This window comes from Poeciliopsis prolifica, unplaced genomic scaffold (assembly GCF_027474105.1).
Source record: "Poeciliopsis prolifica strain line A6 unplaced genomic scaffold, Auburn_PproV2 SCAFFOLD003, whole genome shotgun sequence".
Classification (NCBI taxonomy): domain Eukaryota; kingdom Metazoa; phylum Chordata; class Actinopteri; order Cyprinodontiformes; family Poeciliidae; genus Poeciliopsis; species Poeciliopsis prolifica.
In genome coordinates, this window is record NW_026562378.1 from 12,681,054 (window position 1) to 13,085,459 (window position 404,406).

Consider the following 404,406-nt stretch of genomic DNA (forward strand, 5'->3'; position numbering starts at 1 on the left):
TACATATCTTAGCACTAAGGTTTTCTTAAGTAGTTGATATTTTTGTAGCTTAAATTAATAAAACTGAATATTGAAATCAGATCAGCAATTCTCTAATGTTCATAGGCTCTTGCATTTTAATAAGAAGACTGTGACCAAATAAATAGCTGTTAGAAACATTATATTACTTCGGCTGTTTCTCAGATAACCGACCACTTGTACCATTTTGTCTACTTAGTCTGTTTCTGCAGAGGTGTGATGAGTCTGCAGGGAGTGATGCCCTTACCACATGTCTGTTGCGCTTTCAGTTTTGATCCCGCCACCCCCCGACCTCTGTCCAGAGGCCAACCCGAGCAGCAGCGTTGATGAGGGACAGCGATGACACAGCGGGTCAGCCGCTGATTTAATTAATCGTGAATTTCACATGGGTGTCACGCAGCTTCACGGCCGTGCTGGTTTTTGCTCTCCTGTGGTGTTGGCTATTAATGTGCTGTACCTCGCAAAAGTATTCGCACCTCTTCAGTTTTTTCACATTTTGTCAAATCACAACCCAAAAAGATTCAATGTAATTAATCAGGCTTTATATATAAACATACAAATATATGTCTGTAATGTTACACCAACATGCACATTATTAAGAATAGGATTGAAATGGTGTATGGTTTTCAAATTTTTCTGCAAAGAGAAATCTGGAAAGTGTGGCATGTATTTGTTTCCATCAACCATCAATGGAAACAACCTTCATTCAAAATCCATTCATCTGTTGGATGCTTATTTGTGTGGGATTGCAGTAAAAGGCAAGACTAACTAGCCTAGCAGTCATGTTTTTGGAAAGTGGGAGGAAGGAAGAGACCAAAGTTTAAAATCAATTATGTGAGTTAAAAGCTCACATATTTCGTATTTAGAGTCCACTGTGTGATTTTAATCTCAGCATATTTTCAAATCTTCTGTCGGAGAGATTTATTTCAAAGACTTCATCCTTAAGGACGAGGAACACGTGTGTTTGCAGCAGGGTTACATTTTCAAATAAGTGTCTCAACTGCAAATCCACTAAGACACTGTCAGTCAATGAAGCTGAAGCACGCCACACTTTTCAGATTTTCATGTGTAAAGATTTAGAAACCTCGTCGTCTTTTTCACCCCGTGTCACAACAATTCACTAACTCGTGGTAGTCTAGTCCACACAGTCATATTGAGTTAAATAATGAAAATGTGGTTCTAACATCACAAAATGATGCTTTTAATCCATGGGAAAAAGAACAAAATGATCCTTCAGCACACAGGTTCACTGAATAGCCAGCACTGCATGTCCCAAGCTGCCAAAGACCGTGGAAAGGGGAATAGGTCACAGTTCCCAGCGCGCATCACGGCACCATCTGGAAGAGACCTCACACTCTTCCAGTGCTTTGCCACAACTTGTCTTCTGGTCAACAAACGCATTCACACCACTGTGGATAATGAGTCTCTGCAGAGTCATTGTTGTAATCTTGCGCCCTCCTCTCCGCCACTTCCTCCACAAATAGGGGACGACTCTGAAAGACATTCATTTCCAGGAGCAGCCCAGGAGTTTTAAAAACAGAAAGCGCCTCACAGAAGCTGCATTACGCTCTGAAACTCTAGTTGTAATCTGGCACGGACGTCCAGCGAGGCGACGCAGAGGGCCGCTCCTCGGTGAGGAAATCTTTGTTCAGATGTGAAAAGGCTGTTAGGTTTAAGGTTCCCCAACATTTGTTCAACAACTGATATGTGAAAACAGAAGGGTACAGAAGGTTTTTGCATGCATACAGGGTGTAATCCAACTTTGTGTAACAATTCTCCACTTGACCAGCGCTAAATTAGAAAGACGCGATTAGAAGAATCCCGGATGTGATTTGATCATTTCTGATCTCTGCTTTTTTTTTTTTTTTTTTGCGTTGCACGCAACAAAGTGACCGCCCAGTTTTGCAGGATGAAGCGGTGGGCGTCTGTTCCGATTGCTTTGCAGCGCGCTGAAGAAATGTGACTTTTGAAGCGCTCTTGGCAGGATCGGTACCTCCAGGAATCCAGCAGCGCTCTCTGTTTAAGTGAGGCTGTTTTTCAGCACCGCGGACAGCTCCTGGCGTGCGGCTCAGCTGTACGCGCGTCAAACTTGAGGCAGCGGGCGGCAACACTCGCCCCCCTCGTTTACTCATTCACCCGACTCCAGTGTAAATCCACTTGTTTTGAGTCTAACAGGACAAACAGCGCTGCGGAGGATATGCGCTCCGTGTGCACTGTGCACGCTCTGCACAACAGCGCTGGAAAGAGAGGACTCCCGCACAGGTAAGAAGATGGTTCATTTAATATTCGGGTTGTGATATTTTCTTCCTCACCTCTTTTTTTGAGCTTCAGGTGGTGATTTGATGAGGACTTAATCACTCTTAATTGATGGGATTCGTCTTTGTCATTGCTTGTGCTTATTTGCCAATTAAATCTCAATGACGATCCAGAATCAGACGATTAAAAATGGTTAACTGACGCATGCATTGCAGGAATGCACGTACATTTTCTAAAACTATTTTACACTTCCTTTTTCTCGATCTTCTTTGTGTTTTGTTTTATCGCTACATCTAAACCACCTGCCATGCATATATATATATATATATATATATATATATATATATATATATATATATATATATATATATATATATATATATATATATATATATCCTCCCAAATGTGCTGCAGAGACAAAAAGCAAAAAGGCGACGCAGAACCGCTCATTAATCCCGACATTAATCTTAATAGCGCAGATCAATGTGATCAAAAGACTCCAACACTTTAAGAAACTCAATTAGTTGATTGCATGTCATTTGGGTGGAAAGCGGCGTTATTCATAAATAAATCAAGAGGAGCCTTTTTAATAGCCGTATCGATGTTTTTCCTCGGGATTACATATTTTAATGAAGCCAATTAAACTGCCATCACATCGCGGATGAGCAAATTAGAATAAGAAGAGTCTGGCGGTGATTGCGCACACAAACAGGAAGCGGTCGCGTTTCAGGTGTTTTTGTTGTTAATTGGTGCTGCTGTTGATGGTGAAGCAACATTCTGTGGAGGATTCCTTCACTCCCATTCACTCCATTGCTGCATGTTCCGCAGCTCAACGCGCGCTCCGACCGCCGCAGTTATTTCATAGCAGGCGATTGGTGAGTTGTTTAATCAGAGATGTTCCCCGGGGTCTTACATAACCATATGACCATATGATGATATCCACTTTCTTGAAACTAAGAAAGTGGATAGATGTGTCGGTCCGGCGCTCACGTTTGAAGATGTTGGTCGTTGACTAAAAAGACAAAGAGACCCTCCTCTGTCATCCGCAGAATAAATCAGATTGGAAGAGTGGCAGGAGGAGACAGGGGGCCAAGCGGGGATCTCATCTGGAGTCCCTAAACAGATCGATCTCACCTGCAGTTAGTTTCTCCTTTTATCGCTGGTTTGACAGCAAGAGCGTAACAGAGGAACGGACGTATAGTGGCAGAACTTGAAAGCAATGCGAAGTTATCCAATCCACCATCTTGTAAACTGAATCATTTACAGATACAAGGTCTTCTTTTTTATTTTTTATTTTATTTTTGGCACCACTTGTAAAATTGGATAAAACGCATTAAGGAGTTTGTTTATTGCAACTGCATAATCTCATGGTGAAAATTTCAGAAAAGATCCAAACTTTAATTTGAGCCCATAGCAGTGTAGGGCAAAGAAAACTTCATGTTAGGAATCACTTGTTGGTGCCCCAGCTGTCAGGACATACAACCTCCTTCTACCAATCAGACAGAACTTAGTCTTTAACTTTTAACCAGGTTGGAGGACACTCACTGCGGGATCTTCCTCTCAGCTCATCCAGCAGGTTCACATAGGATTCTGGTGCAGTTTTGTCAAACTGGCTAATTCTGGCCAGTTTGACATTTTTCTATCAACCTGATGTTTTTAAAGACAACCCATATCTTGTTTCTGGGAGATGCCAGCAAATTTATTATTATTATTATTATTATTATTATTATTTTTTTTTTTTATTATTATTATTTAAATTGAGGTATTTGAAGAAGAAAAGCTATGAAGGCTTTATAGTAGTCTCATTTTACTAAAACACAATGTCCCAACATGTTGATGTTTGTGATGGTAGAACAACAACAACAACAACAAAATTCAGTCGTCATTCCCAAATATTGGGCACATCGATAGTCTCTAAGGGTCTCGAACAGTAAAATCTGTTCATATATCTTACCGTCTTCTCCGATGTGCATTTGGGAAAGATAAATAAATATCTGTCCACATCTAACTTAGGCCAGTGTCAGTTTAAAAACCAGTGTAACAGAAAGTCAAGGATTTGCTAATAAGAAGTTCTTTGAAATTGACCAAAAATGAAAGTAGAAAAAGAAAACATTTCAGTTGCATTTAGGAATCAACAAGTGCTACGATCGTATGATTACACCTTCTGTCTCTTTTCTCAGCTGAATAAATCTAATAATAAATCAAAAATGATTTCTTAATCAAGATTATTTATTGTGCGATTATGCTAAGAACACTTTTTAAATACATTTTTTAACATCTTTTGTCAGAGGTGGCAGCAAACTCTTGTGCATCTGCAATTTTTATCTACCAAAGAGGCTTATTCTGGAAAAAAAAAAGATTTAAATGCCATCCTTATTTACCTTTTCTCCAAAAAGTTGAAAAGTTCTTCACACTTGTAAAAAAAATGTGGCTGCAGACTTTGATCTACACTCAGGGTCACTCAAACAGAAACAAGTATTCAGCATTGGAGCAGAAATGAACCTTGACCTTTCTACCCTTTCGGTTTCAAGTTAAAACATCGGTCTTGTTAACATCATTCAAAGCTTTTACACAGAAGCTGCCACTCTGCATGAAGACCAGCTCTGCTCCCATCAAAACTGACAGCTTAATAGGTTAGTCTTACATATGGCTGAACAAACACACTGGTGTGAAGGTGACGCACGTTTCAGTCGGATCTTTTCAACCATGCGAAGCCCAGCGTGCGCTGCAAACCTGTGGCGTTTATTTTTATCTTTAAATTTGCAGTATTTCTCCCTCAATACAGCTAAAAGACAGCTGCTCCAATCAGCCTGATTGCAGCTGTGCTATGGCAACCAACAGCTGAAAATACATGTTGACTTTATTTTTAAAGCATCCACATTAGTGGAAATAGTTACACTGTTGTTATAATTCCTGTTATTTTTCCGCTTTAAAATTTAAAATATTCACATTGAGTTCCTTCGGACAAATGCTCTACACTTTTTTTTCTGATCATGTCACTGGAGATCACTTAACGAAGCCAGAAGCTTGATGCACTGGACTGAAGCAGCGTTGTACCTTGTGCTACTCAAGCAGGAACATTCGATCATTGACTTATTCAGGCAAAAGCACAGAAAAGCTCACCATTAATTAGTAATGTGAGTCCTAAGTAAGCTGCACTAATAATTTACATTGTGAGTAAAAACCAGCCGTGTTGCTGGCTCACCCTGCTTCAGCTGCTCCATGTTTCCGTCTTTAGTTGAAAAGGGATCACTGTCTCGATGGAGAACATCGAGACAGTGATCTGATCAGAAGATCTGAATTTCTTTAGATGCTCATATAAACCTGGATGTGTAATTTATTCCTCATGAGATACCTGCAGTAAGGGAAGACAGGAACAAAGAAAAAGTGACCTACCAATTATACTATCTTCAAACTTATTCAACGGAGTGATTGAAGCTGACCTGAACAATATAAGTGATCAAAAAAAGTTTACCTACTTTAAAAATACTAGTAACTGAGTGAAGGTTTGTGTTGCTAATTATCGATGCTGATCATGAATCATGAGAGAAATTGTTTTAAACAGCAGCAGGAGCATTGCATGTGTTCCAGAATTATAAGCAGAATCAGAATCAGAATCAACAAGTCAAATAAATCGAATCATTCAAGCTACAGAAATTATTGTCACTCTGGGTTGCCTTTAAAATGTTCAGAACAAAAAACAACTAGTTGATCTGAACTTACTATCTTTCATCCCGTTATCAAACATCTGCTCTCCGTTGACTTGCAGGTTTCACCCTCTGGGTGATTCTTGATGAACCCCAACTCTACGTAACTGCAGCTACTTTTTGTAAATGCCTAAATCTCCAGCAAACAAAACAACAACAACAACAACAAAAACATATTTAAAAGAAAATGTTCTTCAAATATTAGTTTTGGAACTGAGTGTGTCGTTTTTACGTTGTGGCTGCATTTGCTGTTCTGGAAACTGACAGGAGTTTATCATTGAAATGTAAAGAAAACCTTAACTGAGGCAACGCTGCAAGGAATGATGTCTATCTGTCTCTTCATTTTGTGATATTTGTGAACTTTCTATCTGTTTAATGAGTATCCTTCATTTCTCTCAGTGACAGGGGACAACTGTAAAACTTTTTGCTGCACTTTACAAGCATTTGTATTTGTGGTTTTTATCTAGGATTCATAAGACATTCTTATCAGTGTAAGCAGAATTTAATTTATTTTGTTATTTACAAGTTTGACCTGCCTTTGGCTCAGCAGAAATTCCACAGCTACAACGCCTCAGTTAGGATTCAACAAGATTAATAGCAAAAAAAAAAATGCGATGAGATTTAAAGTTGTATAGTTTGTTTTCAAACCAATTACTGATTCAGATGCTGACAATACACCAAATAATCCTAGCTAAAAATCTGTGATTTTGTTTTGTTTTTTTAAATATTTGTTTTGACTTTGATCAACATAATTTTAGTGTATTAACCAGTAAGACAACCTGTACATAAAGTGTGTTATAAATCTATTCAGGAACGATACTGAGGAACAGCTTTCCAGATGCATTATTTACTGCAGGGATGAGCTAAATTGAAATGAAAGCGGCTAAAAGGAACAAAATGACTGACTGAAATAGAGATGAGGGGATACCGTGTGACTGTGGGATTTTTTAAAAATATCTCTCATTTTGCACAGAATGAAACTCATTTTACACATGCAAGACCTAAATTAGAAAAAGATGAAGCAGCTTCGTCCGAGCTGCAATTCCCATCCTGGCACACAGATTTATGGTTATATAAATGGCAAAGTTTTGTCACGGAAAAGCCAAATGATCTCATGTTTTTTAATGTGTAAACTAATTTAACTTCAAATCATTAAGTATTCTGGTCACACTGGAGCACTTCTAATGACTTGCTTAAAAGCCTCCTACTTTTTCTGGCCGCTTATTTTTATTTTAGTTTTTTTTATTTGATGGTGGAAGCTGCAACAAAACCTTCTCAAACAAAGGAGTCTCACTTCAGCGCCACATTCAGGGCAATCCTGAGCTCACAGTAATGAGTGTTCAGACAAGAAAGAGAGTGAATGGCTGTTTAATGAGTGAAGTGGTAACGTGAAAACCCAAAGAAAGGATTCCCCTCAGCAGGTGTTGCAAGAAGAAAAAGGAGTGAGAGGTGGAGCTCAGCCAGTAACCTGCGAGGACAGGAGGATATAAACATGAAGATGGCGGCACAGCATCAAATTTGCTGTGCCTTTGATCAGACGTGTCAAACTGAAGGCCCGTGGGCCAAATATGGGCTGCTATAAGTTTCTTCTTTGGACTCTAGAAGGACACATGAATAGAACGAGGACAGCTGTGTGCCGAGATATTTTATCATTCAAATCAGAGAAATCTTTATCCGTACACTGCCAAATTAAATCAACGTGAAGAGTTATTCAATGTTATTTAAGAAGTTCTCAACAAATTCATTTATTTTTTAACATTTTAATATTTTAATAGTTTGATCAATATATGCTGCCACATCCATGAATGGGGAGAATCATTTCTCTGAAGGAGATGAAATAGATGCGTTTTTCACATGTAAATACAAACAATCATCCACCAGAATCCAGAGGCCCAAGACAATATTCAATAAAAAAATAAATAAATTGTTAAATAATTGAGATTATAAAAATATATATGACTGAATACATGCATTTTATGTGCAAAAGCATCAATTTTATACATGATTGCTGCAGCACATAATGTCACTGTGGAATTGTCCAGATGAATTTCATTGGTCTGAATTTGACTCTTTGTGACTCTTTAGCCAATCAGATGCTAGACTCCATATGTGAGAGTTCAAAGTTACTAATGGTGTCAGAGTGCAGCATCTTGATGATGAACTAATTGATTTAATGCTAAAAAATAAATGAAAATGTAATAAATTTCATGTTTATTATTGCCTTGTTTTTACAAGACATTAAAAATATGCTGATGTATGTGAATAATTAAGGATAAGAGTTAATTAATTTCTTTGAAATCATCAGTCTTATATATAATTTTTATTCAGCTAGTAATTTATTACATTTTGATCGTTTTGCGCTTTTTTCGAGAACGTCTCAAAATATCCATCAAGTTCAAGTTTAACCTTTAACTTCCACCTCATTCTCTAATTGGTAGAAACCTAAATGGCCTCACAGCAAAAGGTCAGTGTTTGTGTTTGCAGAAGACGTTTCGTCATGTTAATGATGTTACGCTGCTTATCTCTGAGTCTGCCTATTGTCCCTTATTAGACCTAGATATAAATATCTGGTTGCCTAAGTATGCTCCAGATTTCTCAGATGCTATCGGAGAAATTTTTGTTGATTTGTAAAAGTTAAATGTATTATAAAAAGGTTTTGAGAAATGGATGCGATTTTGTTTGTGTCACTGGAGCCCAAAAGTATGTAGTATCAAGTGGTTACAAAGGGCCTCCATCACTTACTCGTTGACAGCAGCCCCATGCCACCATGAACAAGATCAAGGAGTTTTAGAAATATCATGGATACGTTCTAGTCTTAAAATGAAGTGTTAACATGTCTGCTGCCAGTAGAGTGGCTCACTTCAAACATATTTTAAGAGTATTGATCCACAACCTTCCCAATTGTCAAAATGCTTTGAAATAAATATCATTTATGCAATGGGAGATTTTTTAAAAGTGAATCAAAGATTCAATTTTCCTGCATTTTTTGTTTACCCGTGTTTCGGTGCTATCCATTATTTTGACTGGACTTGATAATCATTCTTTAGACAAACATGTGGACTATCAATTAATAGTCTTACTAAGGAATTGCAGTGTAATAGTTGGTGGCACAGGTGCCTTGCAGCAAGAAGGTTCTGGGTTTTAATAATCATCTGGATCCTTCTACATGAAGCTTATATAATCTCCCTGTGCATGAGTGGAAGTTAAGGAGATAAAAGTGACTTTGAGTGAATTAAATGTGCTGTGCTCACAACATCAAGTAATCAAACTTAGCAAAAAGTAAGGAATGTATTTTTGATTGATTGATGTCATTTTTCATAACAATGTTTCTTACTGCTCCTGAAACACCTGTTTCCAGATTTGCCAAGAAGCATCGTAAGTTGACCAAAAAACACATTTTTATAGTTTTTGTGCAGTTCCTGTCTGTGGTTATATCAAACCTCAAGTTGCAATTTTGACAATTACAATGTCAGGTTTCCTTAGGGCTAAGCTCCAGCCTTTTACAGGCTGCCAATTATGAATGTGTTGAAAGCATAAAATGAGCAGAAATTGCATTCACTTGTCAGACCAGACAAATTAGAGCAACTATTATGCCAAGCGGTCATTCCATGTTTAACAATGTTAGCTTATACCACGAGAGCTTTTCTTTTCCAATAAAAATAGTAATTTGGTGGGATGTTGGACAGACTTACGCATGCACCTGCTTAGTATAACTCCTAATTCTCATTGGCACATTTTGTGATTTGCAGCTTAAAGAATCTATCTTTGGAAACATAATATCAAAAACTTAAATAAAAATGTGCAACATATATTTTTTTTCTTTTGGCTCTTGTGGCCTTTATTTGAAAGTGCTATGACAGGAAAGTAGGGTAATGAGAGAGAGGGAAGACATGCAGCAAAGGTCACCAGGCCGGGAATCGAACCTGCGACGGCTGTGTTAAGGACTAAGGCCTTCTTATGTGGGTTGTGCTTAACCCCTGCATCACCACAGCACCCCAAAAATGTGCAACATGTTTAAAAGAAAAATCCAAATACCAATAAAAAAAAGATATATGCTCATCTTTGCAATGTTTTCGGCATAACTCACCAGACACCACTGCAAATCCCAAGCCTGGTATAAACCAGGCTCTTGTCCTGCACTTTTGCTTCATACAGAGGGTCTGGGCTCTCTGTTGTTGAGAAACAATTGGTTACTGGGATGTGGAGTCTGTTGAGGTTTTAAATTTTACCCAGTTACTAACATTTGCCCGTGACGTATATCATGTGCCAATTTAGTGCTAAGAAACTTACCAGAAGCTGCCTGGACTGTAATCAACTGTTCTCCAATGCAAAGAGAGAAGTAGTGACCCAAACGAGGCGGTTGTTAATGTTGATTTAATATTTGGAAGTGAGGCCAACCTGTACTGAACTGCTTTGTTCACTTCCACCTTTGCTAAAAGGGGGACAGACTACAATTCTAGGATATCATTCACAACTTCTAAATCTACCTGAAACAATCCAAGTCAAGGGGAGAAAGCCAAGAATGTGCTGGAAGTGAGAATTTTGTTTCAAGTGGAATAGCACAGGAAGGCAGCGGCCAGGTTAGCAAATCCCACAGACCTAAACACAACTGTTTGCTTTTTAGGTTGTTTCTCATAAAAGCTGTAACTTTGGAAAATGCAACCAACACAGACGATTCAATATTTACTCCATTAGCAAATTTGCTTTAAAATACACTTTGTCAGAAAATCTTGCAACATTTTCTGCAAATGATGTTTTATAAACTGCATACCACCCCTGTAAATACACATATGTGTGTTGTGAGAAGCATTTGGTGGAATGATGTACAAATGGCTCACTTTCCACAAACAAATCTCAGATTTTTTTTTTTCATTTGATTCAACCAGAGAGATTTAAAGTGTAGAAAAACATCCTGATGAAAATGAAACCAATTTAAATATTCAAAGGTCATTACCAAGTTTAATTCTCCACAGGTGCTTCCAACTTGAGTTTAATTTATTGTTTGCGCGTGGCAACGTGTGCGTGTGTACTTTTTGTGCCTTCCTTCCTTTATACAAACGATCATCTTCAGAGCATTCCCACCCCCACCACCAAGGACCCTTCTCTTTGTCAGCTGGAAATGTGATTTTAGGGAAGCCTGACTTCCATTACCTTTGCTTCCTCTCAGCGACGCTCCAACTCATTTCACCTGGGATCTCCTACCTGCTCATCCAGGCTTATGGCTGCACACATACATCGGATGACCTCCACTCTTCAACACTTTCTGTCGCCTGGGGGGATATTACCATATTAATGCTGCACTTCCACTCCTAACGGAAAATGAGTGTCATAAAAAAATCAGCATCCTTCTCAAACCTTACCGTTATTTCTCTTTCGCTGCTCCCCACACTGTCATGCACCCTCCTCCTCCCTGTTCCTCTCACGTCTGCCACCTTTTCTTGTAATTTTACCCCCTCCGTCCCTCACAATTCCCTCACACTGTCTAGTTTGAAGTGTGCAAAATGATGGCAGGTTTTACTCTCTCTTGAATTAAAAAAAGGCCGAATGGTTAAAAGGAGGTGACTTGATAAGCGGAGAAAGAAAAAGAATAAGAGGCATTGTTTTTCTTTAAAGTTTGAGCGTGCACACCAAATCCTGGGTGAGATTTGTCGAGCGTAAACATTGCTCAGCTGTGATTTATACACACACACGCGCACACACACACACAGGCTTAGTGATCATAAATGGGCTAGAAACAATACCCAACAGGTACTGGATAAAAAGACAACATACAGAGGAGAGATTTAAATTCTCATTGTGTCGTCTAAGTCAGGCAACTTCTCCAGATGTTTATTTTTTCCACTGAAGGCTGACATATTTTGATGCATAGAGCATTTTGCTATTCACTCCATTCTTTTCACCACCTTTTGTTACAACCATAGATGTCATTGCATCTTAATTGGATTTTATGCGATAGAGTGAAGCATAATTGTTTAAAGTTTAGGGGTATGAACATGTTTGAAGGATTCTGTGTTTTCAGATTTGAGCTCATCTGTCCTCTCAAAGATTCTAACATAACAAACAAAACCAAAACAAAGTCACAGATGTATTTCCTAGTTTGAATCTGTCATTACTGACATTAAAGAAGAGCAGTGGACAAAGACAATATATATAAAATGAATCAACTTGCAACTTGTGTTATTGCCAATATGAGATTTGTTTTGTTTAAAACACCTGCGTTTGCAGCTCCCACTTTGGGATTTTATGACTTGTCTCGTGTGGCTTCATACGCTGTTGAGCCATTCTGCAAGAAAACACAGTCCTGCAGCACTAAACTGGTTTTATAGTCATGTTAAATTGTTGTCAGTGTTTATTTATAACACCAGGCCTTAGGTGTGACTAAACCTCACATGAACGTGCGCGCTATTGAAGAGGAGTTTCACTTGTTGAATGGCGGCTGAGAGAGCAAACAGGAAAGCCTAAGATTCACGCTGTTATTTTGAGCAGAGCAAAAAAAAACAATCTTCTAAAGTTAAACACCTCTTCCTATTTACATGTAACTTTTTTTTCTCAAACTCTCATTGTTTGAATGACAAGGATGTTGGAATTTAATTTCTAAACATTACAGAGGTTTGTATTTTTCAGCTCGAGGTGCGCCTGCTTTTTAGAAACCAAAAAGTCTTGGCAGGAGTCTTCTCGCTCTGGTCAGGATTCCCAGCTCTCCCACAAGACCGTGGACCATGCATGATCGGGCTGGCCCACTTGTCCTGGTCTGTCTTCCACTTTCTGTTCATACCCTCCATCTTCCTGGCATGTTTCCATGGAAACAACAGTGCAAAAAAAAAAAAAGAGAGAGAGAGAGGAAGAGAAAGAGAGAGAGAGAGCTGGGGAGGTGAGAGAAACACAGAGAAATCCCAAAGAATGCGTCTTGCACTCTGACTCCTGCTGAGTGTTTTATGTTGTTGTAATATGCAAGTCTATATTTTTTTTTAAACGGAAAGAGAGAAAAATACCGGCATTATTATCGCTCTGCTCTGTTTTCATAATCTCCCATCAATACAGTTAATTACTACTTGTCAACCTCTTTGCCTTGTTGGGGTAAAAAGGATACGAGACAGATCGTTCTGGCTTGATAATTTACTCAGATAAACTTCTTAACACTCTGTCTAATTAAGCCTCCGAGAATTGTGGCGACTGACACCGGGGACTAGCGGCATAAATCCCCAATTTACAACTAAAACTATGTGCACAGCGTGCGTGCGCTTTCTTTCTGGTGGGTTTGTGAGAGCACAAATATGCATTCTTAAGTGGGAGCGCATATAAAACCCTGTTACAACGCGCAGGAAGTCTCCTTCAGCAGCAGCGCACACATAGATAATTGGGGTTTTCTCTCCATCATCAGCAGAACAGCTTTCATTATGCACGACTGCAAAGTAAAAATCTGGCTATTTAAAGTTGCTGTTCACCTGTAGGCTTCATATCATAGCTGGGTGTCAATCATGGGTAGGATTTACAACTAAAACACACTTCGAAAGAGTCACAGAGGCAAGAATTCAATCGAAATTATGGAGATCGACAAAATGAGAGACGTTTATTTAAGAATTTAGGATGTGTACGTGCTGTTCATATAAATCATCACGATTTTCAGAAAAAAAGAAACCGAGTGCTTTTTTTGTAGGCAATGCCCTTTGGCAACCTTGGTAAAGTTGTGTAAAATCCTACATAAAGTTCAACTACAGCAATATAAATTGACATTGAACCATTTAGAAACATTAAATTTCATATTGAGCTTTTTGTTCAAAAAAAGTCTTTGTAATTTACAAAGATCACAAAGACTCCAGAAAACCTCCATTGTTCTAGTAGAGACCACCAGATTTACTTGTTAAAATTGCCTGATATTTTAAATAGTCCATAATGTCATGGACAAGGTTCTCGGGTCCTTTGGCAGAAAAATGGGCAACAAAATCATGGCTTTCTACCATTTCTGGCACTAAAAATATTTATTTATTCATTTTTATTTTGATGCTAATGGCTGACATTCCTACCTAACAACCTGCTGGCATGTTGATACTGTCCAGCAGTTATTAAGGCCTTTTAGCAACGCTCTAGATGTAATGCTAACTGGTATAATTTAAGCCACTCGATTAGAAATTAGTGGCTTCTATAAAACTTTATATTACTGCAGAGAATTTAGACATTTAATTTCCATTAAATACACGGTCAATTTGTTGCACAGTTCAGTGCAATAAAAGTTAATATTTTTTACATTAGTATAGTAAAATATGCGATCAATTCATGGCAATATTTAAACTTGAATAAGGACCCAGTAACTACGTTTTGTGTGTCATCTGACCAAATTATTTACTGGTTAAAATGTTGAAGGTCATTTGAAGGATTTCACAGAACGAATGATCGAATAAAGAAAATATTGCCTCAATGTCTGAGACGAGGCTCCGTTTATTAAAGTGTAACAAGCAGGTTGTCATGTTCCTGAGCAGCTTGGATGCACTGATATTTTGATACATTTTTAGTTTAATTTAGGCTGTGAATTTGCAGATTAACTGTGCATAATTGTTTATTTTTATGAACCCTACAACTTCGCTGCCTAACCTGAAGACAGATTTAAATCTATAATAAAAGATAAAAGGCACTAATGTGCTAAAAAGAAAATAAAAACCTGTTAACCAAATTTAAAATTCTTTGGATTACATCCAGTCAATTCAGTCAAATAGCTACCTTTCTTTATTTTTTTGCTGGGAGCTGATTTTAGTAATTTACCTTCCTCTTTCTCTGTTTAATTTTCCTCTTTGCTTTGCATGAAGTATTTGTGTTTGGAAGACGGTGAACAGTAGATGTGACATGACAAAATGTTCCCTGAGGGTACGTGTTGTTATCGCTGCAGCTTGTTGTAGTACAGGAGTAAAGGAGTGTTCAGTCATGTGATCATAAAAGAGTTGTGCAATCATCTTCCTTAGAAGAAAAGTGAAATGAGGTCACAGACACAGTGAAGCAGCGAGAGGAGAAGCCAACAATTAAAATACGACACATTTTACAAAGACTCAAAAAAACCTCCAGGTTTTAATTTTGAAATTCCTCTTCCGCTTATTCACAGTAAAATTTTCATATTAGCTGATTTTTAACTTGGACCTAAATGTTTAGCTATGAACTAAATATTTACAGTATGTTTTTAGCTGGAAAATTAAATGTTTAGTTCAGAAAATATATATATGTAGTTTGCAACTAAATATTTAGTTAGCAAAATAAATATTTAACTTGGAGCTAACTATTTAGTATGTAAACAAAATATTGAGTTTGAAAACTAAATGTTTAGTTCAGACTTAAACATTTAGTTTGGAACTATTTATCCGGATTATTTTTGTATTTAAATATTTAATTTAACAGTTAAATATTTCATTTTCAAACTATTCAGTTTGGAACTATTACATTTATAAATTTATAAATAACATGTTTAAATGTGACTGAAAAATGAACTCTTGCATTTTTTACTTGGGCTAAATATTGCTGTTAATTTCTTACTTCTTAACTTTTACAAATTGCACCACATATGTGAGATGTTTAATGCCAGGCATGTTAGAATAAACTAAAACTATTCATTAGTTTCTCCACCATGTTGTCTCTGGGTCTTCATGATGCTGTTTGTTCACCAAAATCCTCTAACAAACATTTGAACCTTCACAGAACATCTGGATTTATACAGAGAAAAAAAAAATCACACACATTTGCACTCTGCAGACTGGCAAGGTGATTTTTAAAGGATGGTTGCAGCATTTTAGAAAATGATATCAGAGTAAATTGGGCTGAATATAAATGTGGAAAACACTTTTATTTTCTTTGTGAAAAAACAAAACAAAAAACAAAACAAAAGAAAACGTTTAACTTGTTTGGGGTTTATAGTAGTCAAGACTGCAGAGAAAAGAAATGAAGAAGTGTCTATTTAAAGTAGATTAATGTGTGATATGTAAGTTTACAAATACACCCTCATTTATTCCTCCTGTCACACCAAACTGCTTAATTTACAGAAATATTGATTTACTCATGCAGAAGTTGTCAAATGTTTCCACTGAATGAGTCTGTCTCTGGCAGACACAGAGTCTGTGAGACAAAGGGATCATTGTACTTCAACTCCAAAGCTCTGACTGAAATTCTCTCTGTTTGATCTGCAGGCTGTAATCTACAAACGCTCAGAAGAAGAGACGGACGAAAGGGATGGCGGCGATGCTGTACATGGCCTCTGTCAGAATAAAAACAACAGCACTTTGAGATTCGCTGGTGCTGCTGCGCCTTTGAGAGTTTTTTTTCTTTCAGTGGCACCATCATCAGCTCTGACCAGCCACTGAGCAGACCCCACAGGCAGGACAGTGTCATTGTTTTCTCCAGGGACATGTCATTGGGGAAATCCCCCATGTGTGGGGCGCACCCTGTGCCCCGACCCCTCTGGCTGTCCCGTCTCAGCCTGCTCTGCTTATGCGTTTTCCTCTTTGCCCGGGCGACACACGGCCTGCCGGTGGTGGCTTATAACACAGACTCCAAGAAGGAGATCACCCTGGAAGGAGATCTAATGATTGGCGGCTTGTTTCCTGTGCATCAGAAAGGTGAGGGGTTGGAGGACTGCGGGAAAATCAATTCACAGAGAGGGATCCAGAGACTAGAGGCTATGCTGCTGGCCTTGGATGAAATCAACAGGGATGAGCGGATCCTTCCTGGGATCAGACTTGGAGCCCACATACTGGACACCTGTTCTAAGGACACTTACGCTCTGGAACAGTCTCTGGAGTTTGTTAGGGCCTCCCTCACCAAAGTGGACGACAGCGAGTACACATGCCCTGATGGTTCCTACGCCATTCACGATGACGTCCCTCTCGCTATCTCTGGGGTCATAGGAGGCTCCTACAGTGATGTCTCTATCCAGGTATGCATGTGTGATAAACTTTATTGCTTCTACTATAAGATGGCCATTTAAAGACTCCATCAGGCGAGTGTTGCAGCTACTGTGGGCTGGAGAGAGAAGACGGAAAATAGGATTCAGCTACGAGTGTGAAATATTATAACAGCCCATTTAGACTTAAATACCCCTTGCAATTACCCTTTGCAAGATCTTAACCCTGGGACTTAATGAGTATCAGTTCCACAGGAGGATCTGTTTACCTGAACACAAATGTGCCTGAGTGATCTAATTTAGAGGATCTCTTTCTCTTCCCCTGTAATTTACACTTTGGCAATGGTCCTGTCAGAGGCAGACGTGCTACAGATGTTGCACTTGGGACTGACGGGATGACTAGCGACAGCCTGATTACGCTCTGCTCCTTTTGGCTCATTCCGGCTGATACGAGGAAATCTCTGCTAATTGGCTCTCCGAATCCTTGGCTGTAATGTAGTTTCTACATCAGTGCAGTTCCAAGTCATTGTGAAGAGGAGACAGTGTGTCCTTTGGAAATGAGATCTGTAAATATCCACAAATATGCATGCTCGAAATCATTAAGGCAGAGACATCATCATCCTGACTCAGCCAGCCAGAGGACAAAGTCTTCCTCGCTCACTTCAAAAGCATGCTTCACCTCACTTCAGCTGCAGCAGCCTCCTGTTCCAGATATACGCTTCTTTAAAAGAAAGGAACATACTTTGGCCCTCCTAGAAATATAATTGGATTCAGATCACTTCTAGACCAAAGAATATGATGTAACCCTGCCTGTGGCTGTCTGCTTCCCATTGTGAGTAGCCAACAGGCTTCCAGAGGCATTCTTTTATGCATTTCTGTCAAGTTTCAAGGTAACTGGATGGTCAAAACGGAAACTCTTTCAATTTTAAGAGGCATGGAGTCGACAAGGTGTCAGATATTTTAACACGATAGCATCTGCCACGCCCCTGTGCCGATGGCAGCAGCTTTAACTGCACATCCAACACGAACTGAATCCATTCTGCCATGTTGTTTATCCCACATTCTGGTCCAACCATCTGACTATCGCAGCTGAAATTGAGGCTCATCAGACCAGGCAATGTTTTTTCAATCTATTTTTCTTCAATTTTGGTGAGGTTGTGCAAACACTTTTCAGCTTCTAGCAGACAGGAGAAACACCTGGTGTGGTGTTGTTGCCCATTTCCTTCATGTTGCGCGTTCAGAGATGGTATTCTGCATACCTTGGTTGTAATGTGTCACGTCAAAGCAGTCTGCAGATTCTCCTCTGACCTTTGAAATTGACCTTTGATATTGTTGACCACACAACTGCTTCCCATTGCTCCATTTCAAACCACTCTCCAGAAATAAGATGATGTGTGAAACTCCCATAGATCAGCAGTTTCTGAGCTAAAAACTAACAACCATGCAGCATTCAAAGTTATTTAAATCCTCTTTCTTCCTCATTCTGATGCTCAGTTTCAACTCCAGGGAACTGTTTTCACCATATCTAGACATGATTGGCTGATTTGTCATTCACTCAGGTACAAATAATTGACCTGACCTATCTAGTAAACTGGCTGGTGAGTAAGCACACACACACACACACACACACACACACACACACACACACACACACACCACACACACACACACACACACACACACACACACACACACACACACCCACACACACGCATCCAAGCACACACAAGTGCCTTGCAACCAAAAGGTTCTGGGTTCAAACCCTGGCCAGGGGTCTTTCTGCATGAAGTTTGTATGTTCTCTCTGTGCATGCAAGGGTTCTCTCCAAGTACTCTGGATTCCTCCCACAGTTTAGAAACACAACTGTTAGGTCAATTGGTCTCTCTAAATTGTGCTGAGGTGTAGGTGTGTATAGTTGTGTGTCTCCATCTGTCAAGGGCTTACAGAGAAGTGATGTAAGATGATTCAGTGCTTAAAACAAACACAATTAGCCAAAAGAGAAAGAAAGACAATTTAAAAAATGAAATGGAAAAAGTTATTTTACAAGTCAAAAAATGTTCAAATAAATAAATTAGATTTGTGATGGACTACATTTAAAGGATGCAAGACATCTGAAGAAGAATTCAGATAATAGAAAAGAAATAAATGTTTCTTTTCTTGAACAGAAAACAAAGATGTCTCATTTAAGTGATTGTCTTTAATTGTGTAGGCTGTTCTAAATATTGCAGAACTTTGTGAGCATTTACTGTAATGATGACAAAACAGCATGAAGTACAGTACTGACGAGCGCACAGATCGAGCGCTCCCAGGGAAGTGATGTAAGAGGAGGATTCAGAGCAACAGTGGAAGGATTCCTGGTGAAAGGCACACAGCGCGGAAATAAAGGAGTTGATAAACGAGGTGTAATTTTAGCGAAACCCTGCATCTGGGACTCCTTAGAGACTGCCCTTGTCTTGTGGTAATTTATGGATGTGCTATTAAGAGCCTGAGGTCTGCCTGAGCTTCTTTCTGTATCTTCCCCATCAGTGGGAGTAAACCACAGGACGCAGCTCTCTTTCTCACCATGAATAGCTTTCTGCTCTGTGACACGGTTCTTTATCTTGGCTGGCTGGTGAGTGTTTAATAATGGCAGTAAATACCAAACGGCCTGTGACCGCATAATTATTTTGCACATTCGTAAGGTTTTAAAGATTTGCTGCGTAAACCGTGCCCTTTACAAATAAGATGAGGTGTATCTTTTCAGACATTTTATTGCCCAGTTGATGATAGTATTACACAAAGATATGCATTTGGGGCACGGGAATGTGTGGCATTTCTGTGCTGCCGCTGGATACAATCTCCACATAATTTCTTTGTCCTTTCTAACTGGCTGGTTTGTGCATATAATCTATAGCCTGTCAGACCTTTTGGTGAACCAGCCCCACTGTGTGAAAGGTTACAAGGTCTGCCCCTTGGTGACAACAGCAGGTGGTTAATACAGATGAGTGTATTTCACCTCAGAGGGAAAGGCAGTTATAGGAAACATAACTGCATCAGCCTAAAAAGCCCCTCGCCGTCTGGGCAACGAAGAACATGAAGGCATGAAGACGGCAAACTGACAGGTGGTAAGAACGCAGAGTGCTGCCTAAATGTGTCACAATGTCGAATTGTGTTGCTGTGCTGCCGGTGTTGCGAGGTGACAATCGCAGACATGAGGGCGGATCTGGCTCCAGGCTCGGCCGCGCTGGCGTTATACGGGCACAGATTGAGTTGAAGTGAGGAGGCGAAGTTCTGTGACGCTCTCACAGGCGAGGCCCCATCTCCCCCATCTGTGGCCGCAGCCGGGTTGTCTGGTGGCTTGGCAGAGGTGTGCAGTCACACACAGAGGATGTCGAGCAATCGCACCAACGGATCATGTTTCACAGAAACACTGAGACAGTGACAGGCAGACGTAAGCGGGGAAGGAGAAGGAGTGAGTCACATGGCTTCATATGGCGTCAAAACGCTTGACAAGCAAAGCCTGGATCTTATAAACAGTTAGAGGGAAGTCTGTAGTGCCATCTGGACAGTTTGAGTGTACTTGTAGAAAAAATTTATGTGACTCGAGTATTTAGCCTTGAACATTTCCCTCCTGATTTTTCCATGGTGACTTGTTTACTACATACAGGCTCTTAATTTACGCATAAGGGCCTGAACTGTTGCCCAGAAACACAATGACCTGCTGGATTTAATCATGTTTTGCTCATTGAAAGCTTCAGTGGGGAAAGTATGAAAAAAGTCAAGCACGTTTACCATTCAGAGGTGACCCAAGGTTGCAAGAGGCACTAAGTAAAACTGTATTCCCTACTGTGCCACAGACCTCTTCTTCATTTTAACCAACTTCAGTGATCTAGAGAGATGCATGACTTCCCACTGCAGCAGCAGAGCCCAGGATGTGATTAAAAAAGCATGAAATCAGACCAAGACTGCATTAATGTTAGATTGTTTCATAGTAGTTTTGGTTTAACAGCCACTGTTGAAATGTGTGATGGATGCTAAATTAACCATGACCATTTTGACTACTAATTGTAGTGTCAGAGGAAATGCGTTCCAGTTGGAAAAATAAAGGGAATGATTTCCAGCAATAAAACTATAAACGGTTGTTTGTAGAAAGTTGATTTGATTATAGTATTTACTGTAAGATGTAGAACAAAAATGAATGGCTGTATGTAAATGTTGTGTTTGGCAACCAAGAAACCTGTTGCTATTAGAAATTGTGGAGTACGCGCTAACATTTAGCTACTTTTATAAACTGTGGAGTACATATTATTTTAGGCCAACACTTAAAACAGAAAACATTTATTAGTTTGAACCCGGAGAAACTTCTTCTAGTTTATAAATTGTGGTGTACTTATTCTTATCTAGCAGTCGAGGACAGAAATATTTAGTTTTATTCTTCACTCAACCCAGATCAGGAATTAGAGCAAACTTATAATCCAAATCTCATCAGTTTTTCTAGAGAAACTTAGATCAACATCTATCATTCAACTTTTAATATTGGAGCAAAACCCAGAGAATCTCCTGTTAGTTTACAAATCTAGAACAAATTTAGAAAGTGCCATCTAGTTTTATAATCAAACATGGAGAACAACATTTAATGTTTATCAAAACAAGAATCCAGAGCAACCACTATTAGTTTATAAATTACAAACTTCTTATTCTTATAAAACATGGGCCGCCAATATGTAGTTTTATACTTTTACCTTTTTGTCTTTCTTTTGGTTTGCTGTTTTGTGGTGTTTCCTTCATGTAAAGCACATTGAACTGATTTGTTGCTGAAAATGTATATAAATAAAATTACCTATTACAAAGTCAACAGAAGGTATGAATTGTCAGTAAGTTTCAATTGGGACATGCCTATTGACCAAAATGGGCGAGGAACTCTTTCTAACCAAACAACCAGATAGAGATTTAAAGAGGAGTAGCTAAAGCAAATGAGGTGGATTAGCTTGCTAACAGCTGACTGTGTCGTCCAGTACATGTTACTGTGACGTGTCGTCTCTGTTGCCCAGATATCGAGCATTTAGCATGTCATGACTGACATGAGACTGTCATACACTAACAGTCTTTACTCAGAAGCCTCTTGAGATTCATTGCCGGATCGACTGATGCCGAGGATCCGTTGTGCTCACAGCATCATCAGCCACACCAATTCTACACCATATAAGATGAAAAAGAAAACAGAACAGAGCAGATATAATGCAACAACAAAATAATCTCTCAGGTAATCTGATTTGATTAGTGGTCCTACTTTGGGAAAAATGGGGGTTGAAGAGGGTCATTGGAAAGTTACTCTAGCTCCTGGGAAAACATCCTGCAGTGGAAACTCTGCAGGATGCAACTCTGAAGACATATAAAATGTCATAAAATATATTCATATGATTCAACAGGCTAGCTGTTATAGCATATTTGCTTTGTTGCCATGCATTGTCTTAAATGTGTAGATTAATCCAAACTGTGCTGTATCCTCCTATTACAGCCCAGGAGCATCTCGCCTCGAGTGTTTGCTTTTGAATAAAACATGAGCAAGACTGCTTTTGTTACCCAAACAGCAGATAGTGCTACTATATCTGCCTCACTGGTGAGAGAGCATCGGCAGGCAAAGGATCATAATCACCAGGGCACATAAGAGGGACAACACCTTTTGAATATCAAGCTCTCTAATGTTCGCAGAACAAATCAATTACAGGACATTTCTGAAAGTCGTGGAACACATACAACAAATCAGGACAAAATCAACAAGCAGAATCTATGTAAAGTGAGATTTCATCATTCAGGCAATTAACTAAAAGTGTCACGTTCCATAAATCACAGAAGTGATAAAAACATATTGATGATTTAATATATTGTAATTAGAAACTTTCACCAATCCGAGTTAAATCCATCACACATAACTCTGCTTCATTTCAGAGAGGCTCCCTCTAATATGAGAGCACCTATGATCGATGCAGAGGATTTAAACATCGAAACTCACACATCTGCATCAGGAAGAACTATGGTGATAAATGGTTTCGTGGAAATGCATCATTCATAGATGAAACTGAATAATGTGCACTGAAATTGTGAATAATTGACAGTGATTGGATAATTCAGTGGCTCGGCAGAATCCAATATATGAGCTGCTGAAATACATACCGTGTCCATCACTCTGTGAATGCTCTCTGAATTTAATGGCTGAATCTCACAACGAAGTACAGTCAGCTGCACCTAAAAATGATCAACCAAATAATATTTTATTCTCAAACTGTACCTCCGATGCAGCTGTCACTAAATTAAGAAGCCTTAATATCACAGTTACTAATCTCACTATTCAACGATGTGCAACTTAAATGCAATCCTACCAGTTGCATGACAATAGTGGCACATACCAATTGAGTGTATCAGATCAATTTATTGTCATGTAATAGTTTATTAGCTTGTAAAAAGATAGAAAGCAGTTTCTGGGGATCTCCAACAGATGAGTGTGAAAATAATTATAGTGACATAAATTTCACAACATGGAAGCAAAAACATCCAAACAGCATCTGAGCATTTTGTCAGCTGGTAGCAGACAGCTGTTGAGCACTCCAGTGATTCTGATATTAATGCTTTTCATGAGGAAGCAGTCAAAAAAGTTAATGAAGAGGATGTTAAAAAGTCTCTGATAATCAGACAAGATTTATTTGGCATCAATCAAGTATAACCACACTTCAACCTGAACCTTTAATTAGCGTAAGAAGTGACTAATCACACTGAGATAAACATTTAGCAATAATTCAATTAAACTAAAATCAACACAAACAAGCAGGGGTTGTGATTCAGTTCCTTCCTGTAAAGTTGTGTATTTCGTTTTCAACAGACTTCTTATTGAAACCGGATTGCTAAATTAAAAATTACAAGACATCATCTAGCACAGATTTTACTGCATAATGTTTTGAACATGTGTAAATATAGTGTTCGTGCCTGTCCACCGCTGATGTATGCATATGTCAGGGTGTTTCACAGAGCTGTGCCGGGCCATATACGTGTGACACTGAGTGGAGCTAACGACCGCTGCTTTGGGAATAGTGTTACTGCTGTAGATATGCACACCGAGAGTCTTCTGGGAAGAGCAGATGGGCTTTTCATGTAGACATAATCAAGACCGTCCAACAAAGTCGGGCTGATATTTCCTGGATCAGGCCACTCTGATGTTGCTGTGTCTCTCTGTCTCTGTTTTTATTCCTTTGTTGGCCCCCAGACCTCCCATCACTTGTGGAAGCAAGAACTAGAAAATAATTTTAGATTTGTTTTGCAGATTTGTTGTGCATGTTTCATAGGTAGCGTCAACAAATATTCTCTCATTAATTTTCAAGCCATCCTGGCTCTGATATGAAAATGATAGTCACTGTTTTAAAAGAACAATAATTATAACATAGATCAATAAAGCAACAAGAAATGCACGGAATATCTGAAATTATTAAGCAAACCATAATCTACTCACTTTTGGCATCGATTATAAAAATATCTTTATTGTTTTAATTTATCTTTGAGGTCAGTTTTATGCTGTAAGTAAATGCTTAAATATAAAATGACTTACCCCATGTTGCTGTAGCCTGGCTCTACACAGACTCAGAAATCATCATCTGAACATGAACAATCATTTTTCATATTCTCACTGTAACATAAATTAGAATACAATTTATAAATAAGTATATATTTCCTGATCTTTAAGAGGTGTTTTGATTACATTGTTTTTAAAATGACGTGTTCAATCACTCTTCTACTTGCTTTCACTTTTGCACTTCCAAGCCTCTCGTTTCTCTCTCTTCTGTGTCTCCTTCACAGAGCATATTGAACTATTGCTGTTTCAGCACAAACACCCATCAAACTCAACAGATGTGAACAGCTTGCACTTTCCTTATTTTCTCTTCACATCCTAAAAATTGGGTCGTTGTTTTACGCCCCGTACAGAGGGGTATGTGCTCTGTGCTCTCACTCAGGACTCCCGCGCCTCCAGCGTAGCAGCTGACTGCATCATGCTGTCCTCATTATGCCCCAGGTACATGGTGCAGTGAGCACAGGTCTTTTTACAGCGTTCCTGTCCTCTTTTTCTAAAAGCAAGCAGTGCAACAGGTTTCTTTTTCATCTTCTCTTCTCCCCTTGCTTCTTTCAACGTAGAAAATATTTTATACGCTGGCTGCAAGTCGCAAAAGGCACTGTTCTCTGAGAATTCAATGTTTTTTATATTCTGGCTGAAGTTGTGACAAAATGTTCTGAGACAAACACAAAAACCTTCAATTACATTGTTATTAAACTCTCTGTCATGTGTTTCTATGGCATATTAAGTTTATTATAAGGTATTTTATAAGTTTGAAAAAGCTTTTTTGAATTCCTCAGCAATTAGGATTTTAATTTTTTTTGGATATAGACCAAAAATGTCAATATTTTTATGCCTGAGCATGATGAATATGATGGACACTGTGGTTCATCATGCTGGAAAAAACACAATTTATCACTAAGTTTCTCATGGGAAATATTTTGATCGCACTCTTTAGGTTCACAGATAATTATTGCAATAAACTGTTTTGTATTCACAAATATATGCTTATTTTTACTTTTTTATTTCAGGATGTTTTAATTCATTATGATTCATGTTCAGTTATATAAGATTTTGGAATCATCAATTTATTCATTTAGTTTTACACAATTAGAAATGAATCATTGTAAAATGTCTGCAGGACATTTTTTTCTGTAATGCCCCAAAATGACTGGAAGTACTCAAGCTGTTTACAATGTGATGCTGATTCTTTTCCAAAAAGTTGTTGCAGCGCACAATTTGCATGCTTCATCTTTTTTTGGTTTTTGCATCTGAGACTCCTTTCGTGGCCTGGGGTTCGGTCCCACTGTCTCCTACCAACATCATCCAGTTGAGCATTACAGTCGGCTCCAGCACGAATAGAAGAAGGTGTCCTGCTCTGCTGAATCCCATTTTCTTTCAAATCATTTGGATGGTTGAGTCCATGGGCATTGCTTGCATAAGGAAGACACTCCACCAGGATGCATTATGGAAAGAAAGCAAGCCTGTGGATGAAGTGTGATGCTTTGCAGCAAGAAACTGGTTTCTGACTTTTTTGTGGCTGTGATGGTGGAATGAAAGTCCACAAAATGAGAAACTGTGGTCCACAGAACAGAATAACTTGTCTTGTTCAAGATTTGATGCTGGGTTGCAACTAGAAATCTAGATGTTTACTGGGATTTATTCTGTTAAAAATTAGAGCAATGCTAAGGACAGAGTGGAAGACGTCTTCATTATTAGGTAGTCACCTCATGCCTAAAAGCCTCTGAATACAAAAGCTGCCCTACTCAAGATTTACTTATTTTCCAAAATGAATAGCATACATGTCTGAAATAATAAAATAGACATACCAAAAGCCAAAATGGATTGAAAAAGCACACAATAAAAGTCTTCTCGAGCAAAATCCCATTTTGAATAACAAAATAAACCATCTCCCAGATTTGACTATAACTTGCAGCTTTTTTCCAGAGGTTGCAAAAGCAATGGCAAATGATAAACACAAAGAAAGAAAGCAGAAACCTATTTACTGCCAACCATGACTGTATGCATGGTACATTTCCACCTTTCCCTGGCCCACACTCTCTGATGTCATGCAGTTTACTCCTTCTGGCTTCTGCTGTCTTCTTCAATCGTATCTCTTGCTCCTTTGAAGTCATCAAAGCAGAGATTAGTCAAAGAAAGTCTTTGCATTGTCAAGGCCGGTTAGCTGATCATTTCTACATTGTAACATTTAGCAATAATAATTCTATCAGGATGACATGAATAATTTGGGAGGATTCTGTATTTGTATGTCCAACAGTTCAGCTTGTTTATCCCCATCACTGTCACATGATAGACTCAGTCTTCAGCATATCGTTGATGAGTTTTGGCAGGTTGGAGAGCGTTGGCTCTTTATGTAATGCTTGTAAAGATCTAAAGGTTCCCTTATTAGTGCCAGTGACTTGTCTGTCACTTCTTTACAGCCTTTTGAACATGGCTTCTTTTATGAGAAGATTAGAGCTCTATTTAATGTAACCATATAGAAATTACTCACACTGTGCTGCAAGTACTGAAAAATTCCTGCTTCATGGATGAAGGATTTTTAAAAATCTTATCCTGGTATTGAATAATGTTATACACGGACCACTAATAGTTTTGTTCTCAACATCCTTACAATGGAGTGAATAATTTCTGAAATTACTCTGAAAGTTACAGTTAATAAATTACTTAGAGTCAGTTGACCTGCAGAGAGCGCTGCTCCTCAAACTGAACAGCAACTCATCAAATGTACAGCATAAGCATCCCTCACTTACTTTAAAAAGACCATTCCATTATTACATAAATGCTTCTTTATTTTTTGTTGCACTGCACTGTGTATTAAATAAATTTTTTTGTTAAAATATACCAATCTTTATTAGTTATCCAGCAATTTATTAGAATTTCTGTCAAATTTTCTTCTGATTGACGGCTGTCTGAGTAAAAACACTGATAACCTTTTTTGTCACTTTGATTTGAAATAATATGTAACAGTCATAATAATTACAGATTTAATGTCAGAAAGTGAGAAGGAAAATTTGATATCCTTTTACACAATGAATATAAATAGCCAGTTTCAAATCTTAAATAATAAGAAAGTTCAAAGTTGAGATAAATTGTTCCTTTAGAATGTAAAAAGAAATCTTTATAGAAAAAAAACCCAACAGCAGTGGGTACTTATTAAACTTTCTCTTCTTCCTGTCACACTATTTCCTCTAACTGCTCTGTAGGTCAAACCAATAAAATGAAGTGGTAGTAGTGGTGACTGTAGTATATGTGACTGTGAGTAGAGAAGTTGTCTTCCGATGTTTTGAAGGTTGTAGGTTCGATTCCAGCTTTGTCCTGTCACATGTCGATGTTACCCCGGGAACAGCACTTGCCCACCGATCTCAGTGTATAAATATGTGTTCATCGGTGTGCATGGCTGCAGTGTAAAGGGGCTTTGAGGAGTCAGTATGACTGTAAAAATGCTCTGTAAGTTCTTCTTTCAAGTTAAAGCTTCGTAAGGTATCTGTCCACTTATTTGACAAATGTCATCCAATTTGAACACCATAATCCATCTTTCATAAAGACGAACCAATAAATCCTGAAACTTTACTTCTGATCAAATCTCAGTAGGGATTCATGTTGATAATTATCAAAATCTTCATAGAAATCATTTTTTTCTGAGACTGCCATCCTCGTCCTTTCTTTGACAACAGTTTTGATCATTACTGGGTCTGTTTTTCAGCTTCAGTGCTGACAGTGGTGGCAGCATAAGTCATGTTGCTCTGAACAAAATGTTAAATGAGAGAAATATGACCTTTTTTCCCAGTGGTTTACGCTCTAAAGCACATAAGAACATCCACTGTTCTTATGTTGGCTGTTCTTCACACCTCCACACAATCCTTTCTCTGTTAATGGATACACTGACAGAAGACACCAGACACAAGGGACAGGCAAACTCCTAGAAAACCAGTCAATCTTATCCAGCTTTTGGAGTCATGCAGTTACTGAAATTCACCTCTGGTGGTGTACATAATATATGTTTATGACCTAAAAGTGAAGCAAAACTGTCACAAATTACAAAGCTCAGATCTGATCTGAACTTTTTTATTGTCTAATGATTCATAGTTTTAACATTTTCATAATTAAGCCTCTTTAACTATTAAAATTCAGGGACTGCCTGTTAATAGATATATGTGTCCTCAGTAATTATTAATAATTAATGCCACATTGTCTCGAACCCCAAGAGAAACTATTGTATACATTTTATATGGTCATTAATGTGGTAGATATGACAGGTCCAAATGAAGGTATGCAGATGTGAAACAGAAATAAAACAATTTGATACCATTATATCAATGGTAAGGACTGCAAATCCAAAACGGCATTCAATGAAGGTAGCTAAAGCTTAAAAAAAAGGGGCTAAGGAAGGAGCAGTATAAAGCAGAGTCCAGGAGAACAAATGAACCAGCAAAGAATGATAAAAACTAGTGAGATTATACTGAGAAAAAGTGGAGACAGCTTTTCAATGCAGATGTGATCAGAGGATTAGGAACAGCTGCGAAGGAGAGCAAACAGGCAGACTGAGGGAGGATTAATAATAATGGGAAAGGAAGCAGAACTCTACATAAGAAAACCGCAAACGCAGGCGGAAAGACCTGATGATAATCTGAGACATAAATCCAAGTGCAAGAATAAACTAAGAAACTGAGCACAAAGAATGCCTTATGCAGAGTCTCCATTCCTCAGTGCAGTTATCCATGGTTCAATTACTGACCATATACTGCATGTCCTCCCCTTCTCTCTTTACCCTTCTGCCTGTCTAGCTTCTAATAAATGAATGACACTAAAGGCTTAAAAACATGAAGTATTTTAAATAAATGTCTGATAGTCAAAGAAATGTAATTTTAAGTTATATCAATCAAAAAATGCAGACAAAGTTTCCTAAATTATTCAGATTGATGTGTGCTTAAAACGACTACACTTATTTACGCCACCTTTCAAACCACAAATATGTGCAAATGTTTTCATAGGAAGCAACATTTCATTATGGTGAGCAGCTCTGTTGGTTCTCAGTCTCATTTTACTGGATTTTTGTTTATTACTAAGCTGATGTTGTTCACAAGCTCAAAACTGCACCAAGGAAGAAGAAAAATCAGATAATAATTAAATATCAAATATTAAATTAAATAATTAAAGTGATAATTACAATCATATTACCTAAAACTTGGCAACCAATCTCAGGGTAAAAATAATTGCTTTAAAAAAGTCACCATTACCTTGTAACAACTATAAAATACATTTAACTGAAAATATTGTTTTTTATTATGCTGATCAACATGTTTACAAATGTTTAGTAAGTGATCAATAACTTCATGTTTCCAATAAAAATACCTAAGACAAAGACAGACATTTCATCTTGCAGTGCTTCAACATGGGAATAACAAGAGAACATCTTAGGAAAGTGGATGTGTTTTTTTTCTTCACAGGTTAGAAAAGTAAAATCTGTATCAAATTTCCACAGTTACAGAAAAGTGTCAACAAGTTTCCATTACGTAACATTTTTATGCACATCTGTATCAGCACTGCCAATAATTGAGCAGGGTGCTTTCTATCACATTATCCTGGGAGGTATTAATTTATTGTCATGAGATGATTATGGAAAAAACTCATTAGAAGCTGTAAGAACAGAAATTGGTTTTGTGAGTCTTCATAAAGGTTTGAGTAATCTGATAATGAACAAAGTAATCAGTGTTAATGTCACTTGCCACTTTTGATTACAGTCTGATTTCTGTGTGAAAGAGTGAGCATGCTGCCTCCAGACGCTGCTTCACGAGTTCAGAAAGGCTGTCAAAGTAGTTTAAGGAAAGACAATAACTGTCACACATGAAAGTAATTTTTATGCTGTCTGCGCAGCCAGCCTTTCTCCAGCTGACCTAAAACGCTCGGGGGGGAAATAAACTTTTGAACTCATTTGAAATAATCAGTCATGTGTTTCACTGATCTGTCTGATAAACTTGACCTTAAAATGCTTCATTGCAAAATAATTAAATGTTGTGTCGTCATTCTTTTCCCACATCACTGTCGACCCAAATTGCAGCTAAAGCTGATGTGCTTTTGTAGCTGGCGTTGCTCCTCTTTGGTAATAGATTCAGACTGACCTGAGACTGCTCAATATTTTGCTGGTGTAAAGTTCAAAATAAGCTGAAAGGCATTCCAGAATCAGCTGAGTGACAGCGGCATTGCAATCAAGTCAACTCAAGTTTATTTGTGTATCACGTTTCAGCAACAAGGCAGTTCAAAGTGCTTCACACAAGACCTACAGGTTTTCAAATCACTTGAAGATTACGCTTTCTGCTTTTTTATTTTTTTACAAAACTGTAGATTAAAGTTACAACTGTCAACATTTCTCCTGTCTTACTCATAATTATAGGCAAAAACTGAGTTGGTGAATCCACAGCATAAATCTGAAATGGAAATACTCTTCGAATGTGAATTTCCTTCTGAACCCCCTTTGAAAAAAGTCATTGGCATTCAAGATGTGTTCTTTAAAGCGCGCTTCTCGGAGAGTCGACTTTAGCTAAACCATAAGTTGGTGTTCTTTTGAATTTATGAGTCTGGCTCCCTTTACGCATCCAAAAAAGTGCCTGAAGCGAAAAATAATCTGCAGTTTCTTCTCCGTCCCATATACTGTGTCACAACACTGACAATAGCTCTCATAAAAAAGAAAAAGTTTCAGGATTCATTGATAGATCGAATCCTTTTCAATCAGATGAACTCTGTCCTCATCTGTAATCCTGATCTCTGTCTTTTCTTCTTTATAAAGGAAAGTAAAAACCTTGGAAATATAAATATTAATCTTTACAAGGTGCTGCAGCATTGTTGATTAACAAGACTCATCGAAACTGTGCAAAGGTTGGTATAAACGTTGTTTAATGTGCTCTGTCTTTATTACAGGTTGCAAATCTCCTGCGACTTTTTCAAATCCCCCAAATCAGCTACGCTTCTACAAGTGCCAAGCTGAGTGACAAGACGCGCTATGACTACTTTGCTCGCACGGTGCCCCCCGACTTCTACCAGGCCAAGGCCATGGCAGAAATCCTGCGTTACTTTAACTGGACCTACGTGTCGACTGTGGCCTCTGAAGGTGACTATGGCGAGACTGGTATCGACGCCTTCCAGCAGGAGGCGCGCGCTCGACAGATTTGCATTGCCACATCAGCCAAGGTGAGCCGATCGATGAGCCGCTGGAGTTATGAGAACGTCATCCGCTCTCTTCAGCAGAAGTCCAACGCCAAAGTGGTCATCTTGTTCACCCGCAGTGAAGACGCCCGGGAACTGCTGGTGGCAGCCAATCGGATGAACGTCACCTTCACCTGGGTGGCCAGTGATGGCTGGGGGGCGCAGGAGAGCGTGGTGAGAGGAAGTGAAGCTGTGGCAGATGGGGCGTTCACCATTGAACTGGCTTCTTATCAAATCCCCCACTTCAACCAATATTTCACCTCTCTGCATCCATATAACAACACCAGAAATCCCTGGTTCAGGGAATTTTGGGAAAACCAGTTTCAGTGCAGTCTCCATGATCTGGTGTGTGGAAAACACTCACTCCACGAGATTCCATTTCAGCCAGAATCAAAGATCATGTTTGTGATGAATGCTGTGTACGCCATGGCCACCGCCTTGCACAACATGAGGCAGGCCTTGTGCCCAAACCACACCAAGGTGTGTGATGCTCTCAAACCAGGAAATGGACGCAAGTTTTACAGGGACTACATCTTGAAAGTCAAGTTTGATGGTAAGTACAATTTTTCATTTAAACAATTTGTGTAAAAATAATGCCCAAGACACAAGTTAGTTAATATTTATGCTCAGTTAACATAAATTAGACATAGCATTATGACTTCTTCCTAACAGTGTCTTTGCCCCCTGTATGGGGATCCACCTCATAAAAGGTTGTTACTGCCCAAACAGCCCTGATATGATCTTCTAAATTGTAGAGTGAAGTTGCATATTTGTAACCTCCCTGAGTCTATTACTCATTGTGAAAACTCTTTGTGAACTGTGTTGTTCGGTGTATTATTCTGCTGAAAGAAGCTAGAGTCATCTGAAAATTTTGTTTCCATGACTGGGTGTTCATTGTCTACAATATAGCTTAGACAGGTAGAATATGTCAAAGTGACATCCATACAGATGACAGCACTCACAGTTCTGTCTCCACCGCTTTACTCCTTCCTCTAAGTGATGCATAAGCCTGAGGTTATCCAAATAATGTTACAGAAAACATGATTCATCAGAACAGACCACATCCTTACATTGCCCAAGGCTCCGATTCTGATGTTCACATGTCCAGTGGTGGTTCTTTTGGCAGTGGGCAGCAGTAAGAATGGACATTCTGACAGCTGTGCAGCGATGTAGGCTCTTATGTAACAAACTGCAATTCACTGCCTAATCTTACACCTTTCTATTAGAACCAACTTTTGCTTCCTTCTTCTATTAGATGGAGCTGACCAGCCTCTGCTCCCGTTTCTCTGTCACTGGTTCACCACTCTTCCTTTCTTGGACCACTTTTGATGGACACAGATCTACAGATTGTTCTTGCTTCTACAGCAATTTCAAGGACAAAATGTTTTCTTGCAACATACTATCTTCGAAGCAACAGATACAATTCCTAAGAAATAGTTTGGGCTATTCGCTTCAACTATCTGTGGTCATAATGTTATACTGAATCAATGTGCAAAGGTATTCTTCATCTTTTATATTTGTCCTCCGCCCTGCTGGACTTTCTTCGTCTTGTAAAGTGGTGCAATTGTCAGAAATGTTTTTTGTTAGGCCACTTCAGCGTGACCCATGAATCGTTCAGGCATAAATATTCTCCAAAACCCAAAGAGTAAATGTGCTTTATCTCCATGCAGCAGACAATTACTAAAAAGAACCAATGCAAAATTGGACATCGAGGTGTGTTTTTATAGCAACCTGCCACAAAAAGACAATTCTCTAGAAATTGTTTTTACTGGAAACATAAAAAATGCCATATAAGAGAGTATTTTGAAACCAACAATTGAATTCTAAAATTTTATTTTCAGATAACAGATAATAAATTACCTTGAGGATGGTGCATTTTTAGGCCCTATTGGGTTTTATTTCGTGGTTTTAAAGAAATCAAGTTCATTCAAATAAGTCCAAAGAAAAACTGAAAGTTATTCAAAACATGTTTTCAAAGCACTATAAATGTTTTGAGTTTGGGTTTAATATCTACTGTGTTCTGCAAAGTTTTGAGAAAGCTTAATTATATTTAGTTATTCTAACATTTGGCTTACTCCTTTGTGTATTAAGCCTCAATGTAGGACAATTTAATCTTCCCATATCCAATTTGCACATGCCAAATTAGATTAAAGCAGTTTATTAATTGCACCAATTTTATATGAAATATTGATTAAGTGGCAAGCGGATTATACATATCCCTCCACTGCTGCTGCAGATCAGTTTTGTAATACTTTAGTTAGAAAAGATAAAACTATTTCTCTCTAATCCCTAATGTTGTGGTGTTTGTTTATACATCTGAACAGAAGCCTTCAATTGAACGTCTCAGACACATAAAAAAAACTTGTAACCGCTTCTGCTTCGGCTCCTCCACACTATGAAAATGATAATCTTACCTATTCAAATGCTCTCACTTTTATGAAAGCTTTGGGTTATCCTTCGATTTATGGAAATACTGACATTTTCAGTGATGAAAAATAAAGGAGGGGGTAGTGTGATCTTATCCAGCTGTGCTTTTCTGCTCTTCACATTTTCTAAAAAAAGAAGGGGAACAAAAAGCATGCCCTGAGGATTTGACTATCTAGAGGGTTTGAAGTGGATTAAAGCCCTTAAATTAGTCAGCCCCAAAGGGAATCACTGCACTCTAAGGAAAAAACAGGTGGACCACAAAGCTCTGTATATGTATTAAATAATAACATAAGTGTGATGTAAACACAAGTTTACAAAAATGACTCAACGTAAACAAAATGACCCTTTAACATTGTGTGTCATCCTAGACATGCAGCTATAACTATGCCTTAAATATTGCAAATCTTAGTACTAAAATAGTACTAATACTGTTGTAACTTTACATTCATTCAAGATTTATCATTTGTAATAGTTACATGTCCATGTTTTCTACAGTTTGTCAAATTTGAAGGTTTTCTCATGTCTTTCACAAAAGTCTGTCAGACAAAAAAGTTTCAGGCATGCCCTAAAGTTGAACTAAGTGTAGTTTTGCTGGACTTTTTGGGACGCTATGAGTCATAAATAGCTTATCAGCTCATAAATCAGGTGCAATAGTTGAATCTGTAAATATACAATATGGTCTCAAATATTTGCAGATGGTTTCAGCAGATGAAGAGATGTACCTTATGTCAAGTCAAGCATCTGGGGAAGGATGCAAAAGCACAGTCTCCATATTTATATAAAATGTGCTTATAAAATGATTGATGGAGTAATTGGAAACAGGACTTGATTACACAAATAAAATCCAGATTTTATTTTCCTTTTTTTTAAAAAGGTTGAAACCCAACATATTGAAATAACAATGCAGTCTAGAATAACCCTTTTTTTTTTTTGCTAAAAGTTAGAAAACTGTTAGGAGGTTTGTCTGGATACATCTTCAGACAGAACTTTAATGAGAAAATAAATTATGTTTGTGACCAAAAAACTGAGCATAAACACATTTACTCTATCAATATTATCAAATATAATATAACTTGCTTCTAGCCAAGTCAGAGAAGATGAAAGCAAAATAAATTATAGTTATGAACCAGTTGTCAGTATAATTATTGTTTATATAAATAAGAATGTTGTGTATTTTAAAAGGCATTGAAAAACTGACAAAAAGACCTTGTGTCCTGTAGAATAACAGTTCTTTGACATATGTTAGAGCTCCTACAATATGTTCTGCCTCAATAAGAAGCTATGCTACATTTAAATGATGAATTAGAAATGGTATGTGCTCTACAATGTGTCCTAAACTTCTTTAAATTAAATATTCTTTGTGTTTGTTTTTGTGCTCTGCTTGTTATTCTTTGTGCAACAGTCTAACACTTTTTGTCCATCCTCTTTTCTGTTTCCTTTCAGCACCCTTTCGTCCCCCCGACACTGAGAATGCAGTTCGTTTTGATGCCTTTGGAGACAGCGTTGGGCGCTACAACATTTTCCACTACCATAAAGAGGGCGGACGCTACGTCTACCGCAGCGTTGGATACTGGGCTCAAAGCCTGACCTTAAACACCAGCCTGATTCCCTGGTCTGGCCATGTTGTGCCCACATCCCAGTGTAGCGACCCCTGCAGGAAGAATGAGATAAAAAGCATGCAGCCTGGGGACGTGTGCTGCTGGATATGTATCCCCTGCCAGCCGTACCAGTATCTTCAGGATGAATTTACCTGTGCTGACTGTAGCTTCGGAGAGTGGCCTCTGGCCAATCTCACAGGCTGTTACGACTTACCTGAGGAGTACATTCGGTGGGAAGATGCCTGGGCCATTGGACCTGTCACTATTTCCTGTCTCGGGATGATGAGTACACTATTTGTCATTGGGCTCTTTCTTAAAAACAATGAGACACCTGTAGTAAAGGCCAGTGGACGTGAGCTCACCTACATTCTGCTGCTGGGAGTGCTGATGTGCTATAGCATGACATTCATCTACATCGCCAAGCCTTCCACAGCAGTATGCACGCTGCGCAGGTTAGGTTTAGGCACCTCATTTGCTGTATGCTACTCAGCGCTCCTTACCAAGACCAATCGCATTGCTCGGATTTTCAGTGGCGTGAAGGACGGCGCCCAGAGGCCTCGCTTTATCAGCCCAGCCTCCCAGGTTGCCATTTGTGGGGCTCTGATCTCCTGCCAGCTGGTGGTGGTGGTGGTGTGGATGTTGGTGGAGGCCCCAGGTGTGAGAAAGGAAGTGAGCCCGGAGAAGAGAGACATAGTTACTCTTAAGTGTAACAGCAAAGACTCCAGCATGCTTGTGTCGCTCATTTACAACTGCATACTCATCATCCTCTGCACAGTCTACGCCTTCAAGACCCGAAAATGCCCGGAAAACTTCAACGAGGCCAAGTTCATTGGGTTTACCATGTACACCACCTGCATCATCTGGCTGGCCTTTCAACCCATTTTCTATGTCACTGCCAGCGACTACAGGGTAAGTTGAACTCGGTCATATGAGCAGTCATGTGGTCTCTTTCTTCTGAGATAACATATTCTTTGCATTTCATTCAGCATGTGCTGTGGTTACCATTTAAATTATTTGTTCAGATGGTCTAGGGCTCTTAAAATTTGAGTGGAATACATCTTTGTAGATAATGACTTCCTCTGTGCTGGAAATTATATTTTATATGCATCGGTGCAGTGCTTGCCTAAACTCTGTCTGTTCAGAATGTCTTGACTGGGGATTGTGGTGAAGTGTGTCGAACTCAGAAACCCAGAAAGGAGAAAAACTAACAAACAGGATACAAAATGCACCAATTAGCCCCACAATAATACTCTTAATTAACAGGCTTCAAATTCCTAAACTGTACAAAATCCTATTAAAACATGTATGCAATATTCTGTAAATGGAGAATATGTCAAACGCTCCAACACCCACAGCCTCTCATAAAATAAATTCAGTCAGATTAGATCTTCACTATGACAGAGCCATTATTCTATATGCTATTTAGAAAATAAAATATGCTGCTTAGTTGTGCCCCTTCAAATTTAAAGATTCAAGCACTAAAACTCAAATCTGTGAGATAAACTAGAAGTAGTAATGCTGGCTTTTATAAAATTAAAATTCAAAGTTATGCACCACTTTAATTGTTTTTCAAAGAAAGATCCACTAACTTAGAGCATCCCTTTGTCAACTCTAAAATTAATTTGTTCTTTTCAGTTGAATTGAAAACCCTCTGAACTGAACTGATCCTCCGTATTATACAACAGGTGATCAAACAGTAAAAGCCCTGAATGCCTGTGTTTTACATAGGGTGATTGTTGGTGGCCTTCTACAAATAGTAAATGCCCTGTAGTTGTTTGGCCCTTTATCTAGTCCAAGAGACTCCACACATTCACACACTACTGGTAATGTGATATTTAATAATCTTATCTGACAATAACAACAGAAAGGAAACCTGGCAACAGGTTAAAGGGTCTTTAAAAGTATACAAAAGTGTACAAAAGTCTCCTGCACTATCTAATTTGGAAACATGACAATTAAAGAAAAAGTCAAGAGAGTTATCTATTGCAGGTATGAGATAAGCTGCTACTTGTAAGATTAACTTTACTTAAAATATTCTGACCTTTCCTTTATAATATGTTATAATATGTTGGTCCATACTGGAATGTTTGTGTTAATGCGTCACTTAAAAAAATGCTTAGCTTTTCAGAATTCAAGGTTTAACTAGTGTTCAGATGTTATTTTTAGGCACACACACAAACAGATAAATTGATAAATACATTAATGTGTTGCTGAATGGGTGATGGCTATCTGCAGGCATAGAGAGATAAACTGAATTGGTAGAAGTTCTGTCCTGAGTTGTGAGAGATTGTCCCTCTGGGATCTCACCAGCACGCAATAAAAGAGAAACAGGAGAGAGAAAAAAGGGAAGGAGCCTCCTGACACAGCTGCCTCTGCAGAAACACGAAAAAGGCAGGCAAGACCATGAAGGCTAAATGGGAACTGTATGTCCCTGTGAGTAGCTGTGTGGAATGGAGTGTGAAAGACTGGGGTGCTGAGTCCCAGCTGTGCTCCCTCTATCCTGGGACTTCAGGGATGCTCAGAGGAACCTCTCCTCTGGCCCCTTTAGGCAACGTAATTCACAGCTCAAATGGACTCATTAGGTGGATGCAAAACGCCTCTTTGACTGATAAATAATTACTGAAGCAACTGAGTTTGCGGAGTGCCTCTAGTTTTTACAGGCAGTGACACGTTACCAGTGTTCTCCTGGTTTTACAACCCTACTCACATTGTTGCCACACCCCAGTGAAAATCTTCAGCTCAATAACAAATACAGATTACATTGCAGTCAACCAAGAAATAGTAAACAATGCTAAATACATGGCACATTCATTGCTGTAGATCTACCCCTTTAACACACTAATCATATTCAGAAACCTTCATGACATAAGATTTTTTTTTGCTTTTGTACTTTAACTCTAAGTTGTTTATCTAAATGCCTGTTGGTACATGTCAAAGTGTCATTATATATAAATAAAACTATGAGTTTTATTTGTTTTAAATGATCTATTATTAGTTTGTGGTTACTCATAGCTATAAAATATAAATGACTCATAACTATAAATATAAAATGCAATAACTGATATATTAAACTTTAAATGTAAGCTTAATTCTGACCTTGAAAGGCTTTTCTGTTGGAAACCTTGAGCATAGAAGTGTAGTTACCAGCTGGGCTGAGTTTTCATGAACAAGGTCAGTTGTTTATGAGTTGATGTCTCTTTGCTGGTTGAAGAACAAATCAAATATAAATAATTTTTCTTGTCCAATTTCTCAAATTCTGCCTGTAGCGGATTGACAGGGCTGTGGCATGCTCTCTCCAAGAAGCTGTCGGCTCCTGTGTGCATTTAAGCTGTGACTCAGACAGACATGCATTTGAACCATTCTTTTTCATTGCAGTGATGATACAACTTCAATTAACTGTGAAAGCAGCATGTTGATGCACAAGTTTCATGCTAATTACCTCTCATCCATTTAAATTATATAAAAAGGCCACTTACTGAATAGAAGGCTTGGCATTTAAGATGACTAAATGATGTAGGATTGAAAGTTTAGGAAAAACCGAGGAACCATCAAGGGTGAAGTTGAGCATAAGCTGAATGATACTGGAACACCCTGCACCCTATTTCACCATCAGCAAAGCAGGGTGCAAGAGAGAGTAGTGATTGAGAAAGAAGCACTGCTCAAACCTTTAAGCCAGAACTTAATGTGTGAAGCCAAGTATTTTCTAAGTAAAGTTGATGGTCAAATAAAAAAAAGTTGGAGCTGTAAATCTAGAGTGGTTGGGGAGAAACGTTCAAATCTAATAATGCTGTAACATTTTTGAAACATGGGGTTGGTGACGTCATGCTGAGGGTTTGTTTTCCTGCTGGTGGTATCAGGGCATTGCAAAAAACAGGGTTGAGTAAATAGGAGATCTTCAAATGATTCAACTTGATCTTAATTTAATAGCTAAATGGTTGAAAGTTAAACTCTGTGACCCAACAGGATGATGAGCCCAAACACGCATCAAAACCAGCTTTGTAATGGATAATGCAGACCAACACAGAACTCTGCGTGGAAAGTAAAGAGGCTCAATTAAAATCCAACAACAGTGCACTTCAATCTAATTCATATAGATTAAAAATAGAAAACTTTTAGCAGTTAATACATAGTTTTGTTCTATTAACAATATCTATGCTTCTATAAATTAAATAATTGCAATTATCCTACAAAATCATGTGATACATGTAGGGAAGCTATTCTGTTTTAGATCTGTTTTTGTTCACTTGCTGCTTCCCTGATATTATCCTCATGGCAGAACAGTTGGTGCACCGCGCTACACTTGGTGCTCACACCATTTTAATATCAGCATTAACATTCAGGGTGATAACAAACACCTGCTGTGGTTCTTGTGAAAGAGCAATGCGCATGCCACACACCGTCAAATGCTGGGCCGTATCCTCTTATTAAGGCGGGAGGAAAAAGGCTGTGAAGGGGTTTGAAATGATGGAGCAGACTGAGTGTAAACAGCAGGGAGAGAAAGGTGAAGCAAAAATTGCTGAGGGTTAAGTTGCTGATTGACAAACAAATAAAACGTATAACTTGCAATGTATAATTAGGCGGCGTCACGGATGTCATCAGGTTTTTTTCTCCTTTCTTTGACTCTGAAATTCAAAAGACATGTTTACTCATGGGTTTTCTAAAGTGGGGCTTTTTTTTTTTTTTACTGCATTGAAGAAATCCTTGTTGGAAGCAAAAAATGTCTAAAAGAATATTTAGTCTCTAAAGTTTTTGGTGTTTAACGGAATCTTTTCATCCCTTTTTCATCCTGCAGGTGCAGACGACCACCATGTGCATCTCTGTCAGTCTCAGTGGGTCTGTGGTGCTGGGATGCCTCTTTGCTCCAAAAATCCACATCATCTTGTTTCAACCTCAGAAGAATGTCTGCAACCTCCGAGTGGCCACCACCCGCTTTAGCGTCAACACCGCTCCGGCCTCCAGTTTTTCTCAAGGTATTGTCATAAAAGAATGAATAATAATGGCATTTCATTATTCAGACCACTGGGTGTGAACACATTTCAGAACTTCCTCTAAGTCTTGAAGAAGCCAAGTCTTAAGATCATGAAAAGATAAAAGAAAACAAAGAGATGTTAAACGAGATGAGACAACCATCAGAGACGGGTCGTAAAACTGATGATCTGGTTACTATGCCAGGTGTTTGTTGTTTTTAAACTTTTCTTGCAAAAGTTGGTGCTAAACGACTGAAAGTGTATTTTTTAAATCAATTTTATTCCTTAAGAAAATTGTCAGAACATAAATGAAGCCCAAATAAAGCCAGAGGGACACTGATGAGATAATTATCTGGTTTTACATAATTTCATAATAGTAACTTGATATTAATGTTAATTATTGCGATATATTACACTGAATGTAAATTAATTGAGTTGCTAAACTTCCAGCTCATTTGGGAGACGAGTGATTTTCTTGATTGTTGATGTTGAAAAAATGTTCAGAGCCCTAGAAACTTTTCCCGTAGTGTCACATCAAAGTTAGAAGTTTCAATGTAGTTCTGTGGGATTTCATAAAGAAGCATATAATCGTAAAAAGGATGAAAAGAAAAAATAAATTAATAAATATGTACAAATCTGGAAAGTGTGCCAGGTATTCAGCCTGAATGTTGGCCAGAAATTTCAGGTTTGATCTCATCTGGTTAGAGCAGCTTTGTTCCCATGTTTGCTGTCTCCTGTGTGATTTTGGCAAACTTTACCAGATTAAGCAGATTCTAACACACCCAGAGCAACTTTGGGCCTTTTGGAAACTAATCTGAGTTTCTCAGATTAGTGCTGGACTACCTGTTTGGCTGATTCAAATCAAGTCAGTTTAGGCTGGTATCTAAATAAAAAACTAAGCACTAGGGAAATTTATCAAATGTTGCATAGATTAGCTGGAAAATTAACAAAAATCTTAAATCCTTTTTCTATGTTTTGCAGCGTCAGCCTCTAACGTTGTTCCAACAGTTTGTAACGGACGAGAAGTGGTGGACTCCACAACGTCCTCCTTGTGAAGATCAAGGTTTATCTATATATATTTTTTTGTAAACAGAGTAATATAATCACTAGTCCTGAATCAAGTGTCTCAGATACAGACAGGGTCACGCAGGCGACCATCCTGACTTTGTTGTCCTCAGAGTGCTGTGAGTACAAATGTCCCAATTATGTCATTTTGTTCTTTGACTCGTAGCAGTTTTGAAGGAGATGCCAATAAAGGAAATTATAGCTCTTGTTTTATGGAGATTCTACTTGCAACAATGGAGTAAATTATAGTAAATCTGTTCAATGTAATATATTCAAGACGTTTTTAATGTAGAATATAGTGGACCAGTTTGTGCTTTTCTTGTAATTTATGTAAATAAAATGTGTTTTTTATAAATAGTAAAATTTGTTTGTTTCTGCCTGTTCCTTCTATGACAAAATAAGTTCGACTTGTCAACCCTGTTTTGGTCACTTTGAGTGATGGTGGATGAAAGTGTTCTTTAAAAAGAAGTTGGAAGGAGAGGAAATGCAAATCTTGCATTGCGTTTAAGTTACATTTTTTAACAATTTGAGTATTAATTTTTTTAAAATTTTTGCTATGCAGAAGCTTCATTTGCTAACATGACATCAAAATTCAACCAGGCCATCCAGAAACACCTCAATAGTTGGTGGCAAAGGGTTGAAGAGGCTGGTGCTGTAGAAAACCCAGATATGTTGCTTCACACTGCCATCTTGTGTTCTGATCTTTTTATTGAAAATCAGAAAATAACAGTATGGTTTTCCTACAAAATTATTTAAAACGTTTGCATAATGGAGAAATTACCATATCATTTAAAATAGTTGTTTTTATATCCAAAAGAAAATATTTTCTTAATTTGCATGTCGTATGCTCTACTGGTACATACACATCTGTATAAGGATTTAGTGATCTTGTAACTAGATGTGTACAATAGTTTAAACTACCAGTTGAATAGTTGAAACTTTTTCTGTTTTAGATTAGTTAGGATTATTCAAAATGATTAAATATCTGATTAAAGCCAGACTCATGGCAAACAGATTCATTTGTTTGAATGAATCTTTTCATTCAAACAAAATTCACTTCTGCCCTTAATTCATTGAATAATAAAAACATAATCAGTTAGCTGTAAAAGTTCTTCAAGAGAACGATTAACATAACTGTGGGAAAGAAAATGAACAACACATGGATTTTATTTTCCAGGGGATTAAGTTCAAAGTTTCCATCCGTCTTGATAAGATTCAGGAAAGTCACCTCTTAGAAGCGGTTCAGAGTTTGACCGCCAGGTGGCGACCGCGGTAAAGCTGCCTTGAAGATGAGAGAAGTAAAGTCCCATCGCTTCCTTTTCCCCGACAATCAGAGAAACAACAGGAAGACTGTTTTTTCCCCCCAGGGAGCATCCACCGACTTCACATTTACATTTATTAACACCGGTTAATATTGTTTTTTAAGAGGTAGGTTCCTTTTCTGAAATAGATTCAGGTCTTTTCATGATCATCCGCGTTAGACTGTGGTAGCTGCAGTGGTGAAAAACTCGTTATAACTAATGATTTATCTTGCTACTGACGAGGATAGCCCAGATGTTATGTAACGAGCTGGAAAAACAAGCCAGTCAGCGTTGGTGTCCGGCGAAGGGGCGAGTCGAGGCATGTTGTTGCTTGTCCTGGCAGCATGTCCAGACATAAGAGCTGTGAGTTTCTGTGCAGGGTTCGGAGCTCCAGCATGCCCCCAAAGAGAAAAGCCGCTAAGGCTGTCAAAGCAGGTGGGAAAAAGGTGAAAGATGAACCCCAGGATGCCTTCACTTCTGCAAAAGAGGCTCTTCTGGCTGCAGGATCACAGGACAAAGGCAAAAGGAAAGTGGATGAGCACTGTGAACTTTTTTCATCCGGAGAGGTAGAGAAATGGCACTAGTAGTCCATTTATTTTATGCATGGATAAAATGTAACTGTGGAAAATCTTCTGTTTCGTCTCCACAGGTTCACGAGGACTACGACTGCATGCTCAACCAAACAAACATAGGAAACAACAACAACAAGTTTTATGTCATCCAAGTTATTAAAGCAGGCAAATCATACTACTCATGGAACAGATGGGGACGAGTGGTATGTTACACCCACCGTAACTCCATCAATTTCATAATTTTGGCTTTGTAAAAGCCAATTTACAACTGGTGTCATCGGACCAAATTCCTATGCATTCTACATATGGTTGTCTTTGTGGACAACTCTCCTAATGAGCAATGTGGCGAAAGTGGAAGGGAATGTCTCCCTTATAATTTACTACATGACATAAAACCTAACACTCAGGTTCTTACACATTTATTTAGTAGGCTCAATGCACATTAATTAATATTATGTATTGTCCCTGAAGAATAGACGTTATTCTTTACTATGGCTATTCATTCCACTTTTTCCTCAGCTGTAAAATACAGCTTGCCTCTGCAGTGGCTGGTAATAGCATTTGAACTAGGTGACAAGCTAGCATTTGAGCTATGTTAGAGAAACACAAACGCCCTGAGCAGTGGGCAACATGACAATTGGAAAAGTCAATTTAATATTGACATTTTGACAAGTTGTCAGGCTCACAACACTCAATGTGTAGCAATTAGCAAAGTCATCTGTTTTTCTGTCTAATTGCTGTAACTTATTTGGGTTTGATGTAACATCCAGATTCACCAGCTGAAACACTACTTATGATTATTACGTTCAACATTTTTCTGAATCTGACTTCAGGGGGAAGTGGGACAATCTAAACTGACTCCATTTGCGAAACTAGAGTTAGCCTTGAAGGACTTTGAGAAGAAGTTTAAGGACAAGACAAAGAACAACTGGAGTGACCGGATGAACTTTGACTCTCATCCTGGGAAGTACACACTGATTGAGGTGGACGGAGAGCAGGATGCTGAGGTCAAGGTATTGCAACAGTTTATTTCTGAACAACAGGAAGCTTTGAGTAACTCACTGTTGATATTCTTAGATATATATTTTAGTCATACTTTTTGCTTCACAGGTGGACACTGTTGATGGAAAAGTCTCAAAAAATGTCCTTCCATGCACTCTTGATGGCCCAACACAGAATCTTATTAAGCTCATTTTCAGCAACGACATGTTCAAGGAGGCAATGGAATGCATGAATTTAGGTGGGTGTGTCTCACTTAACTAAACATTTTAAACTAACTGTTTTCTACAACTTTGGGTAGATTAAAACACTGCTAAAGTACTATTGTGCTAGATGCTTGATTCAGCTTGGGGTGAAAGTTTTGTTTCAAAGTGTAATTAAAATCTTTTTGCAACATGAAAATGATTAACCATTGTTAGAAACAAAGGTTGACCATGGCTTCCTCTTATGTTTGCATGTTAAAATGTAGGTCTGATCTTTGTTTTTTACTCTTTTCAGAATAGTTTAATTTTTTTATGGGCATGTGTAAAACAGTATAAAAGTGTGGCTCCTTCGAATCATTCCTCCTTAACATGGTTGGTGTTTCCAGGGCCTTGGTGACAGCTCATGGTGTAAGAATGAAGTACTTTTCCCATCATTCCAGATGGAAGTTGAGAATTCCCAAACTTTTTTTAATCAAGTATGGAAGATAAAATTATGGTTGTTTACAATTGTGATGGCAACATACTTGGTTCCTGGGTGCTTCCTGATGCAACTCAGCACTAATGAAAGCCTCTTCCTTATCGTCTTCAGAAAATTTTAAAGAAGAACTTGCCAAATGCCAGTCTGACCTTATGCACACATTCACTGATTTGTCCTCTCTTCTCTTGCTGCAATTAAAGATCACTTCAGAAAGTTGACCTGAATTCAAAGTGTAACTAAATACGAGCTGTAAAAACAATCTGTAAAACTAGATGGTGTTCCTTTGATGGACAGACATCACTTAACTACAGAAACCTAAGGAGTTCTTTGGTGGGAAAAATAAAATCCAGATTTTCCAAAAGTTAACAGAGCCAATTCAATTAATTAATGAAAGCACTTTATTCTTGTGCCCTAGTCAGTAATGTCTGATTGTTGTTTTTTTTATTATTTATTTATTTTATGAGCATTAGCTCTACACTCAACATCTTAGTGCACGGTGATTTTTGTTTTTTCTTTCACACTGAAATAAGTTTGTAACAAGCCAGCATTGTTCAAACAGTCTTTGAGATTTTACATCCTGTGAAATGGTCTCCAGAATACAGGGTGTTTTAGAAAGATAAATTACAATATTTACCACAACAAATTTGCTAATAAAGATATTAAAACCCCTGATTTGACCAGTGGGGTGTGTATGTGATTTTTATTTTTACAGACATCAAGAAGATGCCTTTGGGTAAACTCAGCAAGACTCAAATAGCAAAAGGCTTTGAAGTTTTGGAGGAGATTGAAGCTGCTATGAACCAAAAAGGTGGAAGAGGACGCCTTGAAGAACTCTCATCAAAATTCTTCACCACAATTCCTCACAACTTTGGCAGAAACCGACCGCCAGCCATTGACACCAAAGAGATTGTCGAACAGAAGAAAGAGATGCTTATGGCAATATTTTCATTTAGTGTGATTTATTGTCATTTTATGAAGTTCTGTCAGCTCTAATGTCTGTTTCAATGTTGTTGTTAAGGTTCTGGCAGACATTGAGCTGGCCCAGACTCTGAAGTCAGAAACAGAGAAGGCTCAGGATGAGATGGTGGAGACGGTTCCTCATCCTATCGACCAAGATTACGGGTCTCTGAAATGCAAGCTCTCCTTGCTGGCTAAAAATACAGAAATGTATAAGGTATTGTGTCCTAAATTATAATTGACTGCTAAAATAATTGTCATGTTCCAATTACTAAAGTATTTCATGCTTTTTGCTTGAAGATCATCGAGAAATACACAAAGTCAACTGCATGTAGCTATAGAAAGCCAAAGATACTCAATGTTTGGGAAGTGGACCGAGAGAAAGAGGTGTGACTCTTCTGCCAGTTTTGCACTTATAGTGAAGAAGTTCAGAAGTCTTTCATCCAACACATAGTAACTTTCAGGGAGAACGCTTCAGTGAGAATGACAGTCTAGAGAACCGCCGCCTGCTGTGGCACGGGACAAGCATCGCGGTGGTGGCAGCTATCCTGAAGAGTGGTCTCAGGATCATGCCCCATTCAGGGGGCCGTGTTGGCAGCGGGATCTATTTTGCCTCTGAAAACGCAAAATCTATCGGTTATGGTAAGAAATCTCGTAAGAAAACAATTTCTTTGGGTTCTTTTGAAATCATAGTGTTATATTTAATTGAAATGTGTTTCACTCATTCCTAGTGCGTCCAGCAAAGAAGACTGGAGTGATGTTTCTGAGTGAGGTAGCTCTTGGCAAGGAGTTCACCATTACCCAAGATAACTGTAGCTTGAAGAAGGCTCCTGCCGGTTATCACAGTGTGGTAGCACGAGGCACTGTGGAACCAGGTAAAATGCTTTGGTACAGCAGCATACTACAAATTTACAAATGACCTTGCTCTTAAGGCCTCTTGGTGTTTAAATTATGCTTTTAATCTTCAGCATACAAAAGATCTTCTTGTTCATATTCCAATATTCACAAAACAACATGGTAGCAGAATTGATGGCTTCTTTAAGTTTTTTAATTTTTTTGAAAATGGAAAAAAAGAGATATTTGTCTTCTTATTGGATTTGCTCTTATTGGATGATTTAAATAATGAATGAAGAGATTTTGTATAGTTATCTGAATTTTTATGTTATAAATGCTCACAGACCACTGAAGTGGTCACTAATGCATCATAAAATACACTATCAACTACTGACCATAAGTTGCAACTCGTTAGTGCCGGGTGATTTTTGTTTTTCTTTCACACTGAAATAAGTCATCAGAGCAAAGCTAATCCTACCATGTTGCATAAGCGCCTCCCACAAGAAATTATTTTTGTTAAATCCAATATGGCCGACAGAGAAAAACGCATGCCAACCGATGCAGTCCCTCCTTCTACTGTAGACGATTATTGCAGGTAAAAAAATATTGTGACATCAGATAACACCGAAAGAACAATACTACGGATGTATTTTTTAAATGACAACCTTATATTTGGAGAAAATTAGAATTGATCACCTAAAAAAATCTAATGAAATTTTTTTTCTACCTTTTTTCTATGCCTCAAGAAAGTAAAAATAAAAAAAATCCTGACAAAGGATCATAATTCATGCATGAAAGAGTTAAAAATAATAGGCAAATTGAAAAACCTTCCTGACTGCAAAAGTATCCATTGAAGAAATATTTTAGATTTAAGGGACTCCTCTGCATTTATCATCAGGCATTGAAACCTCTGCATTTATCATCAGGCATTGAAACAACCTATTTATCATCTAAAGGGTCAGAAACACATCAGCATCAAGGCAGTCAGGAATGCACTGTGTGATAATACATTTTTTGCTTTTTCTAAGTAATAAAAAAGCAGTGGAAGATCTGAGTTTTCTTTCTGGACTCCGGTGCTTCAGAGGGCTGATGTGGTTCTGTCGGTTTTGTTTGCAGACCCGTCTCAGGACACCGTCATCACTCTTGAGGGCAAGCAGGTTACTGTTCCTCAGGGAAAAGCCATCGAACAGCCCCAATACTCCAAGAGCCACTTTAGCAACAGTGAATACCTGATCTACAACGAGAGCCAGTGTCGCCTTCGCTACCTGCTTGAGATGGAAATACATTAACAGTTTCAGTTTAAAAAAGAAACAAGGCATCAGAGCGTAGCTCATCCTACCATGTTGCATAAGCGCCTCTTTCTGTTTGTGCCTTATAATTACATGAATGACCCACAGAATCTACTTTGGCTTTGCACATTATTAGTAAATGATGATAATCTTAATGATAGTAATGATATATTATTCTACACTGCAGGAAAGATGTTTGTTTTAATGGATTGGTAATTTTGAGTTGAATATGCTGACATATTGAAAGGGTTTATTTGCTCTCTAGTTTTAAAAGATATATTCCAACTTAGGCTAAGATACATGCTTAGCCTTTGGAAAATTATTATTTTGCTGTGAAAGCAGATTACATGTAGGTATATGTCTTGCTGTTAGTCATAGGGTTAACTGGCAGAGAGGATAAAAAAATATGAAGTTTTTGTTTGGAACACTCTCTTTGATATTGCAAAAGGGGTTGGCAAAATAGTCTCTAAAAATATACATTTTAGTTATTTTAAAGTCATTTCCAGTATGGATTCTCACCTCCATATTTTAAATAACAAAGGTATAGCAGGATCAGGATCAAAGGAAATGTATATTTGTGTTAACAGAAGTGGGAAGCTTATCCTGTGGTTTATAATGATGAACTGTTTCTTAAACCAGTGAAGACTATTGAGGTAATCAAAAGTGATATCATATGCAAATTGCTAATGTAGTTGTGGTTTTAGACTGTCAACAGGCTGCAAACTGCTGACCAACAAACTGTTAATTTTGCTCTAACAAACTCCATGAAGAGTTCAATAAACTAAAATGTAAAACATTTAAGCAAACCATGTCATAATTGCATTTTTTTTACATTACTGCTCATCATATCTTTGTTTTCTCAAGGAAACTTCCACTTTGAGTCTTTTGCAAACTCTTAACAGCTGATCTTTCCAAGTTGCTTATCTTAGAGTTTTGACCACATGTTTTCTGCATCCCCTGCATAGTGTGGGGTGAAATGAAAACAAGAGTTTATGCAGCTTTTGCTGAGATACTCCTATACAAAGATCTGATTTGGCTAATCATGAGTCTCTGTAGAGCTTCCATAATTGCCAGTGACCTCCTAGGTCAGTTTATTTGGACCTTCATGTCTTTGTGAGCTCAGTAGAACATTTTCACTTCATTGACTGAACAAGTAATATGAAATATAATGGCGTCTGCTGTGTTCTTTGGTCTTCATGATGATGTTTGATATCTAGTGTTCTTGAGCAAACCTCACAGAACATCAAGCTTTATATTGACATTAAATTACACACACGTCTAAAAATGGATTTCATTAAGGGATATTAAAGTACACCACATGACTTTGTATTTGTAAAAAGTTTTAAAATGATCCTTATTTTTTCTTTCACTTCACAGTAACGCACTACTGTGTGTTGTAACCTTGACAAAATACTTGACACAATGTGAAAAAGTAAAATAGGTGTTGACGCTTTTATGAGCTGGGGTAAATCTCTCATGTTTTGATAACAAAACTGACTTTTGAAATCATATAGAGTGGATCTGCAGTGTTTTTGAGAAAATGGAGGCGTTAGGACCCAGGCATGGCTGGCAGGCAGACAGTGGCGTGTGTGTCTGATGGCAAAAGAGGAAAAAACTTCAGCATGCACCATTACACAAAACAATGTGTGACAGTCACTGCCATACACAGCACAGGACAGGACAGGACAGAAGAGGGGTGAGGAAAGAGGAGAGTAATTTCCCACCTAAACCGTCATGGAATCGTATTTTTTATATTTTTCTTTGTGTTATAAATTGTAAAGCAGTTCTAGTGCCTGTCTATGGAAAAAACAAACTTTAGAAAGTTTCACATTTTTTAAACTGAGATGGATATATAATTTATATACTTTTGATTAAAAAAGATAAAGCATCAATTTTATTTACTTTTGCAAAAAAGAAAAAGAAACATACAGCCTTGAACTCAAAGCAACTGGTTTAAACAACAAACTGAGTGAACCAGGGGTAAGTCAGTTTTATCAAAATATTGATTGTCTTACTACTCTTCTAAAGCATAATATTAAAGCATCATAATACCCATCTGCTGAATATCGTTGATGATTTTATTTCACTGCAAGTTAACCTAAAGTGTTTGAAGCTGCATAGAGAAATAAGGGTGGCACTGAAACGATAACACAAAGCTCAGTTAAACGAGCAGGGCTTTGTAAAAGTATTTTTCACAATATTACAGAAATGACACTTTTTAATGCATTCCAGTAACAAAATAAAAAAATAAAAATATGTTCATACAACTAAATATTACTTGTGTATTTGTTGTGTGGACCTATGACTCCGTTTGGATGTGGGCTTGAAACAAAGCAGAAAACAAAGTTAATGTTTTGTTTGACAAATTGTTGTGTTGTGGTGAGGTTTGCTCTTTCTGTCACATGGGATTCAAATATTGAATTACATATCTTTACTGTATCATGCTGAAATCGGACATTTTGGATTGTAGTGTTTATGTTTCAATTGAGATTTAAATGAGCTAAATAAGTGATATAGTCCAAAGGAACAGATGAATAATATGTTTTTACTTCCACTCAAAAATGATAAGCTTTGTTAGGTTATTAATAAATAATCGCATCAAACTTGTTTATGTAATTTGACTTATGTTTGAAGCATATTGATAAACTAAACTGAATTGCACACGTTTGAATTATAAAGGCCATTGATTGCATACGATTTGATTTTTGGTGTTAGAGAAAAGGAGGTTGAATACAAATAGACTACATGATTAAATGTGAAAAATACTGAAAAGCATGTCTGCTAGTTTGATCACAAAGCAATTCATTTATCAAAATGTTGATAATCCGTCAACCTTTTCAGTAGTTTTTGTTTCAGTGATTACAGTCAAATTCAGTGGATTAGAATATTAGCAAAAATTTATTTTAGCAACTCAATTCACAAAGTAAAACACAAACAGATTAAATACACGGGTTGATGTGTTCAAACTTTATTTCTGTAAATTATTATGGTTTTCTGCAGATACCTAATGGAAACATGAATTTATGGATAAGTATGTCAGACCATTAAAAAGTCATTGTAATACAAAAATGTCAGCCTAATAAAAAGAATGCTTAATACCCCCTTAGTGCTTTTTTAAAAGAACTTTTAATTTGCAAACCCAGTCTCATCAACACATATTCAAACTTATTGAATGTGTCTGTTTATGAAATGGTTGAAAACAATTTGTTTTGTTTTAATAATAACATATTAAGTAAAACCTGTTTCCTTCTGTCAGTACAGATATTTCACCCATGAGAATATCAGAGCTGAAAATGGAGGAGGAAGTCAATAAATGATGGCGGACATGACGGGGTCCATGGTCACCTCTGTTACCGAGCCTTCTGTCGCAAACTCCACCGATCCCACTGTCCCCGCCGGTGTTGGCGTCGTCACAAGCTCCCAGTCACAGATCAAAGATCTTTTCGGGTTGTTCTGCATGGTGACGCTTAACCTCATCGCCCTGCTGGCCAACACTGGTGTGATGGTGGCCATAGCTCGCGCTCCTCACCTGAAAAAGTTTGCATTTGTGTGTCACCTGTGTGCAGTAGATCTTCTGTGCGCCATCCTCCTGATGCCTTTGGGAATCATTTCCAGCTCTCCGTTCTTTGGCACGGTGGTGTTCACTGTTCTGGAGTGCCAGGTTTACATCTTCCTCAATGTTTTCCTCATTTGTCTTTCCATCCTCACCGTCACTGCCATCAGCCTGGAGCGTTACTTCTACATTGTGCACCCGATGCGTTACGAAGTAAAGATGACCATTAATCTTGCTATTGGTGTGATGGTGCTAATCTGGGTTAAATCACTCGTCTTAGCTCTGGTCACACTGTTGGGATGGCCGGCTTACGGACCTCAGAGCTCCATTGCAGCAGCTCACTGCTCTCTTCATGCCAGCCACAGCCGCCTGAGAAGAGTATTTGGAGTGCTCTTCAGTGTGATTTGTTTCTTAGCTCCTGCAGTAGTCATCTTTAGTGTTTACTGTGCTGTGTATAAAGTTGCTCGCTCAGCAGCTCTGCAGCAGGTCCCAGCTGCGCCAACATGGGTGAATGCATGCCCTGCAAAGGACCGCTCTGACTCCATCAACAGCCAAACAACCATGATCGCCACCACCCGCAGTCTGCCTCAAAGACTGTCTCCAGAAAGAGCCTTCAGTGGAGGAAAAGCTGCAATAACTTTGGTGTTCATTGTGGGCCAGTTCTTGGTTTGCTGGTTGCCCTACTTCATTTTCCACGTTCAAATGTCTCTGACCGGTTCCATGCAGAGCCCGGGGGACTTGGAGGAAGCCGTAACTTGGCTTGCTTACTCTTCTTTCGCAGTTAACCCATTCTTCTATGGCCTTTTAAACAGACAAATCAGAGATGAGTTGGTGAAATTTCGACGTTGCTGCTTGAACCAGCCCTCAGAGGTTGGAGCGTCCAGCCAGGAGGCTTCATTTCAGGAAAACTTCCTTCAGTTCATTCAGAGAACCACCAGCACACCTGAAAGACGCTCCAGCTGCTCTAACTCCAGTCCCACATTGAACCAGGTGAACATTATTCCAGGACAGATTCCAGAGGAGCATGCATAGACTACATGTACACTGATTATAGAAATGTTTGTAGAATATTTATCCCATTATACAATAGTATAGAAATAGCCTTCGTTGTCCCAAAGTAACAACAGCATTTAGATATTTAGGTTCACACAAAGCAGCAAAAGGTGATGATAGGCTGTTTATGTCTTACATTACTTTGTTGTATTAAAAGTTTTTTATATTTATGCTTTTTACTAACTTGATTATTTTCCTTGTTGACTTCTTTATTTTAAAAAATAAAGATGGTTATATGGTAATGGCAAGATATTTGCAGTCCCAGTCAAAGTTCACATGTACTCATCATAGTCATAGATGTCTTTCTGTTTTTGGTTGTTTCCTACAGTTTTATTTTTCAGGGTAGAAATATAAAAACAGTTTCTGAGATTTATTTCAATAAGTTCTGTCTGCACAGAGGAAAATCACACGCTTATTTTTTCTATCAACAGGCTTGTGTAATTCTGATGGAAGAGATTTATTTTAAATTGGGGAGCACCTCTGTGCTGCCCAATTTGCTCATCTGCTACTTAAACCATCACCTTGACTTCTCCAAGCATTGTGGTCATTGTGGACAGATAGGGGACACCGAAGTCCCAGAATCCTCCATTTTATGACAACTACAGTTCTGGTTTGCTTTTAACTACAACAACCCCTTTCTTTGAACTTAGGGTAGTACATTGGATCAGCTTGTTGAAACTGGAGCACATTTGAGTCCTAACAAGACAAAGGCCCAAAACAAACATCAAAACATTGGACTGGATAAAGCAAACATTAATCAGCTGAAATGAACCCAAGCTCAATCTTGTTTAAATTGCGCTGGCTTTGTAAAATGTCTCTTTGCCAGGAAACCCATTAATCTAAATTAACCAAGAAGAGGGAACAAAAACTCAGCCAGAAATGTGCTGCAAGCTTGTTAATGGCAACAAAAAAAAGTGTATGACTTTGCAGTCACTAGCAAAGGAACTTTTAATTAAACACTCTATCTATTTATATATTTGTTCCTGTTCATCTTATTTTTACCCTGTACAAATTAGGAGAAATCCTCTGTTAAGTCCAACCTATATTTTCAATTCTGGTTTTGTAAAAATTTCAGAAATATTTTAAGCATTTCAGATTGTAAAAAAAAAATTAAAACAAAAAACTGTTCAAATGGTTAAAAGCACAAACTTGACAAGGCATTAATGACCAAGATGAATGTGTGTAAACTTTTGGCTAAAACTGTTCACTGCAATTTTCCCTTTTTGATATTTGATATACATTTCAAAACTGGTCTTATTTTGATTGAGATTATAGAAAAGCTTTAGTAAAGTTGTACATTTTTGGATTAACTGAAATAAAAAAAAACATTGTCTGATGAATAATTTAGTTTTAAAAATGCACGATTGTGTCCCATCTGATTTAACATTGCCACCATAACGTCGCTATTGAATTTCTTGTATCATCGGTAATATTTATACATAAGAAACAATATTCAAGTAGTAGATGGGGTTCCAAAAGTCTTGATTATTCTGCTTGTGGTATATTTTATAATTAATCTTTTTTGTGTTTAAGGAGATGAGCCCTCAGGATAGGTAGGGATAATACCTCAGACTTCCTACTTAAAACACATATTAGGTTTTGATGTCGCCTCTCTCTTTCCATATGAAATAAAGTGGACTCACATAGCAACAAATGTCCCCTTGGGTGCCTTTTCATCCAAGTCTGCTCAAATACAGACTGAGTCCGATAAAACTCATTTACATGTGAGCAAAGATAGCACGAGTCCCTGTGAAAATGGACCAACGTAACTTGGACATGGATATGGGAAGGAAGAGATAGGAAATCTGCAGTGAAAATCATTACTGGGCATTGATAATGCACCAAAGAGAGGTAACAAAGTGCTATTTTATGGCCTTTGCTATTTGTATTAGCCCTCGTTCAAGACAGTATAGGGTGGTTACAGCAAATATAAGCAAACATCATTCTGCAGTACGAGTGTTACTCAGGAATATGCAACCTTACATAACTGTAAGTGTGATTAAAACATTAGGTTCTCAACCAAACACATTTTGGTTGATTTTGGTTTGATTTTTTTTTTTAATTTAAAATAATGTCCACAGAGTAATAACTCTCTGTAGTGCAGAGCTCAAACATTAACAGCACTTAATGTGAACATTGAACAAACCTCAGCACAGCAAACATTCTCCGAAATGAAAGTATGTCTGAAGTGTCGTTTTTTTTCAAAGGAGTTTTGATGAACCGGTAAGATTTAACAAAGGCGTTCATGGGAAAAAAGCTTTTGAAGTTTGTGTGAATTCTTCTGTCTTCTCCACTCACAGGTTTACAGACTATTAGAATTTTTCAAATTAAATTAATGAGTGAAGATTTTATTCATAAAGTGCTTTTTATAGACATAGACAACAAACAACTCATCACTCTGCAACAATATAAAGACTTAATACTACTAAAGTTAATCCTAATGTAACAAAGCACCACACTTTCCTCCGTAGCCTCAGGAAAACAATTGGAAAGACTCAATTTTCTCTTTTTGTGTCATCAAGCGACAATGACAGTGACATTTTTCATGTCAACTGGTACGGTGTGATTTGAAACAAGACAACTAATACTGCATGGCAAATTTCTCAATAGGCAAGAAAAAAATCTAAAGAAAGAATGAATTAAATAACTATTTAGTGGGACAAAAGGAGACAATCTGAGCATCAACATTTTTGATGAGTAAAAATGTTGTCCGACATTTTGAACTCTGTACTCATATACAATAAACTACTTGACCATTTAACATGCTGTAAGATTAAAATAAAATATGAGTAACACATTATACAGTATTACTGCTGCTTTATTGTAATGAAGAATAACCAAATACAGTTCCTGAACTGCAGTGTTACCACACAGAAGTTCTTGCATACCATTCATTTTGATGCGCCTCTTTATGAAAATCTCGTTCCATATTTTTGTGCCTATTTAAATATTTCACACTTTGAACAGTTAGTTGGTTGTTGTCTGATATTTATGTGCCAGACTTGATAAATCTTTGAATAAAAATATTTTTTATTTTATTTTTTAAAAAAAGGAATTGCAAGCACTTTGTCACAAACTATTACTTCTTATCGCACTTAACATCTGCTACCTTCACTGCTGTTCTGAGGTTTAATTATGCCATACAATTAAACATTGTCCATGATGAAAATATAGACCGCTGATTAAATCACTACTCCCTTTCAACATGGTAAACAAGCTGCATATACTGACCAACAGGGGGCGCAATGTGGCAATGAATTGCTCTATCTTCTGTCTGAATCTGCCTAAACAATGAAGTATAAACACACAGATTTATGTTGTTCGCTAGTCTTGAACAACCTTCTTTTAAAGTTAAAATAGCATCCCAAAAAGACTGATGAGATGTCAGATGGCTTTTTCTTTAAAAAATTAATGTTGAGCTTTCTACTGAAGTTTGCCTTTAACAGGAAAAAAACAAAAACAACAAAAAAAAACATAATGTAGAAAGTAAAGATGACTCATGGATGACCATGTGTCATTCTGTTTCCAGAGCCTCTCTAATGGTATTTTGGTGAAGGTCATATTGTGAAAAAATACAAGGCCTTAAAACCTGGGAAGCAATTTGCTGATATACGTGTATGAAAAAAGTGAGTTAGGTTTTAAAAAAGGAAGTTGAAATTTGCTAACCTGTCACAAGACAACTCACCTTTTTCTCTGAAACAAATGCAGAAAAGATACAAATTGGTCTTCTGCGACGTATTGTTGAATAAGAAAAAAATTGGGGATTCAGCTCAGATGTGCAATTAGCAGAACAGCTTCTTCCAAACCCTGCTGCGTGTTGGCTGTGTGTATTTAGCGGGCAAAACTCTGACAAACATCATCACCGTTTGCTTGATTAAAGGTCTGTGAGGTCTGATTGTTTCCACTCATCATAATCTCTCCCACAATGTTCTTGTTTGATCCTGCTACCTCCGAGATGAACATTTCTTATGCAGGTATAAAGCAGACTGATTGTGTATCACACAAAGCCAATAAAAAGCATTGCTCAGAAATGGTCATAGCAATCATCAGTGTGCTATGTCCCACCTGGGTGTCAACCACGGGCCTGTCATCCGGCTGGCTGCACCCCTTCATGTTTCCAGTGACTCCAAGCAGGGCCACAGCTCAGCTGGACGATAATGGATGAGGACAGACTGAAATCGGGGGAACTGATGGAAGTAAAGGTGGATGAGGGTCTGGATTTCACCCACCATAATTCACAATCCCAGATTGAGGGCAGGGATCCCAACAGAGTCAACAGCAATCTAAAGGTATGTCCCCCCCCCCAGATTACTTCTGCTATATATATATTTATTTATTTAATTAAATATGTACGTTGGATCAATTGGCTTGCTCAGTGAGAACTCTTGATGACACATTGTATTGTTTTGCTTTAATGAACGCCTGAGGGCATTACAAAACAGCTGCATATTAAGTTGACATTAATTTACAAAGTGGTAAACATTATTTTCTAATTAGGCTATGCTGCAACAAACTGGCTTTACAGATTTCTTTAGATGTGTTCTAATAAAAGGGAGTGGATACAAATCTAAATTCAAGTTTGTTGTAAAAAATGGGACAATATATATTACAGAACCTTTACAGGAGATTAAAGCCAGGTGGCTAATTTTCATCTCTAGTTACGCTGGCAGCAGGTTTGCACAAAATAACACTACAAAATGAGAAAGACATAAAACAACCTCAAAAAAGAAATATCTTTGAAAATACTCAATTTTGACTTTCGTGGCTTGTTAAGAGTCAGCTTGTAAGATGTTTTGTTACACAATTTTAGATTTTAATATTGTAAAATTATGAAAGGGATCTATCTTTTTTGTCATCTTCACAATTATTGACTGCTTTGTGTTGATCTACCACATAATATCATCTGATTCAGACTAAAAACTGTTCGTATCCTTGAACTTGGTACATCAAGGAATTTTTTTGCTTCTGATTTTTTACAGCGATGGATTCATGTCATTCTGCTCATTTTCCTGCCTTAAATAACAACATTTAATGAAAATCCTTGGTTCTGCCCGTGCCTTAAGGTCATGTTTGAGGACGTGATTGCAGAGCCCCCTTCAGTGCGGAGCTTCGATAAAGTCTGGCTCTGGAGTCACGCCCTGTTCGAGGTGTCCAGACTGTGGGGATACCGCTTCATCTCTCTGGTGCTGGCGGTGCCGGTGTCACTGGCTGCAGGGCTGCTCTTTGCTGTTCTCAGCTGCCTCCACATCTGGTAGGACCTGAAGCTCAGACACGAGGACACAAATACAGAAAACAGAGCAGGATGAGCTGCTTGGCACACTTTTAATGAATAAAGGTCACTTTGTGAAGGTTGCAGCTGCATTCTTTTCAATATGTTGTTTCTCCCTCGAGGGAACTTTATTTGAGAATTAGCTTATGTTTCTCCTCCCCTTTATGTCCTTCTAGGCTGATCATGCCCGGCGTGCGGCTTCTTCTCATCAATATGCAGTGGATCCAGACTGTGTGGGCCAGCATACAGAACATTTTTATCAGTCCTTTCTGTACCAGTTTTGGAAAGTGTTGTGGTCAAATTGTTATCCGCCTGGCGAGTGCTGATAACAGATAGAGCTAGTTATTTAGTCAGTGTAAGCAACTGAGCAGAAGGTATAAAGGAAAGACAAGCAGTGAAGGATTGCTAACTGCTGACAGGGATCTTGTATCATTTGTTATTATTTTGTATTTTTATGCATCTCTCATGTTTTTTGGCATACTGACACATTCATCAACTTTTCCATTTTGTAATGACATTGACGTATGGACCCTCTAAGTCACTTCAGCAGCACCGCACAGGAGCAGCTGATTTGTGTATTTCACTGCCACACATACAAAATGAAAATCCACCGGAAGCACATTTTAATAAAAAATCATAATTTTCTAAATTGCTTGGACATAAACTGTGCTACGCGGAGACACTATAAAGAAAAATATTTTGGTTTAAACGTTTAACAGAATTGTGAATTAGATGAATAAAAGTATTTCTGACTTAAAACAAATGTATAAAGTTGTGTCTGATTGTGGATTATGTCAGGCAGATCTGAGGATTTGCAAACTGTAAGGTTGGAAAAGAGAGATCTGCACCACACCGATCTTACACCTGTCTCAGTCTGTGAAAACAGTTGTTCAATTTCATCACATGAAATAAAGCCATGTAAAAAAAAATAAATAATAGACGACTGGATTCCTCTGAAATTCACTGGCACACATTTAGACAAGCGAGTGTCTTCTCTGCTTTCCCTCACAAATACACAATCTGGAGTAATGATGATTAAATCACTTCATTAGAACATGGACAGCAGGTTAAAATACCTTTTTACAAGTTCATTTCTGGGTGATATTTCAAATTTTTGAAGGATGACATGTTGCTTACTTTAACATTTCAAACAAAGAAAGAAACAAACGCAAAACATAAAACTTAAGTGAAAACTAAAAGAGTGCGCCAAGTTATTTTTGTTTATTTTTTTATTGGTTGGTATATTAAATAACAATTATTTGTATTTATTTGTAACTAGAGAGTAATATTTTGTTGGCTTTTCCCTCTTCTGAAATTTTTACTATTATGTTTCAAAACATGACTTCACTAAATTAGATGAATCCTGACAGTTTCTCTGATTTGGGTTTTATTCTACCTTAGGCATTTAGAGAAATTGGACTCTTTGTCTTCAGGTTTTACTGGAAATCTAATAAATGCAAACAGAGCTGCTAAATGCAAACAAATAATAATAAATTCAAAAACATAATCGGAGGAAAATGTAATTTGAAGCTTTCGTGGAACATTTATAAAACTGACATTAATAACACATCCTCTCGATCTGCAGCAATCCCTTTGGAACATCTTCAGATTGTGACTCTGCTTTGCTTTGCTCTTGCTGGTAAAGACATCACTTTAAAGTCAGCAGATACTGCTCTAACATTTTAATGTATTCTTTTTTATCTGTGTATATAAATCAGCTCCAGCATGAGTGATGTTTCCTGATACATTGATGTCAGAACGATTGATGATCTGGGTTGTCCAGCCTAAACTTGGGCTTTTACTCACTGAAATTTCCCCAGATTCCTTAAGTTCAGTGATGATATTGTTTTCCATACACAGAGCAGAAATGCAGAACGCTGTGACTCTTCATCACGGACAAAAGCTCTAAAACAACCAAATGGTCCCAAATTGGTGACAAAAAAACTTTCCTCAGAGTAATGTACTCTTTTACTTTTTCTAAATTCTCCTCATTAGTTTTGTTGGGAGTACAACAAAATGGTCATAAAAATGTATCAAACTGACACAATGAAAAAAGGGAAATAGTCATGATTAAACTCAGTTAATTAAATGTTTTTAATTAAACTGCCACAGATTTTTTTTTGTTCTGGTACATTAAAATGTTTTGGAGTTAACATTTTGGAGTTCAATATTATGACTGATGTTCCTGTAGATATATATATTTATTTACAGAAAGAGAGAGTATATCCATATATAAATAACATTCCCTAACAGACTGTAGTTCCAAGAAGTGTTCAGGATATAGAAGATGACAGTAAATGTACATAAAAGTTTTCTTTTAAAGTTGCCCTTGTGCTTTTGATCCAACAGAACTGCACAGGCTGTCAGGCCTGTGTGACTCATTTCTAAAAAATGGTGTCCATTGAATGACTTGTTTCAAGTTAACACATAAGTTATTAGTATTGGGTGTGCTTGCATGGATGGCATGCAAGCACACCCAACATTTAAATGTAGCCCCAACTTCATGTTGTCCATAAGTTTAGTGGCATCCCTTCCACCAATCACAGGTCTGAGAGCCCTGCCTGTCGACATCTAATGAAAGATAAGAGCCAGTTCAGTCTCATTTAACCATATTGATACCCATGAACATAGAGACATGCCACTACATCTCTCTGCACAGCTATTTCTGTCTGCCTGCCTCCATTCCTAACCAGCTCCCTCTCTCTCCACGGCCACGCCAAGAATAGACGCCTAATTGGCCCGGCACCCAATCACATGAACTCTGATCTCATCCCCCCACTGCCTCCTCAGCTCCCAGGCAACTGGGAAGAGGAATGGCCCAGCACACTATGGAGTCACGCTTCCTGTACTTCTCTCACACCAACTGATTGAGACAGAGAGCCGTAGCGCAGCTGGGAGTTTTTTTCTGCACCTTTCATAGGGAGTATCTCTGCGTCACCTTCCCTTCTGCAATCTTTATTTGGCAGCTCCTCTGCTTGGGTTTGTTGATGTTGCTCGCTGATATGGAATCCAAAGACTGAAAGCAACAACTGCAAAGCCTAATTTAGGCTGTCTGGGTTTTATTTAGGAGGAAGATTAGATTTTATTGTCAATCCCTGGTTAAAATCTGAGCTTTTAGATGAAGTTGAGGCCCATCTCATGTTATATGGATCAAGGTAATGTTGTCAAATGTTTCAATTTTGTTCTCCCAGAGTTTCTTTAGTGAAGAATTTATTTGAATTTTGTTGTACTGTCCCTTGGAAGTATTAATAGGCCTCAAATGTTGTTACATAACTTTCTTGCAATAATCACACAGCTTAGTGTGATTATGGGCTTTTGGCTTATTTTTAAAAGTGTGATATGCATAATGTAGTTATTTGGTCCCATTAAATATGTAGAAGCCCTTAAACTAGTAAAGAGTAGTAATCAGAGAACCTTGTTTGCCTCATGTTATTTAAGACAAAAACATTTAGAAGAAGAAACAGCTAAAAAAAAAAGCTAAGACTGACCCTGAGCACACCATACTGACTTTGAAACAAGGTGGAGGCCGAATCATGCTGCGGAGATGCTTTTTTTCCTGCAGTGACAAATAAGTTAATCAAAACTGATGGAGAGATAAGTGGGAATAAATATAGCAACATCCTGGAAGAACACCAGCCGTTTCTTGTTTTAGATTGGTCCAAAACGAAGATCAATATCAAGACCAAACCCTAAGTGAGAATCTGTGGTCGGACTTGAAGATTCACGTCCAGAGACACTCTCCATCCAGTCTGGCTGGACTTTGGCTGTTTTGCAGAGAGTAGTAGGCGCAAATCAGTGTTTAGATGTACAAAGCTAAAACATACCACAAACCATCTGCATCTGTAACTGGACAGAGAAACTATTCTACAAATATTTAGTCATGGAAGCTGAATGTGAGGTTCATGCTTATAAAACAACAAATGTGGACATGAGGGCATGTCTGATATAAAGCTTATTAATTAGTGGTTCAAAGCTAACTGAAGCCATGTGGGTGTGTTTGTGCTTTTTGCCTGTAGTGGAAGTTAGTACCACTGTGCAAACCCATCCCAGTTAACCCGACAACTCCGTGTGAAATATGACACAACTCTGATTCTTCTTTAAGGCATTCCTTTTCCCACAGTGGTCATAACATGGTGTTTATGTGCGTGTATAGTTGTAGGAGTGTGTGTGTGTGTGTGTGTGTGTGTGTGTGTGTGTGTGTGTGTGTGTGTGTGTGTGTGTGTGTGTGTGTGTGTGTGTGTGTGTGTGTGTGGATGGAGGGTGGGGGCTAAGGCCACCATTTCTACCAGGGCACATGCAGCAGCTGTCCTGTGGCATGTCAGCGGGGAGCGTCAGAGACTTGCTACAGAAAAGGTTCAGAACTGAGCTGAGAACTGCTGTGTGCAGTTTCCAAAAAGGTTCTTATCCCTCCTGTCTTTGACTAAACCTGGGACCTGCGCAGCCTCAACCATGGCGGATCAGTACCAATACAACACCAATGAGGAGAAGATTGTGAAGGACAGCCACACCAAGGAGATCGATCTAATTAACAGAGACCCCAAGCAAATCAATGAGGACGTGGTGAAGGTTTGTGCAGAAATGAGAGAAAAAAAACTGCCTTGACAAAGGTTACAGGGATCAAACTCACAGTCTCTAATTGCATGTTTGCAAATTTAGATAAAATTGCAAATATTAGAGTAGAAAAAATGCATTGTGCTGGCAGAGAAATCCTGAAATAGACCAGGAGCTATTCCTGTTGCTTGAGCAGAGCGAAAATTTATTTTGGGGATGGGCTTGAAAGAGTTGGAAACCGGTACACACTGTTGCTCTCATTTTCTGTCACTGTTTAGTTTTTTATTTGTTGCTATGGAAATATCACAAAATATATTTTTGCTGTTATTATTAAATAAGTAAGCATAATTATATTTTGTTTAAAAGAGTTGGGTTGGTGTAAATGAGGTGGTTAGTGTTTAGTGACTAAATGACTCACTGTAGAAACCGGTTTGTGCCAGATTTTAGAAAGCTGCAACCTTGAAGATAGGACTCAACTTATGAGATACTGATCTTATGTTGTAGGTCAAATTGACAATTTGAAATGTACAAAAACTGCAAAAATATTCCTACACAATGGCATTAAAAATTACTGCATGGTGCAAATATGTCTAAATAGAGCATGTAGATGATTAGAAATATTTCTGCTGTGCAAAGTTAACATATATATATCTATAGACATTAAAGTTTCAAATGATCCAAACTTTAGAGAAACTAGATGATAAGAGTAGAGTCGCTTTTTTCATCCAGTGCTTTATTCATCCAGAGTTAGATCCCTATGTGGTGTTTCCTTTGGAAATCGCCTTATAACTTCCTGCACCTTTCCCATGGAATAATTTAAAGAGGGAGATAAAGCTTCAGATGTGCCATGTGTGTCTGCCTGCAAAAGTTTGATTACTGATGATAGCTGACAGCAGTTCGATGCCGAGCCTCAGCTGAGAATGTAATGGCCTACTTTTTTCAGGAGGACCAGGTGGCTCGTAATACAATCCAACAACAGATTGGAACATTGTGAAGCCACTCTCTTATGAATTTTGCATGAGGCTAGATTTGATTTAGCAAAAATGAGGGGAATAAAGCTGTTTGACTGATCTGGGTGCACCATTAAAAGCCAATCCACCACTTTGTCTGTACATGAAGTGTGCACACTATTCGCTTCTCTTAGTGTGAGTGCTGCCTCTGTGGTTTTCAAAGAGTAAACTTTACATAAATTTGCAGGAACCATTTTACAGTCTGTCTCCTGCTTGGAGATGGGCTGTAAAAGTCTCTAGATCTGTACTAATGACTTCTGTTTAAACTGTCTTATTAGGTGGAGTTTGAGGATGTAATCGCAGAGCCTGATGGCACGCACAGCCTGGACGGAGTGTGGAGGCTCAGCTACACTACTTTCACCGTGTCCAAATACTGGTGCTACCGCGTCCTGTCTGCTGTCTTTGGCATCCCAGTCGCTCTGCTCTGGGGCTTCCTGTTTGCCTGCATCTCCTTCTGCCACATCTGGGCCGTGGTTCCCTGCATCAAGAGCTGTCTGATTGAGTCGCAGTGCGTCAGCCGCATTTACTCACTCTGCATTCAGACCTTCTGTGATCCTTTCTTTGAAGCTCTGGGCAAAATTTTTAGCAGCGTCCGCGTGGCACTGCGCAAAGAAGTCTAAGAACTCACACTGCAGTTTGAAATATAACCAGAGAAAGTGTGGTATGTTTTTTCTTTACAGCGGAAAATTTATCCGTCTCTGGCATCTTGCTTTGCAACCGACTCGTCCTCGTCTCATTGTAGCATGCTGTTCTCCGCCCTCCAAAGCCTGAGCCAGAGATCTAAAGCCTGACATGCCCAGTGTGCATTTAGCCAGCAGAAGTGCTGTGACAGCTGCAGCAGGCAGCATGGTTCTCTAACAGCTCTGGCAGGTCTAGGCTGACCCAAGCAGAAGAAGGTCCACTGTCATAAGGGGAAGCTCGGTTTTCACACCGACAGTGGTTCTAGAAGTTTACACAGAAAAACCTGAGATTTTGTGATGCTAAAAATGAGATCATGAAGAATCATTTAAAGAATGCTTTTACTCCTATTGTGGTGCATATCTTGTTAGATCCAGATGAAAAACAAACTGTTAGAAGCAGAAATATGTCAGACATAAAGTCCAGCTGTTCTATTAGGACTTACATCACATTTGTTCATTTATATCCTTTAACAAAAGCCAGAGAGATTACAATTATATTTGCCAAAAGACGTCGATAAAAATATTTGCAGCTTCAAAGATCAATAAGAATTATAATAATCATTAATTATATTAAATAAACAGTTTCCCACCAGAGAAAATTGAGTCCTAAAATCAAATGAAGGAGTTTTCAAAACAGCATCTTTCACTTACATATCAGAACTGTTCACCTCATTAGCTTATAACGGATTTGTTATTTTTCAGTTGTATGACCCAAACTTTTCATCAGCATGAAAAGTTTAGAAATTATTTATTGTGGATTGATTGTTTTACATCACAAATCCTGGTGTCTGCACAGAGATGTGTCTGTTCTCAGGAGGCACTATTTATGTACCCACTATTTAGGAAAAGCAAGAATTCACAAACATGCAAAAAATATTTTACATTAATTAATATTGCTCTAAAGATAGATTGTTGCATTTGTGTTCTTTAATTTGGTTCCTTTCAAAAGTTTTTGCATCGTTTTGTTATTGATTTACGTTATGTTGTTCACTATATACCTCAAAAAAACGAAATGAATTGTAAACAACTACTTTGTTCTGTATTTTGGAATTGTTTGTAAGTGCTTTATACATGCTTCATTTTCTGTCTTATTTATAAGGACCCTTTATTATGCAATATAGAAAAATTCTATTAGGTTATTTTTCTATTAAAAATAGAAACAGATTTCCCTGTCTCACATGCATAGAAAGATATGACATCTCTTATACTACTTTGTACTAGTTTGTAGTAACAAACTCTTTAAAACCTGTAATGAGCACAGTTAGTAGAATTTAGAGCATGTAATAATTTAATGTATTTGCAAAAGCTTTAGAAATTATCTGCAACAAACGTTTTTGGAATCTTCTGTCATTCTGGAAGCAGTGACCAGTGAACTGAGACCCACTAGAGGATGCTGTTGTGTGTTTTTTATGCGTTCTTTCATTAGACCATTTCTTAATGGTTCACTGCCACCACACCCTGCTTTGTTCATAACATTGTTTTTCACTCTTCTCACTGCGTTCTGGTCTTTTATTTCCCTGCAAACCTTTCAAAATATCAGTGTTTGGGATCCAGCAGGGCTGGAAAATGTCTGTAGTGGTGAGATTCAATTTAAAAAGAAGGTTCAAATACTCTCAATCAGCTGAAAAGCCACATTAATAACATAATTTTCTTTAATAACTGCAACATGTGCAAGTAACCCTTCATGCAAAAATTGATAGCCTCACGCAAGTTATTTGTGTGATTAGGCATGAAAAAATAGCTTTTTTTGTCTTTCAGCAGTGTTTTCACATGTACATCTATGTATTTAGACCAGTGCTTCTCAAATAGTGGGGCGGGCCCCCTTTGGGGGGCGCGGTGCGATACCTGGGGGGGCGCGTGTGATCCTGGGGAAGAGGCTTTTTTTTGGCCGTACTAGTATAAAGTGTAATTGCGCACAGTAGGCGGCAGTGGCGCTCTCATTGTTACTTCTGTCACGTTTGCGACAGTGCAACATTTTATGACTTACAAGACAACAGGTTTGCCTTGGTTAGCAGTGTTAAGTCAACAAAAAGCTCCGACTGCGTTCTGTCTATGGCCTCCGTTATTCAACAACCCCCAACATGAAAAGGTTTTTCACAGGGATGAAAAGAAAAGCGGAGAGAGACAAAGATAATGAGACAACAGATAGTCAACCGAAAGCTAAGAAGAGGAAATACGACGAAGCGTATTTAGCGCTTGGCTTCACTGTGACTACAGTTGGAGAAGAGGAAAGACCAGTGTGTTTGCTGTGTCTAAAAATGCTCGCAGCGGACAGCATGAAGCCAATAAATTAGCGCGTCACTTAAATACCTTACATCCCAATCACGCCGATAAGCCGCTAGAGTTTTTTCAGCGAAAAAATGTTAATAAGTAAAAATGTTATGCAGAGATGGATAGTCACGATGGGGACTGGGGGTCGCGAATAGTTTTTTTCTTGCTAGGGGGGGCGTAACGGAAAATAATTGAGAAGCACTGATTTAGACTAATATATGTATTTGACAAGTCAGTTAATGTCAAAACATGTGAAAACTATTAAAAACTAATTGTCGTTAAACTTATTCAGTTACATGTTAAGCCATCTTCTAACATTGTTCGGTTTAGTGAAAAACTTCCTGTAATATCTACATATTGTTGTCTCATGTTTCTAATCTCTTCATTTTCAATTTTGAGACCTTAGTTTCTTCTTTTCAGCTAGTCTAGATTATGTAAAAAAATATATATTTCCTGTGCCCCAAGACAAAAAAGAAATGAAAATTCTAAATTGTTTTGTTTCATTACAGGTAAAGAATATAAAAACAAGGTTTCTACTTTGGTCCATTTTGAGTTTTTGGATAAGTGATGTCTTCCTGGCTTTTGTCCTAGAGCTACATCAGGTTGCAAATACAATCTTCTTCAGCATAATTCAGGATTTTTAGCATTCTTAGCTCCCTCCATTCCTCGTCTTAGCCACGGAGCCTTTCCAGTCCTCAAGGGCTGTTGTCCTGAATGTTTCAGATGGGTTTCTGATACAACTCACCCGATTTAAATAGCTGATATATCTCCTCAGTTTGTTACCAATTCTGGTGAATTCACTTCACTTCGATATTAGCTTCACATTCTTCTCTCGAGAGCTTTCGTTCATGTCCTGCACGTAAGTCTTATAAAAGACAAAAACACTAAATGTATGCATGACACAATTCAACTAATCTGCAAAGATAATGTTTTGTAGAAAAGAATTATTGATGTTGAAGTATTTTTAAGAATAATAGTCACAGTAACTGTAAAAATGATAAAGTTAAGTGATGCATAATATCCACTTGAATGAGCAGACGATAAATTGAGATTTCCTCCAATTTCAAAAACCAAAATTTCAAAACTTTCACAATTATGTTAATGCTTAGTTGGATACTGACACCATTATTTTGTTACTCATACTATAGAAACTCAGGTAAGATTTATTCAGATGCACAATACTGTTTACTGTCTGTGAACCATGTTGGTCTGAAGATGGGTTTATGCTTTTGCACTGGTTGACCAGTAAGTGGTGTGGAACGGCACAGTGTTAAACTTAACCAGTTACATATAAGTAACTGTCCAGTGGAGTGGAATAGAAACACCCCAGCTGGATAAGCGTGAAAGACGTCAATTATATATTAATTATATTTTTCATTTATTCCCATTTTTAAAAGGAAAACTTGAAGCTCACAAGTAAGTAACTTAAACAAACAAACAAAAAAAAAAACGAAGACAAATTGGCATTTATGGAATACGGATGTCATAAGTCCTCCTGGAATAAATTATATGAACATCCAGTCTGATGCCCTTTAGAAAGAAAGTCATCTGGATATATTAGGCCAACCCAACAGAATATCAGGAAAAAAATATTTGTTATCTTCCACACTCATGGTAACAAAGCTGAAAACAATCCATAAAATACTGTCTTGGAGATCTTAGAGAATTTAAGGTATTTGGAAAGGAGGATTGTAAAAACGTTTTGGAAAAGTTGACAGGCTGCATAACACTCGTAAAAGTTGTGATACATGAAAAATGTAACAAGAAACTGCTAAATGATTAGAGTGGTCAATCATTATATCTGCAAGGTGAGTTTTTTCAATACGTAAGACAGTTTATGGAGACACGTACTGTTGGATTTTATACTTTTACAACAGAGGGAACTCAAAATTACATTCAAGACAGAAAAATAAACATGAAATAAATAGCAAATTATATAAAATCATTAATTATCTGGTGAAACTGCTATGCTGAGACATTTGTCTTTCAGCATCCCCTCCTATTAGCATCATCAAGAACCGCCATCATTATACGGTTAGGTATTCAGACAACCACAATCTTCAATGTATTTCAATTGGGATTTTATGTGATAGATCAACTCAAAGTAAACTTTGAGTTTAGGAAGGAAAATTATACATAACTTCTCTAAATAAAATGCTGAAATTGTGGCATACATATGTCTTCAAGAGTCAAAACGGTGGACCTCAAGGATATTTGCAGGGGTTAAGTTACATGGGACCTCCTCTAAGAATGCTTATAACTCCTATTTTAACAGTTTAAACACCAAATAGATGTTAACATCACAACAACCACAGTGGAAACCATCTTAGCAGAAGGTAACATTGGCAGTCTTCCTCATCTACTCTTGGGGGTACAAAGAAATGTCTTTGCAAACATGATAGCTTAGCACCTTCCATACAGGCAGGATACTTTAAGGTTTGTGAGTGTAATGTAACAAATGGGAATAAATACTTGCTGCAATATTTGTATTTGGAACCAGTTTTTTTAATTCCCCCTGGATTTAAAAAAAAACACTGTATAAGATGACATTCATAAATATTCTTCCAGCTGAAGTTTATCAGCTGGACACAAACAATAACATAATCAAAATCTGTTATTACCTTAATTTTCTTTTATTGTTTTTTCATCATTTGTCCAATGTTTAGCAGAAACAGGCATGGCATAATAAACTTAACAAAACCTTGAAGTAACAGTTTATATCTGTGCAAATATGTAACAAACTGAACAAGTTATAGCTGTTATATCGTATTTATAACAGAGGAACAAATTTATAGTAACAACACAGACAAACTGGATCCATTAGCTTTGCTGGTGACAAAACCGTAACAATTTACATCAACATTTGTCAAATAGTCTTTTTATTCAGTTTGTGTGCACAATAAACACTAAGATACATCTTGTACATTTAGATCAAGTATATAACAAAAAAAAACACATAAAAAGAGTTTCATTCAGTCTTTTTAGTCCATGATTACTTCATTGAAATTCATGAAAAAAAGATTCTGTTGATTAATGTTTTCAGATTCACAGTTAAATAATAAATTTATGCAGAAATGAAAGGACTGTGTGGGTTCTGTTCCCCCTTCTGGGCTTTAACAACAAGTCTTGCAGACAGAGGCATTTTGAAAAAATCGAACCGCTGGAAAATTTATGGGGAGCAGCATGTAGTGAGAGGCTGAGTGGGCAGCTTGGGAGACAGGAAAAAAAGGATGCCAGGGGCTTACGTAGTGGATGTCTGTGTGATGCTCTTCTGACTACTGGTGCTCTTGATGGCAAAGGTTGACGAGTTGCTCCTGTGGCTGGAGTCAAAGTCGTGCTCACAGCGGCACTGGGATGACTTAAGGTACCGAGCGGAACAGCACAGAAAGTTCTGCCTCAGGTCATGGAAGAGATGCCCAGCGAAGCACATATAGATCCAGGGGTTACAGCAGCTGTTGAGGCTTGCAAGCAGCATGGAGATAATAAAGGGCATGGCTGCAAACAGGGAGAGAGAAAAAAAGTTACTGCTGGTTGATGGAATAAGAAAGACAAACTGAGTCTGGATTTTGCTCTAAGAAGTTGTAATAGCCGTAATTGTGTAGTGTCTCTTTGAGGTACTGTAGTATTGCTAATGATGTCACAAGTATGCAACACTGCTTCTCTGTAGAGAATGACTGAAGAACGTGCTACAGCCGCTGGACATGATAGCTTCCTAACTTTTAGTAACGTTACGGGTTGTTTGAACTCTGCTCATCTTCATGTTTGGTAATATAGCAGCCAGGCTTTGTAAGGTTGGGGAATAACGTTTATTAAAGGACAACACTGTGGAATTGTTCTGATGAGCCTGCAGCCTCCTCTCTTCCCTTAAACACAACCCAAGCGTTACAAAGTTTTGGAGATGCTGGTGGAAACCGTAAATCCACCTCCAACACTTGTTTGTGTTAGCAAAAAAACATTTTTTACAGAATGCATTTTTTTTTTTTTTGTCATTGTTGTTTTAATGCAAGAACAAACCATTTCAGGAACAAACAGCCGTAATTCAACTTCCCAGCTATTCTTCCTTGATGACACACCAGACATTTACCTGAACGGACCCGTTTTAAAATCTGATATTTAGACCTTTCATTCAAACAATTAGCTTAATTCCAATCAGCTGGTTTATGAGTGAAGAAAGCATTTCTTTACGCCTTTAGATAACATTAGGTCAATTGATTACAAACTACAGGAGAAAACGTAATAGAAGGTAGATTCTATTTCAGCTTAAAGACATAACATTTTGAAAATTACATTTTAAAAAGAGTGGCTACAGATATAAATAAACCAACACCAGCTGCTGTAGGATTTTTGCTGTATTGATTTTAGAGTGAGGGTTAAGGCAAAACTCTTGCATTGTTTATCGGCTCTTTAAATAAAAATGATCAGAGGGTCCTGTGGAGCTGACTGAATGGCAGCTTCGCTTCTGCTGGTCTCCCCCAGGCAGTTTGTTTCCATACTGTGATTTACCATCAGCATGTGAATGTATGCGTGAAAGGCTTAACGTCGTGCTTCAGAATCCTCTGGACCAGATAAAAACTGTACAAGTGCAGACCATTTACCTCTTAGCAATACCAGCAATTTGCACAAGAAGCATTCTTGTACAAATCTCAATTTTATTTTTGTCTTGTTTTTAAAAGCACAGCTTAGCAATGTTGCACAGTCACGAAGAAGAAATGTTACTGTTTAGTTGTTAACTGTTATTTGTTTTAAATAACATCTGGTTATTGCATTAGGTGTTTTTTGGTGGTTTCAACAGTTGCATTTCTGAATAAATGTTTAATAGCCAGCATCGTAAAAGAGTCATATGCATGGCTCATTGGTTGTACAAACGGTTCTCTGCAATATTAATGCAACACAAGATATGTACAAGGATTGCTAATGTCACTTTCTGACATTATATCAGATTAAACTTTTCTTGGTTTAGGTCTGCTGGGTTACCAAAGCTCTTTGTGTTTGAGAAATGTATATTTTCTTTAATTCTGGAGTCAAGTTTATAGGCTGCCAAGGTCTTATAGACTAGATATCCTACAGTGGTTGAGAGGCGCAAATACACAGCAAACAGCAAAACAAGCTTCAAACAGATGAACCATGGAAACTCGTTCATTTACAACATAAAACAAAGGCAACAGAAAAATGCTGCAATCACAGAAAATAGGAACAAAAACCTACAACAAAACCAACAGAACAAATGAAAACAGAAACTGCTGCGATCAACAACCAAAATGGTGCAACCACAGGAAATAAAAGCAAAGGGGAAATGCCATTGCTATTAAAAACAAACAACAATAAAAATGAAACTCACTCCACAAAATAGAAATTCCAACAATTTTATTTATTTTGAATATAAAAAACTTGAAATGTCTCATATCCTTTTTAAAGGTGACAAGACTCTCAGCATTTTTCTGTAGCATTTGTGTTTTTGTGTTTTGGAGTTTGCATCACTCGTTTTGCCATTTGCTGCACTTGCATCTGTCAGCCACAGTACTTTCCAGCCCTTCCCAGTTTTCTGAGTGAGAACAGGGCATTTTAAGAATCACTCCTAATTATTGAGTTTATTGCACTTAATCTGTTCTCTGTATAATTTACTCCTTAACACCCATGGTGTTCATACTCCAATATATCTATTTAGGCCATTAATTTTGGCACCTTCAGGTTCAGAAAATCGTATTTTAAGGATGATGCAGAAGGGAAAACATTCACATTTTTTCCCCTGATAACAGGCGTACATCCATTTAACTCAAATTTTCTTATTGGAACTATCTAAAACTTATATCATCTGGAATTTCCAAGGATTTTTAAAAGCAATCTCAGTGTGAGAAATCCCAGAAGGAGCAGTGAACTGAGATTATGCAAACAAATAAAAGAGGAACATTTTAGCCTGATGCAAATTCAGACAGCAGGGAAAAATATTATTTATCTTTTCATACAGTGTCTTTTGATATCGGCTTTCAACTATAAATCAAATTCTCCGTGCAAGTTTCACCACAATATTTGATGGAAAAAATGCACTCTTGGCTTCAGAATAGTGAAATTGAGCAGACAGGAGGTCAAATAGTCAGGGGCAAAATAAAATTGGCAGATTTTGCTGAAAAGTTGTTCTCAGTAGGACAGAATCTGTGTATGTAGAAGATTGCAGGAAATGATTGAACTTTTCTTATGTAACAGCCGCAATCGTGATTTTGTAGATCCCAAAAAGACTGAAAGCTTTTTCTTTTTGCACAGAATTAGTTATGAATTTTCTTTCATCCCCCACAGGAATACTGGCCTTAGTGTGCTACTGGTAAGGCAAAATAGCAAGAGAGTTATTAACAGCATGGACATGCACTGCTTAGGAAAGCGTGCTTAAATTTCTAAATCTTTGAAACTTAATGCTCTGGGAAATGATGCGGGAAACAGAAATGACTCTTTTCAATCTGAATATTTTAGTCTTTAATTTGGTGTCAGCATCTCAGACCTGCAACAAGACTCGTTGTTGAGTTCATCAGCAACAGGTTAACAGTAAATGCTCACAAACTAATGAGGGAACAAACATATTCTGTATGTGCTTTTAGAGCATGTGCGTCAAGGTTTAGTTTTTCTAAACTGAAAGTGTTTGCTGTTTTCTACAAGAATAAAATTGGTTCTCAGTGTCTGCTTCGATCCTATAGTCATACAGAGTTACTCATGCTGTGCTTAAAGGTTTTCTCTGTCACTCAAACCAGACAAAAATAACTAAAGAAAAAGACAGCACTTTAAAACTACAACACACATTAAAAAAAGCTGTGGCTTTGAAATGGTTTTACAAAATTTCGACCATCGCTGACCGCAGACATCAATCCAGACTCTGAAGAGATATTCGTCAGATCCAAAGAGGTGATACTGTTTCTTGCCCAGTGATGCAGTGATAGATTACAGAAATCAACCTGAAGTGGTACCCTGGATGACATTTACACTGCTAACTCCACCGTCCACCTGACATTTGGCAAATGAGTTTCAGATCATGTAATTAGTTTGTATCCTGTATTTAACCTCATCTCAGTGGTTGCTAATCTTCCTCTCGGTCTGCCTGTGCCCGAGCTAATCTTATTGCTTCTGTCCCTTAGATTCATTAAAAACTGCAGAGTAAATGCCATCATAGAGGGCATGAAACTTTTACACACCGCACATGATTAAGAAGATCTGTCCTCTCTGGCTCATGCTCATGGATTAAAACATGACTCTACTGCGTTAGTTAACCATATCACAGGATGTGCCATCTTGGAGTTTCCACCTCTGGAATGTCGAGGAAGGCAGATGGTGCAAAAGACCAACTGGATTTTATCAGGGATTTATCATCAAAGCAGAGGAGAGCAAGGCCCGGATCTAATTTGAATATTGTGTGGCTTCATGGAGAAAAAGCCCGTTGCTGAATTGGCTCATGGAGTCTCTCACAGGGGAATGATAGATCACATGGCAAATGAAACGACAGCCTAATCACCCTGCGGGTGGTACATCTGTGTGGCTGTCAGAGCTGATTCTGCCCAGTCCAAAAGACTCCAGAGAAATTCATTTAACTCTGATTGTTGTTCATCGATGGTAAACATGCATTAGCCGTAACCTCATTTAGATTTTAACACAGAATTAGATTCAATGTTAAAAAGAAAGAAGCTTTTGAGTTGTGCTTCCTTTCTTGTAAAAGACACAAGAACTGACCTTTACAAAAAAAAAAGAATAAATAAAGACTTTGGAGATTGAATGGTGGAAACTGTGCCTATTAAAACCCTTAATGCAAATCAATAGTGGGGTGTGAGTCAGCTTGCAAGGACAGCAATCACTGCAACAAGATGCTTCTGCTCACAATCTTCTATTTTTCTGTGGAGTTTGTCGGCTTCTGAGTCAAGGTTTAACCTTCAGCTGTTTTGTCCACCACATAATGAAATCTGTCTGGCTGCTAAATGTGAAATCACACATGCAAGCGGCTGATTTCACTCTACGGAATCAGGGATTTTGTTGTCTTCTGACATTTTCAGAAATGAGACAGATAAGCCTAATCAGGTGCTAAAAATGGTAAACCTGTCTGCAACTGGTCTGGACTCAGCCATGATATCCCAGTGTCACTAAGCTGACTTCTCATTTGTTGGAATAGATTATGCTCCTTTTATAATAAAGATATGCTTTTAATTAGACAGAAAAAGTAACTTAAATGTTTACATTTGATCATTATTGTGCATGTTTAACTTGTTTTGGTATGACCTACTGAGCCAACAGTGAGCTGCTTGCATCTTATGTCCGAAACATTTTTATAAATTTAATTATCTAATTTTATAGTAATTATAATAGTAATTGTTTAAAAATATTGAGTATAAAGGTGAATGCAATCAGTTGGAGCTGTCCATTATTTCTCTTTTTTCTTTTTTTAGAAATAAATAAAATAAATTAAACCACTACTTTAGCATGCTGATATTGTTTTTCAGCAGCTTTGAGGGATTTATTTGTACCTTTTAAAGTTAACTTGAAGATAGAAGCACAAGAAGATAGCTAACACTTGTTCCATTTCCTAATCTATATCCAGAATGTAAAAATTAAGAGCAACATTTTATTTTTCATAATGTATTGTGACATTAAAATATGTCAACAAAAGTCATAAAATTAAATTAAAAGACATTATTATTTATTGGCAACTAGTTACATAGTCCATAAAATGTTTTCTCATCTCAGATATAAAGAGAAATGAAGCTGCTTTTAATTATGACTAAGTCAACTTTCTGAAGGTTTTCTTTCTGACTGTACGACTGAAAAGAAGAAAAGTTTCACACCTGAAGCCTTCTGGGAGCTCTAAACAATTGCTGATATCTCTTATAAATGCCTTGAAAATGTATCCATACCCAATGAATGGTTTTACGATTTTTTTATGAATAAAAAGGTGAAATGACCAGCATCCATTTAGATTTAGCTTTCTTTAGTCTGTACTGTAGAACCGCCTTTCACTGCAGAAAAAGCTAAAGGCTTGTAGAGCCTGTCTCTGCCATCTTTGTATTTCTAGAATCAGAAATTGTCACCCACTCTTCTGTGAAAGAACAACTGAAGCTCAGTCAGATGGGAGAGAGCAACACTGTTTTTCACCACTCAAGAGTTTGCATCCTCACATATATATATATATATATATATATATATATATATATATATATATATATATATATATATATATATATATATATATATATATATATATATATATATATATATATATATATATATATATATATATATATAGACATATTACCAGCTTTAAATTTTCACTTACTGATTTAAGATTGTAAAGCAACATACGATTCATTATTATTCAATAAAAAGTAACAGATCTCATTGGGAGTTGGGTATTTCTCAGCCTGGTGGTTCAGGCTGAGAAATCCTCACATTCGTGCAGCGAGACATACAGGAGAAAACCAAGGTCAAACAACCAGGGGTCTGTTTGTCATTAGGCTCAGTTTAGCAAACAGGTGGCATTCACCTTGCATAAAAACAAGTCCTCTTATCCACAGCGACTCTAAGAAACAGATTTTATTTTCTTCAGTCCAAAGAAATACAGCTGTAGCCTTTGATTACCTATAAGGATGTGTACTTACTGTTGGTTTTAATGCAGGATTATGTGATAAAGTGGTGTATAATATATGACTTAAAAATGAATGAATGAGATGAAACATCACTAATATTTTTCAGTATTTGTAATGTGGACATTTTTCTGCTTGGCTGAGGTTTATTACCCAAGCTGTCTGTGCCAGGTTTGCTCTTTGCGTCTAATTAACTCTTTATCAGCACACACAGATGACACTCCTGCTCTCCTTTGTACACAAACACTGGCACTTGTCTCAGCCAAACTCTGCCATTACTAAGTGTCGCTGACATCCAGACGTCAGCCTCCTCCTCTGCACCGACTCGCCCTCCCTGACCGGAAATGGATTAATCGTTTTCGTCTTTTTCCACACACCGAAGCTTTTTGTCCTTTTTCTGGCCACTATTCCTCTAAATATAACAGCGAGGTGCGGCATCACAGCCGATTACGTTTTCATCCAGCACGTGTCTTTGCTTGTAACGCATCAAATGGACAGAATTGGAATAGCTGGTCCAGAATTGCAGCGGACCCACAAAATGCTTTAAATGAATTGTCCAAGGTCGACCATTGTATTTCTTTTATATAAGTCCATTATTTAGTAAATCAAAACAAGTTTGATTTTCCTCTTAGTTTACAAATTTTCAGTCCAACTTCAACAAAAGAACTGATTGTCTTCACAAGCACTGGTTTTTTCCATCTATTGATTAATTAATTTGCAGCATGAAACATGACTCCAGCATCAGAAATGATACAACATGCAACTTTAAATGATGAAGCTAAATAATAATAAACAATCTTAACTCATTTTGTTTTATATTCAAAAGATTTTTTATGGTCTCAAAATTGCTATGATCAACCTTCAAAGTACAGAATAAGATCCTTTTAAACAAACGCTAATGTAGTTCTACAATCTGCATGAAAGGAGCTCTTGAGCGCCCCCTACTGACCTGGTGGAGTTTCAGAGGTGAAAACAATTATAAAAAAACATGTTGTTCACTTGGTGAAATAAATATTACCCATGGTACCATGTCCACAACTTGGGGAAAAAAATTATCCAATATTTAGACCTCAAATAATGTTTCTGCTGCTGATTTTCATCTGCAGCAGATTCCCTCTGAGTCATGAACAGACGGTGTAAGTATGTAAGAAAATTTGCTAAAAGAATGGTAGGAAATGTGAAACGACCTTTTAAAATACTTAAAATGGTCAAAGCTACACTGGATTGTTAAGCACTGAACAGAGTTTCTACAAAACATTGTTTTTAATGTTTAAATTGTTTACTCTGTTTGTGGAAATCCTCAGAGTATTTCTAATGTTTCTGAGTTAAAGTAAAGAACATGCCTCAAACCTGGTCGGAATTATTTTATAGGAATTAAAAATCACACTTTTTTAGTTCTTAGGTATAATTTCTTTAAGCCCAAAGCTTCATCTGCAGAGTGTTTTGTGTGTGCAGAAAAATGGACACACGCAGAGTACAATTCATGCAAGAACCACTTTGGTTTACAACATGTCATCTCTGTGTTGCAATTTCTGTCTTATGCTATATTTTTTTCTGAGGTTGATAGTTGTCGTGTGCATTTGGTATGGTTATGGTTTCAACTATTAGTTCAGAAATACCCCTAAGTTAAGCTAGAGAAGCATTATTTGTATTTATTTTTACATCTTTCCTATAATATCTCATTCTCATGACAGTGTTTTGAATTGCATTTACTCAAAGAGAAAAAATAAGAACACAAATTTAAGTGTATAGCCCAGAGGTGTGGTCACTCACAGTAGATACATAGACCACATGCAGTAGGTGGCTGTTAGTCACTTATTGTGGTTAAATGTCAAAGTCCCCCTCAGGCACCAAAGCAGCCTGATGCACGCTTGTGCACACTAATTTGATTAATCATTAGCAGTCAATGAGTCTCTGCAGCTCAGGAAGAGTCTGTGGAAAGTTGTAAAATTCTGTACGCATCCTTTCCTTGAAAAAAAAAACACTATTGATCCTTTAATCTTAACTCACACAACATGTCTTAGCAATATTGCATTCATTAAAATAAGGTCACGATAACATTTTTTACACTACAACATCGGGTAATTGTAGGATAAATCGGCATCCTGTACGTCAACGCCTTCACATGTCTGCTTTCCAGGAACAGAAAAACATCCTGACAAACATTTTGGCTCTGCTTGGAAACTTTGACCTCATAAGTTGTCAGAACAAGCAAAATTGTTACCAGAGGCCAAAAGTGTCACAATTTATTAAATCAAAAATTTGCTAACATTTTGAATATTAAAAACGTAAACTAATAAGTGGATTGAATAATTTAAAAAATGTATCTAGTTTTTAACATTAAAACGTTTTGAAATCTAACGATCAAAATATTTTATTAGATTTTGATTCTTTATTTGCTAAGATGCATAATATGATAATTGTAGCATTGATCTATTTTACATCATAAAACATCTGGATATCCTGCCAAGCAACCTAGCTGCTGACCAATCAATTTGTCTATAGCATTGTTAGTCCCGCCCCCTGACTTTCATAAATAAAACATAAAATGAAAAAATATGGTTTTGTTAGAGGACTATAAAATAGTTTAATAAAATAAACTCAAAAAATAATTGTATAAACTTTTAGAAGTAATGAATACATTAGTTCATTATTTTTGATATTTAATCATTAGAATATTTTATATCTCATTTAAATAATTATGAATGAGGGCGTTTGTATGTATGTTTAGTTTTTTTATTGTTGTTTTTTTACTACAAATATGAATAATTATTTATCCAATTATTAATGAGTTGCATTGTGGAACTTTTGGCTCTTGAAAGGTCACATAATCAACACAAATCTTTGACAGCTTACCTTCCTTGTTTGTGATCAGATTGTGGAATTATATACCGACTTTATCTTTGAGCTGCGTCTGGCTATTTTCTGAAGTCGCCAAATGGTACAAACACAAAACCTCCAGTTTAATCTGGGTGTAAATTCTCAGGATTACCGAGTCACACTGTATAAATCCTCTGCATTCTGATGAATATTTGTTGAGACCCGAAAATGTCTAATTTTACTATAACCGATTAAACCAGAGATTTTTGCGCATGGAAAACAGCTATTATTGAAGTCAGATGAATGAACAATGATAAATTGCATATTTTCACATGGCAGTTGATTTTAAAACATATTCAAAGGGGAGATAATGTTTTCTGTGCTGGCGATTTGAAGTGTTTCAAGTGCGTAATGCACCATATAGCGCACAGCCACCGTTTTGCGCACAGCGCGCATTCATTATAACAGCCTTTTTATTCAACCTACCCTCACGGGGTGCAGCTGGATCCCACGCAGACCACATCTGGACCGAGAAAAAGGGGGTCCAGCACACGATGTACGCCACCACAATCACAAAAGTCATTTTCACGGTGGTTATCTTCGCCTTGGAGATGAGCCTCACGCTGCTCACCCGGGCCAGCGTGTTACTTTTGCAGGTTTTGGGGGTCAGGCTGATGCACTGTTCGCGTCTGGTTTTCAGCTTAAAGTTTTGCCATATCTTAAAGCTGATCAGACCGTAGCAAATGCTCAGTATGGCCACGGGGATAATGTAGATAGTGAGGCTGATCCATGTAATGTAAGCTTTCGCTCCCCAGGGTTTCACGAAGTCGCCCCAGCAGTCGTACACTCCTGAACCGACCTCCCTGAGGGAAAAGATGAACATCTGCGGGGTGCTGAAGAGCAGGCTGAGGAGCCAAGAAAATACCACATAAAAACGATCTTTTCTTCTGTGCAGAGAGCGGAGAGGCTGGCATATGGCCAAACAGCGGTCTACGGACATCAAAACTAACATGTAAGTGGATGCAAACATCCCGACAACCTGCAGGTATTTTACCAACCTGCACAAAATATCTGGTCCGTAGAACCGAAATGTGATGTCCCAGATAAGTTGAGGGAGGACCTGGAATACAGCCACGACCAGATCGGCGATGCTCAGGTGCTTCATGAAGTAATACATGCGGGACTGGCTGTGTTTGGTGGTGTGAATGGCCAGCAGGACGCACAGGTTCCCTGCGAGCGCCAGGAAGAGCACCAGAGCGAGCACGGTCACCTCCACCTTCGCCACCTCCTCATCCCTCTTCAGGGGGTTCGTTTGATTCAGCCCGCCGGTCCCGTTCAGGAGGCTGGAGTTCCTCCAAGATTCGTTCAGTTGCCAGATATCACTTTCATTGGAAGTAGTTTCCATTGCTGCAGTCTCGTCCTCTCTGCAGACAGACTCGTAGTCGTTTGGTCACCAAGAGAGGGGTCGTGAGCGCCCAAGTCTTCCTTGCGTCCTTACAGGAGCCAAGGCATCATCAAGGTCAGTTCATAATTCCCAGATGGCAAAAGGGTTTTACGTTGTCTCGGACGTCACCCATAGTCTGCAAAAAGAAAGAATGTCAGGAAATATTTGTTTTATTATTCTCCAAACAGAAAAAGATAATATTTTGTCTAAAGAAAAACATCCCGACAACAAAACTGAAGCTGCAAAACATTAAAACAAAATTATTAAATACATTAATACAGCTCACCTGCATGCAATCCACCAAGCAACACAAATATTTAGAAATATAGTTTTAGAAAAATAAAAAATGCGGCGTTTACACCCAAAGTCTAAGCATGAATGTTAACACTGGAGATGAAGAAAATAAACTAGCGTCATCTCTGCTGAGAGTCTTCGGAATGGGCAGCAACACAGCGCATGAGCCCGTGTTATAGGGTCCCCAGTTCGTCAGGAGCAATAAAAGGTCCTACTTATCACCACCACTTGGTGGCCGTGTGCACTTTCACTGATCGGTTCTGAAGCACGAACCTTCGGCAGGGAAAGACCCCCAGAGCTGCATTACATCTAAACAATGTGCCAATTCATACATACACGAATGCATACACGAATACATGCATCTCCAAAATGGAAAAGTAGATTTATTTTACTGAAATTTAAAAATTGGCACATAAACTGGCATTTTTTCCAGTTAATCTTGCACATTTACTTCAGATAGCTTTCTTATTCGGATGTTTGTTTTTTTAATGAGTGCTGAGTAAAAAAGGAGAAAGTTTAGTGGAAAGAAGAAAATGTGGAAAATGTTACACTCCAACTTTGACACAATTGTGAAATCAAGCCTTTTCAAGAGATTATATCCTTGGACTGTATAGTTCATGTACATGTTTTTCTGTACTCACAATTCTGCAGCTATAACCTTCTACGTAAAGCATGGCAATGAGAATTAAGTTCTTTGGACAATAGTTATTTGTTCTTCACAGTTTTCATTTAACATGCTTTCACACTTTGAATGTGTCTTTTCAGCAAATTGCTGTTTTGGCTTAACCTCAGTTTGGAAAGTGTCAGTGACTGTCTGCTGGATAACTCAACACTCCCTCCTTTCATTCAGTATCATAAGATGTTTTTCTTTCTTTTTTTAAATTATTTTTCCATTGATCAGATGTAATATTAAAAGTTTTTGAGAAACCATATTTTGGATTTTCAGGAGGTGTAATCTCTATGTTTGTGTGCATCTGTAACTTCCCCTCTGTAGTATTTATTTCTGGTCATTTCTGCATTTCTAAAATTATGTTAATAGAGAATATCCAAAAAACAAAAATCTCTAAATCAGGGTGAGTGTTAGTGGATAAAATCAAATATTATCAGTCATGCTTTGAATGTTAATGGATTCAGTGATGTGACATCATCACGGCTCTCCCCTCTTTTGAATCCGCTCTGGTAATAAATGGATGGATGCATTTGTCGGCACATAAAATATTTGAGTCATACGCTTGCTCAGGAGAGGCACTAAAAGCACCGGCTACATGTTCCTAGAAAATCACCCTCGGCGCTGTAAACATGTGCTTTTTATTGCCCATATTGAAAGGCATCTCAGAGTGGATGTGTTTGCCTGCTTTGAGCTTTTCTAAAGTCGTATTGATCTTCTGGGAATGTAAACTGTTTAGCATCATGGGAATAGGACAATGCACTTTGTTATTGATTTTACTTTTATGATGCACGAGGGGACATCTTTTTGTTCAATTAATCTTTTTATAATTAATGTGCTCATAACCAGTTTATCAGTACAGAACAAAAATGACTGAGGTCCTCTTCACTTGTCCACAGAGGACATTTGCCTACTTCAATTTATTGGCAGTCTTTTTTGATTCCTATCTTTATGTCCATATGTTTCATTCCAGAAATTTCTCAGAGGTCATTTCTCTTCTCGCTTCCCACCACCATTCAGCCAAGTGCAATTGTGCAATGCTAAAGAGTTCAGTGGTTGTTTTTCCAACAATCAAAATTACTTAAAGTAAAATCAGCTGTCTAAATTAAGTGTTTCTTTCAATGACACAAAGTCAGATCTTTGAAAGTTCTCATGACGGCAATAAACACTGTTTTCACAATCATCTGGAATCTACAGTGAAATGAGAACAAGACACTGAATATGCATCTTTTACTGCTTTGTTCACAAATTTATTAACGACATAGGATACACACTTTGGGTAAAGCTCTACACAACTTTAAGTAATCTGTAACATTTGAAGTTCACCTGAAAGAAACTGTTCACTTTGAGGAAAGAATGATAAATAAATGCATAAAATTGACAGACTGAGTTCAACATTTTTGTTCAAAATGACTCAAACTCAAAACTATTAGTTTTCTAAGGTATGACTTTACATTTCGTTTGACTGACATGACATAAACGATAATGTTTTAAGTCTGCAGAGAATTGTATGTAAGTAATTGATATAATAATGATATCTTTATTTGTAGGTTGAGATCTTTGCAAAAAGGGCTTCAAGTGAATCATCTGAAATTCAAATGTATTGCTAAATAGTGTGAGATTACGTTTCAAGCTCTTGCTGACAGGTTAAAGAGAGCAGAACGAGTCAAAGGCTGGATGATTTGAATGCCAAAGGAGAGACGGAGGGGAGAAAAAATATTTCTCTTACTGTCAATGTGAAGCCATTTCTTAGTTGTTGCTGCATTTTTTTTTTTTAACCAAAAACAATCCTGCATAAATTTAGCAAAATAAAACTGTTGTTTATATTGCTCTGTCATTCATAAGTGGAAAAACTCAAAACAGAATTTCCCTACATTATTTAATTTTGTTCTCATTTTTCAGTCAAACTTGAGTTTACTTAAAAACACTTCAATCCGACATGTGTGTACCACTTGCATATTCTTTCAAATGTCAAATAAAATACTGTTACTTCTCCAGGGATGTGATTTGTGAGCCAGAGAGCCCTACCCGCTTTTAGGTTTGACTTTGGAAAATGGGCACACGTCCCAGGATTTTAAAGCAGTGGCAACAGGGCTGGAGTTAATTTAGAAAAGGCCTTGGAAATTAAAAGAATAATGATGCGTTAAATCAAAATATCTGCCTTTAGAATTTGAAATGCATAATCACCTCTCTGGCTATATCTGCTGAGCCACAAAAGACCAGTCAGCATGTGAGTAATGAAATTCGATGGCCTGAAAAAAAAACATGATGATGAGTGAAATTGTCTCAGCATAACAAGCGATGCTGAAACCATTTTGCATCGTTAAACAAAATTGAGGTTCCACAGAAACTGATGAATGGATGGATGAGGGTTCAACAGTTTGAAGATGTCGCAGATGATGAATGAAGAGATGAAATGGTGCATTTATAATTTAAAAAAACAAGCAAGTCACCTTATTAATTTAAAGCTTAAACAGAAAAAAAGTTTCTTGTGATGTATTTGAATTTTTTGGAAAAGCAAAAAGTTTTTTTTTAGGTCAAAACTGTTCATACACCTTGGAAATGTCCAAATTCATGAGATTTTGAAGTGCAATGATGTGAAAAAAGTGTTTGGACTCTTTGCTCATTTAATTTTTTTGTCGCTCTTAACATTACATCAATTTAAATATTAGCAAACACCCATAAAGATGATATTTATGCAGTGATATTCCTGCTTCTTCCAAATGAGCTCTGGATCTCTGCAGCTCCTGCAAAGTTACCTGGAGCCACTGAGCTTCCTCTCTGCTCTCACATCCTGGTCTCTCAGTGCAGGAGAAAGACCATATGTAGACTTATCGTTGGGACTTTTGTGTTTTGACATAAAGAATTGAACAGCCCAACACTTTAAGCTTCTACACTTTTTTATCCTTGACCGTTGTCACATGTCTTTTTTTTATTTTGAAACATCATCCTGTTTTAGTTTAGTTTAGGTCCAAAGAAATTGGGGAATTTGTGGAATAGAAACCTCTGTTTCAACCTCTTAAAGTCTCTCAAAGATGATTAATTGGCTCTTTAAGTTTATGACATCATGTATCTTTTAAAAACCTTTATTATCACCAAACTGAGATTACAGAAAAAATTACTATCTACCGTTTGGACGCGCAGCAATTTTACAAAATCCACTCCAGACCAATTTGGACGTCGCAATTGCATAGACAGAGAAAGAAAGGAATTGTGACGTAATTGTAGTTATTATACAACATTTGTTTGACAGTGCTATACAAGAGATGTTTGATTGTCTAAATACAATCATTAATGTCTCTGATAGCCCCACAAATGTTTTTTCCTGTTTATCTTCATTTTCTCAAACTAAGTGTTTGCGAGTAACACAAACAAAAAAGTTTGAGGTTGTCACTTTCTCACACAGGACCAGGTTGTTTTGGAAGAATTTTTTTTTTCATAATGAAACAAAATTATCATTCTTTGACATGAAACTTTTAAGTTTTGCAGAAAAGCGAAAACAGAAGAAATCAAATGGCTTTTCACAACTGTGCATTATTAAACTGAAGGACAAATTGAATCAATCAGTTATCCATAATTTGGAACATATAAGGAGTCTTTAAAGGATCTTGTGTGAAATAGAAAAAATGAGAAGTGAAAACAGAAGGCTATTGTTTATAGCAGATAAAAATTAATGTACTAAATATTGCTCTAAACTACCCCTACACTAAAGACGTGGCATTTTGAAAAAGAGTAATTTACTGAGGCTTTTCTTTTTAAATAACATTAGTTCTACATTTAACAAGTTAAAAGAAACAAACAAGACTAATAAAACCAGAATAGAATATTGTCAGTGGTTTAACACATTTACTGGATGTTATTTTTAGGCTTCAGATGGATAATTGGCTCCTGGTGTCATGATTTGCGGCAGAAGCAAACAGCAAAAAGTCGCCACTAAAAACAATAGCAGCTGGAAGAGTGAGAACGGGTTGAAGAGTCTCAATAACTTTAAGCATGATCCAATTACCGTAACCAAAACAATGAACATTGATAATTGGCCCTTAAATCTCATCCTTTCTTTAACTGAGGTATGTTTCTCAGGACTAAATACGCGGCAGCACGTTTGAATGTTAAGGTAGAGGAAAATGTTTGAAGAATCCCTGCTGATGGAGTCAGATTCGAAAGCAAAACACAAAAAAACGAAGAAACCGTTTTAGTTAGTGTGCAGAAACCGCAGGAAAGCGAACAGAAGAGTATTGTTGTTTAAACTGACTATAACAGCAATTCTGAGTTATTGTGGCGTAAATAAATATTCTGCACTGATCAAACCACTTGCAAACAGATCAAATGCAAGCATCATTGTTTAATATGTTTAAATATTCTATTACTGTTTTAATTTTCATGTTTCTAAAATGAAATCACTGGATGTAGGTTTAGTATGTGTAATCAAAGACGTGACAATAAAATAAATGTTGCTTGTGAATATTTGGTATGTTTTCTGAGCACGTTGTAATTCAATGTGAAATTATAGTTTAGAAGAAATGTTGACAGGAAACGTTAGTTTTATGTGTAATTTAAATGTGAAGAAGTGTTCTTTTACTGTAGACAGCTTTAGGACCTAATTTATTTCTTCTAAAAACTTTCAAGTATTACAGCAAAATTAAAAGAAAGTTTAAAAGACTGTGGCTCTGGCAAACGCAGAGAGTCCAACAAAATGGAAACCTCTGGAGGATTATAAAATGAAAAAGCCAACAAGGGTTAAGCCGAAAGGCTGAGCTTCTGATATCCAAATGGAAAATGTTCAAATGCACATGTATTTTATACAGTTTCCTCAGTTGAGAAAATTGTTCTGAAATGTTTTTTTTGTCAACCAACAGAAAAAAAAGAAACAGAATATAAGAATAATTTCTTAGCTTCAGTGGGTGACGTGTTGCTTCAGTATTATTTCAGATGATGGGCAAAATGAATGTAAATCTGCATGTGTATTTCTTAGATTGTGGATGTTGGGATAATTTGCTGCAGGTCTCATAGGAAACTCGTCCTGTCAGGATAAAAGCTGCAAACTTCCAAGCACATAAGGTATGAGAGTTAAACTGGGAAAAAAAAAATATATATATATATAGGGAAGCTTCTGTTTGCCATGACAAGGATAAATCCTGATGACAACACTCTGGGAAGTGCAGGTCCTCCATCTCTGTGGTTAGCATAAGCTATCATGGAGTGAAACTAAGGCAGAGCGCAGATGGAAAAAATTATCCTCCTGGATTTTCTGGCATTAGGAATTCTGAAGGAGAAAATCAGATTTTAAGGGATTCATATGCTACTAAGCCCAGTTCAAGGTGGTGAGAGACGGGAGAAAACTGGACAAAGATCTGCAGACATTTCATATTATGCTTGAAAATGATTCCATGGAAAAGTAAAGTTTGTGGTTAACAAATAACTATTTGCTTTACAGTGCCTTCAAAGATATTCACAGTCCTTAAACGTTTTCATACTTTTTATGTGTGAACATCAACTTTCACTGCATTTCCTTTTGATTCCAAGTGACAACGAAAGGAGCGTACATCATGATGTGAAAGGAAGCTGATGCGTTGTCAGTCTGTCCACGTCTTGGTGTGGTTTCAGTTTTGTCTTTTTCTTTCCGTAATGGGATGATGGATTGAACATCTCGGTTCAAAGCTGGGGTTATTTTTATAACCCAGCCCTGCTTCAAAAGTCTTCTGAACTTCATTCCTGACATCTCTGACTCGTTCCTCTTCATGATGCTCTCTGTGCGTTCATGTTCTCTGATAAACCTCTGAGGCCTTCAGAGAAAAGCTGAGCACATGTTGACACTAAATCGCATGTCCATTTACTAATTAACTGTCTTCTAAAGGAGGGTGAAAAATAGAAAAAGCACATATGCATTTCCTTCTCTTCTCAATTATGTCTTACTTTGTGTTGCTGTGACACATACAATCTAAATGACATAATTGGAGGCTGGTGGTTGCAAATGATACCAAGTCTTACCAAGAATGTTTGTGGTCTAGTTTCTAATATAAATATTGCATTACACTTGAAGTAAGAAAATCTTGCAATTAATTTAAGTATTTGTTTGTTTTTGTTTTATATTAATTGGTTTACTCATTCTACAATCACTTTGATATTTTTTAAAATGTAGATTTCATCATTATTATTATTATTAGACTTTTTTTCTATTTCATAAGTGAAATTATCGATCAATGAAACAAAAAGTTTTTCATCATTATTAAGCATTTATTGACTTAACATGATCTCCATTATCATGCTAAAATATTACTCGTAAGTTATTTTTCTCCTATTTCAAGTGTTTTTAGGTATTTCCACTAGAAACTACACAAAAATACTTGATACGATTTTATGTTTTTGTAGTGTGGGATGTGAATACTTTTCGGAGAAAACTGTACCTGCAACGTTTGTTGCTGCAACGTTTGTTGCTGCAACGTTTGTTGCTGCAATGTTTGTTGCTGCAACATGCGTAATTTAATTAACTTGTGTCATTGTTCTGCAGTAGACATGTTGTTTTATTCATCCTTTATCTTTGCCGTTCTAAGATGAGAATTTTCCTTTGGGAAATCAATACATTTCATATTTCTATTGTTTGACGTCTTTTGTTAAATTATAAAACACAAGATAAGTTGTTGTCCTGGCAACTAGCATGCAGCTTGATGAGAGTGTTTAGGGAGAGATAGTGAGAGGATCGGTGTTTGTTTAGTCACACAGCTGATACGGCACCAAGACGTCAGCTGCAGGATCAATGCCAGGCTCCGGGTTTACAAATAGACAGAAATATTGCATGTAAACACCAGCACAGAGATAATCTGGTGACTGTTTGCTGGCTATCACACCCAGCATTATTATTAAAGCGAGGTTAGTCGGGCCTCCAATTCTCTTTTCACGCTGACAGTAATACTGCATGGATATCCCCACGATGGATTTCAGCTGCTCAGCAGCTCTTTGTGCCGTTCCCACACATACTGGGCTTTGAGCTGACAGATCCAATTAGAGACAAGGTTCAGGACCGAGTTCTTAAAGAAGTGACGTGTGAGGGATCTGCACACTAATACTACTGGCTCATACTGCTTATGTAACAAATTAGCACTTGAGGTTCCCAACATGCTTTTTCTTTTTTAACTGGGGATGATTTGCTGTCATGAGGGGCACTTGGAAATTAAATCAAAATCTACCAAAGGGAAGCTCAACTGGATACAACGTGGCAGTGATAGAATAAATGGAGTTGGTAAGTCTTCAAATTATAGCCACATGTTTCAAAGGTTTAAGCAATTAAAGTCAAGTCATTAATCACAGCAGGCCCATGTAAGTCTCATCAAAGCATGGAGCTGTCTTAGTTACAACTCTTTTATATGTTAGATTAGATTGCCTGAGGAGTTATATCAGCAGGTCTTGTTTCCAAAGATAAAACAGTCCTGGTTCTTCACAGGATGGTTTGGATTTCAATTGATTCCTTTTAAATCCCAAGATCTTTCAAGACTTCTTACAAAAAAACTAAATTGTTTTTGCTAGTATCATTCACCATGTGTAAGGATACACCTCACCCAACATTTTTTTTTACACATTTTCTACATCCCACCCATCGTCCATACCTGCTTGTTCTTGTACAGTTTTAGGAGGCTTGGTGTACATCTCCAGTGTTCAATTTTAATATATAGAAGAATTTTAGATTATTTTCCATTTGTCATTTGCACATTAATACAACAAAAAAATAGACTTTTTCCATGTAGATATCATCAGAAATTAAAAGATTTTGAGATCTGTATTTAATGTAGGAAGTCAAGCACTCTTTGATGCCCCCTGCTGGTCTGGAAAACCCCTGCAGCAATTTATTTTGCCTATGCCTTGGCCCCACTCTGACTTCATAAATACAGGTTGAAATGAAGTTTGCCTGATAAAGTAATGGTGACAGTAAAAAACTGTAAACTTCCTCTTCACTTAAATTGTGATGATTTAACTAGGACTCTGGATATATATAATCTAGATAATATTCTTTTATCATATTTTTAGATTTTCTTTCCTGTTTTCAGCTAATAAGTTGGTCTGAAAACAAAGTGATTTTTCTATTAATATCTGTTTATTGTGTGAACTCCTCCTTTTCCTTGAACAAATGTTTGCAGGACGCATCACCAGTCTCACGGTCAAGCGCTCACATTTGATGTTTTGCAGGAGTTAACATCTAGAGAGCTTTCAACTTGATGTAACGTATCACTTAATTGGTTGAGTTGATTTTGTATCTCATTGTGCAGCGCAGTGTGTTATTTAGGCAAGTTTTTACTGTCTACTTTGCCTTTACAAAACATGCAGACTCAGTTTTTGGAAGGCATTTTTAATTTTTCACCAATTATTTATTTCTTTGTGGCACATTTGGCCAATATGTCTGATGTGTTTTAGCCTTTTTAAAAGCTAGTTTATTACATTATTGGTCATATTTACTTTATAACTCTTTAGTATATAATGGGAAGCTTTTGTTAAGTATATTCTGTCTTTGTGTTGACTTTGTGTGCTGACAGTTGTTTGACTGGCAGCTGATAACTTTACATTCAGGTGTTGGTCCCCTGACTTGTCCTGTATCTATCCTTGAGCCCTGGAGTTTGGACTCATTAATCCTTCCAAGGCTCTAATGTCAGTCACTTTGTCAGTTTTTCTAATAGATTAGCTCTTGTATATCATAAGGACTCAGAGGAGGCAATTACCAACACTTCGTGTGTTAAACAGGACTGTAGTGTATTTGCATCTAGTTTTCGACTTCAGTGTAAACTTGTTGAAGTTTGCTGAATTTTCTCTATCAAATAGCAACTGCATACATGCTCTGAATATTGGACCACATTCACCATATTGCACCATAATATGATCTTTCTGCAGCACATGCTCTACTCCCTCTGTATCACACAACATTGATCCTATGGCGAGGTTGTGACTTAACCAAACAACAGATAATTACTGGTTCAAAGTCTATCAAGTAAGCCTAACAAAAATCATTTCACAAAGCCAAGAGCAACGAACCTGCTTCAGAGTTTGTTCAGTGACTTTGAATTCAATGTAAATCCAAGGGCAGCTAAGAGAGAGGAAAACGGGGGGCTTCATGATATCAGCTAATCAGCAGCTGCTTGTTTGGATAGTTGACATGGGGAGGGGGAAGTCAGACAGTCAAGGGCGGCACTGGTAATGATGTGAGCAGTATATCAGAGTCTCATGGTGACATTTTTCAGTCTCTTCAGGGAGTCAGCAGCTCGTTAAAAGTTAAATCCCAGACTTTTGACAAATTTTTCTCACGGTCTGGCCACAGATACATGCATCACAAATTATTTCTCCCTCCATGCTCTTCTTAAATTTAAAAAAAAAAAAAATGATGTTGCTTTGCTGAAGTCTGCACCCATACGGTACTGAAGCACTTGGAGAAGTGTTTAGATCCAGTTTTTATGTTTACATTATACTGAGTGAGATAACTTGAGTATCAAAGCTGTCATCAGATGAGTAGTCAGCTAAACTCAGAACAAATTGATATCACATTGCAGGACTCCTGCACAAATATACTTTATTTATGAGTGCATTCATAGGTAGTGCTTAATTTGAGTTCATTACTGTGTTTGGTGTAAACAATATTAACTGGGAACTGTTCTGTTTAAGGTCTTACATCCTTGCACTCTGTGCGATTCAAAATGTGAAATACAAGTTTCACATTTTGTCATTTTGATATTTAGACTTCTGTTTGAATTAAAGTTTCTTTAAGAGAAAATATATTGTAGAAAATCTTTGAAAGCTGAAAAACATGATGGAATATATTGAAACAGAGAGATTGCAAGACTAGAGTATCTTCTTAATGCTCTTAATTCAGTTTACATTTAAAATCCCTGGAGAAAAATTTTACTTTTTCACAATTTGTTGGCATCCTTCATGTTGATCATGAAGGACTGATGGAAAGTCAATGTGTTTCTTGCTCCATGGAGCATGAAGCATGAAACATTGCATTATTGCTACTCTCCTGAAACAAAGATACAAGTAAACCTGGATATCCTGGACTTTGTTTCCTCCTGTTTTGAAATGCTCTTCCTTTTACCTTATAAACTCCTGTGGTACAATGATGGTCTGAGGTTTTGCATAAAAAAAATGACATTTTCTTGTTTTTTTTTCCTAAGCTGTCTTACAAATGTTTATCTTTGTCTCCTTTATCCTTGATATATCTGAGATTTCTAGCTCTATGCTTTTATGATTGCATGTGTGATTGGTGATTTTTGTGACAATCACTAAAATGAACTGCTCATGGTCCTGCTCCACACCAAAGACTGCAAAATCAGGGGTTAATAATCCAATTTAGTTGAAACAAAACATAATCCTCTTAAACGACACTTATTACCCTATTAGTCAGTCTTCAAGCACCCCATTAAGAGAAAATCTGAGGATTATGTTCTTTCTGCATTAGCAGATAGATTTCTTTCATGCCTGAACAGCCGGAGGCCCATTGTACATCACAATTTCACATCACATCATTTAAAAATATCAGCAGTGCAGGCAGAATGAATTGACGAGGCTTGAAAAAGTTATTTTTCAAAGTTTCACAAAAGTCATAGCTGCATGTAAATGCTCAGGAACAGATATATATCTGCAGGATACAAAAACCATTAAATCCCTCAAATGTTTCATTTTTTGGTACAAGTCAGTCTTGGCAAGGTTTTCTGCTTACAGAGGAAGATGCTGTAATTCTCTGCAGATGCTGATGAAATGCAGAGTAAATGGTATAAGCCTAAGGTAAGCCTACCTGATTTATAATGCGTGGGCAGAACTGTAAAAGATGTTTATACTTGAGACAGAATTACCTGGCTCAGCTTTCCCCGCATTACATCCGCTTCTGTGCTTCCTTTGTCCTTATTGTACTTTCAAGTGGACATTCTTCGAAATCTCAATTATATTCGTTCCCAGCCTGTGTTCCACAGCAAGCAACCTTTTTCTAAAACCACCCATGGCGCATTACTCAAGTTTGTCAATACTCCAGTTTTAGACAGGATGCATTCAATGTGAAGAGCAAAAAAAATAAAGATTTTTTTTTTGTTACTTTCCACAGATATTAGAAAACTCGGGTCTTTAAAGGAAAGTCAGTGAGCATTTTTATTCAAAGTATCTCAGTTCCTGAAAGTTGTTCTTTCTTTTTTCCTATTGAAACCACAAACTTTAACAGTTTGATGTAGTTTTAACGAGGCAGTTCCACATGAAGCAGTGAATAATTGCACAATTATGTGCATCTAATAACTTGAAAACTTTTACAAGAAAAAAAAAATCGAATAGATTCTCGATTACTTTATTACCCGTCAATAATATCCTTTGCAACCGATTGTTTTCAGCAGTCAACTAATTAGTAAACAGAGTCTGTAATTTAATATCAGCATAAATCAGTTCTGTGAAGACGTCACAGATTTGCACATTAGAGAACAACCGACATGAAGACCAAAGAGCACAGCAAGGAGAAAGTTATAGAGAAGGGGAAAAATGTTTTAAAACAATATAAGCTTTGTTCATGTAAAACTGAACTGTATAATCTATCATCTAAAGATTGGAAGAGTACAGGAAACCTACAAAGACGTGAACATCAACCTAAAGTGGCAGCTTGTAGAAGCGAATCACCAATCAAAAGTAGGATCAGGACTTTAATGTCTTATTTTACATTAAATAATTTAATAGATTTTAATTAAAATTTTAATGCTATTAATCATTTTTTTTTCTTTTATGTAGAGAAGTTCAGAGCGGACTCATGTTTTCAGGTAAAAGCTCCCAAACAGTTGATGTGCAACCATGTGAATTCAGGATGTTTGAATTCACACACATCTTTCATACACAGTGCAAACCACCTGGGAGACACTCCTCTCACATCAATATGTGCCACGTCTCTAGTTCTAGTTTTGCTTTTACAAAACGCTCAAGAAGAGTCTCTTTGGACAACAGCACTATAATTTCCATTCAGGAGTGTCAGGCATTTATTAGTTTTTATAGTCATTAGGGAGAATGTAGATAAAAATTCTATAAGTATTTCTGTCTCCTGTGGATGCAAAAACCAGAAGTGGATGATTTAAAGAAAAATATCAACATTGCTGTCCAAGCGTATTTCTGCATTAAACAGGGCAACAAATTTTTGACCAATCACACAACACGTGACACAGAGCTTTGTCAAAATAGTTCAACCAAGGCTTGGTATCAAGAAAGTAAGGCGGATGTCTCTCTGCCAACAAAATAATGCAATTTATGTCACGTGTCAATTTGACGACGTGCCTGAGCTTTTAATTGGACACACAATTGGCATCTGGAAACAACGGCAATACCCCTCTGGGAATTAGTCTTTGCATAAAAAATGTAAAAAAGCAGCAGGAGCACGGTTCCTTTAACAACAGGTAAGAACGCAGATATTTGTCAGAGCAGAGTGCGAGCTTGTGGTGTGTGTACACAGCCACAGGATGAAAGAAAATTACCTGAGCAAAGCATTTATACTGATAAACTTTGGCTTCAGCCCAATCTTTTTATTGGTTGCCTTAAAACACACTAGGTGTGATTTAACATCATAAACGCTCAGTTGGAAGCTCCTTATAATGTATGTACAAGTCACTTTATTAGACTTGTTCAGTTGCATGGCAACAATCCAATGCACTAAGTCATTCAGTTGAACTTCCTGAAGCTCAACCTGAGCAAAGGATGTGGGAGAGAGGAGAACTGTTTGAATGAATCATACAAATTAAACATCCAAGTTAAGACTAAGTCAAATGGATTTTTGGATTATAAATATAGTAATAAAATAAACAATGAAAAAGAAACAAAATTCAAGAACATGTGACTTATTTCACCAGTAGGTCACATAAGTCCTACTGAGATTAAAAACCTCTTTTTCAAGGGAGACCTGACCAGGAGGCAGCAACTTGATTCTTTTAATGCAATAAAAATAATGCATCACTTTTACTCAAGATGCAGATTTTTGGTGCCTTTACATTAACAGCTATGTCAGGCTTGACTTCAGTGGACTGCTGTCCTTGCAGCGTTCAAGAGTGAAAGCGCAGGAAGAAGAATCAATTTATTGACTGACATATTTATAACTCTGCTAACAGAGGTGAGTGTGTCCCCTTGCTGGCTGCTTTGGCCCCTTGCCGACTGTTTCTCTGGGACTGTGTCCAATTGACATTAAGTCAAAATTCAAAACAACAAACAATTTAGAGTTGGGAGACCGTGAACGGTGACAGTTCAAGTCCTGTTGAGTTGTTGGGAATTTTTGTTATTACTAACTTCTTTTAGTAATTATACTTTCTAATTTAATTATTCTTGTTTCAAAAGCACAAATTAGTGGGTCACATTTTCAAATAATTACATTTGATCTATTTGAACTTTTCTGTAGTATTCAGCAACACCTACAATTTATTTATTTTTGCAATATTGCTTTGCTGCTGAAAAGAATGTCATTTTCAGAAATGGTTCAATTACATTAAATTTAACATGCATTCACCGATAAAAGTTAGGAACACATAAACAATATTTCGACTTGGTAGTAATTTGGCACACATGCAGAGCAGTGAGGAGTATGTAAATGATTCGATTTGCAAGGAGCTGCCTCGCTCTGAATAGGCACCAGAGGGCATGAAGTGAAGAGGGAAGACAGTGTTAGCACAGTGATTGTGCCGGTGTTGTACAAACTCAAACACCTTTTTTTAAGGCAGTGCTGGGAGCAAGGCATGGGCTGGTTAAGATATGACAATGTTTTTTTTTAAATTACGATTTTAAAACCCAGCAAATTTTCCATCATACTTTACGAACCACCAGAAAAAGTGTCAAGACTGACCAGTTTTCTCTGACTGCAAGAAGCAGAATAAAACAACACTTTCCCTCCCGCACATGTTGCAGACTATTGAGTCGTTGACTGATGCTACTCTTCTCTTGCTTACAAACAGAGACATTGAAGAGAAAAAGTCATCTAGTAAAGGGTTAGTTTAATGTTTCTGAAGAGAGGTTCTGTCGTAGTAATACATGAATGAGATATTTGGCATATGAGCTGATTGTGAGTCTGCCATACCAGCTACGCGTACCTGGAGCACAAAACAGAAACTCTGTGTCGGGGTTTTTCTGCGGTGACTAGAACCAGAGCAACATGTGTGTTCCCTCACGTTCCCACAGTTTCCAAAGTGCTGCCTTGATTGCGCAATATCATTCACCCACCTTCATCCAAACATACACTATGGAGCATGACTGCAAAATAAATTTACACTCGGTTTAGAGAAGCTGGCAATGTCAAGGGTGTTTGAAAGGGGGACAAATACCACAGTTAAATAATTTTAAACAACAACAAAAAAAAATACTTTCAAATGAAACTGAAAGGAAGAAAAACTGTTAGCAGAGACTGCTTCAAATGGTTGTGATTTTTGTTTCTACTCCAGACAGAATGAGCACGCTCTTAAGTCTGAACGCAAACGCTAAGCACACTGGAGACTCCAATTACAGGCAGCACTTAAGCATTTTCAGCAATTTCCTAATAATGGAAACATTTTCTTCACCTGGAAGAGAACCAGGAGCTTTCCTTCTGTACTAAGGGCATGAACATCATATAGTGTTCACAGATGTGCTGCAAGAAATCCAGTTGGCCACTATTGTTTTGAAGCATATTTTCATCTTAAAATCAAACAAACAAAAGCAAGAGTCTTATTTTTAATACCATTATATTTGCAGTATCTTTTTATTCAAATAAAGACAAATGAAAAATACAAGAAAATAAAACTGAGTATCTCTGTGTCACTGCATACAAAATTAACTGCATAAAAAACAATAAAACCATATATTGCATCCAGGGTTTTAAGAAAGATATATATATATATATATATATATTATATATATAATATATATATATATATATATATATATATATATATATATATATATATGGATGTCATAATTTCATGCCACAAAGTTGTAAAGTTCCTTAAAACACAGCAGAGAATGAGGTTGTAAAACATTTAGGTCGAACAATCAGTGAATAAAATAGATAAATGTTTAGCAATTAAACACTATAAGCAAAAGTATTAATCAGTATGATGTCATTCATGATTATGGCCATAATTTTACACCCCTGCTCAGTAACAAGTTACAAGTAATTTATTCGTATTTCACATATCAGAAACATGAAACGTGAAATGAAACTGAGTTTCTTTTGTTTGGAATATGCCAGCAACATAGAAAATTTATTTAAATGTACAGTTTATTGCATAATTATTCATATTCTTAAATATTTCCACAGTGTGAGGCACAACAACTGCAAACATTAATGTGATTTACTAGGATTATAAATGAAAGTACTGGATCATTACAAGGAAAAGAAAAAAATATGTGGTTTTAAAAAGATTTCACAATTGATAAAGTGAAGTGTGATGTGCATTAATTTTCAGTCCTTTAGATTGTTAAAGCTGTCTGGCTGTAACTCCATCTGCAACTCTTCAGTGGTACGTCTCTACCAGCTCTACAAATGGAGAAATTATTTATTTACTATTCTTTGCAAAGTAGCTGAATATCAAGGTGAAAACATTCTTCAGGATCATTTTTCCAGATTTCCAGACCTTCAATTCATCAGTTGGCACAATAATGCTTCAATGTACACCTCGAACTCAGTCCATTCAAATGTGGGGCCAACTTTTAATAAGAGGAGAGGGTTGGACACAGCGCCAGTCAATATTCTTCCATGTTTACTTTCTACTTCTGTCATTTCTTCTTTAACTTTAAATCTTTTTAGCAAATCACAAAATGGGTACAATACAGTTTATGTCAAAATTGCTATCTTTTCCCTCAGAGTTTGATTTCTTCACTTGGTGTTAGTTGGTTTAGCAAATTAAGCTAAACTTGTGTCTCTCTTATCAGGCACAGTTATTGAGCATTGCAGTAGCTATTTATCTTAAAAGATTGCAAAAGTTGTCTTCATAGGTCCCCATCCAAATAAGACCATGCAACAACATAAAAATTTGACCCCGGGAAACTTTTTGTTGTTGAGATTACTCAATCTCTCGCAAATAAGAGATTAGTTTTGTCTTCATTGAGAAGAAAATCTCGTGAAGGATCTGAAATCTCGACAGCTTTGCTTTTGTGGCTCCAGTAGTTTTATGCCGACGGATGTCCTCTGATTCTTCCACTCCCCAGTGGAACATGCAGCAGCAGCTGGATTTAATTTTATATTTTGCATAATTTCCTGTCTGGTCCATGCTAAGTATGATTACAAATGATGTGCAGCATCTGCCTCAGCTGCACTGAACATGAATCACTGAGCCAATTGAAACTGCGCCAGTAATTTACAATCAAGTAATTTACAAGCAACACACGCTAAAAGGAAGATGAAGCTGCAAGGAAATCACAGATGGCAATGAATGTAAAGGCCATGACAAAGAATTTAATCCCCTTAATTTATATGACTAAAACCTCTTTGATCTCTCTACAATTTAATAGCTACGAGAAAGACTTGGTAGCATTTCACTTGAACGACGTAATCCCGCCTTAAGCTAATTTTCTCTTGATAATGGTTTCTTATCTAAATTAATAAGATTTCACTGTGTCAATAGTTTTGAACTAATCAAGTCAAGTGAAAGAAAGCAAAACAAGTACAGTCATACAGTCTGTATTAAATAAAGAAATATAATCACAAAATTTAACAAAGAATAAATTTGGTATTTTCTAAAATTACTATATATTAATAAGTCGTGCAACTCAGTTTGTTTCTGAAGTACCACAGCTCTACTGAACATCTTTCTACAATATTTTTCTTCTAAAGGCCCTGTTTGGTGCAGATGCTATTCAAACTTGCTACCAGAATATGTCGGTCAGCAGTAACTTCATTACTAAAGGAACCCCCGTAATCTGAACACTCTATCTTGCCCTGGCCATTTATTTATAAGTAAAATAAAAATCTATAGTCCAAGGCATTTATGTGGCTGTAAACTTGTCAGAACCTATAGTAATGTGATCCCTGTTGCTTGTGGGACCACCCAAATAAGTCAGAGCAGCCAAGATTACCCACAGGACTTAACATCCTAGTTTCAGACACCAGGAAATTCTCAGTTAGTGCATTCACAAGCAAGTATTGTCAATTTCGTTGTTGTTAACGTGCGTTTGAAAAACTATAACGTGTTGTATCAACTGTCCCTTGCTGAAAAATAAAGCCAATTTGGAAGTGCCAAAAAAGGTTTTTCTTGAATTGTCCCCTCAGATTGGCTCCAAAAATAAGTCAGTCCACCTGGAATTCCTCAATGTTTTTATTTCAAACTTCAAACACATTTGATAGTGAGAAATGTTGGGCTTCAACACAAAAGCCATATATATTAGATGGTGTCTAAGTGGATTTGTCCATCTTTTTATATCATTAATTGATCAGATAAAGAGAAAAGTATTAAATTATTTCCCTCTCCATAAGAATAACAGGAGCATCTCTGGAGCTCAATTAGACACCTCTGTTCCTACACCCACCTTTAAAAGATAATAGATTAGATTAAATATTGAAGCCAGAGGGCACAGTGATGGTGCAGGGGTAAACCGACTGCTATCAAATAAAGGCCACAATAGCTGGACAAAAACAAATGAATTCAGGTGATTTACATTCGGTGTATTTGTTCATGTTCAAGTCGACTAATGACTGATAATACACTCTGTTTTGGGGAATGCGATCTTTGGCTGGTCGCACAAATCCCAATTTTGTAGTATGTAAGTTTTCTGCAAACAGGAAGAGCAGCAAGAGAGAGTCAGAAAGCATGTTGACTTGTACTAGATGTTACAGATTAACATCCAGCTGAACATCCTTTTAGAAAACATTATTTAAATTCATTTTATTTTAAATAAATAAAAGCAATCAATTAGCATAAGTATATTTTCACACCATTTCAATTTTGTTGTTTATATTGAACAATTGAAAACACTAAAACCTAATTAATTCACAGAATTATTTTTTTTTAAAAACTACACGTTGTGAATATGTATTAGAAATTCAACTTTTATCAGAAGTGTAACTATAAGAAGGGGCTTTTGGCAATTTGATGAGGTGTATCTTTCCCTCATGTATGACACAGACCTCTAAGCTTTTACAGGTTGTTCATTTACTGGAGGACAGTAAGGTCAAGACGTTCCACTTGAGCTCACTAAGCTGGAGAAGGAAAGGTCATTTCTAAGCAATTATTGTGTCTCAGTGCTGCTTGCAGCGTCAAACTATGTGACAGAAGGATGTTGCCATCCATACTAAAAGTGTTAAGCAGCAGGAGCAGCTCTGCACACACACCTGAATCTAATCAGAACCATTACTCCTTATCAGCTTATTAGCAAGATGGCATGAAGATAGAAGACATTCTCTCAAACACAACAATAAAAATAAAAATAAAAAACTTTCAAACCGCAGCTTGTCTTTATATAAAGTCTCCATAATAAATGTGCATGACGCATGATGGCTGGTTGGAAATTTTCTGACTTCCATTACCTTAAGCATATTTGTCTTGCGGACTTAATTTGGAATAGCTAACACCTGGGAGGGAAAATAATTTGCAGGAAGTGTAATGTTGAGTCCTAATTTGCTCCACAGAGGGAAAGCTGTGCACTGTGGAGAGTTGATGGTGTGGCCTGACAGCATTTTATGTAAAAGCATAAGTCTGAATTGACAGTAGATATTTTAATTTAAAGGATAGTTTCTTTCAACCACTGGCATCTATTAATTGTCATATTTGAATATTGGAAACTTTTTATTGCTTGCTATAATCAATAACTGTGTGCAAGATTTATAGAAGTCTATTCAGTCTTAATAAATATTTAGAAAAATGCTTGCCACTGAACCACTTGGTGTTGCATTGATCTTTTTAAATAGTGGCTACATTTTAAAGTTTTTCATCGTTTGAAAAACATCCACATTGTTGGGATCCTTTGTGTGAGGTGCCTATTCATCTCCTGTTCATTTTTTTCCACTTCTACATTTTCTAACCTTTTTATGGTGTATTCAGGCCCTCTAATGTGTTCACTGATGGAAATACACTCCAAAATTCTCTTCAGCTCTTCTCAGAACAAAGGAGGTAGAGAAAATAAATGAATAAAAAAAAGTTTATGTAATAAAATCAGGTTTTACTCAATTTAATTTACCTCTCAACTGAACATTTGCCAAACAACTCCTTAAAATTAAAACCTTTTTGACAAATGCATTGGCATAAATGGCTACACTGAATCAGAATACAATGTGGCTTTCTAAACAAGGAAGTGAACAAGTGGGAGACTGATGTGTATCTTTGTAAGTAAAGGTTTCAAACATCACTGCAAACCTCCCTGAATAGGTTTGGGGAACATTTTACTTTCAAGCGTTTCCTTCAGAATGAAGTTACTCAAATCTTTAATCTCATTAGCATTCATTGTCTCAAATGCAGCCTGACAAGCATCAAGCTTAAAGCTTGTAAATGTTTCCTGAATGGAATGGCAAATAGCAACCAGCTATACCTGCAGCCTTTTTATTTTCAATGAGCGTCTTGGTTCAGAGGCTCCCCTGAGCGGGGAAAAATTTCAGAGCAGAAGTCGGACAGTAAATTGCCCGTGTTGTTGATCCAGAAATCCCACAGCCTTGCAACACAATTGAAATGTTACAGTTAATCTGATGTATGCTGAAATGGGTCGGACTAAACTCTGTTCCTGTTAGTTTTTTTTCTTCTTTTTTTGAATGAAGTGGCCAAAAAGTATCCAAGCGACGGCTGCAATGACCGAAATGTCCTTGGGGAGTTTCTATTATCTCCTCTCAGGAAATACAGTGGGCTACTCTTTGCTGGGACAATCTGATCATGTTCTCTGCTGCAATGCTTAATAATCTCGTTTCCCACCAAAACAGATCACTGAAGAAAATGCACAAATAAGCTTCACTATAAAATTGAATAGACAATGATCTCCTTTTGTGATATACAGCAATGGCAAAAATAAAGTCCATCTTCTATTAATTATCGGGTTAGTGATCTGGTCTTTATTAGGTTATGCAAAGATTTCAATTAGATGCTCAATAGTTTTAGAATCAGTTCTTTCTTATTTTAGCATTTTTGACTTCGCCTCTGGCACTGAAGAGATTCTGTCCTTATAATAATTAATTGAGGATCCGCCTCTGTTCTGGTTTTACGTGCTTTCTTTGAGTAATATCAGAAAAAAAAAAGAAAAAAAAAATCTAATGTTGCCTTAAATTTGATATGAAACCCACCTGTGGTAGGTCATTCATTTGATGTATGAAACAGACTTAGGGAGACTTATTTACACCCAATTATCTTTGCAGGATGGCAGGGCCTGGGGCTGATCTCCAGCAGTCACTGGGTGAGAAGAAGGGCAACATAGAGACACAAGACGTCTGACTATGCATTAAAATTCACACCTGTGGGGAATTTAAACAGGTCAATTATCCAAATGCACATCGATGTATTGTGAGAGGAAGTCGGAGGGACTGGAGAGAATCTACAAATGCATGGAAAGGCCATGCGAGCTCCATACTGAAACACTCAAGGGCCCAGCCAAGATTTGAAACCGTGCAATAGTGATAAGAACTGCAACATATTCAGCCCATCTTCAGTTCAGGCCAAGTTGATTCAGTTCAATTCTCTTCATTTCAAATGATTAAAAATAAATCAAAGTTTCAAATGACTTTTTTGTGCCAATTTCCATCAAATGCCATCTTCACGTCTGTTACTAATTAATTAATACATATCAGTTCATTGTGATACATAGAAACCATTTTCTGAGCTTCCGCCTAGTACAATTAAAATTACTGTACAAGCCAATCAAATTGGGTACATTGAAACTCAGGAACAAAGTAACTCAACAAATCAAAATCGGGTCATCTAATCATCATTGAAAATGAAATTTTGCAGACGGTGTTAGCAGGAAGCTGTAGTTGTTTGAGAATCCTGCAGGCGGTCGGGAGCTGGTTTGTGTTGGTCCTGTTTATTGCACAATGAGCTTCAGTGGACAGAAATGAAAAAAAAAGTGAAAACTCTTGTAAATACATTTTCCACTAAAAACAGCATATTACAAAACAAAAATGCCTTTAAAAATAAAATCAACTGTGGTCATATTTTTAAAAGACTTCCCCCACAGCTGATTTAGTAGGAGAGTTGCAGTCTGGCAGCCGCTTCCATCATTACATCAGTTAATTATATCCTCTTCATCCAGCAGAGGGTTACGAGGGGCCCACAGCCAACCCCTGCTTACATTTATTTCCAGTCCATCACAAGCTGATGCATGCAGGGAGCATGGAGGTTTCACAAATAAAAGCTCAATGCAACAGTGATAACCACAGCACCACGATGTGTGATCACAGCGATGCCAGTGAAAGCAACATAAGGACTTTCTTTTTGAAGACCAGTTTATTCCTGCTGTGAAAGCAAACAGAAAAAAAAGAGGAACGAGAATAGATTCTTGGACGCAAATTAGTTTTTTGGCTTAAGATTTATCATTATGTTCAAAAAGACTAAATGATGAGCAGCGGAAGGCGATACAGCAGTGGTTTCTGCTTCCCACTGGCATACATTATATATGCACTGCTCTAATTTGGCTCTATATCAATGAGAGGAGTTGTGCTCAGTACTTGCAAACTGTTTTAATGTTTTTGTCATGTCACATCTAAAATCTATCGTATCTGAGTTTTATATGTTAGAATAACATGATAGATTTTGAAATAAATTAATATGTAGTTTATTTATACAGATTTCCAAAATTGCTGGGTGTCAAAATCGAAAAAGTGTGACATTCATTTCTATCCGCTGACTATGATAAACCTAAACAATATCCAATGCAATTAAATACCTTCAGATATTAGATAATTAGGACACAGAATCAAAATATCTGTCATTTAAATCTCAATTCAGCTTTTAAGTGAGGATTTGACAGGAAAAACTGAGAACATCATAAAAGGCCCATCATGAAACCTGCAGATCAACCAGAAGTATTATGAATGAAGTTGGTGAAGGCAGCATCATGATGTGGGAATGTTTTTCATCAGGAGTAACAGGAAAGCAAGTCAGACTTATTGGGAAGATTAACTGGGCTACATACAGATGAACCCTGGACGAAAACCTGATTGCACACGAAAAAAGTTGAGAATGTGTAATTTCCTTCCACTTCACAAATAAATACTTGTGTGGTGCAGCAATGTAAAAAGTTACTTGAAAAGATCAAATAATATGAATACTTTTGCAAAGCGCTGTATATCAAAGAGTAAATAAGGAAGAGAAAATATTAAAAAGCGCCATATTCAGAAGATTTGAACCTCAGACAGGTAACTTAAGGACAGCTGTAAACATTATGTTGTGGCTCCTATGTGACCAACCTGCTGCAGGTAACAAATTGACAACATGAACACCGTGTGCTGTCGCCAAGGAAGCATTCAATTTACAGTTGATTGGAGTAATTAGATGCACTGTTCTGAACATGTGAACACAGAGACCATGTTTTGCTTTGGGGTTTTTTGCACCAATTATATTATTCTTTTATCGTCCCCTTGACAACTGGAAGTGTTGTGATCTTGGCTCTATTAGAAACATTTCACACTCCATCCGTTTCACTCCCTGCAACAGATCATTCAGGGACACATAATAGGGAGAGACAGCTGAGGATTTATGGAAATGGCACTGCATGAGTTAATCAAATCAAACTAGTCAAAATGTCAAAAAGCTGAAAAACACAAGAATTCAGTTATGACTCTGCTCCCCATGAAATTCATTACCTTTCAGAGCTTTCATTCGCCACCTGTTGCAAAATGTCTGACAACCCTTCCTTTATTTTGTTTGTCAAAATCCACCTGAAATCAAGTTAATGCTCCCTGAAGTTTTATTGCAAGATAAATCTGTCAGCATCCTGCATGGCCTCTCAAGCACAGATCTATTTTCCACCCTGCTGAGCATTAAATAAATAGCAAAAAATGGCAGAAAAAAAAAACACACTATTGCATGAGGCATTGTGCCAGCTGAGGATAGTGAATAAAATTCAGCCCTCTGGAAAGACAGCTGCAGTAAAGTTGCTTCTGTGTTGGAAGTAAAGGGACACATCACAAGGTGCAGCATGCCTCTCCTCAGGTTTATGCCCATAATAATGCCAGGGACCAGGATTACACTGCAGTGGTCTCAGGGAAAAACAATTAGAGGGGCTGTCGGAATAACCTCTAAAAGCAGTGGTTTCCAGGTATTTAACAAGACAGGATATGAAAAATGGCAGTTTTAAAATGTGAATATTTTTAAAGTTTTTATTTTTGACAAGTAAACAACACAGACGAGACACGAGTGGTCCTGCAAGGAGCTTCAAACTGTGGCTTAGACACATCTTCTGAACAAATCCTCTGCAAACTGAACAACACCGAATCCTTCACATCAATAATTTTATTTTTTGAAATTAGCAACTGATGGCTTTGATATATGTATCTCAATTGGAAATCAATATGAAAGCCCATTGTTGTGTCTCAAATAGGTTCCAGAGATGAGAAAAAAAAAAAGAAAGAAAAAAAAAAAGCACAGCGGTGCCTGCAAATTACCTGAGCTGCAGCACCTGCAGTGTTGGACAGTGTGGAGCCTGGTGGTTAGAGAAAGCCATCAAAAAACAAAGACTCCACACTGTGCCTCTGTGAAGTGATCTTTGGGAAGAGATTCTGGGCTTTTTGCTGGAGTGGACTAACATTTTCTCCTCAGGTCTTTCTTAAATCCACATTGTGATGCTTCCTATGCTTTGACCGACTGCTCACTTGGACTTTGTTTTAAATGAACACTAACATGGAAATGTCATGGACATATTTTAAGTATTGCTATCCATTCATCCATTGTCTGTTCACCCTTTTCCCAAGTGGGGTTGGGAGGTGTTGGTGCCCAGCTGTGTCACATCTTGGGAGAATTTGGAAAGACCAATCAGCCTAACAGTCGTGTTTTTGGACTGTGGAAGGAAGTTTGCATGCAACATGCAAACTCCGTGACGAAAGAATCGAACCCAGGACCTTCTTGCTGCAAGGCAACAGTGCTACTAAATGTGCCAAAGTGCAGCCCAGAAGTATTGCTATAATAATAAAATGTGTGCATATGCTCACAGTAATTTCTGAGTAGATGTGTATTTTTAAGTAGCAGAGAAAGCATGGGCTTTTTCAGTCGTCAATAAGCTCCAACCATTTACTGGCTTGATGTCCAACCACTCTTCCTGGCTGAGTTCGAAGATCTCATGTAAGTCTATTGGTTTTCTGGCACAGACCTGTCTTTTAAGCACAGTCCATAATTTTTCAGTCGGGTTGAGGGCCAATCTAGAAACTTAATGTCAGCCTGCTCTCTCCATTTTAATACACTTTTGGAAGTGTGTCACTGTCACTGTCTCGCAGGAACACTTTGCACTAGCTAAGATTTCAATTATCTGACCTAAAAAAATCACCCTCAGAATAAAGTAAATTGATGAAGATGATCAAAAACTATCAAGATGTCAGCATATCAAAACTGATACATGCTTAAGGATGAGTGTCAATGTGGAGCGGGCAGCAGGTTTAGCATAAAGATGTCCAGAGAGGCTGCTGATCAAAACCATTTTAACACTGAGTTAATTTTCAGAAAAAACGTGTCCCTTCACTTTTCTATTTTTGTTTTAATAAGACAACTGTTTGCCGTTTGTCTACTTTCTCCTGTCGCAAGTCTGAGGGAGCTGATAAAAAAGTTTTACTGTTTTATAACTAAATGTGTGTAAATGTGTTTCTACTGTAAATTACATTTATTTTACTTTGAAGTGCATTTTAAGACTTTTTTAAAGACTTTTGCATATAAAATACTTCTGGGGAAAGCCACATCGTAAAAACTTGGACAGAGTAAGGAGTTGCAACATCACAATAATCCCAAACACAAATAAAATCTGGTTTCAAGCATGGATAAAGTAGAATAACATTAAGTTTCTAAAAGGGTCCTGACCTCCTCCCAATGAAAAAAATGTGCTTTAAAGACAGACTTACCTAGACATGTGAGCAACATTTATGCTAATTTGTTATCTGTTATCAGGTTTTGTGAATACAAAATAGCAAAGTCAAATTTGAACAGAAATTTGTCAAAGTTTTTGGTATATCAAATTCTCTTTAAAAAAAGGTAAAACACATTATCACATTATTTCAAAACACATTATCTCAAAGAGCGGCTTTATTACAATTTTTAGCGGTAAAAAAGCTAAAAACTGGCATAACAGTTGCAAATAAATGCGAGTTAGTTAGAATAGGTAAGCTATGCCATTATCAGGCATTGTTACATCAAAAAATGAGTAATTTGTTAAGCTTTCAGCATTAATATTCTACAAACCTAATTTTTGCCGTCTTCACTTCATTTCCTGTGGATTCTCTTTTCGGACATCTCTAGATGTCACTGTGACGTTGGAAGCTAATCCCATTACCATTGGCAATGGAGGTTCTTCCCCGGGAGAGCATACAAGGCCAGTAATTTTCAATTTCCTGCTGAACTCCTCAATATTTACTTTCATCTGACCTCTATTTCAACATAACCTTTGCATAATACCAGGCAAAACACTAAGAAGATGTTCTAGTCATAAGAAAAGAAGTAAACCATTTAGGATGAGTGGCATGAGGGCGACAAAAAGAATGACACAAGTGAAAAACGATCTGTTACGCTCAAAACATGGCTACAAATATGTCAGGAAATGTCTTTGAAATCAGGACTTTGAAGGAATAGAAAGAAAAAGAAAGTCCACGTTTCCAGGGTCATACTAAATTAATTTCTGTCTTGCATCCAGTGAGCTGAAGGTGAGAGTCGTCAGGAAGCAATTTCATTGAGAAGTGCAGCTGATGTGATTTGTAATAATGGGATACTTTCTCAGAAAAACACTCAGAATAAAATATAGGCTGCAATAGCCGTTCCTTTTTAACCACTTGTCAGTCTTTTGAATATAAATTGCAGTCCAGGCAAGATGTTTTAAGTCGCATTCAAGCAGATTACAAAACTCAGAATCCCAAAAGAACAGAACAGATGGCAGATGAAGCTAGTCCAGAGAATAAAAGCAATCATCTTGTTTTCTGGGCTTGGTTTTCACAAAACTGTCCAAATGGATTTGTGAGAACTGCTTGTAATTTGGTAAACTGTGTGTGCAGGTTTGCAAACACTTTATCTTATTAGAGAGCAATGAGCAAAGCAGGTTTAGCAGCCAAAGACAAACAGATTCTTTCTTCCTAGAAAGAAACAATTACTTTCAGTCAGAAAATAAAAGGAAGTAATAATTAAAATAAGTTGCTTCTTGAGATTTACAAATCACGTTCTTGATGAATTCCAACAGGTTTGATTTTGATTTTGATTGAAAATCAAATTTTTTGCTGAAAGGGAAACAGAAGGTGAAACAGCACCGGCTGTAAAATAACAAGCAACTTTACGCGTAGTCATCACAATGTCACCAAAGTTGTCTCAGATATTATCGATCATCTGTTCATGTAACACTAAGTTTTAACAGGGTATCTGGTATTTTTTTGTGCTTTTGAAGAACATTTCTTCTCAAGTGCTGCCCTTCTTTGACAATCCCTAAGCACTTCAAGGCACCTATGAAGTGCAGCTCAAAGCATAAAATGTCTAGAAATGTAGGTGTCATTATGTCATTATGTTTCTGTTTATGCAGTGGCATAAAATCTGTTGCATGGGTATGAATTGTTTTATAACTATTGACTCCAGAAAAGAGAATACAGAAACTCCAATCATCCCATCTCACTCAATCAGAAATGTTCAATTTCTTCAACAAATTAAAACTGAAACTGTGCATCTAAAATGTTGCATCAAAGGACTGTGTCAAAATAAAAACTCTTAGTTTTACTTTATGTAACTGCCTCAGCTCTGACTACAAGGTAAATATGTCAACATTGGTAAAAGTAGTGTGGGGTAAGGTTTTTGTTTTAATTCAAAAAAGATTGTGACTAATACATTTGTACTTGTATTGTAACATAAGCATGTTCTCATATTTAGTCTGCATTTATTAAATCAAAATACTCCTGAATAGAGACTGCCATCATAAATTAATCAAATTTCAAAATAGTTAATTTTAGATTTGCCCTAAACACATAGAAATTCTACTTTTGAACCAAAAATAACCTTAAAGCAGAATAATTCACTGGATTACACTTACAGTAGAAAAATGTAATTCTAAGCAATGTTTAGGTCAAAAATCTATATTTAAAGAAAGTAATTGGGAGCAAATACATATGCAAAATTCTACATTAACAAGATATCATCACCGATTAGCCATGCAAACTCTTTACACAAACAGAAAACAAATAATGCTTCAAGCACAAAAACCTAACTAAAGATTTTCTTGGCTGATAAATTCACATCTCACAAATAATAAAATCACCAGGTTGCTGTGAACTGGAGACCCAGCTCTTCCTCCAGTTAACCTTCTTTATGGGCTCTTATCTCCCGCTCTGTGAGATAAGACCACAGGAATTTAACACAGCAGAAACGGCGCGCGGCTGCTTCACTGCCTTCTATGGTTATCTTCACACCAACTCCAACAACAGGCTCAACAGGCCTTCAAGAGATTTGGCCTCAGGAAAATGAAATACTACAAGTTCATTTTCCCACCATATATGACAACTGAATGAATAATGAAATAACTTTTTCACAGCTGATGAGAGAGAGACAGAGGACTCCAGCAGTCATTCCTCATGACATCATGATGTTGCTGAGAAACACCTCTGAATATAGATAAAATAAGCTCATCATAGCTAAACCTGCAGATTTTAAATCACTTATCAAGTACTGTAGGAAAAATAGATATTATTTGTGTAGGACAGCAAAGAAACTAATTTTTATTGTGCTGAGTTTGTGCACTGTCGTAATGCTAAAATTAGTTTACCTTGGCATAATAGCTGAAATTAAAATAAAAGAGGATCCAGGGAAAACGGTGTACTAATCAACAGAGAATGAAATTATGAGGCTGCTGAAGATCACCAGCTGTGGTACAAATTGCAAATTTGTCCTGTGCCCCCGCAGGCGTTGCAGACGGGAAGAGTATGTTTTGTTTATTTCATTTTCAATGCTAATTCAAATTTGTGTTGTGCAAGTCTTACTTTTATCTCTTATTTCCCACCAGCTCACAGCCAAGGCAAAGTGCCCGATAATATATTCTGTAAAATTTTATGTCAACTAAAATTTGACAGACAATTTGACAGACAATAACCAACACTGTACAAATATACCATCCAAATGTTTTTTATGCTTCAGTCACAAACTTCACTCTGTCTTATATGGAGAGGACTAAGTCGTTTTGAGGTGGAATGAAAATGGTTTAAAGATATTTGATCTTTTATCTAGCAGCTGCATCTCACAAGTGCAAAGAGATAAGTTCACATAAAAATAAAAGCATTTGCAAATGTAAATAAACACTTAATTAAAATAGTGTGAAAATAAAAAGTTGACTTTAAATTTGTCTTTATGTTTTATGTGTCGTACACTGAAGACTCAAAAGCCGACCTGAAGAGAGGTATTTTCTCTTTAGAAAAGAAAAACTGTAGGACTTGCTCTTAGTGCAGGCTTGGTCTATAATTTATCCACATCACCATAAACACATTTGCTTTATGTTTTTCTTGTAGCACATTTGGCTTATTTCAAAACAAGACTGAGCATCTGTCTCAAATACAAACCTCCATTTCAAACCAATCAGCTGGCTAATCAGTGCAGACTTGTAATCTATGAAATACAGACTGGAGCATTTTGCAGACCATAACAAAAACTCTGTAGACATAACCAAAACACTTTGTATCTATAATCTCTGATTATGACCATCTGGATTTTGTTTGGTATTTTTTGGTGCTGCTGCCTCCAGTTTCTTGAAGTATTTAAATTTTTAACAAAACATTTCAATTTGCTTGTTTTATGATCATTCTAATGTTTTTGGTTTTATTTGATATTCCTTTTACCTTTTTCACAAGAGTACATGTGTTGCATTGATTGGTCACCACTTCCTCCTGCCTATATGTTTGTTATCTGGTAGACATGGACGGTACCAGCAGTCCTACCGGACAATGCAGATCCCATTTAGTTACAATAATGCTGCAGAATCCTTTGAACTTCACTCACAATGCAATCAAAGGCCACCATTTGATGGCTGCATCTTGGTCACAAAGGCATCCCATAATTATATGCTGTTTGTCCATCCATTAAGAGACACAAGCTGAAGCACAACCTTTCAATAAAGATAGAATAGAAAGGGGTTTTATTGTCCCACAGAGGGAAAATACAGGTGCAACAGCAGCACCATATATTTAAGTACACACTAAGGTTCCAAAATGTAAAGAAACAAAATATAAAAAACAAGATTAACTATAATTACAATGCTACATTACTATGATTTTAATAGAAAAATTAATGTGCAGTTATTTGATTTGAAACATTGTATTAATGATCCAAGGGATGTGCAGCTGAGTACAAATGAATACACGAAAATAGCTGCAGAAATCTACAACATGGTGGATCATCTGACACAGCCTGGCAACAACACTTACAACCCATGAGCTTTTGTAATATTTTATCACTTAACACCCTTAAATCTCAGTTCTTTTCTGATAGACTAACACAAAGCACTGCATAGCGTTGAAGTAACAGAAGTTAAAAATGTTTTTTTTGTAGACAGTTGCATGCACTGGATTGAAAGACTGAAAGAGATGGATTACAAATTGATTCTCATCAGATTTTTATTTGTAGAAATTAAAGTTGAAGAACCAAGTTTTGTATCTCTAGCAATTCACAATTAAGCAATTAATAAACTGATGCTTCTGTAGGTTAACTGTATTATGTGCAAAGGAAATTGCAATCAGACATTGCAGGTTGATTGCAAGTTTGATTGAAAGTTGTAATCAAAACTCGCTCCATCATCTGTATTCACTTGCCCTTGCAGGGTAGTGGTGGGGCTGCCTGCCTCCGTGGACAATAGGCTGGAACAGGACACCAGTCCAACATAGGACAATACAGAAAGCACAAAGACCCCAGGCTAGGATTCAAACCGAGGACCTTCTTGATGTAAGCTATCAGTGTTACTCGCTGCCAGTGCAGCCCAGTAATAAAATCAAAATCGAACATCATATACAGCTAAACATTTGAATGACAAGCAAGTTTTCAAATGATTAATTTTTCTTTTGCTCAGTATATTACAACAGTGTTCACATTTGCATGCAATGGTTAATTTAATAAATACTATTGGTAGTATATATATAAACACAAATGCTGAACTTCATATTTCATATGTGCTTAGCTATGAATGCAAATGAGACATTTTGAAACTCCTCTGATCTCGTGTCAGTGTTAAACAGTTCTCAAGCATCCACGTCTGAAATCCACAGGAATGATGCAAGATTTATTTTCTATTTCCCTTCAGTTTATTGGTTACGTCAGCTGCTCAAGCTTTTGAGACAGACCAAATCGGATCAACATGAAAAGCAACATTTTTCTTTGGATCAGTTTTTTCTTCTGAACTTCACTGAACTTTGATGATATAATCAACCTCCTTTTCAGCATGAATACGTTTAATTTTGTATTGCTCAGATGAAGATTTCAGTAACAGAGTTGCATTAATTTTCCTCCTTACAGTAAAAAGGGAGACCACTACGACCTCCTGTCAAATCAAGGCAATCAAATGTCCTGGTGAAATCCCAGCAGCCATGACAATGACATGAAGCAGAAGCATATGTAAGACAGAAAATAGAAGGTTGACCTGGATGAGTCACAATCACTAAATGGGTAAAGAATAGATTCTTACCTGAAGCAATAATATCAATATTCCTCATTCCTTAGTTTTAATTTTAATTCTCGCAATTTTGACTGTCTTTTGCACCATTAAATAGTTACAGGTCATAAAGAATTTAAATATTCAGTTAAACTGAACTTGGATAATGTTAAAAGGAAATAAAACAAGTGAAGGAACCTTCTTCCAAGGAGTTTGATGTTTTAGAAAGATTTATCTGTCTACTCACACCTGTTCCTTCCAAATTGGTGAAAGTTTTGCAGGTAATAAGAAAAGAGTGAAGTTAAAGGACTGGATTGCTATTTTCATTTTCTGAAAAATCAGGGACATGTAACTCAACATAAAAAGAAAATGCATAAATGAACCACAGAAGATTTTTCAAGTGCTATTGTCATTTTCTACAAAAGCCACAAAATATGAGCAATAACCAAGGTTTGGTTCTCTGGGTTGAGCTGGCAGGATGATTTATTGGATGCAATAATCCAGAATGAATCAGGACTTCCAGTAACTTGGCAAGAAGTGAAAACCCACCCCCTGTGGTTTTCCTGTGATTCTCTGATGCTCAGTAGATTACTTGAAACAAATGATGAATTAGATGGAAAAGGTTCAGTTCAAGTGAATGTCTTTGTTGGTATTCCTTAGGAATTGTAAGCATTGGTATAGTGCTGTGAGAAAGCATTTGTTTTTCTTTTTGATTTGTCACACTTAAATGTTCCAGATCAACCACTTGTTAGTAGCAGGCAAAAATAAACTAAAACATAACATTTGTTACAAAATGGGGTAAAGGATCCTGAATGTTTTTTAAGGAGCTGTTTTCAATAACATTTTTCTGTAGTAAATCAACTGTTAGATCATCAGGATTCAGACAAATATCAAATTTTCCAAATATATGATTTGTACAGAAATTATTGGTTGGTGTTTTTTTTTAATTATCTGACAAGAGAAATTCAACTGGTAAGGTAATCTTAAGGTAACACTGAGTAATAACTTAACTGTTTAGAGGTTTTCCAACTCTGAGTTTAGAAAAATAGCACATCACTGAATGACATGATAAAAAAAACAACACTCATTTTGTACCATAATTGTAACTAATTTACATTCACACCACTGCAAGAGCTCTTACTCTCAAAAGATAAAACTTTTGATCCTTTTAAAAAAATGCAATGATATAATCCTTTTAAACTTTGTATAAAAGTCTGAAGTTACAATCCCACAGGGAAAAAAAGAAGCTTGTGTAATTATATGTTAGCTGAGAGAAGAAGGACATCCATTTGTTAATGTGGATTCAGTGCCAACCGACAGATGCTGGATTCAAATATGCAATTTGCTCAGCAGACTGCGAGTCGCTGCTGCAGGTTTGAGAGGAGACAGGTTACTTATTTTGTTAAATATTCCTCATTAACCCAACAACCCAAAGTAATTCAAACCTGCTATTTAGGTGACATGAAACCAAGTGGAGACACTTAGCATGGAGACATTTAATAATCCAGCTTCTGTGTGCAGGTTTGAACAGGTGAACTCATTACCTTTCTGCTTTTACAGGCAAGTTAATGCTCCGAATCCATCCTGTTGAAACGTTAGAAACTTTTAGGTTTTACTGTGTATTTGTTGATGATACACAACAACAAATAAGCAAAGGTTGTGCTTTGTCGCTTTGAATGAAATTGTTAGACAGCTGTGTTGACTCAGAGGAGTCAACACTGACTGAAGCATATTTGTTTAACGTGGTACGTGATTATATTTTAAATGATTGTCTTCCTGCTAAAAGCGCTCAGCAGTTGGAGCCGAACTCCTGTATGCCAAATTCAAACTCCTAAGGATATTTCACAAACTATCGTTATTTTTGTGAAGACTGACATCACAGAATTACACTTCCTACGCAAGTAAAACATCTGGTCTTTTTCTGGGCGAAGGCGCTGCATCTCCATTGATTGTAGGATATTAAAGTCTTCTCACAAAGTGCCCTGCATCTAATTCAGATTTTAAAACTGAATTACGAAGCCAAATTCTTTTTAATAGCCTCTTTAACTTGAAGAATTGAGAATAGGTCCTTGAAGAGCTTGCTGTAATGACTTGAGAGACCTTTTGTCTGGAAAATTAAAAACAAATGTCTTTCAGCCCACATTACACCGATAGGTTAAATGCCTCTACACCACTCCTTCTATCCTTCAAAACTACAGCCTGAGAGCAAAACACGGTAAACTAAAGGAGATATTCTAGAAAGGCAGCTTCCTTTTTAGAATATGAATTTATGCTGGGCAGCAATCCTAAAAAAAAAAAAAAAGTGATGATATACAATATATAATATTGTGAATTTGCTTTTATGTAACCAGTAGAAGATTTGTAGATGTCACCTAACGATCCACGTTTATATCAAATTTGATCTTAAAATAAATGCAACTTTTCAGTGAAGATTTTAATACCACTTCAGGCAGACACTGCAAACTATAAACCTAGCAAATGAGACAGACATCTAGTCAGTCTTAAAAAGATTGGTTTGTTATGTACAGCTAACAAACCACACTTGCTTTTTGAATTCTTGTCTTTAGGTTTTGTTTAAAGTTGTGTAATTGTTCCAAATAAGAAAAAAAAAAGTTAAATGAAATTAATCTTAACAAGCCCCTAAATTATAACATTTATGCGCTTAATGAATGGATTTAAATTTCTCTGCAGTAAGAATTCACATAGAGGAGTTCATCAGGGTCATCATAGGAAATATTTTTCTATCCCAAACATTTTTGCAAAAGTTTGAAGGCAGAAATTCCTGTTTTGCTTCAAGCTGTCAAAACGTATGTATATACAGAGTTGGACAGTGTGCAATTTGTAGTTTCCAACTATGACATAGAATGATATCTTGGAGGTTTAATTTCAAATTTCAAGCCAAAGTAAACAGTGCAAAAGAGAACAGTCAGCACAACAAAGAAAAACATCGACCTCATTCCTGATTCCAAAGGGAAAACATATTCATGTCCAACTGAAGGGGGAAAAGCAACAGTGTCCTTCCTTTATCAAGGAAATTATAAACCTGGAAACCAGGTTTATTAGTGGGATGAAAGCAGCTGTTTCTAAGGTGGGCAGGTTGAAAAAACTGTAAAAAACTAATTGATCAGTTGTCACTGAGTTCCTATAAATCAAGATTAAAAACCCATCGGTTTAGTCACTTTTGAATCATAATAAATGGAACATTGACCAACATATTTGATGTGAATTGACAATTTTAGCAGTGGCACTTGACTGAATGTCTGTTACTGGTTTTCATAAACAATCAGGTGTTTATGATGTTTTCATGATATAAAACAGTGAACTTTTTTTTGCTGAAATGTGTGATACTAATTAACTTGATTGATTCTCTCAAAGGCTTGATGGCGGTTGTTACTTTAAGGTGTAGCTTAACCAGTTCCCAGGTTATGGGCACATGCTTTTTCCTGACAGTTCCATATAGATTTGGATTTTACCCCTTCATAATAAATAACTTAATTTAAACAATGGATTTTGTATGAACTTGTGTCATCTTTGTCTGGTGTTTAGATTTGTTTGAGGATCTTACATTCTTAAGTGTGACAAGAAAAAAGAAAAAAAAAGGGGGCATCCACTTATTTCTCACCTCTGTTTACAGCTTGAGCTTAAAGAAAGATCTTGCAGATGAGTGAAAGAACACTTCTCTGAGGATTAATGATCTCCCGAATCACACTGAATCCTCACCAAGACAAAGATTGGTCACCTTTCTTTGAAAGTTATGAAGGGGGTCAAGGTTCTCACGAAAAGCTGAAGCTTGAGTGAATATAATGTACAGTATGTTTAGATATTGTGGACCAGAGATTTATGAGACTTTCGTTGGACGAGCGATAAGATGTCCTCTTCACCAATACCACCCAGACGCAGACAGATAAGGTGACTTTGACACAGATGCACTATATGGATCTCTCCCAAACAGTGAGCCATGTTGGATTGATGAGATCTCCTCCTGCTTCACAGCTGGTCAAATCGAACCTTTATCAAAAGCAATTTAGTCTCGTCTTGTGCATTTGACTGAAGAGTTACAGTGCGGCTTAAAACCACAAAGACAAAATGTTCCATAGGGCAGGAAGAAACGACTCACTAGCAATAGGAATGAGGAGTGTGTTCCTTGTTCATATTAAGAGTCCACAGAAATTTTTGTGTTTGCTTTATCTGATTAGAATCACAGCAGTCTGATCGGCCATATGCCTGACTGCAGGCTAGCTCTGTTTTCAATCAGGGTCGGCTCCCAGAAGATTTCCTGCCAAATCTCCTGTGCACGCATTCATAAACACTCCCTCCGCTTAAGTGTTTACACTCTGCCTTGTCCCAACTTGGGGTTTCCACAAGCGTTGCGTTTATTAAATTAAACTAACCCTAGTTTCTTCCCGTTCAATAAAAACAATCAATTTCAAAAGGTGCAGATTTGCTGTAAACATTCAAATTGCAAATGGCATTGAAATAGAGTTCGGCACAGCTCCTCTGTGGAGTTTTAAAAACATGTGGGAGACCCAGAAGACGGAGGTCAAAGATTAGCAATCAGACTGACATTCAGCAATTCAATGCAAGAAAAAAAATGGAAACGTGCCTTTTGGAAAAATACTTAGTGTTCCTTCAGTTTTATTTGGGTTTAGGCTGCAATTTACAGTGGTATAAACTATGGATTAAATGGGAGAAGAAAAAGACAACTTCAGTGGAAAAAAACTTCACCAGAATTTTTTTTTCAGAGGAAAAACAGTTGGGAGCAGAAACATCTTAAAAGTCTAATCTTTAACCAGTGCGAAGTCGATTTGAAACAACAAACTAAACCCGCAGCACGTAAAACGTACTTCCACTTCAAGTTCTGTTTCCACAGTTCTCGTTTTGAATAAACAGTGAAATACAAGTATTACCTCAATACTGAATACATGATAACAAAATATGATAAAATGCGATAGAATTTATTTCAAAGTAATTACAAAGTAAATTATAACATTAAATCTTTGAAATGTGCTAATCCTTTCAAATGAATGAGAATTTCACTAACACTGCATCTTGGCCCGACCCTTCATGTTTTACGCTGTCGTTTTCCCGTATGGAGTGACATTTCTGTGTCTGTGCCTCTGGAGTTCGAAGGTCGCTTCTTTGCTGAAGACGTCTCTGTGTCTCTGTGAAAGAACACAATCCGAGAGGGTCAAGTTATTTTATTTGAAAAAGACAAAAGTGAAATGATATACAGTATCACAAAATTGTATGTGTTTTACTTGGGGCTCAAGGTAAATAACCAACAGAAAGTTGAAATGTGAAAGAAATGTGAAGAAAATAAAATGGCTGTGATTTAAGTTAACTAGATAAAAAAGGCAATAACAGACTTTCTAAATCTGTCACTTGCTTTTCTCGTGTTTTTATCACTTCAGAGAATCATTTTTTCTCTGCAGACGATTATTTTTATCATTACGATTTCAATAGTTTAGGTTAAACAAGCATATCAGCATAATTAGGATGCAAAGTGGATGGGGAAGTGGAAGACAAATAAAGGTTTTTCCTTAAGTTTCCCTTATGTTCATTTAGTTAATTAACGCTAAAAGCTCATTTACTTCGATCAAATATAGCAGAGATTTTGCAGACTATTTGACTGCCGGAGAAATAAAGGAATATGGAAAACCTGTTCAACAAATGACTCGGCTACAAAAGACATAAAAATTAAGTTTTCTTCAACAACAGACAACTCTGTTATGTTTCCTCATATTTTCACCTTTTTTGAACTGCTTCACATGCTTGACCTGGGCCTAACCCTGAACATATTTTTTTTGTTTTTTGGATTATGATGTTATATAACATATGTGGTAATTCTCTGTGGCTTTTAATGCACCACTGTTGCTTGTAATGCAATTATTTTTGTCTGAAGGTGTAAATGTTACTACATGTTACTTCATTAAGGGACAGTAACTAAATTTTTGCCATGAGCCACAGTTTTAATTATTAGTAGTTCAGAGATAAACTACTCTCAGTTCAGGCGACTGAAGTAAAAAATACTCTCTTGACTTAGGACAGTGCTTTTCAGCAAGACATGATGGCGGACATGATTGTGGTTCCTGAACCTATCAGTTCAAAATCATTGCTCTAGAGTGATTAAATAATTACCCAAAATAATCGTTAAGTGGATCCAATGATCCTTCCATTTGACCCATTTCAAGAATTCTGCATACAATGGTGAGTGAACCTTCATCCCTATAGAAGGAGCGTTTGCATGGTGTAGCAAGTAATCAAGAAATGCTATCATAGGCTCTTTGCAGCGGAATTACAGTAGATCTCAGTTAATTTTTGGATCATGCATAACATAACACCTCAGTCATTGCATTTCTTAATGAGCTTCAAATATTAAGTAGCAAGTGAACCTTATGTCCTTAATGTTTATCTGTAAGAAGTGAAAATGGGCAAACATAATGGGATGAGTGAATCTAACGAGGGACAATTTGTGATTGGTTACTAAAAGTCAGAGCATCTCCAAAGTGACAGCACTTTTGGGGTGTTCAAGGTCAGTGGTGGGTGAAATATTTGAAAAGTAGTCCAAGAAAGGGCTTGTGGTAAACTAGTGACAGACTGATCAATACACATGAAGCAGTGAAGACTGATCTACTGCAATTCACAAGATGAGCTGCTATTACTCAGATTTCTGAGCAACCGCAGAAATGGGTCCAATGAATTGGATACTTTGATTTGATTCAAAGTGCCTAATGTCAAGAAGTTAAAGTTGGTTTTCAAATAAAGGTGTCAGAATACAAAGAACACATCTTGTTCTTGTCAAACTGGACCCTTTGACTCCCCGAGCCCAAAAGGCAATGTTCATCCAACAATGAGTTATTACTTAACACATTATAGAGATGATAAAATAAAATTTCCATAATGGAATAACAATTTTGTCAGTAAATGTAAGGTTTTTCCATAGACAAACTAATCAAGCCATAAAACTGCTTATGATTACATAGAGAAGTGAAGTTTATGACATTAGGAATCTTAAAACAACCAAGCTTCATATTTTTTTTCTAAAATAAAATAAATTAGGGATTTCATTAGAATAAAACTATTTTTCAGTGGCATAATTTATACACTGTGAGGAAATCTTAAGAGTTATTTTCTTAACTTGCTTATACACTTTTAACTGTTCAATCAAATTCTATTCTCAGAAGACACATGAACTTGGCATACAATGCCTTTAAATAAAAGTTTTTCTGATTTCCTTACCAAGGCCATGCAATGAGTGCCCCCAGCGGGCGCCAAAGCCCAGTGGCTGTCAAGTTATAGATCCATTACTAGCTCAATCTTGACTTTCACCAATCTTTTCTTAAAAGAAATCTTCAGATAACATGGCTTAGAAAACCAAAAGGGACCCATAAAAGCAGTATTTCATTCGTTGAATCAGTTTCAGCTGCACATGAGGGGTGTGCAGCTGATATTATAAATGTATACAGAACCCTTCAACCTTATATAATGTATTTAAACCCTTTTCTTTCAGTTGTCTAGATGGGAAAAACAATTCCAGTTAAGGAATTTTCATCAGAACACCAGGTGTTAGTGGTAAAAGTTTGGTTAGGCATCCAAGTGGGGAGCATTACTGGTGGGTTAAAGGCAGAGAACAGAGCTAAAGCTGTATTTCATAAAAAGAAAATTCCTTCTCCGGATGGTTTCAAAAGCACTCTTTAAATCATGAGTCTATAAAACTGATGTAGCATTCTAAGACCCACAGTTCTGGTCAATTATGAATGCATACTGGTCATATATTTAATGGGAGCTCGTTGAAACAAACTTAAAATCTAAAAAACAGCTTTTCTATCTCAACATTGGTCGGAAAATGTAGAAAATAAAAGTCAGATTTCAAAACGTCTTTGTCCTCTTTGTGTTTTACCCACTTCATTTTAGATAAGTTTTAAATAGCAGCACAACCAACCCAGAGGAAGACGTGACAGAACCATGTGTGTGCACTGAAAACAACACCGCCTCGCTAATACGAGGATATGAATCAGTGTCCTTGATCGTGGTTCGCAAGCGAATGAGCTCCAGGTAGGTGCAGTTATTTATTTGTGTCCTTTGGGGGTGAGGAGATGTGTGACGGTCTTATTGCTTGTCAAAATCGTTTGATTGAAATGACAGCAGGCTAGCAGGAATATAAATGATAAAAAACACATATAAATGTATTGAAAAGAATAAACAGAGCTGTCAGTCAGAAGAAAGCTTGGTGATTATTTGACCTTGAAGATGTATGACTTTTTAACATGCATCATTAATATAACAAATTATTTAACGTGGATAAAGGAATGAAATAATGTTTTAAAAAATGGCAGTCACAAGAAGATGAATATGGAGACCGAAAACCTGTCCACTATTTTCCCACAATCTGTTTACAGGCATGACTCGTCAGGTTGCAGTGTTGGGGAGGTGAAGCACAAGGAATCTGAATGGGACGCTTGGGATCTAGAAAGCTTTCAACTCTGCAAGACTCTGCCACAAATCAGTTGGGCTGCAAAGGGACAACATGCATTCAATGACTGGAGCTACTGAAAAAACCACAAGGTAGCTTTAGATAGCGAAAGCAGACTTGACTCGTGGTTTCTTGCTGCTGGGCAGGGTTTTCAATCTCCCTTTGTCAGGTCACCTTGGACAGAACAGCCTGATACTAAAAAGCCAAAATAAAATAAAAGAAAAAAAGAAAACATGACCCAGGAAGATTACTTATGGCATCAGGGTGTGTTTCACACTTGCCTCGAGTCTAATAAGATTTTTTAGTGGAAAAAAACACTAAGAAATGATAAAGGTTATACATATTTCCCTGTTCACTTAAGTGGCATTAAATCAAGTATTTTGGGTTCACTGCATATAAGAAAAACATGTTATGTGGATTTTATTATGATCAGTAAAATGCAGATGATTTCTGCTCAATCATGCCACCATATTCATTATGGACCATATTCATAAAGGTAAACAGCATTAATTTCCTACTGTTGAACTCGGTGATTTAGCTCCCCAAATTATACTAGAATATATTTCAATTAAGCTAATTTATTGGCATCCTTTCAAAAAAAATTTTTTTAGTGCAGAAACTATTGCACACTGAAAATTGGTAAAAGGTGCATTTTTATGAATGGTGAAACAATGATGTGCCGCTTTTGTACACATTTTTGCATTATTATCCTGTTTGAAGACACACCAAAAAGTAAGTTTTAGTTTTCAGGCAGAGGACAAAATAGCTGCTTTTCAGTACTTCAGAGAGTTCAAGATCCCATTCTGTTCAAACTGGGGTCCTAAGCCATGGGACACCCACACCAAAGGGGTGTCAAGATACCAATATAAAAAGTAAAGTCTAAATCTTAAAGACATTGTGAATGGAGATAAGCAAGTTACAGAAAAACTTTATTGGGTTCATGCAATAATAATAATAATAATAATAATAATAATAATAATAACAAAGAAAAAAGGAAATCAAAGGTCCTCGACAGGAACAGAAACTGAAGAAACTCAGTTTCTTGTCCTCTATTCTGGTTGGAAAAGCATTTTTCTAAGTCTCTGAGTCAAAAATCTGAATTTTATGTATGTTGTTTTAAACCATTTTCTGCAACTACAGAACCAAGAAATGCATGCTAATTTAAATCAAAAGCACAAAGATTTAATTTATTGCAGAACATTTGATATAACTGACAAGATGGAGATGTGCATACTCAGAGAATTCACTTCACATTTGAATTAAAGTGTCTATCCTAACAAACACGTTAATAATACTCTGAAGAAAATCTGTAGCTTTCAACTATACAACTGAAAATTCCATGGTGTAAATAGAAACTCGACTACTGTCTCACATGTAAGGAGACCGACACATGCAACTTTTCAAAAATGTGACAATCTCCATGCTGAGTAGCAAACAAGACAGACATTTATCCTGTTTTGTATATGAATAGTAAAAACCTGTAGGCTTTCATTTTATGCAATAAGCAAAAAAAAAAAAACAAGTTTACATATAAAGCAAAATTTCAAGAACTCAATGTGAAAAATGTGAAAATGAACAGACTTACCTATTTTCTAAAACAGTAGCATTATTTAGATGTTGAACTTTTTTTTTTTTCCAGAAGAAAAAGTAAATCAGACTTAATGTATTATTACCACAAGGTTGACATGGATTTGGTTTAAAAAAAATTATTTGCAGATTAATTTTAATTTAATACATAATTTGTTTCTATGAGCAGAAAGATTCCGAAACATCCACAAGTTGCAGCAATCAATGTTGAGGCATTGCTTTTGCTTTCTGTGAAGCGAAGGAGCTTGTTTTAGGTGACATTCTGTTCCAACATTCATGTTCACCAAATGCTAGACTGAAAGCAAAGTCACAGGCAGCAACAAGCGTTTTTCAGCAACTATCCTATTGAAACATGTCTACATTTATTAAAGAAAGATGAATAGCTAAAGAAGCCACTTACTCATTGTTTATGGAAGATTCTGGACCGAAAATGTCTGAAATAGAACTGGAAAGGGAGAAAGAGGAAAGAGAGACAGAGAACAATATGATTTAATTTACCAGCTTTAAACTGAAAAAATAATGATCCGACTTCCACCTAAATAACTCTAAAGGCAAATCTTTTACAGCCAGTTGGGTTTTTGTCCCCCCACTGAGGGTCTGACATATCCAATTGACCTATTCATCACAGGCAACGCCATATTACCCACAGTCTGTGCAAAATGTCAGAAAGATCTTGAAGTGGTATGAAAAGGAAAACCTCGTCATACCCTTGTTCTAATCGACTCTTAAGGGTGATTTTGTTCCATCACACACAAATCTCCAAAGTCAGCCAAGTATTGTGTTAATGCTCCATCAGCTGTCCTTTGCCGACAGCACAGCTGATGTGGCTAAGGACTAGACTGTCTTAATTAGACATATCACAAATTTATCATTGTTACTATAACACTCTACAACATACTAATCTCAAAGAACTTCCAGGACTGTACTAAGTGTGGTCTTCACTTAGGCTCTCTATATTTTGCCATTAATATAATTAGTGGCACTTACTGCTAAATGTAGAATAAAATGTTTTACATGACAAAGAGATGTGAAAGTGGTCAAGTCATAAAGAAACTACAACAGAGTAGTTTCATCACCACAACAGCAGATGTCAGGGAGAAGCAACTTTTTCAATCAGATCTTTTTGAGATGAAAATATATTGTTTTGTTCATTTCCAATAACTGAACAAATTAATCATCATCACCAAAGTTTGCTATGAACTTAAAGCAGATAACATTATGAATACTTAATTATCTCAAACCATAGATTTATTGTCAAACCATATAGTTATTGTTACATTCACCAATACTTTTGCATATTTTCTCCATTATTAATCAGCTCTAGTGTTGTCTAGTTTTAAGCAGAAAAAGTGTTTGTCATTTCACTAACAATATTATGTTTCATGACAGAATATGTCTATGTGATGATTATATTTTGAACAAAATTCATTAATAATTTAACCCATTATGGAGAAAGACTTTAATTTTGAAGTCAGACTCTCATCTGCTCAACGGCAGATTCTGGCTTTTATTCTGAAAACTATTTAAAAGATTTGTCTGAAATGCCAACATAATCCCTTATTCATGACTGGTTTAGTTCCTTTGATAATTGGGAACCTACTATTAATATATCGACCTTTTTTTTTGTTGTTGTTGAAAAGTAGCAAAACATTTTTTTTGAAAGCCCAAATCAATCTTTTATTGGTCTGGGGTCAATATGATTGTAAAACCGACTAAAATGTATGGCTCAAACAATAATATGATGGACTATTATTTTGAAGAGTATTTTCCAGCTCTGCTCTTTGAGCTTACATTAATCCGTTCTTCATCATAATAGGTTTAAATCCTCAGGGAATTTTAATTCTTTTAACGGAACATGTCCTTTTAGATTTAACCACTGCAGTTTATTTATTTCTTTTTATAGCTATACATGGTCTCGCCCCTTCCTCCCTATCCAAGGTGCTCCCGCACCATTATATTAACGGCAAATGGCCTGTACTTGTAGGGATCCCAAAGAACTTCACACTCCATTCAGTCATTCACGGGCTGATTATCTATCCTATGTCATGGTGTCGCAACTTGCTCGCTCAGGTCAGCTGTTCCTGAGAGCATTCTGGCGGAGAGGTGTGTGCTTTTACTGTGACTGGTCCTAAAATGAGGAATGATTTACTGGTGCACATCAGGTAGAATAAATCACTGTTTTTAAATCACTTCTTAAAACTCATTGCTTTGCCTTGGCTTTTGACAACCAATGAGATCTAGACTTTAGTTTGTTTATATTGCATCACAATATTAGATATTAGTAATTACATATAGCATATCTTGCTATATGTAATTACATGTAATTTTTGTTATGTATTCTGCACAGAACATTTCTCCTTACGGTAGCAGAAAGTGTTTTATAAATAAATCTCAATGCAATTTAAGGACATCTAAGGTAAACTTTAAATAGCAGATTTGTTTAATTGCTGCAGCACTTAGTTGAAACAAGAAGCAATAAGTATTAGTTGAATAGCTTGGTACATGCTGATTTGGTCTGTAATTTGGGACTTTAATTATCTTTGATTATTGTGATTACCTTCTGAGCAATAATTGAGCTAAGATGAAATAATTGCATTGCTTCACTGTAGCACTTTGCATTGCTGATTAGAAAAGATAGACCTAACTGGTTCAGACGTCTACAACTTGTCTGTACATCTTGATTTGCCTTAAATTAACTGTAAAGTGGCTGATAAACATAAATAAACAAGATTTACTGTTAATCTTACAGTTCAACGCTTTAAGTGGAAATAGTTCCACACAAACTAGACTTGATTTTTTTTACTTTTAATAATGTGTCTGTAAAGTACTAGTGTGTACGTAAATAATTCTACTTAAATACTACAGTTCTTATAAGAGCAGTAATTATAATTAATTTGATTTATATATTTTAGTATTTCTGTTTTTAAATAAAAGTAATGTGATTATGGAATATGTCATGAAATGTGTTTATTTTGTTTCTATAACAAAATGCCCTGAAACAATGCTAATTTTGTTTAGACTCATCAAACCATGAGAACCATATACCATAATGGAAACAGTTAAGTCAAGTTAGGTTATCAAAATGCATAAAACTTAAATGATTTCTCACCTGCTGATGGACACGTCACTAAAGCTGGGGCTGGATGGCAACTCCATTCCACTTGCAAACGAATCTTCATCATTTTCTTCATCTTCAACCTTTATCACTACAGAACGGTTTATTTCTCCAACATGAACTGCACAGAATACAAGAAAATACACTTTCATTACACATTTTCAGGTATGTAAATATGTACCTAAAAATATGTTTTTTGGCAACAAAAAGGTCAGTTTTAATGTTGACTTATTTATCCAGGGTTTCACCAAGTAAAGTTGTTCACAGAACATATGGAGATTTCTGATCTGGCATGCGAGTCAACTGTATTTGTGCTTGAATATTATTTTTTCTTTATATCCATTAGCAATAAGTTTTAGCAAGTCTGCGTTTATTAAGACCAACTTTACTATTCAAGCATTCTCAAAAAGCAGCTGGTACAGGATAAGTGAGAACAGGTGGACGGTTCTCAATAGTGGATTTCTAAGAAAGACTGAATAAAAGGTTGTTCTGAGCTAGAACTTATGTACCAAATTTCTGCTGCCAGCACATTTCCAGACCATGAATTATAATAAGAATCTGGAGTTTGAGCTGTTTAAGACCCAGTAAAATCCTGTTGTTGTGTTGTGAACAGTGCTTTATTATTTAAGAGCCTGCACTTGTGTTTTCCATTGCTTGTCTGTTTTTGTAATTAATAAGCCAACTGTTGCTGACAGTTGATATGACCAATAATTATCACTGTTGTAATACCAGAAGAATGTGAAGCTTGGGTCTCTTTGTCCACCTTCACTTCCTGCTTCATATGGGCTTGCCTGGTGCTCTGCAGTCGGCCTCGGACCTGTGCAATTAGCCGGAAGAAGTCACCACTGTGCTGCTTTCCTGTGGACAAAGGATATATTAAAGAGCTATAGAGATACATGTGTGCGTCAGTGCTATAAACGTAATGTTTTTCAATAACTGAAGTGGTAGCCACGTGGGTTAAAGAAAATAATACATCATAGCAGACAACAGAAAAACTTAAACGAATGCAGAGTAATATATATGGGGACTCATATTGGTGGTTCGCTTTTGTTCTAATAAATAAAATTCTCATTTAAAAGCCACTTTCTGTTTTTTACCTATTATCTTTGTCGAATATAAAAATTGTTTCATGATTTGAAACATTTAAGTATGACAAAAGCAGAGTAAATATGTAATGTGGAAAATACTCTTTCAAAACGCTGTAAATAGTGTTGTAATGCGTACTTTTTCATGGTGTAGGGAAAACAACTTCTCCAAATGGAGAATTAAGGCAATTGATGCTATACAGGCATCTGTCAAAGATGCTTCTGTGATGCTTTCCAAATAAGTTATTCCAGTCATGTTTCACCAGGAAAAGACCCTGGGGCAAAACAACGACACTATAAGATTAGGGCCTCACTGGCTGGGAAGTGTCATGATTTCCTCTGCTGGAGAATCCTGAGTCTGTCTGCAGGAGCCAAACCAGGATCCATATAATGCTCATTCAAGTTAAATTATATCAAATTTGACCACTGCATTTTTTTACTCTCTTGGATCTTTTGTGATTTATTGCTGTTAAATGAGCTAATGTTTAAATAAATTAGAATAAACAGATTTGTATTTTCTCATTTCAGAAGTTATAAAGTGATACAGCAGCATTTCTATGAACAGACTACATCTCTCTGGTCTATCATAGTAGACTACGTGGCAGCTAGGGTAAAAGGGAAATACTGCAGCTGTCTAAACCACGTAAGCATTTATAAGTCTCATTCTTAATTTTTTTGACATGTACTTTCTGACCTTCCAATGCAGGCTTTGGAAACTCATCAACACTGACATCTGATGTGACAGGAAAGTCTAAAAACAGCAGCTGTTGGTCTCTTTTCTAGCTAGAATTAGTCGTGGAAAGTTGATCAAATGACGACTGCTGGCTGTGATATGCAGGGAAGCATGCCAATTAGCAACACATCATCCTTACAGAACAGTTACTGGATGAAATAATTTACTGGGACAATGGTGTCTTTGTGCCCAGGTGCTGCCAAAACAACTATGATCAGTCAAAAAAAATAGACCCACGAAGGTGTGCATTGGTATCCAACACCAAGATGTTAACAGATGATCATTTCAAGTCTTGAAAGTTAATACGCATAAATCCATGAATTTTGTCTATTTATCCAGCACATGCCAGATTTAAATTTGGAGAATTTGCCGGCCTCAAAACAATGCTGTATTACTTGGAAGCATCATCCAGTTAAAAGAACTCACAGCCATGATGAATTTTTTTACAGTTTCCATAAAACAATCTCAAACAGCATACTTCTTGCTGTTTATATTTGTTTTGTGTTGTAAAATCATTTCACTTGAAACCAATGTCAAAAAAATTCAAAAATAAGCAGGTCACACTGAAAAAGTCTACAAAGTCCTGAAGGATTTTGTGTTTGCATGAGTATATGCTCCTTCCACATTCATATTTGCTCACTCACTGTTCCCCATGCCAGTAGAGTGACTCATCCACAGCCTCCTCTGATAAATCAAGAGGTTATCAAACCAGAGCAGCTATAAATAGAACCCACCTCCTGTGAGTCACATCCATTTCTCAAACACTTTTAAAGTTAGCTGTATGAAGTTATTTTCAACAAGCTCTTTATCCAACTATGTCAACATGACTTGAATTGTGATTAGGATTATGTCCTCTGATACTAAAAAAATATGTCATTACATGTGGGTTAAGCCAGTTATCTTGACATCCATGGTCACTAAAAAGTAGGAAACACACTTTCTATTTCATCATATCTAGATGTCAAATAATACCTATTCATCTGCACAGAATTTGGTACTGCACTGATAAGGGTATCGCTCCAGACAGAGGCTTTCTACACTGATTAAAAGTTTGGATATGGTTGTGTTACAATGGGCCTGTCTCAGACGTGAAATGATTTTATATTATGAACAAGCACGTATTCAAAGGAACAGCATACATCTCTGTTGTATTAATATGCAGCACTTCATTCCACATAAAACAGCACCCTGCTGATTCTGTGAATCTTTTGTACTACAATGGATGAGGCAGGCGCTGACACTTATAAAAGCTTAGACTTCAGGGAACTGTCAAAGAGCGATTCGATATTGACTATACCACTTTACCCCAGTGCTGTGCCCTGGTAACAAACAGCTTGCAACCAAAATAGTATAAGAAATATACAAATAAGATGAACATGACATTTTATGATGAATTTTTGATAATTCTCAACGTAGAAAGTCTGAATATCACTCAAAAATAAAATAAAAACACAAAAAGGAGAGTGTAATTGAAGTGACTAAAATTGAATCTCAGATCATTTTGACACTTGAGCCATGAGACGGTTAATATCCAAGTTTTAAAAAGAATGTTTAGTCCTGTGATTCTCAGAGTAGGTTCATAATAAGAGGAGTAAACAAGCCTACTGGATATTTACTTAGCGTATTTCCTCTGATTTCTTCTTCAAATGTGTCAACCCGGATTTGTTTTTGAAATATACATTCACCAAATTAGTATTTCCACGGTGACAGGCACTACCTGGACAAGCTCAAGTACCTAGTAGAGCCTTTGTCCAGCCACAGCACAGGAGGAGTTTATTTTGTTGACAGTTTTGGAGCAAACATTGCCATCTCTCATGAAAGGGCTCAGGTACATGGTCTTTCTGTGTAACGATCACAGTGTATCACTGTGTGATGCGGTATAAATGTCATGAATACACAGAAAGAGGATAAAAAGGAAACAAAAGAGCTACAAGGATAATATCTGCTGTTAAACGTAGTCAGTCATAAAAAATAAACAAAGATCAGATAAATCTATAAAAAGAATCAAACTTCTTCATAAATGTAGAGGGTTTTTCTTTTAATGTAGTGAAATCATGGGTGTCATTGGTTTTTTTTGCACAAATAAATTACATTAATTGTAATGTTTTTAAAATACAATACATTTTTTGCCTCTAGTTTTTAATATGTTGAGGCTCGTTTGCTTCTTCATTTCAAAGAGAATAATTTTAAAACAGTATCTTATTTTCAAAAATAAAACTTATCTTTTCAAGATTACTGACAGTGTTTCAGACATGCCAATTTAGTTAAGTTCTTCATTAATCCCCCAAATTTTTCAGATAGTTTTATTTTATGCAGAAATAGAGGCACTTTCAAATGAAAACCGTAATGCTCAGTACTGATTTCCTCCCCCTTTTTTCTGTAAAACGTTTTTGTTGTTTATTGGCGGGCCTGGAAAAAAACTGTCCTTAGGCCCAACCAAAAAAGTTGGAGAACTAATGTTAAAGACTTGGTGCAAGTAGAATATTTATCATAAGGACAGTTGGGGCAATATATGGAATTATTTATTTGTATTTCTAATGAAAGTGTTTTTACTAGCCTTTATTCAAATTGATTCACAAAATATTTGTACTGTCTGAGGTGTAATCCAGATCTCTAGATAAGTCAAGAGTCTCGTCTATGCCAATATGTAATAGGGTTTTCCAACCCAAGTCAAATGAGTTGGTAACGCTACTTGTCCTTTGCAGACAGAAAGTTGATGTCATCAAGAAAAACTGTGTAAATATAATAAAAGTAAGGCCTAAATTAAGAAAAACACAAGTACAGGTGTCCCTGTACTTTTCTTAATGTTACTGATTGCAAACTTTGTTAAAAGAAACCCAGAATCCTCTTAAACTTACAGGTCAAATATTTCAATAACTTTGAAGACTGCACATCTGGCACAAAACCACTGATTGATGAAAGTCTGGTTCACACTGTCCCCACACTTTTTGAACAAGACTGACTGAGAGTGTAAAACCTACATCCCTCAAGGCTTTCTCACAGCTACCTGTTTATTCTCCACCATTTCTTGAGTCACTTTGTCTTTATAGAATCACCTAAAGGCTGCAGCGTTTCTCATGGCGTTTGAAGACAACAAAATGAAAACAAAAAGACAAAACTGGTTGATTTACGTCACTGCTGGCAGCTCACTCTCACACTAAATATCTCAGAAAGACCTGCTTATCAGGAACTGTCGCACACGACAGCCTGCAGGTCACTTATACCATTCACATTCATAGTTCATAGCCTCCTGCGAGATAGAAGTGGAGGGTAAACTCCACAGCTGGTAATAGAAAAGGATGCAATAGGCTTATGTAAGTGGGTGAAGCAGTATTTATAATCTTGAGTTTAAAATAAACTACTTGGATGTAAAACTAGAAAAAAACATCACAACAGACAGAAAGAAACAGCACTTACTATAATTTGAATGCATCTCCTCAATCTCTTCCTCAGACTGATTCTTTGTGAAAACCATGACCTGCAAATCAATAAGGTGAAAGGAACGTTTATGAAAACAAAGTGACAGGCAAAGTCTTTGTTAAATTGTCAGTAACAGTAAACTTTTTTTAACTATAACTTCTAAGTTTTTTTCTGAAATTGGAACAAATAAATGTTTCACACATTATGAATTTGCAACTAAAATGCCATGTTTTTTTCAGTCATAAAAATATTAAATTACCTTTACAGCTAAAATCAGCAACTCTTATGAAAAAAGTACAAAAACCATCAAAATTAATATATCTTCAGCTGTCTTTGGTAAATAAATACTTACAGGTTTAGTCTTCTCCTGCATCTGACTTCTCATCTTCTCATTGGCCTCCACCTCTCTAGCAATCTCTTCAACTGTTAACAGCATAGAAAGAAATCTTTGAATCAGCAGTATTATAAAATCCAAACAAAAGAAACATCCAGTGGGAGTAATGCCTTGCAAAATAACTTGTATTCAACTTTGTTACAACAACAGAAATAAACTTCACAATTTTATTAAATAGACTCAAAGAAAAAAAATCTGAAGTAGCAAGAGAAGGTTTTTCTGTTATAAAGCATCTGAAAGGTGTGGCATGCATACCACATTTAAACCAAGAATGCACTGTCTCTCAACCAATCAATGCTCTGAGAAAATAAAAATGTAAACAAGAAGCATGACCGGTGTCTCATCTTTTTCTCCTCCTCAACAGGCAACACCCTTATGTCCAACTGTGAGCAGAAAACGTTTTAGAGAAATCTCAGAATAAATGATACTGAGCTTAGAGATAAATTACTCCAGAATGCTCCTGTTAGACGAAGGCTATAAATTAATGTCAACTACATCTCTGAATTAAAAATGACTACCTATGAAATGATCTCATCCTCTGAGAAGAATGTCTGATCACAATACATACCATAGTACCCTCAAACTGCTACACCAAGTCTGGAATGCAGTATAACAACCTATTGAAGTGAATCCATTTTATCTTTGTAGGTTAATTAATGCAAAAAGAATTCGTAACAGCTGGAATTCTTGCAAATGGCAGGAACTTTCATGGTCTGCTAATTTAATTGATATTCATAACCACATTAATATATTCAATTACTGTTTCTCTTTTTTTTAATTACAGCCATCCTTTGTTCCTGCCTTACTGTGGTTAGTCCTCTGATTCTATTTGCACATTTTTTGCAAGAAAAAAAAAACATATACAAAGTGACTTCAGGTTGACCTACTGAGCTGATAACCACCTTCACAGAATGAATTCTTCCTCACCGAGTTCCCTTTCAGACCCTGTCAGTTCAGGTCTTATTTCAGTGTGGACAATTACACTCCAGGCTCAGCCACAAAAGCCATAGCTCTCAAGGAAATGCTTAATACATCAAACTTGTGTGTTTTTGTTCATTTTTATTCAGTACTTATTGGAGAGAAACAAAAACGAAATGGTGCTCATGACTGAAACATAAGACATACAGCTAAGTAAAACAATCAGTTTAACAATTAATGACTCCCTAGAGAAAAAGTTCTCGTTTTTAAACAATATTTTTCCAAGTGCATTCCCATGTCTTTAGAAATGTTGCCGTTTTATACAAGTATTCCAGAAATTCCTGGTAGTGCCAGGTTGATCTGTTCAAACAATAACATACAAATATAGACAAAATATGAAAGTGGAGTCATCAAACTGTTCATTAGGAGATAGAGAGATAAAAGTAAAAGACCCTGTGAAAACACAGGCTGAGCCCGGAGTGTAATTATCCACAGTGAAATAAGACCTGAACTGACAGGGGCTGAAAGAGAACTCAGTGAGGAAGAAGCTATTAATCCAAAAGCATAACAGAAGCAGAAAAAAGGCCAAATTGCAGTTTGTAGTTAAGGACAAAGATTTTATTATTTGGAGACATTTCCTGTGGTCTAATGAAACCAACACTGCATTGTTTGGCCATAATGACCATTGAATATTTGTAGAACAAAGGGGGAAAGTTGCCAGCATGAGTATACCTTCCCAGTTGCAAAGTATAGGGGTGACAGCATTATGCTATGTAGCTTTTTTGCAGGAGAGAGTGATAAACTTCTCAAAATATATGGCATCATAACAAAAGAAAATGTGGAAATACTGAAGCAGCATCTACAGACATCAGTCAGGAGGATTGGCTTGGATACAAAGTGGTCATCCAAAAGGTCACAGAGCCTAAGCTTGCCACCAGATTGTTTTCAAAGTTACTTATAGACAACAAAGTTGATGTTTTTGAATGTCCAATTAAAAGTTCCTGATTCCAAGCTCATACAAGATGTGTTGCAAACAAAGCTGCCAATCAACCTGACTCAACAAAATGTAAATGCAAATTTATTCATCATTTTTGTTCTTATATTTTAGATTTTGTGAATCTGCAGGCTTCCACTTTGCTGTTGGCACACCTACATTTCCCCACTGAGGGACATTAAAGCATATTTATATTATGTTCTTTCAAAAAAAAAAAAAAAAAACAGAATCTTGCTCATCATTCTGCCATTTTTTCAAATATAAATTATTTCTATAGTCCTAATTTTCCTAAAATGTGAAACATTTTATTATTTGATATCAAAAAATGTCAACGTGTCTTATCTGTTTTCAGATGTATTTATAAAGACAAGGCTGTCTCACCTGATTTAGGCTTCAGGGAGTCACACTGCGAGTTGTACAAGTAGACAAACTCTTTGTGTCTTTTGATCAGCTGGTCCCGAGTTCCCTGCATTGACAGATGGCAGTCCTTCAACCTCCTCTTCAGATCCTGCACTGAAAGGAGATTGTACACTAGCTTTGCCATCGGACGCACGGTTGTGCCTTGAGAGCTGAAGGAGACAAATGAACAGATTACCCACAAGAATAAAGTTATTATGTGGTTCTTTCTAGGATGATCAAGTTAATTACTGATATTAGCATAACAATAAAAATGCAAGGTTAATCAAATACACCACATACATTAAACTTATTTTGTGGAATGATTATAGATAAATAAGACACCTGCCCTTAATTATGATAAAGCAGTGGCTACACTGCTTCACTAACCGAAGCACATTGATGCTTTACAAATCAACAATCAAAATGGTTTCAAGGGCAGCTTTAAAAAAGATCAATCACTTTATAAAGTCACACACTGCATATTGATGCAGTCTGCAGCCAAGATGAGGTCTGTGACATTAAATGCTTTTTACAGCCACAGACGGTTTGCAAATATAAGACAATCATTTACCATAACATCACCCAGTACAAAGACGGACACTAAAGGGACAGAAGAAATTTAAAGCAGAACTGCAGCAAGAATGAAAATGAGAGCCCAGAAGTTTTGAGTAATTTGTTGCCAAAGTCAGGCAGGTGATATTAGTTTAAAATCAGTCAGTGTGCATTTGAGGCCAATGCAGCTGGGGCAAAACTGTTATTTCATTCCATATTGATCATAATTTCAACCTTTAATGTCACTAATAAGGCAGAAAATGCAACATGATTTAGCACATTAAAGCACACAGCACATTTCTGTCAGGTAACCTTAGCTTTAGGTTTGTCATTTTGTTATCCAACTTATATCAAGTTCAAGTAAATACAGAAATAAAGCAGTGTTATTCAAAAATAGGTCCTAAAATCAATTAATCTTAAAAAGTATTGTTAAAAAGTACATTGTTTCAACAGAATTTGGTTGTCATTTTTTATTAATGTTAAACAAAAAAATTCTGCCGTTTCCATCAATATTTTTGCTTAGGAATTTTAATCAAATTCAAAATAAGGAAGAATAAATGTTTTCGGTAACTTTTTTTATAATTAATAATTATTTTAGCAACATGAGGAATTGACAAACTTCTACAGATGCAGCCTGCCGACAGGCTGCATCACAGTGGGGTACTGGAATAGACCCGGAACAGAGTGTGGTGAGAATGGTAGAGGACATCAGCAGTCAAAAAGGAGTTGCTATCCATTTTGCTACCAGTGAGTTTATGAAATTATTAAAGAATAATAACTTGACTCCTTTACCTCCTCAGGCTTTCCTTCTTTTCCCCGCTGGAAAGACACGTGTCCAGATGTTTGTTGATAAAGTGCTGTGTCACACTAACAGAGCACACAGGACACTCAACTAAAAAACAAAATTTAAAAAAAGGTTAGGATGAAGGCTTTGTTAGCATCTTAATCGACACTCAACACTAATTAATCATTTAGATTCCTTACTGCCAAGCTTAATTTGACTGCAGAGCATAAATAATGAATCTTAACTTGGTCCCAGCCTATTATGTTGTCACAGCAAACTGCATTGCTGACCATACTCATTCAAAAAGGTTAATATGTGAAATTACTTATAACCACCTGAGAACCATGATTAATGATTCTAATTATTAACTACAAGTCATAAGAACAGTAATACTTACAGAGGAACAGTAAAAAATAAAATGTCTCCTGAAATATAAAACATTATATTTGTCACTTAGCAAAAGCATACAACCACTTAAAAATTTATAACTCATAAAAATTCATACATCACATCTAAAGTTAAAAGAATAAAACTACAATTAGCTTGACTGAAATTTCTGAAATATAGCAGAAATAAAAATTTATATTTGGAGCTGCACAACACACTGAACTGCACTCATGCAGATGAAATGACTGCAATATTTGGAAAGTTTCTATGTCTTTTGAATGGTCATTATCTTTTCATCCCATGCCTGCATTTCTAAAACTGTGCAGGACTATTTATGATCATGTTAAATTTGACTCATCACTGCAAAGCTTAAACAGCAAAGTTAACATCAGAACAATGTGGCAAGAAAACCAGTTCAGATAGGTTGATGAAATCATCTGAAGTAAAACAATCTTTCAGGTTCAAACCTGAAAGATTGTTTAAAAGAAATAATCAAATCAGTCAAAAATCAGGATTGGATCATCTTGTCTCCCCCTGATTGACTGATTAGTGGTGGACGGGTCTAACTGGGTCAAATCTGCATTAAACAAAATAAGACTGAGAGCTTCCTGCATTTTTAGAAAAAAAAACATCTACCAACATAGTAAACCTTGATGCACAGTTTTTAACTGTGCTTTGATGCATAAATGCAAATAATCTTAAAACTCAAGTCAAATATTCTATTGTATTTAAAACTATGTTCTTCACGAGAAAAAGAGAAGAGAAAATACAATCTACAGGAAACTGAAAAAGCCTGATCAGAACATATTTTTAAAAAATATATAAAGTGTAATCATCTTATTTCCTGGAAGTTTAAAGATCTGCAACCCCTCTCTCGTACTCAGAGCTATGCATGGAATCATTATGTGTTGCTGTTTTGCAGCTCTAAATGTGCCTTTCTAGTCCTTGTTTTTTTTCTCATTTCATGCAGTGGTTAGAGAGGCAGAAAATGACATGAAAGGGAGCAAAAAAAGCAGCTAAAAGGGCAACACACTCCTAGTAGCACAAAGCTAAAATGGCTGCACCTTTTATTACAGGCTTTACATCTTTTGATGGTGATGAGGAATGTGCCATCTCAAACCCAGTAGTCAGACAAGGCGTGACCTCCTGTTTCAGGGACATCAGAACCTTGACAGACGGTTCCTCCACATCCACCGGTTCTTCCTTTACCACCGCTGACATTTGAGCTTTTTCAGAATGTAGGTCAGAGCCCTTTGCTCTACAGCTCGGTGTTCTCTGCACTTCTCCCTGGTGAACATCCTGATGAGTTTCTTTACCGGGAGGTGTTCTGGTCTTCTTTTGGAAAAAGTGACTTAAAATGGAACTGCCGGACCTCTGGCTGTTCTCCCTGGGAGTTTTGCATTTGATTGCGGAAGCTGGGGTCTTTGGCGATATTGGAGGGGATTCAAAGTTAGCTTTTAGTAACTGCTCCCTGGAAAAAGAATTAACAAAAGCAAAGTAAATAAAAAATTCAATATTAAACAAAAAATATATTTTCATATGTACAGTTCATGCAGGGAAACAAACTGAGAATCCTCATTAAGCATACTGAGCACATCTGAAAGAACCTATATCCACCAGTGCCTGCTTGTGACATTTGAGAGAGCACTTTAAGGAAATCTGCTGGAGCTCACTTATTCTATGGCTCGTCTGCAGAGCTAAAAAAGGAGACACTTTGGCCACCGTCTTGGAAAAGTGGAAAGCAAACAAACTGCAGCGGGCCATTGCTTGGCAATAAAATGAACTCAATGAGGTGTGTAATGTTCTGCTTTCCATATCTAAAACTCCTTGGTGCTTACTGTTTCCATTAGAGCAGGTTCATGCTCATGCATGTCTGTGACCAGATACACACACATACACAACCAGTGTGATGGGGGAGCAGGGTCCTCCCATGACACTTTTCCTGGTAGCATTCATCCTTAACACTTCATACACTCAGACAGGTAGAGTCTACAACACAGTCACAAAAGAAACCCAAATCAAAATGAGTGATGAGTTGTTAATCTTATAAATTCCTATCATACCTCCCTGCAGTACATCTAATGACAAATTCACTGTTATCAATTTTGTTTTTAACCGCAGAAAATATAAAACACTTAAAAGCAATGCAGCATTGTATTTACTCAGTTTCTCAGTACTTTAGGAGTCTTCATGGTTCTTAGTGCTAAAACACCAAAGGGCGTTCTTTTATAGGTTCAGAAAACATCAGATCGTTAAACTAGTCTCAATGGCACTTAAAGGCCAACAACAATGTTACTGGTGATGCGTCATTATAGAGGAAGGAAATAAACTGCAATCCATTTTTAAACATGTAAAAATAAAACAACAATTTACTGTCTTCAAAATTGATATCACTTTTAGCTTCATATTTTTAGAGATAAGCATCTCATCTCCTATCAGTAAAAATTCCTGTTGGAATAAAACTCATTTCAAATCAAAATCTACCAGAGGTATCAAATTTTCACTAAAGTTTATTTACTGAACTTTTTTCTCTAAATTGGATTTCAAACTACAACAATACGGTAATCAAATTATGTTTTTACTAAACTCAATTTCAGTTATTTTATTTTGCTACTGTGAACTTTTTGGAATTTTTAATAAGGTAGTATGTTTTCGTTTTCATTTATTAACTGACTGGTAGAGACCAGGTGATCCATGTTTGTCAAGTTCATGTTGAAAAAATGATCTTAAATATGATGTGAACTTATTAAAAAGGCAATCTATGTTCAAATCAGCCTCGACTCGTTTCTTTCCTGATAAAATATGACTACATCCATAATTCATTAATGAGCAGCAGAAAGGAGAGCACTCATTGTTTCTAATATGAAGATGAGAAGTATCTGGAGTATATGCAACCTGTTTTTAAATTATCCAACTGTCCTCATAGGAGTCAAAATTAAAAGTAAAAAAGAAAGAAAGAAATTCAAATTGGTCGACGTGAAAAGTTTTTCCTTGACAGCAACGTCAATCATTTACACTTAAACTGATTCTGAGAGTGCAGTGTGGAAAAATTGTTGTGAATTTCAAGTGCATCATGAACATTTCATTAAAATATAATTTATAAAGTACATTTGAGAAATAGAAGAAAACCTGGTCTCTAAGTGAGCAGAAACTTGCACAATTCTGATAAAAAATGGCAACTTCTGAGCAATTTGGCAGACTGTCTGCTCTAGTCCTAGTATTTCTATAAATAATCTCTATATTGATGCAAAATAGGTGTAAAAAACTAAATAAATAAAACCTAAACTCAACTTAAACAGTCGACACTTTGGTAAGTGTGTAGACAGTAGGATTAAATACATTTTAAAAGTGCCTCAATTAGTAAAAATATGTTTGGTGGAAATTAAACACATTTATCACCAATGTTCAAACCCAATTTAAAAGTAAACTAATGCAAGGAGAGACTGTATGATGAGTGATATCTGTAGCTATATATTAATGAACCACTGTGATAACCACTGATGGTTCAGCTTCTGCTTTAATGGCAGTAAATTATGGATATCATCCAAAAACTACTTAATGCAGTATTTTCACACTGAGAGGCCGATCCCTGAACATATACAACAAACAGGTGTTTGAAATAATTATCCTAAAACATTTTCTACACTGATGTGTTTCTACTGCAGGCAAAAACTAGAACCCATAGAAAGAGCAGTGTGGCCCCAAACCATGTAAGCTTTCAGCACCTGGTGGGGGCGTCAGATAAGGCTTCTGCATGTTGGTGTTCCTGCTAAAGCCTTATTTATTTATTTTTTTTTACCCAATTTTCCCTTTATGACAATCTTAAAATGTCCTGCAGTGTGTGGTGTGTTGAATATGCCCGATCTAAAATCAGGCATATTCAACATTGTCTTGCCCCAATGATTGCACCCTGTGCAATAATTGGGCCGTCACATTCAACACAGCCTGTTGAATGTGACGGGTCCAAGGCGTAGATCATCTTGCATGCAATGTTCACATGGTGGATATTGAGCTCTGAATTGGTGACAACCCCACCAACTTTCCCACTTGGAGTTATTACTTTTCAGGTCCTTTCTATACACTTTTTCTTCTTATTTAAACTTTTGACTAAAATAATACACATAATAACTTTGTTTTAATCAATCATGGTGTACAAGTGGAGAGATTTGTTTTCTTTTGAATTTATTTATTGTTTTTATGATGTCCAGGGTGCAGCCAGTCTCTTGCCCGATGACCACAGCAGTATCCACAAACCCCACCAAAATCCAGGGAGGAAAAAACGGATGGATTTTCCTTTTTTGTTTTGAATATTTTAGTGCCATTATATTATTTAAAATTTTGTCCTTTGCCCCTTTTCCTCACACATAAGAATTAGGAGAATGGAGAAAAGAAAAGCTCTCTTGGCTACAGGGTGTGAAACCACATCATATTCTAATATGAATCTAGAACTATGTCTACATAAAAACAGCACTTTATTATGACTGGGCCACTTACAAGAAATTTCCTCTCACAGATGCCCAGAGCCGGACAACAGGAAATTAAACTCTGGAGCACAGAACGGCAACATAACCCACTTATTCATAACAGCGATGTTGATCAGAGGTTTTGCTATTGGCGGTGAAACCCTTCATCGCATGATTGATGGAGGAGACAAATATTGCAGCTTATTGACAGATAATAGCACTCAAGCGTTCTGTCAGCCTTTCAGCCAAAACAATGAAGACAATATTAAAGACACAGTTTCAAAGATGAGTATGACAATTTTTTCCCTAAGAGAGAAGAGCTCATTTGTGAGCTCATTTAGTCAAAATAAGACACATAATTTGTTTTATTTCTAGTAAAAATCTTTTGTGATCTTGAACCTAAAGAACAACTTCAGGCCTGAGGCCTAAATGAGCAACCTATTTTTCTTATGTTACTGGAAATAACTTCACTTTTCTGTTCAGTGTCACACTGCATGTAAGCAGGCCAGCATTTATCAGTTTCTCCATGACAGGCAGTGAATGAAAGCAGGTAGAAAGCTTCACCCATGAGGCAGGTGTCATCTATAACAAGACAATCTGGTCTCAGGCTATTTTTTTTTTCCTACGCTGTCTACACGTCACTTGGGAAAAACTCAACTTGTCTGCCTGCAAAGCTTCCTGTAACCCAGCTAAGACACTGCTAGCAGTATTTCTACCCTGATGTAATAAAAAATAAATAAATCTACAAAACTCTCAAGTGTGTGTAAAAGTATATTACACAGAACATAACATGACCTGAGCTGAGGGGAATAAATTCCCAATGGATTTACAAAACAAATTAGAAAGATTACAAGAAACCAATAGCAGCTTTTATTTTCTAAAGCACCAAGACATCCCATCAATAACTGTGTAATTCCATGAAATCACCATGGTAATCATTTTTCCTCCCAGGTATTAGAAGCATTAAAAACAAATGGAAGATATATTGAGGCAATGCATTCATGTTCACAGTAAAGTCAGCCTGATTTCCTGCTCTGTTGCTGGTATTTCTGCTCGTCTGCTTCTAAAGAAGTGACTCTTGACACACACAAACTCCACAAACCTTTTGAATGACAAGAACTGATGAGAGGGGAATTTTAAAGCAAAATTATTAACATACAATATTTGCAAACTCCTGCCTATGTTCTCAATGTAGATCAAGTTGAAAAAGCTTAGCTCTGCTCCATTGTTTTCTCCTTGCCTGCAGTGATTGAGTGTCCCCTAAGCTGAGCTAAACCACCGGTTACCCACCCCTCCGAAGGAAGAAGTAAAATAAATCTCTCCAGAAATAAAAACTAAGCCATGTCTGGCTGAAACAATGTGCATTGTTTTGATCCTGGCTCCAAGACTGTGCAGGCTCTGTCAGACAAAGGCATTAAAAAAAGAAAAGAATAATTTACTCAGTTGATGCTGTGTGCAACCCTGCAGTTTTTGTTGCAAAGAAAGCTTCATTTTTCTCTAAACATGACAGTTCACTTCATATTTGACACAAGCAGTTTCTTACCTTGCAGCTTGAAAGTTAACGACCAAGTCATCTAACAGGCGGTTGTTTTGTAAGTCCTGTTCTGTCATTTGCTAAAAGAGAGATGAAAAATACAGCATTAAAAACACTTATTGGAGATACAATTTTGACATTTCACTCATAGAAAATTAGAAAAAGTTAAAAGTTGCATTTATTTCTTTAATTTAAATCAGAAAAGTGAAAATCATTATATAGATTTATTCAATATGTCAGGTCCTTTTTTCTTTTCCATCATTTTGATGATTATTATGATCGCTGTGAAAGCTACATGCAAAACCTCAAACAATGAGGATTCAGGGTCTCTCCATCCCACCTTCCACATCTGAGACCTTGATTCCAAATGAAATGCAAATTTACTTTCATCTACTAGCTCCGGGAGCGCAGTCTCCACGTTGTGAATCTTATTCACATTTTTTTTTTTGAACAAGCTTTGCATCACAAGCTTCTCAAGGCTGCAGTTATTCCTCGTGCTTGTGCATTTTTTCCTACCACTTTTTTCCTCATTCAACTTTCCAATAATGTCTGCATGCAGCACTCTGAACAGTCCACTTCATTAGCATTCACATTTTGTGGCTTACCCTTCATTCAACAGGTCTCAAAGACTGTTGATTGAAAAAACCAGAAATCACCCACAAGATTAAGAGAAACAAATGGTTGAAATACATGACTGTTGAATAAATCTGTTATTGAGTTTCACTTCTTGAATGAAATAAATGAATTAAATGAAGTATTCAAATATATTTCAATTTATTGCAATGCACATAAATGACAAAATGTCTAATTCATCTCGATACTTACCGAGTTGCAAACTGGACAAAGCAGCTTGTAGGACAAAAATTTTCTGATGCACAAAGAGCAAACTGGAAAATGAGAAACAAACAGATTGTACTGATTCTAAAAGCAAATAGATACAGTTTTTGTTTCCATTTAGATTCATTCTTATTCTAAACTAACTTATACATGTACATAAAAAAAAGTCAAACTTTTTGCACTTTCCATTAATAAGTTAAATAATTAAAATAATTTACTGAGATTCAAGGTATTTTGATTTGAACACCTCCCTCCCCCAATTTCTTTTTTTTTTTTGTGCGTTTTCCTTCTTTTTTTGTATTAGAGCAACACAGAGACTCAAACATTTCAGCACAGAAGCTGAGGAAGGTTAAGGTGAAGTTGTTGCAGAAAGGACTTTCTGATTTGGACAATAAAGATCTGGTCACCTGACTGTTTTTCCCAGACAGCAACTGTCCTGTCCTGTCCTGTTGTGCTTTTCTAACTCTGGTTTTGTCTCTCCTTTGTCAGACAAGATGCTAGAAAATGGGAGCATCTCTATGACAGACAGTGGCGTGTCTCCCTTCAGCGTTTGGTGCTTTAAGCCTAATTATAGCGCCATGAGTCATTCAGATAAAAAGTGTGTCTCCCCCTCCCACCTTCAGCCTCTGTGGAGGTTTGTGCACTTGTTAAATTTGACGTGAAGCTAGAAAATTCTGAAGACACACTAAGCTTAACACTGACAAACTAAAAACAAGCCTGTATTTTCAGAAAAAATATTTGACTTTTGAAAGAAACAAATAGAAAATTAGGCTGAATTTACTCAAGGACTCTTAAAGTACTTTTGTTCAATGTAAAGCTTTTCATTAAGCACTTGAAAAAGTGTTTTTAAATATAACTTATACAGTACCCAAAACACTTAAGCATAACAGGGACAAATGTGTAAACAATCTAAAATTAAATGCATTGTGCACATGCGCAAAATGTCCGGATATACACAATAACATGCAGGTACTCCATAGCATCATGCCATCACTGTATTTTGTGGCAGGAGGAACTGCCAGAGCACTTCACAAAATAGATGACATCCTTGGAAAAGACAGTAATGAGTAAATATTCTATCAAAGTTCCATATTGTCAGGCAAGAAGTTAAAGCTTGAGAATAACTGACTGAACACTGACTATGAGCAAACAACCAAATTAGTGACAAACTGTTTCTATGATAACCATTTTGTAAATAATCTGTGCCCTCACGTTTTTCCATTGAACAAAGTCTGTGTGCCACCAAATCAAACTTGAGGACTCACAAACTTTTTTGTTCATACGCAACAGAGACAGCTGACTGTAAACATATTCGTGAGAACTGTCACAAACATCCCCTCAAGCATTCAAGTAACGGTATGAGCAGGAACTGCTGGGAGACAGAGCATAGAGGAATGACCAATGAGCCCTATCTTTGTTTGCACCAAAGAAAACTGAATGGTCTTCTGCTGTACAGCTCGCAAAAGGCAAGCTGTATAGCTTTACGTAACTTTTTTTCCCACTATGCAAATACAGTAAATAAAAGGTTGCTTCATATTCAAAATTATGACAATAAACTTAAAGATTGTTTATATTAGGGCTTTATCAACATTTTGGCTATGAATGCCAGTGTTTTGTGGGCAACACTAAAATGAAGACAAACCAGAAGTGACTGATTTGACTTATTGGAATTAAAAGTACAAAGTAAGTCTACTCCCTTCCAATGTACTTATCTATGCCAGTGCTCCAAAAAAGGCCCAAGAATCCAATTAAAATGCTATTAAGAATGTTTCAAGTTGCACGAATATTGACATTTTTCAGGTTCGGCGCAAGACTTACAATTGTGGGAGCACTTAGTCATCATTGTGATGTTGAGAAAATCATAGCAAATTGGACAACGTAGCAGGTTATCAACAGTCTGTGGACAAAAACATCAAAGTTGTGAATTAATTACTAAAACATTGTGCAATACAAAGGATTAATAGAGTTAATAAGGTTATGGATTTTCCAGGCACATAGAGTCGTTGCATAACACAATCAAGTACATTACTTCCAGTTGTTATATCCTACATAAACCAAACATAAGTTAGAAGAAATTAGATTTCACAATTTGATGTTTTAAAATTGGCTTCAGTTTGCTTATGAAGCTCAGACTCTTTCTGACATCATCACAACAACATTTCTCCATTATGCTGTTCATAACTGTTCTGAAGAGGGTTGGACTGAGAAATACTTAGTTTTAAACATAAGCAGATGTGAAGTTCCACCAGGTGTTTGCCAATTGCTGCTGCATATAAATGACCGTGCCTATAATAAATGCCTTTGAAGAGTCAAACCAGCTTCAAGCTCTGTCAGGGAAAAATTTATTTGCTGATGTGTTTAAAGACTGAAAAAAGTGGAAGATTTTAGTTTCAATAAACTTAATGAACAAAAATAAAATATCCAGACTGTGTGGGGCCCTTTCTGTCACTACCAGATGGATTGATAAATCTTTTTGTAAATGTTTATAAGGAATTACTTAACTTGATGGCTGATTTGATGTATAATAAATCACAAATATTTACTTAAAAATTTAAACTGTTTCAGTTCACACAAACATAGTTGTATGAAATCAAAACAGCCTCCTTTGGCATAACTTGAAGTCAGTAATAGATATTTTAATATAGAACAGAATTCAGTCAAATAATTAGATTAAAAATCATAACAGCCTTATTTATATTGTGTAAAATTATAAGAGAATTATAAGAGAAACTGAAAATGATATGAAATTGTGTTACTTTGAAAGCATACTTGCACAAAAAAAAAGAAAAAAGCATTTAAGAGTTACACATTGCCAGGTGGCTGAAATCCTTAAGACATCCTTTTTAACCCCATCAGGCCATTAAGTGCACCACATTAAAAAAAATCTAATTTTTGTCAATTAGCAATTTACTTACAGTTCCACAACTGAATAATGCATTTTTGTCCTTAGACTTACAATCAGCAAGCTGAGTTTTGGCTCATATAACAATATTTAAAATTGTTAAATTTAACATTGACTTGTTTGAGAGTAAAATATAAAATTTCTGCATTACTTGACATCAGAATTTCACAAAAAAAAAAAAAAAAAACATCAAAACTTCTTTAAAAATGTTATTGGGCTCCTTTATGGGTTTTTTTTTTTCTGTAATTCCAGTGTTTTAAAATGGTTGGGATTTGCCATAAAGAAAAATCACATTTTTAAATCATGGTCTGAATAGAACTGAACTATATGGGAATTGTTCTGAATCTTATTATGAGGCCGTATTGGAGTGAATCGAGTTGATCTGAATTCAATTAGATTGAGGAATTTGTTTGTTTCATCGACGTTGGTTGTGAAATAACCTTAATTGAAAAACATCGATTGTTAGCATTCTCTTGATAACTGTTCAGTCATGTCAGCGTTAGGTTTTATGCTGTTTCCAACATGAGCGTTTATAGCCGTTAGACTTAAAGTAAACACATGAACCGTGATTCATGTCAAAATTTATGCGTTGTCGTTATGAATCTAGGCTAACAAAATATTAATTATTACTGATTGGTCACTTACAGAACCAAACATCTGAGCGGAAATGTTTTTGTTATCGCTTTTAGTTTTGTTTTTTCTTCCTCGAATTGCTTGATAAACTTAACGTTCCCGAGAGTGTACACAGCTAATGGGGCTAGTTTTGAAATCAAAACACGAATATTTCAGCACAGACAACGCCATGACTCACTTTTAAACACGCAAGGCTGAGCGGTAAATCCTCCTCAATGTTCTGGGCCATGTCTCTGGGAGAAATTGTATAACTCTTGGGAAAGATTTACGTAAGTTAGCTCCTCTACTTGTGCCTCTCATTCGACTAGCTCCCGCCCTGAGAGCAACTGACGTCAATAAATAACTTCCGGTACTGGTGCTGCATTCACGCCCAGTGGGGAATCTGGCCGTGAATGAAGAACCATTTTACTTTTCTTTTTACCCATTTTAGCTTGATAATATCCTTTTCTTTTCTTTTTTGTGAGGGATTGTTATATGTGCCATTCATCATTAGGCTCTAACAGCAAAACTTTATTGGTTCAGTTGGGGGAAAAAACAGAAAGGATGTAATTTCTAAGCCCACTCTGAATGTCAGAGGATGGAAATTTTATATTCCATAGCCACTAACTTTGATTGTTAGCCATGTTGTGACAGCATTTGTACTTTCATTTGATTTGTCAAAGAGACAGCTGAACCAGGATGGCATTAAAGTGAAATGAAAGTATAAAGCATGTGATGAAACAAGTTCCAAGCTGACCATCAAAAACATATTCTACACTTGCATGCCGTTAGGAGTTGTCTCAAGTTCCCCTTTCTGGACCTGGAAAAGTCATTAAATCAGTTTCCCTCTTAACTTGGAAAATGCTCTAACAATTTTAAATAAATCAACTTTTTGCAAATATAAAAAACTAGAGTTGAGTTGGATCTTAGTTTTTTGATGGATTTCTATGTGTCTTATTGAAATGAGACATCCTGGTAGTTCTCAACAGAGTGTGAATCAGCCAGGGTAGAAAACCTCCCCACTTCAGCCATGGTTTATGACTGAGCTTCTGACTAAAGTGGGAGACTTCCAAGCATTTTGGGGTCTCATTCACAAATGGGGTTAAACAATATTAGAAATCTAAATGATCTATACAGACATTTTTGATTGTTTTTCACTATGCAAAGTTTGTGTACTGCTCCGAAACCCCTCCTCCAACCAGTGCCAGAACAAAGTCCTCTGCTACTATTAAGGAGCAGCTGGGAGACCAGTATTTGCCTGATGGTCACTCTTACAGGTGAGGCCAAGCCAAGAGACTTTCTTAAGTATTTTTTTATTCAGTGAAGTATATGTTTATTTTTGCTAAACTGATGGTTGCTCACTGAGTTAAAGTCCTTGCTTTAATCAGTCATCTCTGATTCCATTCGTCAAGATCTTCTGAGAAAGTCAACCTCACTGCTCTATTATCTAAAAACAGCTACCTGCCTGCTTGTTCTCCAATGCCTTCTCTTAAGTCATTTTCATCTCACACCTTGCTTAAACAGTAATTGTCAGGATCCTCCACCCTCCTCTTCTCCAGAGACCTTTCCTAGAAACTAAACTCTCTGACTTCATTAGTTAAAACCTTCATCCATTCATCTGCTTCCTGAATCTAGTCTGTCCTCTCCAGATGTCACAGAAGCATGGATCCAGAAGCTCCTCTTAATATCTAACAATCTCTAAATAAACTTCCCAACTTAATTATTCTGGGTCCTGAGTGTAGTTCTCCATTTGTATCAAAACATTCAGCATCATGACATCAGGGTTGGGCCACGCTTACAACTCATTAGCTACTGATGTTTCAGTCTGAAATATATATATTTTTTCTTCATTCACATGCAGCACTGAAAGACATTCAATTATTTCTATAAAAATAATGAGACTTTTAAGATAAGCTCAAGTGAACTTTGCAGAACGTCCAAATTAAGTTTATTGCTTTGTAAGTACTGAGCCATCAGATAAAACGCTGACCTTGACTGTAAAATCCCTGCATTGGTTCTTTGATTTTACCAATTAGCTGTGAGGGGAAATAAAGAGCCGATCTGGTCCAACTGCTCACTGACACTTTTTAGCTTGTGTTGCCCTCACTGACTCCACTTTCATTGATCATGTATCCTTAACAAGGCACTTGGACTTTCTCTGTTTGATTTATAGAGTCAGTTGTTTTCAATGCATGAGTTGGATTTAAAGTGGATTTTTAATTCTCAGTGTCCTTCACGAGTACCATTTAAATGACTGAGAAACTATGAATAACCAGTAAAATCTTGTCATCATTGTTGTTCAATCGGACTTTAGTTCAATGCTTCCATACTTCTGTTTGTGAGGTGACCACATTTTTGATGGTGAATACATTTACCAGAAGGTACATTTATAAAACATAGAAAATGACCAAAAGTAAAGTGTTTTGAATTAGCATTTGGTTTTGCAGTTACAATTATCTGTAAAAACATAATAAAAATATTCTGTTTCTCATTAATACTAATATGAAGCAGTTATTAAAATACTCGTAAAACGCCCAACGTTCTCTAAAAATACCTGAGAATTTTAGGCATCGTGTTAAATGAAATAATTCTAATAAGAAACTAAATACACAAAAACACCACAAGCATTAGGATGTATACCTCTTCATGTGTCAGTCACTTTTCATGAAGGAAAGCACTCTCACTTCTTCATAGTAAGACCTACACAATCTTTGCCACACTGTCAGCACTGAGGAATATGCCTGCAGCAACACTGAACCAATTATTTAGCCTTCAGGGAAAAAACACTGAATCATTCACTGGTACAGTTGCTTGGCATTTATCAGAGGAACTGGGACTGAAAGTGGTGAATGGATACAAAGAAGTGCTGTCTTTTACTAAATACACATCATTATTATTATTATTATTATTATTATTATTATTATTATTATTATTATTATTATTATTATTATTATTATAGTTAATGCTATACATTATTTTTCTTTATGTAGAATTACAGTCTGACAGAAATGTAAGAAACTGATATTCTTCCAGCATTAGTCTACTTTCAGAGCAGCTTCATCATTTCTAATGACCTTAGACTGTGTGGAAATTTTGCCATTTAAGTTTTTCTTTCCTTTATGTGATTATCTTCCATTTTCTTTTATGAGATGCTTTGTTTCTAATGCAGATAACATGTTTTACATCTATTTGATCCGTCTTTGTGTGTGAGGGGAGTCTAGAGAGGCTGTTTTGTCTGTCCAGTGTTTTTTTATATATTTTTTTTTCATTAAATAGCTTTCAGTTACCCTGCATGTGAATGGAGTAATCCAGCCGAACTTCCCTTTCCTGACTTTCAAGTAAATCTGAAATGTATAGCTATGACCATGGAAATGTCAGTTGTATTCTGGCAAAGCACTTTATGGAGGAGACAAAGACTCTTCTAATTTTAACCATAATTCTATTTTAAATGTATTCGTCCAAGTTTCTTCCAAGCTTTTGTGATGAGACAAAGGTTTGCAGAAGTCAAATTAAAGCTTTAAAAATGCCGTATTCAGTCACATCACATGAACTCAGCAATAAGCTGCTTTGCTTCAGCATTTCAGCTGGAGTCTGATCAACCTCTGTCTATTTTCATCAGCCTGTAGAGACACTGATGGGTTTGGACAATAGGAGTGTTTATCCATTGGTTACTCAGCCAAGCAGACATATATTAGCGAGATGACATAATGCATTGAATTCCTGTGTGATTAGACTCCAGGTTTCAGATTTACTGGTATTGTGTTACAGATTAAACCCATTTCCAAGTAATCTTTGATAAATTTGGTCAGTCCAGAGTTTCTAAACAGTTTTTGTAGCGTTGAACTTACAAGTTCAAAATACCTCATTCAATGTCTTTTGGTATTTTGATCATTTTATTATTATATATTTTTTTGTTTGTTTTCAAGTTTCGGTTTCTTCAATTGAAAAATAAGATTATAATCATCCAGATCAGTGACTGTGTGGTTGGATAATGCACTTTCCAAAGAAACTGTAGAGTGGAATCCTTTTGGTCTATGTGGAGGTCTATCCTTAAAAAGGGAAACTGGCATAGTGCTTAATCTGACTGGTATATAACTTTTATGCTTACTTTTTCTTTTAATTAACTAAAAATGTGACTGCTTGAAGCATTTTTGTTTAAATCGTGGCATTCATGTAAATTAGAAAAATTGTAAAAAATAATCCAGTGGCTGTTTAAATGTTTGTACAAAAAAATCCAAACATAAACAACATAGATTTTAAGTTTTTATTTGTATTTTATTGATTCACCATTTACTTTTTTATTCTTGACTCTCCTTTTTAATAATAATAATAATAATAATAATAATAATAATAATAATAATAATAATAATAATAATAATAATAATAATAATAATAATAATAACATATGACACAAAATTGTAAGAATTGTAATGAATAATCTATGATTCTAAATCGTTTTTCATTTTTAGAATAATTTAATTTTTCATTGTTGACAAAAAAGTATCCATAATTTCAGATGATTTACATTAGAGTTCTGTGAACTTAAGTTTAAAAAGGTTGTCTTTAACCCTTTCATGCATGAATTATGATCCTTTGTGTCAGGATTTTTTTCCAAATTTGTTTTTGATTTTCTTAAGGCATAAAATGCCTTGTAGCTGAAATGTGCTATACAAATAAAATTTTATTGATTGATTGAAAAAAAGGTAGGAAAATATATATATACATATATATATTTTAGGTGATCAATTGTAATTTTCTCCAAATACAAAGTTATTAGAAAAATACATCAGTAGTATAGTGCTTTAGGGGTATCTGGTGTCACAATGTTTACTTTTTTTTACCTGCAAGATTCGTCCAATTTAACAAAAATACAGCTGATAGCCAGTTGTTGATAATGTATTTTAATGATGCATGAGTGTCCACTTCAGTGGTCTGTGAGCATTTATAACATAAAAATCCAGAAGAAACACAAGAAAATGGCTTTTCGATAGCTACCCACTGTAGTGACCACTATGCATGAAAGGGCTAGTGCACAAAGCACGGTGTGTGTGTGTGTGTGTGTGTGTGTGTGTGTGTGTGTGTGTGTGTGTGTGTGTGTGTGTGTGTGTGTGTGTGGGTGTGGGTGTGTGTGGTGTGTGTGTGGTGTGTGTGTGTGTGTGTGTGTGTGTGTGTGTGTGTGTGTGTGTGTGTGTGTGTGTGTTCAATAGTTTTGCACCTGATTCACAAAAGTTTCTAAGTGTATACAATATGTGCTTACATTTTTGTTTTTGTCTGATGTGATATATGTTCACAGATCACATTTTGGTCCAACTCTATCGTTAGCACACAGAAAACAAAACTCTCAAACATTACAAATCAAGCTAGTAAAATAATTGATTCATCTCAAACTGTCCAATCAGTTTGAGCACTGTGTGGCTCACAGAGAAATCCTTTTATCCCCTCCATCACTCTGTCAGCCTCCTCCCATCAGACAGGAGATCCAAAGTCCCACAGGCAAGTAAAGTGATATACAAATAAAAAAAATAATAATTCATTCAATTACATCCCTCAGCAGGAAAGGGATTACTATTACTATAAGTGTACATGTTTTTTTTTTACCTATTTCATTTGAAAGTTTCATTGAACAATTAACCAATTTCTTCTACATTTCTTGTCAAACTTTTTTTTATATTCTATCTACAAACAAGGCATGACTGAGATATTGATAAGAAACCTTGTTAAGGTTTTCTACACCCACATGTATTATCTTGATGTGGAGCCAAGCATCCATAAGATTATAACATGGATTGTTTTCTGCACAGGAGAAGGTTTTTGCACAGCATTTTAAATTTTTTTTTCACCTGACCATGTAGTTGCTTTGCAACACCATTTGTGCTGATTTTTAGATATGGAAAAGTAACTCTGTTGAATCACAACACAGGCAACAAAACATTAAGAATTTATCAGATCTGCAAACATGGCTGCTAAAATGCTGAAATGTGGTATCGTCATGCTTCAAATTCAGTACATGATTTAATAGTTGAGGTTGCTTGACAAGGTGTCGTAGTCCTGTACTGTGCTTGGCCTCGTCAGTGGTATGCTATTGTTTCTTTGCGACTGGTGTGTCTGTATCTAATGAGATCCTTAGCACTGAGTCATCTAACCCTGTGTTACCCAGTGCACAAGGCCAAACCTGCTTGGCATCTTAACAATGGTGGCCACCATGGAGAATTAGAGAAAAAAGATGAAGTCAGAGGGATACCAGTAACACAGTATTTAAAGATGCTGTGGAATGAGAACTATACACGTTCCTTTTTCTTAGTTTGTCATGATATATGACTTTCTACTTACATTTATATTCAATGAAGGTACCTTTTGAAAATAGCCTTCGGGCAGATGGTAATACTTTTCATTAAGCTCACCTATCTTTATGATGGAAGTTATTTTCTATTGGTCTGATGGAATATTTGAATCTTAAATGTGGCATTTTCATTACCTTTAAGTGGAAAATTAGCAAGATTGACTGAAATAAAGGCTTGAAATGAGTCTGTTTAATTAATCTGGTTTATTTCACTTTGTGAAATAAGTTACTGAAATACATGAACTCTGGAATTAATTTATGAATACAACTGAAGTATCAAAGTTGAATAAAAAAAAATAGGTCTAAAAGAACTTGAGTAAGTTTGCAAGGTCCTGATCTTATATCCCACTTGGCCTTGAAGATTTAGCCTCACTGAACCAAAAGAAACTTGTCAGCTGCCACATCAGTGAATTCTGAGAAAATTATTATGCTGCTTGAGTTTTTTTCTTCTTTATGCAAAGGTTCTGCCCACAGCTTGAAGGTCAGGAAAGTTTGAACATTACAAGAATAAAGCAAGTGTTGAAATAATTCCTGAACAGCTACGAAACAGAATAAAATGTCTAATTTTATCATCATGGTCAAAAATGTGTGCCTCAGTACAACTGTATCATGATGTTACACAGTATTTATGCATTCTGCGCTACCCATACACCATTGATGTCTCCCATGCAGTTTAATCCCAATTAATGTTTGAGCTCATCTTGTAGTGTATGTGGCATATTGTATGTTTCTGTCTCTGGCTAAAGGTTTACACAACAGTGACGACACATGCCAACATGTCTGTGACTTTCCGTCCTCAAGCTTAATTGATTATGCATGCAATATGAACAGGACCCTGCTGCACTACTGCACTTCAAAGATGCAGACATGACTGGAAATTTCACAGAATTTGGAGCTTTTGCCATTCTTCTGTGACCTTAAAAACCTTTTGAACGAGTTCAGCTAAATGCATTGCCAAGGCACAATTTGATTCAAATATGCGCACAAACAGAAAAAATAAAAAAGTTTAACATTTTAAACACATCAAAGATACGCCCACTGTTCTCAGTGCAGCGTCTACTGGACTGGATTCCACTCAGATCTTTGTCTGATACCCAGAGATTGCTAAATATGAGAGAAAAATCTAATTTTGAGTTTTTTCTTGGAAATGTGTTTTGATCTAGCCTAGACTATCATCTAGAGAGTCTCTGCTTTGATCCCAGCATGTCAAGTGCCAAATGAAAACAAGTAATTTCAGTCCAAACACTGAGAAAAACTATAGTTTTCTAAAAAGGTACCAGTTTCCATGTTAGTAGAGAACTATTTGCATTATTGTAACTCTTACAAATAAAGATTTCTAAGAAATCGTCCAAGGTTTAACATTAGTCCTCAAGATATTTAAACCGCAGAGGAACTACAAGTCGCTGAAGGCTCAAAGAAGAAACTGTAATAATTTAGCTGATCTTTGACTCTTGGAAAGCGATAACATGTCATTGATGTGCTGACCTTCATTTGTGCATTAATTAAGCCGCCATCGAGAACTTATATAACTTATTTTTCACATTTTCTGGATGATGAGAAAAAAAGTTTTGTGAAAATAATTGCATCACAATAAGTTCTTCCAGTGTTTATCTAAGCCAATATGTTTCTGTTATAAAATGAGCCTTTTGAGTCAGGTCCACTTTAATAGAAAAGCACAATAATTTGTTGATGAACACCCAAAAATATCTCACCAAAAAAAAAAAAAGTAGATTGGATTGTTTTTCTAACAAAAAAACACTTTAACTGTGTATCTGTGTGTGTCACTGCAACCTCTTTAACACTGACATAATATTAAAACCTGACTCTACAACTTCACATGTATGTATTTGATGCCCATCAGCACAAGAGTTTTGAGAACATGATCGTGTGAGATCCATCATGTCTCTCAGTGAAATACCTTCGAGGCTGATGAAAAACGTCAACCCAGCTGCTTGTTTTACATGTTCCTGTTGAGCAGCTGTTTCTCAGGTGGAACAAATTGAATTTTGTTTATACCCTGCTCTGCTGGTGTGAGGCCCTTTTCCAATAGATTAGAAAGCCAATTCCCCACAGAGATGTAATCAGTTAATTTATGCAAATGCTTTTGCGAAACTGAAGGTATAGCCATATCCACCTCACCTTTAGTGAACCTTTAAAGAATAAAATGAAAAATGACGAGCAGTTTAATGCTGATAATCACGAACAATTTCTCTGTTGCAGTTTCTCCATCATGTGGTCAAAGGTTGAACTACAAAACAGTTTTGAACATAAATATAATGAGAATTTTAGACAAGAATGGTCACAGTTTTAAAATGAGGGCTGTGGAGATGCATCTCTGCTGAAGTTACATAAAGAATTGAGGTTGTGTGCTATCTTCAGCTGTAATGTGTATTCACTTAGGAGAAGCATTTCACAGAAGCCCAAAGCCTGAAAAGGGAGAACAAAAAGCATTTCTAATGTGAGTTTATTAAAGCTTAATAACACAAAAAAAAGAAAAAGAAAACACAGTATGTCAGAAGAGTTAGCTGGGAGATCCTGCAGATATTAGACCAAGACTAAAAAATGTTATCCCGAAAGAGGCTTTAAGAAAGACAATGATAGATGGGAAAAATGACTAAAAGCATTCCTCATGTATTCAAAACAGAGAATTAAATGAAAGACATATGACTCTTGAAAAAATGTAAAAGTCTGCCCGGATACTTTACCAAAGACCTGGCACAACTTTGCTTTTTTCAGAGGATAATGTCCCCACTATCAATGTCAAGATCCAGAGTAAAGAACGATGAGGGAAACCACATTTTATGGATCTGATTGGAAACTTGAAAGCTGAACTCTTTCATGACCACTGTTGAAAAAGAGGAAATGAAAGTTGCCAAAAGAGTAAATGGCCATTCATAATTTAGGCAAGATGACTAACGTGAGATCCACCACAGTTCAAAAAAATGTTATCTAATTTCCATTAAATGTAGCTTTAATAAACAATTCATTTTATCTTTGTTATAATCTATATATTAGTGGTGAAATTGATAAAAACTAGGCTTAGAAGTACAAAGAAATACTATTTCAATATTTCAACTCAAAAGGTGAAACTATATTGTGTACATTTCAAGTGTTTTTTCTTATTAATTTGAACTTTTTGCTGTTTTTGTTTGACAACTGGACATGATTTTTAAGCACTAGGATTTTTGCCACACAATTAATTTTCTAGATCAACAACAACAAAAAAAACTCAGTCAGAAAGCAGATCACAGAGGTTTATGGTTTTATTTTGACACAGGAGTTTTCAACATCCGGTCAGTGGGATCCAGTACACTACATTACAGGTTTCAACCAACCAGACACTCGTCAACAAACAGCATCACCAGACAAACAGGTAAAGGAGAAGGTAAAACAGTGTGACAGTGATTCTCACACTAGTCCCAGGCAGGGCCTCGCTCTGCTCTTTGACTCTGATGCCATCTTTTTGAACCACAGATACATCACATCACATGTACAGGGAAAATGAGAGCGCACCAGGTGCCTTGTAGCGAACGCACAACGAAAGTCTGAATCATTTCAGCCATTGCCAACAACACCACAACAACTTATCTTTAAAAGAACAGGAGCTAATGCCTCAACATCAGCACAGCCAGATCACAGAGTAAATAATAGTAGGGGAAAAAAAGAAACATTCAAGATGAATCTTTTAACTTTTACTGGTAGTTTATGTTTACAGCAGTTATTTTTTTTCAGCTTACCCTGAATTCACACAAGTCTAGATGAGCGTTTTCTTTTTTTTTCTTTTTTTATGAATCCTCCATGATTCATTGTGGCTTGATAGCTGAGTAGCAATAGAAAGTAGGACGAAAAGAAAACATCACTTTGAAATAACATGGCAACCAATAGGCAACATATTACAGTATAAAAGTAAAAAAGGAACAAAAAGCTGAATTCTAATAAAAAAATGTTTATTGTGCACAAAAGGCACTCAAATGTTGTGTTCTACTTACACATAAATAAAGACAAAGTGTTAAATATGCTTCATTCATGTAATCAAATACTTTATGGAACTTTTCTTTCTCATGGATTTAAAAAGATTTGAAATACATGAAAGGAAAACAATAAAAACCTATTGGATCAGTTTAAGCGTCATAGATTCAGATAATTCCCATCATGCCCTTGATGACTTGATAGCTGGTTTACTACACAGAATCATACCAGTAAGAACCAGAAGAGGGCGCTTTCTGTCTTTGAAACAGCATTGACTTTAGCTTCAGAAGATTACTCTTCTCAACAACAAAGCCACAGAAACACCAATACATCCTTTAATGAGAGTTGAAAAGTTAAATTTACATCCAGTAAATATTTCCAGTCTGCATGGTGTATCTGTGGTCGAACTGTGAAATCAGTACCCAGTGTAGGATCTGAGATAGGTGGAATCATCACCCAAATCTATGGGAAACCAAAAGTGCCAAAATCCAACAAGAAAATCATTTGTGAATCAAATATGCATATAGATATGAATGTGTAAAAAGCATTTTAAAACCACAATTAATTAATGAATTTATGAAATAAGTAAACTGTGCATCTGAACTCATAATCCAGATTTCCTGATCTACAGTTTCTAATGAAATAATTAAAATCATTAGGGTTAGGGTTAAGGTTATAGACAATAACATTTAATTGGTTAATCTGCAAAGTAATTTCATTGCAGGTCAATCACCTTGTCCATAACACTGAAATAATTAAATGAGCTTTAAATATCTTACTTAATGACTAGCACAACTACATCATTATTTCATAAAAAATCATGAACATTTAGTCATCTACTATGTATAATTTAATCTAAATGATCACAATGATACATATCTATTTTATGACTTACTTTTTGAATTGTGGCACTTTTAGGACAGTTTTCCATTCACTGAAGCAACTGCACCAACATTTTATTTAACTGAATATTTTCAACCCTGTAAAATAAGAGGAACTTTTTAGTCCAGATGTTCTCAATCTATGCATTTTACCACGAAGAGGCACCACAATACAGTCACTGAGTCTGATATCATGAACCCCACATTACAGTGCAAACATGCAGAACTGAGCAGGCTCTTTGGGTTGCAGGTTACAAGGTCTCTGCACTACATGTGTCAAAAGACAGAAGTTACAGCAGATCTAAACACTGACATATTGTGATGTGGATCGAATCCAGCAATAAAAACATTGGAATGGTATTAACTCTGAGCATTATTGTGTCAGCCACACGATAAACACAAGGCTTGGAGTAAATAGCATAGTCTGCTAACACTGGACTAAGCCATTTATAAAAAATAGAAACTTCTCACATTTATCAGGATTATGGAGGTCCAAAATGCCATAAAGTTGTAAATAAATAAATCATCAGATTTTTTTGGTAATATATAGGTTATAGCTGAAAATATAACATTGGAAATGAATACATATGAAACATAAATAAATGTGTCTACAAATACAATTTTAAAGAAAATCATCATATATATATATATTTGATTGGTGAGCCTGCAGAGTAAGCCAGTCTTAATTAGTTAACAGGACCAATGGGAGCTCTGACTACTGACTGACGGATAAAAAAACAAAACATTTCTGATCTATTACAGCAAATAGCCATAAAAAAAACTATAAATAGTGAGATAATTATTTTATTTTATAAAATACATATTTATGACACTCTTAATTACACATGTCTAAAATGATTAATGTAACTCTTTCCATTTTTAATTTACTATTTATAGAATTTTGTAACAATTTAATGATTTATTTATTCAATCAATTTTGGCAAATTCTGACCTCCATACTGGATTTTACTGTGGAAATTAAATTTGAAAAAAAAAAAAAACCTTACAAATGTTGAAGTAACTAAAAAAAAAAAATTAAACCTTTAATATGAAACAATCTAGATGAAAATGGTGCCAAGATAGAAAATATTTTAAGCAACATTTTTAAAAAAATCCTTTAATCAGCCTTTGCTCTTTAATGCTACAGTATTTCCAAACACACTCTAATTACAGAGTACATTGTAGAAGATCTAAACTGTATTTTTCTATCAAATAATTTCCTTGTAATTTACTGAAAATAATACAAATGTGTTTTAAGATCTAAGCGCAGGTCAACCCATCTTTGTTTTCTTTTGTTTCAACCTGTACACGATAAAACACTTACAAATTACTAGCTCTATGGTCTGTACAAGTTCCCTACAGGATTCCTTCATTATGTGGTTTGTTCATTTTCTGCATTTCATATACATGAGAACAAACCGCGGACAGGGCCGTGTTCAGTCTGCTCTGTCCAACCATGCATTATGGGGGGAAAATATTTTGCTCTAGTACCATGGCACTGATTTGTCAAGTTTCTTCATGCCAAAATGCTTCATCTGCTGCAGTGTTGCCACACTCATGCCAATTTTTAAATCCAACACATAAAGATAACAAGGCATTTTTTTTCCTAGAAATGTTGGATAATTTAAGCTTGTTGCATTTTTTCCTTCATAGTGATTAATATATAGAAGTTTCCACAATGGTTAACAAGCTCCATCCCAAGTTTGCCCTTTGCTCTCCTTTCCATGCATGCAGAAATAAATATCGCCCTGGTGTCACATTGTTCTTGTACTAAAACCAGAAAACATAATGATGTTAGGTAGGTTTGTTTGTACAAGTGCATCTCAATAACTAAGAACATCCTTGAAAAGTAAATATATTAATTTAATATAATTAGAGAATTGAAAGTACAACAGACATTCTTTATGCACAAAGTTATACATTTGAAGTGTTAACTTTTTATCATTTTCAAAATAATGGTTTACAGCTAGTAAAAACCTGAAATTTTGTTTCTCAAAAAATGTGATATGACATGAGACCAACAATATGTTAAATCTTTTAAAATCAAGCTTCAGATTAATGACTTGGACAGCTTGGCAGCAGACAATCCAGCCAATGTTCAGAAGGAGGGTATGCAATACAATTTAATTAATACAGAAGATAAAGGTATCCAGGCGTATTATTAGAAAGTTAAGTGGAAGAAAGTTAAGTGGAAGGACAAGGTACTGGAAGGAAACGCATTAAGTTATTTGAGGTCTATTGTGAGGTTTTGTCAGTCAGTGGTAGTAAGTGGATACGTGATGATAATGTTAGTTTTGGTCCACTCTGTCAAAAGTTTTCCACACCTGCCAAAAGTATGAATACTTGCTTTGATAGTCACGGCACCATTTGCTTGATTAGCCAACAAATTCTTCAGGCCCAAATACCACAAAGCATATCAAGTGCATAGACAAAAGAAGAATGAAAGATCCAAGACGGATATTCACTAACTTTATAGCAAGGTAATGTTTCTGGACTAAATTATTATTTTTTTTTTTTCCAAAGGTGATGTTGTAATTTGTGAGAAACTGAACATTGGGGTTTTTAAGAGCTGCATGCCACAACCATGTTAAGAAATGAACAGAAACAAACAACTGTGTGTGATGAATAAATACAATTTAGTTTTTGAAATGATTATTAAGATAAATTCCTTTTTTAAAGATACTCTAACTTATCAAGATGCACCTGTATGCAGAGCCATAAGGTCAGAGCCCTGGACGGTAAACAAAGGATGTGTTTTAGTGGTTTGACACTCGTCCATGTGATGTGTTATCATACAGGAGAGATGGAAAACATCAGCTGGACTGGATGTCACGAGTGGGAATCTTTTTTTTTTCCACTCAAGTATTGCTTCAATGGCCTTCAACAAATCTCTGAAACGAGAGCATGGCCATAGATTTCTGTTGAAGCTGAGGTATAACTGAAGTTTACATAGTCTTTTACACAGTAGGTCAAGTTTCAAAGAGCTGTATGACAATAAACCCCTACAGCATCGTCTGCTGCTTTGTCACCATGATAACCCAGAGACTCCTGTACAGTGAGGACAATATTTTTCTCTACTTTAAGGAATATTTTCTTGTTTTGATCATCTTTTCTCCCTTCTACAACAGATTCCACTTCTACTACATGTTGCCAGTCTTATCCCCAGTATCACCTGAAACATTGACATTGGACCCTGTGGCTGAGCTGTTACTTGGAAACAGTTTTTCAGTGGGAGTCACAGCAGGACTGCCAACCCCCGAAGAGCTGGAGCTGCTCGAGCGGTGCTGCGTCGGAGCGGAGCGAGTCGGTCTCATGGCCGGGGGGCGCAGCTGAGCTCCGGCCAGCCGGGCGGACAGGGCGGGTTTGAAGGTGGTCATCATCTCAGAGGTGGAGCTGCTGCTGCGTCGCATGGCTGCATCCGGGTCACGGATCATGATGGTGTGAAGCGGACTGCCCGTCTCTGAGCTCGCCGGGTTCTTCATTGGCTCCAGGGTGTCCAGGACCACATCGGGGGCCTGCTTCACAGTGTTCTGGCGCTCCAGCTCCCGTAGCTCATGGAGTGCAGTACTCATGGTCTTCTCAATGTCCTGAAAAAAGACAGATACAGAACTTGATACTCAAGACTGTTTTAAAGCACCTTAAAAATAGAAGGACCCTGTTAAGTTTAATTTATGAACTGTAGATCTTATTCACACATTACACTAAATCTTGTTTTAAAAAAACAAGATTTACGACAGTGTCCAGAAAAGTATTCATACCCCTTGATCTCTCTTTTTGTAAACTGTCAATTATAGCTGTAAAGTCTTTAAGAGTTAAGTTCTACTATTTTTACACATCTAGAGAGATTTCACTCAAAAAAAGCTTAACTTCAGTGCTGATGAAGAGCATTCGAGAAAATACATTAGAAAATATTTCTCTGGATTTAGGCTATTGAACATGTGGATTTGGATTTGATCAAAACTATGTCACTGCAGTTCAGGATGGGCTCTTAGTTTTATTGTCCTGCTGGATGTCAAATGGCACTTATAGTTTTTTGTCAACAATCATTTTCAGGGTCACTTGTTTGTTCTTTGCAGCTCCTCCAAAATGATTTTGGGCCTCTTCTATGATTCATGTCCTCATTGTCCAGCCTGTTGCTTTTTAGGCTGATGTCTGCTTTTGATTTGTTGAAGTCATGTACAAATACTAATAAGCTACTGAAGATAAAAGTTTGTTGCTGTAAGGTAAAAAATGTCTTACCTCAGCCAGAGCCTCGGTCTCCAGTGTTTTGTGGTCCCCCAGGCTGCTGTGGCGAGTGGCCCCTGGCACTGGTCTCAGAGGGTGGCCCTCTGGATATGCCTTCCTATCCGGATAGTTAATACTGCCTGCACTACCAAAAGTGCCAAGTCGCCTTTTCTCTGGACTTTCCATGCGAGCTTTGCTAATGGATATTTTATGAGGACTGCTGGGACAGGCAGCAGCACGCGGCGGAGTGTCAGGTACTCTGGTTGGGCTGTGGGTCTCTGCACCGCCGCTCCGATGGCACGGGACTGCAGCGCCATCTGATCGTAGCCGGACCCTAGAGAGGAGAAGCCAGACAAATCAATTAGAAACACTTCAGTATCAAACCATTAGGACTTAAAATGTGGCTTTTATATTTTTGTCACCTCCCCATGACTCCTCCAAAGTTGTAATCTGCTGACTGCTCACACGGAGATGGGACGTCATTTTTGGAGGAACCCTTCTCTTCCAGTAGTGGTCCACTGCTGGCTTCACTGTCTGCTTTCTGGCTGAGATTATCAGAGAAGGCATCATCCCTGAAACAGCACAGTCAGATCTATTCAGCGGACCTTCATAAAGGCCCTGCAAAGTCCCTTTTCAAACATAACCACTGCTAAAACTGATGACATTGTTACGCACAAGTCTTGCACAACAATATACTGATGGGGGATGAGGCCGTCCACGCCGTTGTGACGACCCTCCCACCAGTCCTCAGAGGCCCGGTGATACAGAAGAAGAGATGCTCCCTTCTTGAAGGACAGCTCCCGGGGACTGCGTCCTGTGTAGTCGAACTTGGCAATGGCTTCAATTTGTTCGACCTCTGAAACAACAGGCGAGCAAAATTACAGAAGATATATTTCAGAAAAAGAAGCAACACATGACTAGAGACATACTGGCTTACTTTTTTTAAGCCAACAGACAAAAATTGGCCTACATGCATGTGGGAAAATTGCCATGCAAATTGCATTTTTTTCACATTTAGGTTCCTTTAGCTAAGATATCTGTATGCATTGTTTTACAAATAAAAGATTGTATAATTTACTTCAAATTGAAGGAATATGTGCCTATTTTGATGTTATTTTTAATATCATATAATATAACACTGTTAATTTATCCACAGCGGGAATAATAATCTGTGCTTAAATAGAAACCTTTTGAAAATTGTCTTTACATTGGCTGAAGATGAAATGAAAATTTAATTCAAAATTATTTCACTATAGACATTTCACATACATGCTTGTTTTGTTTTTTCCAATAAAAAAATTAAACAAGTGAATAAATTATATTTTGAAAACATTTTTTTTTACGTCTCAGCTAAAAAAGTGCCCTGCAGTGTGTTCCACAGGCCAGCAGGGGTCAGTCAAAGTTAACTGTTCAACAGCGGTCATATGTTAGCAGGAAAGACACAATTTAAAAAGAAAACGCCCAGAAAGTTTGATGTTCTTAACCCACCAGAGATGGATGTTTGAGCTGCCGTTTGAGGCAAAATGGAACCGAGCTGTAGTTCAAATGCAACCTAAATTAAAAGACAGATGCTACCCTCACCACTGCAGGGGATTCGCTCCCAATTAACATGAGCCTGTTTTGCTTTCATGAAAAACGAGCTACTGCCAGAGGACACTAAAAACTGTTATGTATGAAGGGTGACCAGAAAGGCTTTGCTTCCTTTTTTCAAGTGAGAACAAGAAAATATAATAGATAGAGAGTTTCTAACACCCTCCAAAAAAAATGTCATTTACAAAGCTGAAATTTTAAGAAACAGCACTGGAGAGATCCCTCAGTTTATAAGCAACACTGTGGCTCCTGTGCCTGGCCCGGTTATGTATTCAAAGCTCAGAGGACGAGCGAGGAAACACTATACAAAGGAGAATGTCCCGAGAGAATCGCTGAATAACAGCGAACAAAGAGTCAGCGCGGAGAGGGGGGAGGCACGCGCTCACATACACACAGCAACACAGATCAAAAAGACTACACTGCATGCCAGCACTGTTTACTCAAGTTGCCTTTAGCTTCAAACATCACCTAAGCCTTTTTGCCTTCAGAAGCTGCTGCAGCTCATACTGCACATTCTCAAGAGTGGAAATATAGTCGATACGACAAGCCTTCAAGGTATTTTGAGCCAAAAAGTCTGAAAGGATGTTCTCTTGTCTAAAATAAATGTTGTACAGTGCCTCCTGCATTTATTGGCCACACTGGTAAATATGTGTAGAACGCATTAAAACAAACTCGTCTTTTATTGCAGTAGCACAGAGTCACACTGGAAGAATCTGTTAGTTTATTTTGTAATTTAATTTTTTATTTAACTTTTTTTTATTTTTTTTGCAAATGTACTAGTGTTAGTTATTTGAACAACCCTTATTTTCAAAAAACAAACAAAGCAAATAAAAGTACAGCACTCAGGATTCTACAGAATTTCACAAGTTTGGAACAGACAGTGAGAGGAAACTGTGACCATTTTTCTCCTGGAGCTTCGCTCAATGTTTCTTCACTCCACATGTTTTCTACTGGATTCAGGTTCAGGGACTGAGACCTAAATCTCAGTCAAAAGCCTTCTATTGTAGAGGCTTTTGTTTCAAATGCCATTAAAGCTGAAAGCATACACATATCATAATGCATCTTGCTATTTAACACCTCAACAGTGTATTTACCTTCATCACTAGTGTGTGGCTCAGTTCCATTATCAACTTCATCGATGGTTCCTGGTTCACTGTGGGGACTGTCACTACACAAAGAAATGTGAAGTGAAATTTTATCACTAATAACTTAAACAGCCAAAACTATTTTCATGCACAAACTCATGAAAATAGTAATTCTCCTATTTGTCTTAGCGACAAATAGGAGAATAGGAAAATTACTCTGATTTTTATAAGTTTATTCCCGGATAAGGGCACCACTCACCAGTACTCTTCCCCACCCGTCATGCACTTCTCGTAGACTGGCCCATCCAGCTCACGCTGATTTGGGAAGATGACTTCATGGTTGATGATGATGGTCTTGATCACTTCGTTGACATGTGCCTGACACGCCACAGGATCCTGGCCGTCCGGGATGGGCATCAGAGTGGGGCCGAAGCAGATGGCTAAATTGTAGGGATCCATCATGTTTTCATCGCTGTACTGGGAAAGACTGAGGAACAAGAAAGCAGAGGTTGATGATTCCACCTGTATATGGCTGGTTTGTGATATTGTTGAAGGGAGCAGTACTTTATCTTTAAAAGCAAGAAAAATTGCAGAGACTAAAAAGCAGCTGAAAAAATCTGCTGAAAGAAGAAAGACATGTCTGTAAATTGAGGATGTTTTATGTGGAGTTGTCGGGAAAGATCAGAGCTTTTCTATGAAAGGAACAGTGATAAAAGATAAATCTTGCAAAGGGACTTTGTTTCAAAGGAACACAGTTTCACATGCTTCAATTCACAGCCGTGACATTTGCTTTAAAAGCATTTGCAATCATCCAACATACTGAAATCCACTTATAGAGCTTCCACTACAGAGTAACCCTTTTTAACCAAATCTTTCAGTGGAGCAACAGGAAATCATAATCAGTCTTTGCACATTATTAACAGGCTAAGTGTGGGCAGAAACAGTGCAGCTGGAATCGCTCCAACAGAGCACAATATATAAAGTCAGTGTCTTTGATCTGCAGGCAGCAAGTGAAGGTGGCATTAATAACATCTGTTATGAGAGAAATATTACACCGCTGCAGAAAGATATGAGTTTTCAGATCTGTACATAACTTCTCAAACACATGTAAGATTGCATATTTGGTATATCGAGTCTCTTTCCTTTACTTGCAATCTATTTGGTGTTTGTTCAACACAGAGGAGAATTACATTTGCATGCAAAATAAGGCACAAGATTCAATGTCGTATCCTCTGTCGGGACTATGTAAAGCACAAACTCATTTTTGCACGCTGTTACAGAGGAGGACTTGTAACTTGAGGTTTAAGGACTAAAACTCACTGATTGAGAAATGCAAAAAGGTATCTCATGACGATTATGATGGTCCGAGGAAGAGTAACGACTATCTGCTGGATGTGATGGGCTCTCTCCGCTTCTGACTCCAGCTCTGAAACAGCAGAAAGTAAAAGATGGCAAACATCAATTAAAATAATTTCACTTTGACATGGCTACTTGCTAAGCAAAAGAACATTGAATGATTTGTAATTACTACAAATATTTATGTTAAAACGGTAAAGTTTTTTTTAGTTCCCAGTTTTTATTTATGTTTTTTTTTTTTTTACCAATCAGGCCTGAGAGTATAGTCTGGAAATAATCTGAGATCAGAAGTGAATGATGGGATTGGAAATAGAGTTTAGAAATGTGAATATTTCCCTCATATTTTTTCTATTCTTTTTTCATGTTTATCCAGACCTGGAAAATAGTTCTGGTAATTGTGTATTAAACTATTCTTATCGGCCTGGTTCTCTGAGGCAGATCGTAGCCACATGGTGGTATGATTAGGTCCATGTTGGGAATGGCACAGTCTTATTTTTAAGAAAACGTAAGGTGTCAATTTTTCTTTTTTCATCCCCATCTTGTTTAAGTCTTTTCTGCTGACTCACTGATGGTGGAGATGAAATCCAGGAAACGCTCCTTTGGGAAGAGCGGGTTCTCCAGCCCTCTGAAATACAGCTTCAGCACTCCTGCCACTGAGTTAATATCATGGTCATTCTGGTCATCAATCAGTGGATCCTCACCTAAAAGAGAACAACATCTGATGAACCAAACTTTGGTCTGAATTGGTTTGTCCTGCTTAAGTGCTTTGGAGATAAAAAACTCACCTCTTTCAAATGAGTTTTTGATGTCGTTGACTTCCACCTGTGATCCTGGCACGCGAAATATCCCCTGCTGCTGCAACCCTGGGAGAAATCCAAACCAGATTTCACTGATTTAGAACTACGTTGGCTGTCACTATCTTGAAACCACATCACCAGCTTCATGACAGAGCTTTGGAAACATATAACACAGGGCAGGAAATGTAATCTAGTCGTAAAGAGAGAGATACGTATTTTTCCAGGCAAGGGCCCCCTCAGTGAGCCGGCAGCATGTGGTTTTAGTTAGAGGGTTCTAATCAGTTTTCTGTAGTTTCATTAGGTCCAGATCCAGAGCAGAGGCCTGCAGGCCACAGCAACGAGCTGAAGACAGATGTGAAGGTAGACAGGGAGAAAGTCTAAAGAGGTTAGGGGGCGGACTGAACCCGATGAAACAAAGACTAGTTGGGAGACTCAAAACTCTGTATGTGATCTGTTGTCAAGTTACAGTCAGCCAGCTGAGAGCTTCAAAGAGTGTGGCGGTCAGTTCTTGTCAATTGTAAAGGTTAACAGAAGCACAATGAACTTATTTTATTGTTTCTTTTTACTGCCTTTTTGCTCTGAGGAAACAGCAATAAAAGCACGAAATGAAACTTACCGTAGAGATTGATGTATCTGACGCAGCTTTCAACAACAAGCGGAATCGGTTGGCCTGAATCCTGAAACGTTGTGAGACAAAAGAAAAATATAAGGATATAAAAGACACACATTCCATCTTATGAATATTGTAATTGTAAATAATGATTCTTGCTGCATGTACAGTGGCTTGCAAAAGAATTCATTGGTCATCACAAAGTACTCCTCAATTGGGATGTAGAAGTGAAAGGATGTGTGGTTTTAATTTGTTTTTACAAATAAAAAAATGTGGCATGCATAAGCATTCAGGACCTTCTGAGCCAATGCTTGCATCTTCTCTGATGCAAAACTTTTTTGGCAAACTGCAAACAGAACGTCTTGCATGTTTCCTTCAACAAGGACTTTTCTTCTTACCTCTATTTCAAATTTCCAAAATGTGTCAAGAGATAATCTAAAAGTGATTCTTTTTGGCTGCTTTTCTGGTTAATGCTCTGCTTACTTGACTTGCTGGATGTCAATGTCTTGGTAAGTTTGCTGGTATCCTCTTTTATCTTTCAAACAATATAATGCATGGTGTTTTGTAAGATATTAAAAATTAAGTTATTGTTTTGTAACCTAACCCTACATTAAGGCTTTTAACGACTTTCTCCCTGTGTTTCTTGGTCTTCAAGATGCTTTTTTTTCACTAATGTTCTTGAAAAAATCAGAGTTCTTTAATAATTAGGTGATTTCTGAGTATAACTGGTTGCCCTGGATTTAGGAGTACCAGAATAAAGGGGGTAAGTTCAAATGTATGAGAGACTAGATGTTTATTTGAAAAGAAACTTCTTATTTGTCTCCCATCTCTATTTGTTCAATCGCATATAATCTGTATAAAATGCATTCAAATTTTTGGTTGTGGCATAAAAATGTAAATGAGTTCAAAGAAATATAAAAACTTTGGCAAGCACTGTATCAGAGCCATCTGGCATGCATATCAATCTTTAACTGTGCAATATGTAAAACACAACAAGGAGGACATGTTTTATTAGATAACAGAAGCAAAGCGACAAAAAAAAACTGAAGTTATGCAAAATATTTCTCAAGTGCAGCACAGTAGAGGAACATGAATAAATAGTATTAGTATACGAATAGTCTGGTGTCCCTTCCAGCCAGAACCACATTCTTTACTAACAGTGATACCTGAATACGAGTACGGGCATTCCTTCTTCCTCTGGGAAAGAAAGCAGCAAAGCAGAGGAAGAAGAGACAGAGAAACCACAGGGTTAGAAGAAAAACTCAGATTGTTATTGACCCTGCTGTGGGTTAAGGGCGGTTAAACACAGGGATTGACAAAAGGACGCTACAGAGTGCAGTCAGGACTGGGTGCAGAAAGGAACAGAGCAAAGATGCAGATTTCTCCTGTATCTCAGCCATCACAGGCTGACTGGGTTTAGACAGGAAGCTGAAGACACTAAATTGTTCTGCAGGGAAATAAAGGGACGATTGATAGCTACTGTGTCCATATATACCAGCAGGACTATGGAAGGAAGGAGCTTTAGAGGTTAAATCAGGGTGTTATAACCAAAAGCCAGCTGGAAAAGGGAGGAGCGGAAAGCTCAATTTTGTGAGAGAGTAACAGTGAAGGTTCTGGCTGCGTTCCCTCAGATCCTCAGGGGATGCTCAGTCATACAACACCACCAACACCACCAGGGGTACCTGTATGAAGGTCTCCATATTGCCGTTAAACAGTTTATGGTTAAAAATGGAGCGTGGCCTAGGTTTCCGCATTTTCTGTGGTTTAGGGGGAAGGGTGGGCGGCCTAGGAATAATTGACAAGGGGGACAAAAATACCACAATGTGAAAAGGGAGAAAGCAAAATAAAAATAACAGACATAGTTGCTAATCAAAAGCTATAGATATATTAAACTTTCACAGAAATTTGACTGAGGAAAAATGAAACACAAGAATCTGGCTTAGAAAAATACTTCAAAACAAATACATTAAAATCATATGATATTTAGGATTTTTTACATTTGATTCTGTACATTGTAATTAAAAATTAAACTTCAAATTAGGAAGATAAATAATAAATAAGGTTGTCTGATCACTGTGTTAGAATTATGGTGTTCATACATATTTCCTACACACATGGATGGATAGATGGATGGATGGATGGATGGATGGATGGATGGATGGATGGATGGATGGATGGATGGATGGATGATGGATGGATGGATGGATGATGGATGGATGGATGGATGGATGGATGGATGGATGGATGGATGGATGGATGGATGGATGGATGGATGGATGGATGGATGAAAAAAAGAAAATCTTTTAGGGAAGGGATACAAGGTAAAATGCCTAAAAACAAAATTGTTTTTAAAGTAATTAAATCATTTTTTTTTTGTTTTTCCAAACTTGCGAATAGGTAGTCTTGAAGTTGCTGGAACCACGTTTTTTATTATTTGAGTCAAATGCAATAGCAGTAAAGCTGAGACTAGGACCGACATCTTACCTCGTTGTTCCACACTCTGCTCTTTCCCCTGAAGAAAAAACAAAAGAGGAACTTGTTATATTCTTGTCTCTTTATGTTGCACATTATGCAAAGTCCAATCAGTGTCCTGTCCCACTAAAGGATTTCAAAACAGACAGAATGAGCAAAGCAAAATAAATAGAGCTTTGCTAACACCATTCAAGGGACAAAACCAGCAAACAGTCATTGTGCCCCAGGGGACACAAGAGGCCCCCCTAAAACAATCTCAGGCGTTTCTCTTGGAGTTGATGAAGCTGGGGTAGCTGCCGTGTGTGCAGGCTGTGGCGGGAGGGTCCATCTGTGGTGACATTGAATGATGTCTGTACTGGTTCACCGAGCCTTTTGTTGTGGCTTTCCCATCAGCACAGGCACAGATTGATAACCTCGTTTCATTCATTAAACAAAAGATTTGAACAAAAATGTGTTTTAAAAGTGAGTAAAACATTATGACACCCCACCTCTAATAGCTGGTTACTCCCTTTAGGCAAAATAACTTCTGAGAGATGAGTCTTCTTGCGTTACACCGATACGTGACATCAGTCTAAGAAACGTTTGATCCTCATTTCAGCCATAAAATGTTTGAGTGGTTCCTTACTTTTACAACCCATTTCAAGTCAACCGACATTTTAAAAGGATAAAGGTCTGGACTTGCCCCAAGACTTTTCATTTACGATAAAAATGGAGCACAACTGGACCTTTCAACATAAAGATGACCTAAAACAGCATTGAATCTGTCAAAGAGTAGCAGAGAATTAAATTATGTTTCAGATTCAAATGGTTTACAGACGGTTATATTTCGTTCAAGCTCCCTCTGATGCACGGTAGACTTGAATGATTCTATGACTTGGACAGGTTCTGCTGCAGCAAAGTATCTCCAACGATTTCCACCTTCATACTTCAATGTTAGTGTGAGGTTCTTCTCCTGGATTGCTGCATTTGGTCTAAGCCAAACACGTTTCCTGTTATCTATCATGGTGTCTTGATGATTCAACTTCAGACTCATCTCTCAAAATAACATTAACTCAGAAGTCCTGGTCTTTGCCCTTGTTCCAAGTTAGAGAGCAAAGGTTTCCCTCCTATTTAACTGAAACTTAATACTTTAAAAAATCAAGAGTTGCAAGAGCCTGCTGACATTTTAGCGTATTTGCAGACTTATTTTAGCGTCTTGAGTTCTGCTTTCAACATGAACTTGTTTGAAATGTTTGCAAGTGTCAGAAGCCTTCAAACCTTCAAATTTCCACACACAAAACATCCATGAAGAGAAAGCCATCTCTACTTTTACACTGCTCACCTCAAACTTGAAAACCTTTTCAAACGTTCGAAATAGTAATCAACTTTTGACAAGACAAAAACAAATAGACTGAATGGCCACTTGTGAAACTTAGGTTGAGATAAATACATACATATATATTTAGCACATAACCACTTGGTGCCAGACCTTGATATTATGTTTTTATTAACACACACAGCAAGATGTAAACGCCATGTGGCACTAACCAGTTTCATCTCGTTCCCTGTCATCCTGACACCACCCACACACATGCACAAACACCCTGTTTTGAGTGTGAGGCAGCCAGCTAATGAGCACGACTCAACCGTAATTTATCGACTAAATAATTAAACATGGGTGGTACCTTTTTGGCACCATATGGTCTGCTCCTGCGTTCTCTCAGCTGCTCCACTGTGGACACTTGACCACAGAATAAAGTGTTTATGCGAATAAAAAGACTATAATATTTTGCCAACATGGAACCAAAAAGGGCAATTTGAGGTCATAAATGAATGGGTCCTGAGCGTGAAATAAATTGAAATATATGCTGAGTTTGTGTGAGAAATTCAGCTGTCCATTTTCATATTAGGTGCACCCCCGATGGAGGAGCAGCTGCAGAAATGGGCCCTGGTTTGATCCAGCTGATTGACTGGGTGTAAAGCTGTTCATCACAACTGAGGTGACAGTCGTGATGAACGACGGCCCCTGGGGAAATAGGTGGAGCCAAGGTGATCCGTTCCCCTACAGCTTGGAAATGGAAACTCTTGCAGTGACTAGTGAGTATATTCACTCAGAAGACAACACTGACCAGCAGAGATAGCAGAAAGAGAAATTAACACCTCAAAGTAACTATGGTCTGTTTACAGTGTGATATAACTCCTTTTGAAACTCACTTCTTTTTTCTGTTCCCTGCTGCCTTTAAAAAAAAAAGCCTTTTGTGGAAATGGAAACAAACAAATTGATTGGCCTCCATATTAAAGAAGAATAGAAAGACCTAAAATAAATCAGCATAATCTCACAGCAAAAATTACTTAACTTGAATATATTTATGCGTTGGAGAAAAACCCTTGCTAAGAAACTACTGTTTTTAAAATTAATGTGGCTATAATTATCTGTACCCCTAAATAAATGTAACCAAAATTTTTTTGATCGTTTTTAAAAAACCAAGTGTGATAAATAAAAAGTCTATTTACCTTCTCCCAGCGTCTGCTTCAGTAAATCATGCTTCGCCTGCAGTTTGATGATGAGGTTACTGCCGTTCAGGTACTCTTTAAATTTCTAGGAGGTGAGATGGAAGTAAAATGAGTTAAAGGAGTCAAACGTAGTTAATCTGTCATAAAAGTTAAATAGTCCAGGATCAAAGAAATGGCAGAAATGTAATTTATTGTAATTCCAAGTCTGCTCTTCCACATTTCAGAGCATGGGGAAGAGCAGAGTGTTGCTCACAGCGGGCCGATGGTCATTAGGAAGTAGACGGGTCGACACAGACTCACCGAAAAGTAGAAAGTTTCGGTCTCTTGCTGGTTTGACCTCCTCTTGGCTACATTGAGTTTGCTCATATATGACTCAGAGGCCACAGACTTGATGGATTCAGTGGAGCGGCTGTGCTGAAAGGCATCTGACACGTCAAAGTCCTCCACTGTCAGCATGTCCTGGAGTGTTTGCATGGTTGCATCCAAGGTCTTCCTCACCTGGTTACCAGCAGCGTGTGGGACGGAGGGAAGATAACAAAATGTTTTGGTTTTTTAAAATCAGGAGTTCAATTATAGGAACTGTTTTGAATTTTGATTTGATGATAATAATAAATCATCCTAGAGTGACCTGAATTAGGTAGATTAGAACGTAATAAAGGCATAAATTGAGAGCATCCTGCAGGCCCATATTAGACTGTGATGAACCACAATGTTTTTGACCCGACAAAGAGGCTTTTTGATTAATAAATGTCGTTCCCAGTAATGGCGTGGCTGTTCAATTTTCTCTGTGAATACAACATGAGAAGATAGGGCTCCAGAGTCATTACCACCTCTATTTACATCAGTCTGCTCCTTATAAAAGAAAACCTTGGCTTCTTGACAAAACAGCCAGTCTGAGGGACATACAGGGTTGGACTCCTGCGGAGCTGAGGGAATTGGGGAGTAAAGAGAACAGATGGTGATGTAGATATTCTACTTGGTGTTTTACCCTTCAGCGGTGTGGTAGTCTAAGGAAAATGAGAAGCATTCAGACAAATCTCATAAATCCTTACTTCTTCGTTCTCGATCTTTAGTGTTGCTAACCGAGACTGCAGTTGGTGGTAGCGCATCAGGAGCTCAGTTTGTACCGGCTGCTGGGCGCTGACCTGGCACACCTACGGAGGACAAACGGATTGGGTTACGCAAAACAACCCAAAGTGTTTAGAGTTACCTTACAAAAAGCCAGATCTGGGGAATGACAGCATTTAGATCCTCTCACCTCATCTCCCATGTGTGGCAGGTATTCAAAGCGCATCGGAGGACAGAACACCTGGTTATGCATATCCATGATCTTGTGCTTATCACTGCGAGAGTCCAGGTTGTCCACAGCATTCTCAATGATATCCAGTCCCTCGTGGCGCGAAGTCTCCAGGTTGTACTCCGCAGACAGGTACGTCCTGAAGGTGCGCGCCAAACTGGCATGGTAGCCAAGATCACAGCACTTTGAAAGAAGAAAATGCAAAGGACAAATGACGATTAAATTTATAATTAGGTATCTTTAAGGGGGACTGCAAAGGAGGAAAAATCTTTTTGGGATTAATAGCTTCTTAGCAGAGTTTCAACAACATGAGAAGTTAGAATACTGTGTCTTCAGCTTGTTTAGGTGTTTAGACAAGAACAGATTGGTCCACATAATGATATATGATGTTCCATTCTCAACAGCACAAAGATTTTCTATTACTGGGATTCCTAAGGTTTATTGTAATGAACTGTGTTATTCCATTAGGATCAGGATAAAACGAAGTGATAATGTTGTATAGAGTAGGTACTTAAGCACTTTGTACAAGGCACTTTGCCTTGTAGCTGAAAATGTGCTACATAAATAAAATTACCTTTACCTTCACCTTTAAAGTTGGAATAACTACTTCTATTCTGTTAAGACAAAAATTAATTACAATAATGTACTTTTTTCTGAAACTGTAACATTTTAATCACACAATGATAATCGTATAATGCAAAAATACATAAGTCTTCCTCACTATGATAATATAGAAAGCCTTTGTACAATACTGTACATTTTTCAGAGCACCTCAGAGTGTATGTTCAAGCCTCTTTAATTGACTAAATGCCTAATCATGCCCTGCTACATGGTAATGCTTAAAAATAGAAGAATTACAGGAGCTGGCACTGTGCTACACGAGGGATAATTACAGAGTCTTATCACACAGAGCTGGATGAAGTAACCTAATTAGGCAGAGGATGCTACTGATGATGTTTAAAGGGAGCTAGGGGCAGCTGACAGCACTGTAAATCACCAAGCAAACACTCTTTAAAACTCTTTAGCGTTGAGGAAGTTGTCTCACCCCCTTCTTCTGCACAAGCATCATTTCGACTCTCTGTCAAGTCGGCTCACTAGACCCAAATCTAAGGGGAGTAAATTGGCCCCTTTTTTAAAACAAGCAAACACACTGAGAATGTGTGCATACAAATCCAGAAGCAGCTGAGAGCAGATGATTCAAGAAGCTTTAACAATGTGAAACATTTGAGCCGTATTTAGTTGCGTCTCCTATGTTCTCTTGAAGTCAAATAAATTTAGCAGGTTTTAGATTTTGAACCTAAATGTGTGTGTTTGTGAAAGATAAATGTACGGCAGTAAGTTGTGTTAACTTGTTATTAATTTTGTTAAAGAGTTGAATAAACTAGAGTTTCAAGGTTAGCAATTAAAAAAGCAATTGTTGTACCTTGAGATAGAAGTGCATTACTTTGATCTGACTCTTGAGTTTTATTAAGGCAAATGTTTATTTTAATCCAATTTTCAGTTTGCAAATCATGACCATAATGTCCTGTGATGTTAAATAAAATTCATTATCAGATCAGAAATGTCATTTTTGTATTTTGAAACAAGAATTTTTAAACAATAATTTAAATTAAGTAAAATAATTAGTTATATTAACTTGATAAGATGAGTAAAAATAATACAGAAATGTGTAATCTTTAACTAGAGTGAGGGCAGTGTTTTTCCTTTCATATTGTGAAATAATTATTTGGTTTAAATTACAACATTAAGTTAAAATTCACAAGTCAAGATTAATGAACTATCATTAATCTACTAGCTAAAAAATACAATGTTTAGACACTTGTTTCTTGTTGTTAAATCAACTTCATGAACATTAATTTCTGAGTTAAAGCAAAATCAGTTTTCTTATTGACTGAATTGGCATTTTGAAGGCAGCAGGTTGACTTTCATTCTCAAGTTAAACCACCTTCAAATGTCTTACAATGCTCATTCAAGATATTCTGATACCCACACTCGATACTCCATGCCTTGACACCACTAAGTAAACACTTGCAAAGCGATCATAACTCATCAGCTGAATTTGAACAACCTATTTCCTGTAACACATTTTGCCTCCATGAGGTAAATAATCAAGTCCAAGTGCATAATGTCTCACTGTGACTTAGATATGACAAAAAATGCATTTTTTTCTCACTTACTGTGGTGGAAAGATAAATGAGGATTAGCTTAAATAGATGCAGTTCACCAGGATTTGCAATGACATGGACCATTTAGTGTCCAGAAAGCAGATCCACAGCAGCAGCCACACAATGAGGCAAAAGGGCAAATGCTCTCAAAATGTTCATCTATCATCTTTAGATTATTAAGTGGCTGCAAATAACTTCCTAAAGCTCTTTTAATGAGATCTCTTCACTGAAACATGACAGTGCTTCTAAACTGATTGGACTGTAAGCTGACTTGAAACATGAGGAGCTGCAGTACTGGGAAAAATATTTCACCTGTTGTTTTACTTTTTGTTACACATAAATGTTTCATATTATGAAACAAATGTCAATGTCAGACAAGGAGGACCAGAGTAATCATAAAAAGACAAGTTCAAAAAACCTGGTTAATCAGTATTAATTTATGATGATATAAAGAGGGGCAGTTCTTTTCAACCCAAGCCAACATTGTTTCAGATAGCTTTCTTGTTCTGAAGACTGATTTTATTTTTGTTCTGGTTATCTTTGTCTGATTAAAAAGAAATAGTTTGACAATCTGAAATAGTTTAGTGTGACAAAAAAGCAAAAACTGAAACTTTCACAGAACTTTATGCAAAAAGAATGCATAAATGTTGTTTTGTGTGGAAAAGAAAACAACATTACTACCATACATTTACTGACACATAACATCAAATCAAAACCCATACATCATAGTTTTAAATTTTTCTGATCAGCCGTAATCGCAGACTCTTCACATTGATCAGCTCTAAGTCTGGTTGGTTTTTCATGGCGTGACCTATCATTTCTGCGAAACCAATATTTTTTTTACTCAAGGAAAGAGTTTATCAAGAACCCTTTTCAGTTTTCATTTTCCATTTTCTTTTCCAGTCAGATCTCCAAAATGCATGACTGTGTCGAAACACACATTTTATTGAAGCAATCAAAAGCAAAAATAGATGGATAATTTGTCTAAGCAAATTATCCATTGTAATAAATACCACATTACAGAATAAAGTGGCAGAAAATAAATATTTTCATTCAATTCATTATGGAACAAATTAGACTGTGGCAAAAGGAGGGGAAACTTTGCTAAGTAATGGAATTAATGAATCAATTTTGCACCTCTGTGCAAAAAGGTGCACTGTGTGCAAAGACAAAGTAACAATGTGTTCATTAAAAAGGATTTTTTTTTCTTTTTCAATTCCTACTAATGTTCCTCTGGTCCCTGAGCGCCGAGCAACTACAGCCAATCAGACAAACAGATTTAAGCATACATTAGGAGCCGAGCAACCATCTTAAACGCTGATGAAGAGTTTATTACAGTGCTGTTATCTTACAGTTAAGACTCTACTGCATCAGATCTGCCTCTGAATCATTTGTTTTTCACTGAATTTCACTCTGCAGATCTCCTAAACGCAACTAATTAAGAACATGACAGAGACAGGCAGAACCAATAACATTTTGTCAACACCGATGAAGCCTCATTAATTTAACAGTGAGAAACATGCCTACACATCACTGTTGAATGCATTGCCTCAACTGTCGACAGTCACCAAAAATTAGTGTCAAGGATTGTTACGCGGCAATTAATAATAAAGAAATGGCAGCGTCTTCGTTTACCGAGGCCAGCAGAGCAGCTTGAAAACAAACAGCAAACAGGCTGAGAGGGAATGAGACATGAGAACAGATGGCGAGAAAAGTGACAGTGCTGCAGAGAAAAATCAACACAAGAGGTCCCGGCTGAGAGAGACAAACACATGCTCCAAGCGCATACTTACATCAATCATGTCGGAGACGTCGTGGATATAGTATTTTGCCACCACTGCATTGGTTGCTGCCAGGTTCAACAAATAGTCATTCCTGGCTTTTGTGCATTTCAGCTTATTCTCTGAATACTTGGCTTGCCTCTGAGGAGGAGAGAAGAGAACAAGAGAGGCAGATGAAGGGAAAGTGCAGTGCAATGGAGGAGTCTTCCTGTAAACACCAAAGAAACAGTCTGCATGAAGAGACAGGTAGAGATGGCCTAGAAATTTTGAAGGAAGGCTAAAAAGAATCTGCCTCTAGACAGTATTAAACTGAGCTGGATTTGCATTTTGTTAATATTATTCCCCTCTACAGGTTTCCCACTGAGGGGATTCCTGTGGTTGCATCGAACTGATAAAGGGACCAGATTTAAACCCTTTTTATGCTTAGAAACTCAACACAGTTGTCAATATTAAATATGACTGAACAGCTTTATAAATCCCTGCATGACAGAAGTATGTGGACATTTTGAGATTTGCTTTCTAGAATTTCACTGTATGCTAACCTGAGAAAGCTCACAACAGAGCTGCACAAAAGCGTGGCTCAAACAATGCACCATCGTGCATTGTCTATCTAATGCTGGTCTATCTAATCACCTAGATAGACCAGGCTGGTTTTATTAAGATTTAGTACTTAATATAAAGTATTTAATACTACACAAAGTAGTATTAATAAGACTAATACTACTTTGTGTTGGTCTATCACCTAAAATCTTAATAAAATGCCTTGATATTTGAGGCTGTAATGTGGCTAAACATGGGGTGTTTTTCATGGCACACTAGCTGAATATGTATCAAGCATATTTGTTTACCAACTGATTGGATTTTCAGTGCTTTAATTGTTTGGCAGATTAAAGTTATGCACTTCTCAAGCAAATCAGAAAAAAGCCTTGTCTTCTTCATTGGTTTTGTACATTTCCCGATTCACTTGAGTTTTCCATTTCCAATTTCAAAAAGCTATTGTGCGCATAGAAGGAAGGAAAAATGAGTAACTCTCTTCCTTCCTTTTCATGCAACCCACTTCCATGTAGAGTAATAAGAGACGAGCTTGCAGTCGAGAGACAAAAAAAAAGAAAAGATGAATCCTCATTGCGACTCTGTGTTATAAATAGTCTGGAGCTTCCAGAGCAGGTGGAGCCACTGAAGTTTGCAGGCTAAGGAGAAGTTTTGATTTCCTGCTCCTCAGAGATAATAGGAGTTTCTCTATTTGCAAAAAGAAATCCAGGAGTAAGCTCAGAATATAAAACGCATGGTCGCATCTGAAGGACAGAAGGCTCAAGAGAACAAGAGCCTGGCAAGTCTGGCAGAGAAAGCGGAAATCTACATAAGCTGGAGAGGGAAATGGGTTATTGCAAGGTTTGGATCTGGCTGAAGACCTCAAACTGCTCCTATGACTGTCTGATGTTAATTTCTTTTCTCTCTGCAAGACTTTTTCTCTCCCAATTTTCCATCTCAAACGCTAAACATTTAAAATTGATAAGATTTTCCTCAAGGGTTTTTCAAGCCCAAGTCCTGAGTGGAGGGTTAAAAATGTACATAGCATGCATGAATCCAGTGCGAGGAATAATTACACAACACTCTTCTCTCCTTACACATGCTTACCTTTTCTTTCATCTTCTCAATCTTTCTGGCAGAGCTGCGCCGCGGCTGGCGGTCTTCATGGCGCAGGAGGTTGACGTTAAGATCTCCGGACTTGCTGAACTGCTTTTCCTCCTGCTTTTCTGCATCTTTCAGCTTGCTCTCAGCGCTGATGCTCTCAGTGTGGTACATGTGGTATGTCTTCATCACCTGGAGGGAGACAAAAGAGACATTGTTCCAGTTATACAAGTAGATTGCATTTTTCCTGAAGTGGGGTTTTCAATAGTTGTTAATAGTCAGTTCAGTTGACAATCCTCTCTCAAGTAAGACTGTCATAAATGACTCCACAATTCACAATTTTATAAAAAATTAAATTAAATTAATAAAAAATGTATGTAAATACTTAGTGGTTACGGACCACCAAGTATCTTGAATTCACTTCGCACTAATCTAAGTATTTTAATGGCAACTAATCACCTAGTCAGTTTTGTTTTGTTGCCCAAATTTAGTTAAAACTCGCAAAAAAACTGAGATCTTCAGTAGAGAGTGCATTACTGCACACACAACAGAAGAACATCAACACTGACAAGATAAAAACACAAAAAATTAAAAATAAAATGTCTTACAAAGTTACGTTTTTAAACAAAACAAGAAATGTAAAATTGAAAGGTTTTGTTAACAGCCTGAGACAAAGAGTTTTGCACTGGTCCCAACATATTCCACCCGCAATGAAAAAATACAAAACAACCAACACAAGCTAAGGTGGATTAATATACGTCACCCGAGCCCTAAAATCAAAACTTACAACACACCAATCTGTGCTTGTCCTCATTTACACATGAGCCACACTTGTGCAATGAATTGCAACAGTGTTATTGTTGGTTTGAAGCCTCCTTATCTCAGCCTGCAGCATGAATAAGAAAAAACATTAATCTTTAAAGGAAATATCATCTGTATTTCAGAGTTCACGGTTTTGAAAGTCTACTTTGATTTTTGCCTTTTCGTTGATGCCTGGTGGATCCGTTTGAGATGTCAATATCCCAGAAAACACAGATGACTCAACCGGAGGATTATTTAATTGGATACAGGGTTGTTTACAGTTTTGTCCCACTTGTCAAATCTCCAATTTACCATCTCACCCTGAGCTCTTTTCTCACTTTTTGTAAGTGCTGATGTTGTTTGACATGTTTTCTTCAATTATTTAGTTACTTTGATCTATTCTAACACAAAATATACTTCTTCCTCAAAACTTAAAAAAAACTCCTCATTACACAACAGAAGTGCCCTTAATATGTCTTAATCTGTCCCAGATGCTTCTGGAGAGACTCTCCTCTTCAATCTTTAAGCCTCATAAAGGAAAGTCCAGATGTGAGAGGCATCTTCAAATACCTCAAGATGGTTGACAGTCAATATAAACAATCATCGAACAGCTGGATGCCTTTCATCTGGAAGCTGCAGGAACACAACTGTAATTTACCACTACTTCCTCTTTCATGTCAGTTGTGTATGAAAATGCAGCTTAAGGCCAATAACACTTCAGAACCGAGTTTTTACACAACTGATCAATGGATACATGACGTGATCTTCACCAAAGCCAGACTGCCGCAGATATTTTGGTAAGTCCAAAAAGTCTTCCAGTTAAGTATTGGCAAACAAATGCACTGCTAAAGAACTTTATGCAGTTAGGTAACAATGGCCCAAATGAGATGTTACTTAATCCAATGCTATGTTATGTCATAAAGTATTCAGGTATAATAACCGAACAAATGAAACTGAAGAAATTATGTAAAACTATTTTTTGCAGAATACAATTCATTAAAATAAGTTCTTCATTGATGAAGAATACATTAGGACACCCCATATTATCTTTCACAGAAAATGCCAAATATTACACACAGGTTTATTAGAGCAGCCACATATTTTTATAACACTATACACAGCATTTTGAGCAATATACATTTTTGTTGCAACTTTGATTAACTTTTTCTAAAATTTGTTAAACCTCCAGTTGTCAGATACTCTCTTATCTACAACACCCGCAGCTAGTAAGACAGAGTAATTTGCAGAAATGTTTTCCTTTAGCTGTCACTACAAAAAGTGTGTTGAGTCCTGTGACAACAGCCATGGGCTCCCCGGTTTCTAAGCTGTTATTTAAAAGACAGTAAAATAAAAAGCTGGAGATTTCCTTAACGAGCAATGTCTTATCTTACACTACAGCAAAAATCCAAAGCAGATTTTCCAAACCATGCATTGCCCAGATTTGATAAAATCACTAAAGGTAAGGATATCATACCAACAAAAAAAAAAAAAAAAAAAAATATATATATATATATATATATATATATATATATATATATATATATATATATATATATATATATATATGTTTTACTATAACATCTTATCTTCAAGTCATCTGCTGCAATTACATCACTATCCCTGCATAATGAGGTGTAAAAAGCTGCAGTAAAATAATGACCTATCCTGGGAATATGTTGCCTCTCACCTCATGGAGACCTAATGGTCATTACTTGGAAATAAATGACATACTGTTAATTAATACACTGCAGTAAAAATATGTCCGCCTCCCTATACAACTCATTTGTTTCTGCCTTTTGTCACTCTTAGACGTTTGAGATCGTCAAACTAATTTTAGTATCAGATAACTAGAGTTAATTCAATAAACTATTTTGAAACAATGGTTTTATCTATTAAGGGTTAGGGCTGGTATGTATGTCTGTATGTACAGCAGCTCAGAGTTTCCCTCAGTGTATTAAAGCCTGGCGGGTCACCAGGTTAAGCGATGTTAATTTATTTAAGTTTTTTTTAATTTTTTGCATTTTTTAAGACTTTGTGGTGTTCAGATATTAATTTTCTAAACTTATTACAACACATAATTATCAAGTGATATTTTTAAATTTCCTGTCAATTTTAAACATTTTTTTTACTCAAAAACACTGAATGGCTGCCGGAGCGCCCAAACCACCAGGCTGAGCAAGTTTTCTAGGGGAAACCTTGGCAGCTTCAACACTTCTTAAAATTGTCTTCAGTGTAATCCTTGTAAATGATGTGTCTGTTCAGTAATAATGAAAAATCTCTATAAAATTTGGACCCGTTCATGAAAGCAGACCGTGTAAAACAATCTGCATAACAGGCCTAGGAGTTTCACCAAATTCATAGAAAAAAATAAATGAAATTCAGTGTAGCTTTAACAGACTTAAACAGAATCAATGAATGAGGAATATCACAAACCAAAAGAATAAAGCTACATCAAAACCTGACACTGGAGTTGTTGACAAAAGAACACCTGTTTGTGAGACAGACGTGCAGATATGAGACTCAAGGTGGCGGATCCGAGAGATAAGAGGAGCCGAGTCTTTATTGATCCCGGGAGGAAATGTAGTCTGTATGGCAGGATATTAATTCACGTAGAAACCAAGAGAGCAATATTTCTCTGATCTCTGTTGATGACACCAGCAATAGGAAGTGCCGACTCATGACTTTCCCTCATTTTCTCAACTCAGATCCAGTGCTAATATCAAGTTAAATGTTTCTTCTACTTCAGAGAAAAGTAAACAGTCCCTGGGGTCAACATGTACATTACTGGGTTTTCAGCTGTTAAAAATATGTTGGTACATAACACAATTTTCAAGTTTTTTCCAGTTTTATGTGAAAGACCGATGTAAATTATCAAGAGGTACATGGGTACACAAATATTATAAAATATGATAACTGATTAAGAAGTTCTTTTAGATGTAATTTGTTCAGCTAATTGAACTTCTGAAAAGTAAAGTGTGCAGACAAAATGAAGACAAAATGACACAAAACTTGGAAATACTTAACAACTGACTGAGATTTTGACAAAAATGAAAAGACAGAATACTATATGCACAAACTCACTGCACTAAGTCAGTGGTGCCCAATGTCAGTGCTCAAGGGCCGGCATCCTGCATGTTTTATTCTCTCCTTGGTAGAAGTGACAACCTTTCCAGCATGTTCTTCTTAGGCCTCTAATGAGCCATCATTTGATCCAGGTGCGTTAAACCAGGGAGAGAACTGAAACACGCAGGACGCCGTCCCTCCAGGACCAACTTTGGACACCCCTGCACTAAGTGTATCAAATAGGAAAAAAAAAAAGTTCATAAAAAGTTGTATGTGCAAAAATATACTGGCTTGTACATATAAACGATTCATTTCAACGACAAACACTGTTTGTTGATGTAGCATTTCCCCCCCCCCCATCAGAGCTGCACAGTTTTACGTAAGTCCACAAAGTGTGTCACAATTAAAAGGAATGAGGCTTCATGTCCACATTCAGATGCTTAATTATCTGCCAGATCTTAACAGAGGCCAAGTAGATCATGATAAGAGGGGCCATCTGAGTTTTATTACATTTCTGAAGGAGGAAAATGGAGAAAGCAAATTTGTAATAAAAAAAAACAAACAAACTACTGACTGAGTAGTTCTCTACAAGTTGTCTGAGCGGCCAACATATAGCGAGCAGAGCAGCCTCGTACAATGAAAGCTATTAAAAGATACTTGTTGAGAGTACATGTATCTGATATTCCTGTTGTTGTGACACTCAAACCCACAGATAACTCGATCGGGGAAAGTTCCCAATGTTACCCTTTGATATTTTTGACTCTTCTCACACTGCTAAGATGAATAAGTCATATAAGTCAGCGCTGCCCTGTCTTCTATTTCACCTCAGGGGGCAGAAGATTGCTGAATTTGCTTGGAGCTCGTCCAGTTTTAGACACTAAGCCTCTCTCAGTAAAAACGCATCAGAGCAGAAAAAGTGCCCAGTGCTCTTATCCTTGTGCTACAGTTAACTTTGTGTGGATTCCCCTGCAGAAAACGCCATTGATTACAAGCTAATTTTCAACAATACTAGATTTGAGAAAATATGTGAAGCACTTCACATGATCTAACAGAACAATGTGATTTTGTTTATGCTGTAAAATGATGACATAATACCACAGCATGTTAGACACTAAAATAAATGGAGAGAAAAAATCTCTGATCGCTCCCATTAATGTTGTTGATGAACTATGCAGTGCTCATATGTGACTGACTATTTTTCTACCAAGTAGTTCCGGTATTAAAACAATAAATTACCTATTGTATAAAAAAATCCATACATTAAGACTGTCAAATGAATACAGATCTATCTACAAAGTTATTTAATTTATTGCAGTCATTTTCTTCTTTGTCAACATTTGGAAAATCTCAAGTAAATTATGGGTGAGCTCAGTGAATTCAGTAAATTCAAGTGTGATACCATGCGAGGATTCACCCAATGCAATTAAATTTCCAACCGCAGGTCACACTCAGCGTGAAAAGGTTGTGGAAAACCAGAGTCGGGTCAGCATTAGACATTAGTGTGAAGAGTTTAAGAAATGTTAGAAAGTTAAAAGACACAAACCTCTAAAAAATTATTTGTATGACATTTATATCAGTTTAAGAATAGTGTGTACAGAGATTTAAGGTATGGGTTTCCAAACTTACATCATCAAGTGCAATGCAAAGCCTTGAATGCAATGGTGTAAATCAGGTCATGGTTGAACTCTACAGCAGAGGAGACAGGTTCTCTGCACTGTTGAATTACGTCTCTCATCTGGCAATCCAAGATGAGACTGAAATTTGCAGTTGCCAGGAGAAGGGAAACTTGTCTGACTGCATTGCAGTCTAGTAACAAGTTTGGTGCAGAGTCAATTGTGGTGTGGATTCATCCCCTTAGATCCAGTGAGAGAAACTCTTTGTGCATCAGCATAGCAAGACATTTAGGACAATTTTAGGCTCCTAGCTCTTTGTGGAACAGTGTGGGGAGGGACTTTTCCTGTTTGAACATGACAGGACACCAGCGCACCATGTCGTGGTCCATAAATAAGTCTTAGCCCTAATTCCCCTGTCACACTTCTGCATATCTGCCTTTCGATGCGCTGCTTCAGTATTGCCTGTCTACACATCTGGCACTTTAGTTAGGTGAATTTAGGAAAACGAGGCATTGCAAATATTGCTTTACTACCATGTCAATTTTCTACAATAAAAATGTCCTCGTTGCTCATTGTGATTACAAAGATTTGTATGGACAGTGAGAGTCCATCAAAGAGACCAAACATTTATAGACGATCAGAGTTTTATTGTACGTGAAATATTATAGACTACATAACATTGCATCCAAGCTGCTCCTTGTGATTGGTATTGCAATGACAATTTATTACTTAATAAGTTGTGGAGATATGATGTCGATAACAGGAGATAGTATTTCATGAAATGCATTGATTTTCTTCACATTTAGACTTACATAAATGGGCTTTATAGATAACAAGATAGCAAATAGTGTGGCAGCACGCGATCTGTGAATTCAATGATCAACCTGAAGTTGGTATGAGCTCATGGTTCTTCCAGATGTGGAAGTGATTACAGCTTACAAACTGTCCCACGTTCCTTTAAATCACTCACAACTACCTGATCTCTCTGCTGATGTTCGTCATCATTGTTCATCATCAGCTCATTCTGTTGGTGTATGTTCTTAGTCATCCAGGAAATGGCAGTCTTAACCATTTAAATTGAAGGCAACTGGACTTTTTCTCATCAACTCAGTTGTACAAATCCAATATTGAACAGATTTTAGTGAAACAAAATGGAAGGAAAAACCTCCTTGCTGTATCAAAGTTTAAAAATCAATTTGTTTAAAAACCAATGACCTATAACAACTTCCACAACTAATCAAGAGAAAAAAATCAAAAGCACATGGCAGAAAGTTTTCAACAAAGTTAGCATTCTTACAGAAATGCATGCGTTTGCTTTTTATCTAAAGGATTTTTTAAAAGGCAACAAGAACAATCACATAATATGCAGAGCCCTCAATAATGCACAGAAATATAAAGTAAAGAAGTAACATGAAAAAATTAAATGGAAAATAGGAGAAGATGTCGGAAAGATTAAGTGAGGATGAAAACTTTGTCCTGGGATGGCGATGAGATGAGGTGTGAGAGATCAATCTGCAGGAGATGCAGTCTATTACTCACAGTGTAAAGTTCATTTGTCACCTTCACCAGCTCCTCGTGCATCTGGATCCCAATTTCTTTGCTCTGGAAATCAACAAGATGGGAAAAAGGTTTGTCAGTCGTGAGCTGATGGAACAAGCACAGTCGACTTTCCCAATGGTATGACTTTGGTAAGTCAAACGGCATTTACTACAGCAGGTCTACAGCAGGTAACTAGTTTAGAAAAGTCAACAATAATTCACTGGAGCAATGGCTCAGATTCTCCTTAAAAAACTGCAGCACTGATCCGTCTCCCCAGGCAAGTTAACAACCATTCACATCTTGAAACGTGACCAAAACAAGTATCATCCTGAATTTGTTAGGAAACACTTTAATGGTCCAAAGGGGCACATTGTTGGGTTATGTGATCATAGACACTATTAGTGTGATTGATGTTATTGCAATTTAAAAGCCTGACTCTCTTAAGCCAAGTACAGAACTGATAATAGAAAGAACAGCATATATGGTGCTCCACACAAGACAGGCAACTCAAATCTGCACAGCATGTCGCAAAATCCAACTTTTGCGCTGACATATAACATGGGATTGAACTGATAAAACTAGAAAAATATCCTCATCATGGAGCTCACATTAAAGTTTGTTTTCCTCTGTTTCTTAGAGGAAAACAGAAATGGGACAAGATGAAAGCAAGCTGGAAGAGCAGTGGCTGGGTTTGCAGGGCAGTCTCATTCAGACCCTACACTGAACTCAATCATAATGCAAAGAGGAGGAGGAGGAGAGCTTTACTAGCCAACCAAATGCCTAAATACCCTTTAAAAATACCCAAACACACACTCTTAAAAATAACAATCATCATAACTTTTGACACACATCCACACTGACGTGCGAGCAATCAAACCACACAGCCAGTTTAGCTTTCTCCCGCGAGCTTGCTTAGCGGGAGATTTTGCTGTCACATTGAAAATAGTAATGGTTTGTATGGGAGCGATGGAAAGCCTTTTTTCTGACGTGTGAAAATGCACAAACAGCAGGACACATCAGTGTGACTGTGTCAGACGTAACGAAAGCATCACTTCTGCAAACATACTGAGAATATCAGCTTGGTGTGATGTGATGTAAATTAGCTCTCTTATTTGGCATTGTTTAATAATCAACCCTCTTTACATGAAGTATACTTTTAAACACATACACTGGACACCACAGACAAAAACAACCAAAGGAAAGAACATGAATCATACTTGTCCATGTAACTTATATAGAAGCAGTAATTTGAGCAATCAGAAGGCATTTGTATACAAATTACAAATTGTTGCCCACTTTTCCCCCCAACCTCTTCCTCACCACCAATCTTCTATTGCTTTGCACACTAAATCTTTCTTTAAATGTATTATAATTGTACTAGATGAATCATTTCCACCTCTGCAGGCAAAATTGATACTGAACAATAAAATATAAAATGACCTTGTTTTGTTATGTTAAGAAATCTTTCAATTTCCCAAAATTACATAAATAATTTTAAAGCATAATCACAAAACCGTTTTCAACAGTGAAAGCCACGACTAAATGCCTTCTCTGAGCAATGCTTTTTATTTTTGCACAAGGGAGACAGGAATCTGTTGTAAAAACAGATGAGTAATACCTGCAGAAACCACAACCAGAGAGATAAATTCAAAAAAAGGTGAAAGTTGTTCAGACCTGACTTGGAAACAACTAAGGCAGCTAGGTCTTACATTAGCAGAATCCTATTTTAACATGTGCACATGAAATTTGTGTCAAAAAAAAAAAAGGAATTGCATTATTGGTTGCAAAATTGAGCAATGTACCTGGAGTGCAAGCATTACGCTGCTTAAGAAAGCTTTTCTGAACTCAATAAACAAGATGCATCCTCTGAGGGCACAAGCAGCTGGTGAGCAGCATCTGTATGCATCAGTAGCTCTGAGCTGAGACAGACTGCAGCATGCACTGCAGAGGTTTATGAGTGGGGAGGGTTCACCCAGCAAGCCAACAACCATGATGCAACACACACTTAGAGCTGTGGCAGGTGGGATGTAATAGCCTGCAAATGCATATTTTTTTAAAGGTGCAATCTGATATATGTAGCTGCACAGAAGCTTCACATGTTTTATATTTTTGCAAGTGAGACAAAAGAAGCAAACAGGTGGGACATAAAATCTTCACAACTGTGATCACAGGTACAGTTAGCCAATAAAATTGGAAAATTAAAAAACACCTCTGTGAATTCCCCGAAAGATTTAGTCTCATTCAAGCTAGGAAGCTGCTTCATTAAGTTTGGATAATTACAAACTGAACTGGTCACAATAAAACAAGAGAACTGATAAAAAATTTGATACACGGCTAAAACAATTCATTAACCACTAGAGTCAATAATCTACATAAAGTCTTAAAATCTTTTCTGTAATGTTTTTTTAATGACTACAAGCTAGTTTATAATTGTGTCACAAGATGACAATTATCAATGTCTATGTACAACAAAATGTTTTCGGAGTGTTTTATCTTCGTGAACAGAATCAGAAAATAACAAGCAAAAAAACAGTAAAACCAAAAACTTTCAGATATAAGAACAACACATTTCCTAAACCAAATTGTTTGAAAATGGCCTGCAAAAGAATAGACTTATCTGTGTTTTTTCACATAGAAAAAAATGTTTGACAGACATTGCTGATTTAACAATGCAGATTTTGTTTACCTGGAAAAAAACTATTTACTGTTCACCTTAAACACATCATAAAAATGTTTTTCATAATCAAACTATTCTTTTAGTTTGAATAAAACCAAAATATAATTCTTTGGCCTAAACTCAAAGCTTTATTAGACTAACAGGCGCTGCTAATCACCTGGCTAACACCATCCATACAGTGAAGAGCAGTGGTGGCAGAATCATACTGTGGGGTTGATTTTCTGCATCAGGAACATCATGACTAGTCTGCATAAAAAATTAAAATTAAAATTATTGCACATTTCTCTAAAGAGCTGTTTTGCTGGATATTTCCAGAATATTATAAGTAGATTTTCACAAAGAAAATCCCAAGTCTATTTTGTAATAAGCCTGTAATTAAACAAAAAATAGAAGAAAGAAAGAGAGAAAAAGGACTGTTTTATGAACAATTTCCAGGGTCATTAATACTGTAGCTTGGGAACAAAATGATTAATGGTGGTGAAAACTAAATGTTTAAGTAATTTATTTGTGTCTAATAGTTCTGCCAACTATAGCTGCAGCAGAGCCATCCATTCACCCTTTAATATGTGGAAACAGATGTCTAAACCTGGTTTGGTTTTTCTTCCTTTTCAGGTCTGGAAAGGTGTCGACACACATATCTGAGTTTTAACCTACAGGAAAGCCCGCAAGGTGAAAACATCATTCTGGTGTTTGGATAAGACCCAAGTTATTCCTGCTATGTGCTGACAGTCAGCCAGATGTTGCTCACACTCATAGGGGATGTAGAGTTTAGGATGATAAGGAAGGACACTTTTTTTTATCCCTAAATGGCTTTTAAGGCTTTATGGACCATAAAAACATCAGGCAGGTTACAAACATACATAAACAAATCCATACAAATACAGCTCTATAGGTTTTACATTAATAGTAAGGTTCACAATTTAAATATCTGCAAATGGGTTTAATTGTCATGAAAACTCACTCAACTACACATAAACCAGCATCTGTGTGTAGAATATTAAAATAATACACACATGAACAGCATGACAATGATAAAAACAAATACTCAAAGTCACCTAGCTGTGCGTTATATCTTCTTTCGTAGTCAAATTTTTTCTTGTAGCACACTGAGATCAATGTGGTGACAGTTTCACTGACCTTCTTGAACAGGCGGATGACGTCCTCACCGATCTGAGCCAAGCGCACGATGACGTTGTTGGTGTAGATGTCGCTGAGCGTGGCATGGTCTCGGCTCTCACGCCTTGTCTGGTTCAGCAACAGATACCAGCAGTTTACGGAGGACAGCAAGTGCTGGTCTTTCCTGGAATGATAACAGCAGCAATACACGGGTGTCAGGGGATCCATAAGAATGAAACCCAGAGCAACTAAGTGTTCCTGGGAATTGTAAGTTAAATACAAGACAAATAACCTGAACTTTGAGTAGGCTTTATTCCCCGAATGAGAATGTTTTCCTCTTTCACCAAACTGCATCCTGGTTAGTAAAGGATACGTTTTTAATGCTGGTGACCATAATAATCCAGAGAGTCAAGAGCACTATTGCTGCATAATCAGTTTATATTTTGCCTTGGGTGGTTTCAAATAGAGGCAGCAAGGTGCATTTATATCTATCCAGACAGATGCACACGCAAACACGTGACCAATTCAGACCTGTCTCGACCACATCGGGGTTTTAATCAATCAAACAACCCTGGGGGAGGGGCTTAGACAAAACAGAGCAAGGGGGAAATGGGAGTGAAGGAGGAAGAGAACCAGGACATGGTGGGGAATTGGGTTTCACTGTGAAGAGAAATGGATAAGCACCACCAACATCAAAGGCATCCTCTGCAGAGAGCTTTCATGATGTTGATCACATTGAATGAAGCTGATAAGTGGCAAATAAAGTGGGTTAATTTTTATATCTAAGTGAACAAAGATACAAAAAACATACAATCCTCAGAAAACACAGATCAGGGTTTTCTTTTCAACAATTTTACATTTTTATTAAATGGTCAGGGGATTTGAACTAAAAACAGATGATATTGTTGTGCCCTCATGTAATACCACAAATATGGATAATAACAAATCATGAGGGGTAGAATCATCTGTCTCTTTTTGCCATATCGTTAAAAGCCCCATGCATAATATTTACAATTAATTTTCACAATTAATTTAACCAACAATACTGACACAAAACTGACTTATTTTTGTGTTAAATATCTGTTTTATAATATATTTACAACCAATGACAAAAAAGAAAAAAACATTTACTTTTCTGCCTCCCCCAATCACTTCAGGGCTCTTCTCAGCAAGTGACCAATCAGCTAAAAGTACAGCTGCAGCCAGACAGATTTTGAGGAATATAATAATCAGTCCAAGTTGTCAGTGGATTATATGCAACCCTGACAGCCGTTATAAACAATGATATTACTTACAAATACGGTGGTAAGATATTAGCGCTTTTTCTGGTAACGAACTGTCACAAAGTATAAATCAGATTTGACTTTAGTGTTGAATTTTGTCATATTTACGACCAATGACAAAAAGAAACAAAAATAATTTTTTCTGTAAAATTCACCAATGTGAACTTTAGAAAATAACTGGTATTTCAAAAGAGCAGAAGAAATCTTATTCTTTTTGAATAATAATATTTGTTAATCTGTCGCAAAGAGATAAGCGCATTTCCTGGTAACCAAGTGTAACGAAGTAAACATCTGATCGTTTACTAAATTTACCAACCGGAAATTTCTTGTGTCTAAGCAGATAAGCAGTATTTCAAAACAACTTATGTTTTATAAGCAATAATATTACTAATTTAGTGTTAAGAGGTGAGCGTTTTTCGTTCTGGTAAAAAACTGCCATGAAGTATAAATCAGATTTTTACATTTGTGTTGGAATGTCTGTTTTATACATTTGCAACCAATCACTAAAAAAAACGAACATTTTAACTTTTCTGCAAAATTCACCAACTGCACAATTATTGTTATGTAATAAAAGACAAGTAGTATTTCAAAAGAGCAGAGGAAATCTTATGTTTTTTGAACAATAACAATACATGTTGTTAATCGGTTGCTAAGAGATGAGAACATTTTCTGATAGCCAGAAAACGTGCTCATCCGTAAACATCTGACTTTCTTTTTTAAAGTCAAAATCAGAAGGCAATTCTTCTACATTAACACAAACATTGGGAAAAGTTTGTCCAGAAAATGGATGGATGGATGGACAAACATTAGCAGTGAACTTCTCCCTAGTTTTTTTTATTCATTAGCTGTGTTTAGCACACTGAATGGAGGAAGTCAATGTAAGACAACATGCTTGTAATATTCCACATGCCACTGTGAGTATTTGGGCTAACATTACCATTTTGGCTAATTTGATCTAATGTGCTCATTTTAACATCCTGAATGGAGTAAGTCCATGTTACTCAACATGCTTGTGACTCTCCACATGCTATTGAGTACATTGTAGCTTACTTTTTAGCGTCAGAACGATGGGTTCAAACTGATGGGCACAATTTGTCAGGCCCCGTTTAAACGTCCTCAGAAATATTCTAGCTTGTTGTTGCTCCTCCTGCTTTGTTCTCTTCAAAACACAAGAAGGTGTGTGTATCAATTAAACTACCCTCATTAGCTTATTAACTGTTCAATACAAGTGTTTCATTACAGGTTGTCTCTAAAAGACATGCATTGATTCAGCCTTTAGAATATTGCTCTTTTATCAAACATCTACGGTAAAGTTATGTAAATAGTAAATAATGGTATTCATCTAGCATTTATAAATCAATGATCCAGTATTTCAAAGACACTTTGTGTCTTTAGTGATTTGCCTATTAATACTTACTAAAAACAAACAAAAAGACAAGTGAGTATAAAAACAGAAATATATTCAACATAGTGGCTGAATGAGAGAGCCTGAAATGTGGAGAGTGCAAATGCTTCATATGGCGGACAAAAGCTGTGAAGTCTTGAAAGAAACAGAGGACACAAAATCTGTTGTTCCCTCTCCGCTGCCCTCATTTCACAGAAATGAGGAGCAGAGGGCCGTTAATTAGGCCGGAGTGCTTCACCAGCAGCGTCTCTAGGAGCCGAGTCTGTTAACACCGTACTAATTGTAGCTCTTTGGCTTGTTTTATGGCACTGACAGAAACTAGTTTCTATGTCTTCAGGGGACTGTCAATCACAAAAGACAAACTGCACCACAAATTCTTTTCTTTGTACTTCCCTCCATCTTCCTACAAATGACCTGCAGATTGCATGCCCTCTGATAACCAAGATATATCACTAACAAGAAGAAAAGGCTAAACACTGAAAAAAGGAGTTATACACAGTCTTTTTGCTTCTACTGCATCGTTCTCAGCCAGTAGTAAATGACCACAGAGTCTTGCAAAACTATTTTTATCCTTTGAACTTTTTTCCCCATTTTGTCATGTAACTAGTAACTTGGGGTGTTTTCTCACCTCATAGTCTTGGAAACTCAGTTCAGTTGGGGACCAAATGCACAACATTTGTTACATTTTCAGCTGCTGCTGTTCACTTTCCCACTGCACTGTGTCAAATGAACAAAACCCTTTCAAAAACCTGCTGACCTCTTCCCCTGTGATGGCGCTGCATGAAGACCCACTGGAGAAAACATGACAACCACAAAAAAAAAAGACGAGTGCAACTTCCTTCTTCTCCATATATAAACCAAAATGAAGTATCATCAGACTCTAGTGGTGGTAGTATTTCTCTTCTGTCTTTGGTAAAAGACCACAATCTATTTCTTCCTTTGGTGCTAGACAGATGTTTTGGTTGTATTTATCCAGCATCCCTGCACTGTAGTCACTTCCTCCTTTTGGAGCGCTCTCCGGTCCGCAAGCATTCACACGTGCATTTGAACTGCACCAGAGTTCACTTCAACCAAAAAGAGACCAATGTTTTTAGGCGGACCAAAGTTCACTTTTTTGGCCGCATTGCATGCTCACACCTCCCCAAACGTACAGATCGATTAAAGCAGACTAAACAGGGCTGGGATTTTGTCTGATACAGCTGAGCTGTGAAGGGTTCACAGATTCAACAGAGAATATTAGAAATGTTTGCTGTGTTCCTCAGTCCTGGGAAAAAGATGTGTAAAAGTTTAAAGCAGAACGTCATGCCAAGCTTTAAACATCTGACACAAAACCTTTCAATTTGAAAATGACACAAATCACCAAGCCATCAAACTCTGTGTGAAAACCAATAATACTTTGAACAACATAGAATGATTCATACATGCTTCAATTTTCTGGATGAGGATTAAATTCTAAAGTTGAAATACATTGCAATAATTCCTTCACACAATGATAAACAAAAATAAAGTTTCCCCTCGTAATGCATGCAGTGAGAGTCAGTGAGAGTTATAAAACAGGGTCATTGCTTTACTTATAATTGTACTGAATTCCACCATCCAATCCCTCAGAGCCTGTGATGCGTCTGAGCCAGGATTTGCAGAAGGAAGTCTGTATTTATCAACTCAGGGCTCCGCTCTGTCGCCTTTAATCTCTTCCACACTGGTTCGCTTCCACTTCTCCATAAAACAGTCAAAGAAAAAGGAAAAGAGAGACAAATAGCTTCAAAAGACAAGGAGGAGGCACATGTTCAAGCTTTGGGAATAAAATTCACTTTGGCTCCATTTTGCGCGTTCTTTGTTATTCTACATTGACACACCAGTCACTATTTCAGTCTTTTCTATTAAGAGTTTCATAATTTGACATCGCACAGCTGTACAGACACACAGGCCAAAGCCGGGCACCATTGGTGAAGACGTGATGGAGATTTGGAAAGACAAAAAAAAAACATAAAAACAAAGCTGCAAACCAGCTGACCTATTCATCGTCTGCGAGATGACATCTGCCAGCTGGGCTCGTCAACCTGACAAGAGCCGAGTACCGGCTCCTCTGTTCAAACAAACAAAGCCTGGTGAGATATAGCTCAACCTTTTACCCTCTGCCCTGCAGGCCGCCAGAAAAGAGACTTACTTCAAGAACATAGTTGCACTCAATGGGTATAAAGCTGTACAAGCCACTCAGTGTCAGTGTCTGAAGCACCATCCAACAGGAGCAAACATCATTCTACAATGTTACATCGTAACTAAAGGGGATAACCAAGAATCTCTTCAAACCAAATAACTCCACTTCCTGATAAATACGACATACAGAGAAACATCAACTCAGTGGGAAAAGGACTGCATACCAAACAACAAACCGAAAAATTATTTTATACTGGTACCATTAAAAAAGCCAAAAATTCAATCTTATTTTTTATCTACTTATCATCATGGACATGAAAGCCACATTAATCTGGTGCTTTTAATTATGCTATTGAAGACTTAATTATATAATTTGGATGTTTAATAATTTTGTGAAACAAGCACTAAAGGGAACAATTTGGATTTATTTAGCAGTCTTGCATTTGCATGCATGCATATGCTAAAATATATAACTTCACCCCTAACGCTATTCAACTGAATGTCCCTTAGCAAATGTATTTGTAGCCATCAACAACCTTCTAGAATAGATGGATATGTGCCCACTATCACTAGAAGAACACGGGCAGAGTTAGGACAAAGCTTTAAATCACAGTCTGCAAAGTTTCAATAAGATTAGTTTACTTTTATCCTGCTGTTTTTGTTCCAAAATGTGTCTATGTTTAGGATCATTGTCAATTAGAATCACTAATTGTGCCTAAATTTCCCTTTCCTGGGATGGGGGCGTCAGAAAGGTGGCTCGCCAAAAACTTCCTTTGTGCTTGATTGAACTGTGTAACTTCCTACATAGCAAAACTAAAAGACTTCTGAAGAAAAGTTTAGGGTTACAAGCATTGAGCTACCTGACCACAACCTGGGATCAACAGCTAAACAAAACATATTTGACATTAATTGGGTTTACTCTGGATGATTTGATCCCAAAAACTTGATCTGTGCCAGGAAGCCACCAGTTTAAACAATTTCTACTGGTTCTACCAAAAAAGTGGTCAAAATCCTGGCAGAACTATGCACAGGCAAGGATGGTGTTTTGAAATATTAGTCTAACTGTATGTATATCAACCTTACATGTATATTTATGACTCTATGCAATGAAGGAAAACCCACAATATAATCAGACTTCTGCACTGAATTTTTATTTTTGAAGTTATATCACGTGCTGCATTTTGTTTTTGCGCTGAAAACTGGATTCAGCTACAGAAAACAAAAAGCGTCGCACAGGGCCGCACGTTCCCCTGAAGTATTGGGTTTCATTGTTGCAAGTGAGGTTAAGTGGGAAGAGCAAAATGATTCCTGGCTGGTTTTGCTGCGGTGTGGCTGTAGCTGCAGTAGCTGTAAATCAAAAGAAGCTACAGCTTGCTAATGAATCAGCAGGGAAAAGGGTTCAGCCGACACACTTTAGGCCTGGATCCAGGACATACACAAGTCCATCCTGGTTGGGATGACTCTGCTGTGCTGTTTTATTGTTTTGTCCCTTTAAAAATATTTAATTGCTGAGCATAAAAACACAGCTACATGCACAAAATAGGATGTAATGACAGCTACTGTACAAGGAACGCTGTGGCCAAACCAATTTTCCTGTTAATGTACATGGACACAGAGATAAAGCTTCCCCAAAAAGCTGTAAGTTCATCACAAAACTCTGAAAATTAAAATGTCAGAATTCAAGGCTTGGCATTTTTTCCCGATGATACAAACAGCTTGTTTTGGTTTTCTGCCATCTAACTGTTCTGATTGGACAAACACAAGTGGTTTTCAAGTCTGGGCTCATTTGGTGTTTTTGGCGGCTTGTGATTATCCTAACTACTCGTAAGTAGAAAGAAAACCACAGCAAAGGGTGTGCCACTGCTGATTACAAGCATCTAGCGTCCACACAAGGTGAAACGTTGCTTTGCATGTTTTTTCGTTGCAGTGTGAAAAGTTCACACTACTGAAGAGACAGGAGTTGGTTATTGAAACAGAGGTCATAATACTGTAGAAAATAAGGAAGAGTGCCTATAATATATGCAAATGTGGCAAAAATGGAAGGTAATGACCCTTTTCAGTCTTAATTTTATTTCATGGTAGCTTTGCTCATTTAGTGAATAAAATTTTTGCATGTTTTTTTTTTTCCTTTTACAAATCAGCTTAAGCTCAAGTCAGTATTTTTCACGTCTTTCCACAAATTCTTAATGGAATTGGTGAATTTAATGAAAGCTAAAATCCATTCATCTTCTTTTACGAATTTCATTTTTGAAAGGTCTACTAGTTGTAGGCCTGGAGTTTGATTGATTAATGCCATCACAAATGTATACTTTGATCAAAACCATTCTATTGTAGCACTGGTGCCATGTTTGTCTTTATTGTCTCTAACATGTTTTTTCTTCCATCGTTTTCTGGTATTGAGGTCCATCCACTTCACCTTTAATTCTGAGCAGCTTCCTTGTCTCTGCTGAAAAAAAACATTCACAAAGCATGATGCTGCCTGTATCATGTTTCTCAGTGAGCATCTGTAGATTTAGTTTTCCACCACATAAACTTTAATTTTGATCTCATGTGACCAGAGCGCTTTCTATCAAGTGCTTTTCAGGATAAGTTCCTGCACCCAACCTGCAGATATTTGCACCTCCTCCAGAGCCATAACATAGCTGTACTTTCTATTTTATTATTATTATTTGTGAAGCTACATAGTAAAACGTCTGGAGTGAGATTGATTGTCACCAGAGCTGCCAAATGTTAATCTGTACGTTAGAAAATGTGAATGTGTCTTGACGCTCATGAAAACTATGATCTTGGATTTGGAAAGTTTTATTTAAACATGCCCATTTTAGGTGTACTTTTCTGTCAAATCTCTTGCTGATTGAAGAAGATAATCTGTAGACTCTAGTGGTTCACTACAGTGATGAGTCAACTGCAGGACATTTATATCCACGATAAATCAAGCTTTTATTCCTTAAAACCATATGGGATCAATTATCCCAGTACATCACAGTGAATTTCACACAAACAGCAGCAGTCTGCTTGTAATTTCTCCACACATGAGCTCATAAAGGAAGAACCGAAAGTCAGCGGACAGATGCTCAGTGGTCAGATGAGTTTACATCTGCATCAGCATGCTTTTGGCAAGCACAGATGGCTCTGTGTGCCAAATAGAAAAGATCAACACAAGGTCATTAAAACACCATCAATGAATGCATAGGTTTCATGAAGCATGAGCGACATGCATTTGTGCAAAGCATAATTGATGCAAAGGGTTATGTTGGATTCTTTGAGAGTACGCAGACTTCTATAACGGCTATTCTTAGCAGAACAAATCCTGCATAACTTACAGAATAAGTTATAATAAGTTGTGCATTAACCAGTCCAGATCTGTCTCCTCATAGAAATGTGTGCTGCCTCATGAGGAACACAATCAGACACCACAGCCACACAATGCTGAGTAACTGAAAGCTTGCTTCAAGAAAATAGACACATTTTCTTGAAGCAAAACTGCAGCAGTTGGTATTCTCAGTTCCTAAATGATTAAAATATGATTCAAAGGAAGTCTGATGTAACACAGTGGTAAACATGTTTGACCTGACAGTGTTTTCTGAGTTTCTACCTTCAAAGTTAAGATAAGTTCAAATATTATTGACAAATTGAAGTCAGTTGGACTCGTGAAGAGTCTATTTTGATCTTTTGTCTGTTTGTAAAATATAAGATGCAGAAGAAATTATAAAATTCAAGCTAGTATGTTGTTACATTTCAGAAATCTTTTCATCTTTCTGAATGCATAATTTTAGAAATTATGTATCCAGCTGATATTAATTTAAATTGCCTGGGGTTAGTAAATTATTTTGGAAAGGTGTATTTATGTTTGCTTGTTTGCTTCTGTTAGGGCATATTTAGATGTCACAATAAATCACCATTTTCAAATCTTTCCAATTAATCTGTCAGTTGTTTTAAACACCCCATTGAATAATTGCTTGTTAATCTGTAACTTTATTAACAACTCCAGCAGGTCAAAACTTCAGCGCCTCTTCACTTTATCAAATTTAAAAGAGGATTTAAAAAAAAAAAAAAAAAAAAAAGATGAACACCTAAAGTCCTGCAGCATTAATTTTAAAAAAATACATTCAAGCAGACATTATGGCAATGTGATGCCAACACAGATTCAGACCTGAGAACTGCTGCCAGTACACAGCTGCTCCGGCTCCCATTAGCACACTGAGCTAAGCTCTTCTGCTTGCCGTAGGTATTTCATTTGGAAAGCAGCGGAGCTTAATTTCATGCCCTGCGTGAGCCATGTAGCCGAGAGTTGGTGGGAAATTTGGGGCAAATGATGCCAGATTTCTACACTTGCACATGTTTTTGAAATTTTCGAGCAGAGGAATAAAAATGGGTGAAGTCTGAGAAAATCAGATTTAAATTACATAACATTCAGAAGCTGTTTTTGGCCATTTAAATTTCTATTCAGTGAGTTATTTGTTCGGTACATAAAAAATAGGGAAATGTTATATAGAAAAATATAAAAATATAAAATGCAATTTTTTTTCCTCTAATTTTGAAATAATAGTAAAATACTGAGCACAAAAACCTCCCTCCCTTTGCTCCTGTGATTATTATTGTGGAAAAGTTAGAAAAAATATTGTTATTCTGGCTCTTAAAAATAATCAGAATAAATAAATCAAATCAAAGATTTTCACATTCTGGGAATCGAAAACTGGGCACAAAATTCTCATCGGTCTTTGTGTGTAATTTAGCCTCGATCCTTACATTTTGAAAAAGTCCAGCATCTATTACAAATAGTTTTTGAATATTTATCTTTGATAATTTCTTATGAATGTTCGTTGTTTTCTGACTTAATATCTTGCATATTTAGACAGCCGCATGCTGCAAATACATTGTTTTTTTGTTGTTTGTTTGTTTTTCTCCAAATAGAGAATAAAACACATGAAGCTTTCTATGATTTTAGTTCAAAGCCAATGGAGACAAAGCAATAAATTCTAGAAACAAGCTTAAAGTACTGCTTTAATAAATAATGTTGAAAAACATGTCAAACCTTAAATTTTTCATTAAACAAAAAAACATCTTGCTGTTATAAGATGTTTTTTATAATGGCAGATGTAATGCATGTTGTCTGGTGAGGGAAAACTCACTTAAACTGCTGATGCTCCCTGGAACTGCGGATCTTTGAGGAGAATCTCTCAGCCAGTTTCTCCAAGCTGCGAGAGTATTCCAGTTCGATCTCAGCTTTGCGCCGGAAGAACTCCTGCAGGTCCTGCAGCAGCTGGATACGAGACTCCGACTGCTGCTCCAAGCATTTAAACTGCTCCACGAGCTGGTTACGGATCTCTGTTCATGATAAAACAACACAGAAATGACATTAATAGACAAACTGATAATTGATAATTAAAGACTGTGTTGAAGAGGATTTGTTTCCAAAGCACATTTAGACGATATAAAGATGTAACACAGAATACAGTAATGCAATTAAATATGCAATATTGGTAAGAAGAAAAATAATGAAGAAAGTAAAATGTATTTTAAAGCAAATATGTGTCACTGTAAATCAATAAAAACATAAAAATAACCCCTTAGCTAATTAAAAGTTGGCCTTGAAAAGATTTCAGTGAATAAAAGGATTAGCAACACATTTCAAACAATTTGACTCTTTTTGTCAGATTTGACACGACTCTCCAAGAAGGCAGAGATGTAAACAGGAGCAGACCAACACAGGGCTTTAAAAGTGAGGACTAAAGTTTTTATAATGGACTCAAAAATATTTAAAAAGTGCCACGTGACTAATGTATTCAGTCAAGTCAAATTTATTTGTATAGCAAATTTCAGCGACATATGAAAGAAGCTATAAACAATATATTTTGTCAAATGCCGTCATTAAAATCATCAAGCAAGAACTTGATGATTTTCATTTGTTTTCTGTTTCCTGTGTTGGTTAAAAGCCTTTCTGCAGCATTCTGGACAGACTGCAGAGCCTCTTCTTATTTAAACATATAAAAATGCTTCTGCAATAATCCACGTTTTAATAGCTAAAGCTTGCAAAGTCAGACTGGCTGTGTAATAAGGCATTCAGTCTTGTCTGCATTAAACTACAGATAGGGTCACATAACTATTGTTTGTTGCTGGTCAGAGACCATTTCTGACATGCAGTGGACTTAAATTAGCAATACATCTGAATATTATCTGAATAATAAGGTCAAGAAACATCAGGGGGAAGAATGTATGAACGCTGCGGTACTCCACATGAAACACTTCTAACTGGTTTGCAAAAAATGCATATTCTGACAGTAAGGTATGGGAAAACTTCGCTAGATTTCCCTACAGTAATGCACAGACTGCCAATTAAAAACATCATGACCACTGGACTCAAATAAAACTGTCAGATCAAATAATACTTGAATATTAAACACATTCAAGGTTCATCAACATGCCACTGTTTTCTAGTCAGTGGTGTTTATGGAAACTAGACTGAAATTTGTTATGACTCACAATTAATCCAAAAAGGGAGACTTTTGTTATAAATAAACTTCTCTTTGTTTTTCACAGTTCCACAACAGGAAGTTTCCAAAAGCTGAGGAACACACCTGCTAAAACAGAAAAGTGTTACATATCTCTGCAATACAAGAGACATTCAAGTGAGAGTCATTTATAAAGGTTTTGTACAAGAAATATTTATGATCAATAAAACAGCAAACAGTGCAAGACTGTAATATTATCAAAGATTTACCCTTCTGAATCACTTTGATCTTCAAGTATCAAAGATGTGCACGTTATAAAGAGTCTGCTTAAAGTACAGATAAAAATTGGGCTCCATGCAAAAGCAAGTCGGATGACCTGCATCAATGATTTCTCATAATTGTCCCTATGAATTTATCAGGCTGATCTAATGAGAAGGTAACGCACTCCCACACTCGGAAAAAACGACAAGTCACATCTCTGTTCAAGAGGAACCTGACACTACGAGGCAGAGCAAGGATCCTTCGTGCCTGTGGGAGCCACGAGCATAACCTGATTCCGCTTAATAGTGCTGTCATCAGCAGCAACGATGCCTCAACTCATGAACAGAGACAGACCTATCCCACAGAGAGAGAGAGAGAGAAACAGAGACAGAGAGAGAGAAAGAGAAATGAGGCGGATCTACCACAAGCAGAATGGTGTCACTTCACAGAAGGAAAGAAGCCTCCAGGTCTGATAAGAGAAGTTTCCCAATCTGATCTGGGTTTCTAAATTAAACGTACAAGTAAAACTGAATAAAAATGAAAGATGCATTCACTAGCTGTTTTTCTCTTTTAAATCTTCCTTTTATAGCTCAGTTCACCAGAGACAGCGGATTCACACAGAAAAACAGTTTAATGGTTATTTGTTTGCAAATATCCTTTGTGCCCTAAACTCCACCTTCTTGTGCTATGTTTGTCTTTAACAAGTCTGCCTTAAATTGTACATTACCAAAAGCAACTTGAACTTCATAATGAAAGTCACATCATGTTGCGACACCCTTCTGTTGCAGAGTGAGTCACTGCAAGTAATAGCCTCAGAATAAAGAAAAACAAGAACAGAGTGATTTTTGGCAGGGAGAGGAGCTGCTAGCTGAATGATAAAACCACACAGACTGTGTTTTTGTGCTGTTGAGGGTGCAATTTGGTCAGAGCCAAGCCCTCATCATAGATATGTGACGAGGAAACAGTGCTGTTGTGCAGCAGCAGCCTCTATGATGTCGTGCCGCCTGGCTTCAGCCCTAAACGCTGAACTCCACTCTGTGGTTAACCATTGTTCCTGCCCTCCTCTTTATCCAGGGGCCTCCTTTTCTCCCACCAACTCAAAGAGCTGAAAGCTCGGTTTAAAGTGGAAGCTCGAAACCAGACACCACTTTACTGCTCCGGTACTTTCAGGACTTGTGGTGCCAGACGTGCCGTTGTGTTCCCCGTTTTGTGCTCTTTCTTCCAGGAGAAAGGCGAAGCAAGCGAGCAAAGAGGACCGCCTGAGGAAAATGTGACACCGATATGCATGAGTGACGGGATTTAGTTCTGAAAACATTTTCTAAAAAGGCAACTCTGAACCACAAGCTGCAGCCACACTTTTAAAATACACAATTGAAGAAAGAAATAGGTCATGCACACACACACACACACACACACACACATGCACTCACCAAAAGTGCACCCATTCCTCTCAGAGACCATGAGCAATTGGAGAATTATTCCCCAGCTATTCCCAGCCCTTCGAGAAGCCTCATTCGCTGCGGCTTATTCAAAGAGAGCGACCCCTCTGTGCCTCTGTTCGGTCTTTGAAGAGAAGAAATGTTGTGGAAGCATGTCTGCGGTCAAATTGATTATGCGTGTTTATCTTGTTGAACTCCATCAAAGCAGGTTGTGTCATTATTTTTCTCCATTCACAGGAGGAAGATTTACTGCTTTACTTAATGGTCTCGGCAAAGAAAATGAACGAGTAGGGGAGCTTCAACAAGGCTAAGGTAAATGCAGCTGTCAGAATAATTCAGATTCAATGTAAGTGACGTATTACATTATTGCATCTACAAGATATTTTGTAAATCTGCCTTCGGCTGTCTTCTTCAATTTTCAACAAGAATTATCTTAATGAAGTGTAAAATTAGATTGGACTTCTATAAAAAAAATTATCAAAGAATTAAAGAACAGATAAATCATGTGGATTAAATACAGCTGATCCAAATCAAAGTCAATTATAGATAAAGGCAGATGCAAGCATGTAAGTATTCATTTTGACAGAAGTCAACTAATCAAAATGGCACCATTTCTTCAGATCAGTGACCTCATCACAACAAAAAGGTGTTGCTGTGGGAACAAACACACCGCTGTCTTCAGCAGTCGTGAGGCATGTAGGACGAAGCCAGAGGAAGGAAAGGCATCCAAGCTGGTCATTCACGCTGGGTCACTGAGGGAGTCAATGGCTACTCATGGGACTGATGTGCTGAAGTCAGTTTTCACTGCAAACTCAGCAGTTGCACATTTGTTTATGTGGAAAGCAGCTCCTACTATCTGACTTGCAGAGGGATTTCAGGAGTTTGGCTCAGTGTGTCTTCTGGAGTTTGAATAGTGTGTGCAGAAACGAACATCCTGCAGTCATGAGACCAAGGATTAATTATTCTGTGTAGTTAAACCAAATTAATAAAGGAGTGTGGCATCACAGTTATTTTTTTTTTAATCAAAATGATCTGGATTCGAAAGTTTCTTTGTTTTGACATGATATTATTTTTAATCTGTGTAAATTCCTGAAGAGCTAACTATTTTGTGCATTTTCAGTTTTTCAGAGACAGATGTGTTTTTTTAAATAACTGTTTTTATTTTATAATTAATATAAAGTATTTTTAGTTTTCAAATAATTTACAAAAACTAGTTTGCTATTCATAGTTCCTAGTAGATGGAAAATTAAACAATGAGAGGTCCACCAACACATTATTGTTTTTTGGGGGAGGGTAAATAAAATATTCTTGAATTTTTATTTCCATAGAAATTAATACATTGAAAAAGACTTAATCTCACATCAGCAGGTCAAATGTTTCCAAAATCCATGAGAAATTCATGCATTTCTTCCTAAAATAACTTGGTCATTTGGAGCAGCTCATGTAAGATTAGCCTTTTCAACAGTGCTTCTGATTATTCTATTAAATAAGTGACAGATAAATCCTCACACCTCCAGTTTGGAAAGCGATTATCTGGGCCATCAACCAAAAACATGACTCGTCAAACTCAGCATGAGTTAAGTTAAGCCTTTAATGTCACTGCTTTGTTGGATCTTGTCATAGGCAAGCAGCAATGCAGCCATCTGCTCTGTTTTTTGTGTGGGATCTTTTCTTTAATAGAAACAGGGACGGATGTGACAAGAGGCCGTCTAGCGGTGGGGGGGCGAGAGCATCTGAAATATGATTAACAGTCTAGTGGGATCAAACAAATGAGGGATGCACTTCTGTTTGGATAAATTCTCCTCTTACAACCTTTATAACAACCTAATCAGAATTAGGGCACCACACAGACTTTGATGATTCCTTTTTGCTGAGGTGGCTGAGCATGAATTGCATCTTTTCTGAGAGAGAAGCATCTTTGTGTATTATGAAAGAACACGTTTTTTTTTTGCTCCAAAATAGCATTTATGAACAGTTTGATATATTCTACACAAACACAAAAATGATAAAATGATAAACTGCAAATATCAATTTAAATGATACAGTATGTTCAACATAATCCATACTGTAAATGTGTTATGTTGAGCATTTATGAAACCCAGCAACATTTTTTTTTTAAATGCATGAACACAACTTTGCTCACATTAGCAACATCTAATACTACTCAGTTTATTTACTCTACTATCATTGTCACTGGATCTAAAATCTCTCCAGCAAGTCATGGACAGGTAAGCAGGTGTTATTAGTGATTTCATTGGCAGCATGGCAGCAGACTGCATTCATTGATTAGCGACTGGAATCTGAGGTGAGAGGGAGAATAATAATAATCAATAATCCTGTGGTCAACCCTTGAGATCCAAACTTTCTTATAAATTGTGGCAGAAGAGCGCATGCAGGGTCAACTGGACGATTAAACAGGATGACCAGATATAACACTTTCACTGAAACTTGCAATCAAAAGATAATTTTATGGTAAAGAAAACTTTTGCACAGAAATTAAATAAGTGTCAACTGGGAAGATGCAAATTATAGTTTTAGAGTGACTAAATTATAAGATCCAGGTCTTTAAAACATCTGCATCATTTACATGTGACAGTATCACAATCCTTATCACATCCTCATCTACACCTGCTCCACAAAGAGATTTTTTATGTACATCGATCAACAGATGGATACTTATAGGACAGTAACAGGAAAACCGCTAAAAACAATAGCAGGATGTCAGACATGCATGAACTTTGACCCTTCCAGAGAAAATCCTGCAGGGACAACAGTGCTGAACCACATTCTGGGAGAATTTATAATAAATTTCCTAAAACAAGATTTAGATTTAACAACGCTGCTTTGTTAAATGTCTGAAGAAATAATATTGAGATCTAAGTTGGATTGACTGCAACATCTTAAGCTGATGCCTGACACATTTGAACATGATTGTGTCTTTCAAATGTGCAGTGAGATCCTTTTCTCTCTCTCTTTCTCTCTCTTGCAAGCTTTGTACAGCACAGTCATCTGGTTGACAGCATCTGCATTCGAGACTACCTCTAGCTGCTCCGCCTGACTTCCTGTTGGCTCCCCAGCAAGAGAATGGCACCAAAATTATTACCAGATGCGGAGCTACAGTGCTTTTCAAGTTTTTACTGGAGTTGCCTCAAGAGCGGTGTCGGCGGGGCAGTTAACACTCTGACTTATTGAAGGTCAGAGGTTCAATGCCCAGCACCTTTCGGCTGTGATTGTTGGTCACTGACCCTGGAGGGGAACGACGTTCTGGCTGAGCTCGACTTCCTAACAAGTTGTGATAATCCAGACTAGAACTGATTCAATGCTGTTAATCTAAATGAAAGTTAATTAACAGGGAATGAATACAAATCCATGTCACAATATTTTTTTTTTCAAAAAGACATTAGTCATTTTTTTTCCTCTTCACTATTATCTGCTGCTTTTTATTAAGACATTCAGACTAAGAGCTTTAAATGGAAGCTTTATGTTTTCTGTGTTAAAATCCATTCATGCTCACAATGTGTCAGCATCTGTTCATGTCTCAAATCTTTTGTTTGGCCATTTAATTTTTGTTTAGCCTTTTAACTCAATCATGCATTATGTTTACTGAATAAGAAGTCCACAATTATTTTTGAAAATGGGTGACCCTGATCTTGGAGATAACTGCAGATGGGGGCAGCATTGAAAGTGTCACAATGTCACTATGCAGCAAGACAAGAACACAAAAATAGACAAAAGCAACTTGCCAAATTTCTCCAACCTAATCCCCGACTCCAGCTCTGCAGCATTTTGGTTCCACACTTCAGAGCCACATTTGTGTGAAAAGAAGACCCACAGAAGAAAGCAGCCCTTATCCAGACCCCAATTCACTCTGTCTGCCCCTTATACTTATACTAGTCTCAGAATACAAGACCCAGTGCTGAACAAATCCCCCTGCTTCTCTGTTCAGCTTTAATCCTCTAATGATTAGCACAATTTTGGATTCATGGGGCCGTGCAGCTGATGTCGCTGTGAGTTCTTCGCCTGTCTCTATCAAACCCGGTCTCTCTTTAGCCCAGGCTGCTGCAGCATGTGTGTTCAAAGATAAGAGAACTTTAGATGAGCCCAATCAATAGCTGGGTAGAGATGAACCGGTCGAGCGTCTTAGAGCAAGATGTCAGCTGTCAGTTTCTGTGTTGGTCCTCCTAATTATCAGCTGGTTTATTGGATTTTCCACTGGATGTTCTGTCCACTAAACTAAAAATCAATCCAGACTAAAAGAAAAAACCCCACAGATCAGATTGACTTGTGCATCATTTTGACTTGCCCCAAGCTCTCCTCTCCTCAAAGATCCTCTTTGTATTGAAATTGAATACTACCAAGACAAATAGTATTGACTGCAATAGTAATAAAAAGGCAGAACGCATGTCTATCTCTGTTAAGCCATATTGAAGAGGACCATTTCATCACCATATATGGTTAGATCCAGGCATAAGCTGAAGAATGCTACTCAGCTTTCAATCATTTGCTGTATCCAGCATCCGGCTACGCAGGACCAGGCTGCAAAGTGTCTCCATGGCAACATGGGCGTAAACCAGTCTCAGGGGAGAAGCCTATTGGAGGAAAGGGTTGAATCCGGTGGACAAGGAGAGGTGGCACGCTGAGTGAGGTGGAGTGAGCTGGACACGATTTAAGTTTATCAGAATGCAGCAGCATCTGATCACAGCAGTAAAACAGTCTTTTCCCCTAAACACCATTGATTGAGCTAAATTAGAATAAAATACCAATTTGCATGCAGTGGAATAGAGACGCTGATGTCTTAGGGGTTCAAATAAACATTTTATTTGTGTGAGCCTTTGAAACAACTTGCACAAGTTCTAAAAGTAGATAGATTTCACCTCGCCTAAAATTAAAACAAGGAAAAGACTGAGACGACAGAACTGCCATTGCCATTTGTCAAGCCTCTGTAATGCCAGTTATTTTCTGGTTTCAATTTGGTCAAGGAATCATATTCTGTCTTCAGGAAACGATACATTTCAGAGTAGTTTAGCTTTCTGACATTATCCCGCTGTTTTCAAGGCTGTACATTGATGCTCTTGCAGCAAATTTAAAATGTGTTAGCCAAACAAATGCAATCTCCATCAAAGTTAAAATATGAATTAACATCCTAAAAGCCGTAGAGTGAAATGTCACAGTTTTGAGCTCTTTAGACTGTGCCACTTTTGATCCTATTTCTGTACTCCTTAGTGAACAAGAGGGATTTGTGAGCTGCAAATAGGTGGACTGTTTAATCATCTAACGTCTTCTGTGGGACATGCTAAGATAAAGTTAATCTAGCAGTTCTGGAGCTTAAAATATTACCACTTAGCTAATTGCTTCATCAGATAGTGAGGTTTGAGAGACTTTCTGCATTTTCTTTTCTTTTTCTTGTGGTTACGGTGCCAGTATGTTCTCTCAGACGATCTGAATTTGAGCAGATCAGTGGTGTTGTCACAGGCAGCTTCATTTTCTGAGAACAGACAGAGAAATAAAATCTCCTTTAGTCTCAAAGCAGGCTTGCCAAGCAGCACGCTCTGCAGGGGGGAGCGATAATTCCCCGATAGTCCGTATATGGACACGTTTGGAAACATTGTTTTACACATTTCTGATGCAATGTCTGTTACTTTATCTTTTTCCCAACCTTGGAATGCTGGCAGCACGAATGAAAGCTGTTACAAAACACTGAACACGGTGAGTACGTTAAATTGGCCATCAATTTTCAGCTACTACTTTTCTACCTTTGTGTAGGAGTGAGCTGTGCTGCAGCCAGTTTTCATGTAAACGGCCACAGTGGGGGGGAAATATGATTTGATTTGAACTTAACTGTTTATCTCTTGATGAAAAAAAAAATTGAACAATTCAAAAAAGTTAATATTCAGTTTTATCTTATTTTGATTGGAAATTTCAAGCATCCTTAACAAGGATGTCCCACTGCAGATGTCTCACGCACAGATGTATTTCTTTAGCTTTATACAATGTCAAAGTGCAACTTCCATTATGATGATTATTAATCACCAAGCAACTTCAGGAGAGATGGCTAATCAAAACTTAAACTATTGCTTTTCCTTATTTCCTGCAACAAACATCTGTGCAAACATGACCTTGTGCTCACAAACAGGAACAAATGTCGATTCATTTGAAACTGAAATTTTTGTCAACACCATTGCATATAAAACATGTTTTTGCAGTTGGTTGCTGTTGGTGCAAAACGAGCTTTTACTGTCCTTTAAGATATGACACAAAGATTAAAATATATATGTGTTAACAGGAAATGAGTGCGTGTTCATCACGATGACACTGACGTTCTCCTTCACTTACATGTTAGCATTTTGAGGGACACTTAAAGGGTTATAAGATTACCTTTCAACTTCTCTAGAAAAAGTGTTCACCTTTAAGATACACGCTTTGTTTTTATCACTTTGTCACTCGGATTGTGGACATATTAATCTCATTTTTACAGCTTTATTTTTTGGCTTTGTTGTGCGTTTCTGGTTGTAAAACAGAAATATAAGGACAGACAACCATCAGCGGTGATGGTGCAAATATCAAACCTAAATAGGTTCCTCGCTTTAGAAGTGCAGTGGTGGCAATAAAAGAGAAGTGGTGCGAGTGTAATTTTGGTTTTTACGAATCATTTATAGGATTAGTCTGAAAAATATGTAAAATTGCTTATAATGAATTTCAAGTTTCCCAGTACACTGCAGTCTCTTACTGGAGTGGGGCTAAAAGGGTCACTTTTACAGGAAGTGCTGATACGTTTTTTTTTTTTTCTAAACAAATTGAATGGCTCAAATGAGAAGTGAGCACTTGGACTGACTGGCACTGAGTACCCATGAAAACGAAGGCCTGCTTTCAAAAGGCCTTTGTTAGCTTCATTAATGCCAACACATGAATTGAGGAACTATTCAAACGCTGTTAAATGATAAATAACGCTTGACAGAGCTGTATTTTCTTGAAAGGCTAATTATATCTAGAGAACTTGTGAAACAGACAGAACAACGTCTCTGTTAATCAAGTCACAGCTGCATTCATCAGACTGAGCTTTAAGACATATAAAGACATATAAGACAAATAAAAGCTGATTCTGAACTCTGAAGCAAAACAGACAAGAGTTGGATGATACAGTACACGAGCATGACAACTCAAAAATGTTTTGTAAAAGGTAACATTTGGTTGTGTATTTTAAAGTTGCTCTGCTCAGAGTTTCCGTGGCCAATCTTTAGGTTTTCCAAAGGTTCAACCAGCTTTCTGATTGTCTGTGTCTGCTTTGCTAGCAGGGTTGAGGGGGCACTGGTGCTATCTCAGCTTTAATTGGGTAAGAGGTGGTGTACACTCTATGAGGGGAAACAGAGCGACACACGGCACAACAATGAACACACACACACACACACACTCACACACACGCATACACACACACCCCCACACACACACACACACACCCACACACACACTCACACACACACACACGGAGGGCAATTTAGAGACGCTAATTAACTTAAGAGTCAAAGTTTTAGACTGTGGGGAAGGGAAACTTAACAACATTAAATACATTTTTTGAAGCCTTCCTGCTGTAAATGGTCATTATTATTTATATTAGCAGCAGGATGACATACAGTGAGTAATAAAAGGATATTATTAACAGCTCACTAGTGATAAAACATGATACATTGTTTCATATGCATCTAAGAAAACATCTAGATCTCCCTTTGTAATTGTAATGTTGCTTGATTTTATGTCTGCACTGTTTAAAGTTCAAAAAATAAACTACATAAAAATGACAAGATGAAAGAAAAAAGCTAAATACCGGCATTTACGGTTGGTTGATTCCCATGCATATTTATCGGTTTTTATTAATACATTTATGCAAGCCGACATTTGAATTCACATACTTATCTCCTCTGGAAAACGTTTAAAGGTTATCAAGGCTCCAGTTATGAGCGAAGACATCTTGATGTAATCCTATTTTAAAAGTCCAATAAATACAAATAAATGACACTTCACTGATCGATACCAACTTCTGCGCTGTTGAAAACTTAGTTTCTAGATAATAAATAATTTGTTAAATATCAATATATTTGCTTTACAAAGATGAATAATGAACGAAACTTTAGAAACCCATTTATTATTTTACAATTTAGGTGCTACAGTCTTCTGTAAACCAATTAAAAAAAACACCAACTTCTCCTATCAAGTTTGGTAGCCAATTACATAGAGCCAACTATAAATGTTAAGGCTTTCAGTTAAAGTAAATGTACCATAATTAATTTATAACACAGGACAATGAATTAATTGAATAATTATAGAAATAATTATAAATCTTTTTTATTTAAAGTCATGATGGATGATTTAAGTATGCAGCACATTTACTAAGGCATTTAATACATTTCAGACATATTCCGGTAAACAAATACTAACACAGCGGACCCTGTTATTCAAAGGACTTAAGCGTCACAAATAATTGCTAATAGACAAAAATCTGTGAATTTAAAAACGCCTATCACTGCTTATTTTAACAGTTAATTTGCTAATTTAGTGTAACTCGTTAAAGTTTACATTTTGCCTGCTGCAGCCTTCTGTCTCTGCAATGAGAGGTGAAATCCACCCCAGACCAATCATTGCATTTAGAACATGTTCCTATATGTATGCTAAAAGTCAACTATCACTTGCTTATACACTTTTAGATAAAAAAGCATGAAGCTTAGAAAAGCAAAAGAAGAAAAATATATAACTTTGATGGACATATCAGGAAACAGATTTCCCAATGCCTCAGTTGTGCTCGTAATAAAGCCCTAAAAGTCTGTATTATGAACAAATCAAGATAATCAATCTTTTTATTTTATTTTCAACAACAAAGTAAGTTAATTTAATAAATGTTTCTTAGTGATTAACAATAGGGAATCCAACAGAAGCAATCTCCAGCTTTGTCATGTTTTAATAACTCACTGCAGTTTCACACAAACCAAAGCGATCCAGAGAGGAGGTGAATTTATTGGGCCATACAATAAACAAGCTGTCCCACTCAAGATTAATGCCCTAACAGCAAATTAATTAAATTTCCTTTGCCAATGTTCACTTAGTCTGCAGCAGGTTTGCCCAACAAGCAGGAAGCTGGTGGATCCACATTAAGTGACTCAGCGCGACCAACTCCTCTGCTCTCTGTCTGTTCCTGCAAAGCAGCTTCCTGCTGCCTGGCAAAACCTCAACGACCAGCTAACCAAAAAGCCAGAGTTCAGCCCACACTGGACCAAATTTACTCCCAAAACCATTGGTATCCCTGGAATATTTTCAAATTAATGCACTTTACTGGGGGTTTGTATGACAGAACAACACAATGTAGCATACAATACTGAAGTAGAGGGAAAACTAGATTTCTCAACTTATACAAATTTGGAGATCATACAAGCTGTTTATTTTTATTTTTTTGACAGGATCCTTTACTTTGACACTAAGTAAGTAAATAAATAAAATTCTTTGCAACCAAACATCTTCTGATGTTGCCTATTGGTAAGCAGAATCCACCTCCATGTCACTTAATCTCAATTTGAAAGCAGTTATTCTGCGAAGGCACCAAATTACTTAATTAATAAATTAGCATCATGAAGACCAACAAAAACAGCAGAAGGTCAGGGATGAAGTTTAAAATGTGGCATTCCTGGTCAGATTACACTGAAGTGCTACATGATACATACATGATAAACTTTTTCTGTGGCAGAAGCGATTAATGCTCAGTAAACATCATCACAGTAAAACAAGATGATGGCAACATTATGAGTGTAATAACATTGCTTTTCTGTGTCTTATTTTTTACTTCTCTTTGTAAATTTAAGCAGTAAAAGTTGAAACTGAAGCCTTAACTCAGAGGTATTAAAATTTTACCTCCTGTTCATTTGAAGTGTGCATTTTTGACTTTGTACAGCTGGAGGACACTGATAATTTTTCATGAGTTGTTTCATGTCTTAATTTACCAACTCAATGCAGTTCTTTGAAAGAACAAGTAGCCCAGATAAGATCATTTTAAAACTGTAAGCTCATATTTTGTCAAATTACAAGCACAAACAACATTCAATTGAGATTTTATGTCACAGATGAACAGAAAGTAGGAAATAATTGTGAAGCTAAAGGAAAACTGTATTTGGTTTTTAAAAAGTATGGCATACCTCCTTTATTTTTAAACTACTAAATAGAATACCATGCAACCAAATACCTTCAGACGTAAGCTTATGCTATCCTATGTGTGGTGCAGAAGTGACACAAGATATCGCTCTGTGATCGTCTTCACAACATCTTCATAAAAAATGATGGCAGCAGCTGCTCAGAGATAACAGGAAGATGGGCAGAGGTAAATACAGAGCTGTCCTGGTTGAAAAACTGAGAACTGACATTGGGTTGTATGTTGACATTCAACATACAACCCAACTTCAAGGAACGTTTCAGATCAAAGCCCATTCATGTGTTTGAATCTAAGTCAACTCAAAAACACTGAATTAAATATGACTGAGCTTGAGTTATTTGGTGAATAAGAAAAGGCACCAATGTAAAACTGTCAATGTAAAACTGTCAATGAACTTACAGTTTTATTTAAGCATCGTTTTAAACACATTTTCTTCTCTTTTAAAACGAGGCTCTGTTTGTTCTTGGTGTGATTCAAAATAAATTCTGAAAAAAATACATTGAAGTTTGTGTCTGTAACATGGCAAGATATCAAAACTCAGATATAGATACTTCTGCAAGACACTGAACATAAATTGAACATAAACGTGATCTTTGCTGTGCACTTTTAAATGCAGTAATCTGAAACAAAACAAAAACAGATCGCTCCATCATTTGCATGTAAAACACCAGAAGAAAAACACTATTATGCAGATGAAAACAATAGGGGTGAAGTTATACTGAACTCCATCCAGTGGATGGAATCAGTGATTAATTGCTGTGTAGGATTCAGGAAACGCAGCCAACAGATCCTGCAGTTAATTAAGTCAATTTAAAGTGCAGCAAAAGGGGAAAAAAAGCAACAACAAATAAACGCCATACCAGTTAAATAAAAACAAGTCTTGCTGAAACAAATGTTCAGGTGTTTGACTATTCAGGCTTAAAGCTTCCACTTCTTATCCAGTTTTTCAAACATTTAAAGCACATATGTGAATATAATAACGAGGGAGCATAGCTTTACGGACACCGATTTCATCGTGAATGTCAAGCAGCTGCTGTTCGTTGAGCCCACTTCACAAGCTTCCTGTAAAACTTGGCAAAAAGGAGGAGGCAGCACCGCAGTCCAGCAACCACATGGTGGTGAGCAACAAAACAGAGTCCAAGCTCCTCAGCCACTCTGCCTCTCCCTCCCTGTGCAGGCCTGGAGCCCTCCTCTATTGACATGCAAATGAAAGATCAGCCAGCTGAACAGCTTGAACAAAGTGAACACCCTCACCTCGGGTCTTTAAGAGTCTCTGCTTAGGCAGCCGGTCCCGGGAGTCAGGAATTCATCATGGCAGGGGGTTAAAATTTTAGCACAGCGGTTTGCAGCCCTATAAGGGGAAGGGGCTTTATTTTATGTCATCTGGATTCAAACAAGTCTATTATTTATCCCTGACAAATGTACTAACAGTTTTTTATACTTTGTTGTATCGCTGAAACCGACTATTTTTCTGTCACTTGTCTATTAAAGCTCATACATAATGAAGCACCCCCGCCGTCTTGTTATGACCTAATCAGTGACACTCGGATGATATGGCCCCATCTGCCATGTTGACTGCACATTAACCATAAAGTAATAACTCACAATGAGACAGGTGCAATTTCCAATCTGAATATCATTAAGGCTCACTCACTGCCTGCTCCGGCTCGTAACGTCGCCTTTGTGTTCGTGAGGTGGTGGCTGTGGAGAGCAAGGGCGCTCTATGTGCCCGCAGGCCGTATACAACACACCAGCTGTGAATGAGAAACAAGCAGCTGTCTGCGTGAATTAACGTCCACAGTTTGAAGGGGTGCTGCCTAACGAAAAAAGAGGCTGCAAGCGGGGCCCGGATATGTGACACGGGAGCAATTCAGCCACAATACCGTCGGGTCTGAGCTGAATAAATGATGCCTGAGTCACCAGAAGTGGCCTGCAGAAAGCCACCTAGCAAAACGGGATAGATGAGCAGTGACATGTTTACACAAATCTTTTACAGGGGCCTATTTTTCAAACACAAAGAAAGGTGGCTCAATTATAGCTTCCTTGGAGAGTGAATGGGCAGAGCTCTTAACTCTTAAAATTTTTTATAGTTTTTTAAGAGGAACACTTCCAAGTGAGGTGATCAAAGTTGTTCTTGCCAATCCACTCAAAAATGTAAATGTTTTCTCAGTTAGCACAAGTTTAATGCCACAATAACCACCGTAAACTCCAATTTGGTGTTCCAGTACAGGCATGGGCTGGTTGAGATTCTTGCTAAACATGAGTAAAAATGTTTGAAGCATGTTGAACTTCCCTGTTGCTGAAATGTGCTTTACAAATAAACATAAATTGACTTGACTTGATCCTGTTATTGACATAGGATTCAAAAAGCAGCAAAATCTTAAAAATAGAAAATATGATTGTTTGAGTTACAATAATGTAGTAAACATTTATACAAAGAATTAAGAAAAAAACAATACATTTACACAAAGTTATAGTTTTCAAGTGCTAAGGGCAAATAATATTATAACATTTCACAATGCATTTCAATGGCAAAAATCTCAGAAGGAGCAATTAAAGTATATTATAATCGAACGGAACAAGTAAAAACCAAGCAGGAAAGTCGAATTGTTCCATCATATAACATGAACAAGGCAGTAAAATGCGTTTAGCAAAATGACATTATGTGACAGGATAATATTGATATATATGAGCCTTACCGTTTACTGAACCCTAAATTAAATAGCAGTGTTGCTTTTCTTTCAGCCATGTGATTGGCAGAATTTTTTAATCCATAACTTTTTAAGACTTACACAGACTTACACTAACTTTGTGGAGCATCTCTGAATAAATATAAACAGAATGTTGGGTGGCATAAATTTAGTTTTTGACCTTATAGCTATTGATGGTTTTTTTTAACAAGCGATATTTCCAAACAGTGAATATAATCTCTTCTTGTAACTGAAGACAATGTGCAGTTGATTTATTTCAGCCATCTGGCTGGCAATGTGCAGCAACAAACAGGGAAGGGACAATGATCCAGAGAAAACATCAGTGGCTCCAGGGATCACTTGAAGAGTATGGTGGAAAATGTTGGTGATTTTGAAGCAGTTACTGTGTTAAATCCTCGGTATGCTTTGACACCCATGAGAACTGATCAGCTTGTTGACACATAAATGTGTCAAAGGCTGAAGGTAGAGGTAAATGGGATTCATGTGAAGGAACCAGCCACCCATTATAATTGCAATAATTAGCATTTTATGTCACTGTGTGAATTTAATTGGGTTTAACCCAATTTTTCCATCAACTATACGTAACCAGAACAACAAGCCAAATCCAGACTGACAGAAGAAAAGATCACCATCCTGCAGTCATTTCCACACAGGGATCATTTCACCCAGCAACAAAGCGTGCAAAGCCACCTTCAACCCACATCCACACATCCACCCCACCGGCTGCTGGTGAATTAGTGAAAGGAGAAGGAGACACGGAAATACAGCTACGGGGGGTTTTATGCACTCTGAAGGCATGTCTGTCTCAAGAGTGCATTCAGTGGCTGTCGCGGATTACCTGTCACCTGACTGGATCGGTCTGTCAGCGCTTCACAGTACAAAGGTGGTGCCACTTCAGCCCGTACCAACTAAGCACCAATAACACCGGGCTCCTCACGCACCTTTCACTTGGGTCTCGTACTCCGCTATGATCTCCTTATCCTTCTTGATTTTCGTGGATGACATGGCTCCTCAGGCTTCTGGGTGAGACCCCCGATGATCGAGGACTCTCTTCGGTGTCGATCTCCCCCTCCGACTTGCAGGACTGCGGCGCCTTTCCTCCGTTTTTCCCTTTCCCCCCCTTCTTGTGGCCTCTTAAAAGGCAAGGAGGGCTTTTCGCTATTGTAGTCCTGCAACCCTGAAATCAGTGCACACACAGCACTTGATCATCGGTCCAGTCAGTACTGCATGTTTGGGTTTTTTGTTTGTTTGTTTGTTTTTGTTTGTTGCTTTCTCCTCCCCCTTCGCGTCTACTTCAAGGCTTTCAGCGGGAAAAACAAAAAAGAGCTTCGGACTGTGATGAGGAGGATGAGCGGAGCTTGAAGGTCTCAGGCAGTCAGGCAGGTCCTTCTGTGGCACGAATCATCAGACATGCGTACGAGCAGCGAGACAACACACACGCAGAGAGAGAGAGAAAGAGAGAGAGAGAGAGAGACAGATGAGGCTGACAAGCTGCGCTGCAGGGAAACAGGAATTTTAAAAGATCATCACGTGAGCCTTCCTCGCATTGCCAACCAGATCTCCTTCCCCTCCGCCCCACGCCCCCTCCTGCACCCACGCACGCATTTGCATCACTTCAGAGGACATCACATTATGACTTACCACCAATTTCCTGAAGCCTTACCCTGGTCATATGCACCACTTTCACATGCATTTGTCACCCTTTGACGAACTGCGAGACCCCGCGTTGGGCAATTAGTGTAATTAAATGTAACAATAACATTAATTACCATAGATGGATTGAGTAAAAGCTTTCTCTGCGCGCCTCACTGCCATGGAAACCTTGCATTTATTGTCCCAAGCATTGCAAACTACAGACTTAGAGGGAAATTTTGGGCGATTCACATGATAAAGCAACACAAATTAGACTAAAACTGCCATCTTAATGCAAATGACTTTAATTTAAAAGTGAAGACTGGTTTCTACAAAATAATAATTAAATAAAAAGTATGACACATAATAAGGGATTGCTTGAGCATATTCATCCCTTTAAGTCAGATTTAGTTGAAGCACGTTGAAGCACGTTCTAACGTGCCTCAAATCGAGGCACATTAAAACAGTGCAATTTTACTCTGTTCTTCATTGCTGTTCAAGCTTTGTCAGGTTACATGGAGATTGGCTGCGAACAATCCTTTACAAGACCAGCTGCCAATCAGATTGAGCTCTGGACTTTAACTGGGCCACTCCACCTTGTTGCCTCAGCTATTTCTATGTAGTGGATGCTTTGAGTCGTCTTGCTGGAAAATAAATGTTTCTGAAGCCACAGTCCTCTTCTACATGAAAGCAAATTGTCCTCCCACAGCATGATACTGCCACCATCATGTTTGACAGTAGGCATGGTGTGTTTATGGTGATGTCCGTGTTTGATGTCCGTCAAACATGACACCTACTTGATGGTCAAAAAGCTCCAATCAACTTTCTTCCATTTGACTATTTAGTCTCCAACTTGCCTTTTGATAAACTCCAGTTGAACTTTGCTGAGTTTTCTTCAACAGCACTCACATTATAACTCTTCCTTAAAGCTTTTATTCTTGGTAGAAAAAATAAAACTTTAACAAGTTTAGTTAATCTTAATTGATTTGTAAATGTAAGAAAAGGATAAAGTGAAGCATTCAAAGGGGTGGATTCTTTTCACAGCTACTACATGTGCATTAGTTTTCAAGACTTTGACTGGACCATCCTAAAATATGGATATGGTTCAAAGTAAACTATCATTATTACAGCTCTGGGTGTAGTGAACCTCCACCTCAGTCCTCTCCTGTGCTAGCTCCACCCATCCTTCCTTAAATTTTTCCTTCCTGAAGAAAACTATCCCCACAGCATAATGCTGCCACCTAAAGGTTTCATCTTGGTGTGTGTGCACATGGTAATGTGAGGTTCGTTTCCCACCACACTTGAAGAAAACTTTGAACATTGACACCTTCTTCCACTAGCATAATTGCTTAAGTTCCATTTTCTAAAATGGGACTTAGCTGATTATCCTATCAGGCTGACAATATGTTTTCTGTATTCCCTGAATTACATTTTAGGGCTTTCTTTTAACAACTTGCATCTTGCCACTCTTTGTTAAGGTCAAAGGTTACTTTACTAGTCATCCAACACAGTTTCACCTCTGAGCTGTGAATTTCTGTTGTTCCTCCAGAGTTACTCCCTCAGCTTCTTTGAACTACGTGAATAATTACAAATGTAACTAATTATTCAATGATCTATTTTGTAATTGAATGAGGTGTGTCTGGACCGCCGCATTTACAGTGCTATACTCTTTGGTTTGAGTATTTGAAGAAAGGATTTAAAAGAAACAAGATTTTCACAGTTTTAAACACGAATTGGGAGTAATTCATATATCAATCAATTAAACCAAATGTATGCAAAATACATTTTTGGCCTTACAAAAAGACATAGCAGAAATGACAATATTTAAAGGTTTTTAGGTTGAAAGATTAATTTTGCATTCGACATAAAGTTAACAAAGAAGATCTGAATACATGTCATGAAAAAGGAAGGACTTTGCAAAGCAATGTGGTGACAGAGAAGGTCTCCCTCTACACCGACTGGCAGATAGTGTCATCTGGATGACGCTTCACCATTTTGGGGGGGTGGGGGGGTGAGGGCAGAGGAGGAGATGAGGGGATGAGGAGGTGACACTGTGTTTGTTATCTGTCACCTTAGCTATTCTCAGCTCAAAAAGGAGCAGGCTGTTAACTCACATCCTGTGTCGGGGGAAAATGGCATACTGACACACACCGAGATGTTTGTGTATCATTTATATCTGCAGCTCAAGAGGGAAAGTAAAAGAAAAAGAACCTTGGGGAGAAATATATGTACATATACCCACATGTTCAATACATTATGCAATTTTAATGAGAACTACTATGCTCATTATTACAAATTAAAATATCTAATTATGATTAAATCTAAAATAATAACGCAATAGGCATTTATAATTAATGCAGCAGCCAACAATTATTAAAAAGAGCTCAAAACTACACATATGTACAAGTACATTAAAGTTTGAATGAATCTCTTCTCTGGAGTGAAAACCAATGGATTTCGAATAGTCTCTGGGATTGTGAATCGTCTGCTCCATCCGTGACAGTGGATTAGAGACAAAATCTCGTCTTGTGTTTGTCTGCATGAATCACACAGCAGCCTGCACAGTCTTTGTGTATCTTTGTGGTTCCAGCGGTGAGCCGTAAGTTGTTTGTCAGACTTTGTGTATCGGAAACGCGGCGGGCCCGCGAAGAGGGGCAGAGAGGACGTGTCACTTGTTGACGGAGGCCAGTGTGACTGCATTCTGGTTTTGTTTGTGTTTACCACTCTGACGTCCTTGTTCCGCATGGCTTAGATCTTCTGAGTAGCTGAAAATAACCTCGCACAACAAATGAAACATACAAGTGTCAAATTACACTTTCAGATTTTTCTTTTCTTGTGTTTGACTTTGTCCTGAGATAGTAAATGAAATTTTCATCATCGCTGAGTTTTGAAAAAAAAAAAAAAGGATTCCAGTTGTTGTTGCCATGGCTGCGGTTATTGCACATCGCATCCTACTAAATCGTAACTGTAATTTACACAGATTGCATGACTGAGACTTTGAGCGAAGGAGCTCCTCCAAAGGTGTTGTTGCAACTATTAGAAGTTGTCAACACTGTAATTGCACCTGCTTTAGTTTGGAATATCCACCAGTGGGGATCCTGACGCAGCCAGCATGTCATGATCAGATGACACCATGTGAGGGAAGAAGGAGAGATTTCCAAGCACCTGGGTTGGACGTGTAGCTGGGTTACGATAATAGGAACTTAATAACCTTGTACACTTTAATCTCATTCTAAATACAGCTTTTTTAGTGAAGGCCTCAAAAGTTTGCTTGTGCACAAACAGCATCAGGAAGACCAGGCAACACACCTGACAGATCGATACAAAGGGTAGAGAATGCTACAGCAGCGTTAAGTTACAAAACCAAATCCCACCCTTTTAACATCTCTCGGAAAATATGACAGGCTACAAAAAGAGACCTACATGCAAAACTCTACATGAGGGGAAAGCTGACTTTACATCAGCAGAGAAAGTCTCTGGTTGGAAATATTTACAAGCAAATTTTTACAGAAATATGTAACTTTTTGTTTGGATCTTTATAAAGTTATTGCTGTAAATCTATTATCATCTGTCCCCTGAGCTCATGTACAGAGCGTCAAAGAATAGTCTCCTTCCAAGCTGTTTCTCACATCTCCCACATGTCTCTGAGCAAATATAGGCTTTTTTTTAGCTTGATACGAGTCAGTGCTTTATCTTCTCTGTCAACAGTGAAGGGCAACAGATGCTCTGATTATTGTCATTTGATCACATATTTTTTCTTATAATTTGGTGTGGTGAAGAATATTCACTTTAAAAACACCTTTACTCTAGTTTTGCACATACCACACCATAGGCAGTAAGGCACATTTTTCTGCAGGTGATAATATGAGCGTCTTACAATCCTGCTTGTGTTTCACAATACTTGAATTTCTCACAGTTTACATTAAAAATACTGCTTTTGATATTTTCTTCTCCAAGTAGCACAAATTAACATGTAGAAATGAACAAATTAGCATTGCTTGTTACTCATCCTCTCATAGAACAAATACATGCATTATTTATGGATTTGATCTTGTCATTGCATACCGAATAGCCTCATTAAGTGGTCAAAAGTTTTCTGCAGGATATAGATGTACTCTGCGCAACACTGGCCATCTGCTCTGCAACACTGCTCGCTCCTCATCATGAGCAAACACCCACTTGTCTCTCAGACTTCATGCTTACTAATCACTTGACCTATAACAGAAAGTTACAAAACAACAACAACAAAAAAGTCTTTCAAAAGTATAGCATATCTAATGATAAAGCATTACTATTAGCCTTAGTTTTTGCTGAAGATTCATAGATGTTACTTTAATGGTCAGATTAGCTCTTTACTTGTTTCTACCCAATAAAGCCATTAATCACACACAGAAAATCTGACACACAGGAGAAGACTGTTATGCTTACTGTCACCTTGAGCATAAATGTCATTAATCATGAATGATAAATGAAAACAGGAGATTATGAGGGGTTACATGAAGATGTCTGTACTGGCCAGGAAGATTGGAAATGCTAATTAAGAAAATATTAAATCAGTAGTGATGATATAGTGTGGGTGTAAAGCATGTTTAGAGGAAAATTGTAACTGTGTATTGTCATCATGAGTAATTAATTTGATATATTTTTGATTCAAATATTAACAGGACAGCTTTTTAGTGCAGAATAATAAAAATATATATAGTTTCAAATGTGAAGAAATTGCTGTTCTGGTAGCATAATATGGTTAAAAAGAGAATACAACAATATGTTATTATTTATTTTAATCTGAGGAGAAAAGAACATTGTCTAGATTTTTATTAATAACTTAGACACTAATAATTTACATACAATTTTATCATCCTTTTAATTCATATTTTACAAATAAATGCATTTTCTGCTTGATCAAATTAAGTGTTTAAAGGATTTGTTTTTGCTTCACTGACTTTGTTCTCTGCTAAGAGTATTGTACCATGTCGCCATCTGCTGGTCACTTTGGTGAGTCGCGCCGGTGACCGTCGATTTCAAAAGATGGAGCGACAAGTCCCACCCACTTCAACATGGACAACCAATCTGGAACCTTTAGTGACCCACTCTATCCAATCACAGCAATCTTTGTCATTTTATAGTAAAATTGCACAGATTTACTAGTAAACATACAGTTCCACTTCAAAATAAAACGTTATTATTACAATAACGACTTTTTACTGAAATTGAAATGAATGACATTTGACCTTTTATATATATATATATATATATATATATATATATATATATATATATATATATATATATATATATATATATATATATATAAAAAGGGTCAACATTTGACCCTTTTATATATATATATATTATATATATATATATATATATATATATATATATATATATATATATATATATATAAAAGGGTCAAATATATATATATATATATATATATATATATATATATATATATATATATATATATATATATATATATATATATATATATATATATTCGGCTACATCAACAAGTTTCCTGACTGTCGAAGCAAAGTAGTTTTAATATTGGACGCGGTTCTTTTATTTTGAAAATATTCAACCGGAAGTGGATCTACTTGTTGCTAAACGGAAGCAGCTCGCTGTTGCCTCGTGTGTTGCAGGTTGGTTTTACTCCAGAGCTGCAGAACTTTTAAACGTGTCGGCTTTATAGTTCAGTCGGTGGATTCATTGTAAAAACATTAATGTGTGATAAAGGTTTAACATGGAATACCAATAGTTAGCGTGTGTTTCTTCACCTTTATTAAATAAACAACTTATTATTCATTGAAGCTAACGTTAGCTAGCTAGGTTAATGACAGATTTATAGACTTGCAGGGTTGCTATTGCTGCTTCATCTTTCCCATCCTTAAAATAAACAGCAGTAACTGGTTACTTACTGTGTTTGTGTTTAGCTTGTCCACACCTGTCACTTTGATCGCATTCACACCAGGTCTGGACAGAAGCAGACCACAAACCCTTCCCTACTCAGGATGTCCTCTCAGGCAGATGAGGCTGCAGAGCTGACCTCTGACACAGTGAAGGCACCCACCTCGTCGTCACCCACTGACACTGACCCCACCAGTGGAACCATCATTACCGTCACCGTGGGAGCAACCGTGCCCACTGGGTTTGAGCTCACTGCTGCAGAGGAGGTCAAGGAGAAGATTGGAGTCGATGCTCGAATTAGCAAAGATCGGGGTCGCATATATTTTCCCATCACTACTGACAAACTCTTCCAGGTAAAGGGTTTTCCTCGGCTTGCTCATTCAATATACAGTTCAATTTCTGGTGTGCAAAAATGTCCATAAAAACATGAAATACTGTTTTCTCCAGTCCACTGTGGGAACATTTTTAAACTGTCGGTGTTTTGAGCATGTGCTGTTTTCAAGAAATTATTATCGAGGAACATTTTCTTACGTTTGTGTATCTTATTAGCATAAGCCTGTACTTCCCAGAAGAATTGGTTGAGTCAACACACAAGAACAATCGCTTCCTTTCACCACCTGTTTTTCTAACTTGTAGGCTACAGAAACAAAGCCTTTTATTTCCAAAGAAAACATTCGGACTTTATGTTTAAGAAAACAGTTTCAATCTCTGGCACTAAAATACCCAACATCCAAACATGGTGTCAACAGCATCATGCCAGTTTTCTTCAAATACAACTAGGATTTTTGTTGAGGTGAATGCAATTAAAACCAGGGTTGACTGCAATCATTCAGATTTCTCCATATGGAGAGGAATTTGATTTGTCATCATCACAGTGAGGCCAAATCAATAAAATGTTGGAATGAGCTAGCCAGAGTTCAGCATTACATCAACCAGAAAATCTATGGGGTCACCTGAAGGGTCTTATGGGCCAAGGTTTCCCTACTATCTTAACTTTGGCAGGGCAGATTTTCATCCCCATGGAAAAAAATTCTTAGAAAGCCCCGGAAACTTTTGACCTAAAACTCATTGAAAGATAATGAAAAAGTCTGATTCCCTAGAGACAGTTTTTAATAATTTAGAGGTTTCAACCTCTTGTATTCCTGCATTTACTTTTGACTTTTTAAAGAATCCATTGACGTTGTTTTGAAGATCAGTGCATGTTGTTATTGTACAGTGTCTAAATGACCTCTTTCTTTGTTACAGGTTCATCTTCTGCGCTCTGTTGACAACCTGTTTGTTGTGGTTGCAGAATATGACCATTACCAGTTTAAAGAATCTAAGGTGAGCCTGTCTGAACTCTGCTCTCTCTGTTTAAAGTGCATATTAATTATTATCTTATCAACCAAGCTTGTCGGTTTGTACAGGAGGAGACGCTGAATGAGTTGCAGGAGCTTGCCTCCAAACTTCCCTGGACTAACGCCCTTGAGGTTTGGAGACTCAACAAAACTCTAAAAAAGAAGAAGGGCCACCGCAAAGCCGGGAATGCTACCAGAGCAAAATCTAATGCTGAGCCCAGCGAAGTTCCTGATGCTGCTGCTGCTGCTAATGAGACCAAGCAGGATGAGTTACCTCAGGTGACGTCTCCAGACGATGATGACGCAAAGGCAGAGGTCGCGCCTGACTCAGAAACATGCCAGCAGGACTTGGAGGACACTGCCCCAGAGGTCAAACTCATCAAGTTTCGTGTGACGTGCAACAGGGCCGGTGACAATCATAGCTTTTCTTCTAATGAGGCAGCCAGAGACTTTGGTGGGGCTGTGCAGGAATTCTTCCAGTGGAAAGCAGACATGACAAAGTTTGACATAGAGGTAGGCACGCTTGTTCAGACTGAACCAAGAACATATTAAATTACAGCACCCAAGCCAAAAAAAGCTCTGTTCACTGAGGTAAATGCTCAAGGGATTAGCAGATATTTACTTTAGGGAGTTTCAAAAGATCCTATCATAATAATATTAGGTAACATTTTCCTTTTAGATTTGCTATTTTTTTCCTGGGAAGAAACTTATGACTATCTGTCTGCAGTGATGTTTGTGATGTAGAATGTTGCTGAAGATTTATTTGAGTCAAAGTTGTAAAATTGATTTAAATTTTTGTTGTTCTATTATTCTAAATTCCCACCACCGCCCTTAAACCTTATGTTGCTGGTTAACATGTTGAATGAAGACAATTCCCCTGCTTATAGACAATGTGTCATTACAACATTCCTGTTTTCAATTGTGTTCAGACTTGTTGCTCACAATAATTACACAAATGTCCTTGATCAAAATTGAGAAATGTGGGGGGAAAAATCACGAAGGAAATAAGGCGATTGAGAAGTCAGCCAAAAGTTAAGAAGGTTGCTAACTTTACATTTAAAGTACAAACATCATCTGTACACCATTTGCTAAAAAGTAAAGCAGTAATGGCAAAAATAAAGTAAATATTGTCTGAGACTTAATAAACCAACACCGTGTGTCTGGATTTAAAAGCTCTTTGTTGGGGGACCATCATGTAACTACGGCAACAAAAGTAATGGAAGATTTCTTATGATAAGAACTGTGGTCTGTGTGTAATGAGTTAACTTTGGGCTGTGCAGTTATTCCGATTTTTTTATATTTTTACAATGTTATTTTTTTCCTACTTTGTAGAATCTCCCAACTCTCTGTGCAGCTACTTTAAATTTAAGATTGAAGTTATGGATGAGAAACAAATTTAGCAAAATTATGGAACATATTTTGTTAGAAAAAACAATCATTATTGTATTGGTCTTCGAAACCACAAAATCGACAAAAAATCCTTGTGGATACATTTAACCTATTTAACCTATATATTATGGATTAGATGATCTTTACTGCATAACTTTATAGATGCATAACTTGATACTAAAGAAGAAAACTAGATGAGAGGAGATTTGAACATAGAAAACTTTTGATTTTATGAAATTAAATGTTAATATTAAAGTCGGATCCCCTGGATGTTTTTTTTTTTTATTTGGAATAATTTAATTCAGATTTAGACAATTTCAGTGTGTTATGTTTGCAGCTGTAGGTGAATAGAAATCAAACTATTTTGATTGTAGTGAAGTTGCCTGTGTCATCTGTGCAGGATTGCACAGATGTAATTCTTACAGTGCATAGTGCACACTCTTCATTTATAAAACTGAGGAGTGATAAGGAATAAACTAAGGAATAAGAATAAAAAGCCTGGAAAGGGTTAAACTGATGAATAATCTTTCTTTGTTGCTGCTTTTGACGCCCCTTAATTAAATGCTGCCCTGTGTGGTGAACCATATCAAAATTCCCACCTGTTTTATAAAAACATCATAGCTAAGATAACTTTTTTTAGAAAAGCCTTCCCTTAACATTTTCTTATTAGAATAAGTAACATAATCTTCTGTTGCAGGTTTTACTCAACATCCATAATGATGAGGTAGTGATTGGGATTGCCCTCACAGAGGAGAGTCTTCACAGGAGGAACATCAGTCACTTTGGACCCACGACTCTGCGCTCCACCTTGTGCTACGGCATGCTCAGGTGACTCTTGTTTTTGAGGATCTGAAGGCCCTCATAATGTTGAATGTTTTCTTTCTTGCCTTCTTCGTACAGTCAGGCATGTTGTGGGAAAAAATATCTGTGTAGGTTGACTTTGTATTTCTACTCTGAATGGTTCTAACAGGTAGAACCAGTGTGTGTTTCTGGAGAACAAAAGAAATGCCTTTTTGTACGTCAACGGTTATTGTTTTTTAGGTCGTGTAACAAAATAGTCAGGTGCCTGCCAGATTGACTTACAATTTCCATGAAGATCGGTATCAAAATGGGGGTATTTGTGAGTCTCTACTATGGGAACTATGTACTGTTTTCAAACTAGTGTTAATGTTGCTTAAATCTTTTAGTTATGAAACATCTTATGTTTTGTAGGACACATTATGGTTTAGGTATTTTGATTTGTTTTTGCACAATTACACTTGTTTTATTTGGGTATAGTCAGTCTTTTATTACATGCCCTATGTTTGTATAAAACATTCTTCTCACAGCTGAGGACTGTGAAACTTGCATATCTATATTTAGAGTCAACATTATGCTTAAATGATCTTGTAGGCAGTAAAAAAAACGAATTTAAATCCAATTATTGTTGCTCAGGTAGCACTGAGTTTGCACATGTTGTGAGTTTTATTGTAGGAGTTTAATCGTAGAAGAGTTTGTGAGGATTTGCACTTAAATAAGATGTACAGAAAGAGAAACAGCTTCACGGCTTCTCCACAGTGTTGTACTTAAAAGTGGAATAAGGAGCTTTTCCACAAATTCATCCTTTGTTTCATGTCGTTCCAATCTGGATTGTCTATTGCTGAAAATCTCATTTGAAGACGTTTCTTATGAGTTTAGCAAACTACATGTGTTTGTTTTCAACTTGAGGAATGCCTCTCAAACGAACGACTAGTTTGTAGATGGCATATAATGTTTGCTATGGAGACTTAGTGACTCCAAGATATCTCTCATTGATGCAGTTCTTTAATAATGAGCTACATAGGTCTGTTTTCTGAACGCTGTCAGGTTGTCTTTCCCATTTTGAAGAGTGGCTAAAAATATATTTGAAAGCTTTGAACAGATGATTGTCACGAACCTTTATGCCTGACATTTATTGCGTCATTCGAACTGCTTCAAAAAAAGAAAAACACCCTTTTCAGTCATCTGGTAAATTTAGCAGCTACACATGTCATCAAAGTGCAGGATGTCCTCCAACAGAGTGTAAACAATGTGAGCATGTGACAACAAAGAGGGACATCACAGACAGAGATGCTAAAAATGAGATACACGTTTTTCAGGCTTGCACTTTTAATTGCCTTCAAGAAACTGACAAGCAAAAATGTTTTAACTGGCAGCAGTTTTAGACACAACTACCGTTGGAAAATCACAGAGAACAAACTGTTGTAGGGCGAGGGTGTTTAATACCAGAACCGCTTTCTGTTTATCACATTCTGTTTTCTTGGAAGACAAACTAGTTTTTGTTGGCAAAATTGGAACAAAAATTTTTCAAAAGGTTGGTGGGGTACACCCTTTCACACCCGTATTGCAGAGACCTGCAAGCACTTCCCCGCCTGCAGCTGATATGAAACCACCATTAATTAAAAACAAACAAAAGACTTTGAAAGCTACAAGGCAACTGAAACAACAATCAAAGAATAGCCTCAACTTCCCAGCAGGTTCACAGGCAAAAGTTTTCTGTAGTGAGAAAACAGCACATTTCATAATATAATGGATGAATTGAAAACAGGTAATTAGGACATTGTTCCTTAAAACTCTTAATGTTTTTATGAAAACTCCAGTATCACAACTGTTCATACGTGTATTGATCTCAAAATAACAAAGACAAAATCTTCTCAGTACATTTTACAGGGGTGGACAAATTTATTGGTGCAGATTTCCTTAATTTTGGGAGATCTCCGATCAGCTGATATTTATACGTGACCCAATCGTATTCGCTAATTTCATCAATCTCAGCAAAGATCTAAAAATCAACCACTGTCCTCTTCTACTCTCCAGTGAGAGAGGTTTGACTGAGAGACAGGCCCACCAGGTCACGTCTGCATGTTTGCAGTTATCCATAGTCACTCCGCTGTTGACAACCCAGCGACTTTAGCAACATATAAACCAATTGGATTGGCAATTTCCAGTTTTACAGGTCGATAATCAGCCAGAAAACTGCAATCAGTGCAACACTAATATTTTAATGATGTGCTGAATTGTAACAAGAAAACTGGGAAATGACCAGGCCAAAACTACTCCGTCCTGTGTTTTCTTTAGTTCCAAGACAAATCTGAACATCCAAATAACTTTCACACCACTCCTGAGTAATCAGTCAGCGTTGAATCTGACAGAAGGAACTCCAGCTAGCAGGGCCAGTGGCACAAGAACAATTGGCCTACTTTGACACTTTTGGAAAGAAACCAATTCATCATACTGAACACAATTATATTAGTCTGCACCTCAGAAAGAGGATGATAGACGTCTATCATGAGGATGAGGTCATTCCCAAATGTTTCATGATGTCTAGAAAAGCTGCATGATGAATCATTGCAAAGCATCAGGAGACAAATTATGTGGATAACAAACCTGGGTGTGGCTGGAAGCGCAATATTTTCAAAACTTTTGAAAGAAAATAACCAGAGATGTCATCAAGGATCCCTGGGTTTCTGCCAAGCTGATTGTTAATGAGATCACCTCTTCTGGAGTAGATGTTGTGAAAACTCTCCACCATAGCAGACTTCAAGGCCAAAACTCCATTGCTGACATGACGGTACATAAATCTCTGGGGAACATTTCCAACTTGGTGATTCATTTGGAAGTCTGTTCTTTGGTCTCATGAGACTAAGCTGAGTTTTTGGGTACAAAGATGTTTTTTTTTTTGGAGTAGGAAGGAAGAGGCCTTCAATCCTAAAAACTCAATTCCCACTTCTAAACGTGAAGATGAAAGCATCGGATTGTGGTGTGTTTTCCTTCTTGAGGCACTAGGAACCATATTTGTGTTCATTGGATCACCAAAAAATGAACTGTATGTTGGTAATTTGAATAATGATCTCATAAATCTGTTGCTTGTGCCGCTGCTGGTTCAAAGTAATGGCCCAACGCCTCGAAGTTGGTCACAAACCTGTTGAAGGATGTGAAAATCCAAACCCAACTCCCTTCTTCAAATTCAGCACATCAGTGAAACTTGATCTTCTCCAACTTTGTGTAGAATTTGTTTTCATTCTTTTGGAAGCAACACAAGTATGAACAGTTTTTATTATGGTTGTTTTCATGGAAATATTAAGAGTTTGTGTGCTTTGATCCGTTGGCTTGTATGTCTGATCTTAACTCTATTTGTTTTTATGGTATCCTGGACTGATGTATGTGCCATTATGAAAGAAAACAGTCCACGCAATGTGAAATTTAAAGACTTATTGATGTAGGAGAGTTGGATAATAATTTTTAATGTTGTTAGTTACATAATAAACCGGAGAAAGTAAATCATAATTGTGCTGTATTGTCCTCTGATGTGTGTTGGCAGGCTCTGTAAACCTCAGGAATCTGATATAATCCTTGATCCAATGTGCGGGACCGGAGCCATACCACTGGAGGTGAGGAACAACTCAGCAGCCCTACATTACATCATCTTACTCCACCAAATTCAGCCTTACACTAATTCAGAATTAGTTTGTTACAACACCACATAAAACTGTGGAAACGCAACACAAAATGTCTGCATAGATGATGTAATTTTTCTGAGTTTCTAATATTTTTTTATGGAGGAGACAGTTGTAAACATGAAGAGATGAGGAGTGAAGGAAAAGGTTTATGTGTCTAAATGAGCTAGATTTTATCCACTAGCTTCTTGCTGCTCAGATTATTTACCATTTATGTTTCAGTCAAACACTGAATTTGTAAACTGTGATTTAAAACTTAAACAAGCATATTAGTGGAAAGTTGAATGGAAGGAAAAGTGTGCACAAGCCACCGGGATGACCACAGCTTTGATAGGATTGTGAGGAAATACTCAATCAACAGTTTGGAGTCCAGAGTTTCAGGACGCACCACAAACAGCCGTATTCAGGACATGAGCTACCTCAGTGCTAAGCCACTCCTGAACTAGAGACACAATCAGAAGCTTCTTACCAGGACTTTGAAGAAATAAAGCTGGACTTTCAGGGTCCTAAAATCCTCTTTTCAGATTAAAGTCCATTTAGATTTTTGGGGGGGGGGAATGTCCCAGAGTCTACACGAAGCGTGGAAAAGCACAATATCAACACAGAATCATTCCCCTTGCAGGATTTGACCAAAAAACCTTTAATAGTTAGAAGACCTACATCTTACCACAAATAGCTTTAATCATTTAGAGCATCAACAAAAAATCTATGTTTTGAACTCTGTTATTGTGGAGTTCTTGGTGCATCAGGAACATCACTCATATTACGCCTCATGTTACTGATGATGGCATTATGTTCTTCCCTCCATAGGGTGCTATTGAATTCAGCGAGTCTTTCTACGTTGCGGGCGATAACAATGACATGGCAGTGAATCGCACAGTCAACAACATATGTCACATCCAGAAAAGGAGGGCGGACAAAGGCAGGTGGGTGAGACCCACACAGAGAACATATTGCAACAAAAGCTCTCATTTTTGAAAGGCTGACTTATTGTTGACATGAGATCTTTCATTTTTATCAGGAGTTCTTCCATGGAAATGTTGACTATACTCAAAATTTCCCCAACGGAAATCTTGAGTAATTGTAATATAGCAAAAAAACAACAGCAATTTCCTGGTATCCCTTTGTCCTCTTGTCAGTCAGTATTTTGAAGTAGTGAAATCTTGGCTCTAGTTTTAATTTAATCTGTCTTTAAGTTTTCACCTTCATATGACATTTTCACTTGGAAAAAGTATTCATGAGGGTTCCTTCTAAGAAACATATAATCTGCAGTTTTGTGCTCTGGTTCCCTATTTTAGTTTTTAAATAAGGCAGTGTGTGTTGATCTTTCCCAGTAAGGGTTTTGTAAGTCTAGCCCAAGTTTTAACTGATTAGCTGCAGTTGTGTTTCACCAAACATTTAGCTTTTTTTTTATATTATAAAGCAGAACTATGAACATTCAGTTTTTTGCAAATGTATTAATATCCCTACAACAGTTTTAGTTTTTCACATTAAAAGCACAAAACTCAATTTGTTTTTGTTTTATATTTTATTTAAAAAATGCAGTAATAATATTTTGAGTTTGTATTTGTTTATTTTTTTAATAGCTGGTCATTGATGGATTCTGTTGCTGTTGAAGCTGCACTGCATATTGAATCTTTCTTGCATTTTGACTGCTATAAATAACCGCTTGGATTACATATTTATTAGAGTATGATATCTCAGATATTGTACCTTGTCACACTGGGTATCAATGATACCTTTGGCCAGCTAATTAAGGGTCTAACTAACCTTAATTGACAGTTTTAATATAACTGAGACTTACAAAAAGTGGAGACACGTCTAACAGTAAATAAAGTGTCAGGAAAATGTAGTTCACTGCTTATGTTTAATATAATTACTCTTTTTTTAGATACATGCAGTCCTATGCAGTCCTATTAATTAATAACAATTAATGTTTTGTTTTTTTGTTTGTTTGTTTTTTCATATTTTATTGCACACAGCCCATCTGGATTACCTATTGACACAGTGCAGTGGGATCTCAGTAATTTACCTGTAAGAACCAGTTCTGTGGACATCATCATCACTGACATGCCATTTGGGAAGAGGTATTGTGGTATTTAACCTTACTATACTAAAGAAACCATTTAACATTGTAATTGTGGCCTTTTAATAGTTTCTTGAACAGATATGGCACAGAAGAGAAGGTCCTTAATGATGTTGCACTAAGGATCATCATTAATGATTACCTGGTGTAAATATGAACTCGGGTTTCAACATGGCTGCAAGCAGTTCTGTTGCATCACTGTAAATTTAGCTATAATCAGCTTTGATGCATGTAGTCTAGGCAGATGATCATGTGACTGTTTTCTTGTGTCTGGTTGAAGGATGGGGTCCAGGAAAAAGAACTGGGACTTGTATCCCTCTTGTCTCAGAGAAATGGCTCGTGTTTGCAGACCCGGCTCGGGGAAGGCCGTGCTCCTCACCCAGGACAAAAAGTGTTTTGCAAAGGTAACCATGGCTTTTATAATGCGTATGTGAGATATTTTTCTAGATAACGCAATAATGTTTTTCCAGGAAGTTACAAATAAATGCAGGTCCTGTCCTGCCTAGTATCTTCCTGGTACTAGTTTTGGGTTAGTTTTATGCAAATGCTGAACCTGATATAGATACAAGCCCATAGACATGTTCCGATATATTAGGACAGTGACAACCTCTTACAAATTGTTTGCATAAAACAAACCCACAGAAAAAACACTCACAGTTGAGCTTGTGTTGACACCCTCTTATATTGAGGATTGCTAATAAAAATAAAAAAAAGCAACTTGAAATTCAGATCCTCAAGATTGGACTCAAGCTCAGATAATTTTGACTGCACAGGTCTGTCTTCAGATAATCTTAAATGGTGAAACATTAAAAAGTTGCTTCTGTAACCTTTTAGTGTTAATTATTCCGTTTTTAGTGTTAATTATTCTGCTTCTCTGAATACTATAAAAAGTGAGTGGAGATAAATCCTCTTTCTATGAAGTCATTTTTAAAGCAAATGTACCCAAAACCAAAAATGAAGTTGTTCTGATGTTCCTGGACAAATGGCAGAGACTACGTTATTATCATCACTTGATAAGTTTGTTTGAACTTTTAGAAATTTTTCACTCTGTTACTATATGTTTCAATATATTGTATTGAAATGCAATGAGATTTATAACTTATAAGATATAATTTATAAGTGTGAAATTGAAATCATGTGCCAGATCCAAAATAACAGCCACTTAAGTAGGCAAAATTATTGAACTCACTTTTGTTATCAATGTATGTTTGGTTATTTTTCATGTATGTCTTAAATATAAATCATCTCAGTCTTAAAGATGACCTATTATGCTTTTTTGAACAGATCTCTGAACTATTCAAAATATGTTGTTTACATTTTTAGCAGATAATTAATGAGGTTTCAGTCTGGTCAGTTCTGTCTACTTTGAGCTACTTTCAGATTGAACTGTTTTAGGATCTTAAATCCACATAGACTGCTGCTCTCCACACCCTCAGGGCCAGCACTTACACTTGTTCATGAAAATTACTGCAAACCGATTCACACTCATACAACTGTCCATCTTTGAAACACTGAAGAGCCTCCTGCACAACCAACAAGAATGTCGTTTCTGGATGGCAAGTCAACATCAAAACGCTTGTCTTTTCCAGCAGCCATTGGACATTAGTAAAACCAGCTGACGAAACGTGTTGGATCTCTGTTTGGGTTGCTAGGTGACAAGCTAGGTGACAGGCTGGGCTTGGCTGCGGTTGTTAGGTAACCTGTCGATTGTGACTTATCAGTTGGGAGGTTTTCAATACGATTCATTTTCCAGTCACCAAAAACCATTAACTTATTGCCAAAAACAGCTGGATGTCGAAATAGAGGCACAAAGACATGCAAAATGTGAATTTTACATAATAGAGCCACTTTGAAAGGAACTTAACTTACTTAATCATGCAGAACGCCTACAGATAACAGACAGCAAAACAATAAGAGGAATATTTGTTGCTGGGCTTTTAGAGACGAAGCTTTGCTCTAAAGTCAAGTTCCGACCATAGAGGCTCCAGTTTGGCTTTGCATCTTCTTATTGTAGCATTTAAAGTTATTGTGAATTCACATAACCCAAAATCAGCTACACTGAAGGGCAAATAACATTGATGTGTTGATTTATTCACTAATTTGTTTGTGCAACCTCATCAAAAGAACTTTATCTTACAAGACCTTCCACATGAAAAGGTTAAGCAAAGGCATTAAATGTAGTAAGATTGTTGGTGCTGGATGGACTGATCTTAGTATTTCAGAAGCTGCTAATCTATTAGGATTTTCCACAAGCATGCTTATTTAAAAGGATTTTAAAAACGAGAAAATCCTCCGATGAGCAGAAATTGTGTGGAAGGAAGTGTCTTGTTGATGTCAGTGTGCAGTGATCAAGTCTTGTCAAGTTATGCCAAACCACACAATCTGTATAAGACTACTCCGGATGTCACTAACAACAGGAAATTGTGGCTATAATCAACCCGGACTCACCAGAATTAGAAAATAACAGATAAGATAAAAAGTGTAGCTAATCCATCTCAACTTCATCTGCAACTTTTATATGTTAGAACCAGAAATTGGTATAAATAATATGAAACCATGGATCCACCCTGCTTTGATTAGAGAGAGGAGGGGGCTGGACAATATGGCTGAAGAACTCTTGATAAGTTTTTTGTTTTAAATAATTATGAAACACTGCTAAACTGGTGATGTGATCATTTCCAGTTTTGTCCAGCTTACTCTAAAACTGTTGTACTCATTTTTTCTTTTCACTCCACCCCATTAGTTGTATATTTAAGTAGTTATGAGGCAACTGTTGCTGTGCAAGCTACTCAGCAGGTTGTTGCTTGATAACCAAAAAATGAGTGAGTTGATCTTGCACCCACCTTGCTTACATTTGAAGACCTTGAAAGTAATAAAAATTGCCTTAAAAATTCCCTCTCTCATTATTCTGGTAGTTAGCAAATAGGAAAAAAAATGGTAATCCTAAATGCCCTACGACAAAAAAAAGTGTATATGTCTTTTTTTAAATTCTATATAGTTTATGTAAGGTTTATGCAAACCAGCTGTCTGTGAGAAAGCTTTTTCTCTGCTTTCATCCCCCAGAATGCAGTTTGATTTTATATCGCATTTCAGTGAAATTATTGAATATTCTATTTGACATATTATTTAATGATACAGATCATATTTTTATTATGCTGTATGTTGTTGTTAAATCACCACATCTTATCTGAGTATTTTTGCTCATCCTTTAAGACTACGTTGTTTTTAAGGCTGTTTCTAGAGAAGTAATGCAACATATCACTCACTACGTACTTTGTGCATTTGTCATTTAAAAAGTGGATTGTGTTTTAAAACACAATTGCAACAGTTTGCAGTGTTCATGCTAAGATGGCAGATTAGCGTCTGATTCCATTTCCTTTGACATTTATGAATTCAATCATTCATAAATGATTCACACACTGATGGTGGCCAACTCCTGGATTGCCTTGCACCTTCCCCAAGGACACAAAGATGGAGACTGACGAAGGCCGAACCGGCAACCCAGTCCTATCACCATCACATGCTGATCAGAGATAGATGCAAATGTAGGGTAAATAACTCGATATGAGGTTGATCCTTCATTGGCAAAATCATAAAGTATTTAATATTAGATCTTTTTTAACTTTGTTTCATTATTGTCACAAATGATATTGTATTTTATTTGGATTTAATGTGATAGACCAAAACAAAGTATTTAATAGTGAACTGAAATTAAATTTGTGCCTTTTTCAAGATGCACATTTCTAAAACATAGTGAGTGTTTGGATTCTCTTCTGCTGAGTCGCAATTTGAGCTTCAAGTGTTTCAGGCCATGTCTTTATCAGTTTTGCACATCTAGAGATCGAAATCTTTGCCCGCCACACTTTGCAAAATAGTTTCAGCTTTGCTAGGTTGCATGCAGAATGTACAAAAACACCAACACAGCTTCTCACAGAACTGTGTTGTCTATAAAGGTTATTTGACATGAAGAGCTCCTTCAAATTGGGGAGGGATGTCAGAGGTGAAGCAGGAATTTCATGCAATGAGTTATTAAAAATAACTCATTGCATGAAGGATTTAAATCCTTACTCATTTAAATCTAGAACAACTCACGTGATTGGAAAATTTGAACGTAACTTTAAGAATTTAAAGAAGCAAAACAATGTAATGCTAAATAATAACTTTTATATAAATTCCAGTTTTTACACAAAAGTATTTCAGCTCAGTATTACTTTTGTTACTGAGTAGGAAAAAGGATGTTTACAAAAGTAATCTGATGTCAAAATAGTGTTGAGGTTACAAGTTGCATTGTTACTTTTCAGGTAGATAGAAACTTTAAATCACAGCAATACTTTCACAAGGTATTTATTGATTTTATACTCTAATGAAGGAAATGCTGAGGGTTTTTTTTTTTGGCAACAGCCTTCATGTTTGTGTAGATATTCCTCATCTCTAAACAGCCAAACATGAATCAGCTCATTGTGAAATGCTCTACAAATAACCACTCAACAGTTAAAGTGCTTCAGGTTAAACTCTCCCTCATGGAAAGACCTGTCCTCCCCCGCTGGCATTTGTCTACGCAGCGCTCCTCTTTCACATAAAACAAATGTTTTGTGTGTTTGAGTGCCCTGACAAGATTTATTTTTCCTTCCAGGCTATTTCAAGAATGGGAGGTCTGTGGAGGAAACTGCTCACTGTTTGGGTGAATGTTGGGGGTTTACATGCCGGGGTTTACCTCCTCAGGCGGACCGGAGCCGTGTTTGGCCAAACTCCTGAGGACGTCCATGAATCAAGAGGGAGGGGTGACGCACAGAAGGACGAGAGAGATGACAAAGAACTCTGTCAACGTGAATCCAACCTTTAAGTGGCGTAATATGAGGAGATGTTGAGATAATCTGCTTACATGACCTCAAATTGTTCTCAAGCATGCCAAACAGATTTTATTTTATTTTTTTTTTTTTTACTTTGGGAAGGAAGCTTTTATGTTCAGCAGCACTGAAACGGTTTAATTGGCAGTGATTTCATTTGTTGTGTTCAGGTAACAGGAGTCTTCTTTATCAGACTTGTCAGATCTGATGTTCCAGTTGTACAGGATCTGAAGTTTTCCATTTCATTAATAAAGATCCGTTGAGGTTCATCTACAGGAAGTTGTCTATCATTTTCATCAGCAGGTTTTCAACTGATGTTTTTTAATAGCTAGTATTTCATCATGACAAAATGTAAAGATCTAGAACAACTCATCAAACATCTGAAGTGATAGAACAGGAATTTTTACACAAACACAATCAGATTTTAAAAGCATGCTGAAAATCATTCTTTAGTTACTTTGAAAGACAAGTTCTAAAACATTTTTTGCATCCAAGAAAAATATTTCTGAAACCCGATAATAAAAGGACACAACCGTTTTTTGGGTTTTTTTTTGTTCTTACTCTTGACATTAAATCCAACTAAACCTTTCCTCATTTGGGAAATTAGGATTACTAAAATGATTTTATTTGCCAGGATATGCTGCTGTAGTTTCTCAGTCATCCAGAACTTTGGCAATCCTACAGGCTTCAGTCGAAGGGAACTGAACTTCTTCTTTTGAACGAGAGCCTTCAGTTTGTAACCTTCTGATTGGTTCATTCACCTTGTTTCAGGGAAATCCAGGCACACCTTCAAATGCGTGTCAAGCCAACGCCTCAAACACGTCGACTCCTTGTGTGACATCATGGAGAAATCAATAATACAAATAGCCTGTGAATGTAATGCCGTCAAACATTTAACATGGGTGGAAAAGCAACACTGAAGATGAATCCAATACCCCATAACACTGGATTTCAGGATTACAGTTGACAAATTCACTTTGGGACAGAAATTGTTATCCTTACTCATTTAAAATAGAAAATAGCATGCATAGGGTTTTCTTTTTGCTAAAATAAAAATGAAATTAATATGCAAATATTAGTTCTCAAGATTAAGTTCTAGTCTACTGACTGCAATTTTTAGGGAAAAAAAGACTTGATTGTCATTGTTTCATAACCAGCCAACACCTTGTTACATCAGCAATAATGAAGAGACACGCCAGTAGTGAAGGAGATGAATGTAGCAACACTGATGAGACACAGTGGAGAACATCAGATTAGTACAGCTCAAAACCTGAGACAGAAACATTTGGTAGTCGTCCAATCAGAAGCCATACAAACATGACTTAAGGGCAATTCTGCATAAATCTGATTTACATATTGAGTCCAAGTGTTACCAGACATATGCTAAGCATTTTTTCCTTGTATTATTCCTTTTATTATTGGTGAGACTTCATAAGTATCTCAGCAATATTCTATAGATCATGTAAAACTGCCAGAAAACATAAACTAATAAGCTGTTTGATGGAAGCTGCAGCTCTTTGGCTTAGTCTTTGCCCTTCAGAGTGTCTGGCATTCACCCAAACATATAGTAAAATATGTTACAAACCTCATCAGTGTTGTGTTCAGCTATCTGTGGCAGTGAGAGTTAACTGGGTGATTCAACATGCATCGAAATGCAAAGCTTAAAACCTAAAATGTAATCGTGGGATCTACAAACAGCAGCTGCCTGCTAAAGAGACTGAATAATTTTAGAAAGTTTATCAGAGAAAACAACAAACACATTTGTTTCACTATCTGTCTGTCCACCTACCTGTTCATCCATTCATTCATTTTTTGAACTGAGGGATGTATTGCAAAGCTACTGCAGGAGAAAACGCACTTGCCCTTTTTTGCACGTGTATCCATTCATTGTTATAAACTGTGCTGATCTCATAAAAACTAAGTGATTCAGATATGAACAGTAGAATACGTGAATAGTAGCAGGAATTGTTCTTCAAAGGGATATTCCCAGCAGTAAGAAAACAAAAACCTATTTTTTTTTCAGTTTTTGTCCAAAGCATTTTCTTTGCAGAAGAAAAATAAACCCAAATCACAATGTCTACTGAAAACTACCGACCTCTAAAGAAAACTCTCATTTTAAACAATCCATTTTATTTTCCCTCTATTGATGATATACAAGACGTTAACAGATTAATTCGGGAAATCTGTGCATTTTTCGGTATTTCACCTGGGAGGAAAAAAACGTGCTCGGCGGCTCGTGCCACTATGGAGCAACTGCGGCTGCGCGAGAGTATAAAAGCCAGCAGGACGCTGGCGGGAGCGTCGCGACGACGCAGAGGACAAAGTGGAGCAGAGATGATCTGGATCGTCCCTGTGCTGGTTCTGTTGGGTCTTCTCCTCACGCACCGCTGGAGGTGAGTCAGTCCGAGCTCATTACAATCAAGAAGACTTTATTGCAACGATTCAAATAGTGCAGAAAAATGTCTGTGTTTCATACGAAGTTCAAATTGAATAAATACAGACAACAAATTCAAAATGCCTTTTGCCTCAAGCTTTTATTTTTGTTTTGATGTTGTAATTATTACTATCTGAGAATGTGGTTGAATCACATCTCTTATGACGATGGAAACAACATAACAAAATGCTCTTTGATGTTGTTTCCAAGCATGTCTTTGGTTTCCTGTCCTTTAGATACAAGACTGAGCCGCCTCTGGACAGAGGACTGATCCCATGGCTGGGTCACGCTCTTGAGTTTGGAAAAGATGCGTCCAAGTTCATAACCCGAATGAAGCTGAAACATGGCAACATATTCACTGTAAGTAAGGAGTTTTGAACTCCTCACAAACCGTCTGCTGTAAAGGAACAGCTGGATGATCAAATTAACCGAGAAAGCATTGAAATACTCACCAGGAGTTCTCTGTGGTAGATTTTGTTTCGTTTTTTACTCACCCACTGTAGATTATTTTGAGGATGAGGTTCATTCCTGCTAATCTCGAAAAACCTGCAGCGTTGGGCCAGTTTAGAGTCTTTATAAAGAGAAGTGAATGTTGATTATGTTTTCTCCGAATGTTTTTGCTTTCTGATTCTGTCATTTAAAATAAACCCTGGGAGAGACCAATTTTCCAGAGGACTTTTCTCCAGATTATTGTAGAACCCATTTTATACTTTTGTAACAAAATGCAATTGAGCAAAATGTGTGCAGATGCTATTGCCCATATTTAATCCAATTTTTATCATTTGCTTGATTCCCTAAAGTAAGCATAAAAACCAAGTGTCACAAAATGTGTTTTAATGAGAACTTTAAAATCTTCTCATCCATTCTTCTCTGGGTGCATAGGTGCGTGCTGCAGGCCGCTACGTGACCTTGCTGCTGGATCCACACTCTTACGATGAGGTGATCAATGATCCAGATTCGCTGGACTTCGGGCGCTACGCTCAGGTGCTCATGGAGCGTATTTTTAACCTGCGGCTCCCTCTTCAGCAGCCAGAGAAAGCCAAGGCGATGATGAAAAGGTAATTATTTGATGACTCAATCCAGAAACACATCTTTAATTTCATTTTCATATTTTCATCGCTGTGGTTATTCATCTTTATCTGCTTCCTGTTTTGTTTTTCTTCTTTTGTCACTATCCAGTTCTTTTTTGAAGAACAGAAATATTTTCTTGTGGATTTTAAGTCTCTTTCTGAAGGGAATTAAACATCAAGAAAGTATTTTTGGGGAAGATTCTCTTTGGCTTCTTGGCAGCCACTACCTCCTTGTGCTTTTTATTCTTACTATCAGTCTGTAAGGTATTTTTACAAGATTTCCTGCAATAGACCTTTTTCACATTTTGTATCTGCAGGCACTTTATGGGAGAGAGCTTATCAACGCTCAACAGCACTATGAGTCGAAACCTGGAGACCTTGATGAAAACCGAAATGCCGCTCAACCAGAGGAACTGGAAGGAGGAGGGCTTGTTTCATCTCTCCTACAGCTTACTCTTCAAGTATGACAAAAAAAAAAACATCTTTCCACTCTCAAATACTCTTGGTTGTTGTAACAAGAATGTGACTAAAGACCCTTTAGCTAAACAGTTTACACACCACTTCATTTGGAGGTTTTCTGTTTGTAAGCATTGCTGGAGAAACGCATTGAGGTCACCTTTCCGGCTCAACAATCTTGGCAGATGAACGATATGTTTCAAACTGCAATTTTACTACAACTGTTCAGTAAGCAAAAGAGGGAGAAGGTTACATAAAACAGTGTGTGATTGTTTCCTTTTATACATTTGCGACTACAACTTGGAAATCCCGCACATCATCATCAACGAGTCGGGCGAGTGGAAAAATTCAAATGACTTGTGTTGTAGGCTTTTAAAATGAAAAACTGTCTTGGTTGTTTATCTGTTCATCAACAGAATGAGGTGCAGCATTCATAGACTTACTCATTCTTCATCTTTTTTTTTTATTTTTTTGTCCTCTCTGCAGGGCGGGGTACCTGACGCTCTTTGAAGGAGAACAAAACAACAACAGGACAGATCCCTCCAGAGTGTATGAGGAGTATAAGAAGCTCGAAGGCGTCCTGTGCAGTCTGGCGAGAGGAACTCTGAGGAAAGGTAAAGAAACAGAATGGATCTCTTTGAAAAGCTCCTGAAACATTTAACTCAAGGAAATTAGATGCTTCACAAAAAGTATTCATAAGCTTTGAATTGTTTCAAATGTTGCCACAGTAGAACCTCAAACTTTGATGTAAATTTGATTGGGATGTTTTTTTGTGGTTGAAGTAATAAGAGTTTAGCCATCATTATGAAGAAGAGGGAAAATTATTATTAGTGGTTTTGATGTTTTGCACATGATCGAATGCATGGTAAAAAACATTAGACATGTTTAGCAGTCTAACGTTAAACATTAAACATTAAACATTACACTGTGAGTCCATTCGTGACTCACAGTGTCAGCAAATTTTCTCACCTGAGCTGAGCATTTCTGCAGCTCCCCCAGTGTAGCGGTTTCTCTATTAGCTGTTTCTCCTATTAATGCTCTCTGCTAGGCTTTCTGTTCATGTCTTCATAGGAGTTCATTTGTGCCCTAATCTTTACATTTGTGGGCGACTGTGGTTGTGTGGCAGAGTTGTCGTCTTGCAATCGGAAGGTTGTAGGTTTGATTCCAGCTTCCTCCTGCCATATATCAATGTGCCTCTGGGCAAGGCACTTAACCCCAAATTGCCTACCGGTCTGCGTATCGGTGTATGAATGTGTGTGTGAATGTGACTCTAGTGTAAAGCGCTTTGAGTGGTCAAAATGACTGGAAAAGCGCTATATAAGTTCAGTCCATTTTACCATTTATATTTTAAGGTTGTGGAAATTGTGATGTTGCCTTATGGCCCAGCTTTGGTTTAACACTTCTTCACAAGTTTATCCATGAGCTGTCTGCTGTGTTCCCTGTTTGTCATTATGCTTTTAGATCACTAAAGTACTTTAACAAACATAATCTCAATGAAATAAAGGAAATTTGTGGGTGCAGGGTGAGAAAATGTGGAAAAAGGGCAAGAGAGAATAGGTTTTGGTAAAGCTAAGTCAATAAAGGAGAAGTTTTCCCAGTAATGAGCAAATGTAGTTTATGTCTGTCACTAGTTAATGTAGTTTGACATCATCAAAATAAAGTCTCAGATTTGTTTAGAGGTAGTTATGGTGAGCTGCTCTTACTCAGCTGCTTACATAGTGTCTGAGTCCTGCGTGACTAACTTTGCTCCACTAACAGTGATGTAACTCGTAGCTGTCAAAACAAACACTGAAATCCCTCTGCTGTTGTTTCTTCTCATCCCCTCTTTTATTGCGGAGATTTCCATCATCCATCCACCCTCACTGCAGTAAAACATGACGGTCTCACTCAATCAGATTGCTTATGTCTTCCTTTCTGTTTTCTTTCTGTGGCTCACTCACATGCTCACTTTTGCTCTGTTTATCTGTGTGGGACAGAGGAGAAGAGGACTGCGCAGAGCATTCAGAGGAAGCTCTGGGAGCTGCTGGCTCCAGCAGGTCTCACAGGAGACTCTGGGTCAAGCCCTTGGCTCCACGCCTACAGGCGGCTCCTGAAAGAGGACGGAGTGGACGAAGAGATGCAGAGAAGAGCCGTCCTGATGCAACTCTGGGCTACGCAGGTGAGTCAGCTCGTGTGGGATTGGCATTCAGTGAAAACAAAGCCTGGATTTCTGACTGTGGTTATGTCTGTAGGTTAGAAAAACGTGCCGCTCTGTCACATTAGCATGACACAACACTGTCTTTATAAGTTTTCTAACGTATTCTGTTTGTTGTCTCCAAAGAAAGTGACACTCAAAATAAAAAAGAGATGCAGTTTCCCTTTTAGTCACATGGTGGTGCTGTTGTCTTTTGATACAGGTTAAAACTGTTGGCACTTGATGCCAGTGTTGAAGAAAATCAAATTCTGGAGCAGAATCAGTCAATTTTCTCTAAATCATCCCTGAATTTTCAAATACACACAAATTGAATTTTCCTTTTCAATACATGTATCAGAATAAAGAGCTCCCACTTCCTCTGATCTATAAATGTATCAGCCAGATTGATTCTGATCTCGTGTGCGTCTCTACTTAAACATTTTGACATCAGAATGAATACAAATGTGTCTAAGAAGAATTTAAAAGAATACAAGTTTTTCGCACTGTGATATGTAACATTTTAAAAATGTTCCTGGGGGGCATTTTTCTTTTTTAAATCAAGATGAAACATAGAAAGTTTGCTCCAGAAGCTGTTTTTCTCTGATGCAACTCTACTGATGAACCTTTTCCTCTTTTATATGGTGGTCATTAAAAATACAGTAATATAATTTGCAGCTCAAAAACAACCAGAAATCAGTGTTTAGTCGAGAGAAACCTTATTTGCACAGCTGCAGCTCTATGTGTTTCCAGAGCATAAATACATATGAATTAGCTTTTTAGATCAAGAAATAAATAATTAAAGTACACTAAATCACGGCAGAGAGAGACGTTTCCTATTTTAATATTTCTTTTTGTATGTCCATGTGAAATTTCTACCATGAGAAATACTGATAAATGAAAAGGTGATTAGATTTACTGCTACAGTTCTGTTTTCTCGCTTGTGTATTTTAGTCACAAGCTTTGCTGTAGCGCTGAACATCCTGCCCTTGAATGCAGGCAGATGGCAGGGGACCTCAGGTTTCCACTGGCTTTCCTTTTTAAGTAAACCATTACTGCACTGGGCTTTGCCAGTAGTGAGACAAACCAGAGCATGGCTCTCCTCTTCCCAGACACATGAGAGGAAACCGTTCTTATCTGTCTTCCAGCACTAAAAAAAAAAAATATTATGAAGCTTTTCATGTAATTAAAAAAAAAAACTAAATTTAAATAAAGGCTGTGTTCTGTCACGACTCCAGGTAGATTTTAGATCTGTGGATGTCACGTGGTGTTTATATTTGCCAATACCAAACAGCCACCTGCACCGTCACTATGCGACACCAGAGTGGGGGATCTTATCACACCATGCTCATGTGAGGGTTTTTTTTTTTTTTTCCCCCGGTCTGTGTGTTTTCAGGGAAATGTCGGGCCTGCTGCATTTTGGCTTTTGGGCTACTTGTTGACAAACCCTGAAGCCCTGACGGCAGTGAAGACAGAGTTTGGCCAGATTTCACAGATGGCGAGTTCAGAGTCTCCTTTCATGGACAAATCCACAAAGACCCCAGTGTTTGGTGAGGGCTTTGTTGTTGTTTTTGTTACCAGATTAGCATTTATCTGCATTACTTTGGACGTATTTTAAAATAATTAAAAAAGTATTAATACATCTACAGGCTTTTCATTTTTTATGTTCACAGCAACAAAACGTGAATATGTTTTATTGGCACATTATTTGACAGACCAACACAGAGTAGAGCTTATTTTTTAGATGAAAGCAAAATGATGCAGGATACTAAAATGTGCTTTTCATTCATATTCAGGCCCTTTTTCCCCACAATAGATTCCTGCTGACCTGCAAAAATGAACAGCTCAGGTTGAGAGAATCTGTTTATAGAACATCTATTATTCATGCACTCCACAAATCTGGCCTTTGCGGAAAAATGGCCTGATTGTAAAAAAAAAAAAAAAAAAAGGAAATCCCCGCTGCAGTTTGTCATAAGCAGTGAAGGAGACCCAGCAAACATGAGACCAAAATGAAACTTCCAGACCTTCATAAAAACATACCATCCCACTGTGAAACAAAATGGCGGTGTCAGCATGATGCTGTGGTGATGCTTTTCTTTAGCGTAGATAGGAAGCTGATCAGAGTTCAGGAGAAGACAGATGGCAGGTCTGGAAGAAGTTTGGAGGTTTACCTTCTATCAGCACAGATATCATGAAGGAGCATGTAAGAGCTGAACATTGATCTTCACTCCAACCAATCAATCAATCAAATTTTATTTGTATAGCACATTTCAGCAGCAAGGCATTTCAAAGTGCTTTCCATCATAAACACAAAGTCATGCAACATAGAATAAACAATATTACGTTTCAAACACAATTCTAAACAGGCGTGTTTTTAGTTGAGATTTAAAGAAAGTCAGGGTTTCCGCTGTTTTACAGTTTTCTGGAAGTTTGTTCCACATTTTTGGTGCAGTCTGACTGAACTTGTTAAAGAAAAATTGACCTTCAGTCTCTAAAAGTTTAAGAACCGATACAGACAGGATACATGTGCCTTCTTTGAAAATGTTAGAGGTTTAAAAATTATAAATGTGAAAAGGTTATCAATACTTTTGCTGATTACTATTGTAGCATTTACCTCTAAATCAATATAACATGCTGTGTGTTGCAGCTGAAAAATAGCAAAATCCATTGGTTTAGTTGAAAATATCCATTGTAAAAGATTAAAAATACATAAACACATCTGTTCATTTGCACACTCATTGTGATTTTTTTTTCTTTTTTAGACAGTGTTTTGGAAGAGACTCTTAGACTCACTGCTGCCCCCTTCATAACAAGAGAGGTAGTGCGGGACAAGACCCTCCACATGGCTGATGGTCGGGATTACCTGCTGAGAAAAGGAGACAGGCTGTGTTTGTTTCCCTTTGTCAGCCCTCAGATGGACCCGGAGGTCCACCCCGAGCCACAGGTCAGTTTCCAGCTCCTTTCATCTTTCTTCACTAGTTGGAGGCAAGTTTTACGATAATTGATATCAAGAGTGGTTTATGTGAGGTGGGAATGAGCGGCCACACAAAGCTGACCCTGAACGGCCAGTGAGAGGTCAGATCCAGAGCTCTGGGCTACTCAGGGATTATCAGAGCATGAGAACAGAAAAAGACCTCCTGGTTTTTCCACCAAGTATTGATTTCTGAACTCTTCCTGAGTTAAAACATCAGTATTGTTGTTTCTAAATTAACATGAACTGTTTTTGTTTGTTTTTTCATTATTTGGGGTATTAAAGCACTGCATCTTTTTCATTATTTTGACCATTTCTCATTTTCCGATTTCCAATTTTTGGTTGGAATTTCAGAGACATGTTGTCAGTAGTTCATATAATAAAAGAGCAATGTTCATTTTAGTCAAACATATACTTATAAAAAGTAAAACCAGAGAAACTGATTATTTTGAGTAGTCTCTTATTTTTTTTCCAGAGCTTTATATCCACTGTCAAGCATCACATTTAGTCATATTTTTTTTTTGTTGTCATTTTTTGCACCTAATATCTGCTTTGTTCCCCCTCTAGAAATTCCAGTTCAACCGTTTCCTGAATGAAGATGGATCAGTGAAGAAGGACTTTTACAAGAGAGGAAAGAAACTGAAATATTACACCATGCCCTGGGGTGCAGGGGCCAATGGCTGCGTGGGGAGGCAGTTTGCCATCAATACCATCAGAAAGTGAGCATCCTGCGCTTATTTCATCAGGATAACTGCAGCTTTGAAGTCGAAAGTCCTAATTATGTTTCTCGTCTGTGTTTACAATTCAGATTTGTTTACGTGTTGCTGACCAGCTACGATCTGGAGCTCTGTGACTCCAACGATCAGCTTCCAGAGAAAGATGCCAGCCGTTATGGATTTGGGATGCTGCAGCCTCAGGGAGACCTGCTTGTCAGATACAAACCAAGAGAAACGCGTTAAATTTTAAACATTTCATGGCAAAATTATTGTAAATATTGTCAATATCATTTTTGTACGTTTGTATTTATTGTTTATAAGAACATTATTTTTTCTATCGATAAAAATGAGTAATGTGTTTGCTAAATTTTGTGAATATTAATTTTGTTGGTGCTTAAAATATTTTACTCTGCCTTTGGAAGCAAACAAAACAATAAAAATGTAACAAAATGAAATTGCAGTTATTTGCTGCTCACTTTTTCAGGGAGCTGGGGAGTTCTTCATGTTGACTGCAGAGTGAGTTTAATGAGGGCGGCGCTTGTCCAGTAAACAGAGCTGGTCTGGTATAGGCAGAAACAGGCCTGCTGTTTGCAGAGTGAATCTGAGTGGAACATTTCGGTTTATGCTTCAACTCATCCCTCTTAGTCACAGGAGAGCATCTATCACAGAGTACAACTCATAGCAGAAACATCGAAAGAACTATAAAAAACACATACGGTGCCTTGCAAACCTGTTGAACTCTTGAGATTTTATGTCACAGATCTTAAAGAATGCAAGTTTGGCCAAATATTCTCCAATTAAAACCTGAAAAGTGTGGCTTTAGCTATGTGTGCAGCCGTCTCTCTGTCGTTCTTTTGAAGATTAGATATTTCTAACTCCGTCCCTCAAGGGCTGGAGTCCTCAATATTTTAGATGTGTCCATCCTCCAGCACAGCTGAGTCAAATGTCTGAATTTGCTCTTGACCGTTTGTCATTCTGCCGAGGCCAGATAAATTATGAATTTTACTTACTTTTGTTAGATCAGAAAGACATTGAGAACATGCAGGACTCCTCGCCTTGAGAAGTGACCCTGGAAGTCTCTCTGGTTGAACCACAAGTCTTTTATATTTCTCCCAACTTTACGCATGTAGAGACAGAATGTTTGCCAATTCGTCTTGTAAAAATAACTTACATCAGACTGGACAAAGAGCTTTTCTGAACAGTAGTTTCAAAGTAGTGCCACGGATTCCTAATGGGATTTGGGTCTGGACTTTGACTGGGCCATTCTAATGTGTGAGTATAAACCATTCCTTTGTAATTATGGCTGAATGTTTCAGGTTGTTGGTCTACTGGAAGTGCAACCTCTGTCACTAATCTAAATTCTTTGCAGTCTTTGACCAATTTGTTTTTTTTTTTTAATTCAGTATTCCAGTATTTACTTCTGTCCATTTACCCAGGAACTCTGACCAGCTTTTCTGCCTCAAAATCAGCCTCACAACATGATGCTGCCATCATGTTTCACTGTGAAGACATGCATTCTTGTTTCCCGACACACATGGCTTTTTGCACAATGGACCAAGAGTCATTTCTGGCCTTCCACGAAGGATACATTTCTGACATGGGTCATGATGGCAAACTGGTAACTGCTTCCTTTCAACAATGACTTTTTGCATTTTAGTTGTTCAGAGAGATCAGATTTGTGACTCGTTGTTGACCTATTTTGTCAGGGATTAGTGTTTGTTGAGCTAAAACCTACAAAAAATTAAATAAAACATAAACAAGATCATAACACATTCAAAACCAAACCACAAATCTACCTCAAAAAAAGTGTCTAAGTTTAATGTGAAACCATCAGAGACGCACTTTATTTTGCTCCTGTGTTATGATTGTGCAAAAACAGATTCTCCTGACTGAACTGTTCATTTCTGCAGCTGCATTAGAGTCTTATGGGCCTTCTAGTTATTTATTGATGAACATTCTCCTTATATATTAGTTTAGGTGGATGCCAAGTCTTGGTAGGATTTATTTCCCAATGTGACTTTAAAGGCTGTTGGTTGCAATGGATGTTAATCCAACACTCTATCAGTTTTATCGCACATGACAATTATGCACTACTTTCTTTGTGCTTCATACGATCCCGATCAAACACAATTAGGTTAAGTGAGTAGGATATATATTTTTTCTGATCCCACTTTTCTTACATAAGACGTCACTTCTAAAGTATAACGCGACAGCAAAATCAAAATCCACTCCAATTATGTCCAGTAGCGAAGTAACAAAGCGCAATCAGTCGCGACGCCGTGGCGCTGCGAGGGTTAACTTCACGCTGGCTGCGCCGCTGGAGGAGCCTGAGTGAAATCAGCCTGTGCAGCATCCCGTCCACAGTCACAGCCACTCCACGCTGCCAGAAAGCTGTTCAGAGGCGAGACCCAGACAGGATCCCCCCCACTTCCTCTCTGCAGTCTACTTGTTGATTTGCTCCAGAAGTGCTGCGAGAGGCAGACAGGACTTTTTTGGCGCTGATTTTTTTATTTATTTTATTTTTTATTGTTGTTTGTGTTGGCGTTGTGCTTTTCATCATGTCTGAGCGCGGCTGATGATGCGCCTCTCGGCTCCAGGCAGAGCGAAGGGGAGCGCGGCGGGCTGAACAAGTTGGAGCGCACAGTCCAACGAAACGATGCTGATTTCGCTCCAGGAGGTGAATCGTCACACGAAGAAGGCGCGTAAGTATGATGCTCATTTATTGTCCATGTTTTAAGATGTTTCGTCATTAGTTTGTTTAATATAAGGGGCGTTGATTTTAATTGTCCTTTTGCGCTCATAAAAGTTTATTGTTTTCAGGAGCCGATATAAGCGTGCTGGAAAAAAGTGTGATATCTACCCAAGGTCCATCTGGGACTGCTTAGGGGGATAACCCGGCGTGTTATGGGCTCTTAATCAAAGTTGTTAATCGGTGTCAGTATTAGCTCGGCTTAATACGAGAACAGCTCAGCTCTGCATTCATATAACAGCTTCATAATATGACGAGCTTAGACCCGGAACCGGACGCTTTCCCACCCGGACCGACACCTTTCAGCACCTCGGACAGCACCCAGCCGGCGGGGTTGGCAGGTTGGGGGGATGTTCAGCACTGGACAGCGATCCCAGTCTGAGCCAAGTTTATCATTGGCCCGGCTGTCCACCTTCCGTGTCAGCAAGAACATCGGCTGTGCCTCTTAAAGCTGATTAAAATATCTATTTGCTTCTCTGATGAGTGGATAAACCACCTGACATTGCTGCTGTAGGACACCGGCGGTGGCCGCTCAGCAGGCGCTGAATAATTTAAAATTTTTCTCCCTCTTGTGTTTCTTTTCTTTTCTTTTTTCAAAGCACAAGAAACGAAGCGGGGTCCTGATGCGGTCACCTCCAGGATCATGTCTTCTTAAGCTTCCAGACTGATTCTTCCAGGCTCTCCAAGTGTCCAACTGAGCTGAGCGAAGATGATCAAAACCGGCTCCCGGTTGACCACCACGCTGCCTCCGGACACCGTAGACATCATCCGGACCAAGACGCACTCCCGCCGGGTGAGACTGAATGTCGGGGGGCTTCTCCACGAAGTCCTCTGGAGGACCCTGGACAGGCTGCCCCGCACACGGCTCGGCAAGCTGCGGGACTGCAACACGCACGAGTCCATCATGGAGATATGTGACGACTACAGCCTGGACAACAACGAGTATTTTTTCGACCGGCACCCGGGCGCCTTCACCTCCATCCTGAACTTCTACCGCACCGGGAAGCTGCACATGATGGAGGAGATGTGCGCCCTCTCCTTCAGCCAGGAGCTGGACTTCTGGGGCATCGACGAGATCTACCTGGAGTCCTGCTGCCAGGCCCGGTATCACCAGAAGAAGGAGCAGATGAACGAGGAGCTGAAGAGGGAAGCCGAGAACATGAGGGAGCGGGAGGGAGAGGAGTTCACCACCACATGCTGCTCCGAGAAGAGGAAGAAGCTCTGGGACCTGTTGGAGAAGCCCAGCTCATCGTTTGCTGCTAAGGTAAACTGACTTCAAGTGTGCAGGCTTTTGTTGCTCGCTGTGTTTTGCAAAACACCTCCTAATTTCTAGGTTCTTTTTTATTTTGATGAGCTGTACAAGGGACAGACTCATAAAATGAAAGGAAACTGAGGTGCAGTTCAGTTCAGTTTTAATTCAGTCAACAAAAAGCGTGTCTCCCACCCTCCAACCCCTCTTACTCTGATATTACTAAATAAAATAAAAATGCAACTAACTACCTCCAGAATCCATCAGTGTAAAACCAGCTGTTTTGGTAAATAACATGAGTCAATATCATCAGGGATCAAGTTTGTTCAGTGCGATCTGAAGAGACAAAACTTCTTCTTTATCATTTTTTTTTCCAATCTAGAGTTTTGTTTCTGCAGCCAGATATGAGACTGAAGTAAAGAGTCAGTTGCGCCAGTGGGATGCGTTAGATCGTATTCATGCGTTAGACCGTTCCAGTTAAATCCAACATCCTAAATCCTACTGTGATTCTATGTTATCAGTTCTGAACTCCTCCTCTGGGTTTTATTTATGGGTGTCTTGAGTAGAGGGGTTGACCACAAATGTACTCCACATTTCCAAGGATTTTATTTGTAAAAATAAAAATAGAAAACAATGTCATACTTCTTTTTACAGATACGTAATTTTGCTCTTTCTTGTGTTGGTAAAACTCATAAAATCTCGCCCAAAATGCAATATAGCTAAATTTATAAAGGCTCCAGAGACATGAATACTTTTGTAAGACACAGTAAGACTGAATGAATGACTTCTCAATTTTTAGGTCTTGACTGAATGTTTTGTAATTTAGATGACAAACAGCAGAGATTCTGGGCTTCTCTTTAAACAAAGCTGCTGTGTTAAATCTTTTCCTATCAGTAGATGTAATTTAGGGAGAAGAAAAAAAGCAAATATTAAAGCCGTCTGCAAAATAAAGGGATATATAGTCCACTCACCGGCTGGTATCGAACAGCAGCGCTCCAGAGGTTCATTTTGTTTTCTCTAATCGATGACATAAAATTAACTGTATGCAATCTTCAAAGAGCTGCTCCATGTTGATGTCTTCCTGGGGTACTAATGGATTTTTTTTTTGTTCCTGGTGGGCTTTTGTTATTTGAAAAACATGACAGCAGTCTTTGTTTCCCTTTATTGGTTTCAGTCGCACAATAACCACTCCGCTGCTGTTAGCGAGTAGATAACAGGAGATAATTAATGAATATTTGTTTTCCGGGCAACAGCAAACAGAACAGGAAGGAGTCTTGTCACTTACTGTTAGAGAACCTTCCTGTGCAAAATATGTATTTTTAGCCCTTCGCATCACACCCACCCACCCGCTCCCTTTTCCTCACACTCAGCCCTCTTGGCTTCATTTGCCACCTCTGTCTCGTTTCCAGCTCAGTATTCAATCATCCGACTCATTAAGAGGCTCATAACTCACAGTCCAGGAAGAAAAGAACGTCACATTGTTGGATCAATGAGGGCTGCCATGTTAACAACACGTTTAAATCAAAAAAGCAGTTCGGTCGTTGTTCGCCACACGTGGATGGCTACCTGTTCATTAGCAGCATATTTGTGTGGGGATTAATGATGCCTGAATTAAGGCGTCAAACAAACTGCATTGAAAAATCAGCGGCGTGTAATTTAATCCCAGCTGTTCTGTGAAGGCATCACAGGTTTGTTAGAGATAATTAAAGTATATCTAGATCAAGTACTGATAAAACAGAAATAAAACAAACAAGAAAAAGTGAATAAATTCTGTCCAGATTTAATTCATTTTTAGATTTTCTTTGCATAGACCCTGTGGAGGACAGGGTCAGTCTGAGAGACGCATTAAAAACACCTCCTGTGTGGAAAGAGTATTTTGAGCTGTGATGATCAAATCGTTACTCGAAGAAGTTTCAAACACCTTTGAACAGGAGTTGCTACATAATTAATGCTGCTCGTCTATTTAAAGACTCTGATCCATCTCTGACCTTGTGTTGCAGAGACTGGCAATAATTTTTTCTTCAATATTCGGCCACGTTGCTTGAAGTCCTGCAGTATCACAGTAAACCCTGCAGGGTCTGATCTTTGGCAGCAGAGGAACAGGAGCATTAGCTTACCAAGCAGCCAGAAACTATGACCATGTCTGCATGGATAACGCCGCAATAAATGAGATTCAGATCATCTCTCTGCTTTTATGGCAAGTTATCACTTCCACTAACTTGGATATGTTCACACAAATGTCTCAAACACGATTCAATCTCAGAAGAGTGTCCTGAGGTTTCTCCAGCTAAGTGGAGATTTATGAACCACAGTTTTCCCCTCCCCAACCTGTTGCTGTGCACTACTGAGCCAGTGGCTGAAGGAAGGCCCCTATTCTTGTTTCCCTGGTTACAGGGAAAAGAAATTTGGGAATATTTCTGGTTGTGGAAAACATTGATAATCATGGTGTGTTTCTGCTGCAAGATACCTGAACAGATAGCATGATTACTTAGCCTGCTAAAATCAGCTGGTTGTTCTTAAACATAGCAACCCCAAATATATGTACATTGTTGATAAGTGCACACATCTAGATTGTTCTTTAATAGTCAATGTGTTTTATTCTTCTAGAAGCAGTAGAAACATTTGTTCTTCTAGATTTAGATTCTGCTTCGTTTTACATTTATGCTGAATATTTGGAAGAATTTATTCTTGTCTGCAAGCTAGATTTCAGCCTGATTAAGTGCCTCTCGGTTTACCGCATTCATTAGTCTGCATTTTACCATCGGCTCATTTCTGCTCTCTATGGCTGTGCCATTAGGTTTAACTACTTGAACTGTGCTGGAAGTATTCCATGATGTTTTTCTGCAAATTTGATTTGCCTTTGTTAATATGCTGGAGTTACATAGTGATGGGAATCAAGAATGGTCTGAAGTGTATAAAAACAAATAAAGAGTAATTTTTTTAATTGACTGTATTCTTTGGTCAATGTAAAAAAAAAAGTTATCAGGAGTTTAGGGCATGAGAGATGGTGTCTTCACCTGATGATGCAAGAATGAATCATCCTAAATGCTTTTTTAGTTTATTCAGTCATCACCTGAATCTGTTTGCTTATAAAAGTCTTTTCAGGATGCCACATGGCAAATATCTGGCCTAGGATTTTAAATCAGTTTTATAAACTTTAATCATTTTTACTTTAAAAAAGGAGCCTGCTGTTTTTTCCTCCAATGTTTTATTCTTTAGGATGAGACAGTAAAAATGTCACATTAAGTCAAATTTTGCTCATCACACATTATTGAAAAATTGTCTCTGTGAAATTGTTTCTTCCCAAACACAGATTGTGTCTCATTTATATTTCAGTGGTGCTAAATTTTTGATTGTGCCACAATAACGCTTGACTCCAACCTAAAGGAAAGGAGCGTAATGAAAACATCTGCAAACCCTGATTTCCCTGTGAGGCTCAATCCAAGGCGCTCCGTCTTTCACAGTGAGGGAGCGGTGGAGGGCAAAGTCTGGGAGAGTCACGCCAACTTAGTTCTAAAAGAGGAGAAATTAAAGCCAGCTTGTTTATCAAAACAGATAAGTTTAGTATTTTTATGCTTTCACTATTGCAAAAGCATGAGTCAGCGGTGCTAATCAGTGAAACAAATCTTAAAAACCCAGAGTTTCCTTTGTTGTGGCTTTCTGCAAGCTCCAGATTTAAACACAGAAAACTCCAAAATGCTAAAAAAATGACCAAAGAATTTTACATTTCACCTCATTCGTGTTAGATTGTTTTAAAAAAAGACCCTTTTTTGTGTCATTCATGTAATGTAAAGTCCATCCAAATGCCCTTACTACCTGTTTACAGTGACCATTAATCATGAATTTGATTTTAAGCGCCGCAGTCCTGTTAGTGAATAGAGCAGCTCTGCTGGCATGTACAAACTCTGCTTCTCTGGCCGAGGCTGTGTGAGCTAATTGCACAGAAACTCCTCGTCCCAGTGAGACACAGGCAGCCATGACCAGAGGGCACTTAACTGCACTTCTTACCACACATCAAATATTTCCGATTGACTTCACCGTAAGCACTTTGCCTTGTTGTTTGTAGAGTCTGGGATGACTGTGTGCGCCCAGGCTGTGGCTCAGTGCGGCGTTGGGATGCAACAGTCCAGTGATTTCTCTTAACTCTTTAGCGTTGGAGCTCTCTGGCCTGATGAATGACTCGCTAGTGAAAATGAAGAGAATCTGTTTGGGGACCTACTGGATGCAGAGTCATCAGGCTTTCGAGAGGGTCTGTCACAAGACGCTGAAGTTGCACAGTCATTGTGTTAGTGAGTGATGCGAAAGGCGGGGAGTTCAAAGGTGAAACAGCAGCGTCGACCCCGAGTACCAGAGCTCATCATTTCCTCTGTTTCTCTTCGCCTTCCTCTCGCTCCCTCTGTTCGCTCTAACAATCATGCTCGGAATTACAGAGGGCATATTACGTTGTTTTCCCGATTTGTTGCCGGGTAACGGCATCTCCTTCGCCGCGCTTAGGTAAGCTTTGAATAGCCATAAATTTCGGGCACGCAGTTTCCCAGCTGCCAGACTGATTACAGAGCCATATATCGTCATGTGGGCCAGCGTCGAGTCACAAGGAGAGCCAGGCTCATTGGCAGAGAGATTCAGGAGTCTGTCGTTGTTTTTTCCTCATCACCATCTCCGCATGTTTCACATTTCTTCTGCTGGGTCGCCTCTTCCCAGCATTCACACACTCAGGAATTATTGTGGAAAATCTAAATACATGTCGAAGTGATCCAAAGAATAAATCACCTGTATTAATGCACAAGAGCATGTCTGCATACCTGTTCATTGGATAGTAAAGGAACAGAGAAATCCCATCCATTGGCACAAGAAAGAATTTTAGATCTTTCTAAAGCATTATTGTTTCTACAAAGAAGAATCTCCTCTAAACATTTAATCTGAAGAAGGAATATCATTTTCTATGAAAGTAAGTAAATATGGAATATGACATCTTAAGGCTCTGATGAAATCCTTGTAAGTTTGTTTGTTTTTTCAGCTTTTTCGGCTCTTCTTATGAAGCTTTCTAAACGCGGGGCGGTGAATTAGCATTATTGATTTAACACGCCGCTTTCATCGGCTTTCGGAAACCAAAGAACAGAAACAGCATCCCATCAGAGCCGAGTGGCAGCTAATCTGAGGAGAAGATCTGTCCATCTGTGAGTAGCGAAGATGAAGATTAAATTGTTTGTGTTGAGTGTCTGTGTAACTTTCTGAGAACCTCAAGGTCTCAAAGTGTCTGGTAGAAGTATTTATACTTTTAGAACTTTCCCCACATTATGCTCACGTTATTTTACAACCACCATGTAAACTGAATGGAGAGTATTTGCAGAGATGAACTTTTACATGTTGCCTCAGATTCTCAATTACATTTACATTAGAGCTAACAGATGCATATGCTTTGACGTCAATAATTTAATTGTCGCCGGTGTATTTAGGCTCTTTGAAAACTGTGGAAAGATGACGCAGCATGGAAACTTTTGCAAGGTACTTATGCTGCAGCTACAGCTGCGAAAAGCTACATTTTAGCTAAAACTTGTTCAGGAAACATCTGACAAACTTGAGAATAAATGTCATGATGGTCAGTAAGTAGAGCCAAGCTTCAGACTCCTGTGGCGTATAAATTGCTTTCTTTGTTGATGGAAGTGTTGTGTCACCTATGTGGACAATTTGCCTCCAAGCATCCGTGCTCAATCTGTTGGCCTGTTTCATGTTTGAATGATTACACCTCTGCACAAACGATCCAACCCACAGCCAGGCTGTACCTTATTTCATTTACCTACATGTGGCATTGGTTTGCTCATATAGCTCACATCAGATAATGTACTCTTGTACATTAGACGCCCAAACTAAACAATGAAAACGACATCAAGGGGAAAGAAGTATGTTCATGTACTTCCAAATGCATGGACATATAGAGAATTGTATGAAAGTAAAGGTTGCTTTATCTGGAGATATAATATTGGACAATAAGATATTTCACCCTCTCTTTCATCACTTACTTTGTTTATAAGTATTATTTTTTGTATCCTAAATTATTGGACCATCTAACTATATGTATTCAAAAGTGTATCAGTGATTTGCCGTCTTCACTCAGTCACAACAGCGACAGCAGCAACATCCTCGACTCTGAGATCTAACAACTCCGGAGCGAAATACAAGCTCTGTGCTAAAAACAGAAATCATTGAACATGGCAGGGCCTTAAGTAGCTAAAAAGATAAATGTTTCTCTGAAGAGACTTTAGAAAGGAGAGAGTGAATAAAATGTGTTTGTCAGATGAACAGAAAGCTGCTGTCTGTTGAGTGCGAGTGAAAGAGCACAATTTTTTTCTCAAAACTTTCATCTGAAAAGATTGCAGCACAGAGAGGGACAATCTTTGACCTCTTTCTTCTTTGTTTGCTTCTCTTCAGCTTATTTCGCAGGTTTTCTGTAGGATTTAGGTCGAGGGACAGAGACGGCCATGAAAGGAAGATAATTTTAGGTTTGGCAAAAATATTGACTTGTTTTAGATCATCAACCTGCTGAAAGACCCGACGGCAACACAGCTTTTGGTTGGGAGGTAGAAATTGCTTTTGTCACTTTCACTGAAAACTCTAACGAGGTTAACAGGACGATTGGATGAGTCAGAAACCCACAGCATCATAGGACCTCCACTATACTATTTTACCAGGCATGAGGGGTTTTCCCATGGTTATCCTTTTTTTCTAATCAAACTCACCTAAAATGTTTGTTGCTCTTAGTCTCACCTGACATCACATCCAGTTAAACTTGAAGTTGTTCATCTCCAGATATTTAATATATAATAAATGTTTCTTTTCTACCGTCCCCACTCAGTCATTATTTGGCATGTAAACTGAATCGAATGGATGTTGATGAGCCTTAAGCTTTGCTAAGTTTAAACTTTTTGTCCAGCCTTTTTTTTGCAACAACTTCACTTGTTTAACTTTGACTCTAAACATGGCCAACTCTTCTTGTAGCCACTTCCTCATTCATGATGATCAACGAACATCTGTGTTACTTGAAAGGCAAATTCTCCTGTCTTTCCCATGTTGAACAGCTAAATGGGCCTCGATGCCATGCAGCCTTTACATTTTACTCTTTAAATTTTAACTAGTACTAATGAAGAGATTTAGACCTAGTGCAACGTCAGCTATGAGACTGAAAGCAATAATAAAAATAATTATAATCCTTTGCTTTATCCTACAGAGAGATGTGATGAGATTCATCAGCTCATATTTAATAAAAGGCGGGCTGAACTTTGAATTCATTTTAGTCCAGACACAGACTCAAATCAACACCTACGCACAATTTACACTAATTAATCAAACTAACTACAGTTTGGACTTCAAGAGGGAGAAGGAAAGCTTTACTGCTTAATACTGGGAGAAGCTTTCCTTCTCCCAGTATGAAGTTCTAGATTAACTTTATACTGTTTGCATATTTTCATATGCTGTAAAAATATGCTATTTTCACAACATACTTCACAATATAAAATACAGAAAAATACAACATGCAGAAACAAAGTCTTGAAAGATTATTTTGTTTTATTTTGCTGCCCACCTGCTTACAGTATGAAATAAGAGTAGTTTATAACAGAGTTATAAAGACCAGATGTCTCTATTTGTCCCAGATTGGCTCATATAGTTTGTTGGAGAAAAAAAGAAGTAGGTGACTGACGCCTTCTGAGACTTTTCACTGCCAGTTTCCACAGAGAGAGGTGATCTACCATGCTACATTAGCTTATCACACCAGCCAGCTGAGGCGACACACTGAGTGCACATCCCCACGACACAGTATCTCCTTTTGACAGACCTATAAAATCCATGCCTCACTTTTCAGCAACATTTCTTATCTGGCCTTCTCCGCCGCTCGCCAACGCAGCGAGGAGTGCGGAGCGCTTGGGTGACACTGACATTAAGAAGGTGAGGGGTCACTAGTAAGAGGACAGAGACACAACTACTTTGCTGCGTTGCTTCATTCATTATTCAGACGGACTTGTCAGCGAAAGAACATCCACTCAAGACGATGCAGAGTGGCTGGGGGCTTCTTGGTCACCACCAGAGGAAAGCACAACTTTCCAACTTTCCATTCTTCCTCTTGAGTTTCTTTTCAGAGTGTGAAGCTTTTCGTTGCTCATCGAACAGGCAGTGATTGAAAAGGTCAGCTTCCAGCTGCGTGGCTGAATGATGGATAGGAATGTTGTTGACGGGGAGTATACTTGCTGGATGCGGTCCTTCTCCAAGCCCTCACAGTCGTGTCTTCATGACACAAGTGCTGCCAGGGATGTACTCTCCTTGTCAAGCCCTGGCAGCAGCAGAATGGAGAAAAAAGTTACCTCCTGCAAACCGAAGCAAACACTCATGGAAAAAAAAAAAAAACACAACACAATGACACCATACCCAAGACAGCTTAGATATTTAGTTCTGAAGTTTAATTACTTTAAAATGGCACTTTATTTTTTCAATAGGTCCTTTGATTTTTATGTTTATGCTTGGTAAGCTTTACCTTTTCCTCTCAATGTCACGTTACTTTCCAGATAGTTTGAGTTTCCAAGAATCAAATAAGAAAAATCAACTAAAACTTAAGGATTTCTGTACAGTAAAATATATGAAAAAAGTTTGTTCTGGTTAGATTTTATACAGTGTAGGTGCTATCAACTGCACCTTGAGCTTTCAAGGTGCAGTTCCCTTGCTCTGTTCCCTTGCAGCAAGAAGGCGTCAGGTTTGAATCCCAGTCTGGGATTTTCTGATTTTCTCGTCATGCATCCATGAGGATAAGCAGGTTTAGAAAGCAGGTTAAGATCATTATTGATCATTGAACCTGCAGCAAACAAGCCGCAGATTCGTATACTTTGTTCATTTAGTGAAAAGGCTCATTCCCGAAGAATGAGCCTTTTAATTCTGTGTCACTGCAGGAAAAAAGTGATGAAATGATAATATAACTGAGGAAGTTCAGAGCCTTGACTCTTTGTTCCGCTTCACTGATTTTTCTTAACTTTATCCTTCCGTTTACTCTCAAGCCATCGCTTCTCATGCATGCAATCCTTTTTTTTCATTTGATATGGTTGAGAGGAAAATTGTGTCTGGAGGTGGTTGAGTTAAAATGTTCTTCCGACCTCTAAACAGAAAGCTGCTTTCCAGCATCCGTCCACAGTTTGTTCTCAAGGAGGTTTAAGAATAAGTAGAAAAACACAGCAGCTGCCATGCTACTGTAATGTTTCACTAACGAGCAGAGAGCAGAAATGGCTGTCTCCACGCGCCATTGTATTGAAGAAGGGGCAGGTCATATCCAGATGAACATAAGGTTCAGCAAGCACATTCAAATGAGTTTCTTCCCTCTCCATTAGCTTATCACCATGCACTTCGCTCATTACAGGATGTGCTTTGTTAAAAAGAACTGCGTCTAATGTGCTCATGTCAGACTTGTATGAATATTTGTGCAGTGAGGCACACCACTTACCTTTAACCCTTTACGTTCAAGCACTCTCTGCTTATCTGTGATTTAGTCACAAAATCCAGTGACTGAATCACTGGATTTTGTGATTTATTCAAAATTACCTCTGAGTTTAGAGCTTTTTTGAAACTAATGAGATGCTCCTACTGACCATCCAGACAGCTGTTGTGTAATTTTACTCATCTAAAACACACTACTATTGTGACCAAAGTCACTTTTAATAACCAGCATCTACATAAACTCTATTAAGTGCTGGAACCAGATGTTTTGATGAAATTGAAAGAACAGTTGAGAAATGGTTCATAGAAGAACTCGTTCTTGCTTATAGGTTCTTGCTTATAGGTTCATTTTAGTTGGATTTTTTTTCCTTCTATAACTTGTAGGTGAAGGGTAAAGTTTCATGTTGATTTTTTTTGCTTTAATAAATATTGATCTGGAGAAAATACACAAATGTTCCTTTTAATTTTTAAAAGCAATTTTTAACCCAAAGGAGAGTCAGAAAACCCCTTCTGATAACGTTGATTTCATTGAGGAGTTCAGAAAAGATTTAGTTATGAAATCTAATGTACAACTCTGAAAAAAATTAAGATACCACTTAAAATTATCAGTTTCTCTGGTTTTACTAATTATATGGGTGTGTTTGAGAAAAATGAACATTGTTATTTTATTCTATGAACTACTGACAACATGTCTCTGAAATCCCAAGCAAAAATTTAGTATTTATTTGCAGGAAATGAGGAATGGTCAAAATAACAACAAAGATGCAGCGCTTTCACACCTCAAATAATGCAAAGAAAGCCAGTTCATCTTCATTTAGAGACAACAAATTTAATGTTTTAACTCAGGAAGAGTTCAGAAACCAATAATTAGAGGAATAACCAGGAGCTTTTCAATGGGGTTCAGTTTTTTTCCAGCAGCAGATATTTACAAGAATTGTTTGCAGAGATTAAAACAGCAGGATATTTCTTTGAATTAAAATTTGTTAAACAGTAATTACTTGAAAATGGTACAGAACCAAACACCGTACACAGATCGAAACAAAAGGTTCAATTAGCAAGAACACACCTCTTGGTTTCTCAGTGAAGGCCGTCACCTCTGCCTCGCTCTACAGGCCAAATTAAGGAAAGTGTTGGGTTACAGAGCCAGTGTAGATCTTATCACCTTAGACAGGGGCCAGTGACACTTAGGCACAAAAAGCACGGTAAACAGAGCTTCCTTTTCATTGTGCTATCACACTAATTGCTTTCCAGAGTCACTCGGTAGATTCTTGTCTCCAGCAAACAGAAGGAGAATGAAGCGCAAACATTCATTTTCCAACTTATTCTCTGAGGATTCACTAATGCATCAGCCTCAAAACTTCAGAATAATCTGAGTGATCAGTCTGAAATGATCATGCATTTTAGATCCTCCCCAGTGTCTGAGTTCTGAGTTTTTAGTGATTTTAAAGCAAAGTCTGAGTCTGTGAGATTTGTGGAGATAATTCAGCACTTTAGTCTGGTCGAATGGTGTGGGAGCGAGGTGAGAGGTTCTCCCACCTCTAATGATGACTTCAGTGTAGCCTTCTCTCGACTTAGCTGATTTACTCACCTCACTGTTTACCTGGGTGGACTTCAAAGTAGCAGCTGCTGCATGAAGAAAAAGATAAAAACTATCAGGAGGAGGTCAATTCGATCCCCGGATCGATGCATTCTCCCACGGTCTTCAGTTTGTTTGGGAAGGAATACTTCACTTAAACTCGGACGGTCAATAGACACAGACATCTTTGTGTGAGAAATAGGAGAAGCTGTGGACGTTTTCACAGAAATCAGTGGCAGAGCTGTTTCAGCAGAGAAGGTCGGCTATTTGCATACTGACATTTAGATGGACAATGCAGAGGAGAAGCAGCTGTTAATATTATCCAGGGTGTTGCTCAAGCTAATGAGGTACAGCATGCATGGACTGATGAAACCACCTCAGTGTGACATCCAGCACAACCCCAGCGTATTCCCTTCCTTTGCAGTAATGGTGCTCCACTCCCAAGTGACTTCCATAAATAAATACGCTGTGGTAAATGTGCACACACACACATACACACACATGCACTCAATCTGCTCGTCTTGTCTATCTCTTTCTTTTCCAGCATGTCATTTTTCCACACACATGCAGATAAATGCTTAAATAGACTGATTGCTTGTGACAGACTGGAACCTTTTCAGTGGACTATATCAACCTCTAAGGCAGTCATCTAATTTCTTATTAGCAGACTGTCGGGTTCATGTGTGTGTTTTGTTTCTAAATCAGTGGAAGGTGCAGCTGAGGTTCTCTGTCAGGCGGAGGGAGAGACGTAGATGAAGTGGGAGAGAGTGAATGAGAAACAGGGATCCAGTGTTAGATACTCTGCCACTCAAATGATTGGTGTGATAGCGCAGAGGGTAGAGGATGGAAAGTGGTCAGGAGGTGGAATCGCTCAGCACTCTGTTCACCACAATGAAGATGGATGCTCAGTTAGAAACACACTGCGCCTGTTTGGTGAATGCAACCAAAATAAGACACAGAAGTGTCTTGTTTTTTTTCATTATTTGTTTGAATTTTTAAACACACACACAGAAAAATAATTTTAACAGTTAACAGGTAAAGAGAATGAATGCCGTCCTTCAGTTCCTCGCTCTGGGTTTGTTTTTTTCCTGTCAAGTGAAGAATTCCCCAAACTTTCAGTCAGGGTTGGAGATTTTCTGAAGACGAGAGGCATGAATGATGAGCTCATATTTTATTTTCAAAGAGCAACAACCAAGAAGGAAGCTATAAACAATTCATAAAGACTCCAGGTTGATTTTGTTTTGAGTATATTTTGTGGTTGTGTGTTCAAACTGAGTGTTGCTCGATAAACGCTAAATAAAGTAATATTGATGGTCGACACTCGAGTTTTCACAAGAAAATGAGAAAGTGCATTAACTTAGTTTTATTTCAGTGATACTCTGATTTAAATATACAGGTGATTATTTGTGGCATAATGGCTGCAGTAAATAGTGTGTTAGTTTAGTTTCATCTGCACTTTGATGGCTCTTAAGCATCTGTTGCCTTGAAGCATTTTTGTAACATAAAAAAATCTCACTGCAGTACTAAAAAGCTGGAATTGAGACGATGCTATGAAACTACAGAGGCACTCATTGATCTGTAAGGTAAGAATTAAATAAGACAACAATTTTTAAAAAAACAGTAAAAATAACCAGCCAAATTCATGTCAGGTTAATGTTGAATTTAGGCTTCAGCAGAGTTAAGTGTTAGGAATACACATCATATGTGAGAAAGAAATGTTTTTCTGGGTCAGCATAAGTTGCTTGTTTTTTTGTTGTTCTATTTAAAACTCAACAGAAGGATAAAGTTGCTTGTCTGGAAGTGTGTTTGCTGCCATTCAAGTGTGTATTTTGTCCTGCAGCTCTTACGGTTTCGCTGTCATTCAGGGAGGCAAACAGGAAAACGTGCTGCAGCAACAGCAGCAGCCACAGCAGCACTCTGTCTGTCACACTGCAGTGATGGGAGAGAAAAAGTGCGTTTAAAATATGTACAATTCACATAATTATTGAATACTTTGATCACTGAATGAAAAAATGCTGTAATTACATTCAAGAGTAGCATTAAAGCCGACCAGTGTTACTGTCAGAGGAACCTCAGTGCAACATGACTGTTTATCAGTGACGTCAGAGCAAAAGAAAAGTCTTTTACTTCTTTTTCTGAAGCTCCAAAGACTCCTTGTGCCTTTTCAAGTCAATGATGAGTGACATGCAGATGTGTCACATGGAAAGCATCCACCAGAGATCCCTTCAGCCACCAATGAAGCTGAGAGTAGGTGCAAGAGTATCAGTATTTTTCAGCCACTATCTCAGCATTATCACATCCCAGGAGTCTGTGTTTTATTCAGCATGCTGCCAGAGTATCAGTTTGCTTGCTGCTCTAATTTTTCTTGCTCTTTCGTGTTTCTACCAGACACTAGTCAGAGGGACGCCACCTTTCCTCGATCTGCTGTGAAATGTGGGTCACAGCGACATACGGGCTGCACATCGGTCTAAAGTGGGCTGATAAAACCAAAACTATGCAATGTTTTTTTAACAAACAGATGCAATATCGATAGCGCAACAGTAGGATTTGATAACATTACCATTAATGGAAATAAAATACGAAAGCTTCCTATTTCCTCTAAGACGTTCATCCCTTTTGGTACTTGACTGAAGTTTAATGGTGACAGAGTTTCATCAAATATTTTGTCAAGAAAAGCAGTTTTACAAAGAGCTCACTTTAAAAAATGTTATTTTATTTTATGAAGAGAATGTTAAGAAGATTATTTGATTTAACTCTTTCATTGAAACTGAAAATGCAAATATCAAAAATAAAAAAAAAACCTCATCTTGCTGTTTCTTTTGATTCTAAGTCTCAATATTACAATGAGTAAGACGTTCAATGGCAGCAGCTAATGCTGATAGTTTCAGGCTTTGTGAACTGATGTGTGTGAATTAAATTAAATGCATGAATGGCTTGACTCCGTTGTTGTTTTATTGAGAAACAATAAAACAACTATTGTATTTTTCAGCCACTATTGTCTCAGTGGCTCAGACTGAAAGTGATTGGGAAGTCTTATTGTCCCATTACTCTGAAACTAGCATAGGATCATAAAAATCTATTAACCTGACTATATCATATTGGTTAATTGGTTAATTTAAAAAATAGTCTATGCCAACACCTATGGTTAATTAGTTAGTTATAATTGCTTCACAGCAAGAAAGTTGATTGCAGAATTGGGTTCTCTTGTTCAAAGTCTTAGACCCTGAATATTGTGACGTGTTCACCTGTGAAAATGATAGTAGCAATAATATTCACAGTTCTGCTCCACATGCTATCACACTGACTAACACAAAGTATAGTTGGAAGGTGGAAGAAAAGCAGACTTTTTCCTTTCTTGTATTCAATATCTTACATATAAAAATCTTTAAAGAGTTGCACACATTTGTTTGTCGCCTGTATTTTGGTATTCTGGTGCAATGCATTAATTACTCTACCTGTGTGTAATTTCATGTCAGTGTAAATAGAGCTGTTCAGTCAAGGCCTCAGATTTATATTAAAAAATATCACAGAAGAAACAGTGAGATTGAACTTTCCAGCCTTGAAGCAAGGTGGAATATTTGGTGGAAACCAACACTTCACATTGTTCTCAACACATTTCCCCTATGTTAAAACATGGTGGTGGCAGTCTAGTGCTGTGGGAATGCTCTTCCTCAACAAGGACAGGGAAATTGTCAGAGGTGACTGGGACGTCACCAGTGAAGCAAACTAAACAAAGTCCTGTTCGTTGAAAACATAAAATTGATAGAGCAACAACAGAACAGGTAGACGTTTTAGAATGGCCCAGTCAAAGCCCAGACCTGAATCCAACAGAGCAACAAAGGCAATACTTGAAAAAGAAATGTATTTACTGGACTGGTTATAAATGAGATATATGTGGATATAAACAAACTCTCAACAAAATCCTCTGTTTTTGTATTTATTTGGAATTCAAGCTTTATTCTATCAGGTGTTGCTTGAAATGTGGGTATTTTGGCATTTTATTTCCCTTTTGCCAGAATATTAGCCTAATAATAAACAACAGAGAATTAAAGTCTGCTTGATGCGTCATAACTGGGAGCTGTGCACCAGTATGGCTCACTGGCTCCGCTGTGTCACATAAAATCAACAATACATCAAAGTTTATTCTTGTAACATAACAAATCATTAATTAGTTCAATGGGTGTGAATACTTTTACGAGGCAGCATACATGCCATAAAAACCCAAGTCATTGTAAGTAACAAATAGGCTGGTGCTTTGAGACGTTTATTTGTTTAAAATTAAAGATTTCCAACACTTTGATTGAGTCACGTTGTTTCCAGTCTCAGTAGACCACAACTAGTCTTTACTGCAGCCAAGAATGTTTAAAACGTGCCTGAGGTTTTATGGCTGACAATTGTTCCCCTGCGAGTTAATACTGAAACAGGCACTTTGTAACAGCAATTAATTCTATTTCAATATAATGAAAGAGCCACAATTAACTCTCAGATATATGTGGAGGCTCATGCTTTGCATAGCCTTTAAAATGACACTGCTGCTGTTATGGGAAAACCTTGCAGCAAATGTTGCAGAGCCATTGCAAACTGGACTTTGTGTGATTAAAGCCATGCATTATTATACAAAGTGAATGGGAATAGAGCCTGAGAACCAGGTGAGTGCAGCTGCTGGGCAGAAATAGTTTGCAGTTACTCAAAGTGTGGATTGAGGGTTAATCGGTGTCAAGAGTTCTGGCAGGATCTGATTGCCCTGAATTATTTTGTTTTGCTCAGACCATTAGAACATCTCCATCCACTCTATTTTTAAATGCTCGTTTTGCTCAGCACATTGCACGAAGGATATGGAAATAAAGATGATCTGGTTTCTAGATGACTTTTGTGTGCCGCCAAAAAAAAAAAAAACAATAAGTTACTTTGTGTTACAAGCCAGACCAGAACAGACGCCATTCCGTTTTGTTTTTCTACAAACCAAAGATGTGATGGAAACAGCACATCTCAGTCTTTTTTTTTTCTTTTCGCTTTTTACGATGGTGTTGTGTAACACTGATCCTCACGAGGTCAGTTCTGTGGGTTTTAAGCCAAGCACTTCTTTGATAAAATAAATAAATAAATAGAAAGGATTGCTTATTAGAGACTGTTAATCAAGCTTCTCCCTAGTTTAAAATAAGTATTTGTCAGAAATCCCCAGCGTTTTCCCGTGGCAACCCTGCTTCATTGAATGATGCCAACAACTCTGCTGCCAAATCTGTGAGGATTTGCTTTCTAATCTCAGTGGGAGGTTTTACTTTCAATGTGTAATACCTAAAAGTGATTGAGGAGATATTTGGAAATCCTTCTGCGGTACAAAAGGAAACAGTAGACGCATCCAAATGCATTTTGTCACAAAGAAGAGTGTGCTTTACAGATATTAATGATTATATTTAAAATGATAAGATGGACTTGAAGGACTTTTTAAAGTTTGCAAAATAAAAGGGGACGATTTGATTTTAAAATGCACAAGTTGAAACATTTAGCAGCTGAAGTCTGGGAACAGAAATGACAAAAAATAAAGTGCCAAATGGCAGGTAGCTGTAAAACACAGCTAGCTGTCAGCTAAATAGAAAAATATCAATTTCCTAGCTAACAGGCCCTTCTTGTAAAAATCATTGTTATGATTTTGTTACCAAACACAAACAAAAAAAACCAAAAGAAAATCTAAAGAAGTTCTTAAATTGTTTTATTTGTAATTTGGATTTTGAACTAAGATTAATTTTGAGAAAAGGCTTTCATGAAGAATTAAACCCTTTAAATTCCCCAAACTCACATTTTGCTGAAGTACCTTTTAGCAAAAGTGAATGCATAAAAATCTAGTTAAGTCCTGAATATTTTTCTATCTATTGAAAGTCATTAAAGAACATTTTCTGAAAGCTTCATGACAGTATTAATTTATTTACTTAAGTTTTATTTATTTTATTTTATTTTATTTTTTGTTGAAATTATGCATTTTAATGCTTTTTTTCCATTTTTTTCCCCCAGCTTGTACTTGTGTCTATGTAAGTGGGCAGACATAAAGGTCAGGATTTTAATCCTGTGTAGTTTTCCGAGATGTTTACTTACACATGTTGGATGGCATCATTTTTTACAACACCGTTTTTACAAAGGGTACCACAACTGCAGTGACTATACGACTTTATTCAGACGTTTAAAGCAGAGAAATAAAGGGGCTCACACCCTGCAGCTTTTCTTTAGCACATTACGATAGCTTGTAGGCACCAGCTGCAGCAGCAGGAGAAAAAGCAGATTAGTAGTGGGAAGGATAACTGCTGCAAATTAAAACTGCTCCCTGATTGATTTCTTTCATAAAGTGAAGCACTGTTACTGCCCATTGGACAAGCAATAAAGTGCTGCTAACCCAGTCTGCAGGAAGGTTAGATCAGGTACATTGGTCGCGAAGGCAGGAAAAGTGAGGCGATAAATGATGAGATTAACGAGAACCAGTTTAAATAGGTGGCAATGATCATTATTTACTCCTCAGAAACACAGGCTTGACCACAGCGGGGGTCAGGAAGGACAGAAGTTGCCTTTCTCTGCATGTTGTATTGCAGGGTCGGTATGTCCATGTATGGCAGCGATTGGCTGAGCCAGCATGCTTGACTGTCGGCCAGTTTACAGCAGGCTGGATGGATATAGGCAGCGTGTGGAGCGTCATCCACCAGTCTGACATCTGTTTAGGCTTTTAGTCAGGACGAGTTGCTCTACGCTTCAGACTTTGTCTGGGAAACTAAAGTCAACACTTGCATTTATGAGATGATATTATGATTTTTTATTTTTTTAAATTATGCCTTTATCTGTCATGGTTAAGCAACAGCTACTCTTATCCTACAGGTTGTTGTTTTTCTTACTGGAGAACATCCCAGCTTTAACATCCCGGCACTGCAACTCTCATAGACACATCCTTTTATTGTTAAGGGTTTTGTTCTTATTGCAAATCATTTTCTCTGTCATTTCCACTTTACGCAGCTGGGGTAGTTAGACGAGGACGACAGCAGAATGGAAATCAGGGTTGTTTCTCGTTGTAATGTTAGTGCTATCAAAGACAGCTCTGAGTGAATGCAGCGAGCCAACATTTCTTCACTAACTGTCACAAACAAAACGTTTATTGCTTTATGTTCTATTATTTATTCCAACATACAGATTATGATCATAATTAAAAACGTAATAAGCTTTAACGAATGCGCACACATCTTAAATATTTAAGAGGAAAATATTTTTTATCTATGTGGGGTTTTTTCCGTGATAAATTATTCTTGTCAGTGAAGCCCTGCTATAATTGAAGCTTGCATCAGTCTTAAATAAACTTTGACCATTTGTTTGCGTCCACTGAAAATTACGTCTGTTCTCCGTTTTCTTTCCTCAAATGTTACCATATAAATAATATAGAAAGCCTCTGAATCACAGAGATGCTCAGAATCACCTGCAAAGAAATGGTTCTGGGTTGTATTCACAAAGAGGAAGTTTTTGTGCGATACACACCAAGAAATTTGGCTTTTGTATGATTTTTAAAATTATACTGGAAGCAAGGGTATTTTTGTTGTAATTGTTGCAGACTTTCAGATATGGAGGGCAGAAAGTTTCCATTAAGAGAGATACTTATGCACACACTGTTTTATCTTTATAAAAAGTAAAGTCAAAGGTGTGTCGACATTCAATCTTTTAATTTTTTTTATAGTCTGCCCATAATTTTCAGAAAGAAAATGTTGCTGTGGTTAAAACAAACATTGATATTAGAAGATTGTTTTGCTATTTTTGTCCATATTTAATCAAAATACCTACTAATAAGTAAGTACCAATATGCAGTGATATAGAGTAGCTAAGTACTTTGGTCATCGGTAGAGGCTGGCAAAAAGAAAATCACCTTTCTGTTATTTGAATCCTTTACATTTTTTGTAGATTAGAGAAACTTTAAAATTAGGGATTAGTGTAGAGGATGGATTGAGGCTGCACTAGTCTTTTTTTTTGTTTTTTTACTGAATAATTACTAATTAAAAGAAAACGTAAAAGAAGTTTCAAATGTTCTAGATCAGAAGTCATGCTTCACCTAAAGTTAAGCATTTCACCTGCAAAATGACCTGGTTAGTCATTTATTTTAACTAAATAAACTGGCTCGTTCAGAAATGTCTCATGTAGACATTTTGGAACTTCAGTTCCTGCTTTGGACATTGATAAGTCGCCGTTTCTCTGTAATCAAATCAAGTCTGTGGGATGTAGGTGGGACTGGATGTGGTGTTCAGAGATGTCTCAGCAAGCAGCCTGTCAAATTCATAGCTGACTAATACTGCTTACACAGATTTCTTCCATAAATCAGAAGAGCCGGCCGCTTGATGTTAGCCGAACTCACTGCTTTGTTGCTGCTCATCTGCCAGCCGCTGGGGAGATTTGTAGATAACTCCCAGTGGGTGAACATGTGTCTCCTGGCCTGTGTTTCCTTGTGTCTTGTGATTTTTTTTTTTTTTTGTGAATGAATCTGTTATGCAAATATGGAAAAAGCCTCACGTCACCATGGAAACTGTCAGTACGTTGAGGATGCTGCAGTTTTCCCATCAGGAGATTTGTGTAATCACTGCTGCTTTCTGTCACGGTGCGCCTGTGTTTACATGTGCATGTATCTCAGTGAACGAATACAGGAAAATTACGAGAGCGGGGATGACCGTGGTCTCATCATATGCACAGTTTGCTATTTAAATTTTTAAGGTCAGGGTCCAGTTCGCCACACGTGCTGCATTCAGCCGACTGCTGTTGTTTGCCCTCTTTGCCAATTATGTTTCACGAGTTTTTTGCACTCTCTGCTCAGCTCTCATATTCCACTGTAAGTGCATGCACAGAATGCAAATCATAGCTGAGTGCATGTAAGTATCATGTGCTCTCCTGCATCAAAGGACTCACTTCTAATGAGAGTTTTATTTTGGTTTTCTGGACATTTAAGCTCTGAATGAATGTTCATTTTAAAGGTTACATCCCCCTTAACTGCTCTCGTTGTAAATGTCAAATTTTTTCTGTCTCCCGTTCTTTCCTTCTTTCATTTGTTCTTTGTTTCCTTCTTTCTTTCTTTTCTTAACATTTCAGTGAGGTGTATAAGAAAAATAGGTCACTTCTAAAGTTTCTTTTCTGCCTGTTGCCTTTGGGCTTCTCAGTACCCGTACATCACGGATGAATACATTATACACCACACTCTGCACTTCAAACATCTCCTTTCCTTGGCCTTCTTTCTGCATTATGTATTTCTCACCTTATTTTACCGCTCAGGGTGAGTGGGTGTCGTGGAGCCGGGTGGCCTGCAGAGTGCAAAGCAGCTGGACAGAAAATATTTGAGTCTGGGAAGCATTAAGAGGAATTTTCAACTCTTTTGCCACTGGAGATACTCTGCATGAGCGGACGTGTGTGAGCGTGTCCAGTTTGGGTTTCAGTGGTCAGGCAGGAGCTGTTCCTGTCTCCTTGCCCACCCACTCCTACTGAATCATTCAAAATAAACACCAGCTGTTTCATATACAGAGGATGAAATATAGATGGTTCAAGTTGCAGTGGGATATTTATACGTTGCATATCAGTTATGCTAAAGATCCCATCATTTTAAAAATGCAATGGATCCGCAATGCAGGTCCATCCTTGTGCGACCTTTATTGCCGTGTTGGACGGTTGGCAGTTACTCTTAATCCGAAGCTCAGCACATTTTATTTTCACATTGTGTAAAATCTGTTTCCTCATCACAGATTTTTATCATGGAACTGACAGTTTGGAGATAAAGCACAGCACATGTGCTATGTGGCTTTCCAGCTAACAGTTTTGACCATCACCTCCTACTTAAACAGAAATACCTGACAGAATCAGAACCACAGTCGACTCGTGCTCTGAGACGGATGGATGTAACAGTCGAAAGGAAAAAAAAGGAAATGGTACAGAAGGAAATAGTTTCTGACAGGCATCCAGTGGCGCAGCCCTTTCTATAATTGCTGCCTGGTGAATTTGTTGTCATGACTACACTGAAAGGAAGGCCTTTCACAATGGGACCAGTTAAGATAATTTTAGAATTGATGCTTGGGTACTTTTGCGGGTAGATACAGAAAGGTGAGGCCAGTGGGACTGCATGGAAAAAGAAGTGAAAGCAAAAGACATTATTTAATGTGGCAACATTAAATTGCAGGAAATCAAGTCAAGCTTATTCTGCTGTTATCAAAGACACAATCTGTCATATTTTATTATTCCACCTTTACACCATTGCACATCTGGCATGTGTTTCAGTGATGGTGGATACAAACATATGCTATTTCCAGTATTAAAATAATTTGATTTCCAACTAACCTAACCAGGCCAATGCCTTCCTGCGCAGTTCCACTAATTCTCATCTCCCTCTAGTGGTCCGTTTAGGATTCCTTCCATTGAGCTGGATTTCTCTGGTCAGACAATTAGCAAACAGAAGGAGGAGTTGTGAACAATGACAATTTGAATTAACATTCAACATGGACTAAATTAACATTAACAGCGGCGTTATTCAGCTCTGTACTGGAGGATGGTAGATTACCATCCTCCAGAAGGTAGGATGGCAATTTCTGCTAAGCTTTATAATGTGTAACTGGAGCATTACACATGTCACAGCCAAACATTAGCGACTGGGTAAAATTTAAACCTTCAAACTTTGTACAGCTTTTCTTCTACGCTGTACGAAGCAAAGCATAGAACAAGTGGCTAGTTTTTACCTAACAATGACTGCCACTAATTTTTTGAACATATCAAAAAATGTTAGAATGAGAATTGTCATTTAGAGATGCCACAAACACTAAACATATATTTAGACTTTTTACATGTACAAATTCTGACATTATTTAATCTCATTCTATGCTATGCAGACACTCAGTCTGCACTGTTGAAAATTTAATCACTCAAACTTGCTGAATGCTTAAAATGTCTCCAACATCACAATCTAGACTTTAAATGTTGCATATATATTACGTATACAAAGACAATATAAGAAACACAGCAGATCAAAAGTGTGTCATGTTTGGCTTTTTGCATTTAAACTATGAAACGTTATAGCAATAAGGTTTAAATTGGAAGAAAGTCTCATGTTTCTGTCAGAAAAAATAGAATGAAATTATTCAAACTATTTTTTGTTTATTTCCTTTGCAAGACAAAACAGGTTCGAATACGAAATACTTATTAAGCATTCACTGAAGTTTCTTCAGGATTTACTTTCAAATTATGCAAACTTTACATGGAGTACATGGAGTACACATGTATTCCTATACATGAAGTAAATCTACTCCATGTATAGGTGATTTTACATGGAGTAAATTTACAGCTTCATGTTTAATTTAAAGCTAGCTTTAGATAAAGTAACTGCAATACTTCTTATCTAACCAACGTACTGTATTTTTTAATTTAATTACACCTGAGTCTTGAGCTTATCTTTCTTTAATTTACTCAGTGGAACTGAGGATTTGAGCAGGCACCTCCTGTTTCACTGTAAGCTGCCGAGGTAACTCTCTCCACTCGATGCTGACACCCAATCGTGTCACAGGAAACCGGCGACATCTGCTCTTTGTAGTAAACGCTGACCTCGCTGGGCTGCTGCACCACCACAGACAGGGACATTGTTGAATGCTAATTATGTGTCAGCAGACACCGCCATATGCAGTTTTGTCATTTCAGGCATTCGGTCTGGATGCAGCCGCATGATGGAGCCTCGCACATCATGAAGACAGTTAGAATATTAATAAAAAGACATGGAAAAAAGCCATTACTCTGCAACAAAAAAGATATACGGATATTCATGAGGAACACCATATTATACAAACTATAATTTTCTGTGCTAAAATTTGTGATTGTGCCACATAATGTTTTAGCCTATTCATTATAAATATGTTCACATATTAATGTTGCAGTCTAAAACCACGACCATGTCTCAACACTTCTAAATGTGGTGAGCATTACCTTTCTACACATTTGTAGATGCTGTAACATTCACAAATAATTTTAAGCCTCAGACAAAAAGAAAAAGTAAAAATCGCTTCAAAAATAACTTTGGTCTGATGCAGAAGAAAGCAATTCTTACAGATATCTTGAAATAAATAGAAATCAGCAAACTTTAGTTTGCAAACAAGAATAGAAGTACTGAGGACAAAGATTCCAATAAGTGTAATTTTAGTAAAAGTGTGTCATGTATGTAGTGATCCATCACTGCTTTTCAAATTTTTAAAAATACTGTATAACTCGTATAAGTAGGAGAGGTCTCAGAGGAGGCTGTACTTATTCCATTAGTGGAGCTCAGCCATGCAGGTTGTTTGTGTGTTTTTCTTTTCCTCCAGACTAGAAGGAAGGCTGCACACACACAGTGAGGTTTACCGCAGCTTTACTCAGCTGTTTATATGACCTGAGTCTCTTTAGGTCTCAGCAGTGTACAGACAACACATGGTTCACCAATGTGTCTGGCCCACTTCACCTCACACGATACTTTCTTGTAATTACACAAAAACTCTTTTCTGCCAGAAACAAAACTGCAAATATTCTCAAGTCAAGATTCTCTCACATTTGTTGCTGAATTTAAATTGCCTAAAGGTCATGAAAATTATTCTGTTATCGTTACGTGTGTGAGAAATTATCACAAATTGATATGTCTACTGAATTTCTCAGAACAAATCAGCTCTTAATTAAGGCTTTCTAATGCTTTTCAAAACGTTTTAATCATTCTAAGTAAATTACCTTCAGATAGAAACAAGTATTGACGTACTTAGATAGTTTGTCTTTTTAGATATAGTTCAGTGTCTTAAATACATTGAACGTACAAACATGTATTTTCATTCAGCACATCTCAAAAGGGCCTCATTATGGGCAAAATACACACTTCCCAACTAAATGTCAACCTTTGACACACAACACTGAGTGTTTCTAAGACAGTACAAGCTTAATGGAGGGTTCTGACCAGGGTTGGTACGTTTTTCTGGTTGTTATCAGAAACACTCAATTTATTTCTCTCCCATGTCCTCATTTTTCACAATGTCACCTTTACTCCTTTTCTCATCCTTTCACCATACTGGAAAAAAAATGTTTCAGTCCCCTTAAGAGCACCGACAAGTACTTTAAAAGACTTCAGACTGTGCGCATAGACACCTTTGGGAATTTCAGAAACCATTGTTAGATTACATTTACACACACACACACACACACACACACACACACACACACACACACACACACACACCACACACACACCCCACACACACACACACGCACACACGCACACACACACACACACACACACACACATATATATGTATGTATATCAAACATGAATGCATGATGTTCATCATTTCACGTTTTAATTTGATTAAACTAAATATTTCAAATCCCATAAATCAAATTTAACCTTCGCATGTTGCATTCACAGCTTAGTATACAATGCTGGAAACCACCGGATGCAAAGCAATTCATGCACTGTGCCTTTGTTGCTCATCGTTTTTGCACCACCTTCACACTTTTTAAAGGACACATCCTGTGAGTCGCCTCAAGCTTGGCAATCCATCTCCCTGACTTCTCCTCACTCGACAGTAGTGAGCCTGAGTGGAGAGGCTCAGGCTTCTGCTCCCGGTTTGAGGTGGGAAAGAGAAAACTGTCGGGCAAGGTGAAATTTGGCAAATGAGGAGAACAAAACCTCCGTGTTGCTCTTTGGAGCGAAGTCAAAATTGCTTTGAACCACTTTATTTTCTGCTTCAGGAATACATGAGAACATTTAGACTGCAATTAAAAACTGCTGATAATTTTTCAACCACATTAAAAATTCATTAGTTAAAGTTTTCACCACATACGATTGGGCTTTTCTGGAGTAAAGAAGCTGCCTACAGGATTGTAGAGGATGTCATCTACATAGAACATCATCTGCGTTTTAAAGGATGTTAATGTTGCTGGTTAGATCAAAGCCTATTCTAAAATAACTTATAACTCCAGCAAATCAGACAATGCATTTTTCAAATAATCATACTTTTGTGTGGGAAATAATGAGAAACCTTGACATGTAACATGTGTTGTAGTTCTCCACCTTTTTTTACACTCATTAGACTTCTTAAAAACACCAAAAACAGAAACGTACTATCAGCAGGTGTTGGACTAATCGCTCAAGTCTTATTGCTTCTCCGTTGCTCTTTGAGCCACTTGGCTGCACTAAATGAAAAATTATTTACTCTGCGAGCCACTCACTCCACACCAAAGTGATAAATATGCATTTGAAACAGATTTAATAAATAACAATCAGATGTTTCCTTTTAATCTGTTTGTGACCCAGAATTTAAAGAATGCATATTTTCTGTCAATTTTTACAAACAAGGCGAAAGACAGCTTATTGAGACACAGTGCAGGTGAAATAAAAAGGGAGGAACTATAAAATGTGGAGAGCAGCTGCACCACAGTCCTCAGGTGGAAGTTTCCAAGAAGGTGACTGGAACCCTGGGAGGATGTGCTTGCAGCTGCAGCAGGCCTCTCCTGTCTTCCCTGGTGAGAAGAGGATTCTCCCCTTTGTTTACCGCCTGCGTAATTTCATCTATCTTTTCCGCTGAGGCCTCTAATAAAAAACCAAAACAAATGACCCAGTATCCTGCGGAGGGACTGCTCTGTAGGAAAATAGGCGGCTTTCAGTGCATAGGCTCAGGGAATATACTGTCAAGTGACTGGAGCAGCGTCGTAAGAGGATTAGAGATACCATCTTGGACTCAGCTTGTCGACAAAAACATGAAATGAGCGAGTCACTGAGTGAACCCCTTTATTTATTCAGCTCTTGTGGTGAGAAAAAGCAAATCCAGTTAGGATGAAATGAGACAAAGGTGAATCAGCGCTTCACGCAGCCTGACACAAGGGAAAAGTCTGGTACAGGATGATCTTGTCGTGACTTGTTTTGTCACACCTCTACAATTTTTATTTGAATCTTCACCCTGATTGCCCTCGTTCTTCTCTCCTTTCAAATCCAGCACTGTAAAAAAGTATTTCCCCCTTACAGATTTCTGCTATTTTTGCTTCCTTGTCACATTGAGCAGCAGAGTTTATTTACAACTGAAGTAAAGCATAGTCTAAATAAAGTTTAAAAAAAATGCTCATTTAAGTTCAGCAGGTGATAGAAGATCATTATTAGGCAAATTAGCAGAAGAGTTGGGCATAAATAATAAATGGTCAAACTTCAGTCCTCGAAAGCTGGCGTGTTGCATCTGTTTTTCAACACCAAAGTCAAAGCATTGAGTCATTATCAGGATTCTGCAGAACTTATATGTTGAGAATTAAACCATTTGGATTCAGGTGTGTTGGACCAGAGATGCATCTAATGTTGCTTGAGGACACGAGTAAGACTTTATTCACATAACTATTTACTTGGGTTATCTTTGTGTGATATAAATGTTTGTTTGATGACTCCAAACTTTTAAATTTGATGATAATAAAAGAAATTAAAAAAATAAATGTCTTTTCACAGACTAGGATTAAATTACCATTTTGGATAAAACACATTATGTGTTTTCTGAAAAGCTCTGGAAATGGAGCAGAACTCGTCTCCACAGTTTTGAATGGACAGTGATTGTGTCAAGGGAAACCGCCTTGACACAATCAAGGAGGTTTCCCTTACTTACTTACTAGTAAGGTTTCCCTTACTTTGATCAGACAGCTGAAGTAATCATGTGGAGGGAAAACTGTGGAAACTAGGCTACTGCTCTGACTCTGCAGTCTCTAATGGCTCAGTGAGGATCCACTAATGCCCTCCCCTTCCAAAGACTGGGATAGTTTGCTCTTCAGCATGACATTAAATATTCAGTCTGCTTCCTCCCTCGGCTTATATGGAAGAGATGCCTGGAGCTAATTACTGTGGTGGGAGTGCCGATGTAAGTGTGTTATGCGTAGGTGTTTGTGTTTGGTGGAGATGAAGTGTGTTTCAGCATTGCGCAGAGGAAGTTGCTCTAGTTTTTGCGAAAAGCTGGTTGACTGAGCCCGCCATTAAGAGCTGATGAGAAAACACAAACTATAAACAACACAGAGCCTTAGTTTTTAACTAAAACAAAGACTTTCTATAATTCTTCCTCATAGATTGAACAAAATTTGATTATGGGCTCTAACTTTAAGTTAATAATAATGTTAATTTGGGCATTTAACACTCCTATTTTTATTTGCAAGTAAGCCAATTGGAATGGGTTCTACTTGCCACTTACATGAGTCACTTGATTACATGATGAGCAACAAATGAAGGAATAGATTGGGACAAATGTTGTCTGCTGTACAGCTCTTCAGTAAAAAAAAAAACGATAGATTCAGAAAAGGAGGATCAAAATTAATAGTTTGTGTTCAAAAACAGCCACTTATTAATATTAAGATATTAAGTGAGATTTATTTGTCTGCATCAAATGGGACTCCAATACTGACACAAAGACATAAATAGTTTGCCAGCCTTACATTTTGACAGAAGACAACATTAAATCCAGGTTTCACTCTGTGTGAACACAACCATCCTCCCAATCGGTATAGTTTTTCTACTTTCTGAGGAATATTTATCTAAATATTCATGGAAATATTACACATTTGAACAAGTAAGAATAAGTTTGACATTGAGTTAGAAAACTCCAACACTTTGCAGATCTATTTATTACCTGGGACAGAAAAAATGAACATCTGCCTGGCATCTGAAAATGTTCAAATATCTCTGCTAAAAACCACAGATTAGGCCATCTCTCTCCCAGACACGTCACTGAACTGTGTGTCCCTGTTAAATTTCCCTTTTCTGCCTGAGTGTTCATCTTTAGTCAGATCACTTCTCTTTAATATCCGGTCTGGCTGACCTCGGTTATCTCGCTGCTATGATAGAGGTGGAAAAAGTGACCAGGAGAAGGTAATCATCCTGTGTGAATTGCCTTTACAGTTTGGTTTCAGCGCTGTCTGCGGCATTCAGCATGATTCATTAACAGCACTGCAGCCTGAACAAAGATAAGCCTTCATCTGATCAGTGTATTTTCCACTGGACAGTGCAGTTCAGCAGCATGGCTTGTTTCCTTTCAATTGGTGCAAATAATCTGTTATCCTGTCCTTCCAGACCTTTTCTTTAGTCAACTAACAGATCTTGATTTTATAAAAATCGCTGAAACTACGCTTTATCCTTCATTGCAAAAACATATGTGTTTCTAGAGCAATGCATAAAATATTTTATTGGTTTTGATAGACTTCAGTCTTATTGTATCTCTTAATTTGTGAACTATATTCTCTTCCCTCTTCCATCCTCTTTATTGCAATGTTTCTTTGCACTTAGTCCCCCTCCATCTCTTCAAAGGCCAAGGTTGGTGTTCAAGCAGTCACCTGTCAGCCTTAATTAAAGCTTATGAAGTCTGACCGGTACCAGAGAATAATCCTACTCACACCAGTCACCTGGGACACAGCCTCCATAGTGACCTTGTGTTGGATTTCACACCGATCGTGGGACAGAAATAATAGATGTGGCACAGCCGTACAGCCACAACTATGTGCAGCCGTGCTAATCCCCGGCACCGCGGCCAGACCCCGTTGTACTCAGCAGATTAGATCATTAGCAGGTCACTCAAATGTCCAGAGTACCTCGTCAGAGTCTTAGCCGGACTCTCTGCCAGGTGTGGTGGCTTCGTACAACTCTCTGGGGATTTTTGTAACTTCCAGCTCTCAGGATTCGATGTTAAAAGTGAAAAAAAACAAAGTGGAAAACTTTGCTGTCACAAACTCTCTCACATTATTACAGAGAGAATCATAAAAAAAATAAAACACCTGGCCATGAACTCATAATAGCTCTGATTCCTTTGAAATGCTGTTGGGAAGGTCAAAAAGTGAAATGGGTCAGTATAACGTTAAAAAACACTCCTCTGGTAGGGATACACCAGCAGAAAGATATGGACCACTTTTTTTACTTTGAAGCAGAGTTTGAAGGGAGTAACCTTCCTTTGACCCTGAAGAAGCACCATATACATGACTTTGTGGCGGTACAGTGTATGACTTTCAGCATGTAGTCCAGAGGCAGAGCTAATTTTAGTTTTTGTTTGTTATATTTAGCCGCTGCCTAGTGTGCCAAATCAAAAAAACTGCAAAGATGCTAAATTAGACAGTTAATGATTCAGTTTGATTTGTATTTCAGACATTGAATACCCAGTATTGATCTATGAAGCTGAAAAAAAATAAATGTTGTTCCTAAAATAACAAATGAAGAATGAACCACAGAACAAAAACTAATTTTATATTCAATATCCAGTCGCTTCTTTCAGTCTTATTTCCTATTAGTTTGCTTCTTCACTTGATCAGGCTGGTAGCCTGAAGATATGAATGTTGTCTTGGTTATTTGTCCTGATTTCCACCATCTGGAGGTTGATTTGACGGGAAGATCAGAAAAATTTAGAAGGATCTTTCACAGTTTCTTTCACAGTTTGTGTAAGTTTGTCCAGTGTTCTTAGGTTTCAAAGCGATTTTTAAATATATCGATTTAAAAATCGATATATTTAAATCGATATCCCTTTAAATATATCGATTGTAATTGTGAAAAAAAAAAAGACAATTTGTGTCAGCACAATCCTTTTCTCCATGTCTACATACACAACTTGAAATTTCAGTCTTCTTTCTTCTCGGTTCATTGTGATATGAATCTGGCTTCTGTGTACAGTGACACTTGAGGACACTTGAGGATTTATCCACGATTGCTTCTGGGCTGATCAAGACCAGACAGTGATCCAAAACACACACCAGAGCTGGTTCTGGGATGAATCAAGCAGGTCAACATTAAGCTTTTGGCATGACCACCCTTCCTGAAAATTTGTATACTATGCTCCCAAGCTGGACCAGCGCTTGGATGCCAACCAGTTTACGTTAATGCTACCAGCTCTGCAAGAGCCAGAAATTGTGACTAAAATTGTGACTAAAACTGATGGCTATAAAAGATGAGGCATATTTACTAAGTATCAGTGAGACGTCTATGTATTTTCAAGTCTGCAAGTATATTTTTAGTCTGTGAATAAGAGAAAATTTGCAAAAAAGTCATCCCTCTTCAAAATTTTTGTACATAAAGTGTATGTGAAATATCTATCTCTTGTCCCTATTGGATTTTATTGCATTGATATTACTTTAATTTACTAAAAATAGCGCTACGGAAATATTTTCCAATTTGCTCAGAAAGTCTAACTTGAGTATTTTCATTCCCAGCTCCAACCTGTGAGACCAATACAGCAAAGCATGAAGCACCACCAGACTAATGATTCTCCCAAAACAACTGTACAACCTGTATTCCTTGGCACTGTTAACTATTTCCTTCCTTCTTCTATTTATATTTGACGTTCAGTGGAATCAAAGCAAGACAAATGTAAAATACCTCTTGAAAAACTTGTCATCTGTTTTCAGAACTTTAATTAATTTCCCCTCTTTTTTTCAGATCCTTGCAATCATCTCCATCCTCTTCATTGTGCTGTCCACCATTGCCTTGTCTCTCAACACCCTCCCAGAGCTGCAGGACACCGACGAGTTTGGCCAGCCCACGGACAACCCACAGCTAGCTCACGTGGAAGCTGTTTGTATTGCCTGGTTCACCATGGAGTACCTGCTCCGCTTCCTCTCCTCTCCAAACAAATGGAAGTTCTTCAAAGGTCCCCTCAACGTCATCGACCTGCTGGCCATCCTGCCCTATTACGTCACCATCTTCCTGACAGAGTCCAACAAGAGCGTGCTGCAGTTTCAGAACGTTCGCCGTGTGGTTCAGATATTCCGGATCATGCGGATCTTGCGAATCCTGAAGCTGGCCCGTCACTCCACAGGTCTTCAGTCTTTGGGCTTCACTCTCAGGAGGAGCTACAATGAGCTGGGCCTGCTTATCCTCTTTCTTGCCATGGGCATCATGATCTTCTCAAGTCTGGTGTTCTTTGCTGAGAAGGATGAAGAGGACACCAAGTTTAAAAGCATCCCTGCCTCCTTCTGGTGGGCTACCATTACTATGACCACAGTAGGTTATGGAGACATTTACCCAAAAACCCTGCTAGGAAAGATAGTTGGAGGTTTGTGTTGCATTGCAGGAGTCTTGGTGATAGCCTTACCCATTCCTATTATTGTAAATAACTTCTCTGAGTTTTACAAAGAACAGAAGAGGCAGGAGAAAGCTATCAAAAGGAGAGAGGCTCTGGAGAGGGCTAAGAGAAATGGTAGCATTGTCTCAATGAACATTAAGGATGCCTTTGGCCGTAGCGTGGAACTCATGGATGTCATGGTGGAAAAAACTGATGAGCGGAAGGAGAAGCTCCATGACAATCACGTGTCACCACACAGAGGAACACCCAGGATCAAGTCACCGCTGAACCCTAGTAGTCCCAGTAAGACTACTGAGTCCAGCTTCCAAGAAAAGACCAAACCAGCCAGCAGTCCTCAGCATCTCAGTGCACAGAAACTTGAGGAAATGTACAATAACATGACAAAAGCACAGTCACAGCCAAACGTCAACAGCAAGGAAAAAGCGTCACATTCGAAGTCAGCCAGGCAGAAAGCTGAATTTGAGATGGGAAGCATCCTCCCTGAAGCCGTGTCAGGCACAGCGGAGGGAGTGACAGACATGAAGAGCATTTCCAGCATTGACAGCTTCATCAGCTGTGCACCTGACTTTCCTGAGAGCTCCAGATTTTCACACGGCTCAGGGAGCAACATGCCTGGAAGAGTCAGTACTAACCCCAGCCTGGAGCCCACCCTGGAGAATGAGCATGAGGGATCGCATGGTGCCACCAGCCCCAAGTCAGGCATAAGCACCAAGTTCAACAACGACAACCCAAGAGCTCCGTCACTAAACAACCCAATAAAGGGCCGTTCACTTAAAGTTAGAGTCAGAGGCGGGGAGGACTCAGGGAAAGGAGGTCTCTCTGACAGCTCATCAATCCAAAGCCCAGAGACGTCTGTCTACACCACTGCCAGCAGCAGGACGCCCAGCAAGAGCCCCGAGAACTTACGGCCGAGCATCTTCACATTCCACGACTCGTCTGTCAGTAAGTTCATTGACGCCGACACGGACGAGGAGGAACACCTGCACGACAGTTCGGCACCCAACGTGACCCAAAGACTTTTGGAGAGAGCCAGCCCCAGGTTTGCTCAGCTCTCTGGCTTCCAACAGGGTCCCAACCACATGGAGGGCCTCTCCAAGAAGCTGGGGAACAGCAACCTGCCACTGGAAGGACAGGAAAACCACATTTCACCAGAGCTGCGGCCGCTTCAGGGGGAGAAGCATCAGTACAACTCTTAGAGTCGATTAAAAGGAATGGCTTGCACAGAGAATATAAAGAAGATGAAGATATAAGGGATAGCAAATGAAAACCTCAGAGACTTGCCTGGGAACAATTTGCAGAAAAACTGAAAGAAAAAGGCTTTTCCTACAAAATTACAACACCTGTGGATCACTGGAAATAGTGTTGTTATCTTCTCTGAAACGTTCCTGATGAAAACAATCAAACATGCCCTCAGAGTGGAAGAAAAGTAGGGATTTTTTGCTATTTATACAAGCCCAGATTATAATGCCATCATTAGACTAGCTGCCAGAGTCTAGTCTACAATTTTTATAACCTGTTTTCTGAGAGCCCTGGATAAAATGTTGAAGCCACTGCAGCTAAAGCTGTCAAATCATCGTGAAACATAAAGGGCATCAAAACAAGGCACAATAAGAGGAGATATTTTTAAAATCCTCAATTGCAGTATGAAAGGAAGACATATATCTTCTCTCCCTACAGTGTATATTTATATACACTGTACAGATACATTGTATGTTTCAAAGGCGGAGGGCTGAGAACATGTTCTTGCTTCCTACAACTTCCTTTAAAACTGGCCTTAGTTCATGTTGTCCTGTGTTTTACATTTTGATGTTGAGGAGGAAAGCCTGAGGCAGACTAAAAGAAAGCACATAAGTATCTCTGTGTGCGTGTGTGTGCAATAACTACCTTTCACTTATATTTATTATGTAGCAATAGTCGTCTTTCATCTTAAGTCAAATCTTCAGCAGGATGAAGTGTTTCGGTCTGTTTCTTTCAAACAGCTCAGCGTCTCTCCTGGGTTGGCATTTTTACTGCACAGATTAAGCTGTGAGGTCACATGCATCCTGGTCATTCATTGGTGGCGAGAGAGAAAATATCATTTTGGAAATGTTGCACTCTTGTTTTTCTTGTTATAATCAGTGGCGGTTTTGGACATGGGGAATATGTCTTTCTACCCTGGACAATGATGCATCACAAGGGGGCGCCATAGAGCAGAAAATAAAGAGTTATTTGTCAGTGGAGAAAACAGGTTTCCTTTGGCCCATTTGGGCGCCAGTGGCTTGCTGTGGTGTGCAGGGTGCAGCATTGTGAGAAAATATTGTTGTATTATGATCCTAAAGATGGTGTCTGAGTCTGAGCTCAAAATTGGGGACCATTTCTAGTGTAAATTATTAGTTTACCCTTATGTGGATCATTCTTCACTGAACAAATTTCTAAACATATAATTTCAGATTTATGATGCACTTATAGCTTCTATTTTGTTTTTGTAAAAAAAAAATTACAAAGAGATACTTTTAATGCTTTTTTGAATTAGGATTGCATTAAGCTAAAATAAGCATAAAAATCAAAAGATAAAATCTTGTCTAGCTTGTGTTAAATTCATTTCAGATCCTCCGTTTTTACCATATGATGACCTTGATGACCTGATGCATTTCTTCCTGAATGGGACTCAGAGGGACTCAGTAGGGAGGCAGAAGGAGCAGCTCCCTAAAAACCGCCACTGATTATAAACTTTATTCTGAATGTCTAAATGAGTGTGTCCTCAAGTTTGGGTTACATTTGTCCATCAAAGTCTTTTGTAATTCAAGCTTTGAGTAGTTGTAGCGGATGAGGTGAATTTTGCATCACGCGGCAGGAGACAACAGAGAAAACAATCTGTTTTGTATAAATATTGTACATGCATCCGTGCAAAGTCAGACTCTACAACGACATTACGCATCACTTGTACAAAATTTTAAAAAGTAATTTATATTTTTAAGGTATTTTCTAAAACAACTGACATGTGGTAACCTCATAGTTATGCATTTTAAAGCACTGTGCGTGCTCTATTTCTTTGAAGGAGTTGCTTCTGTTAGTCAACATTCTGCAGCAGAAAGATTTATATTTGCTACTGTCTCTCTGTACATGCTTGTTGCAGTCTTTCTGTGCAACACAAAGAACCAAAGAATTGTTCTTTCTGATGACATATACAGACGGTTGTGCATTCTGATGTTTTATCTCAAAATGTTGGAGCATTCCTTTTAAAAAAATAATAATAATAGGAGTCATTTCAGGGAGCCGTATTTGCTCATGTAGGGCAAACATATAAGCAGGAGGATATTCTGGAGTTCTAACAAAACAGCTCTGAGAGATGAGTCTCATTTTATGTTTCTTGGCAGATTAGTCACTTTCACAAGTGATTCATCTGTATTTCCTGCACTTAGACACCAAATGTTCTGCAGTTTACTCTTTTCTTAATGCACCTGATGACACCAAAACTGGTGCTCTCACACTAACTTCATTTAAAACATATAAACTTCATAATGTATGTCTTGCAAGCATGAATCGAAGGAACTTTTTGCAAGAAACATGTGTCATAGTGGACCTATTTAATGTAGAGATACAAGTGCCAGCCGTGTTCATTGGGAAACCTGGTAAAGATGTGTAAAAGCCTTTAACATTCAGCTAATATTGCAGTAGCACATTATCATGCTCATAAAAACAGCTTTAATTTCAGGGCATTTATTCAGTACAGAAAAACATCATCTTCTGTAAAACCCTCTTTTTCACTTTTTCTATTTCTGTGATATTTTAAAATTTGGGAGAATTTGCAGAGCATTTTTAAAACATCCATCCAAGTCTTCTAGCCTCCCTTATACTCCCTGGAATGTTTCTTTTTCTATTTGTTTAACTATTTTGTGCTAATCTAATCACATGCTTTGACTCACTATCACGATGAAAGAGCCAGTTGAAACCTATTTTCAGTTTTTCTGGCAGCGAAAATCACCCTGGTATCACAGAACCACTGGAACAGCAAATCTGAAGTGATTTAGATACAGTTTTTGCAGCGGTGAAAGGTTTCAATGTGTGTGCAGGATAACAGCAGCTGCAGAAAGGAGGAAGTAAACCTGCTGCACAGGTCATAAATGCTCTAACTTTAACACTGACTACAGACCTAAAATTCTTTTAATGTTAAGAATGAGAATACTTTTACATTTCCAGGAAAGAAAGACTGGTTTGTTCTATTTTTTGTATTTGAGTTTAGTCTCTTCATAAATACATCTCTGCAAATAATAACCAATTATTCCTGTTGCTTTGAAGTTCAGCAAATGAAACTTGGCTTCCTCTCCCAGATTCTTTTAAACTTTCATTGCAATGCTGGTAGCAGCGGTAATCTTCTTTATACAAAAAGGGCCGCCAAATCAAATTCTGCTTTATGACCTGTGCAACTAATCATGGTTCAATTTTTCCAAAATTGTCAGTGAGATTTTGCTGCAGGTAAAAAATATGAATTTATTTTCAGACTTTTTTCACATCTTCACCAGGAGTACCAACAAATTTGTCTGGCACTGTAGTACGAGTTAGATATTTCTGTGCCTTTGCTTTTAATAAAAACCCTGCATTCTGAATCTGCCCTAATGGAGTCTGAATAATGAGCAAATAAACAGGACAGAGCACTCACCCTGTGAAGCTTTTATGTTTGCTTCTGTTTTTAAACTCTAATGTCTCTCTCTCATGCACCAAACATTTGGATGGAAAAAGTCCAGAAACACAAGCAGGTGCAGACTCACTCTCAGCAGACTGAACAGTTTCCATGGTGAGCGGCTGAGATGACTGGATGGCTCACATTTGATGCACACATGTAGCCTAATTTACAGAGGACGGTTACAGACTTTATCTTAATCAGTTCCTTTATTCATCTCAGTTGTGTTTTCAGTTCAGGGGAAGAATCAGAAAACTGGATCGTGGGTCTTTCAGTCAGACTGCCACATCGTCGCTTTATGTCACTCGGTTGCTTTCACGGAAACATGCACCCGTCTCCGCAAATCGCAAAAGAGCAGACGGCGCGCGGCCACATGGACCTGGGTGTGACCCGCTGTTTCGGGGATGTTGATGAAGACTTCGGCCACCTTGTTCCTGAAGGGAGGGAGCGAGTGTGAAATGTGAACAGAGTTGGAACAAGGAGTGTGCGACAGACGGACTGTGCTTCAGAGTTATCAGCTTGATTTAAACTGACATCCTGAATGATGGCTGGAGCCACTCTGCTTCCCAAAGTCATGGGTAACTTCTGCTTTGAAAAAGACAAAAGGATAGATTCAACTTTTCACCTTTTGTCTCATGACAAACACAAACAATGTATTTCACTGGGATTCCATGTGGATCTTAAAGCGCATTAAGTGTGAAGTGGACAGCAAGTTCTTCATTTTTGAAAGTTTTTGCCTGTAGTTAGCTCCCCTCTTCACTCCCCAAATAAAACACAATGAAACAAATAACCTACAAATTCACCCAATCAGTAAATTGAGTCCATCTATGTGTAATGTAATCCTAGTATATTACGTGAAGGCCTCAGAGGTTTGTTAGAAGAAAAAAAAAGTGTGAACAAACAGAATAATGATGACCCCCCCCAAAAAAATGGTGAAATAGTTTAAACCAAAGTTCGGTTAAAGCAACATCCTGAGCTTTGAACGTCACACAGACCTCTGTTCAATCCAGATGTATGTGACGTGGCCTCCCACCTGAACTGACAGATTTACATAAAGAGCCAAGCGGACCATGGGAACTCGGATCAAAGTCTTGCTGGAATAAAACCATAAAAAGTTCCATTTAATATTTCCCCTATGTTGACGCCACAGGAAACATCTGGAAGAAGGCGTTCTGGTCGAATAATCCAAAAGTCAAACAGAGCAGTATTTGTTCCAGAGGACTGACGTTGCACATCACATATCCAGGAAAACCTGTTGGAGGAAGTAAAAGATTTGACAATGAGATGGAGGTTCACCTCAGCAGAAAAACGTCCAGCCAGAGATAAAGTAAGATTGTTTACATCAAACTCTTCATGTGTTAGAACAGCCCAGTTCTGTCTAATTGAAACCAGGCTTCAGATTGCAGCTTTAATTGCAGTGAAATGGTTCGTCTAAAAGCATCTAAAGCATTTTTTAAATCTATACATCATTTTTCCTCCACTTCACAAGTATGCACCATTCTGTATGGAATACATTTAGGTTTGTGGCTGTAATGTGATAAACTGTGGAAGAGTTTCAAGGGTTGTAAAGTCTTTACAATTGCAAGGTGCACTAACTTTTACCAAGCTCTGTTTGTGCTTGACAACGATGCAATCTTAAAAATAAAATGAGCTCCGTCAGAGCCAGGTCAAGAGTAAGGTTCTCGTGGAGTCCTAGTTCTGTTTTGTTTTGTTTTCCCATCATGACGGTGCAAAGACAAGCTGCAGCATCCTTTTGGGCATGAGTTTGCATCTCTAATTCTATAAATATCCCCCCCTGGCTACGCACAGGGTTTGGTCCTACAGGAAGAGCTCGGTTTCAGCAGCGTTGTCATACATTTTGTAACAAAATACTCCAGAAAAGGATGAACAAAAAAACACAAACAAACAGTGGAGCTTACCTGGAACTGTGGAGTCACTGGTGTGTGGACTTACTTTTTTTTTTTTGTCAGTCCAGCCTTTAGTGATGCATGGTAATGGAATAAAAATGTAAAACTGACATGGCTGTATGCCCTTCTCTACAAGAGGTGTTGGAGACAGAAGAGAGAAATAGATAGAAAACGGGGAGGGTGTGCAACATGCTGAAGGATCAGGGCTCATTAGCATCCATCACAGTCAGACAGGCAGTAAATGACAAATCCCTAAAAATGAGCCTCTAATTGTCGCCAAATCTCTTGCAAAATAAGCCATAATAATTAGCAGATGTGGCTCCTTTCTGTGTTGGGTGAATGGGAAGTATTTTCTCATACCTTTTTGTATTTTCTGAACTGCACTTTGTTGAATTGTTTGAAGGAAGTCCTATGTTGTCTTGCATAAATTGAAATATTGATATAAAACACAATCGGTCTTCTTGAAGGTCCATGGCTCTCTGTGTGCTGCCCTCCTGGTGTGGTTGAGAGAAAATGTTTGTTTTGTAAAAGTTTCAGACTTTGTACCTGTTGAGTTTGTAGGAAAATGTGTTTTTCTGCTTTCCCTGTTTTCCTCAACACATGTAGCGCTGTATGACACAAAGAACATGTAAATATCATCAGAAAAGCTGTAGGAAAACGATTTTCAAAGCCTATTTCTTCTTTTACCGTCTGATGCTTAATAAAAGATGATAAACTAGCCGTGGAGTCTCTCATTGTTTCCACAGAAATGTCTCATGTCTAATGATTACACGCAGAGCGACAGCTGCTGAGGGCCAAATAGGTCTGAGTTTATGGGAATCTTAGCCGACAGCGACCTCTGGTGGATGACTTTAAAAATGTATAAAATCTGCCACTCAATACGATGAGGAGTGGCACACAAGTGGCACATAATTTCACAATTATGTCACTGTCACATAAATATTTTATATTTATGTGACAGTTGAAAAACATCAGTGCAATAAAAAATAAGAAATACATATTAAGTAGAGTAGATACACTGAATGTGGAAATAAGTAATTAAAATGTACATTTATCATAAGTTCAAAGCATATATATGTTTGCATCATTGAATTAACCGAATAGATCTTTTTCACGCTTCCGGGTTTGAAAGCGGATGTGGGGTTGGACAACTTTCGGTGGCTATAGCGTTAGCATTAAAAGGCTAGGAAAATGGCTCAGTCTCGGCGCAGTTGTTTTTGTTCAGTCCCCGGTTGTTCATTTGGAGCAAGAAAACAGCCTTATCTGTCATATCATGCGTTCCCGACGGACCCGGACCAACGGAGGCAGTGGATCCACGCGATCCGAAGAGATGAAGGTCCGGACTTTTGCATAAAGACGAGGAGGACTTTCGTATGTAGCCGCCACTTCACACCGGAGGATTTTGTTAGCGGATCCACCACCAGCCGCCTTAAAGGTGGATCTGTTCCTTCCCTGTTTGCCTGGAATAACTTCACTGCACCGGCAATGAGAGAGTCTGCTTTCGAGAGGGCTAAGAAACTGCAGTTTGTCCTCTCAGAAAGCTAGCCAGGCTGACTATGACTACACAGCACATCCAACCGCAGGGGACGGTGCGGTTGTGCGCATGCGCAGGGCCGGACGGTTGTGCGCATGCGCGGGGCCGGAACGGTTGTGCGCATGCGCGGGGCCGGACTGGTTGTGCGCATGCGCGGGGTCCGGGTGGTTGTGCGCATGCGCGGGGCCGGGACGGTTGTGCGCATGCGCGGGGCCCGGGTGGTTGTGCGCATGCGCGGGGCCGGGACGGTTGTGCGCATGCGCGGGACAGGAGCGGTTGTGCGCATGCGCGGGGCCCTGGTGGTTGTGCGCATGCGCGGGGCCCGGGTGGTTGTGCGCATGCGTTTTATAAAGCGGATGTGGAGTTTGACAACTTCCGGTGGCTATAGCGTTAGCATTAAAAGGCTAGGAAAATAGCTCAGTCTCGGCGCAGTTGTTTTTGTTCAGTCCCCGGTTGTTCATGTGGAGCAAGAAAACAGCCTTATCTGTCATATCATGCGGTCCCGACGGACCCGGACCAACGGAGGCAGTGGATACAGGCGATCCGAAGAGATGACGGTCCGGACTTTTGCATAAAGACGGGGAGCACTTTCGTATGTAGCCGCCACTTCACACCGGAGGATTTTGTTAGCGGATCCACCACCAGCCTCCTTAAAAGAAGAGCTGTTCCTTCCCTGTTTGCCTGGAATAACTTCACTGCACCGGCAATGAGAGAGTCTGCTTTCGAGAGGACTAAGAAACGGCAGTTTGTCCTCTTAGAAAGCTAGCCAGGCTGAAGATGCTACTGCGGACCATGACTACACGGCACATCCACCCGCAGGTAAAAGATAGTTTATTGTATATATTTTCAATGAAAGAGAATTTCAGTAAAATATAACTGTTGCTATAACAATATTTTTATAGCAACAGCTAGAATAAACTCAGTAGAAACCACTTTCATACTGAGAGATTTTTAACATCAGTCAAAAGTAAAATAACTTACTGTAAATACAATGTAAATTCAAACCTTTAACTACACAGAGAGGATGTAATGAAAATTTTACAACTTGGTGATTTTACATAAAATAAATGTATTTTGTTTAATGTGAACTCCTGGGTTACAACTAGAACCATTCAAGTATAAAAAATTAGGGTTTATCTCACCACCACAATGGCTGATAAACCTAAATCTCAATACTTTTGTCTTTAACTGTTGCTGTAATAATATGTATAATATTAAACACACTATAATAATATTATTATAGCAAGAGTTATATTTAATAATATAATAATGTTATTATTATTATGATCACATAATAATGAAATTATGAGATTATGTGGTTATGTATTTTGTGGAGAGATTAAGTCAATGGCTGTATACATAAATGCTCCGACTCTCAACATGTATTGATCTTCACAGAAGTAATGTTTCAAATATATAATTAAAACTTGTTGCTAACCGTATGTTTTGCTATTTATTTTGTGGTTTTACAGGTACACTTGATGAAGCTCTGGATTATATTAAGGAGTTGGAGGCCAGACTTCAAAAAGTGGATTTGTCTGCCACACTTTTTAGCCGCTAATGTGCCTCTGATGACCAGATCTGGTTCTACACCAAATTTCGATCTGAATGTGTGTTCCAGATCTTCTGGGAGTCCATTGCACCCTCTGCATTATTCCTGGTGTTCTGGACCAGAGCGCAGAAACTTGGAGAGGAAGCATGTGCTGAAGCCAGCCTTGACCGCTGCAGGCCTCTGATTGATGAGTTCCTGATGTACTCATTCAGGGTTGCAGTGGGCCTGAAGGAGCAGCTCATTGCTGACATGTTTCAAGTCAGTATAGCTACTGTCAGCCGAGTGACCATCACCTGGGCCAACTACCTCTTCATTGTGTTCTCTTCCATCAACCTGTGGATTAGTCGTGAGAAGGTAAAAGCCAGTATGCCTCAGAAATTTCTGAAGTTCTCTCCAGATGTCCGTCATCTTGGACTGCACAGAAGTTGCTCTGGAAACACCATCATCCCTCACCTTACAGTCTGAAACGTTCTCTGCCTACAAGAACCACCACTGTGAAAGGGCTGATTGGCGTTGCTCCCTGTGGGTTGGTGACATTTATTTCAGCGTTGTACACAGGCTGCATCTCCGACAAAGAAATAACAAGGTCAGTGGAATCCTTCCTCTGCTTGAGCTGGGAGATGAAGTCATGGCAGATAAAGGCTTCCTCATTCAAGACCTCCTTCATGAAGTTGGAGCCAAACTCATCATTCCACCATTTAGGCATCCTGGTCAGTTCAGCAAAAGAGACAGAGGAGACCAGACCATTGCTCGGCTGCGGATCATTGTAGAGCGAGCAATCGCTAGAGTAAAGTGCTGCACATCTGGGATTCCCCGCTGCCTCTCACTTTAATAGGAACTGTCAATCAAATCTGGCACAACTGTTGTGTTTTGGCAAATTATCAAGGCCCATTTTGTGTTGTAGACTAAATTATTTATGTATGTTAATTGTTGTAATGCTATGTAAAAAGTTAAATGTCTAGACTTTTGCAAAAAATATTCAATTAAAACACACTGACAAATTAAGTAAGAGCGATGAAAAGGACCGGATGTGACCTTTTTAATTATGATGGCTTTTCATCGGTTGTGTGAATACGACAGGATGCGACAAAATGTAGTTTATCTGTATGAAACAGAATATAAAATAATCAGGAACCAGGTTCATCACAGGCAGTACAGCATCTTATGAGGAATAGTATTTTATGTTAGCAACAAACTAACAGAACATTTTATAGGACCGATACAATGTTCTCAGTGAACCTACCTCGCGCCCATCTCTCATGAACTGGCAACGAGATATCTGTGTTCACTATATTTAACGTTGCCAGCCACCAGGAGGGGGTGCTGTTTCACCCATTACACCTGAACCCAAACTTGGAAGTAAAGACAAGTGGAATTCTATACAACATTAACTATGTTACACGGAGGAGGAGAGCCATTTTTCAGAGTACTTGAATTACAGTCACCAAAACAGGAAGTGCCGCAGCCCTATCAGATACAGCTTCCGGTTGCCGTGAAAAAGGTCTTTTACTGCAGTCATCAGTTGCTTTAAAAATAAACATTACATTTTTAAATGTGTTAACTTATTAAATGGATTTTTAAATATGTACTATAGAAGTAATTCCTTGAAATGTGAGTAGATGATTGTTAGTTTTATGTATGTTACAGTAAGTTTTATGGCTGCACGGTGGTGCAGTTGGTAGCATTGTTGCCTTACAGCAAGAAAGTCCTGGGTTTGATTCCCAGCCTGGGGTCTTTCTGCACAGAGTTTGCAGAAAGTACCGGGTTCTTTCCCGGTACTCTGGCTTCGTCCAACATGACTGAAGTGTATCAATAATCCCTTTTGTGATAAAATTACAAACAAAAAAAAACAGATATTAATAAAGTCTCTGAAATTGCTGATAGTAAACTACTATTTCTTTATTGTGCCAAATAATTATTCATCTTTATATGCAGATTTCCTGTGTTTTTTAGTCAATTAAAGATAAAACATTTGACTTTTTTCCAAACAATACTTCAAGGAGTAAGTGAACATGTTGTGCAACAATATAGACAATGTAAAAAAACTATGTGAAGAAGTGTTAGGTGCAAGTCCACAGAACTGAAGGAATGATTGTTAAAAATATGCTTTAAAAAAATGCTTAGACGGATTTGTGCTCACATGTGCAGCAGCTTAACATTTTGCTCAGAGTGGGATAATCGACCTCACATCAGAGATCAGGAATAACTTTCAGATCAGGATAAATTGAATGTCTGAGGTGAGTGTGTGGACTGATTTTACTGAGGTCATCACATGCAGTAACAACAGAAAAGGGTTGAACCACAACAAACTCCTGTAAGAACCGTTTTAGTTTTTTCTGCATTAAAAATACCTTAAAAGCTTGTGGCCCTTTACATGTCTGCCACTTTGTGTTGCTCTTTCACATAAAAACATCACAATAAAATACAAAGAAGTTTAAAAAAAAACAAGTTCAAGGAGTGTGGACACTTTTGCAACATGGTAAAATCTATTGTGAGATGCAATAAAATTGTACGTGGCTCATTGTTGTCATTTATTTCTTGAACAGAATAACAAGTGTTTTTGTTGTTTTAAGTCAACTGAGTTATTTGACCTTTGAAGCATTTTTCTAGATGTTTGCTTTGATTGACCTTCTGTTTCAGTCATGATGGAGTCATGAATGTGCCAGGCCGTCAGACTAAAAGCCCTTCAGTCACATTTCTAATCCTGCGCACCCATGTTACATAAAGTGGCCATCCTAACCCACGTCACGCAGAAACTCGGCTAAACCCCCGGCTTTTTGCGGGGTCATTAACTCCTGCTGTGGGAGCCGAGTGAGCTGAGGCATCATGATCCTCATTGTGGACCTGCTGCTGATGGTCATCGAGGTAACCTACTCCGTCCTGTGCGCCGCGGCGCGCACCTTCCTCCACCCCAGGCTGAAGAGCATCGACGGGGAGCTGTGTCTGATCACGGGAGCCGGGGGGGCCCTGGGTCGCCTCTTCGCCCTGGAGTTCGCCAAAGAGGGGGCGCACCTCGTCCTGTGGGACTGCGACACGGCTGCCAACGAGCGGACCGCGCAACTGGCCCGGGAGCTGGGCGTGGACGTGCGCGCCTACACGGTGGACCTGTCCAGGCGCCAGAGCGTCTATGACGCCGCGGAGAGGGTGAGAGCGGAGGTCGGGGATGTCTCCATCCTGGTCAACAATGCGGGGGTGGTGGCCGGACGGAGGCTGCTGGAGTGTCCGGACGAGCTTCTGGAGAGGACTCTGCTGGTGAACTGCCATGCGCTTTTTTGGGTGAGCCTTCTTACGTCTTTTACGCAAACAGCCGTGCAACTCTGCGGAACTTGGTTCAGAGCAAACACAGCCAGATATGGATTATGCAACAGACACTCGCTGGTTGGGGTTGGCGTTCGTGCAGCGGAGCGTGAAAGAGGTCGGATCAGCCTGTACCGCAGGGGATGGTACTGCATGTCCTGGTTATAAAAGACAGTCCAGTTAATTAAGTTCCAACTGTCTGTAAAGAACACAGAGTAAGGAGATGATTTAGCCATCCCACAAGAGAAAGAGAAGCGCCTTAAACATGGAATTCTGCTTTTCTATAAGCTTCAGTCTCATTGTTATGATTTAACATAACATGCATTAGTGCAGGGCCACTGTCCTGCAGGTTTTAGATGTGCCACTTGTACAAAACACTGGAATGAAATGGCTTAATTACCTCCTTCTTGTGTAGCTTCCAGTTCTCCACACCTGCTAATGACCTAATTATTCTATTCAGGTGTGGTGCAGCAGAGGCACATCTAAAAGTTGCAGGGCTGTGGCCCTCCAGGACTGGAGTTTGACACCTGTGCTTTAACAATCTGGCACTGAACAAGTCGGCTAGTGTGGAGAATAAAGTCTCTGTTTGGACATCCAGTGTCTGCCTGTGTTTGTCTGTTTAGAGAGCAGTTCCTGCACTTAAAACGTTAAGTTTGGTGCTTAGGGAGTAAATAGTGTTGCACTTTTCTTCCAGTGAAAGGAACAGCTAACATGTTGACTCTCTTTGCTCTGCTAGTGTTACTGATGCATCACAAAAGTGGACAGAAGAGCTATAAAACACCCTCCATGGAATGGACAAATCAGGCTAAGATGAAATTTTGGACATCAGGTCTTACTAGACTGCGCTTTGAATCATGTCCGTCATGTCACTGTAGGTTCTTAATCTTTGTGTGAATTTCATGGATTGAAGCAAATTGTGAAAATGATGCAGGTTAAGGCGTACCTGTGGAGAAATACAAACTCTATTCCACATTAGCAACAACATTGATGAGGGCCCTCATCAGACACTTTAGTGTCTAAAATGAAATGAAAAAATGAAATGAAAGAGTTGATTTTTAAACAGCTCAAAACTCCAAACATGACTTGACAGGTTTCAAATTCTCTGTACTGTAACGTCAACCTTTGTTCCATCCTCTTCACCAGATGACAAAAGCCTTCCTGCCTCCGATGAAAGCCAGAAACCACGGCCATATCGTCACTATTGCTAGTGCTCTTGGACTGTTCACCACAGCGTGTGTGGAGGTATGCTGCATGACTCGATGTCAAAAATGATGCCTCACCAGTAGAAAAAGAACATCATGGATCTGAGCAATTTCACTCTCTCTTGCAGGATTACTGTGCCAGTAAGTTCGGTGCTGTTGGCTTCCATGAGTCCTTGGCACACGAGCTGCGAGCAGAAAACCACGACGGCGTCAAAACCACGCTGGTGTGCCCATACATCGTAGACACAGGGATGTTTTCAGGCTGTGAGATCAGGTGAGAAGCTTCAATGCATCTGTGAGCCCATCTGATGCGTTACAATGGAGAAATATAGCTTCTTATTCCTACACGTTTCCCAGGAAAGAGATTCGGAACCTGATTCCTCCACTTGAGCCTCTCTATACGGTCCAGCAATCCATGAAAGCCATCCTGGGCGAGCAGGAAATGATCTGCATTCCTCGCATTATGTACATCCCCTTCATCGCAAGAGCGTGAGTGCTTCTGAGCCTTCATCAGTAAGGATGACTGTTTGGGTTAGATGGTGATTTATGTTTTATGCTTTGCAGGTTGTTACCTTGGGAGGCCAACGTCGTGGCGTATCGCTTTATAGGAGGCGATAAGTGCATGATGCCCTTCATCAAGAACGCCGAGACAAAAACCTCAGAGGGCCACATCCAGTCTTCCTGAGACTTTTCCAATAATGTCTTCTAGTGTTTTTCAATGCACTAATGGAGACACTGAAGGCTTGTTTGTGCATCTTATAATCAAGTGCACCTCAGAAAAGATGTATAACGCTTCAAAATAAATTCTACTTTTGACGTGCAAGTAGTAACTTATTATCCTTCTGTGGTTTTATTACGTAAAAATTCAAAATGTTTTGAGTAAATGTTTTTAATCAAGGAAAAAAGTCAAATTTTAATCATTTTCAAAATTTCAGGTGCCATAATTATACAATTTCTCCAGTTACTTTGCAAATCCTTCTTTTTGGTGAAAGGACAAGCTTGAATCATTTTGGCCATCGAGTTTTGGATCGGTATCAAAATCAGAACAGTGTGCAAACAAATGTATTTTTTGTTGCAGTTCTCCAACAAAGAGCAGTGAAATTTTTTTTTTTTTTTACTACTTACCACTTTATTCACTATAGATTGTGGCAAGTTAAATATTTGACCTTATCCAGCCTAATAGCAAAAAGCAATTTGCCAAACAAAAATGATTAAATTAGAAGTTCCTGAACACTATGATACAACAGATTTTTTCTGAAACTTAGAGAGATCATGATGCTCCAATAAAATAATAAAAAAATAAATAAATCAGGAAATAAATCTAAAGCACATTCATTGTGTAAGTCAAAACGTGTCCAGTGCAGTCATTTTATTCACGGCCCTGCAATTATGTATTTTTTTTAAATGTTAGCTTATTTAAACAGCTAACAGCTAAGAAAAAGGTTCATAAAGTTTTACAAGAATCCAATTTAAAAGTAAAACATGGCAGCAGTAACGGACGAATGTATAGAAGTGTGTCTCTTTATTCACATTAAGAAACAGTGCGAAATAAAAGGACAATACGACAAATTTGAGGAAAACATGCAACAGAAACGAGTTATTGATGCTTGAGCCACAGACTGAAGACACCAGGACCAAAACTAATTGGAACAAACCAAACTGGTAAACAAGTCCCTCCAGTTCTGTTCAGTTGGTCTGCAGTTCACAATCCCGTCTGCATCTCTACCAATCCAAATTCTTTTGAATGACCAAGAATAATAAGTCTAGCTTTGCCAGCATTTGATCATGTCTTTAAAAACACTTAAAACGTTTTCTTATCAGAAGACAACCTTTATTCAGGCAAAATGCAGGTTTTCTTTCCTCCTGTTAATCCATCACACAACTATGGAGTCATTAATTCAGCTGAAGTTGATCAGTCATGTTACTTTGGGACCACTGTGGCTGCAGTGTGTGGTGGCCTCCGACCCAGACGTCCCCATGTCCTCGGTTTCAAATCAGCTGCACAGAAGCTACCTGCAAATATCCCTGCAGGAACTTCAGGGCCTCGGTGTTCAGACTGGTGTTCAGCATCGAGGGAACCTGCGCCAGAAACAAACACAAGGGGGCGACATTTGCTCAATTTTCATTATGGAATGCAATAGCTATTTGTTATGTTCTCATTCCAGAGTTTCTACATGTTTTTTCATGTATACTTTGGATGAATCTGAACTTACCCTTCCAGGACAGGCAGTAGAAAGCTTGTGGAGTGACTGGGCCAACAGAATTTTGGGGTTTCCGACTGCGTCTCCGATCGGGTCGTGTTCCTTCCTCCCAGCAAAGGCCAGCTGTGAGAAGGCCGTCTGGTAGCCGGGTGTGTCTTCTATGTCTATGAAATGCTCGTCGTCTGGGATGCTGTCATCTTCTGGCAACTCAAACAGACCAATCAGAGCCTGGAGCAGCGGAGTCCTGAGGAGAGAATCATCTTCAACTCCAAATTCCTCTTTTTGATAGTCAAATGAACTATTTTTCTTGGAATCTGCCTTTAATGCAGAAACAGGAAGTTCATAAGAAGTTGTGAATTATAACTGTGACTGTGTCTGGTGTTCATTATGGACGGACTGAACCCCTCAGTGTTTCTTTGCTTCTTACCAGAGCTTGGTGTACTCTGTGTCCATCATGGCCGGACACTCTGTGAGGATCTTTGTGATGCCGACGGCGCAGATCTTCTTCTCAACAGTTCCAGACACTTTCTGAACCTCCGGAATGATGATTTTCTCCAACACCATCCCGAACATCCTGCAGTTCAAAAAGGTTAAACGAGTTTAACACAAAAACACACAGCATTTACTTCTACAGTAAAAGAGATTCATAGACAGCAGACATTACTATGACAGTCAAGATAAAGTGAAAGTTATCCAATTAATACAGACACAAAAAGCTTTTTAGAGTATTGTATGATGGTAATCAAATATTGGTCCAGCTGTAAAGTGACAAATTCTTAGAAATGCAAACAAAAAGATGAATACGTACTTTGGCTGGATGCTGTCAAAAATCTCCTGAAGTGCAATCGCTCCATATTTGACACAATATAAGTTGACGAACACTAAAAAACCTTAGAGACAGAAAAAAGAAAAACATGATGCTCTTTGGTCAATGTATCTGATTGGAAAAACGAACTGCAATTAAAATCTAGTTACAATACTTACCTTCATCCACTTACACTTATTCAAGTATGATAGAAATGTTAAATTTAGGTTTCCAGACCTGTACATATAATTTGGTTGCCTTCACATTTCAGCTTTTATACCATTTGTTGTCATGAATTTCCCCATTTCTTTAGTGGACCATTCGGATGAAGTACGTAACATTTTGTGTTTTTCTTCCCCTCCAAAGAAACATGTACCATTTACCCTTAAATCCCAAAATGGTTCATCTCATAAAACTAGAAACCAAAAATCTGTAAAAAAAAAAAAAAAAAAAAAAAAAAAAACACAATAAAGTAACTCCACTCTTTATATAACTGCCAAGACCAATAGAAAACTTTTTTTGTTGCTTTGCATTTTGAATAATAGAATAATGCTCTATAACAACAGCGTGTGATGAATCTCTGCTGCTCCTGCAAATCACATCTAGTACCTGTTTTCTGTTTGTCTTATTTTGAAGAGGCTTAGATTAACAGCAAATTTCCCATAAGACACTGCGCACAATAAAGATGATCTTAAAATATAATCATTTACAGCAAATCCTGGCCAAGTTGAATCAAACAAAAAAAAACATTTTTAAATGCTTAGTCAAAAAAGTGCTTAAAAAAAAGATTGTACTAACTTTTGATAAACTTTGTAGTTTTAGAGCTCTGGAGTCGCTGGAAGAGCAAAATGAAGATCTGTTTCCTGTACTGAGTAATCGACTCACTGGTGAAACAACACACACACAAAAAAAACAAACATTTAATTTAGTAAAAATATCCATTTGGCAATACATTAGCGTTTAAACTCTGCTAAAAAAACTATGAAGAACTCACGGGGGCATGTTCTCTATGATGCTGTTGAGAAGATAAAAGCCTTGATGGTCGTTGGCTTTGGAAGCAATGAGCTTCTGGAAAACTCCAAGCAAGCCAGGCTGGGATAGAAAGAAATGGGAGAATACATGTGTTTACACATAAGTCTACATTTTAAAAAAATAAAATGTTATAACAACAGCATCCTTCACTTTCATTATAGTCAAGCATGAAGGCAAGAACAATTGGAAGCTACTGTATTTATTACGTCACAAAAACATTTGATTAACTTACAATTTTATCAGCGGCAGAAGCAGCAATAGAGACTCCTCCTTTCTCAAGAAAAGCTTGCAGCAGACGCACAAGAGGAGGGATGTTCCCCGTGCGTTCCCACAGGACGGGCTGCAGCAGGTGGGGGAACAGAGCCATGTAGGAAGCAGGAATAGAGTTGGAGTGGATCTCCAGGAGGAGAGACATCACCTGGAACACATATGGAAGAAACTCTGCAAAACAAAACAAAGCACAGTCCGTCGACTTGTTTCATGAACGCGTCAAGAGGTTTCTAGCCGAACTAAAATATACCTTGGACGTCGTTCTGAAGGATTTCTGTGAAGACGGGGAAGAGTGCTTCCTCGAAGCTGCTGACGGTGGCCGGGTTGGCCTTGCAGGTGATCCGCACAGACAGACACAAAGACTCGAACAGGTAGTGGTTAAAGTGAGGCTTGCTGGGATTCTGGGAGAAAGCAAAACATTTATGTGAATGAATATAACTCCCAAGAGGACTATGATTATTCTAGATCAATAAAATGGTTACCTTGCTGACTAGGAGCAACTTATGAGTCAGCTGGCCAATCAGAGTGGGAATGTAAGGAACTATGGCCTCCTGCAGCAAGGAGAAGCTGCGCATGATGGCTTTGGAGAGAAAAGGAAACATGTCAATTTGCAACAAACTTTTGACGTAAAACATTGGTAAGTAAAAACAAATATTACCTTTCATGATGTACTCATTTTCTGCAGAACCAGGAAGAGTGAGTGCTTTGAACAGATTGGTGAGCAGCTGTTCAGTAAAAGGCGCCATCTCTGCCGAAGTGATCCTGAAAGCAGATGATCATGAATAAATACTGAATTACTGGAAAAATCTCTCAGTAGAGCTGCTACAGGAAATGACACCTGGAAGCCATGCAGTGCAATTTATTCGTTTTAGGATATTTAGATGACTTTGCAGGAAAACTATTTTCATCTAATGCCTGATTAATCTAGACAAATTCATCAGGCAACTTTCCAGAATAAATCTCAATTGATACTCACAGGGTTGCATTGTTGGGGCCTCTCATTGTGAACAGCCTCTCCAAAGCATGAGCAGCGTAAGTGTGTTCGACTGTGCTCTCTGCCTGCAGGTGTGTTATGAGGAGAGGAACTGCCTGCAGCAACTGCTCCTTAGGAAGCTGAAGAGAGAAAACGAGATGAGTCGTTAGTGAGAAATTAACTTAATTTAAAACATTAAACAAGTTCAGGAGAAAAACAAAACTGGTTTCATACCTTACTTCTGAAAATCATAACGTACTTGATTGCATCTGCTTTCAGCACTGGGAACTCGTTCACTACAATGAGATAATAAGATTAATCAAAACAGTTTATCAAACAGCTGTTTTATGTTTTCATGTTCAATTACGTCAATAATGGTTTCTGCAGCCATGAAACTTCAGAGAAGTCCTAGTAAGGATGCGATGTTCGCATCATTCAGCTCAATCGTGGAAAAATACTTGTTATACAGTCAGTAGCTCTGGTAATAGACTGCCATTGTGCTGCAAGTTTGGATGAATGTATTCAAGTTGTTTTGTGGAAACATTTTAGATGAGAACAAAGTAGTGCAACAGATTGACTTTACAGTAACGCTATGTTCCACTTCGTAGACTCTCTGTAGTTTACAAGCTCCTAGACACTTGCTGTTATTACCTTTTCTTATATTTCTGAATTTACATGTTTTTTTTCCCCTGAAGGCCTTTAGATTGCCCATTACAACTTCACATATTGTGCTCCATGTGTAGGAAATAGATTATTAATGTTAACTGCATACAAACCAAGAAAAGTCTTACCATTGGATGATTTTAAATCTGGGAGAATATGGTTCACAAAGAATTCAGTCAGATTCACCAGTTCATTGGCTTGTGTTATACCATGCTGTTAAAAAACAAACAAATAAATAAAATATGATTCACCCTTTACACCTATAGAGGATACCCAACGCAATCCGGTTTTAGACGTGGACTCACCTTCTGTGTCTGGGCTTTAGATGCCAGCGATGTGACCAGATAGATGGCTGCATCTTTGTGTTTCCAGTTCTGACCAGGGTTCTTGGCATATTCTGACAGCATCGAGTTCACATAGCCAGAGAAGATGGCCGTGACCGGCCCCTCGAAAAACTTACAGAGACCCCTCACTAAGTCGCATGCAGCCCTGCGGCGAGTGTCGATGTCTGAGAGGGGAAAAAAAGTGACGATGCAGATTTCGGTAAAGAAGGAAAAAAATCAAGGTAAAAAAAGCAAACTGTATTAACAATGTTTAGTAAAGATAGAACAAATACAGTATTCACAGTAGTGAGGGACCACAACTCCCCATGAAGAGCTGAAATTAAGAAATCATTAATTACAGCTGTAAGCTATATGTAAGAGAATATGTTTGTAACCGCCTATGTAAATAGTTGAAACACCAAATATACATATACACGCATTGATATACATTAATGTGTCTTATTCTTAAGATGGGTTACAGCATAACCCATGTTGTGCTCCTGAATTGGCAGCTTTGCAAACACCACCCAATAGATATTTGCATTTTCTGTTTTCTGTTGTGGAGTCTAGATATGCTCTCCAAAAAAAAAAAAAAAACAAACACAAACAAAAAAAAAACAGCAACAGAAAAAAACTATTAAGACATGACTTTAATGAGGAGAATCTCAGAATAAGAGTGTTTGGTATGTTTATGTTTTTATTAAGAAAATTAATTTTAAAAATGTGATTCAAATCATCCTAATCCTTACCAGATCCTTCAAGATCTCTTCGAATGTATTCCTCCGAGTTATCTTCAAAAGCCTCCTCGTCTGCACCTGAAGTTTGACAGGAGACAACAGTCTGGTTGGCGCCACATCAGGACAGATACAGATCAGAATCCAAGGCAGCAGATGTCAACGGAGCACTTACTTCTGAACTCCATGTTGGGCACAATGACCTTCTCACAAATGCTGGTGAGTGTATTCTGGTCCTCAAATAGATGCTTGTAATGCGGCCTTTCACACACGGATGCTAAAAACTGAATAGCATTGCTAACAAGCTGCAAGGAAATCGTGTGTATTATTGTTTGTACATAAAAAATTTAAATATGCATATACCAACAATATAACGGAGAACCCAGTAGTCTCACCAAGTCATACTTGACTTCCTGGCCGGTGGAAACCAGAAGGTTCCAGATAGCAGTAACAAAGCGTGGCAGGTACGGCTGAAATTCCTCATCGTACTTTTGAGCGTAAAGAGCTGCGTTGTCACAGATCTGAGATTTCAGCAGCTCCAGGAGACCTGCCTCCTCCTCATCCTAAGTGTTGGTAGGCAAATAAAATAAATGAAGGTTTAACACAAAAAGTGGCTTCCTAAAAAGTTAAGTTTACAGCCTTATAAAAGAGAGGACAACACACATCTGTTTGTAAAAGCTTATTGTCCAGAGTCAGAAGGCCGTGAAAATTGGTCATCCAGGTTTCCATGTTGTCCTCAAAGAACTCTGGAAGGTCCTGTTAGAATAACAGAGGACATTAATAACATGCAGAGTACCTGTGTTATTTTCACATTACTTACAATTAAATAACACATAGCAATAAACTACAGTAAATTGGAAAAATATTCACACCATTCCAAATTCTGTCATATTTTGTCTTGCAACAGGTAATTCTTTTGTTCCTTATTGGGATTTTAAATTATAGACACAAAGTAGTGCAAAATTGTAAGGGTGAAGTAAAGTGACACACAGTGTATTTATTTTTTAATCCAAAACATTTGGCATTTCTAATCAGTCATAAAATATACTGTTTGCAGTGTGAGGAACACAGCAAACATGAGACACAAACTGAATTCTTTGACTCGTTTTGAAAACACCAGAAAGCTACCACTACATCTCCCTGGCCCTGAACACACCATCGTCAGAGTGAAATATGGTGATGTAAGCATCATTCTGTGGGGATGTTTAATAAAGGAAAATTGACTACAATTTCTTGTTCTCCTACTTCCTACTTAGGTTGTCCATGGAATCCCAATAAAACTGCATTGAAAATGTGCGATGGTAACATAACAAAATGCAAAGACAATAGGATTGTTAAGGCACTAGATTTCATTTAAGAACAAGAATTTTTTTTTATGTTTAAAACATAAATTTTTAAAAGGCAGAAGTAACATTTTCTGTATTTAAGAGAGAAATAGCTCTACAAAAACACTAGTTATTAAACAAGTCAAAGCAAGAAAACATACAACTGACCTGGAAGTTAAGACTGTAGAAAAGCTTTGAAATGAGTGTTAGGGACGAGAAGAGGACCTTTAGGGCGTTGACATCGTTGGCGTGAGTTTGACACAACTCGATGGTGGCCTGGAACAATGAAACACTCACGATTATGAGCAAAGTACTTTATTTTAACTTAGGAAAATAGATGCAGCCTGTTTGTAAGACTGTTGAATAAGAAAAGCAGTGAGGTTACAAACCTTGAAGAGCTCCGTCAGAGGAAGGGCAAACGTGTCCAGTACAAGTTTAATCTCAGTCCAAAGCTCGTTGGACTTAAACTCGTGGCGGTACCTTGAAAGCAAAAACAGTCTTTTTTTCCGAACGGAAATTGTCTCCATTTGAAACTTGATATTGAGGAAGCGAAGGGTCTACCTCTTGAAGAGCGAATGTGCGGTACGGAGAACGCCGTTGATGATGTGGAAGTCTCCGCTTCTGAAGCGGGTCACCATCTCTGTCAGCAGGTCCGGCCATTTTTGAGGAAAGTCTTCTCTTCCGATGATGCTGATGGCGTCACTCAGCTGTACCAGTATATCAAGCACAAAAACGACGGTAACACAAATAACTGCAGAGGTTCGGATTTGATTAGATTGTCAGTTAAGGCAACAGGTGATCGTCTACCTGTTTCTGAATCTGTTCTGGGCTGCTCAGCATCAGATTTACAATGTTCGCTTTGATCGCTGTTCGGTCAGCATCTGAGATTTTGTTTGGTTCATCTTCAACCTTGGAGAAACAAATCAAATTATTTTATTCACCAATGTTTGCAAAGAAATGTTCTGAACTACATGTTTTTATGGGTATTAAACAATGAATGTAAAAGACTGTGAGTATATTTTTGAGATTGCTTACAGATTCTACAAAGCCTTATGGGAGAATAAACATTTGCAGGCAACAAATTGAACTTTTCTGCAATTTCATTACGCAGTTAATATACAACTAATGAAAACATAAAAATCAACACAATCCTAACCAGATCGAGTCTATTTCTTCCTGACTGGACAGCTGAAATGAAAATAATAGATATGCAGAGAGAAATTGGCCCAATATAAAAGGTCTGTACATTCAAGATGCAGGCAACATATTTCATTGTTGTTTATTTCAGAAGAAAATGTTTTATTATGCAGAGCTCTAGACTAACTTATTGCACTGGTGCATTTAACTTTTTTTCTTAGGAGCACCGGTACATTTTTTCCCCACCACATTGGAGTTTTACAGATTCACTTCTTTTTAAAAAAGACAAAAACAACAAAAAAGATCTCTGTCCATAAAGGCAATATTGGCCTGTAAATGATTAATTTGTCCAGTAACAAAGTCCTTTATTCAAAGCAGAAATTTACAAGACAGGTAACGTTGTGAAAAATTGTTTAAAACACTACAAAGAGCTTAAACTTGAAAAACATCCCAGGTTAAAATAAATGAATGAAAAAAAAAATCTAAATTATAAGTGCAAATATTTAAAAGGGATAAACATCTCAAGCTGAATATTTTATTGCATTCAGGTCATTTTTCCTATGAACAATTATTTCAGACTTTAACTTAGTGAAGCAAAGCTGTTCCTTTGCTCCACTATTGCACACATTAAACTTGATTAACATCTCAGCCTGATTTAATGGTCTTTTTGCTGCTGCCTCCAACTCAAATGGAGATTTTCCATGTCGCAGAGACTTATATTTTTCCTCTGACTGCTGACACCAATGGGACCTCGGATTGTTTCTGTCACACCAATGATATTAGCACACTAGAGCCCTGTTATGGCACTAGAGAGTTCTGTTACAAAACAACAAATAGGCTGTTTTATTACTCAAGTAGCTGAGTTGACTCACAATTCTCCAGTTTCTTTTTATGTAGTTCTTGAAGGTAACAGCAGCACAGACACGGATCACGTTGTCTTGAGATTTCTCCAGCAAAGTGAGAAGTAACAAGGGGTAGTTCTGGTTTCCTTCCACCGACTCGAGAAACTTTTCAGCTGAGAAGACAACCAAACAAAAGCAAAAAAGACAGGTGGTATGACAAAGTGCCTCCATCAATTTCTATTGTGGCTCATACAAGAAAAAAAAAACATCAAGTGAATACTTCACAAGAAGACCCCCTGCCCCCAAAATCACCTTATAATACCAAAGACAAAGATCAGTGAAAGAAGACCTACCTGGACGCCTGACTGTTGGATCTGGGTCCAACGTTTTCCTCAAAAACTCTGTCAGGGTTTGCAGGTTAGCATCATTCAGCTCCATGCTCACAGCTAAAGGCAAAAAAAGACTTGAATTACATAAAGATAGACCATATACTAACTAAAATACACTACATTTTAAACACTAAATACATACTAAAAACATGCACTTCATTAGTTTATTATATTGCAATGCAGCCTGTAGATGTTTGATGTCAGCTTTCACTAATGTACACTTCTTTTTATGCAAGATAATAAGAATGTAAATCTCAAGTTATCAGTCTGTTTGCTCATTCAGAGAATTGTGAATTTCCAACTTCCAATTTATTCTTTTGCAAAAGAATAAATCAAAAATTACTGGAAATAACCAGTCTGACAATATTTTTAATGTAATTTTTAAATAAAGGCTCACATTGATTATGAAATGCTTCATAACATACTTGGGTTGTTCAAATTGTCCTGTTGGAAAGTACGATGTTTCATTTTTTTTATGTGCCACAACATTGTTATGGAGGCAGCATTTTCATTTTGGTAACAAGTAGAACGGACAGAGAAGATATGCATGGTGTGACTTCTGGGTGCACAGGACCTAAAACAGTGTGCAAATGTTTGAAGTGTGCAAATACTTGAGGGAATAAGGCAAAATAAAGCAAGCAGTGTTTGCTTTATCTAGCTGTCAATATTGAAAAGAACAGATAAAATACTCTGGAAAAAGTCATGCATAAGCATGACTTATGCATGAGCATGACTTTTTCGGTGGAAAAGAGGGAAGTCAGAAATGTTTATTTTTGCAAAACTCCTGCAGTTTCAAATCTGTATGTGCACCGGCGTGTAAAGTTGAAACATGTAGCTCCCTGATCAAAATGAGTTCAGCTGCTTAATGTTACATTCTTACATTGCAGGTCATTTACGTGTTATTTCCACAGCTGACAATCTGATAAGATTTCTGTCAGATTGGATTCGCCCCAGTGAATCCAGGTCCGCTCGTACAGTGTTCAAATATTAGCTAATCTGCTGAATGTTCTGAGTTTGAATGTAAGCACATGGCCTTCTGGGTGTCGCAAATACAGGGTTGAATGCAATGTTCCAGTGTGACTTAATGGTGTACCTTTTAAAGGTCGTAGCGCAAACTTATAATAACACACATTATCATAGAAACCGGTGTGGAAACCCAAACTTCAGTGACCAGATTATCCTACAGCTGCCAGCTAATATTAGCTGTAGCGTGCTAATGCAGAGGCTGCTAACCATAAAGTTAGCTGATTCAGTAAATATTAACTTCTCAGCCACTTTCGGAAGACCAGGACAAATCATTGAAAGCTTACCCTGACACATTTTTGGACTGGTGAAATACCGGGATATCTTACCGTAGCAAAACTTTACCAAGCAAGGATGGAACCAAAAGCCACCACAGACCGTCCAGACGTGCTCGCAGGTTTCAAACGGAACTGCGCGGCCAGTGACGCGCAGGCGCAAGCGTGATGGAAATTTTGACTCTTTTCTGTGATCCGAGTCATTTGGCTCAAATCATCAAAAAGATCCGGCTCTTTAAAATCCTAAACGGCTCTTTCCTTAATGTTCCCAGAGCTCCAAATTCAGTGTAGCTCAGTTATAAATATGCATTCAAATAATGTTGGTGAGTTACACTAAAACATTGTATGTGAATACCTTTAATTAATTTCATCTTACAAAATGTAGAAGTTTAAATCAAGATTGCACAGAATAAGTAAGCCTCAATCACATTCTTTAAAGCATTTAAAGAATACAAAATTAGTTTAGAAAACGTAATGTATTTTGTATTAGCTTTGTGCTGTTTCTTGCCAGGTTAAATTAGAATGAAGATTTTGTATTTAGTGTGTCCATGTTGTGGACTGTTTACCTCAGTCCACAACATGGCAATAAAACACTGTTTGTAAAGCTTTAATGAAAATTACACAAGCCTTTGAGATCACTTTCCTCTCCTTTGCTTATAGTACCCAGTTCTGCTTATTAATTTGATTATTTAAAAGTGTCAAATCACACTTAAGTTGTGATGCAGTAAACCCAGTGAAAGTATTTTGATCTTTATAGTCTGAAACTACCCTAATACACAAAATATGCACATAAAAAAAGAAAGTCACTCATGTAAAAGTGATAGAAAATAAATCTGAGTTGGTCACAGACATCAATACTGATAATTATATCCAGCCACAGCAGAAATAATACCTGTATTGCTTAATTTCTTATTGTTATAAATTAAAATCCAGTCTGAACTCCTCACAATTTTATTGTGAAATTATGACATAATAACCTTCATCACAGATGAACAGTATTCATGATATACTTTGAATGAAATGAAATACAAAATGAAAAACAAAGAAGCAGCTTCTACACAGAAGGCATATGTTTTGAACACAAACATTACTTTTTTATATAACAACATAAAGACTTTTAGTGAGCTTAAACCTCCCTCTGTTACACAGTTTTAGGAACAGAGGCTCACAATATCCACATGCTACTGGTTGTGCATCTGACGGATGTTAAGGGTGTCGCGCATCATCAGGTCACGAAGCCGCCAAAGTGCATCTGCCATGGTCTTGTGGGCCCCCTTGCTCTTCAACCAGTGGGACGGTAGTCTACTTTCTTGGTCTTTTGTCAGACGCACATCTTGTTTTTTGACTGAAAACGCAGGAAAAAACTTGGATGAGGAAAACAGAAATGACTTCACCGACCTATCATAAAATATGAAAAAGAAATATTAATCCAATTACAGACCAAACATCAAAATAAATTTTTTTATATGTGTGCAGTGTGTATAGGAAGATATCACATGAAGGCTTTCGTCACCACTACTAAATGTATTTTTAAACATCGACTATCAAAATTAAAAAAAAAGAACCTGTGAGAGCATGGTCCCATTTGCTGACAGTGGAAGATTCTGCATTGAGGCCCTCAATGTATCTGAGGTAAGCCTCTGAGTGCAGCAGCCGCTGAGATTTGGCAGGGGGAGACACAAACACCGGAGTAGAGGGCTGGTGGAGAGCTGGTTGGCCCAGATGGCTTTGTCCTGGGTATGGAGGAGGAGCCTGCTGTCCTGAGCCCACACCCACCTAAAAACAATCATTATTTATTAGATCCAGATGAATTCACAAATATCAGATGAAACACATGCACTGTGCCTTGCAAAAACACTCATATTCCTTGAATATGAATAATACATTTTGTTACATCACAACCACAAACCTCAATGCATTTCGTTGGGTTTTCATGAGACAGATAAACACATAATTATAAAGTGGAAGGAAAGTAATACTTGATTTTTAATACTTTCTTATAAATAAAAATCTGGAAATTAAAGCTGCACAACATATTGATTCACAAGCTTCTAGGTTTGCAGTATTACTCTTGCAAATAACTGCTCGGATGCAATATGTAGTTGGAAATTTCAAGTCAAATTGTGCATGCCTATACTACATGTGGCCAGTTGGATGCAACTGCCTCTACTGTACATTTTAGTGGCTAAGATGCTAAAGTTCACACAATATCGAGGGAAATTTGCAATGATGAAATGGGAACAAATAAGTCAAAACAGTGTTTGTTCATGTTAAGTGATACAGTTTCAAAACTACATGTTTTCCTGATGTCATGCAGCCCGTATCAAAAATACATGATAGCAACAACTTACAATAAACATGAAAGTAGCTTGATAAACCGCATAATATGAAATGCACAACTACCACCTCCTAAAAGCAGATGTACACAAGATCAACAGGCTTTAAAATATTGTTTTTTATTGTTTTTCAATCAATATAACAGAGCCAAAATGATTACCTGTGATCCATGCATGTTTCCTGCTGCTGATCCAATTCCGAGGCCGTTAACACCTGTGAGGACATTCAACACCATAAGCATGATCACACATTGGGAGACACCTATCATTCAAATTCAATTAATTAATATTAATCTGCTCCAATTCAAAACACATTTTAAATGAACTATGATTGTTTTGATTTGACTGCAAACATTGCAGTTACAATTATATAATGCCTTGCTGCAGAAATGTGCTATACAAATAAACTTGAACTCATAAGAAATGATTTTGGTAGGTGTATATTTTGTTTATCCAGTTAAAACTGTTTCTTTTCACCTAAAATAATTAAACGTTGAGTAACAACCCAACCTCAAAATGAGGCTGACAAGTCATCAAAGAGGAAATCTCAGCCTAGTGACACAGGTAGCCCCTCCAGCGTAGACAGGAAGCAACTGCGTGGCAAATGGAGGGGTGGCTATCACAGCACTCTTACCAAAGGACGGCACTCCATGGAACCCAGGCATAACAGGCAGGAAATGTGGAGGAAAGACAGGCATCCCCATGTGATGTGGTGGTATACCAGCCAAACTAACCATGCCTTCAACATGGTCCATCATAGTTGTCCTATATACACCCATCACACCTTCTCAGGAGGGGACAGTGTCAGCACAAGACAACAACATGCATCAGTCAAACATGCACTCCCTACCAAGCATGCACTAACAGGCTGATAAGCTGTTAACTTGATGATCAAGCTGTAATGACAACAAAATGCAAACAGAAAAGAAAAACTATGTGAAGCACATGCATTACAATGAAGCCAGGCAGACACATTATGAATGGTGTATATTCCTATAAATGAAGTGGTATAATGCTGGAGCTGATCTAAAATTAAATCATAACGCACTGACATGAGATTGTAAAGACACAAACAAGCAGGAGATGTCAGCAGTTTAGCTTCTCATTCCCGTCTTTCAGGGTACAGTGGGCATCCAACTGCATCCATGAGGGGTTACCTGACACAGGCGTCATGCTGGGATTTAGCATCCCCATGGGGGTTGGGGCAGGCACTACCCCCATCATTGCCCCTACTGGGGTACCTGCTCTTGGGGACATCTGATGATGACCCCTCTCGCGCTCCTGTTGTTCGGCAACTTTAGCTGCTCGCTCTGCATGAAAAAGAGGTTAAAGGTTCAAAGTCAATGCAAATATGAGTACGGCACCCTGCAAAAGTACTCACAGAAATACATTTAAATTTTCAGTACTAATTTGACAAAATGTGAAAATGTTTAACACCCATGAAAATGTCCAAAATTAATAATATAAAGTAGGATTTCTTACCTTCATACTCTGCTTTCCTGGAACTGTCCAGGTTCCTCCACTCTGTGCCAACGAGACGACTCAGATCCCCAAAAGAGAAGTCTGGGTGCTGAGCTTTGATGACCGCTCGCATCTCACTACTGAACAGGATGTAGCCACTCATATTGATTTTCCGCTTCGAAGCTTCTTTCTTTGCAAGCCCCTTCATGGATTTAGGAGTCGACTGTAACCAAACATGCAAATACAAGATCTAACAATGTGCAAGTTTTAAGGACAAGCAATCAAACATTATTCAATCAAATACAGTCTCCCTGACCTGTGGAGGTGTGTATGACATCATGTCCATGTCACTATTCATAGAGGATTGCATCTGAGGAAGGGAATGATCCCCGAGCTCTCCATCATCATCCCCAAGGTCTTCCAGCTCTTCATCGGTCATGTCAGCAAACTTAGCTTCAAGTTCCTCAATTTTCCTATCCAGCAGAGGAGATGGTTCTTTCTGGGGAACTATCAGCTTCCTGAAGACGGAAAACGAACAAAACTCACTTCATCACCCTGACATACCTTTCATGACTCACTTTTCCTTTTTCAAGCTCAGAATGTTTTTTTTAATTTGAGTACACATCTACAAGTTCTGACTTCTTAAAAAAGAGAATAAGCACAAATAACACCAAATACATATAGAAAAATTGGTGGCACCTTGGCTATAAGGCCGAATCTAACGATTCTGGACAGGCGTTTCGCACTTATTTGTTATTAAGTAAACACCTTGTCACTTCTTTCTGCCTGAAACATCAGTTTAAATATTTAATAACAGCTCTTTACCTGAAATAGTAGATTTCATCTTCTACCACTTTCCCAGAGAGGGAAAAACGCTTAAGACCCTTGAACTTTTTCATTTGCTTTTCACTCTCGATGTAACGACTCTCACAGAGAAGAACATTTTCTTCAGGCACTTCAGTGGGCCGACAAGACAAGTATTCTTTGAATGATGCCACAATGCACTTTCCTGTGTAATCAAAAGTTCTTTAATGGCTCTAATCATCTTTGGTTTATTGGTTGTAGGACATTACATGTTGATTTGAATTCCTTGCACATTAAAATGATACCTATGATGCAGGTCATGGGACAAGCCTCCTCCAAGTTGCTTAAGAACATTTCCTTCTTGTAGAACATCTTAGTCGGTTCGTGCTCCGTCTCTTCAGGATGGATAAAGATGGGACCGAAGAAGTAGCCTGCTTCATCTCGCATCCACATTTTCTCAATTCTGGAAATAAAAAAAGACCTTTTGAGACGCTTCTGTCAGATGGCTTCCTTTTAAAGGATTTTTCTTTTGTTCTACAGGTATGGGCAATAATCAGGTTAATTACTGTCAATTCCTGATACCAAGGAGACCGAGTATATTTTCACAAAAGGACAGGTTGTTTTTGGTAGCTTTTATTCTTCATATAGATGAAAACAGCATTTTCTATTTGCTAAGGTTACCTCCCTTAACAGAGCAAAACCTTTTCTGTATTTCTCAGCAATGAACAACAACTGAACCTTTTTAACAATAAAGCATATTCTGACTTTGCTGACAGAGAAACGTCATCCTTACTTTTAAAGTATTTTACTCTACCTGCCCACTCGGTGGCGCACCAGTCCATGAGAAGCAATGTAAACACAGTCTCCCACTTTCAGCCACAGGTTGTTGTAACAGAGTTGCTCATAGTACTGACAGCCTGGTTCTCCGTTGGTCACATCTAGTGGAACATCCTCCCTCTCCTGTGAACATTAAATGTTTCTGATGTAAAAATAAACTGAATGTTTTCACCTAAACTACAAAGCTGCTACTTACTTTGTCTATAATACCATCAGTCATTTTGCTTTCTTCTACAATCTCTGTTGGCTTGTCATCTTGTTTGGTGACAAACATAGAAGCGACTCGGACCACGGGCAGGGGGACGTCTCTGGGAACAAAACGAACCGAGCTGAGGGGCATGGCCCACATCTTGATCTTTTTAAAGGACTTTGACTTGGCAGAGTAGCGAGACTCGCAGACGTAGACATCCTCCTGCCTGAATCCTTCTGGGGAAAGCTTGAAGTACTCCTTAAATCACAAGCATGGTCAGTCAAAACTCAAAAAGACAAAGAAATTCTGAACAACATTAATTAAATGCAGATTGACACAGCAAATTTATACCTTCACAAACATGACCACGCACTTTCCCAGAATTTTGCTGATAGGAGCTTTGTTATAATAATCGCTCTTGAAAACTTCTTTCTCCAAGAATTTTCTTGTTGCTAAATGAAATGTTTCATTTGGCCTGTAGAACCAGCAGCCGTACAACCATTTCTCCCCTGCGTGTTTCAGAGGTTGGAAAGAGAGGCCTAGATCAGCTTTAAACATGTTAAAACAAGTATTTAAGATACAGTGCATGAAACGCTATATTACCATAGATATTAAGATAAAAAAACTCCACTCAAAATTATAGATTTGAATTATGAGCTTTCCCACACTTCGCAGCTAATATCGCTTCAACTCTTCTGGGAAGGCTTTTCACAATGTTCAGAAATGTGTGTGTAAAAATGTTTGAAATTCAGAAGTGTATCTTTGTGAAATTTTGAAAATTCCCCCAAACATGTGATATGCTTATCAATCATTTGTTTTTACATTTTTACGAATTCCTAAAGCTTGAGAGACAAATGTTGAGAAGTGAGAAAACTTTTTTCAAATTTAACAAGCTGGAATCCTACAAACAAGCGGAGTTTAAATCAATGCATGATATTTTACAGTATGTTAAGTATTTAATTCAGGCACCACATCGCCAATATTTTTCACAATACAGTGAGAAAGCAAGCAGCAAACAAAAAGCCTGATAACATCAAGATCAGCTTTTATGTTCTATAATATGATGAGACTTGCCTGTGTCATCTTCCCATAGGCGTTCAATGTAAATGATATGTGGCTGGAGGTTAGGCTCTGCAGGCTCCACATAAACATAATCTCCCACGTGGTACATGCTGTCCTTGAAGCTACAGTCCTGACTGTACGTACGCTGAACCTGCCACGAGACTCCAACAGTGCCCTCTCTCTTCTCTGCCTCTGTGGAAACAAAAGTTTCAATTAAAACGACAAAATATCCTAGAAGTTTTCATAGTGATACTGAAAAACCGGATGATGTTTCAGTGGATACCCCTTTTCTCTTCTTCTCTCTTAATTTTGTCCTCCTCAATCTCTTTGGGAAGCTTTTCCTTCTTTTCCTTTTCCACATCACTGTGCAAATGCTTCGAAGTGTAGCTGAGGGCGGGGGACATTAGGATCTCTCCGTTTTTACACAGCTCATCTCTGATACGAATGAAAAACTGCTGCAGCTCCACTGCATCCTCAAAGATCTCTGAGTCAGTCCTGTAATGAATGCATGGTATAAAACTAGCTTTGGGGTTTTCTTTACAACACAAATCAGTGGACTTGCAACAATACCTGACCTATTTAATCGTCTGGCCTTTTCCAGAACTTCAAACATGTGGTCCTGAAATACATCCAACCTCTTGTAGCGGCCCCTTTCCACATTTTTTCTCACAATATCGAAATTGAGCGCTGGCTTCTCTGGGTTGGTGGGATCTGCAGCAGGAATCTCTGCAAGAGAATCACTGTAACAACGTCCTTCATCGTCTTGGTGACCGAGCACAGATACGAAGAGACTCCGGATCAGTTCCTGGATGAGTCGAGGCACGTCGGGAAGGTGATTGTCCTCTCCTCCTTCCAGTTCCCGCCTCGTCTCCAGTAGCACCTTGTGCAGCAGCAGAGCATCGCGGTAAATCAGAGACTCAGGCTCGTTGTAGGTGCACGCATTGTTGAACATGAGCACCAGGTCTTCGACCAGCGCGTCCACGTCCTGGTACTTGTTAGCCAACATGTGGCTCTTGATCTTCTCCATGTCTACAGGCTTCTTGATGGCAATGTAGTAATCAGGAAGCTCAGCACGCGATGGAAGCCGCAGGAAGATTGTGCTGAGGCGACGGCCTCGCTTATCCGTGTATTTCTTCACGGCTTCATAAAGCTCATTTAGTTTCTGCTGTAAGGGTGTCAGATACTTGGACTTTTTCAGAGAGAGGCTGTTCTTTCCTGGAATAAAAAAAAAAACAGATGGTGTGTGAATATTTATTCAAATGTCAAATCAATGGATTACTTCATACCAAAAGACTGAAAGACATACTTATTTTTGACTTTGGAGACATAATATCATCATCATCAGTTACTGGCCCAAGATCTCTGCGTCTGTCTTCCATAATCTTCTCAAGAACGTCTGCGTCATTGTAGACCTACACAAACAACAGAGAAAGGAGTCTGTGGTGTGGATTGCTCTGAAGTGGTATTTTTTAATAATGCTTATGAGAACAGAAGATAAATTAGCTCTTAGTATTTTGGCATTTTAAAAAATAAGAACAAAGAGAAACAATGGAAGACAGATACAAGCTAAATGCTACCTGGGAGCCTTCTTCATTGTAATGCCTGGCATTGCGAAACATCAGCTTCATATCCTCCACCATTGCATCTTCTGTCATGTACTTTTCTGAGCGGATGTTGTAGTCTATGGTCCTGAGGTCCATTGGTTCCAGAATAATTTTGTAGTAATCAGGATAGTCCTTCTTAGATGGCTTCACCATGAAGAGGTCACAGAGCCTCCGACCAGTCCCGGCCTCTCTGGCTTCAGTAACAGAGGCTAGGAGAGCTTTCATTCGATTTTTCTTTGTGTTTTTCTTGTGGCTGGAAACCAAAAAAGGCAGCAGTCAGGAACAAAGGTTAGTTGCACAAAAGATAGGTGCAGTGTTGAATGTTTTAAAACCAAAGTGTACCTTTTTCTTTTTGTGCTGCTGGTGTCAGACGTGGCCGAGGAGAGCATGCTGTCGCCATCATCATCTGTTTTCTGCAAAAGCTCCTTTCTCTTCATCTAGAGAGGAAACATATTGAAATACACAGACTTGTAAAAAATATTCATGATCCTTTTCGCATTTTGTCACATTACAACATCAAATTTCATTGACATTTATTGGTGTTTGATAAGAGACAACGTATTTGTGAAGTGGAAGGAAAACAATAATGTTTCTAATTAATTTTTTTGACTAGATACATTGCAAAAGGTAACTGAATGCCTGTCCTTCCACCCTGGCCAACGGGCTCAGCATGCTTTCTGGGGAAACCCTGGACAAGTTCAAGTGATATTAATACTTTGCAAAGGCACTTTATGAATTCATTTGATACAATATATTTTTGAAGCAAAAATATAGCTAATACAACTGAAAATGGAGATCATTCTGAAACATCTGAGACGATGTTCCTGCTGAGCCAGCACATCCGAATGAAAACCATGAGTAACAAAGCTGAACTGACCTGCTGGATGTGCTGAAGCTTGAGCGCACGTTTGTAGATGGAGGAGTGGGGAACGTTGTAGCGTTTGGCATTCTCAAACATCAGCGTCAGATCGGAGTCAATGTGCTCAATGCTCTCGTATTCATTGTTCTTCATCTTGTTCCTGCAAATAAATATGGGCACAGAAATACTGTAGTGCATGTGGTGACAAAGAAAAATAGAAGACAAAATATTTGTTGCACAATCTACAGAACAGTGGGAAGGGTAAAGTCTAGGTATATAAATATTTTTCTACAGTCTTGTTTTCTTTCTCTATACTTATCAAATTGAAGACTTTTACAGGCTGTGTCAAGCCCATTCCCATGACATATGTACAGTCACACAGACATGAAAACAGATCAGTATCAGCTTTGTCATACTTGATCTGATGCAGGCAGACCGGCTGATTGATCTGCTGGTAATAATCAGGGTAGTCTTTCCTAGAGGGCAGCTGTAGGAAGGGCTCAGAAATCAGCTGGCCCTGACTGTTCCTGGCTCCCCGAACAGCTTCATAAAGTTGGAAGATGGGGTTGCTCATGTCAATGTTCGAAGTCAGACTCTCTGCTTCGGATTCACCCTCATCATAGTGGACAGTCCCTGATAGATGTAGGAAGATAACAAAATATATGTCCATTACAATGATAATCACGCTACTTAATACCGAACACCAGTGTGTAGTAGCATCACGTCAATCTGATCAGATAAATAGATACCAGAAAGTATACCCTCCTCATCACTTTCATACTGAAGAGCCATAGTGATAGCTGAGAGCCGGTCTCCCTGGATGGACCTTTTGTTTCTATCAAAAATAGAAAAAAAATTAAACCGATGAACTCCATTAAGAAAGTAACACCAACATGATTTCAAGAGTTGATACTTTACTACCTGATGCGAATACTGGACTTGATTGGCTCTCCATGTTCCATCTCGGACTTCTTTTGTGCAAAAACCTTTTTAATAGTGTTAGCATCCTGCATCCCAATAGCAGATCACAGCTGGTTATGTCAAATGCCAGCAGCAGCATGATAAGTACAAGTTACAGGTTAAAGACTTACCTTAAAAACTTGTGAACCAGGCTCATTGTAGGTTTTGGCATTCTTCACCAACAGGTCCACATCTTTAGCCATAGCGCTTACGCATCGATAATTGCCCAGCTAAAATAAATATTAGACATGTTGTTAGTTAATAAATAATGTAAGACATCAAATAAACACATAGCTCTGAAATTATTTGATCTCTATAAGTGTACCTGGATTTTCTGAGCGATGAGTTTCAGATCTATTGGTTCTTTAATTACAGCATAGTAATCTGGATATTGCTAAATAGAAAAGAGAGAACAGCAAATCAAACCAAATTTAGACATTTTATAATATATTCTTCCTATTAAAAACGTTTGCATTTTTCTTATACCATTTTGGATGGAAGCTTCTGGAAGAGTTCGCTGACCAGGCGACCACTTGGCTCAGTATAGGACACAACAGCGTCAAGGAGATGCTCCAGAACTTCTTTCAGGCAAGTTGATGCACTCTTGATTACAACAATTAAGCCCAGAAATTAAAAACAAAATACAGTTTTAAAACATATAAATGACACATTACTACCACAGACATTTCCATATTTTGTCACGTTAAAAACACAAGCTTTAATGTTTTTGTGTTTTTTTTATTGGAGTACTGCGTGATATGAAGTTTTGCTTTCTGATCAACGAAGCAAAAGTATTTTGAGTCTCACTCCCAGGCTGCTTTCTGCCTCCTGTGGTATGACTTACCTAAAAGGCATTTGTGTTTTTTTATCATTTATGCAACCATCTTGAGCTGCACATCCACCAGTTTAAAAAGATATATGGTAATAATCAGATCAGTAAGTGTCACCTCATCTTCAGTGGAACCTCCGGGGTTTTCTTGTGCATTGTATCCATCTTCATCGTCATCTTCATATTCACCCCTTTGAATAAACTCATTCTTTGTCCGGAGGTAAAGGTCCCACAGCTTGCAGGCTGCTCGGTACTCAGGACTGTCCGTCTGTTTTTATGAAGAGAACATTTAGTTTCGCAGCTCTGCCCACAATTAGTAATAGTAACTTTATGGGAGTCCACACCTTATAATAAGTCTTTGCATTGTTGAACAGAAGCTGGAAGTCACTGGTTAGTTGATCGACATCATCATACTCCTCCATCTTTAATTTCTGCTGGATCTTCATCATGTCAATGGGCTGAGACACCACATGGTAATAGTCTGGCTGATTCCTGAGTCAAAAAGGTGACATTTGCTCTGTCCAGTCTTCTTACCTCAATAACATTGTGAAAGATTTAAAAGGTAACTTTGTCCTCACCTTCGTTTGGGTGCTCTGATGAACAGCTCGCACAGCATCCGGCCGTGGTCATCCTTGTAATCTCTGATTGTGTTGTACAGCTCATGACATACAGCAATCTGAAAGGGCAACATTTAAAACACTGAAAATTATCAGCACCCTTCACCACAATAACCCTCCTTCCTCAAAACTGTGTTGTACAACAATTTTCAAAGTTCAAAGAAAAACAGCGACTGAAATGTGTAAAATTACAGGATCCACAGTCGGAATGTTTGAGGTCCTTCTCCTCTTTCTCCCAATTGAAGATACTAACGAAGTCTGGCTATCGTCAAAATCTCCTCCACTCACACTGCTAGAAGGGGACGTCGCCCGTCTCCTTTTCAAGGCCATGATGAACCCCTGGGAACATAAGGGTCAGTCAAGCAACAAATAGGCACAAAATCCTCTCTAAAATGATTATTCTGACAAATGAAACAAGCTCAACTCATATTAATCTCCCTGAATGTAAACAGTGCCCAAGCTGAGAGTTTGTTTTTTTAATGGACTTGCCAGTATGCCCTGCTATGGACTGGCGACCCGTCCAGGGTGTACCCCACCTCTTGCCCATTGACCGCTGGAGGTAGGCACCAGAACCCCTTGCGACCCCACCAGGGTTAACCATGTATGTTGATGGATGGATGGATGGATGGATGGATGGATGGACTGTAATAACTGCAAGCAAATGCTTGGAAGAAGTTCTTGACCCTCTCATAGATTTCTTATGTTTTTGTTTTTTGATACAAAGCCATTGAACGACGTTCTAACAAATTATCTCATGAGCACACTGATGACTGATCCATGTGCACAAATAAATCCAGAACAGCCAATAAAGCACTGCAGCCCTCACCTGCCAGTTATTGTTCACAATCAAAAATGATTACAGCTAAGATGCCTTAAAATTACTGATGAAACCATAAGTTCTGCTCTCTCCATTTTGTGTTTTTAAGCTTAAAGTGGACTTGGGTTACACAGCTGGATTATGGTCCAATACAGACCAGGAAAAACACCCGATTGGCTGTAAAAAAAAAAAAAAAAAAAAAAAAAAAAAAAAATCACAGGAAGGTCTTTGTTACCCTTTTATGTAAATCAGAAGAATTATTCCCTTACCTACCAGACTGTTTTTTTTTTGTCTCAAATGCAGCATATGCTATGAGATGAAGATTTTCAAAATGAATGTGCAGGAAGGGTTACCTGCAACAAATAGTCAGTAACAATGACCCTTACAAAAGGAAAGCAGAAGATATTTTGGTGGTAAAAATGTTTTATTAGAAATGAAACTTCAAACCATTTTTTATGCAAATGCAATGGATGCATGCTATCAAGCATGGCCGGAGGAAAGACAATACACACATGCATTTGTACATGTTTCCCGACATCAAGCAAAACAAAAAACTCAAGATCTGGTTTCTTTGTGTGGAAGTTGAAAAAAATAGTTATTGCAGTCACAATAAAAAGCAATGTTAACCATAACTTAGATGTGTACAAGAATGAGAAATTCAGAGTTGACAGTAACCATTCTCTGCAGATCTCAAAACCTTAAAACCTGAGATCAAATTACAAAAAATCATAAAAATTAATTTCATCGAAACAAATCAGCCCAAATCAAATCTACATCAGCTAATAATTTTGGACACAACACTGAAGATAAAAATGAAAGGAGTGAGCTCATCCAATGTTTTAATCACAAGAGTCCAGAGGGGAAGACAATGGGTATTTAGTAATTTAGTATTTTTGGCCATTTAATCATCAGTTGTGGACATCGAAGGCTTTGAAGGTCTGCGCTATCAGTCAAACTTATCATGGACATTCATGCATTTGAAATGCAATATCTGACTAAAAACAGCTGCTTTAGTTCAAACCTTAAGAAAAGTTTGACAATATTCAAACCTACTTCAGTAGGTAAAAGGTAAAATATTTTTGTTACTCATTTTTTTAAGTTGAACTTTTGTTTTATTTATTCATTAAACCCAGGTGAAAAACACTATCTCTTTATTATTAATGATTATTATTAATTTGATGATTATAGCTTACTAACAATAGAAACCTGAAATTCAATCTTTGAAAATTAGAGTTAAGTAAAAGATAAATAAAAGAAGAGAGATACTTTCCACAGAAATGTCAGGCTTCTGAAAAATATGTGCAATTATAGGCAGTCAAAATTTGGTTGGGCCTGCTTTTGCAATAATCACTGCATCAATGCAGCATGGAGGTGATCAGTCTGTGGTTCTGCTGAGGATAGACGTTCACATTGCTTTGAACGTCTACCTTTAGGTCATCTTCATCGCTTGTTTTGGTGTCTCTCATTTTCTTCTTGACAATACTACTCCTTGGATTCTCTGTGGGGTTTTGAATAGCTGGTTTCCTGGCCAATCAAACACAAGAACAGCATGGTCATAGAATCAGCGTTTAGTTCCTTTGTCAGTGCAGATCATTGCCAAGTGCTTCTTGAAAATAAAATCAACATCTCCATCCAGCTTCTCACCAGAAAGAAGCATAAAGTGCTCTGACATTTTCTCTTCGATGGCTGCATTGACTGTGGACTTCAGCAAACACAGTGGACTAACACCAGCAGATGACACTGCATCTCAAATGATGACTGACTGACTGACTACACTTCAACAAAAGAAGATTTTGTACCTCTCCAGCCTTCCTCCAGACAATGGGATCTTGAGTTCAAATGAAAGTAAAGCTTTATTTTCACCTAAAAAGAGAACTTTGGACCACTGAACAAAAGGGGTTCAAAGCTATTTTTCTTCTTAGTTCATATGAGGCTCTTTTGACATAATCAGGAGTGGCTTGAAATGAGGAAGGCAAGATTTGTAGCTCATGGTTAGGATTGGTCTGTGTGTGGTGGCTCTTCGTACGTTGACTCCCGCTTTAGTCCACTCGTTGTGAAGCTCCCAACAATTCTTGCACGGCTTTTGCTTGACAATCTTCTCAAGGCTGCGGTTGTCCTTATTATACATCTTTTTCTACCACACTATTTCTTTCCACTGAACTTTCTATGAATATGCTTGGATACAACACTACGTGAACAGCCAGCTTCTTTAGCAACTATCTTCTTTATGGCTCATCCTCCTTGAGGAGGATGTTTTCTGGACATCTATCAATGATCATGAAACCTTTGCTGGAGTTTTGAGTTAATTAGCTAGATGTGACACCATGCATCCAATATATAACCTTTACATCTATCCACCCATTCATTTATTATCTGACACTCTTTTCCTTACAGGTTCATGAGGGGACCTGGTGCCTGTCATCAGGCAAGAGGTGGGCTGCACAGGTTAACAATCCCATCACAAGGCAAAAAGCACGTACACATTATGTAAAGATAATTTAGAAAGACCAATGAACTCATGTTTTTGGACCACGGCAAGAAGCCAGAGTACCCCAGGAAAAGCATGCAAATTCCATGCAGAAAGACCCCAGACTGGGATTCGACCCCAAGACCTTCTTGTTCAACAGACATAACTTTTTTTTTTTCATAATATTCTCATTTTTTGAGACACTGAATTTTGGGTTTTTGTTACCAGTAAGTCATAATCATCACAATTACAAGAAATGAAATAAGTCACTATATTTTAATCAATATACATAAGATATACATTTCTCGATCTGAAATGGTAGACAAAACATATGGAGCTTTTTTACAGTTTGCTTAATTTTGTTTATGTGTACCTGTATGTGCTACTGGCAAGAACAAGTCAAGACAAAGGCGTACCAATAATTGTGCCAATGGAAATTTTGTTGAAAACACTTTTTACTGAATATCAAGAAATGTACCATAGTCAAAAAGTTTGGCTTTTTCAAAAATTGTCTCTGTCAGATCATGCTGCTGTGCATTTTTTTTCCCCTCTCACATCTTTTCCAGGGTCCTTGACACCTTTGTCTGCATCTGCAAGCAACCTATTACTATCACATGCACAGGGCCATAAATAGTTATGTCTAGTAAAACCTACCCTTTACCCCATAAAAGCTTGAAATCTGTAGGCTTGTTGAAATACGCCACACGACGTCAATTAGGCAAATTACAGTGATTTTTAATGAGCTCCTCTGTCCTTAATTTCAAAAGAAAAGTAAGACTATCGCCATCAGTTTAAATTCACCTTAAATGACCGACTACAGCAGTGATGTCTGAGGTCTGTCTCCAGGTGACAGCCCCCTCCTCCCTCCCTCCATCCTATAATGTCACGTAGCAGCTGGCTGTGGTCCAGAGTGCCCACATCAGCAGACAGCTAAACCCACTGAGCAGCAGCAGGAGCAGCTGTCCGCCGAGTGTCACTCAGCATAGACAGGTACCGACCTCCAGCCAGCTAACGTTAGCTACAATCAACGGTTGGCCTGAAATATCAAACACTTCAGACAAAGGCTGCAGTTGGAAGGAGTAACGTTTTAAATAGTTTAAAAAAAAAAGAAGAAGAAGAAGGGAAAAAAAGCTGCCGTTAGATGGCATCGACGACACATAGCCGAAAATCATTCCGCTGTGTAACCCCCTGACATGCCTGCGTCCTTACCTTAGGTGGGTACGGTAACAAGACCCACAGAATCCTAAACTGCTCGAAAGCCAATCACCTATCGATTTTAGACAGGCAGGGAGACCTGTGAAGCTAACGGCTATTGTATTCGCGTTTCCGTTGACTTCCTTTCAAAATAAAACGACTCAAATACATTAAGAGGGTTTGCCCTGATATTTGTCGTCTTATACTTGAAGAACGTCTAAATGAAATGCACAATTTAATTACAGATATATTAAAAAACATATCTGTGGTGAGTCAGAAATGAACAATTAGGAAATAAGTTGTCGCGTTACTGACAACGCCGTATTCAACTGACTTCCGATTGGTTCAAGTTTCTCGGTCACGTTAAACCTCGCCATTAAAATCTATTTGGCTTTCGCAGATTGTTTCTATCTGCGTCTTTGTTGTTTGCCTCATTAATAACTTGCAGCAAAAGCTGAGTGACTTTTTGGACATTCTTTCAATAATACCTGTCTTTTTTTTCCATCTTCTATTTGTGGGGTGCTTCAAAGTTGTCTGATTAAAAAAATGATTCTCCTGTCTGAGCAGTAAATTTCTCTTACTACTTTTTCTCCATTTTTAGTCGTCTAATATTGCTTCCTGTTTAGAAACTCCAACACACACTGCAGTGTCTCAGCAGTACTTGAACATTGATTGGCAACAAGGGTTAAACCTGTATGACATTATCAAGAGGAGTGGAGTGTTTAAAAGATTGGAGGATGTACAGAGAGGGGTGAAATGTATCTCATAAATATTATTTTATTAGATGAGCATGTGCTTGATTGTGGTAAGATAATTTCTAGTAGAAATTTATTATTGCATTTTGCCTTTCTCACTTTTGAATAATTATATAGGACAGCTGGTGTGTCAAAGTTACACACATTAGTTGCATAAAACCCTCCTCCTTATATATTAAAGTTCTGGAAGTACAGTACATGATGTCAGATTTAAATATTCAATAAATCTTTGTTTTAATTGCTTATTAATTCATTAATTAAACATTTTATTATTCCTATTAAAGCTTTGTATTTTAGCACAGAAAAATACAAAGCTTTTAAATTGCATTATATGTAAAACCACCATATTTGTGAGACAGGGCGTTTACAGGATTATGAATTCTTTCAGCAGTGAGGAATGCACAGAGAGGTTTTTGTCATGCAAGAATTTTTTTTTACATTTTTTTTATTTTAAAGCCTCTAAAAACACACAACATTTGTCTTCTTGAATAACTTTGCAGATATAGTTTTGGGGTAAAAAATAGTCCTAAGTTTGTCGGATGGAAGTATACTGAACTTCAAAATGCAAGTGTAGCCTGAGGCAACATTCCTTGAAGGTCAAAAAGGTGATGATTATGACTGTCAGAAATTTTTTTTTCTAATGTTTCACTGAAAAGCTTTTGCTTCATGTCTTTACTTTTGAGCAATGTGCTAAATTTAGAATCTATGGCAGTCAAAGTTTTTGAGTGAAAAAAAAGTCCAGTTTCATAAATCTGAAATAATTCAGACAAAACAAATGTTTCATTGGGTGCATAAAATCAAGAGTAGATTTCCAGAAATACAGAAATAATGTATCTCCCCTCTTGATTTTTATTTTATTCTGGTTTGCTTTATTTTAAATAATCAATTTAAATTGAGAGTAGTTCCCAAATGCATACATTTAATTTTATTTTATCTCATTCGACCAGGAGATGGCAGTACCTCGTAAATAGTTCCAAAAATCCAACAAGAAGAAACGTAGGGGGGACGCGCGCCGGTCGTCGACGGAGGTCGGAGGAGACGGTTGGAGGAAGAAGGCGGAAAAACAAATTACAAATTGAAATTGTAAAAGGCGGATTGAGCATAAACTGGTATGTGAATGGTTCGGTTGGTAATGGAGTTAGGAGATGAGGAAGATATGGATTTTGATGGGTGGACGCCAGTGGGGAGAGGAAGAGAGAGAGGACGTGGAAGAAACAAAATAGATGAAAGAAAAGAAATTGGTGAAAGTCAAGGAAGTAAACGAGAACTGGAAGAAAGTAGCTCAGAGGAAGAAAGGATAGTTAGGAGGAATGTTGTGCGGGAGGAATTTAAAATAATATTAAAACTTAAAAATGAGGAAGGACAAGATAACATTAGCCCCATTGTGGTGTCAAGAGAAATAAAAAAGAAAATTGGAGATGTTGAAATGGTAAAAATGTTGAGAGATGGGAATCTGTTGTAAAAACGAAGAACAAAAGAACAAGGCTCTAAACGTGGAGAATATTTGTAAAAAGAATGTGTTGGAGAAAAGAATCATCGGAGAAAATAAAAAAACTAGAGGAGTGATTTATGGGATCCCTCTAGATGAAGATCTTGATAAAATCAAGAAAAGTGTAGTTGGTGCAAAAGTGAATAACTTAAGGAGATTGTCCAAAACAATAAACGGGGAGAGAGTGGGGAGTCTGTCAATACTCATGGAATTCGAAGAGAAAGAATTACCACTAAACATCAAAATAGGTTATCTCAGTTTTCAGGTCAGGCCTTATATCCCTCCACCGCTTCGTTGCTTTAAATGTCAAAGATATGGACACATAGCAGCAGTTTGCAAAGGAAAGCAGAGATGTCCAAAATGTGGAGAAGATCACAAATTAGAAGAATGTAAAGAAGAAGTACAAGAAAAATGTAATTGTGGAGGGAATTATAGAGTTACATATGGAGGATGTGAAGTCAGGAAGAAAGCAAAAGAAGTCACACAGATTAAAATGACTAAAAATATAAGCTATGCAGAGGCAGTTAAAAATGTGAAAGAACAGAAAATAAGAGAGATTGAAAAAACGAGGCAAATTCCACTGCAAAGTGAGATACAGTCAGAGGAAAAGGTTGTGATATCAGTAGAAAAACTAATATTATTTATGGCATATGTTATCAACTGTACTGACCAAGCCAAGAATAAAACGGAGAAGATTAAAATTATAGTGAGGGGAGCGGAAAAGTTTTTGGGGTTTAAAGAGGGATCATGGGAGAACATAAACGAAAAATTGGAGGTAGACAGGAAGCCAGGAACATCTGGTGGAAATAATTCATGTTAATATTACAATGGAATGCAAGAAGTTTGATTGCTAACGGACAGGAACTTAAAGGATATATTGATAGTCTTGAGGAAAAACCAGAAATTATTTGTATTCAGGAAACATGGCTAAAAGCAACGTTAGATTTTGTGATTAACGGATATGGTAGTGTAAGAAGAGATAGGCAGGAGGGAGGAGGAGGTGGATGTGGAATATTTGTAAAAAAAAGGGATACAATATCAGGTTTTAGGGAAAGGGAAAGAACTTGAATATATAATAATTGAAATTTGGGAACAAGGTGGTAAAGTTAAAATAATAAATTTTTATAATCCATGTAAATTATTATCAATTGAAATAATGGATGAATTAACTGAATATTTGGAAGGAAAAGTAATTTGGTGTGGGGATTTTAATGCTAATAGTACATTATGGGGTAAATGTAACGATAGAAATGGGAAAATAATAGAAGAATTAATAGAAAGTAAAAATCTTGTATGTATTAATGATGGGAGGGGAACTAGACTTAATGTAAGAACAGGAATGGAATCAGTTATTGATTTAACAATAGTTTCAAATGGTTTAGCGAGTATTTGTGAATGGATCATTGATAAAAATACAACAATAGGTAGTGATCATTATCCCATTACAATAAAAGTAGGATTAAATATAATATAATAAAAATATAAAGGTCAATAAAAATGGGATTTTAATAAAGCAGATTGGATTAAATTCAGATTTTTAAGTCAAATAAAATTAGAAAAAGTGGATATGGAAATGAATATAGATGAAATAAATTTAAAAATTTGTGAGATAATCTTGGAAGCAGCAGATAAATCTATGAAGAAAATAGGGTGTAAAAATTATAAGAAAATAGTACCATGGTGGACAAATGAATGTAAAGAAGCAATAAAAGTAAGAAACAAAGCATTTAAGGTATTAAGAGGTAATTCAAAATATGAGAATTTAATTGATTATAAAAGAAAGCAAGCAATAGTAAGGAGAATAATTAAAATGCAAAAAGAGAATATTGGAAAAAATGTTGTAGCACAATAGGGAAGGAAACAAAAATAGAAAAAATTTGGAGAATGATTAGAAGAATGAATGGCATTAAAAGAGAATTTGAATATCCTATATTAAAAGTAGATAATATAAATATAATTAAAGATGAAGATAAAGCAGAAATATTGGCAAGAACATTCAGTAAAATCCACAGTTCAGATAATATTAGTGAGGAGGTAGAAAAGGAAGAGAAAATACAAAACTCAAATATAAAGATGTGTTGCAAATGAAGAAGAAGCAAATAAATTGTTAAATGTTGAATTTACAAAAGCTGAATTGAACTCTTCATTTACAAAACTTAAAAATACAGCACCAGGTAAAGATAAAATATGGTATAGAATGATAAGTCATCTCAGTGAAAAATCTAAAGAGATAATATTGAAATTATATAATAAAATTTGGGAGGAGGGGAAATTACCAATGGAATGGAAAGAATCAATTATAGTACCAATAGCTAAACCAGGGAAAGATAAATCAAAACCAGAAAATTATAGGCCAATAGCTTTAACATCAAACTTATGTAAAATAATGGAAAAAATGATTAACAATAGACTAGTATATTATTTAAATAGTAAGGGGTATATAGTAAATTATCAAAGTGGATTTCGAAAAGGGAGGAGTACTAATGATCCAACAATATGTCTAGAGCATGAAATTAGAAAGGCACAAGTAAATAAAGACAATGTGGTGGCAATATTTTTTGATATAGAAAAAGCGTATGATATGATGTGGGTAGAGGGATTATTAATTAAATTATATAGGTTGGGCATTAAAGGAAAGATATATCAATGGATTAAAGACTTTTTACTAAATAGGAAAATTCAAGTTAGAATCGGTGAAGTAACATCAGGAGTATATAGAGTAGAAAATGGAACACCACAGGGGAGTATAATAAGTCCGTTATTGTTCTCTATTATGATAAATGATATATTTAAAGGTATTGATAAAGAAATGGGATGTTCACTCTTTGCGGATGATGGAGCGGTTTGGAAAAGAGGGAAAAATTGAGGTTTTATTGTTAAAAAATTACAAGATGTTATTAATGAGCTAGAGAGATGGGCATGGCAATGGGGATTTAAGTTTTCAGTTGAAAAAACAAAAGTAATGGTATTTACTAGGAAAAAAATAAACAGGGAAGTAAAATTAAAATTATATAGTCAAGAATTAGAGCAAGTAAAGTGTATAAAATTTTTAGGAGTATGGTTTGATGATAAACTAAAATGGAATGTACATATTCAGAAAGTTGTCGATAAAAGTAAGAAAATCTTAAATATTTTGATGCTTGGCTGGCAATGATTGGGGAGCAGATAGGCAATCTTTGAGACAGTTTTATACAGGTATGATAAGAGCTAACATAGATTTTGGTTGTATTGTTTACGGTTCAGCAGCGAAAGTACATTTGGTTAAATTAGATGTAATACAACATCAAGCATTAAGATTATGTTCTGGAGCATTTAAAACCACACCAAGGGCAGCAATGGAAGTAGAGATGGGAGAAATGCCATTAGAATTAAGAAGATTAAGGTTGGAATTAAATTATTGGTTAAATTTGCAAAGCAATAATATTGATCATCCGGCTAGGGAAATTTTAAAACCATGTTGGGAAAAAGAAACAAAAGAAATGGGGAGTCTTGGATGGACAATTGAAAACAAAATAAAAGAATTTAACATGAGTAGTCTGGAAATTAGTCATACAACACCAACATCAGTAATACCACCATGGATTCTACCAGAAGCAACAGTAGATATGACAATAATGGATAAGAAACAGGATAAATCTTTCATCATTGATAGTAGTTCAGTGCAGGTACTTTTAAACAAGTACTATCAGTATATTCAAATCTATACAGATGCATCAAAAATAACTGGAAAAGTAGGCATAGCGTTTGTAGTACCAGAATTCAATATAAGAATAGGAAAACGAATTACAGACGGATTATCAGTGTACACAGGAGAAATGATGGCAATTTCATTGTCTTTACAATGGGTGGAAGAGATAAAACCATTAAAAACAATAATCTGTTCAGATTCAAGATCTGCATTATTAAGTATTAAAAACAAGCAATCGGATAGTAGAATGGACATTTTATTAGAAATATTTCACACATTATATAGAATAAAAATATGGGTGTGATAGTTAATTTTGTATGGGTTCCAGCACATATGGAATAGAAGGAAATGAGAGGGCAGATAAATTAGCAAAAGGGGCAATTCAAAATCCAATTAGCATTAAAGTTAAAACAAGTAAAGCTGAAGGAAAGAGTATAGTTAAGGAAAAACTGACGGAAAAGTGGCAGGAAAGGTGGGATGAAGAAATAACAGGAAGATGGTATTATAAGATTCAGAAGATGGTAGGAGAAAGAAGAAATAGAAAAGAGGAAAGAGTGATAACAAGGATAAGATTTGGGCATACAGGACTTAACTACTCACTTTTTAGAATTCAAAAGCATGCAACTGGTAAATGTAAGTATTGTGGAGAATGGGAAACAGTAGAACAGGTTATTCTATTATGTGATAAATATGAAAGAGAGAGGAGATATATGAAAAAAGAGTTTGAAAGTATTAAGGAAATTTTTAATTTAATAGATATTTTGAGGAAGAGTTTTGAGAGCAAACATACAAATAGTTATTCGATTTTTAAAGAAAACTAAGATATTCAGTAGAATTTGATAGAGTAGACATAAGAGTTAATGTATGGATGATAGTGATGAGTAGAATATAAATATGGATGTAAGTATGTATGTGTAGGTATAAATATAAATATGTTTTTTCTTTTTTTTGTGTGTGTAGGTGTATGTATGAATATATATAGGTATATATATACAGAGAGAGCGTTAGACCAACACGAGCCACACTCCATACCAGTAAGTGGCGGTAATGCTACTCTAAGTTTGTTGCCAACCGCCAATAAACACAACAAGAAGAAGAAGAAGAAGAAGAAACGTAGAGGAAGCAGGAAGTTTGTGTTCGCTGGTTTTATGTTTGTCCAGTTTTTCATTAATTTTGAAAACGATCATCTTAAGCTCCATATTTTATAAAGCGGGGTCATTATTATTGCTTCAGAATAAACTGGTTTATTTAAGCAGACCAGAGACAGAAGGAGCGGTGTCTTTTTATCGGCGCTAGCTAGCTGCTGCTGAAGCTGCTGTGAAGGAGAAACATCTCAGTTGTTGAGAGTGAAGACTCCAGGGCTGCAGTTTGGATGAAAAGTACAGTGGACACCAACATGATTAAGGAAAACCCGTGGAAGATACCTCCCAACGCCCCTGCGTGTATGGAGAAGCACCTGTGCGCGGCTCGGTACCGAGCAGGTAAGCAGCAGCTAGCCGGGATCGCTGGAGGAGAAACACGTGGTTTTGCTGGGTCGTCATGTTTACAGAGAGGCAGTCCTGCTGCTTCCATATGATAAATTATGATGAACCACAATGTGCCAACAGTTGTCAAGAACATTTATGTTCACGTAATGTGGAACGGAAAGATCTTTTTTAATATATTTATCTGCTTTTCTCTACAGATGGCATGCTGCTGCTGGGAGCCTCCAGCCTCTCTGGCAGAAACTGGCAAGGATCCGTTTGGATCTACAGCGAACCGGAGCAAGCCCCCAGCGAGGGGCTCTGCAAAGCTGGAGTGCAGACTGAGGCTGGGGTCACAGATGTCCAGTGGGTGACTGAAAAGGGAGTGGCTGTCGCCTCAGATTCGGGTAAGGCCTAACTTCACAGAACCTGGCTGAACCACAGTGACCTCAGACTGGAATGAAAATGGATTTCTTTTGGTTATTTGTTCTGTGCAGGCGCCCTGGAGCTCTGGGAACTGGCAGAGGATGAGCGCCTGCTGATGAATCGCTTCACCAAATATGAACATGACCACATTGTCACCACTGTGAGCCCCATTACTGGAGCAAGCAGTGCTGTCACTGGCAGCATGGACTGCAGGTTAGAGAGTAGTTCACACATGGAGCCATGCATTTAGAGGGAAGCATATGTTCTAGATGAAAATATAAAGATGTTTATGAGCTTTTAACACTTTATTATGTAAAAACTTGAACAGATTTTACGTGATAGACCAATACCAAGTGCAGCAAAATTCTGAAGTAGAAGTAATCTAGATATTCAGTTTTTTATAAATGACAAATCAAACATTTGATGTTTGACTTATTTGTATTCAGCAACTGATTTAATGAGCCATTTGCAGTTTCACTGTACCCGCCGTGTGTACTTATACTTGCATTGCTTAATCTTTGAGACACTGTAGACCCACTATTGTCTGCCATAACAGTCGGAAGGTTTTGGGGGATGTCTCAACTAGTTTTGTATGTCTAGAAATAATATTTTTGCTTGTTCCTAGTTCCAAAATACCTGAGACATATTTAATGAGAGTTTCTGAACTTCCATTTTCATATGCTGTGATATGAAAATCATAGTATGAGATTTTCAAAGTAGACAACTCAATAGTTATCCTATCAGCTCAGCTGTGAATATCTGCAATGCCAATGTTACCACAGACTTATTTAGTCTTTCTGTGATTAATGCTGTCTAGCCTGCTATATGAAGTGAAAGGTCGTCTGTATGTTATGTTCTTTACTCTTCATATTTTTTCAGCTGATTGTATGAACAGTACTCCCTAAAGATGTTCAGTGTTTCAATAAATTAACCATTCTCTAAATTCCTCCTCTACTTTACTCCTGATCCTTCTGATGTGTTCCTTGGTCTTCATGATTCTGTTTGTTCTCTAATGTTCCCTAACAAACCTCTGAGGCCTTCACACAACAACTGAATTTAGACTGAGATTAAATTACACACCATTTACAAACTAGGTGACTATGAAGGGGAATTTTGTTGTACTACATTTTATTTAGTGGTGTGAGATAAAAGGGAGAAGCAATCTGTTCTCCTGAGATTTGATTTTTTTTTTTTTTTTTTAAATTTGAAAACCAAGTTATCATTTTGGCTCCACTTTAATCATGGACTACTTTCCCAACAAATTTATTAGTTTTTTCTTTAAAATTTGACAGACTTTCAAAAAAAGAGAATGATTATCAGAAGACAAAACTTTAATTAACCTTTTTACCAACTTAACTTTTTTCTTTTCCTCTTTTTTGTATTTTCTGTTCATCCATTTTATTCCGATATCTTTTAAACAGAATTAAAATCTGGGACCTCAGTCAGGAAACAGTTGTCACCACCTACAACGGTAAGAGAACATCTAAAATCCACTTTATCAAAACAACCTTAAAGCCAACTTGAAATCAAATCGTTTTTTATTCAGACAAGAAGTTATCTTGGTTGTAGTAAATTTCATCAACTGTTTAAAAGCGAATTAATCTTGAATGTAGTTTGAAATGTCTAGACCTTCGTTATTTTTCTCCTTGCAGTTCACACAGAGCCTGTTAATTGTGTTGCCTGCAGTCCGACAGATGAGTCTCTCTTCGTCTCCTGTGGCCAAGTAGGATTCCTTTCAATGTTGTGGTTTCATTTAGGGAAATGTGTCGAGGAGAAATCAGTTATTTAACCCAACCCGCATATTCTGACACACAAAGGGGGAAAAAAATGTCCTGCAGGTTAATAGATAGTTTTAGTTTGAACTGCATCGACATGCATGCTGTTAGTTGTTGGTTTACTGGCCAAATATTGATTCATTTAAAAAAATAAAAAAATATCTCAATATCTGACTTGCCATTCATGGATCAAATCAGTGATAAATAAGCCAATTCAAGTTCAGTCAGTAGTAAAACTTAACAGTTAAGTTAAACGACTTGTCATATTTGACAAAATTTGGTTTTCATCAAAAGTTATTTCTTTGTTCAAAATCTGTTTAGCAGGGTCTTTCTTTAGATAAAGAAGATGCTCCTCAAATGGAGAAGACGTGTAGGGAAAATTAGCGGGAACAAATTACTTTTAATTAGTACCAGCAGTTTTACTTCTTCAACATAAACCCTTCAAGTTGAGGAGTTTTCAGTTCCGTTTTCTTTCCCTCAGGATGGTCGTGTGTTGATGTGGGACAGGAGAAAGCCGGATAAACCAGCCTCAAGAATAGGTAAGCAGGCTACTGTAGCATGATGTCTTAAACTGGACTACCTTCTTGATACCTCAGCTTTACAGGGAAAGGTGATACTCTTTACTTCTGCGGTTTGTTGCAGATGTTGAATTTCCCAGTTGCTCTCCCACGACTGCTGTTTGGCACCCCCACCAGAGAAGCACTATTGCTTTTGGTAAGGTCTGCCAGCAGATTGTTGACTGACAGAAGCACAATTCTCCTTCTCTCCCCCCGTTTTTTTTTTTTCTTGCTTCTTCACATTACCATTCTCGTTTTCTCTCAGGCGATGAGATGGGCAATGTGTCTGTTAAAGATTTCCTGGGATCAGAACCGGCACAGGTGAAAAAAATACACAGCCGCAGAGTTAACAGCCTGGCCTTCTCTACAAATAGGTAAAGATTTAATGTGTCAAAATATCATTTTTGGCGTTTCCTTTCCTCTCTTCTCCTTATTAATCAACAGTTTATTTTTCCCACCCTAGTGTCCCTTTGCTAGCCTCTGTTAGTGACGACTGCTCCCTTGCTGTTATAAACTCTGAACTTCAAGAAATGTGAGTCTTTTCAGTTCACTTAGTAACTCTTGTGTTCTGCATCAGACAATAAACAAACTACATTTTCTTTCTACAGTTTCAGAGATCGGCGACACCAGGACTTTGCTAAAGGTGTGAGTTGGCTTCACGGTGATTGCAACAGGCTCACGACTGTCGGCTGGGATCATCTCGTGCTTCACCACACCATCACTCCAAATACTGAGTCCTCATCTTAGACCTGCATGGTCACAAGTGGCATATCAGTGTGTCCAACATCAGTCCTTGGAGGCTGGTGTCCTGCGTGTTTTTATTTCCCTGGTTCAACACAACTGAATCAAAAGGCGGCTCGTCTACAAACCTCTGTCGAGCTTTGACATTCTGGCAGGACACCAGATCTGGAGGACTGGATCTGGACACTCATTGATGATTGAATATAACATCTTATTTAGGAGAAGTGAATTGAAACATCCAACTCACAGATATGTGCACATTATTTTGTGTAAGGATCTTCTCTGTCTGGTGGAACTGGTTCATGTTGTGTAGCATCTCCATATTTGCACCATAGACTTTTACATTAAAGGAAAGCTAAAGCTGTTATGAATTTTTTTTATGTGTTCAAATGTTCGGACTGAAGGTGTGTAACTTTTATATAATTTTTTTTGTGACATATTTCTTAAAACTTTCACTATGTTGTGACGACATAAGACAGATATGTGAAAAACCTGAGCTGCCCTGCTTCCTCCCTATTATCATATAGCCCTTTGCAGAAGTTTATCTCTGTCAGAAATAACTAATCAAAGCCAGGAAGAAGGTCTTGGTGTTTCCAGGAGAGTCATTATTATAATACAATGACTTTTTAACATAATTGGTAAAACATCTTAGTTTTGATTTTTCTCTTTGCTTATGACAACCTTTCAGGCTTGTATCTGTAATTTAAGCAATGAAAGCCCTGTTAAGAGCTGTTTATCCAAAATGAATTGAAACAAATATATTGAAAAATATTTACCAGTATATATCAATTCAGTAGATTATATTGTTAAATATTCCCAAACAGAACAAAAACAATAAAAACAAAGAAATGTTCATAAATGTTTATAATTTACACAGACATCTACTTCAAGCTTACTATGTACAGTGGTAGTTGTGTAAATGTAACCATCTCAATAATTAATTATAGGATAACTATAGTTAGCACAATATTTTTAAAATCAATAAATATAAAAACTACATGCAACTGGTTACCTAAGTTGACAGTCTGCTTTGTTCTGGAGGACTTATGTACATGTAACAGAGGATGGACAGAATGGTTACAGTGTGTGTAATTCCAGCTTATACACTTAATTTATACAACATAATTTACATCCAATATTTGAGAGAACAACAGAATTTTTTATCAACTATATAATTTACATAAATATAGACAATAACCCATATACATTTTCATTAAAAAAAAAAACAGTTTACGGCTTTTCCTGCCAGATACCAATTGTTTTGATTAGTCGGGTTTAAATTGGACTGATTTATTATAACGCATAAAAGACAAAACATACTGCAGGTTCTTGATATTATATTATATTATCACCTACATTTAAAATATTATACCCATGTAGGTACCGCATCACATTTTCTCAAACTTTACTTGATGTGGATTAAGTGTGAATAGTGCATTAAAGCCAATGTTTTTGGTCATTTACTTAAAAGAAACAGGAAAATGTTTTTTTATTAACAATCAATTAGAGCCAATCAAAGAAAATTTGTGCATCTCTAAATGAAACATAGGATTAAACACACAAAACACATTGCATTTAAAATATCCACATTACTATGAGACTTTCAGAAAGAAAACATTGCATTTTAAAAATGGAACAATCATCTTGACAGCATGAACTTCCTAATTAATAAAGAAAGCACTTGTAACTTCATAGCTAACTGAAAAATTGCACAAATTACTGCTAAAGTAAAATCACATGACTTAGGTCCTAGATACACGACACTGGATGCTTTTTAAACTGAGATTTTCTTTCTCAGTTTCTAAAAATAAAAATCTGAACCAACACCTCATTCCAAGCAAAAGAGATGTAATACCTGTGCTGCACCCATAGATGATGATGGACAACATTAAAATGTAAGAGAAAATCCTGAGCACGGCTGAAGCAGTACTTGGGTAATTGTGACATCTGCCAGCAATATTTCATGTTCAATGAAAACAGTCAGATGTACAAAAACCCAGAAAAACTGCTCAATTGTTGGTGAGATTTCTGACATAAACAGTCTGGATCGGCATGTTCAAAGGGGACTTTGGTGTCAGGTTTTTTTTTTTAATATGTATTTTCTCATTTTCACCAAAACTCAGTTTTGTGCAGTATCAGGTGTTGCAGACACAGGGAGAAATCTCACAGAATATCCATGTCAGGGCCTTGGCATATGCTACTTTATATACAGCTGGTTTGTTCTTCATTCAAAGACCTTTAAGAATCCTCTTTACTTGCAAGAGTTATGGGCTGTTTAGTTCCAGGCCTGATGGTGAAAGTCATCCCATACTGGTGTCTTGAACGTATCCCATTTCTGTGGAGAAGAAAACGTGATGAGTGATTGCAGTGATTAAAAGCTGGATTTGCCTACAAAGATATGATCTCCCTGTAGGTAGCCCTGATGTACTCACTTGGTGGGACTCTTCACTTGTGTACTCTGGTATTTTTTCAAAACTTTGGTCTCCAACTCTTTCATGTTAAAAGATGCTGGTTTGTTGCTGGGGGGAGGTGGGTTTTTGGTCCCCTGTTTAGGTTGTGGCACTGCTGGCACCTTGTTGTCTTCATCAGAAAAGCCAGTACTCCAGTCATCAGAATTGTGCTCTGAGTCATTAACTGGGGCCATTTTTTGGTCCATTACCAACATCTTTTTCTGTAAAATACTGAGGAGGGTGGCCTGGTTTTGTGAAAGATTGGATGGTGCTTGAGTGGAGGCTGGATTGGATTTAGTCTGGACTGGTGGCTTTGGTTTGACTTGTATGTCAGAAGGCGGGAGCTTTGGAGGTGAAGGGGCTGGAGCTTGAGCTTTGGCTGGGGTTTTAGCTGGTGCTGGAGCTGGAGTTTGAGTTGGGGCAGCAGCTTGAGCTGGGGTCTGAGCCATCACTTGAGCTGGGGCAGGAGACGGGGCTTGAGCTGAAGCTTTAGGTGGTGTTGGTGCTTTTTCTGTGGGGGGATTGGGTGGACAAATGGAGGGGGGATGCTCTGGTATTTGATCAAAGTCACCAAACTCTGGTGGTGGAGGCAGCAACGGTACATTTATATTCTGTTTAGGAGTATCATTTTGTAAGTCATGAGATTTTAATTGCTTTTCTTCTGCTCTTTGCTTTTGCTCAGTCTGGTTGCTTACAGCTGGAGATGAGAGTGCTGTGAATTTACTCAAAACTGGACCAGTTGAGAGTTTCTGGTCTTTGGCCAGTGCAGTCGAACTCATGGGTGTTTCTGTAGCCTGAATCGTTGTTTTAGTTTCTGCAGGCCTAAGAGTTGCACTCTCCTGCAGACTATTTTGACTTGGTTGAACTGAAGACGTTGATGTTGGAATGACAGTGACGGAATTAGGACTTGGTTCATTTCTCCTGGTGCTGCTTTCGCGGGACAAAGATTGAGTATTTTTATTTTTCTCTCTTTCCTTAGCGGCCTTCAGGAGGGCGAACGGCGAGGTTGAAGAGTGTTTGGGTTCGTTAGCCTTCAGGCTGTCCAGCTTACGATCCAATAGAGGGCTGAAACTGCGGCTTTGACCTGGAGATACTTCCAGTGTGCTCTTGGACTCTGAATTGATCTGGACATTAGTCGTTCTATGCAATGGTGAAGGCTGGAGGGGTTTCGTTATCTCTGACTGAGGTGGGACAGTGCCTGCTTTAGTCTCTGTTGGAGACTTTGTTTTAATCTCTATCTTTGCTTCTGTTTTAGGTACTTTGGGAACTTCAGGTAATTCAGATTGTTTAATTTCTAAATCCCCCTTGGGTTGTTGTACAGGTTTGGGCTCTGGTTTCGGTAGCTGAGGAGCTTGAGAGACTTTTCCATCCACCTTCATCACAGCAGGAGCAGAGTTAGCTCCTGCTGTGATCTGCTGCTGTGTTGCCGTCTGATTATCCTTCTCATTCGAAAATACTGTGGGCTTTGGAGGATTGTACACCTTTGCGTTGTTCTGGGAACTGAAGGTGGACAATGTGGAGGAGGGCACTTGGGGAGGGTTTGCTGGGGGCTCAGCAGTGGACACCGAAGACGATCTGATAGGTTTCGGAGGTGGAACCTTATGACTCTTCAGGTGCTTTTCAGTAGGTGGTTGCGGAGGGGCGAATTTTGGACGTTCTGGTACTTGGGTTGGCGGTGGAACAGAGACAGGTGCTTCTGACCCAGGTGCAGGAGAACAGTTAGATGGCGGTTTTGGAGGCGCCATTGGTGGTGGTTTCAAAAGGGACAAATCTTTCTCCACCACAGATGGTGGTTTTGGAGCAGGCATGGATGGAGGCTGGAGGGCCACAGGATCTAAGCTGTTTAGGTCACCCATGAAGTCTGGTGGAGGAGGGATGAAATTCACAGGAGGGGGTGGAGGGGCCACTGAGGGAGGAGGAGGAGGAACAAAGATCTTCTCTTCAATGTGGCCTGGGACGGATACAACAGAACCATTGGAGGAATGATCTCCAGCACCTGTAAAAGACAAGAAATAAGAGCAAAGACCACAGGCTTTTATTCTCAAAGCAATTTCCTTCCATTGTGTTTGAAGATGTGTAGATAAAGATGGTGGTGTAAAATGTTACTTATGTGAAGTCTGAAAACATAAAACAATATCCCAAACTTTGAACATGCAATCAAACACTGTTCAGTCAATCCACTAAAAATGGGATTGACAATTTCAAACCTGCCAAGAAATGGTAGGTCACCTGATTAATGCTCTTTCTGGGATGGGAAATGCCTAGAGGTATGTACGAGGCAATCCTGGAAGAAAACCTTGTAGAAGCAAGGTTGAAACTACAGTGAATGTTGGCTATTCAGTAATATAATGACCCTAAATATTCAGCCAAAACTACAATAAACAGTTTAGACATAGGCATGTTCATGTGTCTGACTATTTTTCAAAAGAATTTGCAATGATTTTAGTCTTTAGATTCGAGAGGCTGGCAGACATACCTCAAAAGACCCGAAGCCGCAATTGCAACAAAAACATTTCTATGAAGTAATGAGAGCTGGAGACAGATATTTATTTGTAAAGCAAATTACTTTATGTTGGTCTATCAATAAAAATATTTATTTTTTGTGGTTTTGCACAACTTTGTAAGGTTTAAAAAAAAATATGCAAAAATATAAAAATCTGAGATACATTTCACATTGGCATGCTGAAAACGTAAATTTTATTTTGAATTTCTAAACCGGAAAATAGTCTGAAAGGTAGAAAAACACTCCCCTTGTGTAAATTTGTTCTCCATCTTTTGTGGACTTTTTCAAGAGAGGTATTGAGCAACTTCCTGGATAAACATTTACATGACATGGATGTTTTCTTTATTCTTATCCCTGTGATCCATCACCTGAGTCTAACTAGAGGAGCCACAAATTAACTTGCTTTAGCAATGACTAAAAAAAGGCACTATTTACTAGTTTCAACCTTAAGTTCATAGAAGGTATTATTTAGATGCTCACCTGTCCCATTGACTATTGGGCCATTGGCAGGGGGAAGTTCAGGGACTGTCGGAGTTGGGACGGCACGTCCTTGGAAGGTTTCAAATGAGAACTGCAACAAAAAAAATCCAATCACAAGATTATTGAATTTACTGTCATAAGAAGCAGACACAGCACAAGAACAGAAGTCTTAAGTGTAGAAGCCGTACATTCTGTTCTGCAGGCAAATTTTTCTTTACTTGTTTGTTGGCAAGTCTTCGCTGTTAAAGGTGAACAAACCAGTTTTTAACTATTACGTGGCCTGAGTGTTGCAGCATTGAAAATTCGATGCATTAATGGCATAAGCACCATAAAATTGTCAACCATGTGATTTTTATGAGCTTTCACACATTGCATAGCATCCAACAAATTTTTGTTTTGCATTTTTTGCGGGGAATACCACACTCCCTAGTGCAAAAATGCATGGCCTTTTCTTACAGGATTGTCATAATGTAATCATAGGTGGATAGTTTCACATTCTTTGCTTATGAGGAACATTGGCTGAATCAGAGGATCCACCTATAATTCATAACACTGCCTGTTGTCAAAGAATGCCTGGTGAGTTAGGAAGCTCACAGATGCGTGTGTGTTTGTGTGTATGAGTTAGGTGGAAAAAAAACTGATGCAGAGAGGGGCGATGCTCACATCACGGAACCAAAACCACCAAAAACAAACACAGACTGTGTTGACACAATAGAGATCCTCGAGATCTAATGCTACAAATCTCTCCAGCGTCACTTGGCATGTTTTTTTTGTTTGTTTGTTTTTTTTTTTTTTTTTCACTGTGTCTTGGTGAAAGTTATCTCCTTGCCGATTGCAAAAACATTTTATATGAAGTTTTGCTTGTATGGATTAGATGTGAAAAGGTTTGGGTCGGTTATCATTTTACCAAGATCTTAAACAGTTAAAGTTTCAAAACTGCAAACGTTTTTTTGTTATACTGCTTAAAGTCAGAAATGGGTAGCTGCATCGACAATAATCTCCCATGAGTTGTGGCCTCATTGTCAGATGATTGAAATATGGCAACAAACAAGAATGACAAGAATTTCCTAACAAACGAGAATGACAAATTTAGAGTTTTAGAATTTTTTTCAATTGCAAAAACATGAGCACTTAAGTATCCATCCTAAAGTACCAAGTCCTGCCACTAAATTCAGCTTTCCAGTTTAGTGGAAAGCTGAATTTGGAAAACAATAATCTACCTTTTATAATCAATCAATCAATCAAAAGTGCAGGAGTGATCAATGTCAAACATGAGTAACATGCTCATTGCCCCAGGTCCCACCTATTGCTGTGGACTGCTGTTCAGCAGGCTGAAAGAGGGTGAACACGCTTTTCTCTCTCTGTTTCACTCCATAAGACTGGTTCAAATGTGTTCTTTGTCATTTGCACAAAAAAAAAATGTATGCAACCCAGAAGGCAGGAATTGAGGTTATTATTCAGGCTTAAATTTTCTTTCTTCTTGATCACTGTAATGCATGTTTCACATCAACAAAAAGACTCCGGAATCACTCCCTTCAGCACAAAAACTCAAGCAATCAACATAATTACTGTGTGAATGTGTTTGAATTGACTGACCACATATTTTAGAATATATTTTAAAGCCCTCTCTAACTTTTAGCGTCCATCTCCTTTGAAAAAAACCTAAAATTATTTGCAAACCTGGCAGATTAAGGTTCAAAGTATTTTTTATTTTATTTATTTGAGCCACATGTTTCCTCAAACTACAAACTTTGGATTGGCTTGAAAAGGCTCCCAGTTTGAATCTGGGAGTTAGAGATTAAAGTCACAGAAAGGAGGGCTTGAAACCGCAAACATTTGGAGCTGAAGATAAAATATTAAAATACCAAAGGAAACATGCAAAAATCTGGTCAGCAAATTCAAGATGGATTTGATTGCTGGAATGCAAATAAATGTTTTCCCTGATTTCTGAGAGGGATACACATTTTTTTTTACATTCTATATTTTAAATAAAGTGTAAATAATAATGAAAAAAATGTATCTTTCAAAATTTAAACATCTTCTAGATGGCTTTATTATTTTTTTTTTAGAGACACCCATCTCATTTCCTGTCAGAAAGAAGCTTCTTCGGTCTAAAAATATTGTTGACACGATGATGTCAGGGGATATGAGTAATTCTGGTCTTCACAGTATATTACACAATCATTAAAGTTAAATACTCCAATACTTTGGTCCTCAAGTAAAAAATCTTCTCTTAGTCCCGAGAAGCGGCAGCAACACTCGATGAGATCATTTTTTCAGACGATTGCAGCTCAGCTGTAGACGAGCTTCGTTTGTTTTTACTTTACCTCGAAACTCTTGAAACATTTGAAAAGTGACTACATATTTTTATTAAGATACATTTTATTTAAAGTCCTCTTTTAAATTAATGACTTAGTTTTTAATTGACTTATTCATTGGATTTTGATTCACATGCTTTCTTTTTTTAAAGCAGTTTGTCATTTTTATCCATTAAAATGCTAAATTAGTGAGATACTCTCACTAAGGTAGCAGTGTTTTAAATTTAGGATTGAAAATCTATTAGCAGCACGTCTGTTGTAAATCTAAGTAACCAATTAATATCATCTTGTTTCACTCATATTAAAAAGTGAATGAGCAAAAACATGTCCTCATATTCAATAGAGTAAGAGTTTGGAAATTACAACTAAGTTTAGATTTTTGTTTTGTTTTGTTTTTGCTCTGTATTTTTTAAAAATTAATTTAATAAATAACATTATTAATCAACTTTTAAGTTATGCTTTAGTGGGAACATTTGTTGCATTACTATTTTAAACATAATAAAATGCAAAATTAGACAATTTTTTGAATGTCTCTTTTTTTCAGTTCAATGGTGTATAAGCCGTCTGGTCCCCTGCATGTGAAAATTAATCCATCTATCAATGCAGTGAAAGACATTTTACATCTTCTTAATAGCACACCCTGCATTACTCTCTCTTTGCTAATAATCCCTCTCACACAGGCGATCTTCAAAGATCATAAAGCGAGTCTGGTCATCGGAGGGTGTGTCCGATCCAGTTTGATTTAGTTTCCTCGCTCGGTGCTCGATGAGTCACTCTCAGCTGTCGCAGCGCTCAGAGCTGACCTGCCCATGTGCTGCAGGGTGTGTCACCTTCACATGCCTGAGGAACACTCCCAAACAAAAGGGCGAGGTGTGTGAACCGAGTGCTGATGAGTTCTTCATTTTCTCCATTACGAGATAATAGGAGGCCTGTCAGTCATACGTGCCGCTAATGTATACGTAATTGAGATTAATGTCTCTGAGATTCCTAAAAATATGCACTCTTGTGCATAAGTGGATGAGTCTGTCCTCCGCTACGATATGACGGGATGGCTAAACTTGCTAAACAATAACAATAAACAAAAGAAGCCCTTAGAGATCCTGTAGTTACGTTATGATGTTGCCAAGTCAGACAAGTTTTTAGCATTTTTTTTTTATTACAAAATATTATTAACAACTCAGTACTTTAAAGTACAATCTGACAACCAATTAGTAACTTTATATAAATGTAACAAAATATAAGGCAAATTGAATAAATTGCATGAATTCATCTACCTTTTTGTTTTTCAGTAAAGTCAATTATTAAATATTCATTTTATTCCAACTCATAATTGAAGCTACCAGTCAATCTTAAATCGGCCAAATATGTACTTTGTTACGAACAGAACAAAATGTCACGGCCAGTTTTTGTGTTTATTTTGCTATTTTGTTGTAAAAGTTATTTAACGGAGAGCAACTCTTCCCCTCATAAGACAAACGACCACAAGTCTGTCTCTGGTGACATCACACCAGGCATAGAATAACCAATTAATTTCTATAAATATATTTATAGACTCACTAATAGCCTGTCAGTCAGACAGACAGACAGACAGGAGTTGCTTGGTTAAGTTGAAGCAGTGCAACATCTTGCAAACCACACAAATATTGAAAGTGAGCAGAAGCAAAAAAAAATTTACTCATTTCGCGACGTGACAAACGCACACACTGAACCAGATGGAACTATGCAAACAGGAATGTAATTAAATTTGTCTGCTATAGTTCCTGTTTGCTTCAACTTCGGCTTTCTTGGTCATCCATCATGACTTGAGGATTATTAGTCAGACTCAAACATTTACTGCTCAAATCTTTGGAAATTAGATCAAATGACAGAGAATCTGTCAATATCTCTCAAAACTAACATTTTAATGTCGTTCAATCAGTCCAACTCAAGTCTCTTGTGATGTAATCAATTCAAATCTACTCAAAACAGATGAGCATGTTTTTTTCCCTTTGTGTAATTTAAAAAAAAATTATATTTTGTGGAAGTCAAAAGTTTGCACCAAGCTGTTTTTATTGTCAGTGTAAATTTGATTGTGAAATAAAAATACACCACGAGTATCTTTACTATTGCAGCTTTAACAATGACCATTTCTGAATAATTTCAATGCCAATTCTGAATAATGTCTTCCACAGCAAGACAAGCAGTGATCTTTATCACATCTACTTGCAATATCAACAAGGAACGTCAGTCTGCAGCTCCACTGAAAGATCATCACAGTCTCTTGTGATGTTATCAATCACAAGAGACTGATTGATTACACGGTAATCAATTACATTTAGGTTAGTTTAGATCTAAATGTTAACTGATAGAATCAAGAAACGTTTAAAAATCAAAACTCTACCAAAATTATTAAATCCACTGTTGTCAGTCTTGCACTAAAGCTTCCAAAGACAAGATAAATGTACCTAAATACAGACCAGATGTTTGAGGCTTTTTTGGATTCAGAAACAGATCATTAATGAAAAGAAATGAAGCTTCCCTAAATACTCACAGCATGATGCTTTACGGTGGGTCTGGCCCTCACATTGGCAGTCCCAGATTCGAAGATTGCAGACTCTGACTCCTCCAGCACCAGCTGAACACTGTCTGATGAGACATACACAGATTTTTGGGGGCATTAGATTAATATACTTTAGGCACTATCCACATAAATTTTCATTTAACATTTGTTAATGCTCAACCCTTCAATGTAAATAATTTGCTCACAAAGAACAAAAAGAGGGGGTAGCAGAGGAACAAGATGATGATGATGAGAAACAACATGCACCACAGTGACCTATAAGTGGCTATTAGTCAACTCAACTATCTGAGGAATCGTTTTACTTTGACAACATAATGAACGACACAGACAAGAAGCTCAGATTGTTGCTTTAAATTACATGTTGCCGCTATGGCTAAGTGAAAGTTCAGCAACAACGTATGGGAAGGGACACGGCTTGTGGTGAGACGTTAAGAAAACCGATGTCAAAGAAACCGATTCAACGCGATTTGCATCACTAAGTTGTTTTGCTTAAATGGTGTTACCTCACCAAAGTTTGCACGGCAAACACTGCAGCACTTGGGCTCGAGTTTGAGCGACGGCAGCAGTGAAATGTAAAACCAGGAATTAAAAAAAAGAAAATGTCTTCAGGTGTATTGGTTCTCACACAGAGCATTCTTCAAGAAATGAAATGTAAACAGAGAGTATGCTGCAGACAAAAACGCAGAAACATTTCCTTGTCGCATTGTTTGCCCAGTAAGTGACCGACGACAGATCCTTGTCGCTGAAAAGGCATTGAGCCTGTGCGTCCTTGCCACTCTCTGCGCTGGAACACTTTCACCAAACAACAATCAACTAAAGACACTACAAGCACAGAAAAGAGCCATGTCTCTTCTCACATTTCCGTCTGTTCTGAGACACAATGAGCACAACAGTCTGATGATTTTTCTTCTGTTCAAGACCAAAGAATATGATAAAGTCAGTGAAGAAAAAGCTGTGGAATGAAAACACTGTGGTGTTAAACCAGTCTAACCAAATGATTAGTTTCCCTATTGTGCCCCATCCTGATTTAAATACACAAATGTTCTCTCGCTCGTGTTGCACCTTTTGCACAGCAATTCATGCTGTGCTTCCTGTTCTCAGAGGCTGGACTGAGAGACTTACACTTGATCCAACGACATTTCATATGCACTGGCTTGGATTTCACTTGGTATGAAACTGTGAGCAAGTACTTAGCTGTTTTTCTTAGGAAGTGTTCATTTCATTGTTGATTGTTCCCAAATCCAGGTTAGTGATATTAGTGATGCAAATTAAAATCTTCCTTGTTTCATGCAAAAGTTTTAAACCGCTGTTTCAACATATCCTTAGCAGAACTGAACTCCATAAGGTCAAATGTGGCTTAACCAGTTTTAAGTGGGTTGAAAGTTGAGTGTCTGTTGGCTGTTAAAGTAAGATTTTATTAAACTTTAAAGTGAGTTTAAAAAGTCAAGCAAACTTTCTGATAAAACTGCTTGGTTGAAGAAGTCAAATCGTAACAACTCCATTCCTCTAGAAGGCATGAAGTCAAGAAACATCTATTGTGTTGAGCTGCCACACCTCCACCGATGATACTTTAATCCAAGAGATTTATGAAGAAAACCTTTCCTGTAATTCTTACCTAAGATTTTCGAAGTTTGCACTTAAGTAGAACACACAAAAAAAAGAAAAACTATTGGATTCACATTAAGCCCTTAGGTCACATCAAGCACAGGTATGTTTAGCATGAAAATGTTCAACGCGAAGGGGGAGGTGGCTGCAGTCAGAAATGACAGACACATTTTACAACGCAGTGGCATTTATGGATCCAATTGAGTATCAGCAAATGTTAGAAACAAACACGAGGAAAACTGGAGATGGAAATCCACTGAAATATTTCATTACTGGCTATTTAAGATTGACTAATTTGTTTTTCTGTTTATTCCAGATAAAAGTCCTTATTTAGATTGTATCTATGGTAACTTTCAAACGAATATGTCAAAACTAGAACACCGGACAGGAACCATTGGCGCTTTTTTCTATTAGTGACTATGGCTAGTTTCCCAGGGTGTCAGGAACTGATGGGGCGGCAGGAATAATCTGGAAAAATAAACTCTGAGTTATGTTATTTCAGTTATTTAATTGTATGTCCGGTGAATGGAAATATTGAGCTTCTAACTAGAAATCATCCAAAAGATTTTTCTCATTTTTCCTTAACATTTACATTTACTGTAGTTGTAATGAAAATGTAATAACAGGAATAATAATGAGATCCTCTGTTTCAAGAAAAAAAAAAATATTTTTAGTTCTTTTACCAAAACCTTTTTTTTAAACATCACCTGATTTTCTCAGTAAGTTTCACCACTTTTAAAAGTGTTACACATTTTCCTCTGGGTTTAGTTGAAACAGCTTTTTTTGTTTGTTTGTTTTCAGAAAGTTCCAGTTTTGATAGATGTCTACAAAATTCTATACAATAGTTGATAGATTAGCTATTTCTTCCACGGAACTTGCATTTTGTTTAATAAATGAATGTGCACAACTAATTTAGCAACACATTCACTTGAAGCAACTGTATTTGTTAAGGAAACTGCAAACATTGCACTTTTATCAAAAAGTACATGCAACATTTTCTGAAACGCAGTTTTAATGTTACTTGGTGTGGTCAAATAATTAGCAAAAAAGACATGTTTGAAAATATTCATTACTATATATTTATAAATATTTTAAAATTTCCTCCATTAATTTATTTTGCATGAATTAACAAAAATACAGAAACTGATTTCCATAAAGATATGTTTACTTACTTAAAGATGGAGGTAGATACATCTGAGTTATGAAAATGGGATCACAAGCGATACTTTTGGCCTTATAGGGTTCAACACACACCCTCATGTGTGGTGTGTGTTTTTGTAATTATAGCACTTATGTTCACTGACAAAGTGTTTAGCAGTAAATGGTTAAACTACAGCAACAAACTTAAGAAATTCAGTACTTCTTTCACTTTTGTTTTTTCAAAATGTATGACAATTGTTTAAAAAAATAAACATTTGAGCCATGAGGTCCATAATCTTGAATTTTGATAAAGAACTGAGGTCAGGTTTGAAGCTGGAAAGCAAACTCAGCCTGACTTTATGAATTTAACTGTGACACTACTGAAAGTATTTGTATACAACACAGTGACAGCTGTCCTTCAGGACTGGCATTCAGGCTTTACAAGCTGCAATAAAATGTGACTTCAGTGGACAGAAACTGCTCCATGTCAACATCAAGTCCAAAGGCCGTTTTAACCTCCAGTAAGTGGATCAAGAGAGTAAAGACTTGTTTTGCTCACCCCTGTCCGGAATCTTAATGTTGGTGTCATAAAGAGATTGGTTCTTCCGACCCAAAAAATGCAGCCCCTTCTTCATTGTTGACGTCGACTGATTCAATACGCAGGCAGGGGGGAAAAAAGAAGTGTTTGTTTGTTTGTTTTTTTAAAGTGGGATCACTTGGTCATGTTGAAGTAAATCCGAGCTGAAGCAAAGTCAAAGCCGGCAGCAGGTGCAGCAGGAGTGACTCTGCCTCAGGTACGCCTGTTTCTAGCAAACTTTTCAGGACATGCCAGATAAAATGGAGCAAACTCCGCCTCCTGTCCCTCTTTTGGTCCAGAGCGCCTCCCTGTTTCTGCAGCGACAGGTGAGGCCGCAGTGCGCGCATTCCAGCGCAAACCTCACCTGCGGACTAAATGGCCCGCTTTAGAGCCGCTCTCTGCCGCAGCTTTGATTGCAGGGGGATGAGTCAGTGAAACATGTTCGGTTCAAAGCAGAGCCTGGCAGAACCTGGCAGAACCAGGAAGGAGGAGGAACGTGGGTTGAATTAACCTCCGATAGGCACTGCGTTCAACATCGACTTGAAGTAAAAATTTCAAATATGAACTTGTTTTTGCTTATCAGGCAGATAGAAGGACTTCATCTGAAACGCTCTCTCTTATCTTGAGTGTAGAGTAAAGCAGCCAGTCATGTCGTAAAGTGACTCCACTCAAGTAAACAACTGAACTTTACAGCTTAGGCTCACTGATGGCTGCCAGGTTTATCATTCTGTCCTACTTATTGTGCCTTGCGTTGCGTTTTATTTAGATTTTCATGTCATATTGGTGCTGCAGAAACACCTGGCTTGTTGTGAATGACAATCTGAAAAGTGTGGCATCTGGATTCAGTTCTCCACTGTTCAAGCTTCTATCAACCTCTCACATCTGGCAAAGCATATTTGCAAAATTTCCACAATCTGTCAGACTAGGAAGATAGGGACCGTGAGCTTCCATTGTTAAGCCTTGCTACAGAGTATCAATTGGATTTACTTCTGAACTTTGACTGGGTCATTCACACATTTTGGATGGCTGTGTGCCATCCTGTTTTGGCTCTGGCTGTGTGCTTTGGGTCACAGTCAGTGTGTGAAGCTGAGTTTCACCACTGTGAAGTCTTTTACTCTCTCCAGTGTTATCCTTTAGTTAGCTTCATGTGAAGAGAAGCACACCCATACCACACAACCAAAGCTTTGTCAAAGTTCACCTCAGGTACGAGTGGGCGTCTCTGTGTTGGCTTTGTGAGGAACAAAGCCAATACAGAGACATGTGTCCTTGTGTTGGCACAGAGACACACGGACAGACCAACAGACTGGACACGGACTGGACACAGACTGGACACAGACTGGACACAGACTGGACACAGACTGGACAGACCCACAGACCCAGATCTGTCAGACACAGAATTTTTACTTTTCAATTTGCCTCAGGTATGCCTGAGGCAAAAAAAATAAATAAAAAAATGTGGTTTTGTTTTTTGGTCTTTGCTGTTGCCATTACTTACAACTAATTATATTCAAAACAAAAGGAAAATGATGGAAGAAATGTTGGAATATTTTGATGTACAAAAGGCAGCAGATGTGACTAAACAAAAAAAAATTGGCTTTTTAGCACAACTGGACAGAATTGGTCTCAACACAATAAAAATGCGATGAATCGGATAAGAAAATATATGTAAAGATTATGCAAACCGAGGGTAGAACTGGCCCAATAGAGAGCCATGAGGGATCCCACAGCAGATCTCAGAAAGGCATTGGAAACCCAGAACTGCCCCCAAAACAGCATTCATGTCCCATTGTTTCTAAGCTGGCGAGGTGTTACGGTTGGGAAAGTAAACACAATTATTTTCAAAACCGAGATAATAAATTTTCTGCTCTTCTCCGTTTCATTTATTCTGCTGGCTTTCTGGTTTGCTTCTAAATGTTATCGTTTTGTTAACACATGGACAAAATAGTTGCGCCTCTCACATTAATGACTAAACAGAACAACGGTCACTGAAATAACTTGAAACTGTCAAGAGCAATAATAAAAAAATTACTTAAAACTGAACAATGAAAAAGACAGAACTGGAATCAACAGTGACTTGTGCAGTCTTTACAAAGATTGGCTATCCATATAATTTTTCATTCTGTTTGGTTATTTCATTATATAATAAGCAGCTTTCGAGCCTATTTACTCTGTCTCTAAGAACTGGATGAGTGGTGAAGTTGCTTTGTATGACACAACAGCGAAGTTTGTTCAAGTATCCATGGTGTCCTCTTTGGTCTACGCAGTTGCAGATTGTCTTTCAAGTTTCTCCGTCGCACCTGAACATATCTGTCCCGCAGACAAACCCCACTGGTCCATCCAGTTTCTCCGTGTTTCGTGGGAATCATTCGTGCTGTTTGGAATAAAATGCAAGTAATGTTCTGCAGGCATTGCAGAGTACCTGCTTTTCAGGGCAGAAGACACTGGTATTTTAGTTTCTACTGACTCCTCTACTTACCTTTTACCTCTATTTTTCATTTTTATTTTTTGTAAATGTCACATATTATTTTCCCATAATCTTTTAAAGCAGTTTGACAAAGACGATAAAGATTTTATGATATTTTATTTAAACATGGCAGTGTTCTAACAAAACAGCAACTTCTGCTTTTCAGCCAGCTGCTCCTGCAGCAGTTCGACCAAATCCGAATATGAGTGTAACGATGTCAACAATATTTAAAGCTGCGGTATAACTTTTATAAAAAAATATGTTGTTTACACGTTTGTTCAAATTGTCACCATGACAGAAAAAATATGGGACAGATAACCTGGGATAAAAATGGAGTTCCTCTTCTCTCTCCTTATCAACCTGCTGTCATCTGAACAAATATGCTGCGCTGTCCGAAGCAACCAGTCAGAGCCAGAAGGAGGATCTCGGCACTGTCAATCATCCTTGTGTACCTGCTGCTCACACCCTCATCTTTTTGCTCTACTATGCTATATCTGGTTCACCACAACACAGCCTATTAATAATTCTCAAACTAGTTAGCATTGTCCCTGATGAAGGCAGATAAACAGTTTTCCTGAAACACTAAGCTGTTTATTCGCCATTTGCACATTTAGTAGCGTGTACACAGTAATGATTGGCGGCGCTGAGACCCTCCCTGAGCAAAAATAGCTCAGGGAAGAGGTGAAAGAGCTCAATCTTTTCAGAAATTATCTGTCTCAAGTTATACTTTCACAACATGGTGTCACTTAACAACTATGTAAAAACCATATTTTCATAAAAGTTACACACATAGAGTCCCTTTTATTTTACTTTGTACACCGTGGTGTGAAAATGAAATAAGGAAACAAGATATTTTTGCATTCCACGAAGATGAGATGCAGGATGAAATAGAAATGAAACCATAAAAACAAATTCCTCATTGCACAGAGGAACGTGTTGTCGGTTCAGTTGCAGTTTGCTGCTTTCGCACATTTTAGTTTTAGGGTCAGTGTAGTGCAGAGCTGTTTCACTGCAATTGCTGTCACTATATTAAGCAACTGCTGTCCTACACATGAAACCTGGTTATGTTTTTCAATAGTTTGTCATTTATTGCTTCTAATAAATTTGGTTCTTTGTACAGTCATGGTTGTCTGTCAAGTGTTTGGCTTAAAGTTGATTATTTTATTACAAGCCACAGTTTGTGGCTTTGTGTGTTTTATTTGCATTGCTTTGCTTCTGGGTCCATCTCAGTGATGACAGATATTCAAATTAAATCCATTTCCTGTTGGCTAATGTGGTTTGAGAGTAAGTTGCACTCTTCCTACTAAACAACAAAATGCTGCATTTTCTGAAGGAAAGCCTTTAAAGTAAATCTCAAAGTGTTTTCCTAAATACATTTTTTATGTGATGTTTGATTCATCTTATAATGTTTTTTCTAAACTTTTTTTTTAAATAAAGCACAATATCTTAGAGAAAAAAACTCCACTTTTGCCAGTCTATACATATGTTTTTTTTTGGCACAGATTATTTTAAAAAGTGTTGATAATTAGGGGCTTTAAGTCCTCAAAAAAAAAAAAAAAAAAAAAAAAAAGAAGTAATTCAGAATTTTGAGGGGAATGGATTTCTGTTTTTCACAAATTACACCCAATTATTTGAAGTCTTCTCATAAATTCCAAATTGGATTTAGGTCAGGGCTTTGACTAGACCATCAATATTTTTGGTTTAAATCCTTTCATTGTACATGTAGGATAAATGCTCTGTTGGAAGGTAAAACTCAACACCAGTTCTCCAAGGATTATTCTGGATTTAGCTCCACCTATCTTCCATCAATTGTAGCAAGCTTCTCCCGTCCCTGTTGAAAAACAGCCTTACCACAGCATGATAGTCCCACTACCATGTTTCGAAGTGCTGTGTTGGGGTTGAAATGCAGCTTTAGTTTTCCGCCACACAAATATGTGCTACTCTGTGTTGGTCTATCACATAAAACCCTTATAAAAACATGTACTGTTGCTGTAAAGTACAGCACTGAGTACATAATCAAGATATAAATATATAAAATAGAGAAAAGCCCTGCAATTATAAACATGATTCAGTATTGCTGCAAAATCTGAAAACTTGTTTATTAAATGAGGCACCTTGCCCTGTTTACACTTAGATTTCTGCAGGTAATATAAGAAAAATAATTTGAATTTTAACTTTTCAGATCAAATAACTGGCTGTGGTGCAAGAAAATGTGCAAATATTTGAGACATTGTGGTTATTTGTTTATATACTTAGGGCACTGTTTTTAGCTTGTTCACCACCAAAGGCAATTATTACATACACTGATGGATGATTTTATGATGTTTGTGTCAGATAAAGATGGATTTATAGTCTGAAACAAAACAGAAGCTTATAAACATCTGAAAGTGAAATGCCTGCAAATGCATAACTATCTTAAGTTTCACTGCTACTGCATTATTTTGGGCGTGTTGGTATTATTTATTAATTTAATCAGTCGTCAGTTATCTTGCAAAGAGATAAAGGCTTTCTTTTGCTCACAGTCTCCCTTATGGGAGGAGTGCAGACTGCATAATTCACCGATGACACTGTTTACTCAATCTGTATGTAAAAAAGACCAGATTCACTGGAGAAAAAAGGTTTGGTGATCAGAAATGCAAGCGCATGACTTTAGCATGAGAATATACCTGACAGAATGCTGACATCTGCTGGTGACTGTTTCATTCAAGCCTTCATTCAAACTGGATTATCTTTTTATTTATTACAGTGATTTTTTTTCCATGTATGAATATTCTGTTGTTTTTTTAGTTTTTCTGAGCTACAAAGGCATTTACACAACGCCAGGCCTGTTTTGTGTTCCTGTCTTTAGTATCTGGTTTTTTCATTCTTTGTCAACTTTTTCCCCCGTGTTTACTGGTTTTTAAATCCCTATTTAGACTCCGCGAAATCTCAAGCCTGTTGGAATCCGACATGAAACGATGAAAATCATCTGAGAAGCTGCAGGCGGCTGACACTGAAATGATTCACCCTGAAACCATAATCCGCAGAGTCTCCCCTTCAGGACTTTCCAACATCCCCCATCTCTAAACACACAATCATTAGCATCACAGAGACATGGCAACAGGCACATTAAACTCTCAGGACAGAAACTAAATATGGAAATGCAGAGGACATGAGGGGCAGGCTCCGCCGGGTATCAGGGTGTGGTTCTGTTATTGTCGGCCTGGTTTGCCTCCTTCTACTCACAGAATCATCATCCAACACCAGTGTACCACTTTAAAAACCTCTCTCTGTTTTTCTTTGTTGTGGAAATCCCTTTGTCTCTGCCAGGTACGGCAAGTCAGCAATGAGTAATGCTTCTTTTCCTAAAATATGAAACGAAACAAACTGAAAATTGACAGATGTGTAAAAATAGTTTGATAACAGAGAAGTTTTGTCTCTGTTTCTGAGCACACTTGCACACAAACACACACAAACACACACACACACGTGCAACATGCGTACAGAGAAGCAGGTCCAATCAGGCACAAACATGCAGAATTACAGTTTATTAAGGAATGTGGGTGACACATTTCATTTGTTTTCTCAATCTTACTTTTTATTATTACTGCTTTATTTGTCACTGGTGTCATTTCCATGGTTCCCTCCAACCGCATGTTTGTTATTTTGTCACTTATAGTTGTTATGCACTTAGAAAATTAGACTCATGCTCTCCTAATGCAGCTCACGTAATAATTTTAGAGAGATAGAATTGATCATGTTTAGTGAATCTATTTTGTTGATATGGCACGAAGTTAACAAATGTCATGTCCAGGCATTTTACCGGTCAAACAAATCCAAATCAGACCCAGAAAGATTCAATTGCAGTTACATTTCTATTCAACATTAATTTAAAGTCAAATTCAGCAGGTTTATGTTGCAGATTACTGGGCTTGATAGTTAATTAAAGCCCAAAACTGAGCTTCTCAAAACATTTTAATGTCCCAATAGCTCATTGCACCAACTTTTCTTTGAATACTGTGAAGCCAGCTTCCATTTCTTCTTTCCTGAATGGTGCCAATATAACTGGTTTTTGTAGCTTGTTTTGCATATTTATCTGCCAACTCATTTCCTTTTATTCCTACATGTGGTGGTACCCATGTAAAAATAACAAAATAAACCCATTGCCTGAATTCCATAAATTAATAACTGAATCTCGAATAAAAGGTCTGGTCTACTAATTTTAATTAATATAATGATGAACTTGAATCACAACATATTATACTTCTTAATGGACGAACTTCCTCAATCCAAATGATTCCCATCATCTCTCCTGTATAAACTGATACTCCAGTGATTCTTTTAAATTTTTTAAATTTTTAAATTTTTAATTTTTAATACTGAATTCTGGAACAACGAATTAGTTTTTTGGAAGCAGTTGTGTAAACTTGGACAAATCCATAGTACTTATTGTCTTAATATGATTGTACTGAAAATGAATCTGAAAAGTTTTCTTTTTCCTTTTCTCCAACAAAGTAAAACCAACAACACTATTAGGAAATAGAGATGGATGAACTGTGTGACTGATATTTATATGAGATAAATCAACGTCTTTTATAATGTCTTCTATCGCCCAGCCAAAAGAATTTAAATTCTGTTTTCCCAACTAGGTTTTTAAATAAATGGCTTAATTACCTCCTCCTTGTGTAGATCAGTCCTGCTAATGACCTGATTATTCTATTCAGGTGTGGTGCAGCAGAGGCATATCTAAAATTTGCAGGACAGCAGGACTGGAGTTTGGCACAACTTGTCCTCAGATGAGTGTGTGTGCATGTTTGTCCTCTGTCTGTGTTGTTCTTGATGGGCTGGAGAACTTTCCAAGGTAAACTTTCCCAAGAACAGCTGGAGACAGATGGTGGCTGTATTATTAAGTATTTAATTTTTTTTAATGTTAATTTTAATGTTGATTTTTAAAAAATAAGAACTAAAAATATATATATATATTTATATATACATATATAGTTGATAAATATATTCTGATCATGCCTTATTAAAACTATATATATATATATATATATATATATATTATATATATATATATAGTTTTACTAATTGGTTTACGTTAGTTGTCGCAATTTAGCTGCGATACTTAAAAAAAAAAAAAAAAAAAAAAAAAAAGTGCCAAGAAAGGTGAAGTGCATATTTCTGTACTTAATCATGTTGAGATCAGGATTTTCTTTCTCTCGGACTGAAACGCTCACATCCTGTCCACTTGTTGTGCGTCGTGACAAGCAAACACCGCGCTGCTCAGAAAAGGTGTGTCACCGGCGTGACGTCACGTCTACTACCTGAGTTTCGGTGAGGAGGAGGAGGAGGTGAAGGGGTTTGAGGGCCGAGCCGAGTGAGGGAAACTAAACACGCATATCGGCTCCTCGGCGGGTTTGGGGCGGATAAACTTTGATGTAGCAAAACGTTTTTGTTTTTCGTCGGCCTGCCTCGTCTGAGTCGCCTTTACGTGGAGTGGGTCTGTGGGTCTGTGGGAGTTTGGACCCGCGCACGGGAAACGCACCGCTCTCTTCCCAGCTGCCCAACAAGGAAGGCTTACTCCTACTTCCTGCTTCAGCACAGGTGAGTTTTTGGATTTTATTTTTGTTTGTCGTTTATACAATTTGACGTTTTTACTTGCTATCAGTTTTCCTGCCGCGTTATTACTGCTCGTTTAAAGACTCGTAAATGTCTTGGAAGTAAATGAGTTGCACGGTGGTAACAACTTGAAGGCCTCCCTGTCGGTCAGAGGGAAGAAGCCAGGCAGTTTCCAAACGTTTGGAAAATCCGGATTTGCAGGATTTGTGTTGCATTGTTTTAGTGGATTGGCAGTTTAGAAAATTGCGCTCGTAGCAGGCCGGACTGGCCGGTTTACAGCCAACTGTGTGTTCTTTAAATGGCTTTAATTATTTGTATCCTGTATTTAGTCGGCCAGGATGGCGGTCACCCCTCGACGCGTCCGCCTCAAGCCGTGGCTCGTGGCCCAGGTGGACAGCGCTCGGTACCCGGGTCTGGTTTGGGTCAACCGGGAGACCATGCGCTTCAGGATCCCCTGGAAACACGCCACGAGACACACACCCCAGCACGAGGACGAGGACACCATATTTAAGGTAGATATTTATTTGGCTTGAATTGTCTCGGCTGAAGGAAAATCAGTTTGAAATTGGAGGATTTTCGTCTTGGAACCAACAACTTTATATTCTGATCATGCTTTTTTTAAAAATTTATTTAAATTGTATTTTTGCTTGTTTGCTAATCAAGATTATGCTAGTTTTTATTTTTAATTATTTTTCATTTTAAAAGTTATAGTTTCAGGCAAATTAGTTTGTAGTTTGGCTGCCCCTCCCCCACCTGCTGCTGTGACTGCCAGTCTGCTGGCTGCAGGGAAGTTCCTGGCAATTTCACTCCGTTATAAACACAAATTCGAGTATCTGGAAATGTTTTAGTTTGGAAACCGTGAACTAAAGGAGCTTCTCTCATTGCTTACAGTAGCAGCAGTGGGGAAGCAGGACAGGTCATTTAAAGGTCTGCCTCGACCTCATACACAAATGAGTTGCATTTTACAGAAATGATGAGCTTTGAGTGTTTTTATATATATATGATTGATTCTGTCAATTTATGCTTTGGATGTTGTACCAGCTTTTATGTCATATGTATCACAACAAGTTAATAAAATTCTCAGTGTTCTACTTTTCTCGCTGTCTGCCGCTCTATTTATCAAAAAGCTTAAGCATTTGTACAATAAAGATGTGAGAACTTCAGCAGATTCAATAATTTTCACTATAAAAACAGCAACAAGCCTATTTAAATGAAAGCATTTTCTGTGAATACACTGAAGCTGTTTTTCTGAACGTTATTACCTGATGCAGGTTCATGAATAAAACCAGTGACTTAAATTAAATGCATCTCAAACAATCAATTGTTAGACTGCATCAAATAATCAGTTGCTTTGATGCTACCAAATATGTAAAGTATTTTTAAAAGCATATTTATAAAAGTGATCAGACATGATTTTTATGTCTGATCATACAGATTTTTATTGCTTTATTCAACGGACTCGTGATGCATGGCTTATAAAAAAAATAAAAAATTTTAGATTTAAAATATCATTTTTATAACTTAATGCAGAGGGGGAGGTCTCTACTTTAGTTGAAACAACTTTTCCAACGCTTGTATTTTTAAGCGGAAACATTTCTGTTCCATGTCTTGTGCTTTTTGCACTTACTGTGATCAATGCCAATCGGTGATCGTTAACGCATAATGAAACATTCTGCAACATTTAAAAATGCACATGGCGCAGCGTAATTGATCTCGTTTCTAACTGCTTCATCCAGGCGTGGGCTGTGGAGACCGGGAAGTTTCAGGAGGGAGTTGATGAACCTGATCCTGCTAAGTGGAAAGCCCAGCTTCGCTGCGCCCTGAACAAAAGCCGGGAATTCAAACTCGTCTATGACGGCACCAAGGAAGTCCCCATGAATCCCTTGAAGGTATATGATGTCTGCGACATCCCACAACCCAACAGTAACCAAAGTAAGTACAAAGTTCTTCAGATGTTTGAGATTTTTATTGTTTTCCATCTTTCAATGCTTTTTTTTCTTTTCCTGAAAGCTCCTTCAGATGCAGGTTCACATACTCCTTATGATGATTTTGGAGAGGATCCCGACACACCAGACTCTCTTCCTCCATATCCGTCAAATGGTGATTGTTTACACCCTTATATTGGTACAAATATGTGGAGGAATTGATGGAAAATAATTCCCCTTTCCTCTTTTAGGCACCAGTCCTTCTCCACACCTTATGTGGTCTCCAATGGGCTCCGATTCTTCCGTCCAGCCTCCCAGCTGTCCACCTTCGAACGAGGTCTGGCCCAAAGAGGAGCCGGGCAAAAACTGGCCAAAAGAGGAGCCCGCAGATATCGAGATGCCCCCCTCAAACCTGGATGAACTGCCCCCTGCCCCTCTGCCCGACCCCATCCTGCAGCCTGCTCCTCTTTCTGACATCTTCTTTGCCTCTCCAGAAACGTGGATCAGCTCCCTCCCAAGTTAGTGTGAACAACTCTTTGTCTGCCTGCAAGGTTTTCTGATTTTTACTATCACAATTTAATAATTTGCTTATCTTAAAAAAAAAACCCCACATTGATCACACGGTCATTAATTAACTTGCTAAAGACCCAGTTTCCAGACCTTTGGGAAATCAGCTGTTAAATATGGAGAGTTGCATCTGTGCTTTTACTGTCTGCTTTTGTATTTTGATAAATCTGGAACTGCAGCCTCAGGGTATGCAGTTGCACTTCGCCATGCAGAAGTGACTAAGCTTGTAAAAACCTGTTGAAGTGTTTTATCATTCAAAACACTCCTGAGGAGCAAGGTTTTTCTTGATCTCCACTAAGATCCCTTTGATGAATGCAGACCACATGCAAGATGGAGATAAGAACTCCTGCAACCCCCCTTAAAAAAACAACTTTTTATTGCACTTCAGTATTTCAAATCATGAAGTAGGTTTTAGTATCAGAAAAATACCCAGAGTAAAAGCAAATGGTGTTTTCAAGCCAAAATTATCCTGATCTATAAAACTTTTGGGAAAATATACGATGAACTGAAGAGACAAAAGTATTTTTGGAAGTTGTGCATCATATCTGGGGTTAAATCAGCGCAGTGCTCCAGAAAAGTGACGATTTGATTTGGAACTACTTTGTTTAGGACCTGGTTGACTAGTCATAGTTCATGGAAGCATAACTTATGTATCAGAAAATCCTTAAGAGATTACCCAGTTCATATGTTTTTATTTAGCTTAGCTATGCTAAGACTAGTCAAACAAAACGTAGAACACACCAGCAAGCTAATCTCTACCATAGCTAAATAAAAACTAAAGATTGAGTTTCATTGTCAAAGTATATTCTTTAATCAAACTGGTCAACATGCTCAATAACACATTTAAGTTTGACTAAAAGGAAAAAACTAATTTGTTTCAAAGCAAATATATTTTTTTCCTCCAAGCACTGTAAATCTAGTTGATCCCAGAGGCTGAAGCTAATGCACAGTCTGAGAAACCAAAGAGGATCTTTGCAATATTAAAACATCTCCAGTTTAAAAATCTTGTTCTTGGTTAAGACAGAAGTTATTGAATATTTTAAAGAGAATGACCAGTTTTATATGATCAACTTCTTTTAGCTTTGTCATAATCTCATCATAAGCATACCTGGAGTGTTGCTTTGAGTCTTTCAGGTGCAAAACCACTTGAACAAGTTGAAGCTTTTTTTTTTTTAAACAAATGGTTTTGACCTGTTCCCACTCCTCCCCCTGTCAGCTCCTCCAGACTAGTGGTAGCCATTCATAAACATGTGGTGGAATTGCAGATCTGAGTTCATCATTCAAACTTAGTCCAGTGTTAAAGGATGTAAATGACACGAGGAGCATTGTTGTGATAACGTGCTGAATGCAGTGAGTCAGGAAGAACAAGACCTTCTTAAAGAGACGGCAGCCCAGTAAACTGCAAAGTCGATTTTCTTTTGTCATTTTTGATGCAGCATTTTTATAACAGAAGTAGTAGTTATATCAGAAATCTGTGCTTCAGAGTGTAAGATCTCTAATTTTCTGCCTGTTGTCTGACCCAGTGACAGACTTGGAGGTGCAGTTCCTGTACAGAGGAAAGGAGGTGTGTCCTACCATGACTGTGAGTAACCCGCAGGGTTGCAGGCTGTTCTACGGGGACCTGGGGCCCATGGTCAACCAGGAGGAGCTGTTCGGACCCGTGAACCTGGCACAGCTGCGCTTCCCGAACACAGAGCACATCACCAACGACAAGCAGAGGATCTTCACCAATCGGCTGCTGGATGTGATGGACCGAGGTCTGATCCTGGAGATCAGGGGCCACGATATTTATGCAATCCGCCTCTGCCAGTGCAAGGTGTACTGGTCGGGCCCCTGTGCTCCAAACCCAGCTGCGCCAAATCCGATCGAGCGGCAGAAGAAGGTCAAGCTCTTTTGTCTGGAGTCATTTCTCAGCGGCAAGTATCTTTACCAAAGTAACGCATTTAAAATGTTGATGTAGACCTGGGGTTGTCATTTGAACTTTTCTAAAGTTTAATACAATATATTTACCATTAGAGGACAAATATCAATGTGTGTCTCTTGCCTCCACAACCTATAGCTGCAATGATGAACAGTGGTAACAGATATACAGCCTAAAATATGTTGAATTTAAGTTTTGGACAAACTTTATTTCCTGTTTCTTTGTCTAATAGTTGGATTGATCGGTTTGTCAATCCATTAATTAACCAGCATCCATCATTCCATGATTTGTCCTTCTGCAAATCATCCATCTGTACATCAGTTCATCTTATTGTTGTCTGTCCATGATTTCTATGATTTGTCAATTTTCCATAGTGAAATAAATATAAAGAACTCTAAAAATGGTAGCGTGTGTAGGAACTCTGTGACGATGAGGTGTTAGAGTGACATCATAACTATAGCTTTGCTTCATTTCTTTTTTTTTTTTTGATGTGCAGGTGTTGTAGCGCAGCAGCGTGGCCAGGCGACCAGCCCTCCTCAGTTTGAGATCAGCCTCTGCTTCGGAGAGGAATGGCCCGATGGGCGACCCAAAGAGCGAAAACTCATCATGGTCCAGGTCAGAAAGGCAGGAATTTAACTTAAATTCCTGTATTTAAGTTGAATAAATAACTTGGATACAGTTATACATCAGCAACCTTTAATCTGTCATGGGAGATTAAAGGATTTCTCAAACGTGCATGAAAGAATCAAGGCAACACGCCAGGTGTGTTTTTTGATGGAGGAACTATGATGTAATGACAACATGTGGTATAACTTCTATTTAATTTTTTAAACAAACATTCAGAAACTACAATCACACCACGCTGTTTTGATTTCATAAAAATGCAGTAACTCACTTCTCCTCCAGCCTCTGCTGTTCATGACGAGGCTGCTGTTTATTCTGGATTACCAGCAGATCTTGTTTTTTCATGCTTGATTTGTTTAAAAGGGCAGATCTTTAATCTGAGAATAACATGAAACGCATTATGTAAAATCAACTTTTTTTTTTTTTTAGCTTTGTCATGTTATTCCTTCACATCTGGAGTGTTGCTTTGAGTCTTCCAGGCACATTTGACCAATCCTTTAATCTCCATTGCCAGCCATTTGGGGCGCCTAAACGCTTGCGAGCCTGCTGGGCTCCTCATAAAATACTACTTTAAGGAATCCAGTGGTCTTAATAAAGGTTGATTTGATGATGGGGTGAAGGTGAAGTGTCAGAGTAGGCGCTGCTTAAAAAAACGGAGGCCGATTTCAACGCGTCACACTGCAAAGTTTTGCAGCATTTTTATAACGGTTGCAAATAAATAGCACCATGTACCTGGAATACACTTAATACCATTCTACTTTCAAAAGAGAAATGCATCCAGAGCATCATAGTTACCAGGCCACATATCTCTTTTGTTTTACATCACTCACCTGAGTGACGGTCCTAGTTTCATCTCAAAGTTCAGCTTTGTTTTTGATAGAAAACTAAATTTTTTCTGGTCTGCCTTCCTGACATGCTCCAAGTAATCGGCTCCTAAAGGTTATGGAGAATTGCTAATTTCACTTGATGTGATGGTTCCTCTCTGACGAGGATCTGTGGCTTCAAGGCGGCGCTGAATGGTTGCTGTGGGAGATTAAAGGATTTCTCAAACATGCATGAAAAAATCAAGGCAACACGCCAGGTGTGTTTTTGATGGAGGGACTTTAACATGATGTAAAGCTCAGTTATTACATAATACTGGCCCTTTTAAAATGTTCTCACTGCAGATTAGTTTTAAAAAGTGTAGAATAAAACAAGTGGAGATGAATGTAAGGGTAAATGAGTCTTTGATCGTGCAGACTGGAATCATTTAGAGGTCGGCATCCTCTGCTTTCGTCTCACTCTTGTTCCTCACCCTTTCAGGTCATTCCTGTGGTGGCTCGGATGATAAGCGAGATGTTTTCCGGAGACAACAACCTGTCATTTGACAGCAGCAGCGTGCGCCTGCAGATTTCAATCCCGGATATAAAGGACAATATCGTGAGCCACCTGAAGGAGCTGTACAGCCTGCTGCAGAACCACCAGGGCCAAGAGGGGTGGGCTCTGCCCCCCAACTCAGGCCTGAACATTGCCCAGGCTCTGCAGACTCAGTGAAGCTGTGAACCAACAGTTTGATACAAATCATCAATATTATCCACCACTGCAGGGCTTTAGGAAACAAGTACTTGTATGTAATCCTGATTAGAAGTGTGCACAATATACTTTTTGTGCCGTTCAGCTTTTTCTTGTAAAACTGCGCGACGTGGTTGTGCATTAGTCTGTGCAGACGCTGCAGATAGTTGGTGGTTCTGCAGGCCAAAGTCCGCCTCACTGCAGAGGAATATTTATCGTAGTTAATCAGTTACAGATATTGTTCTGAGTTATCTCTGTCTATATCCAGTTTGATTGTCCGACAAAACGAGAGGCTTATGAAACTGGTCATGTTTTTTCTGTAATTTTTTTTTTACACTTTTTTTTAATAGAAAAAATGCATCCAGCAAGAGATTTCTGTTTTTTGGAAAATAAAAATGTAGATAAATGTGAATGAAAGTAGGGATGGATATGGATTCTTCTACAGTGCACATAAGAATACGTGGTCTACATATGGTTCCCCTCTTTATTGTCCTTTTGAATTAAGGGAGAACATTTTCTCATGGGAATGTTTGAGTTCGACCAGCTGCTTCTCTTCTGGCGTCTTTAAAAAAAAAAAAAAAAAAAAAATTTCCATATGAAATGTTGAATATTTTTGTACACATTTTAGCGACAGATTGTATTGAAGCAATCTGTCGCTAAACCCGACAACATTCATATGAATTTGTCCTTCTCTTTGCACTTTGGGGTGCTGAAATGTTTTATGATCTTCTGAATCTATTTACCTTATGATTACATGTTTTATCAATAAAGATACTGTTGAACACATTTTTCTGATTACTGTATCACTTTTGATTGGGCTCAAACGATGACACATGCACAGTGGAAAACAAATTAGACTTTAACCACGATTTACTTTTATTGTCTGTGTGGAGAGCTGCTCTTGCATGAGTTTGTGCTGCATCTGACTGGCTGGTGATCCAGAAGGTAAACGAACGTCGAAGCCTGAATGTGTGCTGATGTAACGCAGCTGGCAGTGCGAGTTTCAGCCCAACATGATGTAATGTGTTTGAGCCTGGAGGCAACACCAGAGCTGAAACCAAACTCAGGCGTTCATTAGCGGTGGTAATTTTTACTTTGTGTACATTTTGCTGATTGTTTTATAGCTTTATTCCTTTTTACAGCAGATCTTTAAATTCAGTCTCTCTGAAGGGAGATTCCTGCCTCAATGGTATCTAGTTTTTCTAAAAATAAACCCTGACAGGACAAAGTTCACTCAAGTATTTTCTGTTTTGAGAGAAGAAAAATGTAATTGGTTGCACAATAACTTTAAGACTGATTTGGGAGTTTGGCTCTTTCCTTTTGCAGATTTAAATTTGACGATTGTCTCTTCAAAAGCAAAGTTTTAAATAAATTTTATTTAAAATGTTTTTAGTACATTTTAAAAAGCATGTCTGCTTTTTATTGTAAATTATAATTAAAATTTTCATTAAAATACATTTTAACTTAATTTGTCTGGGCTGTAGTAGTCCATATAAATAAATTTTAAATACATTTAGATGCTCCATAAACCGCATCATGTTGGAACATGTTAAGTTCTTGTACCCGCCTCTAGAGTCAAAGCCCAACTCCTGAAAAACATCATCTGAATTTTAACTGCTTGATACAATGGAGTCCACCCACTGTCTTGATAACTTTTATCACATGAAAAACTCAAACTTCACAGCGTGAGATATTGTTTTTTTTAACCGAATCCACCTTTAAACCTTTAAAAATCATTTCATTTATGACAAGTAAAGGCTACAAATCGTAAAGTAGTGACAGACCTGAAGATGATTTACATAAATTATAAATGAACTGTGATTAACCAGAATGAAGAATAAAGACATTTTTACAGAGAACCTTTCTGACAACATGAAGTAGGCTAATACATCTCAGATGTCCTGATTGACATGAGAAACAGAGACACTAACAGGCTGGAAGTGACTAGAAAACTATTGAGACGTCTGGAAATCACAGGAGTCTCAATAGAAACATTTAATACGTGATATGAATGACATTAACATCAATGCATAATAAATTAAAATGCATTTGATGAAGTCAAACATTTAGGACTGAATAGTTCTTCCCAGGATTGTCATCCACAGTATTTATGCTGAATAGATGAGCAAAACCACAGAGATGAAATGTTGGGAATCATTTTTCCCTTATAGGGAATTTCTCCAGGATCTCTTAACCTTTGTGAAGCCACACCAAAGCGCCCTCCCTCACCTGAGACGAGTCGCCGTTGCAAGCATCGTTTTGCTACTGGCAGCGGACTTTGTCCTCCTCCTTCATAAGGAAGCTCTGGTTTCACGCCGTCGAAGCGAAGGATTAAAATATGAAGTGAAGGTGGATGCTGCTGCTAAACCGCTGTGAATAACACAGGAGGAAATCACCAGGACTCAGCAGCACAACGAGAAAGGTATGACGACTGATTGCGACGTCAGGATTGAGTGAACAGTTCCTTTTGTCTGAAAAGTGCGGAGACAACCTGGCAATATGAATGCTTCTCTAATTTGTTCCCACTAGGGTTAACATTTCATAAACTCAATGAGCAAAATGTTCTTTAAACACCAAAGTTGTCTGTGTGTAAAATGTTTTCAGGTAATTGGGAACCATAGTTGTAGTTTTGAAAATTAGTCAGTATTGGAAACCTCTTATCATTGCTTGGTTGATCATTGCTAAATGTCGCCAGGTAATGATGAGCAAAACACCTTTCACTTGAATTTTGGGTTTTAAACTAAGTTTCTGAGCCCAAACAGAACAAACTGTGATGTTTCCTGCCGTTAGTCGGTGTTGCGTAATGAAAGCTCTCGGGAGGATGACTTTATGGGTTTATTTCAGTTTGCCTCTGAGCCAGCAAACACTTGTGACGTCTACAGTTTGGTGTCCATGTTGTGTGTGATCCGGCAGGTGTGTCGGGACAGGATGTTCAGGAGCAACAGTCCATACGGTTCTGAGGCCAGCAGCTACATTTCCTTCCAGTCCAAGTACGTATTTTGTGATGTAATTTCCTGATGTTCGGCTGGCCTCGGCTTCCCCCCCCAGTCACCTCCGGTGTTTCCCTTTGACCCAGTGGATTCTCCAACATGGATGATTCCGCCTCCCAGATATCGAACATCTCGAGACCCAGTGCAAAGTCGATTTACCGTGAGTGATCAAATCGATCAAATCAAATCATTGATGAATCATCACTCATCGTTCTGCTCCGTGGCCCAACAGTGCAGCGGCTGCAGTACGCAGCATCAGTGAACAAGATGATGGAAAGATCAGAGCACAGAGTGGAGGTATCACCACAGCGACTCTTAAGGTCGCACATCTTTGAGTCGGTGGCCTTGATGATTCATCAGACGTTCATCTGTTCCAGCACTTGTTTACTTGCGACCTAAACGGGAAGGATCTCAGAAACATCCAGGACTGCGTGGACCGCCTGAAGGTTCTGGATCAGACGGGTCGTATTTGGGGTCAGAACATGGTGCTGGAGGTTCGCGGTGCCAACCTGATCCTCATAGACTATGAGACCAAGGTGAGCCACGGCCCAGAGAGGTGAGAGCGATCCTCTGAGTTCTGTTAGAACCATGAAGTTTTAAACATAAAGAACAATGAAATCTAAAATATTCAGCTCACACGCCGAGGAACTTCTCACATTTACCTGAGTGACTTTTTGGAAAAAATGGAACAGTTTTACTGCACTGTATGCTTTACTTTTATTTGAGGAAAAATCCAAAAGTATGCTCCAGTATGTGGGCTCTCAGCCAAAATCTTCTTTGCATCATGTTGTGGTTTCAGCTGCTCTAACATCACTTTCCTGTCTATTGTCAGGAAGAGATGGAGTCCTTTTCTCCTCATGAAATGAAGGAGTTGTTTGCCTTTCTGGACGTCGGGCCGTTCGACTCTCTGCTCATCCTGTCCGTCCAGAACAGGAGAAAACCCGCCACCACCGTCTTCCTGTTCCAGTGCAATGAAGTCAGGGTGAGACGCAAGCTTTGGAAGGAGGGTCTGCGAGGAGAAAGACGAAAGATATGAATGTTTTCTGTTGTGTCCCAGGCTGATTTCATCGCAAAGGATTTAGTGCGAGCTCTGTCGCAGAAGAGTGAGGGTTCACAACTCAGGTAGGAACAAATCCTGGTACAGGTGGATGGGTTAGTTTATTTTGTTTACTCATAATGTGTGTGTGTGTGTGTGTGTGTGTGTGTGTGTGTGTGTGTGTGTGTGTGTGTGTGTGTGTGTGTGTGTGTGTGTGTTATGAGCAGCAATGGACACACTGTGGGTGGACATGAAAGAGTGAGACAGCCCAAGAAGCCTGTGGAGCCGAGGCCTGAACATGAAGCGCCACCATGGACTCCGCCTGACAACAGTGAGGCCAGATTTAAGAAACACTGCTTTAATGTAAAATTGGTGACATCAACGAAGAAATGCAATCCATCATTAACAAAATAGATGTATTCTGGATTTTTAAAAAAAAAATCAATAGGAATATTAGAGCTTTCCGTTCAGGAAGGTCAGGAAGGTTCTGACCAGGAAAACTTGATGAAAAAGATGTTTTGGAGAACAATGTTGTCTTTTCAGTCTTTGCGATCTTATAAACAAACATCCAGTAATAGTTATGAAAAGTGGACAAAGCAGCATTTGTTTCTCCAAATCTGTTATTTGTTGCTGTTTCTTCGTCCAGCTGAGGATGATTTCTCTGAGCCTGAACTGGACCTGCGTCGGCACCGGGAGGAAGACGACGTCCCGCCGCCGATGCCGTCCCCGTCGCCTCCCCCCCGACCGTACACAGAGCTGGACAGGGACGTTGTGAGTTTCCTCTGCTTGAGGCAGCAACAGGTTTTCAGACCTTTAAAATTGGAAAGACTGAAACGTAAAGGAAACATTGTGAGTGAGACTTTCGGTTTCCTTCCCGTGCAGGACATTTTAAACCACATCATAACCGACGTCGAGATCTTCATGGGGAAAATATCCGCAGCCGAGGCCAAAAACGGAAAGAAGAAAAAGAAAAAGAAAAAAGGAAAAGGTAGTTTTCAGTGGAACCTCTCAGACGAACACGGGTTCTCATGTGTCCCTGCGTCACTGTGTGGCTTTTGGTCCATGTAGGAGGGAACGACGGGATGCCGCCTGAGGAGGAGTTTTCAGATTGCCTCCATAAAATCAAATCTGGCTTCAACCTTCTGGTGTGTGTCTTCATTTACACGCCGTGTCGTGACGTGTGTGTCCTCTTCGTGCTCTAACAGCTCTCCCTTGTTCCACAGGGAGAGCTCAACGGAAAGATCAACAATCCAGCCGCTCCTGACTTTGTCCACTCTTTGTTCTCTGCATTAGCATTCGTGAGTGACTTCTGATTTCTAGACTTCTTCTGTTTGACGTCATCTGTCTCAGTTCTGCTGCTCTTTCTTCACCAGGTGTGCTCTCACTGCTCTGAAGCCGTCCCTCCGTCCATCATCGCCCCGCTGCTCACGCCTCAGTGTATCCGTCTCCTGAGTGAGGAGGCGTCCTCGGAGGAGGACAACCTGTGGCAGTCCCTGGGAGACGCCTGGAACATCCCCAGGTTCCCGCTGCACCCAGAACAATACCAGCCTCTGATTGGCATTCATGAGGAATAACTCTGTAACTGGGTTGTTGTTATTGCTGCTGTTACAGAATCAATCCAAATGAGACTGATCCAATAATATCAATACTCATATATGGTTGAAATGTCATTTCCAGAGGGTTCTGTCATTCTTTAATAGGAATATAAAAGGTGAACAGATTTCTCTTTCAGTCATCATGACGCAGCAGGACACAGTGAATTTCACCCTGTTTGTCTCCATCACTCATGAATTTGTCGCAGTAGGAGCGAAGTTATATTTTTTAACGACTCAGACCAGCCAGGCGTTTTGCAGAACTGTGAACCTTAAGGAAACATGGGAGGTTTTGAGGAACATCAAGTTTTGCACTTTTTAAGAAAGTTCCTAACTTTTAATACGCTGAAAATGTAATTAATGTGTAACAGGATGAGTTGGTGTGTAGTTCACAGTGTCCTGCTGCATCTGGACAGGATGCGATACTTTTCCATCTCCTTTCATTTTTTCCAATTGTTATTTTTATTTCGCATGCTTCAATTATCCCAAGTGGTTAAATGTTAATTATCTGAGTTATTTAGACCTCGTGTGCCAAACTCGAGGCGCGCAGACCAAATCCGGACCGCCAAAACTATTCCTGTGGTCCTGTTTGCTCTTAAGAGCCACAGAAATATGACTTCAAGATAACAGTTTTGTGCTTAAATATTATTTTATTAGTCAAATCAAATCAAGTTTTATGGAGATGGAGCCAAACTATTTCAATGTTAAATATTACATTTTTAGAAGTACTCACTGAATGCATAGAAAGTTCTAATATTTTAGTTGTTAATTACTTCTATTAATACATTCTGCCTAAATCGGTCCTTTGAGGAGTTTGGCAATAATGATCTAGACTAAAACACATCCCTTACATTTTGCTTTAACTTTTAACCATCCCAACTTTCAATGTTTTTACTGTATAGTTACAGGATATTATTATAATCGGATCATAGCTGTGGCAGTTCTTGTGCTGCAGTTCTCTTCTGATCAAATTGTCTCGTTAGCATCAGCTCACTGTGGCCCTCTGTCTGCCAACGTCACTGAAACAAAATGTAGAGAAACGTCCCAGCATGAAAGTCAAGACTCTTATGACCACTGCTCTATATTTATATCCACTTCATGACTCAGTTTACCTGACGGGATGAAATGTTTCTGATGGTATCGCCAGCACCAAATGGCCAGAGGAGGATGAGGACATCCCCGTCTACAACATGCAGTTCTTTGATGGCTGGCAGCCCCCAGAAGTGACTGGAGAGCTTCCAGCCAGTGAACAGGAGAACCGGTGGGAGAATCCTCGGCCTCCACCGAGCCGGCAGCCGCCACCGAGCCGGCAGCCGCCACCGAGCCGGCAGCCTCCACCGAGCCGGCAGCCGCCACCAAACACAGCTGGACACAAAACACAGCAGGAGCCGGTCAGCTGGACTTTTAGTCAATGATTCTTCGTCCCGCTCAAGATAGAAAAATAACTTATTGTTGGCATTTTCAGAGTTATGCCAAGTGGAAGCCACCAAAAGAACAACAAAAACCACGGTAAGTGCACAGATTACGCTTCGTCGAGGTTTAAATCTCACTGCTCTGAGGTTTTCCTTCTTTCTGCGTCTTCCAGGCCAGTCGAGGTAAAACTACGCGACATGCGTGTCAAATACGACTTCGTGTCCAGAAACCAGAGGGAGCTCACCGTCACTAAAGGAGAAACAGTTGATGTGAGTATCTGCTGTCCTCGCTCCCAATATAACATTTTCAATAGGAGACCAACCAGTCTTCCGTCTCTTCTTCTGGTTTTGTCCTCCTGCAGCTTCTGGACAAGTCGAAGCAGTGGTGGAAAGTGAGGAACAACAGAGGAGAGGAAGGTTACGTACCAAACAACGTCCTGGAAGATGTTGACGTTCAGTCTTATGAGGTTGGCTTCCGCTCAGAAAACATGAAACGATGGGAAATGAAAACCGTCCTCACACAAAGAAAACATGCCTGTTCTGTTTCTGTGTAGGATTTTGACACGTCTCCAGTTCTGACGAGGAAATCTAAACCCCCGGAGGTGAAAGCCTGGCTGGAGCACATGGGATTCAACCCCATGTAAGACAAATCTCTCATATCCATCAGCAGATTTTCTGCCTCTGCTGAAGAAAAGCATCCCTCAGCATGATGCTGCCACCTCCAGGTTTTACGGTGAAAATAGTGTATTCAGATGCGGCATTTAAATATTTGCTTCCCAATTTTGGTCTCATGCACCCAGAGCGGCTTTTTCCAAATGTTTGCTGTGTTCCCAACATGGCTTGTGTCAAATCCACAGGGGGCTTTTTTGTGCCGAGTTTGTGGTGGCGACATGAAGAATATTAATGAAAAGTTTTGTAAATTAGCAACTGAAATGCTTCATATGTTCAATTTAAAAAAAAAGCACTCTGCTGGTTTCCTACAGTTTCTCTCACGAACCCTCTCTCCTCATGGAGGTTTATGGTTTGGCTCTGATACTCTTAACTAACTTCAGCGTTGCTTTGATGCAGCACCGTGCGCTGCCTGGGCGTCCTGAGCGGCTCCATGCTGCTGGGGATGAGCAGAGAGGAGCTGAAGTCGGTGTGTCCAGAGGAAGGAGGACGAGTCTTCTTCCAACTACAGGCGGTCAGATCCGCCTTGGCAGTAAGTCTCTCGTCCGTTCGACTGAAGATTTAGCCTCTGCCGTCTTTACTGCTGCTATGAGCGCTAACAACCATTCTTTTTTTAAACACCCAGGATGCAAGCTGAAGAATCATCACAGCTGGAAAGTAAGAGGAAAACTGACAGATACTGGAAGCAAATTAGAGACAAAATGCAGAATATAGCAGATTTGCATCAACATGTAAAGACACTGTAGTCACTTTCTGAAATCAGCACTAACTCCTCATATTGTTCTAAATGCTAAGCATGTTAAATATGCCGTTTACCCCAACTATTTTAAGTTGTAATCTCTATTAAAACATTATGTTATAAACTGGATTACTGCAAATAATTGCTGAAGTGTTTTGTTTGTAATCATTGTGTAACTTGCAAATTAAAGTAAAAATCTGGCACATCTGAGGTGAGTTAACATGCTTTATTTATTTTTAATTGAGTCATCACAGATGAACCTCCTCAGTAAGGTTGTGGCAGGTCATCTCGAGCAATAATAAGGCTACAGATCAACAGGAGTCAAATTAGGCAGAATTTAAAACAAAGTGACAGTTATGAGAAAACAAGACCGTCGGGAAAAATACAATTTAGACAAAACAAAAACATATCAAGGCAGCAAGCAGCAAAAAAAAAAGCTAAATGATGAAGGTTTTAACATGGATAATAACTGGACATTGTCTCTTTGTGCTTCACATGAATCACAGTGTTGAGGAGATTACATATCATGAAGCTTTACTCTCCACTTACAGGGGCAAATATATCACTATTAATAATATCTCAACAATTGTGGAAACCTGCATTTGGCCAGTGGTTGGGCGCAGCCAGTTATACCAGCCGTTCTGACCCAATTCAATCCAAGACCAAAATATTCTTTTAGTTTTTCATCCTGTGGACAAAATCGGCTACCAATAAAAGCACAAATATAAGGTTTGTGTTAGTGAGGTAGTATGGACAGGATGCAGACAGTAAACAGGGTCAGAGATCAATGGCTGGAAACTAAAAATGGAAACAGTCGGGTCGGTCCGGGTTGCAGCACCGGCCGCATTTATTGGCACCCCTGATGACTCCTATAAAAATCTCTTTAAAATAAATGTAAATAAGGCATTTGTTTGATTTATACTTTCAAAGTTTCTATGAATATGAATTTGTAATCTCTGACTTTATTTCCCTGAATCCTATCTATGACTTGACACAAAGCTTCATTTCTCTCTATGATGGATCAGAACCGGCATTGATCCGGTTATGAAGCTCCAAAAACGCTCCACAGTTTACTGAGGGAGAACTGCAGCAACGAGTTGCACCAAGGCTCACCCATTAGACAGCATTTCATGCTAACTGATTATTTAACAGAAAAAAAAAACGTAAACATGTTGAGCTGGGACTTCATCCGGACACTTGGTCAAGACTTCAGCAACCAATGCAACAGTTGGGTGCAACAAGGAAATAGTACATGATGAAGCACTGTTCAGTTTGGTGGAGGATCTGTGATGCTGTGGGCCTGTTTCTCAATACTTCATTCACTATTTGCTCTTAAAATATCAGGAAATCTCAAATAAGAATCTGGTGGATGCTACCATAAGGGTGATCATCGGTTGTTTCTGCAGGATAATGATTCCCGCAGATGGTTAACCGGATATAAAATCATGCTTCTGGAGTAAAATCATAAAGAAAACCTTTGGAAAGGAAAAAAAATAGGGCTTAAACTATTCTATTTAAAAGCAATGGTCAAACGTCCCTCTCTCTGTCCACCAGATTGGTAAGTTGTTACAAAGCGACCATGATGACAAGAGGAGATGCAGTAAAACCTGAGTTCTCCCCCCAATTTATAAATGCATTAAAATCAAATGTTTATTTTTTAGGATCAGATCCTCCAATAAAATATGAACTAGTCCTTACACATCCTTACCGGAGGTGTCAATAAATATGGCCGACTCTGAACATGAACAAAATTCACTCCTAATTTTAAAAGGCAAACAAAATTTTCACAAAGTATAAAACTCAATGATTAAACATCAAAACTTTGAGTGAAAGGCAGAAATGCACAACAAAAAACAAATATTCGATCCAAACAGTGTCAGGAATACTTAACTCGGCTAATCTTATGCATAATTATATTCGTGCTTTGGTGTCTTACTGGCTACTTTATAGAGGCGACACCATTCATTAGCATTAAAACACAACATGTATATATTGGTGGATAATTTGCTTTCACATGACTAAACAAACAGAGTGGGCACTAAAATACTGTTTCATTACTTAGTATTAAAAACAAACATAATGAAAATCTAGTTTTCTTCCACCTCAATATACTGAGAATTACAAAACGGTCTTACTTCTATTTCAGCTTTAAAAAACATGATTGAACTCTAACAATCGCATAAAGTCCTCTGAGATCATCTTTTATTAGTTGGAAACTGCTGTAGTCGTACAAAACAAAAACGGTGGTTTCTCTCCTTCTTCATAAAGCACACACACAGCTCTGCAAACTCTATGGACGTTTTCTGATTACTTTTCGCGACAAAACCCCGGTTTGACCCGAAATCTCACCGTTTGATGAGAGCTCGGATCGTGTGCAGTGACAGAAAGAGACCTTTACTGGAAATGATGGGACAGAACCATGCAGCAGCCTTCACTGTGTCCCAGCACGGTTTGCTGGTTTCCACCAGGCAGAGTTTGGGTCGGGGTTGCTTCACGTGACAGTCGGATGTAAACAGGTTGTTCTCTCCTCGCATACATCGGTCATGCGGTCATGCAGGAGAGTATTTGTTTAGCTGAGCAGCTGGGATTCAGCTCCAACAGCCGGCCCGGTGCGGAGAGTCACAAAGAAGAAGAAGGAAAGGAAAAACTGGACATGCACGGCATCTAGGTAATAATGGAAAGGCACGGTGAGGGTTTTATTTTGGTGCTTATGAAGAGTTTAGAGCATGCAAAGAACAAAATGGATGTAATCCAACAATGCAGTGAGCATTCATCCACATTTCTTTGTGCTCTTATACCTCTGCTACCATAAAACATATCAAATGAGAAAACTCTTCTTGCTTTTAGGAATGTTTCTTTCTTGCGCATTACTTTCAGATATTATTTGAATCCCAGAAGACTGATGATGAAAGTGCAACTTGGCAAACGATGGATTCTGAACTAAGGAGCAGGATCGCACACAAAGCTTTGTCAAAGTTAGTTGCTCTCCAAGGTGACCAACCTGACGCAATGATCCCAGTTTGCAATTATGGCTACTCTGTATCTTTAATCAGAGATCACAGTTTTTCCTTCTGTTTTATCACAACAAAAGCAGATTGCGAGAGAGCAACAAACGCAAAGCTAAATGCCTAAAAAAAAAAAGATTTGGGTAACTTGAAACACATGATTAGATTTTCAATAACAAAACCGATGGCAGCACTGAACCCGTGGCTGATTCATAACTACACAGCCATAGCAGCACAGCAGACTTCTACAGTGGTGTGTAAAGAGCAGCAGGTTTTCCTCTCACGTCTCGTTTTCAGGGGCATGCTGAATGGGCCGCGGACTCAGGGGGGGGGGGACTAACGGAGAGAGACAGGACAGGGTGGTGGAGCCTGAGTGTCTCAGCGTCCTCCAGAGATGGGGCCCATGGTGAGCGTGTCCTCCTCGTCGATGCCGTCCAGCTCGTCTGTGCGCACGGCGTGGGTGATGAGGTTAAGCTCCTCGGTGAGCGTCTCGAAGCGGTACGCCACACGGATGTCAGGGACGTTGGTACGCCGGATGTCGTTGCTCTCAGGACCTTCTCTATAGTAACTGGGGCCAAGCCAGTAGCTCTTTACCTGTGGTTTGAAAAAAAAAAGATTGAAATGGGAATGCTTGGAGCACAAAGAGTTTTGCATGTGGGTCAATTTTGGCCTCATGTGACCAAAAGACTTTCCCCTGCACGGCTTGTAGCAAACTGCAAACAGGACTTCTTAGGGCAGATTTGTGGAGCATAAAACTAATTGTTAACCTGATAAAAAAATTATCTAATTTAAACTGTGAATCTCTGCTGCTCCTCCAGAGATACCGTGTTTTGGGGATCCTGTTTTAAACGCAAATTTTCTTTTACCTTTTCCACAGCTTCATCTGTGACCTTGTGTTGAGTTCTTCTGTCTTCATGATGCTGTTTAGTCACTAATGTTCTCCAACAAACCTTTGAGGTTTTCACAGAACAGATGCTTTCATACCGAGATGAAACAACACAAAGGTGGACTCTGTGATTGAAGTTATTATCTTTGGCCCTACAGAGGAGCGCTACAGTCAGCGTGTAGCTTCAGTTATTACAACTAAAAACCAAAATCAAGCCAGAAATCTGGGAGTAGTGACAGACTCTGACCTGGACCTTCAGAGCCACATTAAGACAGTTACAAAGTCGGCCTTCTATCACCTGGAGAACATTTCCAGAATTAGAGGAATAATGTCTCGGCGAGGTCTAGAGTGGTCTAGAGTTTCTCTAAATCACTTTATAAATCACTCAGCTTCTCTTTAACCAAATTTGGAGAAGCAGCATTCTGTTTTTACAACCCACTAATCTGGAAGGAACTTCTAGAAAACTGCAAAACAGTCTAAATCCTGGCTCCTTAAAAGCAAGGCTGAAAACTCACCTGTTTAAAGTTGCCTTTGATTTCTGGTAACTTCACTGTTGATAAACATTTGCTTGATGATTTTGATGATGTTTTTTGACAAACTGTAATGTTTATTGCTCGTTTCATAATAGCTGTATTTTGGTTTTATGGTGTAAAGCACTTTGAACTGTCTTGTTGCTGAAATGTGTTTTACAAATAACCCTGATTTTAGTCTATCATGGCACTGAATTGTCTTTGGGTAAACAGAGAAAAGTCTCTTTCCTTTCGCTTCACAACGCTGAAGAACTCGTTGTTGGTCTTTCTCCTAAAGCGCGCGCCAATAAAACGCAATAAAATCTGTGGTTTTAATATGTGAAAAGGTTGAAGGAGTCTCTGTGCTTTGAGGTGCTATAACCTGCAAACCACACCCTCATGTTTGATCATTTCTGACACTCAAAGAACGACCGTGATGCATCAGATAAACCGTTTATTACTCTTAACAGGTGAATTATAAATGACGTCACCTTGTGTGAAAATCCACTCATCAGGACGCTGTTTCTCGCCAGCTCACACATGTCACAAGAGCTCAGTTTCCACACTTGAGCTGCGATGCTGTACTCCTCCATCAGAGGCTCCTGGGGGTAAAATACAGAAATGATCACATATTTTACGTCCACGCAACAGGAAGAAAAAGTGAACATTTTTCCTTTTAATTGTGAGGCTGTGATGTTCACCAACAGACCTTGGTGAAGTGAAACTGGAGGGGATCATCGGTGGACAGGGAGACCATGAGACCTCTGGACAGATACTCCATCAGCGGGTTGCGGTGGTAACTGAGGAACAGGCTGTTGTTGCTCAGTGGCGACATGGCGATGCCAACTTGAGCCAGGTAGTAAAGATACTGCAGCACAGGAGCCTGGAAAAGGAAGGAGGAACGAGACTCTTCATCTCTTCCCCATTTTACAGTAAAGGAGAAATAAAACAGCAGATCTACAGCCATCATTGACCCAAGTTGAATTTTTCTTCAACCAATAGGTTTGTTTTTGATAAAATGCGAGATATTTATCTCTCAAAAGCAAATAAAACTATTTAAAAGAGGCATGAGTTAAAAAAACAACTAACTTTTAGTCACTCAAATTTAAAGTAGGTTTAAAGATTCTTTAAACCTAATTCTTAAGTTTCTGTTTTCGCATATTTGTTGCAAATTCCAACAAAAGGCACTAAACCTGTTGCAAGCTTTCCAAACTACCTGCTGTCAAAATTCATAGTTGAAATGAATTCCTGAAAATCTCAGGCTCTTTTTTATTGCAGTCTTTATGAAAGCCATCCTGACCTTTCTGAGCAGGAGTCCGTGGGAAATATTCTCCGACAACATGAACCCTGACACCAGGTGGTGGATGGGGCCCGCTTCGCCACAGTGAGGTCGCAGAACGAACGTGTGAAAGCCTCGTCGTCTGAGTTAAACACAAAGAAAAACTCCCAAATCAGAGAACAATCAGATTGAAATGAATGATTCTAAGTAATGAGGATGTGTTGTTACCTTCGCAGGTGGTTCAGAACAGTCATGTTGGCGTAGGTGTAGTAGAGGTAGTAGGAGTAGGGTGGGTTGTCCTCCTCTGTCCAGTCAGCAGGAAGTGGACTGTCCTGGTTAAAAATGTGGTGCTCAGGCTTGGACTCGTCGTCTACGCTGTCAAAACCAACAACCTGCCAGCATGCAAAAAAACAAAAAACAAACAGTCAGTTCACTCTGATGTTGGTCATTAGGAGAGTTCAGATCAAGCAGCAGGTCAGACTCACATGCTCCAGGAAGAGATGCAGCTCAGGGTGGCTGGCTGGATCTATCGTGACTTCGAACAGAGGCATGAAAATATTCTCCAACATCTCCTGGAAGTTAGCCAGCTGCTTCTTTGTGTGGTAGACGTCACTATAAAAAAGAAAGTTACATTCATTTTAGAGATGGAAAAACAGCATAAAACATAATTAAATCACTATTTGTCCATTCATTACTTTTTTAAAGCTGATATAAATTGCACTGTTCTCACACAAAAACAGCATTTGGTGCAAAAGTAGCACCCTATATTGATGATGATATTTTGTCCTGAACTGTGGAGCATGAATCGTAATTGTAAAATGAAAAAGGATTTCTTTATCTTTTTGTTTGTTTGCCAAAGACGAACCTTTCCAACAGAAACAGGACATTGACAGGCAAGACAGAAAAGGCTGAAGTGAGCATCCTTATTGTGACTAAATATTCTCTACGTGGGAGAATATTTAGTCACAGCTCTACTGAAGTTACCTATTAAAAATCCAGAAAGATAAACAAAAATAAAAACATGACTCACAGACAACAGAAAGTTAGACCAGTAGGAAACAAGTTTCTTAATTTTACTAAATAATGTGACATAATTGTGTTTATTAAACTCAATCAATCACACCTTTCTCTAAATGCCATCTTGCATATTGACATGGAATAATGATCTTTTTTTCACCAGTGTCTGAGCCAAATGAACAGCAGCATGTTTTGAGTTTTCTACCAATTAAGCTACCAAAAATATTTGCATAATATTGATAAATACTAGTTATCAGCCATAAGGCAGCATTGACATCAGATATCAAATTTTTATAGTAGTAATTCATCAGATTAAGCATTTTGACAGATACATCCTTATAAAATATAGTCTGATTAAGTGGGGAAAAAAGAGACTAACTTCCTGCACTGGGTTACAAAAAATATTTTTGGAAACTTGTCTATGTTTTTCTCAACTGAACTTGGACTATTTTGCACCACTGAATCAGCACAGAAAATGACAAACTTTTCTAAAGAAGGTCAGATTTATATACTAGTTTGATTTAGAGAAATCTGACAAAAGTTTTGTGTTTTTGATTTAGTATTTGTCTGCACAATGTCTCACTCCATGGCATCCTCAGTGTTTTAAGCCTCGGTGTTGGCTAACATTCTTGGGAATTTGTTTCCTTGAGAAGACATTATTTCCCTCTGAGCTTCAAGGTGAAACAAAATATCAGCAGCACTTACAAGAGACGGGGCACCTGGATAAGCCAGCGCACATTATCAGAGTACACTCTGTGGTTGACAGCCCACTCCGCCAGCTTGTCCCATTCGTCTCTGGAGCGACCATAGATGGACAGTCGCAGCTCAGAGTTCTGGTATTTACTCTCCTCCAAGTCATACATCACTTCCTGTAAAAAAAAAAAATAAAGACAGCAGCTTCAAATTTGAGTTTGGGACTGATTATTCGATTGGACAGTATATAGCTGAATTAATAAGCACCTTAACTATGTGTGCAAAGTATTTTCCTTCCACTTGATTGTCCGTCTTGATGAAGATCTCTCTTAGGATGGACTCTCCAATTGGGTTGTATTTGGAGTTGAACTTGTCAAACCTATGAAATGTGTTCCGATCCTGTAAAAGTAGAGAAACATGAAACAACAAGTTTAGTAATAGTAAAGAAGTCACACTAAGTTAGTTTCCATCTTCCACAACATTGTGATAACTCACTGCGTGCATGTCAAGTGTGTCTACACTCAGGTCGTACGCTGTCAGGTTCATGGTCTCAAAAACTTCTCGCAGGGTCTGACCGCGCCCCCGCTCAACGTGAACGATCTCGTCAGGGTATTTCTTCATGGCTCGCTTGATGAATCGCAGAAGATGCTTTTGGTTCATGCAGGACGACGCGTGGATGTGAGTGTCAACCTGGAGACAAGATGAAGAACATCAACTTTATTTCAATTTTTGCATAGCGCCAATTCATAACAAACGTCAGCTCAAGGAACTTTACATGACAACTACATCCAAGTAATACACAGAAATATATAATTAGACAAATCTAACTATACAGACAGATTCAAATCGAGTTATAAACTTTCTAATTTGATCTTCGGTGTAAAACAGTGCAGGTAAAAAGTTATCAAAAAGATTTCAGTCAAGTCCTTCTCCTCAGCAAGCATGTGGCAACAGTGAGAAGAAAAATCTCAAACAGAGACCTCTTTCTCACAAGGATAAGTTTAGTTTTGAACAATAAAAACTGGGCTTGACTTTATAATCTATGTTGATACTTCTCAAAAAGATCCATTTATTTATTTACTAAAGAAATAGGGATGTATTTTTGCAGCGGCTCTTGCCTTTCTGATGTTGTAGAAATCTCTGTGAGGAACCTTCTTCTGCGCTGCCAGCTCCTTCATCTCATTCAGCAGGATGTGCATCTGAAACTTGGAGCTCAGGTACTGCAAGCGGCGGTAGCAAAAAGATTTCCTGGAAACAACACGCAGAAGAGACAGGTTTCATTCAAGCTGCATAAAAGAAGCACTATAATCAACTGGTTTATTGATTTATTGTAACACTCACACTGGACCGTTGATAATAAGGGACATCATGACATTCATGTCTGCTATGTACTCCTTCAGGTCGGGATAAGGTAGGTCGAGTTCTGTGCTTCTAACAGAGAAAAACAACTTCAAGTTATATGTTGGGTTTGCCAACATTCACATAGCTCTTACTCCTAGTTTATGTTTCTTAATTTTATTTTAATTGAAAAATTTCACACATTTAGACTCAGATTTCTACACCTTCAGGAAGTTTTTATAATATTCTGGAAATATGGGAACAAACAATTTGTGTTGTTTGGCTTTGTTATACATCCCAAATAAATATTGTAACAAAATAGTGCTGAAGCTCAAATCAAATTCAGGCGTGTAGTAAAAGCCAAATTTGCAGTTTTATTTTAAAATCTAAAACCACCTGAGACTTTTCAAATCACATAATAAAAACTGATTCTTTAAATCACAACTTGAGATCTGTGATATGTAAAAAAATTTTTTTTAATGATTTTTAAAAAATTAGTATTACTTTGAATGAATTAAACAAATCATGTGCATTTATTTGTGGTTTCTATGCCCAAACCTCAAAAACCAAAATAATGAATGAGCTAGTCAAATCAAGAAAAGCTTGTTCCTCATTTGACTGTTTTTAATTTTTGTGCAAACATCCGTCTCTGCTCGACCAAAACATAAAAACAAAAGTAAATCATGACATCAGCAAATATAAACCTCAGTACAGATTGCATACTTGTCCATGTTTGTTTTCTTGTTGAAGACATGTATGACCCCATCAACCATCCTACAGCCATATCCTGTGTCTGGTGGCATATTCTTGGGGTCCCGATTGTCGTAGGGGTGTGTTTCTGAGACAGGTGGGTGAACAGGAGCATCTGAGAGAAAAGAAAAGGTTCAAGAGTGAATCTGACTCAGTATTTTTGTAGAGATTATTATTATTACTGTCTGATTGTGAATGCATTTAAGAGCGGCAACACAAGTCCTTCACATCTACTCATCAGTGTGACCGTCATTTTGACAAGTTTGGTTCTTCAGTCAGAACTAAAGAACCGATAGGAGAGATTTAGGATTAATAACATTAATATACAGACACAACAAGGTCTTGATGCCTCATTATTGTAGTATTGAAAACCACACTTGGTAAACTGTTTGTAATACAGGTCTCATACTTATGCATTTCATCAACAACAAAATCAGCTTTCATAGGTGACGTCTTATGTAAAAAAAAAAGAATCAAACCATCAACTTTTTTGGTTAAACTTTAATTTATTGGTGTCCGTTTCAAAAACCTTCCAGATCTAACCTCACAAAATCACCAGGCACTGCCCGTCACCTAGCAACCCGTTTCCTAGCAACCCCAGCTGAGTTCCAGCACCGTTGGGGGGCGTGGCCAGCAGCAGCTCATTAGGATTTAAAGTGACAGGAGGCCCTAAAACATCTCATTCTGACAGAAGTTCAAAATGGGCAGAACTGACCGGACTCAAATCTCATTATCTAAGAATGACTGTGCAAAAAGTGTAATGAAAATATTTTGTATCGCCCATAGATTTATCCTAACCTGTTCAAGAAAGCACAATATGAAATCTTTACATAAGTAATTAGGATAAGGAAATCACATTTGATGAGCAGGAAGTACCTGCGTCTACAGGGGTCTCTGGTATGTCTTCATAAACTCTCAGGTCCAGAGAATTTGTCCCGAGGTCCTGCAGGGCGTGAGCTGCGGTCTTACAAAATGTCTGCATAGAACGGCAGATGTATTTCTCCCGGATTAATAACGCTTTCACCACACATTTGGCAGCATCTACCAGGTCGGTGAACGGCACCTGGAAACACAAACACAGAAATAAATATTAATATGAATGCATTTTTGGTTTTGCATGATTCTTCATTGTTGTATGCAATCCTGTGATTTGAGCTTCTTACCCCACATTTTTCCTCTCCAGATATTGAGACCCGCTGGTACTCCCTCTCCATTGGCATTTTCCCCTCCTTAAAGCCCACATCAACCGTGTCTACACTTTTCTTCTTCATTAACCTGACACACACACAAAGAGAACAGCTTAGCACAAAACACAGAGAGACAAAAACCAGGTGGAGTTAAGGTGGAAGAAAGAAAAACACTGGTTTTAGTTCAGCAGGTATGGTTATGTTAGTTGTTTGAGAAAGGGATTTCTTTACAAATTTCTGGTTTCTGCTTTATTCAAGAAAATTTTAAGCCAATCAGTGACTGCATATTGCAAATATGTTATTTTCATAGTATAAACGTAATTTTTTGCTATGCAAAATATTGTGGTTAAGCTATCATTAAGATGTTCAATATCCTAAATGAAGTTACAATGCAGTGGTGTCCAAGATGCCTAAGAGTTTCAGAAATCACTGAAAAGGTAAGGAAAATGTGCAATATTTGCCAACAATCCCACCATGACATAACTTTCTAATATCGTTCAGCCATAATAGCAAACTATTTTACTGGTGGAAATTAGACAAATTAAATCTGACTTTTGGTTGATAGAAAACTCATCTGAATGTTTTTTCAAAGCATCAGTCTTCTGCAGTTACACTGCAAAAACACCACATCTTACCAAGTAGTTTTGGTCTTATTTCTACTGCAAATTTTATTAGACGTGACATAAGACAAAACTAACTTATAAGCATCTTTCAGCAAGATATAGGAGTTAGTTTTAACTCCTATATCTTTTAAGTAAATAGTACCTAAATATTGATGACAAAGTTTTATTTTTATAGGCAGATACAAGACAATTTCCCCATATTTTAAGTAAAAATAATTTGCCAATGCAACTAGTACTTTTTCACTGATGTTAAGGAAATACTAACTTGAAACAAGCTTCTATATCTTGCAAATATTTGAGTTAGTTTCATCCTAATTCAAGTGTACTAAAATATTTGCACTAGAAACTAGATTTAAAAGGTGTAAACGTTTACATGTTTTGACACATCTTTGCCAGGAGTACCAACAAAGTCATCTCTAAATGACATATTTCAACAATTAGCCTGAGTTATTTAAAAAAAAATTATTAAATAAAAAAAATATATATACTTGTTAAGATTCTGTTCCTACTCAATCTTAGATTTTTAGAGCTTAGATTGTTTTCCACTAATAAAAAATTAAAATTTTTGTGCTACTACAACTTCTTCAGATATTTTTCATTTATAAAATTTTAATTATTGCTGTGAACTTGTACAAAAATGGGCATAACATTGAAACTTCCATGATAGAGTGTCAGGGCTTTTCTTGTGGCATAACAATAGATCTGATCGGCTTGGAGCCTTTCAGGATGCTGATGTCCTGTGAGGGCTCGGATGGGGCCCATTTTAAACAGAGTTGTTTTCCTAATAAATACCAAAACAGCTGAATTAGTTTCAGATCAACTTTTGATCAAAATGTTCTACCCTGCTGGAAAAGGAACCTGGCATTAGGAAATATGTGTGTTACACACAAGAGACTTCCCTTGTTCAGGGTTGATGTTTTAAAGTCTCAGGATTTAATATTTTAAATCTAGAACTATGCCTAATACATCATACTGGCTCTGAATGCTAAGATGCTTTGAGCAAAGAAAAGGACCAACTTGGGAACCAGGCTGCAGCTATTTGGAAAAACAGGATTTGACCACCTAGGGAAGTTTTCCCTCTAGCCGTCCTTCTTTGGGCACTTTTTGGCACCAACCACTGCATACAAGAGGCAATAAATCTTGCTGTCTGGGAACCCTCTCACCCACTTATCCCTCAGATGTAGTCACTTCAGGAAGTTGCCCTTTTCTTCTTTCTAAAGAATACATAAATGGCTCACCAGACACAAAATCAACCCTTTTCCAGATAGATCCAAGTCTCCAGATCGGAATGTTATGGAAAACCTGCGTTTTCAATGAAATTGAGAATTGAAATATTTCCTATATTAGGTACCAAAGCTTGAATGAAAACAATTCTGTTGCATTAAGGGATTTTTTTTCCCAACCCGAATGAATGTAAATAAATGATAAAAAAAAAAAAAAATTTTTATAAAATTTCAAAACATTTCCATATGAATATTATGCTACTGCCGTAAAGGTTTACACGTTTTGACACATTTTTGCCAGGAGTACCAATAAATTAGTCTTTGAATGATATGTTTCAATAGTTAGCCTGAGTTATTTTTTTATAAGCGTCCATGTGTATTTCCATTAAATCACCAGCAGGGGGACAATTTAGTCCCTTTCAATAGAATAGCAATGTCCACAGTGGGTTCTACATAATAGAACATCTGAACAATATAGTATTGAAATCTGTGTGTGTGTGTGTGTGTGTGTAGTAATTTGAACAAATAAAAGCAGTTAGTATACAAATTTCTGAGTACAAGTGAGCCAAACAGACAAAGTCAAACACTGAGACGTCACCTTTTGCTATAAAAAACAGAAAAGCATGCATACTGAGTCAGAGCTCACTCACTCAAGGTCTGCAGCACTGTCGATTTTCATGAAGTCCTGTTTGGCACGCAGTAAGATCTCTGGCTCAAGCCTTGGGGTGATATGCAGAGGCGCAGGATAGTGTGGGCAAGGCAGGGGCAGATGGGCATCAGAGGCAGTGGGAAGAAATTAAGTAAACAGAAGGAGAGACACTGAATACAAGCACAGGCGCCCACTCCAACAGGTACTCTCACTCACACAGCTACACACTCACATCGACACATAGTTTTAACACCAGTTAGTGATGGTAAACCCCGATTGGTAAACAGGAACAAGTGAGATAACACTCCTACCTCCCCAAGATTGGCTTAGTAGCGCAGTTAGCATTGTCCCAAGCAACTGAGACAGAACCCACCTCCTTCTTAGAGTTTGCAAAGAATAAGCTGTACCACTGGAACAGGTGTCAAATGTTGGCTAAAACAGTGAGCTGATTGCTGGGATTAGTTAGCCCACAAAACTGGCATATTGGAAGAAGACAAGCAATGTGTGCATAGGTGAGAGCAACACTGTGTGTAAGAGCGAGGCGCAGGAAGAGGGGGCAGTTGCGTCTGACCGTCTGAGTTCATGTACACAGATGATTTAGCTGACATTGTGTGTGAAGTTTGCTTGCATTTCCTCACTTAATGTCCTGACTGATTTGCCTCTCTAGGCGGTGCCGCCGCTCCTCCAGCTGCTCGATGGGACTGTCCTCTGGGAACTCGTAGGGCGCGCTTCGCATCTCGCTCTCCGCCATGCTGCGTGTGAACAGCTCCTGGTTCGAACACGGGAGGTAATAAAATTTATGGCGTCATAAACAGGAGATCATGTAAATATTAATGTTCGCAGGGGCATCAGAACGATAGCAGCGGCTGCACAAACACTGCACCATCTGTTACATTTACAGATGAATAGTTATTGATATTTTTTCACATATGAATCAAAAACTTGCACATATTTTCTAGTCATTTTATAAAAAAGACGAATAGATTTTGAGGAATGCATGGCTTTGAATATGTTCTACTAATAAATGTAAAAAGTGAGGGAAACATTTTCGTTCAGTCCTCTTTGCTCTGATACCCCTAAATAAAACCTAGACAGCTCGAATAATCTGACCTTTGTAAAAACAAACAAAGCCATATGAGGTGCTGGTTTGCAGTTTATCACAAACCATGTAGGGCAGGAAGATATTCTGCTCAGTCAGGATCAGATTGTACTTATTTGGCCTCTTTACACAATACCATGTAAACACACAGCTCCCATGATGAAATACTGTGGTGGCGCTATCGTGTTGGGAAAAGGTTTCTTTTGTTTGGTTTTTTTTCTGCAATGATGATAAGAAAGGTGAGTTGATAGCATGAAGCTAAAAAGAGGAAACCTATAAGAAGCTACATAAGATTTGAAAACAGCCTTCTGGCAGAAAATCAACACTAACCAGCAGGAGATACAAATAAAATGGTTCCCATTAAATCCTAAGCATGTGTCAAAGGAGCCCAAAGTTCAGACCTCCAACTGGAAATCGTTGCAGAAACCTGACATTTAAAAACGATTTCTGTCCAATCTGACTGAGCTACAGCTGTTTCTCAAAGAAAGGGTAAAAGTTATAGTCTACAGATGTGCAGAGATGATGGAAAAATACCCCCAAAATAAACTACATTTGAAATTCTGTTATTCTCATGATACTAAAATCCCAACAAAATGCTCTGAAGTTTCAGGTTTTAACATGACAAGATGTGAAAAGATAAGAGAAATAAATATGTTAATCGAGCACTGTTCTCTCAGACTTAATAGAGCAACTGTTTTATTTATCAGGCATAATTTTTAAAGAGAGGATTAAAGTTCAATTACTGACTGGATGGTGTAGTCTTTGAAACTTTGCAATTGTGTTTGATTTATTGACTCGCTTTTCTGCTGAAATGTGCTACATGAATAACCTTCACTGATTGATTAAAGAGTCTAAATTTACCAGTACCTCTTTTAAAATAACACAAACTAAAACTGCTCAATTTTATGTATGTGCAGCTCTGGAAAACGTTGAGAGCCCTCTCCACTGACCCCATTGAAAACTTTTTGATTATTCCACCAAATATTAATTTCTGAACTCTTCCTGACTTAAAACATTAGTTTTGTTGTTTCCAAATGAATGCAAGAACTTGTTTTCTTTGCATTATTTTAGGTTTGAAAGCACTGCATCTTTAGCTTTCTCATTTTCTGTAAATAAATGTTAAATTTTGGCTGGGAATTTCAGGGACAGTAGTTCATAGAATAAAAGAGCAATGTTCATTTTACTCAAATATAGATCTATAGAAAGAAGTAAAATCAGAGAAACTGATCATTTTATAGCGGTTTCTTAATTCTTTTCAGGGTTAAAATCTTAATATCACCTCAGCAAGCTCTTTGTACTTTTCCTCCATGGATGTTCGCAGGTCGACTGGGTACTGAGAAACTGGCGTCCCAGGGAAGGATCTCTGGGGCTTGAGGGTCTTGGGTCCCGACACGCCACACAGATCTGAAACAGCAGACAGAAAGAGTGAAACATTAGTGAAAAGTACAGATTTAACTAAATATTCTGTGGAGTAAATTTAAAAACTGCAACTATTTAAAGCACAACTTCATTCAACCTGATTTAAAGATGTATCATGATTGCAAAATGAACATGTGTCTTAAAGAAATTAGCTAATTACTCTAAATAATATCAATAATGCAAGATAAAAATAGAAACATCTCTTTAGCTTCATTTTGCTACAGTATTATAATAAAGTCTTCAGAGTAGAAAGAAAACCAGAAATCCATCAGAGTCACAACTTCTGCTTTTGGGTTGCAACAAAAAGATCTCTGTCTAGATTTTTGGTATATAAACCATATTGAAATTTAAAACAAGAGCATAGATGACTAAGACTATAATGCAGCAGAGGTATTGAGAAATCATGTGTGGTCTTTGCATTGACATACATTTTAACACAGATTAACTCCTTCTGATACATCTATAATACTGAACTGGTACCCAGTACAAAGAAAACAGTTTACAGGTATTTCAGTCTGACAGCCGAGACCTGTAGCTAAATAAGTGAAAGCAGAAACATAAACTGCCAAAACAGAGGTATAAATAGAGAGAAATTGCAGTTTGGTTTGCCAAAGATTACAGCGTCTGGATTTTTAAGTGGAGAAAAATTATTTTAGCAGAGCCAAGCCACCACAGATTAGTCTCAAGTGGCAATTTAAAACGTTTACGTCCTATAAGTTGAGAACAATGGGTTGTTTAATGACATTGTGTATGGAAGTGAAAATGGTTATAAATGCAAACACAGCACTCAATGTTATGCAACTTTAGAAAAAAAAAAACTTCCTTTAAGTTAACTTATTTTTTAATCAAAGAGATGAGAATCAAACTTCCAGCTGCAGCTTTTTTTCACCCACATGTAATTCCTGACATACCTGAGTGTGGAAAAGGACAAAAATTTTCATTTACCGGGACACTCCAGACTAAACCATACATAATCCACTGACGCACACTTTTAGAGTTAGTTTCTGTCTACAGTGGTGAATTACCATGGGCAAACGTGGTAATTCACTCAAGTCTGTGGATTTCGGAGTGGCATGCTCTTGTTTCTCTACAATTGGAGCAATTATTGGTGCCCTGCCTGGGCAGCGACAATTAATTTCTGCCATCTGCTGGCTGCCACTAAAGCAGTGGAGCTAGAAGTGAGTACTGTGGATCTTCATTGTCCACAGTATATTAATGTGATGTGGCATTTTAATATGAATGCAGAAGAGACAAGTAACAATTTCGATATGAGCAACAGTGCTAGCAAAAAGTACTGAAGTGAAACACAAAGCTGTTGTTCTCCATGTATGTTGATGCATCTGAAAATGTTGCGATGGTGTAAATGTGAAGAATTGAAGCACATTTTTAATCTGCTTTTCTTTAAACTTCAGAAAAGCACAAGGCAATTAAATAATACTGTTACAGGGGTATGAAAAGCCACTAGAAAATTGCACCACACTTTGAATAATACTGTAATTTTGAGACCAAATCATAAAGTTGTTCAGACAAATGTTATTAAAATTTCCTGAATTACATTAAAGTATCAGTGTTAATTGATGCACACTTTTTAAAACAGAAATCATTTTAAACGCTACAAAGTGAACACTATCAACAAGGGAAACGCAGCTTAGTTTTCAGAAAACATATATTTATATCAGGACTCCAATTAACATCCGTTACAAACCCTACAGAAAAACAAGATAATAAGAGTTCAGAGAATTTGCACATACTAAAAAATATGTTAGATGATCTTAATTTATGACTTAGGGCTTCTCTTTGGAGATTTTTTAAGGACATACTGACAGTGCACCTTTAATACTTTACATAATGGTTAATGCCTGTTTTATTGCATTTCAGTGAATCTTTGCACAGCCCTGCAGTTTGACAGCCATCCTCTCGGTTTGCTCCTGGCGTGATGTTTACTGCGAAGCTTTCTGTCTATTTAGAAGAAAATGCCACAGCCATTCATCACTGTGACAAAATCATGATACAAATAGGTAACACTGACAATAGTGTCCATCCTTGTGTCACATTCCTGACACTACGCACGCTGATATACCCTTATTAAATTTCCCTGGAGCTGGTTCTGCTCTACAAGGACTTTGTGCAAACCTTTTCTTCTGCAGTTGGAATGTCAAAAATGTTGGCAATTCAAATTTTACCTTTTTTAACCATAATAACATTGAAGTTAATGCCATGTTTAGAGCAGAACTGTGCACATTTGTACTTTTACTTCCATAAATCTATTTTGAAGTCTGAGATGTACAACAATAGTTTCAAATCATTTTAGTCATATTATGCAATATTTTGGACGACTTTCCATCAATTTTACCTTTCTAATTTCTTAACAACATGACGATGAACCAAATTCAGAGGGTGTTCCTACTCAACATTTGAAATTCCTCTGCTGTGGTTTACAAAAACAACCAAGGCTTGTTTGAATTTGACTGCTGGAGCCTTGATTTGCTTCATTTGCATGCAGCTCAGCTCTTTGGGCTTTTTGTCCAACCTCCTCCAAAAGTACATCCTGTTTGGTTCACATAGGATTAACTGAGGTATTTGTTGAGATATAAAAAACTGTCACAGCTAAATGGTTATAATTCAAGTACCTTCCCACACAACCAAATTAATTTTAACTTTATTGCTTCTTGTAAATACCTTTCAGACAAAGGCCCTGTGTTGGTGGACTCTACAGTTTAAAAAAAACAAAAACTGAAGTGATTAAAAGCTAAGTTGAAGGCTGAATCCTATTTTCCAGGGTTACTCCTCCTCCCATCCTTTACCACATGATTGAGGAAATGGTTGCAATGTCCCACAGAGAAATGGGACACTCCTTCAAAAATCTGCTACTTCATCAATTCTCACTCACTTTGCATGCATTTATGCAATACACATTTATAGGTCACAATCGCAAGACATGGTTAAACCTTTAGCATACATCTGTGTGCAGTATTTTTTATACTAGAAATATTACTACAAAAACAGAAAAAACCCTAAAATGTAGTTCTCGAACTAATAAGTTGTCACAACATCTAACCAGTTTTGTTTTTGTTACATGTATTGTTTAATCAGTTTAAATGAGAGAAACTAATTAAATGAAGGCTGCAGGATCTGCTGTGCTGCTGAAGTGGATCAGATAATGTAGGACAAATATAAAAAAAAAACCAAAAACCTCTGGCGTGTGTATAGAGTCAGAGCCACAAGCTAATTTATTTTGGTTTACTGCCTGGTGATGGCAAGAGAGACTCCAGTAAAAGTTTTTGTAAGTCTTGACAGACTTTAGTCATGAGAGGCAGAATGAGGACACACGCTTCAGGTGTTCCTTAGCAACCATTGCTCACGGAGAATAAACCTCTATTTTGCATCCATGTCTTGAACGCGTCATCAATTTTTATCATTAAGATGAAAAAAAGAATAGATTAGACTGCTAGAGAATCATTTTATCACTTTACATAAAAATAGATATTAAACTCTTCCCAAGGGGAAAGTATTTTAGTACCAAAGGAAAAGTTAATAAGCTAATTGTCCATTTGGGTCAACAAACATGTGAGACAGATGGCCGCTCGTTAGCACAACAGCATCAGAAACAGGAGGAAGGTCAGTGTATTCAGGTGGACTGAAAAGTGAGAGCTCAGCGGTACACAGTGTTTCCTACAGGCTGGCTGAGGGGCAAAGTGGTAATGAAGACACGAGTTTCAGTTTCAGACGCACACAACAGCGCAGTCTGCCTTTCTGGTTTGATTCAGGACCCCTAAAATCTTCAATGTTTAAATTCTACAAATGTTGCAGGATGATACATTCTCAGAATTTTTTGTAATAAAAGGTAGGTATGAAAAGAGAAATAAAACACAAACAAAACCAAAACATGAAATAATATTCATTATAAAGTCATGCAGAAAATGTTCATGTAAATCATCAGAATGGAAATAATTGAGGTCATTTTAATATTCCTACAAACATTCACCAAGTACACTTTATATGGAGATCAAATTTACGGAAACATCAATGTGATAGTGCTGTCTTTGTTCTTTCACTTCTGTGTTTCTTTAGCTCTTCTTCCAGGTTTTTGAGTGTTGTCATCTCATTCCAATACACTTTCTGGACCCTCATCTGTCACCATAGGCTTGTTAGTGCAACATTTTTAAACGATAAGCACCCAGGCTTCAGTGAACTGCTAAAACTCCCGCTAACATAAGAGTCGCAACAGCAAGCGCTTCATTACAAAAGGTACTGTTTATGATTGTTGATTGTAAGCTACAGTACCTTTATCTGCCTGTCTTGTCCTGAACTCACAGTCTCCGTTACGGCAGTGGTGGCCTTGTTTGAGCTCTTGCGGGATGCTGGGACATGTAAGTAGGCCTGGGACGGCCGATGGACCCTCCCCCGCTGGCACAGTCAAAGACAGAAAGAATGACAGCAAACGGAAAGACCGAACACTCTGGAGACACAACTCTGCTCTGACACCGGGATCTTACAGCGCTTCTCCTTTTGTCTCTCCTGCTGTAAGTGTCGCCTCCTTCTGAGAGCTGCTGAGGCAGTTTCCCCTCCCCTCTCTTCCTCTCTTCCCCTCTAATTCTGTGTCACAGCTGCTTCCTGGATCGCACCGGTTTACAGTGCATGAACAGCACAGCCTTCAAGCTCCCGGATTTAAATACTGGGTTGGTGCATACCACGTGGCAAGAAAGGGGAAGGGCCAGGGAGGACTGCATCATGCTCTATTGTGATGTAAAATGGAGGGGGAGTCGGGATAAGAAGCCACTCCTACTTCTCCTCCTCCCACCTCTTTTTCACAAGGCTTCAATTATCTCAAAGCTGCACAAAAAAACTGATATCAGTGTTATTTATTTTAGCTGATGATTTTGTTGCACTGTTACCGCTGGCTTTTGTTTTCTGGGGTTTGTGAAGCTCTAAAATTGCACTAAAATTGCTGGAAAATCTCAGCAATTTCATAAGTGTGCACATGAGGCTTCATTTGCAATCACGTTAACATGGAGATTAGATAATTTACACACTTCCTTGCATGTTTGCTCTTTAAACACATGATGCCCAGGAAGTGGCTTCTTTGTCATCTCACATACTTCATTGTAACTCACAGCAGCTTGACTTTAGTTACTGAGCGTCTTCCAGGCAGATAGAGCTTCTAAGACATTAAAGAAATCAAAACTAGTAACACAGCTTAGAAATTCAACTGCTAACAAACAATATTTGAAATAAATTTAATAAATTCACTAAAACCCAAAAAACAAATTAATTTTTAAAAATGCAGCCTTTTTGTAGTTGAAAAAATATTATACTTCAATTTTTAAAAAAATGTTTGACTTAAAAGAAGTTGGGTTTTTTATATAACATTTGAGATTAAAATAATACTCTCCATAGAAAGACTATAATTAAAAATAGGTACTTTGAGTTTTATACTGCCAAATTGGTTTAGCTTAGTTTTGCTTGCTTTTCCTATCAGTTATCTTTTGGTTTGCTTTGAGTTGGTATTTAGATGCCTTAGTTTAATTAGTTTGTTTTTGTTGCTTTAAACTTCAGTTAACTCAATAAAACCTGTTCAATGTGTCTGTTTTGTCTCGACTCCACAAGTCAGGTCGCGACATGCATCAGTAGCATTTAAATCTAGGGCACAAATAATCTGAAACCAGAAGTTACACAAATGAGAAACAGATTCATTAAGGCCCCGAATCGAAGAAATAAACTATTTAAGTCATGCAGCCAGTCAACCACACAGGAAACGTTGACGGAAAGGCTGATGCGCTTTTAGTCGCGCTGGATTGGTGACATTTACAAACCATCACAGAAAACGGTAAGACTGAAAGAGGAGGAGTCACTCATAAGGTATTCAGTGTTGAATGTATTTATGGCTTTTCAGAGATCGAAGCAACAACAGAATTCATATCAGATACATACACACACTTTATTACAACTGGAAATATATATGTGAGAGGAGTTCCATATATGACATTTAAATGTTTTAAGTTCAAATATTTAGTTCCTTAACATTTATATATACATACAGAGACCATAATGAAGTCTGTAGGTTAACTTATGAAATGTTTGTAGCCATTTGATGAGCTACAGAGATAAGAGAAAACCACAGCACACACTATCATCCCTCAATAGTATATATTCCCTAAGAGGTATGTTTTTTAATTTATTTACTTATTCAGTCTTACTTTTTAAATAAGTACATACATAATGATTCATTTATTTCTGGGTTGTTTTCTCCTATTTACCAAGTAGCTTAAGGCTTCAAATAATTACCTCAATAGTCTAGATGTGGAACAATAAAATGATTGCCCTATTATGATTTTATATTTTCATTACTCTTAATGAATAGCTGAAATGAGTTCCTCTTACATTTCAACAATCTCCCTTAAAAATGTCTTATATAAAAAGAAAAACTCTTTACAGCAAAGCTCAGTTAGATATAAATAAGAGGCTCAGCTCAATAATTTTTAAAGACCCAAGGTTTCATTTAGAAAAGAAAATCAAGTGAATATCAAATTCAAAGATTAAGATTGATTGTCTTGAACAGTACTCAGCAAAATACAACCAAGTAGCACTGTTTCAGTATTTGGAAGATAATGACCTTTTAAGAAATGCAAAAATATGGCATCTTAAAAGAGAATCTGAGACATCCTGCTAAAGCAAAGAAATGGCAATAGAAACTGCACACAGCCAAGGAAAATAGCACTTTTAGTCATTTTTGTGCAAAACTCGGGCAAAACAATTTTAAAAAATGCTCCTCCTCTCAGTCCAGATATTTAAAAGTCGCTGTGTTTCATTTGAGGATGTGCTGCAATATGCAAATCCAAACACACATTTAATGTATTTACATATGTTTTCTATACTAATACCACCTAGACTTAATGTTCATTTGTTTAACATAAACCAATAATTTTCTACAAAACAGTAGCAGAACTAACTCATACACAATCTGCACAATATATCGAATTAGTTGTCACAATTGAAAGGCAATTGTATTTTAATTCAGGTTCTTCATGCTAATGACATTTTTATGCCTAGTTGAATGGACTTTCGATGGTCTTAAAGACTAAACATGATTTAAGTTTTAGTGATCAAGACATGATTGTAACACTTTATTTGACAGGTGTGCATAAGACTGAAATGACACTGTCATAAACATAACGCCTGTCATGAACATGAATCTCTATGACTGTTGCCATAAAGTGTCATTCGGTAAATAATGACACTTTTAATGCAAAGTTGCTAATGCTATCTTTGCATTTAAGTTTCTTTATTTACGAAATAATACAAAGTTGGCACTTTTAATGAAAATTTTAAAGTAACTTTGCATTAAAAGTGTCAGAATTTACCGAATGACACTTCATGACAACAGTCAGAGACATCCATAAAGACATCTTTATGTTTATAATAGCTGTTATGTCATGCTTATGTCAGTCTTATGCACACCTGTCAAATAAAGAGTTACGGACATGACAAGGGTGGAGAGAGAAGGAGGGACAATATAGGTCAATATTCAACAATCAACCTTTAATGATAAAGTTGCTTTAAAGAAAATAAGTTAAAACATTCAGACTTAAATAAAAAGAAAATTTAGGATTGAGTTGTAATTTAAAAGTACCATGAAAGACGGTATTGTGAGTCGTGTTCTGCGACCTCTACACGACTCAGGCTATTATTACTTCTCAGCACATCCTTTTCCCCAGATGCCAATCAGCAGCACCAGGGAGAAACTCTACACGATTCGTCCCTCCCTGTTTTAAAGAGCTGGCTTTGCTGTTGACGACTCTGCTCAACAACTCTAATCTCCATGTTGGGAGCCAAATTCCCACGAGAAAAATAGAACAAACATTCACAAAAATTTTTTCCTTGTATTCATAATAAAGTATCTCCTTTGTCAACCAGAGAATCTTTCATGTGATAACAGAGAAACATTCAAAAACAAGACAGATACGAATCATTGTCCCATACCAATCATCTGGGATTATTCTGACCGTATTTTCTGTCAGCTCAGCTCTCATCATATCTGAATATAGCAGAGCTACTCTGTTACTTGACACTGTTAGCATTCAACACTGTACTTGTAACTTATACTTGTTCGATTCTTATGCTGCAAGAGGTCAATTTCCACCTCAGAGATAAAACCCCACTTAAGGATGACATCCAGGAACAACAAGAGGTAAAATGCTTCTCTGTTTTGTTTTTGTCTGAGTTATTTGCTTGTTTGATTAAAAATTTAAATGTGTTGCTTCCAGGTCAGTTTAGATCTTGGTTATTTTGTATCCACACCTGTCTCGGTTGTCCAGCAATTATTTAAAGAATTGTAAAACTTATTCACTTTCTTTTTTATGTAAATATTATTGATGGTATAATGGTAAAATGTTTAAACTTTACTGTAATATATTTTGACCCTGTTATTTTAACAAAGATATTGCTTTACACAGCAATTACACACAACTTTTTATTGAACAATGACAGAATAATCTATTAGAATTTGTGTTTGTAATTTTGACTGAAAAAAAAAACAAATTTACACATCAATCTAAACATCATTATTGTCAAAAAATTACATAAAATTTAGTGTGATTTGGCCCAAATAAATTTTCCCAACAATTTATAAGTAATCAAAGTATTTTTACTATTTATTGGTGTTACAAAACTACATTTTGCTACAGAACATTGTGCATTCAAAATAGATAAACGACTCAACCTTACACCCCATATATTATAGAACTAAACAGACACTGAAACCTACAAAATAGCACAAGGATGAAATGAAATGAAAGAAAAAATGCAGATACTGCAAAAGGTAATGTATGAAAATATTTAAAATGAATGTATAAAGTATCTTAAGTTTAGAAAATTAGAAAAAAAAACAGTAATCAGCAAAGTTCTAAATAAAAATCACGAAGTAAAAACTGACCAGAACTGAATAAACTCGACCATTTAACTGAACAAATTGCTGCACACCTATTTGCACCTGCATGACTTACTCACACACGAACATTAAAACTATTTTGATATTTTAATATCTGTGCAACTTGTGTGATTTTTTTTCCCTCTCAAAGCCAGTGTGGTCACAGAGATCAGTCACTGCAGTCGATTGTGGCAGACAATAGCCTTGGTGAGCTCAGAAGCTAATAAACAGTAAGCCAGGGACCAAACATCAGCTGACGCCGGATCGTCTCTGATCGAATGAGGAGGATTAACTGAAAGAGGATCTCTGCTAGGAGCAACACTGGGAGCACAAAGCAGAGTACTTAACGGTGTCTAAACAGTGAAATACATCATAATCACGCAGGTCTGATGTTCATTTAGGAAATTACGGCAGTGAGGGTTTTCAAATGTTCCTGATGTTGAGTCTACCTGCTGTGAGTTTTTGTGAGCAATGCCTGCGTTTGTTTTGAGAGCATCCTGGTGGCTCTGTGCTATCTGGAGGCCCTCAGCAACAAAAAGCCCACCTGTTGGTGGTGTGAGAGATTTCATGGCCTTGATTCCCAGCTCTACAAAATCCCTTTTCCAGAACAGCCATATTACATGGGAAGCAACTGAGCTATTATTAGCAGAAAAAAGCCCAGGAATTTTCCACCCAAACACAGAAAGATTTGGTCATCGCTTCATGTCTGACCGCAGGACAGCCAGAGAGTGGAGACACTGACAACCAGCAACTTGTTTTAAGACTGATGTGCTGAAAATACAACATTTCCATGCCAGATGTCTCCCTCTAGCTGCAAAAAGCTAAAGGATCTTAGAAAAGAAACAAGAATTTAGCAGGCGACTGCCATTTTTACTACTGAACAGATAAATATTTAAATATTTTCTGCCATTTGATGTTCACACTCAATCAGTAAATGTTCAGAAAGTTTTACAGTAAAATCAAACTGACCGCATGTTAACAGGGGTTTGATGGAATATTAACAAAAGAACATTAAAAAAAGACATTTTGTTTATTTCATGCAACAAAGTTTGTTTTCAAAATTAGCATCTTCATGCACAACCTCTTGCCAAGAGGTTTGCATTGTTCCTTGCATGTTAATAGTGCTTTTGTACATTTTCAATTCAGTTTAGTTTATTATATAGAGCCAAAGTCATTGCATCCAAATAGGCCTATCATAATAAATTTTGTTGGACAATAAATTGTTCCAGTAACTATTGTGATAAACTACAATACTGATTTTTTGACACCAGTTTCAAGCGATAAATTGATAAGGGCATAATAATAATGAAAGTTTGCCCTCTGAAAGACCGCTAAACTTTAATTTTGTAAAGAAAAAAAAAAACACTTGAAACTGGATATGGAAGAAAAATAAATATCATTCTTAACCAAACTAAATGACAAACTTCTACCTGTGGATGAAAAGTGTTTTGTGCACAAATTGTTGATATTGTGTATGAATGTTTTATTTTATATTGGAGAATTTAAGAAATTTTGTTGTCCACAGCAGTGGACAACAAAATTTTATCCTATTCAATCTTAAAATGACAAGAAATTTCCAAAATAAACCATGACAACCAAAAGATATATATATATAATTAGCTGCAGTTCCAGCTAATTGCAGACGTCAAACAGTTCAAGAAGGTAAAGTTTACAAGAGCTTTTAGGGAACTGCCACAAGTAAAAATGTACTGCTTATGCATAATTTAAGAGACAAAGACCTAAAACGTGTATGTTTAATAATGAACCAGAAGAGGGGAAAACTGCAGGAACCGCTGGACAATCGTATATATTGGGACGACTTAAAGTGAACCTCACCACCGCCTTCCTTCGAATGAATTTGCCTTTACATCAGAAGACTTGTTTATGTCTGTAGAGCATGTCTGTAAATCTCATAAACAGGATGCACAAAAGATGAAGCGTAGTAGAACTAAATACGTTATATGGAAAAGCCGATGTTGATGACTCAGGGTTCATGACTTGTTTACAACTTCATGCTAACAACAGCAACAGTAGATGATGTTTACAACAGCAATTTGTTGTCAGAGGGCAAGCAGGATGATGTGGTCTGAAAAGAGAAGTGGCCCAGATCCGGTGCTCAAAACAGACTGTGAGAAGCAGAGGACCAGCCAAGCGGCTAATTGAGAGGACTTAAATAACTGCATGGCTGGAGAGACTTCTAAGTTATTTATTACTGCGCCAAGCACAGGCTTTCTCAGCAAATTTCATAAAACGTCTGTCAGAGGAAGTTACTGCTTCAGATATGCAGTTGCATCCCTCCAAACAGGAAAGCCACATAACACTAAAACATCAACCAGTTTCAAGACAAGTTAATATTTACATGAAATTATATTTGATATATTTATCAGTATACTGGAGGGACAGTTTCTGCTAAAAAGACCAGTTAGCTTACAGCACAAGTACAGTAATGGAGCTACGATCCCTTATTAATGGCTGGGATGCTGCCGCATTCAAGATGTGACATTAAGTAGGAAATCTTAATGTGTACAAAAACATTGAATGTAGCATGCCTCTCTTTGGAATCTTGCCAGAAAGTTAAAATATTTCTAATAGAATAAAAACTTCTCAAAAATCTAACACACATATATTAGTACAAACTATATTGTTCTAATTCTCACATCTCCCTTAAGTATCTCGCATAACATGGCTCTTACTTTCTAATTCTAAAAGCCTTAAAATAATCTCTGCGAAATTACTGGTAAATGTGTTAAACTCTAAAATATATGGCTGTATTTTCATTGAATAGAAGAATTTCATGTTTCAGAGCTTAAATGGGAAAATGCTTCAGCCAGAGATTTTGTCTGCAACATTTTAATACCTTCTTTCTCTCCGAGTTCAAAAAATCTTGCAGAAACCCCTCAAAGAAAAGTCCGTGTTATCCATGTAATAGTTAGTGTGACAGTGCTGCACGTTTACTAAAACTGGCTTCTGATTGGCTGATCAGGGTCTTATGAAGACTCCTCCCCCAGAAGCAGCAGCAGAAACAGAAACAAGCTTTATCCATTCGAATCAGCAATAAGACTGATCAACTTAACGTTTTTGTTTTTACCTGTAATGTGTATATTCTGGTTGACATTCGTTAAGAGTACACCTCGATTTTAATCCAAAGTGAGGAGCATCTGTACATCCTGAAAACCAGCATCAGAAACAAGTATCAGAAGATAGAAGGTCAGCTTGCCTTTGCAGGAATGACCAACCCCAAATAGCACATAATATAGTTGATGCAAGTAAAAAACTGCTGAACATTTCACCAAAATTAAAAAACAAAAGCGCAAAATCAATATACAATATTTCTAGCACCTATTTCAGAGACAGATCATTTTATGCAAATGACCTAGAAACCATCTGACCGAAACTAAAATCTAAGTGTTTACAAATAAATACGTTTATCCTGTTATTTCAAGCATTTATCAACTAGTCATTACAATCAATGAACTCATTGTTTAAATGTAAATGTTGTCCTCTCCCCTCTCTCCCAATTTAAATGTTTTAGCACTTTCAGGTTAACATTGTAAATAAGAAATTGCTCTTCATATTAACCAACAATTAAAAAATTAAAAGTTTAGATTTGGTTTAATACTGAATTATGTTCAGACAATTTGCAGCAGTCCTTGCAGAGTCACACATGCTGAATATTAAACATCAGCCAAAATCAAACTGCCTTAACATCAAATACAAGAACTAACATTAAGTTATGAAGGGGAATCCCATATTTGCCAACTCGTTTCCTAAGCTGGAAAGGATAAAAAACCTGCATGCCAACATAACATGCATCCGTGTCGCTGACTCCACCCCACAGTCACAACTGATACTTCCTGCACTCTCTCTGTGGGAACCCCTTTCATCAACACTCACCGGGGCTGGTGTTGCTCTGCAGGCTCCCTCTTTTGGGAGTCTGGGATTTAGGTTTACCCTTCCCTTGTCCATTGCTGTTGGAAGCGGAAGATGACATCCTAGCACCCGAGTTCCTGTTCCTACAGTAGCAGAGCGAGTCTGAGCTGTGAGGTGACCAGCAGAGGGGAGCATCCGCTCTGCTGCTGGAGCTCTGTCTCATGGTGGGGCAGGGGAAAAGCAGGACCCACGCTGGGCTGCTCACAGCTCTGCTGCAAAGTTGGCTCCACCTCCTTCCAGGCAGCAGCGGGTCAGCAGGCGAGCAGCACAGCGACGCACTAACGGGACACCCAAGGCTTTCCCTGATCTTGCGGGGGACCATCCTCCTTGGTTGCCTTAGCAACCAGGGAATGAGCTTCCTGTAGCCAACGTGGTGAAATACAACCACAGATGAGGCCATTGCAGAAGAAGGTGTGCTGCTAGCATGACAGCCAGCAATCCTGGTGACCAACTTGTACCCCCGCAGCTCAGAGTCAAGGTGAGTGGAGGACGAAAGTTTTCCACTTGTCTAAACTTAGAAATTAGATCCACTTGGTATCATAAGAATCCCCCCGTTAGCCAAGAGAAGAAGGAGATTTCAATGAACAGCAGGAGATGGAGGGGAAAAAAGCGCCAAAGACAACAAACAGAGAGGATAAGCTTAGGAACCGGCTTAGTATGTAAGCTAACCGGTGAGGTCTGCGTCTCTTTCCTGCTGGAAACTTCTGAGGGGAGCCAGGCAGCTGAAACGCACACAGGACAGGCCCTCCTGACTGGGCGTTTTATAAATAGGGACAGCCAATGCTCAGAGAGGGACAGTAACACAACTTGTGACAGGCTGCACGACATGCACAACTTTCTAGGAACATAATTGATCACCCTGCTTGTCTAAATGAGTAGTAACCACATGTCAAAGCAAATTTAGAAATAAACCTTCACTGATTGACTGGATTTCAAATCAATTCATTCTGATTACATAACTTCACTACGGGACTCTATAAAAAAAAACAAGAGCTCCAGTTTAAATCCAGCTGCATTAAATAAAAGTATACCGATTTATATCAATGCAAATTTGTCTTTTCATCAGTTCAAACCATCGCATAAAATGTACAGTTCTCATTCACACAACAGCAAACCACACACAGCAGCCTGGGATAATGTTACCTGTAATCTTATCAGCACACTCAAAAACTTATTACGCAAGATGGAGGACTTTCAAGAATGCAAACCAATGATGACAGGATTACTGAGCTCTTAAAAAAGTTTGATTGACTCAGTGACTTGAGAATCTGGGGCATGAAAAACCTAAAAAAAAAAAAGGTAAAGATCCCCACCTAGTGGAAAGCAAAATAATGCAACTAGGAAAACTTATTTTTCTATCACTGACAACATTTCCTGAAATTAATAAATATTAATCCCACTGGCCTTGTTCCAACTTGCTTGCAATTTGGATAAATCACCCAGGAAGAGGGATACTACTCTTCAATATCATGTTAGAGCTCTGTTCATCTGTTGTCACAGCTCAGGTATTCAGTTTGTTTGCACATAGCCTCGAAAGTGTAAACACAGATTCAGACAACCACTTCCTTTATATATACTCCAGAACTGCAATATAAATTAGACAAAGTAGAAATTTACCAATACAGTGATTTATGATTCATCTAGGACAGCTTCAACAAACTTTCAACCATGTTTATGTTAAAACAGGGTAGAAAAAACAATCCATAAACTATTTTAAGTAAATGTCAAATAGTCTTCTATGGACAAAAATGAAACATAAAATATTAATCCTTGAATAAACAGCTTCAGAAAAGCTCTAACAAGAAACCTTTGAGCTTTATTGTCTGACCAAGTCGAAGATCAATCCTCGATATTGTCAACATTACAAAAAATGTTTTTGGGTGTCTGCAGCCTTTTATAAAATCTGACCTAGTTTTCAGAGACAATTCACCGTCTGGTGCAGCAGCAACAGCAGAAAAAAGTCAAACACACACATGCCTAATTTCATCTTAAATATAAAAACCAAACTGTCCTTTTATTAGTGAACACAATAATACTCACATTCTTAGGGCTGTAGGACTCAGAAGGGTTTCATCACCAAGTAGTTCCTCAGTAGCTTTTTCTCTGCTTGGTCAGGATTTGTGAGCACACATTCTTTTGCTAAGAATGAGACCACTGTGCGTATCACTGCATGCTGATGAATCTTTTTTTTTTTTACCCTTCTAGAGCACAGCCAGTGAAATTCAATGTCTTACTTGCAGAAGCCAAAAGCAAGGAGAGGAAAAAAACTGTTTGCTTTCCTTCTGCAAACTGCCTCTCCGCAAATATTTTGGAAATGTGGAAAAAAAAAATACTATTGGGTCTTGCTCAAATGTAAGCCTGCTGTATTTTTGTTTTGTTTTTTTCTAAAACACAGCCTTAACTTGTTATTATTCCTGATTCTGCCAGTCGTTACTGGCTGTAAGCCAAACTAGCTTATAACAGTTTCTAGCAAATGTTTTAGAAATCAAAGAAGTTCAACATCTCAAATGCTTGTAAGTTTCAAAGTATTTAGACAGACTTAAGCACTTTAAACCCCAGGCATATTTAGGTTTAAAATATTTTTTATGTATATATTTTACTAACATATTAAAAAAATATGTTTCTTCCAACTGCAGGTAATATTAACATTTTGGAGTGAATCTGACAGAGAATCTGTAGAAGGAGTTAATGATTACTAATTATCAAGATGAGTATAAATGTAAATAATGCAATGTAGCATTAAGTACACATTTAACATCTTTATTGCATGAATTAAGTTGCATTAATATCATACTACATTTCATTTCAGACTCAACTTATTGTTGTTATTTTTTGCTCCAATAACATTCAGGGCATTTAAGCACAAATTACTACATTGAATCTGCTTAAGACTTAGTTGGATCTTATTTGATAATTGTACATATAATAAAAAAAATACAACTGTAAAACAGGGAGATTGTTGGAAAGGGGGAAATAGTTATTTGTCAAGAACTTCTTTCTTGACATCTGGTCAAAGTATGATTAGCTTAATTTCTAAATCAAGAATCTAGACTTCCACAATAAGGTGTGACATATTCTACAGACAAAGATTGAGGTTCTTCTACAGAGTTACTGAATATAGGTACCCATACTTTAAAAAAAATTAATCTAGCAGTTTTAGTGGTTCATTTTGGGCTTTTAGAGCTATGAATGTGTCACTGTAGTGCTGCTCTAGTTCCAGTACGAATCTCGTTCAACCTGAAATTCAAGTTGCCTAGAGCAATGTTACCCACCCCTGGTCCATAAGGCACACTGCTCCTGCTTTATAACACCTGAGTAAGATGATCGATGATTACACCAAAAGCATGCAGATCAGCCATCAAAATGAAATCAGTGTGCTAAATCTGGTAAACATCTAAAACCTGCCTTGAAGACCAAGGTTGGGATCCAGAGACCAAACAGGTAGCAACCTGACAAAACCTGGCTTTCAACAAGGAAGCATTCAGTTATTAAGCACTAAAACAAAATACTGATTTTTAAAATACTCAAATCAAGGCATGATGTAGCAAATTACTTTTATATAAATCATTATGAAAACTATTGCATTATAGGTCTTTTTCCTGCATAAAAAGAGAAAAAAGTTTGGAAAGAGCTAAACATTTTGTCCTGTTAGTTAATTTAGTTAATTAGTAACATAATGGCACTAATCTTCCTAGACTCCAAGTTCAGAGAATTCAGATAAATATAAAACTAATTAAACATGCCTTGAACCTTAGCAGAACACAAAGTGTTCATCAAACATTTTGGACAGGATGTGTACATGTTGACATACCGTCTGACATTGTTGTGGTGAGCTGCAAGAGACAGTTGGACCAAAGAAGCTCAGATATAAAGGAAATGCTCTGAAAACACAAAAAGAACGCACAAAAAAAGTTAACATGGCGGAAAGCAGCAGTTCACACAGTTGACAGCTAGCTGGCTTTATCTGAACGCAGAAACAGCGCCGGTTCATTAAACGTCATTAACATTTAATGTTAGCTTAACGGTTAAGTCAAGCTAACACGTTTTAGCTTAACTTGAACGTGTTAACTATCCTTAAATACATTAACTTTCACGGTTCTGACACCTGCGGAATGTAATTTAAACTATTTCCTCATTTTATAATCATTCAAAATAACCAAACGTAAATAAAGTAAAAAAATAAATAAATAAATAAATAAATATATATGTGTGTGTGTGTGTGTGTGTGTGTGTGTGTGTGTGTGTGTGTGTGTGTGTGTGTGTGTGTGTGTGTGTGTGTGTGTGTGTGTTTCACCTTAGCTCAGTAGCTTCGCGGGCTTTGTGTTTAGACGGAACTTCAGTTTCCTTCCAGTCAGGAAAGAAGGAGCAGTTTTAAAGGAGCCGCTCCAGTTTGTCTCCCAGAGGTTCAAAGGTTAACTTGACCACTCCCAGAAACACAGAGGAGGCTGTCCTCGGCCCTGCAAGATTAGATAAGCTCTTATCTATTGAGCAAATGCTGTCAAAACCCAGTACGTCTGCATGCTTACATTTACCCCACAACTTGTGCATGTAAAGAAACTTAAAATAAAACAGCTCTTTTATCACTCTAGGTCTTTTTTAGTAGCATCATGTAGT

At 37.8% G+C, this 404,406-nt stretch overlaps 19 protein-coding genes across 28 annotated transcripts; 12 read left to right on the forward strand and 7 right to left on the reverse strand.

Moving 5' to 3' along the window:
- Positions 1–1,913: 1,913 nt before the first annotated feature.
- Positions 1,914–42,106, forward strand: grm2a (glutamate receptor, metabotropic 2a). Of its 2 annotated transcripts, XM_055025297.1 has the most exons (6): positions 1,914–2,280; positions 16,145–16,890; positions 31,370–32,207; positions 35,525–36,588; positions 40,472–40,649; positions 41,628–42,104. In XM_055025297.1, exons 2-6 carry the CDS (start codon positions 16,363–16,365, stop codon positions 41,699–41,701), a joined length of 2,682 nt encoding a protein of 893 aa, XP_054881272.1. In that variant the 5' UTR covers positions 1,914–2,280; positions 16,145–16,362; the 3' UTR covers positions 41,702–42,104. The 2 variants fall into 2 exon arrangements, with proteins under 2 accessions (XP_054881272.1, XP_054881280.1); XM_055025305.1 differs by lacking the exon at positions 1,914–2,280 and having other exon boundaries at positions 16,234–16,890; positions 41,628–42,106.
- An 885-nt stretch (positions 42,107–42,991) lies between these two features.
- Positions 42,992–49,140, forward strand: parp3 (poly (ADP-ribose) polymerase family, member 3). The gene is made up of 11 exons (XM_055025320.1): positions 42,992–43,139; positions 43,392–43,578; positions 43,662–43,787; positions 44,418–44,597; positions 44,695–44,824; positions 45,977–46,200; positions 46,283–46,438; positions 46,522–46,608; positions 46,686–46,863; positions 46,953–47,096; positions 48,172–49,140. Exons 2-11 carry the CDS (start codon positions 43,408–43,410, stop codon positions 48,342–48,344), a joined length of 1,569 nt encoding a protein of 522 aa, XP_054881295.1. The 5' UTR covers positions 42,992–43,139; positions 43,392–43,407; the 3' UTR covers positions 48,345–49,140.
- Positions 49,141–49,218: 78 nt separating this feature from the next.
- Positions 49,219–58,940, forward strand: LOC129355772 (caveolin-2-like). Its single transcript, XM_055025391.1, has 4 exons — positions 49,219–50,324; positions 57,072–57,239; positions 58,014–58,201; positions 58,396–58,940. Exons 2-4 carry the CDS (start codon positions 57,108–57,110, stop codon positions 58,553–58,555), a joined length of 480 nt encoding a protein of 159 aa, XP_054881366.1. The 5' UTR covers positions 49,219–50,324; positions 57,072–57,107; the 3' UTR covers positions 58,556–58,940.
- On the forward strand, positions 50,318–55,703 carry gpr61l (G protein-coupled receptor 61-like). Its single transcript, XM_055025375.1, has one exon. The coding sequence runs from the start codon at positions 51,658–51,660 to the stop codon at positions 52,927–52,929; it is 1,272 nt and encodes a 423-aa protein (XP_054881350.1). The 5' UTR covers positions 50,318–51,657; the 3' UTR covers positions 52,930–55,703.
- A 3,566-nt stretch (positions 58,941–62,506) lies between the features above and the next one.
- Positions 62,507–65,951, forward strand: cav3 (caveolin 3). The gene is made up of 2 exons (XM_055025397.1): positions 62,507–62,785; positions 64,059–65,951. The coding sequence occupies exons 1-2, from the start codon at positions 62,669–62,671 to the stop codon at positions 64,398–64,400; spliced, it is 459 nt and encodes a 152-aa protein (XP_054881372.1). The 5' UTR covers positions 62,507–62,668; the 3' UTR covers positions 64,401–65,951.
- Positions 65,952–68,755: 2,804 nt separating this feature from the next.
- Positions 68,756–81,021, reverse strand: oxtra (oxytocin receptor a). Its single transcript, XM_055025382.1, has 3 exons — positions 80,887–81,021; positions 79,643–80,736; positions 68,756–70,226 (listed from the first exon to the last, which is right to left on the reverse strand). The coding sequence occupies exons 2-3, from the start codon at positions 80,559–80,561 to the stop codon at positions 69,973–69,975; spliced, it is 1,173 nt and encodes a 390-aa protein (XP_054881357.1). The 5' UTR covers positions 80,562–80,736; positions 80,887–81,021; the 3' UTR covers positions 68,756–69,972.
- Positions 81,022–116,889: 35,868 nt separating this feature from the next.
- Positions 116,890–145,803, reverse strand: rad18 (RAD18 E3 ubiquitin protein ligase). Its single transcript, XM_055025349.1, has 13 exons — positions 145,661–145,803; positions 143,766–143,844; positions 141,936–141,997; positions 141,120–141,190; positions 136,178–136,584; positions 134,735–134,834; positions 133,373–133,560; positions 131,038–131,108; positions 130,683–130,743; positions 126,177–126,305; positions 125,442–125,568; positions 122,733–122,777; positions 116,890–117,434 (listed from the first exon to the last, which is right to left on the reverse strand). Exons 1-13 carry the CDS (start codon positions 145,709–145,711, stop codon positions 117,335–117,337), a joined length of 1,491 nt encoding a protein of 496 aa, XP_054881324.1. The 5' UTR covers positions 145,712–145,803; the 3' UTR covers positions 116,890–117,334.
- A 13,032-nt stretch (positions 145,804–158,835) lies between these two features.
- On the reverse strand, positions 158,836–216,275 carry srgap3 (SLIT-ROBO Rho GTPase activating protein 3). 2 transcript variants are annotated; one of them, XM_055025288.1, is made up of 22 exons: positions 215,798–216,275; positions 198,940–199,135; positions 188,984–189,146; positions 185,170–185,232; positions 178,160–178,345; positions 176,534–176,662; positions 172,537–172,758; positions 172,331–172,432; positions 171,579–171,776; positions 171,279–171,363; positions 168,798–168,825; positions 167,480–167,510; positions 166,320–166,380; positions 165,692–165,769; positions 165,473–165,607; positions 164,871–164,976; positions 163,810–164,037; positions 163,560–163,633; positions 161,551–161,731; positions 161,298–161,447; positions 160,891–161,209; positions 158,836–160,238 (listed from the first exon to the last, which is right to left on the reverse strand). In XM_055025288.1, exons 1-22 carry the CDS (start codon positions 215,859–215,861, stop codon positions 159,792–159,794), a joined length of 3,246 nt encoding a protein of 1,081 aa, XP_054881263.1. In that variant the 5' UTR covers positions 215,862–216,275; the 3' UTR covers positions 158,836–159,791. The 2 variants fall into 2 exon arrangements, with proteins under 2 accessions (XP_054881263.1, XP_054881254.1); XM_055025279.1 differs by lacking the exon at positions 167,480–167,510 and adding an exon at positions 167,996–168,098.
- A 5,812-nt stretch (positions 216,276–222,087) lies between these two features.
- On the forward strand, positions 222,088–236,807 carry thumpd3 (THUMP domain containing 3). 2 transcript variants are annotated; one of them, XM_055025338.1, is made up of 10 exons: positions 222,088–222,133; positions 222,463–222,751; positions 223,644–223,721; positions 223,805–224,248; positions 225,822–225,952; positions 229,464–229,533; positions 230,410–230,525; positions 231,582–231,686; positions 231,966–232,089; positions 236,319–236,807. In XM_055025338.1, exons 2-10 carry the CDS (start codon positions 222,503–222,505, stop codon positions 236,526–236,528), a joined length of 1,527 nt encoding a protein of 508 aa, XP_054881313.1. In that variant the 5' UTR covers positions 222,088–222,133; positions 222,463–222,502; the 3' UTR covers positions 236,529–236,807. The 2 variants fall into 2 exon arrangements, with proteins under 2 accessions (XP_054881313.1, XP_054881307.1); XM_055025332.1 differs by having other exon boundaries at positions 222,104–222,133; positions 222,425–222,751.
- Positions 236,808–238,845: 2,038 nt separating this feature from the next.
- Positions 238,846–246,961, forward strand: LOC129355747 (prostacyclin synthase-like). The gene is made up of 10 exons (XM_055025362.1): positions 238,846–238,925; positions 239,203–239,326; positions 239,849–240,024; positions 240,354–240,497; positions 240,979–241,106; positions 242,469–242,650; positions 244,059–244,212; positions 245,425–245,606; positions 246,201–246,352; positions 246,442–246,961. Exons 1-10 carry the CDS (start codon positions 238,867–238,869, stop codon positions 246,590–246,592), a joined length of 1,452 nt encoding a protein of 483 aa, XP_054881337.1. The 5' UTR covers positions 238,846–238,866; the 3' UTR covers positions 246,593–246,961.
- A 1,778-nt stretch (positions 246,962–248,739) lies between these two features.
- Positions 248,740–288,745, forward strand: LOC129355711 (potassium voltage-gated channel subfamily B member 1-like). The gene is made up of 3 exons (XM_055025315.1): positions 248,740–249,051; positions 249,698–250,362; positions 280,815–288,745. The coding sequence occupies exons 2-3, from the start codon at positions 249,808–249,810 to the stop codon at positions 282,654–282,656; spliced, it is 2,397 nt and encodes a 798-aa protein (XP_054881290.1). The 5' UTR covers positions 248,740–249,051; positions 249,698–249,807; the 3' UTR covers positions 282,657–288,745.
- Positions 288,746–293,655: 4,910 nt separating this feature from the next.
- On the forward strand, positions 293,656–296,442 carry rdh20 (retinol dehydrogenase 20). The gene is made up of 5 exons (XM_055027333.1): positions 293,656–294,389; positions 295,554–295,652; positions 295,741–295,886; positions 295,970–296,101; positions 296,177–296,442. Exons 1-5 carry the CDS (start codon positions 293,940–293,942, stop codon positions 296,295–296,297), a joined length of 948 nt encoding a protein of 315 aa, XP_054883308.1. The 5' UTR covers positions 293,656–293,939; the 3' UTR covers positions 296,298–296,442.
- Positions 296,443–297,117: 675 nt separating this feature from the next.
- cse1l (CSE1 chromosome segregation 1-like (yeast)) lies at positions 297,118–307,738 on the reverse strand. The gene is made up of 25 exons (XM_055027332.1): positions 307,659–307,738; positions 306,271–306,363; positions 305,948–306,090; positions 304,746–304,847; positions 304,500–304,645; positions 304,328–304,418; positions 304,107–304,214; positions 303,277–303,369; positions 303,009–303,176; positions 302,789–302,918; positions 302,629–302,694; positions 301,862–302,064; positions 301,685–301,769; positions 301,128–301,189; positions 300,897–301,033; positions 300,579–300,682; positions 300,403–300,500; positions 300,171–300,321; positions 299,883–300,091; positions 299,613–299,710; positions 299,417–299,502; positions 298,622–298,703; positions 298,241–298,387; positions 297,826–298,057; positions 297,118–297,691 (listed from the first exon to the last, which is right to left on the reverse strand). Exons 2-25 carry the CDS (start codon positions 306,353–306,355, stop codon positions 297,602–297,604), a joined length of 2,916 nt encoding a protein of 971 aa, XP_054883307.1. The 5' UTR covers positions 306,356–306,363; positions 307,659–307,738; the 3' UTR covers positions 297,118–297,601.
- Positions 307,739–308,539: 801 nt separating this feature from the next.
- Positions 308,540–323,754, reverse strand: pbrm1 (polybromo 1). 2 transcript variants are annotated; one of them, XM_055021304.1, is made up of 30 exons: positions 323,657–323,754; positions 319,356–319,502; positions 319,125–319,222; positions 318,891–319,038; positions 318,665–318,814; positions 318,204–318,320; positions 318,043–318,111; positions 317,849–317,947; positions 317,679–317,764; positions 317,507–317,592; positions 317,174–317,390; positions 316,776–316,917; positions 316,241–316,335; positions 315,872–316,151; positions 315,601–315,706; positions 314,870–315,509; positions 314,578–314,789; positions 314,307–314,486; positions 313,584–313,741; positions 313,239–313,490; positions 313,020–313,165; positions 312,511–312,668; positions 312,227–312,410; positions 311,718–311,919; positions 311,423–311,624; positions 311,098–311,250; positions 310,575–310,724; positions 310,102–310,154; positions 309,170–309,380; positions 308,540–308,949 (listed from the first exon to the last, which is right to left on the reverse strand). In XM_055021304.1, the coding sequence occupies exons 2-30, from the start codon at positions 319,491–319,493 to the stop codon at positions 308,786–308,788; spliced, it is 4,896 nt and encodes a 1,631-aa protein (XP_054877279.1). In that variant the 5' UTR covers positions 319,494–319,502; positions 323,657–323,754; the 3' UTR covers positions 308,540–308,785. The 2 variants fall into 2 exon arrangements, with proteins under 2 accessions (XP_054877279.1, XP_054877286.1); XM_055021311.1 differs by lacking the exon at positions 310,575–310,724 and having other exon boundaries at positions 311,182–311,250.
- Positions 323,755–325,394: 1,640 nt separating this feature from the next.
- wdr77 (WD repeat domain 77) lies at positions 325,395–334,900 on the forward strand. 2 transcript variants are annotated; one of them, XM_055021344.1, is made up of 11 exons: positions 325,395–325,505; positions 330,534–331,054; positions 331,258–331,443; positions 331,534–331,675; positions 332,884–332,933; positions 333,115–333,185; positions 333,719–333,776; positions 333,880–333,951; positions 334,060–334,168; positions 334,258–334,326; positions 334,403–334,900. In XM_055021344.1, the coding sequence occupies exons 2-11, from the start codon at positions 330,946–330,948 to the stop codon at positions 334,539–334,541; spliced, it is 1,005 nt and encodes a 334-aa protein (XP_054877319.1). In that variant the 5' UTR covers positions 325,395–325,505; positions 330,534–330,945; the 3' UTR covers positions 334,542–334,900. The 2 variants fall into 2 exon arrangements, with proteins under 2 accessions (XP_054877319.1, XP_054877311.1); XM_055021336.1 differs by lacking the exon at positions 325,395–325,505 and having other exon boundaries at positions 329,919–331,054.
- A 481-nt stretch (positions 334,901–335,381) lies between these two features.
- Positions 335,382–348,431, reverse strand: LOC129352359 (uncharacterized protein C6orf132 homolog). Its single transcript, XM_055021325.1, has 5 exons — positions 348,151–348,431; positions 344,817–344,911; positions 339,969–340,059; positions 336,968–338,981; positions 335,382–336,870 (listed from the first exon to the last, which is right to left on the reverse strand). The coding sequence occupies exons 1-5, from the start codon at positions 348,224–348,226 to the stop codon at positions 336,774–336,776; spliced, it is 2,373 nt and encodes a 790-aa protein (XP_054877300.1). The 5' UTR covers positions 348,227–348,431; the 3' UTR covers positions 335,382–336,773.
- A 7,534-nt stretch (positions 348,432–355,965) lies between these two features.
- Positions 355,966–363,607, forward strand: irf6 (interferon regulatory factor 6). The gene is made up of 8 exons (XM_055027443.1): positions 355,966–356,218; positions 356,563–356,745; positions 357,970–358,165; positions 358,244–358,333; positions 358,410–358,676; positions 360,249–360,641; positions 361,143–361,261; positions 362,573–363,607. The coding sequence occupies exons 2-8, from the start codon at positions 356,572–356,574 to the stop codon at positions 362,801–362,803; spliced, it is 1,470 nt and encodes a 489-aa protein (XP_054883418.1). The 5' UTR covers positions 355,966–356,218; positions 356,563–356,571; the 3' UTR covers positions 362,804–363,607.
- A 2,106-nt stretch (positions 363,608–365,713) lies between these two features.
- eps8l3a (EPS8-like 3a) lies at positions 365,714–371,085 on the forward strand. The gene is made up of 18 exons (XM_055024143.1): positions 365,714–365,811; positions 365,898–365,971; positions 366,044–366,108; positions 366,189–366,347; positions 366,644–366,793; positions 366,869–366,933; positions 367,075–367,178; positions 367,494–367,618; positions 367,730–367,835; positions 367,916–367,992; positions 368,071–368,145; positions 368,221–368,366; positions 369,587–369,830; positions 369,905–369,948; positions 370,025–370,121; positions 370,214–370,318; positions 370,406–370,491; positions 370,920–371,085. The coding sequence occupies exons 1-18, from the start codon at positions 365,714–365,716 to the stop codon at positions 371,083–371,085; spliced, it is 1,986 nt and encodes a 661-aa protein (XP_054880118.1).
- Positions 371,086–371,470: 385 nt separating this feature from the next.
- LOC129354645 (AMP deaminase 2-like) lies at positions 371,471–404,172 on the reverse strand. 5 transcript variants are annotated; one of them, XM_055024111.1, is made up of 19 exons: positions 404,087–404,172; positions 403,604–403,673; positions 386,797–386,921; positions 385,057–385,187; positions 384,420–384,488; positions 381,900–382,011; positions 381,613–381,799; positions 380,710–380,851; positions 379,990–380,079; positions 379,767–379,896; positions 379,144–379,338; positions 378,916–379,047; positions 378,661–378,824; positions 377,424–377,550; positions 377,167–377,330; positions 376,960–377,080; positions 376,369–376,542; positions 376,151–376,261; positions 371,471–374,858 (listed from the first exon to the last, which is right to left on the reverse strand). In XM_055024111.1, the coding sequence occupies exons 2-19, from the start codon at positions 403,611–403,613 to the stop codon at positions 374,643–374,645; spliced, it is 2,400 nt and encodes a 799-aa protein (XP_054880086.1). In that variant the 5' UTR covers positions 403,614–403,673; positions 404,087–404,172; the 3' UTR covers positions 371,471–374,642. The 5 variants fall into 5 exon arrangements, with proteins under 5 accessions (XP_054880086.1, XP_054880104.1, XP_054880095.1 ...); XM_055024129.1 differs by lacking the exons at positions 403,604–403,673; positions 404,087–404,172 and adding exons at positions 391,221–391,343; positions 391,433–391,496; XM_055024120.1 differs by lacking the exons at positions 403,604–403,673; positions 404,087–404,172 and adding an exon at positions 401,833–401,916.
- Positions 404,173–404,406: the final 234 nt, after the last annotated feature.

Bases quoted from the DNA above. Each gene is read 5' to 3' on its own strand.
- grm2a (XM_055025297.1), top strand. From the start codon at position 16,363: ATGTCATTGGGGAAATCCCCCATGTGTGGGGCGCACCCTGTGCCCCGA. The intron at 36,589-40,471 runs GTAAGTTGAACT...TTCATCCTGCAG, and splicing joins TCACTGCCAGCGACTACAGG to GTGCAGACGACCACCATGTG. The intron at 40,650-41,627 runs GTATTGTCATAA...TATGTTTTGCAG, and splicing joins GGCCTCCAGTTTTTCTCAAG to CGTCAGCCTCTAACGTTGTT.
- parp3 (XM_055025320.1), top strand. From the start codon at position 43,408: ATGCCCCCAAAGAGAAAAGCCGCTAAGGCTGTCAAAGCAGGTGGGAAA. The intron at 43,579-43,661 runs GTAGAGAAATGG...TCGTCTCCACAG, and splicing joins AACTTTTTTCATCCGGAGAG to GTTCACGAGGACTACGACTG. The intron at 46,609-46,685 runs GTGTGACTCTTC...AGTAACTTTCAG, and splicing joins AAGTGGACCGAGAGAAAGAG to GGAGAACGCTTCAGTGAGAA.
- gpr61l (XM_055025375.1), top strand. From the start codon at position 51,658: ATGATGGCGGACATGACGGGGTCCATGGTCACCTCTGTTACCGAGCCT.
- LOC129355772 (XM_055025391.1), top strand. From the start codon at position 57,108: ATGGATGAGGACAGACTGAAATCGGGGGAACTGATGGAAGTAAAGGTG. The intron at 57,240-58,013 runs GTATGTCCCCCC...CCGTGCCTTAAG, and splicing joins GAGTCAACAGCAATCTAAAG to GTCATGTTTGAGGACGTGAT. The intron at 58,202-58,395 runs GTAGGACCTGAA...ATGTCCTTCTAG, and splicing joins CTCAGCTGCCTCCACATCTG to GCTGATCATGCCCGGCGTGC.
- cav3 (XM_055025397.1), top strand. From the start codon at position 62,669: ATGGCGGATCAGTACCAATACAACACCAATGAGGAGAAGATTGTGAAG. The intron at 62,786-64,058 runs GTTTGTGCAGAA...CTGTCTTATTAG, and splicing joins TCAATGAGGACGTGGTGAAG to GTGGAGTTTGAGGATGTAAT.
- oxtra (XM_055025382.1), bottom strand. From the start codon at position 80,561: ATGGAAACTACTTCCAATGAAAGTGATATCTGGCAACTGAACGAATCT. The intron at 70,227-79,642 runs GTAGGTTGAATA...CCCTGTTTGCAG, and splicing joins TCCAGCTGCACCCCGTGAGG to CCATGCCCTTTATTATCTCC.
- rad18 (XM_055025349.1), bottom strand. From the start codon at position 145,711: ATGGCCCAGAACATTGAGGAGGATTTACCGCTCAGCCTTGCGTGTTTA. The intron at 136,585-141,119 runs GTAAGAAACTGC...TTCTTTTTCCAG, and splicing joins GTTAACTTTCAAGCTGCAAG to GGAGCAGTTACTAAAAGCTA. The intron at 122,778-125,441 runs GTGAGAAATCAT...CTCCCTTTCCAG, and splicing joins AGTGACGTGTCCATCAGCAG to TTCTATTTCAGACATTTTCG.
- srgap3 (XM_055025279.1), bottom strand. From the start codon at position 215,861: ATGTCATCCACGAAAATCAAGAAGGATAAGGAGATCATAGCGGAGTAC. The intron at 172,759-176,533 runs GTAAGTATGCGC...CTTCTTTCAAAG, and splicing joins ACGTCTCCGACATGATTGAT to TGCTGTGATCTTGGCTACCA. The intron at 171,364-171,578 runs GTGAGTCTGTGT...CTCACCTCCTAG, and splicing joins CCGAAACTTTCTACTTTTCG to AAATTTAAAGAGTACCTGAA.
- thumpd3 (XM_055025338.1), top strand. From the start codon at position 222,503: ATGTCCTCTCAGGCAGATGAGGCTGCAGAGCTGACCTCTGACACAGTG. The intron at 223,722-223,804 runs GTGAGCCTGTCT...CGGTTTGTACAG, and splicing joins ACCAGTTTAAAGAATCTAAG to GAGGAGACGCTGAATGAGTT. The intron at 230,526-231,581 runs GTGGGTGAGACC...TATTGCACACAG, and splicing joins AGGAGGGCGGACAAAGGCAG to CCCATCTGGATTACCTATTG.
- LOC129355747 (XM_055025362.1), top strand. From the start codon at position 238,867: ATGATCTGGATCGTCCCTGTGCTGGTTCTGTTGGGTCTTCTCCTCACG. The intron at 241,107-242,468 runs GTAAAGAAACAG...TGTGTGGGACAG, and splicing joins GAGAGGAACTCTGAGGAAAG to AGGAGAAGAGGACTGCGCAG. The intron at 245,607-246,200 runs GTCAGTTTCCAG...TTCCCCCTCTAG, and splicing joins AGGTCCACCCCGAGCCACAG to AAATTCCAGTTCAACCGTTT.
- LOC129355711 (XM_055025315.1), top strand. From the start codon at position 249,808: ATGATCAAAACCGGCTCCCGGTTGACCACCACGCTGCCTCCGGACACC. The intron at 250,363-280,814 runs GTAAACTGACTT...TCTTTTTTTCAG, and splicing joins GCTCATCGTTTGCTGCTAAG to ATCCTTGCAATCATCTCCAT.
- rdh20 (XM_055027333.1), top strand. From the start codon at position 293,940: ATGATCCTCATTGTGGACCTGCTGCTGATGGTCATCGAGGTAACCTAC. The intron at 294,390-295,553 runs GTGAGCCTTCTT...CCTCTTCACCAG, and splicing joins ACTGCCATGCGCTTTTTTGG to ATGACAAAAGCCTTCCTGCC. The intron at 295,887-295,969 runs GTGAGAAGCTTC...CACGTTTCCCAG, and splicing joins TTTTCAGGCTGTGAGATCAG to GAAAGAGATTCGGAACCTGA.
- cse1l (XM_055027332.1), bottom strand. From the start codon at position 306,355: ATGGAGCTGAATGATGCTAACCTGCAAACCCTGACAGAGTTTTTGAGG. The intron at 298,704-299,416 runs GTTAGTACAATC...TCTGTCTCTAAG, and splicing joins AACTACAAAGTTTATCAAAA to GTTTTTTAGTGTTCGTCAAC. The intron at 298,388-298,621 runs GTACGTATTCAT...TTTGAACTGCAG, and splicing joins TTTGACAGCATCCAGCCAAA to GATGTTCGGGATGGTGTTGG.
- pbrm1 (XM_055021304.1), bottom strand. From the start codon at position 319,493: ATGGCCTTGAAAAGGAGACGGGCGACGTCCCCTTCTAGCAGTGTGAGT. The intron at 317,391-317,506 runs GTATCTATTTAT...TACATCTATCAG, and splicing joins TGAGGAGGGTATACTTTCTG to GGACTGTCCACTATGATGAG. The intron at 310,155-310,574 runs GTAAGAGTGCTG...ATGTCCTCACAG, and splicing joins CCATGGAGTGCCGTCCTTTG to GTGTTAACGGCCTCGGAATT.
- wdr77 (XM_055021344.1), top strand. From the start codon at position 330,946: ATGAAAAGTACAGTGGACACCAACATGATTAAGGAAAACCCGTGGAAG. The intron at 333,186-333,718 runs GTAGGATTCCTT...TCTTTCCCTCAG, and splicing joins TCTTCGTCTCCTGTGGCCAA to GATGGTCGTGTGTTGATGTG. The intron at 334,169-334,257 runs GTAAAGATTTAA...TTCCCACCCTAG, and splicing joins CTGGCCTTCTCTACAAATAG to TGTCCCTTTGCTAGCCTCTG.
- LOC129352359 (XM_055021325.1), bottom strand. From the start codon at position 348,226: ATGAAGAAGGGGCTGCATTTTTTGGGTCGGAAGAACCAATCTCTTTAT. The intron at 344,912-348,150 runs GTGAGCAAAACA...ATGTCTCATCAG, and splicing joins CATTAAGATTCCGGACAGGG to ACAGTGTTCAGCTGGTGCTG. The intron at 336,871-336,967 runs GTGAGTACATCA...TCTTCTCCACAG, and splicing joins CAAGTGAAGAGTCCCACCAA to AAATGGGATACGTTCAAGAC.
- irf6 (XM_055027443.1), top strand. From the start codon at position 356,572: ATGGCGGTCACCCCTCGACGCGTCCGCCTCAAGCCGTGGCTCGTGGCC. The intron at 356,746-357,969 runs GTAGATATTTAT...TGCTTCATCCAG, and splicing joins ACGAGGACACCATATTTAAG to GCGTGGGCTGTGGAGACCGG. The intron at 358,334-358,409 runs GTGATTGTTTAC...TTCCTCTTTTAG, and splicing joins TCCTCCATATCCGTCAAATG to GCACCAGTCCTTCTCCACAC.
- eps8l3a (XM_055024143.1), top strand. From the start codon at position 365,714: ATGTTGTGTGTGATCCGGCAGGTGTGTCGGGACAGGATGTTCAGGAGC. The intron at 366,794-366,868 runs GTGAGACGCAAG...GTTGTGTCCCAG, and splicing joins TCCAGTGCAATGAAGTCAGG to GCTGATTTCATCGCAAAGGA. The intron at 370,492-370,919 runs GTAAGACAAATC...GCTTTGATGCAG, and splicing joins CACATGGGATTCAACCCCAT to CACCGTGCGCTGCCTGGGCG.
- LOC129354645 (XM_055024094.1), bottom strand. From the start codon at position 400,192: ATGGCCTCATCTGTGGTTGTATTTCACCACGTTGGCTACAGGAAGCTC. The intron at 386,922-399,756 runs GTGAGTGTTGAT...CTGCTGTTTCAG, and splicing joins GCAGAGCAACACCAGCCCCG to ATCTGTGTGGCGTGTCGGGA. The intron at 376,262-376,368 runs GTCTGTTGGTGA...TTTTACCCCCAG, and splicing joins TCCAGTTTCACTTCACCAAG to GAGCCTCTGATGGAGGAGTA.